The 556,794-nt window shown below is 35.1% G+C and overlaps 13 protein-coding genes across 23 annotated transcripts; 8 read left to right on the top strand and 5 right to left on the bottom strand.

Moving 5' to 3' along the window:
- Positions 1–88,263: 88,263 nt before the first annotated feature.
- On the bottom strand, positions 88,264–89,356 carry LOC146723279 (uncharacterized). Its single transcript, XM_085482573.1, has one exon. It carries the CDS (start codon positions 89,278–89,280, stop codon positions 88,264–88,266), a length of 1,017 nt encoding a protein of 338 aa, XP_085338699.1. The 5' UTR covers positions 89,281–89,356.
- Positions 89,357–163,242: 73,886 nt separating this feature from the next.
- On the top strand, positions 163,243–290,072 carry svp (COUP transcription factor 2). 2 transcript variants are annotated; one of them, XM_085482671.1, is made up of 4 exons: positions 163,243–165,109; positions 186,329–186,478; positions 217,777–218,328; positions 284,854–290,072. In XM_085482671.1, the coding sequence occupies exons 1-4, from the start codon at positions 164,767–164,769 to the stop codon at positions 285,129–285,131; spliced, it is 1,323 nt and encodes a 440-aa protein (XP_085338797.1). In that variant the 5' UTR covers positions 163,243–164,766; the 3' UTR covers positions 285,132–290,072. The 2 variants fall into 2 exon arrangements, with proteins under 2 accessions (XP_085338797.1, XP_085338796.1); XM_085482670.1 differs by having other exon boundaries at positions 186,329–186,487.
- A 12,573-nt stretch (positions 290,073–302,645) lies between these two features.
- Positions 302,646–455,139, bottom strand: trc (Serine/threonine-protein kinase tricornered). 7 transcript variants are annotated; one of them, XM_085482583.1, is made up of 11 exons: positions 454,855–455,139; positions 446,792–446,922; positions 312,909–312,985; positions 310,755–310,988; positions 309,937–310,144; positions 309,731–309,848; positions 309,314–309,453; positions 309,021–309,221; positions 308,601–308,753; positions 308,352–308,510; positions 302,646–308,247 (listed from the first exon to the last, which is right to left on the bottom strand). In XM_085482583.1, exons 2-11 carry the CDS (start codon positions 446,865–446,867, stop codon positions 308,132–308,134), a joined length of 1,482 nt encoding a protein of 493 aa, XP_085338709.1. In that variant the 5' UTR covers positions 446,868–446,922; positions 454,855–455,139; the 3' UTR covers positions 302,646–308,131. The 7 variants fall into 7 exon arrangements, with proteins under 7 accessions (XP_085338709.1, XP_029158590.2, XP_085338708.1 ...); XM_029302757.2 differs by lacking the exon at positions 454,855–455,139 and adding an exon at positions 453,804–454,367; XM_085482582.1 differs by lacking the exons at positions 446,792–446,922; positions 454,855–455,139 and adding exons at positions 380,047–380,524; positions 384,860–385,122.
- LOC146723278 (dynein light chain roadblock-type 2-like) lies at positions 358,086–360,191 on the top strand. 2 transcript variants are annotated; one of them, XM_085482529.1, is made up of 4 exons: positions 358,086–358,570; positions 358,949–359,104; positions 359,232–359,566; positions 359,640–360,191. In XM_085482529.1, exons 3-4 carry the CDS (start codon positions 359,509–359,511, stop codon positions 359,849–359,851), a joined length of 270 nt encoding a protein of 89 aa, XP_085338655.1. In that variant the 5' UTR covers positions 358,086–358,570; positions 358,949–359,104; positions 359,232–359,508; the 3' UTR covers positions 359,852–360,191. The 2 variants fall into 2 exon arrangements, with proteins under 2 accessions (XP_085338655.1, XP_085338656.1); XM_085482530.1 differs by lacking the exon at positions 358,086–358,570 and adding an exon at positions 358,583–358,734.
- On the bottom strand, positions 408,925–411,654 carry LOC146723277 (uncharacterized). The gene is made up of 2 exons (XM_085482524.1): positions 410,378–411,654; positions 408,925–410,274 (listed from the first exon to the last, which is right to left on the bottom strand). The coding sequence occupies exons 1-2, from the start codon at positions 411,447–411,449 to the stop codon at positions 409,724–409,726; spliced, it is 1,623 nt and encodes a 540-aa protein (XP_085338650.1). The 5' UTR covers positions 411,450–411,654; the 3' UTR covers positions 408,925–409,723.
- An 829-nt stretch (positions 455,140–455,968) lies between the features above and the next one.
- Taf11 (TATA-box binding protein associated factor 11) lies at positions 455,969–458,131 on the top strand. The gene is made up of 6 exons (XM_029301132.2): positions 455,969–456,105; positions 456,398–456,558; positions 456,665–456,930; positions 457,015–457,102; positions 457,241–457,337; positions 457,410–458,131. The coding sequence occupies exons 2-6, from the start codon at positions 456,406–456,408 to the stop codon at positions 457,541–457,543; spliced, it is 738 nt and encodes a 245-aa protein (XP_029156965.1). The 5' UTR covers positions 455,969–456,105; positions 456,398–456,405; the 3' UTR covers positions 457,544–458,131.
- Positions 458,132–458,199: 68 nt separating this feature from the next.
- LOC146723276 (dynein light chain roadblock-type 2-like) lies at positions 458,200–460,582 on the top strand. Its single transcript, XM_085482589.1, has 4 exons — positions 458,200–459,529; positions 459,751–459,906; positions 460,023–460,357; positions 460,431–460,582. The coding sequence occupies exons 3-4, from the start codon at positions 460,300–460,302 to the stop codon at positions 460,535–460,537; spliced, it is 165 nt and encodes a 54-aa protein (XP_085338715.1). The 5' UTR covers positions 458,200–459,529; positions 459,751–459,906; positions 460,023–460,299; the 3' UTR covers positions 460,538–460,582.
- An 8,010-nt stretch (positions 460,583–468,592) lies between these two features.
- Positions 468,593–470,076, top strand: LOC114929569 (uncharacterized). The gene is made up of 3 exons (XM_029301133.2): positions 468,593–468,881; positions 469,156–469,367; positions 470,020–470,076. The coding sequence occupies exons 1-2, from the start codon at positions 468,638–468,640 to the stop codon at positions 469,347–469,349; spliced, it is 438 nt and encodes a 145-aa protein (XP_029156966.2). The 5' UTR covers positions 468,593–468,637; the 3' UTR covers positions 469,350–469,367; positions 470,020–470,076.
- Positions 470,077–471,853: 1,777 nt separating this feature from the next.
- On the bottom strand, positions 471,854–473,120 carry Blos4 (biogenesis of lysosome-related organelles complex 1 subunit 4). The gene is made up of 4 exons (XM_085482587.1): positions 472,773–473,120; positions 472,620–472,691; positions 472,325–472,546; positions 471,854–472,154 (listed from the first exon to the last, which is right to left on the bottom strand). Exons 1-4 carry the CDS (start codon positions 472,854–472,856, stop codon positions 472,062–472,064), a joined length of 471 nt encoding a protein of 156 aa, XP_085338713.1. The 5' UTR covers positions 472,857–473,120; the 3' UTR covers positions 471,854–472,061.
- An 8,810-nt stretch (positions 473,121–481,930) lies between these two features.
- Positions 481,931–489,105, top strand: LOC114930905 (putative fatty acyl-CoA reductase CG5065). Its single transcript, XM_029302765.2, is given in 10 exon segments — positions 481,931–482,079; positions 485,677–485,879; positions 486,533–486,730; positions 486,962–487,158; positions 487,351–487,460; positions 487,566–487,764; positions 488,200–488,439; positions 488,564–488,821; positions 488,950–489,003; positions 489,005–489,105. Coding segments are annotated over 9 exon segments (1,485 nt in total). The 5' UTR covers positions 481,931–482,079; positions 485,677–485,678; the 3' UTR covers positions 489,033–489,105.
- A 7,271-nt stretch (positions 489,106–496,376) lies between these two features.
- Positions 496,377–540,835, top strand: LOC114933228 (otoferlin). Of its 3 annotated transcripts, XM_085482640.1 has the most exons (28): positions 496,377–496,869; positions 504,956–505,014; positions 513,193–513,381; positions 515,398–515,669; positions 520,413–520,671; positions 522,151–522,327; positions 522,619–522,681; positions 523,048–523,132; positions 526,516–526,859; positions 527,480–527,790; positions 528,577–528,820; positions 528,997–529,233; positions 529,383–529,691; positions 529,765–529,917; positions 530,299–530,499; positions 530,572–530,823; positions 531,220–531,270; positions 532,193–532,500; positions 532,709–533,070; positions 534,701–534,886; positions 535,099–535,834; positions 536,345–536,515; positions 538,513–538,682; positions 538,967–539,285; positions 539,365–539,563; positions 539,635–539,853; positions 540,103–540,203; positions 540,291–540,835. In XM_085482640.1, the coding sequence occupies exons 1-28, from the start codon at positions 496,791–496,793 to the stop codon at positions 540,469–540,471; spliced, it is 6,237 nt and encodes a 2,078-aa protein (XP_085338766.1). In that variant the 5' UTR covers positions 496,377–496,790; the 3' UTR covers positions 540,472–540,835. The 3 variants fall into 3 exon arrangements, with proteins under 3 accessions (XP_085338766.1, XP_085338765.1, XP_085338763.1); XM_085482639.1 differs by lacking the exon at positions 531,220–531,270 and having other exon boundaries at positions 530,572–530,820; XM_085482637.1 differs by lacking the exon at positions 531,220–531,270.
- Positions 540,836–541,308: 473 nt separating this feature from the next.
- Positions 541,309–544,028, bottom strand: Ns4 (Nucleostemin 4). The gene is made up of 5 exons (XM_029305708.2): positions 543,643–544,028; positions 543,036–543,367; positions 542,311–542,956; positions 541,734–542,156; positions 541,309–541,567 (listed from the first exon to the last, which is right to left on the bottom strand). Exons 1-5 carry the CDS (start codon positions 543,731–543,733, stop codon positions 541,335–541,337), a joined length of 1,725 nt encoding a protein of 574 aa, XP_029161541.2. The 5' UTR covers positions 543,734–544,028; the 3' UTR covers positions 541,309–541,334.
- A 114-nt stretch (positions 544,029–544,142) lies between these two features.
- LOC114929544 (protein-lysine N-methyltransferase SMYD4) lies at positions 544,143–548,264 on the top strand. Its single transcript, XM_029301119.2, has 11 exons — positions 544,143–544,652; positions 545,024–545,267; positions 545,434–545,620; positions 545,738–546,077; positions 546,181–546,430; positions 546,550–546,893; positions 547,011–547,084; positions 547,181–547,293; positions 547,374–547,689; positions 547,790–547,952; positions 548,050–548,264. Exons 1-11 carry the CDS (start codon positions 544,498–544,500, stop codon positions 548,192–548,194), a joined length of 2,331 nt encoding a protein of 776 aa, XP_029156952.2. The 5' UTR covers positions 544,143–544,497; the 3' UTR covers positions 548,195–548,264.
- The last annotated feature ends 8,530 nt before the right edge of the window (positions 548,265–556,794 follow it).

The raw sequence follows: 556,794 nt of genomic DNA, 5'->3' as shown, positions 1-556,794 counted from the left end.
AAATTTTAGAGATAAATTAACTAAAGAATAACATTTTGCTGAAATTTGTTATAATAATTATATTATTGAGATATAATTGTGACAAGTGGAAAGTGGGAATAAATATATAAAATACATATAATTATTTTATAGATGCTTTTACAAATTTATCGATAAAATCAATTTTTTTCTGAAAGCAAATTTATTTTCAACTTTCTCTTCATTTTTATTAGCATATTAATTTGAATTATTACTATCCTTTTCCAATTGCTTCACTCATATCATATTTCTCTAGCTTGTCCATACTTCATCATGTCATCTTCTCTCTGATCTGAGAGATCAATCGCTGATACGCCTAATTAAAAATTTTGAGCGCCGGTCGATCAAGGCACAAAATATAACTTGCGTTAATCGGGACCAAGAGAACGCTCTCTCTCTCTCTCTCTTGCTCTCCTCGTTTCTTTCTTCCGCTTCCCATCATTCTCACATCATCTTCTCTCTTTTCCGTTCATCATGCTCGGCTCGCTCCGTCCTTCCCGTACCAATCATGGTTTCATTAGCTGTCTAATCTTTCTTGTAACCTTGGGAAGAGAGGATGGGAACTTAGACCTCTCTCGCTTAGGTCCGAAGAAGATCTTCTTCTTTCCCTCGAACGTCGGGGGATCTGGCCGAGTGACTGATGAACTGGCCACTAATTACCTTCTCTGTACCGCACAATACTAGCGTATTAATAACTCGCATTTATATGCCCGTGAAAAATGGACGTGTGGCCGTTCGCTTCCTTTCGCTCTCGTTCGTTCCTCTCTTTATTCGATGAACAGACGTGCAAGCACTCGCGCGATTGTGGACAGATAGATGCGTACGCGTAGATACGAGAACGCGAATGAAAGAGATAGCGTTCGACCGGATTGCCCCATCAGCCTGTCTCGCGAGCGCATATAAAAATGTGAAGGATGGATAATGTTGCTGTTAAACGAGGCGAAGTGCTATTACTGGCAACGCTAACTTTGCTGTTATGATAGATGAGATAACGCTTATCATCTAAATAATTAAAGTTAATCATTAAAATTTAGTTAATATTTAGAATTTGTTTAATTATGTAAAAAGATTCTTATGAGATCTACAAAAATATAATACATAGTGTAAACAGTGCATTATTGTACACTGGAAAAAATCTTGTTGCATTAACAAAAATTCTGTTCGAGAATGAACGAAACAGAATTACTGATTGAATACCAGTCTACCAGATATTTCCTTTTAATGCAACAAGTATCTTGTTTGCACAAACAACTGATTTGTTGTGCAAATAAGATGCGCTTGTTGCATTAAAAGGAATTCTGGTAGGCTGGTATTCAATCAGTAATTCTGTTTCGTTCATTCTCGAACAGAATTTTTGTTAATGCAACAAGTTTTTTTCAGTGTAGAGACTCCAAGTTTTAATTACAATTTATTTTTCAATTATACTTGCTTTTTATGAAAATTGTAACACAGTTAATATCATTATTCCTTCATGGTGTTGCAATTTTCACAAACAGCAGTATATTACTTCTATATGTTGTCACTAAGATTATTTTATAACAAATGTTTTTATATGATATAAAGATGGAGCAAAAGGAGCAATTTTTTGAATATATCTATAAATTTACATTTATATGCTTTAATATTAGAAAACTAAATTTATCTCAGAACGTACATAGAGGAAGAGAGAGTTATATACGCGGAAAAATTTCTCGAAATTATTCATATTATAATTTTTCACACTCGAATATGACGCGTATCGTCTCTTGGACATTTCGCTTAAGACTCGGTTTGCTACGCTTATTTATCATCACCGGATATTAAATGCTGTTCTGTCAACTCGAAGCTAAGAGAACGCGTACGTCGATCGATGACTGGGCGCGCGTTATGAAGACTACGTGGGCCGAGTCGACCGGTGCGAGTTATGCGAGCGATCGAAGAGAAGAAAAGGTCTTGACATTTCCTCCGCGCCTCGACAGAACTAAACCGAACCCTTCCTGACATTAGATGGACTCTTTTAGATTTCTTCGACATTTATAAAGTAATAACATATGGCGAACAAGTAGCGCGTCGATCTACGTCTTTTCATTCCCGGTGATAATTCACGAACGACGTTTCTTCGGAATAGAGATAGAATCCACAACTATGTGACAGAGGGACGCTGTAACATTATTGATGTTTTTTTGACGAGAGAGTGATATCTATAACACCATCCACTTAGAAAATGAAAAACGGCACTTCTTTTGTATCGGGCCAGACTATCTAGATCAAAACGTTTTAGATTACATTTCTCACTTTGGGGAAAAAATACTGAATTTTTAACATAGATCTTAAAGGTTTGAGAGAATATAAAAAATATATGTATATTATGTAAAAGAATTATTTCAAGAAAATTAAATATATAGGTAATACATATCATCGTCTTCTCTCGCATATATATTCATATTCTTATTTTGTTATATTACTATCATTTATTGAGTACGTTTTATAAATTGTATACATATAATTAAGAATATATACAAAGACAAAAATTTTATAGACATATATATTTAAGATACAATAAAATTATTGCCTTGATATTGCACTGTTACATACTTTTCTAAGATATATAATGTATAAAGAAATATATTTATAAGAAAGAAAATATGTGTAAAGAAATGTAAATTTTGATTTTTTTTAGTCTTGGTATTTTTTCCAAGATACGATATTCTTATCATTAACTTCGTTATCCACTAAAAATGTTATTTTTTTACTTTCTATGAGATATTACGTAATAAAACGAGCTATACAGATACGATTATTTTTATGAATCAAGAATACGATGTGAAGAGGTTCAAAGAGCATTTCGATGAATCGATTCTTACTTCGTATTAAATCGTATTATCGCGGTTCAATGATAGTAATATGCTAAACAAATCTAATTAACTTAAAATGTCAGGATTTTATTGGTAATCACAAGTTTTTAGAATGATATAAATTATAAAAATACGAGAAGATTGAAAGTTTAATTTTGTAAAAGACTGTACGTAACAAAATCATTGATATCTCGCAAAATTGCGATTAATTTACGAAACTTAAAATAAGAGTAATACAAAATTTTTCTATGATACAATTTTTTCTACAAATCAAAGGTTTTTTTTTAACAATATTATTTTATTATACAGTGTGCAATATTTTCAATAAATATATTCTGACATTTATTATTATTTCACATACTATTTACGCAAGAAAAAAAATATTATTATTCATTGCGCTACTAGAATGGTCAAATTTGTAATTAACTGGAGAACTCCGTATATGACACCTTGAGATTCGCGTTTCTGGGGTAATTCATAATTCAGTCGGTTTTTGCCTGAGCACTTTGGCAATATTAAACGCAGACGCGCGGAACCCACAAAGGGAATCCACAAAGCCGCGGCAAGCTCAAAGCATCCCTAACCACCGTTCTACCCTTCACCCACCCCCATCCTACCTATCTCTTGTATATGATGATACGTACTCAACAGCGATCTCATTTCACTGGGTTTGCAATGACGACGATGTCGGTGGAACAAGATTGAAAAATCGCAGCTTGCATATTATTTCGCACGCTGCTACACATATTAACAATTTTATATCATTCTACAATTTAATACTTAATTAACGTTACATTATTAACATTTTTAGTGTTCGAAATTAAGAAAAAGAAATTATTTTATCATCTTGTGTTCTATCAATTAATAATTATGTTCTTGCGAAATGTTGCAAAAACTCCATCTACATTTTACATGCAATGCGCTTTGCAAAATGCGAAGCGTAGAACTTTGCGAGTGATTATTTTCTCTCTCTCTTTATTACACGGCGGACATAATACGGAACTTCAACTTCACGCGAAGTATTTTATTCGCTACCGGAATGGTCCGGCAGAAGCAGAAATGCCTGTTAACCTCACGCGTAAATGTAAAATATAATTAGACTTCGCAGTGACGCGAGCTACGATCTATGAAAATATCGTCTGGCGAGGTTCGCTCGCTCGCGGCTGGCGATTTATTCGCGCAATAACGTCACGTACTTTACAGACGTACGTAACGTTTACTGCATCTTCTATTCAGCGGATAAGTTACAGCTACCGTTACCATCGTGCGCGGTCGCGTCGTGCGAATATTCATCGCGGGCATTCACCGTCTACCTATCTGCCGGCGTACACACAAATGCCACTATTTTTCCCAAGGGCAATATTTATCGACGCCCAACGGATTACGAGTGCAACCCAACCGCTGCTGGTTGCTGGCTATCAGATTCTGCGAGCAAGTTAATTCTTAACTAATAGCATAACCGATCGTATCTCGTTTCGTACTTGTAGGAATTTCAAAACTATATATTTATTTTTAACAAGACATTTTTTAAATGACTTTTATAGAATGATAATAATTAATATTATACATCAAGCATCTGTATAGAAAAGATTAAAAATAAAATCTTTATTATAGTTGATTTATTTTAAATATTATCATTTTGTAAGGTAATAATAATATCACTTGCAATTAATATTAACAATTATATGAAGGTTAATATATTTTTTGATATATAAGAGAGAAAGGGAAATTATCATAATAACATCTTCGCGTTTTGGATGCTTTGTATAATGAGAAATTTCATATTATAATAAATTTAGAATTATAGCCTTTCTTTTCAAATTAATGTTGGATTTATCGTGCCTAGAAAATATTTTGAAATAATAGATTTTATGAGAAAATATATATTTTCTTTTTCATGAGATGTGTATAATAATGTGCATTGTACATAGATTTTAAAGTTACTATTAAAATTATATGCTTCTATAGATTTTTTTTTAATTTTGTAAGAAACTTGAAGGATTTTTTAAGGATTTTTATAATTCGAGTCTCTATTAAAGTTTTATCGTTTCCAGTGATATTCGCGCCATTGATTGAATAAGCTTGAATAAATAATTGCAAAGGGTCGATCAATCGTCTGGTTGGTTCGTGCGGTTAAAAGAGTGCACGGTTTGCGCGACCTACGATTTTATGCACGCGATATCAAACTCGCTCCCGAAGTCTACGTAGCTTCGGTCAGAATTTTGGCCTTCATCTTCAAGGCGGGGGTTGCAATCGATACCCGACGATGCCCTTTGACCGATACTCTCGCGTTAGTATCGATCGTATATGACGGTCGAGCCATTCATTCTCTTTCTCTCTCGCTTTCCCACTTCCTGGTTTTCGAGGAAATTTAATTATAGTAATTTAAAAATTTCTAGAAGCATTAATAAATTCGCATTATACCTAAGATAAAATTAATTTTACTCGCATATGAAGCACAAATTTTTGCTCAAATTATTTAATCCGTTTTCGCTGTATATTTTTTTGCAATTGCGACACGCGATAGAATCGGTCTTCCGCGAAACTCATCGAAGTTCCACTGCGAACATGCAAACGTACATGCGTTCTCTGATACTTTTATCGTGTCGGTGCCACACCTGGCGATGCGCGGAATCCGAAACGACACGATAAATTCAATGGGTGGAAACAATAGTTTGCGACGACTTTCGTGGCGACCGCACCTGGACCTAGGTTGCGCGACAACCCCCGGATATTAAGCGCAGTGAACAAAAGCGGACGGAAGTAATTACCGCTTTTAAAACTCACCCCGGAAGCGGCGAGCGACAAGGGAGGAAGCACGAGACGCTTCCTGATTTCGTGCTGTGATTCGGTTAAATCATCGCGCGTGAAAAGTGCCGTCGCAATTGACCGTGACGCTTGTCTGACGCTTGTTTCTAGCGTTTTTCAAACAGAGGATCTCTATTTTGGAAATCACGAGTTTAAAAACTTTAAATTTAAATCTTTTAAAAAAATATAAGAATAATTACAATCTCTTTCTCTCTCTAAAAAAATTGTACAAATATATTTTTTTCTTACATTTCTATATATTTTCTGGAATTTTAGTTATTAGCATTATTATTTTTTCAATTCATACACGAAAAAAAACATAAATTTTTTATATATTTTAGATTGATAATAGGTACTAGGAAGGGGCTAAAATTTAATTTTTTTTCTTCCAAAATAATTGAAGGCAAAGATGAGTAAGTAGACCATTAAAATAAAAATATATATCATATGTATTTGTGAATCAGGAAGTTTTCTTCTGAATTTTATCTTTGTTTCTCAATGTCAAATTTTGAGATATAACGCGCGCGATAAGAGTAAGAATACGCATCCACAAGAGAAACTGTCTTAACGGTTTTCGCGAAGAACTCTTCAATTAAGAAGATTCCCGGCATTATCGCGACCAGCTACGCGCGCCTCGAGGAACTCTCGGACTGGTTGTGGTTTAACGGCCGTAGTCGTGCTGATGCCTCTCGTACAGCATCGCGTCGGTGTAGTAGCTGAACACAAAGAGAGAGAAGAGAGTGAGAGAGCCGCAGAAAAATCTCCACGCCAATAACTTTTTATTGAGCGAGCGACTCTTGCGCAAGAAATATGAATTGTTAATAGAAGGTAAAAGCAATTTTATGTACTCTACATAAAGGCGTGTCGATATATTCTAAGAAGTGGCTTTCTTTCACTCTTTCTCACTCTTCCTCTCCCCGTTATACATCGTCGAAGCTCCGCTATGTAAATCGCGCACGAGAGAACCATCCCTCTGCCACCGCCACCCGCATACATTAGTTTTTATCTGTTTTACTTTTTTATTTGAAGGTAATTTTCATAAAATGCTTCTTATTCGCTCGAACTCCTCTTCCGCCACCTTCTCAAACTCCCTTTTTTTCGACAACTTTCCTTAAGATCTGATTCCGCTGATAATTCCGTTACTTTTACCTTTTAGCTTCTGATTTTCACTCTTACTGTCGATCATTTTTCTGTGCGTGAAAATATATACGATTTTTTTCCGTGCAATGATCATATCGAAAATGCATTTCCAGTCTTAAAGAAAACGTTCTCAATTTTTTTTTGAAATAATAATACATGTTCTATCTAAAATTAAAATCATTTAAAATGAGAAATATAAATTTTTAATCCCACTAATCAATATCGTATATAAATGTGGAAGGCAATTGATGTTCAGAATCGAACTAATTAGAATACTCATTGTAAACTATATCTTTTAACTAGAAGCAGATTAGTCGTTAATTAGACAATTTAAAGTTATAATTCATCAAGTTTCAATTTCTGGAAGTTGTAAGACCACGTGCTCAAAAGTTAGTAGATTCGCAGAGTAACTCCGAACTACCTTGCATAATATATGAATGTATATAATATTCAGAGATATATGCATGTATGGGGTCATGAGATCGAACGGTATGAGAGTACAAAGTTTCCAAATTAACTTGTACTAATCGAGTACCGCAACAATCGATCTAATGAACTAATACAAATTACTCGTTTCTAATTTGATTGATTAGGTATAATGAAAGACTATTGACATTTTTTCACAGAGTTTGAATTAGAACTACATATATTATTTCTCTCATTCTTTACTGTATCTCGAGTTAATTTTATTTTGCAAGTACACGTTTTTTTTTTTTCGAATTGTGAGAAAACGGAAAGAGAAAAATCTCAGACGAAATTCTCGTTTTAAAATTCACGTCATCTCGAATTCCTTTGACAGTTCGCTTCCATCATCCATATCAGATTTTTTTCGCGGAACATCTCTCTCTCTCTCTCTCTCTCTGCGTATTCTCTCATTCGGATCTATTTGCGTCGCGTCCGATCGTTCAGGGTGACACATAGGGGACGATCGCGGACGCCCGCCTCCTCGAGGTCGCGCTGTATATTGCGAGGCCAATGAAAAATTTAATAGAACCCGCCGGATGATCGATGTAAGATAGTCGGTAGAGAATAGCGAAGATTATAAGGGGGTTGGGCAGCGCTGCGCCGCGCTGCGCGGCGAACAACCGCTATTCCGAGATGAGCGATCGACCCCCGGAGACACCGAGTCTGATCTCGTCGTCGCGCCACCCCATATACCGGAGACTCGTCACTCGCCTTATCTCTCGACGGGCCTGTCGTCCGATATAACGGAACGTCGAGTCCTTACGTTAAGCCGTTGCGAGATGACATGCTCGAAGAGTGACCGCGTCGGCGTCCAAGTTTCGATTGCCTCGCGATTACATGCTTTTGGCGTGATGTCGATCGCATGTCGTTATTGCATTGCCGTATATTCACTGTATTCTAGAGATCATGACTTTAGTTTACTCTAATTCAATTCGGCTATAGATTATTTCATCAATGGGGACGTTTATTTTTAATCCATTTTTTTTTAAATATAAGTACAATAATCTTTAAAATAAACGATTGAAATCAATATCGTTCATGAACTTTAAAATGTGATTACAATGTAAAAGAATATTATGTTGTTACGTGTAAAGTCTTGTTTTAATTTTTATATTTAGAGTTTTATTTTTTAAGGGCAAGCAAGGTGTTTCAAATATTGAAAAATGTACAAAAAATATATAATTGTTACCCTCAAATTTGTTATATAATTTAAAGTCGAAGACTAGTTGGAATAAAGATTTCAGCATTCAATTATATCATTCGCGTTAATTGCATAGGAAATTTTGGGGAAAGGAATAATCTATATTATATTTTTTTTCAGAGAAAGCCGACTTTGTTTTCACAGAAAATAAAATAATCATAGAGTTAATATTGAGATCACATTATTTTCTCGCATGATGAGAGTTTGACAAAGTTTTCGACATATTCTGTCATCTGCGATGATTATGTATGGTGAATATACGTGTTAGGATTTGTTCCAGAACGGCAGTGGAAGAATCACGCTGTCGTTGGTGAATTCACCTCTCAGACCAAAAGAAACAGCGTCGACTAAGAGTCGGGAAATATTACGCGACGTGGTGTGTCTTTCGCGCATTCGCTCTCCGTGACAATCTGAAAAGATTCACTGACGTGTACGAGCTCTCTCCGGTTCGGTCTTCGGAGCTAACTTTATTAAACCGCGCGACCGCGCGTAAACCGGAATTATGAAATAACCACCGGCGCTGTTGTCACGGCCGTGTTGTTATTATCGTCGCGGCGGTTCGCCGTGAAATTATTTATGCGTCGTCGGTTTACGCGCGCGCATTCCTGCAACACGCGTTCCGTTCGACGATCGCGCGTGCGAGCGAGCTCGTAAAAACCCGCGTCGAGAGTCGATTAAGCAACACGTCGAAGAATATAATTGATCGTTCCTGCTCGGAGAAATAACACATTTCTCATTTTCTTTTTCAAAGTCCTATAGGGAAAAAAGATTAATTTACGGTGGGATCTATAAAGTCTAATAATTGTTATTATAATGTCATTTTCACATGAAGATTGGTCTACAACGGTGCTTTTGCCCTTATAAAGAGACGGAAGATAAATTACATTTCAATTATTAATATTTTTAATCAAGTATCAAATAGGTTTTTCATATTCATTAAATGGAAAAGGTATAATATTTTTTGAAATAAAGGAAAGTCAGAATTAATCAGAAATCATATACATATATCACTTTTATCTATGTACATAATTTATTTTTGCTATAATTTTTGGTCGCTATAAAGTCTTGTACCGTTAATGGTAGGTTAACGATAAACGAGATCCGATTCCACGAGTTAAATACGTCGTCGCTCTTCATTCGAACGACTATTTTATATTCACGATCGTGTCGCATGTTTGAGAAGAAAAAGAAGGAAATGAAAGTCAAAGGGATTTGGACGCACCTAACGCGCCGATAGTCCCGTTCTAAACGGAACCAGCCACCGCAGTCGTTAATCTCGTTTCCCGCGAAGAGAGTATCGAGACAGAAAGAGAGAGATATATATATATATATACACAAAGCGGGTTTCGGGATTCGAGTTAGGGGTAGACCGCACAAGGATCGCGCTGGCTTAGGTATCAGAATGTTCGCGGTTGGTCACCCTCGAGACTGGAATCAGAGACTGAGAGAGCGAGATCTGGAGCAGGCGGGAGTGCGGCGAGAGTGCCTTTCATGTGTGTGTGTGTGTGCACGATGCGATTCGTGTGCGAGATGGGCGAGAGAAAAGAGTGAGGAATAGCAGGATGGAAAAGAGAGAGAGAGAGAGAAAGAGAAGGAACGAGGGAGAAAGGGAGGAATGTGGCGCGAGATTTACCCTAAAGCCCCGGGCAACCGCAACCCCCGAGCGATTTCGATTATCGATAGCACTCGTTTTAAAACACCCAGTGTCGATTTGCCGCTCGTCCCACTGGTAGTGCGCTAGGTGGTTGGTGGTCGTCCACCCTCCTGTGTGCGCTCTCTGTGCGATTCTTTTTATTCCCCGCTCGTTGACGGACGCGACGATTGTCACGTTGGGAATTTGTGGTCCCCGCAGATGCCATTCGAGATTCGTCCGATTGGATGGGCAACTGTAGACACCTGCCATGCTTCTTTCGCGACGTTCACCTCGACGAGCGACCGCTTGATTATTCGTTCGATAATATTCCGCGTCGCTGAAATAAATCGTATCGCGAACGAAATTATACGCGATTTTCCAAAATTTTATTTCCCCGTCGAAGATGATAGGGAGGGTTTATATTAGATTATTATTACATTATTATAATTAAAATTGTGAATACGAGAAGAAGTTTTTAATGAAATACTCCAGTGGAATCTTATCGCTTAAAGTTTATCTCGAAAATATATTGTAAAAAGAACATATTTATATATATTTTTTAGATTTTTTGACCTTTAAAGCGATCTTATCTCTTTTGCATGTACCAGAACGATAAAACTTATTTTATTTAATTAAGTGTTATTTTTTAATATTTTTAAAGCTTATGCTTCTCCAATTTTTAAATAAGAAAAAAAAGAAAAGAAAATTCTCTTACAATTTGTAAGTAATTTTGTAAGTCTTATTATGGATAAAGTTAGATATTCAATGAAACGGCGGTTAATGTAACGGAAGGAAGGAATCTGACGGGAGGTGAATTCGATGGAAATTGCTCATTAGTAGAAATTTTGCGGAGTAACCGTATCGTTTCTCATGCGTGAACTCCTCGCATGTGCCTTACATATGTCAGTCGAATCTCGTCCCCCTCGTGTTAGATGAATACCCAGTCCACCCCCTGACGATCAGGCTGACGAAGTCAGGTATAACCGGCAGCATAATCACGCATCGTGATTTTTGGCCATCTGCTGGACGAGTTGCATCGTGATTTTTACACCTGCTCGTCGCTCGTTTCGAAATCGCTCGCTCAATCTGCTGTCGCGCGAACAATCGTTGATGTTTCCGGAAATATCAGGCAAAGAATTATATGTTCTCGTTGTTCTCTTTTGTTTCCCGATGCACCCGCTCGCGATGTCGATCGCGTGGGAACGCTAATGAAGAAGTTATCGTACGAAATGCGTCACGCTGGAAATTAGGGAGACTGTTACCTCACAATACATATATGTATACGTGGTCGCCCCATGTGAATTAATGTCGGATTGCTGGTATGACATTATACGATCGGCACGTACAACAATAGCAATGAAAAAAATTATCGTCTGATCGCGTGTGTTATGTATTATGAAGCATAGCATTCTGTAGACACAGCTAGTTCGATTCACAGAAATAAATTCGAAATCTACAAATATATTTGGAAGTTTAATTTATATTGAGTTTATTAGTTTATGTAAAAATTGTGTATGTGGAGATGTGTGCTATCAGTTGATTTATTATTGCGAGTATTAAAATACAATATAATAAATTTAATTTGTAAAATAGATGAACAATTTTTATAAATAAAATTATAAAATCTATTATAAAATAAATTATTTTTTTTTATATACGTTAATAAATAATTTTATGAAAATAATTTATATTGCAAATTTTTACTTATTTGTTGAAGTGTTACGTTTATATCAAACTTCGTGGTTTTTTTTCACACAATTGGGAGCAACAGCTCCTTCCACCCCTTCGTGCGTGTCAGCTTCGAGCGTTATCTGAGATATTTTTTTTTTATTTCCTTCCCGCGAAAAACTTTTTTCTACGATCTCGATGACAAACGACACGGGGACCGCGGGAAGTTGGGAGACACAGAGGGCAACTTTAGTCCATCGTAAGTTGAAATTTCAGCGGCCGGAAATTCCGCAGCATTATTCGTCTCCGAGATCTCGCTGCCGTTATAGCATTGTGTGTCGCGGTAGGAAATGATGCAGGTTAAATGTACCGAGCGGTAGATAATAAACAACAATAATACACACTCGAGATAAATAACGCGCGACAGATATCGCGCGCGCAGAAAACATAAAATATTTGTCCCCGGGCCAGGTCATCCGTCATTCCCGGCTCTCGTGAAATCGATAAAGCCACTAAAGGATATTTATCGCTGAGAACGCGCTGTAAAGCTTTCTCCCCTTGACTTCTACTCTAATGCACAAGTATCTTCCGGATTCACGGCATGCTTAGTGTGCAAATTTGCTATTATCGATCAAATTAATTTTTGAAATGAATTTTGTTAGTCATCATATACACACAGGTTTTTTAAGTGAATTTTTTTGTTATTATATTTACAAGTATTTTAATAATATATATAATACATACTCTATACATATAGAATATTCGATGATAATCGTTGTATCTCTCATAAAAGATAGAGCAAATTAATACACATATATGTATACATATGTGTGCGTATTTTAATATTTCTAAAATATTTGTATTCTCTCTTTTCGAAACGCATATTTTACGAGAAACTCGATGTAAAATCTCTTGCCAATGGTCAACATAACTCAATTTAATTCTGTTTTCGCGTGCGTGAATATGTTGCGTAATTCGTGGATATATTCATCTATTGTTAATTTTATTTTAAAATTTATATTATGTAATAATGGGAAATAATAGATTATTCTAATATATATGTATGTAATTTATTTGTTACAGGTAGCGTTGGGATATACAAGTGCGATTCACGCATCGTGTTGCGAGTGCCGTGTAAAGTATCGCGTTTCGGGAGTGCCGTGTAAAGTATCGCGTTTTTCGGGAGTGCCGTGTAAAGTATCGCGCGTCGGGAGTGCCGTGTAAAGTGTCGGGCGATTGTAATTAATCATATTTTCGCGAGTGTCGTGAGTGTTCCAAGAGAGGAGGAGGAGGCCCAGGGAGGCATCGGGCAACAGCGGGACAACTGCGAGGTATGTAAAAAAAAAAAAAAACATTTTTTAACTGCATTGTTTATGAGATATTCGATCGTTTTCGAACTTTCAAAATATACATGTATATACATAGTTTAAATATTTTGTTTTCAGATCATCATGTACTGCGTACTTCAACTCCGTATTGTACGTATTGGTGAGTGAGAAATTGTTTATTTTATTACATTTCTATAGCGATAATAAGGGTGTGCGAAGCGTCTCATTTCGTGGAAACTTAAATAATCAAGACTTTATTTTTAATAGTTCTAGAGTTCTTGAATTTAAACTAATAATTCTAAAGTTCTAAGAAGAGTTTTGTCTTTAAATAGAAAAATATTAATTAAAATCAAATAAAAATATTAGTATTGCTTACTTGAATATATTGAAATAAAACGCCGCTCAAGTTTCGACAATTCTGCTTATGAAATAATTCTGGTATAGTTCTGAATATGTACAATTTCCCAGAGTTATGATAGAAATAACTAGAAATTTTTTAAAACAAATATTTTATTTGAAATAAAGTTACAACTTAACTATTTATGATGTTCAACGAAATGATATGCTAGCTTCATTTACACACACCAGGTTAATGCATGCGACATGCAATGATAATCTGCGAAAGCGGCGAATGATAAAATAAATGTTGTCAGTTTGCTATTCAATCGGTTGTAAATGTCATTAAAAGTCTTTTAGAACTTTTTCTATGATATATAGCATATGCGTTCTCGCGGTCTTTTTTTATTAAAGCAAGCCAAACAGTTACTTGGCCAAGGAAAAATACGAACAGCTGCTGGAATTCTCGGAGTAAAACTGATTGAAGTGAAAAATCTTATATAAGAATAAATTATATGAATATTAATACACGATTGGAAATGCTGATCTTTCGATTTTCTCTTGTGTCAATCATAACGGGATAAACTCTATTGCCGCAACATCGACCTGAAAGTGTGCGCAATTTTATTTCAATAGATATTTACCGGATAGAAACTGTAGGACGCATATATGTGACTATGATTATAAATTAATTACACAAGACGTATTTGTCCAACGTAACTTTAAAATCACAGATTGCAGTAGCAAGAAATAGAAATGCAACATTAGCAAACATATACATATATAACTTTTATTCAATTTTTTATATCGTCTGTCTCATTGACAGAAGTAAAAATATCCTTGAAAACTTTATACAAAAATTATTCGAGATATGCAACACGTCAATTTATAAATTTATAGACATTACGGATTCTCGATAAAGAATGAGCCATTTGGCTTTTGCAATAAGAAGTACTTTTTTTAAATTTTTATATTATTTTTTACATTCAATTTATTATATTAACTTTCTCTTGGACAAAAGTAAAATTATCCTTGAAAACTTTGCACAAAAATTATTATTCGAGATATGCAACATCTCAATTTATAGATTTATAGACATTACGGATGCTCGATAAAGAATGAGTCATTTGGGTTTTGCAATAAGAAATACTTTCTTTATACTGTTAGCTCTTATCAATCACTTAGAGGTCGATTTCTTCGATTTCTCAGAATCAATCTTGATCGCCGTTTGCGAAACGACAAACTCGGTAGACACAGGCGAAAAAGCGAAAGATGGGGGTAGACGTTAGTCGACGAACGAACGAACGTACGCGCGCGCGCAATTGTGGATGTGCGTGGCTGTAGGGGTTCAATTTGTCGAGCTGTAAGCAAATAACGTTTCTCTCTGAGTTTGCTCGGAGTAGAGCCAACGACGCGACGTCCTTTAATTTAAAGTCCTCCTTCGATATCGGGCGATGTGAGTTCTACCTACCTACCTACCTATCTACCTACCTACCTACCTATCTCTACCCTGGCTTTGGTTCGCTGTCGGTGCGTGCTTCATTTTCAACCACCTCGCCGTGCTTGCACGCAGCCTGCGCAAACAGATGGGGTGGCCTCGTGCAAACAGTTATTGTTTGGCACAGGCGCTTATGCACGCCTGTGAACCAGTATCGACGCAGAGATCTCAATTAGTACGGCACTCACTTAACGCGATCAGCCGTCGTCGACGCGACTCCGACATCCGGCATTCAATTAATTGAACACTCTCAGAAAGAGTTCTCTCTCTCTTTTTCTCTCGGTAGTACTTTCTGCCTTCGAAAAAGGCTGTGAGTTCTTAACTCTAAAGAATACAATTTCGAGTAGGATTTATATCACTTGTATACTCGAGCTTTTATATATAAAGCAAATATTTGTTGAGGAATTTTATTAAAGAATGGCTAATTTTTTTTTAAATATTTAGAAGAAAGAAAAATATATATGGTTTTATTCAATAAATCAAATTAAATATTTAAACAAAAGCTTGTCACATTGTGCTGTAATAATTGAAACAAACACATTACATTGCGATAATCGCAAAATATTTCTCTCTTTACTTGACTTTTACTGCTTCTACCGCAGATCAAGATCACTCGGGGTTGACAATCGTTTAAAAAAACCACCGAGGCGATATCGTCCGATATCAATACCGGGAAAATCTTGCCCATAAACAAGAAGGCTTAAGCGCGGAATCCTCGAAATGACCAAAGGCTGTTCTCACAAAGGGAAGCAGTAACTGCTCGAGAGACTTGCGCGAGATCGCGGGGTTGGCTGGTGAAATCCCTGGTTGGCCTTGGACGGGGTGAAATTACGCGCGTGTGCGAGAGACAGGCGAGAAAGAGGGAAGGAGCGCGCGAGAGAAAGAATCTTACATTCAAAATAGCAGGGATAAGACTGAGCTTTCGGATTTGGCAGGGCGTACGAACGGTCGCGAGACTCTACGTTGAGGAGACAGGATCAGGAAAGGTGGGGTGCAGGTTGTAACATGCAAATTTGAACCTTAAAGATTTTATGTCAGCGATATCTCGGAATCATCTTCCCTTCTTCCTCGATCACGTCGACGGCGTGGTCCTGGGAGGATTTCGCCCCGATCTTATCTATAGGGCAAAATTGTCTCGCGCGTTGAAAAGAGAAATAGACATTCTCTCGTTGTCCTCCTCTCGAAAAAGTAGAATCGCTTTAGCCTTACATCGAGTATACGATTTTGAAATTGATAGCGTTTTCTTGTTGGCATACTCTTTTCGAAACGACATATGTTTTATATAGTGCAATGTTTTAATTAAGAAATTGTTTAGTTCTAATATTTAAGGAATTTTTTTTTTTTGAAAATGTATACATGTATTACAGAAAATTTGAATTTATAATATAATAATACGTAAATCGGGGGGACATAAAATTTGGATAAAATAAATTGTAGCTTTAATTGCTGAAACTAATTAAAAAATGTTGTAGAACTATAGAATTTCTTTCAAGCCAAGTTAGCACATTATTTCACATTTTCCAAATTTGAACAATGAAATTTTATAATTTTTGACTAATTCTATATTTAATATTTAATCCAAAAAACTCGTATTTTCGAATATTTATATTATTATGCAATATTACATAATTTTATTTTTATAGTATTCTCTGAGATTTTTAAATTATAAATTTTTATAGTTACAATGGGACGATTATAGCACAATATATTGTCGATATTTGACATTTTATACGAAATTTTCATTCTTTTTTCCGGCTAATTATTGCGTTTTACTAATGATCGTTTTCAGATCGAATGATAATCTGCCTGCAAAAGAATTTATTATGAATACAGAACGAAACGCGAATGGCTTATACAGCGTGTCGCGCGTTGCAATCAGATACAAAATTGCAAACGATTTTAATACGGCGGCATCATAATTCACGGTCGAACCGCGTATTTTTATTGCGCGTGCGGCGATCGAGATTGTTATCTAAATTGAATCGGATACCGGAGTTCTGGCGTGCCGCTTCTATAAACACGGGCGTAAACCAGACATACCGCGATTTTTTAAGCTGCTTTCTATGAAAATCGCTGAAAACTCGCGATATAATGAACGAAACTGCTAGCGTAAATAATTGGCGTAGTCGACCGCAGGCTTATCGAAATCTTTTTGTCATGTTTTGTGTCTATTATAGATTATTAAATCATAGCTTTTTTCACGAAGTAATAATTAAATGTTCAATTTTGTTGTATTCTCCAAATTATTTTTCTTTTCATTTTTCTCATTTTTCTTCTTTCATCTGTTATTTATTTAATGAACGACTACGCTATGGATTTTTTAATCAATATGCTAAAAGTAATTAAGATGCTCTTTGCACAGAGAGAAGAAAGATAGGATAGATCAAGTTTCTCGCACCGTGATTACGCTCAGGCTCGTTTGGCGCTACTGAAGTTGTACGATGCAGATCAATCATGCAGATATTAATATTGCGGGTCCACATTGGCCGCGCATTCGGTAGTCATACTGCACTCCGGCCATTCATCATAGCACCGTAGTAGGTTACGGCACACCGAGGGCGTGTGATTAGAATCAGTTACCCTTTACTTGTGCGCGCGCGTTGCCACTGTCCCCGTGGTGGCAGCGGGTAACCCTTGATATCCCGGACAAGGATATCCCCTCGGGTACCATCTGCCAAGAGCCGTTCCTTCTATCTCCATAGTGTCGCTCGCTCCGATGGGAGAGGCTGTGTGGGTTGCCGCGGTGGTCCTCTCTCGAAAAATTAATAAGCCACGGTCTCTCACGGCTGCGTCATTAAGGCGCGCTTAACTTCAGCTCCGGTCACCCTTGATGATCGCAGGATCACAGCGGCCTTAAATTAATCGCGAAAATGTAATGTTACTTTTGTTATATTTGAATTGGTGTTTTGATATTGTATGTTCAAATGTAGTGTTGGATATTTGGAAAAATTCAAATTTCGTAATACATTATTTGAAATCGATTGCGGAGAATGAAAAATCATTTGTTTGGTGTATTTTGAATTTTAATATGATATAAATTCTATTTTATTAATGTCAACTTATACGTATAGTATAACGGGATTTTATTGGAATATATATATAGATCCAATGTAAGCTAAGTAGGCAATTTTCTAGTGTAAGTGGGTTATCTTGCAGATAGAAATCATTTAATACACGTTTTTAAATTATTAAATAAAAAATGGATAGAGTATTATTAAATTTTAAAAGATAGTGGATCACGCCTTTGTTACGCCAGGAAACAGATAAAAAGTTCATTTGCTTTAAAAGTATCTTAATTCACTTTAATAACGGAAGTGATAATGGTACATAATGTAGTATCCCGGCACTTGTAGGCCTTGATCGGCGCTGATAACGTCACTTACGTTATTCCAATTACGTGCTCCCGTGTAATGACTTACACACGATACACTCTACACGGGAGAATGTGAAGCGCACGGGCCGAAATTACGTGAACTTCAGCGACGCGTACTCGCGCACAATTTACAGCAACCCTCCAAGTTATATTACGTGGCCATTTTGGTCACGACGTCGTAAAATCTATTATTTAAGCGGCTACCGAGCCGGGGCCAAGAAGATTGCATCTAAAAGCGGTAGACTACGGACAAAGTACGTCTGTATGTATACGCTCGTCCACATTTACAATGTGCGCCGATGTGCGAGGTATAAAGGAAGAGAAAAAGAGAGCGAGGGCGAAGCAGACTGCTGGAAATTTGGGACAACTTTCTATTGTTCTTGCGGAATAGTAACGGCCAATGGTCACGTTGACGACGTTTCTCGATCGTAAAATTTAGAAATCACATTAATCTCTTTTGTTCCGCAAGATGTGTAATAGATATATCTCTTGATCCAAAATACATATTGAATTTATTTTTTATATTTTACTTATAAAAAATATTTCTATATATACACAACAGAAATTATGCAATAGGAAGACTTTTAAATTATACAGAAATATAAAAGAAAATTTATATATTTATATTCTCATTATTCAAATATAATATTGCAAAATATAAGAATTAAATTAATATTTTCTATACAGTAAATATATATGGCTGCATCTTTAATAAGTTAAATAGACATAGTATAATGAATTTCATAAGTAAAATATTATTTAACTCAAATAAAAAATTAAAAGCATTTATGAGAAACGTATAAGAGAAACATTTCCGATAATTATCGACGTATACGAGCGTATCAGTTTGATGGCACAATTTGATTTGTGGGTGGAAGGGCACGAAGGAGGAGAGAAATGTATAGTCTCCCTCTTGTAGGCATCGGATGCGTCACTTTGCAGAAAACAGTCTTTTGTTCCTTATTTATTGCGACATGAATAAAACACGGAGGAGGAGCAACGGCGAGCGGCGTATTAAATGCGGTATAATTTTCAAATTTTAGGAAATAAATAACGGGTAAACGATACGCAGACACGCGTGGGGCGTTTCGCCCTTTTCGCTTTACTCTCACCCTCTTTCTCTGTTCCTCTGTCTCTTTCTTCGTCTCCCTTGAGCATGCATAAATCGTCGAATACACGTGGGTTCGGATCCCGCGAAGAGTGCCGAGAAGAATGCGAAGACTCCTTTAAAAAATATTGGATTATATTTACGCGTATTTAGTATGTCATGTAAGCGGCACAAACCTTATCCTATTATAGATTTTGGACAGCAATCGTTAAAAATAATTTTAAACGCGCAACACAAACATTAAAAATCTTTAATTTAATTTAAAGTTCTAAAAGATTTTTTGGAAAAGATGTATCTTTTCTATACCATACATCTATGTTTTATGTAATATATAATTCTGCTGATATTACACAATTGCGAGAAAATTATTTGGCATCCAAAAATATTCAGTTAAGATGGTTTCTGCTCTTTTAAGGTAAGATACAGAAAAGAGAAATGACAAGAGGAACTTTTGAAACGGTATAGTAATTCCAGCATAGCGATGCGTTCATGTCGTCGCGCGACGTTTCACCGCGTTTCTTTAATTGCCGGCATTAATCACGTGTAATTACGGAGCGTCCTTGTAACGGTGCTCGTGTTTGGCCAGTGAGTATTTCCTCGTGCGATTTCGGTGTAACCCTTTGACGCCAGAGGCGCGGAAACGAGGGAAATGGGTCCGCGAGCAGCTCGCCGTGTCGCGCTATTCCCGCGGTTACGCCACTGGGAATTAACCCCGAAGAGCAGTAACCGCCATCCGCGGCCGCAATTAGTACGATACTGCATGGAGTGGTTACGGAGGGTCCCCGGCCAAACCCCGTTTTGATCGTCGCGGCTAACGAACGGTTAACCGTCCTTAAGTGGCGCCCGAGCGACGCGTACGCTACTAGCGAAATTGCGCTAATCTATGCTAATATCGATCGGCGACTATTGATAATGCCGCAGCGCTATAATGTGCTTTCCTCGCGAGGAGTCCCTCAGCAATTTGCTTGTGTAACGCCAATTCCGAGAACATAATAGCGTAATCTCGTAATTTTGATCCACCGTGTCAATGGATGCCATGAAAGGTGTGTCTATTGCGATCGATCAAATAAAAATATTTTTAAGTTTTATCTAATTTTTATTTATTGCAAGTTTTCGTTATTGTGATCAAAATAATACACGAGTCAATAAATAATTGAATTAAATAATACACTAATTTATTTATTGCAATTTTATATATTTAAGCATTATTATATTATATTATTGAAGAAATAGTTGAAAAACATTTTCGCACTAAGTATGTTATTAATTTCTATTAACTTAGTTTTGTCCGAAATTTGAGCCTCTCTTGCGACATTTGCGGAGCTTGCTTTTATTAATTTTGCTTTAAAAAAAGAATCTCTCTGACTTAAATTTACTCCAAGATGATAATGCGTGGACAATTTTTACTTCACATAACGAACGTGAAATTTGTCTCGTCGTTAATGCCCGATATTAATCCGGCCGATTAACGAGCACCGCGATGTTGTTACTTTAACATCGGGCTTCGTGGATGGGAGAGAGCGTGCATTAGTTCGTCTCGTGCAACATTAAATACGGCGCGAGCGTTTTACAGCGGGCGCGCGCACAGCCATCTTGGTTATTGATTGCACCCTAGTTACGGGCACACGGACGACGACGAGGCCGGCTGTCTCGTTTGCTTTGGTTGCTCGTTACTTTCTATGCGACCACGCATTAGCTCTCGCCAAGTCGACACGCAGTCGCCGATATGTACGTGCGCAGACACGACGCAAAATTATCTCCTTTCGAACGCGAGAAATATCTTCAACTGAAACGAAATATAATCCATTTTTTATTTCAAAACTCTATTATATTTGCAAGCAAAAGGAACACAGGAATAATTTTAGAAATTATAATTTTTGGCACAGAAAAAATAAAAATTGAATTAATTTTTTATATTTGTCGTCAAGTTCGAATGTTTAAGTAATATTAATAACATACTTAGTTTGTTTTTTCCTTTCTTTTCGGACAGTAAGAGTTATCTGATATAATAAAAATATAAGAATTGTTAAACTATTATAAAGAAGATCAATGTATTATAATTAAATGAACTTTTAATTTTTTTTGCCGACAATTACTTTATGGAATTTAATTTTTATAATATAAATAAAATATAATGATAAAATACTAAGATAAAGTATGCATTATAATGTGATGAAGCATGTTGTACGTTGTGTTGAATGTCAAAATTTTCTCTGGTCAGAAGTATGAAATTTTCTCCGTGTCGAACATAGAACGCGCTCGGTCAGGTCCCCGCGGGTTGCTGAATTAAATATTTAAACACTTTCCATTAGCGTACCGGTTCATACTTATCAGGGATAAAGTCAAAGGGGTCTTCCGCAAAGTCACGTCTCGAATAGGGAATAAAGGGTAACTGCTTTTTCGCGCTATTCTATATTTTTTATTTCAGTCTTCGATTATGTAAACGTAAAGTACATAAAATGATTTATTTGTGTGACTGATTGACGTAATATTTTTAAAATATGCAAAATCGTGAAAGATAAGTAGTAGGAATTTCGAAGATCGCGGAATCAGTTTATTATAGTCATACGTCAAAATGATAAATAAAGAGAATTTAAATTTGTATGCAATAGAAGAGAGAAATTAATTTCTCAGGATAAGAGATTTTCGAATAATTTTTCTTCAACCTTTATGTAATGCTTAAATAATTAAACTTGCAAAATCTAGAGTTTGCGACTTGCAACAATGATTCCATTTTTACGAAAAAAGTAAAGAGTCATCTTCTATAATTTTCCATTAACGCAAAGTGTTCTAGGCCTTTATTATTAAATATTTATACATATACTGCTATATATTACTAGTAATTATATCTAATTGCAGTAGCACACGTGTCGATTATTTGTATCATGAAGTCACGAAGTCTTCACAGTAGCCGTTACTCGCGCTTGGAATCATCGTGCATTCGAACGAATGCCATAATTTTACAGCGTACAAGCGGAAAAGACTCACCACGGCTGGCTGGCCGTTAAGCAAATGCTCACCTCACGCGAGTTGATTTAGCTTTCAAAGCGATTCGACGTGAGACATCAATAATATGGTACGTCAAAAATTGACCTATCCATAACCCGGCGAGAAGGAGAAGAAGGAGGGTGTTCTGCATGATTTAAATCGTTTTCCCCGTTAGACAATTTATCGCGGATCATTCTCTCGTTATTCAATGGACATCTCGCGAGGTTTTACCACGCAGTCTATCGGGAGTTGCGTGTAATAGTTTAATTCATATGTAAATGCTATGCTGAACTCCGTGGTAAACAAGGTGGCAGGGCATATATGCGAAGAGAGAAAGAGAGAAAGGGGAGAGGAAATCGCTCGTACACTTGCGCGAGCGACCTCATAAATCTGCAATAGGATACCTCACATAATTAGAATTAGCCTTTCTGCTTCAGCGAGCTACCACCACGTCGCGATAGATCATCCACATGCATTTTCCACTTTACAAGGCTCTAAACGGAAGCATGCCCGTTCGCGTTATTCGGAGTATATCGCGTATTAATCCGTTAATTAATGGCTGTTCGCGAGAAGAAAGACAAAGTTACATTTTCTGAAATAGTATCTCTCTTTAAAGCGTGGGAGATATCATGTCGCTTGTGAGAAGGAAATTAAAATGTTGTTTTAAGTTCTTTGTGATCAATGAAAATTATTTAATCATTTAAGTATATTTTGTAAAATATATTTCAGAATTAAGAATCCTTTTTCTCGACAATATGTCATAAATATTTCAAAACAGTATATTTTGCATATACATTGTACCTAATGTACTTGAACTTATAGAGAATTCGTTTTTCTTAGATAATATTTTCAAATATATATTTTTGTGCAACGAACTTTTATAATAATTTTCGATAAAATATATTTAAAAATGTTGTTGTATATATATAAATATGTAGGACATATTTTTATATCCTGTTATAATTTTAATTTAATCTAAAATTCAATTATATAATATATACAGCATTACGAATAATGGTATAAATTTCTGTTAGACATCACGCTTTAAGTGGTTCCTATAATATACAGTGGTACTTTCTTTGAACGGTACAGAGTGTATGTTTTTATTTATTATTAACGGACGCAGTAAAATATAAAAAAAATTTGCGGATGTAAAAAGTATTTGAATAACCGAGCGAGAATCGGCGATTCGAACGAACATCGGTGTACCACGCTTTTAATTGAAACAAATAGAGTGATCAGCGAGTGGTAGTACGACAGAACGGAGAGCAGAGGGGTTGTAGGCCATCGCGAACGGAACGAGAGTGGCGATAGAGGGTAGAACGAGAGCGCGTGGGGTTGCTGGGTACACCCTTTCGTGGGATTATTCGACCGGGTAATGTATGGCAAACATAAATCACAGAGAGAGCGCGCGGGACTGTCGCTTGAACCTACACGAAACTCTGTGTCGGAGATGATCCACTCGCTGCATGCCGCGGTTAGACTAATTGGTGAGCAAAGCCCGCGGTTTCCAGGGGGTAAAAGACGATCAACCCCCTCGCTTGAAGTCGCAACGCGAGCGATGTCGATCGACGACCAGTTGATTCGCGAGAAACAAAGATTTAACGTGAAATCTTAGAATATGATCTTTTAAATTTAAAATTTATTTTAATAATTTAAATAGCTTTTAAAATCATTATTTAAAAATAATTTTCAAAATTTTATGTACTATATTAGCTATACAAAGTATAATTGTCGGATTAAAATGATGTTTATGAGTTAGTGATAGTATAAAACATGATTAACTTCAATTGTATAAATGAAACGAAGTATATACGGATACGGAAAGATACAGGTACTTAAATCAGAATTGCTGAGTCAAGATTTTATTTAAATATCTCGCCAATGTAACTCGGCTTCAATATAACATTCATCCTTTCACTACAGCGCAAAGCTGTATGTAAAGGCTTTTGAGACCGGTTCATTAGTCTCGCGTTCTCATTGACGTTTCGTTTGTAATCCGCGATAGTGGTCTAGTTGCGGTGGTACGTTAGTCTATCGTGGACGTATATCCGGGCGTCGTTACACTAAGTTCTAATGATGGTAGCGATCGACGAAGTCCGATCGGCACGAGCGTATACCGCGGAGAATATTGTTAACAAGAGTATCGGTGAATCGGCAGTCCGCGAGTTTGATGTCATAGGAACCAGTTGTTTTGTATTATCGGCGCAGAATCTGAAACCAGAAGTTACGGGTATCGAGTCGCGCTACGCTGCTGGTTAGGGTTGGGCGAGCGGCTGCGTTGGCGGCTGCGAGGGTTAGCAAAGAGAAAGAGATATAGATAGAGAGAGAACGAGAGAGAGGACAGCACGTACCAACGTAGAGTCGATGTGTAACGGGTAGACAGTTGTACCCGCTGGATACACTCTAGCGAACTCGTACACGCGAACTCCTCTGTAAGCCTTGTAAGCGATACCGTTGTAGCAGACGCACGCAAGTCTGTTGATATCAGCCGTTGGATGCGGCATACTCGCACTGCATGTGATAAATTACGTTGGCCTGGTTCGTTAATATAAGAAGCAACAAATAACAACGCAAAACAAATCGTTGATAAATATCGACTACAACAAATACAATTATTGATCCTTTTATTTTTTTTTAGAGGGAAAAATTATTTAAATTTAATCAGTATATAATCTAGAATTAGTAATCAATATTTGTCTTGATTCCTTCATATTTTCTTACATGTTATTCATATTTTTTATATTTTTTTATTTGAAAAAAAAACTGCAACATACACGACAGAAATAAAGATTTTACTAATTTGAATATATTATATTCTTTTTAATTTTATTTGTATGGATACAGGGAGTAGAAACGGATGTATATTGAAATTTTCAATATATAAATGCTTCTTATTATTTTTGCAGTTTTTCTATTTCATTTATATATAATTTAGCAATAAGAGGATTCTGCAAGTATTTTGAATAAAAAAGTTTTTGATGACTTGACTATATATTCTTACGTCATATACGTATAATAGATGACATATAATAGACAGCAGCAAACGTAGTAACATTCCGGCAAACATTCAGCAAAGAAAGCATCGTCATCGCCAAAATCCGTCTAGCGTAAATAGTCGAATAATAAGACGTTTCTAATCAAGGAAAGGCTTGACATCTCTACTGACGTTATAACCAACTCTACGGTAGATAAATCCGCGTCATCACATGCACATTCTAAATCGTGACGAATTGTTAGGCACGAGCAACGGCGGATCAGTCGACGCGGATGCAAGCGCCGCGCAATGGGAATTGCGACGCGTCATGATGTTTAATCGAACGACTATCGTAATAATCGTTAGCGTAGGGGAAGAGACCAATGCGATATACACGAACGAGGCACGACGATGACCCCTTCGTGAGAGAAGAACCGGGCGTCGGAGAATACGGCTTCTCGACTCCGCCGTCTGGAGATGCTTCCTACTTCTCGTTTTATTATCCTTCGCGTTAGACACTTGTCCCGTAGTATCGCGGCAAAACGTAACGCCGTTAGAGTTTCTAAATGGCTTTGTGCTCGACGGAAACAGTCATTTGCGATAAGGGCTTGTTCGCTGTCTTCGGGAGTGCCCGTATTCGAGAGGGAGAAATTTCAGAGTGAAAGAACGCGAGGGTGAACCTCGCGGAAGATCGAGAAAAGCGATCGTGATCGTTAGAGGGCGACGAACAGAAATAAAGAGAGAGAGAGAGAGAGGGAGAAAGAGAAGGGGTTGGAAAAGCCTGGAAAAGACGGTTTGAGAGCGTGAGGAAGGTAAAGGAGGAAACAAGGAGTCTTACGATAGCGGTAGAGGAGAATAAGCGACATTACAATCAAAGTAACATGTTTTAAAGCGAGCCAGACATTCGAGAAAGCTCTTGCGTCGTTTTAGCAGTTTGCACCGCTTTGACCAGAAATAGAATCTTCCCAGCATTCGAGAAATTAACTTGCGTATTATTATCTGAAATTTTAATTGCTTATATTATACCATTTCTAAGATTGATAGACAAGTTTATATATTAATATTTTTTTTTGTTATTATTTGTCTCAAAATTAAAATAATAGCGTTTTTAAAACAAGTCTCTTACATTAATCTTTTATTGTCACACATATTCATTAATCGTTTATTGTCAAGATTCAGGATTAAACCGAAGAAGATTAAAAATTTATATATGCAGTAATTTTTGTTCATATTTATTAATTATTTTTGCTAATGTGTTGGAAATGTCAAACTTAAAACACGAGAAATTTGTTAATAATAACAAGACATTGTAAAGAAAAATATAATGTATTAATACTATTTTTTGTGATATACATCTATGAAAGTATAATCTCAAAATTTAAACGATAATTTGTTATATATAAACTAATGTGTATTATAGACAATATTTTTATTGGGAGAGAGATGGATAACTTATTCCAATAAGTTATATTATAATAGGCGGAACATTATCGGCGAAAGTTTAAAATGTTTAAGAGCGATGGTTTTTACGGATAGGACTTTAAAGTGGATCGGCGACCCCGGCGGGATTATCATCCAGTTAGTGTTGGGGTTGTGGTGGCGCACATGGGTTCTAAAATCGCATAAATAACTCAACGGGGATAAACCTCTCGTGTCGAAGGAGAGACTAAGGATAAGGGTAGCAGAGACTGATCTGGAAAGGAGCGGAAGGCTCGTATTAGAGGGTGTACACCGTTACTCAAGGTTAAAAAATACGATTTTAGGTAGTGATTTGTCGAGTCGCGTATACGGAAAATTGCGTGAATTTTATAAATATATGTATATAATCGATAGATTTGTGCTATCAAGGAACATTTTTATGCAGTAAAAATATATTTCCGCGCATAGAGAAATAAATTCTTTTATATAAGAACTTTCCATATACTTTCGCAACATTTAAATTCTAAAATTTTACGTTAAATTTCTTGTATCAGTTTTTTCGAATTAATCACATTATATTATGCATTCATACATTATTGCGTGCATTTATATTCTATCTATAACTCTTTATACAACATTCATTTATTTAAATACTTTTGTATTGTCTTTCAAAATTTCAAATGCAATACACACGCGAGTAATTCTCAAATACAATACGGAATACCATACATTATAGGAAGCCAATTTTTTCGTTCTCGAAAATTTCGACTTTAATTCTCTCTTTCGTATAAATAATTTTTTCTAAAAATTTTCATAAAATTAGAAGTCCGCGTCAAGAATGTCGACAGTTTAATGGCGCGTGAAATCGATACATGCGATTTTACGCATTCGGCGCTAAAACGACGTGGACGTCCGGTGTTCGCCCTCGGCGCAAAGGGCAGCGAGAGCCCGAGTTAAGGCGCTAGGGAGCAATTCCCTTAAATGCCCTGTCGTCCGCAAAAAGCCACTTCGTCTAAAAAACACCCCGACCCATGTCCGTGCACAGTGTACGCGCGTATGTGTGCGCGTCGACATCCACCACTCAGTCTATTGCGTTTCGCGTTCTCTTTCTCCCCGGTCTCGGGATTATATTAGTGTTTATGGCGCCGATAAAAGTGCATCGTCGACCTCTCTCGTTTTCTCGCACGCTCTTCCATTTCGTGCCGGTCATTTCCCATCTTCATCGCGCGTTATAATGCCTGGATTTGACGTACGGCACCCTCGATTGTTTCCGGATTCTTTTACTCTGCCTGTTTTCGATATATTTCTTGAGTAATTCAATTCGGATTTAGATATATAGAAATTTCTTCTTTCGTCGAGGAGAGAAGATAAAATTGAGCAGAATAATTAAAAGAAAAAATTAAAATTAATAGCTAGGACAGCTGATATCATGCATTTAAATATATATTGAGTTTAATCAAGCACAAGAGATATACTCGTATGACTGAATAATTTCTTACTTTGGTGATAAACGTTTTAAAAAAGACTACGTGGAAATAACTATACGTTTCGGTTCCTATTTAGGCGCATTCACTGAGGAAAATAATTTTCCGACTTATCATCCCGAAGAGAGAGAGAATAACGCTTTTTCAACAGCGAGATTTCGAGGATAAGCGCTCGGCGAAATCATCGTCGTCGTCGTAGTTCTCGCGGCGGACGTCAGCGTGTATATTCGCGCTTTTTCCGCGCTTATAAAACTCGATCGGATCGCGCGGTAAATTGAACGCTGCCGCGCGATATTTCCAATATTTGAAGCCACGACGGAAATCGCAGTCGCTCCAGGAAATGAAACGTGTGTCTAATTTCCAACGCCCGTTGGTGCCGCTTCTCGCGTCTGTCCCCTCGCGTTCTTCGTTTCTGCCAGAAGTGACATGGGCATTGCCGAAAGAACGATTTTTATTTTTAGGTCGTACAACCAGAGGAAAACGCGAACGCGCGCGATTCAGCGAGCCAATCTTCCGTCTAATGTCTGTCACCTCTTGCTAATAGGTTGTCTTCGTCATCGCTTATGACATAACTGTAATTGTCGAGACTTTTTTTTATTTTTCTTTGTATTTTGCTGAAATTATTGTGTTTAATTTTTCTATATATAGCTCTATATTAATTACTTTATAATATATTTATAGATATGACAGCACATAAAACGTTTTTTTTAATCAAGGTTAATTATAAAATTTGCTGGTTTTTTATATTTAATGTAACGTTTATCCTAACTTTCTAGAACTCTTTATTCTAAATTTTGTTTCACTTTATTTCTTATTGCATATATTTGATCAATTTTTGCAATTAAAGTATATTAAAAATTTGTACTTTATAATATTATATCAATATTTATCTCAATTTTTCTAGTTTATCGAATCTTCTAAACTGCAAATAAAAAGATTATTTTTTTAATAATCTAATTCTACACTATATTAATAATTTTAATTATTAAAAATTACTCATAATGTTGAAAACAAAACTTCATTGTATATATAATTTCGATAATATTAATATATACAAAATCGTACCAGTCTATCACATCTATCTTTTCATAATCAAGAAGTATCAATAAAAACTAGCCTAATAAAGTGCAGAAAATATTTTCTCTAATTTGCATTCGCCCTGAGACGCAATCGCAGGGATAAGTAGCTGTGCGCGTTCGACATTTCGATCGCGTACCAACGTCGGGGGATGAAGAAATTGAAAAAGCTCGTTGCGAGAAATACCTTGTGTATCCTCGCGTACGTATATATAATATATACGCGACGGCTGCTTTCTAGAAATGAAACGCATGAATGGCGGGTTGCTCTCTCACCGGCATCATCCCTCGCTTGCATTTACCAGCGCAATCCGCGCGGGTTTTCCTCTACCCCCCAACCGTCTCTGAATGAACCCTTGCGGCATCCGCCACCTTTTCCTCATCCCACGACACGACGAGGCGGAGGGGTTGCGCTCCTCGCGTTAGGCATGCGAAATGAAAGTACGACCGCGATCCGCGATATCGCGCGCACATTGCACGTGTATCGAAAAAAATATGAATAAGCTTTCCAATTTCCGACATTCCGTGACATTTTTCTATTAGGGCGGCTTTGAATGGGGCGCGTCGCTGAACGTACAGCGAAATGCCATCTGATATATTCCGATGTGTTCCTACGTACGTGCGTATGCGTACATATGCGAGAATGCCTAACGTGATCATCGCAAAAGACGACGATGGCTTTTATAAAAAATATTGATCAATCAAAATTGATATTGGACGCTAGTGGTGAAAATAAACTTGGCAAACTTGATTTCGACGTAACTAGCAATTTTATTTAATTCTTTCACGACGTTTCGACATAACAGTCGTTGACGAAACATCATAGCGATGAGACGTGTTCCTCTTTTAACTATTAATTTTAAATAAGACCGGTTTGATGTTGCGTCAATCTCAGTTTAATTAATGGGTATGTTTATAAAATTTATATTTATATTATTAACTTAACATTTAGATAGTTTCTTGTATGTTTCAACATTGGTAAAAACGATTGTGTAATATTATGTTATAGAATTTTCACTTGATAAGGACCACAACCAAATGGTCGAAACGTCGTGAAAGAATTAAATAAAATTGCTAGTTACGTCGAAATCAAGTTTGCCAAAAATATTTATATATTAATTTTTTTCTGAATTAACGAGAGTACAAGTAACAGTTTATTTTTATACGAAATTTATTGTAAATTCAGTCCCAACTCTTGATATTGATCAGCTTCATATTCGACACCATAATCGGTTCCAAATTTTCTTGTTGGTTCTCCTCTGTAAGTCTCCTCTGTAACGCATAGATCTGTGCAAATGCTGCGGAAATCTGTGATCTATCAACATGACTAGATCCGGAGCTACCAATTCGGAAAGTAATTTGCGCGGGATGTCATTACGTTAGCTCGAGAGTAAACGAAAAGTACGGTGACAACGAAACGCCGAAATGAATACGTCCGTGTAAATATGACGGCGCCGCTCGCATCTTCGATGATTAAACGTCTCCGACGATACGAGAAAGAAGTGTGCGAGAATGCGCCACATCAAAGTCGAAGAATCTCTCGTTTCGATTCGATGCACCGGAGTGCACGCGAAGTCGCAAACGGGATATGTCTCGTTATTGAAACGCGTATCGCGTCCCTTTAGCTTTCGTCTGATGTTGATCGTTTGAAAATGATAATACCGAGAAAAAAATATTAATCTAGTAGAATCTAGCTAATAGTAAAAAATTTGTTAAAAAATATTTTTACAATTTTTATTATTTTGATCAACATAATTTTTTTTGTATGCATTGCAGAAATCTTACACGTCCGGATCTGAATGCAGTAGCGGACATGAATGCAATGGAGCACCTTCGACATGAAGGGTGAGTGCTAGATGATAAGTTTATTAAGATATTAAGGAGTCAAACTGTTTCATATGATACGACACGATAATATTGAACGTTGAAATTATGTTGCAATTGATTTGCTGTAAAGCGAATTTCTAGTTTAGTATTTCAATATATTGAAGTATACCGACAAAACTATATATTAACAATTTTCCTAATCATCAAAGAGAAAGAGATATATAGAGAAAATAATTGAATGTAAAACTCTGCTAATTTTTAAATATAAAATTTCTCATGTTTTCAATTATACAATTTTATTTTCAATATATTCTCTAAGAGTAAATCTTATCGTTATCAAGATATTGTAATAGTCCGAGGGTTAATGTTAATTTCTAGTTTAGTACTTTAAGATATTGAAGTATACCGACAAAACTATATATTAACAATTTTCCTAATCATCAAAGAGAAAGAGATATATAGAGAAAATAATTGAATGTAAAACTCTGCTAATTTTTAAATATAAAATTTCTCATGTTTTCAATTATACAATTTTATTTTCAATATATTCTCTAAGAGTAAATCTTATCGTTATCAAGATATTGTAATAGTCCGAGGGTTAATGTTAATTTCTAGTTTAGTACTTTAAGATATTGAAGTATACCGACAAAACTATATATTAACAATTTTCCTAATCATCAAAGAGAAAGAGATATATAGAGAAAATAATTGAATGTAAAACTCTGCTAATTTTTAAATATAAAATTTCTCATGTTTTCAATTATACAATTTTATTTTCAATATATTCTCTAAGAATAAATCTTATCGTTATCAAGATATTGTAATAGTCCGAGGGTTAATGTTAAATATATCACACACTCTGGAAAAATGATCGATGCCGCGCGCTCGCGACCGCGATGGATATGGATCCATTTGGTGCGTAATCCGTTGTCGGGGATGAGAAATCGAAGTCGAATACTGCGTACGACGGGACCGAGGGAGCCCGCGATCCATCAAGGGGACGTAAGGGGTCTGAGGTGATGTATCCGAGACCAGGTTGACCTCTGCGCCGGACACTATAAAACCGCCCTTAAACATTGCCGACCTAAACCGGCGCCGCTCGAGTTGGTCGCCGAATTACTCGAGTCCGAAAGAGCGCATTCGATCGAAAGCGTTTACTTCAACGTCAGCCCTTCGCGATGGAATGGTGACTTCGCGCTTTTTTTTTTCGCACGATGACGTTCGCATGGGAGCTTTCAAATTTTTGAAAAATCTTTAAATTTAAACAGTTTGGAAACTGAGAGTTCGAGAAATTTATTTGAATTTTTTTTATTTACAATTTTTTGAAATTCGCGAATTAGATCTGCTTTTATATCTTTTTAAATGTACAATATTTGAGTCTGTTTTCGAAATTTTGCAAAAAGAGTCGACTCTTTTTTTCTTTCATATTTTATACATGAAAGTATTTAAATAATTGAAAATTATTTATTTGAACTAATCTACAAAGCAGTTAAAATATAAATATCGGCGTAAATGATAAGTCGAGCAGCGCGACGTAAATCGGATAGAAGTCCGAAGAAGCAGAAGAAAGGAAAAAGTCTAGAGAGATGCGCGAGTTTCCTCTCGGATTCCCGAGTCCGTATAACTTCTTACTTTGGAATTTCGTCGATACATCACGCCTCTGAAACCTTACTCAGCTCCGCCCTTGCCACCTTCGTGGGCTCCGCCTTGCAACGGCCTTAAGACTTTACTTCTCTCTCTGTCTCTCTGATTGTTACGGATCTCGTCTCCTTTCCTGTCCTCCCGAGGTCCTCTTTCCTGCCATGTTCTCTTGTGCCAGGAACCACAGTCTTTTTCTGCAGAATGCTGCGATACCGTGATATATCTCAGTCAGTATATTCGGTTTTAGCGCTATAAAAGAGAAATAACTTTTTAGTATATGTAAATTGTACGAAATAATGAAAATGAGATACTTCCTGTGTTGCTATATTTAAAAGCATATCTCGATACATATCCATCAACTCTAAAGCGAAACTTATCACTTTATCGAACATAAGTTGACTTCACAATTTATTTAAGTTTTTTATAATATTATATAAATATTAATATATTTATAAGATTTTGATATAATTATATGAATATTGATAGATTTATAAATTAATAAATATTACAACACGGCACGACAAATACATTCGCTATATTAATAATGCTCAATATTTTAGTTTCTTAGAATATATCTTTTCTTTTATTTCAAAATTGGAAGTAAAATCGAATAGCATTTTTAAAGAACTTTTTCGGAAAAGTTACTTTTTATACCATGCTAGGATATTAACAATTTTTTTTATGTGACATAAAATTTATTTAATATGTTTCGTTAGCTTCGAAGGAGAATTATTTATTCATTACTTTGGCATTTAATATTTTATCGTCTTTAATCGATAAGAAATATAAATGCTGCTAGTTATAGTATTGAGATCCGCTATCGATACCGTTAGTAAATATTTTCGCGAGTGAACGCACATATGCGCTGCAGGTCACAAAGGCGGAAGTCGGAGATGCAGGAGAGAGTGCAATCCGGTGCTTTAAAGGCGTCAATGACGGCGAAGCGAGAGCGGCGTGAAATATTCAGTTAGTACGCGGCACAGAAGCAACACGTTTACTATTCTAAATATAGTTGGTGAACAATATATCCCCGCTACGATTCTCCAAAGGGAAAAGGACGAGTTTTCCCGGGAGTCCTTCTTATCTCCTTCACCTCGCTATCGTGAAAATATTCCAGGACCGTCTCTCGTCTTTCTTCTAGTTTCTCGCTGCTTCTCATTTTTTCCCTTTAGTTCTATCTCCCGTTTTGAGCATCCGTCTTTTCTATGCGTCGAGATTTTTCTCGGATTACTGATCAACATAAAAACGAGCGATAGCTCTGGATATGTAGGGTGATTCTTTAGCAGCATCTCGAGCGTTAACAGGTATAGAGCTTCTGTGGCATTTATTAGAAGGATTTAGAATGATCCGATATAATATAAAAACTATAAGATTAGACATATTTATTTCGATAGCAAATATCTTGTCGTCAAGCTTTTGTGAAATAGAATAGAAAGAACTGGTAGATAGATATACTTATTTTCAGATTATATATATATATATATATATACAGTACATAATTATTCCAAAAAATATTTTTTATTATTATTAATAGATTCCAATTATACGAAAATTAAAAATTGAAAATAATTTCAACAGTTTCAACAGTTGTAATAATAAAAAATAATACTGAGAGAAAGAATTTATTTCAGAATCTGGAAAAAATCAAACACTGCTAAAATACATTAAGATAACAATTTTTTTATCGTAATGCTGTTTTTTCTAAGCATATGATTTTAAAGATCACATTAAAAATTACATTGAAACTCACATATTAAAAAATACACAATTTAAATTAATATCATATATCTTTCTCTCTATTCTTTTGAAAAATTTAAAATTTTTGTAATTTTAATATGTTTTTTATACAAACATAAATAACTAATAATACATCTTACTTAGGCAACAATTGAAACGTGACGATCTTGCTTAACATCGTATTTTTAAGTTTTACATCACAATTTAGTTAACATCACAACACTGCATAATCTCGTGTCAAGTTTTCATATGAGGGCATCTACACGTTTCTAACTTTCGGAGAAAGCGCGGTTTTCTTCTCTCTCTTTCTCTGCATTGTATCGTGCTCCAGGAGACATCGCCCTTGTGTTTTCCGAGCATACTCTTCCGAGTCTGGCGGCCAAACAGCCGAGTTCCGCGTCTCGGTGCGGAAAACTTTAGTCGGCACGAAAGAGCGAGCTTGCGCGAGCTTTCTTGCCGTACGTCGTGTTCTTAGACAATGCGGCCAACTTTTGTAATTAAAGTTATACTCTCGCGTCGAGTCTAAGTTACGCAAAGTTAGACGACAACGACGATGATGATGGTAGACACGCTGTGGTCGTCCTCTTTGAGGAAGACTGCGTTTCATAGACGCTTCTCAGCTGTAGACTCTCACGGTATAGTCAGACGGACTGATTCTCCTTTCGATTCATAATCATTTTAATAATTAATGAATGATAAAATATTTTCGATTTTTTATAATATACAAAAAATTGCGAGGAGTATATTTCAATTTTATTAGATTTTGTAAAATCTATTATGCATCTTAACTCTTTTTATTCTGACGTATTTCTGTTATTAATATGCAATATGCAAGCCTTGGTATTAGAGCGATCACTTGATTTTTTTTGAGAGCTAAATTAAGTAATTTAACGGTAAAAGACGATTATTACTGTACTCGAGCCGTGTGTGCAGCTTATTATCTGAATTATCGTAGACACGGACGGAATGCAACGGAAAGTAAAGAAACCGAACGTGTCTCATTCATCTCTGCTTGATATCAGCACGCGACCAGCAAAAACTGGGGGACAAGAACATTCTCGGTAGGCTTAATTATCTTGTTAGTGAACCCGCTGCGTCGTTGTATTAAACGTGCTCGACCACGTTGTCATCGTTTTCTGCACCTCGACTGACTTCTTGTGCTCGTTGCCGCCTTCATTCGAGAGAATCGTCACGCATTTTTCGATCTCACTCGTCGCGTCACGTCGTAAACTGTCACAGAAATGTTACGAAGTGACAAAGCTATTATGTGTCGCTTGTTACGGGATCTTGAAATTTGCGGAAGACATTGTCAGCCACGTAATACTTAACGAAAAAAATGCACGTATTATTAGTACGGACTTGTATTATTCGGTAAGCTGTGTTTAATTTTATGGCAATTTAATCATGAATTGAATTGATAAATTATTTAAGAATAATTATTCAAAATATTTTTAAGAGAATAATTATATAAATAACAGAGTTTAATTTTTTCCAGAATTTGTCGTACATTTTGTTATAATATTTACAGTTATTCACATATATTATAATACAATGTATGACATTTAAAATATTGGTACATTATTTATAGCATTACGTAATTTTATTAAGAAAGAGACTCGACAGATGTCCTACAGTCCACCGTTGAAAATAAATTGATCAGTTGAGTTCTCTCCTTTCCGCTTTGACCAAACCGACGAATCGATCTCTTAGACTTCATTTTGCATATCGCTCATTATCATATGAGAGTAATGGGTTGCTAACGGACATTGTGTGATTAAACGGTTGACTCAATTTAGGATTAAATTGGCAGACAAAGACCTTAAGTCGACTGCTTACTAACATGCAAACGGACCTAACCAATTACAGACCACCCAAACTGTTATTCTTCGAGGTTTCGCGTTGATAAAGTTATATCTGTTGCTATACCTAACTCTACTGTTTATATTACGTTGCCTGTTCTTATTAAAAATTTATTAGCAATTCAATAAATATGTAAAATAAGCTTTTCAAAAAGATTTTGATTCTTTGCGAGTTTTATACATATAAGTATAGCACAAATGTGATACACCTATATATAAATATATTCATATAAAAATTTCTATAATAATCTTATATAAAAATAATTTTAGTATCAAATGTTAAATTTTTTATTTTGATTACATTAAAATGAGCTTATATAAAAAATAGTTTCTCTTCTTGTAAAAAAAAAAATGATTTTTTGTATGAGATTCATTACATAAGTGTATGCATATTATGGGAACAATAGAGTGAAGCAGAAAATGCAACATATAATTATAAGAGATCGTTCATATCGATTACACAATATTTACATGTATTACATATGGAAAATCTATACGTGGGCACACAGACTATTGTTATTTACATACAGGCGCTTTTATGCGTTGCGCCTAACGCCGGCTGAGACTGTCTCGCTCATAAAGCAGCGGCGTATCTCCTTGTTCATCGCGTTTATCGCACTTACTTCGGAGACGATGAGCATTCAATTGGAACGAAGACGTTCTGTCGGCCGCACGCTTACGGCCCTTTGACCCGTAAAAATCCGGCACTTTCAACGACAATCCCGCATGCGCGCTCGAGAATTGGTCTCGAGGCGTCATCGCGTCTTAGCAAAGGTTTGTCGACCTCGTGAGAATAGTTTTGTTCCAGTTAACCGAAAGCTAGGTACCCGTATGACTGCGCCGCAGCCGTGTATGTGTGTGTCATTAGAAATTGTTTCCATCATACACTTTCCTACCAGCATACCTTCGCACGACCGTATCGCGTTTCTCAATTTGGTGTCGGGTATCTCTCTTATTGGCGATTAGATCCCCTCTGAATCGCGGTTTACGGTAAAAAGGGTAATCATTCGTGTATTGCAGTTATTGACATTTTTGTCAATAATCGTATAATTTTTTTAACTATAAATATGAAGAGTTATGTTAAAAAAAAATTCGAAAATCTGGATGTTTTCTTGATTTTCTTTATCTATTATTACTTTGATGTTAAGAATTTGAATGTTAAGAATTTGATCGGCAAAGTTTGCGAAAGAAATCACAAGTGTCTTTGGCGAATTTTATATTTGACGCACGAAAAGGCGACAAAGTATCAGTGAGTAACTTGCTATCGATTAGCTGTCGCTTTATTTGGGAGAAGTAAAAGAAGAGCGAGCCCTTGGGATCTAATGGAGTCGCCTGTGTGATTCGAATTGAAGGATACACGAGAACGCTCCTAATCTTGATGCGCGAGCTTTTACTTCTCAAGCTCTTTTCGAAAATACTCTTTTGTCCCTGTCATTTTCTATAATTTAACTATAGAATTTGAAATATTAGAATAGGTTGATACTGATATGCAAAATTGATAACAAATAATACAATTTTTTAAATTATGTCTACTTTTTTAAAAGATACTCAAGCAAGCATTGCTTAGCTTTAGTTGTTTAGTTTTTTTACATACATAATTTTATTTAAAAAATTTTTTTAAGTGAAATATATAACATGGTAGTATAATATACTGCATATTATGCATTTCAAAATTTCAATCACTATCATAATTTTAGTAAAATAAATAGAATAAATTTATGTCTGTGTAACTAAATTAAGAAAGCCAATGACAGATGGATATACTTATATATAGTTCAATATATTCGACTATATTCTTTCGTTTTATAAAAAGTTGTAATCATTAGTAGTGTTAATTAATTTTTCCTAATTATTTTATGATCGTTCTATCAAAAGCATAATGTTAGGTCTTTAAAGTTTTCACATTTTAGATGCTGTTCGATTTTGAAAATAGGTTTGTTCAATCTACGATATATATTTATTATATGTAATTTACATATACTCATTAAAACGAGAATGACTCGAAACATTTTGCGCCTCATTGATATTTAAAATTTTTTCTCGTATCCTTTTCTTATTCTCTTCATAACCTTCTCGCGTTAATTTTAAATCTTTAAAAGGTATTCGCTCGAGTTTCTTATTGCAGTGATTTATGTACCAATGTAGTTACCTATATATACACACATATATATATATATATATATATATATATATATATATACACAAATTTATTTCATTCATCTTACTTACACACGCGATTATAACATCAATGTAGCTTCAAGCATTGACATTTCGGACTTTCTTCTCGTATCCTATTCTTATTTTGTTCGCATCTTTCTCGCGTTATCTCTACTTTTTTTAAAGGCATACTCGAGCAAACATCACTCGAGCTCTGTACGTCGATAAAAAATAAAACGTATGTCAATCGTTTTTCGATCACTTTTAGTTTAGGTATATTACATATTAATTTGTCATCGAGTTTCTTATCGTGAAAATATGTGATTTATAGCTCAATTCAATTACCTACACAAATTTATTTCATTCATTTTATAGTTATTTATGATATAGGATTATAACATCGATGTAGTTTCGAGTATTGACATTTCAGATTTTCTGTTCGCATTTTTCTTTATTTATTTTTGCGTCATCTTTAATTTTTTTAAAAAGCACCCTTAGCTTTCCCGACTCAGGTACGTAAATAAAAATTGAAACAGATGTGTCGACACTTTCACAACTTTCAGTAGTGTAGGTGTCGCACATCACTGATTAAGGTGAAATACGATGCATGTCACCAATTTTTCGCGCTAATTATATAGTACATGATTTATGTCTCAATTTAGTTACACACAAATTTATTTCATTCATTTTATTTATTCACACACTTAATTATATATGTCAATATGGGCCTGAGAATTTTCTACGAACGTATAGAAAATAAATGCATAAGCATACAACAATAAGATAACAGTTTGCTTCACATATATTAATATTACTCTGCTGGTGATTTTTATTTGATTTTATGTTTAAATCATCAATTATCTTGTATCTTATAAAAAATGATTAGTTTGAAAATTTTAAATATTTTTACCTTCTCTATTAACTCATGAAAGTATATAGTAACTCATGAAATAATGTTGTACAAGATCCGACAATGAGATGTAATACTTGCCATGTTTCTCTGAAATATGTTTGCAAACAAGTACATAATATTAAATTTATTCCTGAATAGGATGCTAAATTTTGCAGCACTACATTAATCGCACCGATTTAATTATCGAATGATAAATACGATGTCGCAATTACGATCTGTTAATGAACATGTTATACTAATATTTATACATTTTATTACTTGATTTACAGAAGAAAGCATATTTTACTTTACTAAAATTTAATAAAAATTATATATATGTGTGTAAAAATGTACTATACGCAGATTTCATTTTTTAATATCAAGCATCTTGATAATACAAAACCTCTTTTATTTTCATTAAGTTTTATAAAAATTTTTTTCATTTTTAATAAAGTCAGTATCTATTAAGACGACTTATATAACGATTTTAATGCAGTTTATGAAAGAGACTTTCTCTGTATTATAATTCTTATGTGAGCAATTCTTTATAATTCTTTATAATTTTCGATACGAACCTTTCTCCTTTTAATGATTTTCCCAATCGATTTATTTAATGACGATAATAAGCAACTTCATCCTGACTAAGCATCTGGTCATAATGACGGATTATCAACGTAGAATGTAGCACCTGCACGATTACTTTGATACTCTATAATTAGGTTCAAACGATCACAAAATTCATGTAAATACTGCGCGATAATCTTCTGGTAAAATCGTACTCGCGAGAGGTCTATTGTGTTTAAAGGGCGAAGTTACGGCTTACCGATTCCACGCATCGTAATTCTCGTTCCGTAACTCTTAATGGCCGGGATACCTAACTCCAGGTTAAGCAGAAGGCTTTCTTGAGATCTCATCTTTATGCCTTGCAGGACTTTTTCGAGGGTCTGGAAACGGCACCATAAAAGACAATCTCGTATTCGAGACTCTACCGTACGCTTCGCCATCTTCCTAGAACAGTTTGTCGTTCTGAAATTTCGGGTAACAATTACTGTCGTGTCTCTAGTCGAGGGACCAAATAAATATTTTATTATAACTTATCATCGTTCTGAAAAAAAGAATTTTACTTTAATAAGTTTCGTTATTTGAGTCATCATTAATTTTCTTTATATATGAGATAATTACAAAAAAAAATATGAGAAAGTATAAAATATATTTGGCTAGGAAGAACTTTTACCTTTTTTCCAAATAAAAATAATACTATGATTGCATTTTTTCTAAATTTTCGAGACGTTTATTCTCATTTCACGATTTGTTATCAATTGCGATCAATTATATTTCCTTCATGATATATTTTCATTTATTGTTAAATGATCATCTATAAAAAAGAAATTATGTTGCGAACTTATATATTTTTGTAGCAAAATTATTTTACTGTCATGAAAGATGAATAATTTCAGAGAAGCTTTTGCTTATTACATGCGATTTATATATGGATTTAGAGAGATTGACTTTATTATTTACAAGTACATATCCTATGCAAGAGTTTATCGCTTACTCATTATAAAGTGGTTGATAATTCGAGACATGAGCGACACAAACGAGCGAGAATTATGTACCTCTGGTCCCTCAAAATAAATTCATCTTTGCGCTCGAGAAAATGAACGGGTGCTTTTTTAGGTTTAAGCCAAGTGAGTGCAGGCTTCGCCGCACGAAGCGAAGAAAAGGCGACCGAAAAAAAAGAGAGCACAGAAATAAGTGGCCTATTGATCCCAAACACCGTGTCGCCGGTATGCTAGCGTGTTCACTTTAGGACGAGGACTGTCGCGCTTTTGTGAAATTTTAAATAGATTTGGTTCCGCGACTCCGGCTGTTTCTCGCACCAACGACACATGAGTTATTTTTGTCCTACGCACAAATTGCAGTAATTCGATCTCTATATCTTTAATTTTTATGCACATTATTCGATATTATTTCTAAGTAGGCACATCTATTATTTATTTCATGTCTATGATTTATTTAGATATTTGTTAATATAATGTATGATATTTGAAAGTGTGACAAAACTACATAAGAATTTTTTAATGGCATTCTTAAGTTGCATAGTATACCTAATTTATACTTATTTTGTTGTGTAACTATACGTATACATTTTAAATCTTACATTCTGCCATAGCGCTAATAATAGTGTTTAGGTAAAAATGTATATTTTTATCAAACAAATTATTAAGACAATCAGATTTTTATTAAAAGTATATAAAATATTTCAATAGAATACTTCAATAGAATATTTTATATAAATATACTCTATAAAATTCTGTTATCTATTCATTAAAATAACTTACCAAGTATTTGATATGTTAATTACAAAATTTTTATCTTAATTATTCCCTTACAAACTTGTAAAAAATTGTCGAGAAATTATAAATTAATCTAACGATGAGATAAAAAAATTGAAACATTTTTTAAATATTGAAATTAATCAACTTGACAGTTGAACAAACGTCTTCTTGCTTTGCACAAATGTATTAATTTCCCGAGGTATATATTATATATACTTATACAAATCAAGTGGATTAATTATAATATGAAAGCATGACGGGCGTGACGGTAGAGACTTACACTATAGCTGTAACGGCTGAACGCACATGTTGCTAGATGTCACTGGACAGATGCGATATTGCTCTTGTGGAAGCTGGTGTTTCCTGATCTCCGACACTTCCTGATGCCTACGAATACGTTTCTTGTCTCTCTCTCTCTCTCTTCCCTCCTTCTATCTCTCTATTTCCTTCTTCGTTCGACGTGAAATTCCCACAGGATCAGAGAAATATCCCCTTCTCTTATGCACTTCCAAGAAACATTATCATATGCTCTCTCTCGGATCGCGTCAGCTTCTTGCCAGAAGGTTTCAGTCCAACAAACCAAGGAACCATACGAAAAACGATCTCGCGCGACTCCTGACACCGTCCCTTCCGGAAGTTCTCTATACGATTTATTTGTATTGGAAATAACATATGTCAAGTTTTGGGGGCACGATATTATAATTGACATTAATGAGACAAGTGGGTAGAAAGCGAAATAAATGTAAGAAGGTAGAAATAATATATATATAGCGTAATTGAAACAATTAAATTACACAGTTTTGTCACTCGGATATCTATTTTAATCGTAAATTGATTTTTTTATTTTTAAAAAGTTTAAAGAGAAAGGGAACAATTAGTAAAAATAGAATTATCTTATAATTTTTAAAAAAATATTCGGTCTTCCAACAAGGAATTATGCATCGATCGAAGTGGGATGGATTACATAAAGCATGAGGATGTTAATGCATCCCCTAGTGTGCCTCGAGCAATCGCTGATTGTCAGGATCGCAGCATCTAATGGCTCGTCCGATTCATCTTGGCTTCGGTAGCGGGCAATCGACCACGACTTCTGGTTTGACCAGATTGATCAGAGGGTTCAATGACGGTGCAGATAGCTACCGTGGATGATGCGTTCCGAGCACGCAATCCGACTGAAGACGAGGTCGATGGCCTTATTTACGTACCTATCTCGAAATGCTCGAATTGATATTAATGAATAAATCTGAATTAGATTTTCTATTCAAAAATATTTTAATCAACTATTTCTAAATATTTCTTCTCATGGATAAATATCACAAAAATTAGCGATTCGATCGGTAAGGCAATGTATAAAATAATTTTATTGCCTAAACAGAGAGACGATTTCTCCAAGACGTGCGAAAAGAAGCGGATGACAGCTGCGCTAAAATTTCCGCCTCTGCGTCCAGCGTTTTGTTCGCGACACGCGTTTGCTGTCGGTTAAAATAGACGTGCGACAACACGTATGTAACGAGACTCGAACGGCTGCCGTATATATGAATTCGGACAATGCCGGACAGCGGTCGCGCTCGTGTATTGACTACAATGTCGGCATGCGACCGGCGTTGATGGGCGTGCAAGGGTCCTCTATGGAAAAACTCTGCGCGACGGCTTGTGGGCGTACTGGGTTACGTCCGCGTTTTATGCTCCGATCCGAGGGAAAACTAAACGTCTCATTTAAGAAAAACTCCCGTCGAGGTTACGCCCTGTGATCTCGATCCACGTAATCGTCTGTTCGAATATAAAGCGCCTTACGAACCATTTGACAAACAGCGACACGCTATTGTATCGTTTATTTATTGCCTCGTTTCTATCGTGACTATATTTATTTCGCGAGTGATGGAGATAGAAATAATCCTACAAAATTATTTCTTTTTAAAGTATGTGGAAATTTAGGAAAAAGTTCCTTCTTTATACTAATCTTCTCTATATTCTGCATTAAGTCTTAGCTTAATGAAAGAAAGAAAAATATTTATAATATAATCTCAAGATAAAATAAAATTATTAAGTCTATTATTGTTGATAATACTGATTTTTTATTTAATTATATTATAATTGACAGAGCCTCATGTACATATATATTTTATTGTTCAACAATTTTATTCGTAAAATACATCTTGAGTCGAAATTAAATGTGTCTTAATATTTTAGATATTTATACATCTAATATTGAATTATGAAAAAATTGCAATTTCGATAATGAATTATTCGCGAGCGATATCATCATTGCAATCGTAAATTCATGTCGAATCTATTATTATCTTATTACGATCTCGTCGATTTCTCAACGACGAAGAGAAAAGAGGGTTTTGCTTCAGGCATTGATAATCGCAGAATTGCATAGGAGAAACTGAAAATTCCATGTCGCATTGATGTAAGATTATCGGAGCATCGTGTCACGTGGCCCGGTGTGAATAATTTATTGTTTGCCGGCGGGTGTGACGATTCCCCGTTTAATGTATCTTAAAATTGCTCCCCGCATTCTGGGCGTGACGATCCGGACCAGATGGTTCGATCTGTGGATGCGATCACAAGATTTCTATCTATGCTCGGCAAAGACGTTCTAATCGTCCGACTTCCATGAAATTACAAAGACCGCCGGCTACAACAGATCTCGTTATTTCGCGGTCACTCGCCTGTATAGTATTTTATGGTAGAGCAACTATTAACGTAACAACCACTCTAGAAAATTTTATAACGCTTTGTGGACTAACTAGATTATATTTTTTTAAATAATTCATATATAAATAATATTTTTCATTTTTATTAATTTATTTCAAAAATATCCCCTATCTCGCAAAATATATTTTTTATTTCTAATAATTAATGTTCTCTAGAATATTTTAAAATTTTACAACATATTAATTGATTAAAAATTTATTTAAATATTTCTTTTAATTTTTTTATATATACAATTGAAAACATATGTTTAAAAATATTATGTATGCCTTTTTATTAAAATATATGATATTTATGTGGACAAATATTGCAAAAATAAAATTTTATTTTCTTATTCTATTAATAAATTGAAAAAATCTGTCCAACTAAAATAAAAAATCTACCGACACAAATTTATATAAAACTTTCGCCAATCTTTTTTGTGTCATCGATCTTTACTTCGAGGCGGATTTTGAGGCGATTTTACGGCGGTTCGACAACAATGCGGGGCGTGGGAAGCTCGGTTAAAAGCCAAACGACGCAATTTGTCAAGCGGCGGCTCCAAAGGCAGGTCGAATATTGTATGCGCGCGTGCCGCTACAGAAGAAAGTTTTTTTCGGCAGAAATGAGTTGAATTTTTGTGTTAGAAAAATGAAATATAGCATTACATTAATATAGTATAAATATTACGCATGAAATATTATACACTCAAGAATTTATAGGAATTTATAGGCATATTTTTGTACAATATGTAGATGATAATATCATATTATAATATTATATATGATAAAACTTATCTTCTTTCTAAAATATTAATCGCGGAATTAATTTCTGATTATTTTTTTCTCAATATCTCTTTCAGTTGAAAACTTATCAAGCTTGGAATATGTAAAAAGTAATAAAATCTTATGCTTTAAAACCTTGCTTCTCAAATTCAAATACGCTTAGATTTTTATTCACACTTTAATTTAATTACTTAATTATCAATTTATTTAGTAATTTACTTGTGTAATAATTGTGTGTGTGTGTGTGTGAAAGAGATTTAAATTTGCAGTAGACTTCACAATAAACTTTTCGGAAATTAATTTCGCTAAGAATATATAAAATTTATTCACAAATATATTTTTATTATTATGAATTATTTATCAAGAAAACAAGTTTGTACAAACTTATTTCTGTTATCGATTCATACATTTTAGCGGCTATCCCGCTGCCATTGTCGCTTCATCATCATCGATGAAGAAAAATGTGGTACTCCGTAGCTCGTAGATGGCAAGGTCGTAAATTTCGCGTTGACTGCACGCACTTGCCGTTGATGGGCAGTCGTGACCTCTTCCTCGGTGGGAAGCGCGTAAATGCGCACCGTTCCTAAAAATCATAGAATGGATCCACAATTAACGGTGAACGTAACTCACCGAGCTTCTATCCCGTCTGCCTTTACGGACGTTTATGTTCGCGTGCGGACGAGTCATTTGATGCAAATACGATTCGATTCTTTGATTGTGCGTCACTCTCACGAAACCGTCTTATACATAGCGGAAGCAAACGAGAACGAGCGAGAAAGATCGATCTCCCATCCGTCTCTTCTTTTGTCGACAACATTCGTCAAACGTCATTTAACGATTTATTATTAAATTGGAACGTGCACAGGAAGAATTTCTTGTGACAGAATTGTATCTAATGAAAAATTATCTTTTTAAAGTACAAATATCAAATATATAGAAAAAATATTAACATACAAAAAACATCTTCAGATTTTAGAAAACCTTGTTTAGCATTGAATTTAAAGATTCAGCTATTGTCTCATATATATCACTTTTTTATTTTTTAAATACACATATAAAGATCGCATAAATATTCTTACAGTAACCTCTGGGATATTCTTCTTTTAATATAGTGAAGACCGGATTGCACAGGAAGAATTTCTCGTGACAGAATTGTATCTAATGAAAAATTATCTTTTTAAAGTACAAATATCAAATATATAGAAAAAATATTAACATACAAAAAACATCTTCAGATTTTAGAAAATCTTGTTTAGCATTGAATTTAAAGATTCAGCTATTGTCCCATATATATCACTTTTTTATTTTTTAAATACACATATAAAGATCGCATAAATATTCTCACAGTAACCTCTGGGATATTCTTCTTTTAATATAGTGAAGACCGGATTGCACAGGAAGAATTTCTCGTGACAGAATTGTATCTAATGAAAAATTATCTTTTTAAAGTACAAATATCAAATATATAGAAAAAATATTAACATACAAAAAACATCTTCAGATTTTAGAAAATCTTGTTTAGCATTGAATTTAAAGATTCAGCTATTGTCTCATATATATCACTTTTTTATTTTTTAAATACACATATAAAGATCGCATAAATATTCTCACAGTAACCTCTGGGATATTCTTCTTTTAATATAGTGAAGACCGGATTGCACAGGAAGAATTTCTTGTGACAGAATTGTATCTAATGAAAAATTATCTTTTTAAAGTACAAATATCAAATATACAGAAAAAAATATTAACATACAAAAAACATCTTCAGATTTTAGAAAACCTTGTTTAGCATTGAATTTAAAGATTCAGCTATTGTCCCATATATATCACTTTTTTATTTTTTAAATACACATATAAAGATCGCATAAATATTCTCACAGTAACCTCTGGGATATTCTTCTTTTAATATAGTGAAGACCGGATTGCACAGGAAGAATTTCTCGTGACAGAATTGTATCTAATGAAAAATTATCTTTTTAAAGTACAAATATCAAATATACAGAAAAAAATATTAACATACAAAAAACATCTTCAGATTTTAGAAAACCTTGTTTAGCATTGAATTTAAAGATTCAGCTATTGTCCCATATATATCACTTTTTTATTTTTTAAATACACATATAAAGATCGCATAAATATTCTCACAGTAACCTCTGGGATATTCTTCTTTTAATATAGTGAAGACCGGATTGCACAGGAAGAATTTTTCGTGACAGAATTGTATCTAATGAAAAATTATCTTTTTAAAGTACAAATATCAAATATATAGAAAAAATATTAACATACAAAAAACATCTTCAGATTTTAGAAAACCTTGTTTAGCATTGAATTTAAAGATTCAGCTATTGTCTCATATATATCACTTTTTTATTTTTTAAATACACATATAAAGATCGCATAAATATTCTTACAGTAACCTCTGGGATATTCTTCTTTTAATATAGTGAAGACCGGATTGCACAGGAAGAATTTCTCGTGACAGAATTGTATCTAATGAAAAATTATCTTTTTAAAGTACAAATATCAAATATATAGAAAAAATATTAACATACAAAAAACATCTTCAGATTTTAGAAAATCTTGTTTAGCATTGAATTTAAAGATTCAGCTATTGTCCCATATATATCACTTTTTTATTTTTTAAATACACATATAAAGATCGCATAAATATTCTCACAGTAACCTCTGGGATATTCTTCTTTCAATATAGCGAAGACCGGATTTTCCTCTGAGGAAGACCAAAAATCAGTGAAACGTGTAGACACACGTACGCGGGCTGAAGTAGTGATGCAAAATTGTAGAGTCGCCTTAACGAAAGGAGTGTCGCGCGGATCGGCGTACGTAACGCAATAATGTCGAACTCTGTTCACATACGGAATGCATGCACGCACGCGTATATATCGTATCGAGAGCAGAGCGATACTTTATCGCAGCGCGTGTCCGCCACTTGGTTATGCGGAATGTGTCTCCACGATGCCGCGGTCTCCCTTTTCTCCCTCGGGCGGCGAAACTACCGATATCTACTACTGCGCCGGTCCTATTTCTCCTTTTTCTTCTTCTTCTTCTGCTTCTCCGCTCCTCGATCTCGTCATCCTCCGTAAGGCGACGTAACAACTTGATTCCATATTCCCGGGGCGGTTGTCGCCCGTGAAGAATTGAATGAAATAAAATAAAGCCCCGGATTCTCCGTGTTTTATGGCGCGGCTCGTTCCCTATCCACTTCGGCCGCGTGCGCGCGTGTCTACATAATCGTGAGCTTTTTTCTTCCCGTCTTGGCTCCCCGACATTTTTCCTTATCTCCTACTCTCTCTTCGTCACTCGTCTGTCCTGCATCTCTGTGTTTGCCGTATGGTTTTCGCGATCCTTTGTCGATGATAGCTTAGGTCCGGTTATATTCGTGGATTATTTTGCATCGTTATTAAAAAATCTTCTATGTTAAAAATGATTAAAAATATAGGAAACTTTAATATTCTTCTATATTAAAGATTATAAAAAATAGAAAGCCTTTTATTTTTACTAAATCGTTTATTTGTTCACTCAATAGAAAATGATTCTCAAACAAAAAATTTTCTTATAATTAATACTAAATTAGGAATCACGATTTTGTTTCTTTGATTATAATTTTTATGTATTTTACGTTGAAAAAAATTGCGCGCTGTCTATATAGAATAAATAATAATTTTTTGAAATAACGTGAAAGAGTACGACCAGAATCTTTAGTCTAAGAATTAAGTGTCGCATTTAAAGAGAGATAAGATACGATGCTAGCCGATAAAGTAAAAATGATCGCCGACGAAAAGTCGGAGACCCGAGGAACGGGAAAAGGGCGGTGGCGGTCGAGAACGGAGCGGCGAAAGAGATGAAGAAGAAGTAGGCGCGCGGGAAAAAAGTGATGCCGTAAAGCACTCAGCAATGCGCGTGATCCGCTTACGAAAGTCAGCTGGGTCTACGTTACTACATTTTACCGAGTTACCAATTCCGAGCTATATCTTCATACGCGAGCGTGACCGAAAACGCTTAACGCTTGTTTCCTATCATGCTTAGCGCGTACGAATTTTCGCGAGAGTCAACACAACACATGACAACTGAAGAACTATTTAACATTATATCCATGATTAAAAATCTGATATAAAAAAAATAAGTTTGTACAAATATTTTATATAATAATTTATATCTAACATACCATACACCCTTTGATGATTGTTCGAGTACTGGATTATTATATGCGAGAACAAACATGGTAACGAATTGGATTGACAGATCTAGCTATATATATATATATATATAAGTTTGATAAAATAGGATCTCAGGAACTGGCAACTGAAGAACTATTTAACATTATATCCACGATTAAAAATCTGATAAAAAAAATAAGTTTGCTAATTGTACAAATATTTTATATAATAATTTATATCTAACATACCATACACCCTTTGATGATTGTTTGAGTACTGGATTATTATATGCGAGAACAGACATGGTAACGAATTGGATTGACAAATCTAGCTATATATATATATATAAGTTTGATAAAATAGGATCTCAGGAACTGGCAACTGAAGAACTATTTAACATTATATCCACGATTAAAAATCTGATAAAAAAAAATAAGTTTGCTAATTGTACAAATATTTTATATAATAATTTATATCTAACATACCATACACCCTTTGATGATTGTTTAAGTACTGGATTATTATATGCGAGAACAGACATGGTAACGAATTGGATTGACAGATCTAGCTATATATATATATATATATATATATATATATATATATATATATATATAAGTTTGCTAAAATAGGATCTCAGGAACTGGCAACTGAAGAACTATTTAACATTATATCCACGATTAAAAATCTGATAAAAAAAATAAGTTTGCTAATTGTACAAATATTTTATATAATAATTTATATCTAACATACTATATACCATGTAGCCTTTGATGATTGTTCGAGTACTGGATTATTATATGCGAGAACAAACATGGTAACGAATTGGATTGACAGATCTAGCTATATATATACAAGTTTGATAAAATAGGATCTCAGGAAACGTAACGCATACGTGCGAATACATACGGAGCGACGAAGGGTGATGATGGAGGAGGATGGGAGGCAGGGAGTAAAAGTTCGCCGGGGAGGAAAAGACGTGAATATAACGTGAATAAGGGGAACGTATGTAAACCGCATTCCTGCGGGACGAATACGCGCGCGCACCCAGTTTTTATATCGCGCCTTCCCATCTGTGACCGCGCGACGAGGCTGTAAAACCCGCGCTTCGTCGTGTACCAAAAGGTTTCCAGGAAAGCTTCCTTTCCTCCTTCTTTTTTCCCCTTTTCTCTCTTCTTCCCCTCGTTCTGACTGTCACAGCTCTTGGGTGACTTTATGTCGTCGTGTAGCCGCCCGTATACTAAGGATTGCAGCGAAGTAGCAGGATGGAAGAAGACCAGGAAACGTAATAGACACGTATAAAATCCGCGTCTTTCCGCTACCAAAATTGCTATTAATCTAATCGCAATACGTCCCATTCTTGGGTTAATTAATTTTGCCGCGATTCAAACTTTTGACACTTCCTTTTTGATTGAAGTATCTCTATGTCGTCAAGATATATAAAGAGACTCGAAATTAACATTTTGAAAAATATAATGTATATAATGGTATTTCAAACAAAGTGAAATGAGTGCATCAGTATTGTAGGCAATGGATTTTCATAAAGTCGAATTAAAAAGTTAAAACTCGCGCATGAAAGAATAAAAAGTGCCTAACTAGTTTACAACTTTTAAAAAGTGAGTCAGTGGAGCTGAAATCAAAGAGTTCAGAGCCGCTGCTCCGACTCTATTATATATTCTTTCATCACGGAATATTGTATATTCACAAAGTAACTTGTGACAATGTTAAATGTGTTTTGGCATCGAAGCTCGGAACTTCGCGAGCTCGGCCGTTTCGCGGCGTAACAAGTGGCTAACGCGTTGCTTAATAAATTAAGTGACAACGGCGCAGCTGTTCTTCTTAATGAAACATTAGTTCGACGCGATGCTGCGTCCTCGAGTATACTCGTTTGCCTGATGATAGACGATACGCCCTGATGATTCCAGCGATACTCCTTCTTGTCATTCCCCTTCGTTCTCTCGTTCTCCCCTCGGAGGACTCATTGTGCCTCTTATTCTCGCGAAAGTGCAGCATATTTTTTACATTTCTTAGATTTAATCTTGCGAAATATCACACAGCTTTAAAATCTAGGATCTTTCAGACCAGAAGTGAGAATGTGTGGATATTAAGGCAGCATAAATTTATAGATATCATAAAAAGCTAGAATCTCTCTATGTTTTATTGAGCGAATAATTTCTAATGAACAATGATAGAACGCTCAATATACAATATAGTAAATATGATTGTATGTAATACTTTAATCATTTGTCTCTATTATATGACTCTATCACGTTGAATTACATTCATTCCTCATAGCGTCGGTCTGCCTGCCCTCTGGTCTTCACTAATCGAGAGTCAGAGTTTTTGCTTTCGAGACCAATCACGCACCCCACTTGCTCGAACGTCGCTCTTTTTTTGATGTGGATGATTATCGATCGGATACAAGAAAAACCTCGAAACTTGCGGCAAATAAATAGAAACCGTCCGCTGTCAATTCGGTCGCTCGCTATAATTCATTTCTGCTCTTTTGACCGTCGATTCGAAGTCTAGCTATCGATTTTTTTTCGAATCTCAATGAAGAGTTCTTTGAAAGAATGATTTAAATTGCAAGAAATATTAAAATTATCCTGTAAATCTAATACCTAGCAAAATGAAAAATATATTTTTAATTCACAAACTTTCGAAGAGTCGCACTTTTGAAGTATAGGTACCCACAATTTTTGGTACGAATGTGATTAAAGTTACAACTGATTGAGAGGCTGAAAAACGAGTTAACGGGGGATTAAACTTTTCTTCCAGAGAGCTCTGCACAATACTAGTTGCGAAATAGAGCGAAAGAAAATATAATTAACCGGTTTCAAAGAGGGATACTGTACCGCATGTCGGATAGAGCGCTGGTGGCTTTGCAGCCATTCGTGCAATCGGCCCTTTGACGCGGATGGAAGTACAGAAATAACAGCGACGCTTTTCATCGAAAGCGGAGAGGTTATATTATGCATTTTCGCAGCACACATACACCACACAGAAAGAGAGAGAGAGAGAGAGAAACGACACAACACACTGCGGCGATGGTAGGCGCAGCCAGCATTGGCAGACGTTCCCGTCATTTTCCAGACGCGTTTCCATCCTTTTTTTCCATTCGTTTACAAAGCTATTATTACGAGCGTTATATTAAACTCTGGCTCGCGCGGTATGACTTGTATGGCAGACGCGCTCCTATTCACAACATAATTAAAAGCCACATTCATACGGCAGAGTCCATTCGCATCGCGAGCCGCGCGTTCTTCGCGACAGTCTCTCCGGCCGGAGAGAGAGTCCTCTCGGGAAAGGACAGGATCGCGGAGTCCGCGAAAGTCAAGAATGACAATGCTTCTTCGTCAGCCCATTGTCCGACGAGCGTCGGCTTTTCTTTTTACATCGTTGTTCGATTCGTCGTCGGATCGAACGCAAGCTGCACAACTTCCGTCGCGCTCGTTAGCGTTCATTCGCGTGCGCGCGTTGTTATTTCATAATTACCCTCTTACAAGTATTACATCATTTTTTTACTTTAAGAGATAATTAATTATACATGCGCGATAATTAATTTATTAATTAATTATACATGCTTGCTGTGCATTATTTATTAAAACGTGATTGGAAATCGCGAATTGATTCTCAGCTTGCTTATTTTTGTTTTGGAAAACTGTCGGTTACGTTATTTTTGTGATGAGTCTACTTCTTCAGACTCCGCTCTTTAGAAATAATTTTTCGTGTGCTGAACATCTTTGTTTTATTATTTATCTAACATATGATCGTTAGTTTTCTTATATACGAGAAATTTACCTATATTACGATTTTATTTTCTCGATATTAAGTGATCGCAAAACCTTCTTTTTTTTTATCTTTCTGCTATTGGCAACCTCCGTCCCTGTCCGACCTCACAGTATTGTTCCAAGATATGTACTGGGTTCTCTCCCGAGTACTTCTCTCGAGAAAGGGAGACTTTATCCGAAGCGCCGGTCGAGCGATCGATCCTCGGGCTAGCACGAAGAAAGAGAGCGAGGAGATCTCCTTTCGAATCAACATAACAAATTTAATCTCACGACGTGTGCCGACGTGGACCACGATAGCCATCGTCGCTGACGTCCCCGCGAAATGTATGGGTGACATCAGCATATGCATGAAAGAAGGGCAGCCGCTGTCAATGTCGGCCGCCCACTATCGATTGCCTTTTGACTCTCGTGCTGCTAGCCAGTGGTGGCGATCGCTCGTCGAAGGGATGAGGGCGAAGGGCGAGAGAGCGAAGGAAAAAAAAAAACGGAAGAATAGGCAGGCAGGCGTGCCCGCGCAGAAGTATCGGCTGCGATGTGGTCGTGTATGCTTTAGGGATGATCATCGATACTGCGGTGTTGTAGAAAAGAAAAACATGGATACTTTTGACACTTTGATGAGCTGAAAAATATATCTTTTAATATTTACAGCTTTAGATATATAATTGAAAACAAATTTTCGATATTCAATTTTTCTATTTTTTTTGTATATAATTTTCCATATATTTCATTATTGACATCGAAATTTGTGTGACATCGATTTATAATTTATATTTTTTTAAGCCTATTTTTTAAAAATGTTAAGCTTAACATTTTTATTCTTATTTAATATTTTCAGCGTATGTTTCCTGAAAAAATAGAGAAGAAAGAAAGAAAAATATTTTTTCTTTTTAGATAATTTATTATATATTTTTAGAAAGATAAATTAATTGCTTTTTTCTGTTTATGAAACTAATCTCGATGTACAAGAAATGATCTTTCTATAAAGAACAAATTAAAAGTACGATAAGTGCAACGTATTAATGCTATTGCTTAAATTTGAATTCTTTTGTTCAGTATATTAAATTATCGCACTACTTAAAAAAAAAAGTTCTTGACGTCGACGTTGACGCTTTATTCGGAAATTAATCGAATGCCGTGAATTTCCGTTTATTTTTCCGGAGAAATCTTCCAATCTGTCTGGTCGCGCGCGTTAACGATCTAATTAGAAAAATAGCCGATTTATATTTATGAGTTCGCGATGGCCGTACGCAAAAGAAAGAGAGAAAATTGCCGCAGGGAAAACTTTGGGTCTCGGTTGTGGTCGAGAAACAACGGCGACTTTTTAGCTGTCGAGGAGCAGCAGCGGTATAGGAACAATGGAGCTGGGCATTTTTATATTATATCGTCGAGAGTAACTTGTGTGATTCACATTGGACAATAATTACTTCTATGTAATGCATGAACGTGAAGTAGGCGATGGAAGCGTCAATAACGCGCAAGTTCGACTTTTACACTATGATAAATGAATTACGAAGGGTACTTTCATGTGTCTGCGCGAGGAAACTCGTTTATTTCTTTTTTAGAGCAGTTCGCGATGTAAATAAAAAATTAGCTGCCTGAAAGTTACAAATCGAAGGGATGAAAGCTTACAAATTAAAACTTATGTCGAAAAAAGTTTATCAAAAATGACTAAAATAAATCTCGAATTAAAAGTAGAATTCCTCATGTATGCAAAATTGTATAAAGAATATATAATACATTTAAAATATACTATATAATACATGCATACATATCTTAATTAATGTTTTACATATTATTCAAAGAGACACAATTAATAATTGTTAACAAAGAATAAATTTAAATAAAAAATTCAAAACTTGGTTTATTTTTTCTCGAATAAAATTGTGTGGCGCGAGATGCGCTGTTTTGCAATAATTCTTAAGAAACTGATTGTTAGGCATTCATTAAATCCTCGCGTGACCAAAAGGGCGCTTCCTTCGCTGCTTCTACGCTTTCTACAGAGGGGGAAGTAAGAAAAAGCGATACGCGTTCGCTACAGTTCGTTAGCGGCTCCAGGGAGTTAATTAGCGAAAAAGTTAATTTCTTGCGCGCTCATAAACGGACACCGGTGATGAAATACGAGCTTGATAAAGGCAAGTACTTGCGGGGAAACTGGAGTTTTTGGTGTAGGAAGAAAGGGAGATCTCTCCGTCGCAAGTAAATAGATTAACATTGTTCTCGCTTGACGAACTGCTGCTTTATAAAGAGAATTTTCGAATTACTATATTTACTTAATTTTTCATCATTCCGCGATAGTTTTTAAATTCATGTTTCTTTAACGTGTAAAAATTATAATAAGCACCGTTACCTATGATGCACCATAAAATTATTTTTCATTAACTTACATTAAAAAAAATAATATATCAACGAGAAATTAATTCTAAATTAACTCATAAAGCATACTTTATCGAAATGAAAAAAAAAATCACGTTTCATATTTCAATCATATTTTTACAAAGAATCATACCTTTGAAGAAATGACCATATTACAATATTATTTAACGGAAATAATAAAAATGTCGCATACATAATACATTCTTTACGCTGTCGTATTATTTTCATAATTTATATTTGGATTATATTTTCCTGATTAAAAAAAAAAAAAAAAAGGAAATGGCCAATTAAAGCGATGTATTAACTCGCGTATATTCGGTGGTGTACGAGAAGGCAAATTCGACGAGGAGTTTGTGGTGTTATGCAAATTCCGCGAGCGTCATCGAAAAGCGGGCCAGCGAAGAAACCGGAGATAACCGGATGGTGCCGCAAAAGTCCTAGAAAGAAAAATATTTTTGTTTCGTTTCACGCTGCCGCAAACGCGCGAGAACTCGCCCGGCGGCGGTAGCAGCTCTGAACTTTCTGAATAATTACCGCGGCTATGAGCTTGATTCATCACCGAAGTTCGCCTTCCTAAGATGCTTTATCTGCGCGTCGCAGTCTCAGCGAAATTAATATGCTAATACTCCGCGTGGTCCCCTCGGCCTCGACATCGTACACCCTCGAGAGCTCGAGTTCGAGAGATCGAAGCTCCCCGAACCCTCGACCTTACGCGAGCCTCGTATCGGAGCCCCGTTGTCCTGGCACCACATCCTGGTAGCGATCTTTAACGAGTTTACCGCTTTCTGTCCGCCCAATGTCCAAAGTCCTTGGTTTCGTGGAAGATTGATAGATCGATCAATTCCCTTAAACTTGCTATGAACTTGCACAATTAAACGCTTGCAGTCTATCTTCTTTTAACTGTTATCGAGTAAATCGCCGATTTTTAGATTTATTTCTTCAACTAATTATATTTGATTCTTTATTAAAAATTATACCGATATGAAGAAAATATATTAATAAGGAAAAATGTTTAAATAAAATGATCTTTTTAATCCACGTTTTATGAAAACACTTTAATATTTAATATCTTGACAACTGAATGTATAAGCCTGAAATTAAGCTTAATTAAACTTCATTAGCTGACTGCGGCTTACTTTGATAAAACGTTTCAATGTTAAATAACTCCACGCAATTATATTTCTCGACTTGATTGACATCTGGTAATAATATACAAACACTTACAAACTAACAATTTCATTATTTTTCGAACACTTTATAACTCGTTTAAGGGGAAATTATGTAAAATATTCTACAAGTTTCTCAGACAACCCGGCGTATTATGAAGTACAAGTTCAGGCACGTAACCCCATGTTGCTCGGCGCAAATACGCCACGCCGTTTCACGGTATCAGCAATATTCATTACAACCGTTTACAACGAAGCTTAAATAACTCTTTCGGCTCACGTCCACTTCGCATAACGAAGTGTACGAATGTGGTAATCGAGGTAGGCACATGCCTACCATATATCCAACAACGCGGTGGATATTGCTCGGCGGAAGAGAGGAGAGAGAGAGAGAGAAAATCGTGGGATAAAAATTGATCCGTCAGTGGCTGGCACGACGTGTAATTTAGTAATGAAGTCCATACCTCGTTCGAGAACGCGCGCGCGCGCACGGCAGTAAATCACGGGACATGGATTGGGGCTCGTCCCGTCCAGATGTGACCCAGTGCTTTCCGCTAATTTGCTGTTCCCGCGCTGTGCGGCCGTGTTTCCCCGTCCTCATCAGGCCGATGAGAGAGAGAGAGAGAGAGAGAAAGAGCAGGTCGCGCTGTACCGGGAGCGGGTTGCCTTGGTTGCTAACCGTGTTCTGCTTTTTGCCAACTATGTTTCCGTCTGTTATTAGCGAAGGCGTGCTTATCAAGAGGCGCCCGTCTTCCCACGCTTTACTAATGGGGACGTCCGAACGCGAGACGGTAATTATGATCACGTTGCCGATCGAAAAGCCGACGAGAAGTCGCCATCTCCATCTTCTCGATTCATTCCAATGATTATTCTATACTGCGAATTCAGTACATTTTCCCCCTGATCTCTATCTTAGCATTGCGTAATTAAGTTCTATGGATTTATGAATCAAACTCACCATAATTATAATAATTATGGATACTTTCATGTTTATATATCACGGCAGCGCGGTAGTGGTACCTAACAAAAAAATCGTGACACAAGTTAAGAATTGAAAATTTATGCTTTGAAATAAAAGAAATTGTGAGTTTCAGGATATTATTGATCAAATATTCCTGATCGTAAATAATCGATGTAGCATCGATGATGAATTCTGATCAGCTGATCACCTGAATGTCTTATTCAGATGAAAGTATCGAGATAAAAATACCTTAACTTTCCAGCATCAGAATATGTACATCAGTGGACATATTCGTGATCGATATTCTCGAGCTAATCGTGATATAAATTAAAAATTTTCAACTTGAGCAAACTTGAAATAAATAAAGAAAATAATTATTGTAATATCATTCCAAGTATGGAATAATTGGAAATAAAAGAAATTGTGAGTTTCAGGATATTATCGATCAAATATTCCTGATCGTAAATAATCGATGCAGCATCGATGATGAATTCTGATCAGCTGATCACCTGAATGTCTTATTCAGATGAAAGTATCGAAATAAAAATACCTTAACTTTCCAGCATCAGAATATGTACATCAGTGGACATATTCGTGATCGATATTCTCGAGCTAATCGTGATATAAATTAAAAATTTTCAACTTGATCAAACTTGAAATAAATAAAGAAAATAATTATTGTAATATCATTCCAAGTATGGAATAATTGGAAATAAAAGAAATTGTGAGTTTCAGGATATTATCGATCAAATATTCCTGATCGTAAATAATCGATGTAGCATCGATGATGAATTCTGATCAGCTGATCACCTGAATGTCTTATTCAGATGAAAGTATCGAAATAAAAATACCTTAACTTTCCAGCATCAGAATATGTACATCAGTGGACATATTCGTGATCGATATCCCGAGCCATTCGTTCGTTCGAGCGCGAATTGCGCACTCTAATCAGTAGCGGAAGGAGAGAAAAGTACGGTCGTGCGTTCGCCTCTGGGATTCGAGAGCACAATGGAATTATGCTCTCTATCGTATCGGGGGGAGGCGGTTGCGACGGTGTTACATGGGGAGGCCTTGGCGACACGCGCATATGGATATGCATACACAAGCGTGCAGAGTGCACGCGCGCAACGACAGGACGATGGACGGGCGATATAGCATCGCGGTATGTCGGATATGCTCGCTATGCCGGGACCATGTTCTGGTTTTGATCCGTGCGCCAGATAAGATCGCCCTTTGTTACCGAGGCTCGTGCCTTCGAGACTCGAGAGAGAAAGGGGAAAAGAGACTGAAAGAGAGAGAGAGAGAGTCACCATCGTACCTGTGCGCTTTTACCTATGGTCCTGCCCTCCGTTTTGTTCTCCACTTCGTCCTTCGTCCCTCAACCTTATATCCGCGGATCCTCTTGCGAAAGAAATGTAGTATGTTCTGTGTGAAAGTGTGCGAGGACACTCTTGTGAAATGATCGATACAATAATCAACTATTATCATTTTTAGAGCTATGATATCGTGTCAGGTAATGATCAGAATTTCTGGGTGCAAATCAGAATCATAAGCAAAATTTTGAAGATTAATTAAAATAGTAATGTAATGATTTTTTGATGTAATTAAATTTTTTTTCTATTTTATGAAACTCTTATTTGTTGTTTGCATTATTCAATTTTAATCTTTTAAAGTTAATATATTAATATACATATATATTGTATGATATATTGCATTAACGTATGTTATATATTTTACTGTTGCAATCATACTGCATATTTAAATTTCTAGATTTAAATATAGATCTACTTTTTATATTAATATATTCAAAAATTTTACTTGTTAATTGACATTCAGACTTGACTTTGGGTATATTTCCGTCATAATTAATTATCCCGTTATTTAATTTGGTATTATTAATTCAGTACACCGTTTTAGTTGGAACATTTCCAGAATTGAGAAAAGTTTTATCTCTTCTTCCTTCTTTTTCTGGAAAAGAACGAATATATCCTACCTGTCGTTGTAGAACACTCGTTCATGGTTAACTCACGAGAATATCGACTACTTCTGGTTGACAGCGGATTTATGTCAGTGTTATCGGTGCACGTTAAACAGGCCATATGTCGTATTATGTGTTAACCACTAAGGTGATTCAATCGAATTAATCGCAGAACAAATCCCCATTATATATAATGCTTATTTCAAGCTTTAGCGCATAATGTATTCTTTTTTCAGTCTTTTACATTACGTGATTTAATATTAAAAAAATTATTTCTTGCAATTGTGGTTTTACATAAAATTAGAATAATTTCGGATATAATTTTCTTTGCTTTGCAATTACAAATTATATAGATATTAAACAGATAATTTCAATGTTTTTCTGTGATGTAATTTTGATAATTCTTCTTCGTTATTTTTTGATAATAATCTATTAAATAAACAGTCATAATTTTTTAGTTTTAAATTTAGATTCATCACTGGAAGATATCTTTGATTAATTTAATTTTACATGTGGTATAAGTCGAATTTTCTTAAAAATGGAACATTTTATAGATATTAGAGTATATATATATATATATATATATATATATATATATTTGCTCGATATATTATCTAATTGTACATTCCGGGCAAATAAAACCATTACGAATGAACTAAAAAAAAAATTCTATCAAAAACTCACATTCCATTAGTCTTCACGCTCTAGTCCTAAGGCGCAATTCTTTCGATTTACAACTTACATATGACGCGCAACGTCATCCGGCATTTCCGGCTTGTTTTATCGTCGTGAGTCCGGCACGGAGGAAAAGCCAGCAGCCGCGAGTCGAGTAATAGGCCGTCTAATGGAAACGTGTTTTTGCCGGACAGCCGTTCCTCTGCTGGATGTTCGACGTCGCCTCTTATTGCAGTGATTAGCGACGCGGCGTCGCGTCGCGTCGTCGCGGATGCCGTGACGGCGATATAAAGTACCATCAGCTGTCCCCGAAGGGAGAGAGAGAGCCATGCGTATCGTATGCGCGCGTGCACGCGTATGTTCGCCGCTTTGCTCGCGCGTGCCCGCTCGAGCGCGCGCGCGTCATCCCGCTCGTGTTCAGGGCCTGTGTACCCTGGCCAATGAGCGTGACCCCGCGGCCTCTTTTTGCCGAGGCCCGAGTACTATTACCGACCCCGCTATATAAGTGCCCCAATTAACATGGAAATGCGCCTGATCGATCCGCCGAATAAACCTCTTTCGTTGGTATGGGCTTGCATTCCCACGTGCATTCGTCCTCTCTGGTTTTAAACGGGCTCCTCGAAGCCCGACCTAATGACGTTCAGTAATAAAGTTCAATCCGGCTTTTCTAATATCGAGATTAAAAAAACCTTCGCAAGAATTTTCACGTGTTATTGTAAATGAGGCTTCTTCTCACTGAAAAGTTCGTATTCTTGTCGAATATTTTTTAAATACGGTGTATTATTTTTAGAACTAACAAATTATTTAAAAAAATATTTTGAAAGATATGTCTTATAGGTCTTTTAATTTTGAATTTTATTTATTTAAATATTAGCTCTGACACTTTACTACTGTACTCTATTTTAGATTCACGTTTTTGGATCAGAAAATCTAAAAATATGTATGGGTAGAGATTATGATTAGTCGAATCGACTTAATGATTCTAAGAGGGGTCTCATCTAAAATACTATTCAAAATTAAAGATCCAGAAATTTCCGGAGAGTTCCTGATGTTAAAATAATTAATAAAATTTTCAAAATTGAAGCTTAGCGTTTCATATATCGCGAGATATTCTTCCGAAAACTCGATGGAATATTTAATATCTGAAAGAGTCACATTGTTGCTCATCTCGCTAAAACAAACCTCCGAGGCAAACCGCCGAGGGCTGCTAGCTGGCAGGCTCGCGAACGGCAAGACAAGGCAACAGCAAGACGATATAAGCCGTGGCAGAGCATCGCAGAGATATGCCCTGCCTGCCTGCGGGTGCAACGACCCGACTGACCTTTGTCCGGCCTGTGCTTCGGCCTGGCCCTGCCGGTACCAGCGAGACGCCCGATCTACCGAGACTCGGCTTGTCTCGCTCCAAACTTGTACTTGAACTCGCGATCGGTTCCGTATCGAAGCCGAGCGCGACAAGATAAACTTGAAAACTCGACGCTGCATCGAAACAATTTGTATCGTTTGGCATTTGGCCGAAAATATTCTCGTAACATGTGAATTATTTAGAAATATTATCTCTGTGAATATGGAAAACATTTCCTAATGAAATTTTTGTATAAATAGAGAGAGAGAGAGATTTACATAGTTACCCATATTTTTGATTAAATCAATATTGAAATAATTATGAGAGTAAATTTAAGCCTGCATTTATAAGTTTCTCAAAACAAAAAAATATTGTTTCAAAATCAATAAAAATAACATATTTTATTTGAAGTTTAGAGATAGATGTAGAATATTGTAACTTTATTTCTTTTTATTATAAAATCATAAGTATTAAAGCATGTGACAAAAATAACAATGTGCTAATACATGTTGATGAGAAACATTCTATTTTTAGAATTATGGTATTGCTCATTAAAAATACAAATGTTGTGACAGATACATATTGTTGACCGAGTGATATTAAATATAGGTTTGCGAAATGGTAATTAATACATTTCGAGGTTCACAATTGCAACTCGTGGTAATGAGAATATTATGCTAGTTCCACGAAGCCAAAGCACGCGATAATTCCTCGGCTATTCGGAATTCCTCGGCTGGGAAAACGTGTCAATGACTCCGCCTGAGATCCGGGAACATAAAGAGCGCAATAAAAGGGTGTAAACTTGTTGTCGCCGGGAATGAAATTATTTTTAATCCAGTTCATTCCAACATGTGAGGAGAGAGAAGCGTTTGCGGACGCTGAAGATGAGATGGGTCATTCCTGAGGAACGCCCGAGGAGACCAGACCATCTTCCGAGGCGAAGTTTAATGACGCAATAAAAATCTGAAGGTCGTTAGGAGTGGCTGAGCTTTATATTTTTTCCGGTAATACGCCCGCGCACGCGATTCTAAAATTGTCGTGACAAATATGAAAGATGAACTCATCTGCACGATGTAATCTATGATTTAATTGATTAGAAATTTATTTTTACAAGTCTTATCTTTGCGAACTGACTAATAGGATTGTTAAATATTTTTTTATAATTTTCGTTTTGAAGATGCTCATTTTATATGTCGATTGATAACAGCTCGAAGGAAGTCAAATGAGATGAATTTATGATCTTGTTACAAATTTTCTTATAAATGCAACATTCTTTTTATTATTGCACATGAAATATAAATAATATTGCTATCAATAATTATATTTATTATGCTAAAGATATTAAAATAGGGGTATGATTTGGTTTCTTTTAATAATGATATAACTTAAGAATATTAATGATAATTACTTTTTAATTTATTCGTTCTAAAGATATCGAATATAATAAAATGTGGAAAAAATATTTTGTATATGTCACTTAATAATTTTTCATGCAAAATGAGATAATCAAGCTGTATTACGCCATGACATTTTCTTGAGCGTTAAGCGATGCGTTACGAAGATAAGTACAAGAGCGATTTAGCAGATGGCGGAGCGCAGGTGACGTTGCGTTAAGTTACTCTTAAGATCATGGCTAAATAATTATTACTGGCAGGAGGATGGATCTCCGCGCCTAATTTGATGACGAAGATTCACCTGTTTGACGTAAGGCTTGCCATGTGGAACTCGTTATGCGGATTACTCGTCTAATCAACAAAATGTGGGGACGAAAAAAATTATAAATTATTTTTATAACAACAGTCATTTATATATTAACATATTTTTTCTATTGATAAATTCTTATTAATATGATCCATATAAAACAGGAAATATATAAAAAAGAACCATTGAGAGAATGGTGAGATATATATACGAAACGTAGCAAATATATTTCGAAGTAATAAAATAATAATAGAATCCTATTAACACATAAAACAATTAGATAATAAATTAAAACATAGTTTGATTTACTTTGGCTTTAATTTGCTGTTATTTTAAAAATAGACGCTTTAATCAAGAATTACTTATATATTTTATAAGTAATTAAATTGCGTATACAAACATGATTTACGGTAAAACATAAATTTTCTCGATCTCGAATGAATTAATTAATAATTTATAACGCGTCTTTGTCCTATCATGCTTCACCAAGTTAAGGATCGCATTCGGTATCGTCTTGCTAACAGCGGGTTCGCGTGTAAATTCCTTTGCCACTTTTTGCTAGATAACGAGACAAACTTTCCGCGATAAAAGCACTTTCTTGCCGAGCGTCGCCGCGATATTACTTTTCACGAGTATGCCGGGCGTTGTTAGACGACATACTCTAGGGATGCATTTATCTTGCGAAGTCCTTAGGTACTTCAAGTACCTCGATGTGCCATTGGTACCAAAAGTAGGATGAAATTTCACAGTAGCTATGTATCCCACTATTCATCGATACGAGGTCTATCGATGTTACTCTATATTTCATGTCTTCATTGTACTTCTATGAAAAATATCTATTCCTGAAATAAAGATATGAAACAATAGATATTTTTATTCTTGATATTTTTTAAATGTTTTAAAAAAATGATAGATTTTATTATTCATTAAATATTAATAAGATTATAATTGATTTACACACAAATAGAGCTTCTTAAATAATATCTACAAAATTTTGTTTAACTTTTATCATAGTTTTGCATAGTTTTGATATTTTTGAATAAAAGACACTAGAGATAAAAGAAAATATAAATAAATGAGAAGGAGATAAAATCATATAGAAATTGAGATTCTACTAATCTAATTTTGGATTGTGCTGAATATGAACCAAAACGTAGTTAGACGATGGATTGTAGTCTCGGATTGCATTGTCAGATGGGATGGGGAATACGAAACTTCCGTGTAATATGGTAATTGCAATCCCATATTACACGAAAATTCGAATCCCTCGATTCGATCTCACATTGCACTTCGACTACGATCTATCGATTCATTGGTTTTGAAAAGACACGAGTCGCAGAATTATAGCTCGATGGAGAGATTAATCTAAAAATTTCTAAAAATCCAATAATATATTGTATATTAATATAAATATGTATTATAGGTAACATTCATATGTAGAGAGAATTTATTTTCTCTTTTCTAACATAATACATTTTTTACAATAAATAATTAATAGTAAGAAATATTTATTTTATAGATCTTTTATATGCAAATGCTCTCTACACTCTTCCTCTCTTTTATATTGTTGCGCCCCCGTGTTACGTCCCTGGATCTACATCTTTGTATCGGGTGATACTTTTCGCGGGATCAACTCTTTACGCCTCCGGAAGATCGTCGTCAAGGGAGTTGTTGTTAAACAACTAAGGGTCTTCTTCTGTTTTCGGGAGACATGACAGATTTGGTCTAGCGGTCGCATCGTGCGGACGTTTTCCGAGACCGGAGCTTCTTTGCATTACGAATGCACTATTTGTTATATTTCATTGGTTTCGTGTATTGGTTCCTCATATTAAAGTTCATTTCCCTATTATGCGAGTGTCTTTATTTCGCGCGCGAGTGAGAGTGACTGTGTGTGAGTGACTGAGCGAGAGGCGTCCCGAGGACGCAACATTTTGGGGGCTCGTCCGGGATCAAAACCGAAAGAATCGCATCTTCCTGAGAGAACGCCAAAATGACGACTCAACATTCGCCGAAAGCGACGCGTTCCCGAACAACGATGAAGGAGATAGACGAGACGGATGCGTTGCAGACCGCACTGCGAGAACTACGAGAAATGCGGGCCGAACGAGAACATCAGCAAGCTCGCTTTGAGACTCTTCTCCGAGAGAAGGACGAACAGCTGCACCAGCTCGAATTGAGGATCTCCTCGCAGCAAACTAACCAGCTAAGTCCTTCTAATATAAGAGCTTCTGGGGATACACGACTGAATTTAGCTTGCGCGAGTACCGCGAGTGCCGCGATAGCCGCGAGTGCCGTGATAAACGCGGGTGAGACGACCGGTGACTTTCGTGCGAAAACGGGCTTAAAACTGAAGCCCGATACATTCGATGGAAGGGTTCCGCTGCGGGAGTTCCTCTCTCAATTTCTTTTGATAGCCGTCGCGAATAATTGGGATGAGAAAGCAAAAATGATTACTCTCGCTGCAAATTTAAGGGGAAAAGCTCGGTCCGTTTTAGAAAATGTCGAGAATTTTGAAGAATTAACATTCGCGGAATTAAAATCAAAATTAGAGTTGCTTTTTGAAGACGGAAACTTGACGCAAAATTATTACTATCTTTTTACGACACGGAAACAAAAATATGGAGAGGATTTCGCTTCCTTTGGAGCCGAACTTGAGAGACTGTCGCGTCTGGCTTACCCCGAATGTCCATATGCGGTCCGCGATAAAATAGCATGCGCGCAATTTGTCTCGGCATTAATAGACGGGTTTGTCAAAAGAACCCTTCAACTGGAGGGAATTACATCCTTAAATTTGGCTATAGAAAGAGCTAAGGCCATAAAAATAATTCAGGGGGATAGTTTTGATAGAAAAAGAGACAATTTTAGTAATAAAGGAAATTACGGCAAAATAAGTCAAAATTATCAAAAAGGAGAGAGGAGCGACGCGCGAACCGATTCCGAAAAAAAGAAAAGCGAACGGTTTGACTCGAAAGGGGAAGCGCAAGCGAACAACTTTTCGGCCAAAGAGAAAGAATGTTGGTCTTGCGGGAAGACTGGGCATTTGCGTTTTCAATGTCCTGAGGCGAAGAAAACTAGAGGTAGTTGAATTTTTCGGGGAAAATTCAATTCTTACAGAAAACGCCCCGACGTCCAATTTTGTTGATCTCATTGATTGTAGTGTTAGAAGGACCTTTCTCTATTGTAAAGAAATTCAACGATGTGGTGTACTGCATTCAGAAGACACCCAGACATCGGAAGAAAGTAGTGCATGAAGATAGATTAGCTCCATTTTTAGATAGAAATATTGATTGTTAATTAGAAATAGTACAAAACTCAAATAAAGATTGCTAGGAATTGGAGAGTTGTGTTTGTGTGTATATTTGTAAGTACATTTTTTTAATTGGTGAATTTATTCTGCGTAAGGAATGTTTTCTTTTCTAGTTGGAAATTTTTAAGAAGAGGCTTGCCTGAGTTTCTGTTACAAGAGAATTCTCTGAGAAAGTTCCTGCGACCATTACTCATCGAGGGCAACTGGCTCCTTTCAATTGAGAAGACCGTCTCATCTTCAGAAGATTGGTCATTTGGTTCATCACGTTGAAGACTGTCCCTCTCGTGGTTTTTGATCCGTGGTTTTCCCACGAGACTGAGGGCAAATGCCGGGACAGAGACTTAGGGTGTTCACGAGGAACGTTGGGTCCACGGAAGATATTCCCCCCCTTTGTCTGAAGATTCATGGACCATTTCGTTATCCTTCCGGGAGACGGCGAGTATAGTGAAACCGCGAAGATGCAGGGATATCTTCTATCAACTCGACTGTTATGGGAAAAATCTGGCCAATTTTTCTTCAAAAAAACAGTTCGAGTACGGAGAGGAGGAGGGCGAAGCTCGGTAACCTGTAGCAGCAGCTAAGGGAGAGCAGGATTCGTCCGGACAGTGTAGACGCAAAAAGAGAGGGACCAGGCGTTTCGTTCGGTAACCTGTAGCAGCAGCTAAGGGAGAGCGGAGTATCGTTGGTGCCCTAATAGCAGCGTCAGAGTCCTGGGTCTTCAATCTCCGTGAGAATTGTCGGGACGACAATTTTGAAGAAGGGGGGCAGTGTTGCGCCCCCGTGTTACGCCCCTGGATCTACATCTTTGTATCGGGTGATACTTTTCGCGGGATCAACTCTTTACGCCTCCGGAAGATCGTCGTCAAGGGAGTTGTTGTTAAACAACTAAGGGTCTTCTTCTGTTTTCGGGAGACATGACAGATTTGGTCTAGCGGTCGCATCGTGCGGACGTTTTCCGAGACCGGAGCTTCTTTGCATTACGAATGCACTATTTGTTATATTTCATTGGTTTCGTGTATTGGTTCCTCATATTAAAGTTCATTTCCCTATTATGCGAGTGTCTTTATTTCGCGCGCGAGTGAGAGTGACTGTGTGTGAGTGACTGAGCGAGAGGCGTCCCGAGGACGCAACAATATGTAGATATAATTATAAATATAGTTTAAAAGACTATAACGTAATATTTTGATAATTCATTATTAATTCTACTTTTTTACTTATTTCATTATTAGATACGTAGCTTTACGATTTTTTGAATATAGTCGGATTATCCGTTTGGAAAACAATTGTTCTGTCTGCCATTGAGATGATCTGTAGCGAATAAAATTGACTAAAAAATATTTCACTATGATGAGCGAATACTTTGAGGCTGGCAAATTACGGAAGCGGTTAAAGCATGGTCCTTTTCAAGGCGACGTCGCTATCATATTGCGCGGCAGTGTGACCAAATGTAATATCACGCTCTTCCACGAGAGCCAAGACTCAACGTCATGCCTATCCACTCTCGAAATCTCGTACCAAACAGTTTTTCTACCGCGTTACAATGAGTTTATCGCCGCGAACACGCTTGAACGATCCGTGGTCGCGCTTTTTGACCCTTTCACGTTTAATGAGTTGCATATTTTGCTTCATAAAAACCACCAACCAAATCGATCAACATTTTCTCAATGATGAAATTGATGATAATATTGTACGCAAGTGATATTTTATAATACAAGTAATATTATGATAATGTACAATAATGATAACATTTATATGAATAATGTATTGTTCGTAAAAAATATTCAGATATACCGCATTTGGATTTACAGTAAAATATGCAACATTAATTACGTTTTAAAAATTAATGAATTAGATTAAATGTGTAATAATCGACGCAAAAAAAGCAAATATGCTTAGATCTATAAAATTTTTTCGCATTATTATTATTTAATATATTTCTTTTTAAAATTATTAAAGATAGAAAACTAGAGATAGGATTTTATAATCAAGATGTAAATTTATCTTATTGAAATATGAATACTTTTGAAACGAAAATTAATTTAATATTTAATTAAATTACTAATTATTAATTTAATTAAATAAACAATTATTACGTAAAAATGTATCTATGTAGTTTATGTGTACGTATATTTTTTTCTATTAATTATTTTATTTTTAATTTTGTAAAAAAAAAGATTGTCATTATATGTTTTTAATATCTACATATATAAGTTCTTTATTGGAAATCAAAAGATAGAAAAGATGATAAAAAATAAATGTGAAATATATATTTGCAATATAAAACGCAATCGCCTTATTATCTCGCGAATAAATCGAGCGACACATTTGTCATTATTATCAAACGAAATGTAGTTGCGACAAGTTGTTAATACTAAACACAATCATTAATACTAATAATAATGCAAATACTAAACATAATCATTAATAATAATCAATAAATCATTAATAAATAAATAAATAATAACATTGATTTGTCGCAAAATTCTTTACATACATATACATATATATGTATCTGAAATGTATTGTGTGTACATAAACAATACTAAATATCGATTATGTATTTTTGAACGAAAATTTCCTTCGAGTTTTAATTAATTATTAATATTAAATTATGTACTAGTATTAAATATCGAGTTTTAATTAATTATTAATATTAAATTATGTACTAGTATTAAATATCGCGCGCGCTACCAGAGTGAAACTGCTGCTGTTTGTAGCATATAGCGCCACTTTCTGGTTACCGGCAAGTCGCGAGCCGCGAGTACCGCCAGGCAGTTCGAGCTGCGTCTCGCTGTGATTAATTTGTAAGGATAATCGTTTCTAACCTTTGTATTGTAATATTTATCAATCGTATATTATAATTTCAATGTTCATATATAGTCGTAATTGGTTGAAACATATAGTTCGCGAGAAATTCGATGCGAAACCTGCGATAGCGGTCAACCTAATCCAACCTAACCCGATCTGTTTTCGTGCGCGCGAATGTGGATATATATCGTTAATTTTAGCTTATATATTTATATCATATATGTTATAATACGAAATAAGATTGTTCTAATATATGTATGTATTTTATTTGTTACAGATAGCATTGCTGATAAGCGACGCGCGAGTGTGACTGCGAGAGATTCTCGACGTTGCTTCGTGCGGTTGTAGTTTTCGCATCGTTTTTTTTTCATTGCGCAATGTACGCGAAATACGCGTTGTATCGGGAGTGCCGTGCAAAGTGCCGCGCGTCGGGAGTGTCGTATAAAATTTCGCGTGTCGGGAGTGTCGTGTAAAGTGTCGGGCGATCGTAATTATTCGTGTTTTCGCGAGTGTCGTGGGTGCTTCCAAAGACGAGGAGAGGAGGAGGAGGCCTGAGGAGGCATCGGGTGACAGCGGGGCAACTATAAGGTATGCGCATGCATATAGATACAATTTATAACATACTTATACTTAATTTATTAATTCATTAATTATATGTATGCATTTTGTTTATTATTACAGGTAAGATTGCTGCGCGCGAGTTTGTAAGATTTTTGCATTATTTTTCCTTATTAGGTGGTGTACGCGAAATATGCGTGCGATTCACGCATCGGGAGTGTCGTCCAAATAAATGTCGGGCGATCGAAATTATCCGTGTTTTTCGCGAATATCGTAAGTGTTACGGAAAAGCAATGTCGGTCGCGCGAGATTAACTACGAAAGATTCTCGGCGTTGCTTCGTGCGATTGTAGTTCTCGCATCGTTTCTTCTCATTGCGCAATGTACGCGAAATACGCGTGCGGTTCACGCGTCGTGTCGGGAGTGCCGTGTAAAGTGTTGGGAATCGGCGATCGACCAAGAGAGGAGGACAGGCCAGAGGAGGTATATCGAGCGATAACGAGTTAACTGTGAGGTATGCATAAAAATATAATTTATAACATATTCATTTTTTAAAATTGCTACTGATAAAATTACTTGCTTTATCTCTGCGGAATTTATTTTACATTATATATACTAGTTTTATGTATATAGAATATTTCAGAAATTTTATTTAAAAATCCTCTCTTAAAATATTTAAAAATATTTGCGAAAAAAATTTGCGTGTATTAATTACCTTTAAATAATTATTATACATTAGTAGACATTTCCCTTTATATATACATATATATATATAAATTTAAACATTTTGTTTTCAGATCAACATGCTGCACACTTCAACTCTGCTGTTGCACGTGGGGACATCGGTGAGTGAGAGAAAGTATCTTTAAAAAAATTTTTATCGCGGTAACGAGTGAATTTGCACAAATAATAATTATATAAAATTATAATAAATTTTAATTGTCTCTTCTTTTTAATAAAATGTTAGATAAAATACTTTGCGATAAAAAACTTTGTGGATTATATTGATTGTTTCTTCGAATGTGTTGAGAACAAGTGAGCAAGTCACTCGTTACCGCTTCTGTTGATCGTTTTATGAGATTTTTATGATAGTTACGCGCGCGTGTCGCGCAAACCACGCTTCCGTGTGAGATCACGATTCTCCTCGCGGTATATTTCGTTCGCGGTTTCCGCCGTCGGTGGCGATTTAAGAGGGCTACCGCGCGGTAGAGCACTGGTTGCTTTGCGGTTACAGCTGACTTCATTCTCGCGGTGCGTAAACGACCGCACGAAGAACGTAGAGTGCGACCGATGTTTGCGGTGTATCCTATCACCAGTAGGGACGTTCCAAAATATCAAGTTACTATTTTTATTCACAGTGAAAGAGTGTGCTTCTATCAGTCGATACTTTGTTCGAAAATAGAGCATCAGAGAAATAATTTAGATAAAAGAAATTTTTAGACACTTTAATACGTGGATACACGTGAAATAAAATTAATTAATAAAAAAACTATCGAAAATTTATTAATCTTTTTAAAGAAAAGTTTCCTTGGAAGATTTTAATTTGAAAAATATAGTAGACAATTGTCAAATTTTTTAAATTATATTTTATTATTATATATTATATTAATCGTCTAGAAAATGCGTTTCTTTTTCAAAATAATTACCTATACGTAATAATCGTATGAGAGTATTTCGCTCGATTTCGTGTCCTCTTTAAAACATAATACTAGCATATGGATGTTCTTGCGATAGAAGGGAACAAAGGATGTAGGGAACGGAAGTAGAGAAGTTCCGAGGGCGGAGAGGGTGAGGATTATGGCGAAACGTGTAGAGAAGTGGAATCTCTGAGGTGGATCATGTTCTTTCTTTCCGCTTCGATCTTACGAGCTATTCGTGGAACGGCTAATTAATGACGCGCCGGTCTGTAGTTTACAAGGGTGTGAAGATTAATTTGTTATGGTCGGTTGTGCTTCCTTCGTATATGAAACAGTTGATTCTCTGATTGATCTCGGTCATAATGTTGCAGCTAGCTAGAGGATCGGTCCATTTGTGTAACTTGCAATGTATTATAATATATAATTAAAAATTGTCTTTTCTCATAATTATATACATATTAATCTATATATTGATAATTTTTTTAAAAAATTGCATTTTTTAAGTATATTAAAATATTAATTTAACTTGATAATTGTGATTTATATTCTCTAAATATTCTCAGATAAATAAATATTGAAAGCATTTTTTTACACTTATGATTAATTGTGTCACATTAAAAAAATGTTTAATTACTACGTCTTTAAATTAAAAAAATATTTTTTTATTAAATGTTAAATTTTGTAGGCCAATTTTTATTATTTTTTTGATACTTTATGAAACATTTCCTCTAATATCAGATTTTGTTACAATAATAATTAAAGCTTAAAATAGATGCATTTACGAATATCAAATTTGTTGAAGCTTCGATACACTAGCAACTAAATCCCAAGTGGTCGAAGTATCGTGCAATCTGATCCTGGGCACGTATGCAGAGTCTGAGATATAGTTTAGGGCGTATAATAGCGTGAGTAACGTCGAAACTCTCGTAAGGTGCGTTACGGGATAACCCTCGAGAGCTGGCCGAAAGGCTAGCAAAAACGAAACAGCTCGGAGATAGGTAGGGCCCTTACCCGCGTGCGTGATTAGATAGGGATTCCTGACTCGCTCGGTTTCTTGGCGCATTCTTACGCAGCCGTAGCGATAATCGATTGGCCACAAGCCGTCATGGAGGCGAAGGGAATCGATGACCTTCGGGCAACAGAATCCGCGGCCGCTTCTTTTCCACGTTTAGGATCCTATCCCGTTGTCTATATTTTCCGTACGCTATTAATTCGTCGTGCGGCGTGTCCGCCTCGCCGATGTAAACTCATTTATACCTTGTAGCTTAACGGAAATATCGATGGACTCGCAAGATTGCTGACCCAACCAGTTATATAATAATTTAGATATATTATATTGTATAATAACTTGTTTTATATAGTATAGATTTATCTAAAATTATATCTTATCTGATTAGGTTCCTTCTCTCTTGAATTCGTATGTACTAACTTGAATTAATTGGATATGAACATCAGTAATATTTCTTACATTATACACAGGGAGAATTTTATTCTCTTAGAATTTACCCTGAAAATCTCTGATTAATATTTACACATTACAAAAGTATTTAATATCCATAATAAGATATAAAATATGTTCGATTAATTTTATTATGTACATTTTTTATTGTGATAAATATTAATCAGAAAAACTCTATAAAATTCTTCTAATTCTTCCACATTGTCCCACGATTATCATGCTTTTCAGGATAAACTCTAAGAAACAATTCTCTCCGTGTAAAAATCACAAATTAAAATACCTTCAAAAATGAAAAATATTTTTAACGAGGAAAGAAACACAATTCCCATATCTCTAATTTGATCTCAAATCCGCTACTCTGTACCAAATTAAAGACTCAGCCAAGACGAAATTTCCAAGAGAATTTCGAGAGAATATTGCGTATACATTACTCTGTCTCTCGGGGTTAAAGGTTGGACGGAAACGGTCCTCGACGTTAAATTGCCCGTACGGTCGGTGAACCGGGGAATGAGTTTGACGTGATCGCGGCTCCGAAGGGGATCATGTACCTGGTGACGACCGAATGTCACCGGTGACATGACAAAGAGGTGGAAGACGTACGGTATCGCGCGGTGATTATTTCTCATTTTGCCGCGCAGCGTGCGGTCTCTGCGGATCGCGCGATCTTACGCTAGGATCGTCCGCGTATCTATATAGACGAAGAGTCGGCCGGCGCCGCTAATGATCGTAATGGGCACGTTGTATTATAACGTGAACGAGACGAGGTCCGTTTCTTGGTCGGAGGGCTCTTGCTCCTAGCAGCCGAGAATGGACCAAGGTAATGGCGAGATATTAATAGTGGTGTATCGTGAGGCTGACCGCGGCGATATTGCAAAGAATCGCGCCTAATACTCCAAGATTGCCGTTTCATCGATATGGTCGCGTAGGCCCTAAACGCCGAGGTCGAGCTTTTATATATATTTCCGTCTAGTTTTACCGGTATTTCTCATCTCGAGACTTATCTCATCTTTGGTCGTTCTCCCGGCACAATAAACATACTAGTTATGTGTTCCCTCTTTAAATTCTTAAATATGATTTAATAAACGTAAAAATGTGCTAACTTATGTTAACACATCTCTTATTTTAGAAATTGAAATTTTTTTGTATGTATCATCGATAATCTGTGTAGATGTTTTCTTTGCACATCTTATAACATAATGATGAAATATATACTTTGTATTTAGAGAGAGGCAGAGTATGAGAGAGAAAGAGACTTGAATGATGTTTAATATTGGATATTCGCGATAATATGAGGATAAGCGAACATATCGATATAAAGAATTGAAGAACATAACTCATGACATTGGCAGAACAGCGATTTCTTGACTGCGTCGTAGATCTATCATGGAGATACTTGAAATCACCCGTGATAAATCGCCGCTATGTGTCGAGAAAAATGAATATTCAGTTGAAAAGTCGAGGTTTCGAAAACGGAAACGTATATGATTAATTGTCAAATTTAACTCGTCATCGATTGCATGAGAAAATCGCGTAAGATAATTTCGATAATCCATTTACATTCCATTCTCTCGCAATACGATAAGATCGATCACTCGCGTAAAAAGCGACGCGTCGCATTTGAAAGAGCATATTTTTTTCCGCGCTAATATCTTCGGGAAAATGCAGAGGACGACATGTATATTTATCGATCATCTCGTCGAAGACAATGATATTTAACGGCTCGTCGATTTCCACGGAAACGTCGGCGCGGTAGGTAATAAATTTTAACGCGTGTAATGCGGGAATTAATGCGGGATTGTTTCCGCGTATCGGCAGAAAGAGAGAGAGAGAGAGAGAGAGAAAGGGACATAGTCGTGATTCTCGTACGATAAACTCGCGTTTTAAGTGCGCGTTTAACGTCCGAAGTTACGACGTCGCCGCGCGCGCGAATTGTTGGATCGAATTAAATTAATTCGTACGATCGTGCTGTCAGCCGAAACACGCGAATTGGTGGTGAGAGCTCTTCTTTATGCCATCGTCGTTGTCGCCGTCGTCGTCGATCAAAATTTCGCGCTCTCATTCTCTCCTCCGCCAATTAAACTTTGTCGCCTTTGTAGGTGGTCACTCTTTACCGCGGTGCAATTAACCGTTTTTATGTACGTATTATTCATTAAATATTGCTAATTCGAACGTGCCCGGACAATACCTGCCCGATAACGTCGTCGAAAATTGCCGGCTTATTTACGCGAGAAATTCCGCACAATAATGTATGAATTGATTGAAACGTCAGCATGGGTGATATTTTGTACATATAAAAAAGATTATTATTAAGAAATATTCTGTCTTATTATCCAATATTTAACAATGCATAATTTCGAATACAGGATCGCGAATTAATTTAATTAGCTGACGATTTTTTAGCTAAAAATCTCAAGAACGATTATACTCACTGTTATATTATCGATTATCAAACATTGATTTCTTCTTGCACTTTTCATCTTATCTATATTAACATTAAATTTTATTCTTTCATTTTTCCCTTTTTATTCTTATACATCTCACATTGTGCTTTGGTCTTTTGACAAATATCTCAACTATAACGCACTCGACGTGCAGCGACCCGTTGTTATCCTCCTCTTATCCGGCCTGGATGCGGCCGATAAATAACACAGTCTACTCCTTTTTTTTTACACGAATTCTCTCACGATCCCGCGGTCGCTCGCTAGGAGCATTAAACAACATCGCGTATCTCGGTTACTTCATCGCACGTGTCTTCTTCTCCGCTCGAAACTGCCCCGTGTAAATCATACGCGCGACAATGCGGCTACGAGCGAGCGGAACGCGTACGTAAGGCCCCGGCAAGCCGGGCCTTAATTAGACGATGAAAACGACGATACGCGTCTCGGTGCTGGAATCGCCTCTAATTTGTCCGTGTAACTTTATTATTTTGAATGACCGCGATCTCTTGGACAAATCGTCAGAATCGCTCGGAATATTCAAAAAGAGAGAAAAAAGATAATCGCATTAAGATTATCAAATTTATACGCTATACATTTTTTTTTACCTTAGTTCGTATGCTTATTTTATATTATATATAATATAAAATTTTATAAAATTTTATTTTGTATCATATAATATATATTATGTAATTAATTATTATTCTACTATTTCTTCTACATAATTTATATTTACACATTATAATGCATTTTTTTTTTAAGTTTTAATAATTATTAGATTAACAGATATTTAAGAATGTAAAATTACAAAGATATTTATAAGGCACAGAATCCTTATATAGCTTCTTATATTGATTTACGATACACAATAAATATTTATAAATTTGATATTTATCGAAGTTATATATTAAACGGGCAAGCATCCTGTTATTATCAAAGGTAGCTTAGCGTGAATTAAAAAAAGCAGTGAAGTATAAGTACGACTTCGAGACACGCGGCACGAGCAATTTTTCGTTTTACGGCGAGCGTTAAAACGTAAACTATATCATTTACGAGCCGTCTTGATAAATCGATGGATGCGTTTGGAGTTCTTGTCGAATATCTGGTAGGCCGAGCCAATTAAGAATCCGCCGAGTTAAAACCGACGATGATACCGGTCAACAGGTGTTTTAACCTTAGCCGAGCGATCGTTCGGAATCGCGCCGGCTTTCAATAAAACGTTCGGGATCTTGATATCCCGATACGATGAGCGTTTACGAGCATGCAAAATCAGTTCTCTGGCACATGGCGAGATGCGCCGATCATAGAACAGCCGTTTGCTTTAAATTGAATTAATTTGCATTTATACTTTCCTAATCAATTTTTTATTCCGTTTAAAATATGCATAATTATTATATTTCTTTTTTCGCGCAATAATTTATTTTTCTTGTTTTTCATGAAAGTAAATAACTTTGCACGTCTCAGATATTTATTCAAGATCACAAGCAAAGATTAAATGATTCATAAATAAAAACGTTTATATATAATCGCTATACGTAAGAGAATAATCGATCTTCGAACTTTCAAATTAATTTTCAACGAAAAGATATTTTTTTTGCACTGTTTAGTTATTTTATTTATTTTATTTATATATTATAATATTGTGCAACTTGTGTCCGAGAAATGCAGACAAAGGAAGTGAATATCACCTGGTCTCGCGACGCGATGCCAATCCCTGAAAAAGTCACCCGGTAAACTAGAGTATAGGATATACCGCGTCTCTCGGGAATCGGGAAAATCCGCTCGTGAGAAAACGTGGTTCGACGAACCGTTACACCATCGAATCCTCGCCTCGTAAATAGCTGCTTGGGACACGTCCTCGCGATTCGTCACGTCTTGGACTTCCGTGAAACGGAAGATCGTGTCGGAAATCGGACCCCTGAGACTGATTAGCGTGTGAACGATCGGTTGTCCGTTTACTAACGAGGAATGCTCATCGACCATTTTTGTGGAGATTGATTGGTTTTTAGAAAAGTAAAAACTATAATTGCATTTCTTCTCATAAAAATTATAAGAAACATTTTGAAAAAAAATTAGACACTTTATGTAACAAATTCCAAAACGAAAGATAATACTTAAATCATCATCATATTTATTGTCTTAAAATTCGAACCGATCTTTGCAAGTACCCACAATTGGAATCATATATAGTTTGATGACATCGGCCAACCGATACATTCACGAGGGGGATAAATACATGTGTTCCCGAAACCGGGAGACACCACGGTGTCGAATTCGTAATTGGAATGTCGCGAGGGAGCGCGTGGTTCATTCGCGAGAGGGTTGCAACCAGAGAGACGTCGAAGTGGGGGACTGAAAAAAATGTGGCCGGCATGCGAGATATTTGTGTGCGTCTTCCCTGATGTAACATTGATAATATATATCGAGGAACGAGACGGAAGGGAGTCTAGCAGGGTGACTCGTTTACATATTGGTAAGCTCTGTGGAGACTTTCGGATCCATGAAACGATAGATGCGATGCGACGATATCGCGGCGCCGGAGCTCGGGTATTTCCTTCTAACTTCGAATACGATGAAGGGAAGAGAAAGAGAGAGAGAGCAAAGAACTACATGAGGTGGTGGTGAAGATGCAGGGGCAGATCTCGGACGAATGGTGCGAAGATCGGACCATTGTTTGCTTTCTGACAGCGATAAGTTCACAATAAAGTTACATTCACTTCCAAGTAAGTTCCTGTCCTCTCTTTCCGTCGTTTCCTCTTCTATAGTCTCGTCTTTTGCGTTGCGAGAGCTTTCTCTCTTCTGCGGGCACGTGGGGGCTTCTTCGGAGGAATCGTGGTATATTCGCTAGCGATAACCATAACTCAGATACACCCGCATCGTTGTATCCTCCCTCTTTTCTCTCCCTTAGTCTCTGCTTTCTTTGCTTCGTTGTTCCTTCTGCTTCGTCCTTCTCGTGCAGACTCGTCTTTTCTTTTTCCTCTTTTTTTTTTTTTTTACCGTCTGCTTCTCCGATTGTTCTGTCGCGTCGGCTACGGCTATTCCGCAATTGTTTTCGACCTTTCTTGCTCTTGTTGCGGTTGCAGCGAAGAATTTCGCGTGCCTTCCGTTACCGCGAACTTTATCGGAATTCCTTCTCTTCTTTTCTTTTTCTTTGTTTTCTTCATCCCTTTCTCTTTGTTGTCCAGCAGCCCAGTCTATTTCTCGGTTGGTCGCATCTTTTTTCTTCTATTCTTCGTACTTTCTTCTGTCCTTTCGCTTTCTTTTATTCTGGAAATTAACGTTGCAATTTATGAAACAAAATTGATGATTACGACAATCGAAACAATAATGAGCTGCAAAAATCAGCTGATACTTGTCAAATTATACGTATATATTTTTTTCACCCCTTATTACCGATCCAACTCGTTTGTCAATTCCTTCTTCTCGCAATCCTCCGTTTTATTTCTCTCAGATTTTTTTTCTCGACTTTATTTTTATATTGCTTCTCGGATATTTTGGCCATCGTATATAACGATGATTATAAGTGCGCGGTTACCGTTCTTTTTGCATGACTGGCCCCTTTCTCTGGCTGCTTCGTTCCGCGAGGCAAAGGCGATACGATATGCGGACGATGGCCGCGACTCCCCGTTGAGATAATCGTCTTTAATGCTTGTCATTTGTCACACTTTGCGTTTTGCGGCTGCAATGACGTGCGGCTGAAAACATTTTGCCGAGACTTTTCAAATTATCGTTTGATACGATTTGTTAATTAAATTTTCCTTCAACATAAGCTAGACATATCGTACTTTTATGATGGAATTATCTAAAGATAATTTCAGAGATGTTTTAAAAGCTAAATCCCTTAAAACTACTTATAAATGTGATAATATTATATTAATTATTATTGATGAATATTGATTGCTTAGAATACATTGGATGATTAATTAATTTTTTACACGATTGAGAAATAGACTTGTCTGATTATTTGCGATATTTTTAATTGGCGTAATAATTTTATGTAAAATAAAATTTTAATCTTGAAACTATAGGTACATTTTAGTTGCATTTTATAAGATTTTAAATAGTGTGGAAATTTTGCACTGGATTTGCAACAGATTGCAGATCCAATGAACTTTCTCTCTTTCTTTCTCTCATTTACAATTTCTCCCCTGTCTTATAAAATATCGGAACGAACTGACGAAAGTACTAAATGAGATAAGATTAAAATTCCAAAAAATAAAATTCGAAAATTTATATATTATTTTTTGGTAAAAAGTGTTTCATCTCCTATAGAAATACATACTAGTATAAATATCATTAAATATAAAAGATCTTGCAATTATATAACTCCTATTATTGCTCGCGAAAACTACTTTAAATCAATTCATGTCTTCCTTTAATTTTATTAAACAGTTTAATTTTAATTCGAACTATTTTAATGAGTTTAATTTTTTATAGATTTCAATGAAGTATTTCAATCTTTCTAAATATGTGTTTATTGATTTTATTAATCATTAATATTCTACAATATGAGGTATTTTTTGTCTTATATCTTAAAAATCAAGATTTTACAGAACTTATTTTTAGAGCGATTAAAAGAGATAAGGGAGAGAAACTTAAAGTGGAACTCTTGGTGATACGCAAGATGCACCGCGATAGTTGACGCTTAACGCGTAATACACGGATAGCTAATATCGCTCCATTAGGTCCAATTAAACAGACAGTTAAATACACATTCCGAGCATAGTAGCACGCGCTTATGCTCGGTGATCCGAGCTACTGTCATTCGGATACAGTTACCAAAAGATATCAATAATCTAAACAAATTAAAACCGGTTCTTATTTGCATAAATACATTAGAGCGCTAGATCTTTTCTATGCAATTTTTTTCTACATTGAATTATTCATTCTACATTAAATTATTCATCGATAATGATTATCTACATTTCAATATAGTTTGAAAATAATTTAAAGTAGCACAGGATAGATTTCTCGATACTTGCGAGGCTAAATATTATATTATACATAATTTTTTGAAAAATATATATTTTATATAAATATATTTTTACTTAATCGTTATTTTTTAATAAAAAAGAATTACGTTCTCCGAATACTCTTTTTAATAAAAGAGCAGCAATCTCACCACGAGAATCGATTCATAGAAAGATCGTTAAGTGTACTGTACGATTCCTCCGAGGACCGAAAGCTCGCTGTCTCGGTGAATTATTACTGTAGATAAGTATATCGGTGGTCGGGTAAGGCTTGCAACGGGGAAGGAAACTGAGTCGCTAAACGCACCATCGAGCCGAGAATGGCCTGATAACCGTTATTATTACTTATCGTCTTTCGAATAACGCCGATTCTCATTCTCCGAGCGATTCAAACAACTTGGAAGATTGATCGTGAAAAATAAAAAGAAAAAAAAAATACGAGCATATTTTCTATAAAAAAATATTGCTAATTAATAATTAAAACATATTAAAATTCTAAATGCAGTTTTAATATTTAAACAAAAGTATATTGTGCTTTCTGAGTTTATGTTACATTAATCTCGTGTTCTTATCATTTCAATACTTAATGGACGTTTGAAGAAGGATGGATCACGAGAGCTCTCCGAGTCGACAGATCGTATTCTTAATAAAGATTCTTTTGCGTGCGTTTCTTGCGCGTGCGAATTTTTGTTCATAACATATTTTTAGACGGCTCGTGGCGATTCCACGATCCCCGATAAAGACGTCGCGCGTGGAAGCCGTCGCCGAGTCGAGAGAGAGAAGTAGATAGTTTGGTGGCACTTTGCTGGTATATTCGGAGAAACGCCGGGCCATTCGTGGGAATAATATAAGACGGGCTCGCATCTGCGCGAGTTATGACGGAGCGAGCCATTAAGTGGCCGTGTTTATTTTTAGAGGGAACCGAGAGAGCGCCTTAGCGCAAAGTGGAACTTCTAATTGTTCTCGTTAGCGCTCAGCTCGCATCTGTCTGAACCCGTGAACCCAGGACGACGGACGACGACGACGGAGAATGCAATGGGGCCCTTGCGAGGGTAAAAGAGGGACGATGACGTCAGGACTGACCGGTGGTCGCCGGACGGTTTTGGTTGAATAAAAAAAAAGGAGAATCGTAAAGTAAAACGAACGGAGAGCTCGCCATCGAGAGGAGCGGGTTACGAGAACGAAAAACGCATTCCGGGCTGAGTTTCGCGGACTGCAGGCGAAAACAGATGCCTCGACGAGATTAGCATAAACGAGGCTAAAGCCGAAAGTTAATGTCGCGCGTAACGATCTGTCCCGGATTGTGGGATATATGCCGTGTGACGTCGTATTGCCCTCGCGCTTTATTGTTATTCATTGGGATCCCGGCTCTCGACGAGCTATGGAAATTAATTCCACGTTTATACACGCTGCTTATTCCGTTTCTCTGTCGTTCCTTTGTTGCGCCGCCCTCGCGCAATGCATACCACACTCGCTGTATCGTTGATGATTATTTCAGGAACAGATCACTCGTGTAAGAATCATATTCCTATGCCGCATGATTTTTTTTTATAAAACTGTGAATGCATAAAATATAAAATGTCTTTATTAATATATTTTATTTTTAATTAAAACTAGTCTTTTTTATTTTTATTTTATATAAATGTAATTATTTTTTGTATAAATTGGTATATTTTATAAAAATATTTGGATGCTCTCTTTACATATTTTAAAAATAAGAAGTTTAATATTTTTAAATAAATTTTTCTTTCAAATCGATGACCCAAAAATCAAAATAAAATTAAATGTCCAGTAGCTACTTGTGAAATAGAAATTTATATGACAGCTGTCAGATTAATATAGGAAGATGGGAAATCGCGGAAATTAAAGTCTGTACATACATATTTACATATACAACAGCGGCAGATGAATAGCACGGTAGGCATTTTGGATTAAAGTAAAAATATGATTATTGTTTTAAACATATGAATATATAGTTATTTCTTTTTTTAGTTTTGAAGTATATTGTTACGAAATACGTATAAGAAAATTAATTAAATATAACTATACTTAAATAATAATTCAGATCAACATTGAAATTAATTTTTCTGTATAATACATTTGAATAATTTACTACATTTAATGGACAAATATTCAAAGAAATTCTTAAAGCAAAAAAAAAATTAATTGTCCATATAATTATTCAACCACAAGCGGTGACACTAAATTATTCGAATAACGCCGAATTCTGATGCTAAAATGGGATTTATAACTGAGAATAAACTTCTCGCGGTATGTAAACGATAACGATTTCGCGCGGTGGTAGATGCTTTACGCGGGTGCAAAATACGAGCGAACGAGGGGGAAATACGACAGTCCCTTTAACGAAAAGCTCGGCTGACACGTTGTTGCTGCGACATAATATGAATAAACTCCGGCACTTTTCGCATACGCGCGATCGACGAAGGGAGAAAAAAAAACGGATTTTCTATTTACGATGACCATTTGGATTTCGTATGCCCGGCCGAGGGGCGACTCGTCGTCGGCGATTTTACCAGCCTTATAGTAAATTTCCCCGCATAAAGGCACCCCTCTGCTTTATGCCATTATTACATATGCAAGTGTGACTGGAGAGTTCTACCCCCCAATAGAGAGAATGGAACGGCGCTGTGTGTTCCGTTGTGCCGAATCTTTTCCGGGTCACAGTTGACCGCTGTACGAAGACAAACCGGTGGTCGATGAACATTATTAGGTTTATGCGGGATTATATATATATATATATTTTTTTTTTATAAGTAATGCGAAATGAGAGAACTTGTTTCTTATGTGCGTCAGGTATATTTCACTTGATGCACGTTCACGAGAGAAAGCATAATGCGAACTGATATTTTTCTCCACATAATACGAGAATGCAACATATCGATAAATGCAAAATACGTGAAATTACGAAAAGAATGTTAATGGCATATAAAATATTATTTTAATGAAATTTTCTCGTAACTGCATTTTTGACGATGCTTCAATTTCCAATGGAAATTTTCCAGCATTCTTTGATCCCGTGGATAAAATTATTCTTACATTATATATTTGTGTGTAATTTTATAATATAGATAGACATATTAATTACAGATATAACATATTAAAATGCAGCTATGATATTAAAATACTGCGTGGAAATTTTAAAAAATAAAATTTCTTCATTTTCTTTGATACATACAGGGTAGGCCATTTTAATCTTTCCACTAAAATTTCTCAAAATCCAAAAATTTAAGACAAAAATGTTTCAGATAAAAGTTGTATGGTTTCAAGGGGGACATGAGATGGTGTCATTGATTTGACCTTGAATAGCCAGAGAAAACACATAGTTGTCTTAAAGAAAAATTATCTAACTGCTTATTGCAATTTTCATATTTTTTTTTAAAGGTAACTATGTGTTTTCTTTACATCAACTGATTTATCTCATTATTCTGTGCATAAAAGTATTAAGGTATTTTGGTTATATTCGCGCGTCGTGAGTGCTTAGGAGGAACGATGCGGGAATTAATTAAAGTTATGCAATGATTGTACTTAATTGAATATATTCTTCGAGACAAGTGGTACGCGTGAATACATAAACTTGATTCGCTCGGATTAAATAAGTAATGCGTCCGTGCGCGGCGACTATCGAAGACGGTATATTTCGTTGTCTAAAAATCTCCTATTTATACTTTGCCTCCTAAAACGCCCTTCGCTGGGCTTCGAGAGGCTTCGCGAATTTTCCATCTATTTTTATTTCTTCGTTTCTGTCCTACTCGTCTTTCGTCTCGTCTGTAATATTTTATTTATATTTACTTGTGCCTTTGTCCTTTTCGTATATGTCAGTGTTCGTATTCGTATGCGTGTTGTCCTTATTAATCTCAGGGAAGTATGTGACGATGTAATCGCCACAGTACTCCCCCGCCAGTGCTATACCGATAGCACGATACGTTTGCGTGATGCACTGTTTCGCAAAAGTTTTTCTTTCCGATGGCAGACCGAGACGAATGTTACCATTTGCTCGCCGTTATAAATTCGAGCGCCAAGTCGAGAATAAATATGACGTGACAAAAAAATAAATAATAGATAAATAATAATAAATAACAATGATGTAATAAATAAATGCTAATGAATACCGACAACCTATACGTAAAGAATTTTCGCTGTGCTTAACGTTATTCCGTCGCCCGTCGCTCTCGGTCTGAGACTCGTCCATTTAAATTACAAGAATAAATATAAAATGCAGAATATACAAGCTCTCGATACGCGTCAAATTTTTCTTCTCGCTTTTCGCGGCTTAAGTCGCTGTTGCCGTGTATAGTACATAAATTTTCGCCGATAACACAAATCAAAGAAATTTGAAATCGCGAATACTAGTCAAAAAAAAATTTAAAGAGTCGCGAACCGTATACTTAAAATTTTTTTTTATATTTCCGTTTCGCGGTGATTTCTCACGGGTTTGCTGCACATCCTGGCTCCCTGGTGCTACAGGCCCGCCTGGAAACGACTCGGGAATCGGACCTTTCTTCCCGCTCTCGTCGTCCTCTCGCTTTCTCGGGGCAGCGGCCTCGCGTCCTCTCGCTCGTCTCGCTGCTCGACCTCGGTGTCCTGGCCTCGCGCCGCCCGTCCGTCGGCCGCATCCTCTCGGCTCCGTGTCGCCGACCCTGCCGAGCTGCCATCTCCTGCTTCGGGCTGTAAAATGTAAGCAGGTTTAAGACGGTCTATTGAGACCGTTTTCTCTTTGCCGTGCATACGCACGACAAAGACCTTGTCGCCTCGGCTGATCACTGTGTACGGCCCCTCGTACGGCGCCTGCAGCATCTTTTTGGGCCCCTCGCGTCGCACGAACACCTGTTCGGCCGTCGCCAGGTCCTTGTACATGAACGGCCGTCGCTCTCCGTGTCGGGTACCGTCCACCGGTCGTAGCTCCTCGAACTGCTCACGCAGCGTCCTCGCGAAGTCGGCAGCGTCGTCCTCGCTGTCCGTAGGCCGTCGGCTCAGAAATTGCCCCGGGATCCTCAGCGTCTGGCCGTACACCAGCTCCGCTGCGGTCGCCTGCAGGTCGTCTCTCCACGCTGCTCGGATCCCAAGCAGCACCGTCGGCAGCACCTCTGTCCAGCGATCGTCTTGCTGACATTTGATGGCCGCCTTGAGCTGGCGATGGAACCGCTCAACCATTCCGTTCGCCTGCGGGTGGTACGCCGTCGTCCTCAGCTGCTGCACGCCCGTCAGCTCGCTGAGCCGCCGAAAAAGATGGGACTCGAACTGGCGCCCCTGGTCCGTGGTTATCCGCACGGGCGCCCCGAATCGGCAGATCCACCCTCCGTAGAAGGCCCTCGCGACCGTCTCCGCTTCCTGATCTCGCAACGGGAACGCCTCAGGCCATCGTGTGAAACGGTCTACGCACGTCAGGCAATATCGTTTGCCCTCCGAGACCGGCATCAGGATGATATCCAGGTGGACATGCTCGAACCTGCTGGACGGCGCAGCAATTGTTCCGAGCGGTGCCGACACGTGTCGTGATATCTTCGATTGCTGGCAAGGCACACATGCTCGAGCCCAGCCTCGGCAGTCGGCGCTCATCGACGGCCAAACGAAGCGCTGCGCCACGAGCTTGCCCGTCGCCTTTATTCCTGGATGCGCCAAATTGTGAATCAGGTCAAATGCGGCCCGGCGAAAAGGCCTTGTCAAGAATGGTCGTGGTGTTGTTGTTGCCGTGTCGCAGTAAATTGCTCTCCCGATTCCGGGAATCTCCACTTTCTCGAGCCTCAGCCCGGACTCTCGCCGCAGGTACTCTCCGATCTCCTCGTCCTTCTCCTGCGATTCCGCCAACGCGGCGTAATCCAGGGGAGAATTGAGCTCCTCGATCCTCGACAACGCGTCGGCCACGACGTTTTCCACGCCCGCTACGTGTCGAATGTCGGTGGTGAACTGCCCGATGAAGTCCAGGTAGCGGAACTGTCGCGGCGTGCTCTTCTCGGGCTTCTGGCGGAATGCGTATATGATTGGCTTGTGATCCGTATATATCGCGAACGTGCGGGCTTCCACCATGTGCCGAAAGTTCTTCACCGCCAGATAAACTGCCAAAAGCTCTCGGTCGAACGCACTGTACTTCGTTTCGGCTGGGCTTAGCCTTTTCGAGAAAAACGCCAAGGGTTCCCAGCCGTCCTTGCCTCGTTGTTGTAACGACGCGCCGATGCTTTGTTCGGACGCGTCGGTAAACAAAGCGAGCTCCGCGTTCACCCTGGGATGTCTCAACAGTGCAGCTTGGGCTAGGTTTGTTTTCGATGCCTCGAATGCCTGTTGAGCCCGCGCCGTCCACGATATCGTCGCCTTTCCTTTGATATTCCCCTGTAGCAGATCGTTCAGGGGCGTCAATACTTCGGCGGCCCCGGGCATGAACCTCCTATAGAAGTTCACCATGCCCAAATATCTCCGAAGTTCCTTCGCCGTCCTCGGCGACTGCATCGTCAGTATCGCCTCCACCCGCGCCGGCAGTGGGCGAGTTCCTCCTTCGGAAACCTCGTATCCGAGGAATTCCACGCTGCTCTGGCCGAATTTACATTTCGCGGGGTTGATGACGACCCCGTATTCCTGAAGGCGCTCGAACAACATCCGCAGGTGTTCGCGATGTTCTTCCTCCGATGATGACGCGACGAGGATATCATCGATGTACGCGTAACAAAAATCGAAATCGCGCAGAACTTCGTCTATGAAGCGCTGGAATGTCTGCGCCGCGTTGCGTAATCCGAACGACATGTACGGAAATTCGTACATGCCGAACGGCGTGGTGATCGCCGTTTTCGGCACGTCTTTTTCCGCGACCGGAATCTGATGATACGCGCGCACCAAGTCCAACGTCGTAAACACTGTCTTTCCGGCGAGAGCCTGCGCGAAATCTTGAATATGTCGCACCGGGTAGCGATCAGGAATCGTTCGCGCGTTTAACGCCCTGTAATCTCCGCAGGGCCGCCATTCCTCGCCTTTCTTTGGCACCATGTGCAGGGGAGCCGACCAGCAACTATTCGAAGGTCGCGCGACCCCGGCTTCCACCATTTTCCGAAACTCTCGCTTCGCCGCCGCCAATCGGTCCGGAGCGAGTCTCCGCGGCCTGCACGCGACGGGCGGTCCCGGTGTCGTCTCTATGTAATGCCGCGTGGCATGGATCGCGCCTCCCGGACGTCCGTCCGGCCTCGCGATGTCGGCGTACTGCTCCAGCAATCGGTGGTACTGCGTTTCTCCCGTGATTGTCTTTACGCTGGGTGCATCACACTGGATGCAACGTCCACGCGCGGTTAGACTCGTCAATTGGTCGATTAAACGCGATCCGCGTAAGTCCACCAGCAGTCCGTAATGTGCGAGAAAATCAGGGCCGATTATCGGTCTCGAGACGTCCGCGACCACGAACCGCCACGAAAATGCCCGTCGTAATCCGAAATTCAATTGCAATGTCTCTGTTCCGTATGTAAAAATCGGTGTGCCGTTGGCGGCCGAAAGTTCGTAGGTGGATCTCTGTCGTGGTCCTCGAACCATCTTCCGAGGGTACACGCAGAGATCCGCACCCGTGTCAATTAAAAACGTCACTTTTGAAGTCGCGTCGGTCACAAATAGGCGTCGCGTACCGTGGCCTGAGTCGCTCGCCGCCACTAGCGACCGGCCCCTGCGTTTCCCTGCTGCATCGAGCAGGGTGCCCTGCACTGTCTGGCGTCCGCCCCGAATTGCCAGTGATACCAGCACATTCCACTGGCCGGCGGATCGCGACCTCCCGATCGCGCGCGTGGGCGCGAACGCGAACGCGAACGCGGACGACGTCGGTCGTCATCGCGACTTCCTCGGTAGCGCGCACTGCCGATCGCCTCAACGGAGTGCCGAATCGCCGCCATCTGCTCCGCGATCTCCTGCTGCATCGTCAGCCGCATCTGCGCCAGCCGCACCTCGAATCTCGCCTCCAGAGACGCGGGATCACTTGCGTTCTGCCCCTGAGGCGCCATGGCTCTCGTCGCTTCCGCCACTTGGAATACCGGCGCCCGGGTCGCCTCGATTATCGCGTCCGCGATGTCCGCCAATTGTTCTGGCGTGTCTCCCGTTCGCGTCACTAAATGCGGCTGAATATACGCCGGCAGCCGACTTAGCCAGATCGTTCGCAGGACCTGGTCGCCCACGACACTTCCGGCGAGGCCGCGCAGGTGCCGCAAGAACTGCGACGGCTTGCGATCCCCGATCTCTTCGTGCTCCAGGAGTCTCCGGGTTTTGTGCTCCTGCGACAAGCTGAGCCGTTTGATCAGCTCCGATTTCAATGTCTCATACGCGCGTTCCGCGGGCGGATTCATGATGACGTCGCGCACCTCGACCGTATAGCGCGGTCCGATGGCCGTCAGCGCGTACCCGAATTTCGTTGCGTCGACCGTGATTCCGGCGGCTTGGAAACTCCGGTCGACGATACTGAACCAGAGCTCAGGGTCCGACGGCGTGAACTCTGGCATTCGCATGCCCACGCGGCTCACCTCAGGGGCGGGTAAAAAATACCCTGGCGGCTGCTCAAATCTCGCCGGTTGCATCCCGGGCAGACTTATCGGCATCCCGTGGAGTCGCGGCTGCTCCAGCACTCGTGCCTCCGGCTCCGTCAGCGGGACGCTCGTTTCCTCGTCCCGTGTCACCACCATTGCACACGCACCGCACTCAGTAATTCGTGTGGTCAGAAAAATATAAAAAATCGCGAATTCCCGCTCGTTCGCGATCACGTCGGGACGTCACCACTTTGGTTATATTCGCGCGTCGTGAGTGCTTAGGAGGAACGATGCGGGAATTAATTAAAGTTATGCAATGATTGTACTTAATTGAATATATTCTTCGAGACAAGTGGTACGCGTGAATACATAAACTTGATTCGCTCGGATTAAATAAGTAATGCGTCCGTGCGCGGCGACTATCGAAGACGGTATATTTCGTTGTCTAAAAATCTCCTATTTATACCTTGCCTCCTAAAACGCCCTTCGCTGGGCTTCGAGAGGCTTCGCGAATTTTCCATCTATTTTTATTTCTTCGTTTCTGTCCTACTCGTCTTTCGTCTCGTCTGTAATATTTTATTTATATTTACTTGTGCCTTTGTCCTTTTCGTATATGTCAGTGTTCGTATTCGTATGCGTGTTGTCCTTATTAATCTCAGGGAAGTATGTGACGATGTAATCGCCACAGTATGATAATCGAAAAATGAATATTTCCCAAGATATTTTGTATTTTATGTCAAAATACTGCAAATTTGCAGCCTTAATAACTCGAAAAATACTTCATGAAAAAATATTTTATTGTAGTGTTTTGGAAAGATCTCGAAGTCAGCTACAAAAGTATGCAAGAAAAAATATAGTGTTCCATTTAAGAAATTGAAGTTGACCTTCACGTAACCTTCAAATGGCTATTCAAGGTCAAATCAATGACACCATCTCATGTCCCCCTTGAAACCATACAACTTTTATCTGAAACATTTTTGTCTTAAATTTTTGGATTTTGAGAAATTTTAGTGGAAAGATTAAAATGGCCTGTATATACAGATAAAATTACAACGATTTTCTACATTTAATTTTGATATTCATTTTTATTTTTTATTATGTAATTACATATTTATTTTATTATAGATACAACGTTGATATGCATATAAATATATATTACAATTTTTTTACACACTTTATTTAGATAAATAACTGCATTTTAAATATAACAAATTTTCAGAAGTCAAATGATTCAATTTTTATAAAACTACTCTACTAGCAAAAAAAGCTTTACGATAAGTTTATTTAATTAATCGCGAAAGTTTATTGATCCTCAGAGCGTTATGAAAAGGCGATCGATTAATAGCCACGGTCGGTTTCACCCTGCTCTAATTTCTTTTGCTCCATTGAATATTTTGCACGAGAAGCACTTTGTACCAAGGATACAGCGCGCCCTTCGTAGGGCCCATCCGATGAGTGACCTGACCTTGTCGCAGGGTCCCGAGGAGCTTGTCATTGTGTTTTGGGCGTGCTGTAATCCGCGTTGACGCGTTCAACCGAGCGTTTATCGAACCGCGAAAGAAAGGAGAGAGAAAGAGAATCGGCAAGTTTCGCACGGCCGTTGCAAGTATTCATAAGTTAGAGACGCTTGCATAACGAAATATGCTAAGTTGGAGAATAATTTGTCAGTAAATGAAATTTCCACGTGTCAGATTATTGTCCATATCGCTACTCATCCATTAGGGCAAACAAATGTGCTTATAAATATTGGTCATTTATTTAGAACGTTTTTATATTTTTGTATATCTAAAATTAAGAGAGATGAGAATAAAAAAATTATCATGAAGGATTTGAGTTATATCAATGTGATTAAATCAGTAGGTATTATTTTGAATTAAGAAAACGATAAATACTTGGAATAATTTCGGTTGATTCACATAAGCGACCGATTGAAAACCGGTAGTATTAATGTAAACGCATTTTAATAGAAAAATTAAACAAAAGCAGGATCGGCGGCATCGATGCTATCGTAAGTGCCGGCGGATGACGTTTAACAAGTAGTCACAATCTTCGAAAAAAAAAAACCTGCCGAGATAGGGGAGATTTTCATCTACGTCGCGGGCGGATGACGGCAGGTGATAAAGCTTCGACTTTACGATAGTGGTCTCGAAGACGAGAAAGAAAGGAGGGAACGGCCCCCTTGCTCGTGCTCTATACAGATCGTTCCGAGTATCGTGACACGATTTATGCCTTAAAAATCAGACGCGTCGAGAGACTGAAATTGCACACATTCTGCGTGTGTACCAAAAATTTTTGATGAAAAGATCTTATTTATCGGTCTCGAATTTTTCATAATTATAATGTCAATGATAACTTACACGTGACAGATGTACATAAGTAATTGTTTTTAAAGTACTTGAGTTTTGTGATTTATTTCTGCTCCGATTTATGATAATAATTTAGAGAATATCTAGCTTTTATTAAATGTATTTTAATATAAAATAAAAATAATTTCGTCGCATCTGGAAGAGATTAATAAAATACACTGAGCCTCATATCCTCTCGTTTTATGACACGGGTCTCGTAACGGATGATGGTAAACACTTTGCTCGCGGGTTCGACGATGCGTTACGCGGCCGACAAAAAATGCCCGAGTAGGATAACGACGTTCAATGGTTGGGGTCCGTTCACGGTTGCGGATTCAGGGCCCTGTATCAGTATTGGCGGCAGATTTATCGCCCTAAGGAAAATGACTCGCTCGCTCTCGCATCTAGACGCGAGCCCGGCGTATCGTAATCTTCGAGTCGATGAAGATAACCCTGGTTCGTATCGATACCGAGGCCCGATGAAATTGACACATCCATCTATCACCCGGCATATGCATGGGATGCATGGGAAAGAGCCTGGCGTGGCGCGACGTCGCTTGACCATGCATAATTCACCGTATCTTCGTCGAACGGTCCGAAATCCTGAATAATAAGAGCGGGCTCGAGCGTTCTTTTTTTTTTTTTCGATCAAACCTCGTGGTATCATCCATGGCGGGTGTCCTGTATTTCGTCGAGATATCTCGAACTGGCGGAGAGAAAGAAGGAGAGTGAGAATGTCATTCTCTGATATCGCTATGATATTTTTTCACAGAGATGTTTGGGAATATTAATATTCTGAATATTATATCATTTTTCTTTCCTGCAGAACTATAACATTGCAAACTTTCTAAGATAAAGGATTTTAAAAGATGTTGGAAGATATATATTTTTGTATATTAACAAGTTAATTTTTTCTGTCGTAAGGTGTCAGGTGTCTGCAGAAATTTGCGGATCTTGTCTCCGGATGAATAATTTTTTTTCTATCGTAAGAGGAATCAAGACATGCCGCTAATTTTTGGTATTAGACGTCAAAACGGCCACAATGAGTATTTGTGCGCATATATGTAAATATCTTGTTGAACGGAATTCTTCCGGGCCTTGTTTATTAACAAATATATTTTTTCTGTCGTAAATAATGTCTAAAATTATGCAAGCATTCTGATACTTTTTGGCGATTCGTGGAGATTGAAAAATTTTAATAACGATACACTCTGCGCACTTTTTCCAAGAGATCTTATTTGAAATCGCGAGAACGCATAAATGTTTTGGCGCGATCGATGTTGGTCGGGCACTGCGAAATAATTTACAACGCGACTCCTATCGATGGCATCGACGTGCGAGATCGTGGACGGCTGGAGACAGCACCGAGGTCATTTCCGTCGAGGCGGCGAACGAAGGGTCGATGGGTTTGAGGCAAAGGACGATGACAGAGAGAAAGAGAGAGGCCGAGTCCCTTACCGACAATGGCGATCGGTTCGGGTTACGGGGACCGGCAGGGCGAGCCGAAGTGCACGGCATCCAATATGCAATAAACATACGGGGCTTTGACGTATTTAATAGTAACGTGGTCGTATAATGCTTGACATGCATGGAAGCTTTTATGGGGATGCGTATCTCAGCTCTCGACGCACCGGCCGTGTCTCTCTTTCTCCGGGACGACGAAAAGACCCTCGAAGACACTCGCGCTATTCGGATATCCAATATCGCACCGTGGATTAGTCGGTTGAGAATCGCTGTTTTCCTTTGCCCCGTTCCCGCTGGAGAAATGTAGCCGGCGGTTAATTGCGTGTCCAAGCTCGAGGAAGGATCCTTAGGCTGTCACGGACTCGATGGGTCCGCTTCTCGCGCTCGCGAGACCCCGAATGCGTGTCCGTTTCGTGAAATCGCGGACTTCTGAAACTGCGGCCGGAATTATGCAGATTAAGAATTCCCGGACGTGCGCGAAACCGCATCTTATTCTAGAGTCCTGTAGTTTGCGGATCCCTCTTTGACATTTCCAAGATTCTGATCGTTCTTGAATATCATTCTTGAAACTGCGACTCTTAGGTGAAAAATTAGGATTTCTGAGAGTGCGATTTAAAGATCGACAGATCATTAAGAATGGATATAATTATATATCGGTTGAGATTATTTAACGTCGTTCGTTCGTTTCAGTCTCTATTTACCGAATGTGCTTCTTTTTACACTTCCATTATTTAAATAAATAATTTTCTCATTATTTTTTTACTCACGTAATAATATTTTTAAAGACGTAATTATATAATATTTTTGACATTATTTTTGTCTGATTAAATAATTAAATTATTATATCACATATATTATTTTATTATATAATTGAGATATTAAAATAATTTTTTGATAGTAGAATTATTTTACTTTTATAACAAATGACGAAGGATGCATACGAATAATGCATAGCTATGATGCGCAATACTGGAATAAGCGCTGCAGTCAACGCATTCTTGACTAATGACGATTCTCATCGTATTGCTGTAACCGTCGCTGACGGATTACAAGACCCCACGTGTTCCATATACGCATTCGCATAGGATGAATTATCGGATAACCATCAGACGTGGCGTAAATCATCACATTTATGCCGTCAAGAAACTTTAAGCATGTATATAGCTGTTGTTTTAAAATAACTATAGTTGAACTTTCTTTTAAATCTGATATTGAATAAGATAGTAAGGATTTTCGTGAAGAGAAATGAATTAAATTTTTAATTGCGTTTTATCTAGAAATATTAAATTTTTCAGATTAAATTTCACTATTTTTTTTTACATTTCCATTATTTAAATAAATAATCTTCTCTCATTATTTTTTTACTCACGTAATAATATTTTTATAGGATTATTAAAGACGCAATTATATAATATTTTTGACATAATTTTTATCTGATTAAATAATTAAATTATTATATCACATATATTATTTGATTATATAATTGAGATATTAAAATAATTTTTCCAATAGTTTTCCAGTCTCCAATAACTCGTCTAAGAGTCTTGACGTGTCGTCAAACCGACACTATATGTTCGTTCTTGACATCTTAAAATTATAATTTTATTTTTATTTTTACAAATCACTTGATAAGGACTCAAAGAAGGATCGAAACGTTATATGATCGAATAAATAATATTTGCCAGTACGGTCGAGAGAAGATTTTTAACTTTATTAAATTTTTCATTTACAAAGAAAATAATAAATCTAATGTTTTCCACATCAATCTATTAACGAGTACAATTTGACTTAATTACAACACCTGCTCTAGAACGCGCGCGCTTACGCGTGAAACTGTCATACCGCGGAAAAGCATCTTTCGTTGTTACATGATTTTTTTCACATGGTTACGCGACCTCGAACGAGCAAACGAGAATAGGAACACAGATGAGAGGAAGGAGAGAAAAGGGATGAAACGAACGAACACGTCCGAACGGTGTTTCAATCTCCGTAACGACCGCTCGCTTCGTGGCCGCGTACCGAGAGACAGAGTGGCTGCTAATAACAGGGAAACTCCATAGTGTCCGTAGGTAGTGCTCATTCAGAGATACTTTTTTTTTGCGTTTCCACGTTTGTTCGCGAACGGAGGATGGGAGTGGGATTGTTTGAAAGAGCGCGAAGGGTTTGGCCAGTTCCGAGGTTCGGACGTAGAAAAGAGACGAAAGTTGGGTATTCAATGGCCCGTGTCATCGCGCGAAGACACATACGTAATGCTCGATTTAAATGCGACGAAGAGAGAAGGATAGGAACGCGGTCGAGGAAAAGAAAGAGCGTGGTTGCGATGGATAAACAATGAAACGCCGCTAACGTCACTATAATCTCCGATATCCCTTTCGGTCTCCTCCCGAATGTTCCGTCTTGTTTTCTTCTTGGTAGCCTCTATCTGCGTGTCTCTCGCGGGTTGTATTTTAAACGTTTGTAAAACTTGGTAATAAACGTGGTGGGTTGAAACACGACCGCCATCGCGACGACGAACGAGGCCATGAGGACGATAACGACGACGACGACGACGACGGCGGCGGCGACAACAAGAGACAGAAAGAGAGAACGAGAGAGAATGATAGCTCATCGGGGATGGTACAGGGGTAGAGACCAGGCCACTGAGGGCCGGAGCAACAATTACACAGAGTGCGCTGCCGCGGAGCCCTTTCAGCCTCTCTCCCACCGGAGATGATGGATTTGTTGTCTTCGTGGTCTCTCTGGCACATTGTGCATCCACCGGACCGTGCGGTTACTTCCCTCTCTGTCCTCTCTCTTTCTCTCTCTCTCTCTTCGTGTGGCACTTTCGTATAATTCTCGCGTTATAGAGAATCGCTATTGGGGGAAAACGGACGCGCGCGTAAATAGCGATGAGCGTAGAGCAATGAGAAGGGAATTGGGGGATGATGAAAATTAGCAGATAGCATCATCATCAGTTATCAGGGAGGCTTTTAGTAACTTTTATCTTCTTTTCTTTTTTCCTGTCAGTTTCGATGTGATGTTGCACAGTTCAAGAAACATGATTCTTATGATTATCTAATTAGAAAAATAATGGGTGATTTTGAAAATATAATTTAGCATTTTTTAAGGGAAAAAATATACTTTGACATGTTTCAAGAAAAGATACGTGATACTTATATGAAAGGAAAATATTTTTTTCTCTAATTTTTGTATATTATAAAATGATATTGATTGTTCAAACATAATTATGGCACTAACTTTTCAGCAAGTTATTAATTAATCTTTATTAAAAATTTTTAAGCAAGTTAATGCTTAAATTTTTATTGCATATTTATATTTTAGAAAATTAGTACAGAAACGAAAATATAATAATAAGATTAGTATATTTCATATCGCAAAACTAAAAGGTTTCGACGTCTATTTCAGAAGTAAGAAAATAATTGTACAGTGAGTAATCTAGTAATTGCGATAGCGACAATTAACGTTGATTGCCTTGATGACCTTTCGTCGATATCGATCATATTGCGACATCGTTGTTTCGATGAAATAGTACTCCGTTTAACCCATCGGCTTGCAAATATCTACGTTAAACCGGAATTTACGACGCGACCGGCATATTTTATTAGGATGGGCATTTTTTATGACATGTTTATATGAGCGAAGCAGAAGAACAGAATTAAAGATGGAACAAGATAATTTCGGTATAGAGTTAGAGATTTAAAAAAAATAAGAAAAAAGTGATGGATCTCTAGGTACGCCATAACCGCGACTAAAAAAAAATCGAGAGAAGGAATAAGCCCGCCGATTCCTGCGAAAAAAGGAATGTAAATTTATATATGACGAAACCTTGAATCACCGCGAGATGTTACGGACGAGTTTTATCGGTATATTTTTGCACGAAATGCGATGATTCAAGCGATGATTCACATAGAGCATGTATGAAGTCTTATCGATTTTTAAACATTTAATAGCGATACTTTACTTCCACACATTACACGGTAAATTGAATTAATACATTGAAAACGTTCTACGAGAATTCAAATAATATATTTAATATATAAATATATTCAACAATACATTTAAAAATTAAATAAATTTTAATTCTATTAAATATCATACTCTCCATCATATTTTTATATCAATTCTATATTAAATTTTTACACACAGAAGATAATAATATTTTTCTCATATTTTAATTATTCACTTGAATAAATATGAGAAAGATCCTTAGCTTTGATTTTCTCTCAATCGGACTTCTTATGCAAGAATACGAGAGATATCGTGTAACATCCTTTCTTTTCGCAACGCGAAAAAAATGTGAAACTCGTAAATAACGCGATGTTGACTGTCAGTAGTAGCGTACACACGTCTCGAATGTATGAATACGACTTGCATCTGGAGAGTCACGCGAGTCAGTTTAGCATTTAATCGAGAGAGACGAGGCGTGCGAAAGCAAAAGTTCGCTTGCCTCGGGTACATTTAGCGCTCTGGGCGCTAAAGGGTCATCGTCGGCCTGATTACACGAATGCGGGGCCGATGGGAAGTGAACCGCGAAGCCGGCGCCGTTCCTCTTCCGCTAGTGATCGACGATGATGGCCCATGGGTAGTGAGGTTGGAGGTCAGCCCCGTCGAGATACACCGCGGGCCGCTGGGTGAGCCACGAGGGTAAGACCTCGGTGCCCTGTACACAGAGGTCCGGGTCTCCGATTAAGAGGTTCCTTCTTATAGTCGCGCGCCAGAGAGGATCGTCGTCTCCCCGTTTTGTCTCATCTCGCGCGTCTCTTCTCTTCTTTTCTCTCGTCACCCAGACGGCGTGGCTGCGGGACACGAGATAGACGTTTCTTCCCTCACTCGTCGCTTGGATTATTGGCCGTAGAGTTATTTCCGTATATCGTGTCTATTTGCCTTTCATTCTTCGCGTATACGCTGAGAACCGCGAGTCATTGGGAAGATGAAAATTATTATTACCTCATTCGATTATTAATTTATAATCTATAATATCTCTGGAGCAATATAATATCAAAGATAGTGCCTCCGACATATAGTGTTTGTGTGACTTACTTGTATATGAAATGAAGATATCATATCACCGTATTATGATCTCGTGAACTGCAAAATAAATAATCGTATTTAGCATTCTATTTAAAACATAAAAATACGAATCTTTTTTTCTCAATATATATATATAGATATTTCAAAACGATGACCATGCATTTTATATTATCAAAAAAATTTAATTTATTCTTTAATCGTATCACCGAGATGCGATCACAACACATTTACATTAAAAAAAAAAAAAGACGCGATTGCGTTTGCCAGGAGATAGTATAAATCGACGAGGATTTGATTTTAGAAAAGAGATGATGTAAGGATCGTTCACCATCTACGCGAGCTAAAGACTCTCCTCTCTTTCTATTCTTCCCGGCACAAAGCCCAGACTCCACTCCTCGTTCTTCTCCTTCGTCCATTCTCTTTTCTTCCGCGGAACAACGGATGGGCATCCAGAGGCCGGGCAAGCTTCGGAGAGATAGATGGCAGACTTTCGTGGTGCGCGCCCACGTAGCAGCAATGTAAGTCATGCTTCTTTATGGGGCGGCCCGTGACCCGGCTACTTGTAAACCGACTAAAGATTCAGAAATAGCCGCGGCACGGGCTCCTTTCCTCCTCGCTTTATCCCAGCTCGCTCGCGCATATACCTGCTCTCATTGTCTTTTCTTCGCCACCCTTTTTCTTTTCGATCGCGAAACTCTGCCGACCAATAACGCGAATTTATACGGCGATATGAGCCAGAATCTCGCGAGGTCATCCGCGTGCTTTCTTTCCGATCTCGCGTCTTTATCACGGAAATCGATTCGAACGATGGTCCAGCTCGCTTGTCTCTCGAAGACATGATCGATTTCTCTGCACAAGCAGACGGAGGAGGAAAAGGATTGTTCGAGCGACGCGTGGATCGAACTCCTTACAATAGGCTTATTATGTCGCGGCCGATTCAAAGCATCTGTCGATAGTCGTCTCGTCGTCATATATATATATGTATATATATATACACCATCATCGAAATATAATAATAATACGGGTGCGCGCGTTATCTGAAAGAGAGAGAGAGAGAGAGCTCGCACCGATGCGTGATCAATCATATCTCGCGGAGAAAGGCGCCTATCCTTCGGAACGGACACACTATTCAGCGCTTATTTATCGGTCCAGAACGCGTGCGTTGTTGCTTGCACGTTGCCGGAAACATTGGCAGAAAACAAGCACGAGACAACCGCATGAGTTTGTCGCGAGTGTGTCTCGATGAAAGAGCCAAGACAGCAAAACGCGACGCTAGGAACGGCGCGATCTGTTACGACTCTTCGTCTTCGCGAGATCATCTTGGAGAACGTTGCCCCTCTTCGGCTGGTGCCTTCCTGGCGGCTCGTAAGTCGTGATGTCTCAAAGCGAACAGTTATCTAAATATTGTACTGCGGCTCAGGGGAAAGGCGAGAGTACATATGATTGCATGTACTTCATTTATCTTTCAACTAGATACGACGCGTGTGACACCTGAAATTAATAGACGTAGAGAGAAAGAGAGAAATCGACATTAGATTTTGCTTCAAAAATAGGCGATTCAGAGATGCAGAAATGCATTATTTTTTTGTCAAGTTGCGCGATTCTATATATGTATATATAAGTGATTATTGAGTCAAATTTATGCTAAATAAGAATCTACTAGAAGGACGAAATAATCGATGATTACTACTATTTGTATATTTATTTATTGTCTTATTTCTATTTTAATTAATTTTATCGATTTTATTTGTTAATTCGGTACGAAAGTAACGCTCGGTAAGTGACATTTATTTTTTGGAAAATTCTCTATAGATTCTATCTTGAGTAGTTTAAAATCGGCAACCGTATAAGGTGTCGTAAGAGTACCTGACACGAGTATCATTCAACGATCTCGTTGAAAAAGCCAGGTGAGCATCGCCGTTTCATTGTCGTAGTATGCAACGTCAGCAGGTTTATGCAGTGTCTTTTCCGCGGAATATACGTCAATGGAGTAGATGAACGATATCGAATTTCCTCTCTTATGTATCGATTATTGCAACCAACTATTCGAACCGGCACTCTTTCAAGGATGGGCCTTGATTGCACCGAAAAAAATCATTTTTACACGAGGATAAAAAGGGAAGATTTTATTTACGTTTCTATATTATTTCTTATAAAATCTTTTACATATTTATTATATTATTATGTAATTTACATATAGGTACATTACGTAATCTCCTTTGTTACATTTATTTTCATTACATCTCTTATATAATATATGTATAATTTATATGGATATAGCTTTTCATTGGGGAACAGTTATCATTCATTTTATATATGTTAAAATATTCTCTGATGAAAAATTCATACTTAATTCGCGATTGATTTTTTTTTTGCGGATTATTTTTATTTTGATCTTTCGAACCTTTAATATTTTACATCATCGAATCATCATTGACGATATATAATGCATTATTATTATTACGCGGATAATTATCAAAACGCGATTTACAAGAGAGAAGCGGATAAGCGCCGTGTCGGTGCATCGCGTCGGATGCGCGTCGCCGGGTTGACGCGACGATTTTAAAGTCCGACGATGATCGCGGCCGATAATAAATTTAAATCACGTAATGGTAATGGAATGCGCCGAATTCAATGCGCGCCGCAACGGATATTACTTTGGATGTAATTTCCTTTTAAAGGCGTTAACCGTTAAAACGCGGCGCGTGTGATAAATTCGAGTTCCCGTATCGCGAGAAGTATTTTCCACGATCCTGCCTCGTTCCTCCCTCTTTCTCTCTTTCTCTTTCCATCTCCTCCTCCCTCTGTCAGGATACTGGCGGAAGGATGCGGCTTCATATCGGGTGCTTTTGCGCTTATTTTATCGCGCCGAGCAATTTTTCGCAACCGAATCGAGCCTTCCGTTATCGGCGATTTATGATGGCGAGTCTTTGACGCGAGGCAATATGCGAGGAACGCCAGAGATTTTTAGGAAATAACGCGATTTTTAGAACGGGAGTGGAAGAGAAAGAAACTCGCGCGCAAGAACACTACAAAAATAATGGCTTATATTCTTGCAAATTTTAATTTTGTTCACCGTCCCGTTGCGCGCGATTGTCGGATAACGCAATTTCAAATTGTATGGATTGATGTAATTACATCAGAGAATTTTATCAATGAATATTTTTTGACGCATGCTTCGCCATTTTTCAACGATTGGTTAATGAAACAGATGGAACATTCTTGTGATTGCCGATAAGAGCTCGTGAAGCATAACTGATAATGCACTATATTCTTGCTTAATTGTTCTCTATTGCGTTCTCTCTTTCTTTCCGACTAAGAATTTCATAAGAGAGCGAATTGAAATTTTTTTTTCGACAACGCGCGCAAGAGAGAGAGAGAGATTTATAAGTCTTGGCGCAAAAGTTTTCCATCGAGATCACAATAGTTAACGCGCTAACTTTGCCGTAAACATAATTTGTTATTTAAATGAAGGGCTTCACCGAGATTGTTTAGGCAGCGTGTGAGAGCCAACTGGTCGTAAACGCAGTGCGGTCACATTCGCGACAATCGACAATTTTCACCTCGGGCACCTGAAATTTGTTATGCCAATGAGGACAACTTCTTCGAGGCCCGCCGTTGCACAACATATTATCGTCCCACTCGGAGACGCGTATAAGGAAATGGCATGACATTATTTCGCTCGTATCTTCCCGGACGGTCTAAGCTCGCGATATTACTTGTCATATACATCATTATCGAATGACTTCTCACGCAGTTTGAATTTCCGATTAGAAACATCCCGGATTTCAGTTATTATAGTGGCCGTTCTACAATAGGCGCATTTGCATAGTACAAACATCTCTAAATCAAATATCTTTCTCTTTAATTATTAAAGTTAGTATATTCAACTCTTATTATATATTATCTGGAAGTTTACAATTTTGTTGAAAACGAAAAATTTATCTATTTAAAAAACTAGACACGAACATTTGGATAAATTATTCTTTGGATAATAAAACAATTTTTTTATAGTTTTATTTATTATTCGAAAGAATAATAATAAAAAATATTAATTGAAATCTATAAAATATATTAATAGAGCTCGGTTTCGAATCTCTGAATATTTGCCATAAGTTTTTTACTATATACATATGTACATAAAATTACATTATTTTTATGCCTCAAGTCACCGAAGCCCTTTTTATCTAATATCAATGCTTTAAAAAAGTCCTTTGAAAGAATATATTTTCATTTTTTAAAAGTATAAATATACTGCGTAAAATAGTCTTCTTTCAATAACAGTAGAAATGAATATTCTATAAGAAGATATTCTGTTCAGATAGTGAAACACTTGAATAGGGCGTTTGGTAGAATTTTTATATAAAACGAAGATTCGAATATAATAGAAATTTTAAATACATATGCGAGACATTAGAATAAGTTACAATAAATATTCTGTATAGTTTGTGTGCCTTAAATTTTTTTTAATTTGTAATTTACAAAATAATTATTTAGCAAATATAAAAAACGATAATTTTCTCTCTCTTCTCTTTCTTCGTTGAAAGCAATATTATAACATAACGCTCCAAGTACTTTGAAGACAATCTCAGAATAATTTAAATGTTTATTCAATTAACGACTTACTTCATTCATCTTTGTTCTATTTTCTTATCGCTACAAGTTCTTAAAAATTTGAAACAGATCGAACGATTATGGAAGGGGGCTGTTTCGAATAAAATTTAGAATCGAGCACGGAAAAAAATTAGCTACCATAGCTAAATTTTAACTGTCTATATATTACACACGAAATTTAGTCATTAAGTCTAAATTTTAGCTATGACAGCTAATATTTTTTAGCTATATACATTCTCCGTTAAACTAGCTAAAATTCCGGCATGAACTAAATTTCAGGTTGTAACATATGGACAGCAAAAATTTATCTCTGGTAGCTAATTCTTTTTTTCCTATGAGTCTATGGAAAAAAGATTGCGATGGATGTAAAGAGGTGAGAGATGATTTGTGATGGATACCATAATTTGTGGTAGCATAAAATCAGGAAGAAAGAGAGAAAGAAAAGGGAGGGACTCACGGACACTCGAGCGTTAAAAGCACATTGGGGGGATGCTACGGGAAATATGGAACGTGCAGGACGGGCGCAGTCGCGTCGACGTGGAGAGACGAGTGGGTGCTTCGAGAAAGTGCATACACTCCTCGCTCTTTGCCCGTTCGCCGACACTCTCCAGTCCCTATATATCGGCGATGGCGCCTCCGGTGCTGCATCGTATCGCTGACACGTGGAGTGTTACTCGATTACAACCGCAAGATGCCAAAGTCGAAGAGCACGCGTCATATGTCTCATCTCTCTTTCTCTCCTGTCGAGAAATTGATCGCGCTCTCTGGTCTCTCCTTCGATTGATACGTTTCACATGCGGCTTCTCTCCTCGCGGTGCGGTTGATTCTTTCTGCGGTTGCCGGACGGCTAAAACCGCTAATTGACTTAAATCTGCGATAAGTCATCTTTTTTTTTTCAAGAATATAATACGTATATATTTCTCTTAATCGTTGTCATGTATTCTTAATGAACTTTATGATGAAATAATTAATCGCAATATTTGGAGCAATAAAGTGCTTGCAATCTATTTTGTTCATCGCGTAGAAATGATATTTGAAAAAGAGCGAAATTTGAAATAAAAATTGAGTTGCCGAACGGCAACCGCTAATTGACTTAAATCTGCGATAAGTCATCTTTTTTTTTTTCAAGAATATAATACGTATATATTTCTCTTAATCGTTGTCATGTATTCTTAATGAACTTTATGATGAAATAATTAATCGCAATATTTGGAGCAATAAAGTGCTTGCAATCTATTTTGTTCATCGCGTAGAAATGATATTTGAAAAAGAGCGAAATTTGAAATAAATTATGATGAAATAATTAATCGCAATATTTGGAGCAATAAAGTGCTTGCATTCTATTTTGTTCATCGCGTAGAAATGATATTTGAAAAAGAGCGAAATTTGAAATAAAAATTGAGTTGCCGAACGGCAACCGCTAATTGACTTAAATCTGCGATAAGTCATCTTTTTTTTTTTTCAAGAATATAATACGTATATATTTCTCTTAATCGTTGTCATGTATTCTTAATGAACTTTATGATGAAATAATTAATCGCAATATTTGGAGCAATAAAGTGCTTGCAATCTATTTTGTTCATCGCGTAGAAATGATATTTGAAAAAGAGCGAAATTTGAAATAAAAATTGAGTTGCCGAACGGCAACCGCTAATTGACTTAAATTTGCGATAAGTCATCTTTTTTTTTTTCAGGAATATAATACGTATATATTTCTCTTAATCGTTGTCATGTATTCTTAATGAACTTTATGATGAAATAATTAATCGCAATATTTGGAGCAATAAAGTGCTTGCAATCTATTTTGTTCATCGCGTAGAAATGATATTTGAAAAAGAGCGAAATTTGAAATAAAAATTGAGTTAATACACTCGCTCAACATCTGTATCGAAGTCTCGTGTCGCGCTTGTCTCGAAGGTCGAACGTCGAAAGTTTCCGTGAGGCCAACGTCTTTCGTTCTCGATTTTATCAGTACCGTCGTCGCGAGCGAACTCTCGTCGTTGTGCATCATCGTAGTATAGACTCCAACGATGTCAAACGAGATACAAAGTTCTCTCTCGCAATAGCGTCGCTTTCCATGTTTCACGGTGGTTAGGAAAGTAAAACGAGGCGCGAGAAGAGACTGGCGAGGGTTGGTCGGGGAAAAGAGGAACACACAGAAAGGAAACGAAGAGAGAGAGAGAGAAACTACTCGACTCTATCTCCTCCTCGGTCGGGACCAAGAAGTACCGGGGGTACCGCTAAAGAGGCAATTACGGGACTCTCTCGCTGGAAGACGCTCGTAAAAGTTAGGGCGAATGAACGAATAAGAAGATCTCTTCTCGCAGCGACGAGGCTCGCGCGGAGAAGAAGAACGGAGGTGGGAAAATAGGAGAAAAGAAAAAGACGACGATGAAGATGGAGAGAGGTAGGGATAGCCGATCGAGCCTTTTAGAAGATTTCATCCCGGGGCGGCGTGTCATCGGTTCGCTCTTCTCCTTTTAGACCGAACCGTGCCGAATCCGCAGATGCGAGACTGACGCGCTCGTGCTCTCTTCGACGAGAGATCAAGATAGCCTGGAGGGGCCCGACGGAATACGACCGCGAGATACGATCCTCTCAGAACCGGCGACCGCGAAGCGAAGCGGACATTCCTCGGATAGTATATGCGAGTCGTTATCGATGATTTGCTTTTTCAGATCGCTCGTAAGGTTTTTGTTACTGCCGTGCCGGAGCGATTTTTTTCTCTTTTCCCGCCTTTTGTTTTATACTAAAAACGATCACAATCAAGGTGTCACGCTAGGACGAGAGAAAGTGTATTTATTTCTATTATATACTTTATTCTTTCTTGTATTACTTAATCAATATAATTGAGAAGAAAATATGCAAAAATATACTTTAGGCGGATTTAATTATGACACAAATGACGATGAACCAAGATTTTATTTTCATTACTTAATACTTTGTCAATGTACGATTCTTTTGAAATATTTTAAAATTTATTTCCTTTTTAAATACATGTAAATATATATAATTCTCATAAATAACTTTTATTTAATTTATCACATAATAATTGCGTGAAACTCTTTGTATGATAAATCTCGACGCTATTTAATTAAAAATGTCGGAGTCGCGATGTAAAGATTTCCGGAGTCTTCTCGGAATCTGAGTGCGAAACACGGCGTTTTAGGAAGGAAGAAATAAGAATAGGAAAGGCGCATTGAAATTCGAAATCCAACCGGAAAAGTCCTCGTCGGAATATATCCGGCGACCCTGCGCGAAGTCGATAATCCAGCAAGGTTGGACTTCGGGGTTGTAGCCTTGGACCGTGAATACAGGGATGCATGGGAATAGGGAAGAAAGCAGGACTAAGGGTGGGTGACCAAAAGTAGATTGATCCGTGGTCATCGCACAGAATGCTCCAACTTACTCGCTGTCCACCATCTCTTTCTCTCCCTTTCGGATCTTTCTCCTTCAGTGTGGCTCTTGGAATATATATATATATATATATACGTATTTTGTTCTGGTCTCTCCGAGACTTACATCGCGGTCATTCGTCCACTCACTTCATTACGAGTGGGACGACGACGATGGCAATGACAACGATTCTCCCTCTCTTCATCGGCCGCCCTTAAGTGAAATCCCGACATCGATCTTGCTAACGACCCGGGATTAACGCTAATTTGTCGACCGTCGCGATATTACCGAATCGCCGAGATAACTTCGTGGCTCATCCACCTCGCTCCATTTCTTTCTGTCTCCCTTTGTAAAGTTACCCGTCGGTGGATAACGCGCGTCCTTTGCGAGGGAAGACTAGGAGGGGTTGAATGGATGGCGAGACTCACTTTGTTCACGAGTAAGGATATAACTGCTCGGTATTACGTGCAACGTGAATCGACTATTGTATCTGGCAATGGAAAAACTCACTTCGTCGCGAATCCTTGTATAAATCGTGTAAAAACCGACTCGTTAACAAACGCTATATTTTTTTTTAAATAGGGCAATTATGAATTTAAAACTTTTAATTAATAAGAATAAGTTGCGAGAGAATTGAAAAGCAGAACGAAGCTTTCTTTTTATTTTTCGAAAAAAATGGATATATAAGATACCGAAATTTTCAATATTATTATCATTTTATCGAAAATTTTGTAATGTAGAATTTCGCTTCAAGATTAAAAAAGATTTAGATTTAACATAAATCTCAGATCTCCTATCTAAGTCTTAAAGGATAAGATGTGTGCGCATGGGTCGTAAATTCGGTTCTTAAGAACTCAAATAGCGAAAGTAGATTTGTAGCTGTTCTATCTTTAGAACAGATAGAAAAGCAGATGTTGATGGCTTAATCAGCACCGAGTCACTGTTGGAAACTTTTTTTGCTGTAGAATACAATATATGCGGTTTTAGAAACTGAATGTATAGTTATTTGTATTCATTATTAAATCATTATATGCTGCATTAAGAAATATAAATAATATAAATTATAATAAACTTGTGATATGTTTTGTGTGAGTGTAATGAAGGAACTGTTATTTCTTATGTAAAAGAATATTTATTTAAACGATATATTTGCGCAGAATCTGACCAAGAATTTAACTTAATTGCCCTAAATGAGCGCTCTAAATGAACGAGAAAAACACACTGGATTTACTTTGAGATTTTGCTCGCTTTTAATCGCGATAAAAAATGAGGATATTTAAACCGCCGAAAGGCAATTAGAACGCGAGTAATGGGGGAAACAGAGATATTATTCGCGCAGTTTACGCGCTTTATTACCATTAATTAATGGACTCGGGTGCATTCGTTGTGTATGTGTATGCGCGCTCGCGACGTTACACAGTTGCTCCATATCTGTCATGATCGCGTCACAAGTCACGTTTGCAACTGCTCGTAACCGTTATACATGTTTCGCATGAAATTGATTCGTCTTCCTCTCGATTCTCTTATATACGTATCGAATCTCGCGGGAAATTCTCTATATCAAATATGATTGTCTTGTGCTATCCTTTGTCTAACAGTCTCTTTAATAAATTTACTTTTCTATCTTCAAAACTATAGTGTAGAAATATTCGATACATGCTATTGCAGTTTTGTTATTAATTATTGCGAGCAACAATTTTTTGTTTTTCATTCTATAGAATAATATTTGTGTACAGAAATTTTTCTCCCGATGTATTCCATTATCTTTATTAATGTGTACAACAATTCATACATATATAATAATTTATCATTTACGTGTTCCAATATTAATTATATGTATTGTGATCTATTTTTATGTATTTTCACAAATGTCACACTAAATGTACCATCACTGCATTAAGACAATCGTGTCACTGGCAGAGTGAAGGACGCGAAAAGAATAATTCAACCTCGATACGACTACTGAGAACCGATTTAAAGACTTTGCTCGAGGGAAGAGGGAACATTGTCATTACGACGGGCACGGCAACTAAAATACCGAGAAGCAATGTTGCTTGTAGCTTTGAAGTCTGCAAGCTCTCGCGATAATAGCGTTAAGAGTGTCAAAACGGACAGTAAAAAACGCAGTCTTCTCTGCTGAAATTAGATTATGGAACCATCATCATTATTTTTCGTAGCAAAGTACTAGTTTATTATTCAGTCATCACCGTCAAACTATCAATATATGGTATAGCTTATTTATTTATCGCGATCATTTTGGGCGATATAAAAATTTTTATTTAAAAAGAGTTTTGTATATTATAATAAACAATCAATTTTTTGATTGGTGTCTTTCAATACGTGCAACCGTGACAATATATTGAACCGGATAATATCTTTCCCTTCCCGCTCGACTAATCGTCTCGAGGATGAGTATTAGAAGAAGGGGTGGTGAATATGCAAAGTATCTTTTTCCTCTCCATCCTCGAGATCGGGCTCTCGGGCGGAAGGATCCTCTGGCGCACGGGAATCGGATTATGAGGCTCGTTAAAATATTATTCGGGCGTAAGTTCTTGGTGACATGCGGCGCGACTCGACGTCGGTGCGTCGTCTTCGTCTATGCAAAATAATCGCTTCTTAATTGCGGAGTAATTGCGAATTCGTGGAAGGCACCGGGCGCGCAGCGCTGTCCCAACCCCCGGTTTTCTCTAAAACGGCGCCGTCTGTCGCCCGCATTATCCGCGCGAACTTAAACTTAACCCTTCGGGCCGCGCAGAAAAATGTCGTCGGTCGCAGCCTGCGCGACTGGCGCGCGATTTTTCCTCGTATATTTTCTCCCAAGTTCGCTGAGATGCGATCCCAGAAAAGGCAGACGCGCGCTTATATAGTAAGAACGAGCTTTTCAATTTCTTTTAAGCAATATATTATTTTAATAACACGCAAGATTCAGTATTTATAAATATTAAAATTATTACGAAATTTATTTCACAAAATGTTTCAGACATTAAAAATTGCTAATTATATTTAAGGTATAATTTTTTTATGGGCAAGTTGAAGAGATTTGCTAAAATAAATGTATAATTAATTGTGAAATATATTACTCTAAAATCGAGTGAGAAATGAAAAGGTATCTTCCGCACGATTTCGTGCTCCATTTGGTCCTATTTAGAGACCACTTCGATCGGAAAGTCTGTCAGAGCAGCTTGCGCGAAACTTGAAACGACGGCCTTGCTTATCGCTCTCGTCGAGTACGAGGGACGTTTTCACAGAGGGATACTTCCTGATCGTCTGGCTTGGCGTCTCATACGGCGCATGCCTTGAAATCATGGCTGATACGGGTCGGCCGATGTACGTTAGAAGGCGCGCTCGATGGCCGTGCTTAGAGTCCGCGCGAGAGTGTACACCGACCACCGGTGGCAAGAATAATAGCGAGGGTTCTCTCTCCGGGTTGCTCGCTTCATCTCGCTCCTTCGTATACCGCGTGCTCCTCTTTCCGCGGCGCGGATAACACGCCGCAGTCCTTCATGCCGGTCGCCGGCGACCCTGCGAACAAACGGGCCGCCAGGCGGCCTTATCTCAAGACGCTTTAATGTGTTTAACCCGGCGAAGATAGTGGACAATTTATTGCTCCCTATTTTAAGCGGAATCTCTCTCGCTCGCGCTCTCTCTTCTCTCCCGATTTATTCTCTTCCTCTCGCCCTACTGCGACTACTGTTTTGCCCCGCGTTTGGAAGCCTTCTCTCTAATTTGGCTTGAGTCACCCAATGAGACTCAGATCTCCATACCAAGCAAAGTGACGAAGGAAAAAAACGGGAATATTTTTCCATCGTCTTCTTTTACAGCTTAACTTCTTGCAGTCGTTTCTTTTTGTCTTCCTTGATAATTGGGTATTAATCAATTGAGATAAAGCCACGTATAATACGATTTACCGAGTTTAATAACTTGCAGATTAAATAATGTAACAGTTTTCCGAATATTAATTTTTATTTGAAAAAGTGGGAACATTGTAACAAATTAAAATTTGGTCAGATCGTCTCTTAGACTTGTTATATAAGTTGATACTTTATTTAATGATTTATATGTATATACAACTTATTTTTTCGCGATAACAAGACATGAGTATCAATTTTTAATTGACATATAATATAAATAATATTGATTTTCTCAAGACAGTATCGACAGATGTTTTTTTTAAGTGCAAGTCAACAGGATTTTGAACGGTCCGATTCATTGGTCGACGATAACGTCAGAAACACGTGCGTCGAAGTATACTCCGGATCCGAAATCGGAGTCTTTGCTGTCATATGTTATTTTACTCCTCGTAAGATCCCCCGTTTCGTATCGCAGAACATTCCGGGAAGATTCTGAGAGAACACGATGGACGGGATCTTCGATAAATTACTTGCATGTGAAGGTAATTAATTACCGAAACGTCTGTACGCGACGTAATATAGAGAGAATATATCTAAATTGATGATAATGTTCGATTAATTTCAATTATGATGCATTTTTTTCATTTTTAATGAATTCTAAATTTAAGATTATAATTCACTATATAAATCACACCGGTTTTTACAACTAATTACAATCGATTTCTGAACATCAATTTTATCTCTACTCTTCAATATCACAGTACAACATCAGCTTTTATTATCGCTTATAATATAATGATATAACTAACGAAGATATATAATTAATTATTTTTTGTTTCGATTTCGATTCCTATACAAAATTAAATTTAACCAGATTCACGAAATGAATTGTATCTTATAATTGCATCGGAAAGCGGAAGAAAATGATCCTACTCGCGCGCTTATATTTCAGCTTTAAGTGCCTGATGTCGTAAATTGGTGGTGTACCGTACATCGAAAGGTCAACCGGCGGGTAGAACCTAGGGAGAACGCGGATTTTTCCTAGTCGGGTTGATAGACGCGACACCTTATTTTCCGTTCCGGCTTCATAAACCACCTGGCGAGTGAGTCCGTCGAGGAGAGACGCGGCGCGAACTCACTATGCATCTTGTCGCGACGAATGAATACGCGACCTTTCCTCTCCGTTGCACAACGACGACCGGCACTCTCGATAATAGAGCCGCATCCTCGATGCACGCGGACGAGAGCGCATTTAGCCTGGTGCGTCGCGCGCTCGCTTGAATAACGATTTGTAAAACTCTCGGCGACACTCGCAATACGTCGCTCATTCTCTCGGTCGCGGGCTCATTACGAGCGTTATTTGTACGCCTGGCCTCCGCGATCGCGACGAGAGATCATCGGGGTCTGCATGCGTTCGTATCTTTGTTTTTTTTTCTTTTTTTATTTTTAGCATGAGCGCGCGTTTATTATGATTTCGCATGGCTCGTACAAATGTGACGCAATTGCATTAATTATTTCGATGATATCGCGCGGATGAAATTTTATCTTGAATATGATTTTGTATCAATATAAGATGGACGTAGAGAATTAAAAAAAGGGAGAGAGAGGAGAAAATAAGAGAGAGATTACGGAAGATATCAGAAGCAAGAAAAGGAAATGTACGAAACGAACGTAATGAGACGTTTAATTTTATTAAAATTTAATGGTACGCGCAATTTTATTTTTTCTTATAATTTTTTTCTGTCGAAATAGGAATTTCTTCTTAGCTATTCTATGATAATAAATCGACGAAGCGACGTTGTATACGGAAAATATCTTTCCACATCTATATATGCGTTCTCCGCATACAATATATGTTCAGTGATGGGTAAGATACATTTAAAATTTATCTCGATACAGATACATGTAAGAAAATATATTCAGATATACACAAATATATTCAGATATGCACAAATTAAAATGTATATATAGATACTCAGATACTATTTATTAATATTTTCGTTTATATTACGACTTTATTCGTTAGTCTTAATACGTGAAAAATGTCTCAAAGATATCGTCACTCAAACTATTTCGCCATGGTACTAAAATTTGATCACTGCTTAATAATCGCTCAACCGGTATTGATGACGATATGTTGATAACTCGCAGTCTTGATCTTTTAAAAATTTAAAGAATTGGGCTATTCAAAAAAATATGTATCTGAAAAAAGCAATTAGGATACCATACCATGTTTTGTATCTAGATATAGATACAGATACTTCAATTCGAATATATCTCAGATACATAAAATGTATCTATCCGACACTGAATATGTTTCTTTTCTTTCGCGATGCCTCTTTCTCTTCTCAGCTTCCTTTTCTCCACATGGCCGAGGATGAGGTCAGCCGGCGTTAATGAGCGAATAAATACGCATGTGCGCTGTCTATGCTAATTCGGCGTACACTCGCGTCGATGACAATGCGCGTAGCAATCGTCCGATTGAATTGCGGCAGAGGTGACGCGTGCACTTTGGCCCCGGTCATAAAAATCGCCGAGTTACCGTTCCGCTGCAGCTGCTACGGATGCAAATGTCGACGCTGCCGTTGTTTTTACAGACACGACGGCCCCGATTATTCGTCCTGACCGCCGCGTGTTTCTCGATTCTCGTCGATAATTGCCGGATCGACCTCGACGCGTTCGTCGGACCGGGTCAGACGCGAATATCTTTCAGCGTTTGCCCTTTCATCCCGACGACAGGTGATCGCGATCTTAATCTAGCGACGCGTGCGACGATAATTGGCCACATCGTTTAGTCAGGGAAAATCGTGTTTATAAATCGGAAGAACGTGCGCAGCTTGGGAGTTAAACGGGCAAAAATAGCTTGTTTATTATATGGACATATTTTTCAGGAATTCATCGAGTGATAGGGGGGATAATTAACTTTCAAGTTTCTTTTTTCTTTTAGTTTTTCTAAATGTTGATTTTTCATATCTTGTTAGACTGACAACATATTTTTAATTTTTGATTTATATACATATATTTAAAATACGATTTATTTTACGATATTTTTCTAGAAATAACTTGTTTTTATTAATTATATAATATATACTACATATAATGTATATATCTCGCATTTTCTAGGAATGGTATTAATTCTGGATCGCTCTTTCTAATTATATTTCTTCCAATGAATATTTTTGAAAAATATTAAATTCGACATACATAATATTACTTTGTGTTCTTACAGAAGTATTATTATATTTTACACTTGATTACTTTGTTATATCGCTTTCGCGTAACATCTTTTATCGCTGTACACATCATTGTGCATGCCCAATAGACTATGATTGCATAAACGCACTCGAGCAATTTCTCGCGAGGGTATAATCCGTTCCCCGTAGATGCGATCTCTTTATAAAAGCGTGTTATTTGACATTCGAAACTCTGCGTTCGCTACTGCGCGCGCATTGTCACGGCAGATCATTAGAGATACAAAACGTACGGCACGTGACTTGCGCTGATTAAAATGTTAATCAGCAGTTTGCTTTTCTTTCTTTTTTTTTGGTTCTATCCCGTTTCGCCTCTCTCCCTCGCATCCGATATCCTTTCAATAACTCGGTCCGGAGTCTCCGTCGGTGAATGAGCCGCCCCCGTAGGTCCCCATACGCGTCTCCGGTTACCTCTGTGGATTAATTATGGGGGTAGATCAAAAGAGCATGCGACCACAAAGCCGGGTAATGCAACGGGTGGTCCGTATTCAAAAAGCGCGCCTCGTGTTTGGACTCGGTCGAAAGGCCTTCGTGAAAGCGAAATATGTATCTCGTCGTGCGCGCGTTCCACCGACGAGAATTTTTTTTTTTTTTTGGTTTTGTTTCCTTCTCTCTTTTTATCTCTCATGCTTCTTGTTGTGCAAGATTGAGGCTGCAAGCAAGCCTGCTCGAGACGAGATACTTTAATCTTTCGTTTTAATGGCGATTACCGAAATTCGTTGATATAAAATATGATTTCGAAGCCTTTTTTTAAATTGCGTTTTAGATAATTCCGGACATCTAGGACAGATATGATTGGGTTGGAAGAGCGATAAGTAAGGAATTTTAATTACATGGAAAACAACTCGCGCTATTTTAAAGATATAGAGTAAATTGATATTTTTTTCTTCAACTATAATGACAGATAAGCATTATATGTAATATATATAATATGCACTTTTTTATTGTGACATTAATATATTTATTATATATACATATTTCTTTTCCACAAGAAAACAAAGCAAACGTTTAATATAGAGGTTCTTGAAGATCGTATTTTTTTTATCTTACAATTATAAATTTATACATCTGCAGCTGAATAACATATTTAAAAAAAAAATATACATATTCAATATTCTATTTCTTTAATTATGGAAAGAGGAGAGAAGATATGTGACAGATACTTTATCTAAGCAGAAATTTTTCCGCATTTATTTGTTTATAATTAATCATGATCGCATCAAGAAGACCGATCGCTCATTTGCGCATTGATGAAGAAATCTCATCTTCTTTTTCTCCTTCGCGCTTCGGGCGATTATCAAAAAGTCTGGAGAGTCGATCAAATGGCCTTGACTTTGGGTTATCGCCGAGGGTCGCAGGGTCCCGCCGATATGTTCGTAGAGTGGAACGAAAAATCGCGCAGAAGCTCTTTTACATATACATTATACGCGGATTTATGTACTTGCATTGTCACTTCGGAATCCGCGTTTACACGGATATATCAAATGTCAGAATGTTAATTGCACATCGCCTTTCTCTTTGTTGTCACTTTTATTATAAACGCACAATTTTTTTGGACGCATTGGATAAAAAGTACGACGACGGGATTTTTATATTAGGCTTCACGCTCTTCTTTTGTCCGAGCTCGAGACGGATTTATATATCTTTTTTTTTTCTCTCCCTCTTTTTATGGGTAAAAGTCTGTGCATATCAAGCTCCGGGTAACCGACATATTCTGTGTTCCACGCTGGACGTACATATCCTTCAACGGGATTCGCACTTCTCGGATTAAACGAGATATTATTTTTACCATGCGCGGCAGCAAAAGCGAAGAATCGCGGTGTGTGTATGCGTGCATGCGGTATTTTTGAATTTTTTAAATTCTGCACACTTTCTCTATCTCTGCTTTCTGTCGCAACGAGTGTTTTTAACTTTTTGTGGATTACGCTTTCGTCGCAGTTGTCAACGTCCAGGCATCACGTGCACGCGTGTCTGTTATTCGTCGCGAGAAAGAGTTCGAGTCCTACATTTTCTACGTGCATTCACGCACTGCAGTTTCCCATTGTAAAACAGTTAGTACGAAAATCCCCTAAAAAATCGTTAAACTATGATTTCTCAGTTCTTATTATTAAACGTGCTCTCTATATGCCTTTATTAATAAAGAAAAATGTCACGGTAGAAAATCTTTCGAAAGAAACAATTTTAAACAGATGAGATGTTTCAAAATAATTTTGTAAAGATAGAATCGTGAAGATACACTGCAATGAAATAGTTGGATTTTATTTTATGTAATTTTAGCTTCTCAAAACTTTTTCTCTCTTTTCGTACAATATTATAACTTCATTAAAATGATGACAAATAATTAGACGAATCAAAGTCGCTCGAGAGTCAAGCGATTGAAAGACGTTTCGAACTCAAAGTGCAAAATCGCGACATATCGTTCAATCCTCGGCAGATCGTCGAATTAAAGGTTGCCATTGGGAAGCTATAGTATTCACGGGGGAGGCAAAAGGCGGCCGCCTCCAGGCATATTTATAAATTCACGCCGCAGATGCGCATAATGGCGCCGATTCATGACATTTGATTAGAGCATTGTCGCGGCTCACCCCACGCACTCGTTCGTTCTCCCGGCGTTCTCTCTACGACTCTTCGTAATCGTGGCGCGCCGCAAATCGCAACCCTTATACGCGACATCTTTTCGTAGCCGACCCCTCTGCCAGGTTTCGCATTCATTCGCCCGCGAGCGCGATCATTAAATCGCGCCACCGGTCATTATTTTCCGATCGTCGGATCGATTTTCGCGTCTACTGCGAACTTGTGGGTCCCCGGCTTTCGAAAGTTTCGCGAACAATGGGATCAAAGTTATACAGTGCACCGGGTGCCCGTAAGTATCGACCTATAACAGAGTTCTCGGCTGAAAGATCTGAGACAACGAGCTCGATCATGTGGATGCATAGATAAATCTGCGAAATACTACCGAGTCACCAAGTCGGATTTTGCAAAATTATGCGAAGAATGTTGGTATAATTTTATATAAAATTTAGAAAATAAAATTTTTATTGACTTGTATAAATATAAATTACTTGCTGCTAATTTCTCATTAATTACGTAAAAATATCCAACGTTATAATTCAATATTTTTTTCATATCGAGAAGAAAAATTTTATTACGAAAAATATAAACAAAATCGAACTTTAATTATACAATATAATAGTATAATGTATAATTGCAGTGCGATTTATACCAACAATTCGTAAACATTGTTTATTGAATACATAAAAGGTGATAATAATTTTATTGGTTTATTGAGGGTAGCTACCACTAGATTTCTCAAGATAAAAAAATAAAAAATAATATGTCGTATCAACTCGCGTAACAAGATACGCTCGATCAACGCAAATATTAGTTAGCGCGCAACGACGGCCACCGGCGGCGATTAATTTATTTCAATCATCCACAAGTCATAAAAGTTTCTTTCGTTGTCGGAGCGATGACTCGCTCTTTCTCTCTCTCTCTCTCTCTCTCTCTTTCTCTCTTGACTGGCTATTAGGACTTTCAACCAGCCTGAGCCGCGAAGTCCGGGACGGTGCAACTGGTTATTAATTCAATGATATATTCCGATCCCTCGTCACCGGGGGCCGATGAGACTCTTTCTCTCTCTCTCTCTCTCTCTCTCTCTCTACCTATCTATTTATCTCTCTGTTCTTCCCTTCGGTATCCATCTATCCATCCATCTATACGTTGCCCATTTCTCTCTCCTTCGTCACTCCATCTTCTTTCTTCTCTCTCCGTTCTATGCTCTTGTCGCTTCCTAACGGCGAGACCGTATCCTCTCGCGTTATAGTTGGGGTAGTCGTATTGCCCGCGGGTTGGTAACGAGGTTACGGACTCATCTCCTACTCGCCCGACAACTTGGGCCCTCGGTTCATCAGGCCACAATATTACTAATCAGCGCGAGGATTGGCTCGGTCGCTAAGTGCTCCCAGGATTACCAATTCACGATGGCACGTGGAGAGAGCTTCGTTCCACACAACCGAGTGTACCGAGAAAACAATGCAAAATGTGCGAGATTCCTGTCGTTTAGATTCCTGATAATCTCTCCTCAACTTTGCGCAAATATTTGCTACCGCCATTCGTAAATATTTTCAATCTTTAATAGCTTAATATTGCTGTCAAAAGTAGATAAAAATCTAACGATGAAAAAGTGCAACGAAAAATTTGTCTTTAAATATGCATTTTTATTTATTATTTTGTATCGTGTTAAGAGTGAATTTAAAATACTGATTTTTCATATAAAATTTCATTTATGTGTCACAAAATAAATCTGATGCATTCTAGTGTTAACAGTGATTATTATTATTTTTTTTTAATTTCTAAAAAAACAATTTCTCAAACCGTGACTTTCTCTTCTTTGAAGCGCGATACAATGATCGGCGATTAGGCGTGATAATTATACGCGATCAGGGCGTGGCCGCGTAATGCAAGTTTAATGAATTGTCACCGAGGGGATCGTTAGATACGACCATCAGACGGATATTCATGCCGTTCAACAATCTGATTACACGTCGGCTAATTATAACGCATCGCGCCGGTAATTAATAGTAGAGTTCGAGATTCGGTCGAGGTGGGCTCTCGTCCTTTGAGTTTCCAAGTATCTTCGTAAAGTCAATCCTCCCTCGTTCCCGTCACTCGAGCCACCATCCGATAACTGGATGGATCGAGTTGGTACCTCGCGGAGTCTCAAGAAAGTTGCGTGCTGCAAGTCACGAAACGTCCTCGCTGCGGCGGATCGATGTCCTGCCGACAAACTATTCTCGTCGAGGCGCAGTCGGGAAACTCGACGAGATGGCTGCTGGTATATTAATCGACGCTTGAGAACAGCGCTAAGATGCTCGCGACATATCGCGGTGTACATTCAACTCTGAACACGCAAATTGAATTTGAGAATAAATATTATCTTTTCCGATATATGTTTTCCAATTAAAAACCGCTCATATTGACTTGTCAATTTTTTCGTTGACAGATTAGATACAGCCTGTTTTAATAATATTAATTATCGTTTCTCTCATTTTTCTAATAAAAGAATGAATATATATCACGTTGATGATTTTCTCAGCTGCAAGAGAAAAAGTAATATAAATTTCTTAAAAAAGAGTTTTCCAATTAAAAACCGCTCATATTGACTTGTCAATTTTTTCGTTGACAGATTAGATACAGTCTGTTTTAATAATATTAATTATCGTTTCTCTCATTTTTCTAATAAAAGAATGAATATATATCACGTTGATGATTTTCTCAGCTGCAAGAGAAAAAGTAATATAAATTTCTTAAAAAAGATTGCATACCTACATTTGACTTTTTTCATGCTTTATACTTATAGATACATACTGATACAATTTACGACTTTGCATTATTGCAATCTTATTGTTATTGCGAAGCTGCATTCGATTTCTGACATCGGAGCTAATTGCTTATTAGGCGAGTTAAAGTTGCATGTCACTGTTTGAAAAATTATCAATGCTTTTTTGCGCGACAGTCTTGATGTCGAGTCAACAACTCAATTACCTTAACGACTAAACCCGCGTCACTGATTCCGATCTAATAGCAGTGTGACCTATTTTCCTATCGTTTTTGTCACCCCGTCTCGAAAAGGTCATCGCGCGCTCGTCACGACGGCGTTTCGAAGAAAATCATGTCAGTTCTCGATTGAAATTTCAAATCGCAGCGATGAAGGGAAAATGGTTTTCGGGATGCGCGCAAGTACGCGAGATCTGGATTTTGACGAGTGGTGGAAAAAGGGTAGAAAATCGACGTGGAAAATGCGGATCGCAACGTCATGTGGGAAGTGACTTCTTGAAAAAACCGGGGTGGAAAGGGGAGAGAACCCCGGGTCTCGAGATTTACAGCATCTATTCTTCTCGCGGACGCTCTCGCGCCCGCCCTCTCGCCATTGTCCATAGCCCCGAGACCATATCTCCTAATGACCGCTTATTAATATCGGACACTCCTACCCAGCACCTTGGGTGCTAACATATTTATGGTTCGTCATTTGTTTGCCGAGGGGGTTCCGCTTGTGCGCGTTCGCGTAATCATGGACGGTCACCACTAGAGAAGGTGAAACGGTGGCCGACCCGAAGAAGGTTAATCGATAGTTCCGTCATATCTGTTTCTTTTTCCTCTAATCGGCTTCTAATTATTTTTAATTATTTTATAATGTAGGAGAGAATAGGTATACTGTTGGTAGCTTTTTTTGTCGCATACTCCGAAACGCACACATATTTTTATATTAATGTAGAGTTTCAGTATATAAGCGTAGGCACGAGATTCTTTTTCTGTAAAATATTTATTGCGACTGAGAGAAATTTTTATTCTTGAGAAGGTAAATTTAAGTCGAATAATGAAAATCAAATTTCTCTTCACAATACAGAACGTTTATTTTGAATAGAACATGAGTCCTGTGTGTTGCTTTTCTTAAATTTTTTAATAAAATGTTCAATCTCTTTAATTGTATAATATACAATTAGTTTGATATAAAATCAAGTACACGGGCATATTTACGTCGTGGAAAAAGATTGAAATTGGTTTTTCCCAAGATGTTTTCCGTGTGAAGAGTTGACAATATATGAACATCTCAGTTAAACCTCGCGGGTTTTTCCACGATGTTTCTTCATCTCTATATAATCGACGTCGGCCGTTTTATCGCAGTCTCCTTTTTTTCGCCAGACTCCTGTTTCCGGCAACACGTCAACGCGAAAGATTGATATGGAAACAGCCTTTATGCCAGCGCGGCCGCGATTAATTATTACCTACTAGGTGCTGCGTTATTACGGCCGGTTGCTGCAATATCGATCAATTTCTCTCTACTTAATGGCGATGGCTAGCGCCCGGCCTGGCACTAATGGCGTGGCAAATGTATGGCTCCTTTGCCAAGTTTCTTCGTCTTTTTCCTTTTCCCGCTCGCTCAACGCACGCTGCTCATGCTTGCTGCGCTTTCGTTTGTCTCTTCTTAACGCGCATTTTTCTCAGTCGTCTCGCGCGGCCAAAGCCATTTTTACTTGCTCAGGATGCAGATTCGATCTCGTGTCATGCATTGCGTAACCCGCCGTCTTGGTCGCGCGCGATCTTTGTTCCGATGATCATTTTTATTCCTTATTTATACCTCCGATTATTATCTCCCGTTTAACTCTAGATTCACGACTTATATTGAACTTTGCTTATTTTTATTTGCGATTAAAAAATATTTTATTTTTGTCATTAGGCTATCTAATATTTCTATTAGACATTTTGTTGTTTAAATTGCTCCATATTTTTTCTAGACTTTGCAAATAAATTAATATACATAATTGTTTTTAAAAAGATTTTACTAGTTTGCATCATAACATTTGTATATAAGTATCTTCCGTTAGCTAATTACGATTATACTGTAGATATATCGCGCGTTTTCTTTTGTCGATTAAACATGGATTTAAAGATTGATGATCGTAGAAATCAACACAGGTGCTATATTGCTATTAAAAACATTATTTGTAATACTTTATTTATTACGCAAGGATTTATTTTCCATAGCGCATAATAACGATGCCGCGACCCCTAAGATTGCTTCGTCTTATTTACTTTATTGGATTTCTATAAGCGGAAAAGAAGTAGCACTTTCTCTCCATATATATACATATATACAATCTCATCTGTCATAATCATCTGCAATACAAACCCATCAATGCAGTTAAGAAAAAACATGCCAACAAAGACGATGCAGCCATGCGAAAAGAAAGTTAGAAAATATTGCATATACATTAGAACTGCGTTTTATATAAACTCTTTTCACAGTTTTATTCAACTCGTAGATGTATCACGCGGTAGAATATTTTAATTAGTTACAAAAAATTATATCTCGAAAAATGACGTTTATGCCGAAAAATATAACTGTAGGTATCATATTCTAGGATATACATATACCGGGTCAAGTTAACCGATTGTCACCTAATTGTTACCACGGTGGCATTTGCGGCTCGCTGTGAATCAACGCTGGCAGCACGCCGCTCGTTTCGGGTGTCCCGGCCGTTAAGCATTTTTAAATTAGCTTTTTACGTCCGGTCGGACGTGTAGGTGCGCGTCGAAAGAGAAGGGACCCCAGGGAAGAGCCGAAGGAATAGAAAGAGAGAGAAAATCGGGGAGGATCCGATTGGGTAGCAGAGTCCGTGCGTCATGGCCGGTCCGTGTAATCGGACTAAATTGGATAATGCATATTTAGAACGGTCTAGAAAAAAAAGCGAAATGCATCGAGGGTAAGCATATAGGGTAAATGCGAGGGATACAGGCTTTAAAGGTCCTCCTTGACCTGCTCGAGAAGCAGGACGTATCTACTCGTTTGGATTTTCGTCGTCGCTTTGTTCCGCAAAGACTAGCATGCGATTACTATAGTAGTAAATGGATATTAAAATAGTAGGTATTCTTATATGATTTTAATTTTTTTTTTTAACGAAATGTTGCGTAAATAATGACTCAATTTATCGCGTGTCAAATCTAGCTAAATTAAACTATTGTTTACTTAAATAAAATATATTAGCTGCTTAATTTATACTGCTCGTTGAATATTTATATGTATATTATTTTCTTTACATTGAGATTCTATCAGGTTGGAAGAAATTAACGAAGAAATTCGAAGCTAAAGAAAGAAGCGAGATAAAGTTAAATCACACTAGAACTTGTTAAATTTAACGAGGACAAGCATCCGTCTCATATCGTTGATAAAACCTTGTCCAAAATATACATCTCGGTCCGATTCGGTGATTATCATTAGAAAGTAAGGCACGTAAGATGCGAGATGATGGGATCGATGAATTCATTTACTCAAGTTCAGATAAATCAAGTATATCGTGTTCTATTTAGCGCCGGTGAAACCTGAATGTCTTTCGGCTTCTCTCTCTCTCTCTCTCGTTTTTTTTCCTCTTAAGATTCCTCTCTTACTTACAATAAGTGCCATATAAGCTTCCAATTACTTCCTATCTTTTTCTCCCCGTGTTATGTTATCGCCGGCACATTGGGCGTTGCTCATTATAGGGCGGTCGAGACGCGATAGAGCGTTGAATTATGGTGCCGATAAAAGCAGACGCTTCGGGATAAACTATTTTTCAGATCTAAATTCTCGATTATCGCTCGTCTTCAAAATTCTCGGCTGGTTCGGGCGAGGCGGACCCGAATTTTTTTCCGTTAACATATTAACTGTTATGTCGAGTCTGATAAAAGAAGCGCTTAACGGGGGTTTTGTTACTCAAGGCAATATTTTGACGTTTTACTGATAATACTATTTTACACGATCGATAAGATTAATATTTATTATACAAAGAAATTTACGAATGTAACAGAAAACAATAATGATGAATTAATTTTTTATTAAAATCAACCGGAGATAAAGAAACGCACAATATTATATAAAATTAGAAAAAATGTTACAAAAATTAATTTATTAAGATAGCATTGCACGATTATTTGTGAAATCATTTTTCGCCGAGTTAAACATTTTATAACAATATTAATAATTAATATCGAATAGGAACGGCTTAATTTTGGAGAGAATCGTTAAAAGAATCTCTTCAATTTCTTTAATATGAAATCTTCAGTAAAATTTGGCGAATGACAGAATTCACGTTTCGAGAGAACAGGTGAAAGAAATAAGGTTGGAGAGGGACGAGAAAATAGAGTCTGTTGCATCGCAGGCCTATTCATTTTTCTTGGCGCGTTCGGGTTCGTTAAAGATTTAATTTCATTTAAAGCACAAACGATGTTGGCGCGCTTTACGAGATATTTACAGCTTCGCTTTTGCCGACGAGAGATAGGTAACTGCATATAACGGAAGATGTAATGACGCGCGTGGATACCTTTTCGACGTGCAATGCGACGCAAATATCCGGAAGCACTTAAAGCGACCGTATTTCATGTATTCACAATATCGTCGTTCGGGCTATCGACTAAAAATCGTCGATATCGGCCACATCTATGTATAGATATATATATATGTATAGACTTGCACCTCTCGTAGTCGAGGATAAACGCAAAATCGATTCGCAATTCGGAAAGAACATGCGGAAGATAATGGCCGCATTTCCTACTACGAATTCCCTTTGATTTTCCGTCGCCACGTATTTCGCGCGATTATTCTCTTTGCGGCTGATCACACACAGCCCCGCTACGATCCATTAATGATTTTGACGACCGAAACGCGACTGGCGGTCTAAAATTTTCATTCCTGAAGAGCATGATATGACATACCTACCCAGATTTTAACACACATCGTACTTAACAAATATATGTATACGATTAATTCACGATTAAGTGGATTTATTAGTGTCGCAATTGTCAGAAGGTGTATTTTCCTCTCAGGATATTATAATGAAATTATTAATCAAGTAATTGAAATATTATTGGGATATTATTTGCTTTTAAATGCATACAGAAAGATAACCAATTTCTTCGTTTTATGTGTCTACATTTATTTATTTTTTATCTTTTTGTCAGAGATTTGTCTATTACCTATTTATTTCACATATCCTCTTTTACATATATGTTAAAATAATTATTTCAAGTTACATTTCTTTCACATGGAACTTTATAATGCATTTTTTTAAAATGATGCAAATTAACAGCAATTTTTAGTCTCAATTCACGATTAAGTGGATTTATTAGTGTCACAATTGTCAGAAGGTGTATTTTCCTCTCAGGATATTATAATGAAATTATTAATCAAGTAATTGAAATATTATTTGCTTTTATAAATGCATACAGAAAGATAATCAATTTCTTCGTTTTACGTGTCTGTATTTATTTATTTTTTGTCAGAGATTTGTCTATTATCTATTTATTTTACATATATATTAAAATAATTATTTCAAGTTACATTTCTTTCACATGGAACTTTATAATGCATTTTTTTTTAAATAATACAAATTAACAGCAATTTTTAGTCTCAAATATTAATTCAATCGTAGAATATAATATGAAAAACCTGTTCTCATATTTTCTATCGACATTTGCGTATCGTCCCGTGCATATAAATGCATACACGCGTGCGTGCGCGCATTGGGGCGTGTAGCCGCGTATTAAATTTCGGATAATACACCGAAGGAGCGTCGTCCGTTTCGCGGGGTAATTAATGTGCCTCCGGGTAGATCCGGTCAAGGAAACGGGTAGTCACGGACGAAGGAAAAAGGCGCAACGTAAAGGAAGAAGAGAGAAGGGGCCCAACCTCGGATTTGGTTTTCTCACAGTGTGCGAGTAGTCCGTCCCGTACCCGAAAACCGGACATCTGGACGCAGGACAGCTGCGCCCGACCACAACAGGGTCGTGTCGCGGAAGGCAGGGTTTCACGGGGGTGAAAATCGTGCGCGCGCGCGCGCGCCTATACACGGCGGCCCATAAGAAGGCACGCAAGGCCCGTCGAGCAAATCGCCGAAATGCGAAATCGCGGACGGGACTTTCCTCCCCTTATTGTCGCGGCGCGGAAGCGCCCCCTGTCTTTTTCCTATTTTGAGGGTACGCGCGCGAGAAGATCGATCAAATATCCGTGTGACCCGAAATCGCCAGGGAGAGGAATGGTATTGATATGCGTTCGGGGAGATGCGATCTTTGTCCGCCTTTGCATTTCCCTCTGATTCGCATTCACGTTGAATTTAGGGATTATCGATGATGCTGGCCGTTTCCAATTTTTTAAATTTACTTTAATAATTTATTGTCAAATTTGGACTATGCGGAGAGAGAAAGAATACTAGGATACTCTCTCTCTCTCTCTGTATTCGCACATTTATATTATATTGTATTTTTTTTTTTTTAATTAATATTTTATTAGTGTATTTTCATATTTTCTTATCGCACTTCAAATTAATTCAAATTTATTCTTGTGCGTTATTTATATATACAATTTTCGATTTATTTTATTTTGAAAAATTACAGATGATTTATATCTAACTTTTTGATGTAAAATTTCAAGCTTCTAAATTTATTTCCCTTTTAAACGCAAGCATATATATTTCTCTCTTTTTTTAATAATAAGACATTTAATAGCAGATAAATAGATGAATCATTTTTCGATGAAGCGTCTAAGTGCGACATTCAGAAACGTATCATTGGCAAAGTAAGAGAGTGCGACGTAAGAATCGTAATCGATTTTCGAGAGAACGTTTTCTCAAAAAAAGGAACGGGAGAATACGAAATCCGACACGAACCAACACGTGGTCCCCGAGTAAAGTGGCACTTCGCCCCAGGCTTTCCGGACCCCATCGAGTAGCCACCCACTCGTACTCTCGCTATACTATGAGGCTGCGCTTTCTTGTCCCTCTGCTCGCCACTTGTCCACCCGCACAGGAAGAACGCGCAAGGTGCCTTTTTTTCGATCGGTTCCCTAGCTACCTGTCGATGGCAGAACCGATTTCGAGAATAATCGTCGATCGACATGTGAAAAAATCATCGTTACATTTCTTCACCATCCTGTTAAATTTAAAATAAAATTATTATTTATTATTTTACAAGCAATTTTCATTTATTAAGAATATTTTTATTAAAAATCTAACTTTTTGATTTTAATAACAAACATTTTTATTCGTGGAAAATTATAATTTCTTTATAAGATAATAATTGTACTGATTCAATGCATTCTAATTTACATATTGACGTTGACAGTATTCTAACGTTGCATCATTTCCTTCGCCGATATCTATCATTAATGTGACTATCGTTTTTGTGTTGATGGAATTTTCCTTCTCCTTGGCGACATCGAATCTAAACGCGAGTGATTCATTATTTTCGTATGATAGTGGAAAATAAAAAACACGAAATATATAAATTATATAGAAAATTTCTAGATATCTTATATTATTTCTGTTTTTTAATCAAGATGTCATTAAAGCAAACGCGTAATGCGTTTTAAGATTTATCACCGCTCTGTTTTCTCTCTCCCAATAACACGTCTTCTGCCATCCCTTATTTTTAAATATCCGCGAAATTTCGAACGTTAACCATACGTTAACTCGTATACGTTGAACGCAATAGACGATACGGCAATTCGAATCAGGTATCAAACTTCCGCGTAGTAGGTCCGAACAGGTATTCGTAGAGAAGCAGCAATGCGCGGAACGTTTTGTTCGAGAACAGCACGGACCAGTCTTTCCTCGCGGAGGTTCCCACCCTAAAAGGTGGACAGTGTCCAGCACGTAAGGACTGCGGCAATTACGGGAGAAGCTGGCGAGAGTCCCGGGACTAGTTTTCTCGAGGAGAAACGTCCCGGAAGCGGACGCGCGCTCGAGGTCCGACGAAACTCGCTTTTGGATTTTGATTATCAAGAAAACTCGATTCTCCGATCCGGATCCCTGGGATTCCCGCGGAGAGAAACGTGTGTGACGTGTCGCGCATCACGGCCCGCCCGAGAAAGTCATCGAAAGCCCTGCTGAGGTCACGGGGTTGCTCCGAGGTCACAAACGGCTGTTTCTGCCAGTTTGACGCTCTTGGTCGAGCGACTTTCTTCGCCTCGACTCGCAAATAAATTTTTCTTAGCGAAGATAGTGAAATTATGGAAATTCACAGTGTCATATATGTGAATAGTGGTTTAACTTTTTTTTTTTCACGACTTTTAGGATCAATCTTAAAGTTAAGAAAATTAAACTTGAAGATTAATTTTTTAAGGAGGCGGTTTATATCATATACGAGATTCGTATTTGCATGAAATTATTACGAATGAAAGCTATAATCGCATTTTTATAAGATAGTCTTTCATTAATTCTTCATTGCTTTATTTTTGCAAATTTTCTGCTATATAAACGCGATGACGAGGCTCGACTAATCAATCGCACCGATTATGTCAAATTGCACATGGTATCTCTGAAAGCACATTATTCACGAGATGAGCTAATATCTCAACTGTTTTCTTCGTGCTCGCAACAAGAATTTATCAGCGATAACACTCACATGTGCGCGACGATCTTTTATCTCTTTAGCGAAGCACAAGAGTTTTGTTCGATTAAATTTAAATGATTCTCTCTCGCGTATGTTTCCTGGCTCGCGCTTACGTAAAAGAGATCGCCTAAAAACACACAAGCAGAATTTTCTGCGCTTACGCTCGCTCGCTCCTTATCGCATTAATTATGAGCATGTCGCGTTGAGTGCTTGTTGACATGCTGAAGCGTTCTTTCTATCGCGTCTTCGATTATCGCCGTTACTTTCGTAAGCGAATGTTTTTAAAATACGTGAATACTTTGCTCTGGATTAGTTTCGGGATATTTGTAACAAAAAATTTGAAATTTAAAAAATTCTGTAATTACGCATTTTGCATAAATTCGTATATTTTTCAACAATTATTTATATATTTGATGATTAATAAAACTATATTGCTCCGTAACTTGAATTTTATTAAGATATATTTCGAACAGAATTTTAATTGTTGTTAATTTCTCAAATTTTAGCTCTATTATATTAACTTCGACTAAACGAGAATTGTACAAAACTAAATATTATAATAATTGATAAATGTACAACGGCATTAACTATATTATGACTGTTTTAAATCCATAACTTTTAATAAGCGCAACTTAATTTTTAACTATCTTTACGTTTAACGTTTTTTTTTTAGAAAAAGGGACAAAGAAATGAACATCAGAATCAGTCTAGAAAATTAAAGTTGACAGACGCAGTTTATATGTAACTGAAATATTATCATGAGAACGCGGATGGCGATCTAATTATATCCCCGCTGATATCGGTGGTTATCAATTTCTCGGCAGTAAACGTGACGCAATTCAGCTAAGTGACAAGCCACGCTTGCGAAACGACCCGATATCTTGTATTCGCGAAGGTCTTGGGCCGCCGTTTCTCGTCGCCGCGATTTAATCTTAAGGGCCGCGCATTGTCATTCATCGCGCGCCATATCGTGCCGGAACGAACGACTTCGAATTCGAGAGTTCCCGGGATATAGAAACGACCGTTGTCTCGGACCTAATGTCGCGGAAGAGAATGGGGGAAAAGGGACGGAATGAAAAGGAGAGGAAAACGGGGAAATCGAATCATGGGAGTGTATCGTTTCCTATTTAGCGTCGCGGTCGAAACTTTTAAAGGCCGGCCCTCTCCCTTTCTTTATACGTCGGAAACTGTAGGACCATGGAAGAACGTCTCTTCTTCTGTCTGGCAAAGTTGCGGTCTCGCCACTGGTCAATCGTGGTACCCTTCGAACGGACACGATGTTTGTTTGTTCCGCTCTGAGTGTCACAACACACCCACTACAGATCGCAGCAGGGTGCTAACTAGTCGTCTAGAGAGCAGGGACAAGTAATTTTACGAAAGGACAGAGAATACAATAGTTGACATTATTATAATTATCGAAATAAAAAAATTCATTTCGGAGTAAATTAAAATTGGACTCTAAACAACAGTCCCTATATGATTAAATTATATATGAAAAAATTTATTATATTGATAAATTATATAATTATATTAATTATATCGTTAGAATTTAATATAGCAACAATAATATAGATAAATATGCATGTATAATTATCGAAATAAAAAAATTCATTTCGGAGTAAATTAAAATTGGACTCTAAACAACAGGCCCTATATGATTAAATTATATATGAAAAAATTTATTATATTGATAAATTATATAATTATATTAATTATGTATTTAGAATTTAATATAGCAACAATAATATAGATAAATATGCATGTATAATTATCGAAATAAAAAAATTCATTTCGGAGTAAATTAAAATTGGACTCTAAACAACAGTCCCTATATGATTAAATTATATATGAAAAAATTTATTATATTGATAAATTATATAATTATATTAATTATGTATTTAGAATTTAATATAGCAACGATAATATAGATAAATATGCATATATAAAATATAATATTTGTATACTATACATTGAATGATAAATATCTGTTTTTCTAGAAACTCTGAATTATCGAAAGTGGAACAAAAATGATGACATTTATTAATTTCTTTTGTTTTGAATATGTGTACGACTAAATTTATGCATTATATGCCAGCTATTTGGAGAGATATATGTCGCAATCTTACCGCTCTATTAATCGAATCGCGGTTTCCGGACCGTTGACCGCGTCGCCTTTCGTAAAGTCGCAGGCTGATCACACACTCCTTCCGTTCCGGCGGCGCGAGGAATTTTATTTGCGTCCTAGCGAGATTTAGTGCCCCACAGGATATAGGGAACCTTCGGATCTCAGGGTCCGGCTGCGTAAACTTTTGGGAACGAGAGCTCCTCTCGAGAGCGTCTCATCCCCTACTCGGTTTCCCTTACCTCCTAATGCTTGTCCCCATATACTTCTGTGTGGTGTCCGACCCGGACACGGTTCATAAACATTTTAAACAAAATTCGGGAAAATCTGAATTCGTCTTGCGGGAAGGGTCGGTTACCGGAAAGAAACTGTCGAGAGAAGAGGGAGACGCGATTTATGCATAGGTATATCACGAGACGATGTCCACGCACTTTCATATAGGTATTAGTATGTAATACAAGTATGTATATTACATATAGTTGTAGAAGAGAGCAGGGAACATACATGCGCGCACACACGCGCATTTCAAACCTCGGACTTCTCAAGGCCAACCGCGTGCGGTCGACAACTTTGCGGGATTCATTTCCGCTTCCGCTTTATGTTTCCGCTTTATGCAGACATTTGTGCATATGGAAAATCTTTGCGGCCGAATTCCGAATGGAATTCGGTGATCGTTGCGGTGAAAGTTATTCTGTGTCGAATTTCCATATAGATTACGTGTGACACGTGCATTGATTTTACTTATCCTCTCTATATAGTGATTGGTATGTCTATGTTAATATTGCATATCAGATATGCGGAAGATGCCTCGAAGAAAATAGAGAAATATTCAAGATGTATACGCGTGAAATATCTTAAATTACATTTGAACAAATAAGATTACTTTTAGAAAACAGAATGTGCGGATGTGTTTTTAATATTTCAATATCCAATTAATATATTAAATTTCTCTTCATATATAATTTTATATTATTTAATAATGAATTTAAAAAATGTTTAATTCTTTTTAATTTTTTCTTTCTTTTTTCATGTTAATAATTTTTTATTACGAGACTTCTTTAATTTTACGACTTTGCATCTATTTTTTATTATTTGCAATGTCAATTATATCCATTGAAAGTTTATTGAAGTTTAAAATAATACTTGCAAACAATATATATTTTTGCATTGCCAGTCTCATTCACCCCTCGTTTCTCTATTTTTCATTCTTCGATATCACGAATGAAATAAAGCCACGGTTCGCGAGTTTTTAATACATTTATCGACATCCGACAGTTATTTATGTCCACACGTGACAAGTATTTCAGTTTGCTCAATGGAGGGTCCGGGTCTCGGCTTTTGCCCCGAACTTTGGATCAATAGCTTAAAGCTTAATACTAAAATTCTGTTTTGAGTCATGTCATTTTGCACTAAATTCATATCTCTATGTCGAAATATTTTTTTCAATAAATAATCTGTTAGCATATTTTTAAAAAGGTAAAAATGTTTATTACTAGATTGTTAATATAAATAAGTCACATAATAATTATATGAAAATATATAAAATAGATATGTAGTTCGAAAATTAGTTTTATATACGGATAGAGACCATAAGAAGACGCAGAAGAGTTAAAGCGCCGATGAGAAAACAGATCGCAAACGGCGACAGTAATTCTGTCGTTCGCGTCGCATGAATACCACAGTGATTGCCATCGTGGAGTGCAAAATAATTTATTCGCGGGGCATCGCGTCCGCGAGATTCCTAGCGATTCCTTAGATTGATATTCTCAGCGTTCCTATCTGAAACACCGCCCGATAATGGAGTATTGTTTTATTAATTTTCGAGAGGAAGAGAAAGAGAGAGAGATAGAAATGAAGACAGAGAATACCTGCTATCTTAGAATCCGTTTGAATCGTATTTCACGAAACAAACTCGGCACTTGATATCGCACTTGTGAATAAAGTAATTTTTTATATCTCGGATTTATTGAAAAAATAATTTTTTTGAAAGAAAAATTAAAGAGACATTGTTTTCTTTTTTATAATTAATTTATTATGAATTATTGCTTCGTAAGCTTCGTCTACTTTAAAATGAAGAGTATAAGATTTACTGAATTCACGTAACACGGACATGGATATTAAAAGTATCATTTTTTACAGTTTAAAAATAATATTTAATTTTCATACTATTTTATAAATACAATATAAACAGCGTGCAAAAATTCATTTATAAGTTAATTAAAAATATTGTTTTCTGTAACACGTTATTCGAGAAAAATTAAACACATAGAAGATTAGTTGTTTGGATTAATGTAAAAAGAAGATTGTATGGAAAATTATTATAATCGAGGATAATGAAACGACTTATTACATAAGACGCGGAAATATATAGGAAAATGCATGTAGGACAAATGACGCAGAAATTTCTTTAGACAACGCGTTTTGCGGCAAATAGAGCGAGAGAAGGAAGGGCTTTCTCCGACGTGCTCTCTCGGTAATGCGTCCAGGTCTGGTCCTCGCGTTATAATGACCAATAAAATAAAACCATAATCGATTTCTCGCCAATCGAAACTGCGGCCCGGTATAGTCAATTTGCCTTCGGTTAAGTGGTTTACATCCGGCAAACACGTCGTCGTAAAATCGTTTACATTGCGCTGCTTAGGCTTCTTACGCTGATTTATACACATATGCGCGCTCTTCCCAACCTCGTTCGTTCTTTCGCACCATCTGACAATGAGAGATCTCGTTATCGTGCAGTACCTTAATACGAGCGCTGTCGCGGATTGACGTTGTTATTTACTTTACTCATTTGCTAATGTCTCCCGATAACGTATTGCCGTTTTTTGCGCCACGTGAATTTATAGATCGCTATTACTTGGATCTAGATTTTTGCGTTTGCGATTGTCGAGCTATTTTCGCTGCAATTGCAAAGCTTCTCTTCCCGAAGTAGCCGTGAAATCAGCGCGTGAAAATAATGACTGTATTAGCGAAAATGTTCTGCGCCATCGTGGCTGATATAAATGATTGGAACACAATTATGACATTATTTCGTTAATAAAATATTACATTGAAAGAGATCTTATATTTTAACAAATATTTTCTCTTTTGTATATTAAATTGAAAAAAGTTCAAATACAGTATCTTTCTGTCCCGCAAATTTCTATCACTGATTTAGGTCATCAAATGCGAGAGACAGATATTACCGCGTCCAGAACTAATCGTTTTAGACAAAATTTTCTCTCGACTGTGGGAAATGCGGCGACACTGGCTTTACATCGCAATAAGCCTCAAGTATGGCGTATTTGTGCGTTTTCCGCGCCGGGGAGCAACGGAGACTCGGGCGTATTGTCGAGCCGGTCGCATGGCTGCCTCTCGTGAATTTACAACGCGAGAGGAGTAAAACGCGATATGCGACGTTTCCCTTGTTCGTTGCCGCGCGAAAGGCTCGCCCGTTCCTGCAAATTATACGGCAACGATAAAATTGTGCGCGAGTAATTTTGCGGGTGCATCGTACTCGGTCGTCATCGTGGATGCAAGTACGTGACATTAATAGAGATATCATTGTAGTGTCGTAAGATTGAAGTTTCAGAAGAAAAATTTAAAATTCGATCGATATTAGTTCACTTTTTATTTTTAGAGTATTTTTTATTGTACTCTCTTGTTAAAATCTATCTTTTAAATAAAAAATTAATCAAACTAAGTAAGCAGATAATTCGATAGGAATACAATGAATACAACATATAATGTCGTTAAAAATAGTATATAATATTTAAAAAAAATTGTAAATTAAATGTTTTATTTATTTTTAAAATTATTGAATTTTGTCTCTTTTCCGATAAGGAATAATTAAAGAAATAATAGCGCATTGACGCAGCGTTTAAGTACACTGTAAAAAAAATATGTAAAATTACATAAATAATAAATGTAAAATTACATGATAAATAATGAAAAGATAAACATTTCTATTATTTATCGTGTAATTTTACACTTATTAATGATGTAATTTGACATATTTTTGTGTAATATATTACATATTTTTTTACAGTGTATGCTGCACTTTATCCTGTCTTTTCATACCGTATTTGTGCAATTGCAAGAACAAACTCTCGAAAATCGAGCGACACGATGTACCGGGTGGCCGTATGTTTGTCTCGACGCCTGTGGGAACCCGTTCTCGGATTCCAATGGGTGTTTTATTGCGCGCATATGTCGACGAATTGATCCGCTCGGTCGTAAAGCAAATGACATTGCGAAAGGAGAAAGGTACGCCTATTATTTTATGAAATGAAATCATTAACGTTCTAGTCAGTGGAGCCTGTAATTGGGACGACCATATATAAGAAACGAGCGATGGATCGATTACGGGAGTAGGTGGCTAACGTTATTTCCGCATGTAAGATAGGTTTCTTTGCTACTACAAGTGCACAGATTTTATACGCAGTCTCCTCGTCAAATCTGTTATGTTATAATTATCGTAAAATCCATCTCATTCCATCTTACTGCAAATTAAAGCTTTGCTATAGATTTAAAAAAAGTAATATAATCACTTGCAGTAAATTTTAATCACGAATTTTCGTGATTAAAAAAGCTTTACTATACTAAAATTTTTAAAAATATTTGTGATGTCGTATCTTGTAGAAATTTCTTTACATAATAATTGTAAAGATGATTAAAACAAATTGAAATTATCTTTACAATTGTTATATTTTAGATTGAAATTTTAATGCTACAGTACTATAAATACACAAATTTCAAGATTTTAATAGCTGCAGCTTATAATGTTTTATTTCCAAAAAATGTACCAATGCAGAATGAAATATTTATAACTCGTTCATTCTATATTTAAATAAATATTCTAAATTTCTTTACGACGACATATCTTACGCGTGTAAATCGCGGACGATTTCACGTATACGTCGCTAATGTCGAGATTGAAATTTTTAATCCTATAGTACTATGAATAAAAATTTCAACATTTTAATAGTTGCAACTTATAATGTTTTATTTCCAAAAATTGTACCAATGCAGAATGAAATATTTACAGCTCGTTTATTCTATATTTAAATAAATATTCTAAATTTCTTTACGATGACATATCTTACGCGTGTAAATCGCGGACGATTTCACGTATACGTCGCTAATGTCGAGATTGAAATTTTTAATCCTATAGTACTATAAATAAAAATTTCAAGATCTTAATAGCTGCAGCTTATAATGTTTTATTTCCAAAAATTGTACCAATGCAGAATGAAATATTTATAACTCGTTCATTCTATATTTAAATAAATATTCTAAATTTCTTTACGACGACATATCTTACGCGCGCGCGTAAATCGCGGACGATTTCACGTATACGTCGCTAATGTCGAGATTAAAATTTTAATGCTATAGTACTATAAATAAAAATTTCAAGATTTTAATAGTTGCAACTTATAATGTTTTATTTCCAAAAAATGTACCAATGCAGAATGAAATATTTACAGCTCGTTCATTCTATATTTAAATAAATATTCTAAATTTCTTTACGACGCTATATCTTACGCGCGCGCGTAAATCGCGGACGATTTCACGTATACGTCGCTAATGTCGAGCGAGATATCCGAGGGTGGTACATGCGTCGGGGACGCGAAGTACAACGCCGGCATCGAGGGTGCGAACGCGGGCGGCCACATTTAACTCGTTACAAAGTACTCGTTCGGCTTTTAATAATGCACCTCGATCGCGCGTCGCGAATAGCGCGGGCGAGTCGCGCGGTTTTGCGACTCTCTCTCGTCACCGTAGCAACGCGACATCGTTCTCGGGGTTCGGGCATTGTGGCGGGTCTCACCCCGGGACACCCATCGCACATCGCGCGCGCTACATCCTGCGGGATCTCTGAAGTGGCTCTCTCTCTCTCTCTCTCTCTCTCTCTCCGTCTCCCTGTTGTCGGGAGGCGACCGAGCGAGGCTTCGACAAACTCGCTCGGAACTTGACGGAGACGAGAGTTTGCACGCGTGCCCGCGTGCGTGAGTGCGTGCGTAACGCGCCGGGGTGGATCATCGGGTTGATGGTAGAAGCGGGGGCTCGTCGAGAGGCTGCGGGATAATCGAGGTCTGTTCCGGCACGGGGGTGTACGGCCCCATCCCTCTATCGTCGCGCCACGCCGCGACGACACATTGATGGCAAGCGACCGACCGAGGACGGATTAATTCTGCCGGATTAGCGGCTTTGCGTCGAATTAGGCACCGTTACCGGCTAATAAAATCATCGAGACGCGCTTCCCCCTTTCCTTTATCGATGCGCTCGCTGGATGGGAAACTTGCCTTTGCCGCCTATAGCGAGGCACTGTAGCGATCAGCGTCTTGTCGGGAATTTTATTCTGATCGTATTATCGGGAAACCGACTTGAGCCCCATAGGGGTGTTCCTGAAGTTTCAGCATCAAATTTATTTCCTTGAATGTATTTTAAAAATATAATACTTATCTATCCTTAACTTTTCGCGAATTTTAATTAACGTAATTGTATTTACAACAATTTTATTTTATTGACGTTTTAATGAAATATTTGAGAGAGAAATTAAATGTTTCATCTGAAATTGCTGTTAATTGATCTGAGTTTGATCTTTAATTAGCTAGATTTCTGATGAATGTATTATTGCATTCCTAAAAATTAGGAATGATTACACATGGTTCGCGAAGACTTTTAACGCGGTAGGTACATATTATCGAAGGCCATAGCAGGATTCCTGTTCGAACTGGGGGTTCGTTCCGTGGTTAATTAAAGTATCACGACAGAGCGTTTACAAACGAGGCGGGACGTTTCACGACAAAAGGTGGAAGAGTCTCCCTTTGGTGCGCGTTCACTTTGAACCGATATCAAACTGAGAGAGAGAGAGAGGATCGAAGGGAGAGCTCGCGAAATCGAGGGTTGGATTCGCGTTCTCGTTGTTCGTGGCATATCGAGGGAAAGCATCCGACCGGAGTCGGATTAATTCTGCCAGATTAACGCCTTTGCCGGCACGAGACCTCTTGGCGGGCTAATGAAAGTCGGAGAGAGATTTCTTCTTTTCGCAGATCTTCCTCGAATTAACGGCGACGCTAGAAATCCGTTTCTGGCTATTATCGGCACCGTCGATTGCCGCCCAATTATCGAACCCAATTAGCTAGATATTGCGCGTATTTCTCGTCATTATGCTTCCACATTCGATTGCGCGGTCTCGCTTTGACGAATCGAACCTATTAGCCGAAGCAGGAATATCCTTTTTTGTGTGGGACTATTTTCGGAATAGAACCAATGTAACGTAATCCTTCCTCCATCCACTAAGCAAATGTCTTTAGTATTCTTTCTGGATATCTTTATTCTAAAAAGAATAATTCAGTTTATGAAAAATTAAATATATATAATATTCAAAGGATAAGATTTAAAATCATGAGAAACTTTTCCGACAAGGTTTGTTTCTGATAGAGTTTAGTTTTTAAATTTATTTTACAACGAACTTAATTTTGATTAAAAATGATAATATGAAATAATTTTGTATATGATTTATTTGATAAGTCAAGCAGAGAAACAATTTTCGCGGTTAATAATAATAATAAAAAATATTTCTCTATTATTTTTTAAATGAAATTGAACATAATTTACTTGTCAGTGATCATATGCTCGGGACATATAATTGCGCCGAGAATTTTAACGCATTCTCAAAGTTTGGAATATCGATTCGCGACGAAAGAGTACTCAACTGTCACGAATTGTCCATTGATCGAGGAACCGTCGTCGAAGGGTCCGAACGCAATTAGAGCGAGACCGATTCTCGTCCAAGATGAACGAGGGTCCCCCCAATCCGAATTGTCGTGGCCGGTCGACTATCCCACGACGATCCGCGAGAAATTTTTTCGTCCTTCGACGCTCTCTCTTTCTCTCCGGGCTGCGTGACATTGCGGAACTCGGAACAAGCTCCACGGTCGTTTTTGTCGCGAGTTCGAGTAGGAGCCGGCCCCGGGACCGATTTTCCAGTCGATGATTCGCCGCCAACTCTATTACCGCGTTCCGACGAGCTCTAAAAACCGTTGGTGCACATACGGTCCGCTTTTTCGCCCTCAACCTCGTCCGCGCGATCGAAGGGCCAAGAGGGAAAGGGCGTTGCGAAGAAGCAGATTGAGTGAATGAGCTAGCGAAGTTTATTTAGATCCTACATCAAGCAAAATACAGTCTTTCTTATCTAATGCAATATCGGATAAATTATCGATGAATAATAATCAAGGCATATAATAATAAATGTCGCAAAGAAAAAAAGAAAAGGAAAAATAAAATAAGTCAAAGAAAATTATATTCTTTTAATATAAAAAAAAGAGAGAGAAAGGAGTTAAATGAACGTATAAGAAGAATGTCTAGGAGTTAATAAAATAGATAGGTGGATAAAAATGCGTCTCAATGACAGTTATCGATGAATAATAATCAAGGCATATATTAAGAAATATCGCAAAGAAAAAAAGAAAAGGAAAAATAAAATAAGACAAAATTATATTCTTTTAATATAAAAAAAAGAGAGAGAAAGGAGTTAAATGAACGTATAAGAAGAATGTCTAGGAGTTAATAAAACAGATAGGTGGATAAAAATGCGTCTCAATGACAGTTATCGATGAATAATAATCAAGGCATATATTAAGAAATATCGCAAAGGAAAAAAGAAAAGGAAAAATAAAATAAGACAAAATTATATTCTTTGAATATAAAAAAAAGAGAGAGAGAAAGGAGTTAAATGAACGTATAAGAAGAATAAATGTCTAGGAGTTAATAAAACAGATAGGTGGATAAAAATGCGTCTCAATGACAGTTATCGATGAATAATAATCAAGGCATATATTAAGAAATATCGCAAAGAAAAAAAGAAAAGGAAAAATAAAATAAGACAAAATTATATTCTTTGAATATAAAAAAAAGAGAGAGAGAAAGGAGTTAAATGAACGTATAAGAAGAAGAATGTCTAGGCGTTAATAAAACAGATAGGTGGATAAAAATGCGTCTCATTGACAGTAAAGATAAAGGTTTTACCGTGTTTCGTACTAACAGCACAATAATAAAATACGGAAATATCAGAAACTAGAGGAAACACAAAGAGGTGCGTATAGGAAAGTACGATAGAAGGATGGACGCACAGTATTCTAGCGAGAAGGAACCGACGAGAGGAGCCTCTCGTTTTTCATTTCTTTCCACGAGCGCGACGGACAAAGGCCATTGTGGAGGATCCCATTGTGGAGGATTAACGTATGCACACACGTACACATACGCACACATGCGCGTGCTCTCTCTCTCTCTCTCTTTCTTTCTTGGCCCGTCCGTGGAATATGCACGCATGTGCATGTGCACCCGACCATCGAGGAATCCGAGCTGCTGACCCCCCGGGTGACACGTTGCATATTTATACCAGGAAACGATCGGCTGTCACTGCGCGCGCGACGGTTATACTCCTCGTGCCGATAGATCTGACAAGTAGAAGAGTATAGTAAGTCTGAAAATTCATTTTTTCCCACAGATAGGTCCGCAAAGATCTAGAATCGTGAATGCTGTCTTCTCGAGATATTTTAATTTTTTATTTAATCGATTTTAGAAATACATTTTTTTTAAGATGAAAAACAAATGCGAGAATAAATCGCAGACGATTAGGTAAAGATACGTGAATAACAAAAAAAAAATGAGGAAAAAAATTTGAATTTTCTTGGTTCTGTATAAAAAGTCCAAATTATAGACGTGTATTTGTTACAATGCAAATTTACTGAATTTTTTAATACTTGAATCATTCCACGAATATGCATCTTACGTGCGAATTTCAATACTTGATACACGTGTGCATAAAATACATAATAATGCATTCGATCAAGCGGCGGAAGTTGTAGCTGGTCGTTGTGTCAGGCCCGAAAATAGTCACGTCGATGCTTATTGTTCACGTCGTCGAGGAATCCGAAGAGGAAGATGACACCGCGGTTTTGTAAGAAGTCGATGCGAATAGTATCGTCCAGCTCGACGTCTAACCGTGACGCGAGTCAATAGAAGTGCATAGCAACGCGAACCGGCCCGTAGATAGCAACAAACGATAGGGATTAAAGTGGACGACAGTTTCTATGATCTTTCCCACGGATCGGTGCTCGCGTCGCGGGAGTATTTTACGATCGACGATTTGCGTAATAAGTTCGCTGATCGAGGGCTGAAAGAGTTGCGATCGTTGGATTTACAGAAAATATTGTATATCTGATGAGTTGCAGAAATATTTGTGACGTCAAGCCTCGATGAGATTGCTGATTTTAAGAATCAATTATTACGATTTCAAATTAATGATTTGAACGGATCTGGCGCGCAATGTGCGTATATATGAGAATGCACGTTGGATAATTTTATATAGCGCTTACTATTGTTATTTTAGAATCAATTAAAAAACAAATAGGAAAACTATTATAAGGAAAGATTAATAGTTGGCTAATTTATTAGCTAAGAAACTTATTATATAATCTTTTATTGTCATTTATATATCTATATTTAATAATTAATGCAACATTGAATGTGTCAGATATTTCTAACATCTGTTCAAGATGTTTCGTACTTATAAATAGTTTTCTTCAACAATTTATTTTCATTTAATTTTAATTTTTAATGAGATAACGTTAATTATTGTTTGTTTCTTTAGCTGATGTATATATATATATATATATATATATATATATATATATATATATATATACACATTACATTAAGCATATCTTTTCAAATATACGACTAACAATATGACAGTTAATCTCAAACAACTCTTCTCCCCAACAACATTACATATAATTATTAATCATCCGATACGGCTGTATCATGATTATTATAATGTACATATTATTTCGCATTATATCTTATCGCGTCTATTATTACCCTTTCCGAGATGACTCGTACACGGCAAACGTATATCCGCGACGATATCTGATCGCCGGTATCTGCGCGCAAAATAAGGCTCGGTCCTATTCGTCGAGATGTGTGCGCTTAACAAGGGACGCTATCACGGTTCTACGAAGATGGGCAGGCATGGATCCGCCACTATAGGTTCGGCTGGTGCTATCAATGACGCTTAGCAACGCGGAAGCCATTAGCCATATGGCATATGGCACGCTGTAACACCGTACGTACACTCGGCCGTGGCGTATATCCTCGCGAATTGCGGTACGTCCGTGCATCCGTCAGTGGTCGTTGCATCGAGCAGCGACGATTGCCGGGAGAAGAAAGATGAAGAGGAAAGAGACGGCGAGTAACGCGCAGCTTCACCTTCCACGTTACTTTTTCAAAGATCAAACCGAGGATGCGGATGTAGGTACGCGTGTGTAGACGATATACGGAGGATGGATCCGTTTGTGCAATTTCCTTTCGCAGTATTCTTAGATCTTGAGTATATCGATAAGCGAGATGGGAAAATTATATTCGAGGGAATATGAAAAAGCTCTTCAAGTTCAATTGTACGGTATCAAATATTTTTGCAAAATGACAATTTAATAATTTCAGTAGACTTCGTCTTCGGTTTATTGAATATGTCTGACACATTGATAATAATTACAGATGCTCGTATACACTTTGAAAATAAAAATGATCTTCCCTCTCTCGAGCGAACCGCGAAGTCGTGTGATTCTCGGGCTCGGATTAATATCCCGGCATTAATCAGCGTTGTAATTAATTTACTCGCTATGACACGGAGGGCTCCCCTAATTAGCCGTGCCCGAGTCTCACTGGTGTCGAAATCTTGCACCGTGGGGTTCTTACACTATCGTCGTCGTCGACTTCGTCGTTATTGTCGTCGTGTCGGCAGTTCGCCAATTTGTAAACTCGAAACTGAGAAAGCACGGAACCTTCATTTATAATAGTACGGTTTCACGGTTTGCTTGAACACGCAGAATTGAGATTTTAATTCGCCGTTGCGGCATCAACTTTCCGAATTTTATCGTAGAAGGGAAGAAAGATCGATTATTGCTATATGCTTAATTTATAGGATTAATTGCAATGTTCGTAATCGCGTATACAGTTACGTTACGATATATCTTGTGCAAGTAAATTCATATATGCGTTATTCTCCGCGGGCTAATCTCTCTATTATGAATTATCTTTCTTTTCAAACATTTTCGTAAATTAAAAAATTAAAATAAAACATACAAAAATTATGAATATAAAAAGTGATAAATAAAAGGCCAACTTATCGAGCAATTATTAGAGTTGTTCAGTCCAATAACATTTATTTCATGAATAAATTATTAAGCTACAATCATTCAATACTAAAACTTACGCAAAAAGTAGTCATTCTAAAATAATAAAATCATTTAATTAAATAATTAAAATAATTAAAATAATTAAATAAATAAAACGCAATATACGAGCGAAACTTTGTATCAATTGATACAAAAATTATATTAAATTATTATTTGGTGATAGGATGAATATCGTGCATTTACGTGTATTTAATTTTTTTAATGATTTCTCTGAGAAAGAAAGAAAGAAAGAATGACATTTAATAATTTTAGATTCTGCCTCCCCAAATAATTGATTTCGTTTCTATTTATATAAAAAAAAAAAAAAAGTCGGGTATATAAAATATGACGCAGTTTACGATTCGATGAAAGAAGAACGCCGTTTGTTTTGCTCCGATTTCGCCCGCGAGGATCTTTCGTTCCAGGCGAGAAGCACCGACGTCTAGTATGGATAGAAATACGCACGATGCACTCCGGCGGGGCTGCAACACGGAAATGGACGTCGAGCAGTCGTAAATTCCCCCATTCCCACCGTCCGTCCGCGACTTTTGTACGGACGATAGTATAATAGCATAAATAGCCCGTCCGCACGGTACGTTGCATCGCACGTATATATAAGACAAAGTGTTAAGATCCAGGAGTAGACTCGGGGCGCACAAAAAGGCCCTATTAATTATGACAGGTTGATGTACGAGCCATGCACACGGACCCAAGCGAATGAATTTGATCCTTGGCAATCCTGAAAGAGAATGAGAGAGAAAGAAGAGGAGAACCGGCCGTCTCCTTACGCGAGGAATCACGGTCCTTTTAAATCTCCTTCTCGAGCTGGGTCGGGATATATCCACTTCGTAACGTTAGACGCTTATCTAACGCTAACTAAATTATTATTATTATTGCTCGCACGAAATGTATAATTAATATTGTCCAGGTTATTATTTAGAATATCGCGACGACGAAACAATTTTATATGATACATATATATAAATTTTTTTACAAGATCTAAATATGATCGATATTATTCCTCAATCATTGTGCCATTAAAATTGTGGCGAGAAATATCGATTTCAGTTCATTGATTGTATGATAAATATTGAGAGGAGAAGAGGAATAATATATTGATTACGACGCTTTTAAATGAAACAACATGACATAATAGAGATACATTTTTTACGATAGCGTACTTTTTATAAGTCAACCAAAAAGAAAAGAAGTTTTGGAATTATCTTCGTAACTTTCTTTTTCTTTCGAGTAAAATAATTTGATATTAAAATTAATAGAAAGAATATATATAAGTTGAAAAAACTTAAATGCATAACATGCAATTTTTGATATAAAAGATTGATAGATTTTAAATTTCTGTAGTGAAAAGTAATGAAAATAAATAATCGCATTTTGAGAATGATGACAGGAGGGAGCGAACAAATCGCGCATTTGTAAATCTCGCATGATTGTCAGATCGGTATGTCTAATATTGTCTAAGGCGATATATCTCTTTTTGTTTTTCTCATTTTCTCTCTTTCTCTCGGTACGGTGTACTTATGGTAATCCAGCCGATGCGTTTTATCGACAATGGCAGGACGGTACCGCAAGTATTAAAAGCTTCGCCTCCCCTGTCAACCCTTTCTTCGAGCCCTCGCTCCCGGGGGATGCACCCTATCATCGGTACACTCTCGGTCTCTCCCCGGGGAGACAATGATGCCCTCCTCCCGATCCATCCTCCCTCTCTTCCATGTCCCGACCGCGACTCTCCTCGGATCTCAATCGCTCGCAAAAAATCTCATTTATCCATTGTGTTCCGCGTTACCCGGTGAAAGAAGAGAAAGAATGAGAAAGGGCGTATATCTATTCTCGCTCTCGGTTCCTAGCTCGTGCGGGTTATGCACTCCGGCGTTCTTGTAAGACGTGTTTATTAAGGCGCGTCCCCGTTTTCTCTCTTTTTTTTTCTTCCTCCCGATTTTTGCCCTCATCTCGGGGGTCGAAACGCGCGCGCTCGGTCCACAAGGCCCGGACGATGACTTGCGCGCGCAATTCATTTCATCGCGGGACTGACCCGTTTGCGCGTGAAGAGGTCCTCCGTTTTTTTTTCAAGATGTCTGGGCTTTCACCGGCACCCGAATCGATTTTTCGCGGCAACGTGCGATCGCGCTTCTGCGTAGGAAATCGATAACACGCATTATTTGATAAATTTTATAAAATCGCTCATTGTCAGATTTAGGTCGCAGATTTAGGTACGCATGGGAATAAATCACGCTTGATAATAAAATTATTATTTAGTTAGATATGTATATCTTTTTAATGACAGATAATGAAGACTATTTCAAACTTTTTTTTTCAGTGTAAGTGCAAACTGAACAATTTTTATTAATAAGCTGTTTAACAAATTATTTATATATAATACAAATTTCATCAAGTGTATTTATTCTATAGAATTTTTTAATATAATAATTTTTTTGAATTATTGTAAGTATCTCGATAAAATACTTAGTTTATCAAATAATTATTTATATATACGTATAATCGCTTTAGAACTTGAAACGACTATTAACATCGTTCTGCAAAAATTCAATTTGAATCGAAGCAAAGATTTCGACAAGTGTTTTAGAGAACTTCTGTATACACGCGAGATTGCGTGAATAATACGAATTGTCGATGTCACGGTATACGCATTTGCGCGTACGCGCTTACACGAAGAGGAATAGGGATGAGAATGGCTACAGAGCCGGAGATGGAAGGAGAAAACTGTAGATCGAGGCTGTATAGAAAGAGAAACGGAGATAAAGAGAGAGAGAGAGAGAAACACAAAGAGGGACGAATGTTGGGGTGCAAGTTTCGAAGCTACTCGCTCGTAGTACATGTGGGTGTAGGTAGCTCTCAGGGGCTGCAGAGACGCGAATGAACGGATTAAGGGATGATCCCTCGGCACGGGAGAGGCGCCCGCCCTGTCGGCGACGTTAACAGGATTGACGATTAACGTGTGGGTGGTTAGTATGCAACCGTTTTCATTGTTGCCAGTCGGGGCGCGCAGGCCTCTTACGGTAGAGCGATGAGAGAGAGAGAGAGAGAGAGAGTAGCGGAATGATTCTCTCTTGAATATTTAACGCCCGGGAGATGCAGCCGCACGGGAAAGAAATGGGAGCGCGATAAGGGAAAGCAAAGACGGGCCCCGTGTATACCAGGGCATTATCGCGTGCCGCTTCGTCACATTGATCCGGGATTGGATCCTCGTCGATTTCGCTTGGCTACTTCCGGGATTGCACAAAAGAAAGGGATTCTCTACCCTTCTCACGCGCGAATAAATTTTATATCGATAATTATTATTATTATTATTATTATGATTTTTTCAGTAATTTTTAATTTAATCAAAGTAAAATTTCTTTATTTATTTTTAATTAAACAGAATGTCTAACGGTCAGGGAATTTTATAAATCTGGAATTGTCAGGAAATTTTACTATTTATCTGGATTTTGTCACATTGTTCTACATTTATCTCAATAATTTGACATTTTTTATTAAATAAATATAAACTTTTCCTTGACTTCCAACACGTTAATTTTCTGTGTTGTTAAAAATCGATTCGTTATAATTTATATTTTCATCGTCGCGTTATTTTATTTCAATGTGTTTGTTAGAGACAATAATTATTTAAATAATTTATAACGACATGTTTGCTTCGATTATCATACATAATGCAGATTGTATAATCGATCAAAATTTTTGTTTTTTTTTTAACTTCCGATCCTTTTCATCGTTGACAAAAATATCTCAAGGATTTTATAATTTAATATTGAATTGATTTATCATATAGATATATGCAAATATTTGAAAAAAAATAATACCTCAAAGCCAGGGAATCTTTTTCATCGCATCCGCTGAACACTCTGATTAAAATTCAACTTTTTCACTTACATAAAAAAGGTTGCGATATAAAAATGTCTCGTCAATATAATTATTTTTCCGACAAGTCGCATAATCGTAGCTACGCGACTTTCATAAATCAAAAAAATAGAAAGTCACCCTGGAAAGTAGCCACGAGATCGCTCGAGCGGAAACTGCGAGCCAGCCGTTCTTCTTTTCTCCGGCATATATTGTTTCGGTTATATGGGCGATTTTGGCCGCCGGGTCTCGGGGCCACCCTGCTGATTAATGCTTATGTAATTCATTGCAAGAGACGTTAAAGGCATAATCTCCGCGGCCTAACTGGCGGCCCCCGTCTCGTTTTCTCCCTCTTCCTTCGGGCATATCAGTTACCGCGGACAGGTATATGCACGGAACGATCCATCGGGGCCTCACCTGGCGCACGGACTGACCGTGGTTTTGTTTCTCACGAGCAACAAGGGGCACGGGCGCCATTGTTTATACATAGCACGGAGTAATTACCTTTCGGGATCTCGTCGTCGCCGCTGTCGTTGTCCGCCACAGGGACCCACGGTCCCTTCCTTCTCTTATGGGCCCTCGTTCTCTCCCTCCCTTTCTTTAAGGATAATCGATCTCCCTCGTGTTTCTGCCCCGACCACGAGACGCTCTATCCGCCGAGAATCTCTCGATTTTATTCTCTGACTTTAATACGTTGATTTGATTATCTAAAGATATTAGCCCGATCTAATTTCATTGTAATACTTTTGCAATAATTGTCGCATTTTTATTATGACAATTGTTTGGTTTTGTACTTTGATACAATTTTATTGCAACTGTTTCGAAAATTTTAATTTTACGATATATAGGTAAAATGACATACTCAAATCGAGTAATATTTTTAGAATTAAGTCAAAGAATTAAATTATATCCGTCTTCTGTAGCATCGAAATTTGTACTCGGCAAAATTATTATCGACTTCGACCGAGAGGAATTTTTTTTCAGCCAAGAAAAACTCTTGGCGCGATCGATCGATCGAGTGGAACCGCGAGGGAGGGATAGACGAGAGAAAAGAGAAGGAGTAAAAAGAGGATCATAGATGCTTTTCAGAATATTCGCTAATATATCGAAGCGGGCTCAATAATCATCGGCGAGGCTGACGGTCAGCGGGCCCTATTCATGCGGTGTTACGCGGCCTTTCACGGATATCGGGTTGCCCATTAGCAACTAGAGAGGCTGTCCAGTAATTACGGCTTAATTAATCTCCCGGTGCCAGCGCTCCTTCTCTCCTCCCGGTCCTGCGCCGACTGATTAACGTTCGCCACTCTCAAAGGAAGAGCCGACCGCGCGATGACCTCTTGCGCCGAAAACCAGCTACCAGCTTCCCCGTGCTTACGCGTTTGCTCTCGTCGGCCGGGAAGCGCTGGTTACGTTATCCTAAACGCTTGATCATGCCGCAAACTCTTACGTCGAGATACAAGCATTCAAGTGTATTACATTCAATATTACATTTTTTTTTTTATTTTTTTTATCCGGTATGACGCGGCTTTTTCAGATTTTATCTCAAATAAAATTCTCGGAGCTAATGGCATTTTTTCAATATAATTTCTTTTACATATATTTTTTATGTCTCTCATAAGAGTCTTGACGTGTTGTCAAACCGACACTATGTTCGTTCTTGACGTCTTGAAATTCTAATTTTATTTTTATTTTCACAAATCACTTGATAAGGACTCAAAGAAGGGTCGAAACGTTGTGATTTAATAAATACATTTTCAATATAATTTCTTTTACATAATTTTTTATGTCTCTCATAACTCGTCTAAGAGTCTTGACGTGTTGTCAAACCGACACTATGTTCGTTCTTGACGTCTTAAAATTATAATTTTATTTTTATTTTCACAAATCACTTGATAAGGACTCAAAGAAGGGTCGAAACGTTGTGATTTAATAAATAATATTTGCCAGTACGGTCGAGAGAATAGTCTTACTTTTTTTTTGAAATTCTGTCTGGCGATTCTCAAATATCTACGTTTTTATAATTTTTTATATAAAATCAAATTGAATACTTAAAACGTCGCAAGTGGTATTTAAAATAGGAACGATATATTAAATTCGACTCAAACTAGCCAAGAAATTTTTATTTTATGTTTTTAACGATCCATATCATAATGATAAGATGTGGTTACTTTCTTTCAAAAAAAAAAAAAAAAATTACGATAATCATATTGTTTAATAATCATGACAACAGTGTCAACTAACTGCGCTTTTATCAAAGAATTTTTCACTTGAAAAGGACCAAAAACAGATGGTCGAAACGTTGTGGAAATAAAATAAAAATTTCTTGCCTAGTTTGGGTCGAATTTAATATATCGTTCCTATTTTTTATATAAAATTCTCCTGACTCGTGAGACGACGAGTTACGTGCTCGAGACAAGATACAAGTGCTTAACGCTTGTTTTTAGACGCGCATCCCCTTGTGCGACGCGCTAACGCTCTTCGCTCTTCCTTTCGCATCTAATTCAGCTTTTGTAGAAGATGTCTTTTAGTCGCACAGGTGAACAGGTAGACGGTAAACAACTGAATCAGCTTACCGTTTTTCGAGGGGCGCAAGGGAGCGTTCTCGCTAGGGTTCGTCGTCGTCGTCGACTAAGGGATTCATGGAGCAGAAAAACACTCGCGCGCGCATTCCGTTCCCGCGCGAATGGAAGGATAATGGGAGGGGATTTTGTTACGTAGTCACGAGTCTTCGCCGCCATTGTCTAGCTAATTATGAAATACTGCCAAAGACGCGTGGAGATTGTGACAGACGATGCGAAGGGTTGACCAACGGATTGTTTCTTAGGCTTCGACGAGCTTTATTGACTTTCTAATGGCTGTGCTGCGTGTCGCTGCAACGAATAACAACATGACAGTTTGCTGTCGTCACGCTTTTAAAATTAAAATCCTATGTTAGAAGCAAGGAAACGTTTAAGTTAACTCTCGATATCTTGTTACAATGTTTCATATTTATTATAATTTCGCTTACCTTAAATACATGAATATTTTTACGGATAGAGATAATTTACATTCAATCGATAAATGTTGCTGAATCCTCTTTTCGTCTTGATTCGTCGCGTTAAAACACCAATCTTCCCTTTTCTCTTTTATTATTTTTATATAAATGTAATTTTAGCGCAAAAGAATAATTTTACATTTTATTTAATCAAATTATAATTTACGCATTGAATTATGACAAAAAGAAAATGTTTATTTATTAATTGCTCCGTGTTTTTGTACAAAACAACGATAATGTTAGGGAAATCGAGTCAAGAATGTCGTCCTCAATAGCCGTTAAAATCAAGCAGACAGGCGCGTCAGTCGAAGGAAGCAACAAATCGAAGAGCGAAACGCCAAGAAGCTTTCGTACTCGAACGATCGCCTCTCATCAATTACACGGCTGCCTAATTAACCGCGTCGAACTATTTTACGATACCGGCTGCGCCATGATAATTATTTATTGCACGCCACATCGATATCCTTTACACGGCGATGGGTCTTTTATCCATGATTTCTCACCTATAATAAATCATGCGTAATAATCGCGAAATCATAGATATTTTTTAACAACGTCCAATAAATTCACCGTTATAACATGCACTTCACAATATTTTCTAGAGAATGGAGAATGAATAAATTTATTATACTTAATGGAAATATACTATTCTATATGTGTATATACAACAGGATTATATACATTTCAAATAACGATAAGTGGTTCGTTTGGAGTTATGTATAAGTGTCACTCCGAGTTTTTATTAATAATTCTAAAATATTTTATGAATAACCGGACGAATCATTCTGCTTCTAATTGGGTTCTTACTTTGTTGAACTATTTTAATGGTTTCAATTCATTGTAAATATATTTTGCGTTTTAACTATGACTTAACTATATAACTTATATTGACTATGTATTGCGGATTTTTTATTAGAATTTTATGTATTTATTTATTATCGTTATTTATTATCACTATTTTTTTTGCGCACTGAAGAGGAGCAAGTAGAGCTCGAAACGTTTGTGTAATTATTATTTCAAATTAAGAATTTTCTTCTAAATAATAAAATAATATCGTATTGCTCGTTACACATGGCCTTAATTTAATAATTAATCATTATTTTTATTGTCATACGAGCTTGAGCATTGGTATGTGATGGTTTGATTAGGTATTAATTTTGTATATACATTTAATTACATATAAAGATATTTTAATATAAGAGTTTTAACAAGGCTATGTAATATAAATATAAATTTAACGTATAAGACGGGCAACAAGAGCCAAATCGCGGATGACAATGCGTTATCCTAACGAAACTAAATAATTTTTCGTTAGAATTAAATACCGGTGCACAAGGCACCAAATTTTAACTTGGACACGGCCAAGATTTTAAATATGAAATAATCTCATATTTTGAGATTTAATTTCAATACCCCTTTAACCCCCCTACGGAAAATAAATAAATGAATGCAAGAGAAAAATATAGATCCGAAAATCGCTGAATCGGGAATCGAACCCGAGACCTTTCACTTGCCGGGCGACTGCTCTTCCAGCTGAGCTATTCAGATCCTTTCGATTCTATACTTTTCTCTGTTATATATATTAATGTTGGTAAACAAACGCATTTTTTAAGCCAGCGTGTATCAAATATAAGAGTTTTAACAAGGCTCTGTAATATAAATATAAATTTAACGTATAAGACGGGCAACAAGAGCCAAATCGCGGATGACAATGCGTTATCCTAACGAAACTAAATAATTTTTCGTTAGAATTAAATACCGGTGCACAAGGCACCAAATTTTAACTTGGACACGGCCAAGATTTTAAATATGAAATAATCTGTTTACCAACATTAATATATATAACAGAGAAAAGTATAGAATCGAAAGGATCTGAATAGCTCAGCTGGAAGAGCAGTCGCCCGGCAAGCGAAAGGTCTCGGGTTCGATTCCCGATTCAGCGATTTTCGGATCTATATTTTTCTCTTGCATTCATTTATTTATTTTCCGTAGGGGGGTTAAAGGGGTATTGAAATTAAATCTCAAAATATGAGATTATTTCATATTTAAAATCTTGGCCGTGTCCAAGTTAAAATTTGGTGCCTTGTGCACCGGTATTTAATTCTAACGAAAAATTATTTAGTTTCGTTAGGATAACGCATTGTCATCCGCGATTTGGCTCTTGTTGCCCGTCTTATACGTTAAATTTATATTTATATTACAGAGCCTTGTTAAAACTCTTATATTTGATACACGCTGGCTTAAAAAATGCGTTTGTTTACCAACATTAATATATATAACAGAGAAAAGTATAGAATCGAAAGGATCTGAATAGCTCAGCTGGAAGAGCAGTCGCCCGGCAAGTGAAAGGTCTCGGGTTCGATTCCCGATTCAGCGATTTTCGGATCTATATTTTTCTCTTGCATTCATTTATTTATTTTCCGTAGGGGGGTTAAAGGGGTATTGAAATTAAATCTCAAAATATGAGATTATTTCATATTTAAAATCTTGGCCGTGTCCAAGTTAAAATTTGGTGCCTTGTGCACCGGTATTTAATTCTAACGAAAAATTATTTAGTTTCGTTAGGATAACGCATTGTCATCCGCGATTTGGCTCTTGTTGCCCGTCTTATACGTTAAATTTATATTTATATTACAGAGCCTTGTTAAAACTCTTATATTTGATACACGCTGGCTTAAAAAATGCGTTTGTTTACCAACATTAATATATATAACAGAGAAAAGTATAGAAACGAAAGGATCTGAATAGCTCAGCTGGAAGAGCAGTCGCCCGGCAAGTGAAAGGTCTCGGGTTCGATTCCCGATTCAGCGATTTTCGGATCTATATTTTTCTCTTGCATTCATTTATTTATTTTCCGTAGGGGGGTTAAAGGGATATTGAAATTAAATCTCAAAATATGAGATTATTTCATATTTAAAATCTTGGCCGTGTCCAAGTTAAAATTTGGTGCCTTGTGCACCGGTATTTAATTCTAACGAAAAATTATTTAGTTTCGTTAGGATAACGCATTGTCATCCGCGATTTGGCTCTTGTTGCCCGTCTTATACGTTAAATTTATAAAGATATTTTCTTTTTATATTAAACAAATATTTCAAATGTTATTCTTAAAACATATTAAAATATGTCAATATATTTTAGAAGGAAGCTGATTAAAAATTAAAATTAACATTTAATGGATGATGTGGATGACAATGTGCGTTTCGAAGGAAATTAATTAGTTGTATACGTAAGGCATAAATTTTCTTGGTCCGATATTAAATAATTAAAATAAAGTCTCCACAATTTGAAATAAACATTTCAATATCGGAGCAATAATCGCTGAAAATAAAAACGAAGAGATTGCATAGGGTTTAATTAATAGACAATAAGCTTGAAATTCTCTCCTGCAAAAACCATTCCCGATTACTCGCAACAAATCCATCCTCGATCGCGATCGATCGACAACGGAAATTTCCGTGGATGGGGTCAGGTCGCATCGCAACACCTGTTGTTAACGCACGGCCGTGCGCGATCCTAAAGGAGCATTACTGTCAGCCTCTCTCTCGGTGGTTCGTTAATATTTCTCCGGCGCAATCTCTCGTACCTTTTATCGCGCTTTTCTCTCTCGCTCTCTCGCGGGGCCCAATCGATACCGGCACGCTCATCAGCGCCCGACGTTAACGAGTAACGTTCGGACACCTAATGATGGACAAGTTTTCTCCTTGAGGTATGCCAGCCGGAATTGAATCGAGATGCAAATTACAGCGGGCTCTTCGCGCCTCCCCACAAATAGGGCCGCCGTCCTTAATATCGTGCTCGCGCGAACGAACGGCCATGCGATGTATCTACTAACGATCGGCCACAATGAGTAATGGAATTTATCGTGCGAGCCGTTCGCCCAGACTCCGGCTGCTCGAAAGTCTTTGTGAACTTTAGTGCCGGTAGTACTCTCTCTTGCCGAAGAACGTAATCGCGGACTGTGTTCATTAATCTGGTTAACGAGATCATGAGTTTATTACTATGGAACATGTAACGCGAACATTTTCCATATAGTAGTACGGACGACTCGCGCCGTGTTATCTACACGTAATTTGCCGTCGTATATATGATCTACCAATAAACTTCCCTGGGAAGACTTCTTCATCTTGATATATACTTCATGTGGGGGATCATCAAGGGATTATTAAAATTACTAATAATTTCATCAGAACATTTTTTTTTAGATTTTTTTTTTAGTTGAAAAGGGTATTTATAGTGTTATGAAAGACGGAAGATTTATCTCTGTGCGAAGAGAAAATTGTATCCATAAATTTTCCAGAACGACGAAGTAAAGAACTTTGCTGCTAAAATTAACCATGAAAATAATTTATATTCTTTCTATCGCTTTACATAAAGGGGTTTGTTTATAATACATAATGATAATTTTAATTTTTTGTAAACTAATCTGAATTATTTCTTTTCTTTTCTGTGTAGGTACCAGTCATTACGCAGCCAAGTTTCAACTAGTAATTGCCGTCTCGCCATTCCGCCTGATATAAGAAGCATCACCGAAAAGTGAGTCCAATTCTTGTGCAATTATTTCGTAAAATAATTAAAAAAAAAAAAAAAACGTCGCGGTAGTAGTTTGCGTAATTTTCCGATATGAAATAATAGCTCGATGCACATAATGCGAGAGTCAAAGGAGGCTACCGTGAGAGGCGCCGGTAATTATTTGCCGAGGGGTGTCAACGAGAACTAATGACGTCCGTAGATGGCGAGCGCTTTCGACGGGTTGCGTTGCTCGTCACGTTGACGCAACGATTCCGCGTCGTTCTCTCTTTCTCGCCTCGCTTCTCTCTCCTCGGCTAATCATCCTCAATCATAATCACGCGCGATCGTCGCGTCGATCAGACAGATTGCGCTTTATCGCCGGAATTAACGTATGGCATGCAGCCGTACTATGTCTGTCCGAGTCGCTCATATTCCTTTTGCCTTTATACATCGACTATCTTTGCCGCCGTCTTCGATGTGCTGCATCTACTGCACATCGCAAATAATATTTGCTCGTGCTTTATATTTCTTTCTTCATTTAATTAAACGCTAAACCGCAGCAAAATTATTTATAACGATTGTTTAGGATAATTCAAAAAAATAATATTACATTTTTTATACGAAGTGTATTTTTGTAAGAAATATTGTTCTTAATAATGGTTATAATGAATATTTGACGGAAATTACTCGACTTTCAAATTTTCAGCAAGAAACTAAAATTTGCACATTAGAAATAATATAGCTTGCTTCTTTAATTTCTACATATTTTATCTCATAATTTTATATTAACTGTTTCAACCAAGTTTTTTTAAATACATGTATTTAGAATTCTTGCAAGCAATAGCGTATGAAATAGAATATTCTAGGGAACGTAAAACGTTTTTCTCGTACATATATGTTTTTTTATAATATATGCATATTATACAATGCGTGTAAAAATCCTGAAAATTTGCCTAACGTATTCATATCGCAGCAATTAAATAATGATGGGCTTCTTGAATAATATAATCCTGTCTTTACGAAGCTCCTTTTTTTTGCGAGAGTGCGTACCGAAAATCGAACAACGGTCTCGGGATTTCGGTTTTGAACATCCGTTTAAAGCACAGAACCGGGGAATGGGTTTTTAATCAGGGTGTTCCGGACAATGGGCTCCCCAGGGGGCAGCAGCCACCCTTGTAGTACCTTTCTTCGCCCTTCGTGTACGGAGGTGCCTCAAAACACCCCATCGTGCGCGAGGAGTTTCTTATTATTACGCATGGCCTATATCGTTGATAGTATAGTCATTTTTCTTTCGCACAATTTATTGCGTTACAATCAATGCAGAAGCGCAGAGAAAAGAGAATATTTTCTCGCGTGAGGAATATTTTACTTTTTTTCGATTGTAGTTATACAGAATTTTTAAACAACGAAATAAAGGAATTCTCTGCTTATATTTTCTGATATTTTTTTTTTAGAATCAAAATTGCTTTTATATTTTTAATAATTTTTCGTAATATACGTTGGCTACAAATAAGAGTTAGGTAGATATTATTTTCCGGATCAAGTAAGATAATAAGTAGATAAAGAAAAATAGAATAACTGCACATGCAAATAAATAATTGAATCTACATGTTTTTATGGAAGAGCAGTCGCCCGGCAAGCGAAAGGTCTCGGGTTCGATTCCCGATTCTGCGACTTTCGGATCTATATTTTTCTCTCGCACTTTATTTCTTTAGGGGGAATAGGGGATACATGGAATTAAAAATCTCTTGTAGAGATTATTCCAATTTTATATCTTGGCCGTGTCCAAGTAAAAATTTGGTGCCTTGTGCACAGGTATTTAATTCTAACGAAAAAATTTTAGTTTCGTTTAGAATAACGCACTGTCATCCGCGATTTGGCTCTTATTGCCTATCTTATATATGTTAAATTTATATCTACATGTTTTTACTTGTATAATTGTATAAAATAATATGAAAATAATTAGTGACAAAATAATTTTTCAAGATGAGAGAAGAGGAAAATATATTAGTTTATTTATTAGAAATTAAAATAGTTGCTTATTGGAAAAAATTAATATTTTTTTTTATTAAGTTTAAAAAACTTTTCAGTTCTTAGTTTCGAATAAAACATTTTTTATGCGAAGATAACTGCATAAGAGAAAATATTTTAATGATTACCTAAAACATAATGACATCCACGTGACAATCAATTGATATCAATCGATTTAAAAATAATCCGAGAAAACCCTCGCATCAAATAGTTGCTCAAGAAACATATATGTATAGCCAGTGTATTAATTCAAGCCGGGGTGGATCCGAACGGGTCATTACCACGAATACGAAACCGCGCTCTCGCGGTATACCGAGCGTGGTTGAAAGTGAAACCGCGCGGTGCAATCAGCGACGGCCATATGTCGCTCGGGCGACGTTACGCGCGTCGTCAATCGAGGGGAAACGCGATTCGATCCCTTCCGGCGTGTCTCCCTCGATGTCATTCTACCACTCGAAAAACTCCCCCGTGTCTTCTCTGTATTCCTCTCATTCGCGCCGCGACTTGTGTCCCGCGAATCTCAGTCATTAACCGATGCATCATATTTGCCACTCGACAAGCGAATTCGTCAGTTTAGTTTCTAATGTTTATAGGTACACTGTAAAAAAATATGTAAAATTACATAAATAATAAATGTAAAATTACATGATAAATAATGAAAAGGTAAAAATTTCTATTATTTATCGTGTAATTTTACACTTATTATTTAGGTAATTTTACATATTTTTGTGTAATATATTACATATTTTTTTACAGTGTATATATGAATTTGCAAGCATTTTTTTTAATATAAAAGAGTTACGTGAAAAAGTGGTGAACTTTTTACTTTCTAAAAAATTTAATTTAGACTTAATCATATGATTAGAGAGATACAATACGATCTCATGCAAAATAACAAGAGCATTGCGGATTTTTAAAATTTTAATCTTATAATTGTTAATGAAAGAAATTAATAATTATATACCTATTAAAGAACGAGTGTGATTAAATATTTTTACAGTAATTTACACTCGTGCTTAAGCACAAGGAACCAATCAAATTGGTTCAAAAATGTGCTAACGATTTTTTCCGATATTATTCGTAAATGTTTATTTAACCAGCTGCCCCCTTCTTCATCTTTGGAGCTTTTCCATTTAGCATTGTCGAGAGCGCGTAGAAAAGGTTAAACGTTCGTCCGACGGATGACTGATGCGGATCTCACCTGCATCTGGCATCTGCAGTCGATGGACTCGGCGCAACATTTTCCGTGAAATTTTGCAATTTACTTGGTTCGCATCGTCACGGAATCTGTTTCCTCGGAGCTGCCAATAAAGCTGTTTACACACGAGAGAACTTCACGGGAGATTAATGATGAAACTCTATGAAAGTTTCTGCGCGGTTAAATGGCCGGCCGGTGTTTGATATAGAACCATTAGCGTTCCCTTCAGAACTGGTATCCGATTCTCCTTCAACTCTCGGAATCGTGAAATTTTCTCTCCGGTTTGTGTTGAATCGTTAATGATCGTGCGCGGAATAACCATTGTCCATTTTCGGGTCATCAAAGGTAAATAGAATCCCGCGTGACACCGTTTATTTTATAAATGCCCGATAAATGGATGTTTAACAAAAATGTACAAGATTCAATATTATTTTTACCTGTAATTTAGGTTTATATTTATTTTTTTATTTTTGTTCGCGATACTTAAATATCATCTTTAACATTTAAAAAAATAATTATACTTTACAGCGTATAAAAATTGTATCTTTAGAAATTTTTAATTTGAAATTATAATAACAGAATTAATGTATTTTCTCACGATGATATATATTGATAGCTTGTCTGAAATCCATATTTTATTTTTTGCAACATCAGCGAAAAATGCGTTACTAATTCTTTTTTCTTTAATTTTCCAAGAAATATAAGTTTCCTGATTTTTTATAATTTTTGCATTTAATCACATCGCGATATTCTTAATAATTATTTAAATTTTTGAACGAAGAGTACAGGTTCGCGTCAGTATTATACGGTCGATGACTCCGAACGGGCCGTAAATATAATAACGAGACGGTTGTCGATTTGAATTTTCGTGGGACCGGCCAGAGCCCCGAAAACCATTAATTTATCGTAAACGCGTCGAACGAAGACCGACCGGTGAATCCGACGGGGAGGAAGACTACTGACCAAAGAAAAAGGGGGCACAAGGGGGAAATTTCGTCGAGGTGCAAGGGTCCCGTTCCCGGCAAAATCCCTCTCGCAATCTTGACCCCGGATAATCATGGGACAGGTGATCCCAAAACTGGACGACTGACCGGTAACTTCGTTCACCAAGACGAAGGGTCAAAATCTCCCCTATGCAAATGTCTCGGTAGAGGGTCCCTCCCTTCCCGGATATCGCTTGATTTATCGCTCAATCGGAAAGAGAAAGGCCGATCTCCGTCTTTTTCGATCGCAGTCATTCGAATTTCACGCAAAGTGCCGAAAATTTCATCGCGATGCTGTATTACTCCGAAAATCGGTTCATATTCTCTTCTCACATTTAATATGAATTGCAATTTATATACTTGATGAAGTATATCAATTTAAAAATCAATAATAAAATTATAAGGATAAAATAATTTGTAACAGCTCTTTAAAAATTAATATACATATAAAAGGCAAAAAAAAAAATTTACATTAAATGTGACGATTCGAGGAATAGAATATATAAAAAATGCTCAGGCTTTTAAAAAATGCGTTGATTTCGTTTTTTATAAAAACAATATCTTGACGCAGTTTTATACGAATAACTCTGTTTCTGTATAGTTTTAGTTTATCGACAGTTATGAATAATTTATTGTTAATTTCTATTAATCTTTAATTTTAAATGTATGCGCTGAAGAAGGTTGAAAAAGGCAACCGAAATTTTTTTTTTTTCCACAAATAAATATTAACAACAGAACTTAATTAGCTCTTATTGCCTTTTATATGTATATATAAGGATAAAATCACACGTGATAATTATATTTCTAAAGATTACGATTAAATGTAAAACAAGACTTCAGGTTTTTATTTCGCATACACACACACACACACACACACAAAGGAAAACAAAAACACAAGTTCTTATTTCATCGAAATTGCTTATCCTATTATCTCCGACACTTTTGAAGAACAAGAATAATTACTACTGAAAGATCAGCGATCGCAGCAGCTTTTAACGCGGCGGAGTAATCAAGCGCCTTTTTCATTACAACAGTTACCGCTCTCATTGCGATTTCAGTCCTTAAATCGTCGTAGTCTTCCTCTGCCTCCTATCTTCTCCGTCTTTCTCGCTCGGACATTCTCCGCAGAGCAGTTTCTTTGGCCGGCGATAAAACGGGACGCAATAAAGGAGGAAGCGTTATTAGGAACTACGTCCTTTTGCTCGACGAACCCTAAACCCGAGAGAGTCTCGACCGACAACCATCGACGACAAGGGGTTGAACTGGTGAACCTCCGGAGACAAATCCGACGATGAAACTCAAGTTCCGAGCTCTCGTCTTTCTTTTGTTCCTCTCTCCTTCTTTCCACCCATTCATCTATCTATCTCTATCTCGTTTGCGCGCGGTTCATAAATAAATTAATTAAGCGCGGCAACTGATAATGTTAAAATAATACCGCTCGCGGAACACAATGGAGTAATAGCAGGCGGAGAACGGACTACGAGAAATACGTGTGCGTTTATATGTATATGTACATAAAATATATACATATCTATATCCAGTCTCTCGCGCGCAATTCTTAAACTCTCACTCCTCCCGGAGTTAATTTCGCGGCATTAACAGTCGAAAGAGTGCGAACAAAAGGGCTCCGAGGGTAGAGAAGACAGATAAGGGATGGAAGGAGGCAAACGCAGGAAATATGAACACACTCATAATGCAGGCGCCGTCGTCGACGTCGTACGTCGTCGTCGTCGTCGTCGTCGCGACGACCGCGAGAGCAGTGACTCTCTCCCTCGTATCTGAAACTTGGAGTCGCATAAATATTTTTTTCGACGTTTTCCTGGGCTCTCTCTTTTTCGCTTGATTTCTCGACCCTGCGAAGAGCAACGACGTCGGTGATAAAGGGTTAACGATGCTTCTTAACCGATACGAGAGTTCGAAAGGTATACGTGGAGGCTCTGGTTTTAATCCCTTCAAGGTATTTCGATATCAGGAGGAATCTGTTCTATTATTCCAAGAGATGGAAATTTAAATATCATTTTTGTTTGCAACGATATCTCGTGTAATTCCTCATTTCGTGACTACTGATTTATATTTGTTCAAAGTGCTATAATTACGACATTCGCGATATATAAAATAGAAAATATTATGTATAATATATAGATATAGATATTACATTTTTTTAAATAACAATTTCCAATTGATTACTTATAATACAAAAAACGCATATATAGTGTTATTTTAGAGTTGACAAATTAAATAAATGAATTTGAACGAAATAAGCAGCGAACAAGAGGAGCATAAAATTGTAGGTTTTAATTGCAATTACGCGAAGATCGCGCGGATGAGAACCACATTCGGAAAAAAAAGTCAGCGCTACTTTATGTACATGGAGCAAACAAGCCCGAGAGTTCGGTAATAAACCTATCAAAGACGTACGGCAAGATTACACGATGCAGGGGCGGGCAATATATCTACGCTCTTTGCGGGAAGTTGAAAGATTGGAAAAATATCCGGATCGCCATTTGCATTTCGCGAACCCGACTCAAACGAGCAATCAACTTTCTCAGTACTTTATTAATTACGCGAGATAAATATTTACTCGACGAAACATGTCGCATGTTTTCTTCGCAATTGATCTATGACATGTGTGTGCGTGAAGAAATTTTTGAATCGCGATAAAGTTTATAAAATGTTATAAAATATAATAAAATGTTTATATTTATCTCTTTGACATTTATAGCAAACTTTTCTGTCTTATGTCAAAATCATGACAAAATATTATTTTTTTACATTACTTTAGAATTTTTCATATTTTTAGAAATTTGTAATAAAAGAAAGGGAAGAAATCGTACTATATAATAAGACTTAATTTCTCTTTGGATTTTTTTTTCGGATGAATACGGGAGCACTTTGCAAAATAGTCACGTGGCGCGAAGTGCTGCACCGCGAAGTGCGACAATTTCGATAAATCGTCTTGAGAACCCGGCGAGCCCGGTTAAAAGCCCGATCGAGAGGGTAGAGAAAGGTCGTTGCGTGAGGCGACAGGGATGGAAAGAAAGGGGGTAGCTTTTGAAGGAAGGAGGGAGACTCGTGCGTTTTCGATGTACAAAAAGTAATTACGGGATGGTTTCCGGTAATCATATCTAGAGCGCATTGAATGAGCGCATTGTTCGGGCACCCCTTCACCGATATGCACTTGTACGCAGCGCTCCTGCTCGTCCTCGCCCTCGACTCATCACCGGGACTTCCACCCTATCGACGTATACTCACGACGACCACATATATATATACGTACCCCCTTCCTGTAACTATTACGCACGCTCGCTCACCCCCAGGACGGCAGTTGCGGGGGCTGCGGTTTACACCGCAGGTCGTTCTTGGATTCACCACGGGACGTCACTGACGGTGGTTAATGCCTCGGGCGATTTCAAATTTTTCAATGCTCCCCGTGCCGGTTGTTACCGGATCTCAGGTTTTTTTCAAAACGGCGCGAACAGAAAATTATTAAAAAAGATATGAGAACATTTTTATGTTGTAAAATATAATAAAATGTTTATTTATCTCTTTGACGTTTATAGCAAACTTTTCTGTCTTATGTCAAAATCATGACAAAATATTATTTTTTTACATTACTTTTAGAATTTTTCATATTTTTACATATGATATATAAAGAAATTTTTAAACTTATCAATTTTGACTTGCAATCTGTACAAGTTATCAAATTATGTTAAAAATCTTATATATGTGCTGTAATAGTAAGTATTGATCGAAGACTCGAAATAAAACGAAGTGACATGTAAGAATGATTTTAGTAAATTATTCTGACCGATGCGTACAAAGATGTCACTTATATTATAAATGAGCGTAGTTCAATTTATTGTAAATTTTTGACAAAATGACAGAAATAAAACTTCTCTAATATATAATAAACAAATATTAAGGGAATATAAAATCGGGCTAATTAAGAACAAAGTGGAAAGATTTTGCATATCTTTTTATATTTTAATTTTCTAGTACCACAAATATAAAAATAAATCCAAAGCGACATTGCATCGACGAAATAAAATCGCGAAACGTCGAGGCGATGACGTTTGTCAGGTGGAACGTCGACGCGCGAAATTCGACGCGACTGCAGCCTAAATTCGACCCTCAACAACGTCCACGATGTTCAGAGGTCGCATTTATCGAGTTCGGTTCAAGAGCGCGCAAATGCCAGCGACTCGCTTCTCGTAGTCTCTCTCTCTCTCTCGTATTCTCGTCTTTCGTTTTTCCGCACGTCTGCCCAGTCGACTATTTATTCTCCGCTATTTGCGTGCACGCAACTTGAAGAAAAGAATCGCGCTTTCCGACGGTGGATCGAAAGGTCGAATTCTTCGCGCTCGAATCATCGCACCGAAGATGCCTTCTTTCGATTTCGTTCCTTGACGAGAAGATCGTCTTACGCGCCCGCTTTGGTTCGATTGCGACGTAGAAAAGCGGCAGAGAACGAACGACTGCGCGATAAGAATGTTGACGACGAAGTTTATTGGCAACGGAATGTGGGATAAGATGATTGATGGATGTAATGAAAAATTTCTTCTTTTTTTTTTAACTTTAATGTGTTTTTTACATCCGTTTAAGATAAAATAAATTTATGTTTGAATGGGGGGAAAATGAGCGGAGAGAAAACGTAGTTGAGACTTAATTTATTCAGTATTGATGATTAATTTTTTTTAATTATCTAAAAAAGATTTAATATAGCATAAGAAAATTGCATAAAAGATTAGTCGACCTAGAAACGAGAGAAAGAGAAAATAATTGCGAATTTGACAATGAACCAAACTACGCGAAATATGTCAATTTAAATTGATATCGTCTACGAGACGTGAAAAACCGAGGAAAAGTTGAAGAGGAAGATTGGACGGTGCGAATATCGGCTCGGAGAAACTATGTACGACGACGCATTGCAGGAGGAAGACGATGGAACGAGATAGAGCGTGGAAGTGCGAGCAAGATCCGAGAAGAGAGCAAAGAGCATGACAAGAGCGAGGCTGTAGGGGCGCAGGGCTGCGACCCGACTGACCCTACCTCGATGCCCCGGCCGCCTTCGGAGCCCTCTCTAGCCCTACTCTGCACCCTTACCCTCACCCCTAGCCCCCGGGGGTGGATGGAAGGCGGGCCGGCCCATTTTTCGCGCCCCACTTGACTCCACGTCCTCATTGGCTACCGCCCTCTTGCTCTGACCTCTCTTCCCTTGGCTGCCTCTGACACCGACGGGGTGGACGGCCGCGTTCCTTCCACCTTTTTCCAGAGAAGAAAAGTAAAAGAGACGGCCGAAGATCCGGATGAAATGTTAATCGCTTCTCTGATAGATAGTTGCTCGTCTCTACCAGCCGGCTAATTCAACGGACTTTTACGATAATGTGTGTGATGAAATTATTATTTTTTTTTTTTGTAAAATAAAAAATGATATAAGATCGTAAAATGGAAAAGTGGAACAGTTTAATTAAGATTGTTATTCGCAACGGCAGCGACATTTATCGGAGCAACGATCGAAGGAAATGAATCGCAGATGGATAAGCGAAAAAACGATAGGAATCGCGAGATTTAAAACGAGTCCAAGGTTGAATCTAGTGAATATGACCTCTTCCCGAGAGAAGACAGAAGTTGGTCGACAGGTGCTTAGAAACAACGATGTAGATTCGTGGTAGCAGTCGCGGTCGGTTTGATAAAAAGCGTAGTAATATGATCAGCAGGTTGAAGAATCTGGAGAGCTCGGTCCACGAGAGGAGATCACGAGGAAGAGAGTGGTGGGATACGAGGGTGAAGGAGAGGACGAGGGAATGCGATAAGGAGAACTGCGGACCGCTTGTTCGTCGAGTTCGCATACAAGAAGAAAAAAGGAGAGAGAGAGAAACAGAGTGAAACGGGGTGAGGAAAGAAGGACGAAAGAGGGAGAGTAGAGGACGAATAGACTGACGGCAGACGGATAGATAGATGGAGAGCGATGCGAGGCGACGGTGCGGCGAGCGAGACGACCTCAAAGGAAAGGAGGGAGACTCATCGCGAGCGAGAGAAGAAGGGAGAAAACGGCGACTAGATCGAGGAGTCAAAGTGGGTACGGAACTACTCGGTCGGGCAAACGCGTGGTGTTCAACTACACAGGGTAGGGCAGACCCGTAGCCAATGAGAGATCGGCCAGGGCGCGCCCGGGACTCGACCCCACCTTCGGTAGCCATGGAAACCTGCGGAACCCGCGAGAAACCCTCGCGGGTTTGCGATGGTGGGAGAGCCAGGTCGGTGTCAGGGGTCGCCTTAGTCGGCAGTCGGTCTCTGGTCGGCCCCAAGAATAGTCGTATCGAGGCGGTAGTCGAGTATCACCTCTCTTCTTCTTCTTCTTCTCCTTCTCCTCCTCCTCCTACTACTACTACTACAGCACGGGCCGCTGCTGCTCCTGCTGCCTGACGTTGTTGCTGCCGTTGCTGCTGCCACCGCCGCCGCTGTCGCCGCCGCCGCCGCCGTTGTTGCTGCTGCTGCCCGGCGCTGCGAGCGCGCGACGGAGGGACAACACCATCACGCACACCGTCATCATCGCGCAACACGCATCCGCGAGAAGTACACGCGCACGCGAGCGAGCGGACGTACACGCGAGACCCGCGCGCAAACGCCAAGTGTCACTCTTCTGAGGACGTACACGTTATATCGATTACACGTACGCACACACGCGGATCGGAGTGAGGTTTGACGTATCTTCTGATACGGGAAACATTCAAGCGGTGCTTCGAAAGACGAACTCTTCCTCCTTCGAACTCTTCTGGGTTCATAGTCCGAACCTACTTTGTCTTCTCCCTCTTCAAACCCTCCCCCGGTGGATCGTGTGTCGTCAACTTGATGCTCCGAGAGTTGACGAGCTGGGATAGACCGAGCGGCGTGTTGGTGTGGATGTTGGTGTCTTTGACGCGAGACCTTTCGCCTCGGGAAATCGCGACGTGCGCGTGAAAAAGAGTGAAGTGCCTGCGAGTGCATGACCGAGTGTGACCGAAATTGTTACTGTTTCAATGTTGTTGTATCGTTCGCAATCGCCGTTTACGCGCGTTCACCGAAAGTTCTCGCGAGATGATATCTTGGTTGATGCCGCGTTGAGCGATAAGGAGGCTGATCGCAACTGCGAAATCTTGGCTTAAAGCATCTTCAAGGAAATCGAAAACTTGGACGTACCTTCGATCTCTGTAGTATTCACCTACCTACTTGAAGATTTAAAAACAGGAGCGATCGAGAATACTACTTGGAAGAATCATAGTCGAAGAAGTTCGATATCTTCAAGTATATCTACGTGTCTGATAATTGAATAATGTTACGTCGATCTAACCGAGTTCATCTGGAAATATGATAACTGTCGGACATCTCCCGTAGGATTTATTTCGCGATTATGCGTGTCCACCTGCAGACATGTCCAGGACAGGAACAAGCGAATGAAGAGACGTAACTTACACCAAACGACGACATCCGAAATAATCAATCCGAAATCAATTATCGAGGACACAGACCGCGCAAGAATTTCGCATCCTACGAAGCCTAGCTAAATCCACCTTAAGGAACTCAACCGGACGATTCTGGTCGGAGAAGACCCGGACACAGCCGGTCGTCGTCGGTCGCGGGAAACCGTCAGGGTGGTTCGAGGCGGGACGGTAGGCGCGGACGCCCTGGCGACTGCCGGGGTGGTTTACCCGGCCGCGACGGCGACGTTGTTCCCTGGCCGGGTGCCAGCCGGACACCACCACCCCGAGTTCACCACCACGTTGGAGCTGGGGTTCCCGGCGCGCGGCACCACCGCCTCGATGGCGTTGGTCGCGCCGCCGCCCTCCTGGGCCTCGCGGGACCCCGGGGCCGCCCTGGGCGCAGCCGGCGGCGGCGGCGGCGGCGGACCACTTCAGGTAGGTCCGCCGCCGATGCCGCCCGCGCATCTCACGCCCTCGGCGACGCCGGAGGATATCACCTGCTTGGTGCCGGCCGGCTCGGTCCTGACCTCGAGAGACCCTCTGCCACCCAGCACAACCCCTGGCAGCCAGGCCAACAGCTCGCAGTCCGGCAGCTCGCAAACGGACAAGTCGCCGAATATCGAGTGCGTCGTCTGCGGGGACAAGAGCAGCGGCAAGCATTACGGACAATTTACCTGCGAAGGTGAGTGTCCTTCTCTTCGGAAAGTGCGGAAAATTTTGGGGGGCGAATTACTCTGCGTGTGATAATTATAATCGGTGGATGTAGTCGATGAGTATAATGAGGATAAATTGAGCGAGTTGCGGTGACATTTCACGCTTCGTGACGCGAGACGATACGCGAACGAATTTAGTTTCATACTCGTATGTGTTTAGGAGAAAGATGTATGGTGTGTGTCGGAGGACAAAAGTCAATCTATCATCACACTCGATAATACTTCATATATTTTGGAATGAAACTGATAATATTTCAGTCCGTTCATGTAAAAGGTTTCCGATTTTCTTCCGTGATTAATAATCTTCTCTATATTTCGCGATTGCACAAATTCTTGCTTAAAAAAATCCCGACTTTTATCGATAATTCGAATTAACTCGTGTTCAAAGAGCACAGATTATTCATATCCTATATATTTCTACATTAAAATGGGCACAAAAACTAATCTAAAATATTAGTATAAAAAACCGCCATGAATAGGTGACAATTAAAACCGATAAATTCGCGTTTTAAATACATCCGCGATTTGACATCTCGTCGGAGAGACTCCAAGACGAGCGACACGAACGATAGCACGCGCGCTAAAACAGCTGCACTGCCGGAGGATCCATCGAAATCTCTACCGTCGAGACGTTCTCAGTCGACGTTTTTTCTTCCTTCTTCCACGTGGAAGAACGCGTGCACGCCCTTTCAGCGACTGTTCTCTTTACCGTGGGTATATATCGTATAGGGCGCGCTAAGGGTGGGTATCCCTTTACCTGTGCCACCAATTTGTCACTGCGCGAGGCAGAGCTCATCCGCATCAGAAAGCCCGACACCTACCTTAATGCACGCTTGCATTAATTTATTCAAGACATGCGTGAGAGGAAGAGCGGAAATAGAGAGAGAGAGAGAGAGAGAGAGAGAGAGAGAAAAAGGGAGATGCGCCCGTAACCGACGATAGAAGAACGAAGATAGGGAAAGAGAAAAAGAAAAGAGAGGAGATGGAGAGTACATCGTGGCCATCGGGCGTGGAGAGTACGAAAAAACAAAGAGTCACCATTAATAACCCAGTGGGGTGTTCCCCGGAACGCTTACACGTCTGTTACGAGCCTAATAACGATGTAATAGGGCCGAGGAAATGAAGCGGGATGAACGAGGACGGACGCCGAAAGGGAAGGGTTTATCCCATTCTGGCGCCGATGATGACGGGGTTTCGGGGTCCCGATGGAATGAGAAACAAATTGTTTTCACGGGCGGAAACAAATCCTAGCGGGTCTCGTCGAGAGCGAGCCTGCGAGTTATCGCGCGTACAAACCGTAGCGGGGCTAATTATCCATCGGCCAGATGTATCGTGGATAACTAATTAGCCGGCCGCGCCGCGTGTCGTATCGCGCCGACGAATCTCGCGATCTGTCGATATACGCAGGAGAACAGCTCCGGACGATCAGAACGTTGATTTGAATATTGCACAACTCGCCATTTTCTCTCTTTACACGATAATCGAGATAAGTTTTCTGACCCTTGCTACCAACCAAATTGCACGTGCAATCGTGATTGAAAAATGAACACAACGGTATTACGCGATATATATATAATAAAATTATATAAAATAAAATAAATTTATATATATATGCGTAATACCGTTGTGTTCATTTATATATATATATATATATATATATATATAAATAAATAAATAAATTAATTTTATTTTATTGAAGACATATGCAGGGTAAATATGGAAACAGTCTGTTAAGAGAAACTCAAGCATTTTTGATCGAGATAGGTTTGACAGATGTTTGTTATCAGTTGATGAATTCTGGCTTTCGTGATTTCGGCGCTTTCTCACGTATCTGTCCCTTTTGTATCCGCGATGGCGACCAGCTGTGATTCCTGCGTATCCGTCCGTTAAATCATTTATACGAAGGCGAAAAGATCGAAGATGTTCGAGACGAGAAGACGGTAACGAAGAGAAATGTCGCGACTCGGCTCGGACAGGCGGACGGACTCGGGTTAATCGAAATCTACAGCACCCTCGGAAATCAGGAGTTATATATCCTCCCTCTGCCTTCTCCCTCTCACTCCGACCCTCCTTCGCACGCCCTATTATCCCGAATTACGCCTTATTGATACCAGATTGCCAGCGGTAATTTATATCTCGCGGGTGATTTAGTGCACTTCGAGGGCCTTGATTAATGACACGCGGCTATCTGCGGTCTCCTCCTCCTTTTTGACCTTCTCGCACGCTTTCGACTCGCGATTGAAATCACAATGGGATGCGCGAAAATTTTAATTAGAAATTGCTTGAAAATATTAATGGGGGAACTCGAGCGATAAAATAATTACATGCATTAAAAAGGAAATTGCGCCACGTCATACTTTTAAATAATTCAACTTTTCGTAATGATTGTAAATATAACATGAAATATTAATCTTTTTCACGATCCTATGCTGTGAAAAAAAAAATTAGATTATTATCGCGATAAATTATATTAATGATCTATGGATTTTTTCCTCTTCTGTAACTTGAAAATCTTGGAGCGATTATAAGTATACGCACGCACATGTTTTTATTATATATATATATATATTTTTTTTTATATTTACTTTATTATATTAAAATAATCTAAAAAAAATCACATTTTTAATTTTTATATCAATGAATTTCGTCATTCTTACAACTCATGCATCTGCTTTCTATTAAAACAAGATTTCTCGCTCTCTCGCGGTCGAAATAATTTTTCCCGGGCGTTAAAACGGTACGTTCTGCTTTCGTGACCTCCGAAGGGTACCTTACCGCCCGTCGCCGACAAGTATAGCAAGTATATACCTCATGCGAGCTCATAGCATTCTTCCATTCACCGCACATTATCCCTCTCTCGCTGCGGAGTGGTTCCGCATTTCTGCGTTTAGCATTCATCGTTCGCTAGACGTTACCGCAGGATTGAGCTTATTTGCGGTAACCGACAGCGGGGATCAAGCTATTGAGAGCTCGTTAGGTTTACTATCGTCGGTGTATTGCCCTCGACGGAGACGAGACCGTGCGTGGGATCTGGCACGTAACACGCGCGGACACGACGCGGAAATCGTGGAAGACGAGACGGACAGACAGATGGATAAATGGATTTGCTCGACGTTGAGTCCTGATCGATTCGAATAGATGAAAAAAAAAAAGTGCGCTTTATACCGGGATCGCACACACATATGCACGTACACGCAATCCTGAAATTGTCCGTAAAGTGCCTAGGAGCGTTAGAACAAAATAGCATGCAAACGAGAGCAATCTTTGCCATTTCGTAATCTATATAATCTGTATAATCTTTATAATAAGCAGATGCAGAGAGAATAATGATATATGCGCAGCAGAAACTGTGAAATCAATTGTAATCATTTCCATAAATTCTTAAACTAGTTATTTTGTAATAAAGTAAAACGCCACGATGAATTTATTTCGTACATATAGTTCTATATTTATTAAATTTATTTTGCTTTATTATGATTGACATTTTTGATCGTTGCCCGTTAAAGATCTAATTCTGCTTCTTTCTTATATTTAAGGAAGATTTAAAATATCGCTACGTATTATTATATACAATTGACTCATATGAACAAGATAAATGTATAATATATTCTTTTATGTGCATATTATAGAATTAATACCCTTCATATTCTCATAAATATCCTCGTAATATTACATTTACGACACGTGTGATTTAATGCAGATACGAACACATATCGTGATTTAAGGAGGCAAAGTAGAATACATACACACGTGTTTAGAGGCAAAAACCGTACGAAACCACATTTTCTCTCCTTTTTCCCTCACGCTATAACTATATATTAATTACTACATGGCATCTCGCATTATCGGGCAATAGCTTCATAATTTATAGAGCTATTCGGTATTTAGAAAAATCCTAAACTAACCGTTGCAGCGAGAGAGAGAGAGAGATATGGGCGATTCTGTCGGGCAATTAAAGCGTTGCTCGGCGTTGCTGTAGCAGCATGCGACTGCGATAATTGCTTCCGTGTACAATGTGTAAACCGTTTCCGGCGGCTCGCGCGCGGTTAAACCGCGCGTAATCTGTGCACGACGAATTTCACGAATTGCCCCGGCCACGTCGGCCAGATGTCGGTCGACCACCATCGCGCTCGATGTACGCGGAAATGCAGGGATCCATCTCCCGAAGGGTTTGTTCTCGCTTCTCGCTGCGCGAGTTAATTGACGGCTAGGTCTGTCGGAAGAACCGGCCGACTTCGTTCGATAAACGAGTCCTAGTGCCGGCTATTAATCTGCGCTTATAAAATAAATTGGATATATATTTCTAATGGCAAAACAAATTCGGCGTTGATATAAAAATTGATTTTTCTCTGGTAATTATCAGAGAAATTATTTATTTTCTTTTTTTATTATAATTAAAGCATATAGTATATCTGACGAAAACTGAGTAATGAAATAATGTAAATATAAATTTAAAGTGTCAAACAGGCAATAAGAGCCAAATCGCGGATGACAGTGCGTTATCCCAACGAAACTAAATTTTTTTCGTTAGAATTAAAAACCTGTGCACAAGGCACCAAATTTGTATTGACGTATGGAATTAAATCTCTTGTAGAGATTATTCCAATTTTAAATCTTGGCCGTGACCAAGTAAAATTTGGTGTCTTGTGCACAGGTTTTTAATTCTAACGAAAAAAATTTAGTTTCGCTGGGATAACGCACTGTCATCCGCGATTTGGCTCTTATTGCCTGTTTGACACTTTAAATTTATATTACAGAGCCTTGTTAAACTCTTAATGAAATAATGATTTAGCGAGAAAGATGAATTCTTCAACATCTCGCGCTGATTTTTCAGTATTCATCCCACATTATTTTATAACGCTGCGAAATAAACGCACTTGCCTGACTCTCTCGTATCCGCGTTGAATTGTCCCCGAGAGTGTTACTGCCGTCGGTCGCGTGGCGGAAACTGTCGCCAAGATACGACCAGATATCCTAATGAACCCGAGCTTCTCTAATTACTCGCCCTGCAATGCACCCGACGCGCTCTGTCGGAATTCCTCGAGCGAGACGATCGTCTTCGTGCATCCGTCGACCTCCTCGTGAACTCCAGCAACGCGTCCTTCCAAAGGACTTCTCCGTCCTTCTGCGCGATATTTATCTTAAACAATTATTTTCTTTTAAACTGCGTTATAATTAATTTTTATTCTCCGTTACATCATAAATCATTAATATATAGGCACAAAGTGTGAATCGAGGAAACATATTTCAAGACGAGCGTTATCTTTTCCCTCGGATTAAAGGTCACTCAGTGAGGCAGTGATATTATATAAAATATAATGAAATAAAATTAAAAAAGGATGATATCTCTCGCTCGCCCTTCGCTTAAGCAGGAGGCCGAGTCGTGATTATTTAAAAGACTCCGGATGATGGCGGGGCGATAACAACAAGTGCTTACGGGAAATACGGGAAACGTAGTGTGTAGTTGATACCGCGACGGATTACACGCGATACGGTCGATGCAGAGGAGTCGTCACGGTGGAAACGAGGAGGAACCGACCCGGGTTAAGAGTCGGAGTCCTTAATTGAGCGCTCGAGTTACAACGGCGAGTCACTCTCTTTCTCTCTCTCTCTCTCCCCGGTGTACCAATTACAACCGCGGTAACGATATTTACCATTGTCGGGGCGAAGCGAGGCGGACTGCTCGCGCCTATCCGTAGCATTAGCGGTGCCGTAATAACACGGTTAATCCGGCGATAATTTCTGTACGGCGGGTAATCTTAATTGCCCGGAACACCGCGAATTCTCTCCCTCGTGTAGGAGGTAACATCGCGCGCGCGCGCGCTTTAAAGCTGTATATATGTATCCTCTTGTCGTTCTTTTTCCCCTTCTTTCTTCACCGTGAAATAGGAGTTAGATTGCACCGACGGATGATGATCGCGTCAGGGATAAAGAAACGTCTCGGAGGTGACCGACGATCTCGAGAGATCCATCTGCGAAGAATCGCGTTGGTTACGCACTTGGAGTTGCGAATTAAAGATTTTAGCATTTAAATATATAAATTTAACAAATATAAATTAGAATCGTTATCTATGCCTCGAGAGAGTCGTCTCGATCGACCGTGCAAATTGACGATAACTCGCAGCCGTTTGACATCGCTTGACATTAAAATCAATCCGTCGACGTAATAAAGCGATCGCCGACAATCTGCTCGATTATGACAATGAACGTTCAATGCGGAATGCGCGCGTGTTATGTATCGTTGCATCGGCGGCCCGTTTCGGCCGATTTCTTTCCGATCGTCGATGACGATTATTGGTACCGCGTCGATGAAGATGCGATCGCGAATAATCGACGACTCTACTCGTTAAATGCATTTTCCGCAGCATCATGATGATTGCGTAAGCTCCGTATATGCGTCGATCGGTATGCTTTACACCGGTTATACATTCAACAATGGAACAGTATAGGCATCCAAGATTCCACGGGTAACAGGTGCGATGACGATGCCCCCAGAGCGAATCGTTGAAAGACTTATTGGAGTGGTTAAAAGCAATGCTGTTGTGCAGCGGAAAATTATATGCACCGTAGATAAGAGGAACGCACTGGCGAATGGAACTTTGCTACTGAATATTTTTTCTCGCAATATTTATCTTCGAAATGTTAATCAAATCGTGTTTTTTAGATTCCCGAATCATATATATAGGTTTTGAATACGGAAAGATATTTGAGATAATCATTTTATATATAGATACATTAAATTTATACTTTATTCGAGCCTACCGTTTAGGGATAAGCTGTTTCAATTACCTTACGTTTTGATTTACTATTTCGAGAAATCGGGGAGAGTGCGAGATATCGATCGTTGACACTCGGGAAGGCTCTCGCGGCCGCTTTCGTGGATGACGGGAACGAGCTATAATTAAAGCGGGTCATTACGCCATACCGGCGATAAATTACGACTTTTACGAGGTCCCGAGAGCAAGGCCGCGAAGAAGAGCCCTCGCCGTCACGGTACGTTCGTCGAGGAATCGAAAATGACGAAGAGACATCTAGAAGGTTGGGGGATAAAAGGCCCACCACGACGTCGGGTCTCACGAAAAAAAACGCACGCACGTTTACACGGCGGTGAGGTATATAAATTACTAGATGATCACGACGTCGAGATCGCCGTCCGACAACGACGAGCCTCTCTTTCTTCCTTTCCTACAAGGACTAACGGGCACCCGTATGGAACCCTTTGAATACCGAAAATGCATATAAGACGTGACATCGGATAATCGATAAGACGAACGGAGTGTCGGGACGAGACTCGCACGTCCCTGCGTGTAAATATTTTGATTAATGATCCCGCGAGGACCGTTCGGGACGCAACGGCCCGATTCCAAAACCGGATACCCCTTTATATGCAGTGTCGGCCAATCTTCCTTTTTGCATCCTTCCTTTTCCCGTCCTCGATCGACGATCATCGATTCCCTCTTTCTCTCACTCCGAAGTGAATGGATATCTCTTTCCTCGACGTGTTCTAAGGAGGCTTCCTTCGAAGGGTCGCGCAAACGAATATATATATATATGCATACCGGGCGGAGACCCTGGGAAAGACTCCGGGCGTTGTCCTCGCGGTCGGAAAAACTGGTCCTCGGTCAACTGACCGTCGTCGGTGAATGCCGGACCCTTCGGCCGCGTTAAATGCCCCGTCGGGTATTATCTTGCCGGCCCCGAAACAAACGCCCCGGACGCGACCGGAGGCGTTAACTCGCTTTCGCGACCAGTTCGACTTGTTCGGTACGCGTGCGTCCGATTTCGGAGGGTCCTCTTCCAGTTCCGGAAAAGCGTTCCTCGTAAAGTGCCAGACGCTCGCCAAGACAACTCCGACTATATATATATATATACCTGCTGTAAATCAAACCGTCCGTTCATCGGCGATCCCGAACAATCCGAACGATACGCGATGGCCCCTTCGGACAGATCCTCGGCTATCGCTTGAGATTAGGCGTTCCAGACGAGCGAAGAGAGAGAGAGAGAGAGGTGAACATTAATCTGCCGATTACAGGAACCCGGGAACCTCCCATTCCAAGTAGCACGACTCGTACAAGATTCCCTGTCTTTGGTTATTGCGCAATAGTCGTTCGGGTATTCGACCCTGCGTTTCCGCGAACATGAGTTCATCCCTCGGATATCCTATTGACCTTGAAATTAGGATGATCGCGTATTTAAAGAATGATGAGGGGTACTTGACCGCGGAGAACCAGATGGTCCATCCGTGTGCTATTTCTTTCGAGGATGGACGACCTTGGAAGAGATTGCTTCGACGTTAGATCGGCCCCGAGATCTTTGGAATTTGCTCGATCGATCGAGCATACTAGATACGCACGTTGGATCTAATTAATGACGATTCGTGGACAGGGATGTCGACTATTTATTTTTTCATGTTTTATATAATTTTATTTTCACATCATTTATATGTTTTATTTAATTATATAAGTTTATATCTTTTTTTATGTATCTATAAAATTATATAGATCGATACAATGGTATTTGTTTAACAAGTATAATATACATGAACAATTATTTTATATATATATTATATACTATAATATCAGACTGCATTAAAGGTATATTTAACATTCCACATTAATCCGTCTGCCTCTCATAGAATTAAATTCCATCATAAATATTGATAGAGACAAATCGCATAAAATCTTTTGAATGAGCGGATGCATTCAAGATGCGCCCAAATCCAATCCACTTGGCGGCAACACGAAGCATTGTTTCACACGCTGCACCCTGTCATTATCTCCAAGCCACGAACCACCCCCTTATTTTCGGGAACATCGACACACCTGCGTGTTCCTGCATTTTCGCGATATTTCGGTGGTAGATGTGATTGAGTATTTTTCGACCTTGTGTGCATTCGTTCTTGTACCTCGCAAGAACCAGGGAATCTTCGATGTCATTCGTTCCCAGAGGATACGGCCGATTATATTTATTGTCATTTGTGCGCGAAGAAAAGGAGCAATGTCAATGTGAACGCAAATCGTGATGTAATCCCGGAGTTTAACGCAGTTTGAACGAACAATTGACATCTCATTGTTTTTTATATTTATATTTTTGACTTCTGATTAAATTAATTATTGTCTAACTCATTTTTTGTCAAACGAAGAAGAGGGAAGGAATTGTAAATATTTTATTCTATAATAATTAATGCTATAATCTTCAATGCAACATGTGCGATGTATATTTATGTTTTTTAATTAAATTAGAAAATAAAATATATAATTTAACATGTGTAATTAAAAAGTAAGAATAATATTATTTTTCTCGACTCTACATTTTGAGATTAAAATTTATTACATTTGCATAATTAAAAAATATATAGGTAGCAATAATTTATGTGTGGGACCATTCGTATTTCGGACAATAGGTCGAGCAATACGCGACGAGCAAATTTCACGTGTGTATAACCGTCGCGAATATTACTTAAGAATGTCCATGTGCTTCTGATTATAGTAATTATACGCGGCGTGGGTAAACTGATGTTTAAGACGGGGATATTATTTATCGTGAAGTCCACTCTATACGACGTTACACCTCCGAGAGCACAGCGATCGCAGGAGGCGTATTATGCACATTTCGACCCTTTTTTCTTCTTTACTTTACTCACGTTCGAATGAATTCTTTTCGTTCACCCCTGTTTACTAGCGAATTACAGAGTCGAGCTGTTTCGGCATAATTCTACGGACAATAACGAATGTAACAAACGTGGAATGAAAATGAACGAGGACGAGTTTCCAGGAACGATTAAGAGTAATTGTCTCATGGAAATTTGCCGCGAATCTGACTCGATGTCACGAGTAGTCGAATGAATGCAGTTTCAAAGTGCATCGAGAAAAAATTTGAGTCATTTTATTATTTCGCTGTCTGTTACGCATAGATAGTACGTTGTGTATTTTACAAATTAAAATATTCGCTCTTGCAATTTCCGTCCAATTTCATTTAATGAAACTTTTTGTGATTGCCGAATTTTATTTTTATGAAAGTGAAAGTCGTTTTCCATCTAACGAAAGAAAAGTAACTCCTGCACGCTCTTTAATTTCTCAAAAACCAGAATTTTCCAAAAATATATTTATAATTTTTTAAATGGTCGATTCGAATATTTTTTTACGATTCATGAAATGTGAAAAATGTGACATCGTATTTTTGCATACAATACGTGTATACATAATGAATAGTATGAAAAAAAAGTATCTTAATCCTCTCTCCTTTCTGCCATTGAATTTGGCATTTGTAAATACGCCATAAAGTTTCGCTGTTCTCTTCGAGGTGGAAATTTGATTCCGGTTGGTCTGAGATACAACCGCAAGGGGCTTCCACTCTTCTTCGGGGTCTCTCGCTCCCTTGCGCCTTAAGCGAGTCTTACGCTTACTTACGGACTTACGTCTGGAATGACGCGCGGAAGGAAGAAGCCAGAAAGTCTCGAAAGGCCCCGCGGGCTAATCGTTCTAACGAGATCATACTGTATTATTCCGACTTTGCTAATCTTTATTAATCTAGTTTCCATCTGGGGAGCGTGCGTCGCGTTTCCGCGGCAAATCTTTGACGGAACTAAACGATTAACGTGATCATTATTGTGATGATTTTTATCGTATTAGTATTGTAGAAAATAAAAAAATTGAATTAAAGATTTAATCCCTCATTTTTCCGAAATTTTTAATTATACATTTACTGAGACTATTTATTAATTTTTAGCAATTATCAAAACATATAGAAAATTATACCGAAATATATTCAGATTAGTTTGACATCTAGACGGTTGTACCTAGATATTTTACAATTATGCAGGTGTAAATAAGAACACGTCGCACACATAGTATACGATTATCATCTCGGCTATGGGGCGTTACGTATGGTGAAACGGACCGGTATGATACTCGCTTCGCGATCGAGGTAACGTTCTGGAACACAAGGCGAACCTGAATCACGATGCGACGTGCCGTTTGATCTCGCTAAGACGCCCGCTAAACACCATTTTACACCGACAACGTATCACGAAAGTCGGACTTTCTAATCGGTAACTACGCGCGCTGCTCGATATCGTCGAACAACGTCGTTTCATCTTCCTCGAGAGGAACATCTCGACATGTATTTTCAATCATTACGCTCTCAAGGATGTAGGGCATAGGTAAAAGCGGCGATGGAGAACGCGCGAATAAAATTTCGTGCGGCTTTTGAACGAAACCTCTTACTTCTCATCATCTCATTGCTGTCCCTCTTTAGAGAGAGAAGGAGCAAACAAAATTTATTCTTTTAATTTTATCATTTTTATTTTCACTCATAAAATGAGTAAAAGTACACTTATAAATAAAGATTCGAAGAGTGTACATAGAAAATTATTATAATACAATTATTATATACATGAAAATTATATACATGAAAGATGATTCGAGAAATTGTTTTTGAAAAATAAGTTTATGAAGAAAAAAATAAAGATTCGAAGAGTGTACATATAAAATTATTATAATACAATTATTTTACAATTTTATCCGTGTTATTTGTATATAATATTTCTTTATTTTACATGAAAGATGTTTCGAGAAATTGTTTTTGAAAAATAAGTTTCGAGAAATTGTTTTTGAAAAATAAGTTTATGAAGAAAAAAAAGAACGGCAAATTTGGTTTTTCCCGGCGATGCAGTGTGCTGTGTGTCGGATAGGCTCCGGTCTGTTTCTAAGAGCATGCACCGCACGCTCTTAGCGCAAGGTCTTCTACATCGCCAGGACGTCGGACACGGCACCGCGTGCGCATACGTGTATATGTACGGGCATAGAATTACCAAGGCGCGACTTACCTGGACGCATCCTCTGTGACCAATTATCCCGCTAACGAACCCCGCGCGCTTGCACACCGCCGCCGGCCGGGGCTAATTAATTATAACAATGTCGTTAATTTTACGCGACCGAGTCGAAATGTTACTGACCGAATCGCGCGCGCCAGCTCTTTTCCTACATAGTAACTTCCATCGATCGTTCGCTCTCGCTGCTAAAAATGTCGCACAGAATTCTCGGAGGAATTCGAAATTAAACGCGAACGATGCATGCTAATGAATTATTAATTCGGAAATATCGTTGAATAATTCAGCGTTCCTTTTCCTTTTCTTTTTTTCGGCGATTATAAATAATAATTTCCTCGTAAATTTATCTTTTATGCATTAACACTTGAATTAGAATTGTATATTTTTGAAAAAAAAAAAAAAAAACATACTTTTAGCTAAATAAGACATTCAATAAATATATTTGATTTAATTTATCATTATACACTCCTCAAAATAATTAATGGATCAAACAAAAAATTAGTGAATTTTAAATAGCTGTAACTTTGTTTCGAGAAATGATAATTTAAATTTTAAAAAAGAATTTTAAAGCTTGAAATCTCTACTTTTCAAATAAGGTCATAGTTTTTTTCAAAATATCAGAATTGAAGAAAATGAAAAAGGTTATGATCTTTTGAAAGTAGAAATTTTAAACTTTAAAATTTTTTTTTTTAAATTTAAATTATTATTGTCCGAAACAAAGTTACAACTATTTAAAATTTGCCGATTTTTTGGACAATTTTTGTTCAATCCCTTAATTATTTTGAGAAGTGTATTATAATTATAAATTATAATTAGTATCATGTTTTTTCTTTCGAAGAGATGCAGCTCATTTTATATAAATATATTTTCTTTTATTGTACATTGCTATGATTTACTCCACTTAATTAGGTTTTAGAGAAGTTCTTAAACGTCACGCAATTAATGTATTTTTTTTAACTCTAGTGCTAACGCTCGCTAATTCGCTCTATCACCTTTTATTTCCCAAGGACAAATAATTAAGAACGTAGCATGCGAAACGAGATCGTAATGAAGGGAAGCTCGTGATGCAGCAGTTATAATGTAGAAGAGCGTGGTCCGCAATCGTTATCTCTTGGCCTTAATACCACCTCTTGCATATCTTCTCCTGTCGGTCTTATTATTATAATTACTGTCATTATTCGCCACAAAGTCGCTCGTACCGAACGTCGTGACTCACATCTCGTCGCGAGCATCGCCAACGAGGATCGTTCGCGATCGATCCGGAGCTGCGCTTTTGTATCGGCGCGATTAGCGCCTTATCTCGCGCAAAAAAAAAAGCCGATCGAGAGATGAAGTGGAGCACGGAGTCTTTATCGATCGACAACGACGATTCCGTTCATTATTATTACCGTTTGCGTAAAGCTCGATCAGACGCAGCAAGTTTTTTTAATTATATGATACGCGTCATTAAAAAAAATTCCTGTATTTTTAATCGAATACCTTTAATTGAAGAGCAATTATGAAGAAAATGTAAAAATAACTAATTATTTTGCGGTAATACTCGGTATGAAATAATAACGAATCATTTCCGCATTATTTTTTGTTGTAGTAACATGTTTATTAATACTTAAAGTTACATAATCCGTTAGAAACTCGTATGTGAGGTAAAACAGAGCATATTGCGGGTTTTTAATGAAAACAATAGATACATACATCAAGATGATATATGTTCGTAAATGTACATATTTATAATTGCTATATGTAATTATATCTTGTCTTTTTGTGCAAATTTAATTGCAATTCTTTTTTCTAAAATTGTTATTTATATAGTAATTTTTATAGTGAAACTGTCTTAACTTTATATAGAGAGTAAAACTCCTTGAGCTATAATATCTTAAATATCTAAAAATATATTTTATTGCATGCATACTCTTATAGACTATTATGCTTTTTAACGTATCATGCTAGACGTTTGATTTAAGCAAGCAACGGATTTATAAGAAAATTAATATTCCTGCTGTTTTCGTCATATCGGCAAATGAAAACTCGTCACATCCACAGTGTTCAAAGTCTACAAGTGCCAAAGTACTTTGTCAAGTCATGGCATCGCGACAATGCAATCGTGAGTCACGATCAGTCAATTCTCTTCGGCATATCGCGTATCACGGTCCGACTCATATATGTATCTCATCGCGGATGACTCTACGTTATCTCGCCGTGCAATTTTCCAGAAAAAGTCGCGAATTTTCGATATGACTCATCTCCCGCGAACGATGGATCCTTAATTAAATCGCTCCGAGGAAGGGAACCGTCAATGATGATTTTCCGAAACGTTGACTCGCGCGACGTTTTTCGAGATTACTAAGCGACACCGAATAATGACAAGCGGAAACGTTCGTTGCAAGAAAGACGTGCGCGAAACACCTGTGGTTTGTTGCCACAACCTTAATGCCCGCTTCGCACGACTGTGATTAGGAAGATAGAGATCTTTTTCGGAAATTGCAGCTTTATTAAACCCTCGCGAAACTTAACGTGCGAACAATCTTCCGCATCTGACATTTGTTAATTTAAGTGAAATAATATGTATGTACATAATATTAAAAGTTACAGAATATATTTAAGGTAAAACAAAAATTAAAAATCGACACATATTTTATTGAAATTTTTCTATTATATTTACATTTTATAGAAGAAATATATAATAATGTATTTTCTCTCTTTTGCTGTGAAGGATGTTTTTTAGTTAAAGCTTTAGAAATTTTGATATTGAATTAAAATTTTGATTTTTAGGTGCTTCAGACATTACATATCTTGCAAGGCATAAGTTGAAATAAATATCGTCGTTTATTTTAAGAGAATATGAGAAGGAACTAGGGGAGTTAATATTCTCTCATCACTCTCTCTCTACGTGTTTCGCTACATTCCACTCTCAGATTCTCTTTTCCGACTCTCGCGCACATTCTTGGATCCTTTTTACTCGCCTCTTCGCGAACATACAGGGTTTGTCCGGAAAGTAATGCGTCGCATTTTTTTGTGACGCGACTATACATCGCAGAGCGATGGGACCGGTTGGGGAGGAAGGGGGGTACCCTTAGCTTTCCAACGGTAGATCGCTCAATTGTTTCCATGCGCTTGGAGGGTTAGGACGGCTTATTCTGTGAACCTCTGCTTAGTGGTCGCGTCGAACTTGTGATGGAGAGAACGATAGAGCAACGCTATGCGATAAAGTTTTGCGTGAAGCTGGACAAGACGCCGCTGGAAACTTTTGAAATGCTCAAGAAAGTTTTCGGGGACGATTGCCTTTCCAAATCGCAGTCAAACAGATGGCACAAGATGTTTAGAGAAGGTCGGAAGGAGGTCGCCGACGAGGCCCGCGCAGGACGCCCGTCAACATCGCGAACGGACGACAATGTGACTCGTGTGCGCCAATTATTGAATTCAGACCGTCGAATGAATGTTCGCTTAATGTCGGAATTATTGAACTTGCCGAAAACGATTGTTGAATTCGACGGTCTGAATTCAATAATTGGCGCACACGAGTCACATTGTCGTCCGTTCGCGATGTTGACGGGCGTCCTGCGCGGGCCTCGTCGGCGACCTCCTTCCGACCTTCTCTAAACATCTTGTGCCATCTGTTTGACTGCGATTTGGAAAGGCAATCGTCCCCGAAAACTTTCTTGAGCATTTCAAAAGTTTCCAGCGGCGTCTTGTCCAGCTTCACGCAAAACTTTATCGCATAGCGTTGCTCTATCGTTCTCTCCATCACAAGTTCGACGCGACCACTAAGCAGAGGTTCACAGAATAAGCCGTCCTAACCCTCCAAGCGCATGGAAACAATTGAGCGACCTACCGTTGGAAAGCTAAGGGTACCCCCCTTCCTCCCCAACCGGTCCCATCGCTCTGCGATGTATAGTCGCGTCACAAAAAAATGCGACGCATTACTTTCCGGACAAACCCTGTAGTTATTTTCTCGCGATCCTCTCATACGAGTCGCTTCCTTCTTATTGAGACTGCAACGTTGCAGAGCTGTCTAGCATATTTCTAGCATATTTGTATTTAAATATCAAGTGATATTTTATCTTTTTTATTTTATTGCATTCTAATTGTGGCTAGATCGACTTTTTCATGAATAACATTTGCAAACTTTTGCTATATAAATGAAATTTGAAAAATATATCGGTTTAATTTAACTCGAAAGTAAATATAATTTCAACTATAAGAAAATTTTTATATATAATGTAGCATGCGAATTCGCTTGATATTAAATTAGATTAAAGTCAATTAAATAATATTTTACTGTCGCTTTTTTATTAAGCTTTTTGCAACTTTCTTTACATTTCAATATTTCCCGATATTTAAGAAAAATCGACTTTCTCTGAAGTTTTTTCATGCACATTGAGGATAATGCATATGAAGTGTAAATCGATCAATCTGCTGCAAATTCACGCCTCGGTAAGGACGCGTCGATTTTACGACATAATTACCGTAGACTGTGAGTAATGCAATCTATTAAAATTAAATTAAATTCTCATTAGATGCGATAGTTAGCCGATCAGGCCTCTTTGGAGACCTTTGAAACGGTATTTTTTGTAAGGATAAGCAACAGTGTGACGAATTGTCTCCTTGATATTAATATGGAACGGTGAACGTTTACTTTTTCGTCACAAATGGGAGCTTAATCGAGAGAATTGATCGAATATTTCGACAACTTTACATAGTGCCTTTAATCATCATATTGTATATTTTCTCGATTAGAGTTCTTCGCCAAGGTTTCTTTTACAAAAAATCACAGCTATAGAAAATCGATTATCTGGAATTAAATCGCGATTAAAGGAAAGCAAAGAAAATTGGGTCTGCAACTGTGGCGCAAGATTGATAGTATTATACACTACTCTGCAATTATAACGATACTTTAAGGTATATAACTTATACTGCCGTATATGAAAACATTTTTAAAATTTGATATTTTTAATCGCGCATTTTGGAAAGCTTAACTTAGGACTTTTAATCCGCAATTGAGAGAGAGATATCATACGGGATTAAGTCCGACTGGATTAAGGTTCTTTCATCGACGCTCATGAGAATTTGTCCCTTCAGAAGAGTACTCGAAATGCGTCATGTCGGCCACGAAAGACTAGTCCGAGCAATGAAAATTCAACGACGCGAGCAATTTGAGCTCGCGGCGAGCGTGCAAGTTGCAATCTGAAAGTATAAACGGTAGTGTGTGCTCCGCGAGAGCTTACTTTCTCTCTCTTTCATTATTTCTTTCTCTTTCTCTCGCGCTACCACAGAGCTCACATGTACTGCGTGGTCGTCCGGTGGTTGGCTCGCACAGAATAATCGCGTAATTTGCGTGTAACGATGCAATTTGTAGTTATGGCGACCCGGCTCTCCTTCTGTCTTTTTTTCTTCCCCCGCTTCTTCTTCTTGCACGTTGTTTTTGCCAATACCGGCGACATCGACGTCGGCAACGACAGGGATAACGCCGATAACGTCGCGCGTCAAGGACTTTGGGTTTTAAAGACGAGAAGGTGATTTAGTGCGAAAATTAATCTGGATCAGTTTTCATCTCCCTCTTGACGGTTCTATATATTATTATAAAATTCAGGTAGGAAGTAGGCTAATAAAAATCAAACAGAAAGTATATAAGCGCAATTTAAAACTCAAAAAATCCTTAATAGTCTTAAACCTTGTTTTGTTTAATGCAATATTAATTTTAGTCTTTATTAGAGTCAATTTTATAGATTACATATTAAATTTTACAAGTGAATTGTATTTAATATAATGTCCAGTATATATATATTTACATTTAACGCTTAATTATATACCTGACTATAAGACAGCTATCATGTATATGTATATATGAATTACTAATAAATATTAAAATTTTACCAAAATTTATAATTGACAAAAGCTGATAATTTGATCTTTGTTAGGTATCAAAAGGCACGTTCAGCAGTTCATTCCCGGATCACGCTTTTCTTCACGCGATCGCTCGTGTTACCGATATCGCGTCCTCTATCTTGACGACGAGATAGAGGATGCTTTCTCAGGATCTTGTGCGCGAGAGAACGAGAGCGTCAAATATAGCGAGCTCGCGAATGACTTACAGATCGCGCGAGCGAAGCCACCTCTTTATCTCGATTCGAAAGTTCGTGCGCAGCGGGCGTCCTGTTACGATATAAATTGCCGACTTAGCTACGGTAACTACTTATCTGTATGTGTACACGTCGTGCCATCGATCGTGATAGTCGCTACACCTAAGACCGAGCCTCTCTCGCCAAGTGTACACGTAATCCTTATGAAGTACGCGCACGATTCTTTACATAGCATCGCCGTAATTCCACCCGGCGCGGATTTTATCGCCGTTCGCTCAAATAATTTCGAGTGAATTTGCGAAGTGTATATCTAATAAACCTCATAGCGTCGTAATTATTAACGTCTCATCGGCATTTAAGAGCAACGTCATTAGTCAAACTAGGAGACAGGGGGATCATATATAGGTATATCGCAAGAATAAGAGGGAGAGCGAGTGTCGACATTTTTTTTCAGCTACGAAGTAAAATATATATTATAGATAAAGATCGTTTTAAACCTATATATCTCTTTTTTTTCAATTAACATTTTAAATTATATATCTAGAAACATTTCGTAATGTGTTTCACATTCATAAGATTCCTATCGAATCTTGAAATTCGTTTTTTTAAAAAATATAATACAGCCGTTTCACTTTCTGACGTTTCTTATTAGGGTAACCTCGATAATTGAAGCACTTCCTGTAGAAGATACCTTTGATTTTGTTGGCTCGGCGCGCAGGTGCGCGCTCGCGCGTTCTATCCGGCGGGATCCGTTTTAATTAAAACCAACGCGCGCAGCCCGATATCACCTTTTAACCCCGGTATCGTGCGCACGCCGGCCGGCGCTGATGGTCCGGCTCACGTGCGTGTCCCACGTGCTTTTACGACGTGGAATTATTACTCGCCTCGCTGTTTATTAAATTGAATTGTGTCGCACCACGTCATCACCCCGTGGCCCTTTATCGGACCCCCTCCGTCCATCACCCATCACTCCATTACCACTCGCAATTAAGCTAACCCACTCATTAAGGAGTCTACGAGCGCGACCGTTCGCGCGCCAATCAAAGGGCTGTCGATTCGATACGATTAGCATTACGGTACATTTTTTTTTTGCGAATAAAAAGATGAGGGCATTTGAATACAGGGTTAATATAAAATCTTTGTGTAAAATTATGTTTTTTTTTACCTAGCATAATTATTATGTATATTCTTTTATATATGTTCAAGATTAAAAATATGCCACTAAATATGGAATTATATATAGGAAATGCTAGTAATGTATAAATGCTATAAAATAATGTACATGAATGATGTATTTTCACTTTAAAAAATATGGAAAAAAATAGAAATAGAAAGATGAGGGCATTTGAATACAGGATTAATATAAAATCTTTGTGTGTAAAATTATGTTTTTTTTAAGAGTTTAACTAGGCTCTGTAATATAAATATAAATTTAACATATATAAGATAGGCAATAAGAGCCAAATCGCGGATGACAGTGCGTTATTCTAAACGAAACTAAATTTTTTCGTTAGAATTAAATACCTGTGCACAAGGCACCAAATTTTTTACTTGGGCACGGCCAAGATATAAATCTTGGCCGTGCCCAAGTAAAAAATTTGGTGCCTTGTGCACAGGTATTTAATTCTAACGAAAAAATTTAGTTTCGTTTAGAATAACGCACTGTCATCCGCGATTTGGCTCTTATTGCCTATCTTATATATGTTAAATTTATATTTATGTTTTTTTTACCTAGCATAATCATTATGTATATTCTTATATATGTTCAAGATTAAAAATATGCCATTAAACATGGAATTACATATAGGAAATGCTAGTAATGTATAAATGCTATAAAATAATGTACATGAATGATGTATTTTCACTTTAGAAAAAAATATGGAAAAAAATTGATATAGTGATCATTAAGTAATTTTTCCAAGTTTTAAACAAGCAATTTTCATAGATTTTTTTCAGTGTATCTTATATTCGATTCAAGAAGAATCGCAAGATTTTTGAGCTTGCATATTTAGGCTTGCAAAATTAATGAAAGTTCTTTAAAGATAAATTACTCGATAATAAATTGTTCACAGACGTAGAGACTTGTTTAGATCAATCTGACGGGCTTATTTATTCTGATGAATTGCATTATTAATTTATAAGTACCATGTCTATAAATGTTCTGGAGGATAGTAGCTCCCACAGGACGGACTTTTCAGCGAAGTTATCGAAACCACCGGTCACATCAATTTAGATAACGGGAATAATGCGGCGAAAGCCCGCGCTTTGTCGACATCGATGACGAAGAAGAGAGAGCGCCGGGTTCTCGATCTCTCTCGGGCTGGCTACTAATAGGATTTTCGTGATCGTCGGCACTTTCGAGAGACTCGGCTCGCTCCCATAAGGAGCACCGCGTATGTATGCATGTATACGTCATTGTGCCAGATCGTGCATCCACCGTAACTTAGACCCGCGCTCCCTACGTTGACCTTAAGGTGCATCTCGGTCTCGTTGCAACGTGCATGTTACAGAATTTGCGTAATCACGTATCATCGGTCCGAGTCTCTCATCCCTTCTTCTGCTGATCTTCTCTTTCCTCTCTGATCACGCGCCACGCAATCTTCGTCGTTTGCGTGCACGTTTTTATGTGTGTAGCGCGAGATGTGTCCAATAACAAGAGAAACTTATCGTGTTATTCCATAAGCACTCTGGTAGCGTCGTGTTTATGGCTGCTCATATAAGCTCTATCAATAGGAATCTGCATACCATCTGCATTTAGATAGATCTTGATTTCAGCACGTGGCAGTTAATCGCTTATGCTTTATCGATTGTCGATTGTACCAACTTCCGCGATTTACACACCGTGATTGTTGCAACGTGTGAATTAATATTGAACGTTGGTAGAAAAGTAATCTCTTATTATAGTCGCGGCGAGGTGGTTGATGTTTTTATTTAAAAGATTGAACACGCGCGCGAGGTGACTAATCGCACATGACATTAATGGAGAAAGTTCTATTAAAGTATTGAAATTTAAATTGGCTGCTGAGAATTTACAATACATTTTTACAGCGGGGCCATTTCAGCGAGATTTCAACGAGATTAAATGCTGTGGCATAATTAAAGAAATGTTATTTTAGAGAGAATTAAATATCTTTTATATTGTTTAATAAATTTGCAGGAGGAAGGCTAAAATTAGACATTTTTATTCGAGAAAATAAATATCTAAGAAATTTTTTAAGTTTGTTGTATGCGAACAAATCTCTGGCAATTATCTTTTTAACAAACTCTATTTTTCTTTTCAGGATGCAAGAGTTTCTTCAAAAGGAGCGTGAGGCGAAACCTAACGTACTCGTGTCGAGGGAACAGAAATTGTCCCATCGACCAACACCATAGGAACCAGTGCCAGTTTTGCCGCTTGAAAAAGTGCCTGAAGATGGGCATGCGCCGGGAAGGTATGCACTGTACTGAACCCTTTTTGAATTTATTAGCGTTAGATCTCAACTGGTGATCATATCGAGGCCGCAAGAACGTCTTGTTGTATAGATTCAAAATGTGCTTGAGGGAGAACTTATACAAATGCCAAGCTCTAGAAAAAAATTTGTAGAAAAAAATTATCAGTAGGAATTAGAACAATAAATAAATGGCCGTGTCCAAGTAAAAATTTGGTGCCTTGTGCACCGGTATTTAATTCTAACGAAGAATTATTTAGTTTCGTTAGGATAACGCATTGTCATCCGCGATTTGGCTCTTGTTGCCCGTCTTATACGTTTAATTTATATTTATATTACAGAGCCTTGTTAAAACTCTTATATTTGATACACGCTGGCTTAAAAAATGCGTTTGTTTACCAACATTAATATATATAACAGAGAAAAGTATGGAATCGAAAGGATCTGAATAGCTCAGCTGGAAGAGCAGTCGCCCGGCAAGCGAAAGGTCTCGGGTTCGATTCCCGATTCAGCGATTTTCGGATCCATATTTTTCTCTTGCATATTTATTTATTTTCCGTAGGGGGGTTAAAGGGGTATTGAAATTAAATCTCAAAATATGAGATTATTTCATATTTAAAATCTTGGCCGTGTCCAAGTAAAAATTTGGTGCCTTGTGCACCGGTATTTAATTCTAACGAAGAATTATTTAGTTTCGTTAGGATAACGCATTGTCATCCGCGATTTGGCTCTTGTTGCCCGTCTTATACGTTTAATTTATATTTATATTACAGAGCCTTGTTAAAACTCTTACAATAAATAAATCTTTATCAAACGATTTTTTAAGTAAAATATTAACAACTTGGAACAATTTATTATTCGAGTCTTGTTTTATACGCTTTAATATACACAAGTATTTTTCTAAATTTAAATGATGCAAATTTTTCTTGCTTTTTATGCAAACTGCAATGTCGAAGTATTTTGAGATATGTATATTACATTTGGCACTTGAAACTTTTCTCCTGTTTTGCTTGTTTGCTCGTTTTTTTTTGTAGCAAAAGGGCGAAAAGTCATCGCGACGAGAAACGATGTTTCTTCGATATTGGAGCAAATTTTGAATGGAGGTTTAAAATAGCGCAACGCACTCGCGAGTCAAAGTGCACAATAACGAAGCTGTCTCCGTTTGCTGTCTCATAATTCGATTCGAAATACGAGGCGAGGCAATAAATTCAATTTTATTTTGCAATTTGTTCGAAGAAAACGATGCTCTTTACGACCATTGGTTAAGGAGCCACTTGTTTGATATCGCTATATCTACACAGAAACATCGCCGACGAATATCTATCGATCCAATGATGATAACACCTCGCCATGCGACTCGCTATGATCACCCGTTAAACTCTCCGTCACACGGCCTGTAAACGCGAACTATCGTGATTGATATCACGTGCTATTTCCGATCGAGCTGCGAGATTTATGGCATTGCGTATACATATATTAATACGTAATAATTGAATAATAAACGATAATTGAAGACGTCGATAGCAACTCTCAATTGTTGCAATTTACAATATACGTATGTGTGTTTGTAATAATTTACATATATACGCAGCATTATTATTTCTGCAACGATTTATTACATATCAAACACAAGTCGCGAGTCTATAGGTCTTTCAGGGTGTCTAGCGGTCAGGGAAATCCGGAAAACCGGGCATTGTCAGGGAATTTTGTGTTGTTAAAAATCGATCCGTCTACAGCGTGTTTGTTAATTTATATTTTCATCGTCAAAATTTTTTTTTTTTTTTTTTTTTTTTTTTTTTAACTTCCGAACCTTTTCATCGTTGACAAAAATATCTCAAGAATCTCACGATTTAACGTTCAATTGATTTATCATACAGATATATGCAAATTATATATTTGGAAAAAATAATGCTATATATATATAATAAGGTTAGGGAAAAAATCAGGGAATGTCTGGTCTTGGAAAATCCGAAAAAGTCAGGGAATTTTTCATCGAGACCCTGATTAGGTCTTTCGAACCGTCCGCGTGTCATGAAAAGAAATTCCTTCGACGACGTCCAAAAGGGACACTGGTCTCAAAGCGTGCCGAAGTCGGTTTTGCGGGCAGGAATTTTTAATTACAGCCCGTGAAAAGGCCGGAAAGGTTCCCACGCCTTATCCCCGCCCGTGATTCCACGTTCCAGCGCTCTTGAACTTGGCTACTCGCATCGCGCGCGATAACATCTAACCTTGTTCCGCCGCGCGCAAGCTCTGGTCATCGGCTCTTTCTCTGTCTCTCTCTCTCGCACCAGGTTTGCCCAGGTGTATACCCACTTCCGTCCGAGACGACTCGGCCTGTCTGTCTGCCCCGAAGCGGGCTCGCGCCGCGATCGTAAACCCGGTAAATCACGCGTTTTTACGCGTATCGGCCGCACGCGTCGATTTTGCACGGCCCATCATCATCGACGAACGCGGAAGGTTATTCTGCGTGTTGAGAGGAAAATTGGGAGAGAAGTTCGAATTAATGTTGAATTGTTAGCTCTCTAAGCACATGATCAATCGATCACAAAACACGTTGCTCCGCATCCTTTTTAGGATTCAAGACGTTAGAAGCCAAAAAGGTTTTAACAATAGTGGAGATAAATTATATACCACAATAACATAGATTAATATAGGTACGTAGTAAAATTAATCGAGTATATTTTACATCTTATTGTGGTAGATATTAATATTTTCGTTGTGGTAAATATTAGTCGGAAAAACTCTTCTAAATTTCTTCCAATAATATATTGTCCCACGATTACCATGATTTTCATAGGGTAAATTCTAAAAGAAAATTTTCTCCGTGTAGGAAGGATTATTTTTGAGCGAATAATTTATATTGGAGAAAGAAAATTAGGTGAACGCACAACTTTCTTTAACATTTGCTTCATTTAAAAATGTATTTCTTAAATTTGTCTCTCACCGATATCCATTACCCTTAATCATTAGTAAGAAATTATTTTTATCGGCTCTCAATATAAAGAATATAAATATGATGTTTTTTTTTAATTCGGCCAACAGAGCCAAAGCACGAAAACTTAATTACTCGAAACTGTATCTCTTGGTTTGAGATCACTAAGTTCCATATATAAATTAATCTCGAAATCCTCCATATGAAATAAAATGTATGAAATTCTCCATATGTAAGTTTCGAGATTAATTTATATATATGGAACTTAGTGATCTCAAACCAAGAGATACAGTTCCGAAAAATTAATTTTTCGCGCTTTGGCTCTGTGTTGGCCGAATTAAAAAAAAAACATTATACTAATCATTAGTGCCGAGAGACACCGGAAGAATCGTCCCTTAACTTCAGTCATAGGGCTCCCTCGTTTACAAAGAAAGCTCACGACTTCCCAGACTCTCTGATATTGTGAACGAGAAAGAGAGGAGGACTTCGCGAAAGGGAAACTCGCGCGCACGATTATTCGCACGAGAGACGACGGCTCGGCTGCCCGCGATGCGGCTTTTCCCACAGGAACGTATACAAGTGCAGAGAAGACGTCGCGTTTTCTGCCCTGTCACAACGACATCCGCCCATTATCCGCGATGATGCCCCGGTCTTTGATAATAATTCGAGTCGCTCGCGAGCACGGGGCACGTAACTTTGTATACACTCACCTGGCCCCCTATATACATATATATATATTGTATATATACCTACGTATACCGTATATGCTCGCACGAAAGAAAAAGAACAGGAAAGGGAAGAGGGGTCGAGCGGAGGAAGTGGAGGAAGAAGAAGAGGAAGATGAAGAAGAAGAAGAAAAGGAGAAGGAGGGTGGCGGAGACCAAAAGGGAGGGAGGCCCTGTATCGCCGGCAGCAGCAGGAGCAGCAACAGAACAGCAGCGCAAGGGAAGAAGGTGGTCGGACAGAGATAGGACTAAAGGAGCGCGAGGAGTAGGGAAGACGGTGGAAGGTGGCACGGAAAGGGGAGACAGAGAGGGAGGGAGAGACGGGATGGTCCGAGGTCAGCGGGGTGCATGACCTTACCTCGGGGGCCCCTTCCTTCCGTGGGGCCCTCGAGGCAGACAGGATGCGCTGAAGATTACCCCGTAGATACTGTCCGCGATGATTACAGAAATCTAGGAAGCCGCTCAATTTAATTAACCCTTAATTGCGAGCGCTCGGGATGGTGCGTTTACTTCGGGACCCTGGCGCTTTTCCCCCTCTCCGCGTCCCCTCCTTTTCTATTCGAGAACGATGATGATGACGATGACGATGACGATGACGATGACGATGACGATGACGATGACGATGACGATGACGATGACGATGACGATGACGATGACGATGACGATGACGATGACGATGACGATGACGATGACGATGACGATGACGATGACGATGACGATGACGATGACGATGACGATGACGATGACGATGACGATGACGATGACGATGACGATGACGATGACGATGACGATGACGATGACGATGACGATGACGATGACGATGACGATGACGATGACGATGACGATGACGATGACGATGACGATGACGATGACGATGACGATGACGATGACGATGACGATGACGAGGACGAGGACGAGGACGAGGACGAGGACGAGGACGAGGACGAGGACGAGGACGAGGACGAGGACGAGGACGAGGACGAGGACGAGGACGAGGACGAGGACGAGGACGAGGACGAGGACGAGGACGAGGACGAGGACGAGGACGAGGACGAGGACGAGGACGAGGACGAGGACGAGGACGAGGACGAGGACGAGGACGAGGACGAGGACGAGGACGAGGACGAGGACGAGGACGAGGACGAGGACGAGGACGAGGACGAGGACGAGGACGAGGACGAGGACGAGGACGAGGACGAGGACGAGGACGAGGACGAGGACGAGGACGAGGACGAGGACGAGGACGAGGACGAGGACGAGGACGACGACGACGACGACGACGACGACGGTGTGGTGGTCGTGTTGTATGGCTATGTTCGTGTGTACGAGTGCGCGACGATGCGTGAGTTATCGCCCGCGAAACGCAAAGTGCAATTTATTTTAAAAGGCGAGCGACTCGCGCAGATACTCGCGAGATCTCTTGCAGATCTTTATTAATGCCGGAGTTATTATTTGTAATTTGTTAGACCTCAGCCCCAGAATACGATATATCCGTATCTTTCAGGTGAAACTCGAGCTTTCTAAACAGTATCGACGAGTGTAATCGATCAAATTTGATATACAAATAGCGTGTCATTTTTTTATCATGCAAAGTATCGATATATATATTTTTTTTATTGGAAAACGTAACAATATTGAAGCACATTTTACAGGAGCGTAAAAACGATATATAACGCTGACAGAAAAATGCTCGATTCAAAATGTCTAAATAAAAATTCACAAATCACGAAACAATTACAGATAAGAAAGCGATAAAACGTTCATAAAGAATCCTTGAAATAATTTTTAAAAAATATATTTTTAAGAGTCCCTCTTATCGCGTAACAATCTACGGTTGGCTGACATATCGACCTTTTTATTCTATTTTTTTTTTTTTCAAGATCTTAATCTCCGAGCGTGCGGTTTCCCTTGTGCATTTAAATTAAATCCCATGTATTTAATTTGTCTTGTATAAAGCATTCGACGAGTTTTTCGAACTCGTCTTCATTATAGCAAAAAAAAAAAATGTCTGATTAGTCGAATTTTTTCCGGTCTGTGAGTACGGAATTGGAGATTAGCTCTATCATGCTGGGCGCTCTTTAGCTGGTCGCGTAACTATCGAGTCTACCCATCGCGATTCACCGATAGCGAGTCGCGACTAGACTAGAAGAGGCCCCGTTACGTACTTAATACGCTCGTTAAAACGAGGAACTTGGAAAACGTATTCGTTCGCCGGCGCGCGCACTATTCTCGCGATAAATCCGTATTGTGTATTTTACAACCCGTGGCCGTTAGTTCGCGCCTGCTTCGATATTTTTGCTTCTTAAAGAGAGGGAAAAAGAAAAATAACAGGAAAATAACAACACGCGACGCATAATATATTCTCCGCGCTAAAGTGACCAGCTCGCTGTAATTTATGCGCGTGCTGAAAAGTAATTAACCCATTTACACACGGATGTATTTCCATTCCACGTGATTATGTCGAAAGAAACATAGCTTTTAAGAACGCATTAAAAATTATAGTTCCGATATCATTTCGGTTTCCCTTTGCGATCGTAAAGATTTAACGATAAAGATTTAAGAATGGATTCAACTTTATAATGAAACAAGCTAGTAAACTCGTAAATGAGAAATGGTCTGTTGACTTTAATATTATAATTTGTCCAAGATGCATGATATTATATCTCAAAATCTTTATGTATATTTGCATATATATTTTTAAAAACATTCTCTCGCAGTGATAAATTTTTAATATATATTAATCGCGTTTTTATCAAATATACGAGCATTAAATGTTAGCACAAAAGTGTTACGAGAAATAAAAATCACTTTCTTTTGCAAAAGAAGAAACGATATTACGGGACTAATGTCTCATTTTGATTAAAGAAATTAAATCGAAGATTATATGTTACGACATGTTATTACATCGATTTATTTGACCGACGGGTTCGCGGGTTATTATTTCATGAATATGCATACCTTGAATTTGTGTGCACACACACACACATGGACGATGGGCACACGTTTACATATACCTCTCGTCGAACGTTCGTTAATTCCGCAACAAAAGGAGACAGGACGCACGACGACGATGAGGAAGGTGATGGCAGGAGAGTCGAGACGTAAAGAGAGAGAGAGAGAGAGAACTCGAGAGGCAAATAACCCTAATTTCATCGTCGGAGACCTGCATTCAGAAAGTCATTATCAAACGACCGTCCCACACGCCCGTTATAATTACGCGGGCGTCGTTGCACAACAGAAATGTATCGAACTCTTTCTCTCTTCATCTCCACTTTACTCTCCATCTCTCTCCCATTTTGCGCTTTTCCTTTTCTTCTTCGTCTCGTTTCTTTTTCCGTTCTCACGTTCTTTATGTGCACGCGTTTCACGCCAATCATTTGCTCCGACCTGTACGCACACTTGTCTCATAACGTACGTGTTGCTTTATTTCGTTATCCTTCCGTCTGTTTACCAATCACGTGATTTCCTAATAATTACGCCGTTATACGCAGTTTTATGTATTTACGGTTTTCTCCGATTAAGCGCTCCGATTTGGTTCTCTTAGCAAGGATTACGTTTTAAACCTGACAGCAGTTATTTTCTGAACTAATTAAAGGTTTAGGAAAGTGTTAAGTTACTTGCAATACTAATTCGAAAGTAGCAAGCATGAAATGTTACTGTCTTTATTTTTTAATCATCAATATTTAAAGTTTTTATATATTTGTTAAATTTTTATTTAATTAAGTTAGTTATATTTATTAGATACTAGAAAAATTGTTTTAATGCGGTAGCAAACATATGTGCGTCAAGTATTTAGTGATAAATAATAGATAAATTTCAAATAGTAAAATTACAAACAAAAAAAAATTATTATTTGTATATTATATTATTTTCGAATTTGTATTTAATACATGGAGCCTTCGTATTCTTACTATAAAAAAATAATGTTCAAAACTTTATTATTTCGAAAGTTTTTCCATTACGTAATTACGCGCGAGTCATATCATAATCTCAATAATAACAGCGCAAAAATAGATTCTTATCACAGATTGATGTTAAATCGCGTACGGAATGAAATTAACAAAGATTCCCTTCAAGAATTTCCCTCGGCGCATATCCGCGTTTCGGAATCCCGAAGAATCTGGAGAGATTCATCAATTTATCAGCTGCCGCGCGCGAGCGCGCGCGCAATCGATCGATCGATCGATCGATCGATCGATCGAGCGCTCGACAGTTACTCTGCCTCGATCGCAGATAATCGTATACATTCGCAACCGCGCACGAGGATCTCCGCCAGTTATGAAATCCTCGAAGACAGCCAGCTGATAATCCTCTGCTCCGATCGCGATCGCGTGAGTGTGTATATATATATGTGTGTGTGTGTGTGTGTGTGTGTATAAGTGTGCACGGCGCGGATTTCACTTATCTCTCTCTCCCGGCGTCGAAGTTCCGCGGCCCGACGATGGGGCCATTATGGCCGCATTAACTGAAATTAGACATTGTTTCCCTTGCCGGGATGGAGCAACAATGGGAAGACGACGCGGACGACGACGAGCAACGACGAGGTGAGTCAAAATGGTGGAGGAGGTTAAGGAATAACGAGAGGGAAAAAAATAAAGAGGTGCATGCACGTTGCACACACGGAAAGGCGGAAGAAGGAAAGATCCAGGGGGAGCATATCTCTCTCTCTCTTCATCTTTATTTATCTCGTTCTCCCTCGCTCTGTCTTCACTCGCGGTATACGCCGGCGAGAGATTGCCGATATTACGGCAGGGTCAGGATCGTGACTTTAATCAATTAGCGAGGTTTCTCGGACCCGGGAAATGATTAGTAATCCGGCCGGCAGCCAGACTCTCTCGGAGACTCCTCTCTTTCGTTGCTCTTATCCGCATCCAGGGGGGATAAGAATACGCGCGCGCGCCGTTTTGATCAGCCGAGGATGTAATTGATGAGAGAAAATCAGCCTATCTTCACGATGGAGCTCATTACTTGTTGGACTCTCGCGAAAAACAGGCCGCGAGATGTACAGAACATCTGCTCATTTATTTTCGATATGAAGTTTGACACGAATTATGAATGGTTTCTATATAAAAAAAGGTAATGAAATTTCTACTTTAAATAGAAAAAAATATTCTTCATCTTATAGGTACACTATATGAGAATAATTTACAACTTATTCAACAAATGAAGTGTAAACGGTAATCATTCATTTCTTTTTACTCGAAGTTCAACTTAAGGGGGCGCCTGCTTTAGAAAGCTAAATAATGTGTTTTTTTTTAAGATATTTATTATTAAATACAAATTTTTTTTAGTTTTAAAAATATGATCTGTAGAACTCCATAAAAATCTTCTCCGCCAAAGTTGCAAATTTGCGAGCACTCTCATATTTCCAAATCTCGTGTGAAATTAAAAAATTAAATACTTTAGAGAAGATACCTTAAAGGCGACCTTCACAGTCTATATTTTTAATTAAAAAAATTTTTTTATACTTGTAAATCTGTAAATATATTTGCCTAAAAATTTCGGAATCTAAAGTTTTTCCAAAAAAGTTATTTTTGGTTCTCTAAAGCAGATGCACCACTCAAGTGTCATCTGAAAAAATAAATTTCAATTTTATAATTTGCGAATATCTTTATATTCACAGATTATAATTCAAAGACTATTTGTTGCTTTTTCTCCGCCAACAAAAATACCATTTTTGTTATTCGAGAAGCCATAAATAAATAAGCGGACGTTTGTTGTTTGTAGAGAATGCATAAAAATTCTCTTATATAAAAATCCAAGAGAGTAGAGAGCCGCGATTCAAAATACCGTTAGAGTCAGATAAACTTTAATACGCAACCCGCCGGATTCTTGTTTCGCTTCGCACTCGATAGCGACGAATCGATCGGTCGCGTATCTCGCGAAAAGGTTGCGGAAAGTTACGACACGTGGAAATGTGGACGACTTTGACAGGATTACAGTGATTAATCGTTCTACTTCAGTTGACTACTTCCATTTTCTAGGTCGTCTCTTTTACGTATGATCTATTACTCTCTACTTCTTTTTTCCTCTTCCGAGAGAACCATACATGTCTGATCCAACAATCTTTAATGTTAGAAGGGAACTGTTAAAAAGGGATGTCCGCTTCGATTTGTTTTCGCGGAAGAAAGAAGCTTCATATATATGTGTGATGTGAGAATTCTCTTCTTATACGTTTCTAAGTTAATCTGATTATGATCTAACAAGTAGTGCTTCAATTTGTTGAAATAAATATAACATATATATGCAAATTGAAAATATTTTAGAAGGAAAAGACAAGTAAATATAATATAATATTTAAATAGATATGATAAAAAATTTCTAAACGTTTTCATACAAATAATTTTCTCATCTCAAAAAATTATCTTTGCAAGATTGAAATACAATCGACTCGACACACGACTAAATACAATACATGAAACTAGGCTATTAAATAAAAAGAAATCTTTTCCGTTTAAATCTCCCGTCACATCTATCAAAGGGAAATTGACAGAGAGTTGTCCAACTCGACGAGCAATGAAGATTTTGTTAGCACTATGATTCGAGAACACTAGACGTCGCCTACTCCGAAAATTCTTCATCGATCGCACAAGCTTCCTGGCGCGCGGAGCGACCACGTTTCCCCATATTTACCCGTATAATCTCTTTCCGTGCATTAAAATACAAAGTAGGCGCATTACCATGACAAAACTGTCGGGTCAAGAGAGCCTGACACCGTCTGTGGGGGATTACGATCGGCGGCCGAGTCCGATATGCATATTCAGCGGTGCAAGGTCCACCTTGTGCGCGTAAACTCGCGCCTTTTGTTCATCCTCGGCCAATCCAAACGCGCCACGGTTTTTCCACTCGATCGTCAACACGTCTATTCTTTTTTTTTTTTTTTCTTCTCGGAGATTCACGCGTGCACTGAATTATCGCTACTGAATATTCGACGAGGCGCATCCTCGGAAATTTGACATTGAATTTTCGCTCGTGCGCGACTCAATTCGCATTGTCATCGATTGCGCGTCAAGCTGTTACGAAACAGAAGCATTAGAATTGAGAAACTTTACTGCCACTCTCTAGAATCTTCGATTCAATTCGTCGAATCTAACCGAAAGGTTTAACAAATTAATGAGACTTAGGATATTCATAAGGTAAAACATAGCAAAGGATTAATTAATTATATACAATATATGCATTAACGAATAATATCGTGGATAAATTAGAAGTAGTTTAATTAATTAACAAATATTCAAAATTAATGTGATAACGAATATATAAATATCTCTTAAATTCTTGAAAATTCAGTGGATTCGTAGTATGCGAAAAAAGAAAAAATAATTTAAAAATGTGTATTAGATCAACGTATACATGATTAGGAACAAACGACTTTTGACTCGGAACAACAGCGGATCAATTCGAATGGTGACCTTAAGAACTCCTGGAGCATCGAGCTCACTGTGTTTCAATCAGAATGTGAAAGTTCAGCTGCAAAAGGCCTGCTATGTCAGTCGGCTTTATGCGCGGTTCTCGCGCAAACGTCTACGCTAGAAATAATCGACATCATTATTCGCTTTCCTAGACTTCTGTTTATACCCATTTACATTTAAAACCATATCGATATATGCATATTTGATTGCGGCCGAGTCATTGTTTTGTTCGTTCAAGGCGGATATATTCGCGAATCATTGATCGATTTTCGGATACATTAATTTTCTTACAAATGTAATTTATTTAAAAGGAAGTGAATTCATAGAAATATCAAACGCCTTCGCGATAATGTTATACTTTTAGCGCGAACATTTACCTATATCATAAAATTCTGATCTTTATTTATAAGCGAGAAATATATTATAGAAAATGCTTTTTTTGTATCGCGAGAATAATTAATATTACGTCTAGATATATACAACTTGCTTCAAGATAGTCACATCGAGGTCGTTTATCGTTACGCTCGATTAAATTTCCCTCAGTACAACGACAAATCTCGCAATTTGTATCAATTAACATCTTTATTCATACTTGAATATTTTTTTTTGCCAGAGGCAGTGGCACGTATAAATACTTAATTCTCCCCTTCGAGCTGTATTATTATTACGTTGGATGATAAATTAGTCGAAATTACCTATGCAAAAAATATTAGAAAAAAGCTGGAGCCTCTTTTCTACATACACAACATAATTATTTTCTTACGCTCTTACTTATTTTAAAATTAATTTAATATATTATATAATATAATATATTAAATTAATTTTAAAAAATATATAATACAATTTATCTAATATATTAATTTAAAAACTATATAATATACCATTTATTCAATATATTATAATTTAATACAATACATGGAGATTTAAAATTCGGATTAAATTCGAATTCTCAAGAAACAACTTAGACCGAACTCATCGAAGTTATATAGTTATAAAAAAATATATAATACAATTTATCTAATATATTAATTTAAAAACTATATAATATACAATTAATTCAATATATTATAATTTAATACAATACATGGAGATTTAAAATTCGGATTAAATTGGAATTCTCAAGAAACAACTTAGACAGTCGTCGATGATCCTTAGACCGAACTCATCGAAGTTATATACCGACTCTCGAGACCCGGTCTCGAGAGATACGTGTCTGCCCATCTCTATCTCGCGCGATGTGTATCAAGGCAGGTGAAGTTGCATCGCGGCAAGTTTCCGCCGCTTTTCTCCCGCGGACACTCTTCCCCTTTCTCGTCAGGATGCGGCAATTACGACGTTCTCTCGAATACGTGCCGTTTCGTCCGCGTTTCACCCTCCGTCGTGGCTTCCTCGCGGATTTCACACGGAATTCCGCGGATTCCCGGGCAACCGCGTGAATTTTCTCTCTCCCGCACCTTCTTCGCCTTTCATTAAATCTCTATTTATCACTGCCGAGCACGGCTCATTTGATTCGCGCAACTCACAAGGTTGATTTGATTCACGCGTCAGCTGACTCGACGGAGAAAAATACGTCTCTGGTATCGACGGACGGGAGAAATTAATTCTTCGACAATTTCTCAATTTCGATTTAAAAAATTTAAAAAAAAGTCAACCCTAAAATTACGGATATATATATATATATATATATATATATATATATATATATATATATCTGTAATTTTAGGGTTGACTTTTTTTTCAATTTTTTAAATCGAAATTGAGAAATTCCACATCTCACAGATTTCTTACTTATATATATATATATATATATATATATATATATATTAATTCTTCGACAATTTCTCAATTTTGATTTAAAAAATTGAAAAAAAGTAAACCCTAAAATTACGGATATATATATATATATTTTTTTTTTTTTAAATCATTCAATTTTTTAAATTAATAATATATATATATATATATATATATATATATATATATATATCCGTAATTTTAGGGTTTACTTTTTTTTCAATTTTTTAAATCGAAATTGAGAAATTGTCGAAGAATTAATATATATATATATATATATATATATATATATATATATGTGAATAAGTAAGAAGTCTGTGAGATGTGAGGTAAGAATAATAACGTGGGCGCGTAAAACACGCGATAGCGCGGACCGTCATCGGTCGACATCATTGACGTAAACACCGTGGGAAAGCCGACGACCTGGTGGTCGTCGTCCGGTAAGGATGCCGCCATCATGCGAACGATTCGCGCTCGGAATTCGAACAGGTGAATCACGGCCGAGTAACGCGCATATTTCACCTCGGTGTCACGAATAAGAGAGGGAACATTAACGAAAGACGAGGACCGGAAAGCTGGAAGCGACAGTCGTCTCGTCGAGAAATGTCACTCTCCCACGTGCGTGTGATTATTTTCGCGATTTTTATTCCGTTGCAATTCGCGATATAATGATTCGAGTTAGGCGAAATGGATGACGCTTCGCGCGCGCAGCATCCGATATTAAATGCCCAACGAGCGGATATAATCCGCGGATTAACGGAAACAGCACGGGACGACGCCGTTAAGCGTCTGTCTGTTAAACAGCAACGTTTAAGCCTATTCGTTTCGCACCAGCGAATCTCCGCCTCGATCGCGAGATAAGCGGGAGATGAATCTAGTTGACTGGAACCTCGATCGGAATCGCTGGATTCGAATCGATTCTACGAGAGACGAAAATGTCAGGTTGTTCTGGAATATCTTAATAAATTTCTAAATATATAAATTCTAATTAATCTAAAAAAAAATAATTATTCCATATTCAGATAAAAAAATTAATGTAAAACTCCCTCTAAAATATTCAATATTTAAACCCTGAAACTAACTCTGATTCACTCTCAATAAAGATTTAATTCAGCTAAAATCCTAATAAAAGATATAATAAATAAAGGATATATATTATATTAATAAAATCAAAAATAGAATATCTCTCTCTCTTATTAATATAATAACTAAAATAATTAAAATAAATCTTACTTCATACGATAATATTTGTGAAACTGACCGTATCGCACCTATATATTATAAAATAAATTGAATTAGCTGATTACCCTATAAAAATTATGATATACCCTCCAATAGTTATAAAAACAATTATCAATAAAGTAGAATAATTAAAAAAATAAATATCAGTAATATAAGGAAATCCTAATCATACTATTAACTTTCAACTGGAACATTCAGCAATCGATTATCGAACTGCGCTATTAATTAAATTGATCCGATTAATCTCTCACCCCTAAAACAAAATTGAGTATCGCTTTGGGTCTGAATAAAAAAATTACTTTCGTTCTCGGACGAAAATCAAGTCCCACGTGCGTAATTCACGCATTATCATTCACGTCGCAGGACTAGGCTAATCTCGCTCTCCGGTCTCTGAAGATCCGCGAATAAGAACCCGCGCGTTTACGAATCAGCTCCGCGGAGGTGAACGAAAGCAGATATTAATAACGCGCCGCGTACATGATTGTTGCGTGGTCCCACCTTCGCCCTCCCTCCCTTCCTCACCCCCTTTCCTCCCTCGTTTCTTCTTTTTCTCCCTCTCTCATCATCCAGAGAGGTGCGCTCCACCTTCTTCCGACCGTGTTTCCTCTCCCTCTATCTCGCTCGCCCGACGTTCCTCCATCTCCGTCGTTCCTCGCCAAGTTCGAGCCCGGGTCGCTCGTTTCTCCATGCCTTCCTCGAGCTTAATGTTGCTCGTAAGAGCATAGCGTGGAGTAGCGTGCGAGCGAGCCTCGCCGCGAGCAGGCACCGTGGGAACCTTAGGCGGGCTCGCGCGAGCGCTCTGTTCTGGACGCGTGTAACCTTGTAACCTCCACCGACCTCTCCCTTTCTCAATCTCCGTCTCGCGCCACTTCTCTTTCTCTCTTCCTCATCTCCGCTTCTTCGTCCTTCGTCGTGTCTTCGCCGTCGAAGATGCGATCTCGATCGCTGGAGAACGTCGCGACGCCGATGCCGAAGAGAGGAGTCGTAGAAAAGTCGGAGCTCGCGCTCTTGATTGCGATAAATGTAGCGTAATAAATTTCATACGCGTCAGGCGCGCTTCTTCGAGGATCGCGATCCGTCGATTGCGCGATAAGTCCGATCAATAATAAATTTCGCTCTTTACTCTTCCAGAGGAGTATTCCCGGTGATGTGTATCGCGGCTCGAAAGATGAGACGCGGATTCCTTCGTTTGTCACATCCCTTTTCCGAGAAAGCGCGGGAATAGATATACCTGAATAAGAAATTCTCCTGAGAGTACGTTATTTTATTTTATCGCGTTCTGTCAAGCAGGGTGTTCAGCAGACTCGATGAAAAAATTCCCTGATTTTTTAGTATTATTTTTTCCAAGTACATAATTTGCATATATCTATATGATAAATCAATTTAATGCTAAATTATGAAATCCTTGAGGTATTTTTGTCAACGATGAAAAGGTTCGGAAGTTAAACGAAGGAAAATTTAAATCGATTATACAATCTGAATTATGTATGATAATCGAAACAAACATGTCGCTATAAACTATTTCAATAATCATCTTTTTTATTTTTATTATAATATATCAATTTTTTTAGTTTTGTCTATCAATTGAAATTTAGCGTGCTGAGAGACAAATGTAGAATAATGTGAAAAATCCAGATGAAGAGTAAAATTTACTCACTTTTTCCCTGACAATTCCAGACTTATAAAATTCCCTAACAGCCTGCGGTCAAGCTAGAAAAATAGCGAGATATTAAAATTCATTACGTGCGGTAGGATGTTAAAAATAAATAAAATTCAAAGGTTTTTATGACACTTAAAATTACAACTGATGAAGAGATGCAAGGTAACGTTCGGACACAAAGTGTCGCACCACACACATGGGGGTGTTTTCTGCGGTCGGAACTCGCGAGAAAGGATAACATCGAATTAACGCTTCGTTCGGACACGACGATCCATCCTCCCGCGAATGAAACCGACGGCCGTGAGTCGGTAACCTTCTTCTTTCCGGCGAAATTATCATAATGGGTCGGAACAGAAGCATGGCCCGGAGCGACCTCCGGCTCTCGCCTGGAAACTGCCTTTCTCCCTCTCGCGCGCTACTCCTTCAAAGACGCGCACTCGAAGTGAGTGCATCTTCCGCGGAGTTCTAAGAGTTCCTCCCGCGTGCGTGCGTGCATACCTGCGTGCATTGCGTGCGCGCGAAGCTGTGTATTGCGCTCGAGAGCGCGCGCGCTGTTATGGCATATCCTCTCTTTTTCTTCATAGCCCAACCAGCCCGGTTCTCGAAGCGAGACTTTGGCCGCCCTGGCCAGGTATACCTACACACAGGTATATAGCTCCCTCGCGCACGGTAATTACGTGACGTATTAATACCAGTTATTCCGCGTCGACTGGTTCTCCCTCCCGGCCGGTCGGCTGTCTCGATATCCGCAGGTGTATTCGGCCTGTTCTTTCTTCCTTTTTCTCCGGCTCTCTTTCTCTTTAAGCGATACCTCGACTTCTCTCTTCCTCGATATCCTCCCGCGAAAAATTTTGTTCGCTCGCACCCCGCGAATCTAACGAGAGAGAGAGAGCGAGCGACCAGTCGTTGCCTCTTTAAATGCCCGCAAATTGCGAAGCGAGAAAGCGTGCGAGCGGATTTTCCAGTCTTCTCTCTTTAATGAGATAAACGCGTTGCGAAACAGCATGTTTATGACGAGAGTCGAGTAGTTTTTCAATACGTCGAGCCGTGCTTTTCAGCGATACTCGAACTGACGCGTTTTCCGTACGCGTCGTCGTGTTGAGCATAATTATTATTAGCACTTTGATGAAGCGTACTTGAAGATCCAATTTTCTGGAATTATAGATATTAGTGAATTCTATTTGTTTATCGGGATTCTAGAGTGGTAAAAGTTTCTTTGATTTTTTAACGAGCACACAAAAATTAATCGGGTGGAACTCTATAATCGAGTTTTTTTTTTTTAAATCGCGCCTGTTGCTCCGAGATGCGCACTGCATGGAGATGATTGGTATCGTAATAAAGGATGCGAGCTTTAGGACGATGCGGGGCCGATTATTTTACAATTACTACGATAACCGATCGCGCACATTTGCGCGCGTTTTAAGTGAAAACTGCGAGATCGAAGGGGCGTCCGAAGGGTCGCTTCTCTCGTCCTTTTTTTTTTCTTTCCTCTCTAACGGAGAAACTTAGCGGGCGTATCTCGGATCTGCGGTGGAAAAGCATGCCGAGGGCCCGTAAATGATCGAGTACGCCCCTCGGAATCCATCGCGGGACTCGCCCGAGCAAGTCGCAATCACGACCGTTAATCGCGGCGCGATTAACTCTCTCGAAGAGAGGAGCCGCTGCGAAAGAAGTCCCGGCCGAGCCTCGAAAAGGATCGTCCCGCTCGTGAAATCCCGATCGCTCCGTTTATTCGTCTCCTCCTTCCCGCGAGATGAAACGCGCCAGACCAGAGATTATTCCCAACGATTGTCGCCGATTTATGCGCTTGCGAAGAGTAAATGCATTTTTTTTCACACGAAAAGGTAGAATCGAATGATTGACAGTTCATGACAGCCTTTTGAATAAACACTAAAATTTATTTGCATATTTAATTAAAACATGAAAATAAAACCAAAAAATTTAAGGGAAGGACAAATATTAATTATGCCCCCTTTTGGAAAAAATAAATTGATTATTCCAATCAGCTGATGAAGTAAGACGCAGTGACATTTTTGTGAAACGCAGCTATACAGTTACCAACGATATATTAACCTTTGATCGTGAAATTTTTTCAATTCGTAATTACCGGTTGCATCCTCGATGATGACTACAGAAACCATTAGTTTAATAATCGATGAGGTAAATCTGCGACTAGCGAATACGTGCTCATGATCGAAAGTAGGCTAAACACGATGATATCTCCATGGGAATCTTTCAACCAGGCTGTACGCGACTCGAATAAAGCGTATAAGAGACGACCCCACGCGAGAAGTTTTTAGGCGATTCCGCGTCGATTTTACCTCCAAAGTCGGCAAGTCGACGGGGCAGGAAATTAACTCGGGCACGTGACGACACGCGTTCATAAATACGGTCGCGCGTGACGTAACGCGCGCGCGCGCGCGCGAAGAAGATGAAGTGGAAGGAGGTGGAGTTCTCCTAACAGGACGAAGGATCGCCCGGGGCGTCCTGTCGTAAACTTGACTGCTCACCGCCCAGAAGTTCGAGCTAACGAACTTATCGAACACGTGCGTCCGGAAAAGGGAAACGTGCTGCCCGATCGGGATCAGAATTACACGCTAATTTCTCGCAGCCACGTCGTAGGAATGTCTCAATATTCGGGAACGAATTGCGCGCGATCGATCATGTGGAATCGTACAAATCGTCAGTCGAACGAATAACATCTCGCGAAACGGGACTTTAAGTCTATAAGATTTTTTGCCTGCTGTCATTAAGACAGTTTGCGTGAATTATATACATTGATTGCGTCTGGAATGACGTTTGTTTCATATATTTTTATATTAATCAAATATACTCATCGAACTTTTTTATAATTTATGAGTTTATTATGAAGCTGTCGGATTGAACAGATTTAAATGTTTGTAATTATTCTCGAGTAAAAATGTTAAAATTATAGATTATAGAATCTTGGTATTTGAGAAGAAAAATAAAGAAAGTTCAACTAAAAATTTCATTATCTGTTTACTTGGTTAAATAAAATTTTGAAAAATAAGAAGAATTTATTAAGATTGTACAGAAAGTGATACGTATTAAAATGTGTAATGCACATTTTAAATTGCACTCTAAAATAAATAATTACAGCGAAAAATTCGATCTAGTTAAATTTTTAAATATATACAATATACTTTTCCGCTAGAAATCGTGGCTCTTGTATCGAATTTATGTCTCTTGTGTTCGCACAAGGACGGGAATACAGACCTTTAAAATCTTCAAGGGGAGTCCCGGTGCTCCTGACCTTTTCATAGCCGCCCCTTAAATGATGATGCGATATCGCGGGGACGCGCTCGACTATCGAGAGCCCTCGACAACTCGAGACAATGTTTCGAAAGCTATCCCAAACGCGGCATTAGCGTCTCTATGACTATCATCAAGTTCCATTCTTGCGTCGAATTCGTGAGTCGGCTTTTCGTGCATGCGAAGACGAGTTTGAAGGATTAATAACACAATCGCACTCTATATACGTAAGAAATATTTGAAGAACAAAAAAAACCACAAATACATGTCCTTTGTAGATGCCAAAGTGCGCTTTACATTAAAATAGGATAGACAAAGACTATACAACAAATATTTTACAAAATCACGATTTAGGAATACTTAACTCGACAAACACGAGTTCTTACACTATAGAGATATTTATACTGAATTTATCAGACACGAGAGATTTATCAGATATAACTAGCTTGTTAAGCTCATATGTAAATCCCGTCATTAATCATGTAAGGATGTGAATGTAAATGTTAGATCGGTTGCTTGTACTCGCTAAAAACGTGTTTTCAACGTGAAACTACTAATGGACGTATATACCTACAGTGATGACTGCGCTTTGATAATTTCTGTTAAAGAGAAACATCTAATTTGCGCGGAGTACCTCTTATCGGACTAATAGCAGTTCTCTCTCTATTCGGGTAAGAGCGAGAGTTTCGGATTATGCTGCACTTTTCTCACGAGAGAGAGTAAGCGATATATGCATGATGATGTAGTTGCTATCAAATTGATTGGCAGGGCGAATAAATAACCGGGTGAGATGCGCCGGGGTTTTTAAGCATCATGAAAGAACGACGAGGCATTGCGTCGGGAACGCACGCGCTTTCGTAAAGGCGTCTTTATAAACGTGTTGCGGAAAGATCGTGAGAACCGGCTCGGTGCCAAGGTTGTCGGAACAAGTGCAACCAGCGGGGGTAAGCAGCTCTGCTTGTGTGTACATCTAATTATTAGACGATCTATATGTCGCAGCGAGTCGCGAAACGACCTTGCAGCTAGGCCGTTATACTGGCTCCATTTTCCAACAAGTCGTATATATATATATATTATGCATACATATATACGCGATTCTATATCATCATACTATCGGCCCCGTTGGCGTCGCGACACACGGCAGAATTACGTAAAATCCTGGAAGGTTGTTGGATTGAAAAATATATCATTTAATTCGCTGCTCTGGCAAACTGTCAGACGCCGTTAGCCATTTTTACGTCACTTTTAATCGCTCTGAAAAAAAGAACGTTCTACTAAAAGATGTTAAACAAGGAAGAATAGCTACTTATCGATGATGAATCATTTAATAATGTATTTTATTGCATTTATAAATTATAAATATTAATTACAATTCTTTAAATTATTTATTCTTGCTTTCTCCACAAAAATCTTTTCAACATGCAAACTTGTCAATTTCGTCGTATTATAACGGAACAATGTCGTGAAAATCTTAATGGCAACGCGTCTTACTTTGATCTTTCTCTCTCTCTCGTTTGGCACTTCCGAATTGCCGCCCGCGGGTATCTCACACCCATTTATTAGATATGTAAAAATCATTCCGTGTTGCATCGACCACGCGATGTGTTGCATATTGTCCATAATGTCCATTCCTTCTTTCGCCCGTCATCATCCTACATTCCGTTCCGCTCCGCTCGCTCACCTCTTTGCGTTTTTTTTTTTTTTTTTGTCTTCGATGATTGACCCACGTCAATTCCGCGGACAACATCACGATTTTCGAGGAACGATTTATAGAGCGCATCGCTGAATACTCGACGATGAAACGAACGAAAGACACTTGCTCGAATAATGATAAGATTTAATGAAATTTGATCTTTAAAAAAAAAAAAAAAAAATCGAAATTAATTTCTGCGTTATACGAGGACATATTCACATATTTATTTACCCGCGGCCATGCAAATGTAACTTCTTTTGTTTTTTTTAATAATATATCAGAGTAGAAATATGAGAATAAGAAATAAATGGCACTTGCGACTTTTTTATATAAGGTAAATATAAAGTAGTATAATATCGCAATTATATAATTGCATACGCTTTATTTTACTTGATCCAACTTTTTAGAATTCTTTTTAATCGTGCATGGAGAGGGGCGAGAGTTTATTTATTCGAGATAAATATTATATACTAAATACAAAGAATCGCAATTCTTTTGAGGAGAAAAAGAGACATCAGAGATTGGGACTAGGAAGCACTTCTACTGTATTATTATAGCCTTCCGCGGTAGATTTGCCGTAGGGTGTTTATGTGAATGTATATTTTTCGTGCGAGGTCCGTGTATACCGTAAATTAACCTTTCTGCTCGAAGGGACGTGTGTGTAGACCATGAAGAACTTGACGTTCATTTACGTACATGGAATGTCGGCGCACTTTCTACATTTGAGGAATATTTTATCGAGATGTCAAATAAAAAAAAATATAATATTTCTTTTATTATATCAATCAATTGTTCCTTTCTCTCTCTCTAATATATTTCTAAATCGATTTGATAGTCGAATAGCGGTCTGTTATATTTCACATCGAAGCCAGTCGTATCGACGCGGATATCGATGCGAAATTCAGGTCATCGTGCTCTCCTCGTCATCGTTAATTCAATGTTGATTTGAGGAGAAGAACACACGAGGAAGCGCCGTCGATGATAGCAAGAGAAATAGGAACCAATAGAAGGAACGGGAAACTGGCACATCTCGGGGTGATCGAACGTGTAACAGCGCACTCGTGATCATGTTAGTCAGGCGCGCTCGAGGGAATTTTGTTAAACGGTGGGCGAAGGCAAACAGCTTGAGGATAACGTTTGCACGACGCCTAACCGATGACCCAATGACCTCGTACAGCGGTGGCTCATGTAGGTCGTCATCCGAGGAGAGATCGTAGGCGGACTTCTTCTCTTTCTTCCTCTCCTGCGAGAGCTTCGAACCTTTCCTTCTATCCTCCTCGCGAACTCGTCTCTCTAAGAGAGCGAGATACTTGAAATGTTTTCGGCTCCGTTTCGATTTTGATGGAACGACCCTGCAAGATCGATGGTCCTTCGAGTATATTTATATCGTCGGACGGTTCGAGCGATCATTCGAAAAATAGAAAATAACGCGAGGCCACTTGTCAAGTTATTTAAAATTAACATATGAAAATTACAATGTTAATATTAGAAATATTAAGTGTGACTGTTTTTTAAAATATTTTATTATTAATTAAATTACCAAATCATATAATAACTATAATTTAAATTTAAATTAGCGAAAGGACGAGAAAGTCGGAGCCTGTAAAATGATGAGTTCCGAATATTTTTCTACGCCATCCAAATATGAAATATTTAAAAATTAATTAATATTTCAATCTCGTTGCTCCGTTGGAACGCAAGTATTGCCTTGAACATCGCGATGCTTGAACACATTGGAAAAACGTGACAAGATATTTTTGCGTTTCCTTTTGCAATTTCACGAACATTTCTGCTTTATGGTAGGCCTGCGACAATAATTGCAATATTTTATGCCGGGCAATTAGCACCTCTCCCGGCGCAATCTCTTCCTCGCGTCGTAAAACATCGTAAAACAGAGAGGTGTCGCGGATCGATAAGCACGAAGAGCGACGAAGAACGTCTCGAGTTTCACCTGCGAGGTATTTAGGTCCGTATCGCGTTAGAAAGAGGAGGCGCGTCCTGCCAAGGATAGATATCGTGAAGGAATATCGGCCGCGATGACACGCCGGAGGAAAGTTTCACGAGCGTGAATCGAGAAACGTTATACTTGCTTTTCCGCAAGACGCGTTAACCTGTTAGGGTCCGTAGAGTTTATGTTAATGACCCAATATTTCTTCTCCCGTAAGGACATTAATTTCACGCCGCATTCCTCAATGCTGAAATGGAATAGGATGCAAATGCGATCGTCAGGTGTTAAGGGGTCGGTCATTAAGTTTTTAGAATGTTAAGAAACCAAATGAAGTATATACATACGCGTAAATATATCATGCGAGGGAGACATTAAAGATTCATATCGTTATATTTATCATGCACTTTTGAATTTATCGTTCGCTGAATTACTTTGTATTATTATACTCTGCATAAGAATAATTTCACCGCGTTAAAGCTTACATATTAATCATCATCGAGATTTATTACATCCATTTTTTTCATGTATTTTTCATTTTCTATAATTAGACACGTGTGAAGTCAATGAAAATTCAAAAGACCGCGGTGTATTCTAAAGCTACAGCTGGAGATCGCGTAATTTGAGGAAAAATATGCGAATGCATGATATATCATCAAAGTTGCCCCACTATATATGGAAGATTAACGAGTACGCAGTCGCTAATGGCTCTTGATAACAATGCCGGATCACCTCGTAATAGATTAATCAGCATACAGGAAACGTTCCTACATTTGCAAGCAAACGATGGACGTCATTCGTCGGTTGAATTCCACGGGAAACTACGGTCGCGATGTATCGGAATATTCATGTATGTATACACTGCGGATGGTTGATTGACACGCGACCAAAATCCTCGAGAAAACTCGGACCATCTCTCGACAAGGTAACGAGCAGTCCTTTTGCAGTTCTATATACAGCGCTACCGTTCGGCTCTTGAAATTATGCAAATCCTCGATAACTGTTCATCGAACGGCGAAACATAAAGTCGGGACGCGCGACCGCAATAAAACGCCGCCTCCAGAAATCATTAAACGCGTCGAATTTTTTCCGCGCGAAATCGAAATTGATAATAAATAATAAACAAGAATATTCTGTATATTATGCATCTGATTAGTCGATTCCTTCCTCTCTCTGTCTCTATATCTTTCTTCGAATATACACTTTCGGCAATTATGCAAATTCGCCTAGACAAGATTGAAAAAAAAAAAAAATACATATCTCCTGTTTGACGTTTCTAGACGCTTTCACGGCACATTCATCCGAACACAGGACACTCATTAAAATAAAGTGTATAACAAATATAACCAATATTGCGGCCAACTCATGCCTGTCTTTTATAATAATACATTTATTAAAATATATTTCACTATTTTTTAATAATTTGATAAAAACCGTTCTCAATATTTAATATTTATTCCGATGGTTTTCGAATCCTGATCTCCGCTTGGCAAAAATCTTCGGCAATGCTCGCTTTCCGTTTGTTGTCGGATCGTGTTAAATTTCTAATGTAAGTCGCAGCGCATATACGTCACGAGCGCTAATGAAATTCCTTTATCGCGTCGCGTCCGGTCCGTCTTAATCAACGCGGCTGTCGCCGTGAACGAAAAGAATTAACATTTTAAATCACGTGCTCCGCGGGTGCTCGTCCTTCTCCCTCTCATTCTGAAAATACAGGGGGGCCCTCTTCTTTTCCCTTGCGCCGTCTTCTGGTCCTCCTCCGGTAATTCGTTTATTATTATCGAGGAGGTGAGCGCGCGGAAGATTGATCGTCACTCCCCGATGTTTATAATTATTTCGAGCGATACCACGGCGCGTTTTCACATTGTACGTCACGTCGGGACGCGTCTTGTCTCCTGCGCGTGTGGACACGCACACATGGATGTCCACCTACACGCGGCACACATGCGCGAGGTCTGTGTGCGTGCGAAAAGAAGAAAGGTATAGGTTCGACCTCGATGGTTCTTTTTTTTTTTTTTTTTTTCTCTCCTGTCCCCTCTGTTTTTCGAACCGCGCGCCCAGGATCATCAATCCACGTCTCGCGGACTTCTTCGAGAATATACGCCACGCGCAGAGATCGCTCAGGATTCCTGGTAAGATCTCTCTCCGGTATGCGCGCATAACGCGCGTCAAGGTTCTCCTCTTTCCTCCGCGATAATCCTCCGCGATTCTTCCGCTTTATCCAGGTATCGAGGCCTAGCGCGACGATCGGTAATCGCGCGCGCTAATGAAGCCACATCGCTTTGACGTGTAGCATTATCGTTCGCCAAAGGAAAGTAACGTATGAGATATCCCGTGGAAGACAGATCTTTCATTGTGCCATCAATGTACATGCTTTATCGCGATTTACGGTACCGCTTTCGAACGCTTGATTTGAATGACCTCCAACATTGAAAGCAGCGATGACTTCTATTTAATCGTTACACGTGAAAAATATACCGTTAGCAATCTCTCTCTTCTTGCGATAAATGGTCTTTAATTAATTAGAAACGCGCTCTGTATTCGGTTTTGATGGGAGGCAAAAATTGTTTTCTTTTTTTTCCCCGATCATTTAATCCTGGATTAATTGCAGCGGATTTGATTTTCGGCGCACCTTCGTTTACTTTCGTGGAAGGCGATTTTAAAGCAAAGCTCTTAGCATTTTATTTTATACTTTTAGTGGTACACTTTAATTGATTGTATAAAATTTTTATCTTATAATTTTTATTTTATATATATATATATATATATAAAATAATTAGATTCGGTAATTATGTACAAGATAAAAATTTAATTTTCGACACTGAGAATGATTAATGATCCCTAAAATTTGATTAGAAATCATAGCCACACTTATTTAATATTCTTTCCCGATTGGCCAATCCGATTGATGATATCTCGCGATAATTAACGATCCCGACGTGCGTCGCAAACACGGTACAAACAAAGTGCAGTAGCAGTAGGGGACTCGTATCGGGAATCGCGAAGCGGTGAGAGACTCTCTTTTAACAAGGAGAAACCACGGAGCGGAGAGATGCGGTTAATCCGGCACGTTGGAGACGGTATCGCCTGATTGCGAGTACGACGTCACGCGTTGGGTAGGCAAGGTACGAGGCGACGGGCGAATCGGGTAGATGACTACGATGGTGGTTGGTAACGGTATACCGAATCTGCATACACCGTAAACGTATACAACCGCACACGTTTACGCCGCGCTCGACGCTATCGGGGAACCGCATCATGCTAATTCGCATCCTCTCCGTCGACGATCCGTTCTCGAGACGTTCGCCACGGACGTCCCGATTTTGCTTGCGAATCTCAGCCAGGTCGATAGGCAACTATTCCCGTCTGTCCGGTTCCCTTCTCGCGAAATATACGTACGTCGTCTTGCGAGATTCGGGGATACTCGGGAGAGCATCATGAATATCAACGCTGATAAGATGGAAAATCATATGAAGATATTGTGTCGGAATGTGTATACAAAATTGTATTTTATGTATATATTTTTTTTTATATAGATGAAATCAACTTGCATATCAGAGATAAAATGAAAGATGGATTTTTTGAGTGAAATTGGTTGGTTTCATATTTTTCTTCGCATGTTTCTAATTTACGTCGTCTTGCGAGATTCGGGGAATACTCGGGAGATCAAGGCATCGTGAATATCAACACTGATAAGATGGAAAATCATATGAAGATATTGTGTCGGAATGTGTATACAAAATTGTATTTTATGTATATATTTTTTTTATATAGATGAAATCAACTTGCATATCAGAGATAAAATGAAAGATGGATTTTTTGAGTGAAATTGGTTGGTTTCATATTTTTCTTCGCATGTTTCTAATTTACGTCGTCTTGCGAGATTCGGGGATACTCGGGAGATCAAGGCATCGTGAATATCAACACTGATAAGATGGAAAATCATATGAAGATATTGTGTCGGAATGTGTATACAAAATTATATTTTATGTATATATTTTTTTTTATATAGATGAAATCAACTTGCATATCAGAGATAAAATGAAAGATGGATTTTTTGAGTGAAATTGGTTGGTTTCATATTTTTCTTCGCATGTTTCTAATTTACGTCGTCTTGCGAGATTCGGGGATACTCGGGAGATCAAGGCATCGTGAATATCAACACTGATAAGATGGAAAATCATATGAAGATATTGTGTCGGAATGTGTATACAAAATTGTATTTTATGTATATATTTTTTTTTATATAGATGAAATCAACTTGCATATCAGAGATAAAACCAAAGATGGATTTTTTGAGTGAAATTGGTTGGTTTCATATTTTTCTTCGCATGTTTCTAATTTACGTCGTCTTGCGAGATTCGGGGATACTCGGGAGATCAAGGCATCGTGAATATCAACACTGATAAGATGGAAAATCATATGAAGATATTGTGTCGGAATGTGTATACAAAATTATATTTTATGTATATATTTTTTTTTATATAGATGAAATCAACTTGCATATCAGAGATAAAATGAAAGATGGATTTTTTGGGATGAAATTGATTGATTTCATATTTTTCTTCACATTTTGCGAATGCGTATGCGATTGTACGAAGATGTTTTGGAGAAGACACAGGCTGAGAGATGTCGGCATAAGAAATGAAGAGAAAAAGGAGGTCCCCAGTCTCGATGAATCACTCTCGACTATCGGTCGATCTGAACAAGTTCACCCGTATGCTCGAAACATGTTTATCTTCGGTTTCGCGTGTCAACTTCGCGTCATTGTCACAACTTTCTCTATCTCTTCCCTTCGCTTTCTCGCCTCATTATCGATGCATCGATATCGCGGAAGTCGCTACTCCGAGGCGTTAAATCCCTTTTCGTCGATCCTTTTCTGGGGGTCAGGACGAGCTTCTCTCGCGAGGAGAAGCAAAGAATAGGAGAACGAAAGGAAACTTATAGCGAGACGAATAGAAAGAGAAATGAAAGAACGAAGGAAGGAGAGAGAGAGAGAGAGAGAACCCATTCCTTCGTTAGCCGCGAGGCGGAGGCTGGAATCCAGGCGCTTCTCAGCGGGACGCCGTTTCTTCGAGTCTCGACTCTTTCGAGCAGGAGAGTCTCGTACGTGAAAGACTTCCTTCCTCGCTCTTCAGCATCCTCTTCTTCTTCTCTGCCGCCTCGTCCGTTCTCCATTTCGCTTTTAGCCACCCTCTCTTCTGGTCCCAGCACTAGTCTTTTCTTACGAGCTAGAACGAGTGTGCTTCTGCTCGCTCCCGCCATTTCTCTCGCGAGAGCCCGCTATCTCTTCCGAGAACACGAGCGTTGCATCGGTGCACCGTGCGTAGTACACCCACGCGTTGTTACGAGTCGCAATTTGCCTAGACGGTGTTCCCTTTTGAGGATTAAGTGTGTTCTCGATGCTGTCTCTTGTGGTTCCGCGTTCCGAGAGTCCTCCAGAATGTCGTCGAATGTCGCCCCATTCTCTTAGGACATCATTTTACGCAGGGCAATTGACAATTTTAAATCTAATCTTGAAGACTTCGGACATAATGATGAAATAATAAAAAGATAGGGCACCTATACATCTTTACAGCTAGAATATCGTTTTTGACATAAAACAGCTGATGTCCACAAATATATTATGCATTATTACACGCGTTTTTTTTCAGCTGAAAAATCTTGAAATCGTCATAATATCGTACAAATTTACGTAATATTCAGCTGGGGGAAAAATATAGAGGAAATAATTTCTTCTTTATCTTCTGCATTTCATAAATGTTTTTATGAAAAAAAGAAGACACCTCTATGACAATCGTGCTCCCTAATAATTGTTCGCTGTAAATAATTTAATACTTCGAGGAAGGGGAGAAGTATATACACAAGTGCGTAGACGGGAAGTTATTACTCTAAATTACGTCGCGAAAAATGCAACCTTGAAAGACCCGAAGGTTCCGAGCGCGCATTTAAATAATTCCACCTACCTACTTGAATCGTCGGAGACGATGTTGAAGCGCGCAGATTTGCGAAGGCTCGTTCCTCATTTTCAGCATTGTCACGCGCACGCGTTGCCCCGTCATTTGCCAATTATCGCGAGTGAAAGCACACTCCTCGTGTAACGCGAAGTAATTGCGTTACGCGGACAGACGAGCGCAATCGCGCGCGCTGGACAATCGCGCAAGAGCGGTCGTTACTCAACAAAGAGTAATCTCGTCGTCGTCTTCCTTCTCCTTCTCCGTGTGTACATATATATATATATATATATATATATATATATATACATATATATGTGTGAGCGCGTGTAATCCGCGCGCGGAAAAAATGCGCGGTCCGGTAATAATCGCGGTAATCGCGCCCGGAGAATGCGGCAGAGGCGCGTTTATAAGTACATAACGGTTTGCGCAGGACATCTCGCATGATCGGCCACGAAGGAGAGATACGATCCTCACCCGCGATCGAAAGGCCCAAGTCGAGGAAGTCGAATCCGAGGTCTATTCGGGACGAGAAATTTGCCCTCTAGCTGAAAAGTCGAGCTCGAATGTCATCTTTGTCGATTGAAAGAAAAAGACTCGTTGAGAGATGCGAAATAAAAATTTTAATTATTTTTTTAATACGTGAGGCACGTGTACATTGTGTGGGAAAAAAGAAAAAGGATTTTTATTTTGCGTACTGCTTGCATTTTTTTATGTGGGACCATTTGATGTAAAAATTCACGTAACTTTATATAGATATATATTCTTTTTAGAAATGCATTGAAATGATTATTCTCCAGATTTTATTCTTGGATACTTTCGTCTTGCAAAAGAATTATACATACAAATTTAATAATAGCACATGTGTTTGAGCAAGAAAACCTGTGGCTAAATCTATCAAAGTAGTACGTTATTTCACGACTGCATTAACCTCAATGATATGATGATGATGATGATGATGATGAAGATAATGATGATGGTGGTGATAATAACGTTGCTAGTCGATGAACCGCAAACAAAACTACGAAATTCGTATAGTTCCAATCGAAAATCGCCGACACCGGCGGCATCGCTTCGTCTCCTCTCTCTTAGGCGATCCTGTATTTGCGTGTACTTGAACGTGCCGCGTCACGGCCGTGCGTATACAATATTTGCCTTTGCACAATATTTGCAGACACTCCAGGGTATATTGCCGCGATTCGTCCGGGTTCCGGTACAGGTGTCGTGCACCTTCTCTCATCGGCGACTTCTTGGAAGTAGCTAGCTAGTATACGTAGCCAAGTATAGTATACGCGAGGTAACTGAATACGTTATACATATATATATATATATATATATATATATATACCTATCGAAGGTACGAACGCACATACGAAACGACGATCTCTCGCTCGAAACGGACCGTTAGTCAGCTGACCGCTGGTCCATTCGTTACGTCACGTCTGCGTATTCGATAAAAATGAGCGCTCCGGGCGACCGTAGAAATTCGCGCTGTCAACGTATAGACAAGAGCACGTGGCGCAATCCTCCTGTCACAGATTTTTGACGGGTCTCGCTGGATCCGATCAGCTACAAACGAGAGTGCCCTTGATATTACAGTGTTTACTTAGGGGATATATTATTCATGTGCGATCGCTGCCAAACGTTGACTCGAGGTCCGACTTATATTCATCATTAAACGCGCTCGTCTGATCCTCATCTCGCGTCGACGTTGATCGCAGGAAATTCTCGTGTAACAATTGATACTACGCACTTATGTCGAATGACGTGAGTATTTTTGACCGAACGATTCGGTGAAATTTCAACCGAGGATCACCGCAAATGTGAAAGAACCCGTTTCTTTTTCCTGAACTCGATGACGCGTGACTGCATAGATAAGTTTCATAAGCACAGATTTGTCGAGTGTGTCAAAATTTTCCTATTTCTCGAAAAGATTTCAAGGACAGATGATTGAGGCAGATCGTAAACTGGGGCGATTTGAAAGAGCGAGAGAACACGTGGAAGCAAAAGCTTGAAAAGAAAGAATCACATTAAAAAGATATACATTTTGCATACAGAGATTTTTTTCTTAGAATTTTATAAGAGCTTCTCCGATTAATATTTACACCACAATAAAAAATATTAATATCTACCACAATAAGATAATAAAATGTTTGATTAATTTTGCTATGTACATTAATATGGTAAATATTAATCTGAAGATTTTCAGGGTAAATTCTCTCCGTGCATTTTTTTCGTACAGGAAAGAAAATAAAAAATGAACACATTAAATGAACTAAACTATCAAAAGTTTTCTTTCTATAGATACATCAACTTTTACAATTGATGCATAATAAATCAAATAAATAATAAACATTTGAAAGCGAAAGATTGAAACATCTATGTCTAAAAGTATATGATCTAAAAGAAACATTTTACTATTGATGCGATACGCGTCGAATTAACATTAAATAAAAAAAAAAACACTTCTTATACCTCCCATCTATCACTTGTATTTTTCATTCGCACTCGAAACATCCTCGAACAAAATTTCGCAAGCTCGATCGATGTTGCCTTGTCGCCGCCTTGATCGCGACGGATCGTAACCGTGTAACGTGAAAGAGCGAGATCGGAATTTTAGGTAGCGACGCGAGTCTTCAGAATGATCGAGCATCCCGATTTACTCTTGTTCCAGCCGTGCAAAGGGGTCGAGTACCGCCGTCGCAGCCCTCGCTGCCGGGTCTGCCGGGCCAGTTCGCCCTGACGAACGGGGAATCGGTCACGTGCACCGGCATAAACGGACACAGTTACCTCTCGTCGTACATAGGCCTGCTGCTGAGGGCGGAGCCGTATCCTACCTCGAGATACGGCCAGTGTATGCAGCCCAACAACATCATGGGCATCGACAACATCTGCGAGCTCGCGGCGCGGCTGCTCTTCTCGGCGGTCGAGTGGGCCCGAAACATCCCGTTCTTCCCGGATCTCCAGGTGACGGACCAAGTGGCCCTGCTCAGGCTAGTCTGGAGCGAGCTGTTCGTCCTGAACGCGAGCCAGTGCTCGATGCCTCTTCACGTGGCGCCGCTTCTCGCGGCGGCGGGACTTCATGCCTCGCCGATGGCGGCGGATCGCGTGGTCGCCTTCATGGATCACATCAGGATCTTTCAGGAACAAGTGGAGAAACTCAAGGCGCTTCACGTCGACTCCGCGGAATATAGCTGTCTCAAGGCCATCGTCCTCTTTACCACCGGTGAGTCTGAAAGTCACACTTATATTGCGATATGTTGAATCGAAGATACATTGGAGAGACATTTTTATTCAATTTGTGCAAAATATATATATAAAATTCAGGATGATTTCTAAGCCTAGATCTGACAGGTTTATTTAAAACTCGTTAATTAAAAGTCGTACTTTTATTCATTGAAAACTTTCAAGAGACTGTAGTATCGGGACTCCTCCATAACGCGTAAGTGGGTGATGCGAGAAGATTAGGCAGAGGGCCTAGGTAGCTTAATGGTTAGAGCAGTCGCCCGGCAAGCGGAAGGTTCCAGGTTCGAGTCCCGGTCTAGTCACCCGAAGGCCCGATTCTTTTTCGCGGATCCCACAAGACTTTTTTATCGATAAAAATCTCTCGCGAAATATTATCTACACATCTCGCAACGATTGATCTGTCGTGAAATTCCATCGGAGAATGAAGGGCGCTCGAAGGAAGTCTACACTAGAAAGCCATTCGACTTTGCGTTTTTGCGTTTAGCATCAAGGATATTTTATAACGTATTAATACTTCATTGCTGACACAACTAGGTTGATTGCGATATGTTGAATCAAAGATATATTGGAGAGAAATTTTAATTCAACTTCACATAACTGTGTTATATATACCTATAATTATTTTCATGCAAAATATATATGTATATAAAATTCAGCATAATAATTTCTAAGCGTAGATCTGACAGGTTTATTCAAAAGTCGCGCTTCTATTCATTGAAAACTTTCAAGAGACTTTTTTTATCGATAAAAATCTTTCTCACCAAACATTATCTATTGAAATATTATCTACACATCTCTCGCAACGACTGGATTCGTCGTGAAATTCCATCGGAGAATGAAGGGCGCTCGAAGAAAGCCTATACTAGAAAGCCATTCGACTTTGCGTTTTTGCGTCTAGCACCAAGGGTCTTCTATAACGCATTCCCATACATACACGCGATACTTCGTCGTCTGTATTACCCGCCTATAATCGTCATGACGATGCTATCTCGAAGACGCTCGTTGTCACGTAGCCGCGATCCTTGACGGGCCTAGAAGCCTGACAGCGCATGAGAGGGACAATGCTCTCTCTCTCTCTCTTTCTCCCTCGATCGCGAAGCGTCACAGTTCCTGTACCTATGTACCGGGTGGCAGGAGAGCGCCGGAAGAAGCGCTCTCGGAGCTTAAGTCCGTGTTTCCCTCTTTCTCTATCCGGAGAAGCTAGGCTTGGTCTAATCGACGTGGCGAGATATTATCATCTCCGCGCGACTGTCATCCAACAGCGCTGGGATCCTCGTCCAGGACCAGGACGTCGACGAGAGATCCGACGACGGCATGACGACAATTCACTGACGTTAACAATGTGTAGCTCCGCGATCGTCATCGAGCCCACATTGAGACAATGCGTTTCTCTCCACCGTCCGTCTCTCATCTCGTAGCGCGTTCTCGCTCTCCGAAGCCAATCTAGCTGGTCCCTGTATCTATCCCTTCTCTCTCTCTCTCTCTCGCCGCATCCGATGACAACCGCATCCTGTCCGAACGAGCGCTCGCGCGAGTTATCTCCCGGCCCATCTGCTCCTTTCTCCAGGAGGAACCACTATTATCGCATGTGTACGTGTACGCACACAGTCGCACAATCGAGGGGAGATTTTGGTCGAACGCACGTTCGCACGCACACGAGATTTTAGTTTAGGGGGGTCGACGTGGAGAAGGAGAGAACGTCGTCGGCGGGACCAGGACGATGGTCCATGCTAAAGCATTTCGTAGTAGATACGAGACACACAGGGGGCTATTTATTTCCGTGCTATATGGCCGCGCTTAGCTCGGTTTAGCTTATGCTAATGTCCCATTCTCGAGGAACCGCCGCCTCCCTTTCGCTCTTTTTCTGCTATTCGACTTTTTCTACTATTTTCTGCGCTTGAACGCGATCGCCGGACGGCTGCTTTCTTTTCTTCCTCTTTCAGATCCTTGCTGCATAGGTATCATTCCCCTAGTCTTGTTTCGTTATAAGATGTAACGTTTAACCCTTAAACACGTAACTCAGCTTATGTATGGAATCATTTTCGAGTCTAATTGTATTTCTACGAACGCGCACAATTGTGTATGAATATACAGTTTGCATGTTTTTTTTTTTAATTAACTTGAAGTCGAGTTGTAGGTATGAGAGAAAAGTGTAATATATAATATACAAAAATGTTAACATGAAATTTTCATTAGATTTTCTCTAATCATTAGTTATTAAATAGGTTATATTAAAATTCTATTAGAAATGAAATAAATATTAATATTATATTAATTTAATCGAAGAGAAATTTAGCTGAGACAGAATCTATTTTTATATAATTATTTATTATCGAATAGAATATTTTTTTTCTCGATATAATTACTCTGAAATCTAATTTAATTAATGGACTCGCGAATGAACAAACGCATATACACACCAAGTTAGGAATAAATATTAGTCAATAAATTACCGGTAACATTCCTGTAATATATCACCACGAAGATAAAAGTGACAAAAGAGATAAGCTTATTACTTATTGTGGGGATCGCTATCGTGAAAGTTAAAAAGTAAGGGCCAGGACACATCATTTCGCTCAATTTAACTTAATGAGAGGTAAAAGCGTGGAAACGGTCCGTAATCCGCGGTCGCGAATGAATTCGTTTGAAATGAAAAGTGGAGTGAATGTTCGCACGTAGAGCCGCGTTATTACGCTAATCGAGGTGTGTCACTATACATAGCGAAACACAGAAGTAGCGAATGCGAAATGCATTATTAATTGCGCCGGGGCCCCGGTTATGCCGCTTTAAGATCTCGCATACGAGATAATGAACGATCCCCGCACGAATTTTTGCTTTGTACGCGTTCCACATAAATACGAGCGTTTGATCATTAACGGTTTGATAATTAACAGTTGACAGTTAACGGGATCGTGAGAAATATTTAGGATGTTGCGCGGCGACAATTATAACCGATTCGAGAACGTAAATCGCGATATCGAAATCATACGTCGGAATATTTTATATTCATTTAGGTTGTCAAACTTTCTATTTAATAATTTAAGTGTAAATCGCATATACCAAAAGTTATTTCTTTATTAATATAATCCTATTTATTAATTTATTATTCTCATAGCTCATGATTATTTCTCCTTCTCTTCCTTTCTTTTATAATTATAATTATTAATTATTTTTTTATTTATATATTAAGAAAATAGTATACAAATTAACGTGTCTATTTAACATGATGAAATCAACTTTGATATAAAAATGTCAGTCAAATTTTCTGGATTCAAATGAATCCTCTTCTCCAATTTGTATCTCTGAAACACATTTCTTTGAATATAATATAAATTGAATACATATATTAAATGCGTTGTGGAAAGACGCGATTATGGTACTTACGTATCACTCGTAATCGACGTGAAATTAGCGTGTCCGCCGACGAGCGCGGATAAATTTCTCGCCCGCGAGATCGAGAGGGTGCGGCTTTTTTTCGTACACCCCGTAGTCGTCGGATCACGTGTCTAATTGTTCGGATAAAACGGCGGAACGAGGGCACGATACATAAAGTAACGTTTAGCTCGCTAAGATCGGCCGCCTCTCAGCTTTCTCCGGCGCGGCGTTCCGCATGCACGAGATGTGCATACCCGGTGGTCCGAAACGACCGGGCGCGTTGTATAGGCCGCTTGAATAATCGTCGCCCGGGATCATTACGCCCCGACGTCGATACATCGGGACCGTAATTATACGGGAAAAGGAACGCGCCACGATAGTTTGCTCTTTCTCCCTCTTTCACTCTCGGCTAGATCCTTAATTGCAAGAACAACCGACGCTGCCATTTATCCCGCAATCAGTAACATTTCCCAAGAACCTCGCGATCAATTTCGAAGACGGCGATTCGCGTCGCCGCGTTACGAAATTTTGCTTTTTCGATCTTTAATTATAGAGCAATATGCAATATATATCGAATTGAATAAAAAAAATTAATAAATATTTCTATTAATTTGTCTGGACGGATGAAAAACGCAAGTTTTGAACTCTCGCGAAAGAGACGGGAATCGTTGTCGCGCGGTTTGAGATTAGGGCGGCTCGATTTGTTTCGAAATCCCAAGCTCTCTCTATGTCGGCGGGATAAGATCGGCCGCGTTATCTGGTCGCGAACCACCCCGTAGAGCCGGGCATGTAAATGCGCGGATATATTTATGCGCGAGAGGGTATTACCGGGGCCCCGTGAGTGTGCGCGGTATATATATCTACGTGTATCTTGATGGGAAACACTCCCACGATTATGTGGCATGCAATGCAATTCCCTGCTGCCTTGCCCAACAACCAAGCAGCCATCGCGCGTGTTGCATTTCTGCATGTGCGCGCGCGCGCGAGCACGCGGAGATGCCACTGGTATTTAACGATCTAATTAAGAATGTAAGCTCAACGAGAAGCGCTCCCGACATCTCGGGCCCGCGTATAGATCTCCCGCGGCATCTTCGCGCGACTATCTGCCGACTATCTGCGCGCGACAACATCGCGACAACATATATATATATATATATATATATATATATATATATATACACTATATGTTTAACAATCTCCTTGATTTTAATGAAAGGAAAAAAGTCGGACAGCTGAATGCAGAAATAATATGGACTTGAATATTTATGCACATAAATATTTGCAGTTCTTACTTACAGCTAAAATATATTTTTCAGATTTGTGGAATTTATAAATTATGCAGTTTTTTATTTTTTTATTTATAGGAAAAATATAAAATTCTTATTTTTTTTTATTAATTATTTTTGTGACAGCTTGATGTATTTTTCTCATTATAATACAATTTTAAAATCACTTCTAAATTTTACTGAACTTACTTATTGCTCGTGATCACAAATGGCGTTAGATATAATATTGCGAAACATTAATATTAGATTATTGCATACATTCTCTAATATCGTATAAATTCTAAATAAGTATATAAAATTGACGTGATCGGAGGGGAATAAGTGATCTGAAGGAGCATTAAGAAATCGAGATGAAGAATGCGAACCGCTGTTAGCCATCGGGCTTTCGAGCACCGGGTGTGCCGGTGTGTTTAATAAAATATTGCCACATCATTATATATATATATATATATATATATATATATATATATATATGTATAATAAAATATAGGCACTACGCGAGGCCGCGCAGTCACTCTTCTCTTTTTTCTCCGTTTCCTGCCGTCGTCGTCAATGATGACTCGATACATTCGGACAGGGCACCCTCTATTCGAGCCTAGATACAGAACTGACGCAACGCGATTGGTACACACCCACACCTGTCAACCTCCATTGACAGGGAACTGTCAATAGTAATTACACCTTAATTTTATCACGCAAATTTTATCTCACGATATTCCTCTTTACTCGCATTCTTTGCCCGAACGACCAGTATTTCGTGTTTGTTACAATCTATTATTTAAATTCTTTAGAACTCTGGAACGAACATATTAATCTTTTTTACAATTTTCCAGATTACAACAATTATATTTTTAATAAATTCTGGATAGTTTATTTATTGTACACAATATTTGAAGAAAGGATATAAGTAGAAAAATTCGCGCTAATTATACGACAAAATATAATTTCTTTTATTAATTGAATTCATCACAAAAAAAGTTTGCGAGATAAACAAAACTCTTCTACCTGAAACGTGTGTCTCAATTAATCCCGGAAGACGATCCGCGAACGGGATGTGCACTCTGCAATTCAAATGTTAGATAACACACGATTCGTCGCGATGATTACACATGATCCATCATCAATATCATCCGTATTCCCGGATAGGTCGGCGTGTTATTGACGCGTTTATCGTTGCCGCTATTATCCGTCTGCGCCGTCCGTACTCACCTGTTAACCCCGGATAATTTATCGATGGGCTGAAACAATCGTGTCTCTCGAAATATCGAGCAGGAGCGAGAAAGAGCGTATAACTTTCCCGGAAAGGACGAGAGGGAATCTGTCATGCGCGCAGGACACACGTACGTGTACAAACAGATAATATAGTACAGAAACTACGTACTATACTCTTGAATGGTTTCCACGTCACCGACTAATCAGCGTCTATCAACGAACGGAGTATAAGCGAGCGAATCCCGAGCTTTCCAGACGTTCATCAATCTGAGACAGTTTCCGCGATACGGTAAACAGTAACGGGTGACGCGGATTGCGATGAACCAGCGGAAAGTATCTCGGCAAACACTTTGCGTAATTGGAGATGCGCAATCGTACGAGACCGTTCTTCAGCGAGTTCTCTTCTTTTAATATCGGCGCTCGCACGTTCGCTGATAACACGTTTTAATACCGTTAAACGCATCGTAATTAACCGACGCAAAAACTGGTTCGGACAAGCGATTGCGATTTGCGACATCTTCCGGGAAAAGACGTTGAGATATTTATGTAATGAAATTATACATGACGTCATTATGTATTCAGCTAAAAAACGAGAGGAAAAAGAGATAATTACGCGACCGCTTCTGGAGCTTTAATTCCCACGCGGAGAAAATACGCGATTGGAATAAATTGTCAGAGTCACGAGTAAGATATTTCGTCTTACTTTTAAATTTCGTTTAATTATTTACGTATTATTTTTAGTTGATTATTTTGGTAATCAAATCATCTATTTTTGACAATCAATAGTTTAAAGCCGAGCTTTTGTTCCTCTCCCAAAATTTAAATTAGAAACCCTTATTTATCTTGTAACTTATTTGTATAATTAACTTTTTATTATCCATTCGTTTGTCACAATTTTTCTTTACAATAATATAAATAAATTAATACTTAAATTTCTCATATAATAAGAATGACAGGAGTTAATATAAACAAGTGTTAATTTTAAATCTTGAGAAGTGTGACTTAATTTCTCACAGAGATGCCGCGAGTAGATACCTGTTTCCCTAAACATGTCTGAATCGCGAGAAGCACTTCCGCGTTCTTGAAAAAAAAAACAAGGCACCTATCACAAGCTCGACGATGAACACCTGGTAAACGCCAGAGATTCCTCAAGTTTTCGTTCGCGCGGCCCGAAGGAGAACAATGCAAATGCCGACGCCACTGTGACGTATCGCCGCAAACTATCCGGCTGTGTTTCAAGAGGGTGACGACTCCCGTGTTGCGCTCACACATACATGTACATACCCACGCACACGCTGAGATAGAGCGAGAAAGAACGCGAGAGAGAAAGCGAGCAGTGGATGGAGGAGGGATGTGTTATCTGTGAACCCGAATCCGCGACCCTCCACGCGAGTAGGGTGGCCTCTCTATCTCGTATTGTTACACCGAATCGGACGGGAGAGTTAGGGGTCGGCCTCCCCCGAACTCTTGACTTTAAGCGTTACCCATTTTCATTTTATTATCTGCCCTCTTCATCCGCGCATCGAGATTCCATGACGCAGATTCGCGTTCATCGGACACACAAATTGGAGAACGCTCCGTCGACGAGGTTTGATCGATTAACCTGTCGACGACTGTCGGAGATTAAATGGATTTTTCTTCATCGAATCGGAAGGGTTGCCGATACAGTTATATCGTCAAATTTAAACGGAAAGAGTTTTATCTTGATATTTTTTTCGAATGTTTTAATATTAACATTGTTTGTTCGTATAATGTTAATTTGAAAAATTAATCGTGTTATACAATTGATATTTTGTAATAATATATATAATTAATATTTTTTGGCGCGACTTCAAGAAGGCAACTTTAAAGATTTAGATGAATTTTTTCTAGTTAATTAGATTAATGTGGTATATACTGAAAACTATATTGACAGAGAGTAGATAGATTATTAACATAATGCATGACGTTTTAATAATACACGTGTTGCATAATTGATATTCTCTTATGCAAAATGGCTCAGCTAAGACAATAATCACAATCACTATCGATTATATTAAATGTAAATGCTGAATTAATATCTCCGAATTATGTCAGTCATTCAAAGTTAAATATATTATATCAAAAATATATATATTCTTGGATATATGCAGAATTTATATACTGCTACACGTAACTACATATATTAATGAAAAAATTATATATATAATAAAAAATATAGATAAGGTTGAAGGGAAATTTTAGTTAATTAAACTAAACGAAATAGAGGGTAACGCATATGTACATAAATATCGGAGCACGATTGATTGCATTAATAACACGCGAAAAATACCGAGACACATTCGCTTAGGGATACGCAGAAGTCACGCTAAATCGAATCATTATCGTGATAGACAAGCATATCGCCTTCATCTTTCTCGCAGTTACTTGAGAAATTAAGATGAATGGATGTAGGAGACTTTGTACGTAACAAGAAATAAAAATATCGAACACACACACGCACAAATGCTCATAATTATTATATACGCATATCCATAAAATAATTTTTTAAATATAATTCTAAATAGTAATTTAATTTTTCTCTGAAATAAATGCACAAATATATTCCCTATTCAGACTATTTCATAGATATTAAAAGGTACAAAATATGTATATATTGAGACTCAAGCATATACAAAAGTTCAAAGCTACATTTCCTTTCCGGAATATTTTCATATTTAATATTATCTGCGTATTTTTCTATGGTCCTACCATTTTTCATCATCTGTGGAATTTATAGTATTAAAGTACAAAAAAACTTTCTATTAAATCTTTCTGTTTTTTTTTCTCAAAACAAAATACATCTTTACAGCTAGAATATCGTTTTTGACATAAAACAGCTGATGTCCACAAATAATATATTATGCATTATTACACGCGTTTTTTTCAGCCGAAAAATCTCGAAATCGTCATATAATATACGCGTTGTAAACAGCGTATTCAGAGTCGCGTCGGGCTTGAGAAAGACGGAGAGAGGAGAACAGATCCTACTCGCATGCATATTCCTTATCGGTGTATCGCAGGGCAAAGGGTTGCCCCGGCATTAGAGTAAGCCACGGTATTAACCCCGGAGTTTAATATAAACAGCGAAGCGGGGATGCCCCGGCATTCCGGCAAGGGGTGGCGAAGAGTTGGGGCACAAGCGGAACACGTGACCGCCGGACAATGCCGGGCGCCTTATCGACGTCGTCGTGGCTAGGACCGGCAAACCCCGGTCGGATTTTCCGCGTGGTCCTTTTGCCAATCTAACTCTCTCTCTCGCGCGCGCGCGCGCGCGAGCGCGTTTAGACCCCAACTCCCGGCTGGTGAAACAAAAGGACTACGTCCACACGTCGTCGTCTCTTCGCTTAACCCTCGCGAGCGAGCAACGTGTGCCGCGGATCCGTTCGAGCGTGATATCGCGGACGAACGGTGGAAACAAAGAAACTTTATTTCGAGTGCTCGCCGAGGGTCGACCCGAGTTAGAAAAGAGCCCATTGTGAAAACGAGCGCAAGGACGGTCGTATTGAATTTGTAATGTTTAAATCGCTTTACGCAGTGATGATCGCTTTTTCGAATTTCAGAGGATACAGGTATATGCAGGGTGCATCTACCATAAATAAGGGTGAACAATTTTTTTTGAAAATTAAGAGTCTCTTATGTAAACATATATCCTTTCCCGAGGAGTTCCACTTTTCTGAAGAAAAGTTAGTTTCATCCCCTTCAAACGATACAAGATGCGATTTTCTAAAATTATTTTTTTACAAAACTTATCATCTATTAAAATTTATTAAAATAAAAATTAAAATTATTATTAAATAATTATCTATATTTTTTCTCAGTTGTCTAATTTTATGAAATATATTGCGTTAAATAAAAAAAAGACTGAGAACAATTCTCGACTTGTATCATGAATCGCAACATGGGTTAATTATTTTTTTACAAAACTTATCATCTATTAAAATTTGGAACTTTATTGCATTTCTATATTTTATTGCGTTGAATATAGAAATCATTATTAAATAATTATCTATATTTTTTCTCAGTTGTCTAATTTTATGAAATATATTGCGTTAAATAAAAAAAAGACTGAGAACAATTCTCGACTTGTATCATGAATCGCAACATGGGTTAATTATTTTTTTACAAAACTTATCATCTATTAAAATTTGGAACTTTCTTGCATTTATATATTTTATTGCGTTGAATATAGAAATCATTATTAAATAATTATCTATATTTTTTCTCAGTTGTCTAATTTTATGAAATATATTGAGTTAAATAAAAAAAAGACTGAGAACAATTCTCGACTTGTATCATGAATCGCAACATGGGTTAATTATTTTTTTACAAAACTTATCATCTATTAAAATTTGGAACTTTCTTGCATTTCTATATTTTATTGCGTTGAATATAGAAATCATTATTAAATAATTATCTATATTTTTTCTCAGTTGTCTAATTTTATGAAATATATTGCGTTAAATAAAAAAAGACAGAGAACAATTCTCGACTTGTATCATGAATCGCAACATGGGTTAATCCTCGCTAACGGTGGAGAATTAATATTCATTGCGTGACAATTTAGCACTCTCATCCGATATTTATTGCCACCTTCCGGGTACGAATAAACGGTACGTTTAAGGATTAATCTGCCGCGTGTCGCGAATTGTTGTGCCGGTCGTCCGTAATGGAGAAAGATAAAAGAAGTCGCGCGTTGGCGAGAGAAGAAAACGGAGAGAGAAGAACGCGCGCGCGCGCGTTTACCGTCCGCGAAAGAAATTAGTGTGGATTTATGCGAGGACGGGTCAACAGGGGGATCGTCAAAAACCACGTTGGCGGGGCCAACGGCGTCGTCGAGTAAATAAGGACGTAAATCGGCGAGAAGGCCGTAAATTCCAGGCGCATTTGTTCCTAATTTAAAGAGTCCCCGAAATCGCGTCTCGCCGGAGGTGGGAAGGAAACCGCAACGGAGGGCCTCTCTCTTCGGTTTTGCGGTGATACTCTTTAGCGGGTGCCTCTTTCGACGAAAGAAAAAAAAAAGAAAAGAAAAAACCGAGGCAACGCGCGATTAATCTCCCGTTCGAGCAAGCCGCGCGCTCCGAGGGAAGTCGCTCTCTCTCTCTTTCTCGACCTTGCGACTTACATGAGGATCTAAATTTGACCGTGCACGCTAATGAGCGTAGGCTGGCGATTCATTGACGAAGGGGGAAAAAAGTATCGCGCGTCGTAACGCGTTTGCTATAGCGATTGCACTTGCCGAGAGCAATTTAAAGCGTGAGCGATCGCTTGTCTCCTTACTACATTTTATTTGTTTGAATGTAACATAAAAATGTTATAAGGCTTATATTTTAATTGATCCAAAATATTTGATAAGAACATTTTTATCATCGCTGCGTGTATTATAATATTGAAGCTGATAGGGAAATGTCCATAAATAGAACGTTATTTAATATAATATTAAAATGTAAAACTATAATATATTAAAAGGGAGGAAGAGAAATATATGCACTGTAAAATATGATATTAAATATTAAAAATATTATGTAGAATTGATATAAAATATTTAATGAATATTCCCAAATACATTTAATTTCAATATTATTGAGAGGATCCTTCGTTAGAGCTTGCATGACGTCAATAACGAACGCATCCATACTCTCGAAATAGGTGTCGCAGGACGTAACACGTAGTAAGGGATTCCAATGCGTCCGCTATTTTTACGGCGTGACGACGTGATAGCGGCGCGTCATAGCGGGAAAGAAGAAGTTAGTCCCGCACGCGGTTTCCTCCCGCATATTTAGCGCCCTTCCCCATGTCAAACGGGGCCATAAAACACGCTTGCGCGTAAATAAAATGCGGTCGGCTTTGCCGTCTGCTCGGCGAAACTAGGCAATAGATCGCTACGGAGAAACGACTCGTGTCCTCTTCGACACTCTTCTCATCCCCTGCTCGAGAATCCAGTCTTTAAATTTCTTTCAACACATTTTCCCAGAAACTATGTAAATTAATTCAATTTTTTCAATTTTTTACATTTATATTTATTAATTTTTATTTGCTCTAAACAGAGCAAAAGAGAAAAATTCGATGCTCTTGGTGTCTTGATTGAACGATGCAATTGCATCTAGAATTTAAGACCCATCGCGTCTTATGAATATTCTACAAATCAACGAGTCGGCTTGGCCACGAATTGTTATTTCGACCGGTCACGTTATATTCGATTCGAAGAAAAGAGCGGTTCTTCCCGATGCATAAAAGCTTGTCTAGTCTTTATATTCTCCTTGCTGTAACTCACTTGCTCGTATATACGTCTACCTTACCCGTTACTTTATACATTCTTCCTCGAAAAATCTTTAATGAATTATTGTTATGATAAATACCGCAATTTCATCATCCCATATAGGATTTTACGATTGGCCTAATATTGGCCCAAAAATGGTTGCCATGTCATCTATATTGGCGCGATAATGATGACCGTGATTGGCCCAGCAATGGGAATGTTATGGAGTGATAACTTCGGCCCGACTATGGGTAACTAACATATATATGGCCAAATGTGGTGAACAATGTTGGGCCATTAGTTGTGAATTAATCGTATTAATATAACTTTTTTAATTTTCGATACTTTTTTGGTCTATAATAATTTTGCGACATATTTATTATAAAACGATTACAACAAACCGACGCAATGCGAGTATAATCACAACGAAGAAATATATACTGTCAAGTTAGATTAGGTTATTAAAAAAAAAACAGATAATTATATCGCAACCAAGCATGGCCCAGAATAAATTACCAAGTATTGGCCAAACATTAGTTACCACATATCGGGCCAAGCATTGGCGCTATTGCAAAGACTGGCAATCCTATATGGGATTCTCATAAATATTATAAATTATATTCCCAAAATCAATCGTACCAATAATAAATGTAACAAATTTAAATCTCTTTACCTAATCATAATCCTTACTTTTTTGTATTCCAAATTTGTGTATGTCCTGGCTTAGTCGTCCCAGAGAGAGAATGTGCAATAAATAATTCTCCGTCTGTCTCTTTCTTCGATTCTCGGACCCAATCACTCTCGTCGGACCGTTTTCGCTTGCGACATCCCTCAGACCGATTCCACATACCCACACGCACAAAGGTGCGGGAGCCTCTCGTGACATTTCTAGTAGGTAGGTATGCTATGTTGGTCCGCTTCCCGCCGCACGAAGCGAGTCAGACAATATCGCGCATTCACAGATTGCGCTGTCAGGCGGCTCGAATAATATTCGGGGTGACACGCCATGTATCCGCTATGCGGTGCCGCCGTGTCGAGGGTGTATGACTCAGCATCCCTAACGCGAGCGGGAACTGCCCCGAGGAAGCTTTGGGAGGGAGATTTAGGAGGTGGACTCCTCTCTCTCTCTCTCTCTCTCGTCTTCGTTCGTTTCTTCCTCATCTCCCAGAGAATCCCGGCTCCTTTTTCGTTTCGGATAAGAGTCCTCTCTCTCTCCGTAGGAGAAAACGAGCGAGACCGTCGTCACACCACGTGTCCGTGACCGATCCAATTTTTTCCTCCACGCCCCAATATACGTCGCGCACCCTCGTACGTGAGCGACACACACACACGCGCGCGCGTCTTCGTTCTTTCCCTGACTTCTCAATCAGGAATAACCGCGTCGGCGGTGGGTATATCGAGTTTGCCAACGAGATTCGTCACGCTCGATAGATCTTCGTGAAATACTTTGAAGCCGAATTTTAAAATTCGTCAATACGACCTGTGGGCATCCGTGACGAACGCGGATACATCATTATCCGCGCATTGCAATTGATTCTCTTTCTCTCTTCCATCGATTTTCTGGATTATTCAGTTTTGAAAAATATTACATCGTATATTAAATTTATTTTATTTTAAATAGCAACTATATATTTTTTTTAAGGCATAATTTATTTTTTAATTTGTTTTATGTGTGATGTATTTACATATGTGCTTTTACAATCAACTGTTACTAGGCAATTAGAGATTCGTTGAAAGAGAATTATTTCCTTTCTCGAAACCTACTTTATGAAATTTTCCCACAAATCGATCATCTGCGACGAAAGCCGGTGTTCAAAGTATCAGCATATGGTCCAGCTATAAGCGTCTTCCTGAAAACATGCGATGCACATTTATTTTGAGAATGCCTCGAACGTTTTTCTCACATCCTGCTTTTCTCGCTAGTTAACTTGGCTATAATAAAAGTGCAACTGTATCGTACGAAAAAAAATGCGATAAAATATGATGGAATTTTATATGACGAATAATTCAAACTCTCTCCTTTAAATGTCATTTCTTTGAAACATACATTGCGCATAAATGCGAAAGTAATTAGGATAATAAATTTTGGACAAGCGCATAAAGCTAATTGCGCAAATCTTTAAGACATGTATTAAAACAACATATCTTACCTATAAACGAGATTTACAAGACACAAAGATATATCTTATAACATGAATATCCAAGCTAATAGAATTAGAATACACGTGTAGGCGGATACTGCTTTCCAGCGAGGGAAGATTTTCGCACATTACGATCGCGTAAACGAAGAAATGTCTGCGAGAGACGAGTGTCACTGAATTAATGACGCGAGTCCACGTGGTCGATCCTCGGGGAACATCGTAATTCCCGTTGGGAAAAGACCCATTCGAGAAGAGGAAAAGAAGGCGCGTTTTCCCTTAACAAAGTAAATTCCGCACTTTTTCCTGCCCGATCGCACCCGCGTTGTAGTCTTGTGCAGTCCGATCTTTAATTAATCCGATTTACATCGGGCTCGATCGAGCGTTGCTACTCTTGCGACAGAGCTCGCGCATACCTTCCTTTACTTCCTAACAGGGCTCTCATTAAGAGCGAAACAATGGTTCGAAAATGTTTTTTTTATTTGCGACTTGCGTCCTTATTTTTACGCGAATTAATATAGCCACAGCTGTAGATGGTAACTTTCTGACAGATGTAATATAAAGATAAAATAGAAATGCGAGAATTCAATTCTTTAAAGTGAGTCTTTTTTTATGAATAATCTATAATAATAATTTTGAAATTATTAGTAGTTTCGATTAATTAGGATTCTTGAGCACTTTTTAAATTTTATAATAGATATAACAATGTTTTAAGATTTACTATTTAATATATTTTCGTTTTCATAAATTCTATAAATTAGATCACTAATCGGAAAGATGTTTTATCTTTTCATTTATCTTTACAATGAACTACTTCCTTTACTTCCTAACAGGGCTCTCATTAAGAGCGAAACAATGGTTCGAAAATGTTTTTTTTTTATTTGCGAATTGCGTTCTTATTTTTACGCGAATTAATATAGCCACAGCTGTAGATGGTAACTTTCTGACAGATGTATAAAGATAAAATAGAAATGCGATAATTCAATTCTTTAAAGTGAGTCTTTTTTTATGAATAATCTATAATAATAATTTTGAAATTATTAGTAGTTTCGATTAATTAGGATTCTTGAGCACTTTTTAAATTTTATAATAGATATAAAAATGTTTTAAGATTTACTATTTAATATATTTTCGTTTTCATAAATTCTATAAATTAGATCACTAATCGGAAAGATGTTTTATCTTTTCATTTATCTTTACAATGAACTAAACATCGATTGAAAGATAGAGAGAAAGAAAAACAAAATAAATTGTATTGTAAAATAACAATTTGAAAAGATAACATGCTAAAACGATGAAAAATAAATATCGCGAACCGCGGATTATTTCGCGAAATAAATTCGAACGAGAGAATTTTGTCAGATATATATTTTCGTATCGATCCACCTGACGATAATTTGTCATTGTGTCGTGAATTGCGATACATCCCGACAGTTGCTGCAGGTCGACTTTCCCCAATTCCAACGTGCCCGCCACGTCCTACACCACTGCGCACGAAACGCGGGACTTTCGGTGCTGAAGTGTCAGGCCACTGATAAGCCGAAGGCATTAATTTTACGGCGTGGTCCCCACCGCGGTGGTGGTCCATGGACCCTGTCTCGACTAATACAATTATGTTATAACCCCTTGCCAACTCGTCCTTTCCAGGCCTCCCCTCGGCGCCCTTTCTCTATCTCCCGACACCCTCGATCTCCGGCCGAGCCGAGGGGTGAAGGACGAGAGAGAGAGAGAAGAGGGACTCTGAGGAGGGCAGAGTTGCGGAAGCCGAACACGCGTTTGTTTCGAATCCCGTTTACGACCGCGGGCATACTGCGGCATACCCCACATACACCGCAATCTTCCTTTTCCGCGCGCTAAATTATTACGATCGCCTTGCAGCCGAGAAAGATTATTTTAGCGCGATTTCGCGCCGAATTTTTAACGCGGGAATATTGGAAAATGCACAGGGATAGATAGAAAAAATAACGTGAACATCTGTGAAAAAAATAGATTTGTTCATTAATAAGATATTGGATCACCATTTGCCTTTTTTTTTTAGGGGAATGTCTCATCTTCTATCTGTCAATTACTTCAGAGATGTTAAGGAGGAAATCTGTTTCTCAGTCTTTTTCAAAGTTGCCTACAGTCCGATGATATATATTAAGATGTTTGAATATTTTCTCTGGCCAGCACAATTACCAAATTTAAATATCACCACTATGGGCAGTTTTGGAGAAGAGAGTGAAAAACAGATTTCCTCCTTGAAGGAATTGGCAGACGTTTTGATAGAAGAATGGAACAACATTCCACTGGAGGCTATTTAAAAATAGCAATGTAGAAATAGGTGTTCACATTATTTTGTCTAGGGGTAGACAAAATAACGTGAATATCTGTGAAAAAAATATAGTTGTTCATTAATAAGATATTGGATCACCATTTGCCTTTTTTTTTAGGGAAATGTTGTCTCATCTTCTATCTGCCAATTACTTCAGAGATGTTAAGGGGGAAATCTGTTTCTCACTCTTTTTCAAAATTGCCTACAGTCCGATGATATATATTAAGCTATTAAGATGTTTGAATATTTTCCCTGGCCAGCACAATTACCAAATTTAAATATCACCACTATGAGCAGTTTTGGAGAAGAGAGTGAAAAACAGATTTCCTCCTCGAAGGAATTGGCAGACGTTTTGATAGAAGAATGGAACAACATTCCACTGGAGGCTATTTAAAAATAGTAATGTAGAAATAGGTGTTCACATTATTTTCTCTACCCCTGTAAATAAAAATACCCACAAAGCAGTCAACAATGTTAAGAAACTTTACGCCTAATATAATTATGACTGCGAAACGAAATACGGTTCCACTTGTTCTTGGTAACAAATTTGATTTCTGATGCCTATAGAGGTCGAGCAATATAATATCTATAGCGTGGACCACCCTGCACTTCCGCGAGGTGCGTTCGCCAGAGTACAGTAAGAAGACAGTTAATCCCGTAATGTTACCTCGGCGACGTATGTAAGTGCAGGGGACTCTGCACCGGGGCCGTTCGTGCATGACGTAGCCGGAGGCCCCGGAAGGCATCGGCGACGCGTGTGCGCCTAAGTCTTTATTACAACCGGGAGAGAGAGAGAAGAGCGATTTCGCGGTTTAGAACCGTGCTATTAACATGAGCCGTCCTCTCTATCTCGCGAATATACGCGTCGATCGGGACAGAAATTCCTCGTTCCTCGTAATCGGTCTGGTCGAGAGCACGATGCAAGAATACCAGATGCGGCAATGCGCATAATAGTCGCGTGATAAATCAGGAATCGATCCCAAATGCGCGAGGCATGCGAGGTTCGAGAGCGTTGAAAAATTTTACGCGGACGATGAACTGCTGTGCGCGCAGTTTTGCATATTCACTCTCTTCTTTCTCTTCTCTGCTCTCTGTTCCATTCTTCCACTCGAGAATGCGTACACATTCTAATTTCTACCTTTTACATCGTTATCAACATGAGAAAAGTGGTAACGTAACATATGTTACGCGGCATTCTGTGTTAGAAATTATCTTTCTATTTATAGTCAGCCGTTGCAAAATAATGATCGAGAATCGTCGAACTGTTAAATTTGGTATTCTTAAATTTTCAATGCGTCATGTGCTACGTTGTAATATAAATAGTATTAATTTATATTATTTTAACCACGATACATAATTCCCAAGCAGACGAAATTATCGTAGTGCCAATCAATAATTGAACTGTCAAAGTAATCTCATCTTATTTTAATGTTATTTTATTTATGCTCAGTAACAGTGAAAGCAAATATTACTAATTTATAATTTTAATCACGGTACATAATTCCTTAGCAGACAAAATTATCGTAGCGACAACAGCTGCAACGTCAAAGTTAATTAATTTTTAAATCTTCTCTTGCTCTGACAGTAGTGATCTTTTTCCGGTCGATAAAATAATCATCGTTCGCACGAAAAATTTTTCGCAACCGACAATTGGAACATTCCGCAGCGGATTTCTTTCACAAAGCGAGACGTGCCCTCAATTTTTCGAAGATTAACGCATCCAGTCGGGAAGAGTCAAAACGAGGGAGGGTGATCGCGGAGACGAAACTGAACAAAACGCGAGCGTAGGAGATAGCTCGAACGAGGGTTAAATAATCTGGTTAGCCGTTCTCGCTGACCGCCGGGTGAAGTATGGAAATGAAGGGCATTCATTGGACACCGGCTGTATCGCCATGGGCGAGCACAGAGTGCGGTGCCATGCGATGGTGGTCAGCGACCATCAGCGTCACGCGGGACGTCTGGCGGAGAGCAAGAGAGGGTGATTTCGTTGTGTATCTGCATATATACTATACATATATATATATATATATATATATATAGGGAGAGAGAGAAAGAGAGAGAGAGCCGAGTAGCTCTGACAATTAACTAACGAGCAGTTGACACAACTTATCAAATCATATCGCCCGTCACGCGCTTCAATTATGCGCAGGGTTTTTGCCGCTCCGTGGACTTTGCTTTTTGCTTCGCTCTCTCGCGATTCCGCGACGGGTTTGAATTTTGCACAATGGTTGCGCTCCATCGTCGAACTTGTTAACGTGTCCGACTGTCGCGGTCTAACTAGAGATACTGCAAGAAAGATACATTGCACGAGGAAATTGTCGAACACTATATATATATATGTATGCATTGAATGTAAAATATTTATTTCTTCAATTTACAAACATACTGAAAAATTTGCAACTTTTATTTTTCGGATTGTAAAGATTTTTTCGCGGAGAATACTGTTTGAAAAGTACAAAATATTTATGACGGTTAATTATTCCGAGTTGAAACTTATTTGTTTTAATCTTAAGGAGTTGAGAAAATATTTTAATTGTGAGAACACTCAAGAGAAAATTTATGTAACGAGTTTTTAAATTGGCTTAAGAAACTATAAATTTGTATTTAAAAAATTTAGAAACCGATAATGATTTATGTGATTATGCATATTAGTTTCAAGTTTGAAACGATTAACTATTTTACGTGTAAGATTATAGCGATTGATGTCGATTGGTAACTGGTTGGCGATCCAGTCTTTTTATAAACCATCAGTTGTAAACTACATCTCGCAAAAAAAAAAAATTTAATCATATGCAGCGTTAACTGATCGAAACCGGTTCTAAAATGTGCAACTGTCGAACCCGCGAGAGTCGTGGAGCATAGCTAACGTCGACAAGTCTAATTTATAGATTCTCGTATCAATGCGTTACGTATTCTATTAATTGCCACAGTACGTATATAACATTTCCCCATAACCGATTACGAAATCAAATCGTGTCAAAGTGACCGACATATTTTTTTGCAAATTATTTCATCCTGACATCGATATTTCTCCGAGTTTATCTATCGATACTAAACATGTACGAAAAAAATCTCCAGATCTGTCAACGAAATCGCGATTAGTGTAACACACATGTATAAACGTTTCTATACGATAGCAGCGGGAATTGAACTCACCGAAATGATTGCTGTAGCAGCAAATCAGTCACGTGATCAAAATTTATAAGAGCATATTTTTTTGTTCTCTTATGATTTCAAAGTTATAATTATACGATTTTTGCTTTTATATTCTCACATTAATCTATTTTATTCTTAACATCCATTATTTAACTAATACAATAATAATAATAATTAGAATTTCAACTAGTTGCGTGTTCTTCTGCTTTGCTGCCTTTGCTGCTCGTTCAATTGAACTTCACCAATAGCAATAGACTGCTGCGACAGTATGCTGCGCATGAAGTGGCACCTTTCGGTCTCAATCATGACATTCGACAAACGTGACTTGCGTCAGACAATCGCCTCTCTCGCGCCGACCGATATTTAAAAGCCAATGTCGACAATCATTGGCACCTTCGCAGGTGTCGATGCTGCAATCGGCCGAGCGGAGCCGAGCGAGTTCAGAGTCCGTTGCTCTCGGGCTGCGACCGGGCGATCTATCAAGAACATCGTATTTAACTTAGCGCAACGTGTTCCGTGCATACACGCGATTCCATAACTCCGCGTGTGCATATATGCGCGTGCGTGTATGTGTGCGCGCGCGATACAGGTTGCTGTGCTGATCGCTGGTTCGCGCCAGCCTCCTTTTCCCAGGCAGTTCGATAAACTGGTCGGGAAAGATTTCACCTCTCGCTATACGAGAGTGCACGTATCGCCGCCGACTATCATCCCCGAGCGACGAAGCTTACGAATGCGTTTTTATGTCGTATTTACTTGCGACCGCCGGTTCTTCCTCTATATGTAAATTTTATGTAAATGCGTCCCGCGAAGAATGCTCACAATGCGTTCCACTCAGATTTCGATGAGATTACCCATGGTGGTAAGTCTGTTGAGCGAACCAAAAAAAAAACGGAAACGCTTCAATGCGCTTCTTAAGGGAAAAATAATAATTTCTTCTGCGAAAATATTTTATATACATATCTATATTTATTACATATAAAATTCTGTATATGTTATACATATATAAAAATCCATATAGATATACATAAATGCTCCAGAGTCCTGTTTGCATGAGTCTCTTTCGTTTTTGCCAATGCAAGTTTTTGATAGCAAACAGCAGTTACAATACTATATATAGCAGGTGGTTCGATAAAATTCAATAGATCTGTAAAGCAAACAAAAACAGCGTCTCTTTCCTGTTTTCATCGATGCAGAAAAATTTTGACAGGTGAAATAATACCTCTTTCGATAAGAGAGTATTATACATTTTCCTACATTTCATAATAGCTTATCGAATTAATACGATTAAATAAAAGTTTATTATTACGTTTAATATATATAATATAATACAAAAATTCCGAAGTATATAAAATAGATAAGATTTTTTAATTTTCTATTTCGATCAAACTGACTATATTATTTTGTTAAATCGTACACTACGTTTCTACCATCGCGGTTTTGGTCCTTTTCAAGTGTTGTAAGCTTTGATTTCTTTTACATAACGTTCAGATCTTTACGGTTAAGATTCAGTCACATTATAAGTGTTAAGTAGATTAGGATTTAGTCACATTATAAAACATTTAATAGACCGACTTTGAAAAGCGCCCACTCGGGTCTGTCACATCGAGCAGTTTATCCAAAACCGATGGTCGAAACGTACTTAGTGTACGATTTAACAAAATAATACACCTAGTCAATTTGGTTGAAACAAAAAATAAAAAAATCTGATTAATTTTACACCCACGATTTACTTCTACATAAAATAAAATTTTTCAAAGCGACGAAATCACTCGTCCGCTTCGCAGATTCACCAAAGAGACTCGTCATTAAAACCATCGGGAAGAGAACATCGCGCGATACATTCCTCGCGAGACAATGATAAATAATTCATAGGATTTCTAATTCCTCTCGCTGGCGGAGAGATCTTCTCTCCAACTTTCGCTTGTTCACGACGCATATGTCCCCGTACATCTCTCTTTCTCGTCCTCTCTCTCCCTCTTTCTGGCGGCGCGTGGGCGTCCGCAGCGGCAATCAAAGCGCGAATGACAGTTTAATCGTAATGCGTGGCACGCGCGCTTGTCGCCGAGCGACGCGTATCACGCACTCGTTGATCGACGCAGCTCGGCGTGAAAGGATCACACGAGTTAATCTCGAAGGGGCCCCTCGTTCACCTACCTGTCTACATCGTCGTGCGTACATAATCGGGTCGCACGCGTGCGACCTCCGATCTCGTCGAAATCTCCCGTTTTTCCTCGCAAATTATGTACTTTCTCATTTTTTATTTATTTATTTTTTTTCAAATTTATTTTAATTTCGTTTTTACTTTTCCAACAGAAGACTATTTTTCTCTCGTTCGAATTATTTTAATCCCGCGTAATTCGAAAAGCTTAATCCAGATGAATAATTATATAACGATTGATCGTTTAATTTTGTAATTACGAGAGCTTTGTTCTCTCTCCGAGTTGACAATAAAAGACACTATAAGGTTTCGCAAAATACCATTCTATTGAAAAATTAAATTGCTCAATTGAATTCGTTAATAAATATTTATACGACTTTCGACGGGTGATGTTCCGTTACACGCTCTTGCTGATCGTCGATTAAGGTTTCGCGCGACTTATTACTCGAAGGAAGAAGGAAATCGGTGACTTTTTTTGTTGTTGCTCTTCTCTCCGCCGATCGACCTGTCTCGCGCCGATCGCAATTATCGAGGCTACACGAGAGAGAGAGAGAGAGAGAGAGAGAGAGACGCGCGCAAAAATATATATATTAACCGACGCCACCAGTTCGTTAGTTTCAGCAGAGCGAGAGATAACATCCCGGCTGCTAACGCGATTCTAATAACGTCTCGGGCGCGCGCAAAAATCCCTCGAGCTTTCATAGTTTCGCGGGGATAATCTGATTTCACGATGCACACAGCTCGACGGCTAACATAAAACCGTTTTCGAGAGAACTTGGCGCGTATCGGGAACCGAGCAGAGAGAGAGAGAGAGAAGGAAAAAAAGGAGGATGCACTTTGGAGAGAACGGAATAAGGATAAATGACGGGGAGAGTGAGAAAGGAAACAGGGAGGATAGAAAGGAGATCCCGACGTCGAATATCGCTTCTCTTGCTCCTTCTCGCTCTTCCCGGCTCTCTCGAGATGAGAAGGCAGGCCGCCTCGGATCCCGCGAGTGGATAATTATTAATCGTTATTTTCGCCAATCACGGCCGTTTATCTTGAGGCACGCAACGCCAATTATCTATCGGCGGTGTTCGGCCGATGGAGAGAAGGAGAGAGATCGAAATGCAAGGGGAGAAAGAGAATGCACTTCGTAAAGAGGGGCCAGGGAAAAGAGACGGATAGAGATCGCTTAGCTCGGCTCTTTTGCGCTATACTCTCCTCTTCTCCGTTCTTTCTCCCTTGCATTTCTTCAGATTGCACGTAGTGCACGTGCGTAAGAGATGGAGGGTGTACCGGCGCACACATATAGCTATAGCTGTTTCTTTTACGTGATTCCTCGGCTTCGAGGATGCCATTTTAGAATGCATTTTGACCCGCAGACTGCGGAAATTCTTCCCAGGTGTCGGAGAGAACTGAAATATTTTTTCTTGGAAATATATGATTGCGAACGGTATTTTTTGAATTTATTCATTCACTCTTTTTTTCGCATGTCTATAATTAAAAAAAAAATTAAGTAGAAATATTTCAAAGAGATGATTTTTTGACAAGAATGCACTTGTTTCGTCTACCGAGAGATGGAAAAAAATCACAAATTTTTGAATGCATTCAGGATGCATTTTGACCCGCAGACTGCGGAAATTCTTCCCAGGTGTCGGAGAGAACTGAAATATTTTTTCTTGGAAGTATATGATCGCGAACGGTATCTTGTAATTTATTTTTGAATTTATTCATTCACTCTTTTTTTCGCTTGTCTATAGATAAAAAAAAAAATTAAGTAGAAATATTTCAAAGAGATGATTTTTTGACAAGAATGCACTTGTTTCGTCTACCGAGAGATGGAAAAAAATCACAAATTTTTGAATGCATTCAGGATGCATTTTGACCCGCAGACTGCGGAAATTCTTCCCAGGTGTCGGAGAGAACTGAAATATTTTTTCTTGGAAATATATGATCGCGAACGATATTTTTTGAATTTATTCAATCACTCTTTTTTTCGCATGTCTATAATTAAAAAAAAATTAAATAGAAATATTTCAAAGAGATGATTTTTTGACAAGAATGCACTTGTTTCGTCTACCGAGAGATGGAAAAAAATCACAAATTTTTGAATGCATTCAGGATGCATTTTGACCCGCAGACTGCGGAAATTCTTCCCAGGTGTCGGAGAGAACTGAAATATTTTTTCTTGGAAATATATGATCGCGAACGGTATTTTTTGAATTTATTCAATCACTCTTTTTTTCGCATGTCTATAATTAAAAAAAAATTAAATAGAAATATTTCAAAGAGATGATTTTTTGACAAGAATGCACTTGTTTCGTCTACCGAGAGATGGAAAAAAAAATCACAAATTTTTGAATGAAATTTCCGACGAAATAAAAATGTCTTAAAGAAAATAATGATCAATAAAATCTTACCAGGAGTGATAGAATTCGACGGTGTGCGTAATCTTTTTCTCTAGTCTATACACGTCTCTCTCCGTCTGAACATATTTTCTTCTCGCTATCAAACGTCCGATCATTCCGAATAATCATCAAGTCCTGTTTTATCACGTAATGATGGCAACGGCATACCTTAACGGTAATCCTTTTACAACAATTTTATTGTGGAACGACGTTCTCGAAGGCTGAATCACCGGCAATGGAATCGCCAGGCAGCGGCGTTGGCAGCCCTAATCTAACGCGGTATGTTAAGGTGCAGTCTCTCTCTCTCTCTCTCTCTTTCTCTCTCGTCGATGCTTAACGCGTCGGGCAATTATTAGCTTTCCAAGCACGGCTGGCGCAACGGCTCTTATTTCATTCGCGGCGTTTCCGCGTTGCCCGGCTTCAAAAAACCGACGCTCGTGCGAGGCAAAGCTTGGTAGAAAGATCGAGGGGAGAGAGTTCTCTCTCGACGAGATAAATTAATCGGCCGATATCCGGACCACGGCGTCGTTAACTTCTCGGCGGGGTGTGTCGCTCGGCGATCTAAGCATCGCCATTTTCCCCGAGAAAAGTGATTTGTGCATCTCCACGGAAGATGGCCAATCTAATATTTTTGTCAAAATGAATCGCTTTTAATTAAGAGAGGGAGAGAGAGAGAGAGAAGAGCATCGATAATTCATTGATTTTTAAAAATTATAGCGTAGAAAAAAATTATTAGTAAAATAATTGAATCTCTTATGACAACATATAGGAGTTGCGATTATTTAAAAAAAAATGGAAAAGTTTAATAACTTGTTTCAATCGAGAAAAGGTAGTGTGAAAAGTTATCGCGACTGTTCCAAGAGAGAAGTTAAGAAATTATTTATTTTCTTCTCATCGAATAAAATTAAATCTTATACCTGTAGGTGTAAGAGAATAAATTTCTTTGTCAATAATTTTCAGATTTTTTTCTCAACAACACAATTGTTGCATCGTCGAACATATAGATTAACCGATAAGTATCTTCGCGATTGGGGATCGCTGATCTATCTTATTTATTACTAGCGCGATTTATCTTGATGATCCATCATCGCGAGATCAATGTACTACGGGAGAAATGCCTCGAGATGATTATGTAACGAACCAGCAAAAAAGGGATATATGCGCGATAAAAAGTCTTCGTGCTCGAGTTGACCGCTTGATAAAGCCATTTTAAAAGGGCCAGATCATTGCGCGGTCAGCAACACATACATACGCAATTGCTTCCGCATGCGAGCGAGTGTTTCATGCGAGGGAAAGAAGAAAATGGGCGATTGAACGTCAAGGCACAGACATTTACATCGGCTCGTTCGCTCTTCAGGGTCCATCGATCACGATCCCAGCCGCGCGGCGGATCACTCGTCGTGTCTTCCGCGTGTTTTCTGCCGTGACACCTTCGCGTTTTCTCGGCTCGGCCTCGTCTCGTGGCACACGCAACGCGATGTAGATGAACGGTACCGCGACGACGCGTTAATAATCCCGAAAGATTGATGCGTTCGACGCAAAGCTACGTGTTGGCAACCTATGGGTTACCATTCAGCCAGCCAAGTCCTGAATTTGCAAATTTATTTTTTTTCTATTTCAGAAATAATTGCGCAAGTCATATCTCACAATGTCGAATATACATAACTATATATATATTACTGATACATGATACTCGCAAAATAAATTTAAGAGATACTTATGCTAATCAAGCTGTGAATGACACATTTGTCTTTTAATTCGATTGATATTAAGTATGTAGAAATACATATACACTGCACAAAATAATTAAGGGATCAAAAAATTGTCGATAAATGATAATTTAAATTTTAGAAAAAAGGTTTTCAAGCTTGAAATCTACTTTCGAAAGATCATAGCTTTTTCATTTTCTGTTTTCTGTTCGTAAAAATCAGAATTGAAGAAAATGAAAAAAACTATGACCTTTCGAAGGTAGAGATTTCAGGCTTTAATTTAAATTATCATTTTTTGAAACAAGTTACAACTATTTAAAATTTGCCTATTTATTGGACAATTTTGTTTGATCCCTCAATGATTTTGAGGGGTGTATTTCGCTGTCATGCTGCCTCTATTAATGAAAAATAACTCGTTATCGACTTTTGTACGAGAAATATCCACTAAATACCAAACTTTATCCTCGAGAAAAAAAGGACCACCACCGCGAAATGGATTTTTCTTCCCGCTAACTCGCTAACAATATAATTTTTCCGCGCATAATGCGATCGTTAGGTCTCAAACCCCCTTTCTCTCGCCGCCGTTATCGTCGACGAAGGAAGTAAGGAGCGCTCGATAAAACTTCTCACTTATCCGGGAGTACCCCTTTCGCTCCACAAATCAGAAAGTTACGGGGAAGAGTCCGCCGGAGTGGCGTTTGTTCGATTCGGAATGAAGTTTAAAACTCGACTCGCTGCATTCTCGGGACCCATTGATGCCGGCTCAAAAGATGTTCTTTGAGCGGGAATATTGTAAGATGCCAAATGGCGGTGCTCGGGCATTATCATAATCACGGCGAGTGAAACTTCCACCACTTTTTGCCGAAATACACTCTACCGAATATATAACTAAATTATATCAAAACTTTCGAGCGTGCTCCAATTTAAACTCGGTCTGGACAAAAATCGAATTATCCATTTCGCTCGCATCATTAGATATCTTCGTCAGCTGAAAATATTATATTTTTCTCAGACAGAATTTAAAAAAAGTAAGAGTCTTCTCTCGACCGTACTGGCAAATATTTATTAAATCACAACGTTTCAACCCTTCTTTGAGTCCTTATCAAGTGATCTAGATATACATAAAGAAGAAATAGAGTACAGAGATTAACAGTCTCCAATAACTTGTCTAACAATAAGTCTTGACGTGTCAAACCGACACTATGTTTGTTCTTGACATCTTAAAATTATAATTTTATTTTTATTTTTACAAATATGTTTCGCTTCGTTTTATTATTTTGTAATATTGTTAAGTGAAGTAATTTTTTTATTGTATTAATCTCTGTACTGTATTTCTTCTCTATGTATATCTAGATCACGAGAAGAATTATATTTTTCATTATAATCGTATTTCACGTGGACGATTGCGTATGTAATGGGTTTTCCTCGGATTTCTGCCGCAAAGGAGAACTCCAAGAATCAATGGCTCTTTCGCGATCGTCAAGATTCGTCATTCTGCGTCGTGACGTGACGCAAATAGCGTCCCGGTCGTCTCCGACGTCGAGATTTTCGATGGAGGACAATGACTCTGATGCGCACACTTTTTCACAATACGTACAATATATACCTGGACAGGCCGCTTGAATAAATATCGATCATAGCGCGGCTCTCCGCAGAAGGAAATATTATTTTCATATACGGCGGGCATTTTCCGTGGCGCAGCTGGCCGACGACAATGCCATCGTAATCCAATAACGCCGGTGTTGCATGTCCGCCCCGGTGAAGAGCGATCCCCGGCGACTTTTCTCGTCGAATGCAACGTCGTCGTTGCATCGTCGCGACCAGCTGGCCGTCTCTTGCGCGATTGCGCATCGCGGAATTTTCAATTTAATTTTTTTGGTGGGCTTTAACAAAAATATATCAATCGGTTTAACCACTAAACCGCGCAATATTTTTTTCACATTCAGAATTTTTGTATTCAGAATATATTTCTTATTTTTGAAAATATGTATCTTCGGAAATCAAATTCTGAATCTTAAAAAAAATATATTTTATATATCATTAATCGAAACGATCGAGATGATCACGCGATCTTTGGATATAAATCAGGGTTAAGAAAAATTTAAAGGGACGATTGCGAGAGATTATTTCCAACTTGCAATCCGCAAATGCAAACTGCTAATTTTTTTGGTAGGCTTTAACAAAAATATATCAATCATTTTAACCACTAAACTGCGCAATATTTTTTTAACATTCAGAATTTTTGTATTCAGAAATTTTTTATTATTGAAAATATGTATCTTCGGAAATCAAATTCTGAATCATAAAAAAAATATATTTTATATATCATTAATCACGCGATCTTTTGATATAAATCAGGGTTAAGAAAAATTTAAAGGGACGATTGCGAGAGATTATTTCCAACTTGCAATTCGCAAATGCAAACTGCATTAAGCTTTGATGCTAAAATAATAATACAAGCTCGTAAAGATTTTTACACGCATAGACGCGAAGTCATTGCGCATATAATTACTTTAACATGACATAAAATTCAAGACCGTAAAAGCAACTGAAACAACTAAAGAGTCCTAAGCCCCCTTTTATTTCTCCCTACGAATGAGGAAAATATAATTTAATTTCATTATATACAGGGTTTGTCCGGAAAGTAATGCGTCGCATTTTTTTGTGACGCGACTATACATCGCAGAGCGATGGGACCGGTTGGGGAGGAAGGGGGGTACCCTTAGCTTTCCAACGGTAGGTCGCTCAATTGTTTCCATGCGCTTGGAGGGTTAGGACGGCTTATTCTGTGAACCTCTGCTTAGTGGTCGCGTCGAACTTGTGATGGAGAGAACGATAGAGCAACGCTATGCGATAAAGTTTTGCGTGAAGCTGGACAAGACGCCGCTGGAAACTTTTGAAATGCTCAAGAAAGTTTTCGGGGACGATTGCCTTTCCAAATCGCAGTCAAACAGATGGCAGAGTGCGGAATGGCACACGACGTCGTCGCCGCGCCGGAAGAAGGCTCGCATGAGCAAGTCCCGGGTGAAGTCAATGCTCATTGTTTTTTTTGATGCAAAGGGGATAGTGCACCATGAATTCGTACCCCCCGGCCAGACTGTCAACGCTCAATTTTACAAGGAAGTGCTTCAGAGACTGAATCACAGGATCGCCCGCGTCCGAAAGGAGATCCGCGCTTCATGGAAACTCCATCACGACAACGCGCCGGCTCACACCGCCTTTGTTATTACGGCCTACCTGACCCGGATCGGTGTGGCAACGGTGCCGCAGCCGCCCTACAGTCCCGACTTGGCCTTGGCGGACTTTTTTTTATTTCCTCGGCTGAAAAGGGAGCTCAAAGGACAACAGCTCGAGTCGGTTGACAACGTACAAGCTACTTCGACGGCCTCCCTGAACAGCATCCCAGTCAAGGAGTTCCAGAAATCTTATGACGCATGGAAATTGCGTTGGCAAAAATGTATTGACGCAGAAGAGTCATACTTCGAACAATTTTAAGTTGTTTTACCTATGCGATCAATAAATTCTTTTTTAAAAAAATGCGACGCATTACTTTCCGGACGAACCCTGTACCACGCAACCGCTCATCCGCGGAAAGTGCCTCGGTATTGCTAAGGGTTAATGGAACGGCGACTAAAAGCAAATGAGGGAAAGAAAGACGTACAAGAACATAAAGAGAGAAAGAGTGAAAGAAACTGCAGTCGGTGCAATCTCGTGCTGCGAGGCACGCGCTTATATGCGTTCGCTAAGCAGGCGGATAGGATTACGCGATATTACGACCACGGGCTTCTCTCTTTCTTTTTCTCTTTCCATCTCTCATCTGTGTGTGTATGTAGCGGCATTCGGCAAATCGGATAATCCGGCGCGACAATGAGCCGGGAGGTTGAGCGTGTTTGCCCTTCTCTCGAATGCCCATTCGCGTCACAATGGCTCCTGCCAGGACTCTTTTCAGTCCTTTTCAGGAGGAGGAAGAAAGCAAGGATTCTCTCTCCTCTTCCTTAGGTTACGCGCGAAAAGGTCCAAGAAACGAAACAGAGACGGACTGAACCGAGAGAAGAGAGTGAATTAAAAGGGAGAGCGATCCTAAGACCCCGGTCGCCTTCTTTTCTCGGTCGTTTTAGAACCCCGACTCATTCAGGAAGTTGAAGACCACCGGGCCCCAACGGTTCCTCGAGGCCTGGACGAGTTCCTCGTCTTCCGTACGAAATCTCGGCGAATGCACGCCCAGATCGGCCACAATGAGCCTAATCAAGCGACGAGTGTACACACAATCGACAACAAACCATATATATTCGACTCGAGGAGGTCTCCCTCGCGATCTTTATCTGAGACTAGCGGAAACGCTTACCGAAATTTGTTGCTGTTGCGGAAGAAGACGGAAGCTGCGTCACAGCTGCTCCAACGGGAGCAGGAATACTCGGCGAGAAACGCTTGACGAATCGCAGCGTTACATGCGATCTTGACGATTTTTTAAAAAGGCCCGCTCGATTCGACGCGCATATTACGAGAAGAGACGAGAGAAAAGAGAGAGAGAGAGAGAGAGAGAATCCAACATATAAATACGCGTCCCATTTATTCGCCGTCTTTTATACGACTCTCCTCATGCTATCTATGACTTTAACGTCACGCAGCTATACATAAAATATCCTGCTGTCGCATTCATTTCTAATCACGATGTCTTTGAGCAAATTAAAAGTAACTTGTGCTTATATAAGATATTAATTAGTGGGAATTAAACAACATGTCATGGCAAGGAATTAAACTAGTAATCGTGTACGGAGCTAATCTTCAGCAGTTAATATCAAATTGAACATTAAGAAATGTTTTACACAGCGAGTAAATTAATTGGGTATTTGCACAATTATATAAAATATTTTAATTATATTAATTTTTTTATACTAAAATCTTATACATAAAAGAACAAATAATTTCTGAATATTATATTGGAGCAAATTAAGCATCGAAAACATAATCGATGAAAGGAATAACACGAAGATTTATTATAACATATTGTTATGTCCGTGTCCCGCCCGTTTGACGATACATCCCTGTATTATACGATCGTCAGGATTTTCTATTAGGATTTTCTATCAGGGTCTTCTATCAGGGTCTTCTATCAGAATCTTCTATCGTCGCTAAGAAGCTGTTTATGTCTATCGATGCGTTTTGTTCTGGTCTAGCTGTCGTGCGGTGAGGACGTATCCTCTGACAGCTGATCGGCGGATATATTTGCATTAGGATTAATGCACGTAATATTATATTGTATCGCTACGGTTTATTGGCTTCTAATATTAAAGTTTATTGCTTTACTACGCGAGTGTATTCATTTCCGGCGTGTGAGAGTTTGAGTGCGCGCGACATTTCTTTGAGATAATCAGAAGGGTGGTCGCGGACGTAACAATATTACAGAAATAAAATATACAACTGGATTCCTCTGTGAGAGAAATTGAAAGAAGGATATTTGCACAATTATATAAAATATTTTAATTATATTAAAATCTTATAAGATCATATTTTAAAATCTTCATAAAAGAACAAATAATTTCTGAATATTATATCGGAGCAAATTAAGCATCGAGAACATAATTGATGAAAAATAACAAGAAGAATAATTATAATATATGAAAGAAATAAAATACACAACTGGATTCCTCTGTGAGAGAAATTGAAAGAAGCTACTCCAACATTGGACGTCCATCAGAAACGTCAAGGAGAAGTGCCACGTGGTCGACATATTGCGCGAAAGCATCGATCGTTTATCTCGGTCGAACGATCTCGCAAGAACGAGGAAATCCCCGAAAGACGGACGGGCCCCGAGAGGTTCCAGCTGGCTCAACACGCCCATGAAGTGACGCGGGTCCGGTCTCTCTTAGAGTGAGTCTCCGGTGAGAGACGCCGACGGCGTAGAGGAAAAGGAAGAAGACGATTCGGGCACGTGTTTGACTAAACACTCGTGCGGTCGTTATCTTGTTCACGCTACGACGAGGACGGGGCCCACCTGGGACAGAGGGATATGCGCCCAAAACACGGGTCATTCTTCCGCGTCCCGGGGAATCCGAGATCGGAAGAGAAAGAAGAATGAGGCGCATCACCAGTCTACCGATGTACAAATCACAACCCATTTACTCCTTTCAGCGCGACACTCGTTTAACGACACTCGGACGCGAGAGAGGCCGTAAATCTTCTCGTCATCTCTCTCTCTTTTTCGTTGGCTCTCTCTCGCTCTCTTCAGCTTTTCTTCCCGATCGAAAGATTATCGATAGAAATTCTGAATTTAAAAGCCTGGTAAATATATAACGCGTCTTCTCTCTTTGAGTTTGAATGGGAAAATAGAAAATGATTAGTTGCCAATTGTTTCACTCAAATCATGAGTTGTGTGCAGTTTGTTCTAGTGAAACAATGTAGTTTTATTGAGGGATTTTATACGAAAGTTTGCATTTTTTGAAAAGCGAAAAGGGAAATAATTTATTAATATTTTCGGGATTAATTGGAGCAATTTCGACGAAAGTGTCGAATATTTATCACTCGCGACATCCCTCATTTTTTACGTGAATTTAGATCCTATGATATAAATAACAAAAAATAATCAAGCCAAAAACGAAATTTATGAGATTTCTTTGGCAAGTATTTAAAAAATGAGTTCTGTCTACTTTTGAAAACTATTTGTAAGTTAAATAATAAATATAATTTTTGGAAATTTTTGCGAGGAAGATTTTAAATAATTCTGTAATAAGAGCTGCAGAGCGTGTAACTTATTTTTTCTCTTTCGAGTCTTGCTGATTCCCCTGCTGTCTCCGTAATAAACATTCCAGCCTATAGGAAACTACCATTGAACACCACGATGAAACCTGACTAGATCAGCAAGATAGCAACGCAGATTCGATCGTACTGCGTTCAATTGGTAGTCGTCTAATAGGTACCCACGTGCAACACGCGTCGAACCTTTCGATAGATTCAGCCTGCGGCACGCAGAGATCGCTTCGAAAATATCATAGAACATAATGAAAGACGCTGCAAAGTTCCTCCGTTCCTATCTTACGCAAATGAAAAAATTATAATCGTCTTATATTGTATTAAATCCCTGAATGAAAAAAAATTACATCAATCTAAAGACAAATTTTCTTTAACATATCATGTACTTGTTTTTTTCTTTACTATTCCCGTACATTCATTAGACAAATCGCATTTTTTTTTTTTAGAAAATTTTTCCGAAACAATATATTTCTCTCTCCCCTCTTTATCTGTTTCTTCATCTCCTCGGGGCCCGTACAGGGTACCGGTTTACCTTACGGACAATGTTACGTAGCCCGTAGCAAAGCACGAGCGAGGCATAAGCTATTCCTTTGCGGTTTATACTCTATCCTGTGCATGAATGCGTTCGCATGCACACGACAGTATGAATGTGTGTGTGCGTGTGCACCGTGTGAGTGTCCGAACCGCAAGCGGCTTCGTCGTGTATACAGGTACCACACAGGACTACCACCTTGGTAGTATCTTGATAACACAACTCTCTCGCCGTGCGCAGAAGAACGCGAAGTCGAACCTCAGTGATCCGCATTCGTCTCGCGTGGCGAACGAAATTTCTGACAGACTGCAAAATATTCAAATGTCTGGAAAATCAGTCTCATTTTTTCACACCAAAAATGTAGAGAAGAAAAGAATTTTCTAAGAAAAGAAAAAATACATATATACCAAAATTAATTTGGAGGTAATATTTTTAGAGGTAACAGTTAATTAAGAATTCTCAGTAAAATCTAAAATGTTAATTAAGAAAAAGAGATTGTCTAAATTAATTTTTCTACCTCTCAATTGCTTATAGATAAATCAAACGTTTTAATTTGCATGTCTCAAACTCTGACAGAAAAATAGATAATAAATAATTTCTATTCTCGACACAGACAAATAATATATGACACGAAACATTGCTTGCTTATTGATCAAATTAATACTGAATTCCAGCATGTTGTCTAAGTATGTTAATGATTATCACGAGAGAATTTTGCTGAATCCAATCCAAAAGGATGAATGGCAACCACTGTCGGTGGTATCTGCGTATCTTTCAACAAGCGCGCAACATGAGGCTTAAATTGAATGAAAATCACAATTGACGAGGCATTAGCATAATGTAGCACGAATCGGTTGGGTGAGGTCCGATACGAAACGATCGTCGACCGTTTCGAGTGTGTCAGCGACCCATACGACACGCAGATTAAACTCGCTTTCATCCTAGACTCTCGCTCGATGCGTTCAATCGCGCTGTAAAAAAGGAAACGCGTGCGAATTCCATCAACCTGATATCAGTATTATTAAAAAGATGTGATTGCACAGAATAAAATAATTTAAAAACAACTTACCAGTATTGCAAGATATGCATAAACTCTCATTTAGATATCGACATACTACGAGTATATTGTCAAAATATATCTATAGATTTAGCTGTCAATGCACTAAATTTTAATACAGTATTATATAAACGCATGAAAAATTTCAAGAAATATATAATGGAAATTTTATCTTCAAAGGAATTTTATTTTAGTTGTATCTTAAAATTTGTATTTATGCATGGAACTTTAATTATTAATATTTGTTTATGTAATATTTATACAAAAGTTATAAAGAGAATAAATAGCTAATTAGTTTGCTTATTAAACAACAACAATTTTCTATAATTTTAAAATATTGACTGTTTTTAATTTTCTCATATTTTATATTCATTTGCATGCATATCTTGCATACATATCTTGCAAACATATATGATATATATCACTATATATTTGATTATTTCTTTTTAATCAAATAAATCGAATCGATTACTTTTCATAGAAGAAATCAAATTTAATTCCAACTTTAAACAGCAAAATATTAATAAGAAATAAAACATGATAAAAAATATTTAATAATGTGGTTCCTAGCATTATATAAAAGGTGAAAACCGGTTATTTCCGCGCACAAGTTATTTTAATCGGTACTAAAGACGAATCTCCCGTTGAGGTGAAAGTATATTCACGAATATCACAAAATGTTAGATCCCAAGCCAAATCAAAATAGATCGGGATCGCTAAAAAAAATGATCCCGAATCTCGCGACTTTGGAGATAAACGGCTCAATTACTCGGGCGATTTTTAGATACACGATGAGGATGGATCATGACGGTAGTCATGACAGAGAATTTTCGCGCTCGTCGCCGAATAAAACCACTCACCGCGCGCGGTGTTCGGGAACTGGTTGCTTTGTTCCATTTAAGTGCGCCACCATAAATCAGTCACGGTGCCCTTTCCAAGCGAGTGATTTATGTTCGTAAGCAGCTATCGGATAAATTAGCGAACACGAGAGCGCGCGCGAGTAAATGCCTTCTCTCTCTCTCTCGGCGCGGTAAACATCTACAAATGTACAACATCTTTCATTTCTTTTATCGGTGTTTCGGCTCCGTTCACACGCGATGAAAATAAGATGAGAATCGTGATCGATGGAAACGGAATCTCGTTTCTTTACGCGCGAGTGCACATGGGATTCTGGGAAACTCGAATAAGTCTTAATGTCTCTTCGGAGTATATTTAGAGTATAATGATAAACTCTCTCTCCCTTTCTCTCTGATTCCTCAAGTAGCTCGAAAAATATAATCTGTTTCAATAGTGTTCTATAATTCATTTTTTTTTTTTAATCAATCAGCTGATTGATTTGACACGATATAATTATGAAATTATTCGGTATTAAAAATTGAATCGATTTTTTCTTCGACATATGCAGCGGTGTGCTATAATTATATTTTGTCAAATCAATCAGCTGATTGTCGAAGATCGTGTCAAAGAAGTTTCACAGTTGCATGGGGGAATTTATCTGAATGCACCTGCAGTTCAGGGGGGCTCGTAATCGTCGCGACAAGCATAATTAGTCGAATATTAAATAATACAAGCTCTCCAGCTGGGCGCGACGTGTTCTCGACTGAAAAATACACGACGAGAATTCTATGCCAGGAAGAGGAAGAAAAATAGAGAACGCGAAGAGAAAAAAAAATCAAAAAACACGAGCGAAGAACGAGAGGAGAGAAGAGACGATGTGTCGCGAGAAAGTATGCAGATGCAGACGAGGAGAAAGAATCTCTCGAAGGGAAACGTTCGGTCGTAGAGATCGTTATGCGGGTGTTTATGGCTCGCGCCAGGTACGATTCTTTCTCCCTCTTTTTTTATTTTTTTTATTTTCTTGCTTCTTCGCACGAGGACTCTCACACCCGGGACATCCCTTTCTCTCTTCTTCGCGAAGAGAGTTTCAGATTGTGTGATAACTGGCTCCGAGTCGAGTCGCCAGCCGGTCCAGGCTGCGACCCCCCAGCGTTCAATGAGAGACATTTCTCATCATTTTCCATTCAGCCCGTCTGAGTTATAAGCCCTGGCTACGCCTTCTATCCGCGGCCACAATCGTTCGATTTATTATAAGCGCGCGAAAAAGCCTAATGAATTTAATTTCATATTTCACAACCGGTAAGTAGGCAATCTCGTGAATATCCTCCGTGGATGTTTCTCAGCCGGTCGTGGATTTAGGTGGCAAGACTGTTGTGTGTATATATATATATATATATATATATATATATATATTCGACGTGTGTTGCGCCCGAAGCGAGAAAGGATGAGCGAGAACGAAAGGCGAGATCGTCTCTTCGATCCTCCTCGCCTTTCGTATTTTCGTGGCTTGCATCGAAAGGTGAGAAACGAAAAATTATATTCGTCGCAGATAATCACCTGCATTCCCCATTTGATTCCTATTTTAATTTGCAGAATAAATATATTTTTAAATATCTTCGAAGAAAAATGATTTTTATCGTTTGAATAATCAAATTATATTCGTCGCAGATAATGATCTGCATTCCCCATTTGATTCCTATTTTAATTTGCGGAATAAATATATTTTTAAATATATCTTCGAAGAAAGATGATTTTTATCGTTTGAATAATCAAATAATAAATAAAACTTGCTTCGTATGGATCACTCATCTACAGTTTATTATCTCGAATATAATCGCGCAACAGTTAACTGCTCAATCAGGATATTTGCCATCCTGGGTAACATTCAAAAATCCATTAGACATTTTCCTGCGAAAAGCACATTTTTCCACGCGAGTCGTAACTCTTGGCGGTTGGTGTAATGGGTCCCTCTTGGAGAAACAGCGCGTGGTAGTTAAGTTATTAAATTTATCTCCGCGAGCCGGAGTATAAAAATCGCGGTGATTTATTATTTTTTGCTGCTTAACGACGCGAACGAAGAATATGGCGCGGGTGGCGTCCTCTTTCTCTTTCGGATCGTCTCCGGCTTCCTTTCCCGCTTTTTGTGTCCGTCCAAGTTTTTCTCTCCGCGTGAATAGTAGGATAACTCCGCGATATAAATTTTCGCGGTCGCGATTCCTGGATACAAACGATCGCGTAGCTCGTCCGGAGAACCCGACGAAAGTTTATCTCGCGTCGTCTGAACCACGCAGTTTTCCACTTGACAATGACCCTGCTCAAAATTTCGAAATTCATCAATAGCTGCATCAAGGAATACTTATTTAGAAAAATTATTTCTCATTATTCTGCTTTGTTTAAAAAATAAATTATTATTATATATATATATATATTAATTCTACACAGAGAATTTTCTCTTAAAATCTACCCTGAAAATCATGATAATCGTGAGACAATAATGGTATTGGAAGAATTTTATAAGTGTTTCTCTGATTAATATTTACCACAATAAAAATATTAAATTATGGTTATATAATATTAAATTCTAAGAGAAAATTCTCTCCGTGTATATTTTAAGACACTTGCATTATCCTTAAAATAGATAGTATCGGAAGGAGTTTGGCTTCTCTGTCTGTAGAAAATTAGTTCTATCAAAAGAAGGAATTAATGTTGAAATAATTAATCGAACTGTGTGACGCATCAGCATGTAACATATACATATAGGATAATATAAAGACCTTAATAACCCGGGATCTCTCTAAAATTATACACATGACACGAGAGAGGCATATTATACGAGAATCGCGAGATTAATTATATGCCATCCATCTTGAAGAGATTGATTAGGTTACTTCTTCTTACCTTCTTCCTTCTCCTTACCTCCCGCTTCTCTTCCGTCACTTATTACACGGATCACGATCTCCTCGACTTCCGGCGGCGAGATACAAGAGTCTCGGTGGCGCTTCGCCGGCGCGACACGGTTCGTTTGCCGCGTGGTCGGCCTGAAGAAAACCTTCTCTGCTCTTCTTCCTCTTCGCGGACGGTTCGCCAGGTAGATACGGACAGGCAAAAGCGCAGGTAGAGCGAGCGAGCGACTTACGAAGGAAGATTCCGTCGAGTACGTCAAGCAAGGCGAGTTCGTTCTCGGTCACGAACCCTGACGCTAATGGCGTGCATTAACGGCTAGAAAAAAGGGATGAGAGAAAGAGAGAGAGAACAGAGATATGAAACGTATCAGTCGCGTTTCTATCCCTGTAAAATTCCGCGTCTCTTTAATACATACCCTTCACTTCATTTGCAGAAGTCCGCGCGCGTACGAGGCTTCTTTATCTTCGAAAACATCTCTTCCTGCGTTTCTCTTCTTCTTCTCTCGACTCTGGGAATTTGAAAAACAAGCACGCAGTATACATATGCACAACTCGTCCGATGCGCACAAGATATGATAAATTTGAAAATATATTTCTCTTGAAAAAAAAAAATATTTCCAACAGACTAATATAATCTACTTCTCTTCTCTTTCTTCTTCAGATTCTCGCTCGAAGACATAAGATTATTCGAAAGATCTTTCGATCCATGTCGTTAGTATAATTCGAAGCCAATTAAAAAAATCGTAATTAATTACCGTTTCTCTCTTTTCAACCTCGTATTAAACTCATAATTGGTGTTCAATGTTCACCTCGGTCCTCTCGGGTCCGAAGTCTGACCTCTCGGCTGAAAACTGGCCGCACCCAGCGATTAATTCCTCGCTTGCGCTTTCGCGCGTTTGCGAGATGCGCATCGAAAAAAAGGGGGATGGAGAAAGAAAGAGAGAGAGAGAGAGAGGAGGAATTGTGAGAATGAGGAAAGCGCAGGATATGTTTACCGTTATCGTGTACGATCACCGCGTCGATGACCCCGCGGCTCGTTTAATGATGATTATAGGAAAACGCGCGAGTGAGTGCCGCGGCGTCGTAAAGCGATGATTTAGGCCGTCATTGGGTCGTCAGCTGATTCGCGGAGACGGCGCCGATCTCACCGAAATACGCTCGTCCTCGTCGTTGAGCGGTGAATTTATGGATCTGGCGCGGACTCTCTCAAAGCTCTGGCCATTTTTATTATTAAAAAAATTCTACGCGCTATTTATCGCTATTAAATTTAATAGTCGTACAACGATGGCTGCTTTATATACATCTCGTTATAAAAAAATGTCCATAAAATGTTTCGGGCCACAATTGCTTAGATCGCTGGCGGATGACGACACATCCGATCCGATCGTCGTTGCTCGTAAAAGAGTCTCTCCGGAGACTTCCTTTTTCCTGGGGTTCTATCCGGGAAGCGATAATCAAGTATAACGTGATACAACTTTGTGCCGCGAGCACAAGTTGTCATTTACGGTAGCTCGAAGGCCTGTTTCAAAGCCGGATCAGGCGGATATCGTTGTTCCAAGATCCCAGAGAGATCATCAATCCTGTATGTAATCTCTATACTTTGGTCGTTTGCACGATACAATACGATGTGATTAATATTTCGAAAATTGAGATTAAAATACGATGTCTTTAACGATCCCAAATTATACGTGTAAATGATTATATATGCAAAATTCTCTTTTGTAATTAATAATTAATATCTTTGGTTTAAGAGGATAAAACATAGGAGGACTTTTAACGTTTATCTTTCATATTATATAAGTAATGTTGTAAAAGGTAATAGCGGAATATAGTATTTACTATTTAGTAGTCTCGGTATAACATAATTTAGAATATTTATAGCTATTTTAGAGGAAAATCCTCGATTGAGCTTACCGAGATAACGACGATTTTAATATCCGCTATTCTTTCTCGACATTACTCCCCGGATCCCGGAAGATTCGATCGGATAATTGCGATTAATATTCTCATAAATAATATTATAAGTAACAGTTAGAACTTTTACAGTGCCATCAACCCTGGCGTAACAAACTCTTAAGAACATGATATATTTACAGCTTTGCTTACATCAGATCTTTAATCAAAATCGTTGAAATTATGCCGCTTTTAATCTACTATTAAATCTCTGTCACTCTCCCTCCTCTCTCTCTCTCTCTTTATGACGGCAAAATTCGAACGGTCGCGATTAAAACATTTTTTCTTCTATCCCTCCACCTTTCTCTCGCCATCGACTCTCAAACGCGTCGTCTTCTCTCGGTGACCGCTCATTACGACGCTCGCGCGAGGTTGTTACAGTCACTGTAAAAGCATAATTGCATACGAGCGGAACGGCGGCGCTTGTAAAAATGCCGCGTGTTTTCTACACACGCACGTGCGTATATAGGCACGTATGCACGCGGAGCGTCTAGTTAGCTAGGATGACCGTGCGCTTTTTAAAGTATCCGCGCGTATACGCGCACGCGCAAACGCGATCTTAAATCAATATTCAGGCGGCAGGTGCGCGTCACGTTGCGCTAATCAAGCCGAGAGACGCGGCTTTAATTAATCAAGCGAGCCGCATCGAGAAGAAAAAGGCTTTTCCTCAATCGTTGGACAATACCCTGCGGCTACGACTCTGCGGTTTTACTCCGAGAGTTTCACTATCGAGAGTCGGTCTCGTAAGGAATAAAGTCGTAAAGAAAATACATATCTTTAGATTCGTATTGATTAATATTCGTACACACATCTCATATTGATTATTTATGTCGTTCTTATATAACGAATCTTATGCTTAATATAGCAAATGTCAAAATTAGCTGATTTTGACATTAGGCATTAAATTTAGTATTACGCGAGAAAACAAATATTTTTAATGGTTCTACAATTTATATTCATTGGATTTTATAATAGAAAATTGATTTTCTATTATATTTTCTAATATATTTTATCAAGATAATTTTGAAACTGCATTTATTTTTAGAAAATATTAGCTTTATCTAATGTCCATTTTTACTAATATTAAAATGTGATCGCAATAAACTTTCGAATTATATTTATAGTCAAGGATAACCTAAATTCAATCTTCAATTTAATCAAATTTGCGCTGCTACCGATGTCAAGAAATATAATTTTCCAATACTGATAATCCTGAAGAATTGTCCGCTTAATTTCAGCAATAAATACAACAAAATAGAAAATATATACAACTCCAACATACATTTATTAAGATTTACATTCCGCGTCCTGACACTGAATTCTTGCGTTGATACATAACAGCACTTTAACATATATATCCTCCATAAAGAAAGTCCAAGACAAAGTTTAAAACATCTTCTTGAGGATGAAAAAAAAAAGACCGAGTGGCGACGACGGGACGACGACAACTTTAAATCGTAATAGCGTAACGATTTGGAAAAGAAACGAAACGGAAACGGGACGAGGGAACCGGTTCTTACGGCACCTGCGGATCTAGCGTTTCTTTTGTTCGCGTTATCGCCACCGCGAAACCGCAAAATGCGTACGCGGGGAGAAGCCAGGACCTAGAGAAGGAGAGGAAAACGTCGCGACACCCCACTAGCTAGGCACGCTCCCGTTTTCGGTCTGCGACCCCAGTGTTGCCGATCATAGCCCGGGGGCTGCTTCCTGGGGGAGCGCGACCCCTCGCACTTGGAAAATAATTCTATTAGGTTATATCGCGGTCTGTGCGAGAGAATGACGCGGTGTGTCTTTCGCACGAGGGTGGCCGCTCCGCACGACGTTCCTGCGATTCGTCGCGTACGAACGGGAGAGAGATAACGGTGTGTGCTGATGGTCGCTCTCGTGCGATTGTGCTCGTGCTGGACCGATTCACCTCGCAACATCAATCCCGATTGTTACGCTCCGAGCCGAGCTCTCCTAATCAATTTTATTTAGCGCGCGTAATTGCGAGCGATCTATTAGATCAGCCGGACGAATGGCGTTGTCTTCCTCCGGATTTTTCCACTCGAGAGAGAATGCGATTATATTCCTTTCATCTGGTATACACCTTATAAAGCATACACTTTCAAATAAAAATTCGAGAGGGGAAAAAAACTTGATACACTATTTTTGCAATCAAGCGAAGCGTCCTTCGTACACACATCTCATATTGATTATTTATGTCGTTCTTATATAACGAATCTTATGCTTAATATAGCAAATGTCAAAATCAGCTGATTTTAGTGCTAAATGTCAAAATCAGCTGATTTTGACATTTGCTATATTAAGCATAAGATTCGTTATATAAGAACGACATAAATAATCAATATGAGAAAATCAGCTGATTTGAGTGCTAAATGTCAAAATCAGCTGATTTTGACATTAGGCATTAAATTTAGTATTACGCGAGAAAACAAATATTTTTAATGGTTCTACAATTTATATTCATTGGATTTTATAATAGAAAATTGATTTTCTTTGTCCTTTTTTTCGTTGCTATTATTCGACCTGATGTCTCGAACGATTTGGAAGGTGCACAGCGACGTTGGCGACTTTTCCGTGATTTATCCACGCTAGCAGGAGTCATACTTTTTTTTTTCGAAGAGGAACGGGCTCTCGACCTCGCTTCTGGGGTCTGCCATGTCAAGCTGACGCCGAGAGCGCGATGTTAATGCGCGATATTTTTTTTTTTTTTACTTCCCCATTTCGGGATCTAACGGGGCGCCTTCTGCGTTTTGGGTGTCCTTGGGTGGCGATGGTGGTCGGCGGATACGTACGATACGCACTGCTCTATCTCGCGTGCCTATAAATCAAGGATGGGCGGAACCGACATGGAGAGACACCGTAGAGGTTGGAAGGAAACCCGTCTCTCGAAGCAACGCCTGGTTGAATTTATTGCGGGGCGAAGATGAGGAGACTCCTCTCCCTGTTTCTCTTGTCGCTCTTCTCCATCTCTCTCTCTCTCTCTCTCTCTCTCTGCCTTTACCTTTTCGCTTCTTCTTCCTGCTATCCGCCTAGAACACCCGCCGTCGTTCTAGCCTCGCCTCCTTCTGTTCCACCTCCGACGTATTTAGATATCAAAGCACGATAATTGGTATTATGCCGCGGATAATCGCTGGTACAAATCTCGTCGCGAGGATCCGGCATGTCTTTTTCGAAGAAACTCTTGGCTATCGGTTTTATTGCAGGTCCTTCGGCGAATTACTATTTTCACATTTTCCGTAATCAAATTCAAATGTCAAAAATGATCTTAGACTTTCTCTGGCGCGCTTGAAAAATTTAAAGAGCAGCCGAAACTTTGTAAGCAGAAAACCGGAAGCCGGGGAGACTCGTTCTCTTTGACGCGACGCAATCGGAGGTGGCGATGAAAAACATCTTTGCCCATCTCGTTTTGTGCCTTAATCACCGTATAATATAATATCGCAAACTGGTAACTCGAACCTTTGTAAACTCCCGTCCACACTATCGCTTCTCCGACGCACTATCGTGCCCGGAAGCGCATTATCGCGCGGGGATTCACGTTTCCATCTTGGTATTCGCAAGAGAGCATTCACGGGAGAGAACAGAAAAGAAAAAGAGAGAGAGAATAGAGGGGGCGATCTCTGGCTTGCGTCGCAAAATACAGACTAGGAGATGATCATTTTGGTCGCGCGAGAAAACGTTGATGTTTTTCCTGCGATATATTAGAAATAACAAGGCACATAAATTCTTTTTATATTTCAAACATTTGATTTTTCTTCTATTTTAGAGCTTCTCTTGCAACAAATTATTTTTGTCAAATTTTACGTTTTGTATAATGATTAAATTATTAGATTTAAAATCCTTTTTGATCCTGATTTCATACATTTTTTACTAATTTTAAGGTGTATGTAAGCATCTCAAACGATATATTTAATATAGTCAAATATCTGACATTTAATTCTAAATAATCATTTCGCATAATTGACAGATAGCGCAAGCTTATTTTTTACTGTCATCGCCATGATCTTAATTCGAAGATAATCGTAGCGACGATTCGTCATCGCGAAAACTCTCGTCCCTGATAATCGCGGCGACAGCTGTCGCTCGGGAAGTTTAACGTTAACGCGATCACTTTCTGCCGACCTTTCACGAGGATAATGCGCATTAAATATATACGTATATATATATATGCGTTTGTTTCTATATCTATTTGAAACCGAAAGTGTCCATGCTACTGTCACGATTGTCAAATTTTGAGTATCCTAAATTTACAAATTTTAGAGGAACTTATACGTAAAAAAATGTCATACATATATTGTTTTAACAATATATTCTCTCAATTAAAACGAGTTATTGAAATGTAGACTTTATTACTCTTTACCTTCTGTTTTTACTTTTCGTCGCGCTTGTATCATATTTTCTCCAGTACCAAGAGAAATGTTAAAAAATAATAAAACAGATTATAATAAGACGTCAATTTTGTGATGTAATTTCGTATGAGATGTCTGTTGTTGCGTCGCTGATCTCTCGTCGCGGATTGCGGTTTAATGCGAAATTAGATCCTAAAGCGCGGGGAATCGATAAGAGATAATCGCTGCAAAGGGGCTGGCACGTGAAAGGGAAGGCGCACACGTTTATATATCCTTGAGAATTGCGCGCGTTAGCGCGCTCGCGCGGGCACGGTGCATCTCGCATGCGATGCGTGACACCATCTACCTACCTCCGTCGTGTGCAACGCCTTCGAACTTCCGGCACAGAAGGCATTCAGTAATTATAACACCGACCGGTCTCCCTGTGACAACGTGAGATTGGAACGCGCCAGAACGAAGATATTCTATGCATACATTCTGTTAAAGGATATGCCGTTCCAATTAATCATTATCCTTCAGAGGGTCAGTGGTAACAAAATCAATTGAGGTATCAGGTATTAAATGTTGTTCGCGAGATTAAAAAATCCGATGATATTATGTACGATATTTCATATACACAAGGAGAATTTACCTTGAAAATCATGGTAATTATAGGATAATGTGATATTAGAAGAGTTTTATAAGAATTTTTCTCTGATTAATATTTACCACAATAAAAATATAAATATGTAATATATTCGATAGTAAAATTTATTACGTACATATTAATATTTTTTATTGCGGTAAATATTAATCAGAGAAAGTCTTATAAAATTTTTCCAATACCATATTGTCTAACTTCTAAAAAAAAAAAAATTATTTCCGTGTACGAAAGAACAAGAAAAAAAAATGCGTATCTTCTCTCGAAATCTTCTACAAATCTTTTTGAACAATTTAATTACGCTTGGCGCGCGTGGTATGCGATATTTTCCATTCTCATGCATTTAAATGTCACCTCGGTTGCGTCAGTATCTTCTCTTTAATCCGGGCTCTGTCGGTCCTCGTTATTAATGAATATCAGCCTACGCGCTCTGATATCACCAGTTCGTCTCACGTGCACATTATCAATGATATTTCTAACAAGGTCACGCACACACCTCGATCACTATATACGCATCGGGAGATTCAAGATACACGTTGGCGCTTCTCTCAAGATTCGCGATGAACCATCTTCGGGATATCGCTCCTCCTTATTCTATTGCCAATCCTATATTTTCCCATTCTACATTTCTCGGTGGATTGCGATTTACCATTCGGACACTTCGGGGCGGCAACGCGCGTTAGGAACTGGTTTTCTAGCCATTACTTCGCGACCCTACGTCACGTTTCGCATAAACGCACCAGCAGGATATTGCGTTTATGAGGCAGAAATCGGCGCGCACGCGCGTATATATATAATGCAGTCGTATCAACTATCTCGCATCGCTCTTGCATGCCGTTAGAAAATCCCTCGGGGTTGTCCGTCTCTGAAAAAAAAAACCGTCCGGGCGTAAACTAATAATAGCTCTGCGAACAAAGCAGATTGAATAAATTATTGAATGGGAACGTGGATGAAAATGTTACGAAACGCGCGTAGGATGTGCCATTTCTTATCCGATATCTAAGAGAATGTACGATATTGCTTGCTGCTCTGATATTGTATATGTCACATGGATTTCGTCCGTTTTCGATATGCTTTCGCTTCATTGTTGTTCCTCAATGATGAAACTATAGTTGGTTGCTCCGAAGCGTGTGAACTATGCAGTAGATATCTGCATATGTTTATTTAAAGCGCAGTTTTATAAAATAACAATAGGCTTTTGCGATTTTATGTGTACAGTGAAAAAAATTTAGAATCTGAACGGATGTATTTGTTTCAAATGTTTTCCGGATTTATAAATTGAATGTATATCATCTGTTTTTATTTCGTTCCGAAAAGGTTAATTGAAATGCTCTTTCCACAAGGAAAAACAAGCGATTTTATAACATTTATACAGTATATTTAAATATTACATTTAATTTTCTATTTAAGAAATTCTTATTAATATAAATAATTTCAACTTATATGTTTTAATTAATTTTTATTAATAATTCTGTAGGCATTTTTTTATAAAGACGTTAACCGACGATGAGATTAGCTGATTTACGTGTTTTGTTTGTCGACCTCGTGCCGGGTACTTATTTATTTGTAATATTTATTATTGAAAGCGTTCTGAGCGATCCTTTGTTTGTCGAGAAAACCGAAAACACAGTTCTGCGCGATGAACGAAGGTAATTCTGATTGGTCCGATGTTTCGGGTAGGGAAGGTTTTAACACCGGGTATAAATATGCCGACTTTTTGGGAATCGGGACAGACATTGTTGTCGAGAACATCATCTTCGGAGCGTTTCATCGAGATACAAGCACGCATTCTCTCACGAACCGGCGGACGACCTTTAGTATCGAGGCGGCAGGAAGGAAGACAGAATAAAAACGGGACTTGGACAGCGAAGACGTTTTCGACTCGCAATAAACACATATATATATATATATCTTCCGAACCTGACTTCTTTTCCTGATTCAACTAAATTCATCCGGCCTTCTCCTGCATTCCTACATTTCAATAATCAATAATTAATTGATCGATTCGATATTCGATAAAAGATACGGCTACAGTTCAGTATAAAAGATACGCCTACAATTCTATATTAAATTTATGTGTTTCAATAAACTCTCTCTCTCTCCCTAAAATATTGTTAAAAAATCTCACCACATTTGAACACGACTTTTAGCAAACTCATTCAGAATTTAATTTAAAAAATCTCGAATGTGGACGGATGTATTGTATTTGCTTTAAATATTTTCTCTCCTCCGTGTTTGTCAAATCAAATATATTTATCAACTATATTTTACTCCGAAAAGGTTAATTGAAATGTTCTTCCGCGAGGAGGAACAAGCGCGATTGTTTGACGGAGCGAGCGATCGATCAATCGATCGATCTTTCGACGCGCATTAGCGGAGCGTGAAACGCGACGGGGACAAAATGAAATTGAATGAACTGTGGCACGCTCGCTTGCGTAAGCTCACGCGTGCTTCTACGCGAGTAAATGGTTATGCGCGAAAAAAATAAAGAGGAAAGAGAGAGAGAGAGAGAGAGAGCTGTTATGCGTCAGTTTCGCAAGAATCGGCGCGCAGGAAAAGCGCGCGATCTCATTACCTTATGTACGTAAGCAATCATTTTCTCCGCGGTAATAATAATAAAAAGGCACCGCGAGTCGCCTGGTCCAGATGTTTCGACGATTAAAGAGAGTTTCACCGCGCGAGCGTGTAATAAGAGCGGAACCAGTCTCTCTCGCTCTTTCTCGGATAATAATGTGCCGGCACGTGCACATCTAGCGCCGATCGATTATCCTCGAACGCCGATCGGCGCCGTTTGACTCCGGCTCGACTTCGATGCGCGTCGATTGCGAATGAGCGCGAATCGAGATAATTATAGCAATTACGTGATGAAATCGTCCGTGGTGCCTCGCCTTCGGTGAAAAAATCTCTCTCGGTGCGTAAGGATTATTATGCGAGAGTAGTTCGCTCTCGCGATCGCGACGTTTTCGACTAATTGAGAATGATGGTTTTATCGCTACTTAGACGCCAAAGAGTAAAATTGAACCGCGTAAATTACGTATTCACACGCGCGTTTCCATTTAATCCCCCTTAGCGGTGAGAATTTGCTAAATTGCCGAGAAACAGGATAAAACTAGATAGGTTGCAATTACGACATACATATCGCCTAGATATTTATTATTTCTATTATTACTCGATATATACAAATCAACGACTTTTTTCAATTTAATCACGAGGATTTTTAACAATTTTCATTTTATCATTTTTACCAACAATTAATCTTACTAGCTCGTAATGGGGGTTGAATTACACCGGCAGCTATTATTTTATTATATAACGAATAAATATTATTATCATTCCTAACAGTTTTAATTTGATCATTTTTACGAAATTAATTCTTTACCAACAATTAACTGTATTAATTTCACTAGCTCTTAATAGGGTTGAATTACAACGGCAGCTATTATTTTATTATATAACGAATAAGGATTACGCAATAATATCTCCGTAAACCAATTTGCGGTGAGGTAACTGACAAGTGGATAAAATTTGACATTCCGCTGGCCGGCCCGGCCGGTGCGAAGATTCTTTAAAATATGTATTCTCCGGTTCCGCCCTACGAGGATCACGAGGCGGCTAAGTCAACAGTCTCCCTCGAGGGAACACACACGTACATCCGAAATTAAGTATGTAAAATCCAGCGGTGCGCTGAAATATTCCAGGCGAAATTTATTACGAAAACAGGATAGTCGGCGCGCAAAGAGAGGGAGGTGTTTCTCGATGGTGTCGGGTTAACAAAGGGCGAGCGACGTTTTAATTGGAATCGAAGTAATGCCTAGCAGCTCTCTCTCTCTCTCTCTCTCTCTCTCGCGCGCGCGCGCGCGCGTTCTCGGGATATATCTTCTAAACCCGAGAGTGTCCGGCGTGACTGCTCGGTCCAGACTCGCTTTCGCAGCCGGCTACAATGTGTTTCCAGGGGTTCCTGCGCTCAGGGCCTGACGTTGATCCGACCGGAAACACGCCGACCACGAAGAGAGAAAGAGAGATTATCGCCTATCGCGAACGCAAGCGACAGCTCCATTAACGCTCACCGCGGGAATCCGCGAGCGATTCTCTCTCTCTTTCTCTCGAAAATGACTTGGAAGAAAGTCGGTTTCTTCATTTTCTTCTCGCACTCGCGATCTCTCATCCCGAAACGATGTACAGCGCTCGTGGAATATAGAATGGATAATTGAAGACGGAATGTCCGGAACGTGTTAACTGTCAAATTAAGAAATCCCTCAGTCTTACGAGAATGATCTCGCGAGAGTTTACTATTATCTGGTATGCGCTAATGTAACACGTCGAATAGAGTAAAGTAAGACAGGTGTAATAAATGCGAATAAAAATTTTTCCCCATTTTACGCAGAGATATACAATACGTTTATGTAACATTTCCTTGGTTCTCTTCAGTTTTTGATTGAGTCGAAAAGCTTTGAATATTATTATACACAGGGTGTGTCTAAATAAGTGTGAAAGGTTTTTTTTTATATAATAACATATATATCCCTCCCTGAAGAGTTACAGTTTTCTAAAGAGGAAGGTAAGAATCAAGTTTTTATTTAAAAAAAATGTTAATAACGATTCTTTCTGTTAGTGGAAAATATCGAAGTTTCAATTTTTGAATTTGTCTGAAATTTGAGAAAAACTGAGAGAGATATATAAGAAAAGAAACCTCCCTTAATTTTCGACAAAGAATCATCTCCTAAAATGTTTCGCACTTGTTTAGACACACCCTGTATAATAATGAATTTAATATTTAATAAACAAAATATATCTCTTACATAGTTTTTGATACAGTTTGCATTGGCGTTATGCGCCGTGTGCCATTTAATTCTCGCCCTCTTGAATTTAAAATTTTGTCCGAGGAGAGTTTCGGATCTCGTTTGAGGCACCGCTCGCGACTCAAAGAGTGACGCGTGCATTATAAAAGACGAAACGGCAATAAAATGATAAAACCAATTTCGTTGGCGCGTCCACTTAACCCGTTCCCTTGGAACAAAGAAAGGCAGCCCCTCGTCGTCTCTCGGTAGCGTCAATCTCTCTCGCGGGCCGAAAATCGCATTACTGCGCCGCGCCGGCGAGAAAGCAATCTCTTCTCTCTCGGAAGGAGGACGTCCGCGGATATAAAATATGCCGGAAGGAGGATCCGCTTTTACCGCCGTCGCCGACCCTTTTGCGCGTCGAAATATCCCACCCCCGAAAAGTGATCACCTCGTAGACGCTCTCTCTCTCGCCGGAAGAGACGAGAGTGGTTTTAAAGCCAGTGTGCATAGTATTTTCTCTCGCGATAATCTCGACTTCGACTCGAAACCTTGCGTTCTCTTCTCGACAACAAAACAACTGAATTAGTTTACACTTTTTCTTCATTTAAATTTAATTCTCGAATTTACATAAAAAAAAAAAATAATCAAGACGCTGAAATTCATTCCTCGAATATTACACAATCTCCACGAATTTATTTCATAATTAATCTCCACGCGACAAGGCAGGAAAAAAACTGTTCCCGAAAGAAGGAACTCCCGCGTGAAAGGGAAACCTGGGGCGGAAAACGCGTGGGGGTAGGCAAGCGTACGCACAGAAAACGGGCGGGGAAGACCCGAGGCAAGATCTGACATTTGGTTACTGACATTTTCACCCCGGGGTTGACGGCGGGCAACCCTTTGGCGTTGCCCGCGCTCAATCACTCCATTGTCTTCGGCCGGCGCGCTCGTTTTATGCCCGCGTCAACGCTTCATTATGGGGGCCCAGGGAGGACCGAGTCCGGTCGAGTTGGCTTCTATAGCCCACGTGTCCGCCACATTGTCTATCCCAAGAATACATTACGCGCCCACGCGGCTCTCTCTCTCTTCTGTCCAGGGAGAGAGAGTATCTCGCCTCGACGTCGTTCGGGCCCGGCTATCGATATCCGCGATCGCGATCGAGGCGCGATGAGGACGTCGAGCGTGTCGATGAACGTGCCCATGGATAATGCATGCAACGCCGAGCCGTCGTAAACTTCGCTCGATGGTCGGATTGAAATCCGTTGCAGCCGCGCCGCTGATTTCGGCACGTATTTTCGTACCTTGTATACTCTTTCGCGAGGATCTTGGAGAAGCTCCAGGAATTTATCTAGAAATGTGTGTCTCTCTAGAAAGTTTCAAGTCAACGCAATTTCAATGTAAGATAAAAAGAGTGCAATGTTTTTCGTTTTATTGATTCAATTAGTAATTCTACTGTGCGTGTGTAAAATTTAAATCGACTCTTATATCATCTTGTGTAAATCGATTTTCTTTTCGTTGAAGATGTTTAATAGCTGCTTGTGACACGTGGATAATTTTCTCTTAGAATTTATTAATTAAAATATATTTTATATCTTATTGTGGTGTATATATATTAATCAGAGAAACTCTCTTATAAAATTTTTCCAATAACATACTGGCTCATGATTACCATGATTTTCAGGGTAAGTTCTAAGAGAAAATTCTCTCTGTGTACAAAAAAAAATATACGTACGTTTTATCCAGAATAAATCATCTTAATTAAAACGACCTAATTGAAAATGAATAATCATACGGCCAGCTATAGAAGAAGAGTCAAGAGGTCGCGTTTGAAACTCGGCAAGCCGGAGTAAAACTCTGTTGGGAGATGGTGGATGCAAAGTTGGCCGGGGTCCGGTCTAACTCCACCAACACCAGCGGACACCGGACCGGGGCCGAAAGTGCAATGTTGCGGGCTAAACGCGGCCGACACGCATGCACGCCACGCGGCGCAATTAATTACCGCGTAAAGTCGCGCTCGCGCGCGCGCCATCCGATTAATTGCGGCGGCCAGCGATCGGCGGCGGGCGCATAATTGACATTGTTGCCGCATTGTTTACGTTGCCCACTGAATTTATCAATAGGTTCTCCGCCGTGTGTATATACCGTCGTACGCGGCCCCGGCATTCTACGTTCACCACCACCCTCGCCTTTCGCTGCCGCAGCGGCGCCGATTTCAGGCATCCACGAATTTCGCGCATCTCTAGGACGAGACCAATTCAATTTCCATTCTATATTATCCGCGGTAAAGTAAGGGATATTTATTCGTCAATTTATTACGGTGACGGTTTATATTTGTGTCCGGAGCGTTGAAAATCGAACTCACTGAAATGAGTGAATTTACGCATTTATAAATATTTTTTTATTAACAAAAAAAAAAAATAAAACTCAAATTTTGAGCATTTTCTTTTTCACACAATTTTATTAATTATCAGTTTATCGATGTCGAAGTCAAGTGATGCATCTCAATTAATTCGTATTCATATAACATCGATATTTAAATGTGATTATCTCGAGCTAAGCCTTTTACGTGATTAATGTGCACATATGTTATTTCAAAGCGAATTAGAATTAGACAGAGCTATGCATAAAATAAATGTATAGTGCCATTGTCCTTTCTTGTCGTCCCGCGGGTCTGGAATTACGTAATGCCATCCGACATTCGAATCGACGTCGCGCTAATCGTCGTCGTGGTCGACCTTACGCAAAATACGTGAGAAGAGCGACCTTCCGCTAAATCCCTATCTTAGCCGGCGACCCTCGTGTTCGGGATTTAATCAGACAGTGGTTCTCCGCGGTCTGGAATAGAATAGAATAGAATGACACGACGGGGATCTTAGTTTCACGAACAATTGTGAGGATTCACAAGAAACCGACATTATATAAATATACATTATTCAACGAAAAAAATCGCGTGCTTGTACGGTATTAGTAAGTCATGATTTCTAATTTAGAACGATCTAAATGACGTTTTTTTTTTCTTTACTCGTTTCGTCTGGTTTTAAAATTTGTACGATTTGATGCGACACTTATACAAATCTGACATATGTAAGTGTATTTCGAATATTTAAATTTCGCAAATGACATATTTCAATCTTAAAATTTAAATAACAGCAAAGAACCAGATTACTAAAATGATCGATATTATAATACCGAAACTAAAGAAATTAAAATAAATTTGATAAAAGGCTGTTAAGAGCAGTAAATATAAAAAATTCAAATTATGTTAGAAAGTGTGAAGTCATATATAAAAAAATAATATTCTTTAATCTAATGTCTAATAATGAATTACGATAAAAGGTGACAAAAAGAATTAAACATAAGTACTCTTTAAATACAAATACAAAGCGTATAAAGAAATTAAATCTTCTCGTTATTTTTTTTATCACAATCCAGCATATTAGTTTTGCGGGCCGGTGACATGACAGGAGCTTGTCCTTCGCGAGACTGACGAAACGAGAAGGGCACGAAGGGCGCGAAAGAACGAGATCGGGAGGCCGCGAATCCTCTCAGGCGGATTATGACACGTAGAAAGTTCACGACCTTTTGTAGTCTGGCGCTACCCTCTCTCTCTCTCGCCCGACGGTGGTAATCCTCTAACCAGGCCGTTATGCCTGTTGTTGACATTTAGCCCCGGGCGCTCTCGAAACCGGTCCGCGATCTCTCGCGACCTGAAGGAAGGAACGAAGAGGGTTTTTTTTTTTGTAGACACACTCTGAACCAAGAGACACACCGGCGCATCATATCCCACTTTCGCGAGACAAGGAGCGTCGATGTGGGAAAAAAGTTGACCTTCGTAGCACCTGCCTGCCGAGGGATATACATCTACCTGCTTGTGGTACAAATCGTAAAGCGCGTGGAGAAACCGGCAGGGAACCGAGAGCTACTCGGGCCCCTCTTTGCTCGGAGACCCTAAAGGGCCCGCGGCTACCCGAATGGCGTAATGGGATTGGCATTGTCGTCCATTAACATGACAATGCGGCTTCTAAACGGGACGCTTGTACCTACGTACGGGCCATCTATACATGGGATGTGTATTCCGGTTAAATGCGTGTCGTAGCTCCGATGCGTAGCACCGATAGGAACCAGAGAAAGAGAGAGAGAGAGAGAGAGGTGTCTCTAAATACGCTCGGTGTTGTTATGATAATTATCGCACGGTCCTGCCGTGTGTGTTCGTATATGTATATGTGTGTGTGTGTACGGCGCTCATTATGCACGAGGAGGCGCCTCCTCACAATATTGTGATATCCGATATACAGCGAGCGATGCGCAGAGAACCGAGTGTGCTATGACACTTCCGTTCATCAGCATTGTCGATCTGAGGTTTCATGTTTACGGTATATGACGGTTTGAAGTTGCAAGTAGCTACTTGGAAAATGCATATCTAGACGAACCTATTTTTTACAAATCTGTCACGCGTTCGCAGAAACAACCCTTCTCCGAAAGAATTCTTTCACGCAAAATAAGCGCTGTATATTTTCTTACAATTAATTAAGTTTGATATATTTGTAAAGGAGAAGCGTTGGATGTTACGATGAGACGAAGGGCGAGACTTAATTAGCCGTTCGCGTCGCGTAATTACGACACTTTCGATTCCATTTCGAACGGAATGGTCTTCCTCCTTTCCTCTAGTCTAGTAGTCTAGCCGTCCCTTAATATCCCACCCTCGAGATATCTCGTAAAGCCGTCTATTATCTTGAGCAGCCTGCGCGAGGCGCCGCGACATACATCAAAAGTATAATTATCCATCATCCGTGGAATAAGTCACCGCCCGCGAAATTAAGCGCTTCGATTACAACCCGAATCATATCCAGGGTGTCTAGCGGTCAGGGAAATCTGGGCATTGTCAGGGAATTTTATAAATTTGGAATTGCCGGGGAAAAGTTGGGATATTTTACTATTTATCTGGATTTTTTCACATTCCACATTTGTCTCAATAAATTGGAAATTTCTTATTAAATAAATATAAATATAAATATAAATTGAAAGTGTCAAACAGGCAATAAGAGCCAAATCGCAGATGACAGTGCGTTATCCTGACGAAACTAAATTTTTTCGTTAGGATTAAAACCTGTGCACAAGGCACTAAATTTTACTTGGACACGGCCAAGATTTAAAATTGGAATAATCTCTACAAGAGATTTAATTCCATATTCCGTTATGTAGACGACATTATTTTATGCACTTCCGCTGACAATATTACATATGTTTTGAACGAATTCAACAATTATAACGATAGACTACAATTTACATTGGAAAAAGAGGATAATCGTTGTATAAGCTTTTTAGACATAATGATCAAAGTAATAGATAATAAAATTTATTTAGATTGGTATCACAAAAAGACATTCTCAGGTAGATTACTTTCATTTTTTTCAAATCATCCGACTTGTCATAAAATAGGAACAATTTATAACTTGGTAGATAGAGCTTTATTACTATCACATCCGCAATTTCACAAAAAAAATATAGAGAAAGCTATTAACATTTTGCTATCCAACGGTTATCCTCTTGATCTAATTTTCACAGAAATAAAACGCAGATTAAAAAATCTCTCAACTAAGAAATTTAACAAGCCTAATAATAACAATATAACAGATACCAATAATACTAATACTAACATTAAATATTTTGTCATACCATATATAGAATCAATATCTGAGAAAGTTGCTTCAGCAATAAGAAGACCTGACGTAGTGGTAGGATATCGTTGCATTAAAAAATTGAATGACTTCATAAGAGTTCAAAAGGACAAAAATAATTGCCCCACGAATTCTAATGTTATTTATAAGTTGAATTGCAACGATTGTGACGCCACATATGTCGGACAGACAAAAAGACAGTTAGGAACGAGACTTAAAGAACATAAAAATAATATTAAATTAGACTCTGCTAGACATTCGGTTGTCACAGAACACATTCTAAACGAACAACATACATTTGACTGGGACAATATTAAAATTATGGATCACGAAAAGAAGTACCATATAAGACTAATATCTGAAATGATCCACATTAAAGAACAGAAAAATGGAATTAATTTAAATACAGACACCGAATTGTTAGACAGTAGTTATTTTGACATACTTAAAAAATTTGCTGAATCATAGTTTAGAAAAAACATTGGTAATAAATAAATACATCACGCTCTCTATTTTGACATTTGGTATTCAGACTTCGCAACACACACTTGAAATATCGGAGAAAAGGACTTGTTAAAACGATAATGTAAGTTGAAAGATTTTTTAATTCTCTCTGACATTGATTTAATTCGCGTATTATATCCGTAGCATGCTCAAATGTCGCATAACTTGGCATCTCAGACCAATCGCCTTGCATATCTATTGGTCAACAGCGAAGATTCGTTTCAATTTTATATTTTAATATTTAACTAACTTTGTATTTTTAACATTTAACTTTGTATTTTAATATTTAACTTTTATGTATTGATAAAGACTGTAGTGCAGTCGAAACGTTTACAATTTATATCGATTCTGTAACGGAATGTTAATTTAATTATTTAACTATTAATAAAAATTTTTACACCTTATTTATTTGCTCGTTCAGTTGGCCTACTATATATGATTTGTTTAATTTTGTTAATTCCATACATTATATTAAATAAATATAAATATTAAATAAATATAAACATTTCCATACATTATATTAAATAAATATAAACTTTTCCTTGACTCCCAGCACATTAAAATATTTAATTGATTTACTAAAAAATTAGGGAAAAACTGAATTTCTGGTCTTGATGGAAAATCTGAAAGTCAGGAAATTTTTTTCATCGAATCTGCTGGACGTCCTGATATCGCTCGTAAAATATATATCTATATATATATATTTCGAACGTGTAATCTTCGTCGGAGCGATGCGTGATGAAGATTCGCGAGAGATCCTTAATTATTCGGGCTGCAGCACCGTATGTAAGTCGCGCGTGTCCATCGCATGCGACACGATCGACCGGCGAGCCTTGAGAATTAACGAGCGTATTAAGGTCTCGTGCTCGTCGGTGCGCTCCTTTTAGGCGTGCTTATTAACGCGTCTGTTAGCACCCGTCCCTCATCTCTTTCTCCTTCTGTCTCTCTCGAGCTCGATTAGCCGACCGTATAATTATCGTCTCCTCGCGTCCTTCCTTCTGGCGCTTTTCTTCGTTACATCTTATCTCGACCTGTTGCTGCTGCACGTCCGAGGAAACGCGAACAGACGCTCCTCGAACGCGAGATTGAAGGTGCTGAAAAGTTCCGGTGCTGTCGATATACTTGTTCGGCGCTTCAAGACGCGGACATTGATGTTAATAATATAATAAAATATGTATAAATAATTTTTTGTGATATAATGAGATGTACTTCAAAAGCCTCGATGGTAAAGGCATGTTTCACTGTCATTATTAACAATAAGTGTGACATTTTATAGTAAAATGTGCGATATTGAAGCATTGAAAACTGACACTTAAAAAAGGGTTTTATTATACAAATAATGCTAAAGTTTTTTATTATATAATTATAATTTAATTTAATAAAAAAAATTATATAATATTTATAATAAAACGAGGAAATGACATATATTAGAATTGTTACAATAGTACTTTATATACATATCTCTATATTAATTAAACATGAATTATTCGACATTCCATTTCTAGTGAAATTTTATACGATGACAGTACCGGCTTTAGGGTAGGGCGCAGTGGGGCGACTGCCCGGGGCGCCGGATCTGTAGGGGCGCTGCTGCCCGGTGCCCCATAGAGTCCCTCTAATAAGATGTCGCGACTCTTATTAGAGGAACTCTAATGCCCCCTAGTATGCAAAAGTACCTATATCTCCTCACTGTGTTATACCCTGACATGCTCTCTATACTTTTGTATATCTTTTGATTCTTTTGTCTCACATCTGTATTTATCATGGCTATCGCGTTCTCCGCTTTGTGCGGATCCTCATCGCCACGCTTGACGCTCGACTCCCTCATCACGCGGGCGCCTTCCGTAATCTCTCAAAAACTCTAGTTTAAGCTTTGTCCTCTAAAAAACCCGAAATAATAAAAGTATATAAAATACAAAAAAATACAAAAAATAAAAAAATATAAATATATAAAAAAACAAAAGCAAAAAAGGAACTACAAAAACTTTCTACGTCCACGTCGTTAGCTCTGGGTAAAGCTAAAGGAAAGTTTTTTGAATTTTTATATGCGTGCATTCGTTTATATCCGTTTAGACTAGTAAAAATATCGAAAATTGAATGGGCGCCACGATAATCTTGCCCAGGGCGCCAATGTTGCTAAAACCGGCACTGTACGATGATATTTAAATTCTTGTCCATCCATCAAGCATCTGCGAGCGACTGGCACACTGGTGTAATGCCTTTTTTCTCAAATGATTTCTAATCTTTGCTCCTTTGTAACATCTCGCGGAATTCGCCTTCGCGCTGATTTCACGACGGTTCTTAATCATCCGCGCGTTGGATCGCGCGTAAAGGATTTATGCTCGCAATTTGCGCGAGAATCGCAAGCGCTCGTAACATTACTCTCTGCACGAGAGACAGAGAGTTTCGCGTACGATTCCGCAACGCGGCGCGATAAAGCGACCGGCTTTTCTTCTGCGCGTCGCGACCGCGAGATAGAAGCCATTAATGTAAGTCACCTGTTACAAGACACGCGGAATTAAGCGCGGTAAATTATATGTTGTGTCACGTCGCACACGCGCTCCTAGGTATATCTATCCCCGTAATCGCGGAGAAGTTATCGAATGCTCAACGGACGATCGTAAAATGAACCTTTTCTCGGCAAATCGCGTCCTTCTAAGCTTATTATTACGACGCGCCTTGTCGGCGCATTCCCTCGTTATCTATCAAGATCATTCCCGTGTAAAGTTAAACGCGCGAGAGGAAAAACAGTTATGCAGAATAAGAAGAAATATATCCTAGATAGTTCGCTATCGCTCCGACGAGAGAACTTAATTTCTCTTAATAATATTCGCAGTTTCAAGATTAAACATTCTCTTATTATTATTTTTACCTTTGCCATTAATAGCTTCGCTACTATATGTGTTTATGGTTTTAAGGATCTATTAAATTTTATAGCCTGTAGATTACATCGACATATAATTGATTCGCCGTTTAAAGTTTGACATTTTTTATTTATAGTTTAACTGAAAGAGAAAGAAATGAAACTAGTTTGTCGTATATCTATTAAGATAAAAGTTGGAATATATATGGATATTATTTTTTATTCTTTTTGTGATCATCTCTAAAAAAGTTATGCATTCCAAAGATGTCCTTTCTGCTCTTCCTAATGTTGGATTCATTTTTAATCAAGAATCGTTCTTCTGCCCAGAATCAGAGATAAAAAAATGAGAGTCTTTAGTTAGTAAAAGAATAGAGATCATGATGGGGAGAAACATGTAATATAGCGTCGGAAACGAAGAAAGGAAACGGATGATGGTCGACATATATAAGGTGTCTAGTTTTCCACTGCTGATAAAGAACTGATAATGAAAGAAATCTTGCAAAATTCTAAATTTTAAATTTCAACGCAATTTTGCATATATCTAAAATGTTCAATAGATTTATCAATGTTTACTTCCGCAAGAAGTATTATTTCGAGCCTTTTTATGCATCTCGCATAAATTACGTAAGATTAAAAAATATTTCATTAAAACATTATAAAAATAAACGATTAATTTTTTAAAATAATATACTAATTAAGTTCTTTCATTAATATTTATTTGTGGAAAAAGATTTATAACATAAAATATTAGACAGAATAAAATTCGAACGTTTCGGTTGCCTTTTTCAACCTCCTTCAGCGCATCATTTAAAATTAAAGATTAATAGAAATTAACAATCAATTATTCATAACTGTCAATCAATATAATAAAAAACGAAATCAACGCATTTTTAAAGCATAAGCATTTTTATATATTCTATTCCTCGAATCGTCATTCTATGTAATCGTCGCGAAACAGATCTCTCGCTAATTGTTCGGTTGCGAATTATAATTTTTTAAAAGCACATTGAAGGAAAATAATTCTTTAATGTATCATCCACTTTATTCTCATTTCATTCATCAAGCTGCTCTAAATATCTGCATCGAGATCGCGATTAACCAGTTTCCCTCGTCTCGGTAACAACTGGACACTGTATACAAAAAAAAAAATAGCAGAGCGCAATCGGGAGAGCGAGAACAAGCAAGGCTGAGGGCTTCGCGAGGGATTCTTCCATGCCCTTCGGAAATGTCATATAGCTGTCGGGTGCCTCGGAGGCAATATTTCACGCCGGTAGGTGCCCTCTTTCTCCCTCGTGGGCCTCACCACCCCCACCCGGTACTTTTGAAGGAGTTTTTACGGAGTCTCTCGATCTTTAATCACAGCTCGACCTTCCATTGTCAGTGACGTCACCTCCGACTCCGGGAAGGGTGGATGCTTTGTGTCGGGCTACGCTGATCCCTCTCTGCGTCATTTGTCTCCGGACGCCTTATTTGTACGCGCAAGTAGAGAGAAAGAGAAGATTCCGGTCGCGCATATCGATATATATATATGTATATCCCTGCTGCAAGAAACGTCGCGACGTCGACGCTGAGGAGTTTCGCTGAACGTGCGATTCCTCGCGGTTACCCTCTTATTCTTCCGACAATCTGCTTCCGCTAGGGCGGATTACGAGGTATATATATATATGTATATATTAGATATGTATCCTCGGGATTATCCCGCCGATCATTTCCGTCTCGACTGTGTAATATCCGTGAAATCTTACGAATGAAACTATTCGGAAACTACTTGTGACTTTAGACGCGAGCGAAAATCGTGGCACTTTCAGCTATCTTAAATTTGACAAAATTATTAATATTTTAAATATTAGTACGAATCAATCAGAAGTTGGTTGTTTCGAAATTACTTGAAAATGCGTGAAAAAATATTAGCGTTTTAAGAATATATAGCAGAATAGGATATTAAATGGCAGTCTTTTGAATTTGTCGAAAATCGTGGCCCTTTCAGCTATCTTAAATTTTACAAAATTTTTAATATTTTAAATATTAGTCGAATCAATCAGAAGTTGGTTGTTTCGAAATTACTTTAAAATATGCGTGAAAAAATATTAGCGTTGCAAGAATATATAGCAGAATAGGATATTAAATGGCAGTCTTTTGAATTTGTCGAAAATCGTGGCCCTTTCAGCTATCTTAAATTTGACAAAATTTTTAATATTTTAAATATTAGTCGAATCAATCAGAAGTTGGTTGTTTCGAAATTACTTTAAAATATGCGTGAAAAAATATTAGCGTTGCAAGAATATATAGCAGAATAGGATATTAAATGGCAGTCTTTTGAATTTGTCGAAAATCGTGGCCCTTTCAGCTATCTTAAATTTGACAAAATTTTTAATATTTTAAATATTAGTCGAATCAATCAGAAGTTGGTTGTTTCGAAATTACTTTAGAATGCGTGAAAAAATATTAGCGTTGCAAGAATATATAGCAGAATAGGATATTAAATGGCAGTCTTTTGAATTTGTCGAAAATCGTGGCCCTTTCAGCTATCTTAAATTTGACAAAATTTTTAATATTTTAAATATTAGTCGAATCAATCAGAAGTTGGTTGTTTCGAAATTACTTTAAAATATGCGTGAAAAAATATTAGCGTTGCAAGAATATATAGCAGAATAGGATATTAAATGGCAGTCTTTTGAATTTGTCGAAAATCGTGGCCCTTTCAGCTATCTTAAATTTGACAAAATTTTTAATATTTTAAATATTAGTCGAATCAATCAGAAGTTGGTTGTTTCGAAATTACTTTAAAATATGCGTGAAAAAATATTAGCGTTGCAAGAATATATAGCAGAATAGGATATTAAATGGCAGTCTTTTGAATTTGTCGAAAATCGTGGCCCTTTCAGCTATCTTAAATTTGACAAAATTTTTAATATTTTAAATATTAGTACGAATCAATCAGAAGTTGGTTGTTTCGAAATTACTTTAGAATGCGTGAAAAAATATTAGCGTTGCAAGAATATATAGCAGAATAGGATATTAAATGGCAGTCTTTTGAATTTGTCGAAAATCGTGGCCCTTTCAGCTATCTTAAATTTTACAAAATTTTTAATATTTTAAATATTAGTCGAATCAATCAGAAGTTGGTTGTTTCGAAATTACTTTAGAATGCGTGAAAAAATATTAGCGTTGCAAGAATATATAGCAGAATAGGATATTAAATGGAAGTCTTTTGAATTTGTCGAAAATTTGTGCGGTAATTTATATTATTTATATAACAAACGTACCGCAATTACTAGAATCTTAAGGCAGCTGACAACACCAAATGTCTCCCTGGCAAAATTGAGACTAATAAGGCAGGGAATAACGCTGGATCTAGCCGGTACGTACTGGAAAACAGTGGAACTCAAATGTCTGATATTAGTTTCAAGGAAGCGGGAATGATCGCGTGCTAGAAAATGACTGAAAAAAAAAAATACATCAAACGTTCGAGAAGAAACGCAAAGGAAAATTTATCGTATATTGATCCTCTGTATTAATTTTACAATTCGCTTTCAATTCCGTCTTGAGACATTCTACAATTCAATCTGCCCAATCTCTTATCGGCAAGAAATGTCGCAAAGTTACCAGTAATTTATTCAATATGACACATAAGGTTTGCAATATCGATAAATCGCTAGCTGTCAAATTTCAATCGATCGAAAGCTTCGTGCATGAAATGGGGGACGATTGCAATGGGACTCGGGAGCCCCATCACGGAAGATTGGTCGCAATTTATGATGGTGCTCGGTCAATGAGGCGCCACAGCATTTAGCAGTTAACGCGTGCAACGAGAAGAGAGAGATGGATAAAGACGGAGATGGAGAGGGTCGACACGACGAGGGAAACCAGAGACGCCACTCGCCACGGAATTATTCGAACTGATGCGGTGAATTGGCGCTGACGACATCATACAGAGCCAATCCGACAGTTTGTTTATTGGCGTTGGCGGATTCCTTGCGTTCCCTCCCGTTTAATTGAGCCCTCGATCGAGACTGATACGGCTAGATGCAGCAGATCGCGTTCGGATTTCGTTGACCAGCGTCATTTTTAATGTAGAGCTCTTCTCGGATCTTGTTGGCATTGAATTTCCAAGTCGAAAAGTTGAACCAAAATATATTCGCTGAATTTATTCGTCGAGTCATGGTTTTTATACTCGTAACATAATTATCGCATATATAGATTTCATTATCCATAACCTGATATTTTTGCAAGCGTTTTCTTCGATTACGTAGATGCGACGAAAGAATATAATTTATCGATTTGTGCGTGAAATCAATTTTACTCGAGAAACAGTTTATACGTGTTTATAAATCATTCGCGTAAAATTAATATACCTGTGGCGCAAACTGTGTTCCTCGAGAAAACGCAAGCTATAATGAAAGATCTGTCAAGATCTCGGTAAGACACAGATTCCCTCGAGCGCTTGGCAATAATATGCAAACAAGTGTGTCGCAAGCAGAAAGCAAGTAGCAAAGTACATGAATGAATACATTTAGATATTACCCGCGTTAAATGATTGAATCGTTATTTATCAAGATCCTATCTTTTACTATTTATCACAAGACTCACTTATCAATCCGTAATATATTTTTATCACAATACAAAATATTAAATATCTACCACAATAAAATATAAAATATGTTCGACAATTTTAGTATGTACATATTAATATTTTTGTGTGATAAATAATTAAAGAAATTCTTATAAAATTCCCAGCAAACACCGATATATAATTGTTACATTGCTATAATAAAACGGAATATAACGTGTATGTTACATGTAACATCCATGTTAGTTGTAATTTCCCACTCATAGATGTAACATTTTAATATATCATATATTACATTGTAGTTATATTGTAATTATATACCAAATAGCACATTGATGTATTGATAAGTCAGTGCTATCTTGGGATATAATGACAATATAACTACAATGTAATATATGTAATATTGAAAATGTTACATCTATGATTGGGAAATTACAACTAACATATACGTTACATGTAACATGCTTAAGTATATAACATTTATATACTGTGTTTGCTGGATTCTTCCTATAACATATTTTCCACGATTATCATGATTTTCAGGGTAATAATTTTGAGAGAAAATTCTCTCTGCGCGCATGTCACTTTTTCCCATTTTTCAAAAACATAATTAGGTATATCATCTTTCGCCACGTTACGGACGTCTGCACGTACGCAGAGGTAGTTGCAGATTCAATGGTCATTCACTGGCGGTGTCCGGTCGTTCACTGCGCCTATCTTCCATTCCAATAATTGGCAAACTTCGCGGTTTCGGTCGCGCGGTAGGTAATTTCGCTCGTTCCCGCGCAAACGTTTCCGCATCGCCGTCGCGAGGAAATGCAAATGCGCGAGAGAATCGCATTATTTCCCTTACGTACGCGTAATAGCCCATTATGCGCACGTGGGCCACAGACGCCACAAAGGAATCTGGCGCGTCTGCAACGCGTGCCGGTCTAACGAGAGAAACGACAATGTATATACATATATCCGTCTCTCCCGTCTCGTACATAAATGGAGAGTTTGCAAAAAGAAACCCTCCCTGATTTTTCCATTATCGTACCCCCGTCAATTTATGCGTGCGGATGGATTAGCTAAAGCGATTCGTCGTGGTACGCGGCTCTCTTTCACGGAAAAACGCAAGAATACGAGGCGGAATACTCTGATACATGCCTGACGAACAATTTCGGGGTGTTAATGCCTGATGTAATTTCAAATTCCATTTAGAGACGCTCTGAGGTATAAATCATTACATCGCGTACTAAATTAAGAAATTATTAATTTCATTTTAATTTCATCTGGATTAGAGATGAATTTAAGATGGCAGGTTGTTTTTGCGGTACACCCGATATATTTGGGCGCAAACTATACGCACCATTTCTCTCACTCTCTCTCTCTCTCTCCCTTCTACACGAGAGACTGGATTTTCTGCGAAACAATGGCGCAGTTTCACGAGTAGCACGGTGAACAGATGGCCCACGTGATTAGTCTGACATTTACACTATCGCGGTGTCCCCGGTTGACACGTGCATTCCAACGTGCATGGATTTCAGTTTCATCTGCCCAAAGGCGGTTTTCGCTGCAATCCTGTGAAGACCTTAACCCTTGAATCTGACAATATTGATTCAAATCTTTTTGTGATTAATTAAAGTCTCCCTAGCTCTCTATGATAATTTTGTGACAAAAAAAAACAAAGAATAAGCCGCGCTAATTAATGCCGAAGAATTAAATTCTACTGAAAGCGTGTAAAATCAAGCCAGTCTTACGAGGCAAGATTATGCAGATAATTTCGATTAAAGCACCGCACCATCCGATGATTGCCCTCGCAAGAACACTTCCGCTCGATTTCCGTCTATTCGACCGCTCGCCCTCATCATCTTCGCGGTAGGTTTACGTTTAATTTCTCCTTTTTTTCTCCTCTTCCTCCGTCTTTTATTTCCCTATAGTCTCGCGGCGGCCATTCTATTCTTCTACTAGAAAGAAAACCTCTCCGGCTCGCTAATCATGCCTCGGCTAATGGGCAACAACGATAATTAGCCCGATAATAAAGCGTAGGTGCTTCTTCCTTGCGCGCAGATTAAACGGCAACAGTTATCGCCTGCCGCGCGTATCGAGAAACGCCTAACGAAGAGAACGTTCGGAGCGGAAAAACTGATATTTTCTACCATCGGCTGCGAGAGATTAAGGTCAAGGCACGAGGAAACGTGTTAAGCTTCTTACGACGTTTACCTGTAGGCTAGGTTCAATGTTCACAGACATAAATAATTTTACTTCGAAACCTTGATTCATCTTTTCGCTTCAGTTGCTTCTCATATAGGATTACGTTTCTCCTTTCGTAATTAATCTTCTTGTACTTGATAACTCAAAAAAATCATTATAGATTTATATTATCTCGAAGATGATCTATTAATATCTACTAATATATATTCGCATCAATATAATCAAGAATAAATATCGTTGAAAAGGGATAAATATTACCTTATATTCAAGAAGAATCGCAACATTTTTGAGCTTGCATATTCAAGCAAAGTTAATTCAAATTCTTTCGAGATAAAGTACTCGATAATAAACCGTTGACAGATGTACCTGCTTAGATCAATCTGATGTGCTTATAATTATTCTGATTAATTGCATTATTAATTTACAAATAACGTGTCGAATTTTCCAGCGAAGTTACTTACTTTAAACAATCTTAATTTTATTTTACTTATAATTTGACCGAATAATTAGCTGATTAAACATGAAAAAGGATAAATATTACCTTATATTCAAGAAGAATCGCAACATTTTTGAGCTTGCATATTCAAGGAAAGTTAATTCAAATTCTTTCGAGATAAAGTACTCGATAATAAACTGTTGACAGATGTACCTGCTTAGATCAATCTGATGTGCTTAATTATTCTGAATAATTGCATTATTAATTTACAAATAACGTGTCGAATTTTCCAGATTATTCTGATTAATTGCATTATTAATTTACAAATAACGTGTCGAATTTTCCAGCGAAGTTACTTATTTTAAACAATCTTAATTTTATTTTACTTCTAATTTGACCGAATAATCAGCTGATTAAACATCTCCATTTTTTTGTTCGCAGACGCTTGCGGTCTTTCGGACGTGGCGCACATCGAGTCTCTCCAGGAGAAGTCGCAGTGCGCGTTGGAGGAGTACTGCCGGACCCAGTATCCGAATCAGCCGACGAGGTTCGGCAAGCTTTTGCTGCGACTGCCATCGCTACGGACGGTCTCGTCGCAGGTGATCGAGCAGCTCTTCTTCGTGCGGCTGGTAGGTAAGACGCCGATCGAGACACTAATCAGGGACATGCTGCTGAGCGGCAACAGCTTCAACTGGCCCTACATGCCGTCTACGATGTGACACTCTATCTGGCGGCAGCTAGCTTCCGCATAATACTACAGCTCGAGCGGTGACGTCGCGGCGCCCCACGACGATCATCCGCAGGACCGATTCCCGCGCGAGTAGAAAAAGAAACGAAGAATCTCTCCTGACGCGACGAGGAAGACGCGGAACGACTCCCTGTCGTCGCTCGTGAACTTGATACGGGATGGCAAATTCCAAGCTCCTCGCGATGACTGATGTGACATCTTGCACTCGCGAGAGTTATCGGGATAGTCAGAGCTCTTTTGTACGCGAGATCAAAGAACGAAGAAAAAAAAATCGCGAAAGTAAGAGAGAGAGAGAGAGAGAGAGAGAGAGAATAAAGTGCAGTCATTAATAAAGTTCGATCGAGGGTGGGTAGGATTAATAATGCGAGAGAAGGGTGGAGGAGAGACACGCATCGTCAGAGACTCTTTGCCTCCGACGGAAAAGAATGAATAAGGAGAAAAGGCATAATAAAGATGTTGCTCATTCAGAGAATCACGGAGGCGCCGAGTGGATCCAGGAACGTCCGCTGGGCGTTAAAACTTGGTGCTCGCTAAAGTGATCGAGGGAGAGATTTTATACGTGTAAGGAGCTTGTTAGTCGTTCCGTGCGTGTGTGCATGAGTGAAAGAAAGCAAGTGAACGGAACGAGAGAAATGAGAAAGAGGTAAGGCAAAGAGTGAGGGACGAAATAGATAGATAGATAAGTGTTTTGTTATATGGCGAGGAATGAAATCAAGAGGGCGGGAGGGACGAGCGTGGCGTGAAGAAGTCATAAATTAGCATTTATAATCAACGATGGGGGAGAAAGAGAGAGAGAGAGAGAGAGAGAGAAAGAGAGAGAGAGAGAGAGAGAGAGCTTGGTGGATCTCCCATCGCTATCTCGAATCAATCTTCGCGTCGAGTACTCGCTATTAGTCGAGTCATGCCATAGGCCTTAGTCATTCGTCTTGACGCCTCTTCTACGAGAGGCTGATGCGTTCTCCAAGTCCCGTAGCCTGTAAAACATTCTTTCGGAAATATTTCTTTCGGAAACTCTTGCACGCAGATCTAAATTCTAACGGCGCGTCGCTTTCATCGAACTCTTTTGTGACTTTCGAGAATTATATAGCCAGATTCTATCCTTGGTTGGTTCTCGCGCAGTCCTTAAATTATTTATAATCTTTAAATTAGTTTCTTTAAATTATTTATGTAAATTTTTGTTCGGATTAGTGCAAAACTCTATTCACACTAAAGAAAACAATTGTCATCGTTCTTGAGAAAAATATCGCCCCTGGAATTGTTTGTAGAATTTTTATATCTTACATGATAAATCAAAATGTGATAAGTTATCTGTCAAAAAAAATTTTTTTTTTTAATACAGTGAAAATAATATTGAATTTTTTCGCGTTGTTTTCTTTTTTTAATTCGATCATTTTTATTGTGATAAGCTAGTTTTTTAATACTTTGAGAGTTCCTCGAGCGACTCGTTAAATTCAAGTTTGCTTAAAAGAAATTGTGAAATTTTCGCAAAGGCTACGGTATACACAGTACGTTTATCAAAGTTTATCTCTCTCTATTTAAAGATAAATATATTGTACAAATTCTCTCTCTTATGTATAGTACTTATAGATAGGAGCGAAAACAGAATCGGGCTTCATCTCGGCATACCTGGTACTTTAGCGAATCGACTTTATTAATATAAAAGAAATAAAAATTGTTTGTTGTAAGTAATATTATAGGATGTAAAGAGAAAAAAATAAAGCGTTGCATTTGAAGGCGCGAAATCGCGTAAAAGAAACTTATGGAAATCCGTGCTATGGAATAAATTAGTCTCCTTTACGTTACGCGCGCGATTTGTGACAGCGGCGTTTGTGCGAATAGCGAACTATCGCGTTTACTTGTATATCGTATTAGGTTTACGGCGGTGATTTCGATGTATCCCGTAATAAACGCGAAGGCGATCATCTCTTCGAGGAGAAAGTTTCGAGGGAGAGAAGCAGCGAGCGAAACCCCACACGCGACGCTCAATCTGGATGACAATATCATGCGATACACAACATTTACAGACACAAACATACACATGTACACAAATAGCCAATATTATATAGCTTGTAAATACGATATTTTTACCTTGGGTTACTTAAGAGCGTGTACGTGACGAGATAACTCGAGAGTGCGATACACCCGGGAATCGTCTCTGTATGCTAGTGCCATTGCGCGTCATCGCGTCATCGCATCATCGCATCGCGATTAATCCCGATAATCTCGATAGTCGAGACCTGAGTGGACTCGAAAATTCCCACCGGGTCTGGAGGAAAAAAAAACAAGCTGCGAGAAGAAGGTAAGTCGAGGCTATTTTGTTACATCTCGAGATGTTTCAATGATCACGAGCAATCTGCGCCAAAATTCTATGGTTGTACTACTTGCAAAATCACACCTCGAGTTATCGTGATTGTTAATAAAATAGCTAGAAATTTTCAACGAGATGATCCCGTAATTTGTTGAATTGTATAAAGGAAAAAGCGACAAGTTTTTTTTTTTTGAGACTCGTTACGTCCCCTCCGGTTTGTAATATGTTATTAGACGCAAAGTTTTCGTTGGAGGTGTACGATAAAAATGATGAACATGTAGAATTAATATTTACAAATAACACGATGTATTTTAAGCTCTCTCTCGGCATACAAAATTTTGGATCGAGAAAATCCTGAAAATAGAAATTGATAATTATTATAATTTTATTTTATGTTAATAATAAAAAAATATATATTTATTTTATTAAATTATATAAATTGTATATTATTATTCGTTGTTATTGTAATTAAAATTAATATAATTTCTTTAAAAAAAAGACAGAATTTTTATCTTTTTTGAGATACCTTTGGTAAATCCACCATTGTTTACGAGTTTTAGGCAAGATTAATAATGTAATATGATTAAATAATTTTTTAAAAATATTTCCAAAGATGTTTTGTGAAACTTATTATTATTTTATGTAGTAAGAGAATAAGTAGAGGACACAAATTTTCCGAATCTCTTGACTTGACTCGAAAAATATAGATTTGAGTTCGGGATGGAACGAGTTCGAGACACGCACAAAACGCTACGAAATATATCGAGATATATTTTTTATTGAATTATGAAGAATATTCGATATTGCTCGTGTATGCTATGTGTGTGTGTGTCGCTTAGGGTCTCCGATAGATAAAGATAAAAGTAACTGTGAATTGAATATGCGAGAAATGAGGACGGCGCTGCGAGATGTGCGTGTGTATTTCAATGTGCGTACAGGTACGTATGTGTGTGTGTTTTATGCGTATGGAAAAATAAGCGAGTGAAAGAAAATGAGCGTATGCTAGAGAAAGAGAGAGAGCGAGAACGCGAAGTAGCAAAATAATGTGATATATGTACGTCAAAATTTTTAAATACGATTTTTCGAGACGGTGCTTTTTCTATATCTTATAAATATTGTACAATATATTGTATACACAACTCGGCGCGTTGTATAGGGTTGTTTAATGATATTAAGAGGAAATATTTGAATACTACGTTATAATAAATGTGGCAATGTCAAGCTAGTTACTTAGTGGAACATTTCTTTTTTTAAGGGTATATGGGATATTTCTAATATTTTTTAAGCAGCGGTCATTCCTTGACAGGAAATTCTGCGATTTGGTTTCCTCGGGCGGGATCCAATTAACGAAAAATCATTCGCTCGATATATGAGTACTATATTTCAAACATGCACTTTTGACAAATTTTTTAAAATAGTTATGATACTGTATTCTTCCTTTTCTTTAGCTTCACAAAGAGATTTCACATATATTCTATATTCTGTATTTTTTTTTCGTTAAAATTCAGAGATAAATTGAAATTCCAATCAAATTTATAAAAGTCATATGTTATTTTAGAAATATAAGAGCGCGATATATACAGGATAAAAAAATATCGACTCGGAGCAAAGAAGAACGATCACTATTAAACATCAAGTACTTAAATACTTAGTGTCAAGTGATATCACATATATGCTTCATTTATTTTTGCTCATTTAACATTTTTTTAATGTTAATTGCTAGAATACCGAAGAAATTAATTTTGATTAGATAAATCAACTATTGGACGGAATAGTATTATAATATATCTTTCTTCTTCAAAAAGGAATTCAACATTTTATGCTAACTCTTTAAAATAATGAATCAAGATAATTAATAACAATTAATATTAAATGCACAAAAAATCACAACATTTAAATTACTTTTCATTATAACAGTGATTATATTTTCGTACAGAGAGAAAGAGAAAGGAGCTTACTAGATTTTATGTTCTAAAATAATTATGCGGATTATCTTAATATACACATTACATATCGAATTTTTATTTTGATTGATTTAAATTGTTATTCTGTCCAAAGAATTGAAATTCAAGTGTAACATAGCCTTGTTGATATGAATAATTCTTTAACATTGCGCGATGTGGATCCCTCTCGAGGTACTCACCGATGAAGATGCGATTGCTCACGAAACTCAAAAATGTATTATATCGACAAACGAACGCGTGTACGTACGTCAGGGCGCGAATGACGTTCTTATACATAGTTATGTATAAAGTCGTGAACATTTTTGTATAAAAAAAACATGTAAATAATTAATATATATATAAATATAAATAAAGAATATAAATATGAACGTATATATAAATATATAAATATGAAAATATATAAATATATATATATAAATGAATTGCAAAGAAATATATATATATATATTATATATATACATACACACACATATTGTATCGTCGCGTAGGATATCGCTGCGACAAGTAATAAAAGCATTATTGATGATGTAACCACAGTGTCGAAACGCATAACGGCGGTATGTACGAGTTGTAGATGTAACGCGACTGGTCTTTTTTGCAGATGTTATAATAAGAAAATATCACGTTACACAACAAAGTATGACCGGTGTACCGATTATTCTGACCTTTGTGTACGCAGCATTTATGAGGACGCAGATCTCAGATCTGTAATTTTCTTCAATTATGAGAAACAAAATCGCAGTTATATTATTTCATTTTTTTTTATATAATTAATTATAATTAATAACATTACAACTTTCGGTAAAAATTTTTAATTTTTATTCCTAGATTTCTTTTTTCTTAATTCAGTCGACTTTATCTTGAGATTCATGATCTTTTTTTGTAATTTTTTTATTTAAGATTTATAAGTGTTATTTTTTCCTCTTGTAAATTTTAATTAATTTGGCAAGTGCAATTAATATTTGTTTTGCAAAGGATTATTCTGAAGAACACTACGCTGAGACAAGTGTAAGTATTAAATCATTAAAATATAATTAAATATAACAATACCTCGCAGAGATAAATTGATTAACAGACCACTGTGAATTTTAATTAATTATTATAAGCATTATTTTTATTGGAAACATGGAATATACTAAGCGTTAAAAATGCAGTTATTGCGCGATAATTTTGGATTACGTAATAAATTGTACACCTATAAAATTAATTTTTTTTCATACCAAGAAAATAATTCAGAAATTTTGATTATAAACTGCATTCAAGCTTTATTGATTACTTATAATTATTCGCTTAAATGTTCCTTAATTATATATATTTTTTACACTGTTGGATGTTTCCAAGATTATTTTTGCTGTGTAAAACTTGATGTAAAATAGTGCAAAATACAAATTTAAATAAATTCATAAAAGCCCAAAGAAAAAGAAGGGAGAAAGAAGACAAGAGGAAGCTCTCGAGACACGGAAGGAAGAGGAACGGTGAAAGGAAAAGCAGCGAGAGAAGGAAGGAAGAGAAAAAAAAGAGAGAAAAACGGATCGCGGAGTGCCTTCGCCGTCGAGAGGCCGCGGGGTCGCGATCGCAGACAGAAGCATCGCCGTCTCACGTCGGCCAGAAATCACTCGGTTGCGGACCCGGGGAAAATTCACTCGCCAATTGTTTATATTGAAATACGCTCGTGCAGGAATGCACCTCGGAGCACGATAAGTGCGCCGAGTTCTCTTTCAGGAACGAAAGAGGGACGGGATGTGTGGTATTCGAAAAAGAAATCGAAAGCATCTTCGTGCTCTGGTATTTTTTTTACATTTTTTTTTTCATTCGTAAAATTCTCGCCTTCGCGACGTCCTTCTGGCGCGATCAAAAGCGAACCAAGAATGGCTCCTATTTCAGGATAGAATCCTCGCGCGACTCTTCGAACATCCGCTGCATTGCGTTCAAATGCATACAAGATGCGTGGCTTATATTTGGAAATGTGCAGCTTAATCGGGACAATACTCTACAAAATAACGCTTTATTTACGTTTAACACAAAGACTTATATTTAATGTTAAAAAAGACTTGACGATGGACCATAATTTATTTTTGGAGCAATTTTTGATATTTGTAAATTATGTATGATATTTGTGAATTATGTAAAAAAAAGTGCAAAAAAGTAGATTTAGCTGACATTGATTTCGAGTTTCGCATTTTTAAAAATAGATCAGACGATAATAGTTTGAAAGCAGAATTAAAAATTACTGACAAGGAAACATGTTTTCCGACATTCGCGACACGTGGTAACGGATAACAAACGAGGTGACGTATTACAGCGCTCGTGCAGCGAGAATCGACGACAAATCAAGTCGAATCGAGCTTCCGTGGACGAGTCTGAAGCGTCTTTTCCACGAGGAAAGGCGTCCTCCGGCAAGTCTACAGAGGCATACATAAATCCTGGATAAATCATGGAGCGGACAGTTCGGGCTCTCGTAGAAACGCATGAACGAAAAGGCAAAAACGGTGGCTCGGTTTGGCTTTACAAACGAGCGCGCCAGTAATCTTACATCAACGTGTCGCACCGAATGCTTAGGATTTCGATAAATCTAGGAAACCGAGAACGGACAGAATCGGAGATGGCCAGGAAGAACCGTCGTGAAAGACGATGACGTTTTCTAGAACAGGTATGTAAAACAGAAGTCGGAATCTACTCTCTCTTCCTCGTGAAGAATATCAAGATTTGCAAAAGATATTATTTCAAAATATTCATTTCAGACAGATGAAACATAAATAATAAAAATAATATCGACAACGCGCGCAAAACGCATCTACTACATAACCAAAATTCAGAAATTAAAATTATGTACAATGGAAATTGATTTATGAGTCGACACGATTACTGCCATATGTAACTTTCTACTGCATTAACAAATCTGCTTATAAATATTAAAATTATGTAGCATATATATGTATATCATTTCGTTTAATCTAACTGAATATAATTATGCGCGCAAGGCAAAGTTATATTATTTTTTGATAATAAAAGCTTAAAAATTGCAACGTATGCATAAAAATTATTATTGCAAATACATTAATTATGCAATGCATAAAAATTCAATATTTAAATTTTTAACAAAAAATGCGAACAAAAAAATAGAATTTCCTCAAGAATCTTTCGATCAAATACCTACGCTTTCATTTGACTCGCGCGCCTCCATACGCCCGCTACGCTAAACGTTTCGCGCGGGACTGATCACGTGATCATCAGTCTCGCAGTCGCGATATCTCGAACGGGAATCAGTCGCGCGCGAGACGCGCAGCGTGACGGACGTGTGGGGTGTACTCAAATATTTTGATCGAAAGATTTTTATAGAAAATTCTATTTTTTTTGTTTTCAATTAAAAATTTATATATTGAATTTTTATGAATCACATAAGTAATAAATATATTTTTATTCATGCATTGCAATAATAATTTTATACATGCGTTGCAATTTTTAAGGTTTTATTATATCAAAGAATATAACTTCGCTTTGCGCACGAAATTATATTCGATTAAATTAAACAAAATGAGAAAAAATATGTAAAGAGTACATATATATAAATATATATACAAAATAGTTCTTAAACAATACAATGGAAATTCGATGAATTTTATTCAGATATTTAGATATTTATTCAGAGATTTAAAAAATTAATTTTATATACTTAAATATTTCTTCTTTTTTAACAAAAATTATATAAAATATATATATACCTCATAACAATATCTTGTGAATCCCAAAAATAAAAATAAAGTGAAGAGAGATGAGAATGATAAAGGCAAACTCTTTCGAGAGCGAGTTGCCGGGTTTGGCGTGTTTCCAAAAGTCGCATTTCTCGTAAACAAAAGCGTTCTTCGGAGACACGTGGTACTTTTCATGCAAGGGACATCCTGGCTCGATCGAAATTAATCGTTCCGCTTTCTAAAACATAAGATGCACACGCGACTCCGCGACGTTTGCGAATGAATTATTACAACGGCAGTACACACGCACGTTTTTTCAAGGCGGAATTTCTGAAAACCTCGTCGGATAATATTTTGGACTCATTTCGAATTTAATCCCTAAGATACTAACAAATTTTCAATAATTATATAATAGGAAAATAATTTTTTTGCGGATTAAGAAAAAAGTATTGTTATCAAAAAGAAAATTCTATGTCGGATATATTTTAGGCTTTACTACTGTATCTACAAAAATTTCGATATAATGGGAACTTTACTGGAAATTTTAATAGAATATTGTAAAAATGAACAAATGTCAATAATTTTTTATTAAACAATTTCAAAATTAAATAAAATTAAATGTTTTTAGATTTTTTTATTTATTTTTTTTTAACTCTCTTTTTGTTAAAATTACTTGTGTTAAAAAAATCATATTTTCTGTCATTTCAAAATTCTCCATTATTGATAGTATTCTAATAGTTTATAAAAATAAATTATCTGTCAACTGCAAAAATTATATTTAAATATAATTACATTTCATTCTACTTTATAAGTATTTTTATTTTCATACTGAGATAGCAAAATTTTTGATACCGATAATAAAAAAGCGCAAAGTATTTCTCTGCTGTGCCGCATCTTGATAATAGGATTAGAAAGGAAAAGTGCCGATAAATCTCGTTTCGCTTCATTAAACAAGAAGACGTTGCGTCTGCGAGGTCCCGATCTCGCTAATCGCGCGTTATAAAGAATGACGATTAATCGCGGAAATATGGAGAATCTCTCCGCTCTGATTAGGCACACGCGGCTTTTTAATATCCTGATGCTTGCACAGCCGACGATTTGTGTGCGCCACGTCGAAGACAACGCTTCATTCAGAATCCGCTTCCCATCGCGCTCATTATTATCAAAGCGTAAGCTCAACCAGATAACGTCCCGCGTTTGCTCTCTTCGAAATTACGTTTCCTCATCTTCACAATTGGGACAAAATATATCTCTAAATGTATTAAATTGTAATAAAATGATATAAATTATAAGAAACTTTATACATCTCTTTAAAATTTAGCTTTAAATAAAGAGTCAAGTATTTTTTTATACGTCCTAATAAATTAATGATCTGTATGATAAGTTATGAATTAATGTGTAAAGATAGCACATCATGAAAACTCAAGATTTTTACATCTCTTTAAAATTTAGCTTTAAATAAAGAGTCAAGTATTTTTTTATACGTCCTAATAAATTAATGATCTGTATGATAAGTTATGAATTAATGTGTAAAGATAGCACATCATGAAAACTCAAGATTTTAAAATATTGCAGCAAATATATTTAAATACATGCTTGACGAAAAAATAATAGCACAGTTGCTGCAATTAAAAAATTGTTCACGTCAGAAAACAAAGAAAAAGGCACAAATAAAAAGGGAATATACCATTATCCTAAAAAGATACCGCAATAAGAAATTCGAATTCTACAGAATCACGACAGGGAACGCTTATGAGAAACGAATCTCCAAGAAACAGAGAATTCGTTCGACATTAGCCAAGACGGGAAGAGCGAAAACCTGGAAAGGGTGGACGGAAGAGGATGCTGCGGAGATTTGGAGCGGCTCCAGCGGCGGTTCTGCGCGCGTTCTCTATATATTATTCCCGTTTTATCGTTTCCCGAGGAGAGAGAGAAAGAGAGATACGGTCAACCCCGGCGATAACCCCGGCGTCTGACCTTATTATATCTCGCGACTCGCGGGAAGCTCCTCCTCGACGATATAATTTTAACGGCGGCGCTCCACGTTCGGCCACCGAAAGAGCGAGGCAGACTCGCAGAGATAATGAATTTCCTGGAAAACGGCGACTGTACACGACCGGTGCATCCGACGGGACAATCGAGGCCGCGAGTCAATGAATATTTCCCTCCATGAATGAAATCGCGCAATTTTATATCGCGCGAAACAGAGAAGAACGAAATGGCGCTTCTCGATATTAGTGCGAAAAACAATTTTCCAAAAGGCGACTCAAGCTTGCTCGATACGTCATTGCCGATGAATAATCAGTCAGAATCATTAATTTTTAATTCAAATGTTCATGTTTTTTAACTTCGATAAAGAATTTAGGTTTGGGGCACAAAAAATATATTATCACGCGTAATTAAAATATACGTATATTAAACTTGTGTAAATTAATAGAATCTGTGAATTTGTCAATTTTATAAATTTCTGGCATTCTTGGTGAAACAGATAAAGTTCGGTGTCAGAAAAGCGATTGTTCAACAATTTGCTTATCCGATTGCTTGCATTTTCCTTTCAGTTTGAATAATAGCAGTTCTATTGCTATTACATTGATCTAGTTCGAAATTTAATATACTATACTTGCTGGTAAAAGGAGAGCGAGATTCTACGGATATGTGTATATAAATTGATGGATTTATCCGTCTGTAGCAGCTACGAACTCGACGAATTTATCGATCTCGCGTGAATATGATTTCCGCGTATTGCGCAAATGAAGATCCATAGATCGAGATTTCTTCCACGAATTTTATATATTAAGATACCCGGCCGTAAATGTGGTACGTTCGTCACTGTAACGGAGTATTGTTGGTGTGGCGTGACCCAGTATTGCATCACTGCTAACGCGAAGTAAACAACCGTTTTTACGCATATCGTCTAATCGTATTGAGATAACGGATATTGAAAACAACGATTACGATGCATTTCTTTTGATTGGCGTGAAAATCAGTTGTTGACGTTGGCGATATTTTTTCATAAAAATCGAAAATCAAGCTGTCGCCCGCTCTTTGATAAATATAACGATCGGTCTAGATTTGATAAAATTAAGGATGCAAAAGAAGCATGCTGATAAATAATTTGCGTCGGAATGAAAAATTCATCCAAATATGTATATACGAATGCAGATATGCGGTAAAGACTTTAATGACAGTTTCCGACAGCGATATGTCATCGCGGAAAGGATCAAAGAGATCGAAAGGAAGTCTACCGGAGAACCGCGGCTACTGCCTTCCGTTTCTTGATGAAGTAATGTGCGTTTATTATGTTTCAATTGCCGTTTTGCCACCCACGCGTCAATTTTCCTGAGACCTCTCATCAAATCATCTAATCGTTTTTCGGTCGTCTCGCTAATTTATTTAAAAGCGCACGTCTCTTCTTTGATATTTTTATCGAATTTTAAAATATTACAAATTTAATAACATCAAATTCTGATGCTATACGTAAGAAATAATGATCTCTATTCTCATTTGCAATAATTGATCAGAATTCTTGTGTATGAAAAATTTTAATCACCAAAATGATGATTTTTTATCCAAAGTCTTTCTTCATATTATTCAATACACAAATATACTGCAATGAATGTAATGAATGCTGTTTCAATTTTTTTTTAATTTATAATTGTAAAACGAAGAATTGATCAAATTTTTACTGTCATCCCTTGCAGTCCTTGATATTAAAAATAGTGAAATAATTAAACATTTTTTATCAATATTACGATTCTAATTCTTACTTAAGATAATTAAAATATCTTAGTTTTAATTATTTAATATGAGAAAATTAATTAACCAACCTGATAAACTTAACATTTTTAAATGTTAAATATTTTTATACATGTTGCGTTGATTTCTCCTTTAATGTTAAACATAGATTGAATTCCTGAGACCAAATATCTATTCTAGATATTCAAAAGCCGGATGTTATTGGCCTAGATGGAACGTATTACGATAAGCCTAGTAATGTCATAATTTATGATGATTAAACGAAAAGTACATGCAATCGGAAGTAACGTATGAGCGATAGGAGTCAAAACGGGTCCGATCGCGAGATAGCTGCCGCAAGATCGTGATGACGCAAATTAAAAGCTCTTTCCAGGAAATCGCGAAATAATCATCACGATAACGGAGCGATTGCAAATTATAGTCGGTGCGGTAAGTTAATATCCGCAATGTTGCACGGAGGAACGATAATTCCCCTGTCCCATTCGCGAGGGCGTAACACCTAAGTATTCGATTCTTCATCGATCGTGAAGCGAAAAGCATCGGGGGATGCTGGAGAGAGTGCCGTTGCGCAACTCCCGAGAAATAAATTGCACGAGTAAGAATCGATCGCGCCGACCTCGATTAACCCTTTAACTACGCGAGTGAGTCATATCCAAATTTCTCGCCAAAGTCACTTTTCACGAAATCCAGCGCAGCTTTCCGATGAAAAACATTTTTGATATTAATACAATTTTGGTATGAATGTTTTTACACATTAGATTGCGGCAAATTAGCATTAATTATGACTCGATTAGGTAATACACTTTTTTATTAAGTTGCGACCAAAATTTGGCCAAATCTTGGCGTATCTAAAAATTCTTCGAAATCTTAAAATTGATCAATATTTGCATTATTGAATCTCTTCTCATCTCTCTATGAGACTTTTCAGTTTGTTTTCTAATCTTTTGATTTCATATCCAAATTTCTCGCCAAAGTCACTTTTCACGAAATCCAGCGCAGCTTTCCGATGAAAAACATTTTTGATATTAATACAATTTTGGTGTGAATGTTTTTACACATTAGATTGCGGCAAATTATCATTAATTATGACTCGATTAGGTAATACACTTTTTTATTAAGTTGCGACCAAAATTTGGCCAAATCTTGGCGTATCTAAATTCTTCGAAATCTTAAAATTGATCAATATTTGCATTATTGAATCTCTTCTCATCCCTCTATGAAACTTTCCAGTTTTTTCGAATCTTTTGATTTCTTAATCTTGTTTGCGTATTATTGAATTTTTTCGTTTTTTTTGGATACCTTTACAATTCTAAATTTTTAGATCACATTATTAGAATATTGTCGCGTGTTGAAAATCTAAATTTTTCTTTTGCATTATTTATATCTTCGAAATTTTCTTCCTCTCTAAAAATTTTCTCGTGAACATCTTCGGACTTTAGAATTATATTGCAGGCTCTTTGAATCGATTTGATATATTTGCTTCAACATTTATATCATCGAAATAAGAATCATCGCATACACGAACTGTCGGAGAAGAGACTTGAGTAACGAATTAATACACAAAGACTATAATTTTCATCTCTCAAGCTCTCAATTAAACCCTCAGGCAGCTATAAGCGTAGGGTGAATCATGCGAGAATCAGAATGCCAAATCGAGCGATTGTCATAGCTCGTTTAGAGTCCACCGAGACTTTTAGCCCCGACTTAATTAACGAGGTCGATGAAAGAGAACCAACACCAATAAGTGGTGGAACGCTAATAATTCTCGTCGTGCCCATTACACTTGCATTATGAAACATGCCATCAGTATCTTCAATTATTGCGAAGAATGTAACAATAAGCGAATCAATCATTTTACAAATTTCGAGACTACACAGTCTCTTAAAATTTTAATTAGCTTGGTACATTATATATCTTTTTTGCGGCTATAAAAAACTGGTTCCTTAATCTGTTTAGATAAATGAGAATTTTTTTTTTTTACAAATTAGAGAAGATTTATCGCGTTTTGATGCGACTACAAGTCCAGATCGCGGCATGACGTCACACAAAGTAGCGAAAGAGCGTTAATTCGCTCAGTTCCCCCTCGGGCTGCCTCTCTCTCTCAATTGGTATCTTCGCTCGCGGAAAGCGCGGAGACGCCATCATGCAATGATGCTGGAATGATGCGACGAGCAGCGCAGCAGGCACGCCAGCGGCTCGCTCTCGCTTGCATACGCAAAGAAGGTCCGCTTTTAATGCGTGCGTGTCGGTGCGTAAGTGAGAGGCGGAGCTCGGCGGAGGTCATAGGGCAATACCAATCACAGCCCCGTGATAACCACTCTCCTGCCATGCGTCTTGCGGATGCGTGCGTGCGTGAATGTGTGCGAGCGGGAACGTTTTTACGCGTGCGTCATAGTTGCAAAACTAATTATTCCTCGTCGCCGTCGGGCGTATCCCATCGAACCGCGCGATTTTCAGACGGAGACGAAGGATCGAGCTGTTCGCACGCGATTTGCCAAAGACGGATTTGCCTGACTTCGCTGCGAGAAAATGTTAAGCGCTGTGGAAATCCAGTCCGGCGCGACGGAAGTTAAATTCAATCTCGATCGCCCGAACCGGAGGTTTGATTGATTTGATTGATGACTCCGTTCCGGGGACCCGTCACGTTTCCTTGCGGCTGATTGCAGCTGTCTGATAAGGGCTCTCTGTCGTCTTCTTGCTTATCTAGTTAGCGCCGCATCTGGCGCTAAACGCGCTTGTCCGAATGGTACACAGTAGGAGTTTGTGTTCGCTTGCAGGGTCCCCGTTCAAATTTTTGTGTTCAATATTTTTAATATTCCTCTGTCAATTGAACTTAAATGTTAAATTGTTCGAACCATTGAAAAAAAGATGTAAAAATAACACTATGTGCAGCTATTTTTAAGTTTGCACAATAAATATGTTCTGTTTTATTAGTCACAAGATTTATCTGTTAAAATTTACGGTAAAAAATGTTGATTTTTTAAAATTTTGTGTTAAGATATTTAACACAGTATTTGTTTTTCCGTTTATAACATATCCATATTAGCTTAAATTAACACAAAAATTTCTGCGAACCGTTTGGAACGTGGTCTCTTAAATTTAACACAAGTTTTTCAATTGTGAATTTTATCTATCTAAAGCTGCATTCTCATTGGAGCAACAAAATATAGTTTAATATGAAGATTTCCTCTTCTACATTATTGCAATAAAACCAGACAATCACGTATTTCAAGCTGTATATTATTAATTAATATAAATTTCAGACTTTAAATTTACAACTGAATACTTGAACAACTGCGATGATTAGTAGAAAAAAATTATTGGATAAATTGAATAATTTAAATACTTTTTTATAGCGGTTTTGGAGCAAATCCTGTCATAAGTCATAATCCAGCCATAAATGGATGTAACTTAAATAGTTAAAAAACTTTTAAATATTTAAACAAAATAACACAAGAGACATTAAAAATATCTAAAAACTAAAATGTTCTGTTCAAATATTAAACTTCTTAAATTTTGATGTATCTCGTTTTTACCACTTTTACCGGAATAGCCAGAAAATTAATGCAATTAAACGCAGACGAGTTTCTCGATGCATTATATACAGATTGCTATTAAAGTGTACATATTTCTCAAATATATTACATAAGGGTGTTCAATCCTGCAAAGATAGATGTAACTACAGACGCAACGGGGGATGTAAATTTTCTTGCGATCGCGTAAGAAATTCGCTCTCGGTCCGCCTGGATAACCGAGGGTGAGAGAACGCGGAAATAGACGGCGATATATCACCGGGATCAATCCAATCGCATTTTCTCAGAGTCAACCGCCGGTTCGAGCGCCGTGTCACGACTCGCATAATCGTACGATTTGTACGTGTCGCTGAGCTGCCTACTCCAAGGGTTTCTCTGCAAAGCGGAGTCATCGAAACGAGATCCCGAGAGTTCTCATCGTCTCGAACGATTTTTTCTTTCACGAGTCATGCGGCAAATTAAATGCCAAATTCGCCCGTCATCGAGCATCCCATCGCGCGATTCTAAATGCGTATAAAAAATATAATACGGTTGCATTTTTAAACGCGAGACTCGGAAAACTTTGCGTAATTTTTGCTTACAATTTACCTTGAAAATCATGGTAATCGTGGGACAATATATGGTATTGGGAGAATTTTATAAGAGTTTCTCTGATTAATATATTTTTATCACAATACAAAATATTAAATATCTGCCGCAATAAGATATAAAATATGTTCGATTAATTTTATTATGTACATATTAATATTTTTTATTTGATTATCATAATTTTCAAGGTAAATTCTAAGAGCAAATTCTCTGCACATAATTTTTTTTTTTATAGAAAAAGATCATTGGCAGTATTTCAAAATTGTATATATAAAATGAGAAATGTCATTTTTGTATATACTTTTTTATATCATAAGGGAAGTTTAATATATTTATCTAGATTAAGATATAATTAATACATCTTTTTTGGGGAGAGATAGTTTAAATAAGAATTTAGATATATGACAATTAATAATTTAGCAAGACAATAATTGCAATTTTAATGCAAATTTCTACACTATCAGTAGAAACAGCAGTCAGCTTTATTATTTCTTCTTAATAATTCTAATCAAAATTATCTAACAATGTACTAAATCGAACAAAATACTAAAATTAAATAACAATGTGGAATACTATTACAAATTATGAAATAAATAATCGAAATAAAATAGTATGAAAGAAATTGGAGCCATATTTAATAATAAATAGAATCGATAGTTGCTGTGTCATATATCGAAAAGAATTAATAATAAAATTGCTTACGAGCGATTTAAATCCGAGTTACTAACGCCATCATGTCGGTGAAATGCGGTGAACTAGAAGTCAGAATCAAAAGGAAGAGGTCAGTAGCGGACAGGGATGCAATTACCGTCACTGTATGTAGGAATCTTGACTGCATAATAAGAATACTAAAAAAGAAAAGAATTTTGATCAAGATTCGAATTTGAATGTTTCAAGTTGAATTAATTTGATAGTGAATTATTTTTCAATTTACTTAATATACAAACTCTACTGATTATATAATATATTTATTGTCAAGCTAAGGTTTATTCACTGAATAAAACGGGTATAATTAAATCAATTATTTGGAAAAAGAGGCAATTGCAAAATTAAATAAAAATAAGTATTATCTCTATATGTAATACTGCAAAAATTCAAAAAATATCTTCCGCAGATATATAGCTTCTTGAATTTAAAAACGCGATTGGAAACTGTTAAATTTCATCAAATAAGAATTAAAATGTAATTTTCGAATTAATCGATTTTATTGTATTTTAATTAAGATTAAAAGAGGCAAGTATTTATACGATTGCCATGTTGTTTTTCTAGAATTTTACATTTCAGATTTTTTGAAAATCCAAAGAAACTTGAATTTATAATTTAAAAATATATTTTATTTTTATTTAATTGTTCCAATTATTCTTCAATTGAATCGTTCTACGAAATTAATTGAAATTTCGATTTATTCAGAAAATACGTATCCTCTTCTTCATTATTCGAGTTATAAACCTATTCTCTTCAATTTGCAGTAAATGTCATTCATAGAGAGTTTCATAGTTATCAAAGTGCTCAACTATCAAACTAAATTATACTCCGCAAATTATCTCCGGAGTGTGTATTCCCCTTGTGATGGAATTTCAATTAAAAAAAATCCTAGCCATCGTCGTAATCGGGATCATATCAGGGAACACTCTTGCGAAAGAGTTAAAATAAAAAACAATTTATTAACGACATAATTACAATAGTATATTCTGCGTGTGGAAAGCAATATTTTTTTTTCTCTTTATACATCGTTTTTTATTTTATCTCGGACCGTTCGACACAATAATTTCTTCGATTTATAATCACAAGCCTACTATAAAATATCTGCATTCGGTATACCTCGTCCGACGCGCGTCCGCGTAGTAGTTCGTCTTCGCTCCTTTACATCCTCGAGAACAATTGCGACGATTTTTTTTTTTACGTGTAGCCGTTTTGAAAATAAGTGCGAACGTTTCCACGGCAAGCCACAAACAACGGAACGGCCGGATACCATGTTGTACAAATTTATTCGACGAAAAACTCTGTCACCCTCGCGCACAATCGAGTGCAATGATGCCAATAATTGCCTTCATCATTCTTACATCCGAAGCTCCTAAGCTTATACTCGGACTCCCTAAAGTTTTCCGTAGAGAAAATAATGTGATAGTATTTTTTTGGTCTAATTTATAGCGCAATGCTTTGAAACAACTCTTATTTAGCTATTAGCAATATTCTAATCTATGTATATTTTTCCGTCTTTTTTCCTTTTTTTTTAAGAATGTCTAGCAATGTTCTGGCAAATGGTATTTGCTTTCTACATTATTAAGGGTAGGTAGAGCTTAAATATTTCTAGATTAATTGTTTTTATAAATCAGATATATTTCCACAAGGCATATACGGGGCTCTCGAAACATTTCTCAGAAACTATTCGATTCTGGCGCTTCTTTGATATTAAGATCGTCTACTTAGGAATAAAAATGAGCGTTGCAGCATCATTGCACTCGTTTGTACCATGTTATCTAGTCACCGTAGACTAATGACGCGCGAAAGACTGGCCATGTCTAACAATAAGGAGTCTGTTATCGCTAAACGCTTGTGAATGGGGATTAATTCGTGAAGAATTTCTACCTAATATATATAATAACGCTACCCTAAATCTGGCTTATATAAAATTCAGCTAAATCACTGTACAAAACGAACGTGGTGAAAACGAAATGAATCAAGCCGCGCTGCTACGGAACATTAGTGCAGTTTACAGTGACAGATAACACTCTCGCATCCCCCGATAAGGAATTCGTTTGGTACTCGCATATCGTAACACACGCGTTTGCTTCCGCGATGTTCAAGCGAAAACGCTGATATTATATTTGCGATTTTTCTCAGTTAATGCACATCTGTCTTGAGTGACTCGTGTGCGATTCAACGATTTGCGTATTAATTTGTAGAGCGGGTTTGAGAAATTAAAAATATAAGAATAAGACACGATACAAAGAAAGAAGATAAAATTCTGAAAAAGATGTCTAAATATCAATTTTCAGAATTTGAGATGTCTAAACATGAAATTTCATATAAAAAAAATTTATATTATAAAAAAATATTTTTTTATTTATAATGATTCTATATAGTTCTTTATAATTTAGATACTATGACATATTTTCAATATTAATATGAGTGGAAAAATCCATTTTATTTTTCTAAACTTGTGTCTCAACCCCCGTATGATAAATGTTACAAAATATTTATTCAAGAAAACTTTGTGCAAATCGTTATTTCGCATATTGAGTCGAAATCGGGAGATCGTCATCACGCGTTATATGATCCCCTTTGACCCTGGATGAGCAATAAATGATAAATAGCTCGTTCGAAAAGTGACTTTAGTGTCGAATCGGCGATATAACATTTATTTTCTTTTATTTTAATGGGAAAAGAGTTGGTCATCTTTGTGAATTTTTAAAATATTTCGATATATCTAAATAAAAAAACGTCTTCAAAAATAATCATCAAGCACCGAAAGCGAACGAGCAGATTTCAATCGGTGAATCTTAACACTCGTGCTTTTCAGTGATTACTCATCCAGGTATAAAGGTGTATCGATTGAATATTCGGAAGAACGACAGCGATATTCGAAAACGCGAAGAAATGATTGTTCCACCTTGCCACACGCGATCGATATACGTACGTGTGCGTGTGATTAATCGTGTATGCATGATATTACATGATCCAGAATCCTACGTATCGCGACAGAAAGGAATCGCATAATCGGACTTGAAAAGATTGACAGCTACATCGAGAGAAAGAAATCAAAAGAAGAGGACGCGAATGTGCGAAGCGAAAACTTCGAACATAATTGAATCGTCGAAAGTCGTCTAGAAAGCGATCCCTATTCGACGAAAGGAAAGGAAAAAAAAGGAAATGAAAAGAGAGGCTCGTTGTTGAGGAAAGGATGACTTAACGTCTACTAGTTAGGTAAGAATTAGCTAGGAGAGATCTATCGCGGTTTCTTTCATTTAAATTAACCGTAAATTAACAACTAATCAGTAGTCGCGTACAATGATATAAGAACACTAGCATAAACACGAGCAAAAACGTGAAATTGGATGATATACCGTACGTTTAACACACCCGTAATATGATTCATCATGCGCGATATACGACAATAAAAAGTCGAGGATGGCAGTACAACGGTAACCAATTAAACACCGGAGCTCAAAACTGCCTTGCTTGTCTTAATAACATTTAGAGTTGCCTCGTTAATATATTTACAGTGTACATCGATAATCAATATCGTTAAGTCTACTTGGAGATTTCCTTCTCGCGTATCCTCAGAATTACATTGAATGTGTAGTAGCTCGATACGTGCGTACATACATCTCGTCACCACCCGCTATATCATAATATATTCGTTTTTTCTCGTCTTCGAAAAAAAAAAAGGAAAAAAATTTACACCCATCTTGACTTTGAATCAGCGCACATCTAATTTAATATCTAGCGCGTATTATTACACATTTCTCTCTCTTCGCTAAAAGATACCTATGTATATATATATATATATATATTTTTACATATATATATACTTATATATAGGGTTTCCAAAGCGAATGTCCGTTTAATAAGCGATTCTTTAGTCAATTTGGAAAAGATTTTTCCTTAGCTAAAATATCAGAAAAGATTATCATTTTATGTGCAAGTTTCTAATTTTATTCATCCTATATCTTTGTAATTAAGCTTCAAATTTCTATTAAATTCTTTGAAATTAAATAAAACTTTACAATTCGGGAATAATTGTATCTCAACATTTTCGCGAAAGAAAAATCACCTGTAAATTGGAAACAAGAGATCTGCTCTTAAAAGGACATTTGGTAGTTTGGAATATCCTCTATACATATATATGCACTGTGTTCCAGGGCACCCGAAACTTGTTGCGTCAAAGGCATCTCGTGGCTATTGTTGTATTATTTATTTAGACTTTCTCTTTAAATAAATAAATTGCGTCATCACTTATTCGTTTTTTTTTCTCTTTTTACTTAGTAGCATGGACGTCAGAGCATCTGTACTCAACGGCAACAAGGAGAGACTATAAAGATATTCCATAACTCCCTAACTTTCCCCGCTTACGTCACACTCGTCGTCGATTTAACTTCTATAATTAGCAGAAAATAGTTTTTACCTTTCTCTTTTTTTACTAACTTTCTTCGTGGATAATTTTCTGTTCCTTTCTTTCTTCGTTTAAATCACTGGCTTAACTGGTAGTACAACGTAATCTAGGCGCTCTCTGCTTTATTAGACTATTTGAAGACTTCGCTCTGTAAACGGCGTTAAGATATATATATAATATATATATGTATACGCAGGTGGAGTAGAGTCATACGAAACTAATCTCTTCGTCGAATGTACAGCACAGCGTGATTATTAAGTAAAAACACGCCGGAACGTTACGAGGAAAGAGGATCGAGAGTTTTTATACAGTTTGTGTACTATATTATCCACAATGTAATTGCATTTCGAGCGCGCGCACGTGCATCTCCTTTCTTTTAGTGTATAGGTACCTCTGTGTATGTATGTTTGTTATCTTAAATGTTACCTAAGTCTTTAACGTTATTACGCTATTTTATTACCAAGGTGCCCTGGCTGTGTCAGCAAAACTACGAAATGTAAATCGTAAAATTGTTCACAGTGCAACCAAAAGGAAAGGTATCCGGTTCCACAGAGTGTTAAAACACACAGATGTGTCGGTTTGTGTATGTATGTGTATATGTGTGTGTCTGCGATTTTCTACATATCGTCGCAAAATACACTGCGATTCCGTTTCCTCATCATTTTTAATTTCGGAAAAGTGGCTTGTCTGGCTCATCTCTTTTATGTTTAAACGTACGGATTTGTTGGGCTGTTTGTTAGGAACCTTAATAAGGCAACGAAGGAGCCCTGAAAATCTTACAAGTGTATTTTTCTTTCTCCTTTCTTACGCCTTTTTACGGTATCTTTTTTTTTAAAGCCTAGAATCCTTTATCGTGTATTCAAAACACGGCTAAAAATGTTTATTATTGCCTTACAAGAAAAAGAGATAGAGAAAAGGAGAGAGAAAAAGAGAGAGACCCGGTACCCGAAGAATACTATTACAACAATGTTAAAAATCATATAATGATAAAACATATCAGAATCTTTTTAGATGAAAAGCTTCACGCGTGTCGTACCGCTTAATCCCCTTAGTTCCAAAGCTCTCAAAAGTAGCGCGAAAATATATATAATATAAAATTCCATCGCAACTTATATCGCAACAACTCTTAAATTTTCAAAATAAATCAAAATATAATTGCTCACATATATACAACATCAATAAAAGCGTAGTATCCGCTAACAGACAAGGTCCGAAGGTAGCAGAGATTTTCAACAACTTCATATATCACAGAAAGTTAATTATAAATACAACGTTCAAACAGAGAGAGAGAAAGAGATAGAGAGAGAGGAGAGAGAAAAAGAGAGCTTGGTTCGAGAGCTTAGCCAGACGTTACTTTTAACGAGTATACATTTCTCCCAATAAAATATCGTTTCGATGCACGTCGCATAAATAAGAAGTGAACTGTGTAGGAGACTACGGGACCGAGGCTCCCTCTGATCGTTTTTCGTTTAATACCATTACACCACAGAGAGCTTAATATGCTACATTTTGCACAAAACGCCTTCTCCGCGGCACGATAAAAGCGAGGAACAATGATCCTCGACGGGTATTTCTGTGAAAATCACCGTAAGTTACACAACGAAAGACTTCGTTTACGTCGCCTTATTGCGCGCCGCACTGTTATCGACGCGTAAGACGTGCGACATTTGTGTGTGTTGTGCACCGTTATCACTATACTCTCCCGTATCCATCCGTTCATCTCTCTGCCTGGCTGACCGCGCTGTTGATCGTCGTTCGATCGTCGATATTCGCAATAACATCGCGCTCGCTCGTGACACAACCCGTGCTCATCACGTATATACAATAAGAATGACTCGCGAACCGCGCCCGAGAGCGAGACAGGTCAGCCGTCCGCCATGCGCGACACCGTTGTTGACGTCGATGACGTAGGCGGCGGATGAGGATGATGTACCAAGGCCGGAATTTCGATCGCATCAGCCGGCTGTTGATTGGCGACGGCGGAGCTGATGATCGAGCAGGAAGTGAGGGGTTGCTATTTCTTGGTCGGTGTGCCCCGTTGCGTTAGACCCTCGAAGCGCTTGAAAGTATAATTAATGAATACCCAGTCCTTGTATATTACCTCGCCGTCCTGTGGCATCGGCGCGGACGCTGTAACGAGATAAAATTGAAGGACAACATTAAAAGCGTGTCGTTCTCTCAAAGTATCCAATACAATGATGATATTGCGAGAGAGAGAGAAAGAATGTACGTACGTATCTCCAGTTTCACGTCTGGAAATTCGTCGAAGTTGGATGTGTCGTCGATGGATCGCACCTCAACCGGAATGGCAGCCGGTCTTTCCCTGATGTGCTCCCAATCGACACCGCGGAAGAAGGGTGCCAATTTGAGCTCCTCGATGCCTCGTTGCGCCCCTGTGAGGAATAATTACGATAAGATTAGTTTCAACATTTATCGCCGTGGGAGAATTTCTAATTCCCCGAGATGAGAACCCGGTGATTTACCTAATCTTCTGTCGGCCTCGCAGCAAAATCTGATGATGGTGTCTTTAGCCTCTTCGCTGATGGGAACTTCCGGGGGGAATACCAGCGTTTCTCGCCAGTTCATTACTTTTCTATACGTCTCCTGTGGATTTTCGCTACAGAATGGCGGATAGCCTGAAATAGTCGTGTTATTATCGATTTCAATTGGGCTACAGATTAATTTTTCATCCTTCAGAATTTATTACATTAATGTCATCTTTTGCAATTATCTTACAATTTATATGCAGTGTAATATGTAATAATATTGTTATACTGATATATGATTTAATCAAACAATTTTAACTAATAAATATATATAGATTAATAATTATGCCGATTATTCTTCTTGATAATCCGCTAATTTAAAACGCATTTGAAAACGCAAAAATTAAAGGAGCGTACCTATAAGCATCTCGTACATAATAACTCCCAAGGACCAACAGTCGCAAGCCGGTCCATAACCAGTTTGCAGGAATACTTCCGGCGCGATATAGTCTGGAGTGCCGACTGTACTATAAGCCAGCGCTCTCCTGTTTCTCTTCCAGCTCTCGGCTCTTCTTTTGCTGTCCATCGCGCCGCCGCTTCCACTCCCGCATGATGTCACTGCGCGAAAAAACACAGGCGAGGTATTAGTTAAGTCGTCATCATCGATAATTGCAAATATATTTCTCTTTTGAGCGAATGATGCAACTTACTGAAATCGGAAGGTTTCGCTTGACTCAGGTCCCGGTAGAAATCGGTTCTGTGCGATTTCTTCAGACCCGTGCACAGCCCAAAATCAGAGAGTTTTATGTGGCCCCGTGCGTCCAGCAACAGGTTGTCTGGCTTGATGTCTCTGTGAAATGTTATTACATTAAATTGAAGCATAAATTAAATAAAAATGAACAATTATTTTTCTTTTTAATATTCACGCGAAAATATTATAGTAATAAAATTATTATAAATTAAGTTTAATTCCAAATTTGGCAGCGTGTTTTACTAAATTGTTAATGAAATAAATGTCGAAAATTATTATCATGGAATTTAAAAATCTACGACAATCATACTTGCAAAATTACAAAAAAAAATTCCATTCTCGATAAACAATTGCAGCAGATTTTTAATGGACGTACCTATGAATAAAACCTAATTTGTGTATGGAATCGATCGCTAACGCCGTTTCGGAAATATAAAATTGCGTGCACTCCTCGGAAAGCGTATCCTTCTTCATGAGCAGCGTCATCATATCACCTATAATTCATTCTCGGTTTAAATATCCATGAACGCTCAAGGATATATAATACCTCTGCTTTCACCAGGAACAATAATGATGACTTACCGCCGGGCAGAAACTCCATTATCAGATAGAGATTTATAGGATCCTGGAAACTGTAGTACATTTTTACGACCCACTGATGATCCGCTTCCACGAGAACATCCCTCTCCGCTCTGACATGCGCGACTTGCTCCTTCTCCAGCATATCCGCCTTCCGGAGAATCTTCATCGCGTACACGTGTCCGGTGTCCTTCTTTTGCACGAGTCTCACCTGTTAATTTCGTAAAAGAGGAAAGATTTTCAAAGTGAAAATACCGACAAGGTTCCTGTCGCGAGCGATTAAAAGCATTCTCCAGTCTAATTTCAGATCTTTGTGCGAAAGGGATTCCACTTGCTTCGCGAAGCGAAGAAAAGTACTACTTTTCTTCAGATATAATGAGATAATTTCGCTCTCTCGTGGACGTGATCGCCGCTTGTGAGAGCCTTTCGTATTTCCGTTATTATTATAATTGTTGTAACTACAAGCGAAGCTCAATCTTCATCTCTAATGCGCTTAAATTGCCATGTAAACTGCGAGTAATTTATATGTATCGCGTATACGATAAGTATATTATTTAACATGCCAATTTAAATCAAGGAGTCACAATAAATATCGCAATTTGTCATAACATGCAAGAGACGTAGATACACACGGAAAATATAATCTCTCGAATTCAAATCGAAATTCTTTCTTCTTATTTTTTTTTATCAGCACAATTCCCTTAGATTGGTTTTGCTCGGATCTCCAACCGCAGTCAATTTAACGATCAAACTAACACCGAACTTTCGCTCGCTAATTAGGCATCATAGCGCGTTATGCAACACCATCGATCTTTCCTTACCTCGCCAAAGGCACCCCGGCCGATGACCTTGAGAGGCTCGAAATCCTCGACGCCGAGCCTGGATCGCTTGAGCCGAAGGAACTCGGTCTCCTTCTGGGCATGCTGGAGCCTCTTTTCCTGCTTCTGCTGCTCCGAGAGGCCCTCATCCTTGAGGGACTCCTCGAGCTTCGCCAGCCTTTGCTTCCGCTCGATGTGCTGCGCTATCAGGTTGCTGTAATAGTTCTCCAACGTCACCTGCAAAACGCGTACGCAACGCTCCAATTAATTACATTATCATCGCATCGAGCCCGCATGCGACATCGTCATCATTATCCTCCTTCTCTTGTCACGGGAGCTCGACGTAACGCGATCGATAACGTTTTATCTCGTGCACAATAAAAAACCACTTCCGCTGGCCACGCGCGGCTGTCTCAACAGCTGGCGAGATTATTACGCCTTCCGAGATCAAGTTTGCATTCACCGTCGCGAGATATTTTGGTAGCAATGTTATTTCTCCTCGGAAACTTACAACAATTCTCTAATTTTCTCTCTGGAGCTCTTTCCACATTTAAATCATGTAATTATACTGTGATTGAAAGCCCAGTTTAATGAAATTTCTAGCTTCCTTTACTTGTGTAAATATATGATATTGGAATTCAAATTGAAATTCATGTTTCGAAAAGAGCGAACGGAAACTAAATAAAATGATGAAAATGACAAGAATGCAAAAAATATATTTCTTATTAATTACTTACAAAATTTACAAAAATTCGAGAATTTTTCAGAGTCTCACCCTCGAGTTTTTTTTCCGAATTTATAATAATAATTAATTGTGATTAAAGTCCTACTTCAATTAAATTCTTTACTTATGTAAATATATAATATTATAATTCAAATTGAAATTCATGTTTCGAAAAGCGCGAACGGAAACTAAATAAAATGATGAAAATGACAGAAATACAAAAAATATAAATATTGTATTTCTTATTATTACTTTTAAAATAATATTTATATTCATGTTTGTAATATATGGAAAATTTTATAATTGTTCATTATGTAAATGAATCGTTATTTGATTTCCGTATTCATGTATTCATTGGAGCGACAAACTCCAGAAGTTTTTTGCACTTCCCTCGAGTGTTTCTAATTTTTTTTCAATTTTTTCTACGGAAACTTGCAACTCTCATCTTTGTATCGTTTAAAAATCTGCGCAGATACGCTGATACATGATAAGAAACTGTTTTCTCTAATGATCAGTGTGCTTATTATCAAATGAAGTTATCATGCGCCTTCGCGGCAATAATTAACAAATATTGAGCAATCGTTCTTGAATAACAACAGGAAGAATTGACCAATTTTTGGTAATTTTTCTCAGAAAAAACCGCAGGCAGTCATTAACTGCGAAGTATTTCAGATTAAAGCGGAAACTGTCGCAATTCAGTAGACACACAAGTATGATTCATCAGAAACATTAACTGGTAAGCAAAATATTACATTTCCATTTTTTTTTCTAATTAATTTCACAAAAAACTTTTTAACTATTACAGTATGTAAGTATTTTTATATATTTCATATGTATTTTATAAATACATATTTTACAAAGTGTCAATAAAATAGCATTATATATTATTTATAAAATTTATAACAATATACACTAAATAGGAATTGTAAATTTTCATGTTACCAATTATAATCCCGAATGAAAGGTGGGTTAAATTTAGCCACGCGGAAATATATAGAGCAATATTTATCTTGTAGAAATGCCGACCATTAATTAGCAGCACAGTTCGTCGGTATTGCTTTTACATACGGTTGAATTGTCCCAATGTTGACCTACATTTCTCTTGCTTATATAAACGCGCGCGCGTACCTGGATACTCTCAAGGTTCTTCACGGAATAGTGACGACTGAAAGCTCGAATATTAAATTATCAGTTATACCGCAGTAATCCTTTTAACTGACTGACTTTTAACGCGACACATGACCTCAAGTTAGATATATTAAGCTATGAAAAGCTTTATTATAAACAACATAAAAATCGTCGTTTCGTTACAATCGTGCCATTCTATAACACTCTGTATATATTGAATCATCTATCGCGAAATGGATTGACGATAAATGGAGCAGAACGATTGCTTGATGAAATAATCAAGTTTGAACCAAACTCGAACTCACCTTGGCCTTGGTCGCCTTGTCCAACGTGTGGCCACTAAATCGGATCGTGCTTTCGGTGGCCGCCATCTCCAGCACCCCTGAAACAGACAAGGAAAAATACCACTGATTATCAATTTCAAAAATTAATGTCTCGTGACGCGAATCTTGACGCAATCTCTTACGTACATTGCCAATAAAAAAATATCGCTCGAACGATGGCGATAAGAGTGAACATCTTCATTGATAAATAATCAACTCATTAAGCGACATATCGAGCCAGATAATGTCAATTATTTCCGTATATACTAATTATAAAATGGTGCTGTCAAAATAATTATATTCAAAAACTATTTCATATCTCCTCTCTTTATATTTATATAAAAAAGATCGAAAGATATTTTTATTTCATGAACCTAGACATTTAAAATTTGATTAGATACTTAAATTTTATAATCCAGTAATATAAATATGATTATATTAACTCTCAAAAAAAAAAACACTCAAAATTTTATATTTGAAGTTCTCCGAGCAAAAGCGAATTTATTATTTTCAATTTATTATCTCATTCTCTTTTATATATAAATATATATTTTATATCTCTGTAAGTTTTGAAATAAATGTAAATTGTTATAAAAAAATTTAATTATGATTGATTATATAGATTTATGTTTTTTGGCTCTTATAATTTATTAATTTCCTTAATGTCAGATTCGAGAATATCCAGAGAAAATTCGACAAAATTAAAAATTGCAATCCTTACCGTTATACGAAAATTTACGGTGGACGCATCTAAAACAATTCATATTCATCTTCAATGTTCGCACTTAGTAAAGTAAGCTTTAGACGAGTGATTAATTTTGTACCAGATTACATAGTAACTGCGGACGAACATTATTGCTCAGAAAAAGGAAAAACCGGTGAAGAGTTATATACCCGCAAAAGATGACGGAACATTATGAATAACGTGCCTAATGAGCAAATTATCCCGAGACAATCATAGGCTTCGACGTTAGGCGCGTTTGTATTTGAAGGCCGGTATGTAGAAAAAGGTAAAAACATCATACAATCTATTATTTGAAGGGGTTTTAACAAATCCCACTTCTCTGCGGATGCTAATTTTTGCTATGACAAGATGAACTCGTGCGTCCGGCATGACAGAATCAGCTGATGTATTCTGAGTACTGTCAACTAACTGACGGATAGCTTTTTATGAAAGACTATGTACTGGTAATTATTTTTTTTTAATATCGAAGAATTAATACAAATCTGGAATAAATTAAAAAATTGATTTACATATGATCTGCATAAAAAAAGCAACTTGTATTTCATTATAAACGTCATGTTGATATTTATTTTAAATTACAAAGTTCATTATCATTTCATGTTTATACCATAATTAATGTATAAAAATATTTTTATTGAGTAACTAATTAAAACTAATTTGATGAAAATGAACAAGAGCTATTCTTGTTCCCATTTTCCTTTCATTGAAAAATTTGCTATTGAGAACGTTTCGAATAAATGCATACATCCCTTTTCATTGGCATAAAGATAGAAAGTCAATGGAATATATTTCCTCGTGATTCAATTTGTTATATCGCGTACATTGTTTTTACACTAGCCTGTTTTCCTTCGACACTTGAGCGCAGTTAAGAATTAAGTGGCTCATGACGGGTGCTGAAAATGATCTAATTACGACTTAGTGCTTGACAGAGCAAGTCCTTCACGTAGTCCCAAGGAATATGCGATCTTTTGCGCATTTTATTATAGCGCTACATAATATACGAATCTAGTTATGACCACATTAAATTTTCAAGTTAATGACTACTAACCGCGAAGAGCTTTACAACAGATGTTAATTTGTAATTATGTTGCGAGGCTATTACCCCAACTCGTTAATTTTGCAGTTTCGTGGTTTTAGATAATTAAAATTTGTTATATTTAGAGCAGTCGGTTTTAGAATGAGGAGGATGACTAAAAGAGATGTTTGACATTTTTTGATAATCTTTTAATGTAATTATTAATTAATTAGAAATCTTAATAAAATGTATATTTATATAAAATTTGCAATAGAACTGCAATCATGAAATCTTGAAAACTGTATAAGGGTAAGGTATCTTCGCTGATATATCTGAAGCAACAGCGGAAATATCATTACGTTATCAGTCGGATTGATGGAGCGACAAATCTCTCGTCCGGCCTAAAAGAATGACATAGTATCTCGTAATCACATGCCAAGTGTGTTTACCATAACGCAAACGATGCTTCCTTCTTCACGAGGGACACTTATTTCGAGGACATCGCGTGGTGTCATCGAATGAATCATTATTACGTAATCACACATACATGAACGTTGCAGATACAAGTACAATGAGTTACAAGGAGATTCGTTTTATTTAATCGAATTTCATGTTCTTGCTTCCGCAAATATACTTTGACGCATTCATTTATTTCGTATTACTCGCAGAAATTTATTTCGTATTATTTAAGTCTTTTTTCTATTTGTATATATTACGAGGAAAAGTTTATAATACGATATATAGATATATGTATTATAATTGTATATCATGTATATATAGTTACATTTAATTAAATGAGAGAAACCTCTGTGTGTGCCCCTATGCGCATAAACTTACAAAGTTGTTTTAATGATTATAACACACCGAGACTTTGTCAGTTTAATGACAAAGTACTAATTTGCGTTAATTTGCCAGGTATCTATTTGTTCCAATACTCTCAGTTCAATAGGGTCAGCGGTACTTGGCAAACAGTATTGATTCTACAACGTTATCCTGAAATAATTGCCAATTAATGTACACATAATTCTATGCACGACAAGATTATAAAGTATCGATATTGTGTGAGAGGCAGTTAAAACACATCTAATATAATATCTCGATCATTAATATTTCTATATTACGCACGTAATATTATATCAACAAGAACATTTTTTTTTTAAATTATTCGTAATTCTTTCTGTAAGCATTTTTTAAATAGATTGATGAAATATCGAGATAAAGCGAACGCATAGAGAAATTAATAGAAACCGCCACTGCATTAATATACAATTTCGTCCGCAATGCAGCAGCGAAAGATTTGATGGTCGAGAGGTAACAAAGTGGCGGACCTAGAGAATTTCCCCCTTGCGATTTATTTTATGAGCGTTGATTAGACGCGCTCGTGTCAGGAATATATCCCGCCATCATAACTACACTAGACGTTTAATTATCTCGGACATCGTATTAATCATCGTTTCGTGATACGTGGCTAACGTGCTCGGGGAAACAATGCGTTCACTAACTAAAAGCGGACTCTTGTTTGCCTTCTCGATTAATTCGACACCAAAAATGTATATCTAATCCGGCCAATCGTAGTCGCTTTGTGTACTTGCGATAAAAACTCTTGAAAGATATGTATATATGATATATACACTATACCTGCTCATTGTCGGATAGAATGTTTCTCTGCAGGTAGACTGATTAATATCGTATACGTGGACGTATGACATTTGTCCTTCTATATACTATCCAGCGCGAATATTGATTGCTCCGATTCCGAACTGCAGACACTTTTACGTATCGACAAATGCGAATGTGTAAGTCTATTCGTATGAAAATGATTAATTCAGAAGGCACGTCCGTGTGACAGTCAAATTCAAATTGAAAATGCTTAACTCATTTATGCTTCAATTTATTAAATGTTGCTGAGATTGATATATACAGGGTGTATCTAAATAAGTGCGAAAAATTTTAGATGAAAATTAAAAGGGGTTTCTTATATAAACATATATACTCTTACATTCCTCCCTAAGGATACACTTTTCTAAAGAGGGAGGTAAAAAGTAATTTTTATTTTTTTTTAATATTAATAAATTACCTTTTTTATTATAGTGGAAAATATCCACCAAATTTTACTTTATTTGTCTAAAATTTGAGAAAAAAATAAAAACGTAATTTTTAAGAGTGTATGTTTATATAAGAAACCTCCCTTAATTTTCGACAAAGAATTATCATCTCCTAAAATTTTCCCCACTCATTTAGATGTATCCTGTATATGTTAAATATGAGATAAAAATATTTGCAACAAAAATCAAGTTTAGTAATATCATATACATATCAAAATTTGTATATATAATTCAGATTATGATAATTATTACACATTCTTATCCTTCATTTATCCATCGTCAACTGTTATTGATTTTAAGACTAATCAATAACTTTTTTTTTTAATACACATATGCTGCAAATGATGGCTTGTGTTCGATTGAGTTAAGATTATCGCAACACTCTCGCGTTTCATTTTCGATCATAAATTAATTCCTGTGAAAGATTTGTGAATCTGCTGTCAACAAGTTCTCAAATTTTATGTACGTTTCAAGGAAGGCTTCCTGCGTCTGTCGCACGTGGGTGTAATTCATTTAAGTGCTATCGGCTAAATATGTATCTATTAATTGCTGCCACGCGAATAACATCGAGTTATAGAACGTGTAAACAAACTCGATGAAGCACATGTGTATCGTATGTGGATCGTGTACACATCGTGTTTATGTGCCAACGTGTGTATAGTATATCAAGAATTAATCATGATTGCGCGATCATCTTGCCCGCTACATAAACTATTGCAGAATTATTTATTCTATTAAAACTCGACAAATATGTCGACGGATTATTGAAAATAAATGTCGAATGACGTGCGAATATATTAAACAGCGAAGCAGGAATAATGTTATCAAAGGGTGATAAAAGCAAGTTATAAAAGCACGCGTGCACGACATTATCATATAAACTATAATACAGGCTTACTCATTTCTAATCCGTCATGAGTCAGTGAGTGCCAACTGACGTACAAGTTTTTATAAACAGTATCAAGGGTACCGAATGCCTTCTCGCAAGTTTTAAAATTTATACGACGAATTCGCGATTAATTTCATATTTTTCGCAACAAAAGTGAGTTCGCTGAGAACTTAAATCTGCAGAAATTTTATTAAAATGGAAAAGTTGTCTTTCATTAAATTTCTGTCAAAAAAAAAAAAAGGATTGAATTTAAAATATTAAAAAATATTATTCATAATATATTCGCAGTTTATATTTTTATGATTATTATAGAGGCGATGATCATATAAAATAATTAAAAAAATGTAATAATTAATAATTTAAAAAATATAATTTGTAATATATAGTCATATAAAATAATTTATTCAAAAATAATCTAACTTCTGATACATATGTATACAATCTGATATATTCAAATCTGTATTTTACAGAAGATCCATTTTTTCGTTCTCTTTGCAAAGACTCTTTGTATGCCGAATGATAAATATCATACGGATATATGCAGAATGTGCGAATTTTTTTAGCAGGATGCGACGGAGAGCTCCGTTATCGAAACGGAATAAACCGAGGCGTCACGTCACAGTAATTTCAAGGAAGCAGCAGGTCGCGTTTCGAGAGAAAGAATCACGTATGTGTTATGTGTGTTTCCAAAGTAGAACGTAGGAACCGTAAAGCGAGTCTCCAGTCCTTAAACGGCAGCGAAGCGTGGGTGAATCACACAGGGACAACAACATTTGACTGAAGGCAACAATGCCGCACATTTACGCCGCAAACGTTCAACCTTGATGCTTATTAAATAATGGCATAACAAACAGAGTCCGCATATTTATGCATGCGGGGGATTTTTTTTATCGGACTCACATGCAAATAATCGGCGTGTCGCGAAACGTCGACGTCAGCGCGCGATTAAAACTGTCCGCGCAGCTGCACACTCAGAAAATAACACACCTCGTCGATCTGGTGGCGAGTTTTTCTTCGCGAAACGTCACGAGGTAGCTGTTATTTCGAAACACACGCGTGTTTAAAAAACCGCGCGCTCGCCCGATTAAATAATATTTCGTTGCGTCAACGTCGACAAATCGGACTCTGTGAAGTTGGCACGGCTTTTTTCGATTTTCAAAAAAAACATATGAGTTCTAGTAGCACTTTTAGGAGTTCTAGAGTTCCTGATAGGTTTCGCAAATAGTTCTGTCAATTTAAGGTCAAAAAACGAATTTTTTAAAAATGTCGTGCTAACTTCCCGTAGCACGACACTTATGCAAAAAAAATTTTTTATTCATGTATTTCCATAGATTTCGACGAGATCTAGAGTTCCTGATAGATTTTAACAATAGTTCCGGCGAACTATGCATTCTACGAGTTAAAAAACAAAATTTAAACGATATTTGTAAAAATTTTATTTTGTTGTGCTAATAGAAATATTCATTTCTCACGGCGCAATTTGCGAGCTCTAGGATAGTTCTGACCTCCAAAATAATGTTCGACAATAGTTCTGTCGATTAACCATAATTAACTTAATTAATTAATAAGCTATTATAGCACGACATCGCGGAAGAGTGTCGTGCTGGTAGAAATATCTATTTCTCTGGGCGCATTTTACGAGTTCTAGGATAGTTCTGACCTCCAAAATAATTTTCGATAATAGTTCTGTCGATTAACAGTAATTAACTTAAATAATTAATAAGATAATTATAGCACGACACTCGAACAAAGGGTGTCGTGCTAAGTATATATCGCAGTTCTAGGGGGGGTTTTGGCCAGTTCTCGTAGAGTTCTATGCTTTGCAATTATTTTTAAAAATAGTTCCGGCGATTAAACATTTTTTAATAATTTTTAAAATTTTTTAATATCCGATTTCAGCACGACACTCGAGCAAAGGGTGTCGTGCTGAGTATATATCGCAGTTCTAGGGAGAGTTTTGGCTAGTTCTCGTAGAGTTCTATGCTCTGCAATTATTTTCAATAATAGTTCCGGCGAGTAAACATTTTTTAATAATTTTTAAAATTTTTTAATGTCCGATTTCAGCACGACACTCGAGCAAAGGGTGTCGTGCTGAGTATATATCGCAGTTCTAGGGGAGTTTTGGCTAGTTCTCGTAGAGTTCTATGCTTTGCAATTATTTTTAAAAATAGTTCCGGCGATTAAACATTTTTTAATAATTTTTAAAATTTTTTAATGTCCGATTTCAGCACGACACTCGAGCAAAGGGTGTCGTGCTGAGTATATATCGCAGTTCTAGGGAGAGTTTTGGCTAGTTCTCGTAGAGTTCTATGCTCTGCAATTATTATTAATAATAGTTCCGGCGAGTAAACATTTTTTAATAATTTTTAAAATTTTTTAATGTCCGATTTCAGCACGACACTCGAGCAAAGGGTGTCGTGCTGAGTATATATCGCAGTTCTAGGGGGAGTTTTGGCTAGTTCTCGTAGAGTTCTATGCTTTGCAATTATTTTTAAAAATAGTTCCGGCGATTAAACATTTTTTAATAATTTTTAAAATTTTTTAATGTCCGATTTCAGCACGACACTCGAGCAAAGGGTGTCGTGCTGAGTATATATCGCAGTTCTAGGGAGAGTTTTGGCTAGTTCTCGTAGAGTTCTATGCTCTGCAATTATTTTCAATAATAGTTCCGGCGAGTAAACATTTTTTAATAATTTTAAAATTTTTTAATGTCCGATTTCAGCACGACACTCGAGCAAAGGGTGTCGTGCTGAGTATATATCGCAGTTCTAGGGGGAGTTTTGGCTAGTTCTCGTAGAGTTCTATGCTCTGCAATTATTATTAATAATAGTTCTGGCGATTAAACATTTTTTAATAATTTTTAAAATTTTTTAATGTCCGATTTTAGCACGACACTCGAGCAAAGGGTGTCGTGCTGAGTATATATCGCAGTTCTAGGGAAAGTTTTGGCTAGTTCTCGTAGTGTTCTATGCTCTGCAATTATTTTCAATAATAGTTCCGGGGAGTAAACATTTTTTAATAATTTTTAAAATTTTTTAATGTCCGATTTCAGCACGACACTCGATAACTATACTATTGCTCGAGTGTCGTGCTGAAATCGGACATTACAAAATTTTAAAAATTATTAAAAAATGTTTAATCGCCGGAACTATCATTGAAAATAATTGCAGAGCATAGAACTCTACGAGAACTAGCCAAAACTTCCCCTAGAACTGCGATATATACTCAGCACGACACCCTTTGCTCGAGTGTCGTGCTGAAATCGGACATTAAAAAATTTTTAAAATTATTAAAAAATGTTTACTCGCCGGAACTATTTTTAAAAATAATTGCAGAGCATAGAACTCTACGAGAACTAGCCAAAACTCCCCCTAGAACTGCGATATATACTCAGCACGACACCCTTTGCTCGAGTGTCGTGCTGAAATCGGACATTAAAAAATTTTTAAAATTATTAAAAAATGTTTACTCGCCGGAACTATTTTTAAAATAATTGCAGAGCATAGAACTCTACGAGAACTAGCCAAAACTCCCCCTAGAACTGCGATATATACTCAGCACGACACCCTTTGCTCGAGTGTCGTGCTGAAATCGGACATTAAAAAATTTTTAAAATTATTAAAAAATGTTTAATCGCCGGAACTATTATTAATAATAATTGCAGAGCATAAAACTCTACGAGAACTAGCCAAAACTCTTCCTAGAACTGCGATATATACTCAGCACGACACCCTTTGCTCGAGTGTCGTGCTGAAATCGGACATTAAAAAATTTTAAAAATTATTAAAAAATGTTTACTCGCCGAAACTATTATTGAAAATAATTGCAGAGCATAGAACTCTACGAGAACTAGCCAAAACTCTCCCTAGAACTGCGATATATACTCAGCACGACACCCTTTGCTCGAGTGTCGTGCTGAAATCGGACATTAAAAAATTTTAAAAATTATTAAAAAATGTTTAATCGCCGGAACTATTTTTAAAAATAATTGCAAAGCATAGAACTCTACGAGAACTAGCCAAAACTCCCCCTAGAACTGCGATATATACTCAGCACGACACCCTTTGCTCGAGTGTCGTGCTGAAATCGGACATTAAAAAATTTTAAAAATTAATAAAAAATGTTTAATCGCCGGAACTATTATTGAAAATAATTGCAGAGCATAGAACTCTACGAGAACTAGCCAAAACTCCCCCTAGAACTGCGATATATACTCAGCACGACACCCTTTGCTCGAGTGTCGTGCTGAAATCGGACATTAAAAAATTTTAAAAATTATTAAAAAATGTTTAATCGCCGGAACTATTTTTAAAAATAATTGCAAAGCATAGAACTCTACGAGAACTGGCCAAAACCCCCCCTAGAACTGCGATATATACTTAGCACGACACCCTTTGTTCGAGTGTCGTGCTATAATTATCTTATTAATTATTTAAGTTAATTACTGTTAATCGACAGAACTATTATCAAAAATTATTTTGGAGGTCAGAACTTTCCTAGAACTCGTAAAATGCGCCCAGAGAAATAGATATTTCTACCAGCACGACACTCTTCCGCGATGTCGTGCTATAATAGCTTATTAATTAATTAAGTTAATTATGGTTAATCGACAGAACTATTGTCAAACATTATTTTGGAGGTCAGAACTATCCTAGAGCTCGCAAATTGCGCCGTGAGAAATGAATATTTCTATTAGCACAACAAAATAAAATTTTTACAAATATCGTTTAAATTTTGTTTTTTAACTCGTAGAATGCATAGTTCGCCGGAACTATTGTTAAAATCTATCAGGAACTCTAGATCTCGTCGAAATCTATCGAAATACATGAATAAAAAATTTTTTTTGCATAAGTGTCGTGCTACGGGAAGTTAGCACGACATTTTTAAAAAATTCGTTTTTTGACCTTAAATTGACAGAACTATTTGCGAAACCTATCAGGAACTCTAGAACTCTTAAAAGTGCTACTAGAACTCATATGTTTTTTTTGAAAATTGAAAAAAGCCGTGCCAACTTCACAGAGTCGACAAATCGCGCGAGGCTTTACGAGATTTCATTTCGCGCGACGGGCAAAATCACTTTATCCCCTTCTTCGTGTTCGGGGATCTTCAATTTCCTCGATTCCGCGCAATTTCGCAGATTCGCGTGGCAACGCTCTGTGTGTTGTAACGCACCGGTGAAATTTCGCTGTTTCCATCATATCTCGCAATTTTCGGGCCAAAACTCCCCACCGTGACATTTGCCGATTCGTTTGGCACGCAACAATCTACTACAACCCATCCTGATTATATTACGGATTACAAAGCCACGGGGTCCCAGAAGCCGCGCATTCACTTATGGCTCCGTTTATTGCGTCATTAGAGACATCATTAGGAAGTCGCGATAAGAATCAGACGAGTTTCAGGAGGGAAAAAAGGAGAATGTACGAGGAAAAATGTCAAAGTTTATCATCTCCGTAAACTGAGTCGTCAAATAAAATTGAATGCACATGTAGATAAACGCTCTTACTCGGAATAAATGTAAGAGTTTTGGCGAGCTAAAAAGACTCAGGTCGAACAAAAGTGCTCTGAAAAAGTTTAAAATCACTTCCTATTGAATTCAACGTATAACAGTTCCTTTACGCAACCCAGCATATGAAATAACTAATCTATTATTAGTAAAAGAATAATAGGTATATATAAATCGTAAAAAGATGTAAAATCTGTCAAAGTGTTCCGCAGACTTAATAAAAAAATTCCCTGACTTTTTAGTATTATTTTTTCCAAATATATAATTTGCATATATCTATATGATAAATCAATTAAATGTTAAATCATATGGAATCATGTCAAACATGTCACCATAAATGATTTAAATAATCATCTGTTTTTTTTGATACTCCTTGACTTGATTTATTTAATAAAAAAATTCCAATTATTAATAATATAAATAAAATTATCTATTATAATTTTCATTAAAATAATTATTTTAAATATTAATAAAATTATTAAAAATTATTTAAATTTTTTAATAAATATTTTTTATACAAATTTATTTATATTAAAATTTTTTATATAATAAATTTATAAAAAAAAAATTATTTTCCTACCTCATTCACTAATTTATCATATTTATCTTGAGACAAATAGAACGTGAAAAAATCCAGATAAATAGTACAATTTCCCGACTTTTCCTGACAATTTCAGATTTATCAAATTCCTTGACAATGCCCGGTTTTCCAGATTTCCTGACCGCTCGACACCCTGTATTCATCGTGCAACGTGACGATTCTCACGCGGTCGTGATTTCACACGGCTCTCTTTCGGCTAGAAAAAGAGAGAGAGAAGAGGGTAGAGGGATGAAAAGGAGGAAGATACGGAAAATCGATTTTACGGTGCAAAAAGACGAGTCGATCCCGCCTGTATGAAGTTAGCCCCCCATTTTTCGAATTTTAAAATTTTAAAGGTTGTTCCAGGTTGTTCTAGACTTGTTCTAAATTGTTCCAAAAGATCAAATTTAAAAAATAAAAATTTTCGCGAAAAATGGAAAAAAACGATTTTTTGACCTGGCCCCCCATTTTTCGAAAATCGAACTTTTAAAGGTTGTTCCAGATTGTTCTAGTTGTTCTAAACATTGTTCCAAAGTGATAATTCCCTAAACAAAATATTTCACGAGATATAATAAAAAACTAGTTTCGTGCGCTAAAACAGTATTTTTACGTTTTCGGCTATAGTTATTACCTCTTAAACACCAAACTGTATATTTTAGCTAAAAACGAACAGAACAACCTGGAACAACTCTCAATTTTGCTAGAACATAATTTTAAAGAGTACTTTACTCTTGGAAATAAACATTTTTGTTGTTTTTTCGTGTTTTTCGACCGATAACGACGTGACAGCGATCCCAAACTATAGAACAATTACGTACTGGCATAGAACAACTTGGAACAACTCTCAGTTTTGCTAGAACATTATTTTAAAGGGTACTTTACTCTTGGAAATAAACACATTTTTTTTGTTTTTTCATCTTTTTTGCCCGCTAAAGTCGCGATAGCGGTCCCAAACTATAGAACAATTACGTACTGGCATAGAACAACTTGGAACAACTCTCAGTTTTGCTGGAACATTATTTTAAAGAGTACTTTACTCTTGGAAATAAACACATTTTTCTTGTTTTTTCGTGTTTTTCGACCGATAACGTCGCGACAGCGGTCCCAAACTATAGAACAATTACGTACTGGCATAGAACAACTTGGAACAACTCTCAATTTTGCTAGAACATAATTTTAAAGAGTACTTTACTCTTGGAAATAAACACATTTTTCTTGTTTTTTTGTGTTTTTCGACCGATAACGTCGCGACAGCGGTCCCAAACTATAGAACAATTACGTACTGGCATAGAACAACTTGGAACAACTCTCAGTTTTGCTGGAACATTATTTTGAAGAGTACTTTACTCTTGGAAATAAACACATTTTTTTTGTTTTTTCATCTTTTTTGCCCGCTAAAGTCGCGATAGCGGTCCCAAACTATAGAACAATTACGTACTGGCATAGAACAACTTGGAACAACTCTCAGTTTTGCTGGAACATTATTTTAAAGAGTACTTTACTCTTGGAAATAAACACATTTTTTTTGTTTTTTCATCTTTTTTGCCCGCTAAAGTCGCGATAGCGGTCCCAAACTATAGAACAATTACGTACTGTCATAGAACAACTTGGAACAACTCTCAGTTTTGCTAGGAACATTATTTTAAAGAGTACTTTACTCTTGGAAATAAACACATTTTTCTTGTTTTTTTGTGTTTTTCGACCGATAACGTCGCGACAGCGGTCCCAAACTATAGAACAATTACGTACTGGCATAGAACAACTTGGAACAACTCTCAGTTTTGCTGGAACATTATTTTAAAGAGTACTTTACTCTTGGAAATAAACACATTTTTTTTGTTTTTTCATCTTTTTTGCCCGCTAAAGTCGCGATAGCGGTCCCAAACTATAGAACAATTACGTACTGGCATAGAACAACTTGGAACAACTCTCAGTTTTGCTGGAACATTATTTTAAAGAGTACTTTACTCTTGGAAATAAACACATTTTTCTTGTTTTTTCGTGTTTTTCGACCGATAACGTCGCGACAGCGGTCCCAAACTATAGAACAATTTACGTACTGGCATAGAACAACTTGGAACAACTCTCAATTTTGCTAGAACATAATTTTAAAGAGTACTTTACTCTTGGAAATAAACACGTTTTTCTTGTTTTTTTGTGTTTTTCGACCGATAACGTCGCGACAGCGGTCCCAAACTATAGAACAATTACGTACTGGCATAGAACAACTTGAAACAACTCTCAGTTTTGCTAAAACATCATTTTAAAGGGTACTTTACTCTTGGAAATGAACACATTTTTTTTTGTTTTTTCATCTTTTTCGCCCGCTAAAGTCGCGACAGCGATCGTAAACTATAGAACAGTTACGTACTGGCATAGAACAACTTGGAACAACTCTCAATTTTACTAGAACATGTTTATTTCCAAGAGTAAAGTACTCTTTAAAATTATGTTCTAGCAAAATTGAGAGTTGTTCCAAGTTGTTCTATGCCAGTACGTAATTGTTCTATAGTTTGGGACCGCTATCGCGACTTTAGCGAGCAAAAAAGATGAAAAAACAAAAAAAATGTGTTTATTTCCAAGAGTAAAGTACCCTTTAAAATTATGTTCTAGCAAAACTGAGAGTTGTTCCAAGTTGTTATAATGCCAGTACGTAATTGTTCTATAGTTTGGGACCGCTATCGCGACTTTAGCGAGCAAAAAAGATGAAAAAACAAAAAAAATGTGTTTATTTCTAAGAGTAAAGTACCCTTTAAAATAATGTTCTAGCAAAACTGAGAGTTGTTCCAAGTTGTTCTATGCCAGTACGTAATTGTTCTATAGTTTGGGACCGCTGTCGCGACGTTATCGGTCGAAAAACACAAAAAAACAAGAAAAATGTGTTTATTTCCAAGAGTAAAGTACTCTTTAAAATTATGTTCTAGCAAAATTGAGAGTTGTTCCAAGTTGTTCTATGCCAGTACGTAATTGTTCTATAGTTTGGGACCGCTATCGCGACTTTAGCGAGCAAAAAAGATGAAAAAACAAAAAAAATGTGTTTATTTCCAAGAGTAAAGTACTCTTTAAAATAATGTTCCAGCAAAACTGAGAGTTGTTCCAAGTTGTTCTATGCCAGTACGTAATTGTTCTATAGTTTGGGACCGCTATCGCGACTTTAGCGGGCAAAAAAGATGAAAAAACAAAAAAAATGTGTTTATTTCCAAGAGTAAAGTACTCTTTAAAATAATGTTCCAGCAAAACTGAGAGTTGTTCCAAGTTGTTCTATGCCAGTACGTAATTGTTCTATAGTTTGGGACCGCTGTCGCGACGTTATCGGTCGAAAAACACAAAAAAACAAGAAAAATGTGTTTATTTCCAAGAGTAAAGTACTCTTTAAAATTATGTTCTAGCAAAATTGAGAGTTGTTCCAAGTTGTTCTATGCCAGTACGTAATTGTTCTATAGTTTGGGACCGCTATCGCGACTTTAGCGAGCAAAAAAGATGAAAAAACAAAAAAAATGTGTTTATTTCCAAGAGTAAAGTACTCTTTAAAATAATGTTCCAGCAAAACTGAGAGTTGTTCCAAGTTGTTCTATGCCAGTACGTAATTGTTCTATAGTTTGGGACCGCTATCGCGACTTTAGCGGGCAAAAAAGATGAAAAAACAAAATAAATGTGTTTATTTCCAAGAGTAAAGTACCCTTTAAAATAATGTTCTAGCAAAACTGAGAGTTGTTCCAAGTTGTTCTATGCCAGTACGTAATTGTTCTATAGTTTGGGATCGCTGTCACGTCGTTATCGGTCGAAAAACACGAAAAAACAACAAAAATATGTTTATTTCCAAGAGTAAAGTACTCTTTAAAATTATGTTCTAGCAAAATTGAGAGTTGTTCCAGGTTGTTCTGTTCGTTTTTAGCTAAAATATACAGTTTGGTGTTTAAGAGATAATAACTATAGCCGAAAACGTAAAAATACTGTTTTAGCGCACGAAACTAGTTTTTTATTATATCTCGTGAAATATTTTGTTTAGGGAATTATCACTTTGGAACAATGTTTAGAACAACTAGAACAATCTGGAACAACCTTTAAAAGTTCGATTTTCGAAAAATGGGGGGCCAGGTCAAAAAATCGTTTTTTTTCCATTTTTCGCGAAAATTTTTATTTTTTAAATTTGATCTTTTGGAACAATTTAGAACAAGTCTAGAACAACCTGGAACAACCTTTAAAATTTTAAAATTCGAAAAATGGGGGGCTAACTTCATACAGGCGTCGATCCCTCGTCATTCGCGAAGCGCGTGCAGTACCTATATATCGCGTGCGCGCGTTATGCACACGATCAACCTACTTGCTCGGAGCGAGGATAACCGTAAATAACGGTCACTGCACTTCTTGCCGGATCGGTCGGACAAATCGCGAGAACTGGCAGGATCAAGGAGATCCTTCGCTCGTCTCTCGCCTATATTTTTCGCAAACAGCGACATTCGAGAAAATCGTGAGATAAGAGAAATACATGAAATAAGAACGCAAAGAAAAGTAATTTACGGTAAAAAATAACGGATCATACTTGTATATTTATTTATGAAGAAAAATTTAGTAATAAAAAATCATCATTCAAAAATTTACGGTATACGAAAGGTAGATGATTATTTTGCATTTTTAAGATTAAGAGAAGATTAACATTTTTAGTAATTATTTTCTGCGAGGAACGAGATTCATTATGAAGAAGGAAATAAAGGATCAAAAGAATGTCTTTCAAAAACGAGGTAGAGAAAGAAATTAAAAAAAAGAAACAATTATACCGCATGAATGGATACATTTTTTAAAAGAGAGGAAACGAAATCTCGTAATAAAGAGCGGGAAATAATGACGGTTCTATGACAATAGAACTTGAATTTCTCAAAAGTCAATACACACAGCCGAATATAAGTGGCAGCATTTTTGGATTATTAATTGGCCATTTAAGCTTTCGTTATATCGTTTTAACAATTTTCTATAAAGCACTCAGGCGGAATATTTTCGTGTCGTTGATGTAACGCGGTTTGTTCGGACATGTTACCTCTGTGAAGCTGGCCCCTCATTTTCAAAAATTTGAAATTTTTATTAGAGTTCTGATAGCCCCCCTAAGAGTTCTAAAGTTCTCTATCGGTTTTAGAAATAGTTCCGCCATTTAAAATAGAAAAAATATCATTTGAAGATACGGGGGGGCCAACTTCACATTTTTTGCAACTTTAACTTGGCATAACTTTTTTGTTATCAATTTTAGAGCTTTGGTTATTAAGGATAATTGCTAGAACTCTTTAGGGGGCTATTAGAACTCTCAACAGAATTGTCAAATACCGAAAAAAATTTTCACCTTTCTAAAAATCGATAATTCGGGTAAAAATTTTTTCGGAAATCGGCAGTTCTCTCGAGAGTTCTGGTAGCCCCCCGAAGAGTTCTAACGAATCTTCTTAATGATCGAAGCGCTACGACGCGAAATTAAAAAGTTCTGGCTCCTTAAAGTTGCAGATTTGAACAATTTCAATGTCCCAGAGGGGTAGAAAATTTTTTTCGGAAATCGACAGTTCTCTCGAGAGTTCTGGTAGCCCCCCGAAGAGTTCTAACGATTCTTCTTAATGATCGAAGCGCTACGACGCGAAATTAAAAAGTTCTGGCTCCCTAAAGTTGCAGATTTGAAAAATTTCAAAGTCCTAGAGGGGTAGAAATTTTTTTCGGAAATCGACAGTTCTCTCGAGAGTTCTGGTAGCCCCCCGAAGAGTTCTAACGATTCTTCTTAATGATCGAAGCGCTACGACGCGAAATTAAAAAGTTCTGGCTCCCTAAAGTTGCAGATTTGAAAAATTTCAAAGTCCCAGAGGGGTAGAAAATTTTTTCGGAAATCGACAGTTCTCTCGAGAGTTCTGGTAGCCCCCCGAAGAGTTCTAACGATTCTTCTTAATGATCGAAGCGCTACGACGCGAAATTAAAAAGTTCTGGCTCCCTAAAGTTGCAGATTTGAAAAATTTCAAAGTCCCAGAGGGGTAGAAATTTTTTTCAAATCTGCAACTTTAAGGAGCCAGAACTTTTTAATTTCGCGTCGTAGCGCTTCGATCATTAAGAAGAATCGTTAGAACTCTTCGGGGGGCTACCAGAACTCTCGAGAGAACTGCCGATTTCCGAAAAAATTTTTACCCGAATTATCGATTTTTAGAAAGGTGAAAATTTTTTTCGGTATTTGACAATTCTGTTAAGAGTTCTAATAGCCCCCCAAAGAGTTCTAGCAATTATCCTTAATAACCAAAGCTCTAAAATTGATAACAAAAAAGTTATGCCAAGTTAAAGTTGCAAAAAATGTGAAGTTGGCCCCCCCGTATCTTCAAATGATATTTTTTCTATTTTAAATGGCGGAACTATTTCTAAAACCGATAGAGAACTTTAGAACTCTTAGGGGGGCTATCAGAACTCTAATAAAAATTTCAAATTTTTGAAAATGAGGGTCCAGCTTCACAGAGGTGGACATGTTGTAACACGATTATCGAACAAATAACACCAAGGCCGATAGAAATCGCCATCGTGTACATATATACACACACACAAAAGCACTAGCTTTCTCTCTATTGGTTAATACCGAAGCAGGGCTTCTCTGCGCGACATCCGTTACATAAGACACGATCGAGCTGGTGTTAAGTTCCACAGCTGATCGATGCAAACGTAGCGATTGCAAAGGAAAGCAATAGAGCACAAAAGAAATCTAATTAATTGGTGTACGTTGATGAAATAAAAAAATTTTTTAATTTATCTATTATCTGCTATTAATTAGATATAAAACATCTGTATATGCCGAATAAACGCAAAAATAAAATATATAATTAAAATAACATATGATATAATTTCTTTCTTTCTCTTTGCTATGTAATTCCCACAGTGCAGATAATTTAAATAGTTTTGGCCATTATTAATTTTCATTCGCCAAATTTTTATTATGTATACATAATAAGAATTATGAAATTACATTCCAAAGAGTTCTGATAATTAAAACAATTAAAAAATGTTTTGAATAATTATTTTGTCCACACAAAATGTTCGAGTGTAGAATTAAAATACTGACTATATTTTAATAATTCTATCGATTTTAAATGACATTTGGTGACACTGGTTTAGGAAAATACAGAACTCTCGAAAATTGACTGACATCTCATCTCGATATCTATACACATATAAGTATTGTTGTCTTTATTTTAGCTTAATCAAAATTTTTCTCTTTTAATAGAATTCTTCTTAGAACTCATGATCTTTTAATCACGTTTAGACTATCAGGAACTCTAGAGTTGTAAATAAAATCAGCACTCTCAATTATTTATGAGTTTCCACAAAATAAGACGCCAGCTTTACACACACACACACACACACACACACACAAATGTTATTCCAAGCTGTTGCATTAAAGTTGCAGCAATTGCATGTGAGTAAAATTACAATTGTAATGTCTGTTGGATTATTTTATTAAAGATGATGAAAATAATTCTCATGCTTTTTCTTCATCAAAGATTGTTTCTGTTTAATCCATCTGTCGTTTTCGAATAACGGTCTCGCCGATCGATAGATGTAAGTAAAAATAGATCAGACGGGTTCATCAATGAGTGACCCGTTGGCCCGATGAGTGTATCCCCCAGGAACTCTATCAAATTATATTGAGAATAAATACGTCGCAATCGGTCCGAAGAAGTCATAGAACTGCGAGAGTAAAAATAGTACAAATTTCCGTGTTCTGCAGAACACTATAGATGCAGCATTTATTTTTATATTTCGATAGCATAAAATTGAAGTTATGAATCCGAACATTTTATGAAAAATAATTTCGTAAAAATATATATTACAGTATTTATATAATATATAAATATTTGTTTAAATTAATTTTCCTTATTTTATTACTTCATTTTTCTTTCTGAGAATTTTACTATTTAAGCTTTTTTAAAAATTAATTTACTAATAATTAATTCTGTCTTTATATAATATATAAATATTTGTTAAATTAATTTTCCTTATTTTATTACTTCATTTTTCTTTCTAAGAATTTTACTCTATTTAAACTTTTTTAAAAATTAATTTACTAATAATTAATTCTATGTCTAAAATAAAATATAATGATTTTAGAATTGTAATTAAAATAATACGTTCGAGATATAAATTCGATACCGACAGCATATTATCATACATCGCCGATGTTTTAATGACCGCGACGTTACGTTTCTCTCGTCATCGGTATTATCTGGAATTAGTGGCGCGCATTGTATCTCATCGGATCTGCTTCGAGAAACGCCGAATTCTTCGGTAACAGAGAAACTTTGCTTATTACGCGAGTAAATTGAGTGCAGGGGGTTCACGAACGTCTCACGCGAGCGGAAAGTGCTTCGGGTCGAGTTGAAGTTTAATTTGCCGAGTGTACGAACGCGAATCTTTAGCGAGCACGCGGAAGAGTGCGACGCGATGTAACGGCTCGAGGAACAATGGCTAATGCGGAAAGAAGAGAAGAAGGAAATGGAAAAAAAAAGAGAAAGAGCATGCAATAGACGAGGAGCATTGATGCGTGTCGCGACATTTGTTCCTCGTTTCTTATTTCTTTTTTTTCTGACCCTATATCTTAGCCCTGCCGTTCTCTCTGTCGGACCTTTCGCGAAATGCCGGCACGATAAAACCTGCCGTGGGAACCGTACGATTACGACGGAAAATGATTCGCGAGGCAATCGGAGGCAATCGCTTAAATCGTCCAAGTTACCGCTCCTTCCGTGCGATCATCCAAATAATCAGGAAACTTCATCTTCGATCAATTTTTACGCGAGCGCCTGGCAAAGTATTTGTTGTAAAGTAAATAGATTTTTTATAAACTGTAAGATATATGCATCTAAAATTTGTCAAAATTATGAAATATTACGCATTCATTCAAAAATAAATTGAAAATAGAGAAATCTTAAGTTAATATTGACAAAATTACCTAAGATAAATAGATATTCATCTTATGTATGTAACACTAAGAGATTTATATTTATTCAACCTCTATTTTTATATAATTACACAATAAATGCTTTTCATTAAATACAAATTATCACGAGAAGAGAAAAAGAATAATTATCGAGGTGTATTTATGAGATTCTTATTAAGTTACGCGTTGTTCACACACAATGCTTTTTCTGTCTACCATTACCACGGTCATTTGTCTATCATATTGTAAATGGTACCACTAGAAGGCATTGAGAAGAATAATGCAGTCCGAGCGCCAACAAGGACTGCAGATACTCGAGAAGCAGCAAGAATATTTCACGGCCATTCACGAAGATAGAATACACTCGATAACGCGACAATGACTTAATCACTATCAAAAGTCGTAATCAGATCTCGTCGAGACGGGAATTTGCGCTACGTGCTCTGAAAAAGCTTGCGCGAGATTTAGAGTACACGCACCAGATAATTGTAAAATCCTGTTAAAAAAATTTAATTTTACTAAATAAAGTTATTTTTCTACGGCAAATTAGGATTCATAAATTTCTCTCCGCGCATTATTAATTTTACGTGAAAATTATTAGGGTGTCTAGCGGTCAGGGAAATTGGGAAAACTAAGCATGTCAGGAAATTTTAATATTTATCTGGATTTTTTCACATTATTCTACTCATTTGTCTCAATAATTTGAAATTTTTTATTAAATAAATGTAAACTTTTCCTTGATTCCCAGGACGCTAATTTTCTGTGTTGTTAAAAATCAATTCGTTAATTTATATTTTCATCGTCGTGTTATTTTATTTCAATGTATTTGATAGAGACAAAATTTAAAAAATTTGATATAATATAAATAAAAAATTATTTGAATTTTTATTTTTTTAACATTTGATTGATTTAACACATAGATATATGCTGCAAATTATATATATTTGGAAAAAATAATACTAAAAAATCCGGGAAAAAATAAACTTTTGATCTTGGAAAATCTGAAGAAGTCATTTTTTCATTGAGTCTGCTGGACACCTTGATTATTCAATATATTAATGATAAACTATCTCAAGGTATTGATAACATTAATTTGTATGTGACACTACTTTAGGATAAACGTACATACTATTTCGTTAGAGGCGATCACCGAAATATACCGCACGTTAGAGTCTTGTCGGACTGCTTTGGTTTATTTTATTTGCGGCCAACGAGAGAAGCCGGCTTAATTAGTTCGCAGGCACGTGAGTCTATGTTTATCGCGGCTCTCGACGAGCGTTTAGACTACATGGTACTATTTGTATAAGCTACGCTAAAATATTCAATAGTTTCCTTCCAGCAGAAGGTCTGACTTCATACTGAACATCGTGTGTATCGTTAAATATCGCTCCTTCGATGAACAAATAATTACCTTCATTTAATATTGGAGATTCTCCACTTGTGCATATTCAATCGAAACCGTATTGCATAAAGGGAAAGTAAAAAAATATTATTTTTAAAAATAAGCCCTTTTATCCAGATGGCGATGACACGAATATACAACAAAATTGATTTACATTACTTAATTCATTATGTAACCAACAATTATTAAATAATTATGTATCTATATATATATATCTATAGCACTAGAGAATAATTGCTAACTTGGGCATGCGACATCTCATACGTTATTTATATAAAAAAAAAAAAAAAGAAACAGGATGCTAGCAGAAAAGCCAGATACTATTTTAGTTTTAACGCGTACACGCGAATTCCACGTCTATTTCCGTGGAGTATTTCACGTTCTATCGCAGAAACGGATAATAGACGACGACACCAATGTCTGCGATTGAGGTGAGGGAACAAAAATGCAGAGAGAGAGAGAGAGAGAGATAGTAGCATGAAAAAGAAGAATAAAGAGACTAGATCGCGTCAGATCTCTCGATAAATATCATCCATGCTTTCGCTTTGAGCAGGCAAAAAAAAGCGCTCACGTGCGAAATATGAGGGACTGTGTGTATATGTAGCAAGAAAAACGTCTCTCCCTTTCGCTACGTTGTGCACAAATAGTGTCGATCAAACTGCAATGAAATGAAAATTGACCGTGAAGAAATGTGTTAAATGCATTCTTCCAGATCGCTTATCCACGCAAATAGAAATAAACAAAATAAGTGAATGGATTAAATAAGTAATTTGATTTGAAAGCGGAAAACGCGAAGCTAATCTTGTTAAACATCGATATATACCATCGCGGCAATGGGAAAATAGATTCGCAGTGTAAGCGAGTCGGGTAATATTATTAAGAATTGAGCTGATTGTGCTAACCGAATCAAGGAAGTGCAGCAAAATAGAGAAATCTAATTTGTGATTAAACAGAAAAGTCAACAATTGCATAACCCGCGAAGAAATTACTCGATTGCAAATGTATCGCACACGTACAAGTGCTTTGAAATTAATATCACGTTATCACTATATTAAAATATATTATTTCAGAGTAATATATGACGCTTATAAAATTTAGACTTTCATTTCCACAGAGTAATCGATGCCATCAGAGTCAATTTCATCAACTTTCCATGTTTTCCTGCAAATTATTTAATAGAAGCAAATATTATGCGCGATTTAATATATTTCGAAATATATGTGTAAGATAATTGCATTTTATTAATTATATTAATTCATTATTTAATAGCTCGCAAATATTGCGTTCGCCACGTGAACGCGAACGCGCGCACACACACATACGTAGCTGCACGCGTGCCTATACATATATATATATGCTTGATGAACGTAGCCACGTGCGAGGCAACCGGTAATTGGATCTAGTCTAGTATCGACCGGTGGAGCATGCAAAAATAGACCCTGGCCGACAACGACGATGCGTGGCTAATCGTGAACACATCCGATGACGGTGAGAGAAACCGAGGACAACGTCGCGATCGCTTTGCGATTAATTAATTAACCGATAGTAATTAATTTTTGTATCTTTTTTTATTAAATTAAACAAAATAAAAGCTTGAATTAAATTAAATTAACACGTAGATTGCAGAGAGCACGATGTGAAAAAGCACGCTTTTTCAACCAGATTTATTAGAAATTTGCTAGAATTATTTATGGAAGATTATGTAGCTAAAATGCTTGAGCGCGAAAGAGAATAAAAAATGTATACGATTTTGTGAATCTAAATTCTAGTATAGCGATGAACATTATTCTCTTCTTCAATTATAAAATATATCCTTCATAATTTTGTCAATAAAATATATTTTTGGGGAGAGCATGTTTGCATATAGAAAATTTTCTTTTTAAAGATAAATATTTTGACGATAAAACCTCATCAATTAAATGTACATTTTGCTGAAATAATAAGTTTTTATTTCTATCTGCTTTTAAAACAAGCGGTAAACATTTCCATTTGGCTAACAGAAAAAGAAAAGCAGGAAAATAGCGAGTAGTGAATACACATTAATATAGAAAGACTCGGAGAGTCAGAAATTATAGCTAGAGATAAATGTGGCACCGAATGTATGGATATGAATATTAATCACCGGATGCTGCGCTAAGTCATATCGATCGAAGCGAATGTATTTCTGTTGCCGCGAACATTTAATTTGGTCGACGAGATTTGTTTGTCGCACTCGCGACGTCATCTTAATTAATATCGCAGACGCAGCGGTATGCGAGCGCAGAAAGTTGGAGCTCAACCAACCTCTTCGCGCCTATCGTGAGAGAAGATGCGATGTAACCTGTGCTCTCTTCCATATCCCGGATACCAGTGAGCCGACCGGAAGTGTATCGTTCACAATTACGTTCATTGTGAACGTATGCAATAAATGCACCTTGAATGCAACGCGGATATTCGCGAGATGATGACTCGTTGAACTTCGACTAGAAATCGTGTGAAAGTGAAACCTCGGCTCGATCACGTACCGACGCGGTTCTTACAAGAGACAGTAAAGAACGAGGGAGAATAGGCAGGTCAGCGGTAAATGCAAATGTTCGAATTACCAGGGAGAGAGAGAGAGAGAGAGAGAGAGAGAGAGAGAGAGAGAAGGAAGATCTGCATCGAATTACAGCGTGCGGTGGAAATAGACGGACACGCGTTGCAACCTCGAAAATTTTATTTTGCACCTTTTGCGCTGTATTTTTAAGCGATGCGATTCATGTTATTCATCATGATATGAATCTGTGATCGACACTTCCTTACAGGTGCGCGAGGAGAACTTATTAATATCAGAACGGGAAATTGAAATCAGGTAAATAATGATTTAAATATCTGAAAAATATTTCTACATAGCAACAAGATCCTAAAATTATATATGTAGATATATTATTTAATGTTTAAGAAAATGATTTATAAGATATGCAACCCTTCGCATAAGATGAAAAATTAGATATCTAAAAAAATTCAGAGAGAATAAAAGGAATTATAAATTTTTTTTCCGAGTAAGATAAAAATTTGAATCATATTTTTTTACAAATATACCTTTGCGTTGATTATAAAATATCTGAATTTCACACTGCAACTGTAATCGTATTTTTATTTTATACATCTCAAAATATATTAAATCGCATATAGTATTTTCTGCTAGTAAATAATTTGCAGAAATGGATATGGAAAATTGATAAAATTCATCTGACGAGATAAATTATTCTGGAAATAAAAAATCTTGATAAGCAACATATATTATTTTGAAATAATATATTATTACTCCAATATACATTAATAATTATATAATGATATATAATTAGAAATGAATCATTACGATCAACTTGTATACATATATAGAAAAAGCCATGAAAGTCAAAATAAAATATGAAATCCGCCGACAGAGAGATGTCTCTACGATTACATATCATTTTACATCACCGTGAGAGTGTACGGTACATTATTCTAGCCGACATACATATGTAGCGACAAGGTCTTATCCAAGCCGAGAAAAGGTGATGGACATCGAGATACATCGCAAGACAAGACAACGACGCGGCCGTAATTGCACGTAGAGATATTACTGGTGTACTATATCCGATGCCAGGAACGACGTAATGGCGGTGGGCGCGATAGTGTCCCTATGATTAATGCCCGCCTGAATTAGAAACGAGCGCGCGCGAGTCTCGTTTCGACATCGAAGCCACGCCGCGCGAAGACGCATCTGCACGCGATCGCGGATGATCGTAACAGGTTTTGACAAGGAAATGATTTATGGTTCCGGATGTAAAAAAGCGCGTGAAAAACACGAGATGCAAACGAGGGATAGATATCTGTTTTTCGAGCGATTAAATGTGACGATACACAGGAACAAGAAATCTATCAATTTACAAATAAACATATATCCGCAATTAATAAGAAAATAAGTATTTTGATTGTTGATAAAAATCATCGATAATTATATATATCTGTCAATTAATTTTGAGAAAATTTTAATTTGATATCGTTTTAATCTGTGCCAGTTTATATAACCATGTATTTAATATTAAAAATAATAACTGTAGAAAATTTGTAAAAAAGGAAGAAAAAGTAACATTTAATTAAAATTTTGCTCGGAAAGTTTTTACTTAAAGTTTAGTTAAGAAACATGCGGTTCCCGCGGATCATGCATCTGTATCTATGCAGATAAGTTATTTCTAGCATGCATTATTCACATAGTGCCTTATTTGAAAGTTAAAATATCAACTAAAATTTCAAATAAAAAATTCAATTTTGTCAGTAAACTTTAAAATAATAATCGATTTGTTGATACGCGCACTTTGTACGACATAATACAAAAATTATATAATTATATAGAAGAGATAAATTTCATATCTTTCGCGAGAACGAATAAAACGACAGACGTACTCATCGAAAATTAGATCTATTCTCACGTTAAATAACGCTCCAACGCGTTTCTCATTGTTCTCAGATAATAGAAAAGCCAGTGACAAATTTGCTCGGCGATGTTAATGCGATGCAATTGCACACGGATGCATCTACCGTGTGCAGGTCTATTTTTATGCGAAATGCAATTTCCTTAGCGTCCCGCAGCGAGTTTATTTTACAGCGTGTGTTGAAAGACGAGATCGGAGTATAATAAATTTATGAATGAAAAGATATTTTTAATTCACAGCCACTGTTGTAACGATTTTCTACGACGGTAATCCGTAAAGCCACGAAGAGATACTTGAGGAGGCTTCTCCGGTTTTTTATTACAGCGTTATCGATGCCACCTTATATAAGTGAACATAAATCTAACTCAAGAAAAAAATGTTCTACATAATATGTTCTGCTAAAATTATATCTTATAATATGTATAAGGAAAATATATTTGTGTAAAATTAATATTAAAATTCTAAAAAAATTAAGAGTTAGCAGAAAGCTGTATATATTTATTTTTTTTTAATATAAAATAGTAGTTTTAACACAGCTTTGTATTATAACTCATTAAAAATTAGAAGCTTCAAACATTAAATTTGAAAGAAATGTAAATAGATTATAAAATTCTTCTATTAAACACAATATGTCAAGTAAGTTCTATTTTAATTAAATTTCCCTACATTTAATTTTATTGTATTATATATTAAGAAATTTAATTATAAAAATTATTTTTAATATTATAAATACACATGCGACCTTAATTAAATTTTAAGAGAAAATGAAAGACATCAATTTATTTTTCCATCGCACTCTATTAAAAATTCCAATCAAAGTAAATCCGTTACTTAATTTGTAATGCTCTTCTTAAATTACTAGCTGTATTCTTCTATCTTTTATATAGAGGCCTTCGTCATAATGGATGAAGCAATATTAAATGAGTCTGGAAGCACGGAAATGCTGTCAGTTGGTGATTGAAAATTTATTTCTCAGAATTGCAGCAATCATGTCGCGCGATCTCACGGTGGCGTATAATAATAAATCTTTCCTTATGTGAGAATCCGCGAGTGAATATTACAGTATATCGATCATACACGATGTGCAGCGCACCTGTGTTGCACTTCGCGACGATGGCAACAGCATGATTCATCCGCGACGATTGCAGGCATCGATGCCGTTATCCTTATCAACGCGTTTTTACGTGAGATGATACTCATTCGATGGCTGAGTAAACAAAGATACGACGTCGCGAGTACATTAGCCTGCACTGTAAAAAAAATATGTAAAATTACATTAAAAATATGTAAAATTACATAAATAATAAATGTAAAATTACATGATAAATAATGAAAAGATAAACATTTCTATTATTTATCGTGTAATTTTACACTTATTATTTAAGTAATTTTACATATTTTTGTGTAATATATTACATATTTTTTTACAGTGTGGAAGAGAGCGAGGGACATACATATTTAGCAAGTTTAATCGACCGATTGATTTAATTTAAAATTACGTTCAAGCGTGTGAATAGCATATTCTCGATTACGCGATTAAATCATCACATGTGGATGTAAATTGATATAATTGCACTTTAGCGATTATTTACGAGCTATGCTATTGTCAGCTTAAAAGAGAATGTATGTAGCATTAATACTCTGTAAAATGATAATATAAAAAGATGGACTTTCCTTGATATAATCGGTATCTATTTCTTCGCCAATGAAGATTAACCTCGTTTTCAAGTATTGAAAGTTTTATACAGTTCAGTTTGAAGAAGATAATCCAACTAATGCGAATTTATATTTCTCTGTTTGTCTTTCAATGTGCATATATAATGTTTTACTAAACAAGGATATTCTTTATACAAGCACAATATTTAATATAAAAGATTACAAAAAAATTGTGATAAAAGAAGAATCGATTACAGATTAAAAGAGCTGAGATTTTCCCCCCGAATAAAAATTGTAGACCAACGACCGATTTCATTAATCTCTTTTAAATTCTCGTTAACGAGGGTCGGATTCGATTTTTAGTACCTCGTTAAAGCGGCTTGAACAATCGTCAGTGCAGACGTTGATGAAACGGCCGTTATCTGCTTGAGAAAATTTGATGAATTCGGCTATAAGTCTCGCAAAATGCACTCGTACAATTTGCGAAACATCGAAAGATATTATTTACGTCAAAATTCGTTAAGTATGAAAAATGTGCAATGCTATTATTCTTTAGAATATTCTAAAATTCGACCTTTCTGTGGTTTCTAATTATACCTATACATTATATATTTGTTTAAAAAATTGATTTTCTGTGAAATAAAACTTTAAAGGGTGACGAATGAATTTTTAATTTCATAATATTCTATTATATATATATTCATGTCACTGTAATTTTTATATTTTATTTTTATTTATTTATTAAATTTTACCAATTTTCTATCTATATTAAATCGTAATATGAATTAAATACTTTTATAAGTTTTATATTTTTAAAATTTCTTAATATTATTTAATCTTCTTGAATCGTAATTTTTATATTTTATTTTTATTTATTTATTAAATTTTACCAATTTTCTATCTATATTAAATCGTAATATGAATTAAATACTTTTATAAGTTTTATATTTTCAAAAGTTCTTAATATTATTTAATCTTCTTGAATCGTAATTTACAGCATAGTTGTCTAACATTTTAACAGAATGCTCAATGAATTCATCAATAAACGAGAGACTACAGTGAGAGATAAATCTCCGACGCTAAATCGTCGGAAGTCGAGAATAACGCGATCTGTCCGAGTAAGAGCTTTGCTTCCGATTGTTCGACAGTTCCTCAATCATCGTGTAAAATGGAATGAAAAAAAAAAAAAAAAATGGTACACGCGAGCTTTTTTTATCCGCGTCTGATCTATTATTTCCTTTTCGCCCCGTTCGTCATTTTCTCAATCTCATTCAGGTTGAGAATAATCTAAGTCGTCGAATAAATGTCCTGCAATGTATTGCATTTTGCAAAGATTACATACCTATAGCAACGCAATTTTGTGAGCATCGTTACTGGGAGGAGCCGTAAAATAAACGCCGGCACATAAACCAATTAATACGGTAATAAGGAAAAACAATATAAAGGCCGCGTGTTACGCGAACGTCACACAACACAATACGATGATATACCTAGCAACTCGAATATATGGGTTAATTAATGTCTATTGTTTAAATATCCCTGCATTAAAGCGAAGCAGTGGCGCACTTAATTCGTATCCGTTACGTTCGTTACATCGCGGATATTACACGCCGCGATTAGTGTTATTATCTCATTTTATTATCACCGTCATTAACGATCCACGATTACAATTAATAGACATTTTCGCTGTTAACGAGCCGGGCTACACTGTAAAAAAATATGTAATATATTACACAAAAATATGTAAAATTACATAAATAATAAGTGTAAAATTACACGATAAATAATAGAAATGATTACCTTTTCATTATTTATCATGTAATTTTACATTTATTATTTATGTAATTTTACAAAATTTTTTTACAGTGTACTCTCTGACGCGTTTAATCTCTTTCTTTCTCTCTCTCGTGAGATACTCATTTGAACGCATTAATGAACTTTCCGTCCCTTACGTTGATAGTGGAACTCGCGCTGTTATTTGTTCGAACATTCTTCTTGTTTTTACGGTTTTTGCGCGAACAGTCCCCCGGTTTTCACTTTCCCCTTGACTTAACCGATTGTGAAGGAGTGGAGGGAAAGGCAGACGGCCATTATAATGGACGTTTATCGTTAAAAGTGATTTCCATTAACTGCGACCGAAGCGGTCGACCCGCGTTGCTGGGAAAAGTGGACGTCTATTGAAAACTTTCGTACATATACATGCATACTGCTCGCTCTCACGTGTTTTTGTGCAAATCTCGTCGATCGCACCAATGAAAGTGCCCCGGAGATACGCGTCCTTTGATGTAGTCTCTCTTTCCCTCGATACTGCAGAAAAAAGGTTGATAAAACGAAAGCGAGTAAGCATAAATAACGCAGACACCTTAAATGTCATTTCTCTCTTATGCTTTTAAAGAAAACACGACGTATCGCGGCGGGATATATAAGCTCGGGAGAAATATTTGATAAGAAGGTATACATATATGAGGCACTTTTTCGTGGAAATAAAATATCTTCACAAAATTCTCAGGAATATTTTCAACTTAAATATTCATTATTCGATTCGTTTCTTTATAGGAACGAATTTTAATGCTAATTGAGAAATATGAAATTATATATAGGTTTATATATATTTCATTTAATTAAAAATTTATGATGACTGCAAACGATTGCGTAGATAGGTTTTTATATCGCCTGTATGAAGTTAGCCCCCCATTTTTCGAATTTTAAAATTTTAAAGGTTGTTCCAGGTTGTTCTAGACTTGTTCTAAATTGTTCCAAAAGATCAAATTTAAAAAATAAAAATTTTCGCGAAAAATGGAAAAAAACGATTTTTTGACCTGGCCCCCCATTTTTCGAAAATCGAACTTTTAAAGGTTGTTCCAGATTGTTCTAGTTGTTCTAAACATTGTTCCAAAGTGATAATTCCCTAAACAAAATATTTCACGAGATATAATAAAAAACTAGTTTCGTGCGCTAAAACAGTATTTTTACGTTTTCGGCTATAGTTATTATCTCTTAAACACCAAACTGTATATTTTAGCTAAAAACGAACAGAACAACCTGGAACAACTCTCAATTTTGCTAGAACATAATTTTAAAGAGTACTTTACTCTTGGAAATAAACATTTTTGTTGTTTTTTCGTGTTTTTCGACCGATAACGACGTGACAGCGATCCCAAACTATAGAACAATTACGTACTGGCATAGAACAACTTGGAACAACTCTCAGTTTTGCTAGAACATTATTTTAAAGGGTACTTTACTCTTGGAAATAAACACATTTTTTTTGTTTTTTCATCTTTTTTGCCCGCTAAAGTCGCGATAGCGGTCCCAAACTATAGAACAATTACGTACTGGCATAGAACAACTTGGAACAACTCTCAGTTTTGCTGGAACATTATTTTAAAGAGTACTTTACTCTTGGAAATAAACACATTTTTTTTGTTTTTTCATCTTTTTTGCTCGCTAAAGTCGCGATAGCGGTCCCAAACTATAGAACAATTACGTACTGGCATAGAACAACTTGGAACAACTCTCAATTTTGCTAGAACATAATTTTAAAGAGTACTTTACTCTTGGAAATAAACACATTTTTCTTGTTTTTTTGTGTTTTTCGACCGATAACGTCGCGACAGCGGTCCCAAACTATAGAACAATTACGTACTGGCATAGAACAACTTGGAACAACTCTCAGTTTTGCTGGAACATTATTTTAAAGAGTACTTTACTCTTGGAAATAAACACATTTTTTTTGTTTTTTCATCTTTTTTGCCCGCTAAAGTCGCGATAGCGGTCCCAAACTATAGAACAATTACGTACTGGCATAGAACAACTTGGAACAACTCTCAGTTTTGCTGGAACATTATTTTAAAGAGTACTTTACTCTTGGAAATAAACACATTTTTTCTTGTTTTTTCGTGTTTTTCGACCGATAACGTCGCGACAGCGGTCCCAAACTATAGAACATTTACGTACTGGCATAGAACAACTTGGAACAACTCTCAATTTTGCTAGAACATAATTTTAAAGAGTACTTTACTCTTGGAAATAAACACGTTTTTCTTGTTTTTTTGTGTTTTTCGACCGATAACGTCGCGACAGCGGTCTCAAACTATAGAACAATTACGTACTGGCATAGAACAACTTGGAACAACTCTCAGTTTTGCTAAAACATCATTTTAAAGGGTACTTTACTCTTGGAAATGAACACATTTTTTTTTTGTTTTTTTATCTTTTTCGCCCGCTAAAGTCGCGACAGCGATCGTAAACTATAGAACAGTTACGTACTGGCATAGAACAACTTGGAACAACTCTCAATTTTACTAGAACATGTTTATTTCCAAGAGTAAAGTACTCTTTAAAATTATGTTCTAGCAAAATTGAGAGTTGTTCCAAGTTGTTCTATGCCAGTACGTAATTGTTCTATAGTTTGGGACCGCTATCGCGACTTTAGCGAGCAAAAAAGATGAAAAAACAAAAAAAATGTGTTTATTCCAAGAGTAAAGTACCCTTTAAAATTATGTTCTAGCAAAACTGAGAGTTGTTCCAAGTTGTTCTATGCCAGTACGTAATTGTTCTATAGTTTGGGACCGCTATCGCGACTTTAGCGGGCAAAAAAGATGAAAAAACAAAAAAAATGTGTTTATTTCCAAGAGTAAAGTACTCTTCAAAATAATGTTCCAGCAAAACTGAGAGTTGTTCCAAGTTGTTCTATGCCAGTACGTAATTGTTCTATAGTTTGGGACCGCTGTCGCGACGTTATCGGTCGAAAAACACAAAAAAACAAGAAAAATGTGTTTATTTCCAAGAGTAAAGTACTCTTTAAAATTATGTTCTAGCAAAATTGAGAGTTGTTCCAAGTTGTTCTATGCCAGTACGTAATTGTTCTATAGTTTGGGACCGCTATCGCGACTTTAGCGAGCAAAAAAGATGAAAAAACAAAAAAAATGTGTTTATTTCCAAGAGTAAAGTACTCTTTAAAATAATGTTCCAGCAAAACTGAGAGTTGTTCCAAGTTGTTCTATGCCAGTACGTAATTGTTCTATAGTTTGGGACCGCTATCGCGACTTTAGCGGGCAAAAAAGATGAAAAAACAAAAAAAATGTGTTTATTTCCAAGAGTAAAGTACCCTTTAAAATAATGTTCTAGCAAAACTGAGAGTTGTTCCAAGTTGTTCTATGCCAGTACGTAATTGTTCTATAGTTTGGGATCGCTGTCACGTCGTTATCGGTCGAAAAACACGAAAAAACAACAAAAATATGTTTATTTCCAAGAGTAAAGTACTCTTTAAAATTATGTTCTAGCAAAATTGAGAGTTGTTCCAGGTTGTTCTGTTCGTTTTTAGCTAAAATATACAGTTTGGTGTTTAAGAGATAATAACTATAGCCGAAAACGTAAAAATACTGTTTTAGCGCACGAAACTAGTTTTTTATTATATCTCGTGAAATATTTTGTTTAGGGAATTATCACTTTGGAACAATGTTTAGAACAACTAGAACAATCTGGAACAACCTTTAAAAGTTCGATTTTCGAAAAATGGGGGGCCAGGTCAAAAAATCGTTTTTTTCCATTTTTCGCGAAAATTTTTATTTTTTAAATTTGATCTTTTGGAACAATTTAGAACAAGTCTAGAACAACCTGGAACAACCTTTAAAATTTTAAAATTCGAAAAATGGGGGGCTAACTTCATACAGGCTTTTATATCGTATATTTTAATTATCCGAGTCGTGTGTGTTGTATTATAAATTTATAATATAATTAATGAAATATTCGATATGTGCTACTTTGCATGCGTCATTTGAAAAATGTCTCGTACACTCTATTGAGAATATTCAATATTATGTGTTAATATTATACGAATTATTTTATCTTGTACACCTTGTAAAAAAGCTTCGTTTTGTTTTGAAATTAAGCAAAGAATAAAATATGAGAAGAGTATTAAAAATAATATTTATAATGAATGTATTACATTTTAAATATTTAACGATAATGACTGATTATTAAATTTTATAAGAATAACAATAAACGATTTATAATATATGATTTTTACGTTCTCAATATATATATATATTCATAATCATAATCATTACAAAATAATTACAAGGTAACGTAATTATCGCAAGCCATCGTAAATTAATTATTTTAATTTTCTTCTTTAATTTTAATATTCACGCGTAATGATACAATTGGGAAATAGATTTGTTATCTACAATTTTTGCGAAATATCGCATTATTTCGCATTGAAATAATAAAACACATTTGTAATTTATTATCAAGCTTCACTGGATTCATTTCCAAAAATATTCACATTGCACAAGAGTGCCAAATTCAGTCCGGATGTGACGTAAAACGGAATAAAAGTCGCCTTACGTAACGCGGTGTATATCTGTCGGATTACTTTCCTCTGATAAGAAAGCCGAAGATCACGATCGATCTTCGAATCTTGGATCGACTCGCGGAATAAGTCTTGGCATTCGCGGTCCTGTTTGATTTTCTTGCGGATCGCAGGATCCGCATTCAAGATACTGATGCGGGAAAAGGCAGAGATGGAGAACGTAAGATGGAAAACGCGAGGAGGTACAGGCGAATTTGCACGGTTCACTTTTGACGATGATCTCGACCGAAATGTTCAAAGCAGGAAAGATGAACAAATGTTTTCAGAAAAATATTCATCGGCGTTAAAAGAATTCAAAATATACTTCCGCTCGCACACTCTCGATAAACATTCAGTATAAATCCGAGATAGAATATATAAACAATGTGTCATTCGAAAAAATTCGCATAATATAAACGAATAAGTTTTTAAGGATAATATGAAATAATTAACAATTATATTATTCCATAGGATATACTATATCGCATTATACTTGTAACGGCGTGGCCGTTACTAACGCCTCGCGGGCCGATCACCCGCCCGCCACTTGAGGCTATGGCGCCTAAGGCGCCCCTAAGCACAAAATCATAACTGATACACGGGTCACCCTACCCCAGGGGCGCCCCACTACAACCCCCAGAGGCGCCCCACTACGACGCCGGCGTTACCCCCACCACAGCCTCAAGGTAGAGTGGGGGAACCGCCGGCAGGGTATATAAGCCGGCTCGACGGATGAGCCGGCACCAGTCCTGTTCCGGACCTCCTAGCCAGGCAACGGGCTTCTCGTTGTTACGCCGGGTTTCTCGGTTTCTGGCCTCCTACCTTTAGTATCGGGCAACGGGTTTCTCGTTGTTACGCCGGGTTTCCCGGTTTCCGGTCTCTTCCTGCTATACACCGGGTGACGGGTTTCTCGTCATTACGCCGGGTTTCCCGGTTTCCGGTCTCTTCCTGCTATACACCGGGTGACGGGTTTCTCGTCATTACGCCGGGTTTCCCGGTTTCCGGTCTCTTCCTGTTACACGCCGGGCAACGGGTTTCTCGTTGTTACGCCGGGTTTCCCGGTTTCCGGTCTCTTCCTGCTACACGCCGGGCAACGGGTTTCTCGTTGTTACGCCGGGTTTCCCGGTTTCCGGTCTCTTCCTGCTATACACCGGGTGACGGGTTTCTCGTCATTACGCCGGGTTTCCCGGTTTCCGGTCTCTTCCTGCTATACACCGGGTGACGGGTTTCTCGTTGTTACGCCGGGTTTCCCGGTTTCCGGTCTCTTCCTGCTACACGCCGGGCAACGGGTTTCTCGTTGTTACGCCGGGTTTCCCGGTTTCCGGTCTCTTCCTGCTACACGCCGGGCAACGGGTTTCTCGTTGTTACGCCGGGTTTCCCGGTTTCCGGTCTCTTCCTGCTATACACCGGGTGACGGGTTTCTCGTCATTACGCCGGGTTTCCCGGTTTCCGGTTTCTTCCTGCCATAGGCTATACGCCTCCGTACACCGTATCCCTAAGTTATACCGGGTAATTTGTAAATCTTTTCCGGACACCGCTACAGGCTATACGCCTCCTTATTTTGTTTATACCGAGTAGTCAATAAGTTTCTCTATTTAGGGCTTTATGCCAACAAACATTTCGTTTATACCGAGTAGTCAATAAGTTTCTCTATTTAGGCTTTATGCCAACAATCATTTTGTTTACTTGTTTCTTTTTGAATAAACCAAAGTATTGTTAATAAGGAATAAGCGAGTCTGAATCTCCCCCTTCCTCCCGAATCCTGGAACCGGCGAGCCGATCCGCGGCGTCGGGAAAGGTGAACCGTTACATACTTCAATGGTTCATTTTGTAATAATTCTTTTTCAACAGAAATTTCGCAGAAAGAAGATTCTCTAAGTTATTAATTTAAAAAATTCAGATTTGAATAAAATAAATTAAATTTAAATCAAATATATATTAAAATTAAATAAAAATAAAATTCTATTTTCTATTCGTATTTTTATTTTTCCTCTTTTAATTTAATAAAATTTGTATTCTTATAATATAAATATATCAACACAACACAAATCTATTTTATTTAAAAAATCAACTAAAATAACAAATTCTTTAGTCCTGTTAAGAATTCATAAATGTTTCGAAATTGCATCTGACAATGAATGTAGTATTATTCAATTTGCTCAATCGAATGCATATTCAATCGGCAGACTCATTCGACGATAATTGATAGTAAACCGCATAAAATCTCGCTTTAAAAGAGCTACGAGAAATATATTCTCGCTCGCTTGGTGGTCTCTCGATGAACGATTCCGACTTGGATCATTCCTCGCAAGAGATGTAAATACATCACTACACGATATCCTCTGCGAAAAGATTTTACGACCGGCATTTTACTTAAATAACTACTTCCAAACAGAGAAAACGTGCTCGATAAAGTCTCGAGCAAAACACGTTCTACTTTGCAAAAAATGCATCATGCAGTTTCGAACAATTGCATACAGGCTAAACAAAAAAAAATGAAAGTAGACTGTTAAATTTGAAGATTTTTATAATAAAATTTAATTATTTAATTAGCGATTGTTTTAATATAAATAAATAAAAATTAAGAAATATAAACTTTTATAAAATGTAATAAAATAAAAAAACTAAAACTAATATTTAATTTATTCTATATATATATATAATTTAATTAAAATTTTATTTTAAACATCTTTAGATCCGATTCTCAATCCATCTATTTTTTCAAATAAAATTTTTACAAAAAATAAAAAATATCGCACTCTGCTGTTTATACAAATGTGTCAGATTAAACAATACCCCTGTCTTCTCTGTTGCGCGCTGTTTGATAATAATTATTGATTGTTCTCATATCACAGACACGCTTGACAGATGCTGTGTCAGTCGAGCAATCATATATGCGTGGCATTTTCAGTTCGGTCAACGAGATGCTATCGATCTCCCATATTAGCCATTGAATAAATAATTTCTATGCCACTCCTGCTTTCATTCGTTATGAATTCAAATTTTAACAATAAGTTAAATTAGGGAAATTATTACGTAGCGAAACATAATATTCGATGATTTCGCGATATGTCACACGCAGTCTACCATCAATCTAAAGACCGCAATTCCTTTAAATGGGGCGTGAAATAATTAAAAAAGTTTTTCAAACGCTAATAGTCGATACGTGGTAAGCGTTGAAGCGAAAACTTTCTATTCGACAAATGCTTTGTCCTTTGTGGAGAAACTAAATCTATGATAAAGTTTCTAATATCGGGAGCTTTTGGCCAAATTCCAAAAGCTACGGGAAAAGGGTATCTGTATCGGCATTTCGATAGCCTTTCGATAAAATGAAAGATTCACAGCTTGGACTAATACTCTTTGACTAGAAACCATCAATTCTAGTAGTCTCATCGTATCTATTTAATAAATGAATTAAATTAAATCAACTATTTGTAACACTTTTCAGAATATTTTTAAGATCAATCAATATAATTATAAAAAATAAATAATTATTGTTTTGTGAAACACAATTTACTAATTATTTAAACATCCATGGGAGTCTATTAAAATAAATATTTATTTCTTTATTTCATATAGTGTTGCAACTATTATTTTATCAGTAATATTTAATAATAAATAAAAATGTAATATCAAATTGAAGACATAAATATTTATAAAAAAATTATCACTTTACACATATCAATTATTAGCACGAGATGAAGCGAAAGTGTGTCTGGCAATTGTCATTCACCATAACGGCAAAATTCTGACATCAATAACCCTGTCATCCTTCATTTCATCATCGACGATATAATTTATGCTTCAACAAACTGCAAGAGAGAAAAGGAGGACAAAGTCCGTCCGTTGGCAGAACGTTAATTATGGACCAGAATTTTCTCTGAACGTTTTGCAAAACAGTATACAGTATACATATACACGCGGTTTAAATATCGTACATCAAATATTTATTTCACCGCTTCGTTTAACCTTTGCATATTTTTGTCGCGATTATTCTCGTACTCGAATATTGGCAAAATGGCAAAAAAATGGTCAGAATTTCTCGCAAAAGAAAATGACGTCTAGAATTACTTTTAGAAAATGAAACGTGTTTTTCTAGAAAGCAAAAATATTTTGCGTGCCATAAAAAGCGAACGATCAGCAAATGTGTAAAATATAAATGATATATATCAATTTTAATGAAAATGTTTACCGTATGGACTTATGCACCTCAACTTGGATTGCATACTTAATTAAATTTTTGTAATTTGTATTTTTAAATTAAATTATTTAATTTGTTAAATGTTATTGTTATTTTTACTGATATGTAGATTCTAATAAATCTAAGTATAATGTAACGCGAATAATTTTAAATTTATAATAATAAAAAATAATAAATTAAATTAAATAATTTTGTGAAAAAATTTAATAATAAGCTTATATATTTAATATACATATAAATTATGTAGTAACAATAATGCGCAATTAAAAGAAACTCCACTAAAAATAATGTCCAAACAAGAGCAAGGTTCTAAAAATAGGTCATACATATTTATTCTTTTTCGAAACTTTTAAAGGAAAGACGATTTGCTCGTGCAATCATGATCGATGATTCGTTATGTAACGTTCAATTGACCTAACGGTTTTCACATTATATCCCGTGTCAACGTCAAAATAACAGGCAGCTATTTGTTTGGCTTTTGTAATATCCCCTAGCTCGTACATTCAACTTAACTAAGGTGTCAAGAATACACATATTAAGGTAACACGTAAAATATGTAACATTTACTTACACTCGACATGACAGAGTTTAATTTCGATTTGCATAACGTATGTATGTTGTGTATGTATAATGAGATATGTGACACTTTACGGATATCTATAATGAAATTAGTTGCAAATATGTGATATATGACATTTGACATTTTTTACAATTTGTACGCGTAAAATATAAAATTAAAAAAAAATAAATAAAAATTATTTATAGATATTATAGATATTATAAATAAGCAATAAAAACTGATAAATAAATTATTAATATATAATTATAATGTACAATTAAAAATGTATATCATTGTTACCTAAAATAAATCTCATAAAAAAGAAAGGTATAAAAGTAGAAGAATAAAAATATACGATATTTATTTAGGAATTAATAGACACGCAAGTGGATCTATTAGTAAATATATCAACCATCTGTTATTTGGTCGAAAATTTTTTTCTCGGGGCTCATATAACGTAAAGTCAATGTATTTTTAGACACAATCGTTTCGGAGAATAGTAGCATCGAACTCACAATCAGAGATGCCTGACTAACGACCAACTATTCGCATTTTCACGCCATTGCGTGTAAATCAACGAAGAACCTGTTTATGTGCTTTACCTGTTTTCAAGGTGCCAAGTCTACAATGTCAGAGAATCTTACTATTGCCTCTTGATATAACCAAGTTTAATGAAAGAAAATCGAAAAGAAAATAAAAATTTTAAAGATGAAAATTCAATTTAATGATGTTATGTAACGTGAATGTCGTGATATAACATAGGAATATTTTATATATTTCCTTTCTTGATATATATTTCCTTTCTTACTACATTTTTCCTCTCTTTGTGTTGAAGATTATTCTCAACTTAATATTGTATTCCATCTCTAACTCTTTCATCATTTCTTCATTGATATGTAAATTGTAAATATGATTCAATCGATATAGCGATATGCAATCGTTGTTAATATATCATATTAAATATTATATTAATAAATTGTATAAATAATATAATAACAATAAAATTATTATTATTAGTATTATTATTATACATTATTATTGTAATCCCAACAAATAATTGTATACCGTTAACGGATCTATAATATGAATAACTAAAAAAAGAACGTCCTATATATTCTCAAATATATAATCCAAATAAAACAATATTTCTATAAAAATTATTTTATCCGATCATATTCTCTTTTCTTCCGTATAATCACAAAATTCTCCGATAGATAAGTTCGACGCAAAATGATCGTTGCACTTTGTCGAGAAATTTACGAGCGTCAGGGGACAAAGTCCTATCTCTATCTATGGTTTTCGCACCAGTCAATGTGTACAGCTTTCGGGCTATGCGCCTTAAAATCCGCGGTATTTCTATTAAAATTATTTCTATAAAGCTACATCAAACGATGTTAGCCTATATAAAAATTCTATTATTTTTAAAAGCATTGTTGCGAAAAAAAGTCATAATACACGGTAGAATTTTTGTGAAATAAGAATTTAGATAGATATTTGCGCGAACTTCTTAAATGTCAAAATTTTTCTCTTAAAGTATGATATACCGATATAAGCAGATATAAATACCAATTCTCTTTTCTAAAAGAATTTCTACAATTCTTTTACGATTTATATATTTCAAATGTGTACTTGCTAACGACGTTTCAAATATTTTATTTATTAATAAATGCATTTGTTATTTTCATATCATATCGTGTAGAAAGAAATAAAATACATAATTTGTCTAAGATCTGTTAAATATAAATACCGACTTATATGATAACTTTTCACTTTATCGAAAAATAGACTTTGAATTATATATTAGGGGACTCAATCTCTTTTCATGTTATATTCTTGTCACATGTCATTTATATTCTTTTATGTCTCTTTCACAGAATATAGCAATCGAGTCTTTGCTGACGAGGTTATCATTGTTTCAGACATTTGTGCACATATACACACACCGAAAAAGCCAGTGAAAATGGAAGTGACACTTACACCACGTTATACCGAGTGAATAGTCTGACAGTAGCGTTATCGATATCCCTGTCTTTTGTATCGTCACGACATCTCCCTGATAGCGATATCGTAGCACAGCACTTCCGACAGCAAGACAGACACAATTCTGCATTTGGGTCAAACGTAATCTGCATGTGTGTACAGAGAAAAACACACCGGAACTCGAACGCGAAGAATAAAGTTCGAGAAAATCCTCTGTCGTTTTTCGCATCGTTCTCTTTTCTATAAAATCACGGTCATTATTTATGTTGAGATGGAAAATACTTTAGAGAATACTTTGTGTAAAGAATAAGAAGCAAAATCTCTACAAGATATTTTAAAAAATTCGAAGATGTATGGTAGATTGTATCAATTTAAAGAATTTCGAATTAATTTTACTCTTTTAAAGATTTTTCTTCTTTAAAAAAAATTAACACTCGACTTAAAAAATAAGCATAAAAATGCAATAATAATAACATATTAAATTTGATTGTATCAATTTAAAGAATTTCGAATTAATTTTACTTTTAAAGATTTTTCTTGTTTCTTCTTTAAAAAAAATTAACACTCGACTTAAAAAATAAGCATATAAATGCAATAATAATAACATATTAAATTCTATATATTTCAATATCAATTTGGAAAAAATTACGAGTGGCAATCAGTAGCTAATACTATCCTAAATTAATACACTGATCGCACATAATATCCCTGATCATGACTGAAATATTATGCATCGCGCATAAGACTGCATCGAGATATTGTCTCATTTCTAATGTCATAACGGTGAACTCTCATACGTCACGGTCGATATTAGGAATTCCACGAATAGATTGTGAAGCTCGATGAAAGAAAGGTGATCACAATGGCCGTCACGAGTTTCTGTGCCACGGATACTCGAACTCTGAGTCACTCAACCATTCGCTCGTTCGCTCGTTCAACCAGCGACTTCGCATTGTGATCTTTCACCTAACAACACATTGGTTCCCAAACTGCGCGTCGCACAGATGTAAGAGTTAAAAATCAAAGTAAACTGAACAAATCTTATTTCAGATATTTTCTTTTTTCGCACTTAAAAAATTTTACATATTTTCCAATATGATATATAGAAAGTATACTGAAATTTTTTTTTAAATTTACGATCAATAAAATTCTTTCTTAATTGTAATGAATGTGTCTGACGAAATTCAACATACAATTTTAAAAAATTTAGCGCGATATGAAAGTTAATGTGTCAAAAAAGGATGTGCGATCAAACAAATTGGGAACCTCTATCCTTGGCAGACTCAAAACCACGAACCGACAATTCTCGCTGAATGACACAGAGCAAAGAACGCCGGTCCTGAACGAGGATAAAGCTTGCTTCGCAGTCATCGAGTGCGTGACCTGCGTTTCGCAACGATCGATATCGCGATTCAACTGATGTATAAATAAACTAATAAAGCTCAGAACGATCAATATCTTAAATGCCAATTGCATGAATCAGATTTGCAGAGCGATTTGTCTATAGAAATATTTTGACGAAATTATATGTTGTGTATAAAGAAACAGAAACAAACGTATTTTTTTTTTAATTTTTCAAGTAACAAAATAAATGTCTCGAGCAATACATGTATAATATTAATTGTACTATATACAATATTTTCAACAAATAATTTCTTGCTTTCTGAGCACATAATTTTTTAAGCTAAAATCTAAATAATATATAAAAGGAGGTGCTCTCTTTAAAATTAAAAACTTTATTCGAAAAAGTTAACATCTCTTTCGATTGCTTGCGAAATCCTGAAGATGTGAGATCTTTCGCGTTTTTCATTATTATAGTTACAAAGAATATGCGACGTTTGTTCAGAAATCGCTCTCTATTTTATGGGAAAGCGTGTATCGCGATGAAGGGAAACCGATGTCGCTTAAAAGAGAAATCGGACCGTATGAAGATCGCGGATACATACGCATTTTGCAAATCGCGAAAGCGCGCGAGATCTTGGCGTGCAGCCGAGATAAACAAAGTATTTGGCAAATGAATCGTGGAAATTCATGTTTTCGCGAAATTGAATCGTGATTTAGAAGCGATTTCTTTACACCGGAAACCCCGGTTTAAAGTCTATCATCTCTCTGGATGAAAAATACATTTCAGATATCTCATACATACGTGAAAAAGTTTCTCTTCTTGTGCAAAATTTTGAAAAACTTCTCATTTCCTTCACTTGAATAAATATAAGAAAAAATATAATAAATTTTTATATTATCTTTTTATATATAGTTTTACGAGATAAATACGTACTTGAACAATTTATCGTCACATTTGTTCATGCGAATATAATAACTCATATAGGAATAATTCATGAAGAATTATCTATAGGTCTGATGTAACTTCAGCATATACTTAACATCACATTGTATATAGATCAATAAATATTTAGTTACATAATGGCGAAGAAGAATATAGACATATTTATCTTTGTTCATTTGACACTTTGATGTATAATATAAGCATCGACTCCTTTTCCATCGTGCCATAAGCAGAATATCTTATATCACTCGAGATCGAGTCTTATAATGTAGATATGCCAGGTGCATTAGCTTTTCTTGTACGAGTGTTAAATCGTTAGCAGAAATGAGTTTCAAATAAATCGTTCTTTGTCAATGATAATATATCAATAATATCATGTTGTGCAATAATTATATAATTCATGTTAAGAGTCTCCAATTTGGAAATTCTAATGAGAAATCAAGCCAATTAAGAGCTCTAATGGGAATAATTTAAAATAATTTTGTTTTATAGCATAATGATTAGTAATAGTAATTATTATATTTCGTAATAAATACGTGAGATAATAGGTTATTCATATAATGAATTAATTTTGTGATAATTATGAACGTGATAAATAGCATGACAAGCATCAAATATTTCTATATTAAATTACCTATGTGTCACGATATAACTGAATTAGAAATAGTCATTTGAAAAATCGAGACAAATATTATTATAAAAACAATTAATTAGAAATGAAAGTTGAAAATACTTATTATTATCCACACCTTCCAAAATCATTTGTACAATTAATCATTACAAGCAAAGCAATAATAAATTAATTGAAAAGAATCCAAGTCATTATCGCGGTGAAAGTCTCATTCTCAACTAGAGATAAAAAAAAACTGTTTACTTCATCATGTTATTTTTCACGCACACACATAGTACACACTATCTAGAGTATTCCAATAAGATAATCAATATTGATATCCGTATAAAGATCGAAATATAATAAATACGTGAGAATCCACACACTCGGCTCGTTTCTCGTTCCGCGAGTCGACCTTTCAAATCGTCGGTCACCTTTAATTAACAAATCGGGCGAGCCTGGTATTTGTTGTTTCGCCTCTACGAGGAGAAAACCATGCGAATCTGCGTACCTTTCGTTATCGTCCGCGAAGTGATCTCACGACGAGGTGCATCGTCGTCCGGTTCGGCGCGGTCAGCTGCACGAGCACCAAGATATCCAATTTTAGCGCGACTCTCTCGGCGCAAGTCAGTGTCAGATAGCACACGCACACAGATACACACTCGCGTTGAAATAACTCGCGACTTCTTGGCTCGAACCGCCCCGAGGATGCTGTGCTCTCTCTCTTTCTCTCTCTCGTTCCTAACCTTCTGCGCGCTTCCTCCTCCCGTTCGATATCGAAAGTTGCATCACTATTCGCCGCCCGACAAAGAAATATTCACAAGTGCATTCTTTACGCGACTGGGTGTATATCTAGCGTAACGTCAGACGCGTTTGCTCCGAAACGGGAGAGATCAAGCGCGCAGACACATGTGCACAGACACACGCACGCACGCATACACACGTAAAAACGAAACGAACCGCGCGGATGCCAAGCGCCGACTACTCCGATTTCTTCGGCGCGAAGGGAGAGACGACGACTATCCGAGGGGTGGCGAAAAGAGCCGAAAACAGTCGACGGAATCGCGTCACCTGATCGCGCACTCTTCCCTCTCTTGGTCCGCGATATACCTTCGCCGCACGTAGTAGGACACCCGTTCTCTGGAAATCTTCCGAGCACGTGTCGTCCTCGGACAAGCCGACGTCGCGAGCGTTTAATTTTAACTTGAGCGACGATTATTAAAGGGACGGGACCCACTCGAGAGAGAGAGAGAAGACGCGACGGGATGCACGGTCCTCGGGCATCTGAGCGCCGATGCGCGACCTGGTCTCACGCGAGCGATCCTCTCGCGCTCGTTTCCGTTGGCGCCAAAGAGCGCCGCCAATCGCTTCGCACCTTCGCTCTCCCACCTTCGAGCCTCTGCTCGCGGTCCAATGACAGGACGCGGGATGGAAGATACCTCTGTATCCGAGGTATCGCGCGATGACGCGAGCATATATCCCGATAACGCGTGTAGCTTCGCTACGGATGAAACCCCTTGGTGTTTTTTCTCTGCGTTCGGCCAGGATCTCGAGATTTGAAAGTAAGGATCCGGCATATGCACGATTTATCTCACCGAGTGCGAGAGCGTGAATGCCCCGTTAACGAGTCCCCAGATATTAAGGGGGTCAAACGTGAAGGGTTCCGAGATCGTTGCGCGCTTTCGAAAAATTCACGATGACAGGCGAGGGAATTTATCAATCGGCCAGCGTTTCGATCCGCGAAATATCAGCCGGGGCTGCAGCATCCGCGATAGATAAGGGAATGTATTTCGTGTAACGAACGTTAATCTGTTTTGAGATATTGCACACGTTGCAAAATGGACTTTACGCAGAGAGAATTTTCTCTTAGAATTTACCCTGAATTTTATCAAGAGACACGGTAGTGTCTCGCGACCAGTTAAGGACGTAGCCGAGACACCGTGTATCTTAACGCGAGTCGGACATTTGAGTCTTTATAATATTTCGAATTCTCAATAACGGCTGAAGCAATCGAGTTTATACTAGACTTAATCGATAGATTGAGTTTGAATTATATAATAAAAGTGTCTTTATTTCTGCTCTACGTGATTTGTAAGCAGAGATATAAAAATGCAAAGTCGAAATATGAAAAATTTCTTTTAAGAAACGTCCCCGTCATCATTGTCATCATCGACCACGCAAACATAGTAGTATCGTGCTACACGTATTCACACGTATACAACACATGCGCACACATATATCACACGTACACAACACATAAATAGATGCATGTATTGGAAATGTCCATCTCGCACGTTTTACAACAGACGGCGATAGTTGCCCTCCGCTATATTGACAGCGTGCGGGGTTAGATATTTTCAATCAATCAACGTGCGGGGTTAGGTATTTTCAATTTCAATTTTTACATTCAATTTTAATGTTATTATTTGCAAATTTATGGTCATAATATTTCAATAATATTTCAATTATATAAATGCCTATGTATGAGTATGCATATATTTTTAATAATAGTTGCCCTCCGCTATATTGACAGCGTGCGGGGTTAGATATTTTCAATTTCAATTTTTACATTCAATTTTAATGTTATTATTTGCAAATTTATTGTCATAATAATTTATGTGCAAGTTTACAGTCTGTGATACAAAATCAGATATTTTGCTATTATTTCAATAATATTTCAATTATATAAATGCCTATGTATGAGTATGCATATATTTTTAATAATTTTCTTAATTAGCTTCTATATTTTTTTCAGTTGTACATCAAGCAGGTAGCATTATCAGCTCACTTGTGAGCATGGGTTGGGCAATGGCTAGTTATCATCGCAGCATTCGATTAGCTTAACAAGATAAATCTAATATCAGTGCTATAGGAACTATTTTACAATTTTTCTGGCATTTTCTTATTGCAGGTACATATATATCCAATAATTAATATACAAAATTAAATATTATTCATCACACACTTTGTATCAAAATAATATATTTTTTAAAATTTATTTTAAATTTATTTAATCATTTTTATCATTGTGATTGTAGTGGCAAGGATCTTATTGCTCAGTGTCATTGCAAGCATCTGGCCTGTATATACCATAATATATTGTGTAATACATTGGCTAAGTATGACAATATAGATTTTGATAGATTCCCATGGAATATTGGAATTTTGTCGGACTTACAGTCATCCACCACATATGCAGCCTACAATTAAAGAACGCATTTATTCCATATGATTTGCTTCCGTTATTGGAATATTTAAAATAAAAATTTTATTAATAAATTTCGATGAAATAATTTATAAGAGGTTGAAGAAACTATGAAACAAATTCAGTCTCATAAAAGGGTAGTTGGAACAATAGTGGTGAATGCAGAAGGTATTACATGAGATCATTGACATGATTTACTTGTAGTTGAAAACAAAAATTTATAAAATTATATTTGTTTTAGGTATTCCTATAAAGTCAACATTAGATAATACGACAACAGTTCAATACGCAGGTTTGATAAGTCAATTGTCAGATAAAGCTCGTTCTGTCGTACGTGACTTGAATCCAACAAATGATTTAACTTTCTTGCGCATACGTAGCAAAAAACATAAAATTATGATGGCACCAGATAAAGAATTCATATTAATAGTAGTACAAAATCCAGTTGATTGATATTTAAAAGAAACAAAAATATATTTCAAAGTTAAGATTTATTTTTTTGGTTGTTAATTTAATCTGTATGCTACATTGGATGTTAATATCTATTCAATTAAATAAAGAAAAATAAAAGAATAAAGCTTAAAAATTATACAAAATGCAGTATTTAATTACTAATTTAACAAATTATGAACTTTTAGAGTTTTTAAATAGTGCTTTCTTCTTTGGTAACAATATTATATTTTTAAGTTTGATAATTATGAAAATATGTATATATAGTAATTCATGGCATGTTTATTTTTGTATTTAATACAATTATAAATGTACATTTCTCATCAATAAAATATCACAGTATCTTTTTTATAATTTAATTTTAATATTGAGATTGTTTTTATTCAGTGGAAAAAAAAATGTGTAGTTGGTCCTTATTAATTATACATACATATAAGAGTGTCGCACAAATAATTCTATGCAGTCTTTTTAAGATAATATAAAAATACTTATAAATATAATCAATTAAAATACATATAATCAAAATTGTATGTATTAAAATTCAATAGCATATAAAAAAGATTTTTTAAAATTATATATATATAATAAAAATCCAACATTTTATATATATATATATATAAATATAAATATATATTTATTTATTTATATTTACCTATCTTTTTTTTATATATATGGTAGAAATACAATGTATGAGTTATTTTATTTTGCAAAATTTTTGAAAGTTAAACTATACAATGAAATTATTTCATATAATACCGAGATTCTTTTCATAATAAAGATTAAGAGAGAGTTAGATTTTATCATAAGATTTATAAAAGTCATAAGATAAGGTTAATTGCATATTGTATAGTTTATCTCTCATTTTTTAAAGTAAATAAATATCAAAGTTACATTGCTTGAACTGGTGCGTTTGAAGTATGTTGTCTTTTTGAGGGATGCAAGACAATATAGTACAAAAGCATTGCTGTAATTCCCAAGATAAAGGAAATTATACAAATAATAAAGATTATATTAAAGTACTAAGCCTCTTTAACTGCAGGAGGACAAGCATATTGCCATAATAAATTTGCTGCAATATTTTCAAAAAAGCAGATAACATAGAAAGATAGATGTTTTCAAAATGTTTTGCTATCTACAGCATTGAGATATATAAAAATGTGCACTATGCCAATAATGGAAGCAAATAATATGGAATAAATGCGTTCTTTAATTGTAGGCTGCATATGTGGTGGATGACTGCAAGTCCGACAAAATTCCAATATTCCATGGGAATCTATCAAAATCCATATTGTCATACTTAGCCAATGTATTACACAATATATTTTGGTATATACAGGCCAGATGCTTGTAATGACACTGAGCAATAAAATCCTTGCCACTACAATCACAATGATAAAAATGATTAAATAAATTTAAAATAAATTTTTAAAAATATATTATTTTGATACAAATTGTGTGATGAATAATATTTAATCTTGTATATTAATTATTGGATATATATGTACCTAAAATAAGAAAATGCCAGAAAAATTGAATTTGCTTATTTATTTAAAGATGCTTATCATATACAAAAATGAATGATATAATCTCTAAAAACTCACCTTTAAAAAAAGGTAAAAAAAGGCGACCAGTTAAGGGCACGCCATTAACAAAAATTATCCATTGCAAACCCATGTACAATAGAATTGTATGAAAAATTATCGATTATAAACCCATGTACAATCGTAACAAAAGTAATGAAATAAAAAAAAAATTGCGCCAAGTGAAAGTAGAAACTTGTACCAGTGGAAAATTAAAGTTGCAGACATATATAGAGTCGTATAATGAATCAATAAAAATTTAAATTTGCAAATGTAGAATTGTACCATAAAAAAACTTATCTTATAAAAAAAAAGATAAACAAGATGCCAAGTCCATGCGCCATGTGAAAAAGTGTTAAACAAAAAAGTATTTTTAAGTAAAAAAATCTATCAATTGACAAAAATTTATGTTCTAAAATTAATATCTCTACAAAAAGTAATGTCCAATTATTGCGCGAATAAATAAACATTTTTATAAAAAATTAAAATTTAAAAACTTATGCAAATTTAAAATTAATATAAAATAAAAAGAAATAAAAAAATTTTAGTTAAAAAAACTGGGCGCGCTGCAATGAGTTTAAAAGTAACAATTTAATTTTAATATCATTAGAATATTATTTAGCAGCGCGCCCAGTTTTTTAACTAAAATTTTTTTATTTCTTTTTATTTTATATTAATTTTAAATTTGCATAAGTTTTTAAATTTTAATTTTTTATAAAAATGTTTATTTATTCGCGCAATAATTGGACATTACTTTTTGTAGAGATATTAATTTTAGAACATAAATTTTTGTCAATTGATAGATTTTTTTACTTAAAAATACTTTTTTGTTTAACACTTTTTCACATGGCGCATGGACTTGGCATCTTGTTTATCTTTTTTTTTATAAGATAAGTTTTTTTATGGTACAATTCTACATTTGCAAATTTAAATTTTTATTGATTCATTATACGACTCTATATATGTCTGCAACTTTAATTTTCCACTGGTACAAGTTTCTACTTTCACTTGGCGCAATTTTTTTTTTATTTCATTACTTTTGTTACGATTGTACATGGGTTTATAATCGATAATTTTTCATACAATTCTATTGTACATGGGTTTGCAATGGATAATTTTTGTTAATGGCGTGCCCTTAACTGGTCGCCTTTTTTTACCTTTTTTTAAAGGTGAGTTTTTAGAGATTATAAGAGTTTCTCCGATTAATATTTCTCGCGATAAAAAATATTAGTGTCTACCGTAAGATGTATAAAATATGTTTAATTGATTTTACTATATATTTAACACATTCATGTATTAATTGAATATATTGCTGTTGTGTGCTAATTGGACTCAAATGTTAAGTTATTAAAAGAACTAAAAAAAAATCACACAATGTGCATCAATTTTTTTATTTTACACAATAAATATGCTCCGTATTATTAGACAAGATTTGATCTGTTAAAATTTACAGAAAAAATGTTGATTTTATTTTATAATACAAGCGAGGATACAATAAAAGGTAAAATTAACATTTTTCAATTAATTTTTACATTAAAACTATGTTAATTTTACATAAGATTTATTTTAAGCTCACTAAATTTGCATTTATTTTATGTTAAAATATTAACACAGTATTCATGTTACTATTTAACATATCTGCATTATGTTAAATTAATAAAAATTTTTGTAGACCGTGTAATATTTGCTTAATTTAACACAAATTTTTCAACTGTGTAAGAGAAAATTCTTTCCGTGTATAATATCCTATATTTATACAAAAATCCCCAAAGAAAAAAGTTTCAGTTTAATGATTGTCGAAAATTAGACTCCTTTATGCTGATAGAAATTTTAAGATTCATTTTATGCCGTGATATTGCATTTCGCAATTTCGCTATATATGCAAAATGCATTGCGGTGCATATTGATTGTTTCGTTGCCTTTAGATCAGTTCAGTTTCGCTCGCATCCGGGCGAGCTTTTTAATTTCAGGAAACCGATAGCGGTCACCAAGGACACGCGATAATTTTATTTTTATCTGCTTATACGCTCTCTGAAAAATTTGCGGTGTATTTCTTATCTCATCATTATATATACACGTGGTCAGTGATAATGAATCAAATACGATAAATGTGTAAACGAAAGTGTATGTTTTCCGTCATTAGAAAATTGATAAATCATTTTTCGTAAAGCAAATTCAACCTCTGCACTATTCGATAGCGAGAGTAAATAAAATTACTCGTGCAAATCTCGATCGAGATTGATTCGTCTAAACATATGTTCAAAGTAACAAAGTACTATACATCTGTTCCCTCTGTAATCGCAAAATAAATGCGAATTAATGATATATATACCGAGAAATCTAAAGACTGCAAAAATAGAATAGAGATATACTTGTTTTCAGCACTAATCTACATTTTATGAATCTGCTGAATATATACATGCACATACTCTTTTAGAAATAAATTAAATATACATAGAAGAATTTCAGTACAAGAAATTTACTAAAAAAAATAAAGATCTGATAAGTTTTACTCTCGTAGCTTAATTTGCTAATAAAAAAATAATTTGAAATCATTGAATTACCTTTTATTTGCAAATTGAGCTGCGAGAAATATCAGGTCTTTATTTTTTATGTATTATGTTGAGTAGATTCATAAAACGTAGATTAGTGATTTCTGCTTAATTTTTCATCCAAAGTTGATTTTAAATTTATACAAAGATAGAGATCGACGAAAATAATTAAATACATATATATATATATGTTACCTTAATATATTATATTTGTTGCGGTTTCTTCATCGCAAAAATTAATCATAAATAAAATAGAAAAAGAAATATTTTATCTTCGAATTAAAACGCACGATAAAAAAAAAAAAAAAAAATTCCTTCCCAATTTCACAATATTCCTCTCGACGACCGAAAAAAGAGTGTACGCAGAAATCATCATTTGATAAATGATTTTCCGTATTAATTCCTATACAATCGCAGTTATAGAATACCGTCTACCGCTTTTAATACCCATCGTCCGCTTATCAATGAGCGACCAGCCATTAATTAACCATTGTATCAGTGAAACGTGAAACACGTTTGCCCGAAATTACTTCGCTCGGCTATCGGCATCACTCTGCTAATGATTTCTCCGCCACCTTTCCCCGGGTCGCGGATACATACGTATCGTTTTGCGAGAACGCGGATCGATCCATGCGTATGTATACGCTATATACGCGAACACGTGAGAATATTGATTCCACCGCGTCAGCTGCTCGCTCACTCGCTCGCTCGTCTGCCTGCTTATGCTCGTCGTGGCTCGGTTACCCTGCCGCATTCTAACCCACATTCACGTGCTCCGCCACGCGACCGCGCACAAGTAACCGGACTAGGATATCGCCGTTCCGGAGTGCCTGATACTTTCCAGCGTATCGGATTTGCCGAAGAGACGGATATCGCAATTCCGATACTCCGAATCGCGCGATCGCGATTTAATCCTCTCGAAACGCGAAGCTCGCGACTTCCTTCTTCCCGCTTTCGAGAGAAATATATATATATTGGTATTGTACCATTTTTTTTCTTCATCGTGTGTGCTTAATTAATAAATAAAATTTATATATAAAATATTCCTTCCGCGATTTCACTTATATGATTAATTTTTGTGACGAATATAAGAAAACCCGCAATAACATAAGTATAATGAAATGACACATTATGGAGTGTCGGAGAAGCGATAAATTTTCCGCGCGAAGATGGGTTATCGGATAAATGCTTTGGAGTATTCCAACACTGTGTAGCGCGGAGAATAATGCGGACTGATAATTGGATCGGGCGCATAATTGCGCTTAATTGCGGAAGCCGGGCGGTCGCGTTTCCGATGGGAATCGCTTAATGCTTCCTTAACGGGAATCTCGCGCGGGCGAGGTCCGTACTCTTTATCCGTGTGACATGCGCTATCCGGTCTTAATGCAAGGGAATCCGCACAATAACGCGCGCGGTAAATGCATCCAATAACGTTCACCGTCACGCGAGAGTACAAGCAACGCTAATCCGGTTAATCCGTTTAAGTAAGCCGCATCCAAGCTCGATACACGCGTATCCCTTCACTGTATAAAGACTCTGTTTGCGAGCGAACCTAATGAACGCGAAGAGAGAAACGTTTACGATATCCCGGGTGTCGATTGCGTTTATCGAACCGCTCGAGTTGCTTCAAATCAATTCGACAATCTGTATTTTTTTTTCGCAGGAGCTAAAACTTGCCTGTTCACATTAATTATGCTCGTAATACTTATTTCAGCAGGATTATCTGAAATAACATTAGACGAAATACTTCAAATGGTAAACGTTAATCTGTTAAAATCAGGTTTTATTTAATCGTATTTTTGCTGGTTCTAATAAAAGACAGAGGTTTAACGTTGGAGTTAATTAGAGATTATTAAATGTGACCATCGATTGTGTGTTTAAACTTGATTTAACTGTCAATATCTTACAAATTGTTGACAAGCGCGTTTTTTTTAATTATAATAGTTTGGACCACAATATAGCCTTTTCGATTAAAAGGAATATTGGCTGCTGCCAGATAAACAAAATTTTGTATTTTATTTTACGAAGGGTCCTCGAGTTATCCGCTCTATTCTTTGACCTACTTCAAATCCATTTTTCTTTAGTAAATATTTGATTGAACTATCTCGTTAAATTCTCGGGCATTGAATATTTTCATAGGTAAACCTCAAAAAAGTTCATCCGAGTAAAATTAAATAACGAAAATTCGTTATCTACTAGTATTTCTGCAATTTTTCTCATTTCTTAGTTTCCAAATTAAAAACCATGGCACCGGGATATCTCTCTCTTTTCGTTAAAAAAAGGAATTTTAATTCAAATTACTCGGAGAATTCGCACGTAAAAGAATTCATAGCGAAAAAATGATAATGAATAGCGGAACTGTGTGCGCTCAGAGAAGTAAAAAGTTAATATTATACATATGCTCTGCGAAAATTATTCCGGAAACATTGACGCAAAGGCGTAAAACCTGCTTCTTTGTTTCTGGGCTTGCTCGACGATCTCGAACGGACGCGTTGACCCGCTCGAAAGTACCGTTCTCTAATTGAAGCCGAACGTGAACTGTGAAAAGTAATGAAAAAAAAACGCAAGGTAGAAACCGAAATTGATAGTTTCGAGAAGCGAGAAAAAGCCGCGCTTTCTTAAGGCTCGATCTATCGGAAGCTCGTACAGCGAAGCAATATGTCGCAATTCGAGTGCAATCTTATCGAGTTTATCTCTCTCTCTCTCTCTTTTTCCAAAATCAATATCTAAACAAAATCGTACAATTCCCTCGAAGATATTAACGATTGACAAATTTTTCATGTGACAAATATGTTCGCAATTGTTTTCATATATGCATGCGTTAAAAATAAAATAATGTTTAATTCGGTTTTCTTCCTTTCTTCCCTTATTTATTCGTTCAAATTTAACGCTTAGAAATTATCCGATAGATTTATATGAAAAATCTGATATTAGCAAATTACAGATGTTTTATCAAAATAATTGAGATGGTTCTTGTAAAAGCGATGTTTCGTCTTACGTTCGACTTTGTGCATGGGTTATGGGTTAATATATGCTGCAACGATGGGCAACCATCGAGAGAACACAGTCTGAAGGATTACGTAAGTTTACATAATTTGGGCGGACGTGACTATCGCATATGGATCTACTACGATCGCGTTTCTCAAACACGAATTACAGGCTCCGCTGTATGCAATAACGGGATAAACTTAAAATTTTGCGAGGCTAATCTTATCGGAGAAGACTTGCTGATGTATATTAAAAAAGTAGATTTGAAATAAATTAAAATTTAGATCATTAAAGAGAAGAAAGACTTAAAAGTATCTGATAATTGAAAACAGTAATCAACAAACAAGGAACCAACTCGTAGAGATTAGAAAAGCAATTGTAATGAATTAATTCTTTGCATGTCAAATGAACTGCTGATTATAATGGAGTGATATAAATTGCATAATTCAGATTAAACATCGTATAATTTTTCTCTTTTTTCTTATTCAAGATTATAAAAGTATCACAATATTACGTTTTTTCACAAAATTTTTGTTGTACAAAAAAAAAAAAATTTGACTCGCGCAATTTCGATATACAATATTATACCTATACACTTTGCCATTTTTTAGCCTTATCACTGTAGTGCAGTCTCGTGTTGCTGTAATCTGATCTTATCTTACGAAAAATGTATCTCTCGTGGGAAAAAAAAATTTATAGGGCACTATAACGACTTCGTTCCGTTCGCATTCGCTGACTATCTGACAATCACCATCGAAAGCTAATCGTCACTGCCGTGCATTACCGAATAGAAAACCGCGGTGCGACCGACCGTAAAATGTAAAAGGATTGCCGTTAATGATGTAAGACGTTTCGCTGCGCGTTATAAAACGTCGCTGCCCGACAACGTCGGATGATTTCAAGTTTTTCCGTCGCGTTCACGTAATCGAATCTTCTTGACTATAAATGATCTGAATACGTGACAATTTGAAAAACAATGTTCTAAAATTTCCTCCAAAGAAGAAGAGAGTGCAATGTCATCTCTATGTCATCGGGACATTTATAGCACAGTGCGATCAAAGTTGCACAAAAACTTGTTTTAATAAAAACAAATTTAATTTATGACTTGTTTACAAGAGATTTAAACTTTCTTTACATTCATGAATATTCTTAAGATACCTTCATATTTTTTTTTATTAAAACAAATATAATTTATATCCTTTCTTTTGTATAAAAGTATTAAATTCAAGCAATCTAAATTATTCAAATGCAGTATTTACCCATTTCGTAGACAATTTTCCCCGGCATTTTCATCAGCAAATATACTAACCTGCAACATAAAGAACAAAAATACATTAAAGTCATCGTTTTAATCTAGATAGGCGAATATAAGATTTTAAATTAGTTTTATCAGCGGGAACACAAAGAGCTCGATATCAAGATATCACAATCAAGTTAACACAATTGCATCACAATATTTCCCGTTACAATATACAATCAGAGATGCGACTTGTAATTTTAAAATAAAATGATAAGCAGATCTACGGTTTCAGACTGACTTTATTGGCAGAACAAAGAGCTCAAAATCAAGATATCGTTCGCATAAATGTAAATAAAATTATTTATTGTAATCTGCGATCAAAGATTTGAAGTATTTACTTCAAAAGAAACAGAAATATAACGAGAGTGTGATTAAAATAATTCAAAATTAAAAATAAATCTGTATAAGCTATGTTTTTGTAGAGCTTCATGTTTTATATTATTTGTTATTTGATATTGAGAAGCTATCGCGTTTCTTGATTTACTTAAAAATAAATGTACATTATATATATATATATATATATATATATATATCGTAAAAATATAATTTGTCAAAAAAATATCAAATATATTATTAATCCTAATTCTCATTTTGGAGATGTGATATTATAATAAATTACAGTCATGTAAATTTAAATTGAATAGGTTTTAAGTTCACAGTTGAGATAATTATATGAAATTGTCTAACGGAATCGATAATATCGATAACGCAAGTCATCGCGCAAATAGCAGAGGTTAATACAAAAGATGATAGTATAACTGAGTTTATGAAATTATATTCCTTTGAACGTACAAAGAATCACCGTGAAGTGAAAGGAAGCCTCGTCGAGAGAATAACAGAATTCAACGCGCGTTTCATGATGAAATATACGTACAAATTGTGTAAATAAATGTTCGAAACTGGCTGAATCACGATAAAAAATTAAAAAAGAAAAAAACTATCTCCACACTCGAAACTAGAACGCCCATTTTTCTAGCTGCGCACTGACAAAAAGTGCGAGACGGACACTAATTCCGAGTTATTTCGCATAATTAATACATTTTTTTTACCTTTTCACGCACAAAATTTTTAACTAGATATTCAGAAAAAAATGACGTGAGTTATTTTCTACACAACTTTCTAAATTTCAAAATTGCATTCACATTTCAGATCGAAAAAATTTTTTGTATCGTATATACATACATATGTACATATAATATATTTTAATATATTATTTATATATAATATTAAAATAAATTATATTTTAATAAATTATTATTTGATATATATATACTATAAAATATTTTTTATATCTGTATGTTATAAAATCAAATTCATTGTTGCATTTATACTTGTACGAATTAGTTCGCAAATAAGTTTTCAAATCGTCCATACAAGAGATATTTTGTTAAAAAAAAAATAGATCGAAATTTCGCGAGAAATAACTGCGTGACTAAGTTTCCGTCACATTTCTGGGACACCCTGTAAAACGATAACCGGTCATTGTCGGGCACAACTTCTTTCCCATTGCTGCCCGTGGGAATTTAAGCGCACCGGTTTGCCAGACAACCGCTACGAACTACCCAGGACTACCGCGAAGCACTGTTTGTTCCCGAAGGTGGGGAATTTTATCGGAGAGCATAACGAGTTTCTTTCAGCTAGTCACGATATTCAACGCGGCTCTAACCTAGAGATAAGTAGTCCTCTTGCATAAAGTCGCGTTTATTACATTATGTAAAGCGAGGGGTGAATGACACGAGGGATGAGAATCCAAAGTTGGATTTTCGCTCATTCGTTTTCGAATTCTGGGCTGCGAATCATTCTGATCATACGCCAAAAATCGGATATTTTCAGATTTCTGTCAGACATACTCCATTGTAACTTTAATCCGATTCGCTTTCTAGACTCGCGCGTCGATACGTGCTATTTATATATAAAGGAATTCACTTCCTCAAATAATTCAATACACTTCCAAGTACAATGCAAGCAATCTATTGTTCGGTTAGAAAACAATAGATAAGTATGCCGTGCCTGAACTTTGAACATGCTGGTTTGATTATCTTTATCGAAATGTCAAGCTTAATTCTATTTTCACTTCACATTATCAAGTTCAAAATATTGGAGTAACGTTTGTTCTATAAAAGAATGTTGAAAAAATACAAGGACTGAATAAAAAAAAAAAAAAAAAAAAAAAAAAAAAAAAAAAAAAAAATACGTTCCCCTTCTTTTTTACAATTAAAGTTCCTGAAATTAAAATAAAACCTAGGTGAACAATGTCTCTCATTTTCTCGTCCCTGTTGTATATGGCCTATCTACATCAACGTCCCGAGAAGAACCTCGAGATAATCTATATGTTACGTTCTCGTGGAGGAACTCGCATATATCCGAGCCTTCCACGTTTTGACTCGGGAGGATCGATGCTCGTCCTCGAGACGTCGGGTCGCGCAGGAGCAGCAGCTCGAGACACGCGATCAGCTGTGCCGGATGCTCGGTGGCCTCAAGCGAGCGCGCTCCACGTGTGCGTTCAACCCTCCCGAGTCATCCCGTCCTTCTTTATCCCCCGGGATGGTGGTTCCCTCTCGTTGTAGCGACTCCTCTCGCACGACAGAGTGACGCAAACAAAGTGTCGCGTTGGAGCCGAGAGAGAGAGAAAGCAACTGGGCGAAACGGAGACGTCGACAGGGAGAGTTTTATTGATTTTTTCGAACATCTGATCGGACGAGGACGGAGAGGGAGATGAGATCTCTCCGAAGAAGGGCAGAGAAGTAGCTGAAAGGGCGAGAGACGAGTCCCTTCCGATGGCCTTCGTCGGAGTCTTCGGTTCCCGTACCTGCGTGTTGCCACGGTAACAGCCTAGATTCGAGAGAAGAGCGGACGAATAACTCGGAGAGTAGAAAAGCGAGCGAGAAAGAGGAAAGAGTTAGAGAAGAGAGGCCGCGGCCCTCTCTGTTCTAGATTTCCAGATATCCGCGATAACACGAGGATATATATATATATATACAGTGTTTGCTGTTATCTCTAAATAAAATTATATATAGATCATCTCGATGAAATTTTGGCGTCATCTTATCTTTATATAGATAATAAAAATATCTTAGATGGAAAAAAGTGTTAATTGAATCATCCAGAATAATGTTCAGATAATTTGGTTTAGAGTCGCATAAAAATACTTAAGTAAGCAGTAAGCAATAGAAATTTACAAATAAAAATATAAATATATTTTTGTATCCCTTTTAGAATTTAATTTTTTTTTATATCTAGAAATATTTAAAACAAAATCATCTTCATATCTCATCTAAGATAAATTTCTCATCTTTATCTAGTTAATAATAATAATACATGATATTTTAAATCGGCCAATAGAGCTCAAGCGCGAAAAATTAATTTTTCGGAACTGTATCTCTTGGTTTGAGATTACTAAGTTCCATATATAAATTAATCTCGAACTTACATATGGAGAAAAATAGGCGAGAGATACAGTTCCGAAAAATGAATTTTTCGCGTTTGGGCTTTATTGTCCGATTTAAAATATCATATATTATTATTATTAATATTGAGAGCCGACAAAAATATTTCTTATCTGATTTTATCTAGTTAATTTCAAAATCACTTAAGCACAACACTGTATAAATATATTGTACACATATATATATATATATGTATGTGTGACGGCGCATCATCATTCCGCTTCGTCGGAAGTTGGGGTAATTTTGCGGACACGTACATGACAAGGCACGAATGCGGACCAAGTTTGACACAGTCCTCGAGTTCATGATTAACAACACGTTAGTTGATCGGAACTAGTTGCGGAAAGGCACTTTCACAGAGGGTTATACAAGGGAGGAACTTGATACACGCCTTTATCGGATAAGAGTAATTTCGAAACATAATTCCAAGGTGTAAAGAAAAGTATGGGAGAGCGTCAGGGATTATTAAAATTTAAGTGTGATGTTTAATGAAGCTGTCGTTTTGCTATAATTGGAAAATAACGATGATTATATGGAGTCGAGCGATGTTATAATAAAGAAGCAATTATTTGCATTCAGATATTACAAAGCTGCATAACGACTAGTACTTCGTTCTACGACTTTTTCTTGCTCAATAGCTTGTTTGCGTGTCGTCGGAAGTTAGACGGGTCTGAAATATATATTATTATAAAATATGCAAGAAAGAGAAATTGTTTCTCTCTATATATATTATTATTATTATTATAAATGTATTCAAGTTGCGTCAGAGTGCCTCCTTTCTTAGTAGAGCATGATTAATTATTCTTGATGGTCGATCTAGTTGGAAAAGGTTTCTTCCGGCATTTTGAAAGCACGAGGAAAAAATTCAAAGTATATCCTTACACGAATATAAAAAATCGCAAGTAAGCAAAATTTCGGAGTAAAATCTAAAAAATTGAGAAAGCATTACAAATGCCAAATTTTAAATGTCTTTGGCAAATGAATTTTCTTAAATTTTATACATCTCAATTCAACGCCCCATTTCTTTTTTCGATTTACAACACAGTTTCACCATCAAATCAAAGTAAACGGTCTTCGAAAAATTGAATAATTAATAATGCCTATTTTCACCTGCTTGTGTTTGTCAAACAAGTAACAAAGTCTATCATTCTTTCATCGTTTATTCCCTTCATTGAACTGTATTTACTTAAGAACTTGGAAAATGATGCGAGAGCACATGTAGACTTATATGTGTTATATAAGTTATATATGTATGTATTATACATACACATATGTCTATATATATGTATGAAGACGAAGCCATTAAAAATCAGAAGTTCAAAAGAAGTGAAGATATTGTCAGAAAAAACTGCGAAAACTACTTTAGGTACTATGACGTCATCCTAGAATAATATATTTATTTTCTTCTTTTATCTCACGAAGTGCACATATAGCAATAAAAAAAAAATAAAATCACTTTTTCTATTATAATTCTATTTCTCTGCGATAGATAAAAATTGGATCTTACTGATAGATCTTGTTGTTTATAATAATTCAGTTTTGTGATTGCAATAATTCATGTTGTACAAATGCAAACCAAGCCTAAATTTGTTTATAAATAAACGATAGAAGCCGTAATATCGCACCGATGATTGAAATAAACATCGGTTTAATTCGAGAGCTCTTTCACTACAAGTCCGTAATTATTTTCTCGCTAACTATATCTTTTTTGTGAAAAACTTTCTCCTGAAAAAAAAAAAAAAAAAAAAAAAAACCGCACGGATAATAAATCGGATACGCTCGTTAAAATCATTATTTTCCTTCATGCGCCAGTGATTTATTAAAAATAGTCGCAGAAAGATTGCAGTTCACGAGGACAAATAACAGATAGACCCATGTATTTTTTTACAAATGATTCAATTAGTGTAAATTTTATGGCAAATATCAAATATCGAAATTTTTTAAATATATTTCAAAATATAAATGAAATTTTCTACTTTGTTAAAACTGCTTTATATAATATAATTTATAAGTCTTTTAATATATTTTTAATAGCGCTTTAAAAACAAGAAAAAAATTCTATATTAATATTATTTTATAAATAATCTTCTTTATATAATTAATGATTTAAAATAAGGTTATTAATCGAAGGATTCTCGAAGGGAAATATAAATTTTAGACAAAATCATCATTTTTCATGGGATATGAACTAATAAATTTTCAAATCTAAATTTCGCTATCTACCATAGTGATTGTTATACCAGTCTATAATTAAAACAAACCTACCCCCGAACAAATTACAAAGAGATTCGTGAGCGCTCGACGAGAAGTACCTAGATCTCTTGTAATTACGATTTTGCAATTTCGTCTCTGATTTCTCTTCTCACTCTTAGTTTAAACGATCATCATCCCCGGCATCTCTCGCGTGGCAAACCCAAATCCGATGGATGGACCCAGCATCCCGCATAACGACGGGCATTTTGCCAGACAGGATGAGTTCCGCACGCCAGAATACACAGAGCGCGATAATCCGACCGCTTGTACCGCGGACGAAAATTTAAGAGCAAAAATAAGGTTTTGTTGGAAACTGCTGCGGTGTGTCTGAATGGTTTTTAGATGAAGAAGAACCGTGTTTTACACTCACAATCGTCGCGTGACGACGTGATAACATTGTAAAAAAATTTTTTTTAATTAAAAACGCGACTTAAGCCTATAAAAAAATTCCGTATTTTCGCAGAAAACACTGATTTTTTTTATTTCTAAGTTTAGTAAAATCAGAATTTATTTTTTAATTTTTGATGTGAATTATTGCATTATTTTAAAAATGCAATGATGCACACAATATATGAAATTTTGTTTTTTATTTAATTCCAAAGACTCTCATTAATAATTTAAATCTTTAACGCTGAAATAATAATAATTAATCATTAATAAATAAAATATCTGACGCTAAAAAAATGAAGAAAATGCGAAGACATAAGTGAAAATAATCTGACTACAAATTCTAAGCATGTACGTCAAAAGCCCAACTTCCGCTCGTCCATTCAATGGAATTTCATTTTTAGACCAAATGAAAATGATGTCTCGTCAACGCATTTTTCGGTATTGACGTAAGGCGCGAAACTTTGTGACGCACATCATTGAGAAGGATCTATATACATTCCGTGTGTGCTTTCGCGACACACGCACACACGCCCGCGTATTTTTGCAGTTGACAGAAGCGGAGAACGTCAAAGTATACTTATGCATATATACACCATGAATCTTTTAAAAGACACGTGGGTGTATCACGTGAGTTATGATTCCAACTCGGCGTGACTGTGAGAACATAGTAAAAGCAAAGAGAGCGGCTTATGCTCTTTACGTGGGTTTTACACGGAAACACATTGAAACGCCCGCAACGACTTTACGTATACTTATACATATTTATAGGAAAAAACTTTATGCCTGTCTCATGGTACGACGCGCTGCTATTTAAATGGATTTCAAAGTATGTCCAGATTGTTCGTATTGCTATATGTATATTATGTATTGCACAATAACTTCTAGTTTTTATAAATATTTTAAAATATATCGCATCTTCTTATTAATTTTAGAATTAATACGCGTCAATGTGAGCTCTAATCAATTATTATCTGTAAAACCTCTTTCCCAATATATTATTTTATATATAAAAATTTTATTTAAAACGTCTTCTAATAGTTTTCAATGATTTTAGTAAAAAATCAAAGTTTGTTAGATAATAATCTTTTTCCCTACAAACACTTTTGCTGTTTCGAAATACAATCAACTACTCTTCACAAATTTAAATTTGCAAGCTTGAAATTATTATCCATTTGTACTCGTTATTCATATGCGATCAGTCACTCAAATAATAATTTAAATAACATGAATAAATAAAGTATTAAATAGATAGAATAAGCCAGTTTATATATATATATATATATATATATATATATATATATATATATATATACGAATAAATAAAAATAAAAAATTACTAACAACGTGGCATGCTAAATTACAGGAGTAAACGTCAAACAAATAAGAGTTTCTACTGCTTACGAAATAAAAAATTTCGGTCAAGATCGTATCTGGCAAAACCGGCGGTAAGCGCATCGATCGTAAGGATGTCAGACCGGAAGTGCCGAAAAGGAAAGGAGTTCTAGGTCGGGGACTCGGTGAACCCGCTGTAACCCAGTTTCTCGAAATGCGTGGTCGGGTTTTCGCGATGCGTCACACGCTACGCGTGTGTGTATGTACGTGATGCACACGTGTGCATGCGTCTGGTCGGACAATAATGTGATCGTATACAACTGATCCATCACCGGCATGCATGGCCGCGCGATTATCGATTCTAACGATTGCCAATATGCATATATACTTTCGTTCCGATTAGATCGTTCGCGCGAGCTTTTGTTTAAAATATGCCACGAGAAATGCGAACGAGAAATTCTCTCTCACTCTCTCTCCTTTTTTCTTTCTCTCTCTCGCCTCTTTTCATCGATATCATTAATTACAACGCATATATACGCTGGTACACGTGCACATCGGATGATTCATTAACGCGCCTTTCATCTGTACCTTCGGCTTGTTTCTAAATTTAAAATAAAATGACGCAAACGAAGATGATAAGTGAATTTGAACCATACTTTCTATATTCGTCATAGATTGCACGAACTGTACGATTGTTCTGTTTTTAATTCGCTTATTTTAAGCGTGCTACTTGCATATATAGATTGTAATAATATTTAAAACTTTCATACTAAATTATTTTCATTCAACTATACGATTCGTATTTTCTACGAACATTTTAGGTATAATTAATAACTATAATTGTAAAATATTAATGAATTGTCAGTTTCTTTTAATTACAGTAAACACAAATGATTAACGTTGAAAATATAAAAGAGAAAACTTCATCTATTTTCTTTTTGTTATTTTCTATTGTCATTTTATTCGTCAATTAAATTGTTATTCATTGAAAGGATATTCGTCATCACGAGATATACGAGATCACGAGATTGACTTCCGCCAAAGAACAATATTTAGCGGAAGTACGCGCTAGAGAGCGAAAGTCAACGACCAGAGCTGTTTGCAGGTTGACAATGAGGTACTTTTATCACATAAAATTAAAAAAAAATAGTTTTACATGACAGAGTTATTAAATTAGAAATATCCGTTCTTGCGATAATATTACGTCTTCACTTTTACTCTTACATATATAGATGCGTCTACTTCTTTCAATTTTATGTTGACAAGTATTTTATATATGTGCAAACTTCTTCACTCTATTGCTAACATGTTTTTAATAAATTACTTTTTTCTGCAAACACAAATATTAAACAATATATCTATAAATATATTTTATCTATATATATGTGTATACATATATGCATGTAAAAATTGCAAAAAATAACGATTGTTACAAAATTAAATATTAGAAAATATAAATTTTTTAAAAATGTTTAAGTTGAATCGTAATTTAAAAAAATACTCAATATTAAAATTAAAATTTAGCAACAAATAATAACGTGTACTTTAAGATAGGAAAAAAACGAAAGAAAAAATTCTCATGGAATTTTAGTTGATTTTTCCGTGCACGATTTGATCAGTATTCCAAAAGGATATCTAATTAAATGATGCGATAGCGATATAGGATTTCCATTCGGGAAAAATGTGTGTTCTCTGATCGAACGGGCGGATCGGCAAAGCTCATTATCAGCAAAGAGTGAAAGTGCATCCGCGTAGCGATTACCGCTTTGTTAACGGCCGTCTTTTCCGGCAAGCGCTTTCGCGCGAGCCAGTAATTCCGTTCGGCCGAGCGATTTGGAATCGCCTAGCACCGTTATCGGCGAGCAAACATCCAATCTACGTGCCCGAGGTGCAAGTCCGTGAATTACAATTGCAAAACGCCCGCGAGTTTACACAACGCAAACGCGGCGCGCTATCGATGCTATAATCGCGCGCGCCTATTTTTCTCGGAGCGGAATCAAAATGGAATATAAACGGGTTTGATGTCAAAAAATAGAAACGTTAGACTGTAGTAATTACAGACACCATTACGGAGAGATTAGATCTACGGTAATTGGAAAATAAGTGGAAAATAGGAAAACTTATTCGGTGAGTGTACAAAGTTTCATAGAATTGCTTAAGAGAAAATGTACAGGTAAATTAGTCGAGTGAATTTAAAATTATAAAGGAAAAGAGGAAAATATCTTTCTATATCTTTTTACATTTTTTTTTTAAATTGTGTTCTACTTAAATGCAACTTATAATTATTTATTTTTTCATGAATGATTAGTCAATTCACAAAAATTTTGAAAATTGAAAATAATAAATGCAAGTAATATAACAAGCAATATATAACGGAGTCACTATCTCTCTTGAAATTAATTTGAAAGTGTATATACTTTATTATCATTGGTGAACTAATATCAACAATGAAAGACATCACGGACTGACAAATAATATAATTGATTTTGTGTGATAGCTCTTTTGAATAACGTTGTGTAAGTAAATGTAGCCAAGAACTCTTCGCGAAGGTACTATTATCCTAAACTTCGAAGGTATACTATTATCATAAACGTCCATTTCTCGTTCTGTGCTAAATTGTTTTCGTGATAATCGACAGTTCGCGTTCTCCGCAGAAAATTAACGCAAATTCTTTTGCACATTTGAGAGAGCGAAGGATCAATTTCACTTGTTAGAGATGCAATGCCGGAATAATCACAAGGCGGAAAAAGCAATTGCTATGCTAATTATAAAGTAATTCTAATAATTTTTTTTTTTTTAGAGAAACGTTTCATTATCATTATATATATCATAATCAGCCCTACCAGATGTTATCTGATTATATTTTTCTATCATTGATTCTATACATTATACTATATTATATGTATAATTATCAGCTGATACATCATGTAATCAAAATCAATATCTCAAAGATCCTATTCAAGAGATTTTTCTTTATATTGTCTCGTAAATCCAATACTGATCTTGAGCAAACATTATCGCAAACGGTCTTGCTAAAGATGGTCACAAACGACCATCGCCACTCTTTTTCTTGATTTCAAGTCCCCGCGTACAACGTCGCAGAGGAAATATTATGGCGAGGTTTTTCCGTTGTTAAAGAGGGTATCCTCGATTGCTTTCACTCGTTTTTCCGCTTACTTTCTACAAACAGGCAGGTCGCCTCCTTTTCTTTCTCTGCGCGTTGAGAAACGGGAGCGACAAACGCGCTTTGCCGAGTGTCTTGTTTGCACAATTAATACTTGTCAACAACCAGAATTATACTTCACAGAAAAATAGAGAATCATCATTTTCTGTGCTTCAGTTTTCACAAAAAGTCCATATACGAGCTACACATTTAGTCCTAAATGCGATCGTGTGATTCTTTCTTTCAATGGATTTTATGAATTCTTCTCAAGAGAGAAACATTCATCATCAACAAGCATATAATGACAACTTAAATGTTTTTGCTTCAACAATCATTTCTACTTTATTTCGATTTTTAAGAAAGTATTAAAAAATAATTATTTGTCAGCTCAAGATCGATTTAATAGATTGATTTAAAGTTGATAAAAAGGAACGATAGACAATAATGCAAGTTTTAAATTAGATAAATAAAACTCAAAATTATACACACAAGACTCATATTTAAGAGTATAAACTGATTATGAGATATGGAATATAAATACGAAAGATAAATTAAACATTTATCAATACATTAATTTGCACTTTATCTCTTCTTATCTTTCGGCAAAATAAAAAGCAATTTTGTAATTTTCGCTGTTTCAAAGAAAATCAGATCTTCAAAACCGCGTGGATGTGATATTAACTCACGCGTCACTAAGTTAGAGATAATTGTAGATAAAGATTAATTCGAATTATAATCAAATATAAGATTTTACAAGAGCTTATACATATATCGCAGAGTAAAATAAACACAAATAAAGAAAATCCAGTAAAACAAAAGGCGTTAAAAAAATTAAAATCTATCAAAGATATATAAATTCGATGGAAAGAATTTGAAGATTGCTACACTAAAAAAAATATTAATTTAATAAATATTTATATTTCAATACTGCCTAATAAAACAGATACACATTTATTTGAAACAAATAAATATGTATCTGTTTTGAAAAGGATTTTCTGATATGAAATAAATATTGTTCACATCAAAGCGATATTATTAGTTCGAAATAAATGATTTATTAGGCAGTATTGAAATAAATATTTATTCGAATTCAATAGTTTCTTTTTCAGTGTATGACATTAAAGTTAGATCGATTCGAGAGCACTGCAATATTCACAACCAGGGTCCAGCAATATTTATCGGCGGTGTACTGACCTGAGAGGTAGGATCTAGCGCAAGTGATGTAGCCGCACATCCGTCCTACCTTCGTCCACACGGTCTTGAAGAGCTCGGAGTTATACATCGGTAACAACAATGGCAATCGCCGATCCGATCGCCTCTTCCTCGATGGCGCCTCGCGCGAACGCGATGCAGTCGCGCGTCACGAGATATGCGCTCCGTTGCGCCGCGTTGCGTTGCGTTGCGCGAGTGTCGTTGAACCCACGCGTCGAGAATTCGCGCGGCGAAATGTCACACCGAGCGGAGCACTTCCGAGATCGCGAGTACGCGTGGGCAAGGCGAGCCCATAATTTTCATTCGCATACAAAACGTCGACTGTCGTCGAATATCGATCTCGCTGAATCGCTGCAATCTTCTCGATCATTAGTTGCACGAACCGGATTGTTGTTGACTGTCGTTATGCACACCGTCGTGTTTGTCTAACAATAAGTCATGCTATCGCTCATCGAGTACTCTAGTAGAGTATAAATAACAAGATGTTTATTCAAGAATTTATGTGATCCAAAATGGTTTCTCGGTCCAATTTTTAAAAAATCCACTTTTTTATATCAAAGGTAAAATACATATATATATATAAGTTTTGAGAGTGAAGAAGCTTTGTTTTTAATTTTACTTTAGAGTTTACTGTTGAGAATCATTGAGAATTGCTGCCACAGATAAAAATATGACAATCTATTAAGTTTATAAAATTATGTAAATTTTATACCCTAAAAATCATGGTAATCATGGGACAATATAGTATTAGAGGAATTTTATAAGAGTTTTTCCGATTAATATTTACCACAATAAAAATATTAATACCTATTACAAGATATAAAATATGTTTGATTAATTTTATTATGTGCATAGTTTTACTAACAATAAGTACATATTAATATTTTTTTATTTTAGTAAATATTAATTACACTCTCTAAATTTCTTGGAGTGAGATCTCATTCTTTTGAAGTAAAATTCCCCTCTTTTGAGATTCTACTATTTTGGTTCAGAGATAAAGTTAAATCACAAAGATATAAAGAAACTAAGATAAAATTCTCTCTGTGCATATATGTAAGAAAATTAACTACATAATTGTTCTCACTTTTTAATTTGCTTCTTAAACAATATTCTATATATTTGAGAATATTCAATATTTTTAATAATAATATGCTACTCTTCAGATTTTAAACTTTCAAATTATTCTTCGCAATAATATACCGCAATTATTCATCACAATCTTTGTGGTGAAGAACTCTCTCTTTTTAATCATCCTCAATTTTATAAATTTTACCATTGAGAGTGAGTCTCAGAGTGAAACTCTAAAATATATAGCTGAAAATATACATCAGCCAATAACGAATGATGCTAGAGCGAGTGATCGAGTCGGCACGTATATGCAATTAATTGCGATCCTTGACTCTTTATTAAACCTGGCTTTATTGTGGCACGAACTTACTAGTCGTGTGTTACGTCATGGAAAATACGTCACTTATACGCACGCGTGCACAGGAATTTCATGTGCCGTCATTTATAGCGATGTCCGTCCCTCTTTAACCAGCTGAGAAAACACGAAATTACGCGTATATACTCACAATTTTCTCGTCCGACGAGCTTCGCGGTGATTGTTGTGCTCTCTTACACTGTCTCGTACGAGACGCCATATATTTCAAACTGTTTAAACTGTGCGACCACCTGCCAGATAAACTCGTAATTTTAGAAACTTCGTATATAGAGTTTCGTAAGGCTTACGTCGAGCAATAAATCTCAAATTGTCTTTTTTTAGCAAGAACATAAATCAATTGCACAAGAAAGAGAAGTTTGCAAAATTTTTACAAACTAAACATAGAATATGTACATAAACTGATAATAAAATCTTATTTCTTCTTTGAGGTTCAATCTCTTATAATTTGCGGATTTATGAGCTTGAATATGGTAAATTTCATGTTTATTTCGCAAATATTTCGAAGCGATTTCACTGACTTTTGACACGCAATTATGTGAATTTATTCTGGTATATTAAGTTTATTATATACAAAAGTATGTTCTCATTTCAGTATCTGATAATTCTCTTTTGACAATAATAACAACGACTTTTATTTTAAAATAATAAAACTGACTCAAGCAAATATATATCTGTATAGCGGAAAGAAACGGAAATGGCTTTATTGTGCGTATTTAATAAAATATTATGTTGATAACTAACAATAATAAATAGGAATTTAAACATTGTAAAATTTTCTTAAACATATTCTGGTTAATATATCTCAATAATTAAATGTCAAAACAGTTACAATAGTTTTAATGATTAAAGAAAAAGAACTTTCTCAAATTTTTGATCAAGCGTGTCTCTTATAATTAAAGTTGCATTTATATATATATATATATATATATATATATGTATTCTCTGATATCTCTAATTATATAACTCATTAAAAAAAATAATACATGAGAAAAGCATTATGTTAAACTTGTCTCATTTTTGTAGGTTCAGGTGTTATGTATTTTTGAACTTGGATTTATCGGTGCAAAAAGAGAAGTACACAAGAACAAATGCAAAAAATTGATGTGTGCGAAAACGCGTTGCACTTTGCGATAAGTACATATTGTCGTCATACAGCGATAACAAAATGATTAAAATTTTTACTTCTATGACTTTATGAAAATAAAAAATGACATCATTTTTATCTCGAAAAAATGCTTACCTCTATCTAACATTATCAACATATGTATATTTTTAAACGTAAATTAGAAAACAACAATGTTCTTAATATAAATTAGAAAATGTATAAAACTAGTTTTATATCAAAATAATTCGCACGATGATATCTATTGATAATTATTACATTTAATAGGAGATCACAAAATAATCTTAATTATTTTCTATTATTATACTTCTTTCATTTTGTTTCATTATACATATATGTATATGTTTATTTATTAAAAAGAAATTTTTGTATCAAATTTTTTTTTGAAAAGGAAGATGAAATCGATATGTCAAAGTTTTTTATACAACTAAGTAAATTTAAAGTTGAGTATAATGATTAAAATTTTTATCCTACTTCTCATTTTCAACTTTCACGAATAATTTGCAAATTTTCGTGAATTTATTTCTTTTTGACAAGTTAATAAGTTTTACATATATTATTATCCGGTAAATTTTATATATCTTGCAATTATTCAAATCATTTATTCATATACTTTTTCGAATTTCAATATTTATTTAATGGTAATTTATTTAATATGGTAATAAAAGTTTAAGATATATAAAAAATTAAATTCGTTGCTAAAAATGTTAAATAGCGGCAATATTTGATAGAGGTTCTTCCGGTTATACAATTATACGCGGAGCAATTGACTAAAATTCTCTGTTGTAATCTATGGAATCTAGTAATCTATGGAATCTAGTATTAGAAATCAACATAAGTAAGTACCGGATTCCCGAATCATTTCAAACATTTAAATGTCACAGAATTTCAGATGTCAAGGCATTTCTTGTAAAATCATGAAAAATGCAAAATAGATTCCAACTTAAGTAACCCTCGACGTATATCACTTAACATTGCGCAATACTCTTGTCATCAACATCTTGTCTCTCTTAATTTTTTGCAGCAATTTTATGACAACAAAAATTTATTTTTATCTATGAATAATAATAAGAGTAAATGCGAGAAAAATATTATGCAATATTATTTTTTTTAATTAAAGCTATTTTAAGTGCAAATGCTTTTTCTAATTTTTGATCATATATTATACTTTCAATATTAAATAATTATAACTATTATTGCGATGTGACACGCAAAGATAAAGTAATAATAATAAAAGCTTTGATTTTTTAGTTAATTTTGTTAATTAGCCACTAATATTTTTCAATGTTCGTTTAAGTGACTCATATAGTGCTATGTCAAGTGCACGATAATTTTTCTGACACGTGTCAATAAAAATAGTTTGCATAGTGATAACTGAGTTCTCTAATACCTTCAATATATCGTAATCTTTCAATATCAAATATTACACACCTCAATATTACCTAATATTACGGGACATTAGGTAACGAAATTAATTTCGTTATTTCGTTACTTAATAAAATTAAATTTATAACCATAAAAAATAAAATTCCTTTTAATTATTGTAACATATATCTCAAATCTCTAAATAATTTTCAGTAGTTCCTACAAAAATTATTTATTCAATATAATACATTTTTTCTAATTAATTTTAAATTTAGCAAATAGCAATCTTTCGCTACAATGGCGCTGCACATATCTAAATCGCACAATAGTATCGAGTTGCAAGTTTGCCTAATCTGAATCTCGTTGCATGCACCGACTTCCTTCCTCTCGATGTAACATATACATGAGCAGTCATGTGTAAAAATGCGTTATTCAAACTTCACTCGCTCTAGCATAGAAGCTCTATATGTAAATATTTGTATTGTATCCGAAAAATGATAGCAAAGCAATCGACAGGCGATCGAGAACCTTAACAAAGACTTGTCAAAGTTTTTCCTCCTTCGAAAGCTACTTCCTTTTCAAAACATTTATCTATCGCTTATTGTGACCCAACAAATGGCTCTCCATTTCTGGATTTTTGTTACTGAATGTATTATATACCTAATTCTTAATTTTTTGTCAAAATTAATATAAATTTTTCGCACTGTTTTTCGTAATTTGGCTCTGAAACTTCAATTGTACCATTTATTTTAACTGAAATACACTCGAAAGTTAGAAGGGACTAGTTAAAGATTCTTCTCCCCCAAGGGATTGAAACTTTTTCGACGAATTTACGCGCACCACCGAGTTGATAAATCACTTACATCCAAGATCTGCGCACTGAGAAACTTAGTGTCTGGATATAATTTTAGGAAAAGTTGATTTCTGCTATATAAAAAATTCAATTGAGCCTCGCTAATCGTGTTCGCGAGTATATATAAACGCCGAGATTATTTTTCGCCTATCTATACATCGCGCGAAATCCAAGCGCAGATTACATCGATCTGATATTAATAATTGGCGCGATTTAGCGCGTATCACGAGCTAAGTTGAACCGGTCGCGCGTGCTCGAGCTGACTGACTGACTGACTAAGTGACTGACTGACTGGCTGACACTAGTCCGAGTGGAAGATTCGTGTGTAGTAGAACGGGGGACGACTTTTGTGCCCACGCACGACTTGGCCTTTACGAGTAGAAAATGGACGTAAGAGTGCGTACGTGTTTCGTATATCTGTGTGTCCACAGGTGCGCCGTACATACATAGGAGTAAGAACGTATACGAGTGATAGTGACGATGCTCGGCGTGGAAGTACATATTCAAAACTCATTAATTCTTAAGAACGAAAACAGCCAGTGTAATACTGACACAAATCGTCTCTTTCGATGAAAAATAGGATAAATGTAAAATGACAAATTTTACGCGAAATAAAACATTATTTTATCAATCTTCATTTAATTTTATTTTAACGTAAAAAATAATTTGATTTGATCTGATATAATTTGGCTTATTTTTAACATCGAAGAAATGTGAAAAGCTTTATTATTAATTTGCACAAAAAATTAGACCGAATGAATAAATTTATTGGTCCCTAAATATAATCATAATGAACAATAGGAAATTAAAAATAGGATTATAATCTCAAATGCTATTTTTAATTTTTCTACCATAAAATATTAATGTCTTGTGACTAGCCAGTCAAGGAATTCGCGTTATCTTTGCTCATGAAAATTTATACTTCTGCACTTTAACAAAAAGATCAATGGCTAAAAATTCGTTTTATTTTTAGTTCCTACCTTACGCGAATGATTACACGTCTGCCGGATGCATTCGAGCTGATAATGCGATATCATTGTTTCGAGTGTTTTCTTAATCTTCGCGTATATCAAGGTCGATAAAAGATTCCGAGATTACCGAGACATTTTATTTCGTTTTTCCTGGCACGACTCCAACAATGCAGTCGGATCGTTAACCGGAAGCGAAGTGCCGGAATGAGCACCATCAAGACGAAATTTGTGCTACATGCGATGAAGGCACTCGGATGAACTCGCGCGCTCGCTTAACTTTCCGTTTGGTTTTTCCACAGAATTGCGATTCTAGTTACTGAGGTTGCATTAAACTAGATACACGAACAGCATCTCGAAAAGTTGTACTCTAACGAGACCACCAGCCAAAAGTCAGTACAGCAACTTTGTAATATCCGAGTACCAAGTAGCACTTTTAATATAATAAAGTGCATTAAATTAATGCCTGGTATACAAATTCTGGCATGTAAAGTTATTTTTATGATACATTTATACACAAATGTTTCGAATAATATATCCTCGAATCAACAGATTATATTATATTTATTAATAAAATTTTAAATTGCTAATTAAGCGATGCTAATTTAACAAGGCTCGTTAATTTTATCAATAATTTAACATATCGGTAATATTAATTCCTCAATTATAATTGCAAAATCATCAAAAATTCGTAACATTATCCACTCTCTCGCTATTTTTAGAAAAACGAAATTACGCGACTTTTATATTAATGAATCATATCAGTAATTAATTGATAGTTGAGTTAAGTTTAATAAAGTGCCGTTATAAAGTGAGTTAAAACACGTCATCTCGACGGATCGCATGATTCGATGGGACACTTCCTATGTTGCTGACGACGGTGGAGGGCAAAAAAATAACAATTATTAATTCGCAGCCGCGTGGCGAAGGGAGCCAACGATGTGGCTGACAATGAGTTCAGTTCGCTTGGCCCCAATCGACGTGGTCGTGGTGACGCCATCGATATAAAGTTGCACGCGTGTGTTGACTAACTGTACCTCGCACGAAAGTATGAGCGGTATACGTATACACAAACAGGGTGTCCCAGAACCATCGCCATATATACCTCTCAACTAAGGACAAGAAGAAAATGATGGTCTCATTATCAACGTGAATAGTCATTGTCGCGTTGAATGCAACAGTCATTGAATTATAACCAATTGAAAGTCGAACAGCTGTAAATACGTTAACGGTTTTGGAAAAATTATTAAAATTGCAGATGATGATGATGGATTACGCGAGAGTTCTAATAAAATTTCTCAATAAACCTGGTTTCAAACTTCAGATTATAAGAATTTGTGTCATTCAATTATAAATAAAGAATTAATCTAAAAAATTGAACAATGTGCTGATTAATAACTCGTATCAAGTTTTCTGGTAGATCTTAAATATTTGTTATTTTGTTGAAGATTGATTAAACTGGCTAAAAAAATATAGAAATAATGATTTCCATCATTTTTATAATTTATCAAAAAAGTTGTAAGTTGCAGGCAACAATTTTAGAACGCTGTATATACATATATGCACTCATACACTGGATGTAAATGATATCCACATATAATACGTAGCACCCATATAGAATAGCTACGATTGCACGTAAATGTGTGTACGTGTATAAACGACAAAAAGATAGTGGTTGAATCTTGTACGTGCTCTGGCACTTTAATATGGAAGAGATTGCTGCGAGCGATGACACAAATAAATGTCGATTATTCTCGTTATCTTGCGACCGCGTAGCACCAAGACAATGCAACGAGATGAGTCGCGTCGACTAGTCGCGCCGAATGAAAAAAAAGCTTCGAGAGAAAAGAAAATTTTACTCGTGACACTTTGACATTTATATTCGAATTATATATCGCGTATATTAAAATAAACGTGTAGACGCCATTTCATATTATGTAGCCAAGCGGAAACGTATTAATACCTGCATTCGACATATTTTTCTCGTCTGTGTCCACTAAATAATCATAAAGTATAGAATAAAAATATATGAAGTATTATTTTTATTACATGTATCATTTATATCGTGATGTAATTATGTTATATATTTCCGTACAATATGTTTTAACTTTGCTCTTTACAGAACATATTCACAGAAAAAGTTTTTTTCTTTACTCTTTAAGTATTAATATTATTAAAGATAGAACCCCCCAAAGAGAGTGATATAAAACAAGAAACTTGAAAGACTTCAAATATCCAACGATGCTGTAAAATCCGGAGTTAACTAATTTCGTTTAACGGTCTCCTGTCCTTCTTTGCGAGACCTATCACGAGTGAACTATAATGTAGGCCGGCAGAGAGAATTGAGTTAACTGCGCTTAGCGCTAAGTGAGTCGTTACACTTACACTTACAACTTTGTGACTAACAAACTTATAAATAGCCGTCGTGAAATGAAAAGTACCAGCGTCGTTAATAATATATTTCCCGAAAACCTCGTCTAGTATTACGAGTCTTGCAACTTTGCGAAGTGAAGTCTGGAACTAACCCGTGTTAACGCGCCTTTTATTAATCCAATAAAATTATAGCAAATAGCTTTCATCGTGAACGTTTTTATTATTCTATCACCCTCACATATAGCTGTACGAAACGATGCGATATAAATTATACAACGAGATTGAAAATACGAGTTTATATTATTTCAGCTTGATGGAGAAGCGGAGATTAATGTTACGTAATGGATAATAATTAGAAGATCAGCGCGCCACGTCAACCGCGTTTAATCGCAGTTAGTCGCGCCGGTAAAATTGGAGCGGCTGCTAATCGGTAACCTAACTCCCGCAGGCACCCACGCGATATCCTTGCGACGTAGGAAACGAGGCGTCTCCGACACACGGGCGTCGCACGACGAAACAATATCCGTGCTCTCAATGGCAAGCCATGCTTGTCCGGTCACAGATACGCCACGGCCGCGAGCTGTCAGGGTCTGTCTCACGCCTAGACAAACGCATCTAGAACTGGCTTTTTAGCGTTCCAGTGTAAATAATAGAACGCAGATACATAGAGGCAAAAACAAATACTTTGTACTAGTGAAAGAGTGTTTAATCAAATCTTTAAGCGAGATCTGTCAAAATCAGCTGTTAGACGCAGATGTGTGTTAATGCTCTACATCTCTATTTAAGTAAAGTACATACCTTTTATATTATAATTCCCCATCGCGACAGTCTCTATCTTTACTAAGATCCTCTTCGAGGATTCGTAACTGAATGACAAGCTAGACTTCTGTGTAGCGTTTATAATACTTGCTTCGAACAAACAAGGTATGTTATAATAAACAAATGATGTTTACGTTTCTAAAATCCGATAATACAAAGGATGATCTTGTATTAAAGGATTTCATATACACATAAATACTGTTTGTTTATAATAACTCATTTCTTCGAAGCCACGAATTGTTGGAAATGTATTGGAGAACGCAAAAGAAGATTTTTATTTTATTCTATTTTTATAATTAAATAGTATTGTAGGTTATAAGTAGTATTGTATAGAACAAAAACACCTGGCTAACAATTCGTGGAAATCAAGCTAAAATAAATTTTTTACTAATAATTTTTTATAAAAATTTATTTATCTATCAAAACTGGCATCTGGTGCACTTCAAATTAAAAAAAAATTAAATGTATATATAAGTAATAACAAAACTAGTAAAGCTAACAGTCGGGAAAATTGCAAAAAATATATATGTACTTGAAATAAAAATATTTGGTGGTTTAACAAAAAAAACAGCGCAAGTTTACGGAAGGTTTAAACGGAAGAGAGGCATGCATCGTCAAACTTTGTTCTATCCAGCGCATAAAAATACAAATGCCAGCGATCTAAGAATAAACATTGACGCGATCGATGAAATAAATAAGCGTTATAGCTTAAAATGCACGGAAAAACGCATTGCTCTAATGAAAAATCTGTAGAAAAAATAAACCACCACTCCTTTAAAGATAAGATAAAATCGCGGCGTTACTGCGTTAAATCGAAAAAAGGACACGAGTGATTCGACGCGCTAAATGAAATATATGACATGCTAAAAACAAACGGTTTCTTTTCTTCGAGTCAATTAATTAAATATATGCAAATGTGGAATACTTTTATTATTTAAGTGCTATGTGCTTATTATAAAAATATACGACTTTTTCTAAAAGTTTTATCTTTCTTATTAAATTAATTTTCAAAATAAATCCCGAGCACATATACAAAATAATCGACACTCCATGAAAATATATGCAAGGTATAACTTTCAGAGAAATTTTTGTTATATTTTATATGATAGAAGAAATTAGAATTTTTTATATTTTTCCAAAATTTAAATTAAATTATCGATAAAAAACCACTCCTCAATGTTTAAAGTCGACCAGACTGGCAATAATTTATTATAAATAATTATTTGAAATACAACAACGTTTCGGCTGTCATTGCAGCCCTTTTCAAGTACATCTATAAAAAGTTCAATCAAAATAATTATAATTTAATACACTTATTCGCAACAATTAATTATACATTTAAAAACAAAAATGTGTAATCTTAACTCGCCCAATCAAAATAAATTTGATACGCGAAATTGCATTGTGTTACCTTACATTAAAGATCTTAGCGAGAATATTACGCGTTGCATCAATAAAAGTGGTATTGATGCTTTGTATACTGTCCCAAAAAAAAAATTGGACACGTTGATAAAAAGAGGTAAAGATGGGATCGAAAACTTAAAAAGAACTGATGTTGTTTATAAAATTGATTGTGCGAATTGCGATTCGGCTTATATAGGACAGACAAAGAGACAGTTAGAAAAGAGCATTAAAGAACATAGAAATAACATAAAAAAAGACAAGACGTTGCATTCTGTCGTTAGTTTACATCGGACTTGCAACGATCATGAGATCCGTTGGGATTCTCCGGTGATTCTGCATGAGGAAAAACAGACAAGAAAAAGAGAAATTGCAGAAATGTTTTACATAAAAAAACAAGGAAAAAGTATTAATTTACAGAAAGATACGGAGAATTTCAGTGGGATTTATGATCGTGTTCTTGACGTTATTTAAGTCGTTTTATATTTATTTTTACTTTTAATTTTATTTTTATTTTTATATCCACCTATTTATTTATTTTTATTTATTTGACTTTATTATGACGATTTAAATTACGAAAGACACATTTAGTTTCGTCTCTATCTTCTTAACGCTTAGTGACTAAGATTCTTGTGAACAGTTAACATCTATTTAATATGTGCTTACTTCTGTCAGTCTTACATTGTTCATCAAAACAAGCGTTAACATTGTCGGTAGTTTGCATAGAAGTTGATTTACTGTTTTAAATTTGGTATGTAACACATTTTTGTTTTTAAATGTATAATTAAATGTTGCGAATAAGTGTATTAAATTATAATTATTTTGATTGAACTTTTTATAGATGTACTTGAATAGGGCTGCAATGACAGCCGAAACGTTGTTGTATTTCAAATAATTATTTATAATAAATTATTGCCAGTCTGGTCGACTTTAAACATTGAGGAGTGGTTTTTTATTAATTATTACTGGCAACCTTAAGGATTATTATTTATTAAATTATCGATTCTATCTTTTTTTGGACGAAAACATTATGTAATTTGACATTTGCAACATATACACTTTTGAAACCTGCATTCTTCAGAATAGTTCTCACATTAAAAATCCATGCTAGGGAAAACTTTCACTGATACTTTACTGCAATCTCTCTAATTTTGTACTCGCATATGTTCCCATGTGCACTACAATCAAGTACCGCATCAAGGGTAGCCTAACTGTCGAGAATTAGGAATGATGTATGGATACCTCTAGTACCATATTTTTCTCTCTCCATCTCTTTCATCCTCTCTAACGTACCAATCAATTGATTGCACCTATACTGCGTGGGAAAATTTTCATCGCTAGATGTATATAGCAATATTTACTCCAGCTAGAGAGTATTTCCAATATCTTGGAAAGTTATACTCATCAAAGTAAGTTTAATCCATTTAAAGATAATAAATATACCTATATACTTGAAGAATAAATAACAAATAAATGTAGGTATACTTAAAAGAAATAATGTAAAAATAATAAAAAAAAAATGTTTAAAGCAAAATTAATATTTGTAATTACTATTCAAAAATTGTATTGACTGCATAAAAAATTAAATAGAAAATTTTAAAGAAATAGTTATATTTTATATCTGCGCAAAAGCTACTTTTACATTCATATTATAAAAATTTCTTCTATAAGATATATCTATTATATTTTTTTCGTCGCATTATGATTATTAAACCCCCAAAATATATATGCATGTCGTATATACAAGCATACAATGTATATCTTAAATTCGCTACGCTATTATCTCGGCAATTTTTCAAGCAATTTAGAGTTACCTACTTACTCCAATCAAGATATATGTAAATATTTAAATGTACTGTAATTTTGGGAAATAAAAGAAGAAGAATTTATGCACACAGACAGATACACAGATAGTATATATTACTATTGTCGCAAACAAAGAATTTCATTTCCCACTAACGGCGGTCGTAAATTCGCAGCCGCAATTAAGCTTTTTGTAAATTGCAGCGCGATAACAAGGACGGATTAGAAGTCGGCGTCGATATATAGCCGCAGAGAATAGCGAGAGCGCACCGTGAGATTAACCACTGCACTTAAGAACCGCTAAGAACAGACCCATTACATAGAAAGGTGCTAAATGTGGTTCCGCGAAGTGGTTCCGGCCGCGCGCATCTTGCATCTCCACGATACACACGGAGAAGTTTATGACGTAGACGGTGTGGTATCGCCGCCCACAATGACGAATGTATCGCGCATTTATCCTCTCGAAAGTCGACGCTCTCGAGGTCAGTCTCGAACTGTGAAACTGACGAAAACCGAGTAATGACGGTGTAGCGCGATGTAATTACGCTAAGTGCGAACCGTACGAATATGGTCGGCTTCATTAATTGTTCAGCGAAACATCGCGGCAATTTCGACAAGAGTTATCATGAAGCATTTGTTCGAGAAAACATCATGGTTTTATATTTTTCATACTTTTGCGTTATTAAAATCTTTTTAATAAGTGTCACGCACCACATGGTACTTCTTTTTATAACTTATTTTTTGCAAAGGTGTTTCTCATATTTTATTTCATTATAAATTGTGAAAGATCAGGTTTCATATTGAATCTCTTTAATTCTCGTGGAAGAAAATATATGTTATATTTTTTCGTTGTAAATAATAATAAATAATAATAAAGCATTTCGTTTGAGAAAAAAATCATAAAGAAACCATCGTTTAAAATATTTTTAATACTGTTGCGTTATTAAAATATCATTAATAAGCGTCACACACTACATGATATTTCTTTTTATATCTTATTTTTTGCAAGAATGTTTCTCATATTTTATTCCATTACGATTTGTGAAAGATCGTGTTTAGTATTGAGTCTCTTTAATTCTCGTGGAATATTTTTTTTATTGTCTGAATAATAGTATTATCGTGAAATGCATCTAAAGAGATATGTATGTTAATTTATAAAACAACCTTCAAAATGTATAAATAAATTTAATTCAAGTTTTGTCATATTATCAATTGTCATAAGAAAAGATAAATTTTACTTTTTTGGCTAAACGCATAGTGAAACAATTTCTATATAGATGTCCCTCCAAAAACATATCTCGCAATTCCAAAGATTAATGACACATCATAAAAGAAGATAATTAATAGACGCAAATAGGGGCACAGATAGAAATCAATTTATACTGACAGCTTTATCGAAACAGCTTACATATGACGAAAATGGGAATATATCGTATCCCTCGTTAAAGGCATGTTTTCGATGGTAGATATCCAAAAATAGATAAATCGTTAACGCGTCTATTATGGACCCGATAGATAAACGAATTTTTTATATAACTCGATAAAACGTCGTTATTCACAAATTCAACAAAACAATCCGCTATGTACAGGGTGTCTCTCATTTCTTTGCATGCAATAGGCTCTCTATTCAATTCGGAGTATAACGATTTTTAGAAATGACCAATTTTATTTTCGAAGAATAAGAGTTTTATAATAAAGTTTCTTGCTGTCAAAGCTAATGATATTAACAAAAAAAAGGGGAAATATCGACGTATGTGCGGAACATCCTGTATGCACCAAAGCATATCGCGCAGTCAATTTTGAGAGATTGCTAATTTTTTATGACGCGAAAAAATCGTACGTCTCGCGAAAATCGTATATTTCGCGAATGCGAGGTAATAAATAACAACAATAATTTCGTAACAGACACGTGCGCGAAACACGTTCGTGAAATAAGTATGATCGAGATTGTCGACCCGACGACCCACTTCGGAGGTCAGGACACGCATCAACATCATCCCGGTTAAGCACTGCTGATCCTGCGGAGTCAAGGTTGGCAAATGACGAGCGTGCATATGTATGAAAAGATAAAAGGAAAATTTGGTCCGTCTTTTTATCGCGCTAATAAACCGAGTACTTGGACACATGAAGCGTTTTCCTTGACCGGGATGATGAGATTACTATGACGTGAGACTGAATAATGTTACGGCTATGTCGCGACGAAACCAACGTATTTGCCTTCAGCTAGTATTTTTTAAAGTTGCTGTGCATGCCAGGGTTTTACAAGAGGCTTCATTGCGGAAATATTTTATGCAAGAGAATGATATGAATTTTAAAATATCCTCTAGACACAAGGATCTTCAAAAACATTAAATAGTTAGAGTCTTAATTATTTTTCAAATAAAAATTCTTGATGCTGATACTTGATTTTATATCGCGCAAATTACGATGTTCTTAATTAAAATTAAAACAAATACAGTTAAATTATACGAGAATAATTTACGATAGAATTTACGATAAGCACAAGTCTTCTCGTAAAATTTAGAGAGAATCTAAAAGCAGATTCTCTCGTAAAATTCACACTAAAGACAAGTTTTCTCGTAAAATCTGCGTCAGAAATAGCAGTGCTAGATTGTCGTTGAAAAATTCGTGATCGAAATGGAATCCATATTGGCACAAAATTGGAACGATAATGGATAGACGAAAACGTAACCTACTTTGTGAAAATAAAGAACATCACTTTCCGATCTCAAGAAGTTCGAAGACAAAAATACGTGATTTCGATATTAGGTCGAATATAGTTGCAGCAGCTGCAAGAATAATGTAACCTCAATGAATAAAACCATAAAGTAGTTCACAGGTCATGTAATTATAACCAACAGTTAACAAAAGCTGATAAGCGATGAAATAAAACAACATGATTACCACAGAATGCATATCATTTTTTTATATTTTAATCAAAAATAGCTCATGTAAATGTAAATGTTTAAGACCTACTTTTGCATTATCAAAAATTAAATGATGCAGAAATCGGATATATAATATTCGAGATTACGTTTGTAAAACATGATAATTACGTTTGGCCGAGTTGACCTAGAATAAGAATATTTTCATCTCGCTACTATAAAAATCGGAGCAGCGTATTGCAACGATTCGATATAATATCCTATAAAAATGCGTGTGTTTCGATGTAGATTAATAAATGCTGATAGGACACGTTTGTGAATGAAATGTGTATCCCGATAAAATTCAACTTCACAGAACTTACGGCTCGTGTTCTGCTTAAATAAATATTTATTGTGGCTTCTTATATTTTATTTTAAATGTCAGCGTAAATTATAGATATTTTTATTTATTGTCGTAAATCTAACTTAATAAGCAATCAATCTAAAACTTGATATTTTGCAAAAATAAAATTAAAACTTGAATAAGTTTTAGTTAAAAAATCAGGCACAATATTTTTTTTCATTGTGATGAATAAAATATTTCCATTAATATATAATTAAAATCATCGATTAATAAAAACTTCCAATAAACCGTCAAAAACAATTGTAAAAAAAATACCATATATATGTACATATATTTTTATTTAAATTTAATTGTGCAATTGATGCACGTGATCGATCAACTTCATTACTTTCGAAAAGAAACTCAGCAAATCAAAAGAACAAACGATACAAAATAGCGATGCTGAGAATAATTTCGCGCGGCGATTGATTGCAAGCAGACGAACTATCGTACATTCAAGTTTAGAATCGTAATGGAAAAGCGAATTGAAACGTATTCTCCATTATCGACATCCGCGTATCCATCCGGATGAATTCGATATGCCAGTTAGCAACGTCATCGTGATATCGAAATCGAATATACACGTGTGTGACTCCGATTCGAGCTCGGTACCTATAATCTTTTACGGACATTCGTCGATTCGATCGGGGCAGTATTCGAGTAGCCAGTAATATCCATCGCAAAATATCGACAGGAAAAAAGAAACACATGCGGAATTTTTTAATAGAGCTCGAACTCGATATAGCAGTACCATTTTTACCACCGAGCGCTGGCAATCAATTGATATAGATACATTTTATATCGAAAAGAGATACAGATCAAAGAAGAATCTCGAGCGCAGGAGAATCGAAGTTGAAATTGCAATCAATTAATTTCGTTTTCAAAGTATAAACACAGCACATGCCAAAAAATATTTACTTTTGTATCGATACAAGCTGTGTATCTTCTCCGATGTAAAAAATATTTCTAAATTTAAATATTAAAAAAATAACGAAATAAAAAGATACTATATTTTGAATACACTATAAAAATAAAGTTTCAATCTCGCAAATCAATAAACTATTCACATTCATGACACATTTTAAAGAATTGGTCACTACAAATACTTTGAAAAAATCTAAAAATTTCTGACTGCAATATATCATTGCAATTGTCGAAAACATATATGTATAATACCACATGTTCGAGCACAGAATTGTAAAGAAATTTAATCTTCACAAATATGCTTCAACGTTTATGTGATTTTCAGCATTTCATTTATAATTCGCGAATTTTGACGCGCAATTATAAACGTTAAATGAAATTACACTGTCGAGATGAAAGCATTAACGCGATACTAACCAATTCATAAAGATCTTAGCATATAATCGCGGAAGCTAAGTCAGGAGAGAAAAGACAGAGGAAAGAGAGAGAAAGAAAGAGACATAATTCAGACTGGGAAAGGAAATGTTCGCATCTTACGTCTTCCATTATTATAAAAGTTACCGTTAATAACGTTACCAGTCTTACGTTATCTCACCCTCGTTATATCCCTAATCCTCGTTAAAAGCGCACGTCTATAACACTTGACGCTATCATTGTTCGTTAATTTTAAAGGAAACTGTCAAACAGATGGAGGTAAAATAAATGAATTAATCTACAGTATTGAAAATAATATAGTAACAAGCGGATTCATCTAAATAAAAATACAACAAATAATTTTAATAGCGGAGTAACAGTACATTTAACGTTTTATATATGTTTTATAATTGTTTTGTGAGAAAGAGCATTTGCATATTTCGCAAGAAAAAAAAAGAAATAACGTTTTGACATACCTGAAGAACATTGAAATAGACATTAATAATATACTGGCATGTATATAATTATAATACATAATTTATAGTTTATTTTATTCTCACACATCTTTCTAGATTTTCCCTATAACTTGTCATTTATAGAAGGCACACGTGCTTCCATAAATATACACGAATAATTTAATATAACCTCAGCATTCGTGTCGCGATAAATGAAGACAGAAAAGTGCGTTTTGCCTATTTTACTCACAAAATTCTCCACGTATTATAAATGAATATGCATTGTTCAGTGTATACGTATATACACGTTTGCGAATATAGTATATCGATATACGCGCGTTTTGAAAGCCGCGAAAATTCTTTCAAATCTCGCACTATAACAATATCAAGGTAAATATTGATATTTTTTTGTAACGAGTTTCCGCGCATTAACCAGATTGGCTAAAAAATTCCAAGCGAGAGTTCGATGGCTATCGGTCGCAGTATATATACGTATCGGGGCATTTCCAGGGTGTCCAGCAGATTAAATGAAAAAAACTCCTTGACTTTTTCAGATTTTCCAAGATCAGAAATTCATTTTTTCCCTGACTTTCTAGTATTTTTTTCCAAATATATATATGATAAATCAATTAAATGTTAAATCATGCGAAATCCTTGAAATATTTTTGTCAACAATGAAAAAGTTCAGAAGTTAAAAAAACAAAAATTTAAATCAATTATACAATCTGCATAATGTACGATAATCGAAACAAACATGTCACTATAAACTATTTAAATAATCACCTTTTTTATTTATATCAAATGTTTTAGTTTTGTCTCTATCAAACACATTGAAATAAAATATAACACGACGATGAAAATATAAATTAACAAATCGATTTTTAACAACACAGAAAATTAGCGTGCTGAGAGTCAAGAAAAAGTTTAGATTTATTTAATAAAAAGTTTCAAATTATCGAGACAAATGTAGAATGTGAAAAATCCAGATAAATGTTAAAATTTCCTGACACAATTCCAGATTTACAAAATTTCCTCACAATGCTCGATTTTTCAGATTTCCCCAACCGCTGGACACCCTGATGTCACGCGCGCGTGACCGCACATGCGTGCGCGTTGCATTGCACATTGCACTCGTTGCGCAACGCGCGGCTTACCTATGCGCTTTTGCACCGCGAGCGAATAAGTGGAACGGTGGACAGCCCCGTTAACCCATAACCGTATATCGTTAATCTTACCCGGGGACTAATAAAGTCGGGAGACATATCGCTCGTTTCCGCGGAAACCCACCAACGACAATCATCATACCTGAAAATGAGTAGGCGCATATAGCCTGTATGATTTAATAGACTTAGCAGAATTTCATCTTCGGGATATGTTCCTCTTTGCTACAATTCATGTTTATAGCAGTTACAACATATATACATGCATCAAGTCGTTATACAGCTCTCTCGCGGAATGAAATATCGCAAATGGTATGCGCTGTCGGAAATAAAAATAGCGCAATATTGCATTCGCTTGCGCGTATATTTGAGATCTTGAGAGACTTCTCGCGAAAGGGAGTAAAAAATGTGCGAATAACCCATACAGCTATTTTCGCGATCGAGGTTGCTCAATATTTCCCGTCCCGTATCGAGGTGTCATTACTCGCGTCGCGTCGTATATTGCATGCGCATTCAAATGCATTCGCATAGTCATCTTTATCCGTGGAATCGATATCGCGAGAGGAGAACACGTTGTTATTCTCGATTCCGCAGTATATTACGGACCGTATATCACCGTTTCGAGAAAGAGACGCGAGAAAAGACACGTTTCGCCTTGACCTGAAAATCTGCTGCGACGCGTATATATGTCCGCGTTTTAACGCCGCTTATTTGCCGCTCACCTAATCCATAATTCCGTCACGCAACGAGCTTTAATATACCGGTTCTTATATACTTTCCCGCGAGTACTTATACATATATACTATATATACATCGGGACACCGAAATAGCGGAGCTATGCGAATCGGAATAATAATTATTGGGCCACTTCGCGTACGCGCCGGGATTATATATTTCTTCCTTGATCTTTGAAAAAGCGACACGTACACGGATTAATGTATCCTCCGAGATCTTTTCCGTTGAGTCATTCAAATTGAGATGTATAAGGAACACGAAGAAGATCCGCCGAAAGTAAGAGAGAGAGAGAGAGAGGCGGAAGAAAATAAATTGATGTTCGTAATGAAGTCGAGATACTTTACAATTCTATATATTTTTAGAGATCATTCTCCATCATAGAGATAAGATTAATTAAAATTGTGTCAGGTTTTATATTATCTCCGCGATGATAGTTGGAAAATTACTTTCTTTAAAAATTATAATAGATAAGATAAGAAATGCAATCTCGCGATATATATATATATATATATATATATATATATATATATCGATATATAAGCAATACAAAATAATGATGTCGTAAATTAACAAGAAAAATAATCTTATTTAACAATTCAATTCTTATTTCATCAATCATAATTTTTTAAAATCTTGCATTAGCTGTAATATTTATAAATATATAGTTTGCAGCTAAATAGTGAAATATTGAAAATGTCAAAAGTATAAGCAAGAAGATATAATTAAACTACATATGTGATACATTCAATAAAAAAACGTTTTAACTTTAATTATTAAACGTGACCGCATCTGCTTAACGGGTTAGGCCACTGTAGAGCGCCCAAAAAAGGCCTATTTTTGATAATTTTTTACTATAAAACAAAAACAGTGATAGAAAATCCTTTTTAAGTACTTAATCTTACATACTTCGAAATATATAAAAAAAATTTTTTTGCATTTTTTTTTTTTACAAAATGGCGGTGACAGAGCTCTGCAACGATGACCACTCGTTTCGGACAGTGCCTTACGGGCGACCTACTAGCTGCTCCAATTTTTGCTGTAGAACAAAAAACCAAATTTTTTTAAATTCTTTATATCATTAGCTAGCGAACTACGTACGGAAATTAAAAAATAATTGTTTTTGTAAAAATGACACAAGTTTGAAGAAAAAGTTTCATTTTTTGACGAAAAATTTTGCACAAAATTGTTTGTAAAAAAAAAAGTTTACAACGAAACGTAAAATCCGTACGTAGTTCGCTGACAAATGTATCTTAGAAGCTACAGTTTAAATTTGAAGTAAATCGGTCAAGATTTGTGGGAGTTATGAGGTCGCCCAGTTTGAAAAAAGTGATTTCGAGAAAAACGCGTTTAAAGTTTTATGTAACTTCCAAAAATGACACTTAGGAATTTGTTTCCGTTATAAAACCTTTTTTTCTTATTTCTAAGATTTTAAAGCATCATTTAAGCAAAAAAAAAAAAAAACGATTTTTTGAAATTTCTACAGTGGCCTAACCCCTCGATTTTCCATTTCCTAATAGCTTCTTTTTTTATCTACGTACTTATGTAACATGAGAAACAAAAAACAAATAAATTTAATTAAAACATCACATTAAAATGTATCACATTTATTTCCAACTCTACCATATGCTAAATGAGTGGACAGGAAGCAAACGGAACAAACAAGGTTAAATTAAGATGAAAATCGATTAAGTGGAATCGACCACTCGGCATTAATATCCTCTTGCATTTGCTTTTATTCTGTATTTTTCCATATGAAAACAACTGCTTTAATATCATATGATGAAATTCATCTAAGAGAGAGAGAGAGAGAGAGAGAGAGAGAGAGAGAATAAGAAGGCGTGGGTTATATTAAGCGTATGATTGAGCGAGTGATTGCACGTTTTTTTTTCTTTTACGTACTTCCCGATATCGATATCACATATACACAAAGTGTTCCTGAACTAAATATACTAAAAACTAGAATTTTCTTTAAAAATGATAAAAAAATAAGGTAACACTAAATAGAATAAATTAAAGATATAGTGGTAAAATCTAAATATAAATATAACATGGTAAAATCTTAAAGATCTGAGATCGTGTTTAATTTGCGAAGCATAAATCGCAGATGAAAAATTGCGAGTTTCAATGAAATGCGTGTCCCACAGATACTACAACCAACAGATTACAACGCATCTTGCAAGATATATTGCCGAGATGCGAAGAATATATTATCACGGTCAAAGAATTCGTGGGTGAAAGTTTCGCAGCGTTATTTTTTGAAACGTCAAACATATCTCACGTAAAAAACTGCACGCATGTCATTTTGTCTCGAGGTGAATGCAAAATCGCGTGACTAGAAACGACAAATTTGTATGTCTTGATGCTGTTCCGCAAGAATTTCTAATATCGCGTGAAGATAACACATAACTTTGAAATACATTTATCCTATATATATAGATATACCATGCATTATAATAAATAAATAAAAAATATGTATGTGAATATAAAATTTTATATTCTCTATCTTATTGTAGGCATATATAGCAAGATAAAGAAAAAAAATTTTTATTCTTCATATATTTTATTCTTTAAATATTAAAATATTTATTATTTAATATTTTAATATTTATTTTTTGTCAAATAAAAATTAAATAAAAATCATATTGAATAAAATTGATACTTGTCTTTCCAGATACAAATGTCTAGCAATATTAATACTATAATTATTGATAAAACGGAATAAATAAATAATCACATCACATAATATTTTTATTTTTCCTAATCCTTTTTGTTGTAAATCTGAAAAATGTGAGATCGAATAATGGATCACCAATAATCACGAGATCCTGTTTCATTCGAAATACGCAACAATGCTCACGTACCGATCATTACGTTCGTACGAGTATCAAGTGGCAAACGCGATTTTTATTCGTCTTGCGACCGTAATACTCTCTTGAATCAGAATACAAGATGGATATAGTCGCGTAAAAATTTTAACACGAAAGATCGCTCAAGTACGAATTTGAATGTGCTCGGCAAAGTTGTTTTGAAAATTCAATCGCGTTCACAAATAAAACGAAACAAGCAATTTAATAAAACATAAGAGAAGATACGGAGAATAAGATATACGAGAAAACTGAAGGAAATAATAAAATGAAAAATAAGCTTTACTGAGCAGTAACACTCTTTAAATAAGTCGAATTAAGTCGATAAGAAACATAAAATATATATTACTATTTAAAAATATTGTTTCGATAAAAATCAATCAAAAGTTACTACTTCGAGTAAATCTAAAATATTATTCAATTCTGTTAAATCTGTTCTTAATAATTAAGAATAAAATAATATTGTTTTTACACTCTTAATATTTTATCTTTACTTATCGCATAATTACGCTATGATTTTGCTTAAAAAATCAATTCTAAATTTATCGAATTTATGAAATGTTTCAATAAAATGCAATCGGTCAGGGACGTTCCGTATCATTATGCGTTCCACATTCCGATGAAGCGTTATATGTACGATTGCAAATGCACATCCGGGTCGCATAAATCGCGTGATTTGCTGGCAAAAGGAAAGAGAAGCATACGAACTGGCTTCATAAATTCACCGTCGTTCGATTCGAGAACAAATGGTTCACCGCGAGAAAATATATTCGCACGGAAGGCGAAAGGAGACACAACCGACGTAAGGTCGATCGCCTTAAAAAGGCGCGTGAGAATTTAAGACAGCTTGCGAAATGTGACGCATAACCTTGGAATATAAGCTACGCGTGTTTTCGCGTTGCAAACTTTTATCGCGAACGCGTAAAGGGAAAGGCAAAAGAACAATATCAGCTAATTCTCTCGCTCATGCGTCGATTTGTGTTGGATTGCATGTATCGTCTACAAATTTATATGACGTTACATTTAGGTGTAATTGTTACTCATAAACAATTGAAAATGTTATGTTGATTAATCTAAAAAAATATTAATAATAATAATAGAATATTTTGCTTTTTAATATTCTCCCTTAATTTACTTTAATAATAAATTCAAGAGTAAGATAGAAAGTTTGACAACTGAAATAATTAACGGAAGAAATTTGTTAGTATTAATTATTTTATGAGTAAATTGTATGTGACGCCGATTCGACAAACAACGAACGATTTGCATACGTCCGGCAAAGTGCGTTAAAAAGTCGTTTCACGAGCAATTCGAGTAAATGATTTTCGGCTCGTTACCGAGTCAGCTCGTTACACGTCGACAGGGTCACCGTTAGCTCGATTTCCACGTGGCTCGATTCCACGCGTTTCGGCCTCGGAAATTTTATAGAGCCTGCGAAGCAAAGTTTCGTAACAGGCCCGTTAAATCCGTCTGTACGCAACGTTATTATTAAGCGTGTGCATCACGCATTTGGAATTGTAAAAAATTTTTCATCACTATTAATATAATTTAACAACAATATAATCGAACATTCGTACACTGAAAACAAATTTATTAAATTCGAATAAGTATTTATTTCAATGCTGCCAAATGAATTATTTATTTGAAATTAATAATATTGATTTGATATGAAAAATATTTATTTGGTATAAGAAAATCTCTTTTAAAACAAATAAAATATTTATTTATGTCAAATAAATCATTGATTTAGGAGTGTTCAAATAAATATTTATTAATTTAGTCATTTTTTTCAGTGTATTATCCATGATTAATTGCACTCCTATTTTTTCACGCTATGATATCGACGATGAAATTGTTACTTAATAAAACTTGCATTAAAAAAATCAAAAGTTTCGGATCAAACTTGATTTACGAAATGAATTTTTAATCTTCTCGTTGACGGACAATATAACTGCTTCTCATCGAGGACGCAGTTGGGTAGGTCATTGCAATTTCGATCGGTATCGATTACTTCGCTTCGTAGGAGGCAAATAATTAAAAGCGTTCTCTTAACTGCGCATCGAGTCTTTCTCCGCCTTTCCTACAATATTAATATAAACTCATTCCACGCTTCTCTTTCTATCTCTCTCGCGTGACTTATCTCGACGATACGTTCAGTGACTTTCCGCGGAACACGATGTGCAACCCTCGAAACTCTAACTCACTCTCGTTCCCATGCGCGCGAAGCAAGTTTCTGTTAAAATAGTATTAGAAGAGGTGGAGAAGAAGATAAAAATGCAATGCGATGACTATTAAAGCTTTTAAGTCTCCAAATAGACATAACTCGGAAAATTGAACACACAAAACCTTTGTGCTTTCTACTGACATAAAAACATATCTTTCATAGAATCCATATAACATATATAAATACCTATAAATTTTTCCCAGACACTCAGATATGGTAAAAAATATGCGTGTGTATGAAATGTGTATATGAAAAGAGAAAATGAGAAAATCGACAAGTTAAAATTCGAATATTTTTCTGGAAAAAATTAAAAGTGCGCATCTTAATATTCGCACAATCTATATATAATCTGATTTATATAAATCAATTTTAAGCTGCAAGTAGTTTATGCTCTTAAAACATTTAATTTCTTTGCGCAAGAAAAATAATTTGCACACTTTAGTTAAAATTGTAATAATAATAATTATGCAAGATTTAAATTAATTACACGCTTGTTTTAAGCGATGCATCATTTATTACGACGTTTAATATGCAGCGGTTCGTAGAATTGTAATTCATACGAAATAATGAACATTAAATAATTACATACCTTTTATGAATTTCCGCGATTTTTATAAATCGCTCGAAGAAAAACATTATAGCTGTTAATTTCCTTTTCATAATATTACGACAATTTATATTAATATTGTTGTACTTGCGTCTATAATGTGGCCTCAATTAAATTTAAACAACTAAAGAGGCATTATTTTCATTTTTAGTATGATTACTATATTTTCGATAGGAGAGAATAATCAATACGCGATTGTAAATAGACGATTATGAAAGATATAAATTTGCTAAAATTTACAATAAAATATAAAATCTAGCAGCAATACTTCAAATAGAATAAAAACTATAAATGCGCCCTTGATAATGCGTTATTAAATGCTCATTTATAGGGAGATTTAAAAATATCTGACAATAACGATCTGCATATAATAAATTAAAAATTTTTTAAAATATCCGAAAAAGAGCATAAATAAATTACACTGTGGTAATAAAAAAGATTTAAAAGATTAAATTCTACTTGTATCTTTAAAATTATTATTAAATAATATATATAGGAGCATATAATTAAATAACTAAATATACTTTTAAAAATATGGTTCTTCAAAAGCAAAATTAAAAGACAGAAAATGAGAGCAAAATATAAGATTATATAATTATTTATGTTATATTTCTTACGAATACCCTTTTTTGGATGATGAACTCTTTTGTGATTTCACTTACATATAGAGAGGTGGCATCTCGATAGTAGTTGGTCATTGCACTCACCTGAAATAAAATATGCGAAAGTTAATAAAATCCTGACCTCTCCATGAAATATTAATGAGGTTTGGCCAGACTATCGAAGATCGATAGTAATCGGAGTTGAGCTTACAGATATATACGAACTCATATAGAAACTAAAACATTGTTTAATTAACATTGTTAAATATTCTATCGCCATCTCGATAAAAATCTACAAAATCATATTCTCTCGAAATTTAATTCAATTATATCGATAATATAGGATAATAGTTAATAATTCAATCAGGGGTAGATTAAAAACCTATTTGATTAAAAAAAAACGATAATGCAGAAATAACAGATAAATAAGCTAAGTTGCTTTTTATTAAATCGATCAAAAAATAGAAACTTAAAATATATATTTGCTCTTTTTTCTAACTCAAGGAATTCTTAATTCTCTCGAGTTTAAATAATCTTTTTTCTCTTTATTATTTTGAGTAATCATATTATTGCACTAAAAAAAACTGTTGATTTCAAATAAATATCTATTTCAATAGTGCCATATTAACACCATTTGTTTGAGACTAATAATATACTGATTTGCTGTGAAAAAATACTTTTTTGATATAAGAAATCTTTTCTCAAAACAGATAAATATTTATTTGATTCAAATACATTGTGTTAATGGCACTATTGAAATACATTTATTTGAAATCAGTATAGCTTTTTTCAGTGTGTTCTTAACAAATCTAAGAATTTGAAGTCTAGCCTACATAAGATTTCGTTCCAAATGACCAATTACTCGATCAATTCATCAACGAATAATCGAAAAAATGTTGGTCTTGCGCAATCGCGCATAACGAAGACAGTTCGTTATATACATATATTAAGTTACTCAGAAATCTCGAGACTCAACGTTGCGTCGCGTTTCCCACACGATTTCATTTGACCCGAGACGTTATTAGCATATTACTGCATTAGCCGAGAGAGTTAAACGAAGGCAAGGCCGGGGTTAACGTCGAGTGGGTGGACAAGCCAGGCACAGGCAGGCAAAGCAGCGTGCGCGTTGCTCATTGTTACGAATGCTACATTGCGAAAATTACGAGTGCGCCACGGTTACCGCCCATGTTCGTGCTCAGTTGTTCGCCCGAGCGGAACCAACGAGCTCTTAGTAATCTTTGCTTGCTTAGGCGCCGATACCCATCGCGCTCGAAGCTGTCAGTAGTAAGCGATCATTCCTTTGTGCAGCGATAACAAATCGGAGGAATCAATATCAAATAAAGATCAATATCTGAGATCTAGTAGCTCTTCAAAGCTTGTCTCGTCACACGGAAACAATTGTATCAAATTTTGCATTTTGCGCAATAATGCATTTTTGAAGAATGCATTTCGAGAACAAGTGATATCGCAATATTTACAATATAAAATTATTTATTATTTACGATATTATTTTATACATTAGATAGGTATACTACAAAATGCGTTTAGACACGCTCACTTATTCTCAAATATTCATATATACCGCCTAGATATCTGACAGCGCGGAAAATCCGTGCTTGGTATCTCATAAACTAATATCTTGGGATTATATCGGCAATTTTGTATTCAATCAATCAGTTAATATTTAAGAAGAAGGATCGAAACTACTTTGCTATATATATATCTGTGTTTGTCGATTCGTATTGACCTACCTATTGTCTAGTTTTCTTCATTCCCTTTGATAATGAAAAGGTTAAAGATTAAGGCCAAAGGATGGGGTGGTATCGTGAGGAAACGTTTGATGCAATAATGGCATTTCCCTGTTTTGAATAAGGAGACGAGTGACGCAATGCAGTTTCCGCTCGTACCGAAAATTAAGCATTCCTTTGTATCAACATGCGATATATTATGAAACACGGTATCCTTTTTTTTCGCCGACGAGATGTTGTACGAATCGCGCGCACAATGAGCCGTATTTTCCCGGAGCGAGCACACGCGAACCTGCCACGTGCAATTAACAACCATCGCGTATTCTTTTATGTGCTCGCGTGGGCGACGGGTTACTTGCGAATCCACTATCGTTGAATAGCAGCCGCGCAGGAAGGCTCGAGCTTTATTAATGAGAGGTCCCAAACACGCGACAACAGCTATCTACGCCCAACATATAAAAAAGAACATGAGAATTTTTTCTAGTTAGTCGCGTGTTAACACAAATATAATATTTCCTATCTGAAAATATATCAAATTACTTATTTATTTCAAACGCGAGATAAGTCTCGAGATCTTAAGATCTCTGCGCTATGCCGCAGTAATATAAAAATTACTTTCTTTTATAGACGCGTGTGATTGCAATCAGAATTCATTTGAAGTAATTAAATTAGAAATGTTGGTGGAAAATTAAAAGTCAAACAGAAGATATATATAAGATTGTAAGAAACATACATCATACATGCATGATAATATTATACATAATGGGAAAAAATTAAGTATTATTGAATTAAAATAATTATTATTCAATTGAAATTTTAAATGAATTTATCCATGTCAAAAGTGAAAAAAAGTGAAAAAAAGTTTCTCTCGAAAATGAGAGGTAAAAATATAATTTGACGAAATGCGAGGTCTCGCAACAGAAAAAAATCTGGAATAGTAATGTAAAAATTAAATCTGCCTGACGCTGTGCAATATCTTTTACTTATTTTTTTGCGCAACTACAGTACGAGCCACCTTCACTTCCTAGTGTTATGCAAGGTGCATGTTTTTGCTCGAAGAAAATACTGGAGCATGTAGCTCACATCGGGATGCAAAACCCAAAGTTGTAGCAAGTTTGACAATCTATCGCAGAATATACATTATACTTATCGATTTTAGAAACAATATAATTCTGTTTAAAGCTTTCGCATGGCATATTTATTTCATCATATATTTTAAATATTTATTTTATAAAACTCAGCATGCTGTTCATTTAAAAAATATCAGATTTTAGTTCACTCAACTGAATATCTTAATAAATATCAGATTAATTACTAGATGCACACAATCAATCATGTAGTTATATTCCAATGTATGTATGTGTGTTACATATAAATGTTTCGATATAAAATAGAAACTGAATATTTCAAATTAAAAATACAATCTGCACATTGTTAATTTTAATTGTAAATAATGGTTGATAATATTATTCATTATATCATTATTCATTACATAAATATTAAACACGATGAGTCTACGTCGATGAGTATTAATAATTCATTTAAAAAATTCTCTTTTTTAAAAATCTAAATATCGATAATATGTTAATTTAACGATAAAATATATATACATATATTTTTTCATGACACCTTATTTTAAAGGCTAGTATCTCGAATGATTGTCAATGCTTTTGTTACCAATAGATATTAATCGTTCGACATTTGTCACTTCAGTTATGGATGTACAAATCTATTAGTCATCGCGACGAATAACTCAATGTCATGATTCTCCCGATTGCCCACCTGACTCGCGGCGAGTCTCAGTCATCAGCGACAGTTTTCCTAGATCTGCATTTCCACGCCGCCATTTTCCGCGTTACCCGCGTGCGTGATTTACGACATAATCGTGCGACCACATGAAGCCGGTCTGAACTCGGTTCCGCGGCTTACAAGGGACATGTCACAACTGTCCGGAACCGATTTGATTCTCCTTGAAATATGTTGTTAAATACACAAATCTAAAAGACACGTATTTTTTTATACGTGCGCAATTTGAGTTTTAAGGGGTGAAACACCCCTTTAAAGAATAACGGTATTTTTCTTTAGGATCAAATATCTGCTAAACTATAAGAGATATAAAGAAAAAACGTACAACAAATTTTAATGGCTTGAAGAGTACTTTAAAGTTATATGAACAAAAATTTTTTTTTTTTTTTTTTTTTTAAAAACCCTCACCACCTAATTTTTTTTTTCAAAATTAAAAATTTTGTTTTACCTAATTTAAAGCTTATTTTTTTCCAAATTCAACCATGTGTAATAAAGTTATGTTACGAAATATCATTTTCGAAAATTAATTATAAACGCTCCCGTATATACGCTCATCCGTGCTATGTGCGTAAGTAATTACCGTCGAACAATAAAATATATAAAAAATGTTTTTGTATAATTCTTATTTATGTTTTCTATGTATTTATAACTGTGTATTGTGTATATTTAGATTTTTTTAAAAATGTATTTGCATTTTATATTATTCACTCATTATACACATTACAATAATGATATTCGACAAAAAAATGTTTCAAACATAATGACTTCTTGCACCAAGAACATCTTACTACAGCTATATTATTGCAACCTTCGATATCACATTTTGTTAAAGTTTCGTCTAAACTAAAGTGTACTGGATTTTCGAATTCGTCTGGTCTTTCATTCGTATAACCACTTTTAAACCACGAATATTTAAATAAGTTTTGATATCGTGGGGATGACAATTGATTATGTATCAAAGATTGCAATTTTATTATATTATTTCGTTCATGTAAGTTTATATTACTTTCCAACAGTAAAACCGCATCTGAAAATCTTTTAGCAAAATTTTTCCAAATTCTGAATCCATAAACATCTAATGGTTGTATTTTCCCTGTAGTTCCTTTCGGTATTATCATAGTAGTAATATGTGTTCCAGGAGGTGTTAAATCCGAAATCATATTGGGGCAATGTCCAGTCCATGAATCGATAAGAAGAACGCTATTAGGACCAATGTTTGCGAAATAAGCTTCTTCTAACCACATTTTAAAATGATCTGTACAAAATATAAATGTTAATTTAATAGTTTTTTTATGACTCTTATTAAATTGTTAAATAAAATAAGGTTGTTAAAAAAAGTAATTATAAAAGGAAAATACCTGATGTCATTTTACCAGATTTCGATGCTTTTACAATAACATTTTCTGCTTTAAATAAATTTTCTTGTACTCTTGGTCCAAATTTACCATTAGCTTCTTTTAATACAATAAATAAAGGGGACAACAAATTGCCATTACAGGATATTATTGGTTGTATCGTATATGAATGGGTTGTTGATGATATGGATTGCACGACACGTTCTACTTTCTTTTCTCCCTGGTTAGACAATGATCTTCCAGAGTGAAGTTCCAATTGGAAACAACTTTGATCTGAATTGTAAATATTTTCAGATCCAAACTGTTCAATAAGAGGTTTTACTGTTTCCAGAAAATCATCAGCTGATTTTTGCAAATCAGCAGAATCTTCTAATGTTCTTCTAGTGACAAACTTCGTAACTTTTCTTGAAACAATTCGGTGAGACTTCTTAAATCTTGCTATCCAACTGTGAGATGCTTTAAATATAGGATTTAAATTTCCTATTTCTTCTTGAGCTTGTAAAGCCCATCTTTTTAAATCAATATCATGAACCATGAATCCTGATTCGACAGCTGCAGTAAATTTATCATGTGTAAATTTGGAGATGTAAGATAATTTTTCTGTACGACTTCCACCTGATTGTATTTGTTCTTCCCATCGCCTTAACTGACGTTCAGATGAAACTCTTCTAAATTTATTTTGTACTACTCTTAGAGGACGATTCCTTTTTCTGTCATTACTGTTTTCATCAGTGTCCCGAAATCGCCAATACTCAACAGCTCGTCTTTTATAAGAACTATCAAAATTTGTATCATCATTTGAACAATGAGGATGAGAATTTAAACTATCTTCATGCCATGCTTCTTCGTCATCTTCAATTATTTCAAAACTATGTAATTTATAAGGTTCTTCATAATCGAGATATATTTCTTCCGTTACTTCCACCCCATTATAATGAAAAACGCTATCCAGTAATATTTTTTTAATGTTTTCCTTTAATTCCACTTCTGCTTCAGTTACTGGCGTTTCTGTTAAATATATTGAATTTATTGACACCAATAAAAGTCTAACAACGTTAAGCGGATTGATAATCATATTCAAAGATGTTATATTTTGCTTTCTATTGCAATAAAAGAACAGTTTACACAGATATTATTACAACGAAAAGACTACACCGACTGTGAGAATTATGCTGCTACATGAACAATTTATATTAACTTATCAGAAATACGTCATCACATAATCTTATTTTATTATTTATTTTAACGTATTAAAGATTTTATTGTAAAAATTATAACTTATCTGGAACACGTACACATAATCTTATCTTATGATTCATTTAACGTAAGATATAAAATTTGTTTATGCCAAATATTGCGACATTGGTATTCGCAAGATTCAATTAAAAAATAATTTTATTATAAAATATAATTGTTTTTAATTTTTATAGAAGAAATTAAATATTAAAGAAATAATAAGAAAGCAGGGGGTATATTTAAAAAATTCTTATTAATTATATTTAAAAATTTTTTTTTAAATCTAAATATACACAATACGCAGTTATAAATACATAGAAAACATAAATAAGAATTATACAAAAACATTTTTTATATATTTTATTGTTCGACGGTAATTACTTACGCACATAGCACGGATGAGCGTATATACGGGAGCGTTTATAATTAATTTTCGAAAATGATATTTCGTAACATAACTTTATTACACATGGTTGAATTTGGAAAAAAATAAGCTTTAAATTAGGTAAAACAAAATTTTTAATTTTGAAAAAAAAAATTAGGTGGTGAGGGTTTTTAAAAAAAAAAAAAAAAAAAAAAAAATTTTTGTTCATATAACTTTAAAGTACTCTTCAAGCCATTAAAATTTGTTGTACGTTTTTTCTTTATATCTCTTATAGTTTAGCAGATATTTGATCCTAAAGAAAAATACCGTTATTCTTTAAAGGGGTGTTTCACCCCTTAAAACTCAAATTGCGCACGTATAAAAAAATACGTGTCTTTTAGATTTGTGTATTTAACAACATATTTCAAGGAGAATCAAATCGGTTCCGGACAGTTGTGACATGTCCCTTGTTAGTGTCCCGTTATGAAATGCAACAGTCTGCGTCTTTAACGAGCGCGCGTCATACTCGCGAATTTCGAAAACGGACGTGATTCCTCCTGCTTTTGTATGTACATTTAACGATATTTTCTAGTGAAACGTAAATATTTTTAATTTGCATTCTATTGCATGCATAATATCATACAATAGTAACAGTCCAATTTTTATGGTAAATGGATTGAATATCCGTTTAAAATTTAAACTGTAACAGTATGCTTAAAAAACGCAATCAATTTTCTTTTTATAAAAAGAAAATTCAAGAATGTATTAAGATAATTAAATTTAAAGAAAAAAAGATGAAACATTTTCATGTTGCATCTCTCTAACAAGCCTATAAAAAAATCATGCAATTTTTTCACAATTTTTTATTATTTGTAATATTGTTTTTCATTGCATAAAAGTATTTTAATTTGATGCAAAAGGACAAAAAACAATAAACATATAAGAATACGATTCAATTATTCGAATCTGAATACTGTAAAGAAAAAATGGTCAGTGATATAACATTGCAATTTTACAATGACGTAATATGGAACACGAATAGCTCTTTAACGATAATCGATATAAACTCGTGATATATCATCTCGATTTCGATTCGCTTACTTGTTCGCTAACTAGCGCAAATACATTTGATTTCGTAACAGGCACGAGTTAAAAAATTTAATCATATTACGGCGCCATAACGGCGTGGTTAGGTTTTATGAATTTATTATATCTTGTATGTGTGTAAAAGAGATAATTACATCTCTTTTCAAGGTACATATGTATATAAAAGTATAATAGAGATGCAATGCAGGAAAAAAGTGAAACGCTAAATTATGTAGAATAATATTGATCCAGAAATAAAATAATGCAATTTACTCTTAAAAAATTAATTACAAAAAATAATACAGTAAATAACTCTCGTAAATTTATTTCATTATGTTTATATTTATTGCATTAATAAAAATCAAAATTAATTTTAACTAGTAATATTCTAATATTCTGATTTTATATACTGAATGTATCTATATATTATCTTCCAATTAATTTGAGAAAGAGCAGAATGTATATAATTAATAATATATTAATAATAGAACAATATATAAAATAATATATTAATATATTATTATAATACATTAATAATATATTAAATAATTAATTAGGATAATCGTGTGTGTAAACTCTCTATTCGATATTCATGTATGTGACAAAGGAATAATCGTTGAATGTATTTCTGCTCCGAGATCGACTCGGCCTTGCAGAACTCACGGAACAAAATAATGGCGGCCAGTGTCGACCCGTTATCCTTCCCTTACACCGTAACAAGAGACGACGATTTCGCAAACGGCCTGCGCGCACCATAAGAACTCGCGCGAAAGACGCAATTCTCGCTCGCATGTGTCGCACACGCGCGATGACAATGGACGCTTTGTTCGCGACTAGGCGTTTGCAGATTACCAAAGTGGACTTTGCGAGAGAGAGAGAGAAAGAGAGAAAGGAAGAGACAAGGAGTCGCCGCAAATTACAAATAATAACTGTTCGCGCGTAATCCTTGACCTCACGTGGGAGCTCTTGCAGAATATTTCTCTCTCTTTCTTGAATATTTTCCACGCATCGAGTCTATATTATGACATTGGGGCATTATCTCTGTATATTATGATACTGAAAGATCTTATTGAAAACTTGAAAGCGCAATCCTAGAAAAATGTAAGCACAATTGGCAAATTTTTTAAAAAATAAAATTAATGTCTTAAAAGAGGGAAGTGACTAGATGCATGATTTTTTTGTAATATACAACTGTTTAAGTTAATGTTATTATATATATATAGAGTTCTCATAGAATATTTCACAATTAATATCCTCTATGGTCAAAATAATGATTATATCGTTTTATTAAAAAAATTCATGTAAGTAAAGTTAATTTTTGAAGAAAATAGGAAGTTGTATATTTATTTTAAATTTACTTTTAAATAAAAAATAAATTCTATATAAATATGAATAAATTTATATAATTAATAACTTAGTTGTGTGATAAATATAATCATACTTCTCAGTTGAAATTTGTGTGATTCTGCTTTGGTTTTACTCTTTGTGAAACAGAAATAACACTAGAATGAACCTTATACTTTGAAAGCGATATACGATAGTGACGGTCAGCGAATAAGGTCAGAGGGTGAATTGCATTAAGCTCGAACTCGCGTCCCGGAGAAAATGGGATATAAAAGTAACTGGTCTCTGGTGAATAATTAGCAAAGTGGTATTTCGCCAGTGCAAGTGAAACGTATAAAGCGAGTCTTTAATTTTAATTTCATTTATTCTCCAATCCAATTTACTCGCAATGTTTTACTAATATATTTCGCGTGATTAATAGAGTGTACCGGAAAATGATTTCCCTCTGTGCATCTCAGCATCCTTTTAATTCGTATTGGAATTTCATGTCTTAATTAATGTTCAGAATCAAATTTAATATTGTGCTATTGTAATCATCTATTTCCTAAATCTTGGAATTATATAAATTAGATTATTATATAAAAATTCAGAAATAGAACGAGTGGAAACTAGAGGATACGTCGGTGAAACGAAAGAATATTGCGGGTCGTCGCGCATCCGTCCGTTTCCGCAATCGCGTGAAAGTCCCGAGAGAGGCCATCGGTTGTGTTAATCTTCGCACGAAAATCGTGTTCGACCGGCCCCCGTCCTGAATTTCGAAACCGTCGTTACGCGCACGTGCCTCGGAAATGATCACCGAGTTTCGCTTTCTTGTCGAGTGGTAAATCTCGCAGGTGACGTCTCGTGACGCTCGTCAAACGCGTGGCGTTGATGCAATTGCTCAATTCTGACATATTTTCCTATTGCGTAAAATACGATATTGAACCGGTTATCTTGTTTATAAATCCAATGCTGTAACACAATTTCAGAGAGATGCGTTTCATATTTATATTTCAGACGCGAGCTCCTTGTTTAAATAACTCGAAGAACTATATTGGGAAAAATTATGCTTGAAAAATCTGCTTGTAAATATCATGAAATATTTGTACAAAATGTAATCTACTTTTTAAATTTCTATTCGTGTTCTCCAAAACAAAATTCGTGAGAATTAATGAGAGATAATTATGATACATCTTGATATTTTTTAAGATACATAGTAATAAAAATATAAATATAAAAATTTAATAATAAAAATATAATTATAATCATTCTATTTCTCGATATAATTTGAGTATTTATTAAATAAATATTATTATTTATAAATATTTATTAAATAAATAATCATATCTGTTTAGCAGCATGTCATAACGATTATTGATTTATCATGTTGACAAATGTCAAATTAAAGTGTTACAAATGATAAATGAGAAAAATACGATTTTCCTCACACGTCAGGCATAATAAATAAAAATACCAGAAAGAATGCATACGGATGTGGACACGCGATACGGATCGCGCTTTCCAGGAAAGAAGGAATAAATGATCTTGTGCAATGACCGTGGCAAGGAAAAGATGCGGTGGAACGTCGTTGTTCCGATCGAAAAGACTCTCAAGGAAATCCAGTTCGATCTCGCGAAGACGAGCCGACGTCCGTTTTCCTCGGAATATGCATTAATCATCAACAACGAACGGAAACGGCCAAGTGTTGGCACTCACTCGTCTGCATGTACGTGCAGACTCGCGAGAAGGCGAATGTTTGTTACGACGACAATCGATGAATTCTTCCAGACACCTGGATAATTCCTTCCCTGCCTTCTCTCCTCATAGATTACGAGGCAATGACCTCCCCGGCTTCGGTCACCGATTGCAAACTAGACGACTGTAAGAATAATCAACTCGCTGTCACGTCGCGTGTATGTATTAACACTGCAAGTTCGTTACCATGACCGCTGAATTACGATGGAATACTGCGACAAAAACGAGCGAGATCTCGTGCGATTTCGTTGAACGACTAACGCTAGAAATTGCGCTAATTTTGTTAATCTCAGATGACTCAACAAGAGTAATAAAATCTGTTAGCTTTTATGATTAGAGAGTTAGAAACTCGAGTCTTCGAGTGTTACGAATATACGTACATATTTATGCTATAGTATAAAATATGGTAAAAAATAGTATAAAGCACACTAAATACACTAAAGAAAAATATTATAAAAGTATAAGTCTATACAAATATCAATTAATGATTTTTTTATTTCTTTTAGCTGGGAATATCTCAATTGAAATAGAGACATGTCTTCTTCAAATTATACATATTATATAAAAGCAATATAAAAATCTAATATTCTTCCTTTCTGTAATAAAATCTTGTTTTAAATTCAGCCAAATTTAACTATAGAACGTTTCATGTGACATACTTTTTTCAAGATGCTGCAAATATTATTCATTTAAAATTAATGAAAGAGATGGATATGTCGTTCTATCTTAATTGAGATAGAGGGCATATAAAAGATCTTATAGAAGAGTTAAAGAACTCGATATATATATATATAATATATCGATCAAAATTAAGATCTACCTCGGTTTTCCCCGGTGATAAGAATCGAACCGTCGCACTCTCGCACACGAGACAAGCCCTGGCGATTACACGTGCACGTGACTTTGGCTGCATCGTTGTTCCCTCGTGTAATTGAGCGAGCCCGAAATTGCACAACATATTGTCGTTAAGAAGGCTCCCGTGTACCGTATTTCTGTACGAGACTCGACTACGTTAACTCCGTAAAAGCAGTTTTATACAAACGCGACCTGACATACGAATCGGCGAAAGCTCGTACACGCGCATACATAACGTATGTAAGTGACCGACGATTATCTACCGGGTGTGTAATCGACTGGCATGTTACCAAAGTTTCGAAATGTTACGACATAACGGCGAAAAGTTCGGCAACGTCGCGACATCGACCTCGAAGTGTGCGTCATATCGCGATCGTCCACTTTAATATCATCAAAATAAGGGAAATTATTCTCAAAAATATTACTACATTATTTTATATTTTGCTATTCGATATTTGGTAATAACATTTTTTGACAGGAGTTCCTTATAACATAGTTATAGAACTTAACTCTTTAACTCTTGCTCAAAATTCATAATAGAAAATAATTTTTTCACTTTAAGATCGATATCGATCTATCTCCGTTTAAAGACTTAAAAAGCAGATTATTTCAAAAATTTTTTAAATTGACAAATTTCATACTTGACCATTTATTTAAACAATTGCAATTACTAACCCGTGCAATTACAAATAAAAATCACTACAAACACCTACAAATAATTCTATAAAAAAGATTACGTAAGCAAAATTGAAATATCTTAAAGTCGGGTGCTAGTCATTATTTAAATTTTTTTTTAATTAATAAAACGGACAAACGAAATCATTGTTACTATAAACGATTTTAAAAGACTGCGCAAGCGAATTTGAAATATCTTAAAGTTGGATCATTCTTTAAATTTGTCCACTTTAAGATCGATATCGATCTATCTCCGCTTAAAGACTTACTCAAACTTAGAAATGTCGAAAGAAATTATTGTTACTATAAACAACTACACACAAAATGCTATATTTTCCGTATTAAAAAGTTTATTTTTAAAAAATCGGTTCACATGACTCGACAGGTGCGAATGGCAATCGACAGGTGACAATGCGCGGTCAACCTGCGAGTCGACTATGGAACGCATTTTAATTACCTAGTTGTTCGTTTCCGTCTGATCTAACAGTCAACGGCGCCATATATCCGGAGATAAGTATTTTCTTGATATTATCGATACAAAGGCGTAAGACTACTGATTTGCATATATGAAAAAACATAAGAAAATATATCGCTTTAATAACTTTTCAAATCTTATAAATTAAATTAACAATAAGAGGACGAATAGCATGAAATTTTAGAACAATAATAATATGTCAAGATTTTTGTTAAAAAATTATAACAATGTGTAATAATCTAAAAATGTATATTGGAATTCTTTTTATTTCAACAAAAATTCAATAAATAAATAACGTTTTAAATTTCTCTCACGTGAAACATTTTGACACGTTAAATTTCTATTATATCACTTAAAAAATAGCTAAAAATTCAGTTCAATTATAGATAAAAAGATTTTCTTTTTCTCGATAACTGTACACGAAGAGAAAAATATTTTAGCTAGTTAAATTTCCAGCGAGAAGCTGAAGGATTGTTCGACCAGCAGCCTACTTTTAACGCATAGCAATCTCCGCGGTGTGGGCGTCGGCTAGCGTAAAGATCCTACAATTCCATCCAAGCAGAACACAATCATGTTCACGCGTCCGATCCTTTCTCGAGAAAAGCTCGCTCGCCCAACTTCACTTCAGCATCGCGTCGCGTAACACCACACTGCACTGACGTGCATCTCTTCACGCGAAGAGGACGAAGCGGCGGCGATTATTATTGCAAATGCCAACGCGGCGGTGCGGCCTGGTTTTACCGTCAAGTCTAATGTTTATTTATCGAGTTTACGGTTCATCCTCTTTCCGGCCCAGTTATTGCACTGCGCTGCGTTGCGAGAGAATGCCAATCTCAGAAATATTGCAGCGTACAGCTCGTTAGCGAAGATGAAATACATTATTTAGTGTGAAAATAGAAATTATCTGCAAATTGTTGGCAAAGATGTAAAGGATATATTTTATGTGAAATTATTTCAAGCATTTTCTACGTTTTTTTGTACCTTTTCAAATGGAATACTAATTATTATTCTATCATTTTTAGACGAACGATTACACAATTAACAATTAAAATTACCTAATTTAATGTGCGTTAATGATATAGGTAATTTTGTATCTATATTAAAATTTAATTTAGTTAATTTGAACAATCGATTGAAAAATTTAACAGGCTGTTGTTTAACGAAAAAAGTGTTTTATCCTGAATAAAAAAAATTCTGTTGTGTTTTAATAAACAAGAGTGAGGTCTATCGACCCTGTTATTATTGCGACATTCGAAATCGCTCGTCTATAACACACTCGACACGTGTGGGTCGACTTATCGGGCGTTGCCTACAATCGCACGATTTGTGTTTCATCACGTGCACGACCCACTTAACTATGAAATATACACCAGAATGAAAATTTCAATCTGAAACAGCGACTTTCAATCTCCAATTTGCAAAGGTATTCCAATAAATTTTAATAAATTTACAGGTAGAAGGCAAACTGTAGGGATTCATCGGGAAAAACGTTGTATTTTTTGCCGTTTAAATGATTGTTATTTCGATGATTATATAACTGGTTAAATTTTGAAGTTTCTCTAAGAAAAAAAAATTTGAAATAAATGCAGAAATTTAATGAAAATATTTGCAATTAATAAAAATCAGTAAGACTAGTAAGAATTATTATCTAATCAATAATTTCAAGAGTTCTTCGCAAATTATATAATCACATTGGTAAGATTTTGAAATGACTAGAAGTGTGGAGCATTACGTCTATAAAAGCAGTGACGCTACTATTCATAATGCAAACATTAAGAGGCAGAAAATAGACATTCTATATTTACATTTGCAGTAAAATTTGCCAATAAATTTATATGTTAGATAGGAGATATCGTTATATGATTTTTGCATCACTTCTGATTATATAGTATTTCGAAACACGCAAGACATAAATAAATTATGTCATTAAATGATCAATCATCAAATAATCTGATAAAAAATCATAAATTTTAAATAAATCTTATTCATATTTCTTGTTTCCATTTTATTTTAAAATAAATCTCATAAAAAGATAAATAGTTATAAAAAAATACTTTTTAAAATTTGTTATAATATATTAAAAAATAAGATAGATGAAATCCAATTAACAATTGATAATTAATAAATAGAAAGCAAACAAAATTAATTTTTTTTTTTCAAAATTACTTGTTCTATTAAAAACACATAAAATAACAAGAGGAAAAGTATTTCAATATTGCGAGATTAATTTGAATTTGAAAATTGAATTTATCTGTAATGGGACAAACAAACAAAATGCAAAACGCTGCTTGTTTTCTAAATATCGACAATTATTTGGATAATAGGTCCGATCCCTAATTTTCAAAAGAGCGCTTAACGAAGCGCGGAATAAAATCAATGCCGAGTCTCGAATGTGGCACGTGTATTCAGTTCCGCCCGAAGAAACAGCGGCTTTGTGCAAATTTTAATGCCTCCGTCAGTGGCGGAGTCCTCATTTTACGCTTTGTCGATGAAATTTAATTAGGCGATTTCTTCTGCCGTCCAGCGGAAATTCTGAATAACGCGAGAAATGCGTTAGATATACGATATCAATTATTATTCTGAGCTATATAAACGCGAAACGCTCGTTAATACTGCTGTTAAACATTCGATATAAAATTTCGTGAGAGTTATGCTATATGAAATCCAGTGCAATTTCTAAGAAAAGAAGTTAACAAACAAACGTACATCTATATATGTATCTAAATGCAATAAAAAGTTGGAGACATTAATGTTTCATGAACTAATCAAATCGTTAGAAACACTTGAGACTGTAATAAATAATACAGAGAGACGTGTAACGAGACTGTATATATCTTTGTCGTGTTAGAAGAGAAAATACAAAAAAAAATTAACTTTGCACTTTTATTTCTTTAAATATAAAAATAAAATGGTCAATAAAATATCAATAGTACTTTCGATATAAAAAATCATTACTTCGTGGCACTGAAAAAAATCAACTTAAAGTTACCTTTCAGCTTAAAGAGCGTGAGCCATTTCGCAAATAACGCAATAACTGTTATGGGAAAAAAAAAGCAAAAATACACACTAAGTGTCCATCACAGATCACAGTATAAATTCGTGAGATTCAAACACCTGGTGCATCGCGCTACATGAAACCTGTTCAGCCGAAGCGACTCATTTGTCACTCGTTTTAGATCTGCCGGTTTCTTTGTTCGACGCCATATGGATGAAACAACATCGGCAACGAACGACCGTGTATATACACGTATTATGAAAAGCAGAAATCCGTGTAAGAGAAGAACCGTTAACGCGCTGCACTTCACTCGCTCATGTATGTGCACGCATATACACGCGTATAAATGTCTGTATATGCTCGCGCTTCTCCTCAATTACTCATTACTTCTACATACGAAAGAGAGAGAGAGAGAGCGCGCCCGCGAAATGCATTCTTTTTATTTAACGGCAACTACCGCGCACACGTATGATGCACCTGCGATGACTAACAGTAACACACAGATGAGGGAGAGAGAGAAAGAGAATATGGACTCTATTTACGCGATTCGAAACAATCGCGTGCAGGAGTTGCCCTACCTGTTTGCTACAAATCTTACGTCATGTTTAATAGTTTTCAAATGTCATTTTCTGACGATGACATGTGTTAGAGGTTACTAATTGTGCGGACAGTCTCGCGTTAAACAGACGTATAAAAGGAAAGCGAAATAGATAAAAGTATTTTATATTCCCTCCCACAATTTCATGCTATCTCTTAAATGCGACAGAGAAAAATAAAAATGCGTTTATAGCCAGAAAATTGTTCTGTATACAAAATTAAAAATTCAGAAACTTGGTCGATATAACTTGTATAGTTTCATAATTCTTAAATACAATTTAGATAATTTATAAATTGTACATTTACATATAATTATATTTAACACCTAAAATAAAAAAAAATAAATATAATTGCGATAAATTTTAATATGTAATATCTAGTTTATTTTATGCATCATGGCGCGTAATATGAAATTAATTTAATTCTACAGTGCAATGACAATGCAGCATTACACACTTTATTCATTAATTCATTGAGTCGCAAAAATTAAAATAAAAACGAATGAATTACATTAATTAAAATATGTATCCTTTCGTGTCAAACAACTTAAGATAAATTTAATATCGCAACAAAACAGTTTGAAGGATATCACCGAAGGAGATATCGAGATCACAAACAATGAATATACGTTATTCTTCAAACAGACAACCAGTCTGTTTAGCTCATTGCTAAGCCACTTAAGATTACTTATTACAGAGAATGTGCGTCAACAAGAAATAATATCTCTATTTTCAGAGACTCAGAATTAGGTTAAATTTCAAAAAAGCTGCCTCTGCTAAAAGATCCTTTCTATAATTTTGTATACGTATCATTTTTCGTAGCTTTATATAAAAATAATTTAAACAAGCCTTTTGTATATACACAAAGAGAATTTTCTCTCAGAAGTTACCTTGAAAATCGTATATAGGGCAATATAAGAGTTTCTCTCTGATAAATATTAAAATATGAATATGTACCTAGTATAAAATGAATGAACATATGTTATATCTCATATCTGTGATATACAATATTAATATTTTTTCAGCTTGTATAAAAATAATCGAAAGACTTCGTATCTTGCATTTTTCCTTTACCTGACTTGCCCATCGGTGGCTGTCCCAGTCTGCTGAACCACCTGAAGAATCTTCTAGCGGTCGTGGCCGCCGGCGGTCTGCAGCCATCCAGTATAACCACACCATTGTTATTGTTGTTATTGTTGTTGTGGTGATTGGACCCTCCGCGATCCGGCGCCGTCCTGCTGTAGGGCGACATCCAGGCCGTCGTCGTGCTCTGTATGGTGGCACCCTTGACGGTGGTGATGGAACTGGTTATCTTGGCGCCCGAGTGGGGCACCCAGTCCTCCGAAGCAACCGGCATCTGTCTCGTCTTCTCGTCGGACGAGTCGAAGACGAAGCCGCAAAATACGAAGGTCATTCAAAGTCGCTTGGCGCCCTGCCGCGCTAATAATTAAGACAGCTCTCTCCTACTCTTCCGTATCCGAGAAAATCCGTCCTCGACGGCTCTTCAAGGTTCTTCTTTCAACACACTCGGTATCGCACGGGCTTTAAGTAACGTCGCCTACATCGCGAGCATATCATTCAGATTCGCGCAATTCCAAGAATATCTCGTCGCGCACCGGAAACATTCTCTCTCCCTCGAGAGGAAACTCGACCCGCGAGTTCCCGGTTCGGCGTTGGTTCCCGGTTCGAAGGATGAATTCTTCTCGCGCGAAAACTTTCCTCAGATATGCACGCGCCGCGAATCGCGATCGTCGACTGATCGCTTCCCCTCGAGACTTATTATTGTCCGCGCGCTCGCGAACTCTCGGCTTTCCTTATCTGCTCGACGACGTCGAACGACGACCAAAAGTTTATCTCCGTGGCGCGCGTCACCAAGTCTTATATAAGGACGGACACTTTAATTGATTCGCGCGCGCGTGTGTGTGTGCGCGCGTTCACCACGTGCTCTCTCTCGCCCTTCAACTTGTTGCGCCTTTGGTGCTGACCAGGCTGCTGTCAAAATCGATCGAGGAAGCGCACTTTGACACTTCATTCGCGATCACGCGAATGTCAAAGACTTGTTATGTTTCTCGAGACCTGCGGATGATCGATTTTCGTTGAGAAAACAAATCTGCGATCGATCGAACGGAATTCTCGATAATCTATCTTAAGCTTCGTTGGCAAATTCGTAAATTCGTTAATCGAATTTCGAGAGACAGAACTATTGCACGCCGACTAAGTTATGGGTTTGCTATTTGGTAAGTTACAAGGTACTCCGTTTCCACAGTGTGTTGCAGCCTAAATAATACTAAATACTCGCTTCGTTTGCGAAAATTCTTCTCCTTATTGCGACATGTTGCGCACTGCTGAGTCTACGCGTGACGTGACGAGGACTTCGTTGATACTACAGTCGACACGGAAAGGTCGAGGTTGGATATACATATATATATATATATACATAAACTTCTTTCTCCTCTCTTTCTCTCTCTCTATCACCGCCGGTCGTGCTCGGTCGATCACGTAGCTCTCTCATTACTCGCGCATCGCCGCATCTCCAAGAACTATCATCGTACGCAGTTCATTCGCCCTGAACGCGAGCGCGACGAACAGACGATTCCAGAATACCGACGACTTCGACACAATACGATGTACATAATATATCACTCTAGAGAAGTCTCTCTCTCTTTCTCTCGATTCTCCACGAAGAGGACGAAGGACAAACGGGTCACTACACCTCTCTCTTCGAGATCCTCGAAAAAACAGTCACGTCACGTCACTTCGCGATAGCCTGATACGAATAACTATATATATTCTGCACTCGCGAGACAACAAAAAAAAAAAAAAAACACGCTTTTTAACCCATCCTGAGGAGCACCGGCGATTCTCGAGAGGGACGACGCGTTTTTCCCGTTTCACTCACTTCGACAGAAGAGATCGGAGAAAGGACCGGAAGGAATCCGCGCTAGAACTCCGCGCACGTTTGCGTGCCACCGACCGAACGCCGCTTCTCCTCAGCACTACTAACGTGCCACCTTCGCGACTTATGCCGTGCCGCTCTTCCACAAAGTCCCTCCCTCTCTTCGGCGTCGCCGATCGCGCGCGGCTCGCGCGTTGCTCGTAGAGAGAGAGAGAGAGAGAGAGGCGAAGCTTACCCTCTCCCACACCGGCTTGCTTTCTTACGCTCCGCTTTGCGGCACGCACACCCGCGCGCACCAGGCCGCCGCTTACTACTACTACTATTACTACCTACTACCTGCCTATCTACTTCCCCCTTCCCGCAGGAGGGCCGATACGTCTCGCTCGAGATTGAGTAAAGGCCCTATCGCGTGCGCGAAGATTTTAAATTCATTTTTTACAAGTTTTGTTCGTTCTTTTTTTTTTTTTTTTTTTTTCAATACGAATATATGATTAAATTTATATTTCTGTTAATTTATATGTAACTTAATTTATAAAATTATTTAGTAAATAATATATAACTTAATTTAAATATCGGAGCACTATAATCATATGCTCTGGTATGTTAAAAAATTATAGAGTCAAGTTGGTGAGTTTGACGTTTGAGAGGCTTATGTAAAGAAAATTAAAAAAGAATGTACTTTTTAAATTAAGAAATTAATAGCACTAATTATATGCTCTGATATATTAAAAAATTAAAAAATTAATAAAATTCAAATTGATAAATTGACGTTTGAGAGAGGCATATATATAAAGATTTTAAAAAAATAAACTTAATATTTCTGCTCTTATAAATATTATTATTTTTAAGATATAAAGAAAACTTATCAACTCACATTTTTATAAATTTCTTAATTTAAATACCAGAGCACTAATCATATGCTCTGGTATATTAAAAAATTAAGAAACTTACAAAAAGTGAAGCAATGATTAGTTTGATTTCTGAGAGGCTTATATAAAAGCGATTAAAGAAGAATAAATTTGAATATTATTTTTGCTTTTGAGCTACACAGATAAAAATGAGAATATATTTATATAATTTATATATGTTTATATATTTAAAAAGGAGCAAAAACAGAGAACAGGCTTTTCTCTTCTTTTCTCTGTCTATATTATAATTAATAAAGTAAAACTTTTCTCTCGACCGTACTGGCAAATATTATAAAATGGCAATACAATAAAAAAATTATTACTTCTACTATTAATCTCTGTACTGTATTTCTTCTCTATGTATATCTAGATCACTTGATAAGAACTCAAGAAAGGGTCGAAACGTTGTGAATTAATAAATAATATTTGCCAGTACGGTCGAGAGAAGAGTTTTACTTTTTTAAATTCTATCTGGCGATTCTCAAATATCTACGTTTTTATTATAATTAATGCTGCAAAAAAGAAAAGGAAATCTAAGCTAAGGGAGAATTTTAATAAATTCAAGCTGAGAATAAATGATTCTTGTTAATAAATAAATCGCTTTTGTAAATTTTGTTGCGATCCCCACGAACGTACAAAACGGACTTAATCATTTCTTTATCCTGCTGTGTTCCTTCCCTCTCGATTCTCCCTCCCAGATCTCCGGGTATCTTCATCTCTTTCTCTCTCTCTCTCCAACTAGACCGGTCGCTCGCGAAGGTACTCACACAACCACACACAAACTATACCTAATACTCTCCCTACCGCACACTATGATGCCGTACGTATCTATCGGACTCGCCAGGTCGACGGGTCGACAGGTTGCCGTTCGTCGACCACGGATCCTCTTCCGAACCATGAAGATTCTTTCAAGCAATCGGAGAATGCGAATAAAAATTTTCAAAAAATAGACAAACGCATAATAATTATAGAAAGCTTTTCGGTTCATCTTCTTCTAATTTATCTATAGTTTCTTTTTTTTTAAGGGAGATTTTCGCAGTCGATGTACGTTTGGGGCCCGAAAAGTAGCGGATCCGACACTGGACTCTCGCGAAACGATGCGACAGATAATATTCATGACAAGTATATCCGCCTCACGTTGATACGCGTGTGCTATTGTGCATGGCGTAGGCGGTGCAGCAGAGAGTGCATGTGCATGTGTATATGCAACGGCGAAGGCGGGAGATCGCGAGAGAGAGCCGGACCCACCGATACTCTCTGACAGAGAGTTGCTCTCGTACGCGTGTGTATATATATATATATATATGTGTGTGTATGCGAAACACGTCAAGGTGCTCCTCGTTATATAGGTGTGTACCTGTGCACAGTCACGCGGTTTCGTCGCGCCATGTTTGAAAATTTCTAAGCCGCCTCGCGATTTAATTTGAACGAGACAAACAACTGGAAAGATCTATATTTCTCTGATTTTAAAAGCATATAATTAAATTGGCAATTAGAATTAAATGAGCGGAATTGATATCGTTCGTATCTGATCGAATTTATTTTGGCTCTTAATGCAAATAATCAACTCTAGAATATAAAAGTAATATAAATAAAATGTGAAATAAAATATAACGCAAATGTTTTTTTCTGCTGTTCACCGAGATCGAAATGATTCGTATTCGAACTGCCATTATCGTACTTTATTACATCCTTGCTACGAGAAATTTAAATTAATTTATGTGACGGAATTTACACGCGTTGACATGTTTGCATTCTAAAAATCGATCGATTGATTTTCTGATAAGTTTAAACAACGATTCGACATTGATAAGTAATCGCTCAGACAGTATGTGGCTAGTTGCTAACCGGAATACGAGAGAAAACAAGGAATAATGCAACATACGGAACGAAAAAGGAAGATACTAAAATAGATGGAAGAAGATAATAAAATAAAATAGAAAATTTATTATAAATTTGAAGAACGCAAAATATTCTTTCCGCAATTAAATCGCTTAAAGTACCGAATCAAAACAAATCAATATAAGAAAAAAATTTATAATAATTATATTATTTTAATAATTATTCATTATAAAAATCATTATTTTAATGTAGCTAATATATAATGTGATTATCTTCTCGTATGCAAATTAATTTAATTAAAGGAAAATCGAAAACAAATTAGAATATGACTGAATGCTAAACTTCGATAAGGGGAGATAAAAATAATACAAAAACAGATAAAATTTTGCAGTTTAAAGATTACAAAAATTATAAAATACAACAAAGAGAAAAATTATAAATATAATATAAATTCAAAATTAATAATTTGCATTTTCTAAAAATAGACCAAGAGAAGAAAAGGGTAAGGAAGAATAAAAGTATGGGAGGTCTCTCGAGGATAATCACGATAGTTTCTTCTGTTTCTTGTATTATTAGCAAACCGATCACATATTCACGTTGGAAATGGAAAGTCGAGGCAATTATTATTCGGCCGAGCGGCGTAACAGAGTCCGTTCCAAAGGCGAAGTAAAAACAGAAAGCGTGTCCGTTCGCGAGCGCGAACGCGGCTAGACTTCACGCCCACGCGTCTATTTGCTGCATTTTCTGCAAGCAAGACGCGCTACAAGAGTTTCGGATACGGATATGCACTTAGTGTCGTGTTAAACCTGGCCATTACCGCAAATGCACATAGATTACAATTACGAAGTATTCCATTAAAAGCGCGCGCGAATGTCTTCCCAGCGACAGAAGCTGCCAGAAGTGGAACTAGGACGAATGTCATGTAAAATACTACGGCTCACCCCATGTAAATCTTTTTCAGGTCTTTCTAGAAAAGTGGATCTCTCGTTACATTCGCACGTTTTATTATTAGAGAAATTTTTTCCTTAAATGTATCATAGAGCTTAAAAAATTTCTAACTTCTAACTTTGTTAAAATATATTAAATAATGATTTCTGTTTATATTTTCTTACTGGATTGTGTGAACGGGTTTGGCTTGCTTATTATACAATACATTTAATGAAAATACATTAGTAAGCGCAAAACGTGGCTCGATTTTGCGGTGAAACCACAACTTAGTAAACGGATGCGGTATCCGTTATCTTTGTCTATCGACTTCCGGCTGGTGCAGATGCAATAATATTATATCGATAATATTAATATCTAACTTAAATAGCATTTAATACGCAAAATAAATAGATAATTTAATACTAAATTTTTCATAATTAGAAAAAGTAAAATGCGTTATTCATAAGAAATAATTAAATATATAAATATATATGTGTATATAAATTAATATATAATATATAAATTAGAATTCTAATTTTTTTCTTTTTTTTGTAAAAATTAATTTTAGTATAAATTCTCCACAATTATTTTTTCAAAGTTCTGCGTTCAGAATCACTAAACATGAAATTAAAAGAAATTAAATTAAACAAAATACTTAATTAAATAATATATACAATGCAGCTAACGTTTAACTGACAGGCTGAACGCTCTGTATTAGGAATGCACAATTTCCCAAATTGCCGAGGATTAGAACGAATTTCACGGCTATTAAGCTCGGAAATTTTCCGTTCGTTCGCCCGGTTTCCGCAAGATGTTAATTACGATAAACCGATTACACATACACGCATTCATATACAGGTATATGCACATAGTCGCTTGGCGATTAGTAATGGCGCAAGTAGGTAATGGTGTAATCAGAACAGCCCCGGGGCCGACATCGACGACCTATCTTCACCTATTATCAGCATCCTGATGGGTTTAGCCGTCAGACAGCAGAAATCGACCGCAGAGGCATAATTATTCCCGATCGATTTCCGATGAATCGGAAATTGTCGTAACATCGCAGACGCTGAAAGACAGATAAAAACTCGCGTCTCTCTTATCGCGGTGCACCTACACAAATCGCATATAGCGGGGACAATGTACCCGATGTAACCCCGCCGCATCTGGGTAAACGAAGCCGGAGATTTATCAGAGCGGCTCTTCCGCACCACGTGTAGACAATGACCTCGGTTTACGAGGCGTTATCTCATACGTTAAGACACGGCCGTAAGACAAACGCGCCCGTATAAATGTCCGTAATACATTAGGTATCATTGGGTAATATTTTAAATACCGGATATATCTGTTCTCCGAATATAAATTGGTCTTTAACGCAAAATCTAGGCGTCTGTAATTCTAAAGTTGTGAGTTCTAAATCTTTGGAAATTTATAATTTCAAGAATATAAACCGAAATTTTATTCTCGTTTAATTTAAGATAAATTTTGATAGAACTTTAATGCGAAAAGAAAGCTTGATTGTGTCAAAATAATTTTAGATATGACAATAAATATCTTCGAAATTTTAGAGATAATATGTATCTTTGCCAAAAATGATCGACTTGGAAAGAAATCCCAGCAAATATATGATTTAGCGAGAATACTGGAACAAATTGCAGAATGCAAATTTTGCTTCTTGTAATGGAATTCACGTCATCGGCATAATGTAATCGTTAAAGTACCGACGAGTGCTATTGCAATTGTCTCATTGTCAGTTAATTATATGTTAATTTAATGTAAATACATATATCTCTCTATCTCTAATGTTAAACGTTGGTCTAAATATACTTGATTATCTATAAGCAAACTGTTTGTATAACAGTGTATCCCTTTCAAAACTTAGTTTTATTTAAATTTTACTAAAGTATTTTTCAATAAGTATATTTTTTTTCTTCCCCAGAGAACATTTAATTTTATATAATATTTTAAAATAAATATACATTTTTGCCTGTCTTATTAGTTTTAATTTCTTCTTTTTTCTATAATAAAATTTTTAATTGCACACGTGACACATTAAATTTCTTTATTACATGAGACTATTATACCACGAAATGATTATTCAACAGTCTACTATATATCCATGCTGCTTTCATTTTCCGGACAATGTAAGTAATACTTATACATATTCATCTCGCACTTACATATTTCTCATATCATAACATTTCCATTTAAATGCATTTGTTCAATGTTCTTGCTCTTCCATCATAAAACTGTTATATAATCTAAAATCCGTCTTTCTCTCTCTCTCCACTCTTTTTCTCTTTTAAAAAACCGTATAAACTTTTTCATTCCACGAATCGTAAAATAGTTACTTACTTTAAGTCACCGTTTTACCTTCGAGTCACTACGCATATAGCTACCATTCGCAGAAGGTCACGATATTATTATCGTAAAATAAAGGCCTCCATGTGACAAAAAGTCGATGTTTTTCCGCAGTATTGCTACAGCCCGGGCGTAAAATATACATATTTAAAGAAAGTCAAGAAATAAGGGAAATAACAATCCAAGCTATCTCGCGTCATTCCGCTCGCTACATTTTTCAAGGGAAGGTCTTATCCGCGCGAAACGAGTATTTTTTTTTCTTCTGAATATACGTGAGATAACAGCGCACACACGGGCCAATCAGAACAGGATGTGGCTCGTGCTGCTGGTTGTCTCGGTGAAAGGATGTGTCGACGGTTCATGCGAACATAACGTTAATAATACGCATTGTGCGCGAACGCGACTCGAACAGCTGCCGTTAGACACGCGGATTAATGCGGAAATGCGAACGCAGTGCGTTTAAAAAAAAAATGCGAGCTTAATGATTTTCAAAATTAATTGCCGATTACGTAAAAGACGCACCCTCAAAGACAGATGCGTTGTATACATACAGTAGTATATTCAAACGGCGCACTGAATATCTTACGGGTTAGAACAAAGTCCATTTACAATAAAACTGATAATACATTGTTGACATATATATCTGGCGGTCGCGAAAAATATGTGCAGATATACGATCGTGTTACACAGTGTTGGATACACACAGTGGCTCGTAATATTATAACATATTACGCAATATGTTAATTGGCCAATTCCGTGTCGTCGATTGCGTTTGTAAACACGTTTCAGAAAAACCGCATATGCGCGTTATAGGTATTATATTTGCGATGGAATAAACATTTCAGTAACTAGAATATTACCATACTATAAAACTTTATAAAAAAATAAACATTTATTTTTCTCACTATGTAAAAAACAAGAAAAAAACAATTGCAATTTGTGTGTGTGTGTGTGCTTTGCATTACAATTCAAGTATAAGCGAAATAAGTTTGACAACTATTAGAAATGACAAAAATATTAAAGTGTGGAAAGAATCTTAAAGTTTTTCCGTAGAAACTTGGTGGAATTTATCTCTGAAGTCTAAGTTTTGTGCAAATAAAAAAAGTTAGCGACTAGTGGGAATAATAATGGTATTAAAGTGTAAATAATTTCCGTTTTATATAAGAATCGAAAAGTGCGTCTTGTCATATCAACTTTACGAACTTATCAAATCCAAGTAAACAAAATAAGGACGTCTGGAATTAATAAAATGTCTTCTTTATTAGGGTATTAGGGCAAGAAATTATTTATTAACGCGATTGAATTATTTAAATCGTCGATGGTGCTCTGGTTTTATTCCATCAGTACTTTGCGATTTCAATATTCAATTTCAAATTAATCGTCGTCAATTTCTAAGATGATAAAAACAAAACAGTAAATTTATGAGAACGTATAAAATCCAAAGTACTTTGCGTCCGGACGGAAGCTGTATAGCTCACGAATAAAATCGGCAAACGATGTCCGACGAAGTATAACAGATGCCATGGAGCCCAATATCGGAACAGATGGCATGTGGATGATGCCGCGTCTTTGAAAAAAATTGTAATTTCTGTAGAGATTATACAGAGCACCAAGAACGTTCATCACCATCGACAATACTATCCAATATTCCATGTTCTCTTCGGTATATTGTTTGAGAATTCTTATTCAAAACCTCGTGATAAATGAACAAGTGAAACTTATAGCTTTAATATCGCTATGCACTGCGCCGTGTCTTTCAAGAGAATTCAATGTATCCGCTGTGCTTCGACATATATAAGCGCGACACATCTTTGCCAAAGACGTAACACAAATATTTATGGTCACGGTTATCGAATGCAGTTTATGCGGCGGGTTTCCCGCCGGAGTCATCCAGAGGTGAATAGCATCATCATTTATATCGAGAGCGAGCGAGTGACGTGAGAGCAAGAGAGATAAGTTATTATATTGATAGTTTATAAAAATATATATATCTCCAGGCTCTTATCATATGGTTGGCCGATTATTCAATCGTATTGTAATTAACATAATAAAACAGATTTCGTGTCACTGCATTTAATTAACGCGGATATATTTTTATTATATTATAAATTTGCTCCAGATTACTGCTAGATAAGATATTTGTAACTTTTATATCACAAACAAAATTTTGTTAGTCCCATGCAAAGATGGCAAACATAAATAATAAGAATTAATTAGCAATAACGAATTTTGGTGCAAAGTAAAATTTAATAAAAAAAAATATTAGAGGATGTAATTATAGATCTTAAAATTTAATTAGATAAAAATATCATATTATATTTTTTTATTTCATATTTAAAAATATAATATTAATTTTTTAAATATGAGAAAATTGATAAATTTATAATGACCAAATGGAAAAAAATATATACTTATATAATTAAAAATTTATTTTTAATTTTCATCTTGAACGTGAGGATCAGTAATTTTGAGAATTGGTCGACAAACAGTGGAAAATAATGATGAAAATGTGGATACGCGCTAAGAGATTATAAGGACCAAGAATAACATACTGAGAAGCAGCGATCTCAAAGCGGCAAGTACGGAGAAGTAGGTTAACAATCCGTACGGCTAATTAATGATTTCATTTAATAAAGCGCCCGGCTGAACTCTTCGCGCAATTACAGTCTCCAAGACTAGAACTTCGTTACACGAGATCGCGATCTACGAATGTTGGTCAAGAATAGAGAATGTGCATGTGTATAAAGAGAAAAGATAATTTTTCAAAAAAAAAAATGAATAGAATGTGCAGAGCAAAGCGTTTTTTCATCAGACGATTTATATTAATATATAATACATATATATTAATATATTATTTTATTATAGATATATGTATATTAACATATATCTTCGAAAAAATTAATTTCAAATCTTGATTTAACAGTATAAATAAATTCGCTTAAGAGGACATCAAATAATTCAACAAATTAATTATATATGTATACTTATATAGTACTACATGTATTTTGGTATAGAGAATTTAAATCTGAATCTGTACGAGAGAGAGAGAGAGAGAGAGAGAGAGAGAGAGAGAGATCAACAATTTTAAATAAAGGGATGAAGAAAAAATATTGATTTTTATTAAAATTTAAAAGATAAAGAAAGAAGGAAAATAACGAGAAGAAAAATAAGATAAAAATACGAGAAAAATATATACCTATATAATAGCAATCAAATAATTATATCTGTATATTATGTTACCCATATGCATTGTTAAATTTTAAAAGTAAAAAGTTAAAATAAAAAGTTAATTTAGTAGAAAGAAAAATACTTTTAAATTTCTTCCATCCCTTCATCGAGTATTAAATTTCAAATAAAGTAAGAGAAAAACATCTAGAAAAAATAGCAAAAAATTGAAGTTAAATTGATTAAACATCAGTGTAACATTTATAATTAACATGTTTTTCAAATGTGACGTCGGAGAAAAATAATTAAAATTCTATTTAGCCAAAATCTACTATATGCTGACTGACTGCAATTCATCTAATCATCAACCCTAATTTTCGTAGAACCAACTGCTTGTGCTATTTTCCTAATAACGTACCAATCAACACGATCATCTGGTGGTCGGCATATAACGATGTCGAATAACTAACGATAAAATTAACTTAGACGCCAGCGGACGCGGCAAGTCGCATCGCGAAAAGACGGCGCCAAGCAACGATTCCGCGATAATTTCGCAAGTTATGCAATGCATTAAGAGACAGTGGCCGCCGTGTGCGCGGATGAATCTCTCTAGCACGCACGTTCATGACTGCGTGCGTGCGTGTAATATACGCGTGTTAAGCACGTTAATGATCGCCATCGTGCCGTATATATGTGACGGGTCGTCTTGAATATATTATTAAACGACCGAGCCGCGCGCACGTTTTGTCTCCCGCGACGTGTTTCGAAGCGGGAATAAGCTCGTGCCACACGTGTCTCGCTTCATCTTGTTTCTTCTTTTTATATCTATACGAACACGTCGATACGATTAAAGTTCTAGTCGCGATACCGACCTGGAAGAGCGAAAAAATATGACCGACATCGACGCGGCATGAACTCTAATATACATATACGTATGTATACACGTCTCTTTTAATTTTCTTGCTAAATTCAACACCATCAGAAAAGTGGCGAAATTTACTTTAATTTGTGACAACATTGTGTGATTTAATTTTCTTAAATAACTTACAACAAACTAATAACTTTCTACGGAAAAAATTTAAGAAAATAGGTATTTTTAGTTTATCTGTCATCCTCGTCACAGGAAATTAATTTTTTATGAATATATAATAAACTAACGAAATTACAAACTGATTTTTGGGAGTTCTGCTTATTCTAAAGTAGTTCTTATATAAATTTTGACATGTATATCTTTCCAAAAAATTCTTATAATTAAAACAATGAAAAAATTTTTCAACTAATTACCGTGCCTGAAAAATGCATATTTTTAAGCATTGCATATGCCAAAACCAATACAAGAATTGTTTAAGAAAAAAAATAGAACTCGAAAATCAACTGATATATCACCTTTAAGCTCGAAAATCTCGAAAGTATTTTAATTATTAAAAATTAAAATTCTTTGGAAAGGCATTGTACATGCCAAATACTGTACGAGAACTGTTTTAGAAAAAATATAATTGTCCAAAGTCGACTGGCATCTCACCTTTAAGTTCGAAAATATGCAATTTTCAGGCATAATAATTAGTTTAAAATTTTTGCCATTGTTTTAATTATCAGAACTTTTTAGAAAGATATTGTACATGTCAAAAATTATATGTGAGAACTGCTTTAAAGGCATTGTACATGTCAATTGTACAAATATTTATCTTTAATGTTAAATTCTGCAAATATTATCATTAATATTAATTTGTATATCCATTTACTTGTATTATAATGCGAGATGAAATTGCTAGACAATACATGAATTAGCAATAAAGATAACATTGTGCGAATTTGGTTATAATTTTCCAAGCGGATCACAATTTCGTGAAAATTATATAACCATAATTTTCACAATCTCTGGACACAATTATAAAACAAAGTGTGCATGTGCATTAACAATCAAAGTGTCATGTAAAATGCCAGACCATCGTTGTATTCTAATAATTAGTGCACAATCATAATTAACTTTTCGAAAGTGAGTGTTACGAGGTGTCACGTCGAGTGTAAGTGCCATAAACAACAAATAAGAGAGGATAAAATGGAAACATCGAGCGAGCAGCTTGGTAGCCACAAAGTGAGCAGTTTATAATTTCGTAAATTTATTATTTGTTATAGGAAAAATTAAGTTTATTATTTGTTATATTTATAAAACTAATTGCTCCATTATTTTCACGTACTTAGTAATTTATTGTTATAGTTATATATAAGCCTGAAAGCATTTTCAATTATTTTCGAACTTATTTCGCGATATTGTTTTGAAATTAAAGTATTTTACAATTAAACTTATTTCCTTACAATAATACATACATACATATATATATGCGGATTTTGTCAAAGATAGTACTTTATTAGAGATAAAAAATAAAATATTTTATAAAAATTTTTTTGAGATTTGCATCTTTTCAAGAAGCAGATTTTAATTATCCGTCAGATAAGCAATGGAGAATTAACGTTACAAGAAAGAAAGTAACGTGCGAATATTTGCAAGGAGATAAGATTGAAACCTGACAATTTGCTATAATTATCCGGAAGTAGTTTCTCTTCGTATCCATGTTCACAATGTCTATACACGGTCTGCATGTAGATTATCTAAACCGGTAGATAAATTATTGATGAAAACGTGTACGCTAATTTCATGATAAATAATTTTATATATTAGAAGCAATTCTCTAATAGAAAGTGATAATAATGTATTAATCATATATGTAATGTATCTTAAAAAAATTACATATGTAACATAAACTATTATCTTATTAAATATATGTTTAATATTACATAATATATAACATATATAGACAAAGATAATTATTTATCTACAAATGTTTATTTATCAATAACTGTAATATTAAATTATTGAAATATTATTTCATATTTTATTGATATAGAAATCGTTGCATATAGGCAAACACATCATATGTACATGTGCTTAATTGATCGTATTGTTAAATTATTCCGTTGAATATTTTATCATTTTACTTGCGGTATAATGAAAACTAAACGTACATTTCAATCTTGCAATCTTCAAATGCCCTTTAAATAATCTGCTGATCCAAAGTATTTCAAGTGCTTTTAGAAATATTTTGTGATCTTTGCAGAATGTCTAGATTAAGAAGTTGAATTAAGAAGGATTATAAAGTTCGATTATTCTATCGCTTTATCTTTACTTAGCGATGCTCCTAATGTAATTAATTCAGGGAGATCTACATATTTCTATTAAATAAAAATCGTTTTCTTTTAATTGTACGATTGTATTCTAAATGTATGATTGAAATTAACGAGTAAATTCTTTTTTATTTTAGCATATATAACATATTTATATATGTTGTAAGCAATTACTAGTCTCTTTTACGTGTTGCATTTTAATAGATAGAAAATAAATTATGAAAAATACTACTTTCACCGTTGTATTTATCAATTTTACGGTTATAGAAAATTAGCAATAGAAAAAAAGACGGATAATCAGCAGCATACATATGACATAAGTAACGATTATCCAACAAAATATAGTTAAGCTTGACATTATAATGATGACAGTAAAGACGACAGAATCATCATAGTAAATTGCGAGGGAAAGAGAGGATTCCAGGATTAAATAAGGTTTCTAGCACTAGATGAGAACGAGAATGCACGATTAATAATACCAAACATTATACTGATTATTTCATTTCCGCCTATATATAATAAAATGTCAATTTCATGAATAATGAAAAAATGTATAGGAATATAAATATATGAAAAGAGTTAATTTAGATTTAATTTCCTCAAGTTCTGAAGAGAGAGAGAATTTCAGTTGTTAAAGATCAAAAGATTTCGATTGCATTATCAAATATTGAAAATGCACGAAAAAGCTCTTGCAAAAATCAAATAGAACAAGGTGTTATACTGAATAAGCATCATGGCTGAGAAAAAAAAACTACATATCCGTTACATTACGTTACTGTGCATACATAGTGCAAATTTATAGGAACTTTGCACGAGCATCCGGCTGTCATTAAAATGCACACTTGACCCAGAACACCTACGATAGATCCGCAGGCAGAATTCCATAAGCACTCTAGGACGCGAAAAACTTGGTAAAGAAGGGAGGAGGTACATTTGGCATCGGTTCAAGGGAACGTGACCTAACTAAAATACTGTAGTGCTTCTCTACATATCGCATACTAGGTGAAAATATCGCGGAAGTAGCGCCCAACGAAAAATCGCTGATTTGCCGCCGGCTACTCGTGATATCGTAAATCTTATTATCGCGTTTGAACCATGTTACGAGGTAAAACGCGATCTGGAGTCATGCAAAAGTGACGAAGATCTTCGTCGAATTTTTTCCTTTACTAGGCATTTTATTAGCCATATACTGTTATTAACATACTACGAAGATTTTTTTCAAACCGTTATTTTTTATTCCGTTATATCGCAGTATTGTATTGAGATATAACTGTTTGTGTGGGTGACCTTAACCGCGTAAATTATGTACTCTTCCTCCACTAAATTACGCTCGTCCTACTATTCATATTTCTATTATACAATAATGTGCTTCGTCTTAATAATACCTATTAAATGCTAATTTTTTCCGTAATACTTATTATACAAAAAAACGGATATTCAATCTTTTTGTAATGCTATAATTATAACACAAATATTTAAAACAATCGTATAAATTAAACATTACGTACTTACAATCACAACCGTTTTATGACCCTAATAGTAATATAAATGAAGAATGTAATATATAGCTTTACCTTAAATTATTAAAATATTTATGTAATACATGTGACAAAAAATTTTAACAAAATTTATAAAATTATTAGATTAATTTAATGAATAAAAATTAATTTAAAATAGAAAAAAATATTGATTACACACCAAGCGATATACATATATGTATATCACATTATAATCGGTAAAAGTCGAGGCTATTTCTAATCTGATAAACTCCACCTTCAACTGCACAGATCAATAACGATATTTAATCTCACGGCACATACAAATTTACATTTTTCATGAAATCGATTTTATCACGTTTTGAAATGTATATATATATATGATAACGTTTATACACACACACACATATGAACTATATACCAAAATGTATTCGAAATAAAATATGAATCTTATGTCTCTCATCCTACGAGATTGATCTTTCGAGCATAAACGGCAGGAGCTAAGTACCGTTGTCGGGAATGACTCGTTACATAAGCGCGAGCAGTTAACGCAAGAAATTTAGTACACCTGCGTGACGAGGAGGGAGGCATTAACGGACCGAAGATTAAGGATTAGTGGGAACGAGGCTCGCGGATGCGTAATTTTCGACGACGTTTTCATCGCCACCTGAGTCAGCCGGTGAAAATTAGCGGAGCGATCACGCGAATATGCACTAAGACAGGATTTCCACTCTGATAACGTGAACACGATGCCTCGCAACGGGCAACAATGACGAATATAACAATAGCGAGGCGGTATGTAAACCTTGTCTGTTTTCCGGAAACGTGTCGCGACACGGGTCAAGTGACCACGCTTCGTTAATCTCTTCAGTTCCTCTTTCAAATTGTTAATAAAAAAAATTAAATTAAAATATTTCATTTACCTATTGTGCTTCAAATTTAATAAATGAGATTTGAAAAATAATTGAAAATTTGGAGATATATTTATGTAACACACATGCGTGCACAACACTCAATATTCTATTATTTTATGATAAAGAAAAAAAAATATATATATATTTCTAAATTAACATGTGTATATATCATTATTTTTAAAAATGTTAAATTCAAATGAAACAAATTGCAAGAATGTGAGATGGAATTTAAAATAAAAATATTGCGAGACTACGAAATATTAAAAAGTTCTGTATAATCCTGCAAACATTATATGCAAAATTTTTTAAATCTTGCAATTCAATCTTTAATTTCACTTCGCGTTTACAATATATACCGTCTGATTTGGACTTTATATGCAAGATATCTGCATATATGCATTATTAAAATCAGCAGTGAATTACAATTAGTTGCATGCAGATTTAGTACACGTAAATTGATACAAAACTTATTCGTCAGAATATTATTTATATAAAATATTTTGATCTGTTATAAATATATTGTATTATTTTTCCTTTGTCAAATTAAATTTAGGTAATTCCATTTACTTGCTAAACTTAACTGTGTTATTATTGAAAGTTGATGGAATCAACAAAAATGTTATTTGATGTAATGACTTTGACTTTAATGTAATATATAAAACATTTCACATTAGCATGCATTATAAACATAGAAACAGGACAGAGAAAAGCTTGCTTTCGAGAATATTGTATAGTCTGATTAACACTTCTTTAAATAATAATATTACAACTTTTCTCATATATCTCTCCTTTCACATAATTATTAACAATTTCTTTTCTAATAAATAATCTTCCTATCTCTCCCTGGCAAAATTTAATATTTATCATCATAAGAAATATATACACATATATAATATTAACTTCAAGATATGCGGTCGTTGACGACTGTTGCTACGAGATTATTATGACCACTTGCCCCAGCATTTTTACTGCGATGAGCACACGCGATATGCAATTTTCATCGGAAACAACTCGAGAGCACACGAGTCGTGCCGAAATGAGAGAGTTCGTTCTCGAGTAGATTCCGGATGCTCGAAGAGCATATTTTGGAACATCGATTTTCGCGGCGGGACCTCGAAGTAGAGTGATGCAATTTGGATGAAGTCTGTTCTTGTTCGCGTGTATCGCACGATTTTCCCGCGGCCGCGAGGAGATATTCGCGGAAAAATATACAAGTGCAATATCCTCCTGTCGGTTCTTCCTGCGGAAATCGCGAAAACAATGGTCCTTATATAATGCATTCTCGCGTATGAAACATCACCGATACTTTTGTCTCTGTTAGTATATTTATGTTTTTTTCTTTCCCTTCATTCTTCAAGACGTACGTATATTGTATAATAAATTCACAAAGTGAAAAATAAGGGAAGAAAGAAAGATGAAGAAGATAATATTCGCGCGTTAATTAGAATTTTTCGTCGCATATTTTTATATAAATCATATATAGATTTTATATAAATCATATAGAGAAAAGAAGAAAAACAAGTAATATGCCTCTTATCGCTACAGTTATAAGTTTTGCATAACAGTATAGCAAAATAAATAATAAAAGGAATGAAATGTTATATTTTCCTGCTCCATATGTATATCTTTCATCGTTTTATTCTGCTGCAAAGCAGCATCAATAATATAAAACGAAGGTATAATTTTAACTGAAAAGAACCGCGTATCTACTGTCACAATCTACTATATATATAATCGAGAGATGCGACACAGTTTCAGCCTTCGATCGCATCTTCCCTTGATGCTGTATATTACTCGGAGAAAGCAACACTATTCACGGAGAATATTCGCGCGCATACATATATACGACCTAGGAAGATATCGATACTCGCGAATCTATATTTCGTCCCAGATTCGGCTCGGTTACTATGTAAATTGCCGATACAGTTGGAGAGAAGGTCTTGGTATATTCTTTTGTTTCTCCTCTGCGCGGTGTTCTACGATGGTTCGAGAGAGAGATGCTACGTTGATGATAGTGCCAGGTCAGAAACGTCGCCTCATTCTCTCGGCCCCAGAAAAGAGTTATTGACTATAATGAGAGAAGCCGGGAGAGAGAGAGAAAGAGAGACGAACGTGAAAACAAAGGGAACGCATTGTTGAGCGCGGAACATTGTAAGTAAATAACAGTCCAAGCATACACGTTGCCATCCTCGTGCAGCGAGTCACGTGCTTCGCGCGCGATGCCGCAGGGAGAAAAATACAGTTCTTGAACTTCTCTTCGTACAATTGCCTTCGATTTTAGAACATTGACTGCAACTAATTGCGGAAACATTCTCTTTGATAATCGCGCGCGATAAACGTATGTTCGCTTACAATTACGTAGAAGTATAAAATGTATTTTATATCGTATTAAGAGCAAGCATAGCTTTTTTTTATTCGAGTTTATGTTAATTATTAAATCTTTCAGATTGATTCTTATGTAATTTAAAAAAAATAATAAGCTAATAATATTTAAAAGATTAATAATAGTTTTAAAAAATACCAACTTAATTTAAATTATTAACAGTTAAAGTTTTATCGCAGTTAAAGAGATTTAAAAAATGCATATTATATATTAATTCATATATATTTTTTATGACTTATACATAAGGTAAGCGATATAAAAAAGCGATTTAAAGAAGCAAGAAGCAATAAATGTTTTAAAAATAAGTGCAATATATATTTCAATAATCCCCTTTGCAATTTTATTCGCTATAAACCGGGATCGTGTACGCATATCTTCAACTAACGGTCTCGAAAATGAAGGACGAATAACGCAAGTAAATGGTAAAACGAAGCGACGCAACCCAGAATCGGGCCGATGCAACACGGTCACCATCCATCTCTTCGGGGCAAGTTCAATGGTCAACCTCCGACTTGACCTGGTAACGAGTTTCCTGGTAAAAACCGTCTCGTTGCGAATAACCTTCAAGATTTTCGAACAGTAGTATAGAAATGAGATCGATCATCTTCGATATATAATCTTATCTATTAGAATAAACGTGCTTCTGGCAATACAACTATATTCAAATTGACGTATTAATGGGATTATAGATGTGTCAACATGTTTGACTAAAATTTTTTTTAATTATAAAGAAATATATTTTTCTTTATTGAAAAAATTTGAATAACTTGATTTTAATTATGAGTTAAAATACTTTCCTGCTCGTACAGAGTAAAAATACTCTTTTCACAAATTTTGCATAATATCTAAATGAATCGAGAATAATAAAAGAGAGATAAATAGATTTTTAAAAATAGTTTTGATAATGATTCTAATGAATATATGTATAACTACACGTTATGTTTTATATATTCTTAAAAACATAAAATAAAGTAGATGGATGAATTGTAGTTTTATAATCATGGCTAACTTTAATGAAAGACATTCATATTGAATATAAAAATTTCTATTTATATGCTGAAAGAAATTAAAAATTCAATACAACAGATTCAACTGAGTCATGTTCAGTATCAAGAGTAAACCGTGATAAGATTATCTGTTTATCTTTTCTCTCATCTAATATCAATATAATCTAGCGTTGTTTGCAGTTTGTATAAAGTGTCGTTGCCATATGGCAAGCGATGAATTCATCTGCTAAGATAACGAAAGTACCGAATGAGTAAAAGTCTGTATCTGTTGACATATAATGATTCGATATCATCGATATATTGCCTCGACATATGACAATGACAATATATTGCATTAAATTATGGCATGCATTGTATTATGTCGAAACATTATATATTTAAATATTATTAAGATATTATACTGAAAAATATTATTATATTATTACATCATTATATTAAAACTTTTTTGACATTATCAATTATATTATTTTATAATTTTTTTTAAAGTAATAATAAATACTTATAAAAATACTGATTTTTTCTGCTACATATTCCTATAATTAAATCAGTGGTTTCAAAAAAAAGACATGAGTTAATTTTTAAATATAAAACTGTTTTCAAACATTAAATGATAAAATTAAAAAATATTTCACAGATAATGTTAGTTTACGAAAATTGATTTAAAAATTTAGAAAAATTAAAGTATTAAAAAGTTTTTATTAAATGTTTAAAAAATAAGATTTTTTAATTTTTTTTTGTACAACTAATTCGTTACAAAAATTCTTCAATGATATATTAATACAATACAATAGATGTGTAATACAATAGATATTGTTAACATTAAAATGCTAAAATATAATAATATTTTTCAATATATAGGTATAATGTCTTAATAATAATTAATTTATATTCTCGCAGCTTTTTCCTTAACTATTAGTACCAATCTTTTTCTATACAAAGTATCAATTAACGTATAATGCGACTCGCTGATTTAGCGAAAGCATCAGTGTTTCATTAATTGAAGCATCTATGAGTCATGAGCGCGAGTGCATCCGAGACATGGTTGCACTTCGGAGAGTCGAGAACGGCATCGCGTCACGTCGCATCGCATGTATGGTTCAATGGACCCGCGCTACATAATCGCGGCTTGCAAAATTATGCGTTCTGAGAATGCGGTGCGTGTATACAACGTGACTCGATAAAGACGCATTTAAAACACAGCAACGCACCGTTTAGAGTTGAGCGCCACTATATAACATAAGTAAAAGAGCCGTGTCGAGGGGACTCGGAGGAAAGAGAAGAATCATTTTCTTCGCTGAATAATTATGACAGTTTGGAGAAAGCGAGGCGCGCCTACGCTATATAACTGCACTACCTTTCGTCGCTCGCTGTTCACAGCCGTATCAAGATTATTCGCGTGCTCATACTGCCGCATTTCATCGCGGATTATCTGCGATAACAAGACATGGATTTGGATTTACAGCAGCAGAGAAAAAGTGCTATAATAATCAGACTTTCTCTATGTTGGACATCAAATTATTTAATAGAGATAAAAAAATTGATAAAAAAAGAGAAACGATGAAAAAAATAATGCAGAGATATGCACGATGTGTGTTTAATAATTTAATTTTATATGAATCCGATTGTGCATATATAAGAGTTCCCTGCGAAGTTAATATAAAATTGATGAGTTAAATATTTTCCAGATGTTTTAAAAAACTTATTTTCTTAAAATTATACTGTTGTATAAATTACTGTCAAAATACGTCGTATAAGAGACAATACTATCGTCATTATTAATCAGATGGTGGCAAGTTGCATTTGCTCTAACGCTTCCATATATTTATACGCGATGCGAAATTATTGCAGAATCCCTTCAAAATATTTGTCCGCGATAGGAAAAATCTTTCACAGAGAATATTAGCTCGAGGCTTCTACGTGCTGTGGACATGCACGGTCGAGCACGGTGGCATTGCACGCGTGACGTTACATCGTAGTTAGATAAACCCCATTGAAACTCGACGTGGCCGGACGACAGGACGTTGCAGCGCGTCGCGACTATATGACCGTGGCATATAGTAAAGTTCGCGCAAGCAGCCGACAGTAAATTCAAATTAATTATGGCAATGACATATCGTGCTGCACCGTAACGTAAGGGAAAAGAAAAAAGATTACGCGAGAGCGAAACTTCAATGATACGCAACGAGAGTGGAAAAAAAACTGTTCGAAGAAATATACATAGTTTTATGGTTTATTTGTATAATAAATTAATTATACAAAAGATAAAAAAGTCGAAACATTTAAAATGTTAAGTTAAAAAAACTTTATTTGCGAGGTTTTAATAGAAGTGCATTATGTTTTAGCATTAAATATGAATTATACTGGACTAGTCTGACATCTGGTTCCAGTTTGAATTCATTTTTAGACCAGTTTTTGGATTCAATTACTTATATTAGTAAACTAATTGATTATTGAAATTTTTATAAATTATTGAGATTTATTCAGTACATAAATAAAAAATAAGTGATAAATAAAACATAAATAAATAATAAATAAAATATAAATTATAAAGATAATATCAATTCGTTTGTAATCTTGGCTAAGTACAGTTTAATTTAACTCAATTTTCTAAATGCACTTTTTCACGTGAATGTTTCGCATTTTTTTGCACGTAAAGTTCAATTTGATATAAAGGAGCGAGTTTTCGTCCTCTACGATAAGAAAGCGATATAAAAAGCTCACTATTGTTGAGTACCGGTTGGCCTTTCGGTTCCTTTTTCGTAAAGCTCCTCTTTTAGACGAGGAACGACTATGCTTCAAATTTCAAGGCGATGCCGAATCCGACGATATTCTAAACACGTCTCAAACGTGCCACGCGGAAGAAAAGGAAAAAAATATAGTAGGCACTTTGCGTCTGTCCAGCTCGTTACCCTTCCGCGATCGCAATCTATCACGGAACGAAAAGCAAGGGTAAGGCACCGTTTCGCGACGGTCACCGTCGAGAAGAGGCGGATGACGATTCTATCATGTCGCGTTGCGAACTTCCGCGACGGGATGATTAAAGCGATTAATGAGCGAATTTTTCTTTCGTAGTCTCGCGTAGAAATAAAGTCAGACGGCGAAACCATATATGATAAATAGTACAAAAAGCATAAATATTAATGATGGAAAGATAGAACTTTTTTTGTTTATAAAATGTATTTATTTGCTTCAGTTAAATTGTGCCATTAAAATTTTTAGAATTAAAATTGTAGAATCTGATTAATTTGATGTAATGCAATATATATTATTTCACTTCTAATTTTAGATTTTGCATATAACTAACTTGTTCCTAGCTTGTCAAGTTAAATCTAGAATATTAACACACACGATAAGTTTATCAATTAATATAAAAATATTATTTTATATAGTATCACAGAATATATATATAAAAGAAATTATATGGATCGAAAGAAATGTAAAAAAAGAGTTTTGATGTTATTAGAGAATATTTTAGATTAATTTTGTGAACACATTAAAAGTTTTCATTTGAAGTATATAAGATAATGCATTACAATGCAATTTTTTGTGCATTGCACAAATAAATAAAGAAATATCGCGTGTAGGATTTCTGCATCAAAAAAATAAATGGGATAAGAGTCAAAACACATTGCGATGGGATAAAAGCGACAAAACACACACTCGGGAACAGCTGCAGAGCAGCAACGTGACTTTCATTCTTTGCGCTTATTCTTATGCAGCACAAGAACGCTGCACTTGAGCGCACGCTGGCACAAATCGGCCAATCCCGGCATTACGATTTTTATTCTTTGTCGCATCGTGCTCAAGTACAATACTGAAATCTTTCAGTGGAGCAAATCCGAAAGATATACAACGTACGATAGCGACACTTCCGTGTGTGGAAAATTTAGAAAATAGCTACGTGAGCAGTATATCAGAAGTGATAAGCGTCATTTTGCGCAATTTTCGATTAAGCGATAAAGTGTGCAGACTCACCTTCCTGATTGGGATTGTTGGTGTTCGGATGTGACGAAGTCAGGGAAGACGGTGTCTCGTCCTCAGCGACGCCCATCGTCGTGGCTGCTGTTTGCTGATGATGCGTCTCCACTTCCGTCGCCTCTTCACACCTGCGCACATCAGTTGTAAAAGATTTATATTAACATGATTTTTACATATGTACATTTGGGTAATCAAATAATTTTTATCACAAGACCACACATATTTTATATACTGACATCGAGAAATAGACGCTCTTCTCTTTATACAATTTTACTTCGACATTTTAATAAATTTTTTAGATAGACTATTTCTTTAAGCAGAGAGAGATTTTTTTAAATGTAAATTATTTTTAATGAAATCAATAATAGTTGTGTTTCTTCATTACTTTTTATAATTATATTATTGCGTGTAAGCTGAGTATACCATTTATTTTACATAATTTTCAAGATACATAGGAAAATATAATTTACATCGACTGTAACACATACAATTCGATATGCATCGATTCAGTTTTGCTCTCATTTGTGCATAATACACTACATGTATCATGATGTTTTAATTGTCATTTGAAACAAATTCACCGTATTATTGTATTTTGTACTCGTAAAAAAATAAATATAGATATAAGAGATACCGCGCTGAGTTTCTAGTTTCTATCCAATTTAACTAACTTCTCGATATTGTGCAAGTATCTGTATATCAAAATAATGATACCAAGATATGATATTTGCGATATTTCTATAAAAGTAAAAAAATATAAAATTACCAGTGACTCAATAATTTCAAAAACAGAATAAATAAATCACTAGAAGAGCGTACTAAAATTGATTTAAAAATACAGTGTGCTCTAATATAAGATTTATTTACCAGCAAAACACATCAAAAGATTAAAGATAAAAACAAGAAAAAAAATAGAAAAGAGTTAAAGGAGGCTTGTCACACAATAGCAAACAATTCGATGGAAATCGAATATCGCGGAAATTTGATGCTCGATGGTCGAGGATCGTTGCATTTCACCGTGTACGCGTAACCCGGCGCACTGCAGTGATCAGAGAAGCATTCATTGGATCACAGCTTCCGCCACAATCTCCCCTTTCTCTCTCTCTCTCTCTCTCTCTCTCTCTCTCTCTCTCTCTCTCTCTCTCTCTCTCAATAAATATACATATACAATACATATACATATATTTCTCTCTCTCTCTCTCTCTCTCTCTCTCTTTTCTATATCATTTTTGTTATCTGATGAGTGTTTCTGGACAGCGCATTTGTGCGCGTGCGCGTTTATTGTCGCGAATATAATTACGCTTTCGTGCAATTATGCACGCGGGTCGTTGCAACGCAATGTAGCGCACACGCAGTGCACCATGCGTATTGCGGCGGCGGCGGCGGTGGCAACGACGTCGTCATTCGAGCACAGTCCGGTCCGCGAAATAGAGACGACGACGCGCAGCTATAACGGTATGTTGACCTCCGACGCCAATTGCTGCCTTGCTCGCACAACGCACACGGATATGATACGAACTGCACACCGGAGAGAATGTGTGCGACGCGCATTGACTTTTCGGACCGACACCGATTGTGTATCGATTAATCGGCGATATGCGATACAAGACAAATTTTTTTGTGATATATATTCGAATTTTTATGCACAAAATAAAATCGAGTGCATCGTATATAATTAGCAAGATATAAGATATTTATGACAAGCTTCGTAAAAAACGTCAGAAAAATTTTGTAATTCTTAATATAGATACATATATGAAAAAACATTGGCTTTTTTATTTATTTTATATTTCTGATTTATTTTAAATTTTTTAATAATTTTTCAGAGAAAAAATTTAATTAGACATTTTTAATTCAATTCAATATTCAATTTTGTAATAGAGTTTTTGTTAGAAGTTTTAAGAGAATATTTTGCAAATATATTCATGGTAAGAAATTCTAAATATTTTTATGCATTATATATTTAAGTACAAAGATAAAATTCATATATGACGTTAATTATAATTCTATTTTTATAATAATTTGTATGATAAAAATATCCAATAATGTAAATATAAGTAGAATATACAATATTATATTTTCTGCTTTACATACAAGATACATTATAAATTGTATAGTAAAATTGTTATCCATTATAAATAATGATTGTTAAAACCGAAAGGTTTAAAATATGAAAAATGTTCAAAATTCTCTCTCTCTCTCTCTCTCTCTCTCTCTCTCTCTCTCTCTCTTTCTATCAAGGAATTTGATTTTATTCAGAATTAATTTTTTTTGGAAAGATAAAGAAATTCTTTTGTTCAGAATTTAAGGCATATCATGAAATTTCCCCATTTCGTTTTCAAGAAATCGACAATATCCGATGATTCATATTGCGACCTTGTTGCTTAGTGAGCGAAAGTTAAATATAGCTAATAGCTACACAAAAGAATATATTCATGTGCATATATTCATTTTGTATGCACCAATCAAATAGCATTTTAAGTAGCGATTTAATTCTTTTCGTTGCAAAGAATGTATATAAAGAATATCCTTAAATCTAACTTAAAATATTAATATTAATAACATGCTTTGAGAAATTATCAAGTCATAATCTCAAGTAGTTTTCTTTTCACAGAAAATATCGATCCTGAATTTAAAATGAGCTTTACTTGTAATTCATATTTTTAAACACAAAAACAATTATAACTATATATATATATATATATATATATATATATATATATATGGAGATAATTGCAAATTAAAAATAAGAAAATAATTATACTCAAATATCAATAATTATTTTTAATGAAATTTTTATCGTTTTTTTCTCCTATTATAATTCGTAACAAAGATGAAACCTTTCTTACGATTTATGCACTCAGATTACTTACAATCGATAAGGGAAAGCAGACGAGGTAAGACATCATCGCTGTAAGTCAAAACAAGCTATACGATGCGAATCGAAATTGAAAGTAAGCTCTAACCATGGATCGTGATTATTTCTAACAATACGACCAATGCTGTGCGTGATCTTTTTGCTAATAATATTGTAAATAATTCTGATTGAACCGCAATAGATCGCGTTTCACGTATCACGCGATGAAACATTGAATCAAATTAAATTTTTTCGCTCCATACTTTCGCATTTATATGTAAGGAGCTGTATAATAATTTCAAAATAATTGAATTTTAAAATAACTGCAATTTCAATTTTAATTTAATATTATCACTATTTTATTGCAGATTTTATGAGCGTGCAAATATATATTCGTTCATATTTTATTAATATATGTATATATATTCTGATTTTACAAGTATCATTTAATACTATATTATATAAATTGATAAAAATAAAGTTACTGCTGTTTATCTATATCATTGCACATGAATTTCTTAAATTACAAAACAAAAATTAATGGAATATCTTTTCGGATCTATTCTAAAATTTTTATTATTTTATAATAAATAGTAATTTCATAGTAATATCAAATATATGCATGAATAAATAAATTTAATAATCCAATAAAACTTATTGCTCTTTTTCCTAGAAAAGTAAAACTAATTAACTTTATTGAATACTCCGAAAAATGTAAACTATATAAACATTTCGTTCATATTAAATAGCTTGCATAACAGTTTGACGGAATCAAACAGTTTGCCTGTGCGTTTCAGTTTAGCAGAGGCATTTCGTGTACCTCGAGAACGTCGTAGTTTACTTTATGGAAAGCATTTCAGAGGTCAAACCTGATTCTGAACACTGCGTATAATTTTCTTATCGCGCTTACAATAATACAGTAACGTAACGTGCACTTGCGTAATAACGTAACATGCAACGATTACACGAACTGATTTACTGATCTTCGCATTCTTTTACCTCTTACTCGCGATACCATATTTATTTGCCACGTCATATAATACAAGGGAGAGAAAGAGAAAGGATACATGGAAATTATATATTGCGTTAATTATAATTCTATAAATCGCACGCTCATATAATCCTAAAGTACAGAGTGCAACAATGCATCGTAGACCAATGTAAGAACCCGCCACTTCTCTGAAAACGCTCGCAAACAGAGAATTGGCAGAGCGTAGCTGCATAAAACAGCTCTTTCTCTCTTCTTCTTTCTCCCTCACTCCTGTCTCTCTTTCCCCATCTCGTTTTCTCCCTACGTCGAGACTCAGGTCGTTTCTCTCCCGGCCAACGACCGTCCACCTTCAGTTTTGTACCCTTCCAGACAGCACGCGCCTTATACGTCGACAGGTAGATGCAACGTTCGAGATATATACGCGTCCAGGGTGGTCTGACGATAAGGACCAACGATCGAGCGGAAAACTATCTGGTCGACGTTATTGTTTAGAGCTGCGCTTTATGGATCGTGTTTATACGTATAAAACTTTTGTCCAGTTCTCTAAATCCAAATTGATTAAATTCGATTAAATAAAAATTTCATTTACGTTTGTGCCACTTCTAGTTTTTTTTATTAAATTATACATTCGAAAATTAAATCAGATGAGTTCACAAAAAAAGGTTAAGAAATCATACACGGTAAAAAACATTTCGTATTTTTGTTGAAATTATCTTGTGTAGAAATTTTTGCGTTAAATTTTTAACATACTCTTATGTTAATATAACATATTGTCGTTATGTTATTTTGACATTTGTCTGTTGAGTTAATATTCACTATTTTTAAGTGTTAAAACAACACAATTAAATGAAAATGTACGAATTTTTGCTTATATTATATTTTTATTTTTATATTTTTGTGTTATTTTTTCACATATTACGTGTGTTATTTATTTACATATTTGTCTTCTGTTAAAATGACATTAAAATTAGAGTAGATAAATTGAGACATGTGAAATGTGTTAAATTTAACATAAATTTTTTTACTGTGTATGTATGTACAACATTAGTATATATTTTAGTTATAAATATAAATAATATTGACTCACTTTATTTTCTTAAGATTCTATTTCATGTAAATATTTTTTGAATTCAAATATTAAATTATAGTAAATAAATGTAGAGAAAATAGATGTAGAGTTGAAATTTTTTACATAAAATTTTTAATCCAATAATAATAAATAATATTAATGCCTAAATTTGAGAATGATTGCAAGACAGTTAAAAATTAAAATCCAATTGATTTAATTTAATTGATGTGTGTGACTGTAAATAAGTCTTTAATATTCTGTACAAATCGACAATATACTCTTTACATTCGTCAAATATTTATCTTTAAGCATTTACAATTACAACAACGAAAATATATGTTTCCCAATAATGTCCCCGATACTTCTCTCTCACAATACTCTAGTCTCTGTACTTCCATTCATCCGGTTTATTCTTTACATCGGCTTTTCTCAATTGATCCCTCATGTATAATTTTGTACCTTAACTCCTTCTTATTTCTCACATCTTACTCCAGTTGCACGCGAGAGCGAATCGCGATTAGACAAGAAGAGAACCGCGGACAGGAAGGGTACAAAAGGAAGAGGATAGAAATGGCGAAAGGAAAGGAAGGGGACAAGAGGACGGAGTAGATCGGCCCTTTTGCAAAAAGCGGCGTCCAAAGTGTCGGCCGACCGGTTCCACGCGCGCATGTACCTGTCACGTATATCTCCTTAAATGCGGCGCTAGAGAAAGAGAAAGACACAGACAGACGGAGAGAAAGAGCGCACATGTGTGTCGAACACACGAATGGAGCAACGGCGCGCGCACTTATACCGATGCGCATGCACGCGCGAGCGTAGGCGACGTCTTATATAAGGTGTCCAAGAATTGACAGATAAGTGGAATCTCGAAATCGAGTTTTTTCTTTGAACCTGTCAGAGAATTAATTAAGGCCCCTGTGTCCTCACTGCGACCAAATTGAATTATAATGTCAGAAGGAAAAAAATTATAAATTTTATTGCGAAATACATGGAAATAATTTTTTTTTTTTTAATACGATCATTCTCATGTTCGATAATTAATTAGATAGAAATATTTCGAAAACTTTTTTTTATTCATGAATTAATAAAAAATCAGCCTTTCGCTGAAAATAAATTTTATAGTAGGTACTCTTGATCAAGAGATATTTATTTTTAATAATTGCACAAAATGTATAATTATTTATTAATTTGAATTTAAAAAAGTTTTCGATATATATTTTATTAATTCATATTATCGAACACGAGTACGGAAAAAAAAAATTTATTTTGATATACTTCGCAAGAATAAAACTCATGATTTTTCAGTTCTATATTGAAAAAAAGAATTTGTTAACTTGGCTAAACCTTTCAACTAAATATTATTTTGTTAATTAAACATATAAAAATATTTTAATTAAATATAACATTAAATCTAACAAAATCTATATTTTACTTAAATACAAATCACACAAAATAGTAATTTAGTTGAAAGGTTTAGTCAAATTAACAATTCTTTTTCTTTCAGCGTGACGTTATAATTCAGTAGGTATGTGTACGTGAGGTCAATAAGCAGGGACAAGCCTTAATAACGACATATTATTCATCATCCAATTTACTTTCCTAGCTTTCCTTTATTACCCTCGCGAGAGGTTCTATTTAAGATTTGACTCGTATATATATATATATACAATAATATCAAAGTCTCAATAATCAAAATTTAAAGAGATCAGTAAATTTTCATTATAGAAAAAAATGTGTCTCACCAAATTGTTTTCCGGAGAAGCGCTCACAGAATTATTCGTCAGAAGCTATCGAGACACCTTATATATCCACATTCACAAAGCGCATACAGACGAAACACACGCGCGCATACGTGCATGCACACGCACTCGCACATACATACATACATACATATATAGGTAGAAAACCTGCATGTACAGCGAACCGGTTCGTGTTTATAACAATAAACCGTCGACGAGGCCACGACGTTAACCGTCGAGGAAACCCTTTCTCTCTCGTAGGGCCATCACTCGCCATAGCTCGTTCGTGCTCGCGAGCGAAAGAAAGAGAGAGAGAGAGACTCGATGTATACCGCAAAAGCAAATGTACTCACATCTTAATGCCCGGTGGCGGACCACATTCGTGGGCAGGAGAAGGACGTTCCGTGGCTGGATGTAAGTAGGTATCGCGATTGTCGTCGCCGCCGCTCCCGGCTGCTGCTTCGCGCGTATTATCCGCGAGATACGTCACTGTATCGTGATCCGTTCCCTCCTGCCACCCCGTGTCGGCAGGGATATCGTCACTCGCGTGAACGGCCGCACACAGGTATCGTACTACCTACTACTACAACTTACATGTACACTACTACTTATACGCGCACTCCCGAACTCGTTCGCTCGGCCAGGTTCGCAACGTCGTTCGTTCGTTCGTTCGGATGGACGGCAACCCGTCCGTTCTCTCGCTTGGAAAACGCGAAGGTGAGAGAAACCAGCCGGGTCGGTCCGGGAAGCGCGCAGACACGCGAATTTCGAGAAACGCTCGACGTCTCGCCCGTAAAAAAACGCGGATGCACGTTTACGCAGCGCGTTGCACGCGCGCTCCGACACGCAGAACGCCGAAAATCCCGAGCAGAATATTGACAAATACCTCGGCGTCGCGCGACACTGTCGTCGCCTGCCTGTCTCGCCGCGGACTCGCTCGCGCCACCGCGCGGCCGCTGTCCTAACTAACACAGACCGGCCATGTTCTGTCATCGATCAAGTGTGTTGCAAGAGATTCGCGCGGGACGGAATTTCATGATAACCCGGGAAATGCGATATGATTGATGGTCGGTAACATCGCTAGCGTGCTTATAGATATTGGAGAGAGAGAGAGAGAGAGAGAGAGAGCGAATTAAACTATTTATACAATTATTTTTAGAGTCATAATATAAGAAAAATTGGAATTTAATATATTAACATTATATATACTTTATAATTATATTGACATGAAATAAATAATGTTGACATTAGTTTAATAATAAAATATATTAATTGAATAATTAATTAATTGATTTAATTAAATAATATTGACATTATTTAATATATGTATAGACGATGTCAGTAATAGGTAAAAGTGCGGTGCGAGAAACATTGCTGAAAATAAATAACAAATAAATCACTTGCCATGTAGTTGCTCTGATGTCGCCCGAAGCCACCCTGGGCCTCCTTCCTCCTCGAAGATGAAGCACTTGCACTTCGAAACACTTGCACTCGCGTTACTTTTTTCATTTGCGACGAGCGGCGACGTCCGGGTTTGATCTGTCACATTTTCGACGAGTTTAAACGCGAGAGCTTATTCGCGCACGAAACCGATGCTCCATTATCACGTCGCCGCTTTCCTCAAGGTCACTCATCGGAAGACCTGATGTCGAACAACGAAGGTGACTTCTCCGCGACGCACTCGGAAGTCGCCGATATTCCAGAATTGGAACTACACTTCACTGTATGTTTTTTATCTCACAGAACTCGACGATGTCGCGAAAACACTGTCACTCGTTCGGCGGAAAATTCTTCGGCGACAACGAGAAAATGGCGGCCCGGCCATTGCCGGACTCGACCCGATTTTCACGAAGAATACGAGCTTTATTCGTAGCGTGCCGATGCTCGGGCACGATGACACGGAAGTACGACCGGAAACGCGCAATCGCCTTTGTAGAATACACGCGAGAACGCTGAAAAACTCGGAAATTTCGGCGTGGAAAGAGCCCGGTCCCCGCGATCCGACTCCCGTGACCTTCCCGCGCGAACTGTTGATAGAGGCTGTGACGCAGCTGTGACGTAGCCGTGACGCAGCTGTGACGTAGCTGTGACGTAGCGCGCGCTTGGGAGAAGGAACGTTGAGCGAGATTCTGGGCCAAATTGACGCGATGGATTTCGCGCGATTGAGACGTCAGGACACGCGACACGATCGAATCTGCGTATTAATTAACGACGCGAACACGCTAATTAAGACGCACGCTCGTACTTTTCGCGTAATTTCGGTGATTCGCTAATTAATGTATTCACATTCGCGTACTTGCACGGACCGATGTTAAACCCGCGACCGTTGATTGCGAACAATAGAAAGTTTATCAGAGGGCACCAGCATTCTACACTGTGTGTTCGGAAATGTATTCACCCAGAGTGACGCGATTGACCAATCAGGACAAAGATCCTCGGTTTCTGATTGGTCGATCAAAACGCTGTCACAATTGCAATGTCAAGAATTAAATAATCAAGTGGACAATCTATGTATTTATTTAATCATTGACAGCTGACGGTATATCGCGCCTTTACTGTGTGTCGTTGCATACTGCTTGTTATTTTATTTTTCTTCCTGAATATATATTGTATATTTATTAATATAAGTGACAGAAAGATCATTTTAATATCTTGGTAAGTAGTGCATTAATATATGCTGTATCAAAATCTGGTGAATTTAGTGCGTTTAATGTAAATATTATATGTACTGGCTTGCAAAATACATTCACATTAAATGTTTATATCGGAGGGAGGGGTTTCATATTTTTTTTCATATTAGATTTTGAAGAGAGGAATTGATTAAAATTCTAAAATTACTATTTAATTGTTGAATAATAAAATATCAAGTTTTTATGTATGTATAAATCTGTGTTTGACAATATATATGTGCTAATATATCTAATACTCATGTATTTTTCCAAATCAGGCCAAATAATGGATAATATCTTTGGGAAGGAAGATTCTGGAGAGGAGAGCGAACATAACATCGAGCATGATATCGAGGAAAAAGATGATAAGAACAGTCCTACACAAAATTCAGCATCTAAAGATAACGAAATCATGGAAGTTGATGGTGTACAAGTCAAGGTATATATATTATTGAACAAATTAAATTTCTATTTGTACATATTTTTAATATATTTTATATTAGTAATAAAGTATATATTTTTAATAGATTTATTTCATATTATAGGTAGAATCTGATGCAATGAGTTCACAGTCACAATCAGATGTAGAAGAGAATGAAATTACAGGATCAAGTTCTGCATGCCCAATTGTGATAGAAGAAGTAGAAATTGTGAAACAGGAAATTGTGAAGGAAGAAGAACAAATTGTGGAAGATATATTTGGTAATGACATTTTGTTACCTCGTGCAAATCCAGTCAGTACAAAAGAAAGAAGGGAAAGTAAAGAAAAAAGCAAGAAAGAGCTAGAAGAAGAAGAACGAGAAAAGATGCAGTATGTATATGATATTTGAATGTAGATTTGAGATGTGTATATTGCTTTGAGAATATGTTAATAATCATAGTATTGCTTTTATAGGGTATTAGTATCCAATTTTACTGAAGATCAGTTAGACAGATATGAGATGTATAGACGATCAGCATTTCCAAAGGCTGCTATAAAAAGGGTATTGCCTTTAGTTTTAAGTATTATTAGTCAAAAAAATCTATCTATTCTTCATTTTTTGAAAGTTTATATTATATATTTTAGTTTTCTATATATATTATTTTAATTATATATATATATATATATATATATGTTTCAGATTATGCAAACTATAACAGGCTGTTCAGTATCGCAGAATGTTGTCATAGCTATGTCAGGAATCGCCAAAGTATTTGTTGGTGAAATTGTTGAAGAAGGTATGAACTTTCTATGTAAAATGTAGCATTAGATTATTAGAATTTAATACTAAATTATTCCTTTAAATATAGCTTTAGATGTTATGGAGACTCAGAATGAAACTGGCCCATTACAACCAAAACATCTGAGAGAAGCTGTTCGCAGATTAAGGCTACAAGGTCAAATACCAAATGGTCGAGCGCACAAAGCTTTCTTTAGACTATAATTGATCCATATTTATAGTATATTAGTGCAATACATTTTCTCAGATAAAATTCTATCAATATTGAATTTTGAAAATCTAATCTAATCTAATGCGTAGTTTAAATCTAATTTTATATATATATATAAATAACATGTTATATAATTATATAATTATACTATTATATAATTATATAATTTGTAAACAATTGTTGCACTAATTATATAATTGTAAATAAATTATATAATTTATCAGGAACCAAACAGATTTTCTGCATGTCTTCAAAAGTGATATTTTTTGCATATCTTTGCAAAACTACTATTTGTTTTTATATTAAAAACATAACATTAGTATATTCTCAATCAGTATATTAAATTTATTAATCTTTTATAAACATATATAATTTTACTGACGACTAATTTATTATTTACGTCTTCAAATTAGAATATAAGCCGAATGTACTTACACAGTATGTTCAATAAATAAGGGGACTTTTTATTTAAATCATGGAACACGTAACGCCATCTATTGAACGTTGATAGCATTAGAAAGGTACAGGTCTCACCTTTCAAACGCAGCCAACTTCATGTAAATCGGTTGACAGGTTAAAAAGTTACGTGCTTTTTAATGACAGTATGTTTTGTGCTTGTGTCGTAAAAATACAATGGAAATATTAAATTTTGTTTTAAACTTGGAAAAACATTTAGTGAGACGTACGAATTGATGCAAAAAGTGTATGGTGATGATTGTTTAGCTCGTTCAAAAGTTCATAAGTGGTTTAAACGATTTAAAAATGGTCGTGAAGATTTGAATAATGATGAAAGACCTGGTCGTCCAGAAGGAAGTAATCGTGCTGAATTGGTGGAAAAAGTCCGCGAAATCATTGCTGTTGTTGTCAAACTGGTAATGGAGAATACTATTTACAAGTTTTACATCGTTTGTGGTCAAGAATTGTTCGTGTTAGACCTGAATCCAGAGGGGAAACAGCTGTTTTTATTGCATGATAATGCACTACCTCACAAAACCAAAAAAGTTCGTGAATTTTTGATGAAAAAACAGATTTGTGTCATCGACCACCCTCCGTATTCTCCTGATCTATCACCATGCGACTATTTTCTGTTCCCTAAACTGAAAACTGCCATGAAAGGAGCGTTTTACAATGATATTCCAGCCATTCAAGCAGCCGTGACACAGGTGTTAAAGAACATTCCTTTTAGATGACATGAAAGAGTCTATGCATAAATTGGTTGATCGTTCTAAACGTTGTATTGAGTTAAATGGAGACTATTTCGAATAAAAAATAACTTTCAAACATAGTACGATACGTGTTTTATTCTATATCTTAAAAGTCCCCTTATTTATTGAACATACTGTGTATATATACTGTATGTATAATAATGTAATATATTTTTATATTATCAACACATCTTTTTGATATATAATAATTAAAAATATAGTGAATCATCAAAATGTACATATAAAACGGATAATAGCAAAATATTTTATTATAAATTGCGCGTACACAAATACAATTATCTATATATCAAGAGACACGGTAGTGTCTCGCGACCAGTTAAGGGCGTAGCCGAGACACCGTGTATCTTAACGCGAGTCGGACATTTGAGTCTTTATAATATTTCGAATTCTCAATAACGGCTGAAGCAATCGAGTTTATACTAGACTTAATCGATAGATTGAGTTTGAATTATATAATAAAAGTGTCTTTATTTCTGCTCTACGTGATTTGTAAGCAGAGATATATAATTGCAAAGTCGAAATATGAAAAATTTCTTTTAAGAAACGTCCCCGTCATCATCATTATTATTATCATCATCGACCACGCAAACATAGTAGTATCGTGCTACACGTATTCACACGTATACAACACATGCGCACACATATATCACACGTACACAACACATGAATAGATGCATGTATTGGAAATGTCCATCTCGCACGTTTTACAACAGACGGCGATAGTTGCCCTCCGCTATATTGACAGCGTGCGGGGTTAGATATTTTCAATTTTCAATTTCAATTTTTACATTCAATTTTAATGTTATTATTTGCAAATTTATTGTCATAATAATTTATGTGCAAGTTTACAGTCTGTGATACAAAATCAGATATTTTGCTATTATTTCAATAATATTTCAATTATATAAATGCCTATGTATGAGTATGCATATATTTTTAATAATTTTCTTAATTAGCTTCTATATTTTTTTCAGTTGTACATCAAGCAGGTAGCATTATCAGCTCACTTGTGAGCATGGGTTGGGCAATGGCTAGTTATCATCGCAGCATTCGATTAGCTTAACAAGATAAATCTAATATCAGTGCTATAGGAACCATTTTACAATTTTTCTGGCATTTTCTTATTGCAGGTACATATATATCCAATAATTAATATACAAAATTAAATATTATTCATCACACACTTTGTATCAAAATAATATATTTTTTAAAATTTATTTAATCATTTTTATCATTGTGATTGTAGTGGCAAGGATCTTATTGCTCAGTGTCATTGCAAGCATCTGGCCTGTATATACCATAATATATTGCGTAATACATTGGCTAAGTATGACAATATGGATTTTGATAGATTCCCATGGAATATTGGAATTTTGTCGGACTTACAGTCATCCACCACATATGCAGCCTACAATTAAAGAACGCATTTATTCCATATGATTTGCTTCCGTTATTGGAATATTTAAAATAAAAATTTTATTAATAAATTTCGATGAAATAATTTATAAGAGGTTGAAGAAACTATGAAACAAATTCAGTCTCATAAAAGGGTAGTTGGAACAATAGTGGTGAATGCAGAAGGTATTACATGAGATCATTGACATGATTTACTTGTAGTTGTAAACAAAAATTTATAAAATTATATCTGTTTTAGGTATTCCTATAAAGTCAACATTAGATAATACGACAACAGTTCAATACGCAGGTTTGATAAGTCAATTGTCAGATAAAGCTCGCAGCGTTCTGTCGTACGTGACTTGAATCCAACAAATGATTTAACTTTCTTGCGCATACGTAGCAAAAAACATAAAATTATGATGGCACCAGATAAAGAATTCATATTAATAGTAGTACAAAATCCAGTTGATTGATATTTAAAAGAAACAAAAATATATTTCAAAGTTAAGATTTATTTCTTTGGTTGTTAATTTAATCTGTATGCTACATTGTGGATGTTAATATCTATTCAATTAAATAAAGAAAAATAAAAGAATAAAGCTTAAAAATTATACAAAATGCAGTATTTAATTACTAATTTAACAAATTATGAACTTTTAGAGTTTTTAAATAGTGCTTTCTTCTTTGGTAACAATATTATATTTTTAAGCAAAGTGATAAATATAAGGCCAACTTATCGAGCTGAATATTCGAGATGTTCAGTCAACTACCATTTATTACATGTATAAATTATAAACTACAGTCATTATATTATATTAAAACTAACGCAAATTAACGCAAATTACAATCATTCTATAAACGTTTCGACCGCACGCGGTCTTCTTCAGTATAATTATTGAAAAATAAATTCTTACAATTCATATGATATCGAAATTTAATTATAGTTATTCAGAATCGAGAGTTTTTGAGCAATTAACGCGTGTTTCAATCCGTCCTGTCCAACAATGTTCGCCTCGATATGATCTCTGATTTTGTTCAGATCTTGGATGATTTCATCGTTAATATGCGAGAAATTAACCCGTACCGTAGGCGCTGCGATTAATAAAAAATTACCGATCAACGTATGTCCAAATTATAATATATATCCCCTACAATTGGTAGTATGCTTACCTATCATCGTTCTTCTTGACAATTAACATATTAACGATGAAATCATCCAAGACCTGAACAAAATCAGAGATCATATCGAGGCGAACATTGTTGGACAGGACGGATTGAAACACGCGTTAATTGCTCAAAAACTCTCGATTCTGAATAACTATAATTAAATTTCGATATCATATGAATTGTAAGAATTTATTTTTCAATAATTATACTGAAGAAGACCGCGTGCGGTCGAAACGTTTATAGAATGATTGTAATTTGCGTTAATTTGCGTTAGTTTTAATATAATATAATGACTGTAGTTTATAATTTATACATGTAATAAATGGTAGTTGACTGAACATCTCGAATATTCAGCTCGATAAGTTGGCCTTATATTTATCACTTTGTTTTCAATACACGAGCGACAATTTGTATTAATTTATTTTTAATATACGCTGGCCTTACAATGCGTCAATTTAACACAAAACGGACTGATTACTATTTTAATTTTAATTTTATTCATAGAGTTTTTGGAAGAATAACCGCAGATTATTTTAAACAATGGATTAATGCGAACTACTTGTTAATAAGAGCGAGAGCAAAATTGGAATTTTTAAGAAATTGTAAAAATAGCGATGTTTTTCCTACACATTTGGAAGGTTTTTGCCGCATTAAATTTAACGTTTTTCATCACAGATCAATCAGAAGACTAGATAGTATGTTGTACAAGTTCAAAACAAATGCGATAAGCATTGAAATTTTTGATTTGCATAGACAGGTAGAGTCATTACAAAATAGGATTTTTCATCTCACTAGCGGGTTATTTAATCGTTTGCCTGTACTCGCGTGGAATAGAATTTTCGAACATCATAACATTGCTTTTAAAAATTGCCACAACAGATTGGTTACTGCACACGAAAAGAAATTCAATTGGCTTAAGAGAAAACAATACTACAAGTATATCAACAGCATCAAACCTATAGATATACATTGTTCTTTACATTTTGAAACTTCACAACCGACGAAAATATCACAAAATTCTCTCAGGGCAATCACTAATGATGCCAAGGAGATCAATATACACATTGAAGCCAATAAATTTCTCAATGATACAATTAACCCTTTGGAAAATACTAATAAAAAATGGTTTGTTAATCTATCCAACACAGACATTCCGCCTAACGTATCTAATCTGTTGCAAATGGGTGATACATTCTGTCTTCCGAATATTAGTAAAAAAACAGCGATACATGAATTTATCAAGGACATAGAGAGTAATAGCAAACGAAATAATATTAATAATCTCACAACGATCAGAAATATCGCGGTTCCAAAATTTGCACAACTTCTTAACACGAAGGATAAAAATGACGTAAGTCAACAAAAATTACTTGGTGCACACAGAGATTTAATAAAATTTTGTAAAGACAATCCGAATGTTCTATTCACACGCGCGGACAAAGGTAATGCTACGGTCGCGATGGATAGATCTTATTATATTAACAAAATGGAAAACGTTTTAAAAGATGTCAACACTTACACTATTGTTAAAAAAAATCCGTGCAAAAAAATAGAGAACGATTTGAATGGTTTGTTGAAGAGATGGCTTAAGGAAGATTATATTTCAAAAAACGAATATTATAAATTACGTTGTAGTGATTCTCTCCTTCCAAAAGCGTATGGATTACCTAAAATCCATAAGGAAAACTATCCGGTTAGAATCATAGTTTCATCGGTTGATACGGCTCTATACTCGCTGGCTTCGTTTTTACAAAACACCTTACGAACTAGTCTACCCAAAGCGAAAAGTCATATTAATAATAGTTTTGATTTGTACAGCATATTGTCTGGTAAAAAGATTGATGAGAATGATAGGATGTTTTCCTTGGATGTGGTGTCTTTGTTTACGAACGTTCCTCTGGATCTTGCGATTGACGGTATTAACGATAGATGGGATCACATTGGAATAAATACTAAAATACCGAAAAACGAATTTTTGAGGGGTATAAAATTCATACTGACTTCTACATATTTTACATTTGATGACATAATTTATAAACAGACGTTTGGGACCCCTATGGGGTCACCGTTATCACCAATTATTGCAGACCTGGTTATGCAAGATCTTGAGGATACAGTTCTCAAAGCGTTGAATTTGGAATGTTTGTTTTATTTTCGTTATGTGGATGACATAATAGTGGCCACCTCTATGACTAATATGACTCAGATTGTGAATAATTTTAACAACTATCATGAAAGACTTAAATTCACGGTCGAACAAGAGGTTAATCATAGCTTGAATTTCTTAGATTTATCACTTAAAATTATTAATAACAAAATATATATAGACTGGTATCAAAAAGAAACCTTCTCAGGAAGGACGTTATCATTTTATTCAAACCACCCATTATGCCACAAAATTGGAATAATATATAACCTTGTAGACAGATGTCTATTGCTATCACATCCACTATTTTTTAATAAAAATTTGGAGTTAATTATTAATATACTCAGAAGCAATGGTTACCCTCTTGATCTGATTTTTAACAAAATTAATCATCGGATAGAACACATCATATCTAAGGGGAGCATTTTAGAGAGACAGGCCAACATAGAAAGAACAAAAAGTATAAGAAATGACTCGGTCAATAAAAAATTCTTTGTCATTCCGTATATAGATAGGGTCTCAGAAATGATTGTTTCCTCGGTGAAAAATAAAAATTGTATGGTAGGGTATAGATGTCTCAACAAACTGGATAATATTATTAAAGCACAGAAAGATAAAACTAAACATCCATGCAATTCGAATGTGGTTTATAAGATCAGTTGCAATAATTGTAATGCATCTTATGTAGGCCAAACAAAGAGGCAATTGCAGACGCGAATAAAAGAACATAAAAATAATATTAGGTTGGACTCAACGAAACATTCAGTAATTTCTGAACACATAATAAATGAACATCATACTTTTAATTGGGACAATGTTAAGATCATGGACAACGAAAATAATTATTATAAAAGACTCATTTCTGAGATGCTACATATCAAGGAACAAAAAAATGGACTAAATTTAAACAAAGATACTGAGTTACTTAGCGAGTCGTATTTTGATATTTTGGATATATTGGCGAACAATAAATAATAATGGGACAAATAGGACATTAACGAGTAAAACATAGATATTAGATCATATATAAACACGCACGCTCTCCGATCAAGTAGAGTTTAAAATGAGCTGTCTTTCTGTATTGTTGTTTGTTAAATGTCATCCTTAATAACTGTTAATAAGTAGCAAAATTGTCAAGAAGAACGATGATAGGTAAGCATACTACCAATTGTAGGGGATATATATTATAATTTGGACATACGTTGATCGGTAATTTTTTATTAATCGCAGCGCCTACGGTACGGGTTAATTTCTCGCATATTAACGATGAAATCATCCAAGATCTGAACAAAATCAGAGATCATATCGAGGCGAACATTGTTGGACAGGACGGATTGAAACACGCGTTAATTGCTCAAAAACTCTCGATTCTGAATAACTATAATTAAATTTCGATATCATATGAATTGTAAGAATTTATTTTTCAATAATTATACTGAAGAAGACCGCGTGCGGTCGAAACGTTTATAGAATGATTGTAATTTGCGTTAATTTGCGTTAGTTTTAATATAATATAATGACTGTAGTTTATAATTTATACATGTAATAAATGGTAGTTGACTGAACATCTCGAATATTCAGCTCGATAAGTTGGCCTTATATTTATCACTTTGTTTTCAATACACGAGCGACAATTTGTATTAATTTATTTTTATTATATTTTTAAGTTTGATAATTATGAAAATATGTATATATAGTAATTCATGGCATGTTTATTTTTGTATTTAATACAATTTTAAATGTACATTTCTCATCAATAAAATATCACAGTATCTTTTTTATAATTTAATTTTAATATTGAGATTGTTTTTATTCAGTGGAAAAAAAAATGTGTAGTTGGTCCCTATTAATTATACATACATATAAGAGTGTCGCACAAATAATTCTATGCAGTCTTTTTAAGATAATATAAAAATACTTATAAATATAATCAATTAAAATACATATAATCAAAATTGTATGTATTAAAATTCAATAGCATATAAAAAAGATTTTTTGAAATTATATATATATAATAAAAATCCAACATTTTATATATATATATATATATATAAATATAAATATATATTTATTTATTGTATATCATAAATATATATTTATTTATTTATATTTACCTATCTTTTTTTTATATATATGGTAGAAATACAATGTGAGTTATTTTATTTTGCAAAATTTTTGAAAGTTAAACTATACAATGAAATTATTTCATATAATACCGAGATTCTTTTCATAATAAAGATTAAGAGAGAGTTAGATTTTATCATAAGATTTATAAAAGTCATAAGATAAGGTTAATTGCATATTGTATAATTTATCTCTCATTTTTTAAAGTAAATAAATATCAAAGTTACATTGCTTGAACTGGTGCGTTTGAAGTATGTTGTCTTTTTGAGGGATGCAAGACAATATAGTACAAAAGCATTGCTGTAATTCCCAAGAAAAAGGAAATGATACAAATAATAAAGATTATATTAAAGTACTAAGCCTCTTTAACTGCAGGAGGACAAGCATATTGCCATAATAAATTTGCTGCAATATTTTCAAAAAAGCAGATAACATAGAAAGATAGATGTTTTCAAAATGTTTTGCTATCTACAGCATTGAGATATATAAAAATGTGCACTATGCCAATAACGGAAGCAAATAATATGGAATAAATGCGTTCTTTAATTGTAGGCTGCATATGTGGTGGATGACTGCAAGTCCGACAAAATTCCAATATTCCATGGGAATCTATCAAAATCCATATTGTCATACTTAGCCAATGTATTACACAATATATTATGGTATATACAGGCCAGATGCTTGCAATGACACTGAGCAATAAAATCCTTGCCACTACAATCACAATAATAAAAATGATTAAATAAATTTAAAATAAATTTTTAAAAATATATTATTTTGATACAAATTGTGTGATGAATAATATTTAATTTTGTATATTAATTATTGGATATATATGTACCTAAAATAAGAAAATGCCAGAAAAATTGAATTTGCTTATTTATTTAAAGATGCTTATCATATACAAAAATGAATGATATAATCTCTAAAAACTTACCTTTAAAAAAGGTAAAAAAAGGCGACCAGTTAAGGGCACACCATTAACAAAAATTATCCATTGCAAACCCATGTACAATAGAATTGTATGAAAAATTATCGATTATAAACCAATGTACAATCGTAACAAAAGTAATGAAATAAAAAAAAAATTGCGCCTAGTGAAAGTAGAAACTTGTACCAGTGGAAAATTAAAGTTGCAGACATATATAGAGTCGTATAATGAATCAATAAAAATTTAAATTTGCAAATGTAGAATTGTACCATAAAAAAACTTATCTTTAAAAAAAAAGATAAACAAGATGCCAAGTCCATGCGCCATGTGAAAAAGTGTTAAACAAAAAAGTATTTTTAAGTAAAAAAATCTATCAATTGACAAAAATTTATGTTCTAAAATTAATATCTCTACAAAAAGTAATGTCCAATTATTGCGCGAATAAATAAACATTTTTATAAAAAATTAAAATTTAAAAACTTATGCAAATTTAAAATTAATATAAAATAAAAAGAAATAAAAAAATTTTAGTTAAAAAAACTGGGCGCGCTGCAATGAGTTTAAAAGTAACAATTTAATTTTAATATCATTAGAATATTATTTAGCAGCGCGCCCAGTTTTTTTAACTAAAATTTTTTTATTTCTTTTTATTTTATATTAATTTTAAATTTGCATAAGTTTTTAAATTTTAATTTTTTATAAAAATGTTTATTTATTCGCGCAATAATTGGACATTACTTTTTGTAGAGATATTAATTTTAGAACATAAATTTTTGTCAATTGATAGATTTTTTACTTAAAAATACTTTTTTGTTTAACACTTTTTCACATGGCGCATGGACTTGGCATCTTGTTTATCTTTTTTTTTTTTAAGATAAGTTTTTTTATGGTACAATTCTACATTTGCAAATTTAAATTTTTATTGATTCATTATACGACTCTATATATGTCTGCAACTTTAATTTTCCACTGGTACAAGTTTCTACTTTCACTTGGCGCAATTTTTTTTTTATTTCATTACTTTTGTTACGATTGTACATTGGTTTATAATCGATAATTTTTCATACAATTCTATTGTACATGGGTTTGCAATGGATAATTTTTGTTAATGGTGTGCCCTTAACTGGTCGCCTTTTTTTACCTTTAATATAAACAGATATTTATATTTATTTAATTTTATTTTGATTGCTATGATACTTATTAAGGAATTATTTGCAGTTTATAATTTTTATAATATACTTTTCGAAATAATTGATGTAATATTTCATTATCACATATTTGTTATCATAAGATTAACACGCTATATTATGTAAATTTTATTAATTTAAATATTTAGATTTAGACATATCAGTACTATCGAGATTCTACACTGTGAATTTATAGGCAAACATTTTTTATCGATTATTGTATGTGTCCATAATCATGCGAGAATCCAAAATATGATATGCAAGTATTACTTACATTAATATTGCTGTATAATATTTATTTTGGATGTATGATTTATAAAGTATTTACATTTCCAAAATTCTACACCGTTAAGACATTTGCGATTAACGTGCCGGAAAAGGACGTAATTTTATCAATTACTGATTTGAATAATGAATCTCGAAGGTAAAATTGCGCGAAGTTACACGTCATTGAAAAGCTATTATCCGTATATATTACGATATGCAAAACGGTATTGTAATAAACTTGTAAATTTCTTCATTCTTTTATGGATGGATTGCAATGTACGAACATCTCGTCGTTTTGCATACCGCAAGAAATCAATTTCTTGGTCATGTCATAAAAGAGGAATAAATATTCTCACCTCAACGTAGAATACTTGTCAATATGATTTATTCAATAGTTTGTATTTCAGCAATGAAAGAAGAAGTTATTATTTAGACATTTATTCGCGATTGTGTCATCTTCCCATCCGATTTACAGCAAATAACTCTGAACAGGTTCGCGAAATAGGAAGTGCAAAATTTATACGCGTATATTTCAATTTTAAGACAGATTTCTATTTACATCACAAACATATATATATATATATATTTTTTTTTTTTTCGTGCTAATATCTCTCATGCCTTAGATAAAAATTATAAAGTTAATGCAACAATGTTATTGCAAAAATGCAAGGAGAGATTCACATCTGTGCTTTCGCACGGGCACTAGTAGAATGCATCAGCGAAAGTTGCTCGGTTACGAGCGAAATTTTTCTGCACATCTCATAAGGCATCGTAAATCTAACGGGATGCATCCAGATGTTATCACGACAACAAGAGGAACACGATTAACGAAGAGGAAGCACAGAATCGCTCCAAGAGACATTGAACCGACTGATAAAAATACAGGTAAAATAGAACACATTGACTTTAATTTAATTTAATTTAATTTAATTTAATTGATAACACACTCTGCAAAAATGTGGTCAAATTAAATTGAGTAAGAATAAGACATTTATTTTTGATTAAATATATGCATATATATTCAATTTTAAAATTGCATAGGTATTAATTTTGGAAGATAAATTCTAATCGATTCTTTTTAATTATTTTCTTTGCATAAAATTCGAAGTAAAAGGCAATGTTAAATAAATTCTATATTCTCTCATTTTTTCCCTTGCAGATTCGGAAGCATGGGACAATTGGAGTAATTGGAGCACATGCAGCGTGACTTGTGGACAAGGACGACAAGTTCGTTGGCGTCATTGTTTGTCCGAAAATTGCATCAAAGGTCTCAAGAAAGCGCAACTGAAAGGTTGTCGTCTTAAGGATTGCGATACCAAAGGATTTCTCGGTTGGCTCGGAATAAAATCTTGATCTGTGTAAATTTCAAAGGTGAAGAATAATTTTCCCAATATGCATATATTATGCGTATATATATATATTGTGTAATACAAAAAATACATTTTAATAATCTTAAAAGTGTTGTGTATGAATAAGAAATTTTTATTTTATTTTATATTGCGATATAAATAACGTTTCTGTTACTCGAAATAAAACCTCGATCAGAGAAAAATGCAAGTATATATTAGTGTTTTAATTCGTAAAGATTTTTTTATCCATTTGTAAAAAATTAGATTTTATAAAATTGCATTTATTAACACGAGAAATGGAAATTAAAATATTTATTTGCAAAGCAAAATTGATAGACGTACATATATTGATATATTTATAAGAAGTTTAAATACTATATATAAAAATTGAATAATTTGATAGTCTTTTATTCGTTATATAGTATAGTATATACGAATTAAATAAAATGACATTGGTATGATGCAAACTTGAATAATTGTGATAGCTGTGACAATTATGATAATTTTACACATAATTTTATAGAAAATAAAATTGATAATACGAAAAGTTATATTAATATGAATCGAATTCAATTAATTTCAGCTCACTTTGTCATATTCTTGTTTTTTATGGGTAATTGCTGAAATATTTCATTAACTTTTTAATAATGTAATAATTTTTTTTTTAATTTTAGCATTCAAGAAAGCTACTCCGGAGAGTGACAAAATATCGTCAAATAATATTACTCCTACTCTTTCAAAAAGTGATCTCACAAACAAACTCGAGATAAAATTGAATAGACTCCGACGTAAAAATTACAATTCGGATCGCTATACTAATGATGATCACAAAGAGGATGACAACATTCGGAGACAGATAAAACGAGCAGGTAAACCATTTTGATTGTACATAAAATTTTATATTTATAATTAAAAAGTATAATTAAAGAGATTATAATATAGAGAAAAATATAATTAACTAGTAGGCAGATTTAAATAGTCCATATATTTGAATTTGACTTTTAAAACTGTGCAATAAATATAAGATTTTATTATATAGTTACTAATTTATTCTTCATTGATACCTGTCACGTAGTTACATGTAATTACACGTAATATCAGCCAAATAAACAGAATGGCATGATCATCCAATGTGTGATAGGATAATGAAGACTGCAATCTAGCTGAGATTATAGTGCAATGCAATTATACTGCGTGCAACATGCGCATTGCACGAGATATAGTAAATAAATAAATAAGAGTGGGCGTGAAGTCGTGACCGCAAGTCATCGTATACACTCGGCATCAGGCTTTCTCCAAGACCGGTTCGAGATTTACCTTCTCGCAATACCGATTATCGAAATGCACATAAACATTTGGGCCGGTTGTTGGAAATTTCTGTGGTCTGCTTGACTGGAATGTTTTTTTTTTTCCTTTTTGCAATTTCTACGGATTGAAATTCTTGTCGATATTAACAAAACTTTTTTATAACTGGAATTCAACGTATTTTTATTTATTTATTTCTCTAATATGTTTTTATCCAAGAACGTTATTTCGGTACTTAATCATAACCGATAGAATTTGATTTGACCCATATTGAAGGACACCCGGTGAAAGGAAGTCTCATATAATAACCATAAAGTTAAAGCGGTGAATGGAAGTTTCTATAGGAAGCGTTTGGTTGAAATGTTTTCTTTTAATTTTTAACCTAACCCTCCCATTGGAGAACGAACGAGTGAAAGTTATCACGCATGAACACAACATTTGGAAATATAGTGGAAATTTCCATAGGATGTTCGCGGTTAAATATTTTCTTTTTCACAAAATAAAGACGAAAACAATATAAAACCTTTTATAAATTAAAAAATTTACAATATTAATTTTCTCTGATTGCAAAAATAAATGTTCTTAAATTCTTTTATTAATCTACAATTTATATCTGTGTAGAAAAAGATGGTATTTCATTAATTTTAATTTAGTTATTAAAATTTGATATGATCCACGAATGCAATTATAACTAGTGCGAAAAATTATGTCGACAGGCAAAAATGATAGAAAACCGAAAATATGGGATCAATGGGGCAATTGGTCTACATGCAGTGTTACTTGTGGAATAGGAAAAATTACGAGATGGAGGCATTGTATAAGTGGAAGTTGTTCCTTAGGAGAGAAGAAAGCTCAATTAAAAACTTGCACTTCTGCAGCATGTTAAAATATTCTGAATAGACAAGATAGCTGTATAAGAATAATATATATAATAACATTATTAATAAAAACAAATATATTTTTATTTCTGGAAATTGTAAGGTGTATTTTATTAATTATATTATAATTGTACTAGTATTTTATACTTTATATAATGCAAGGCATAACAGAATTTAAATACATTTTTAGAAAATTTGAGAAGAGGAGAATTAAATAATCTTTTTATAACATTTCTCTAAAATCTAAGAATGTAAAAAATGAAATAATGTCATTGTATAAATAATGATTGCACTAACAATAAAAAATAAATATATATATAAAATCTTATGAGTTAAATAGCTATTATTTCTATGATATGAACAGCTAATACATAACAGAAATTAAAAAATCATTAAATTTGTCCAATGTTCACAACTTTTGTTTCATAGTTGTATATTTAGATATTACTGATTTACTTAAGTTTATATTTTTCTGAATTTAATCCAATAGCAGATATTCCATATTCCAAACCTTTTTCATATGCAGTTGTATTTTATTCTTTTTGAAAATAGTCATCAGACTTGTAAATTACTGGTGATTTATATATTGACACTGTATTTGATACCACAGGTTCTTGAGTTTTTTTCTGAAATATAAAAAAAACTGATCAAATTCAAGTTTTTTACATAAGAAATTACTGCGTAACTTTAATACAAGAAAAATATATGAATTTCATATACTTTTATGTATGTAAAAAGAGAATATAATTATTTTTAATAATACATTATACAAAAAAGATTTCTCCAAGTTACTTACAAAAAATGATAAAGGGTTTAGTATCCCAAATAATCTATCTGATACACCTAATTCTGTTTCTGCCTTATCTACAGTGGCTTCTAGTGAACTTAAATTCATATTGGCCATTGCGACAACATGCTCCAATGCATCTATTCTTCTACAAAGACTGGTCATACCATCCTTCATGTATTGTAATTTTGGAAGATGCTGCTGTATGCACTCTGCACTGCCATTCTCCACCTTACAGAACAACAATGTGTTTAAAATATGGATTAGTACTAAGTTATTTGCATTTATGTAGATTCTCGCTGACCATTGTAACAATTGATTGATACTCTTCCAGTCGTATCAATGTATCCTCAATAATATCACGGAAATTTCTCATCTGTAAGCATGTGTCATTTAATTAAATTGATCAACAAATCAAGAATTTATTTAAACAGCAGGAAACAGATGATACACTCGCCTGATTGTCCCAATCCACTTTGGCATAATTCCCATAATCTTTAACCAACTGTTCGGTCAATTCTGTCGTATGAGAAGATGACATTTTACTAATAATACGTAATTAAATGTACATCAAGATATGTATGTATGTTATTATAGGTTAAAACAAATATTTAAGTATATATGGATAAAATGACTTGTTTTATATCAAAAAACAATTGGATATGTTTCAGTAACTTTGACATATTGTTCAAGATAAGTGAAATGTCAAATTATGATTAAAAGCAATTCATTAATCTGAAAATTCGTGTATATTCCTTTCTCTATTATGTCAGCTCCAAGTGTCAATAATAATACTGCGTGTGCGTAATCGATTTATTGCGCGCTAAATTTGAAATCTATTATATTTGAGATGAATTTACAATGACTTGCAGCTAAAATAATCCATGTCCTTCCACAAAATTAAAAGATTAATTAAACTAAAATTTTCGTTAAAAGAAAAATAAATCTAATAAACAAGTTTGAAAAATAAAAAACTTAATTGTATACAATAATAATTTAATATAGGCTTTCTTTAAAAACTTTTTGAAATTTTTTTACTTTTATGTTAAATACTTCTTTAATTAAACAACGTTAAAAGAACTTTGATAAAGTAAAAAATGGTTGTGAATTTAATATCAAAGATTAATAATCTATTTAATGTTATCACAAAGATGATATATAAATAAATATTAAAAATATTAAAATTTATTTTTTTACATCAATAATTTAATTTAATAATATTATATACACACACATATATATATATATATATATATGTATATAGGTTTTTTACATATGTATAAGAAACATTATGTCAAGTCATATAACCCAGATAGCACAAGACGTCCTATGGACGTACATTTTATATCCATTTTACGTATGTACGTCCATGGACATGAAATGAACGTCCATTGTACATCCGATTTCGGACATCCATCAGTGACTAATATTTGGACGTCCACAGGATGTCCATCAAATTCTCTTACAGCACGAAATATTGCTAAAATATTGCATAAATATTTTATTTCATTGTATCATAATAAATATTGAAGCAACATTGTGCAAATATTATAGATTTAATATTTTATTGGAGACATTGCAAAATATACTATGCAATATTATCTTGTAATAGTTCCTTCATTTGCCGCTATGCGACGCAAGATTCGCTGTTTATCTCGCTATTAAATTTAGTTAAGAGAATTATAAAGCGCATGCAAAAAGTGGCTATTACAGTTAAATATGTTATAATTATTTTGATCAGTTTAACCTTTCTGATACTATCCCAACACAAAAAATTTAGATATTGAATTAATTGAAAAAATTGAACAAATAAAAATTCGGATAAATAAAATGCGAAAATAAGAAATATTCTGCAATATTTTATGATTAGTATAAAAATGAATTAATTTTGCATGTCAAATTTATTATTGCTTATAAATTTCTTCTTTATGAATTTTAAATGTCATTTTCAACGATATACATGTATAATAAAGAACCAAAATATGTTTATTAAAGATTTAAAATTTATTCATAAAAGATCCAAAATTCGTCCATTAGATCCATAATTAGTTTATATGAGATCCAAAATTCGTCCGTTAGATACATAATTTATCCATTTAAAATCCATAAATGACCAATAATGGACGACTTATGGACGTCCAGACCAGTTGCAAACGGACGTACAATGGACGTCCCTTGTACGTCCGCTGCAGGTAATCTGGACATCCGATGGATGTACACAATGTCCGACCGGACATCCGTTGTACGTACATAGGATGTACTTGTGCTTATTGGGAAGTAACTTGCAAAAGACAAAAAAAATTGTTATAATGTAAAATTATATACATATAATTACTTATTGACTTGACGTTACTTATATGACTTGACAAAATGTTTCTTATACATATGTAAAAAACCTGTAATATTTAACATTAATAATAAATAGATTTTCTTTTGCAAGTATAACAAATTGTTGAAGATCAAGAGGATTCAACAAATGTTTTTAAATATTAAACAAATGCAATTTGTTTCCGATTCATGGAATAATGTTTTTGATAAGAAAAACATAAATGAAATATATATTGGCAAAACGGGTTAAATAAAAGCACGAGAGCTGTAAACAATGCACAAATCTTCTAGATTAAAAATAAATTTAATGAACTTTTCGATCCCGCCTTCGGATCATCTTCAGCATATCGACGTAGATGTGTATTTATTACAATAGATGATAAATGTAGACCGGATAAACAATCAAGTCTTTCAGCAGTACTAATAATAAGCACTTAATTATCTTATTGGTCCACCTTGACCTATCAACATTGAGTTGCGTCTTTAGTTCGAAGACGTAACTCAATGTTGATAGGTCGGGGTGAACAAATAAGATAATTAAGTGCTTATTATTAGTGCTGCTGAAGGACTTGATTGTTTACCCGCTCTACATTTATCATCTATAGTAATATGAATACACATCTGCGTCGATGCATATGCTGAAGATGATACGAAGGCGGGATCGAAACGTTCATTAAATTTATTTTTAAGGGAATGCTGGAGTGACTTGAGAAGTCAGTTGTTTTTTTAAATAAACTATAAATCTATTTATTGGCTATATAAATTGTTTTTTACCTGAAATTAGAACGCTTTCTCCTTTGTTAATTTTAATACTTTAATTTGTACAGGAAAAAGATTTATCAATCTGTATAGTCTTATATATCTTGGTTACATAATTATGAATGCTCTAAGCATATATATATATATATATATGTATGTAATCAAGATATATAAGACTATACAGATTGATAAATCTTTTCCTCCTTTGTTAATTTTAATACTTTAATTTGTACAGGGAAAAGATTTATCAATCTGTATAGTCTTATATATCTTGGTTACATAATTATGAATGCTCTAAGCATATATATATATTTTATTTATGTTTTTATTATCAAAAAGATTATTCCATGAATCGGAAAGCAAATCGCATTTGTTCTAATTATTTAAAAAATTTGTTGAATGTTTGATCGTTAACCATTTATTACACTTGCAAAAGAAAATCTACTTATAATTACTGTTTAATATTACAGGTTTTTCACACTATATAAGAAACATTATGTCATGTTATATAAGTAACTTGCAAAAGAAAAATTGCTAAAATTGTTATAATGTAAGATTTGGTGAAATTATAAAAATTACATTATCTGATTGTTTTAAGTTTATTTCAATTATATATGTAATTCCGTTAAATAATTCTGATTAATAAAAGGAGACATAGTTTGATATAATTTCAAGAATTGATTCAAGATATAGTTTACTTTAAATTACATTTTGCTTGAGCATTTGAAATTACTTAAACAAAAGTTACTATTATCCAATAATTCATTTAAAATTATATAAAAATATTATATAAAAAAATTTAGTGTAATTTGGCCGTATAATTTTTTGTTAAATTGTGCATTTCTTTATGCCATTTATTTACGCAATAGAAATTTACGATAATATGCGCATCATACTAAGTATTAGAGTATTATATATTGCATATATTTACGCAATACAGAGAAACCTTTTTTTTACAATACGTATTAACTAAACACTGAAACATTAAACATTTATGTTATTACTCACTGACTTATAAAAAAGTTAAGTATTCTGTTTGAATATGATATAAGAGAAATCTACTTAATTATTGCAGTATGTAGTACAAAAAAATTAAAAAAACTTTAAATATATACTTAGAAATAAACAGGCTATTAAAGCTGAACGTGAACATTTGTACGTCATATAGCGTAAATTAAGAAAGAAAAATAAAGGAACTTTAATCTCTTTTGTTTTATCAGTGTTTAGCTTAAAAAATAGTTTAATAGAAGACAAGTAAAATTTTGTTATTTAATTATATTTAAATAAAAACTATTAATGTATATTTTTTAATAAAAGCTATTAATGTAAAATATTTATAAGTTACACGTAATCTTTACATTATCTGATAAAAAAAATATAGAGCGAAATGCAAGAAATGCATTATCATGTTTTATGTAGTAATGATTTGAAATACTCAATTGCACAATTTTATTACGCTACATGTTATAATAATAAGTTTTCAATAATTTGTGAAAAAAGGAAAGCAATTATTAGATAAGTTTGTTAATTGATATGTGCAAGAATAATATTATTAAATTCTAATATCCCTAGCATAATAATATTCAACATATATTGTAAACATAAACACGATTACAAAATATAGTGTTTATTTTTTTGCATTAAATTAATCGTTCAAGTTTTAATCTCAATAATTAAGAATTAATTTCAATTAAGAATTAATTTCAAACTAATATTGTAAATGTAAAATTTTGCTTTAACTTGTATTAGATTATAATAGATTATCAGAGTTAATAATGTCGAACTTTTTCTATCTTATGTGTAAAAGAAAATTCTAATTGTATAGTAAAATATAATAAATTTTGTAGTAAAATATAGTAAAAAAACTTTAAAATTTTGCAGATATGTTTTTCTCTTCAAGAAGAATGTAACAGAAAAAATTATGATGTTATATACATATATAAGCAAATGTTTCTTTTGACGTATTTTTTCTGTTTTATTTTATTACGCACTATTTAACTATTTAATGTTGTACTTTAAACGTTGTTTATCGAGTTTTTTATTTTATTAATTTACAAAAAACAGCTTATTATTTGAATAATATTTATTGTAAAAATCCCGGAAAATTTGTGTATATATAATTTTATATATTAATTATATATAAATAATTCCATAATTATACAATCGTAAAATTATGTGTAAAATACGTCCATTTTTATACATAATTATATAAATTTATATATAAATTATGAAGATTCATATTATATAATCATGTCAAATTATATATGAAACATATATATTTATATAGATGAAGAAATATTTATTTATTATATATATATATATATATATATATATAAATTTATATAATTATATAAAAAGCACTTTTATCTAATTATGTATGAACATATTTCATATATAACTTTGCGATTATATGTGTATAATTTTATATATTTCTATATAATTTTATATTGTTAAATATAAAATTTTTTTTTCCCGGAATCAAATGATACATAATGCAATGCGGTTACATTGATAATAAGATTCAACAATTATATACAAGAGATAAGAAAAAGATTTCCGAACGCATGACATTTATTTATATTCTTATTTATATTCGTAATAAGCAGAATTTGTATTGTTGAGAAGTCGTAACCAATTTTATCTTAATTAACTTTATAATTAACACTAGCAATAAGTCAAGATTTCGATTAAACGGGAATTAGAAATAATTTAAAAAATGTAATTAAAACGTAATTCACATCTTTTAATTTATATAATTTATTTTTTTATTAATTTAAAGTTTATGATTCATAGTTTATTCATTATTTATAATAATATAGTTATATAATATCGTATTGTTTGACGTAAGAAACTATGTGTACTGTAAAATACATCGAAAATCAATTAGAATTTAAGTATAATGTGCTCTGTTATGTTAATATTTATTAATCTTGTATTAACAATCTAAAGCCAAAATAGATTACAGGTTAACTGAGTTTAAAATTTCAAATATGAAATTAATTGCGTTTCATCGATTGCTTCATTCTTAATAGATTGACATGCTGATTGTTCCAACTTATTAGGAAATTTTATCGGATAGATAGCATATTTTGTTTTTTTTTTGTTTTTAATGAAAAGAGAAGATATGCTATCTATCGGATATTTCTCAAGAAATGAAAATTGGGACATACTGGCCCATAGTGAAGCAAATATATTAAAAATAATAATACAACATAAAACTTATCAACATTTCCATAACGCAGAAGTTTATTCCGCAGGTATTTCTTAGCTATAATGTTTACATATCCTTTAAAGAATTTATACGTAATAAAAAATTATAAGTGTATACTGCATATTGTATATGCAAATGTAACTATAAAATATATTTTACAGACAACAAATTAAAACATGTACAAATATGTGCAAGGATATGTAAGTTTTATAAAGAATTAAATACATTTGTATTGCATATTTTTTTAATATAATTATTTTAAAATGTGCTCTCTCTTTTCTATTTTTAAAACACTTCTTTGTTTTAAATGCCTGTGTATCTTACAAAAGTTGAGGTCAGATTTTATTACCTAAGAATTTTTATTAAAATTTTGACAAACGTTACCTTGATCATCTCATAGATCATCCTTGGTCACTTACGACATTTAATGTGTCAGTCTTATGATTCAATTAATTCAATTCATTCGTCGACGTGAAAGTTTGACGCTTTATTAAATTTATTTTTGAATTATTTTTGATTGCGTAAGAAGAGAAATAGATTGAAAGATATTTTAATTACATCTATTATTTGCTTCATCCGCATTCACTTTTAGAATCGATATGCTTTACATTTTAAATTTTCATTATAAATTCAAAAATTGATGAAAAACCTATAATTCTAGATTGCTAACACGCATTTATTTTTTGAATTTGTAATACTAAACACGACGCAATTTGTGAAAGTGCAATTCAGCGCTTACTTTTTTTAGCTTGCTTTGCACCGTAGAATTTGTTAGCGTAACTCTATTACTGTAAAACTAGATACTGTGTGTGGCTATAGATAGTAAAATTGTGAAAGGTTAGTCATTTGACGAACATTAGCTTGCATTGTAGGTCTCTGGATGCTCTTATGTGGAGTTCTCTTAAAAAGAAATAAGATTCCATTTACAGAAGTGTACTTATCAATCCTTTTAGTATCCGCTTTCTTTCTATTAACATCTCGACATATATGGAATTTTTATTTTGTAATGTAATTTACAATTACATACGTAACCAATATATGTCAACCTTTAATGCAATATATCTTTACATTATCTTTATATTTTATACAAAAACCATAATCTGTGAAATTGAGGACAAAATTCTCTATATTAGTTTAATGTTGTATATATATAACAGGAAAATTATAAGAGTTAAATTAAAAAAAAAAATAATTTTTTACGAATTATTTATATCGATACGACAATATTTTTAAAATTTTTTGAAACTTTTTGAATTGTACAATTTTTCTTCTAAATTAGAAAAAGCATATAGAAAACAGGAAGAGAATTATCATTTATGTTTATATACACAATGTATAAATATATAGGATTTCTATTCTACTATTTTTTATATACAATAGGTATATTTTTTATTATATACGTGCGTGCACGTATATATGTAAGATGTTTATTTGTATAATTAAATGGCGCAGAAAATAACTAGACAATAAAAAGGCTTACTTTTTCAATATTTCTACAGATATTTCCTATATATTTTAATTGTTATAAGGAAAATTATGCTAAATTAGAGAAATTATAATAATTGATATATTCAATGATGTTTTAACTTCATCTGAAGCTAATTGTTGAAAAATGACTAATGCAAGTGTAACTGCGTAACGAGTTTTAAATGCATAACAATAATCTTATACCAATAAAATCACTTTGTACGTAGGTCTTTTTATGGAGTATGTTTTATGAACTGACGTACTAATGGCTATCATACTAATCATCTTGATGAAGACTAAGCACGGCAAATGTTACATAAGATATTAAAGAGCCTTCTTTTATTTTTACAATTTTATTGCTTAATTACTTTCTTTCCCTGATATTCTAATCTGCTAGTGTATTAGTAGATTATTAGCTTTCATAAAAAAGTAAAGATGAATAACATAAATAAATACAGCGTTTCTTTAATCATAATCTTAGAAATCACATTAATATTTTTCACAAATTATAATCTTGCGTCAAACTTTTTGCACATAAAGTATACATTCCATAAAATTTGCGGTGTAAGCAATAAGTTTTTGGTTTCCAATTCTAACTATGTTACATCAATTTCAAATGTGTATTTTATTAATTTTTTATGAGTACTTTTAATATTCCACTTTTCTTTTTCTTTGCACAATTTTTTAAATATTTTTTCTTATAAATATAATAACGTATTGATATATAACGTATTCTAAAAATATATTTTTTAATGGAAATTTAAAATCTTATATTTCTACTGCTAAAATAAGATAAAATTAAACATAGTTTGCGTATTATTTATATGTAATATTAAAATATATTTTGTATCTCTTCCCGCTCTCTTTTTTATTTCTTTTTTATGTTATTTATTTATGGCACTAATTAACTTTTTCAGCCTCCAGTATTTTAAATTTCTTTATATTTATTTAAATAAAACTCTTTACGTGAAAACATTATGTGATATAAATTGTGTCAAAAATATAAAAGTATTTAAAATTATTCATTAAAAAATATCAACGTATTTAAATGGTATAAATATTTCATAAAAAACAAGTAAAAATTTTTTTTTCCGTAAAATATTAGTGTTTTGCCTGTCTTAATTTCACAAATTCCACATATTTTAATTACATCAGCTGATGTTTATGTTACATAATGGTGTAACGTTTATGGTGTTCTTATGTTATTTCGTAAACATCCAAGAATGATGAAGGTCTATGAACTCATAACTCACAAGAACGAGAGAGTGAGAGTTTAAGAAAATTGACACAGACTAGATTCTTCTGAACAGGAAGCTAATTAGTCGAGGCTGTCGCAATTGTAACATAATTTACCGCCAAACAGCAACAAATCATTCGCGTAAAAAATTTCTATATAGCGCAAATCTACCACATAAATCAAAGACAAATTTTTATTTTTTGTAGCATTTGTAAATCTACAATTATGCCAAATGCAATAAGCAAATTCAATATTTATCAAATGCAATATTTTTAATTATATCATATGCAATAGTATCAAATGTGTTGATCCTTTCATTTGATATATGGCTAAAGTTATTTAACGTTAAATAACAGCAATTTTTAAAATAACTAAGAACTTTTTGCTTCTTTTTCAATATACCAGTAATGATTTGAAAAAAATACCATTGATTCAGTGAAGCTTACGGGTAGTTACACAAAATAGCTGAATAACCAGCAAGCAAAGAACAGGTATGTAGCGCAGTGTAACAGCTACAGTTACCTGCAGGTGGGGAAAGAAACAGAGAGCGGGAGAAAAAGAGAAAGAACGAAAGAAAGATAAAGACCGGCAGATCGTTCTACAACAGTACAACTTTCAGCACGGATTACGCTGGAGCTCAGTAAGTTCGCGAGCACGGAGTACGAGCGATCCATTGTCGGAAAATAGCAAACGCGGCCGAAACAACGCACTGATCATCGACGAACGAAGGATTAAATCGAACGTGTGAAACATCATCAACAGGTACCTCAATAGTATCCTCGCTCATTATTTATATATATCATATATTGTTAGTTTAAATTTATTATTTTAAATTCATTGTCAATTTTCGAATGATTTTTGCCACTCCACGTATATACTGATGAACAAAATTTTTGCCCGATACAATTAAACTTGCTGACAAATTTTAATTTTTCATCAAACAATTGATGCTTAACGTAGTTCGTTAGTTGCATTTATTTTTACTGTTGGATTAAATTATAAATAGCAGATTTTTTCATTTTTTAACTCGATTTCTCTTTTTATTTATAGTACATCATCAGCGATTTTATCACTTGAGAACCACATCCCTTGTAGAAATTTTTATCACTATAATAGTAACGCCAATTAATCACTTATTTCGAGTACTTAAAATACTGATATACAGTAATTTAAGTACTCGAAATAAGTGATAAATTGGCGTTACTAGTAATAACCCTATAAGCGCATATTATTTAATATTTAAGCAATATTCTAGGCGTATTTTTAGAATATTTAATATTCTAAGAATACGCCTAGAATATTAAATAATATCATGCGCTTATAGGAAAATTTCTATAAGGGCTAAACATGAACTAGATGAAATTGACATCTCTACTTATAAATATTTCCCGATTTAATTTTTATATTGGCGCTCTCTTTTTCTATATACTTGTGTAAGTTTAAATAAAAATAATTATCAAATAATTTTTTTTTATTTCCATAATACATTTTACCTTCTTTTATTTTTATTATTTTAATTTACCAATGATAATACACGGATGTGTATTAACATTATATATGGATGATGATGCATAGAATAATGTTTGATGTTTGTTCTTGTGTGAATAAAAAATTTACATCTATTCACATTTCAATTTACTTTTACGGATTTATGGTAGATCGCGTTGTTCCTTGTGCAAACTATCGTTATGCTAACACACAAATTCTAATGTGCCATGTGATGTAATGCTTAAACTGCATACGTATTGCGTATTACATGCGTGTATTCCGTGCTTAGCAGTGCGTAGAAATGTGCGTTTCCTCGTTTGATGAAAGATATATAAATAAGATAAAAATCATCTTACCGTATTTTTTAATTGTCGTGTTACGCAACATATCATTACAGTATTTGCAATAATGTGTACCGATTAATTACGATTAAGTTAATACGACCAAAAGCGAGCAAATTAAGCTACGAATTAATATTAAACGTTATGTAATCAATTTCATTCTTAGTGAGTAGATATTCTGTAACCATTACCTGAAATCTATATATATGTTTCAATAATTTATAAAATTTAAACTAATAAAAATATGATATCAAAAAAATCGCATATACATATACAAAATATACATTTTTTTTCTTCTTTTGATAATGCTAAAGATAACATTTTAAATGCATTCAACAATGAAAAATAGTACGGCATATTTTATTATGTACATAATGTTTATGCAAAAGTTCTCAGTAATATAGTTAAATAAATAAATAGATTGATTAACGTGAGAAAAAAATTCGCGTTCGTAATATCTTCGTAATAGGAAGAAAAAAAATTATGAATTAACCGTATGATACTAAAAAACAATTTTTTATGTAACTGATCATAACACAACTTTACATATCACAAATTAAAATTATTTTAATAAATCCAAGAAGCGAGAATTATCAATCTTTCAAGAAAAATAGAATTTAATGAAATTCAAACAAGATTAGAATGACAAGATAGAATTCAAACAAGATTTAAACTGCGAGACTTTATATTTTACGCATCTACGTTCTTTCAAACAATTTTAACAAGAAAAGAAACAATATTAACAGTTTAAAATTAAGTATTTGTTTTTATGTCATCGTCGATTATGGATCTGTCATTCCTGATTACGAAAATATTATAATGGTTATTGACATATGCAACTTTTCCTTTCGAATCGAAATGTAATTTAACCAAAAATGTTAAAGGCGAAGTGGCAGTTTTTGCAGAAATAATACAGTGATATGACTCATAACAACTTCATTTATCGGCGCCCTGTTATTTCGAGTAATTTGGTCCGTGCAAAAAGAGAAGGTGAAAGTGCAAGTGCAACAAGCACGAAACGTAATGCGGATTCGATATCTTTAAGTGATGCACACTATCAATTACATAAACGTACGAAATTTTGATTGTGCAATTTCTGGACACATTTCAGTTTGATTGACACTGTCTGTATCTTTAATGTCAGCAAATATTTTCTGCTCTTCCTTATTAACTTGACTGTGAAATCTAATAATGCAACCGTGGCAAATCGTGCGTAAAATCGCTCAAACATCATCATTGTCATCATCATCATCATTCATTAAGATTCCTTCTTTAAACTTTCAACGTGAAATAAATATATATATATATATATATATATATATATATATATATATATGTTACAAAATAAATATAATCGAAAGAGAATATAATTTCGGCAGTAATTTCATAATTGAGTGGTATGCAATGTATGCATGCAATCTTATGTAAATTTGAGGCCGACATTAATTTAAAATTAATGTTATTTATGATCAAATTAGTTTTAGCTTTGTATTTTTTGAAAATATATATTGCATTCAAACTTTAGTTGAAAATTATGTTTAGATACATCCTAAGTATAAACAATTAATATGTTATATATTCAAATACATGATATATATAGAAACACCTGCACATATTGCAAAATCTTTTTACGTCATTTTGGTAAAAGTAATTGCCCCAGATACTCGTGATCTCTTAGCCTTCAAAAGGTTTACTTTTACAAAAAAAATACGAAGAATAAAGACAACAATCTCTCGAAGCTTCGAATGCATATTGCAGCTTTAAAATTCTTTTACAGTTTTTTCAGAAAAAATAATTACAACACGCATATATATTTGCAAAGATAACTCATCGAACATTAAAATTTTATAATGTGGATATTTGCAGTTGTGCAATTATATTCAAATACCTAACAAAAAAATTACCATGAAAAAGATCTGATATAATGATGTGTTTTGTTACGATTTTTTAAATACAAAGTTATATACTTATATTCAAAGAACGTCATATGACAACATTTAATAATGATTCTAAATTACCTTAATGTAATTTTTTAAATTTAAAATCATGTACTTATATATATATATATATATATATATATATATATATATATATATATGTATAATCACATCTATATATACTCTCATACGATTTGAATGCTAAAAAAGTTTTTAGCATTCAGAGATGCAAATTGGACTAGGAAACTAATCGGTTGAATGTAAATAAAATCAACTTACTATCGATTTATGTGATTCTTATTTGCGCAGAAGTTTCTATCAACGAAACTTTTGCGCGCAAAATTATGCGTGCTGCGGTAAAATAACAAACCGCCAGACCAGAAAGATGAATACGGTGAATTTGAAACAACGTGTGTAACAATTTACAACATTTTGCGTAGTTGTGTAATAATGTGCAAGCGGTATAAAAATTGCACTGCAAATTAAATTTGTGCGGTTTCCTATACATGTTTTACCGCAGTAAAATGCACTTTCTCTTTTTCTGTTTCTTTTTCCGTCTCTTGACCACCAATTTTGCAATATACGATTTTCAGCCATGGACGAACCAAGGTCCACTATTCAATCCTTCTACAAAGACAAGACTATCTTCATCACTGGTGCTTCTGGTTTCATGGGCAAGGTGCTCGTAGAAAAATTGCTGTATAGCTGTTCTGATCTCAACAAAATCTACGTTCTTATGCGAGCTAAGAGAGGTCGCAGTTTCGACAGTCGGCTCGAAGATATATTTAAATTGCCCGTAAGATATACAAATTATAATATTTCCACTTTTATATTAATATCAAGATAATGTCGCGCTATTCAAAAAGATTTTTATAAATCTGAAACATTTTTATAAATGCCATAACGCGCATTTGTACATAAACTAAAACATAAAATATAAAATAAAACATAATCATCAATATCAGACATAAATTTTTATATTAAATGATTAATTATATTGATTTTTTGCTAATGCTAATAAGGCTCGCGATTAAGAAAGCTATGTAAACTTTGTTGACTTGTTAGCTAATAGTTATGTAAAGAATATATTACGAATAAGGCTGATTAAATAAACTCATAAATAGCGTCTTATAAGACGCAACCTTTCTATTTAGAGTTCTGTCAACTTTTCTGAATACACTTTTAATAATTCCTAAAAAAATTGCTTTTAGAATAATACGTTACAATTCTATATATATATATAAATTATAATGCTCCAATCTTTTAAAAATTAATTTAAATAGTATTTTTATTTCAAAACATTTTACAATCGAGATTAAGAGTTAATATTATTTTATTATTTGATATACATGTATTATTCCAGCTAAAATATTTGTAAACATGAATAATAATGTACGTATATGCAAAAGATTAATTCCAAATAGTTGTTGATAACTAATATTTTTATAGTTGTTTCAAAGAATACGAACTGAGAAACCTCAAGTTTTGAAGAAAGTGGTACCATTTAACGGTGACATATGTTCGGACAATTTGGGCCTTACTAATGAACAACGTGAGCATCTAATAAATGAGGTAAATGTGGTATTCCATTGTGCCGCTACTCTTCGATTGGAGGCAAAATTAAAAGATGCCGTTGAAATGAACATGGTAAGTTATTAACTCTACATAAAAATGTTGCGTTTTTATATTTTTTATGTACTATTAGTTATTTTTATTATACTATTTTACTGGATGTGACTCTTAATTACAATGATTATTTGTATGCGCACGATACATTTTTATATAATAAAAATTAATATGTCTTTTAGATTTAACTTTGTGTCTAATGTTCTTGATGATATATGTAAAATACATATGAAGTTCGATTTGATTTTCAAGATAGGTACAACAAGGATACTAGAATTGGCAAAAGCGATGAAGCAGTTGCAGGCTTTCGTGCATCTAAGTACAGCCTTCTGTCACGTCGACCAAAAGGAATTAGGAGAGCGTACCTATGACTCCCCTGATGATCCTCAAGATATTATGAGACTCGTTCAATGGCTAGACGAAGATGCTATCAATCTTATTACGCCCAAGTAATTAAATTTGCAATTTTTTCATAATTATAAATATTCAGAATAAGCGTACGAGTCAACGCACGCATTTTTATAAGAGAAAGAGAGAAAAAGAGAGAGAGAGTGTGTGTTATTAATTATATATTTAAATATAATTTTAAAAAATTATAAACTGCGAGATTTTGCTTGCTTAGTTTTGCAATTTTTTTCTAGATTACTACATCCGCATCCAAATACTTATACGTATTCGAAACGTCTGGCTGAAACATTGATATCCAATGAATATCCTAAGCTACCTTGCTGCATTGTTAGACCATCGATCGGTAATTATTGGTATACTGCATTAATTATCAAAGATTATAAAAAATAATTTCTCGGCAGTTGTATGTAAATAAAAAAAATATAAAAATTGCTTAATCTCGTCGCAGTGATACCTTCTTATAACGAGCCGATGCCAGGATGGGTCGACAATTTAAATGGACCTATAGGATTGCTTGTCGGTGGAGGAAAAGGTGTTATTAGATCTATGCATTGCAATGGCAATTATAATGCCGAAGTTATACCGGTTGATTATGCAATTAACTGTTTAATCACAATTGCGAGCAAAATTGCTACTGAAAACGATAAGTATGTATCTCCATTTGATTCAACCTCGTTTTTTTCTAAAACAGTAAAATATATTACTTATAATTTAAATCAAAATAGGATTTATTATTTAACGTTGTGCTTACAACATCAATTTTTTCATCACTAAAGTTAAAGATATTTTTTAATATCAAAATCATATTTTAGATTGTTCAAATTATCTCAGATAAAAAATATATATTTAAGCTTCTCTTACTTAACTTAATAAAATTGATTATAAATACGAATTTATTATCACAATTTCTAAATTATTTAATATTATACAATAGAGAGATTATCAAAAATTTTTTATGTATATTTTATATTGCATTGACTATTTGACTTTGACTATTTTATATTTTGCACGATTTTTACATTTAAATGAATAAGAAATATCAATTTTTTGCTTAATTTCTCTGTTCTATTTATTATTTATAGTGGGAAAAGTATACCCGTAATCAATATAACGCAAGGCGAAATAACACGTATTACATGGGGTGAAATATTGGAGAAGGGTAGGCAAATTATTTATGAATATCCTTTTGAAGGCCAAGTTTGGTATCCGGATGGCGACATACGTAGTAACAAATTTGTGCATAACATCTTTGTCTTTTTCTTCCAAATCATTCCCGCGTACTTTATCGACTTTTTGATGCTGATACTTCGACAAAAGAGATTGTAAGTTTTGTGATTTTTAGTATTTTTTAGTATTTTTTTTTCGAGAGATTATAAGTTTTTCGTATTTTTTAGACATTATCTTAACTATTATTTTAATTATCTTTATTGTTATTTTTCCAAATAGTATGATCAGAATCCAGAGACGAATTTTAGACGGCCTCGACGTACTGCAATACTTCACCACGCGACAATGGATATTTTATAATAAAAATCTAATTGCTTTGAGCAACGAACAGTCACCAATTGATAGAAAGCTATTTCCAATATTAAATTATAATGTCGACATACCGGGATATTTTAAACATATAATTCTCGGTGCAAGGCAGTACTGTATGAAAGAAGATCTGTCTACTTTGCCGAGAGCCCGTCGACATCAGAAAGTGTGAGTATTCTTTACGTAGATTTATATTTAATTTACATACACATTACAATCAAATTCACTAAATTAATTTAAATTTAAAAATATATCATAAAAATCATTGTATTCTATCAAGCATATATTTGTTTCAGAATGTACGTTGTCCATATCACGACGATATACCTGTTTTACTTCGGCCTATTATATTTTATTTATAACAATGTTGAAATGGTAAGGTTTTTCCTGGATTACATTACGGAAAAAATAAAAGTGCTACCGTTTATAGGCACGTTCGTAGAGATGGTGCATTTAAAATAAACAATCTATTGCATTTGTTTATTATGCATATATATATGTATATGTGATTTGTGGAACGCGATAAGAAGAGAACCGATAATTTTTCAACATTTATTCATTACCTGACGTATCTACATATATTTTTTAACTGCTTATAATTACACGCAATGGGATGTATTTTAAAGGTACAAGGAAATTTTTCTTAATATACTATCGATATAGAAATTTTCCTGCAATTGTCAACATTACTATTATATATAGTTATAATTTTGATATAAATATACAAATTTGATATATTCGCGGGCATTTCCAAAAAGAAAAAGGTAGATCTTACTAATCAATTTAATTTTTCTACATAAATAATGTAAGAACATAATTATCTTTAAGAAACTTCAGTATACAAGTTTTCTTGAGATATATATATATATGTATTGTTTTGATAAATATATTATATATATATATATATATATATATATATATATGTATGTATTGTTTTGCTAAATATATTATTATATTACCCGAAATATGTATATTTACTGGAATAAAGGTTTATTACACATTACATAAAAAATGGTGTGAAAAATTTATTATACTTTAACTCTGCTTTAACTCTTTCATCATGACAGAAATCCATCTAGTATAATACACATGTAATTTATCATATGTACATACATTATAAATATTTTAAACATACGAATAAAATGTACATCTCATAGTTTTTATATCTTGTAAATTTAAAATAAATTCTATATAAATTTATTGCCGTTTGTTTATATCTTTCTTATTTAATATATTCCATATACATATATACATTATGCACACACATATTATAGAAAACATTCTTTAAATATTTTCCATAAAAATTTATGATCGAAGAAATAATCTAAAAATTAAAATTTAAATGCATGTGTTTCGAAACTTGTGTTGAAAGTTTTAAATCGCTTAAAGTAAATTTTTTATGAAGAATTTTGACATATAAAATCTCTATTTCGGGAAGAATAGTTAAAACGTGTTTGTATCGAGCATGACGCATAAAAGATTCTGCCTTCTTTATAGCCAGACTTTCCAAGGACAAATGTATTTTTGTCTTGGATTGTTTGAAGGCTCCGATCGATTTGATATCATCGAATACCAGCTATGAACTCTGTATCGAGATTTAAGAATACATTCAATTTCCCAGATACCGACTTTCCAAGATATCTCTGACCTCAATCGACGCTTTTCTTATAGGGTATAAAGGAATGTGAACTAACGCTCACAGAACTGCTTCTGTGTATAATCATTTAGTATATTCTATACGTACTCGTTATACTGTTACAAAATATATGCAGCAGTGATATCCGGCTTTAAATCGTACATATAGTCTGATATAAATATTTTTGAAATGCCTCTACAGGATATAAAAACTGTACAATAATTTTGATTAAATAATAAAATTTATATGTCTTATCTATTAGAGCTGCATTTTCGAGAAACCTAGTAGTCATCTTTTATATACGTGCATTCTTTAATAAATTGTGAGCGGAAATTTTCGTTAAGAAATAATCAAATTTTAAATTAAAATGTAAAAAATGGTTCGTATATTTTGAATATCTTATGTATATATAAAACACTCTATTTTTACATTGTGTAAAATCAAGACATGTTACATAAGACCATTTACACATGTAATTTTTTAGTATTTATAAGAGTATTATGCAACAAAGTTATTTATATTGTATATATACTACCGGCTAAATTTATATCGCCTTTTGATTTTTTCAGTATAACTTGTTTTAAAGTGCATATAATATTAGGTGCGCAACTAAGTTCCCGCTGTTTGTCTATAGATGGCTCCAGCAGTAAGTGCTGGTCGATTTTGACATATCCAAAACGTCACGAGCCAAGCTTAGACATATGGTAAACCAACCGCTTTGACATGTTAATGATTTTGTTTTGGCGTCATATACTTTTAGTTGTGTGAAAATGTCTGATTTTGTACCAAATAATCGTCATTTGCGGGAAGTGTTGATTTTCTCATTTCATTCGAAGAAAACGGCGGCTGAAGCGCATCGAGAGCTCCAAAAAGTTTACGGAGATGCTGCTCTAAGTGAAACAACGTGCCGTGATTGGTTCCGTCGCTTCAAAGACGGTGATTTCGATGTTGACGACCGTCCGCGTGAAGGAAGGCCAAAAACCTTCGAAGACGCTGAATTGGAGGCATTGCTCGATGAGGATCCATGCCAAACGCAAGAACAGCTTGCTTTAGCATTAGGAGTTACCCGCCAAGCCATTTCCAAGCGATTGCATGCGAAAAACGGCCACAATACGAGCAGAGGCACGAAAAAGTGATTCTACTGCATGACAACGCTCGGCCTCATGTTGCCAAACCCGTTAAAACTTACGTGGAAACGCTCAAATAGGAAGTCCTACCCCACCCGCCATATTCCCCAGATATTGCGCCGTCCGATTATTACTTGTTCCGTTCGATGGCACATGGTCTGGCTGATCAGCAGTTCCGCTCATATGAAGACATCAAAAAATGGCTTGATTCGTGGATAGCCTCAAAAGACGAATACTTTTACCGTAACGGTATTCGAGCTCTGCCAGAAAGATGGGAAAAAGTTGTGGCTAACGATGGGCAATACTTTGAATGATTCATTTGTAACCATTTTTTCACAATAAAGTTGCATTTTCATAAAAAAAACAGCGAGAACTTAGTTGCGCACCTAATATATTTATATAATTTTAGCCGGTACTGTAGCTATTTGCATTGATAACACGATAATCAATGATTGCCATTGTTCTTGGTATGTAAAGCAAAATTTATGTATAGTCAGCGATATAAAGCAAATTTATGAGCTTCACTTATTGTTAAATCAATTCCATGATTAGCATATACTTTAAAGAAATGTATATAGAAAGAAAAAAAAACAGTAAATTTACGTTGCTTGCAATCAATTAAACAGTGCAATTAAAATAAGAAAGAAAAAAATACTTTTTAGATTATTTTATTAGTTATTAAGTATAAAAATTACCAACACACAAATTAATTAAAAAATAAACATTTTTCTTATTAAATTTTTAATATTATTAATTTTATTGCGATATGTTGTTAATATAAATGTATCAAAAATAAGCTAGTATCTTTAAAATATCTTATCTTTAATTATAACCAATCTAAAGCATGTATTGTAACATCCACGCTGCTAATTATATAGGTCAACCTAAGTGAAAGGAAAATTAAATCGTGTTGCAATAGATAAAAAAAAGCGAAATATCTAGTCGGTAATACAGAATAAACAGATTGTTCCTTTTAGCTTATTTCAAGATAAAAATAGAAGTAAACTTTCCAGTTTTTAAATGGATTAGAACATATACATGCATTTTGCAATCGCTATTTTTATTTTTACAAGAGAAAGAAAAATAAAATAATATAGCATAATATTATATGAACTTTGATATTAATAATGTTTCAATTTATAAACAATTCCTAAATTAAAAATAAAAAATTTAATAAATTTAAAAATAAAGTATACATTTTTTATTTATGTACATAATTGATTTTAAGATTTTTTGTTTTTTCTATTATTATAACATAATAATAAAAACAATGATAATTATTATTATTATATATTAACAACATATCATAGTAAGAATATTGAACTGATCGTTATAAAGTGTTGTTAAAAAATGATTATCCTATGAGATTTCCGTTTCAAACTTTCCACAAACACTTGAGATATATCAACAGCATTTCAAAACGTAAGAAATCGGTAGAAGAAAGGTGAAGGTTCCTTTCTTTTTTACGGTTTTATATATAACTCTCGCATCGACATTATTTTCATAAGGCATTAAATTCAAAGTTATGAACTAATAAAACTGTTTTTTCATATATTTTAATATATTTTAAATATTTATATATTTTTTAATATTCATTGCATGTAAATTTTTTCTCATTATACATAAATATCCCAGTAAGCAAGAAATATTTAATCAACATTTTAAAATGTTGATTTTATATAAATTTTCTAAACATTGTGATATATGTTTTATAAATATGTTTAAAATATTTTAATAAACGTATTAATAAATATTTAAAAAATATTTTGACTAATGTTTCATAAATGTTTGAAAAATATTATTTAATAATGCTCTCAAAATATTAATAAAATATTTCAAAAACGTTATTTCAACATTACCGAAATCTCTAAATCGATGTCAAAGTTTGTTCGTAATGATGTTACATACAATATTAAGAACTACATTCTTGACAACATTATTATGTTAATAAAAATTATTATAATAACGTTATAACAATAATTTTTTGCTTACTGGGATGTATCTAAAAATGGAAGATTTGAGTAAAATATAATTGAAAGTAATCACCCCGCGAAATCATCGAAGATTTTTGATTTGGGAAGTAAAAATAAATTTAAATGGAATAATAATATTAAAGCTCAACAATAGAGAAAGGGGTAAAGAATGAAGCAACAGTTGTTAGTTCTACGTAATATAGAGGGATGGCGCTGAGAAATCCCAGCCAACCCCCATTCTATTATTGATCCACCCTTCACATTCCCTTCAGAAAACAGGTAATATTTATTAGCTGTACATATGTCGGTCGATGTACAAGGAGATATCATTTTTCTATTTCAATTTCACTTTCAATCGCGAATAGTTTGATAATAATCTGAAATAAGTAATTGCATCTGGAATTAAGTAGATTTGATACGTCAATCCTGAGGGTGATATATTTATGAGTTTTATTTTCCATTTGTTAGACAAACTCTCACGCAATGACTGTCGAAAAGGTGCTTCAATTTTTCTCTCGAGGTCTCTTAAACGCGATTCCTGGCTAACAAATTTTATTCGACGCATCAGTATTACTTTATATTCCTGCACGTATAAAATAAATATAACGTTTTAAATAAGAGATGTAATTGCTCACACACATGATATAAATGAAACGGTATTCTTTTATGATGAATTACAGCCTTACGTTTAAGAGCTCGTAAAAACGAAGGTTTTGGTGAATATAACATTTACTCAGAGCTGAGAGAACATAAAAAGAGGAAAAAAGTGAGGCTTCGAATAAAAGCTCGAAATAAAAGCTCAAGGCACATGAAAAATATTATGAACATTAAAAAATAAAAATGCTTCTTTACAACTCTCTTCAATTGTTTTGTTTAAGAAACGTATAAAAAAATGAAGTGTATCGTCAATTTCAAGTTGAAAAGCTGAAGAAATTCTTGTCGCTCTGAGAAACTCAGATTTTCAATGATTAAATATTTAGACTCTAAAGGGGTTTCTACGTACCACGTCTAGGAAAATTTGAATATTTAATAGAGTCTAATTGTAAGACTAACAGTAATGTGGCCTATACATTAAATATACAAAAATATTAAAATATCTCAGATACAGAATAATATATTTCATAATACATTCTATGTGACAAATGCAAAAAATCGTGCCGAATAAAAATGCTAATAATTCGATCCGATTATATTTGATGGTTCCATACCCCTATATATTTTTCAAACTTCTGTGATTTTTATTTTAAATGTTTTTTTTTATTTTTACATAAATAACTGCGATTGAATAAAATAATTTGAATATTTTACAATGCACATTCAAAAATAGTTGCAGAATTATCATCAACTTTAATTTGAACAATAAATAAACATAGAAAATATCACAATTTATATTTTTGGAAGACATTTTAGAATAAATCATTGTGATATTATCTTGTTGAAAAAAGCACATATGCAATTTTTTATTGTATGTGCAAATTATAACTAATTTCGGAATTTTGTATATTGAAATCCAATATAAAAAGACAGAAGTAATTTTATTCATACATTGAATATTGATATAGTGATCGATTTATTAATTAATACTGATAAGTATATTGTTATATTTTTAATATTTTTTAAATATTATTCTAGCATAATTTATAATATTTTTGCGCTGATCTTATGTCATTCTATTTTTTCGTGATATGTGCATATTTTATAAGAAATATCTAGGATAAATCCAGGATTTATCTCAGAATATCTTTTTACTTGTAAACGATCCGCAGTTTTCCTAAAATTGTAATGAGCCAATTGACCTCTTACATTTGTATACAATATGTTGTCGTACGGTGTACAAAAAGTGTCATATCCTTTATATCCTTTATAATATAATTATAAAAATCCTTTACTTATATACTTTCTAATATAACAAAACTTGCAATTATATTTTATTTTCTTATTTTTATATATAAATATGCACGATAGTTCATTGATGGAAAAAATTGATGGAATATATATATATATATGATTGATCGCAACATATAAGATTTCTGCATATAAATTTTTGTAGAGTACAAATATATATATATATATATATATATATATATATATATATGTGTGTGTGTGTGTGTGTGTGTAATTTTAATTTAGTATCTTATATATAGCAAAAAAAAGCATATAAACCTTTAATTGCTTTTAATTACACAAGAATATGATTAAAAAATAAAAACATATTACACACTTAATAGTAACTATAAAAATTTTAATTTTTTTCTTAAATACTTAATAAAGTGTTCTTTTCTTATACTTTTTTTTTATTCTTTATATGCATCGCGTAATGCATACTTAAATGCATACTTTGACGTTCACATTCTTAATAAAAATATTATACAAAAAAAGTATAAAAATGGGCTCTTTTTCTTTCAATATTGCAGAAAAATTACTGTATAAGATATCTCTTATCTTTAAGCTAACATTTTAATTTAATTGTGCTATATGTAAATTATATATATATATATATATATAATTTAAAGTTTTATATAATGCAAATGTTTAATCCGTATTGTAAATATCGAGTTTAAATCTCTAAACTTATTTTGAATTTTTTGTGTTGAGATACATATACGCATATTGTTTATAGATATCTCTTCTAGGTCCTGAAACATTTTTTTCTATATTTTTTATTTTTTTGTTATTATTTATTTCTCAATCAATTTTAGAATCTAAAAAATCCACGCAAAATGGTTGTTTAATTTTTCCCGATCCCTAAGCATTTCGCGCGAAATTCGCGCAATTAATTAACGATTCGAGAGAGAAGTACGAGAGACGTACGTCATCCATTAATGACGTCCGGCGTTCCGTATGTGATGTGTAAAACCGTGCCGGTTTCAGCGGGAATGGCGGTAGTGATGAACGCCGACTACAGCAACCACCACGCACGGTCAGGGGCGCGTGCGCCAATTGTACCCCGATGAGCACTCGCGAGGGTTGTTTAAAGTGCGAACTCGCTGAGGACGCAGCAGTCGACGGGTCAGCCTCCAGGAGGCACGATCGCGCTGATCCACGTGACCACGACCGCGTCGCGCTCCTCCATCGAGAGGTGACTGAAACGTGACGCGTCTGAGATCTCGCGGTTCGGTTCCGCTCCTCCTACGCCTTGACCCCTGGCTGGTCGCCTCGAGCGTTTCACCTGGTTCGATATCGCACGTAGCAACGAAGGGATTCCTCGTCACATAAGGTCCTTGGAATCTCGAGGCCCTTCTCGATTTGAACAGCATCGGTTCATGATGAATGGCGCGAAAACGTTCTCGATGAATGGAGTCATAACCGATACTGTCAGTCACGCGAGAGCAATCATCGAGAATTAGACGAGAAGCAATTCTGTTCAACAACTATAATCGTGTTTCAACAACGGTGCAAGAATGTCGCTCGTCGTTATACTAAAAAATTTCCAAGGTCTTAAATGCAAAGGGGAAAAGGTGGCGAGAATCGATTTTCGAGGTAATTAATAATTTTTGAAATTTTACTTCATTTGTCAAAGTTTGCATAAAATGGTTTTGTCGAAAGAAATTTTTTTCAGAGAATTGTGTTTGAATGATCTTTCTAAATTTGCTATTCAGATTGAAAAAAAAACCGATGTGCAAAATTTAACACACAATGGACTATTTCTTTCATCGAAAAACTTGTCGATATTTTTTAATACTCAAAAATTAATAATTATTTGCTCTACGTACGTACACATTTTTTTTATTTTTATTTATATTTTAAATCACCCACAATTGAACTTTTCTTCTTGACATGAAGAAATTATCAGAGATAATTCGATCTTATCATCTGATTTATATAGCATAATCCTTCTTAAGGCACTTTAATAAGCTACATATATCTTCACTATCGCCTTTATATTACACTTTTAATATACCGTCAGGCTTCATTGCTAGGCACATTCCATGAATTAATGCACAAGACACGTGCTTGGATGCATTCCAACGCGTATACGTCCTTTTTACGTTTGAAGCATTGTATTTGGGCGATTGATCGCGTCGGAGATTTGTGTTCTCGTCACAGGAGAACAATGATCCGGGTCAATTTGCTTAAATTTAATGTCAACGCGGGATGCAATTATGCATTGTCATGCATCGATGACTACTGATCTCATAATCGGTGAATTGATCGAGTCAAAATACATATAATTAAGTGCAACACACTCCTCGACAAACTCTAGAATATGTTTCTTGTCATGCATTGAGGTAAAATGTCATTTAATTTGATTACATTTAGCTTTATTACTTATTATCTCAGAGTATATCATATGTCATATACTCATATATGATATTTATATTTATATGTCATATTCAAAATATTATATTTTATATTGAGTTTTAAGTCTTATAAATGCTATTACTTAGAAAATGAAATGTTTTATAATTTCTAATATAACAAAAAAATTATTAAATTTTATCATATTTACAATGATAAATTATTAAATTAAGGCCATGTGTAACGAGCAATACGATATTATTTTATTATTGAGAAGAAAATTCTTAATTTGAAATAAAAATTACACAAACGTTTCGAGCTCTACTTGCTCCTCTTCAGTGCGCAAAAAAATAGTGATAATAAATAACGATAATAAATAAATACATAAAATTCTAATAAAAAATCCGCAATACATAGTCAAAATAAGTTATATAGTTAAGTCATAGTTAAAACGCAAAATAAATTTACAATAAATTAAAACCATTAAAATAGTTCAACAAAGTAAGAACCCAATTAGAAGCAGAATGATTCGTCCGGTTATTCATAAAATATATTAGAATTATTAATAAAAACTCGGAGTGACACTCATTTCATTTCCATGGTTAAATTTATATTGTCGTCAACATACTTCACATTCAATGACATTGTATACAAGCAAGTTTATGGCACACCTATGGGTTCCCCGTTATCGCCAATAATTGCTAATATTGTTATGCAAGATCTTGAAGAATCAATAATTAATGAATTGGACATTGGTATTGGAATATATTATAGATATGTAGACGACATTATTATGGTGGCACCTAAGAATAAAATTGATAGCGTATTGAATAAGTTTAATAGTTACAATCAACGACTACAATTTACGATTGAATACGAAATTAATAGAAGCATAAATTTTCTAGATTTAAACATTAAAATAATAGACAACATCATACACTTAGATTGGTTTCAAAAAAAGACATGTTCAGGTAGAGTACTATCTTTTTTATCGAGTCACCCTATGTGCCATAAAATAGGAGTAATTTATAATCTTATTAATAGGGCATTGTTATTATCTCATCCCATATATCATAAGAAAAATTTAGAACTGTGTATTAAAATATTATTGGACAACGGTTACCCTATTCATTTAATCTTTAAAGAAATAAATAAGAGAATAAGAGTTTTAAACAATGGTCAGTTTAACAACAATAGAAAAAAAGAAATTGCAGAAGATAATAGCAAGAAAAAATTTTTCGTCATTCCATACATTAATAACATTTCTGAGACAATAGCATCGACAATAAAAAAATCAGATTTCAGAGTAGGATACCGTTGTCTAAATAATCTTAACAAATTAATTAAAGTCCACAAGGACAAAAACGTGCATAACAATAATAATAATGTTGTCTACAAAATTAATTGTAAGGATTGTGAAGCTTCGTATGTTGGGCAAACCAAAAGAAAATTACGCACTAGACTAAAAGAGCATATGAATAATATTAAATTTGATTCCTCCAAGCATTCTGTGGTCTCTGAACATATTATAGATAAAAAACATGCTTTTGATTGGGATAACGTTAAAATACTTGATATTGAATCTAATTATTATAAAAGACTTATCTCGGAAATGATACACATCAAGGAACAAAGGCATGGTATAAATAATAACACAGACACCGAATTGCTTAACAACGCGTATTTCGACATTCTAGAAGAAATATCGAATTTTTAGACTTATGTAAATGTTTATTTTGTGAGATCTGACACCTATTTATTCGACTTTTTAAAAGACTAGACAACAGTCAAGTACTAACAATAAGGCCAACAACAATTAGAAGCATTGTCATCTCAAGTTATTCGGAACAATTTGTAAGCATAAAGGTTCAATATTTTAGTATTTAGTTTAATTTATAATTTTTAATCTTTTTCACATACACATTAGTGGAATCCTATTTTACAATTGAATAAATTCTTTAAATTCAGTTAACAAATATCAAATAATTTGGAGAGGATGAACATAATCATTGCCAGATCGAGGGACTTTCGTCAAATAACGATAAGTGGTTCGTTTGGAGTAATGTATAAGCGTCACTCCGAGTTTTTATTAATAATTCTAATATATTTTATGAATAACCGGACGAATCATTCTGCTTCTAATTGGGTTCTTACTTTGTTGAACTATTTTAATGGTTTTAATTCATTGTAAATTTATTTTGCGTTTTAACTATGACTTAACTATATAACTTATTTTGACTATGTATTGCGGATTTTTTATTAGAATTTTATGTATTTATTTATTATCGTTATTTATTATCACTATTTTTTTGCGCACTGAAGAGGAGCAAGTAGAGCTCGAAACGTTTGTGTAATTTTTATTTCAAATTAAAAATTTTCTTCTCAATAATAAAATAATATCGTATTGCTCGTTACACATGGCCTTAATTTAATAATTTATCATTGTTTTTATTGTCATACGAGCTTGAGCATTGGTATGCGATGGTTTGATTAGGTATTAATTTTGCATTGTTTATCATATTTGTTGTACATATGTATTATAAATATGCTTCGCTTCTTCTTTAAATTTGAAAATTAATTTTCTTAGAAAATTGTGTGTCAAATGACTATAAAACTGCATCATTTACAATAAATTGTTATAATGCAATTTCTTTATAATATGCCAATCATAATGGCAAAATTAATAAACTTGCAAGAGAAATTAGAATTCAATTGTTTTAAAACCTTTAAGAATTTAATTCTTATATTAAAAAATCATGTTTCAAAAAGATTTATATTATATAACACGACCATGTGAAACTTTTTTAACTAGATACATTTAAGTTGCCCTGCGAGATATTATTCTTTGAACAAAACTTTTAATTTGGTGTTATTTCGCATTATCATTACGCTGCGAGGTTGCGTTTGTAGAGCTGGAGAGAATTCACAGATACGAGAGGACGCATGTCCTGAAATGCCCTAAGTCCTATAGAGAGTATAACGTTTCATTTAATCATATATATTTGCCCTAGTTTGAGTAAACACGCTATATCGAAGAAGAGAGGAAGATCTCCTCAACCAAAGCGTTCATGATGTACGCACAGATATCTGTGTACAGATAACATCTGTGTATTTTCCCGTAATAACGAATTACACAGAAATGCTGTGCATGAAAGGTCACCGTCCGACTTGCGTAATCCGTTTTCATATAAGAGCGTAATTTCTTGCGATATGCTAATACCTGGCTTCCGCGAATTATCGCGGTCTTTAGGGTTTACAAATATACCGTCAAATGCATCTACGTCATACATATATTATGAAGCTGATTGCGTAAATTAGGATTAATGCTGACGCTAATACGCGAGAAATGTCGCGTTAAATGGTGAATTTATAGAAAATCCGAAATCTCTATAGTATTTGCGAATGAATGTCTTCATATTTCTCCGATAATTAATTAATTCTATTTTAAGAGAAAGCTTTAGCTGGATATAATTTTTTTACACAAACGAGAAATGTAAAATATCCATCTATTATAATATTTAATCGTAAGTATATATTTCAGAAAGTTAAATGTAAATTTTTAAGAATCAAGTTTGTGAAATACACTACATCGAAGAGAGAACCTCTTCCGCGAGAGAAAATCTTTTATTTAATGCATACGTGAGCAATGTACACGCAGATGATTCGTGTATCCACTTAATAAACGTTAGTTTTTTCAACAAAATAGACATATTAAAATATAAAGATCCTGGAGAGAATACAGAAGATATATTGTTTTATATAACGAATTAGAATAATTCATTGTTCAATTATTTTTTTCCAACAATATAATGGATTTTAACATGTTTTTAAAAGTTTGAATTAGTTTTACTTTTTTCTCATTTATCATAAAAGCTTCGTTCATTAAAAGCTTCTTATCACAGAAATATAAATATAAAAAATAAAATATAATTATTCAATTTGTCTCTTGAATATTTCTATATTGCAAAATAATAATACTTTTAGCGAATTATTAATAGAGGACAAAATTTCATACATTATTTTATACGTTAGACACATATAAAGCATAAAAATATTTAAAATTATTTAAAAAATACTGCATATAGTATTGCGGGAATCAAATATAATATGATAAAATTATTCTCAAAACACCATACACTTTTCTCGGCAAAATTGTGTCATATAGTAGAATATCAAATCAACGCGTTAATAAAATGTAAACGCTGTGAAGTTGCAATAAAAATTAATTATACACACATATATATATATATATATATATATAAACAAATATTAAGCTTGACAAAATAAAAATAGAGGTAGCAGGTAGATAAATGACAAACGTATGGTTGCTTTGACGTGCGTCAGCTGCGAAAATAGCGGCGGTTTATCACAAATATCGGCCGGCAATTGTGTTTTTTCTTCTCTTTTCTCTTTGCATTTTAACAAATCGCAAATAATTGCTCGACAAATTTTTTTTGTATAATTTTATCAATATCTCGTTAACGAACGAGAATATACGGGTCGTGTGTACTTGGAAAATTAATTAACTCGCCATCAAATTGTATCAGCGATACAACAAACGCGATAAAATTACATTTGTGTGACACTATATACGTTACGGTTTATCAATAATAATTACTCGATTATTATAAATAGAGATAATTTGCATTTCTACCCTTACGACAATAACACCTAATAGTGGCTGCAATTTTCTGCGTATATTACGCGATCACAACTGATTATTAAAGAACAATTCATCGTGATGCAGCTGTTTCGCGTGAAGTCTTTCATAGATCTACATAGCAATTATTAAAGCGTTATTTTCAGAATAGGCAGATCGTTCATACGGATAATCTATAATATATCTACTAGTAAGCAATTTGCAAATGAGAGCCTCGATAATAAATCGATATCTGCATTCGTTATGTAAAAAGAATGTAATATTCATATATTCGTCGACGGATCGCTCTCTTTCTTATGAAAGTTATTCAGCTATTTCTGCATAATATCAGAATTTTATTGTGCTCGCAACAGAAAAAGCCTCTAAGTATTATAATCATACAAACACGAGTGACGGCGCTCATAACTTAATTTACATAAAACTACATATGGGTAGAACTGGCAAGGCTGACGCAAATAAATTTATAATAATCGCAAACATTATGCTCTTTAATTATGTTTATAACTATGCATCTAATAAATGTAAATGTTTCCAAAATAGAATTGAGAATACTAAATAATCGGGTTTATTGTAAGTAAACGAAATAGAATATAATGTCTATTATATTATATTTATATTAATAATTTTTAGAATTTTTTAACTGTTACGTTTTTATTAATAAATTATATAGTTTTTTTCGTACAGTTTATCGAGAGATTTCATTAAAAAGAAAAAAGTAATTATTTATTTATTTATTTCTTGTAATATCTATATTTATAAAAAATATGACGGTCAGCAAAATGTGCAATATATAATTACAAAAAATTGCGAAAAAAGCTGCAATTTTTTGTTAAAAAAGAGAATTAATAGAATAATTTGTTTACTTATTAAATTATAAATTTAAATAATAATTTACAATCAAGAGACATCTCAGTCAATATTAATATTCAATATACCCGTAATTTTTTTTTATTAATTTATATTTAAATGTTTTACGTCAATCAAATTCCTATTTAAATTTTTTAAATTTTGCGGTCATGGTTCATAAAAATGAGATTCTCTCGCGTGAATATTTCTTATGCATACGTTTTCCATTTTCCGATGGCATCTATCGGAATAGCCGGTTTTGTTCGCTTTTGTTCAAAAAAGTTGACAGACGTAGAAAAAAAGTTGCGAGGAATGAAAAATGAAATTACGCGTTAACGAACGAGCACTTCGTACATACATCGTATGTGGCTGATCATAAAGCTCCTTATCTACTGCGTGGAACTCTATCGCCGAGCTTTCCGCCGGACAACCGACGATAACAATTTTGTTATCTCGCTTTAATTATACTATAAATAAAAAGTAAAATAAGTTGCTTGAAAGTAGTTTGTTCAGTAAATAGATTGTAGAAAATTGCATAGATTTTTACAAATGATAAATAAATTGCGTTACATATGAGCATGCATATAATATATCAGACCAGATGCTTCTATAATATGATATATAAAGCTTGTTCTATAAAATATTAAAGCAAGAAAGCGATGCTATGTACATTTATTTAACTATAATAGAATTTCATTGACAAATTAAATTATTTTGTTATTTTTATTCCAATATTTCTCGATTACTTTATGATCTGCGAATATAAATAAAACGCATAACTTAAAGTTCATTTATTTTTCATTTAATAAACTCGCGCGAAAAGTCATTTTTCATTAAAGATATAGATAAATTATGGTTGCAATAAGCAAGAAAGAAAATAAGAAAAGAATTTTTTCTATCATAACGTAGAAATTGCATGTTTTACGAGGTAGAAGTCTGCTGATTTATTTTTTTAACGTTACAATGCTTTCACAACGTAAATCGTTTTCGCATTATTATACGCAATGTTGGGCACATTGCGAAGCAATACGATTTAATCGTATCTTGCATTGTGAGAATTCCATAGTTAAATAGGGGATACGGTATTTATTGTTGTTGTAAGAATAAAAGCACTTTGTATGCTGCCTCAAAGGAGTTCTTATCCTGTACGACGCTTTAAAGCTGAGCTTAAGTGCATTCTTTTTCCTCTTTATGAATATCTGCTACCGTTAGTACATGCTTCTGACGTAAAACCGCAAAATGTAATTTTAATTTTTCTTTGGGTGCCATCATTAATCGGCGAACTTGAGAAGAACCAATAAATTCATTGTACGTAATACTATAGTTAAATGCAAGACTGATAATAATTACATTAATTGTAAGTTTGGGAAACATGAAAAAATTTTTATACAAAATTACTTATATTAATTGAAATATTTTATTTTATATTTATATAAGCACATTCTCTCTTTCTCTCTTGGTTGTACCAACTTATTAGACTTACTTAAAATAAGTAATATATAGCAATTTAGCGTTAACGGTAATGCGTATATATTATGTCAAATATTTTAATTTTGTAATTTGTATTTTTATGTGTGTGTGTGCTTTTTTCATTTTCTTGCTATTATATATGTATATATATATATTTTCTAATTTCAATAGTGTGTTATATTATTATATTAAAAATATCAGCATCATGCTTTTAATTGTTAATATAATATAAGAACTTATATTTTAAAAATTACGATCTTTATATATGTATAATATAACTTTATATGCACATGATATATTAAAAAATACACGAAAAATTTGAAATATATGTATTTTTCTTGTCTGTTGCAGAGGTATCGCATTATTCAACGAATCTCGAAGACAATGACGACGTTATCGAAGTAGAACAGGTAAAAAGAGTGTGTATGTGTGTGTTTCCTCCTTTTTTATTTTTATTTCTGTAGAATTAAATCTATAAGTCTTATAAATCTTGAGAATACATATCTGTATTCAAGATTAAATGTGTGCTTTAATGGAGTGGGCGTAACAAACAAGATTACGCTTAACATCAAAAAAGTTATTTTGACTTTTTTGCAAATTTTGTATTCAGAGTTAATACAATTCCTCTGGGAAATCATCGCTATGCTATCCTTCTTCGTTTTCCCTATTCTGATGAAAATATTTTACGTTATATTAAGTTATAACAAACAAACTTCTTTTAAAAAATTGATTCTAAAATTTCAATTAAAAGTATAAAACAAATTTAAACTTCATATTAATAATAATCATGAAATAAATAAATCTCATAAGAAACAATTTCATTTGATATAAAGTTTTAAAATTAAAAAAATTAAGGAAGAATCCAAAATGTATTCAAAAATATCATATGTTATACACATATAGGATTGTAATTTAAAAAATATTTTATTTTTGAGTTGTTATTAATTAAAGATATCTTGAAACAAAGCAAGATAAAAATACTAAATTATTATAACTATTTTAATTACTGTTACATTTATAATACAAAAAATATTTCCGTTTAGAAAGTATTTTCTCGAGAATATTTTATTATAGTTACAATTAAATGCATATATTTTATTTCCGTAAAATAATTTTTTTTTAATATGTGATGACAACGATAGATTCAATGGGATTGCAATGGCAATAATGGCCTTTCGAGTGAAGTATTCTTGACTGAAATATTGGATTATCCAAGTGTTGATGTCCTGTTATAAGCATATTGTGCGAGCGTCGAAGAGAGAGTAGCAGATGTGCGTATTATTTGGTAAAAACCGAATCTGTCACGTCCTATATTGCAAACGCATCAGCAGCAGATCACTTAGAAATTGCATCTAAATAATTTTCAATGTCGTTCGCAAACAAAAAAAAATAAATTGTCGCAAACAAGCGATATTATTTTTATTTATTGATGGAATATTAAAGTTGATGCAAATCAATTGTAGAATGTCAAGGTGAGAGATGATGTGGGATGTCAAGATATAATTAAAAATAACTCGAGAAGAATCTTTAACTAATATCTTATTAATCTAAAAGAAAATGTTGGTCGGATAATAATTATTATCTTTCTTAACTGATTCTCATAAAATTTATCCCATTCCGAGATGCTTCTTGATTGCATATTTCTCTAAATTAAAGCGAGAATTCCAAGAAGAGCTTTATTAGAATTTCTCTCTCAAACAGTTCTCAATTAACAAATTAAATTTATTTTAGTTTTAAGACTTTCGCGGCCATTGGAATCATCAATGCAAAAGGTTTCCGGATGGATTTCGCGTGGTTTAACAGCGTAATGCCGACGTTTCGCAAACGTTGCAGTTTGCGAAACGTCGGCATTACGCTGTTAAACCACGCGGCATCCATCCGGAAACCTTTTGCATACCTCTGTGAAGCTGGCCTCTCATTTTCAAAAATTTGAAATTTTTATTAGAGTTCTGATAGCCCCCCTAAGAGTTCTAAAGTTCTCTATCGGTTTTAGAAATAGTTCCGCCATTTAAAATAGAAAAAATATCATTTGAAGATACGGGGGGGCCAACTTCACATTTTTTGCAACTTTAACTTGGCATAACTTTTTTGTTATCAATTTTAGAGCTTTGGTTATTAAGGATAATTGTTAGAACTCTTTGGGGGGCTATTAGAACTCTCAACAGAATTGTCAAATACCGAAAAAAATTTTCACCTTTCTAAAAATCGATAATTCGGGTAAAAATTTTTTCGGAAATCGGCAGTTCTCTCGAGAGTTCTGGTAGCCCCCCGAAGAGTTCTAACGAATCTTCTTAATGATCGAAGCGCTACGACGCGAAATTAAAAAGTTCTGGCTCCCTAAAGTTGCAGATTTGAAAAATTTCAAAGTCCCAGAGGGGTAGAAATTTTTTTCGGAAATCGGCAGTTCTCTCGAGAGTTCTGGTAGCCCCCGAAGAGTTCTAACGATTCTTCTTAATGATCGAAGCGCTACGACGCGAAATTAAAAAGTTCTGGCTCCTTAAAGTTGCAGATTTGAAAAAAATTTCTACCCCTCTGGGACTTTGAAATTTTTCAAATCTGCAACTTTAAGGAGCCAGAACTTTTTAATTTCGCGTCGTAGCGCTTCGATCATTAAGAAGAATCGTTAGAACTCTTCGGGGGGCTACCAGAACTCTCGAGAGAACTGCCGATTTCCGAAAAAAATTTCTACCCCTCTGGGACTTTGAAATTTTTCAAATCTGCAACTTTAGGGAGCCAGAACTTTTTAATTTCGCGTCGTAGCGCTTCGATCATTAAGAAGAATCGTTAGAACTCTTCGGGGGGCTACCAGAACTCTCGAGAGAACTGTCGATTTCCGAAAAAATTTTCTACCCCTCTGGGACTTTGAAATTTTTCAAATCTGCAACTTTAGGGAGCCAGAACTTTTTAATTTCGCGTCGTAGCGCTTCGATCATTAAGAAGATTCGTTAGAACTCTTCGGGGGGCTACCAGAACTCTCGAGAGAACTGCCGATTTCCGAAAAAATTTTTACCCGAATTATCGATTTGTAGAAAGGTGAAAATTTTTTTCGGTATTTGACAATTCTGTTGAGAGTTCTAATAGCCCCCCAAAGAGTTCTAGCAATTATCCTTAATAACCAAAGCTCTAAAATTGATAACAACAAAATTATGCCAAGTTAAAGTTGCGAAAAATGTGAAGTTGGCCCCCCCGTATCTTCAAATGATATTTTTTCTATTTTAAATGGCGGAACTATTTCTAAAACCGATAGAGAACTTTAGAACTCTTAGGGGGGCTATCAGAACTCTAATAAAAATTTCAAATTTTTGAAAATGAGGGGCCAGCTTCACAGAGGTCTTTTGCATTAATTAAATTTACTTTTAATTATGCATAATATATATCTAAAAAAATACTGATAATTAAGAAAGCTACACAGCTGGAGCGCTGAATTTATTATCAAAACCCGAGGGTGCCATGATTGATAATCATCGTTCTCGGGTTGCAAGACGAGATCTCGATTTTATATGCACATAACGTGCCCGACCGATGTTACTATTACTATGTTGCGGCAAACCATCCCATTCAACTTTTATGTCACGGTCGAGGAGAAAATGTACGATGATAAAATCGATCCACGTGTTCACCACCGTAAACAATGCGATCGTAGAAACGTAAAAACGTGACTGTTTCTACGCGATCTTAAATGAACCGATAAATATCTTTCATAAAGCATATTCCATGCATCGATCACAATGATCAGAATATCATATATTCGTTCGACGCGATGGAGAAATGAACGGACACAATCCTGTATAAACATATATTTTCCCAAGCAAGGATAACACATATTCATCGGAAATGAATCTGAATGTGAATGCAATTCGAATGTATGTAGGTCTCTCATAATCTAATGCAAGTTTAATCGTTGATTTTAATTGTGAAAATGTACATGTTGCTTCTTTATTGTTTGCGATAACTGAATAGCGCAGGGTTTTATAGTGGCAAAACAACTCTTTGTTATTGCCTCTTTTTGTGAAACAAAAAACAAAATGATAAAAAAATTGTTGCAGAAAGATAAGCTTTGATACTACCAACGGATATATTACCTACGCAGCAAATTGTAAAGTTTGAAAAAATATAAAATGTTTGCCAAACTAATTCACTGCGTCGCGATTGCATATACGAAAGCTATTTAATAAGCCTCGGAAATTCAATTTAACGACGTCAACGTAAACCAATCCGCCTGTATGAAGTTAGCCCCCCATTTTTTGAATTTTAAAATTTTAAAGGTTGTTCCAGGTTGTTCTAGACTTGTTCTAAATTGTTCCAAAAGATCAAATTTAAAAAATAAAAATTTTCGCGAAAAATGGAAAAAAACGATTTTTGCCTGGCCCCCCATTTTTCGAAAATCGAACTTTTAAAGATTGTTCCAGATTGTTCTAGTTGTTCTAAACATTGTTCCAAAGTGCTAATTCCCTAAACAAAATATTTCACGAGATATAATAAAAAAATAATTTCGTGCGCTAAAACAGTATTTTTACGTTTTCGGCTATAGTTATTATCTCTTAAACACCAAACTGTATATTTTGGCTAAAAACGAACAGAACAACCTGGAACAACTCTCAATTTTGCTAGAACATAATTTTAAAGAGTACTTTACTCTTGGAAATAAACATATTTTTGTTGTTTTTTCGTGTTTTTCGACCGATAACGGCGTGACAGCGATCCCAAACTATAGAACAATTACGTACTGGCATAGAACAACTTGGAACAACTCTCAGTTTTGCTAGAACATTATTTTAAAAGGTACTTTACTCTTGGAAATAAACACATTTTTCTTGTTTTTTCATCTTTTTGCTCGCTAAAGTCGCGATAGCGGTCCCAAACTATAGAACAATTACGTACTGGCATAGAACAACTTGGAACAACTCTCAATTTTGCTAGAACATAATTTTAAAGAGTACTTTACTCTTGGAAATAAACACATTTTTCTTGTTTTTTTGTGTTTTTCGACCGATAACGTCGCGACAGCGGTCCCAAACTATAGAACAATTACGTACTGGCATAGAACAACTTGGAACAACTCTCAGTTTTGCTAGAACATCATTTTAAAGGGTACTTTACTCTTGGAAATGAACACATTTTTTTTTGTTTTTTCATCTTTTTCGCCCGCTAAAGTCGCGACAGCGATCGTAAACTATAGAACAGTTACGTACTGGCATAGAACAACTTGGAACAACTCTCAATTTTACTAGAACATGTTTATTTCCAAGAGTAAAGTACTCTTTAAAATTATGTTCTAGCAAAATTGAGAGTTCTTCCAAGTTGTTCTATGCCAGTACGTAATTGTTCTATAGTTTGGGACCGCTATCGCGACTTTAGCGAGCAAAAAAGATGAAAAAACAAAAAAAATGTGTTTATTTCCAAGAGTAAAGTACCCTTTAAAATAACGTTCTAGCAAAACTGAGAGTTGTTCCAAGTTGTTCTATGCCAGTACGTAATTGTTCTATAGTTTGGGACCGCTATCGCGACTTTAGCGAGCAAAAAAGATAAAAAAACAAGAAAAATGTGTTTATTTCCAAGAGTAAAGTACTCTTTAAAATTATGTTCTAGCAAAATTGAGAGTTGTTCCAAGTTGTTCTATGCCAGTACGTAATTGTTCTATAGTTTGGGACCGCTATCGCGACTTTAGCGAGCAAAAAAGATGAAAAAACAAAAAAAATGTGTTTATTTCTAAGAGTAAAGTACCCTTTAAAATAATGTTCTAGCAAAACTGAGAGTTGTTCCAAGTTGTTCTATGCCATTACGTATTGTTCTATAGTTTTGGACCGCTATCGCGACTTTAGCGAGCAAAAAAGATGAAAAACAAGAAAAATGTGTTATTTCCAAGAGTAAAGTACTCTTTAAAATATGTTCTAGCAAAATTGAAAGTGTTCCAAGTTTGTTCTATGCCAGTACGTAATTGTTCTATAGTTTGGGACCGCTGTCGCGACGTTATTCGGTCAAAAACACGAAAAAACAAGAAAAATGTGTTTATTTCCAAGAGTAAAGTACTCTTTAAAATTATGTTCTAGCAAAATTGAGAGTTGTTCAGGTTGTTCTGTTCGATTTTAGCTAAAATACTACTGTTTTACGCGTTTAAAGACGATAATACAACTATCCAGCTCGATCACAATGTCAAATACGTTTTCGTTCGCGCAGGAAAACTACTCTTTACTTATTTTCCCAGCGGATAACAATTTTTGGAATGAATCTGTTAATGCAACAATGTATTAGCTCTCAAACTAACAAGTGTAACTATTTTAATTTAAAATGTACGTTCTCATTGTTTCGAAACAATGGCGGGTTAAAGGGTGCAAAACAACTCTTTTTTTGCCTTTTTTGTGAACACGAAAAAATTTTGCATTTTTATACAATTGGATTTTCTGGCAACAATTTGAAAACTAAAAGTTTGCCAACAACACTGGCGCATCCTTAAAACTTTTAAAATTCGAATCAATTAGGGGACGTCAACGTAAACCAATCCATTACCAGTGCCTCCACGTTAGAGAAACTTGTTTGACAGTTGGTTATCTGACAGTTCTGTTGGGGGACGATGTATCGTTTCTCGTAAACACGAAGAAAATAAATGTGTTGCAATATCCTGATGATAGCTCGGACATTTGTAACATGATGTAACTGATAGACATGTGGAATTTGAATAAATGCACAATATTATACGTGTCCTTGTAAACTAAAGAATTGCAATTTTACAATTCTTTGCTTTCAAAGTAATTTTCTTTTGCCTCTTACAAAGTTTTGATAAAATAAACAAGATAAATAAAAAATAATTATACGAGTAATTTATGGAATTGTATAACTTTTCTAACATGGATTAGTTTCTCCAAGTTTTCTCTTCTAATAAACAAACATTATAAATAATTAAAACAATCCAATGTCGAAGTAAAATAGAAAACGAATAACTTCAACGCTTTTTTATTTTAATTAAAAAGTGTTTTTTCAAATTTCTGTTTATTCATAAAAATTGAAATAAAAGATGGGAAAAATAAGATGTTAATAATAAAAAATTGAAAACTTATAAATATATAAACTTCATAAAATAAATTTATTATACAATTTTATGCCTATACGTTTGTAGGAAAAAAAATCAAAAATAAAAAAGCTACATGTGATACAGAGATATATCAAGAACTTCTATTTAAATTTAAAATTGAATTTTTAATCTTTGTGAAACCGTAAATCGGTTTTTTGTAGTTTATTTCATTCTTTTCTATTTTATATTTATATTGTACTAGATGGCATGTGTAATTGCCAAATATGGAGCACAAAGAAACGCATCATTTTTCATTAAACCTTGCTTTTCCGTCAGAACTAAATTAATAACCATGAAAAGTGAGATTTTAATGATGATAAAGAATATTCCTGGTTAAAAGATTCTCCCGTACATTCTAACCAACTATTTTTATAATTTTCTAAAAAATTCATAACTTTATAATTACCGATTCTTTTTAAGGAGTTCACAACTTCGTTATTATCGGTTCCTTTTAATGGCTATCGATATTTTTAATTCACATATTTTACGTTAAAAGAAAGATAGAAATGTATAACGGGCGCAATGCTAAACGTAGCTATATTAAAAATCTTGTAGAGGAGTGTCTTGCGCTTTCTCGAGCGTAAATAATAGATCACCTTTTAGCAGGTCTCCGCTTTGGAGTCGTTTCAATATTAGTTCTTTTTTAAATATCGCATGGTTTCCTTGCGGGCATCTATTCGTACTCAATTTATCGATCCACTTTTTTATATATATATAGTATATCTACACATCGTATGTTATGTTATGTTATTTCATGTGTTTTTTACATGCGTGTCGACTAAATGCGTGCAAGCTTGCGATCGTGATTCGAATTACCTTGCTTATGGTAGCGTTATCAGAGAGTTGTGAGAGTGACGAAGGAAAAGCAAGATTTTCTTTGTACATTCTGTAAAAAATAAATGATTAAAAGAAATTATAATAATAAATATCTAATCTGCAAGAGACATAAAACTCTCATGGGCAAAATTAAGAATTGATTAAAAAATGAGTAAAAATTTTGTTTTATTCCTTTTTATTTATATTTAACAATTTTGATAAAATCAGATAAATTTAATTCTTTAAAGATTTTTAAAAAATTAAAATCGCAGATTTAAATTTATTGTGATTTATATGGATACTCGGATATAACGATTTTTACTTAAAAAACAGATATTAATAATGTATAAAAATGTTTTAAGAGAATATAAGATATATTACAGTTTTTCATCTGTAATCCATTATTAAGCACTTAATCTATGTTTAATCTATGTTGCTTTTTTAAAAGCATTTACTTTATCTTACAGAACGTACTTTATTTTACAGAGAAGCTTAAAATGATTTTATCAATAGCAAATTATTAATAGCATATTGTTGGAAAGAAGCATTGTAAAAGATACAACAATTCAATTTTATACGTGTCAATTCGACCTTCCTCGATTTTCTTCAATCTATTAGTTTTAACGGAGAGAAAATGCGATGAAAAAGATTCTCTTTACACCTGCGTTTCAAATAATCTCTTTTTCCAATTCCTTGTTTTCAGAGCTTTACGTGGAATCTAGGAAGACCAGTGGATGAAGCGGAAGTATTGCAATTGGCAGTTGTATCTCGCGGAGTTCTGAGGACTGAAAAAATCGCGGCGAAATACGGATTGGTGTTGCAAACGGTGGTGCGCGAAGGAAGGATCTTTGTTTCGGATTCCCTAGTTGACCTCAATAATAAACCGCTTCCGGTACGTTTCAATATCGAGATGAATGATTAAATGCGTAATTACACGATAAATGCGCAATATCTATGTGTACGTATATGGTATGCACATTGGGGAGATGCAATTTTCATTGCATTCAAATATAGCATCGGTGTCCTACATCTACCTGCAAGATACTGACATTTTGTCGCAAAGTTTTCTTCAACTTTTCATTATAAAAAAATATCTATTCTTTCAAACTTATTTAATATTTAGAAGACAATATAAAACAGTCTCGAATAATTTTGGATAATATATATCTTAATTTTAATTCACGTGCTTCACATAGATCATTTCAGATAATTTTTATATAAACAAATTGATATAATAGTTTTTCTCTAATTAATTATTGATTTAATTAATTGAAATAATGCACAAACTTTAATTGGATTTGTAATATAAACAATAAATAATAATACATATCTTTGAACGATATAAAAAATAGTCAATAACACGAAAATAATAGCACGTAATAAAATGTATAATTAAATATGCCAATATATGAAGTAATTAATTTGTAAAATTATTTGTACATATATTATCAGATGAATAGAAATTTTATTGTGTTCCCTTAGAGTTGTATATTAATTAAATCAAATAATATTTTCCATATAAAAATATGTATATAAATGCTGCATTTGCTGTTTTTGCGATAAATTTCAAATTATCATACAAATGGTCTTCAGGGTCAATGGTTTTTCTGAAGATGTTGCTGAATGCGAAGGCAAGTACTATCAAAACTTAGGATAAATTGGAAATAATATTGTTATCATTGTTAAATGAGTTTGAAATTGACTACATTCCTGCATCAAAGAAGAAAATTGGAGCACGACATATTAATTATTCAAGCGATGAGAAACAAAGCACAAGTTTCATACAGACATTTCCAAGATCCGTGTGTATTCCATCCACACAACAAACTTAATTTACTCGAGAACGTAATTTGAATTATGCTTCTTGTCTATGCTTCTTCTTTCACAGCAACGATATTAAATACTCTGTCCCAGGTTACATTTTCCCGTAAAGAGTACTTATGTGTCTGGTACATAGCATTTTAAACAGGCAAACATTGAAGTACAAGTGACGTACTTGAAACATGCTCTTTAAATGCGTCCCTCTGCGATGTAACACTTTTTCTTTTAACTTTAAGTATAAAAATGTATAAGGAACATATTACCTTAATGATTTATTGGACGTTTTATACTTATATGTATATATAGCAAAAAATAAATTTTGATTAATACTTATTGCAATTTTTATAAAATTTGACAGGTCTCTTTCATATTTATAATTAATATAGGTAATTATTTAAAAAATAAGAAAAAAATGGTTATACATATTTATTAATTTTATTAATTTTATTTTCATTATTGTTATTAGAAAAAGACAAAGTTTCAAATTGGTCGTTTTTTAGTACGTTTATTTTTAATTATCTGACATTTAACATATCGCTGCGTTTATCGTTGCAATATGCAGTTATTATTCATAACGAAAAGCACACTGAAAACGTAACGCCGTGAAATCAAAATGAAATAGATACATTGTTAACAGAGTTAAAAAAAGTGATAAACATGGAAAATGTTGAAATTTATTTTTGTAAAATCATGATAAAGAGTAGCTAATTTTTCTATAAATTATTTATCAGAAACCGCAAAATGCAACATATATCTTTGTTTTCCAATACTCATACATCGTTCTCTATTTTTTGAGAAGGAAAATATATTAAAAGAAATTTTAAAAAAATACAAAAGGCTAGCTTTATTTCAAATACCTCTAATATCTAAAATTATGTGTGTGCTAATTATGTCCCTCGGCCATGGGCGTTTCCCATTAAATTGCAATCTCAATTATGTCATGGAATTAATCTAGCTGTCATTGTCGCAGCCACATGATGTCGCCCACAGCACGATAAATGAAGCATCGTACTTCCTGTTCCTATCACTCATCAATTATTCTTACGTCTATCAAACCTTTTTGTAATCCGTTACTATTTTTACACAGGCGGTGGTGTGTTTCGAAATTCGATACAATCCCCCGGACGGAAGCTGCAGTTCGTACGCGGCCTCGGAAATAATGGAGGATGAGCAGCAGATGCTGATCGATATCGAGCAGAATATCGCGAACCTCGAGAGAAGTCTCGAACAAGCCAACAGCAGCACGAGTAGCGGAAAAAGAAGGGGCTCCTGGCATACCCCCGAGAAATCAAAAAGAAGTTTCATATCGAGGGGCCTCTCTATGTCGACCAATGATAAATCATCTGATACCCGGAAGCGGTAAGTGACGTAATTGTCAAGCAATAAAATGACATATTCATTATTGCGCGCCGAGAATCGCTCTTTCAAAATTTACCCTTCATATATAAAAAATTATGAATTTTGATGGTCGTGAAAAGTCATGATATTCTTATTCATAACAATTTATAAAATTAATGTACGAAATACAAATTTTAGTAGTTTTTAATATTATTGTACATATACGATTTTGTTCAGGAAGCGTTATTTTTTAAAATCAGACTTCTGTGCTGCTGTAATATTTAAAAAAAAAAAGTAAATACGCATTTTAAAATTTCATATTTAAATATTATTAAAATGTAATCGATATGCTTTTTTAAATTGAATTTTTGAATTTGCAAAATAGGCAATTAAATTGCACCAGCTTTGCTCCAGAACCATTTGAAAAACCAATTAAGTAACAAGCAAGAAGAATTGCAGAAATATGAAAAAACTTAGGTCAACAAATATTATGCCAATCGAATTTAAAATGTTAATGTGCATATTCTCAGGTAAATTTTACATACACACACATACATATACAAAAGAGATGCTCTTTATTCATCTTGCCGTAAAATTATGTCCTTGTGCTGACATAATCTAATCATATCGCAACATACTTTTATACATATGCATATACCCCGCATTGTGACATGTCCAGATGATATTGCAATAACGTTGCTTTTTTGTGCGCGCGTCATAAATTCCCATCTGAATAGAATTTACGCATTTGGCATTTAATATGTGACAAATTGACGCCCTTTATCATATTCTGTTCCATTAAACGTTGCAAAATTACTCATTTAATAGCAATTATTGTCACTGCATTTTTAGTGACCTTGCACCACACTGAATTTTGAATTATACATAATATATTGAAAATGTAATCATAGAATTACGAAATATACATACATATAATTACATCACTCTAACGTTATTACATTAAATATCTATTACGCGGAAATATATATATATTGCCGAGAAGATTAACACAAATTGCGGCAAACTAAAATTATGTTCAATATGTAAACCTCATTTAAAGACAGTATAAAGGAGAACTAACAGGTAATAATATTATACGATTTAACTGGTAAAAACCATATGCGTGAGTTCGCACGCTCTGTTTACTCAAATTTATAAAATTTATAAAACGTACAAACCACTATAGAAAAGAAATCGTTATAATATTGCCATTAATGCGTAATCCTATATTTTAATTATTATTGTTAATTATTAAAATTTCTATTTTTATTGGCGTCATAACAATAGTTTTAATTATAAACAAGTAAACACATTTTCATGTATATGCGAAATTAAGTGCATAACAATTGCAAATTAAAAAATTCAGATTATTGCATTTTTTCGCCAAATAAAATTATTTTATTCCAATCTTTCCTTTATTTATATTTTAAATTAGATTTGAATTTTTAATGTTACTGACTTTTACGTAAAATCAGTACATATTAAAATTAATTTACTTTTTCAATTTGATCAAAGAAAACATTGATATTTCTAACAATCATTTACTTTAATAAATAAATAGTTTTTTTTATTTATAATTGGATAATTTATTCAATAATGATATTAATATAGTAATAATTAAGTCTATAACATAATATCATTTTTTACTTATATATTACTTATGTTTATACTCTCTCTTTCTCTTCCAAGTATTTCCCATCTATTTCTCATATATTTCCCATCTATTTCTCATATATGTCCCATCTATTTCCTTTATTCAAGTTCAAATTTATATGGAAATTTCGATATAAATACGTCTCATGAAGTTTTGCCTTTTATATTTAATTTCGCGAGATGCTTGCAGACTGTAGTATGTATTCGGTAACATTTTTTACGTGTTATTAAAAGTGTAAAAGATATATAATATCTATAGATGCATGTATGCGTAAATTGTATACATTTTCTATTTTCAAGCTCGGAATTTACGAAAACAAAAATATACCTCATTCAACAAGTTTTTATTTCTTGGATATTTGTTTTTGCAGAATATCCATAGTGGTGTGCATTCGCAATCGTAAATACATAACTTTTATTATCAAAAATGTAAAAAAAAATTTAATATACCTTTGATTCATTATTGATTAATTTTGTTTAATTGTCGAGATGTATAAAAGATGTATATGCATCAATTTTTTACTTTATTTAAGTGCTTAAAATTGTGAAAAAAAGTTGTGTAGAGAAAACTGACGTCTCAATTTTCGTAAAAGATATCCCGTATTTAGGGTCAAGGGTCGGTTGTTCCACTCTCTTGTTAAATTTAACCTGACAGACAGAATATCTTTGTCTTTTTTCAAATAAATTTGAAAAGAGACGAACATATGCTATCTGTCAAATAAAATTTACCAAGAAGTTGGAACAATCGACCCTTAGTAACATATTATCGTCATCATTAAAATATCAATCTTTTTACTATCGTATATAAGTATAAATTGTGGCTATTTTTTGCTCCATTCAAGATCGGAATTTCCAAAGAATAAATGAATTGCTAATTAAAGCGGTGCTTATCGATTTCTGTTAGTAACCTCTGTTGATGACTAGCGGATCTAGTAGCTCCGATGTAGCTTTCAACGTCATTAGCGTGTTATTACTGTAACGCATTGTTACATCGTCGTGTCATCGAAACGTGAAGAGATTGCTTAATAAGGACGTCCGGCAATGTTAGTGACGCTGTTGATACATTAAAGTTCATTATCGCGGCGTTCTCGATAAACCTTTTAGTGACGGAAAGGTCAAACTAAGAAGACGTGAAAAAAATATAAAAAGATTAATAGTGATCTTATACACGGAATATATTTATTTTTGCACATACATTTGTTCATTTACGAATCTTTACTTAGTTTTCAATTTCCATTAGCACCTTAAATCTTGCGTTAAAATTACTTTGCGTAGAATTTAAAGTATTCCAATCTACCACATTAATCATGTAACTAACTAAGAAACATCTGTTACATTTTTATGTGTGTGTGTTTCTGTGATAAATGAACTTTTTACTTGCTTTTAGTATTTCTCTATAAAACTAGAATAAAATCTTTTACGATAACACAAGGCGTGACTACTCTTTTTATTGTGCAACACATATGATATATCATTTCAAGAAACTTTGTAACTTCGTTTAGCTTCTTGTTGGAAAATTGTATCGAATTTATTACGCAATTGGTCCTAAATTTTTCCTATTTCTCTATTTTTCAAAATCAAATAAAAATATAATATATGATCCATATTATTCTTTATATAATTTAGTTCGGTAATACCGAAATCTTATCCCGATACGTTAGAAAGAAAGCTACCTTTTATATCTCGCGAAAATATATATCAGTTTCTTCATAAACTAGATTCTCCTTAGGGAGTGCCGTGGCAATTCTTGTCACTATATCTCTTTCGACGTAGGAACTTAATCGAACGTACCTCGTGGTCGTCCATATGTGTAATAATGTGCCTGTGACACATTTTCATTCGCAAAACCGCCCACGCCGATTACATTCGTGACAATATTATAATCAATAAGGATTGAGGTAGAACGAATGACATATCGTAGGTGCGTGAGAAAATATAGGGCCTTCGCCAATTTTGTTCCCGCTTTGGCCAGTAGTATAGCACGTGTTTCAGCTGACAGATTATAATGACATATGAGATATATCGAATAAAACTGAAATATTCACTTCAGTTTTATTCGAGTTTTTATAACTTTATTTTTAAGATTTCAGTAATGAAAAGAGAGATTCTCAATAAATAAACTCTATTAAAATTTAATATTTAATTTTTATAATATTTATACAAGCATAAATTATATTTTTTTTTTGTTTAAAGTTATTAAATTTATACATTGACCTTTTCATGAATTATTTATATAAGAATATTTAAAATTTAGATATATTAAACAATACACGTACCTTCTTCAAAATTTTCGTCATATTTATATTTTAGCTTTTATATAAGAATTGGAATTTAGTGAGTGCATTTGGGATCAAAACATTTTAATTCACCATTATATGCTTACGAGCATTACAAGCGAGATTTAGATGATATTGTGGCTGAGGGAGAAATATAGAGAGAAAGAGACAAAAAGAGAAAGAAGCAGAGGGTGACGTCATTGAACACACACATTCTCGAGGTGCAGCAACAAGAAACTCGACCGAAATGATATAAACGTGAGATGATAGTAAGCGGCTTTCCAAGCCGTTTAGGGAAGCGAGAAGTTTCGTTTATATCCTGCAAAATAAATATCTATATACAAACTAAAATGAACTGACATGACATTTATTTTTATAGAATTTATATTTGAGCTATAATATTTTAAAAAATGCCTAGATTTAATATAGACTTCTTATAAATATTTGTCACTCTTCTCTTTTCCATGTTTGTTAATATATTCGCAGAAAAAAAATTAATCTCTTTCGTCATTAAAAGAATATTAAATTGTTATTTAATGCAATTTATATCTTTAGCATTTGTTTATAATATATTATTTGTAATAGAATACAAATGCATATATTTACTGGTTAAATCTAAATTTTGTAAACAATATAACTTGTTTATATAAAAATTGCACTTAATTACGTATCCCGATTAATATTGGAGCAAAATAACGTAGTTTCCTGAAAATATCGTGCTGCTCGAATCATTAAAGTTTCTCTCGGCACGGATTACGACAGAGAATTAGTTTCGAAGGAACTTTATATCTATTGTTATATCGAATTCCCTTACATTCCCTCGTATTTCCTTTAGAAGCGCTTTCAAGAGCGTGCGATCCTTGCTGAAATTGGGAAAGCAGAGACCGCCACGTGCTCGGTCCTGCGACAATACCTCGGAAACGAGAGAACTCCTCGACAGACAGGATTCCAGCTGCCCAACTTCAAACGAGCCATCACGTACAAACTCCATGACATCTCTCGAAACGAATACATCTGATAACGACAGTCAAGTTAGTGCCAACCCCGAGCAGGAAGAGACAGCTGTAAAGCCGGCAAAGAAACCGAAGCCTAAGGTTAATAATATCTTTTATATCTTGGATAAAATTTTTATGTTACATGTTGCATGTGTAGAGAAGAATGCTAGATAAAATTGTGCCAGCCTCGCTTATGACTTTCATACTCCAAAGTATAAAGTATCTCAATAATCCCACAAATAATAATAAATACAATATTATTATATTATACAATAATATATATAATATAATATTAAAAATACTGAGAGTTTACGAATAATAATTGCACCCTGAATAAAAATCTTATATGTATTTCTTTGTTAATTTGTTTTATTAATTATTATATTTCAATATTACATTTTAATATATTGATATTTTTTATTATTGTTATATTTTGATTTTATATATTTACAGAACTATATTGCCGATTATAATTTATCGTATAAAGTGAATATTTATTTTATGTTATATACAAGTTTTAAAGTATACTTTTGAAATTTTGCAAAAGAAATACATAATTGCTTCACTTTTCTATAATAATTAAATTTATCAAGCAAACTTTTTAGAGGAAATTTATTGTCAGTTCTCGCAATATAAAGTAACTTTAAAATGTCACAGCAGATCGTGTTAAGCATTATAGAGGGATAATACCGAAGTAGCAACTGTCCATAAATGATAGTCCAATTATCTCTAAATGAGATTGAAATCGATCGAGGGCGAGTGAGAGTAAATTGCGAAGGCAAGCAAAGTTTTTACGCGGAATTATTTAGTTTTCTTTTTTCTCTTTAACAAGTCACGAACTTTCTGTTCACAAAATATTAATGGTTCGTATTAATATTGTGAAATAAAATATTCTTCTCTATAAACATCTCACAGTTATTATTATAATTCGATATTACCTTTGGCTTTGTTTTTCAACTTTATGTAATAATTATTATTTTTCCAACAAACTCTACCAACAACAAAATTAACCTGCTTTAAAAAAGATATGCTTTGAAATCGCTTGCAAATAATAAAGCATGTTCTAAATGACATTTTGATAGCATGAATAAATCTATACATTCAAAAAATGGTTTTGCATATATTGTGCTCGATATATCTTTTTTTCGTAATTTTAAATATTGCATCAAATGTGTGTATGTATGTATGTGAGAAATATTTTTTAAAATTATTTATGTTATATTATGTTATAAAAAAATTAATATTTTAAATAATATCTTTCTTTCTACTCATCAATATTTATTTATTTCAATTTTCTAGAGATCTTTATTAGGTTCAAAACATTAACATATTATTCAATGTTGCTTCTAATAATTCAAATGTTATCCAGACTTCAAAAACACTTAAAGATAATAGAAGTGCACATATTCTAAGTATTATTTTTTTTTCTCTTTGTTATAATATATAACTAGCGCGCATATAGCATTTCTCTCTTTTTTAAATTCAAAAGCGTTGCGCTGCAACAGGGCTGTTCCATATTCTTTTTCGTAATCCAAGCGATTTAAATGGAGATCAGCGCGAACTTTTCTCGTTTCACAGACGAGCGACACTTGGCAAAGTGCGTTAAAAGCCCAGGATTATCAAGTATGCGTTACGATCATTGAAGCAAGGCAACTCGCAGGTCTCAATATGGATCCGGTGGTCTGTGTGCAAGTCGGAGATCAGCGCAAATACACGAGTGTCAAGGAATCCACGAATTGCCCGTATTATAATGAAGTAAAGAGTAGAAATTTATTATTTGAGAGCGATTATAAATTTAGTAAAAAAATGTTTAAATGTAAAATTATAATTGAAAATGAAATTAAGAAGATTCCTGATATAATTTTTAATTACTTTATCAAATGAGCTCTGATGAGCGCTGATTTTATTTCATGATTAATGGAAATCATAATTGTTTCAGAATATATCTTCGTGTATTATTTATATTATTATTATTATTATTATTATTATTATTATTATATGCATATTCGGATCTATAACTAATTCTTTCTTCATTTTATATTTCAGTATTTCGTCTTCGATTTTCACATGCCGCCCGTTATGCTCTTCGACAAAATCATTACGTTGTCGGTAAGTTTATCCCCACGTATTATTTATATTGTGTGTAATACTGAAACTCCAAAGCAGGAAAAATCGATTAATTTGTTCGTTAATATTTAATACATTTGAAATGCATTTAGCTACGTGATAAAAGCGCGTGCGTGAATTATTTCGCTTCATTAAATCTTTTTGTCGCTTTTATCACAATTATATTCAAAGAATATTTAGATGCGTATCGGAAATCGATCACTGAGCAAAGCTGTACGGTATAAGGGGAAAAATAAAATTCTTTATGGAACTATATTTGATAAAGAATTAGGTGCTTGATATTCAAGATGAATACGCAAAATGAGGAGGGAAAGAAGCTCAATCAGTGCATCTTTTAATAATACACAGGTGCAGCAATCGCGGAATCTCTTGCGCGCTAATCTAACGCTGGGCATCTTTAAGTTAGACATCGCGTCGGTTTGGGCACAACCAGGTACAGGTTTCGCATTGTCCAGAAATTAAATGAGTCTAATGCTTGGTGCACACATAAGAATTTTATTCTTTGCGAGTGACTTACGATAAATGATTCTAAAAAAATATTGCAATTGACGTAATTCAAATATAAATTGCAATGAGAAAACTATTTAAAACGAGAAATATATACTATTGTTTAAAAAATTACAGCTTAAAATGTACACAAAATATAACATAGAAAAAAATAGATAATAGATTGGTTACAATTATATCTATCAATTATATTATGTCAATTATATATGAAATATAAATTTAGTCTTATAATTGTAAACATTTTTAGCGCTTTTTTAATGATACCTACTTTTTTTTAACAAATATCAATATCAGAAAAAGTATTATTTTTTTTAAAGAAAATATTCGTTAATATTTGATTAATATATATGAACAATTGTTATCAATTTTATCGAGAGTTACTGTCACGGATTATAAATTCTCAAGTGTAAACCCGGTATCGACTATTTACACGGTATATGATGGCAAATATATTTCATTTTATCGGCAAGTGTTACTGTCAAATAAAATATTTTCTTATTACATCGTTCTTTGCATTTTGCTTGCAAGTTTCTAAGAACTTCGTGTTTGCAAGGCAGATATTTTCTTCCACGGTAAACTGCAGAAACTTTAGAAGCAGTAAAATTCGTTATATGACGTATTACTATTTCCTAACGAGAAAAATCCTGCTAATTTGAGTCTTTACTTTCTTAACTCTTCCTGTTGAATTTAAAAGATTCTCTAAAAATGTGTGTGCGTAATTTCATGTTTCGTAACTCGTAAATTGCACGCTTAGAGTTTAACTGAATTCTTGTTTGTCGATTTCAATCGATAAATGATTGTTGTTTTCTTTTTGCTTAAAACATTAATTTAATTTTCTATTTAAAACAAAATTTAATCTTTAATTAATTAAATGTATTTTTAATATTATTTAATGAAATGTAATTTACATTTTAACGTAGTAAAAAAATTAATTAATTTTACAATATAAATCCACTTTTTTATTTAATTTTGGTAATTAATGGTATTCAATCTACGTACTATTTTTTATACACAACACATTAATAATAATCTAAATGTTAGTAGTTTATCGATGTTTTATCTCAAATTTCATTACACACTTTGAGAAACACATATTCCATGTTCTAATCATTATACGCGGAAACATCATTAGCAAATGGGTAAACATTTTAAGATGTTTTCAACGAACATTAAAGCCGTTCTTAGCATATATACATGTATTATCACAAAGATGCTTTTACACATCAGGTACTAATAACTATGTTACTCATAATAATGAATAAATTATCACATTCATTTACAAATGAAACAATATTATAACGAAAAATATTTTTCAATCTTTACATAAAAAAGAATATATTAAAAAAATATATAGAAAAATATATTTCGTCCAAAACAAAACATGTTTTCATGAAAGGCGCTTTTTTTCACTGAAATCTAGCAGTGCCATCCTACGTAATTCATAGGTCAACATTTTGGATAGAATTGTTAGGAAAAACGTTATGGAACACTATGGAAATATCAATCATCATTTGTCCGATGTACGCGAACAAACACAAAAGCATACCGCTCTATTTTTATCTCGAATCGTTCGCATGGCTTTTCATTACACACACACACACATATGTATTATATATATATATATATATGTGTGTGTGTGTGTGTGTGGTATATATGATGTGTTTACGCATGTATTATACATTCTTCGTAAATGTAATATAGGTACGCTCAGATTAATCCTGACTCGTTTTCACACATGTATCTAATGCAAGATTATAAGTTTAATAAACATCCATATGTCGAGCTAATTTATTTGCCTACAGTGAGATAAACATTCAATCAAATTATTTCATATGGAATTTTACCAATTCAATTTATTCAAATCGATAAGAAGTCAGATATTCGCGATATTTATCTTGATAAAAATAGATAAGACTAAGTACATAGACGCATAAATTTTTAAATTTAATCATTATTAGAAGTAGCGTCAATACAACATTATGTTTTATACAAATCCACGAGTGGTTTTTTTAACCGAAGCTACAATAGAGATGATTTTTCTTTAACGAGGATTATTGAACGTCATTATTTGTTACAAGTTTATCATCAATAGTAAATATTTTAAGAATCCAGTTCTAAATACATTTTGTATATAAAAATTAATTAAAATTAGTTAAATTAAAAAGATGTAAAAATCTGTCAAATATATTTCATTTTTAAATATTTTAGAAATATTTGATTTTTTTACAAAATATATATGTATCTCTCTTTCAGTGCTAGAAAAGACATTTCGTTTTTAATTTATAAAATGATATGCTATGGCATATATAAATAATGTCATTAAATTTCTATTTCACTTGTACCGCATCAATTTACATTACGATTATTTCAACATAAACTTGAATAAAGTACTAATATAACAAGATTAAAGGTCTTAAACAAAATATCGATTATGTCGTTAAAGGTGAAATGAAGCATAATCATATAGCTATTTAATTGCATTGAGGTTGCATAATATTCAGGCGCTTTCAATGCACTATTTTAATATAAAATATCTGAAATTTATGAAGCAGATAAATTTTGTATTGATTCATAAATGTAAGAGCTTATTTGATAAAGTGATTTTAATTGATATCTTCATTCATTGGATGCGTCCTGATATTAAAATCGTAATGCGTGGGAGAGAAGCATAGTTTTAAACATAAAATATTTATTAAGCATTTTTGTAAAAAAAGATAATATTAATGACTTTTTAAATGTACGAGAAAGTTATTTATATCGCTTCGACTTTTAAATATTAAACCGCATTTTATTTAAAAAAATTCAATTCACATATAAATAACCAAATAAAATAAAAATTCACAATTCTTTCGATTGTTATATGCTCTATAGAAAAACACAAAGCTGTTTGCTTTTGCAAATCTCTTCTCAATTCTCAGCTATTCTTTTCTCTCTCTCTATCTATCTATCTGTATTTTATTGTTATGTATTGTTCAACTGTGTACTAAACTATAAATTAAAAACTGAGGAGTTCGCTCAAAAAGATTAAAAATATAAAAAATGTAATGATTATTGTACAAAACGTTCTATATTTTTATTCTTATTCATATAACTATTTTTCTCTAATTATAGTTTTATATATATAATATACATTATGTATATTTCGAACAATTTTTCTATTTTATAAGAGAAATGTAAAGAAATATTAAGCATTATTGCTTTTTATGAGATATTGTTTTTAGGGTGAACTTCTCGAGTTAATTGCAAATTTTTCTTTTTTTTAAATAAATCGTCATGGATCAATATCGATACTGTGAATTGATATCCTAGATCATCAGTTCTATCACAAATGGGCCCTGCTCACCGATCCAGATGATATTACCGGTGGTCCCAAAGGTTACCTTAAATGCGACATAAGTGTCATCGGCAAAGGAGATACCGTAAAAATACCTCCGAAAAGCGAAAAAGATGAGGACGACATTGAAGGGAATCTTTTATTGCCCGACGGTGTGCCGATCGAAAGACAACGTGCGAAATTTGTAGTGAAGGTTTACAGAGCCGATGGCTTACCGAAAATGAATAGCAGCATCATGGCGAACGTGAAGAAAGCTTTCACGGGAGAAGTAAAAGATCTGGTGGACCCATATGTTCAAGTGTCTTTTGCTGGACTTAGCGTAAGCTCTACGTATCTTTACAACAAATTTAATTAATCTCTCACTGATATAAAATCATTCAAAAACTTATTATAATATTGCTACATTTTTAATCGTACAAATATTATAAAATATAAAATTTATTCTGTATTTTATAATACAAATAAAACATTATTTATATATGATATAAAGTTCAAAATAATAAAAAAATTATATATTAAAAATGTTTGCATTTAAAAAAATAGAGATAAAAAAATAACAAATCAAATTGTATAGTGTACACAGACAGGGGTAAAAACAAATTATTTTTGCAGTTGCTACTCTCATAATTTATTCTCAGTATTTTAAATGTTTACCTACTAAATTATATTATATTAATTATATTAATTAAAAGTGTTTACCTTGAAAATAAACTGCTGGTTGTATTAATTTATCCAAATATTAGACAAATATAAAAATATTTCATAATAATATCAAATCATATTTTTTCTCTATCCCTATTGTCATCTTTTAATACTTATTTATTTATTTCTGCATGAATATATATTAACAAAAATACATTTTGCCATTTGAAAAAATATAGAAATATTAAACAAAGTGCACGTGGAGACAATCCAGTATTTTTCTTTATGATACTTTAGGGGAAAACAAGCGTGAAAAGGAATAGCTATGCTCCGGTATGGAACGAACAGATAGTTTTCACCGAGATGTTCCCTCCTCTTTGTCAAAGAATAAAGATACAATTATGCGATAACGACCCAGTACACGCCACTGTCATCGGTACACACTTCGTCGACTTGAAACAGATCAGCAACGACGGCGAGAAGGGTTTCTTACCGACTTTTGGTCCAGCATTTATTCATCTTTATGGCAGCATCAGGGATTACAGCATCATAGACGAGCACTCGACATTAAACACCGGCTTAGGCGAAGGAATTTCATATAGAGCAAGGTAACAATACGTTATTTAATATCGTTCTATTTAATAATAAAATAGTTGCACAATATTATATATGTATAAACATTATTATATAAACAATACAATTATTTAACGTATAAGACGGGCAACAAGAGCCAAATCGCGGATGACAATGCGTTATCCTAACGAAACTAAATAATTTTTCGTTAGAATTAAAATACCGGTGCACAAGGCACCAAATTTTTACTTGGACACGGCCAAGATTTTAAATATGAAATAATCTCATATTTTGAGATTTAATTTCAATACCCCTTTAACCCCCCTACGGAAAATAAATAAATGAATGCATTCATTTATTTATTTTCCGTAGGGGGGTTAAAGGGGTATTGAAATTAAATCTCAAAATATGAGATTATTTCATATTTAAAATCTTGGCCGTGTCCAAGTAAAAATTTGGTGCCTTGTGCACCGGTATTTTAATTCTAACGAAAAATTATTTAGTTTCGTTAGGATAACGCATTGTCATCCGCGATTTGGCTCTTGTTGCCCGTCTTATACGTTAAATTTATATTTATATTACAGAGCCTTGTTAAAACTCTTATATTTAATACAATTATTATTATAATTATATTGATTATATTAATTATTTATATTAATAATTCATATTAGAATTAACATTTCAGAATTATATTATAACTATTAACAATAAAGCAGTGAACTAAATCAAAACTTGAATTAGAGATATAAAAAATTATTGAAATTCACAGGAAATTGTAACTTTGCTTTATTGTCTGTTTCTCGATTGTTGTTCGCGTTTAGACTATTGATAGCGATACGAACTGAGATCACCGACAATGTGGAAATGGCACCGTCAGAAGTCGAGGTGGAACCAACAGTTCCGATCAACGAGTCCGCTTACGCGAGAAACGAGGAATTCTTCCTGTTTTCTACGATTATGGATGCGACAATGATCGATAAGAAAGTCAGTGACAAGCCAATGTATTTCGAAATATCGATCGGAAATGCAGGCAACGCTCTCGACGGTCACAATGAAAGTTTAAAGGTAAAAACTCTTTTGCAATTAATTCTCGGAAAGGACAATTAGTTGAAGAGATGTCTTATCAAAGAAATTCTTTCTTCGAAAATTTTTTCTAACAGAAGAAATAAATGAGAGTGGAAAAAAATATTCCAAGGAGATGAATTTCATTTCTATAATGAGATTTGTTTCGCTTGTCGTAGATGTACAATACAGGCTCGAGGAGTTGCATTTCTGGGGATGAGGACGATCTGCAGGAAGTGCTCGCTGGATCCTGGCAAAGTACTACGCCGGCTAGTAAGCCGATGACGCACGATAAAACTTATTATTTTCTACCGTACTGGGATGACAAGCCGTGTCTTCACGTGAGAAGCACGTGGCCGGATTACAGACGCAGAATGTATAACAGCAATATCATCGGCAAGATTATCGATAAGCTGGTAAGTTTATTACAAGCCTTGATCTTGGAAAAAAATATACAAATATCAATGACATTTTTATTTTATTGAAATAACTTGGAGGGAATAAATTTTCCTCGATCAGATTTATCCTCTAAAGAGCATAAAACTGCTTTTCTTTGTATTTTTAGGAGGAAGGATTGTCAGAGGTGCAGTTGCATTTGGAAGATTCAACGTGCGAGAAGCTTCTAAAGGCTACCCTCGAAGAGCTGAGCGCCAACTGTAACCGGTATGTCAGTATTAGCAAGTCTAGCGTAACCGGTCCAGGCGTCGGGAAGACAAAACTGGATAAAGAGCGAACAAAATTGTGCCAGCGGGAGCTAGAAAATATCGGGATCATGTCGCGCAACCTCAAGGCGCTCGTGACAAAAAGTAGCTTCAAGGAGAGATTGAAGACAGCTCAGAGCTATCTGCAGAAATTAAAATTCCTCGTCGAGGATGTCAGTAGTCGTCATTTAAACGTAATCGTTGATGCATCACGAAATGAAATTGCGAAAATTTTTCTCTTTACAGCCGCAAGATTCTTTGCCGGATGTTTTCGTCTGGGTGATAAGCTCCGGTAGACGAGTCGCATACCAGAGGATATCGTGTCGTGAACTCATCTACTCGGTGGTTGACGAAGAATGCGGTCGACATTGTGGGAAAGTACAGACTATGTTCCTCAAGGTAAAGAAAGTACACTCAAAATAATGCTAAGTCGACATAGTACATGCAACCTTTTTTCTAACTAAATATATGAGAAATTGATTTGGTTAAATTTGATGATAAACTTATAATAATTTTTTCATCTATATTTATAAGAAACTTCTGCAAAATATAATTTCATAGAAATATGTATAAAATATATTATATTATAATTAATATAATATATATAATTTATTATTCATCTTTTTTATTTTTTATCGAAGAAAATTTATAATGCGTGAAAGAAGAACGCATTTATAAAGATTAAATTCTAAATTGAGTCACATCCAGTTAATAAATAATTTCAAATGTTTGTTCAAATTATTTCATATTATTCTCGCGTCGAATAGAAGTCATATATAGCTTCCAGGCAAGAAGAGGTTTGGACCTTCAGGATGGGCGATACAGACGAAACTGCAAATCTACATGTGGCTAGGGATACTGAAGCACAAAAAGTATTTTATTCAGGGTTTGCCGAAGGGATACGAGTTCGGTCACGAACTGAAGAACGTGGACCGGCCGCGAGCTTTGCCGCCAATTATGCTTCACTACATCCAGAAACATGTATGTATTTTTTTCGGCTCGTGAAACTTTCCGAAAATAAATGCATAATCGTATAAAATTCTGAATTGCCAGAAATTTCAATTGAGAGCCCACATGTACCAAGCAAGGTCGCTGATCGGCAGCGACGCTTCCGGTCTCTCTGACCCATTCGCAAGAGTGATCTGCGGTGAATTTTGCAAGAGCACCCAGGTGATCGACGAGACCCTCAGCCCGACGTGGGACGAGTTGCTGTTATTTGATGACATTTTGATCTACGGCACCGCCGAGGAGATCAAGAAGGACCCGCCATCCATCGTCGTCGAGCTGTTTGATCAGGATAAAGTGGTACGAAAAGTTTGCAATGTTTCAGTTGAATTACATATTTTTGTATTCCTCTTTTTTTTATAAATATTATCTTTTACGTTATATTATTTTTTAAATAAAAATTTGTGGAAAACCTATCTAAATGCATTCAAAGTAGCAAATATTTCGCGGAATTTCTCAAACGTTGCTGCAACTTTATGCAATTTGTGTCATAAAATTCAAAATTACTCAAGAATATTAAAAAAAAAATGAAAAATCGAAGGTTGAGAAAATTTGTACTTAATTCTGTATTAAATTCAGATTCGATATTATAATTGGAATTATATGTTAGGTGGAACGCGCGTTATTATAGAAAGTATTAAAAAATTATCGTTTCTATATCACTTCTATGATATTTCGTAATCGTTCTTTTTACAGAGTCATATTATAGCTATGGACATAACACTGCATGAGGGCTCTGCTTTAACAGTTTGTATACAAGATAATGACATTTATACGATGCCGGATAACATGAGGCACATTATACTCGCACCAGAAATACCGTAACTTAGCACGGCACACGTTATTTATGTGTCAAGACATAGAGATTAAATGGCAGATTCTTGTTACGTTAACGTTTACGAATATGGAATTTCGAAAACTGCAAGTTTCCAACTTGTGAAACTGCTGCGGTAGCTAACAGAGAGTCAAACGCACACAACCGCGCAACCGCAAATAACTTTTGCACAAAACTTGGTTTGCTTTACCTTACATGGTTTCATGCATTGTGAACAAATACACTTCTCTGTTTATTAATGGCAGTATTGTAATATTTTTTGGCACACGAAATATCTTGGAAGAAAAGTCTGCGTTATTACCGGACAAAAAATTACATATAAAAGTTTTGATTAAAATTCTTAAAAAATATTTATTTCTTTAAAAATTTTTAAGTTGAAAATTTTCATATTTTATATATATATTATATAAATTTTAGTAAATAAGTTACTTCATTAACACACCATATATAATTATTTAATTAGTAAGAAATAAATAACTTTTTATTTATTATTTATTAATTATTAAATTTCTTTCTAATTTTTTTGATAAAATTAAACAACACAAACACTTTGATAATTTTGATATTTTTGTCGAAATTAATTCAGCTTACATAAAATTATAAACGTTATATGAGCTCTAGTTTCCCTAAATGTATTCCCTGTATTTTATAAATCCAGAATTTAACCTTTCTGCATTTTCTCACGATACTGAATACCTAGTACAAGCATTTGAAATCTACTAAACTGAATATATTGCTCCCTCACTCCTACACACAATTCCTTAGTATTTTCACAGTTGATGGGTGACACTTTTGTCTCGTATGCATCGGAATTCCTATAAAATTTATTTTCAGGGAAAATCAGAATATATCGGACGAGCGATCGCCCGACCTCACGTCAAGCTCGCTTCTGAAGCCTACACTCCTCCGCAATATCCGCCGTCGTTGGAATGGTATGACGTTACTAGAGGTGCTTCAAGGGCTGGCGAGCTTTTGGCGGTCTTCGAATTGTTAGAATATCCCTCTACCAAAGATTACGGATTCCCTACTCTGCCTGATCCCAAAGATCCTAGCTGCGGTTCTCAAACTCCGGGCTCCGCTCAGGATCAAGGCCCGATTCTTCCGGTGCCCATAGGAATCCGGCCCACTTTGGCGAAATATCGGTAATACCGTTGATTTTTTATATTATTAATTCAATGGTTTTTTTTATATTTTTCAGTTATTGTTTTAAAAATTAATGATTAAGATAAATTATAAAGAGCAAACAACTTTATCGTACGATTAATTTCTTTCCGAGTATCGAGCAGAAAATAATTATAAAATAAATTGTTTTTACACAACTATATAAATATAATAAATCAATCGTTTTAGAATCGAAGTACTTTTCTGGGGCTTACGAGATTTGAAAAGAATTCACCTGTTGACCGTGGATAAACCGCGTGTGGACGTCGAATGCGCCGGCCACATTCTCTACTCGTCTGTCATAGCAAACGCGAAGAAGAACCCAAATTTCAACACACCAATTAAATTTCTGGAATTGGAGCTACCCGAGCAAGAGCTTTATCGACCGCCACTGACCATAAGAGCGGTGGATTGTCGGAGTTTCGGCAGATATACTCTCGTCGGCACTCACACCATTAATTCGATACACAAATACATGTACTATCCTTTGACCAAAAGGGCAAAGGATGCTCAGGAGAGAAAGAAAAGCTTGTACCAACTACAGTGTACAGGTAATTACATAATTAATTACAAAGGGCGTGTGAAACTGCTTTATAATTGTGATAACAGTTTAATGAAACATATAATTTAAATAAATATAATTAAATTACTAGAGTAATAATAAAATAATTGTATTATTAGGGAGAATATATATATTGTACATATATTTTATTTTTGATTTTAATTTAATTATGAGATAAAAATTTTGTTAAATAATAAATTACAAATTTTGTTCATTATAATATTATATTTGAATGGTAACTACGAAAATTAATTAAAATATTATTTTTTTAATGAAATTATTAATTTTGTTAATAATATATAATTTGTGAATTAAAATTTTTAAATTTAACGTATAAGACGGGCAACAAGAGCCAAATCGCGGATGACAATGCGTTATCCTAACGAAACTAAATAATTTTTCGTTAGAATTAAATACCGGTGCACAAGGCACCAAATTTTTACTTGGACACGGCCAAGATTTTAAATATGAAATAATCTCATATTTTGAGATTTAATTTCAATACCCCTTTAACCCCCCTACGGAAAATAAATAAATGAATGCCTTGTGCACCGGTATTTAATTCTAACGAAAAATTATTTAAATATAAATTTAACATATATAAGATAGGCAATAAGAGTCAAATCGCGGATGACAGTGCGTTATTCTAAACGAAACTAAATTTTTTCGTTAGAATTAAATACCTGTGCACAAGGCACCAAATTTTTACTTGAACACGGCCAAGATATAAAATTGGAATAATCTCTACAAGAGATTTTTAATTCCATGTATCCCCTATTCCCCCTAAAGAAATAAAGTGCGAGAGAAAAATATAGATCCGAAAGTCGCAGAATCGGGAATCGAACCCGAGACCTTTCGCTTGCCGGGCGACTGCTCTTCCAACTGAGCTATTCAGATCCTTTCGATTCTATACTTTTCTCTGTTATATATATTAATGTTGGTAAATAAACGCCTTTAAGCCAGCGTGTATAAATTAAGAGTTTAACTAGGCTCTGTAATATATAAATATAAATTTAACATATATAAGATAGGCAATAAGAGCCAAATCGCGGATGACAGTGCGTTATTCTAAACGAAACTAAATTTTTTCGTTAGAATTAAATACCTGTGCACAAGGCACCAAATTTTTACTTGGACACGGCCAAGATATAAAATTGGAATAATCTCTACAAGAGATTTTTAATTCCATGTATCCCCTATTCCCCCTAAAGAAATAAAGTGCGAGAGAAAAATATAGATCCGAAAGTCGCAGAATCGGGAATCGAACCCGAGACCTTTGAGGGGAATAGGGGATACATGGAATTAAAAATCTCTTGTAGAGATTATTCCAATTTTATATCTTGGCCGTGTCCAAGTAAAAATTTGGTGCCTTGTGCACAGGTATTTAATTCTAACGAAAAAATTTTAGTTTCGTTTAGAATAACGCACTGTCATCCTCGATTTGGCTCTTATTGCCTATCTTATATATGTTAAATTTATATTTATTTAGTTTCGTTAGGATAACGCATTGTCATCAGCGATTTGGCTCTTGTTGCCCGTCTTATACGTTAAATTTATATTTATATTACAGAGCCTTGTTAAAACTCTTATATTTAAAATTTTTAAATTTTATGTTTTAGCTATTGATCCATCTAAATCGAGATATCAGCAAACATCATTGCCTGATTCATTGACCGATTTGGAATCTAATAACGGTGATACCATCATTAATCTTGGATTTGATATAGTAGGTGGTCCTACAAAGAAAGACAAAACAGAGCAAAATATACGCAGGAAGCAAAGTATAGTCAATGACAACAGCATGGGTTCGTCTGAATGCTATATTTATTTAATTATTTAATTATGTATTTAGTTAAAATGAAAAAAATTCATTTAAGAGATTGAGATCTTTTAATTTATATATTCTTAATGACAATTTCTCAGACAATATCATATTTTCTGTTACATATATTCCCTCGCTTTATTAATTATTTATAACTTTAAATATATATGGCAACCTTCTTTTTAATATTTTCAGGCGATTTAGGCGCATTAGAGGATGGAGACGGCTGTCAAGATTGGTGGACGAAATACTTTGCGTCCGTGGAGGCGATGATCGAAGAGAATAAAGAATTACGTAAAGAAAAATCCATATTCCAAAATCAGCCGAACGGAACGTTACCAATGCTTTTGGATGAGGCTGTCACACAAAGTCAATTACAAGCTACTTCGGGCGAGAAAAATCCCGGAATTACACCCACGAAAAAATTGTTCGGTCTGAAATCACCGACGAACGCAGCGAGATTCGTCTCGAGGCTCAGCCCAAAGCAAACGCAACAAAAGTACAAGAAGGCCGCTCTTCTGAAGATTTATCCCGGAGAGCTGGAAGCTCAACCTGAGTTTGAGCAATTCAAGGAATGGTTGCACACCTTCGAGCTGTATCGCGGTAAAAAGACCGGCGATGAAACCGAAGATGAATCAAGAATCGTCGGCAATTTCAAGGGTGCACTGAAAGTCTACAAATGGCCATTGCCCAAGGATCTGGTGAATCACACCGTGATGGGTTTCGATCCGCAGTACGGATTCTTTCAAGGTGTCCCATCGAACGAGCCTATTCACGTCCTAGTACGTGTTTATGTCGTTAAAGCTAACGACCTTCATCCTTGTGATCTCAATGGGAAAGCGGATCCCTACGTGGTCTTACAACTAGGAGGCAAGAGAATCAGTGATAAGGAGCATTACGTGTCGAAACAGCTGAATCCTGTTTTCGGAAAGTATGTGTTTTATATTATATTATAATATTATAACAGTCGTATATATATATATATATATATATATATATAATATTGCAATCAAGAAGCTTGATAATATTTAAAAACTTACTAAATTATAGAAATTAAATTTTCATCGAAATTATAAAATTTTCAATTTTTTATAGATTTTTAGTGATCTATGTAATTTAACTTTGTTATATGAAGAATATTATTTTATTATGTATATATATGTGTGTGTGTGTGTAAAAAATAAAAGTACAAATATTAAAAGAGTAAATATACAGTTACATAAAATAAGAAGAAAAATAATAAATAAAATAAAAGAAAAATAAATAAAATAAAAAAAGAAATAAAAGTATGATTATACTTTTATTTCTTTTTTTATTTTATTTATTATTTTATGTAGCTATATATTTACTCTTTTAATATTCGTAGTATTATCTCAAAAAACAAGTTAAAGTTTCGTTATTTATGATCATTCGTAATTTAATTGCTAATGCGTGTTTTAAGGTGCTTTGAGATCGAGGCAACGTTTCCACAGGATTCCTTGCTCACGGTACAAGTTCTAGATTGGGATCTAGTCGGAACGGACGATATGATCGGGGAGACTAAAATTGATCTAGAAAATCGCTTCTACAGCAGACATCGCGCTACGTGCGGACTCGCAAAAAAATACGACGAGTAAGTCTAATGAGTAGCAATTACGACGTGCATGGCAAATAAATTTCAGGCCTTAGTGCAATGAAACAAATCGCGTCACGCAATTCGGTGATCTAACAATGCAGCGACTTTTTATCGCATCAGTAGCAATCATTTGTTTAAAACTAGCGGAATACGAAGAAGAATAAAATACTTACGTGTAAAGAATAAAATACGTGCTGTGATTTACTTTTAACAAGTTTTTCTTAATTAAAGATTATAAACTTTTACGCCGCAATTCTCCTTGAATCTAATTTTAATTTAACTCTCTTTTAAAGAGCATATGCACATTACAATTATGAATAGATAATATTATTTTCACTTTATAGATTACTAAATTAGGCAAGAAATTGCTAACAGTGAGATTATTATCGTTATCTCTATAAAATATTTTACAGCGTTATTTACACGATTCAATCAATATTTTTTAGGCCAGTGGACCTACCTGTATTGGCCATTCATTTCTCCTAATTATTATTTCTGATGCATGAGCATAATTTTACGCTCACATACGATCGTTTATTATACATCGTTGAATTTAATTTTGCCGTAACTAACATAAAGCCGAGTTATCGATCAAAATACTTTCATTATTTTTCTAATAATAATATATATAATATCACTTATAATAAAATTTATAATTTTATAATAAAATAAAATTCTTTAAAAACATTCATCATATTATATAGATCATGTAATTAATCGATAACTTGGATTTACATCAATAAAAGTAAAGTATTTTCATATGTCACACTACATAGATGGATGGAATACAAAAAAATTAGGATAATCAACGTTTGGTAAAAGAATAAATTATTTTTATATATAACAGTTGTTACTATATGTAACAATGAATAAAATCACAAGCGCATTCTTTAAATAAAATAAATAAGTAAAATAAAATTCTGAATTGAAATTCTTTATATCTTCTTTAATTTATACTTTAATTTACACTTGTATGCTTTAATTATGTATATTATGAAGCCATCTATCAAAAATTCAATCTAAATAAGTTTGATTTAATTTATTCTATAGTCCATCCATTTTGACGCAACGAATCTACAATTATCTACAATCTACAACTACAATCTATAAATTCATTGCCTCAAAATTAAATAAAAAATCTTACTCACCGACACCGATGTACAACAGCGGAATAGTTGATGTTCCAACTACGTTGTCTGTAACATACAAATAAAAAATCTAAATTATAACAGCGTTCAAATTATAATTATTATTTCAAAAAATTATTGAATGCGCCAAACTTTATATTTGGCACAAGAATAATAAAGTATATATAAATATATGTATATAATCAAATAATTTTATAAATTAAAAAAAATGTTTACTAGAACCTTATACAAAATATATTCACATAAATATTTATATATTATATCTCTTAAAAAATTACATAATATCTCTAAATTTCTCTTGTTTAAATTGATCAAATAAATGAACTGAATTAATGCGATTTATAAAAATTAATATTTAAACAATGATACTCACCTTAGAGTTGCTCCGCTGATGCTCGATGCCTCATCCAGGCCTCCTCCTCCTCTCAGGGTCAAGGTCGTAGTTTGTTAATTAACACGTGCTTTTAATGGCACTCCCGAATTTTACGTTGCCTGTAACAAACAAATATAAAATCTAAATTATAGCAGTGTTCAAATTACTATTTCAAAAAATTATTATTAGACGCGCCAAACTTTATAGCCTACGTTATTCAGGAAAATCTAAGATCTATCTATCAATGAAAGATTTTTTTCAAATCGGTTTAGTAGTTTCTAACATTAGATTACTCCGAAGAATGAAACAAACTTTACCTCTTTATACACTAATATAATATATTATAGAATAGATATAGAAGTATAGATATACATATATATACATATATCAATATATGTCAAAATAAGACTCAAATTTGAGAATGCAAGTAAAATGTGATGTACAAAATTAATTAAATGTTATTTTTGCTTTAGGACTGGATATAATAAATGGAGAGACGCGATGAAACCGACTCAGATACTTTCAAAATTATGCAAAGATGGTAAAATCGATGGACCAGTATATTCTCACGGACGCGTTACAATTGGGAGAAAAACATTTTCTCTTTCGAACGAGGAGATGGAATTTTACGTGCATACGAAGGGTATGAAGAGATTTTATATAAGAGAATACAAGATTCTAAATTAAATTCTAAATTAATTAAATTATATAATATTTTTATTACTTATACATTTTTTCATTATTTTATATATACTATATATCTTTAATTTGTTAATCATTATATTATACATATATAATATTAACTGTATATTTGAAAGCTCTATTAAACATACATGTATATATACATATATATTATGTATAATTAATGGAGCTTTTTTTGCAGTTTCGACTACGTCAACATAAGATTTTCTTCGATCATTTTTCCAGGAATGGAAGAGCACCTCGCCTTAGCAGTTCTCCATCAATGGAACAATTTTCCACGAATAGGTTGCACTCTGGTACCAGAGCACGTGGAAACTCGACCGCTCTATAATCCGGAAAAGCCCGGAATTGAACAGGGAAAATTGGAAATGTGGGTGGACATGTTTCCAATGGACATGCCTTCACCCGGACCATCCCTCGATATTTCACCCAGAAAGCCCAAGAGTTATGAATTGCGAGTTATAATATGGAATACAGATGATGTCGTCCTGGAAGATGACGCCTTCTTTACTGGCGAGAAGATGAGCGACATTTATGTAAAGGGGTAAAATCCTCCGTCATAAAGAAACGAAATCTTACATTCATGTTCAATTATTTTATACATCATTTATTGCTTTTCACAGATGGTTAAAGGGACCGGAAGATTGTCAATCCACCGATATTCATTACCGATCATTGACCGGCGAAGGAAACTTTAATTGGCGTTTCTTATTTCCATTTGATTATCTGGTAGCGGAAGAAAAGATCGTTATTAATCGTAAAGAAAGCCTGTTTAGTTGGGACGAAACCGAGTGCAAAATACCAGCACGCTTAGAATTGCAGGTAATTTCGAACAATCGTTGCTTTCGCGATCTCGTCCTGAGATAGATATAAGAATAGGACGCTCTTTACAGGTCTGGGATGCAGATCACTTCTCCGCAGACGATTTTCTTGGTGCTATAACTCTCGATCTTAATCGATTTCCTCGAGGAGCGAAGAATAGTAAGCTTTGCTCGTTGAGCATGCTGAAGACGGACGGCTCTGTGCCGACAGTTAACATCTTCAAACAGAAACGTATAAAAGGCTGGTGGCCCTTTTATGTGAAGAAAGAAAATGAAGATATGGAACTGACTGTAAGTTAACAATTTTAACATAAAAAATAAATCTAAAAAATATTAATGTATATATGTATATTTATAATATGCTAATTATACATAAAGAGATATCACTATCACACATACACAAGTTTATTAAATAATTTTAAAAATAAAGCTATTAAAAATATTATCTTAAATTTATTAAAAAATATATGTATAAGATATTTTATATGTTTCATCAATCATGTATATATTTTATTAAGTATCTCATTATACGTTATATAGGGAAAGGTTGAAGCTGAGATACATTTGCTTACAAAAGAGGAGGCCGAAAAAATTCCTGCTGGTTTTGGTAGAAACGAGCCAGATCCACTGGAGAAACCAAAGTTAGTATAATATATATGTATAATATAAGCTTTTATGTGTGTATCTTCTTATATTTAATCTCTTTTTATTTTTCATATTTTTTGCAGTCGACCAGACGCGTCCTTTATGTGGTTTCTCAATCCGCTAAAGTCCATCAAATACATAGTTTGGCACAATTACAAATGGGCTATCTTAAAGGCTATAGTCGCGATTGGTTTGATTATACTTATGCTATTATTCTTTTACGCAATACCCGGTTACTCTGTGAAAAAGATCTTAGGAGCTTAAATGCTGTTTGGCGCAATATATAATTGCTATTTTCGGTACGTAGAGAACAATATTTTGAACAATTTGAAGAGATATATAAATAAGAACAGTATTGATATATTGTTTCAAAAAATTAACGTAAATTAATCTATCATCAGATCGAATTCTTTAAATTTCCTTTAATAATGTGGACTTATGAAAATTAAGATTTTTTTTATAGTGATTAAATAAATGGACATTAGAGTTTATAATCAATGGATCTCAATAGGTCTCAATTAATCAATGGATCTCAATTAATGAATTCAGGATCTTTCTCTAAGCCAATTTATAAAAGAGTTGCAATTGAGAAATATCCGCTTTGTATAAAATATCAAAGTAAACAAAATATTTTTCGAAAAAAATAAAATTTATCTCTCTTGCATTTTGTTTCATATTATAATTGTTATAGAACAGTAGATTATTTATTAACATAAAAATATATCGTTGTAGATAATTTTAATGATATATACTTTATTCCTATTGTGCAACGATGTAGCTTATCGTAGTTAAAAGAAAAATTCTTAATCAGTTTATAGTGGACCAAAGTAACACCAGAATAGTTGCAAACTAGAATTACATTGTAAATAATTCATACGCACAGTAATTTTGAAACATCTGTGGGAAAACGAGAAAAATGTAATAGAATAATGGCTTGTACAAAAATGATATATTTTTACTCGTAATATTCTGTCATAATAATTGTGTTTCGCGGGCGAAACAGAAAGAGCCGATTATTCTTCTTATCATCAGCAGATTGCTCATTATATATTAAGAAAAAAATATATGTGTGTAAAAAAAAAGAAATAAAAATACAAAATCTAAAATGCATAAAATAATGAATCATTTTATTGTTCTGTAGACAACGCTGAAAACTTATTAGCTACAAACACATCATTTTCTTCACTCGACGATTCCGTAGAATTATTCGTTGCATCTCGAGATTTTTTTTCTTGCTTTTCGTTGTAGGTTTCTTCGTCTTCAGAAGATATGTATTCTGTTGGTATATCGAGATCATCTCCTTGGTTTTTAGCTTGAATCCATCTTACTGTATCAACATCTGTATGATTTTCCCATTTTTCTAGAAAAAAATTATTTGCGTTTTATTTATTTCAAACATCATTTCTCTCAAGTACGTCCTTAATAATTTTTAAATTATGAGTGTAGTATTTTTAATAATATATTTTATTAAAAATGTTATCAAAAAATATTTTAATTAATAAAAAAGAATAAAGAAAGAATAATACCTTTATCCACAGTCCAATTCGGCGGATATATATATACGCAAATCTTTCCTTCTACCGCCATTCGTAGTAACGAATTTGCCGCTCTATAAGTGTCCAATCTAGCTGCTCGGGCTGTCACAAAATCCCTTTTGATAGCCCAAGCATCACAGATATCCATAGCGGACCACGTATCATCATTCTCTGGATGAGAAATGTTTAACAATTTTGGCAGATCCAGCCTTTCAGCCAAAAACTTTATGGTCGTGTACGGTTCCCTAACTTGAGCGATCGGAAATGAACCCATTAATATTTGCAACTGTTTTGGCACAGTTGAAGGAAAGACTAAACCAGGACAATCACACAAGCATACGTTTTCCGTAAGAAAAATGGTTTGAAAATGTTTGGTGTGACCGGGTGTGCGAGACACACTCACGACTTTTTTACCTGTAAAAAAAACAAAATATTAGAAATCCATTCTAACATATCACATTTAATATTAAATATAATCTTTTAATTTTATGTCTACAGCTTAGAATTAAATGCACTCAATATAGAATATATATAATTAAAAAAAATTGAATTGAAAAATCTTGTATACCCATCAATGCATTCATCAAAGATGACTTTCCAACATTCGGCGTTCCAATGCATCCAATAGTCAGAATTCCGTTTATATATTTTTCGTGTTTGAAGTAAGTAGTATCTTCCTTCTCTATCGTTATATTATCTTTATGATCTATGTCATCTAGATCATACTCTAAATGCATTTCTTCCTGAATTTTTTTATGCCAAGAACTTAGATCAACTTTGTCCTTGACAATGTCTTTACAAGTCTCCATTAACTTTTGCGCTCCTTCCGCGGCCATTCGTAATTTTCCCCTACGACGTCTTTTCTTTATACCTTCGTCATTATTCATATTACCATGAAGATTATAAGTAGGATACGAAGTAAACATTAAAATGTGTAATTTTGGATATTGACTATGAAAGTATTCCTTCCAAGCCACTACTAAGGCTGGAGGCGCTAGATCAACTTTGTTTAGCACCAAAATCATATCTTTTTGCAACTCGTTCGTCACATAGTGGTACAAATACGGAGGAAACATCAAAACAGGATATCGAATATCGACAATAATCAACAGAACGTCCGACATCTCTAAGACTCTCCACAATTGCCGCCAAGTTTCTAAATTTAGTTCAAAGTAACTGAAGCTACCTAATTCTTCCATGTTCTTTAAGTATTCCTAAATACAAAGAATTGTACTGTTAGCTAAAAGTAAATTTAACATAAGCTAGGATTTTGTTTAACACAGATTCGCATACTGTGAAATATCTCTGTTCTCTTATATTTAAATGCTCTTTCGTCATATTAAAATCCCATGGAGGTCTCCTTGGCATATCAATCCCAGGTGGAAAATAATTGTCAGAAATTTCTTGATCCTTCAGGCTCACAGGTTCAATACTTTTTAAGGCTTGTTCCTTGTGCTTTCTCAATTCCTCATTAGTCTCTTGAAAGAATTGTAGCGCATATCTATTCCTTGAAGATTTGCTATCTCTTGGTTGTTTATTTATCTTTTGTACTTTTACTTGTCTTCTATGCTCTACACTGCTTGCATTGCTAGAACATTCATCCTCATTGTCATCTTGATTTGAAACTAAAATTATAAACATACATATTGTTTTATCATTCATCAAAGTGATATGATTTCATATAGTTAAAATATAAAATTATTAAAATTAAAATGTGTAAGAGGAAATATATTTTAATATTCTAAAAACAAGTAAATCTCTGTCACCCTTAAATTTACAAAAATTTGTGTAAACCTACATGTGATAAAAAAAAAGAAAGAAATAAGAAAGATTTTATCAATAAAAGAAAGGAAGATAAAATAAAGATATGTATATATTTAATAAAGATATTGATACATACCGAGCAAAGTACGTTGCCGTTCCTTTTTAGCTTGCATTTGCAGTTTCTTGGCCTTTCCACTGAACGGGGTTTTTCGCCTTCCCTGAGGCATGTTTTCACAATTTTAACTTCTTTACTTTTCCTAAAGTACTCAACTCACAATCGAACACTAACAATAAATGTCATCAAATATAATCGAATGTGATTTATTTATCAACTTGTTAGATTTAATTTTATAATTAAAGCCACTTTATATTAATACTAATATACTAGAAAGTATATTAGTCATGGTATAGCGATTCGTCAAACGACAAAAATCTGAGTAAAATCTATCAGCTAATCGATCTAGATTATCTGATAGCGAGATATGAAAGTAAACACATGTAAAGAATTATATAGAGAAATTATAAGGAAAAATCGACTAATCATGAGTTCGATGTATTATTCATGGAACTCTTTGATTGGTCAATCTAGCAAAAAACCCTATGAATTGCTCGCTATGATTGGTTACGAGATGGTAAAACCATGAATATAAAAGTTTCTAGTTGAGTCGTATGCAAATCAACCAATCAAACATTTTTATTTACGTTTCGAAAGTGTTGTTTTTCTCTCTCCTTTTATCCCTTTTTCTCTTTTCCTATCGTGAACGCAAACACATATTTTTTAATCGTCAGAGGTTTACTGACGAGAGATTGAAAACGAGAGATTTAACTGAAGCAGACGGAAGTTGACTTGTTTCGTGACATTAGTTGCTGTTTGCTAAAATCAATAAACATAAACCGTCGCCTTTCTGTGCTTTGTCATTGCTGAATAGCAGTAAAGTCACGTTGTGTATTTTATTCCAAGAAAGAGTTGTATTTATCTTTCTATCGTCAAATGTATTCCGAAAAAAACTTGGTCGAGATGCAGTGGGATAGCGTTGTAGATTACTTGTATCATATTGTAAAACCGAATCAACTCGAAAATGATATAAAAAATATGAAATGCGAAAGTGAGCTAATGTCTTGTTTATTGACTAATAAGGACGTTACGTGAGTATAGATATAAATTTCTTATAAATATTACAAATATTTTCATGTTGAATAGAGCTAAGCTCTATATTTTATGCGTCCTAATTAATTGCTTCAATTAACCTTTAGAGAACGGGACTGGTCCTTTTAGGGACCACCTATTTGATCGGAGTTTTGTCCTAAATTATACATTCGATTTATATATGAATTACACGTTTTAAAAGAGGTCGATTTGCAATGAAAATTTCCCATTCTCTAAAGGTTAACTATTTAGTATACTTGTGTTTGTCTATTATAATATAAATTAAATTGGGCTTCCTGATCATCTATCAGCTTTTGCATTATCTATTCTAATTAGTAATTATATACTTGTATATAAAATTATATTGCAGAAAATTTATATCTTTATGGCTAAGTAATCTTTACAATGAAGGAAAGATAAGAAAGGAAAGAAAGAACCTGAGTATATCAAAATCGCATAATGACAAAGGACGCGAAGCATATAAAAAAAAAGAATATAATGCTGCTATAAAATTCTTTACAAAGAGTGCGATATATGCTTCATCAGATGATGTAGAGCTGTCATTAGCAATTGCAAATCGATCAGCAACTTTGTTTTATTTGGAAAGATGGCAAGTAAGTAATAGAATTGAACTATATTCAAAGATTATAATATGTATTTTTGCTGCACTTTTATTTATTTATTTAATTTATAATTTATTTTATTTATAATAACTGTGTGTGCATGCTCAAAAGTAATAAGATTATATTTGTAAATGTAATTTATTAATCTTGTGCAAAGGATTGCATCAAAGATATCGAACTGGTGTTAGACAAGTTAGACAAGTATCCGAAGCAGTTACATGGCAAACTATATCTACGTTTAATTGAGTGTTACTTGAAACTGAATAAAAAAATACAAGCTGCTCCAATTATTTCTAAACTTAACAATTCAAGTGCTCAATATGATATGACACCTAAACAGACAGGCAAGTATTCACTTTATGTACTTGTATATATCTAAAATTAGGAAGAAAATTCTAAATACTTATTACAGACATCTTTCATATTTCTGATATAATTAATAATTAATGAAACTTTTATAGCGCGATTACAGAAATTGAATAAACTAAATCTGCAAGTCCTAAAAACAACTGAGGAGATGAATGATGTAAACGATACAAGTAACAATGTTGAATCTCCTTTGCAACCTATACTTAAATGCCTAAAAATGGATAATGAAAATCCTAATTTTCCATCTGCATCAGCTAGTATAGAAGTAAAATATACTCCAGAGAAAGGAAGATATGTTGTAGCTAACAGAAATATCAAAAAGGGTGAAACTCTTTTCATTGAAAACGCATTTACCTTTGTCACAATAAATAACAAAAATTATAATACTCTTTGTCACAATTGTTGCAAGAACTACAATGATATTCCTATACCGTGAGTTCTATTATTTTTTACTATATGAAGATTAACAATTCTTACAAATGTAGATATAGATACTTCATATTATGTATAATATATAATACTACATATTACACAGATGTACGGAGTGTGTGGACACTTTATTTTGTAATATGAATTGTTGGAATAAAGCACACCTGTCTCACCATCGTTGGATATGTCCTGCCAGTCAAATGGGTCTTTTGCGGCAGATTGGAATAACACACTTGGCTCTAAAATTATTATGTGTGTGCCGCACTACGACCAATGAGAGACGATTTAATGACGTACAGCAATTAGTGACCAATTTTAATAAACTCGCACCAACTGACGTTATTTCGTATGGAATTGTGAGTAATATAATTTTTACAAAAAGAAAATACCTGATACACATATATTTATATAATATAGACAATTTTATATGAATCAATTATATGAATCAAGATTTACTTTGTCTTTCCTTTTTCAGACAGCAACTATGCTTACATTATATCTATCAAAATATACAGATTTTTTTAATGATTTCAATCTTGAAGAATGCTTAGTATCAAAGTTTTCTAACAATAATTTTAATATTAAATGTAAACTTGCAACAGAAGATGATAAACAATTGTATGTAAGTTCTTTATTGTTGAGGCATATATTGCAGCTTATTTGTAATGGACATGCTATTACAAAGATTATAAAGACAGATATGAAATCAAATAATACTGAAAATTTATTTCTTTACGAAGAACAAATTAGAATAGCTACAGCAATTTATCCTTCTGCAAGTATGATGAATCATTCTTGTGATCCTAATATAATTAATAGGTAATATATAAATATTTTTGAAATTCAACAAGAAACAAGAATTATTTATTGTATACATAAATATATAATAGGATTCTTTCTATTATTTTAATAACATAATGCTATTATTTTTTTTAGCTTTTTAGATCAGACTTTAGTAGTTAAAGCTATAAAGAATATTGAAAAAGGTGAAGAAGTTTTTCATTGTTATGGTATGTGAAAAGTTCATAATTTTAATTATATTATATTAATATCAGATTTTTATATTATATTATTTGTTCTTATTTTGTATTATGTGTGCGAAACAGGGACTGAATTTAGAAGAATGTCGAAAGTGGATAGGCAAGAACATCTGGAAAGTCAATACTGTTTCACATGTAACTGTAAAGCATGCACGACGTCAGAGTATGAAAATTTTATGGTAAATTACGAGCCGTTTTTGTATGTATATTCAAAACTTTATATCACATTAATATATAAAAATTGTTATTTTTTTTAAAGAAAAAATTTACTGCAATGAAGTGCCCTGAATGCAGCGGACCATTATTATTATGCGACGATCATGACCCTCCAATGTTTTGCTCAGATTGCGGAGCAACAGTTTTTGAATTCATTTATATTTATAAAATAAGACAAGCACAACTGCAAGCTAATACTTATTTCAAAGGAGCAGAAAATTACATAATTAATGAACAGTGGCAGAAGGCAGCTGATGAATTAAAGCAATGCTTGTCTATTAGGAAAACAATATTATACAAACATCATGACGACATTATTACAACCTTCGATTTGATGGCACGGTTATGCATTCACATGAGTATGTATCAATAACTTAATTTTCTTTAAAACGAAAATAGGAAAAAGCGTTTTTGAAAAAGTAATATATATATATATATATATAATTTTTTTGTCATTAGATCAACGATTGGCTGCAATTTATTATCTTGACTACACCATCGTGGCGATCGGAGAAAAATATGGTTCTTGTAGCATAGAATTATGCAACGAATTAAATAAAATAACGGATATATGCCTTACTTATTTAGAGAAGGAATTTAATACAACATCAAAATATTACAAGTATATTATATTTTTATTATTTATATTGTCGTAAGTGATAATTGCTTACGCGATTATAGTATACTCATTTAATATTTATTTGTGCACCTTGTTACAGAAACGTTTTGAAAAAGACACGTCGATATCTGAATAATGCTCAACAAATTCTAGATATTGTTTATGGACCATGGCATGAAATTTATACTGAAATTGGAATAAAACAGAAGATCCTTTCTAAAATTTTACAAAATTTCAATGTCTGATAAATATATAATATATGTGTAAACAACCTGTAATATGTAATAATGAGTAAATAAAAGAGAGAGAGAGAAAAAAAAAGCATTCTTTACTTATCTTTTTATAAAGATTTGTAGCAAAAATGAGATGACCTTGATGATACATACACAAATTTTATATATATATATACTATTACATCAGCATTATTTTTTATCATACATGTATCATATTTTATTATATTTCTCATTTATCTTATTTCTTTAAACAATAATTTTGTAACATTAACAGTTTATTTAAATTTGAGAAAAAGAAGAAATCTCAAAATTATCGTATTCTAAATTTTTATTTTATGAAACTAGAGAGAACTAAGATTTAATTTTAAAAACTTTTTCAATGAATAAAACAATTTTTTTCATTTACAACGTATGATATGTTTCGACAAGTCTAAACTTTATCTGAATTTCAACGCTACCATACGAGATCGTATTCCTTCATTATGTTTTCGAATTTATTGCCATTAGAACGATAATCATAACGATTGTTATTTCCTCGCAGTAGGTACGTGGCAATATGAACATGAAGAGTTGCTCAAGAAGATAGTTCGGGCTTCTAGATTGGATCGTTATCGTTTTAGCTCCCAATACCCTATGCTTCTCCCAATTTCGAAGTTTGGCAAGGAAGTAATTACCGTGCCCTTAATAGAATTCCCTGCATCAAAATCGATCAAATAGCATCGCGCGAATACCTTTGTCGTCGCCGTGAATTGGTCATTAACAGGTAACTTGTTACACTCTGCGCGTAATTATCGCGAATAATATTAATGCGTCAAGATATCGACTAAAGACATCTAACATTAATTCAAAGATTTATGCTCCTTCTATCACATAGAAATTGTCAGGAACTAATTCCTTGTACAATTATCTTCTCTTTTAATCGTTAACATAAAATTAAACGAATTTAATTTCTGTGAAATTAAATATTCTTAAAATCGAAAATATGTGCGAAGTAAACACATTTATATTTTTACAAATCCATATATAGTTTGTCTCAAAATAAAAGATAAAAGTTTGTTATTTATCGGTCGATATGCAAAAGTGAGTTGATGACATTGAATTGATAAGTATAAAATAGCATCCTACCTTTATCGGACAATTGATAGAATTTTAATCGATTCAAGTCAAATCATTTATCAAAGCGAAATTGAAATATTATGCACGCAAAGACGCAATTAATTATTTGCGAGACACTGAAAACCGATGCACTAATGTGCGCTCAACGTATTAAAATACACTCTCTATACAAATCCAATTATTTTGCGACTTGTGATAATGCTGTAAAAGCATTGTCATGAGTCGTTTGGAGATACTTAACTTTCTCTTTATAATAAACATTCCAGATATTACTTCTAAAAGCCTTTCCCACTATAACGTAGGGATCAAGGTGTACTTTGTTGGAAGGATTATATTATATAATTTATTTTATAACTGAGAGATTTTTTATACTTATATAGCAATATAACATAAATATCTGATATACAAGTTAAAATTAAAAATAAATATTTGCAGATTGCAATATTCGAAAATATCAGATTTACCGATTGTTTACACGACAGATTTCAATTAAATAAACAGCAAATACGTTATATAGTGTAAAAAAAATCAACGTTAACGTAAAATAAATTAATTTATTGTCATCGCGAAATATTATGACGTAAAACAGAATAAATTCATGCAGAATATAATCTGCTTTTTCAATTTCAAATTGATTATATAGTTATTAAACAATTGATATGTTTTTATTTTTTGCGCGCACTTAGTTATATTTATTTCTTACGAAAAAGAAATAAACTTTAGGAAAGAAAATATTTTAATTTGGTTCTTTCTCTGGAAAATAGATATTTCGGATAGAGTTTCATATTCTAGAGACACCTATTTTTGTGATATTATTCTCGTTTATCTAAAAAAATGCAAAGAGAACGCGGCATTCGCTGTCGAATTATCATCCGTTATGTAAAAAAGCTTTTACTTGGATTGTTAAATATTAAAATTATTAATGGTTGTATCTATTCTACGCGACACTTGCTTTTGCGTTCGCGACACTGACTTTACGACGCGACCTTTTCGCGTTCGCTTTTATAAATATTACGAATATTTTCATCGAGAAGTGTTGCCACGCATTTTTAAGCTTATATTGCATTATATACTTGAGTTATACACATGTCTTAAAATTATCATAAAGATATTCTTTGACGTCTAATCGCATTGTGCGATTTTGTATACTTCATTTACATTTCCGTTCTACTATGGACTGCTCATATTTCATTAAAATCTCATGCATATTAAACATAATCAATAATATTTTTAAATATGTTGTATAAATATATATTATCATTAGCTGCCGCTATATTTTCGGAGCGTATGCATGATGCTAATTAAAACAATCCGCCATTCGGGAACTTTAATTTTACTGCGCAGTCAGATATATATACAGCTGTGCTCTCTTGAGTCTGTGGGCCGACTTCATTAAAAATACATCGAAGTGCATTCTCTCCACTGTGCCGAGCGGCTTCATTTGCAAATGGCCCCATGCGTCACCGTGTAAAATAAAACACGACATCCCCGGTTATATGCATTACACTCGCGAACGAATAAACCGATAACTCGACATCGGAACAGAGGAATTCTTCATTAGTATGCTGTTCCGGTGTGACAGAAATTCCTTACGCATCCGCGGACAATCCCGAGAGGCACGAAAAGTATATAGAATGTAATTTCCTCTTAGCTTTAATGCGCGCCAGAGTGGAAAAGATAATTGAATTTTTATGCTACAGACTATCGTTAATAATAAGAATTAAATAATACGATTTACAAAGAAACCTAAAATATCTATAGTAATACCGCATCGTAATACAGCATCTAATAGAATATATGCAAAATATAGTAAGAAATTTTTCAATATTTAGAAAAATTATATTAAATTTTAATAATAATTAAGATGATTGATAAATTTAACAATTTAATTTTATTATTAGAATTATGTTTTATGTATTCTTTAGGTTGTAAACCTGGCATCTGAATTTGAAGGATCATAAAGTCGGGTGCTGCGCGTTTCGCTTTAAGATCGATCTCGATCTATCTTCGCTTAAAGACTTATTCGAACTTATAACGTAATTTCCATGTAAAAGTACATCGATTTTTTTTAGTGAACAACCGATTTTAAGATATCTCAAATTCGAATGCGCAGTCTTCTTTAGAGTTCTTATATAGTTCATTAGTCAAGTAGAGCTTTTAGTTCATTCTAGTAATTTTCGTTTTATTTGTAGTTACGCAGTTTAGAAATTACAGTATAGTTTAAATAAAAAGAGAGTCAAAAGTGATATTCGTTAATTTTAAAGATTTTTTAAATCTGCTTTTCCATCGATGTAAGTTTCGATTGCGATTGCTACAAACAACTACAAAGGAGTCTTAATCATTTGGAAAAAGGAGATTTGAGAAATCTTTAATGTTTACTTTTGTTTTGTTTAAGCAATTATAATTTCAAAACCTTTCAACTAGAAACGAATAAAAAATCACTACAAACAACTACAAACATTTCTAAAAAGAGCATGCGTAAGCGAATTTAAAAAGTCTTAAAATCGGATGTAAGTCATTTTTTAAATTTTTAATTGACATAATTACAAACAAAATTATTGTTATTACGAACAACTATAAACAAAATACTGTCATTTTCCATATTAAAAATTAATTTTTTGAAAGTTGTTGCTACAATTACATAGCCTCTATTCTTCTGTATTTTTATAATATACAAATTATTAAATTTATTCTAATTTTAGTATTGTATTGTTAATAATAATAATAATTCAATTATTATTATGTCGGAATATAATTTGGAATTATTATAATATCGAATTATGACACGACATAATAATTCGATGAATTAATGCGGTATGTTGCTATTATAATTCGATAAATTAAAATTACATTACAACATAATAATAATTCTATAAATTATTATAACGCCTTATTCGATGAATTAAAGTTATGTTGTAATATAATAGATAATAATTCAAAATGAATTAAAATTATTATGTCGTGTAATAAGCTTATTGAAAATTACTTTCATGGAAAATATCTTAAAATAATATATATTAATTCAAGCAATTTAAAAGTCACAAATGAGTAACATGAGTTTGTATCTCTATTATTAATCCATTTGAAGATTACAAATGATATTATATCTCACCTTATTGAAGTCAAACAAAAAAATAATTATATAATTTAAAAGGTTGCCTAAAAATTATCCCATCTTTTTAACATCTCTTTTAAGCATTCGTACTATTTAAGAAATAGAAACACAGTTATTTTTCTTTACCGGTCAGTCAAATCTCGGAATGCCAAATAAAATCGCGTATTTTGTATAGTATATGCAGCGGGACATAATATTCAATCGAGACATGTTGTTTCTAAAAGACGAGCGAGATTTACATCCTTGCGATTCCTATCTTACCTCCGGGATATTCGGATAAACAGACTTGTGTGCGGAACTAGCGCGTCTCTCGGATACTTGGGACGCTCCTTGGAATCCAGTATATTTTGCGTTCGGATTTGCCTCGCTACCGTGTTTCCACGGAATGTACACACCACAAATGCCGACTATATCAAGAAATACTCGATGAGAAATTTACAGCCGGAAAATTCCCGTGTAACATATACATCCCAAACGACATATTGCATTTATATCATGTAAAAATGAAACGCACGTTTACCATCGTTGCACCAGCCGCGTACGATATTATTAAACTAACCGGAACAGCTGTGTTTCGACCTTTTACGAAATATATATCGTGCAGCATGTGTACGGTGTCTGCCTCCTGGGGGATGAAGAAATCGAAGATTGCTTCATATCGAGTTCACACGACGAAATATGTATACTGTACATGAGAGACACATTGTTTGGATTTCGATTTTATTCACTTTATCGCCATTTATAAAAGGAGATTTTGGATTTATTTTATATTTTAGCTATATATTCGGATTTTATATATATCAGATTGGCAGATTATTCGTATTCATATATATGTAATTATTTTATTATAGTATTATACTTAAGGAAATTTATTATACAGAAATTTCTATATAATAAATTTCATTATAAATAATAATAATAAATAATAAAATGATAATCAATAAATAATTAATGATTAAAATGAAGAATGTGTAAAATAAAGAAATTAATTGCATCAAAATTAAATATTTGATTTATTTTATATATAATTACTATGTTACTTACTATATTTATTAATTAAATTTATTATAAAACAAAAACTTAGTAAAAATAAGTATATATTTTTGCTAAATATTTATAAAAGAATATTATTACATTGTTATATTCTTCATTTTAATACTTTCTATATAATATCTTCATTAAGTATATAACTAAATAAAATAATAATATATATGTAACTTTTTCTTGTCTAATATACAGTACTGTACTTATCATTAATATTATAATTTGAGTGATATACAGTGATTTGGAATACTATTTCTTTTTAATTTGATATAGATTTTATGTATCATTTTCTTAAAGCTTAATAGAGTACACTAAAATTAGACATCAGTGATTAATTGAGTCAGTCCTTCAGTTTTCCGATCATTAATCGCACATTAATGTGCATTCGGATTATGTTAGTACGTCTTTTGCGTTTTAGAGAAACCATTATTCAGAAAAGGAAGATTAGGACAATTCAATCTTTTTATCCTAGCCAAGTTTTTACTGGATGAAAGTACCATTCGAAGAATATTCATGTTACATTTTATTTATGTCATTAGAAGCTTGCATTCTTATTTAAGCTATTTATTTAAATATGCAAATGTTGACCCTCGAGATTGTCAAAATCGGGATGCTGATCTTATCAATTCTACTTTTCTTTAAAATCAATTAGTATGTATCGCATGGATGTATCTCCCGATTCAACGTGAATCGGACGAATATGAAACGCATGCACTCTAATACTGCGCGAAATAATAAATTTTTAACCCGGTTTCTTTTTCCGTTCGCGGTCGCGGACTGGGGAGGTGTCAACCGTCGCTAATTTACGGATGCGTAATCCCGCTAGATTGGTGAGATTTATCGTCGGGTGGACGCATAAATCTCGCGGCGAGCGATTATGCGGACTTATCTTCCTAGCGGCCCGTTAAATTCGCGAGTAGCGATATCGCCGGTCCTGAAACGCCGACTAAATATGCGCGGTTTTAGTCTCGCGCGATGTTGACGGCTCTATAGGTCCAATTCCACATTAATTTCCTGCTTTAATTCCTCCCAGAGCTACTGTGTTTCAAACGCTATTATTTTCGTAAATGTAGAGAAAACTGCCAGATTCACCTTTATTTCTCATTTTCGCGACTATTATATATGCATGTTTATATCCTCATTAATATCTTTAAATATTTTAATTCCTTTGCACAAACTTTTTCATCGCAAAATTTATATTCATTTATAAACATTTTCTTTTTCCTTTTTCTATGTAAAAAGAAAATTTTTTGAATAAGAATTCATATAAATATTAATAAGCTATCGATATTATTACGTGCCCAAATTTTATGTAATATATGTAGTATATGTATTTTCTCTTTGTACTTTGAAAACCAATAATAATGAAATATATATACATAGGTAGGTTTAATAGTTGTAATAAGGATGTAATAATGTAATATGGAATACATAATAATGTATCAATGAATGTACATAATAATGTATTCAATAAATTATAATTCTCCATAAAATTGATATCAGTAAATGCGTCAAAAATTATTTCTAAACCAAACTTTCAATAAAACATCGCGGCTCATTCTTCATTAAGAAAATTATTGATTCTCGATTAATTAGTTTAGAAATTCGTATTATGTTTTATATCCACTAACATTTAATAATATTCTATCACTACATAAAAAATATATATCTACACCTATACATCCCATTTATAAACAGACTATTCTATTATTCATTTATACAGTCATGTAAATATTAACTAAAATTTCAGCTATAATTAAATATTTATTAATGCCTTACACGACCACGAAATAGATAACATTCCCTCTGCCACAACGTACTGATACTTTGTCGGTCCGAAATAAACTTTACCGGAAAGCATTTGCAAATTATTTGCAGTCACAATTCCTACTCAGCTAGTTAGAGTTCTAGTCGAACGCATGAAGCGTAGTATGTGTGTATCTGTCTGTTTTAATCGATAAATAACTAAAACAGAACCAGTCGTACTGAGTATACGTATGCCATGATCAATAAACATGCAATCATGTTCAACTGCATTTACTCTATTTACTGACGCCACTAGCGAGTTGTCTACGTATATTCCTAAAATAACCATATAACTAATTACCATATAAACTTTGACCGCAAGCAAATAATGAAAATGTTCTCCGAAAAACAATATAAATTTTATCACGCAATTATTTGGCTATTTTCAGTGAAAAAAGTTCAAACTTTTTCTTTAAATATTTAAATGATATGCACGCTGAAAACTGTCAAAGTTGATTCTCTTATATTTTCAGAATTATCGAATTCTGCATTTTCCATAAATATATTTTTCGATTGGAAATGTTCTAAACAATAAGAATCAATTCCACACACAACTAAGCATGTGAAATTGAAATATCTTAAAATTTGACACATTTTGAATTTTTCTTAAATTTCGCTTAAAGATTTTTATTCGCACTTGGAAATGTCGTGTCTTTAACATATTAATGTAAATGTGGCACCTAAGTTTGAAAAATTAATTTTTTAATACAGAAAACGACAATATTTCGAACGCAAGATTCGTCAATGTATAAATCGAAAATCGAAATTGTGACCCAACTTTGAAATTAAGCAAATCCCAATACGCAGTATTATTTAATATCGTTTCTAATTGTGGAAAGTAATTTTCGTTTTGCTTGTAATCACACACTTTAAATAATACAGCAATTTAAACAAAACTGTAATTAATGAAATTTTTCAAATTTCATAATTTTTTTATTCTGCTTTGTACATCGATGTAACATTCAAAAACGAATGTCCCAAACCACGAAATACGATTTTAAACACGACTGAACATGTATATTTCACATATCTTAAAGCTTGTCACTTTTTAAATTTCTCCCTTCGACATCGAAATCAATCTATCTTAGCTTAAAAAATTGAACGCACTTGAAAATGTGTTTTTAATATATATTAATGTAAATCTGACAGCTGACTATAAAGAATTAATTTTTTTAATACCGAAAATGATAGTACATCAATCGCTCGCGTCGTCAGTTAAAAAATCAAAAGTTCAAGTTTTTCCCCAAATAGGAAATAACGCAAATCTAAATCAACAGTCTTATTAAGAATCGTTTATAAATGTGTGAAGTAAATTTCGTATCGCTTGTAGTCGCAAACTTTAAAAAATACAGCTGTTTAAACAAAACTGTCTAAAATAAATTTTTTCGAATTTCAAGATTTTTTAATTCTGCTTTGTACATTCATGTGCAATTCAAAAACAATTGTCCCGAACCACAAGATACGATTCTAAACTACGACTAAGCATGTATATTTGACATATCTTAAAGCAAGTCACTTTTTAAATTTTTCG

The sequence above is a fragment of the Nylanderia fulva genome, unplaced genomic scaffold (genome assembly GCF_048542155.1).
Source record: "Nylanderia fulva isolate GAGA-0341 unplaced genomic scaffold, ASM4854215v1 Scaffold21, whole genome shotgun sequence".
Taxonomy (NCBI): domain Eukaryota; kingdom Metazoa; phylum Arthropoda; class Insecta; order Hymenoptera; family Formicidae; genus Nylanderia; species Nylanderia fulva.
The sequence above is the reverse complement of the archived record's forward strand: the minus strand, read 5'-3'. Positions and strand labels throughout refer to the sequence as shown.

Bases quoted from the DNA above. Each gene is read 5' to 3' on its own strand.
- svp (XM_085482670.1), top strand. From the start codon at position 164,767: ATGGCGTTGGTCGCGCCGCCGCCCTCCTGGGCCTCGCGGGACCCCGGG. The intron at 165,110-186,328 runs GTGAGTGTCCTT...TTTTCTTTTCAG, and splicing joins CGGACAATTTACCTGCGAAG to GATGCAAGAGTTTCTTCAAA. The intron at 186,488-217,776 runs GTACTGAACCCT...CTCTTGTTCCAG, and splicing joins GCGCCGGGAAGGTATGCACT to CCGTGCAAAGGGGTCGAGTA.
- LOC114929544 (XM_029301119.2), top strand. From the start codon at position 544,498: ATGTATTCCGAAAAAAACTTGGTCGAGATGCAGTGGGATAGCGTTGTA. The intron at 545,268-545,433 runs GTAAGTAATAGA...TCTTGTGCAAAG, and splicing joins TTTATTTGGAAAGATGGCAA to GATTGCATCAAAGATATCGA. The intron at 546,431-546,549 runs GTGAGTAATATA...TTCCTTTTTCAG, and splicing joins ACGTTATTTCGTATGGAATT to ACAGCAACTATGCTTACATT.
- LOC114929569 (XM_029301133.2), top strand. From the start codon at position 468,638: ATGCAACAATGTTATTGCAAAAATGCAAGGAGAGATTCACATCTGTGC. The intron at 468,882-469,155 runs GTAAAATAGAAC...TTTCCCTTGCAG, and splicing joins ACCGACTGATAAAAATACAG to ATTCGGAAGCATGGGACAAT.
- Ns4 (XM_029305708.2), bottom strand. From the start codon at position 543,733: ATGCCTCAGGGAAGGCGAAAAACCCCGTTCAGTGGAAAGGCCAAGAAA. The intron at 543,368-543,642 runs GTATGTATCAAT...TTATAATTTTAG, and splicing joins ACGGCAACGTACTTTGCTCG to TTTCAAATCAAGATGACAAT. The intron at 542,957-543,035 runs GTATGCGAATCT...CTTTGTATTTAG, and splicing joins GAGAACAGAGATATTTCACA to GAATACTTAAAGAACATGGA.
- LOC146723279 (XM_085482573.1), bottom strand. From the start codon at position 89,280: ATGGTGGTGACACGGGACGAGGAAACGAGCGTCCCGCTGACGGAGCCG.
- Taf11 (XM_029301132.2), top strand. From the start codon at position 456,406: ATGGATAATATCTTTGGGAAGGAAGATTCTGGAGAGGAGAGCGAACAT. The intron at 456,559-456,664 runs GTATATATATTA...TTCATATTATAG, and splicing joins TTGATGGTGTACAAGTCAAG to GTAGAATCTGATGCAATGAG. The intron at 457,338-457,409 runs GTATGAACTTTC...CTTTAAATATAG, and splicing joins TGGTGAAATTGTTGAAGAAG to CTTTAGATGTTATGGAGACT.
- LOC146723277 (XM_085482524.1), bottom strand. From the start codon at position 411,449: ATGATTATCAATCCGCTTAACGTTGTTAGACTTTTATTGGTGTCAATA. The intron at 410,275-410,377 runs GTATTTTCCTTT...TATTTTGTACAG, and splicing joins ATCTGGTAAAATGACATCAG to ATCATTTTAAAATGTGGTTA.
- Blos4 (XM_085482587.1), bottom strand. From the start codon at position 472,856: ATGTCATCTTCTCATACGACAGAATTGACCGAACAGTTGGTTAAAGAT. The intron at 472,692-472,772 runs GCGAGTGTATCA...ACATGCTTACAG, and splicing joins AAGTGGATTGGGACAATCAG to ATGAGAAATTTCCGTGATAT. The intron at 472,155-472,324 runs GTAAGTAACTTG...TTTATATTTCAG, and splicing joins TAAACCCTTTATCATTTTTT to AAAAAAACTCAAGAACCTGT.
- LOC146723278 (XM_085482529.1), top strand. From the start codon at position 359,509: ATGAAACAAATTCAGTCTCATAAAAGGGTAGTTGGAACAATAGTGGTG. The intron at 359,567-359,639 runs GTATTACATGAG...TATTTGTTTTAG, and splicing joins AATAGTGGTGAATGCAGAAG to GTATTCCTATAAAGTCAACA.
- trc (XM_085482581.1), bottom strand. From the start codon at position 423,148: ATGACCTTCGTATTTTGCGGCTTCGTCTTCGACTCGTCCGACGAGAAG. The intron at 308,754-309,020 runs GTACGCTCCTTT...CGACTATTTCAG, and splicing joins TATGTACGAGATGCTTATAG to GCTATCCGCCATTCTGTAGC. The intron at 308,248-308,351 runs GTACGTACATTC...ATCTCGTTACAG, and splicing joins AGACGTGAAACTGGAGATAC to CGTCCGCGCCGATGCCACAG.
- LOC146723276 (XM_085482589.1), top strand. From the start codon at position 460,300: ATGAAACAAATTCAGTCTCATAAAAGGGTAGTTGGAACAATAGTGGTG. The intron at 460,358-460,430 runs GTATTACATGAG...TATCTGTTTTAG, and splicing joins AATAGTGGTGAATGCAGAAG to GTATTCCTATAAAGTCAACA.
- LOC114933228 (XM_085482640.1), top strand. From the start codon at position 496,791: ATGTCGCTCGTCGTTATACTAAAAAATTTCCAAGGTCTTAAATGCAAA. The intron at 505,015-513,192 runs GTAAAAAGAGTG...CCTTGTTTTCAG, and splicing joins ACGTTATCGAAGTAGAACAG to AGCTTTACGTGGAATCTAGG. The intron at 534,887-535,098 runs GTTCGTCTGAAT...TAATATTTTCAG, and splicing joins AGTCAATGACAACAGCATGG to GCGATTTAGGCGCATTAGAG.